The following is a 568,136-nucleotide window of genomic DNA, read 5'->3' as shown; positions in this document are numbered from 1 at the left end:
CAAGTGGAAAGGATGGAAATCCGACCACATTTTTAATGCTCGCTTGCACGTAGGGTGGGGCACTGCCATTTGAAGCCCTCGTGTGAAGTGAGGAAGGTGCAGGCGAGGCAGAGCGCCCTCCCCGAGGCTTCTAACGGCCTCTCTGTTCAGGAGGGTCAGGATGTTTCTGCGGCTGATTCCAGGGCTGATTTTCCAGCGCTCTGCATGTCACGGCATTAGCAACTTCTTGGCCAACCTCACACTCTACTGGGTCACAGCTTTGGGGGCCCATGTCCCGTTTCCTGGGGTGCAGGGGCTGCTCAGGCGGCAAGGGGCTCCTGTCCCCGGTGAGCGTTGCTCCAGGGCAGCAGTTCTCTCCTGCTGTCCACACCGTCCAGAAGGACCCAGCCTGGGTTTCCTAGGTGTGTTTCCTGCACTGAACCCTGACTGGTGTGTTGATGTTTCAAATCGTCTCATTTCCTGATACTCTGGAGGCTTTTTACTTTTGCATAAATTGTGCATTACAGTAAGATTTGGAGCCATTAAGGAATGCTTCTCTTTTGTGAGCCAGGAGAAAGGTGACAAGGAAAGGGGACGGAGGGAGGCACCTGGCAGGAGGTGCGCTCCCAGGCACCCCACCTGGGGGGGGCGTGTGGGCTGTTGCAGAGTGGAAATTGGTTCCCTTCAATGTCCCCAGGCTCCCAATCCTTTCGGAAACTCTTCATGTACTTCTAGATGTATCCTCGCTTGGAGAGCTGATGCTGTCAGTCGTGACCCCCACCCTCCAGCGTGGCCTAGTGGGTTAATTTGGTTTCTGAGGGACAAATGGCTGTAATTTTGCTTTGCAGGAGCTGGAGGAGGGGTGAGTGAGGGTGGACTTTAACTGCATGTAGAAAAATAGGATGGCGACCAGTGGGGGGTAGAGAGGCTCCAATGCAGTTTTTACCAGAATTGCATTTGATGAATTAACTACTTTACTTCAGGGTCTCATGCCCCTGGGCAGGGCCGCAGGCAGAGCAGCGCTCCCGACTATTGGGTGAATGAATGACCAGTCCCTAAGGCTGGGGAGGCCCTCAGTGCTGTGCTGTGAGGCCACAGCTGCCCATTTCAGAGCAGCCTTTAGGAGACACTGAACGGGAACTGGCCTAGAGCTGTGTCCAGGCTGGCTTTGGGGCCCCCAGACATGGTCCCAGGCGGGTCTACAAGCTGTGCAGAGAGCGAGTTGCTTAGCCTCCCAGATCTTCTCCTTTGAGGGAGGAAAGGGCATGGGAATCATGGGATTGTTGTGAAGAGTAAATGAAACAATGTAGGTGGAAGAAATACTGAGCATTGTCAGGCATAATACATATAATCTTGTTCAGAAATGCATCTTATTGTATACATTATGTTTTGAGAATATATGTGCTATTCAGAGGCAGTACAAGATGCTAATGTATAACTGTTTAAACAGTTCTCTTTTTATAGAAAGCAAAATTGAGTGAAAAGCCTTTTCACCCTGGGGCTTCCTGCACGAGAGGCTGAGCTGTTTACCCTGCCAGCGGCTGGTGGCTGGCGGCCGAGCCCGTCATCAGGTCCAGCTTCTCTCCTGCACTGCCCACCGTGCTGACCCTCGCACACGGGGGCTGTCCAACACTGTGACAGTTTAATGTCTGATGCAAAGTAGACATCACAGCTCCCAGCTCTCTGTGGAGACATCTACAAATGGTCGGTGGCTCTAAAAGTTCATAGAAGTCATTTTTGAGGTCAGTTCCCCTGTTTGAGTAAGGGAGGAGCCTATGCCCTGCCCAACCTTCCGAGAGCAGAGGCCGCGTGGCAGCCCCACAGGATGCACGTCCCCTGGCCCTTTCACAGACAGACAGACAGGCTGGTGGACATGCAGGCACCTGCCATTTCAGCTTATTTGCATCTTCAAATAACAACTGAGAGTAATGTTAAAATTAGACTGCGCTAGACGCGGTTGGAGTCAAGGAAATGAGCTGACTGCTTCCTCGGTAATTGTCGGTGAGGATGCGGAGGGTGAGCTGTACGTGGGAGAGGCTGATAACAAACAAGCGGGGAGGCCAGAAATGACGCCCATGCTCCTCTTTCTCCTGACTCTCGGAGGCCCCTTTGCACGGCGTGTCTGTCTCCTCCAGTGTTTTTCATTTTCTTCTGAGGGCACAAGCGGAGGTGACCCCTGTGCCCACTGACCTGTGACTCCAGAGAGCCCTCGGCCGGGAGCTGATTCCGTGGTGTGTGCTGACTGGGCTCCGCATGGAGTGGGGTCAGCTACACACATAACTACCTGTAAGAAGAGCTAAAGGTGACGCAAGAGGTAAAAGCAAGATGCTGCGGAAGCGCAGAGGGAGTGGTCGGAGAGGCTTCCTCCTGGGGGCCTGCACTGCGCCTGGGGAGGCGGGCATGGTTTGAACATCATGGTTTTGAATATGCCACAGGGTGAACCAACAGGGGCTCAGTTAGGATGAATCGAGTGGAAATAAGGCTAGAACTAGAGAAGGGAACTAAGGCGCGGGCCTTGAATGCCTGGCCTTGTCCTGATTCTGGGCTTGTCCATCACTGTCAAAGCATCTGGTGTGGGTGACGGGTTTAGGTCTGGGCTTCTGGAAGGGCTCCGTGGCAGCAGGAATGTGATGCTGGGGAGCAGAAGAGGACTGGGCCTGGGACGTGGGCTGCAGGTGGGACGTCTGTCCAAGGACGGGGCGGACGGTCTTGGTGCACCAGCATGTTAGGCTGATCCCCCAGCAATCCCCTGCCTGCGGCAGCGTCAGCCTCTCGGCCAGCTCTCCAGCCCCCCGCGGTCATCTCCAACCCCCTCCTCTTCCCTCTCTGCTCCATTCCCTCAGCACACATCACTTCACGCCCAGCCTGTGTCCCCACCTCGGTGCTCTGGAGCTGACCGTGTTTCCAGCCCTCCCTCCTGCCCAGGTCTCAATGCCGTCACGTCGTCCCCCAGGGCTCTGTCTGTAACTGCTGGGACAGATGGGTGGAGACCTCTGACAACCCCAAGGGACGAGGTCTCAGATTCTGGTTCTGGAATTCTCCAGGTAAGGTATGCAGAGTGCATATGCCTGCGTGTGGCAGGGGAAGGGTGGGCGGGATAGCAGGCTCACCCCCACCCCCGGGGCAGGTAAGGGCAGGTGTGCTGACCCCCTCCTCCTCGCCCGTCCCTAGTAGGTTGTTCATGACGGGCCGTTCCTACAGCTTGTTGCCGTTGGGTGAGGAGGTGGTGGGAAGATTGTGCCGCATTCTCCAAAGGCCCCTGGGAAGAATCAAGGAAGGGTGATGGAGCTGGTTAGACTAGATGTGTTCTTTAAAGAGGAGACAGAGGGGCTGGGAGACCGGAAGGGATGAGGGAGCGAGGGGAGAAGGCAGAGGGGAGCCCCACCCCTGTGGGGTGCTCAGCCGAGACCTGGCAGGAGGGCAGGGACCGGCCACCAGCCTTCCCACAGCCTGGGGGAAGCTGCGGCGACAAGTTCCCTCTCACGGGAGGCAGGAGTTGTTCTGGGAGGTTCCAGCGAACTCACTCTGTCTGTACAACCTGCTGTCCTGGAAGGTCTGCCCTGAATGGGGCGCCGGGGGCTCCAGCTTCACATAAGGGGAGATCAGCTGTCCTGAGAGTGGCTGGCCCGGGGGCGAAGGAGGGAACCCCTGACTCCCTGGGTCAGGAAGGCAATGCTCAGCCTGGGCAGCACCTGCCGACAGACCCCTGAGGGGCAGCAAGGGACCCGAGGCCTCCTGGGGTGTCGGCTCCGTCAGGAAAGGCAGCGGGGCCTCCCCCTCCAGCCCCCGTCTGCGGGGAGCCGCTCCGGTCAGGTCCAGCCGGGGAGACAGGAGGGGACAGGGCAGAGAGCACCCCGGCTGCAGAAGAGCCAGACCAAGAGGGGAAGAGTGGGTGTGGGTCATGCCCTCTGAGGGGCCCCGGATTAGGGCTCTACGCGGGGTGCTCCCTGCCCTCCCAGCCCGCACGCTAGGGCTGCTGCCTGGTGAGGCGACGGCTGATGAGAGGCACGGCTCAGAGGGGAGCTGGGGGCACTGGTGCCGTGTCCCGTCCCACCGGGGGCCTGAGCCAGAGCCCGGGGTGTAAGTCGCCAGGGGAGAGAGAGGCTCCTGAGAAAGGAAAGAGCATCGGGGTGCAGAGATGCCGTGCACCTCTGGGCAGGGTAAGCGGGGGTCCTGGGAGCACCCCCCGAGCCCTGTCGGAGTCGCTGCGCCTGCCCGGCTGTGAGGCCTGGGCCGCAGGACGGCAGAGCAGGGGCCACATGGCCTCCCGTGGCAGGAGTGAGGCTTCCTCTCCTGGGAACAGGCGTCAGCCCTGGGGGCTCCCGTGGGACGGGTAACAGGCCTTCTTATAAGGGGCGTCTTCGTTTCCAGGGACCTGCTTCTGGGCCACGCGATCAACAGCCAAGAGGAGGCAGGGCTGAGATTGGCCTCAGGGCCCCGGGAGGGCGTGGCCCACACTCCAGGGGAAGGTCGGAGGGCGAGGGGACGCGCTGGGTGGGAGAGGTGACGAGGCAGAGCGGGATTGCCGCACAGGCCGCAGACGTGGGGGGAGGAGCGGAAAAGGCCGTCCATCTCAAGGGTGCATCTGCCAGAAAACTGCTCTGATGAGTGTGTGCCTGTTATGGCCACAAACACGAGTGGCCCCCTGGAGTTGTGCAGGGCATGACCCGCACGGCCCATATCCCGTGGGGACGGATCTGCACTGGGATTTAGAGCATGTCTCTCTGTGATGTGATTCACGCTCCCCTCGGCCATCTCTGCAAGAACCTGTAGGAGGAAAACAGTCACACACTTTTTCACAGCTTTTGGGGCTAAGAGGGCACCGTGTGAAGCCAAGCCTCAGGCTGAAGGGTGTGTTTGGGTGGCACTCATTTGCTCACATGGGTAACAGGATATGCACCCCGGGACTGATGACAACGTCCCCCAGTGTCACAGTAGTCGGACTCTGGGTCCAAGGTGCCTCTTCTGCCAGCGAGGCCGCAGGGCAGAGGGTGCTCCTGGGTCTGCCTGCAGTGAAGTCTTTTATCCACATTCCAGAGTTGAGGCTCAAGCAGTGTTAACATGAAGTGAGTGACGGATGTCCTTGAACCAGAAGGGTGCTCGCCAGTGGACAGGAGGCGCTGAAGGACCGGACCATCTGCTGGTGCTGAAGGGATCTTCTGAACAACACGTGTGGGCTGGGTTTGTTCAGGGGTGAATGCCAGGAGAGTGGCAGCGCTGTGCAGGGCCCCCTCAGCCCCACTGAGGCCTGCTTTGCTCCCATAGAGCTCGGAGGCTCGCTGGGGGTGGATGAGCTGGGGAGGCAGTGGTTCCCAGAGTGGGTGGGAGCATCAGCCCCTGGAGGCTGGCTCAGGTCATGGTCCCTGAGCTCTGCGACCTTTCACCCTTGGCCTGCATGAGGGGAGAGAGAGGGGCCACAAGTGAAGGGTCAGAACTCTGAATCCTACCAGCAGGATTATTGTGGTGTAATAAGTCCCGGGCCCAGCGTTTATGAGGCTCTCAGAAGCCGCAGGCACAGTATCAGAGAACGTGCTGGCGAGGCAAAGGCCACCCTCCCCTCCTTTATTTATGATGTTTGCTGGGTGACTGAGGGAGCTGGGAGGGGAGGAGGCTGGGGAAGATCCCCCCTAGATAATCCTGCCAGGTGAAGCCCCCATCGGGGCTGCTGTACGGGGGGATGGTCCCCACATGGCCGGAGAGTCTGTGAGCACTGCCTGCACCTGGGGCTGAGGAAGAGGTGCCCAAGCAATGCAAACGGGCTCACACCCAGGCTGGGCCCCTGGAGGGCAGGGACCACGTCTTTCATTAACAGATCTCAGCCCCCTGCACAGTGCCTGGCGTCTGATGGCGGCCGCATGCAATGGTGGTGAACAAGTTCATCTGTCCATGTGCTCGCGATGCACCGCCTCATAACAGCCCACAGAACATCCAGGTCGCTGCCCTCACAGACCTTCCAGGCCAGCCGGGGAATCAGGCACTTAGGAACAATCACCCCCCTGTGGCTGACTTGCCATGCGCCCCCCCCACAGAATACAGTTAAGGAAAACGGGGAAAATGGAAGGAATTGGGATAATTAAGCATAGTGCCTTGAAGGCCAGCTTACTGCAAGGAAGCTCGATGACTAACTCAAGGTCAGCACAAAGGCAGGCAGGCTTCTAGGACAAAAAGGTTCAAAGGCCCCCTCGACAGGAGGCTGTGGCTCCCCGGTGGGCCTGGAGAGGCCGCTAGCTGGTCAACCCTGGGGATTTGGTCCCTGATTTGTTCGCATGTTTGTTTCTGTATTTCAGGGTGACTGAGAAGAGGGCGACCAGACGAGGGAGGTGGGGGTGGAAGCAAGCTGTCCCCAGAGTCGTAAACCAGCTCGATGTGCCCCCACCTTACAGCTCAAAACTCCCTCTTCTCATCGGCGGCGGAGACGGTGGCTTGGCCGCCTCCCAGGGGACCTGAAGAGGTCTGGGCCCCAGGAAGGGAATCCCCAGTCGAGAGGCTGGTGTCGTGTGATCGGGTGACCTACCCTTTCAGTGTTCAGAGTGTGAGCCCAGGCCCACCAGCATGGCTCTATGGTCTTGGACCACTGAGCAGCTCGCACAAAAGGGCTCTAGGCTGTTGCAGAATGCATTTGTCCATCCGTAAGGAAACACGAGCTCTGTGAACGTCTGCAAACCTGCGGAGCGTGGCCCACAGGAAACACTGCTGTGAAGATGCGTTTGGGAGGGGGGTCTGCACCTTCCCCGGGCGTGGACACGTCGGTCACTACCAGCAGGAACCCGGGAGGGGACGCAGAGCCCTGGTCCTGTGGCGTGGAGGCCGAGGGGGCTCCCCCTTCCTCCAGACCTCCCCTCCCTGGGCGCATATCCAGATGCAAAGTCCGCAGCGCTTCCTCCCTTGCTGGCTGGACTCACTGACGTCCTTGATGGATAGTGTGCAGCAGAGGTAACCCATGGGACGTCAGTGAGGCCCCCCTGCGCCTCTTTGAAAGTTTGCTTTTGAGCGTCCTCTTTCGGAGGCCAGCCTTGTGAGAGGAGGCCCTCTCTTGTGTGTAAGGAGCCAAGGCCATGGGCAGGGGTCCTAGAGGACGAAGCACACTGTACAGAGGGAGGCCGGGGGCCGGGAGGCAGCAGGCACGGCGTTGAGGAAGCCACGTCAGGTGCGCGCGACCCCACGAGCCGGAGCCCCAGGGTACCTGGACCTTACAGCTGTGAGCTACGTTCAATGGCTGTTCCAGTCACTGTGTTTCAGGGCAATTTCTTGTGGAGCCGTAGGTCGCTGGACAGACAGCGGGAGCAGGGGCCCTTTTCGCTGGTGCCCTGACTCACACAGGCACCTGGCGGGCTTTGAGCAGGCGCAGCTCGGCGAGGCTGCTCTGCTGGGAGGCAGTTCCGGCAAAGCCTGTCTGAACTCGGGAGACACAGAAGCCCAGCTCCCCGCTGCCCCAGCTCCACTCCCGGTCCTGGCCGACGATGCCCCCGGCTCACTCCAGAGCGCACGCTCCCTGGTCTCAGCGCTGTCCCAGCGCTGGGGGCCTCCGGCCTTCGCTGGTGAGGTGAGCCCTGAGGTGGGCGTGGGGTCCTCTGAGGACAGGGTTGGTGGCCAGGGAAGGAGGGGCCGAAATCGCCCAGCAGGTGCGGTGGCGGAGAGACGTGCACCATGCCAGTGAGTCCCCCCAACCTGGGCTTTATGGGGGAAGTAGGGACTTTCTCTAAGACCTAAAAAGACACTTGTGCCAGCTTCTGCCTGGCACTTTACTTTTGCAGTTAAGCCTCCATTTCACGTGCAGATGAATCATGCGGAGACCGCAGTAGCCTAGTTTCAGCAGGCGGACGGCCTGGCTGCTGCTTCCTGGCGCTGTGAGGCCGGGGGCAAAGGTGCTGGGTGCGTTCTGGGCGATGGCCTCATGCGTTCCCCTGCCCTCACCTAGGGTGTCGCCAGACTGTGGGGGAGCTTCTGAAACTCCCGGCTGAGAGGTGCCCAAACTGGCCTCCTTCACCCGGAGACCCCCTCACCCGCAGCAAAGAGGAAAACTGAAGCGCAGACACCAGTGTGGACACAGGGGCCACTCGCTGAGGTGACCTGCTGGGTCTCGGACAGAATCACAGGCCAGTTCAGCTCCTGAGGAGACGACACTGTGCAGGGAGCCGCTGGTCCCAGCTACGTGGGAGCGAGGAGCAGTGGTGAGTCCCCCAGAAAGCCAGGGGCCGGGCGGTGCTACGTGGGCAGTTACGGTGGCCCAGAGCTCGGCTGGGACCATGGGCCTCACCACCCAACTGCCTGGGTTCTGGGACGTCTGTGAGACCACTAGGGCCACGGGCACAAGTAAGCAAGTGTAAGTCATGGGCTGTCTCAGCAAACCCAGGAAAACGTCCGTGTTGCTCGTTATGGTTAGTCTCACCCCCACGGTCAGCCTGATGGAAGAGAGGGAGGGTCCCACAGCCTCTCATGGTAAGTTCTTCCACACAACCGAACTCCAGAGCAGATGAAGTGTGGGGGTGCTGCAGAGGTGGAGTTTGCTAGGAGGGCAGCTCTTCAACTCAGCCGGCAGCTGGGGTGGGTGGGGGGAATGCAGTGGGGGCGGTGGGAGGGGAGGGGCAGGACAGGACGGTGGGGCTACTCAAAGGGGAACAAAGCGGCCGTAGAGGGAGGGACTTCTGAGTGAAACAGGAAGCCTTCCTGTAGGTCGTTAAGCTCAGAAGGAAGGCAAAGCCCCAGCTGGCACCTCGGGAAACCCCAGAAGCTCTCCTGCCCCTGGAGGGGACGTTCTGAGCATAGAGGATTTCCCAGAGGCCTTGACGTCTGTTGCTGTCCCTTCCGGAGAGCCTGTGGGGCAGAGGTCTGTATACTAACAATTAGGAATGAAAATTTCAGGGGGAAGAGGGAAATGGTGTCACTGATGGACTGTTTGGCCAAAGCAGTGATCTTAGATGCGTTCAAAACCGGGCAGGTGCAGACAGAGGAAGCTCCACTTTCTGGGTCACCCGAAATGCCCCAAATAGGCCTTCCTGGTGGATGCCAGGCTGAGGTAGAGAAAGACTCAGAATCGGGTAAAGGGGACAGGTCAGGGGCAGTCCCCCACTTCCTTGTTCCTCATCCCTAGGAAGAGAGGCCAGTCGTTAACACCACTGCGCCCGAACAGCGTGTGTGACCGGTGGTATGAAGCTTTGTGTCTGCGTGGCTCGCTATCAAACGTGAGGTTTCAGTTCTTCTCCTTTAAGTGTCCTAATAAAATGCCACTTACAAATCATAAAGAAAAGGCACCCCAGTGAAAGAACCCAGGTTTTCACTCCACTTGTAAGGCGGGGCCACAGTGGCCCTCCCATCGGAAGGCCACCCCTCTGAGTGTGTCACACGCTGGTGGCACATGCAGTTCGCCCTTGGTTCCAGGGCAAGAGCTCCCACGGGCTCCCAGTTACCCACCGGAAGTAGGGTCGACGTCAGGAGCCACTGGCAGGGGGATGTGGCACCAAAGGGGTGGGGAGTCTGTGCCAACAGGAGCCCCGAGACGGGTGTCCCCAGCCGGCCTGGAGGCTTGGCAGGAACTGGCCCCGGTTCATCTGTGTCCAGCACTGGGGTTGCACAGGGTGACTGAGGCCTGAAATATGAAAGATTTGAGCAATTCAGCCTGTCAGCTCTGGTTCATGGCACAGGCTTGTGTTTTCTGCTGAAGGTCTGGCGGCTTCGGTTTGTGGCAACCAGTCACAGGCTCCCGGGGCTCTGAGAACTCAGCCTCGTGCCTTCCCAACACCCAGTGCCCTGCCGGGCTCTCCTCCCCACCCCGACGCACACGGCGCAGCACCGCACAGATGGTTTTCCTCTTCCCTTAGCAACTGGGCCATCTGGACTAGAAAACAGTCGTGTTCACAGCAAACACATAGGAGAAGCCGGGGAAAGATTTAAGGCTGGGGTCACGGGCAGCGTGTCGGGGCCGAAACAGTCCTTGGAAACCCTCGAGCCAGCAGCTTCCCCTCCCAGCCGAGGGAGCTGAGACCCGGCGACGGCGGGGACGCGAGCCGGTGATCTCCTGATGCTCTTTGCCAAGAAGACTGGCACCACCCACCGCCTGCCTGCGCCCCCTCCTCTCCACCCACAGCCACGCTCAGGGCTCATTCTGGGCGCCTGTGCTCCACACGTGCCGGACGGGACCACCGTGCCCCCCGCTTTGCCGTTCCAGGCCGTGGTCTTCCTTCCGGAACGGAGGGAGGGGCAGCGGCAGGCTGGCTCAGAGGGCCGGCTTCCCGAGGCGCTCCCTGCGGACGGCCTGGCCGTTCGCGTTCCTGATGAGGAAAACTGGAACGTAAGTGCTGGCACGGCCTCAATGGAGACTCAGCCAGCGAGAGAGCCATGCGGAAGCCAGGCCTCCTCATTCCCGGCCCGCGAGCTGCCTGCTCCTCTCCCGGCCACATCTGGGCCTCGGAGCAACGAAACCAGAGCTCCTGGCGTCCGTCCACGGCGGCTGGTAAGGAGGGAGTGGGGGCGGGGAGTGTGTGGACAGGCCTCCCTAAGGCCCAGCCTCTGAGCCCCAACCCCAGTCGCTGTCCTTTCTGCTTAACGCAAACCCAAGCCCGCAGAGGAGGGCCGCAGTGAGGTCACTGCATTCCTGGCGGATGAAGAGCGTCTTTGTCCTGCCAGGCCTCTGGCTCCGGGTGCACACAGGCTGGCGGGCTCCAGCCGACGTTCCCCACCAATACGAGCATTCCCGGAACCTCAGGACACACAGCCATGGAAAAAGTAAGTAGGTACAGACCCACAGGGGCGTGCGTGCACACACACACCCCCAAGTACACTGACCGCGGGGGCCAAACGCCGAAGAATAAACACACCCAATCTGCAAGCCACTGTAGCTCCAGAAGGAAAAGATTCCAGAAGGGCTTGAATTCCCCAGGATCACTAGTCCCTGATCTCCCCGGATTCCCTCTCTGGACAATGGGAGTGGCAGCACCTCCCTGGGCTGACTGTGGTGGGAATCAGAGGAAAGCAGGCAACCCTGCCTCGGGTCTGCATCAGCGGGCACCATGTGTCTGTCCGTACTGGTCACTCGGGGCTTCCTCCCAGATCACAATCACCTCTCCTGTCTCTGGTCTTCTCCTTCCCACCCAGGGGCCCAGCTGGGCCCCACGGCCGAGCAGTACTGACCGACGCTAGGGGAAAGGCCGTCACCAGGAGGCCCAGGACCTGAGATGGGCCGGTGGGAAGCTGTTCCCTGCGAATTTAAAATGGGGCCAAGAGAGAAATGAAGCTTTCCAGGTAGCCAGGATGGTAACACACAACCTCAGACTCTGGGCAACCAGGTCCTGCGGTGATTCCTCGGGAGCACAGGATGCAGGCCTGCAGGTCCGAGAGGAGGCCCGGGGACCAGCGGGGAGGCGCGGAGCTGAAGAGCGTGCTGGCAGCACCCGGCCCTTCCTGGGGCCCGGCTACATTCCTGACTCCGCTGCCACAGGGCAGCCCCGTAGCCTCACGTTCCCCTTGTTGTCCTTAAGCTGGCCTGGGGTTGGTTTCTGTTGCTCATACCTGGTTAGTTCTCACTAGAAAATGAGGAGGAGGATGACACCACAATGACGGGCACCCACACTCAAGGAGAGATCTCACCTCTGACTCTTTTCCCCAGAGCTACTTAAGAAGGGGATGTTGTGTTCCTCTTAAAAGGGAGTGATGCCCACAGCCCCAGGGCAGTGGGCAAACCTTTGCTGAGGCTGCCGTAGCAACATGGGGAAGAAGGCTGGCTAGGGGTGAGGCCAGGACGCCTGTGGGAGTCTCTTCTCGCCGCCTGAGTCGGCTTTGGGGCACACCTGGCTTCCTAAAAACTGCAGAGCCCTCTCTGCAGAGTCTGGTTTAACCCCCACGAGTGACCTGGGCACCCTTCCATCACCTTCTCTGCACCCTGTGGCTCAGAACCCCGGCTGACGCTCGCTCAGTCAGTACGCAGGAAAATCCCAGTGCAGGGGCCGATACACAGCTCACTGTGAGGGATGGAGGTCAGGCCCAGCCGAGTGGGTGGTCCTAGCCTCTGCTGACCCTCAGCACACAGACAGTTGGTTCTGGCATACTTCCAAAGTTCTGACTGCAGTTGCTGCTCATCTGTTTTTTTCCCACTGGCCAGTATCTTGGCACGTGGCAGGAAAGGTGGGGGCTGCAGGGTGAAAGTCCTCTGCTGCATCAAGCCCAAGGGGGCTCAGGAACTCTCTTGACTCTGACCCCCTCCAGACATTCCTGAGCAAACCCAGCGAGCTGCAGCCCTTGGGTTCTGAGTCCGCATCTCAGCTTTGGTTGACCTGTAGCAGCACTAGCCACCTGAGGCCCCCCTAACCCCTGACCTTAACCCCAACCCCTAGCCTGGGGTCCGCATCGGTGAGACAGTCTGGGCCACAGGTGAACTGACCCAAGGAGGCCTAGGGAGCCCTCGGCTCTGGTGGGAGACACAGTCTGAAGTGGCTGATCGGTCCGTGATGACCTTGGTGACCACCCCCAGATGCACACATACTCGCAGAGCCCACAGCCACTCTGTGCCACGTGACCAGGTCACGGCCCTTGGGACAGAGTGGACTGGATGAAGACCGAGCGCCACCCAAACTGGGCCAGTGGGAGGTTTGCCCCAGGAATGAGTAAGGAGAGCTTGCTTCCTCCGTGTGGCTGGACAGGCGCCGCGGGCGGCCTGTTTCTGTCAGAGGACCAAGAATCCGAGGGAGGGGAACTCACGGAATGACCAGGGACACGACGCGCACCTGCATCAGCACCCCCTGAGGCCCCAATGCATACTTGTCCTTGGGGTTCTAAGAGGTCTGCATGACCTTCCTTAGGATTGACTGTCTGTAAGAAGCTAAGCTCCCTTGAGTTTATTTCTGCTGTTTGGAGTTAATAATAATGAAAACATACATCTACGCAGTATTCACTATGGGCCAAGGCCCTCCCACCTGCTTTTGTGCTTCTGCTCGTTTGACTTTCCCACAGCCCCGATGAGCCGCACTGCCTGACCTGCCGTCCATGGTGAGGGCGGTGAGGCGCAGGGGGGGCCGGCTGCCGAGGATCCCACAGACCCAACTGTGTGCTGGATTCAGAGTCAGGTGCTGTTTACGACCTTCACATGAGACAGACATGCAGGACACAGTTACATCAACACGGGACATGCACAGTGTCCAAACAGCCACGCTTTAGAAAGGGTGTCTGCCACCAGAGTGGCCCAGGACAGCTTCCTGGGGAGAGACCAGGATGGGAAGCCCTTCCCCAAGGAGATGCCCACCCGCCAACCGGGGGGCAGGAGTGAGCCCACATGGACAAGGAGCAGCAGATAGCCTGGCTGGACTGGCACGGCCATGCCTGGGTCCGAGACCCACACCAAGGGTCAGGGCAGGGAGAGGCTGGAGCATGGCATGTCGGGGTGCCCTGCCCTGAAACAGCGGGTGGAGGGCCTGGGCTGGGGCAGCAGGCATGGAGAGGACGCTGCCCTGCTTTACTTCCACTCTGGACGTGCTCTGGTGGCTTCAGGGCCTCGGAGACAGCACCCCCGCCTCTCCTTAAGGAACCTGCAGTCCCCAGTGGGGAAGTGCCTAGTCAGCCAGAGCCAGTCAGCAGGTGGTGAGGAGGGAGCCCCCACCCCGGACACGGCACCCAAAGAGTTCCTGCTGCAGAGCCGGCGAGGCCTGCGAATCCTGAGCTACACCCCGGGCTGCGCAGCTGCGGCCCCTGCCCGCTCCCAGGAAAATAAATGACTCCTCTCTGAGAAGCCCAGAAAGAGGAAAAACCCACGGGGCTCCGAGCCCCTTTCCTGCGGTGTTTGCAGAAAGTGCACCTTCACGTGCTCAGGAGGCAAGGGTGGGGGAGGGAAGATCCCCAGCCAAGCCTGGAGCACTAAAGTGAAAAATAGATTTCAGTACAAATGGCATAAGGACAAGAAATAACTGTTAATAGGACTGAAAGCAAATGGCATAAACTCCCCCAAGGCAGCTCATTGCAATTCTGGGGACTCACTCGTCACAGCTGCAGGGCCATCGGCATTCAGGGCGGCTTTTTCCTTCCCCCTTCTGTGAATTCATCATGGGGCACGTGGAGGGCTAGGGTGTCATAGCCCGTCTAAGCCTCTGGCCTCCTCAGGTCAGAGGGGCGTCGGGGCCCGTCTGGAAAGCAGGCCGAGGCTCCTGGGGAACGGGCAGCTGGGCTGCCGTGGAGTGGGGCATGGGCTGTCCCGGGAGGCAGCAGCCCCACCGTCGCTGGGCTGAGGGTGTCAGAGGGGCAGGCCGGCAGGGGCATGTCCCTACGCGGGGGAGAGCTCAAGGCGTTCCTGAGACGCAGTGGGGGTCGTCTCCTGGGGGGAGTGTGCAGGTGGATACAAAGGCCGGAGCCGTGGGGCTGGCACGAGGTTCCGCTCCACAGACCCCTTGAGTCCCGGCTGGACGGTTCCGTCACCTCCGTGTGCCCCCTGCTCTCGTCTCTCCCAGAAAGCAGCCAGCTCGTGACAGGCCACCCGCTGCTTCATTTCAGACTGCAGGGCCGACGAGGTTGGCGTTGGACGATTGCATCTCGGAATTGCCTATATTAAATGTTGCCTCCTGAAGTCATTAAGTAGAAAGATTCCTCTTTGGGGACGTCATATGTGTGTCACCTTCTCTAATTCTCCTCCTAAACCTCAGAGGTTGTCGTCATCGCCCCCATTTTGCATATGAGGAAAGAGAAGCTCAGAAAAGTCAGGGGAATTGTACAGTGAGGCGCTGCAGAGGTCAGAGGCCGACTAAGCCGTGGACCTGACCTCCTAGCCCCTCTGTTTCTTCTGGCAGCAAAGCCTCTGGTAAGCGGTGTAACCCCTCACGAGGCCGAGGGGACCATGGTCAGCGCCTGCGCACGGCAAGCCCTTCGCAGCTGGCGGCTGCTGGCGAAGGCGATGGCTTTGTGGCGACTTTCCCAGGATCACACGTCTGCCAAGAGCCTGGAGTGGGTTTAAGCTCAGTCGTCCCGCTTCCAAAACCAGGGCCCTTCCCACCAGGTCACACCACTCCAAGCATGTGCGGCCTGTGAGCAGTGACAAAGGTATCAGGCCGGGCGCTTCGCACAGACCACCCCACTCAGCTGTCTCAGCCACGGCGGGAAGAGCCACCGTTCTCCCAGGTCAAGCCTCCACACACCCCACCTTCAGCCGGGATCTGCTCTCTGCCTTGCCTGACCCCAAGGTCTGCAAAAATTGTCTTCCAGGTGCAGTATTTCTTACCTCTGCACCCAGCTCTCTGCCAGGCTCTGGAAACACGCAGATATGGGGTCATCAGGGACTCCATGACGCATGGGCTGTTCCCAAGTAGAGGAAGCCGCCCCAAAGGCAGAGAGTCTGGGGGTAGACCTAAGATAGAAGGTGGAGCTCTGGCTGCCAGATCGGGGCAGCTCTGCTGGACGCTGCCTGTTTGGAGCCCTCCCAGCCCAGCCTGCACCTGCAGACCGGGACGTGGGGGACCAGTTTGCCCATCAGAGCTGGGCTGTGTGGACCAGTGGGTGACTGATTCCTCCCACTTCCCACCTACATCCGTGCCCATCTGAGGATAAACAGAGCCCATGGTGAGTCTTAACGTGGGGGACTGTGCAGCCAGGAGCCCAGAGTTACCTCTGTGTGGGGACCGCACACACGGGGAAACATCCCATCAGAGTTCTACTGCTCCCCAGATGAAGGCACTGGGCCCCTGCATGGCTGTGCATGGTGTGGTGCCATGGTACAGGCCCAGCCTCTCAGGTGCCCCAGGGGGGACCGGCCTCTCCCTCCCACGAGCAATGAGCCACCGCAACCAGAGATGCTTGCCGAGAATCGAACCCCATGACTTCTGTTGATCTAGTGAAGATGGGGACCACCAGGTGCCCAGCCCGGGAGGCCCAGGAGGCCCAGGAGATCCCAGGGTTTGGCGGAGATGTGGTTCCTGCCAGTGCCACTGAGGTGCTTAGAAATGAGAAGCACTGCCCCGAGTCAAAGGAAGCCCATTTGAAGTCTCAGCTTTCATCTCCCAGAGCTCCCCAACCGGAATTGACAGGGAGGGATAAAATGCAAGTTATTCTCCTGCCCAGAAGGCTCATTTCCAAACACAATTGCTGTGCCAGGCAGTGGGCCTTCCCCAGAAGAGACCGAAGGGAAGAAAGAAAGACCAAGAGACAAGGAAAGCGTTTGAAGAATCGGGCCATCGGGGAGGGCTTGCAGGGGGACCGCAGGGCCACAGAGGAAGCCGGAGACACTCTGCCCTGGCCTGTCTGGCAGCCGGGGAGAGGATGACTGTTGTGGGATGTCAGGAAAAAGGCCGCAGGCTAAGAATAAGGTCTCTGGTTAGGAATAAGGCCCCCAGCACTGGGCCTGGAAGGAATCGGGGCTCCAGCACCCGCAGCAAGTGGTCCAGGCCCAGGCAGGCCCGCACCCCAGGAGCAGCGGGCGGGCTGGGGCCACAGGGAGGCCAGCATTTGCGAGGATCCCCACGCGGCCGGGAGGTTCTTGTGGAGTCACTCCCAGGCCTGCAGGGGACAGTCACCTCCTCGGAGCCCTCATCTGCCCTCTGCAACAATGAGAGTAGACACACACCTACTTCATCGTGTCGGTTTAGGATGAAAGGAAGTAGCACGTGTGGGGGAGAGCAAAGTGGTGCCCGGCCCTAGGAGGGCACTCCAGACATTTTTAGACTGTTCCCTCTCCTAGAATGCCCAGCCCCGCCTCCTTCTCATTCTCTGGGCTAACATGGAATTCCTCCCCCCGATGTCCATGTCAGCGTCTATGAGACGCCTTCCTGGTTCTCCCAGACCGTCATGCCAGCACCCTGAAGAGGTGCGCACGATCCGCATTCATATTTCGCCTAACCCCCGATGTTAGAGTTGATACTGATTCAAAGCCAAATGCCCACCATCATGAGATGACTGACCTTCCAGAATCCAGGAATAAGCCTGGAATATCACACCGAGGAATCGTCACTGCAATTGCATCATTTAACATTTTAGTGGTTAATTTCAAACTTCCCCCTCTGCTCCCACCTTCCCTACTGCGGCCGCGCATCACCCCTCCGCCCCGCCTCCTCTGCTGAGCCCGCGCCCTCCTGTCCCCACCTAGGCAGACGGGACCACGCTGTATGTCGGTTTTTCATTTCCTGCCCCGCCTTGTCATTTCACCTACCCAAGATGCCTCTTTAGAGTCTCCGACGTCTCCCACGTGTCCTCGTTAATTCTCTTCCCTGCCAAGAAGGATTCCTGTTCCCTGGGGACATTCAGGGACTGGACATGGGACGGGGGCAGCTGGTCATGGCGAAGGAAACCAGCACGGAACCCAAGAATCCTGGACCCCTCTGGCTGTGACTCGGCCACAAGTGACCGAACCGTGAGCGTCTTGCTTCCTTGCCTTACGAGCCCTCCGGTATTCAGCCCCCACACTGGCTGGAATTCATGCACAAATTCTTGGGACAAGGAGAGGCCCATTCCTTTGACTTTAATGCAGAAGACAACCCAGTCCTTCCACGCCTGCACATGAACCCAAGAGAGTGGAAAGCAGAGGCCCAGACAGATAGTCATGTACCTGTGTTCACAGCAGCATTGTTCACAAGAGCCACAAAGTGGAAACAGTCAAGTGTCCATCAGCATGGACAGACAGAATGTGGGGGGCACACGACGGGGTGTTATGTAGCTGTAAAAAGAAATGAAAATCTGCTGTGACCTGGAGGAAACTTGGAGACGTTATGCTAAGTGAAATGATGCAAACACAGAAAGACAAATATTGCATGGCCCTATTTCTGTGGAGTACCCAGGATGGGCAAATTCTTAGAGATGGAAAGGAGAATAGAGGTACCAGGGCTGGGCGGAGGGGCCGTGGGGGCAGTGGTGCCATGGGCATGCAGGCCTTTGGGCATGCTGGGCCGGTTCTGGAAACAACGGTCACAATCGTGGCACATTACAGGTCCAACTGCCACTGAATTATCTACTTAAAAATGGTTAAAATGATATTTTATGTTATTGTTTATTTTGTTACAATAAAAAAAGTGGAAAAAATGCTGAGGGGAAAAGGAAGTAAAGCTTTTTTTGAAAAGTAGCACTTAAAAAATTTAACTTTCTTTGACTATGGATGATACCACACGTTCAGAAAAGCCTAGAAAACAGAGACAAGCACGCTGATGACTGAGCACACAGCAAACCTCATTGTGACCACACCCGGGGCCAGGACGCAGAATGTGGCTGGCCCTCAGGACCCCGAGCTCCCCCACAGCGTATGCCCCCTGGAACACTCCCCCTGCTGTCGCCGGCCGCCTGACGCAGGACACGGGGCCTTGCGGCCGGAGCTGACCAGTGTGAGCCTGCCTCTCCCCACGTTGGGCAGGCCCAGCAGCGACCCACGGCAGTGTGGACGCGGGGACCCGGAGTCAGGACAAGGAGGCCCAGGAGGCACAAGGGAGCTGCCTGGCCCATAGCGCTGGGACTCTCGCGCCAGCGCCTCCGGCTCAGCTCGCGTGGGCGCCCTACGGGGGAGCCTGGTGAGACCAGCTAAGGAGGGAGAGGCAGCCTGGACCCGGTCTGCGCGAGGTTCGCTCTGAGACCGGGTGTAACACTAGAGGCTTGAAGGACAGTAAGGCTTCCGCTTCTGGGACGGTGAGTGGACGTACCTTCCCCGTTCTCCCTATTACGTGCAGCGAACAACCTTGTCACCATAGGCGGCCCTGAGAGGTGGGAGAAGAAGCAGAGGAGGCGGCCTTGGGGCCCGAGGGACAGCACATGGGGGGCCTCCTTGGCTCTCCTTCGCCTCACACATCCCAGCTGGCAACCGAAGCAGCTGCGCCCTGGGAGTGGTGGACAGCCGCAGTCCGGCCGCTCTCTCCGGCCAGAGGACTGCGGCAAGGCGGTCGGGCAAGTCAGGAAACCACCCCACTGCTGGCAGAGGCTCAGTGGGGAGCCTGGGCCCCACCGTCTGGGCTGTCCTGGGGCGCTCTCACCTCCTCACTGGAGGCTGGAGCCCGGAGGCTGGGGGCTGGAGGCTGAGGCCCCCAGGCTGGGGGCTGAGTGCCCTCCCTGTAGGTGGGCAGCGGTTCTGTCTTAAAGGAGACCCAGGTGGCCCAGTGCTGCCTGCCACAGCGTGTATCTCACTCACCTTCAGGACAGCAGCCCTTCTTGGTGACAAGTTCCCCATTTAGCAGGTGGAAAACAGAGGAGGCTTTAGAAGGTGGCACGATACTGAGATGTGACTGAGTTTGCTCTTGGCAAAGTGCTAGAATGAAAATGGGCACTGGGCAATGGTGGAAGTGCTGGCCTGGGACTGGGGGATGGCTGATACCAGCTGCAGGGGACAGAGTTCCTGCGCCCTCACCCAGGCGGGGCCCCATGGCTGTCCCCAGAGCAAAAGCGTGGCCCCCACTGTGTCCCCACGCAGAGGAGTAAGGGAGCTCATGGTGCCCAGACCTTCAAGCCCAGGGCTCACGGGTACCGCACCTGCCGTGTTGCTCTGCCAGGGCCCTTCCTGAGATGGAGTCTTCTGCGGGCCGGGGAGGGCCTGGGGCACCCTCAGGCTGCCTCACGGTGCGGGCAGGGAGCCAGCCCCAGCCAGGCTCCAGGCGGGTGTGTGCCTCCAGCAAGCATCCCAGCCATCGGCACCGCCCACGCACACTCCCGGCTTCCCCTGGCCCCCTGCCCGCGCCTGCCCACGCCTCCTCTGTCTCGCACCCAGTGGGGATTCAGAGGCGCAGGCAGTTTTCTTTGATGAAGAAAGCAGCCCCCTCAGTCTGATGCCTCCCTGGGTCGATAAGAGAGTCCCTCCCACTCAGCCAGGCCTGGAGTCTGCAAGGAGATCAGATGCATCTCTGCAGCACCGTCAGGATGTGACCACACTCAGCCTGCCCACCCGCCTCCCCGCCAGGAGGGGCCAGCAGACGGCTCGACCGGCGAGGATGGCCCTGCTGTCTGGGCCTGGCCCCACGTGCGGGCTGATTTAATCAGCAATAAGAATTGCTGATATTTATCGAGGGCTCACTGTCTGCCAAGTCATAAGCAGAGCGTTTTATAAGCAGTGCCTCACACACTCTTCATCACAAGCCAGGGCCGTGGGGATACGCCATCTCCATTTCCTAGATGTGGCCGGATCGGGAACATCAGACACCAGTGAGCCGTGCACGGCGCGGGCTGAGGTCCAGGAGTTCACTCGATGCTGTCACAGTCCTACGAGGCGGGAGCTGTTAGGATTTCAGGGCTCCCTGGAGCATCTGCCCACAGTTGCCTCCTCAGTGCAGCGCTGTGGTGCCTCTGGCTTGGTACCCGCAGCCGACATGCCCAGTGACTGGTCCGAGGCCTGGCCCACGGGGGGTACTTGACCTGGTTGGTGGGACTGCAGCTGGCGCTTCACCAATGAGCACGTTACTATCTCTCATTGGGTAAGACATGTGCATTCACAGCAAGTGGGCTGGGGAAGAAACGTCACTGCTGGGACCTTCCCAGACCCCAGCCTCCTCCTCCAGGCCCTGCTGCTGTCAGACCCCAGCAGCCCAACACGCCGAGCCAAGTCTGCAGCCCAGGAAATCGGCTCCTGGCAGAAGAGATTGGAAGGAGCCCCCGAATCCCTCCCACAGCCCAGAAACCAGCCCTCCGGCATCTGTGCGAGGTAAGGCTGAATTCTTTCCAAATGCTACAGCCTGGAGAGCCCCCGTGCCATTGCCCAGCACAGCTCCCCCATTGATGCTGTTATCTCTGCTCCCAGAAGACACCACGTCTGCTTCTGTTCCTGGACACCAAGATAAAGGCTGTCGGTCTCTCCCCAGAGTGGCTGCTGTCGCGGCAGAAACCCAAATACCATTGTCACTGCTGGGTAGTGACCAGCGAGCTTTCCCTCCCCTCGTCTGAGCTCCAGTCAGCAAATGACATAGAAGCACTGGGATCGGCTCCATTTCCCTTCTCTCCTGTGATTCTCTGTATGATAAAACTGATATTACATGGGCATAAATTTCAAAGAAGTCCATCCGAGTGACAAATGATGCTGAGGACATAGACAAAGGTCAGAGGCCTCTGGGGGCCCAGCGTCCTGTCTGAGTAGCACCCCTTTCTCCGTCCCCCTCCACAGTCTCCGTCTTCACTGGCTGGCCAGCTGGGACATGCCAACGAGGCCCTGCCTCAGCGGCCTCTGTCTAGAAGCCCCGTGGTGCTCCAGTGGCTGGGGAGCATGCCCTGTTTGCCGGGACCAGGTGGTGTCCTGTCCACTCAGTCCTTCTGAATCCCTCAGTCGTCCAATGACTGCCAAGCCCTCCATTCTCACTGGGAGTTCTGACATCTTGCTGGTTCTAGTCCCAGGCTTCGGCAAATTCCTTCCCTCTGGTCTTGCCTTCCTGGGTCCTGGCTTCCTGCTTGCCCTGACCGGGCTCTGCGGGGCCCCCCACTCTACCTGGCATGAGTGATGTGAGGTCACGTGAGTTCCTGGCTCCCAGCATCCTTGGAGCAAAATGCCCCTCCACAGTGGCTTCCCCCTGTCTGTACACTTGGACCTCAGACCCGTCACAGAGGATGCTTTGTATGTTTCTTCTTAGTTCTTAAAGAAGAGGGTGCACCCAGAAGCACACACTCAGCCTACCCATGCAGATTTGCACAGATAATACCTACATTTAGACACACACACATACACAGACTTATGTATACATACATGAAAACACATGCAAACACAGCTGCTTACATACACAAACTCACAAAGATGAACACTAAATACACACACACACACTTTTACACATGCTTACACATTCATAATAATGAAATGGGGATTTGCCTGTCTCTTATTTATATTTTTAACTTCAGTGTTTAGCACAGTGCCTGAAATTAAAAGGTGTTCAGTGCATCTTGTTTTAATAAGTGAATACAGAGGCACTTACCTGACCCCCCGTGCAAGCCATTCAGTTCTCCAAAGCCCGGGTCAGGGTCCCGGGGACGGAAGAATCGATTTCAGCCTCAGGCAGGGTGGGAAACTGCAGGTGGTGTGGCCGGAAGTGCCTTAGCTGACTTCTCCCCATCCTTGTTGAGGTAGTGGCCCCTGGGTGGGGCCCCGGTGCCCTCACAGTGAGGTCAGTATAGCTGTCTGCCCCGGAAGGCCCCCCACTTGGCAGTCACCCTGACCCTTCTCCCCTCTGCCAGGACTCATCCCCAAATCTTTACGCTACAAGAGCTCTGACTTTGATATTTGCCCAGGGCAGCTCCTGTTTTTCTTTGTTAAACTCCATGACGGATTTCTCAGGAGCCACGTGCTTACCAGGCCGCCCTCCACCCCCAGTGTGTGGGCTGTCTAGAGTGGGGGCTTCCTCCCCACTGGGGCAGGCTGACCTGAGCCTCGTGAGCCACAGGAAGGGGAAGGGGCCTCCACGGCCTCCCACTCCTGCCGCTCTCTCCGCTCACATGGCGTTACCACCGCACTGCCGCCCAGGTCTGCTTCTCTGCCTTGGCTGCGGGCGGGTGCCCAGCGACCACGTGTGATGTGCCGGCGTAGCCGGGTGGCTTGCACCCGCCGGTCTCAGCCACCACAGCAGCCCTCCGTGAAGGAATTTCCATCCCCACTTTACGGATGACAGAACAGGCTTCTGAAAGCCCGTGTTTGTGCAGCTAGTAAGAGGCACGTGTTGTCCCTTTGCATCCTGTCCGGCTGACCCAGGCTTCTTCCGTTGGGTGGTGGGCTTGGCTCTGCCTAAACCGTGAGCCAGGAGACACAGGCAGTAATGCAGCCCAGACCAGCTCGAGCTCCAACTGGTCAGTGAGCTGGGCTCACAGGCTCCTCGCTGCCCTCGGGCCTGTTACTGGCCAGGATACCGTGTTTGGGGGGCAGTCTGTAGCCTGCACAAAGGGGTCTGGTCCAGGGGCACTGAACTGCAGCAAATCCCTGAGGCCAAACCGCATTGGCCCTGGGGTGCCTTTTCATAAGGCTCACAGAGGCTCAGTGGAGGCTGGGGCAGCCCCTTTGTCAGGAAGGTTAAGGCAGCTTGGGAAGTTCGCAGTGACAGGAATCTTACTGTAATCAAAGCTTCCGGGGAGGCCAGAGGTTCCGTGTAGGTGGCTGATCCCACCCCAGTGCTCCGATCCCCAGGGAGCAAAGTGCAGAAAGAAGGAGTCATCAGAGGCTGGCTCATTCCATGAGTTCCCACATGGAAGCAGGCACAGGGATGGGCACAAGGAACTGGCTAGCCCAGTATTTGGAGGGCCACATTTCAAGAAATTTTTTAAAAACTGTGTTATTGTTGAGAATCTCACCAGCCAGGTGGAGGGTCAGAGAACTGCCATCAGGGCAATGCTCTCTGGGCAGCCCCAGGGAGCAGAACCGGGGTGGAAGCGACAGGCGGACGGCGCTGGAGATGATTCTCTGAAGGGCTTTTGGAAATGAAATCGGTTCCCATGGGGAGGCACTTGCCTCATCTCCACACTCCCTCACTCCCGGGTCCAGCCACATGGGTTGTTCAAGTCCTCTGTCTCCCCTTCCACCTTTTTAAGCCAACTCTTGTCCTTCACCTTCTTTAACCCCTAAATTAAGGCAGGCACCCCCATCCCATTATATGTGTGCATGAAATCTGCACCTTTTCATTGCATGATCAGGGTGAAAATGTACTTAACAACTGACAGCACAGCACACTGCTTCCCAGGTGGAAAGTCCTCCGCTTAGGAAAACGCCTTGAGGATCAGGTCTTATTTTCTTTTTTATCCATTTAGCCATTCTGTGTCTATTGATTGGAAAATTTAGTACGTTTACATTTAAAGTAATTATTGATGGATATGGACTTAGCGTTGCCATTTTGGCAATTGTTTTCTGGTAGGTTGTTTTGTGATTCCTCTCGCTCTTTCTTTTGTGTGTCTACTGTATACTTTTGCCTTGTGGTTACCCTGAGGCTTCCACAGAACCCTATATTTATAACAGTCTATTTTAAAGTTAGTAACAATGTAACTTCAAACACATACAAAACCCCTATGTTTTTACAGTCTCCCCTACACACATTTTATGTGTCTTGTGTCAAAACTTACATCTTTATACATACATTTGTATGTCCAGTAACCAATTACTACAGTATAAGCAGAATTTTCCTGGAAATGGAGGATGAAGCGGAGTTTCCCATCCTGTGATATGGTGTGTGACACCAACAGTTGTTAACATATGAAAGAATTGGGAGGTCTATCAGCTGAGGAGAGAGCTTGGCCCCCCCAGATCTGACCATGAGAACCTAGGACACTCCCACACCTGGAAATCCTGGGAAGAGCAGAAAGTGGTTTGGGGATACGAGCTGGTTTTATCTAGACTGTGGGCATTCCCAGCTGACATGGGTTGTCCAATCCCATTAGTGATGATTGTAATTAAATATTTGTGCTATCACATGTTAAGTATTAGCCTCTCCCTACTAGACTCACAAGAGAGAAAGTTGTGTGTGTCCTGTTCTCGCTGGCTTGTCCTTAGCACGTTATCATATGCTTGGCATATCTGGTAATCTATTACTATTTATCAGATGGATGAATGGCTGTCTGGCTGGGTGGCTTGGTGAATAGCACGTCATTAAGAGGTTTAAATATACAAAAGGTGAGGTCTTAGAGAAGATGTTGTAGAAGTGGTTAAGAACCATTTATGAGGAAAGGGAGATAAAATTAAAGATTTCTTCTAGCCCTGAGGCTTCCTGATAAATGGGGCAGAGGAATTCCAGCAGATATTCTGGTGGGGACATGGGAAGGAGGGTGGGGCTGGGCACCCTAGGGACGAGATGGTGCCACCTTGCTGTATGCCCTCCAGGGGAGGGAGACAGGTGCTCCTATGTTACAGCAGGTAAGTAGACCCTTTATACTGAAATTCCTGGGCATTTGAAGCCTACTTCTAAAATTCAGGGTCCTTTTAATAAATAATTAATACTAGCTATAGTTTTTTTAGTTCTAATTTTGTGGCAAGCACAGAGTGAGTATTTTACTGGACTGGCTCACTTATTCCTCACAATGAAAGTGCCGAGGGTGGACAGTATTGCTGCTACTTGACAGGCAAGCAAGCCAGGGCTCAGGGTGGTTAAGTAACTTGCCCAGCATTGTCAGGTGCCTGGACTGGAACACAGAACTGCCTGGCTATCAACACAATGCTCTTCACCACTCAAGGATTCCTGAGCCCTTAACCAGAATCCTTCACTTTACCTCTTACTCATCCAGACAGCAAATGCCACCCTCTGCTGGTGTGCAGGGGAAGGATGACGAGCCACTGGCTCAGACCCAGGGACTGGACAGACCTCTGAGCACACCTCAGGCTTAACGGGTAGACCCAGACCCTCACAGGATGTCCGGAGCTGGGAGAAGGGCCCTGGGTGGTGGGACCGACTCTCGGAGGATGATGCTGTGAGGCGAGGCCTCCTCTAACTGGCAAAAGGCCAGGAAGTTGGGGGTCAATTTCCCAGCTCAGCCATTTCTGGAAAGCCTCTAGGTTTAAATTCCTGACAGATAAGCTAACTATGTCTCTGAGGCTTTCCACACGACTATGCTTCCATGAAACCCGTTAACTTCTCACTTTGATCAAAGCTCTCTGGGGAGCAGGAGAGGATGCGGAGGAGACGAGTCTGGATTCCGGGGCTGAGACCCTTTGGAGAGTGGCCAGCTCTGCCTGGTGAGTGAGGGGAAGGCAGCATGCATGCCTGACCTTAGAGCCCTCGGACGGGTGGGCGGCTGGCAGCTGGAGCCGAGCAGGGACCCGGGACATCCCTCCAGCTCCAGCGTCCAGGGCTGGCACTGCTCTGCTGTTACTGCTCAGAAGGATGGATCCTGGATTGGCAGGTCCATGCGGGCAGGTCAGGGAGCCCCAGTCCTGAGGTGCTCTGCACCTTCAGTGGTCTGCTCAGCCCCGCAGCGCCTCCGGGGGATCTCGCTGGAGGTCTGCTCAGAGGCGTTTGGAGGGTTGGCCCAGGGGCCTGGGGCTCAGGAGCCTTCCAGAGCCAGCTGAGGGGAAGGACCGATGGAGGTGGCGCCCTTAGGAGGCCTCTGCAGTCACGGACTGTACAGTTAGAGGAGCCTCAGGGATGCGAGGGAAATAGCTAGGGAAGGGATTCAGACGAAAGAGGAGAGAGAGTGGCCTTTGAGCGTCTTGGTCAAAAGATGAGAGGCTCCAGTCCAGGAGAGATTTGTCCTGATGGAGTGTGGGGTCCTCCTCCTCCTGACGCTGCCATTTCCTCCCAGCACGGGCCTCCACCGACAGCCAGCTGGCCAGGGGTCCTGGGATACCCCAGGACGCTGCTTCAGACACACAGTCCCTCAGCAGTCCAGCACGGGCCTCCACCGACAGCCAGCTGGCCAGGGGTCCTGGGATACCCCAGGACGTTGCTTCAGACACACAGTCCCTCAGCAGTCCAGCACGGGCCTCCACCGACAGCCAGCTGGCCAGGGGTCCTGGGATACCCCAGGACGCTGCTTCAGACACACAGTCCCTCAGCAGTCCAGTGCGTTGGGGCCAGGACATGCTGCAACCTCAGGGATTCTAGGTCAGGGCCCTCCGGCATAACAGCCTGAGCTGGGGTGAGTGTCCAGTCTCTGTACTCCTAGACACACCTGGCAAAGGAGAGGTTCCAACTGGGTTGGTGTATCACCCACATGACCCTGCTATCCCACTTCTGGGTGTGTAGCCAAAGGAAATGAGATGAGGATCTCAGAGATGTCTGCACCCATGTTCACTGCAGCATTTTTCACAATAGCCAAGAAAGATACGGACACAACCTAAGCGTCCACTGTTTATTCCTTTAATATTTATATTATTGTAATAGTTAATATTATTATTAGAAGGAAATACTGCCATTTGCATGAACACAGATGTACTTAGAGGATGTTACGCTGAGTGAAATGAGCCAGACATGGAAGGATAGTCGTACGGTCCCCTGTACACGTGGAACCTAAGAAAGTCAGACTCATGTAAGCAGAGAGCGGAGCAGGAGCTGCCGGGGGTGGGTGCGGGGAGGCGGGGGACATGAGATGTCGCTCAGAGAGTGTGAAGTATCAGTCACGTGGGACGGGTGCTCCGGACCTGGTGCATAGTGACGGGCCCACAGCTAATGGCACCGTAGCGCCTACCCGCGGTTAGCCAGGAGACTGGGTCTCAAGTGTTCTCACCACATGTGCACACACACACACATGCATGCACGTACACATACGTAGACACATGCACACATGCACATGCACACACATGTACACACAAACATACACACATATACATGTGTGCACACACATGCACGCACACACACACACACTGGTAACTGAGGTGCTGGTCGTTAATTACCTGTAATTCACAATGTATATGTATATCAAAACATTACATTGTACCCCTTAAATATATACAATTTTTAATTTAAAAAATTTTAAGTGAAAAAAACATAATAAAAACAATACAAAAATGAAAACCTATGTCCTGCCACCCTGGAGGCGGGTTGTTTCTGGCTCCAGCACAAGACCCCCTGGTCTTCATCAGCTGTGGCCAGGCTTCCTCGGTGCCTGGGCATATGTCCCAGGAACAACGGAGGGAGACAGTCCTGAGCACCTCCAGCCCCAGGCGGGCACTTCTTGGGCAGCCCCTGCTGAACTGCAGGCTAGGACTGGATCCGTGCGGCAGGGGCCTCTGTCACCCACGGGCTCTCAGACAGCATCACCACCTTCGTGACGCCAGCTATCTTGCAGGGCCCACCACCTCCGGGACAGGCACACAAAAACAGCCTTGGATTTAATTTCTTTCCTGCCACCATGTACCTCTGTCCACTTCCACAGGGCAACTGCCCCAGGGACTGAGCCCAACGCTGGTCTCAAAGCACACATCTATTACAACTTGAGAAAACTTATTCGAAGACAAAACCTTCCTGATCCAACTAAGGGCATTTTCAAAGAGCCTGTAGCCCAGTGAGGCACTAAGCTGGTCCCTAAGAGCTCCCAGGGAGTGCTCTCAAGCCCCAGGCCCTCCGACACCTCCCCTTGTCTGGGCTTCCAGCCCACCGTGCCTGCAGATGTGGCCAGGAAGCCCGGTTTCTCTGGGGAGCTCCACACCACACTGGGCTTGCATTTGCTCATTTCTCGCACCCAATGAATGACACCTTCCTGAAGCAGAGACGTGACTCAAGTCCAGGAAAACAGCCGAGGATTTGCAGGGCCGCAGGCCTCTATCCCACGTGCCCTTCTGCAGCTGTGACCTGGGTCAGAGAGAAAGGCACTAATGCTCTTTTCTCTGCTTTCAAGAGCGGGAAGGTAAGAGTGGGGTGGGGAGCACAATTTCGCCCTGTGCCCACAGCACCTCCATAGTGTCAGGTGCGAAAGGGGCCATGTGCCTGATCAGAGCAGCGTCCCCCCACACACTGCCATGTGCCCCACAGGCCCAACTGCTCTGGCCACACAGTTCCTGGGGGGCACAGGCTGGCAGAGGAGAGAGAGGGTTTGCATGCTGACGTCTGAGTCAGAGGCCAGCTTTGTCACAAGCTGGGTGGCCCTGGCCAGTGTGCCACCTTCTCTGAGCCCCGGTAACTGACCTATGACATGGGGCCTCCTCCCTGCAGGGAGGGCTAGGTCCCTGTTGACGGCCCAGGCACGTCGCTAAGGTGTTGGAGAAAGGAGCCCTCACCCTCAGCCTCTTGTGATGTCCAGTTGAATTGAACAACGTGCTTGTCTATTAATGAGGACTTCAGACAGGTGTGGGGAGGAAGGGGCAGAATCACCTGTTTGGTTCCAGATTGTCAGAGCCCTTCCTTCCCCGGCAGCCGGCCCTTCGGTGGCAGGCAGAAAGCAGAGAGGCCTGGAAGAGGATGGGGACAGGTCAAATCCAAGAAAAGCTTGGGAGGAGGAAAGCTATGCAGGTCATTCCAGAAGCCCAGCCTTTTCTACGTGGCCCTGGAGAGCGGGGTTAGTCCCTGCCTGGATCCGTGCTGGAGGGACAGGAGGGAAGGCCCAGCTCACTCCATGCCCGCATCGGCTGCCACCTCTGCCATCCCAAAGGCCAAAAGAGGTGATAAAAACCCTAACGCTACAGGGACATGTGGATTCCTGGGGCTCAGAGCTGACCCCGAGACAATGAACTAAAGACGTGGTGGGCTCAGAAGAGAGGCCATATTAACCTCGGAAGCACAGTTTGTTCTCAGGATGGTTTAAGAAGGGAAGGGACTTGCAGCACGTCAGGGCCTGTCTGGCACGGCTTGTCAGGGATCACGGCTCCCATTTTTTGCTAAAGCAAATGCACCATACTCTCTCCGGGTGGCCCAGCCCAGAAGATACTAAGTCAGAAGAGACCTGGGTCCATAGCACATGGTCTTTTCCCTGCCGTCTGGGCCTCACTGTTCCCTCTTATCTTATCTCCTCCGGGTTAAAGCAACACAAAAAGTGCATCTCAAGGCATTTCACTTGGAACGTTCTCGGACCATTTATGAGGTATACTTGGAAAGCCTGCCCTACAGCCTGCCAGGTAGATTTAGTTTGAAGATAACTCCTTCCAGACCCAGTTGACAGTCATTTGTGGAATTAAGATGGAGTCAGAGATGATTTTATGGATGTGCGTGTTGTCCCTGGTGATTGTGTTTCCTGAAAGACGAGCAGATAACTCACCACAGGACATTCCATTAGCCTGCGCTCCCTCTCCCAGGCCGAGCAGCACAGACCCCCTGTTTTTCTCCAAGACAGGTCTCATTTTCAGAGCTGACAGAACGGTTCTCCCTGGGCCCAAACATCAAAATGTGGGTCGTCCAACTGGGATGACAAATGATACTGACAGAGACTTAGAACTTAAACCAAGCCTTCTGCTCCTAAAAAAATCACACCCCAGGGCACCAGCCGTCAGGCCCTTTCCAGGCACCCCAAGAGCGGCTGCCAAGAATCTGTCCCCAGCCAGCTTGTACCCTCTGTGGGCCTCTGAAGGGATTTTTCAAATATTACCTGGTCCAAGAAAACCCTAACTAGTTCACAGAACAGGGTGGTGTGTTGGTTGTAGGAGGAGAATGTCCTAGGCCGGGGCTGCCGTAGGCACAGCTGGATATAGGGGCTTAAATGGGGGCCTGAGGACCCGACCCCTTCCTCCCTTGGAGGCAGCGCAGCCCCAGCTGTCGCTTCCATTGCAACAGGTTTCCTTGTGACAGACACATGGCCACAGTTCCAGACTCCAGGCCGTCATAACCCCAGATCCACAGGGAGGGAGTCTGTGCCTCGGGGACCAAAGTCCTGATTCTTCAGACTGTTACGGGGCCATCAAACGCTGTAGCCTAGGGGATGAGACGCCCTGGGAGCAGGTGACCTGCCCTGGGTGTGAAGTCAGAGCCACTGGAAATCACAAGGGCTGGGGCCTGGGGTGGGGTGGGGGTATCAGGTCTCTGTCGGGGGCTGTGTTCAGGGCATGTGGCAAGAAGCTCGCCACGAGGAGCTGCTTTTCCCGGGGGGTGACGTGTCTGGAGGTAGTCCAGGAAGCGGCCAGGAGCCCCGGTCCCCCAGAGCCTGCGTACCAGCGCTGATGGCTCTCCTGCTCACGGCCCCGCCATCTGGCCCTGCACTTCCCAGGCATAGGCAGGGCAAGGGGCAGAGGGCGGAGATGCCAGCCGAATCCACGTTTTATCAGGAAAAACAGCTTTCCTGAAATGCCTCCTTGTAGCCTGTCAGAGCTGGTGCACACGCCACCTTGGTTTAGGACAGGCTGGGGAGACGGCGAGTTTTATTTACAAGCAAAACTGGGGATTCTGATAACAGAGAAGACGAGGAGAAAGGATCAACCAGCTTCCCTCAGCCACAGCTGCCTGCTGCACAAAAACAAAATACATGTCCTAGAGCACTTGCCGCCCACCCCCCCTGAGCCCACTGCTCCCTTCTTGACCAGAATCTGCCTCGTAGCTCCCGCCTCTAAGGAGAACCGGCCCCTGATCAGCGGCGTGGGGCTAAGCACCCGGGGGTCATTGCCAGGCACCACCAGCCTCCTGTTGAGCATCTGTGACGGTGCCACAGCCATTCCAGACAGATGGTCTCGTCTCTGAATCCACAGAAACTCAGAACTGATGGCAGTTGGTTGTTAAATATTTTTTAAAGGATATTTTATAATGGAGGACATATTTTTAAAATTGTTCCAGAATTATAGTTTTGGAGATTGGTGTTGGAAAATGCATGTCTAGTTTATCCTCCTGCCTATGGGGCTGTGTTGAGTGGCTGCACAAACCCTTTGCATCTTACCTGAGTGTGTTCTCACAGCCTTAGTCCTGGGAACCTGGAGAAGTCCATCAGCTCAGCAGGACCGAGCCGGGATTAGCCTGGGAGAAGGTGCGGGGTGGCCGTCTGAGGTCAGGGGGAACATCACTGCCTCGGGCTCCAGGCGGGAAGCCCTGCACATGTGCCCACGCAGGGGGTGAGGCGGCCGCTGGCCGGGTGTGGACTTAGCAGAGCAGGTGGCCCTTCCTGGTGGTTTTAAAGGCCTTAGACTGCAAGAGGTTTTCCCCTACTTCATGAAATCAGCAGGTTGGAGTGCTGGAGCCAGAGAGGAGCTTGGCCGCGTCCTTTGTCCGTGGCTCCTTGTGCAACATGTAACCTCATCATGTAAGGAATGCCATCGTCAAGAGCACAGCCTCGGGTCCCACAGCTCCCATGTATTTACACACTTGAATCACAAACCTGCCATGGTCTGGACAGGGGGCGGCTGGAAAGAGGGAAAGCCATCTCTTTGGCGATTGGCTTTTTTTAAAATTATTATTACTTTTTACTTTGTCATGGTTTCAGGCTTAGGAAAGATGCAAAATTAGCAGAAAGAATTCCCCAGTGATCTTCACTCAGATCCCACACGCCATTGACATGTTCCCTTGGTCGCTTCTGAGGGCTAGCTAGCTAGATACATTTTTTTCGCAACCATGTGAGATAAGTGGCAGATAAGGATGCCACTTTATCCCTCCAGGGTGAGTTTTCTAAAAATAAGGACATTCTCTTACAGAGGGCAGCAACCAGAATGAGGAAGTGAGCATCGTAACAACACTTCAGCTGATTCGTGGACGTCGCCTGACTGTCCCATTGTTCTAGCAGTGCCGGCAGACGAAACCCCGGGCCACGGGGACCCTTCAGTGGTCACGGCGTCTCTACCACTTCGAATCTGGAACAATCCCTAACGTCCCATTATCTTTTGGACCTTGGGAGTTTTGATCAATCTAGTCCAGTTATTTTATAGAATTTCTGACTGAAATTTAAGACCAGTAATGCTATGACTTCCCCTGTGATTGATGGTAACGGGTCTCACCACACAGGCTTCCTGTCCAACTGCACGGAGCGAGTAGACACTTGAGAGGTGTTAACCTGGGCTGCAGTTTGGGGAAAATGGGTCTGAATCCACCAGTGGCCGAGCAGAGCCCCGGCCCTTCAGGAGATGGGGCGTCCAGGGGAGGAGCTGCATGGGTGTCCCTCAGACCCAGGATATCACTCATTTGAACAGGCACCGAGGGGCCTTTGTTTCACTACGGATGGTTGTCACAAATGAAAGATTGTTTTGTTTGTTATTCACTCAAACCTAATTAAAACCAAGGTTAGCAGGGCATCTGCCAGCATCCGACATCTTCACTCTCGCCTTCTCCATCCCATCACCAGTCAGCGTGATTCATCGGCTCTTAGTGCATTAGGCAAATTTGCTGTAATTGCAGAGGGGAAGGAGCCTGGGGCTCATGGCACCACCCGGGCGCTGCCCCACTGCCTTCCTGTAAGTCACACCGACTCCAAGAAAGGGGCTTAAATTGCCTTTATTGATTTGTCAGCTTCTAATAGATGGTTTCTCACTAAGCAAAGGACAGGACCCTCCGACAGCGCCTCCTGCCCCTCCCCCTCATCACGCAGCTTGGGTCAGTACAAAGGGTGTCTGGGGGTTAAGGACGTATTGGAGGAAAGTAAAACGCAAACATCAATTCTCCTAAAGATGAAGCTGAGGCGGGGGCCCAACAGGGCCTGTTTCCACCTCCAGCTGCTCCAAACCAGACTTTCTGACCCCAAAGTTATGCACAGAGGAGGAACCCTCACGATTCTAATTTCCTTCCCCATGGGGTTCGTAGGCTGAGTGTGCCGCGACCTGACCTCCAGGCCCCTGGAGCAGCTCCTTTACCTGCGCGCCTCACCGTGTTACAGAATCCTGCACAGACGGGCAGCCAGCCAAGGGTTCTCTAGCCCCAGTCCTTAACTCACATCACGCATCTGATAAGCAATTCTAAAATTTCTTTAAGACTGTGTGCCAGGAACAGTCGCAAGATGGACATTGGAGCTCAAAAACACTTAAAGGGACAGAGATGACAACCCACATATAACACAGTGATAAGGTTCTATAGCAAAACTTGCACAATACATGCAAAGGACTTTGAGGCCTGGAGAAGGTAGGGGTGGAAGGGAAGGCCGACTTAAGTCTCCACTGGGGCCTAGAAAGATGGGTCACTCAGCAGACAGACTGGATGGCACTTAGAGTCACACAGTGAGCACTTAAGCAGGTGCAGCTGTGTATTTGGTTCGGGAGTGTGCACTGCATGCATCTCCTTTGCCCCGACTGTGAACACCTCAAGGGCACCAACCTTGTCTTACGTTTGGGGAATTTGTCACAGTATCCATGCAGGTGCTTCCCATGGGAAGCCCTCCAGGAATCCTTGGTGGATAATTAAGTCCAGCTAATCAATCTGATCGATCAGCCAGATGTGAGGAACACCTGGCCAGCTCCTGATCCAGCTCCTGACTCCAGGCATTGGGGGGACTTGGAAGGAGTCTGGGGCAGGGGCGGGGCCCGTGGAGCTCCGTGGGCCAGAGCACGTGTTGACATCGTGACCCAGGCTATCCCTCTAACACGGCGGTCTAGCAAATATCCTTACAGTAAAAACACTTCTGTGGCCTCAAAGACATCCAAGATATCCAAGATTCAGACTTTTTTTCTCTGAAAACATTTGCTACAGAAACTTCCAACATAATTAAATTATTTAGACAGTTTCTTGGAATTCACTGTTCACTCTAACAGAATGTAACCCACCTTGTAGAATGGATACAAACCTCATTGGTTGTTAAGGGGACCATCTTGAAGGGCCTGTGTTATAGGCTCCCATTTGCTTAGGAAGGTAGGTGATCCAGGGGCTCCCTTCCTGCACAGGGGGAGGTGGGGGCTGTGTCTGGGTCCCCAGAGACTCGGAGGCCCCAGGTACCAAGGGCCCAGAGCACTGTGTGGTCACCCCTTCTCCTTTCTTTCAGAGGCGGTGGGCTGGGCGAGCCTGTCAAAGGGGGAGACAGTGTTGCCCGCGGGGCCCCGCAGCGGAGCAGCCTGCGAGCCGCGGCTGTGGACACCTGCAGACGGCTGGGTGCAAATCCACCACCAGAGAAGATTCTTTCACCTTTTTCGCCCTCCAACAGTGAGTGGGGAGAACCTCAGCCCGTGATAATAATAGCTCACACTCCCCTTCAAACCCGTCTGGCTCAAGTCTGTGGAAGGCTTGGGGGAAAAGTCACATTTGAAATGGAATTTATTTTGAGCCAATGATGATGACAGGAGGCTCAGCTCTGGGGACATAAGGCAGCTTTCTAGAATAAAAACCCTCTTCATCTTTTCCCTCTTAATTACTTCCCACTACCACTCCAAAACAAACTATTCCATGATACTCGTATTACAGTGAAAAGCTAGATGTCAACCAGAATAGTCTTTTTTTTAAGGGGAGCAAGTTTGCAGAGGTCATGAGGAGGCCAAGGCAGAGACGACAGGCAGGCGGGCAGGGGGCTGGGCACCAACCTGGTCCCAGCTCCGTCCCCTGCTGGTGGCCTGAGCCTGGCGCAGGGTCAGGCCATCTGGCCTCAGGCGATTTCCTCACCTCTGGCTCTGGGCGAGGCCAACCTGCAGAGCCAAACTCCAAGCCTGCTGTGGAGACAAAATCAAAGGAGGCCCCTGAAGGTGCTTTGTAAATGGTGAAGGGCCGTGCAGGTGAGGCGCAGGCAGTAAGGGGTGGAGGAAAGGCCGCGGGGCAGGGGGCAGCAGTGAGAATGGGAAATGCACCCCCTCCGTGACACCACAGGGCGACGCGGAACAGCTGCTCAGCTGTCTCCTGGAGCTTGCAGGAAACACGGTGTCATCACATAGACCGCATAAATAGAACTCTGTGTGGTGCACCACCTGTCCCCACAGGTCCCGTCAGCCTCCCCACGCCTCCTGACCTCGCAGAGGGCTGCCAGGGCAGGGGAGATGAGGTCAGCTGAGGCCCCAGGCGGAGAAGCCCTTTCTTAGGGTCACAGTGAGGCTTGTCCAGACCAGCAGGAGCTCTACCACCCGCATGATGCCCCCGACAGTGGCTGGTCAGTATGGGTCTGAGCCCAGTCAGCCTCTAGCCGGGAACATCACTAGGCCTTCCACCACGATCGAAGGACAGGCGCATCCTCCCAGTTCCAAGGCCCAGCCCCGGGCCGCACGAGGGAGCAGGCTGGTCGCCAGGGCCTGCTCACCCACAGCAAGGTTTCTTCAGGCTGAGCAAGCTCAGCATGTCCTGACCCGCTGCTTGTTGGGAACCCCTGAACTCAGAAACGAAAGCAGGGCTGTAAATCCCCTTCCCTGTGGGAGGGCCTGGGTCCCCCCTGGGTCCCCCCCGCCCCAGAGCCAGCTCAAAGCAGAGCGCCGAGTGTCAGGCCTCCCTGGATTCTCCCCCGCCCCAGCCAGCCTCTGACAAAGGCCCGGCCGACAGCACCAATGACCCGCAGCCCAGCACACAGGTCCTGGCTGTTCCACGCTCCCCAGAGGCATGGGCCTGGGGCAGCCCAAGTTTGGAGCCAGTGTGCACGCCTCCCCCTGCCCTGGCTGCCCTACATCCAGCCCCATGCTGGGGTCCACTCCATGTGGCCACCGTACTAATCATCCATTCATGGGCAGCTCATGCACAGAATGCACGCTCACCCCAATGACCTCTCGGGGGCCGCCTGGGGGCTGGCAGTGCAGGCTTCGCAGGAACCCTGTCCCGCCCAGGTGGGTCGGGCCCTGGCCGCTCCTGCTGGGACAGGCGAGTGGTCGCCACGAGGCCACGGCCTGTGAAACTAAGGTACCCACCGTCCGGCCCTTTCTGAAAAGTCGCCGCTCTTGCATCACATACTTGTCTTCTTGAACTCTAACAGTTTACACCAAGAACGGGCATCGCTGCCCCTGCTCGGGGAGGTGGAAGCGGAAGAGCAGAGCCCGCACCCAAGCCCAGGCATTGTCAAACACACCCCCTGCCCGCGGGGTGCATCTGGTCAGTGTGGGCTAGCGGAGTGGGGAGAGGCCTCGCCTTCTGCAGTGGCCAGCCAGACGTGGGATCATCTGCTTGGAGAAGGACTCGCTTAGGCCTAGGTCACTGGAGGCCTTCCCTGGGCTCCATCACTAGGAGGGGCCCCCGAGGACCTGCCAGCCTGAGCCCGCAGCTTGTAAATAAGCCTAAAACCTAAAGGAGCCCCGGCCAGGCCAGCCAGGGTTACCATGACAACAGAGTCGTTTCCATGACAACCCTGCAACAGGCTTCCAGAAGGTGACGAATGGACGCCTGTTAGTCTGCTGTGACGCCGTGTTCCTCTACTCCTCTAACCCCCCACTGGGAGGTCGCGGTGATCTCCTAGTTGGGGTAAAGCTACCCAGCCCTGTTGCCTTCATCCTGAGAAGCACCCTGTGAAAATGCCACTCTGGCCGAGAAGCCCAAGGGCGGAGAGCAGAGGGGCCTGTCAGCCGGCTCCCGGGCGGGCGGCCCCACTCGCCAGGGGGAAAGGGCACAGGAAGAATTCAGGGGAGCAAGAAGCAGTGGTCAGAGGCAGGGAGTCCCACCTCCTCCGAGCCTGCAAGCAGCCTTCCCTTCAGACGCGAGAAGGTGGGTGCAGAAGGGTGGGCAGCCACCAAGCGGTGACCTGTACTGTGAATGTCAATGGCGGGTGACTTGAGGGGGCTCGACGTCCCTACATCCCCTCACTGACCGTCAGTGGGTTGCCAAGCAGGGCAACCAGGTTTCATACCTCAGCCTGGGGGTGTCTGCTGTGGGGCCCCCCCATCTCCTTTGTCAACAGTGTTTCTCTGAGCAACACCTTGGGGCTCTGGCCGCTCTCACTGGACCCCATGCACCTGGTTCTCTGCTCCCCCGCAGGCCAAGGACCTGGGGCTTTCCTTTCACTGGCAAAGGGACACAAGTCATTGCACCCTCAGATCTCCCCACATGTATTTACACAGCTGCACCCCCAGGCTCAGCCTGGGGTGCGGGGCAGCACGATGCCCTTTCTCGGGTTCTACCGGGAATCAGCCTCCTGTGTGACCGCCTCTCCCGTCCTCCTCCAGCCCCCCTTAGATGTGTCCTGACTCCTGCAGTGAGCACATGCTGGCTCTGATGGGCGGCCCACCGTGCCAAGTCTCCTGACGGTGCCGGGGTTCTTGTTGGCGGAGTCAAAGAATGAACTTCGTGAACGGACAAGGCAGGAGATTTACAGCGAGTGTTTATTCAGTCACAGAGAGAGCGCGCTTTCTTCAGGGCCACAGAGAGTGTGGAGCTCCCTGCAGGTGCAGGGAGGGGACGGCTGCCACTTGGGGTCTCAGCATCTACGACTCGGGGCCTGCTGCCATGGGGGTTTGCCGTAGACCCATTCAGAATGCTTGCTGTATTTTAACTTACCTCTGTGAAGGCTTCCCGGATACTGTACTGTAAGCCATGGGCCTACACCACTATGGACGATGAGCTCTATACCCCTGGGTCTGAGGGGGAAGCATTGTTGCATCGTTTCAGCCTCAAGCACCCTGTTTTGCAGGCTTTGTCCCTTTCCAGGACCCACACCGTACTCTCCCTGCTGCATCCCCACCTCACTGACCCGTCCCGGGCCTCTCAGCCCCTCGGAGGGCTGTGCTGTTGAAGCTCAAGCTGCAAGACCTGTGTCCTGATCCGCCATCACCCCCTTGGTTCTTGGTCGCCCCTCCCTGGGGGGAGGACGGGACTCGTGAAACACTGTCAGCCCATGTCCCAAAGCCCTGCCCCCACCCCCCGCTGTGTCTGCAGGGGGTCCCCCTGGAGCTGAAGGCACAGCGTTAGAGTCGGCGGGGCCCCCTCACTCCACGGGAGGCGAACAGCTCCCAGGCCTTCCTCAGCTTCTCACGGCTTGTGCCGCCATCCTGGCTGCCTCCGCCTCCAAACAGGGCCATGTCCCCTTTGAATGAGTTCTGGCCACCCTGCTGGCCACACCTGCCGTCCCCTTCTTTACGGTGCACAGCCGGGTGGGATGCAGCCCCTGCAGGTACACCCTTCCCCTCCCTGCTTCTGTGTGTGTTGGACTTTACCAGAAGGTTGGGAGGGCTGAGGAAGGGTGTCTGTGAGCAGCAGCCCCCAGGATCCACAAGGACTTAGTGCACCCCTATTCCAGCCTGCCCCAGCCTCCCCCAGAGGCCTGCAAGGCAGCTCCTTCCCCTTTGCCTAGGGCCGCTGGCTGGGAGCCCTCCCCTCCCCCTTCCCATGCCTCTGGTGTCCTCAGACCTCCAGGCTGCCCCTCACGCAGGCCCCCCTGCTCCTAAGTAAGCCCCTCAGAACACCTGCTTGGCAAGGAGAAGAGAGACGCCCTGCGCGGCAGTGCCCATCAAGCCGGGCAGAAAAAATTGCTCAGGGCTGTGACCCTGCGGCGCGTGTGCGGCTTAGGGGATGGCAGCTTTGCCCGCACTCCACCGTCTTCCATTCAGTGTGCATCTCCTCTCCCTCCGTCAGCTGTGCATCTTCGGGGAATACAGATTAACGCTGACATTAGTATACATAGCAAATAGGTGTGTGGAGAAACAAGGTGTAGTGGCTCCAAACAATCCATGAACTCTTTATTTTCAATCAAAATGGAACCATCTTTATCCAAGGAAGTTCTTTCCTGGACATGAGGTGACAGGGGGCCTTGGGGAAGCAGCTCCGTGGCAGCTCCGCAACAGCCAGGTCCTGGCCTCTGCCTGCCTGGTACCCACCTCCTCACATCTGGAAACCTTACCCCTCGTGCATTCTCCTCTCTTCCCCAGGCCCTGTTCTCAGCTGGGAAGCCGATAAACCCACTGAAGTGATAATGGATGGTAATAAGTTAATGTGTTACCCCTTTCTGCTAACATTTGCATCTTGACAGGGTCTTTTGGAAGAAAAATTATTCTTAACAACAAAATGACTGCAATTAGGGGAATTTCAGCACCACATCTGTGGGCCTGAGGAATTACATCTGTGGTGTGAGGGCTTTGGGTTCTGCAAATCACACCACTGTTCCCGGGCACAGAGCCTAGGGGTCTCCCGGGCAGAAGGCCCTGAGATGCAGGCCTGGGACAGAACGTGACTTCTGCCTCAGAGAGGAGGAAGAGACATCCACCCTGGAGACACAAATCCCCCCAAATAGAAAGGGGGTGGGGCAGAGGAAAACCCGTAGGAAAGAACTGATGTTTCTGGGTCATGAAGGTGCCCGGCTCCTGCACACCGAAGGCTGGCAAAGGCCCTGGAGCAGACTGTCTCCATGGGGCTGACTGCCAGCCACTGGGGGGTATGGGGGGCAGAGGGCCGGGCACTAGGAGAGGTGCTCCAGAGGCCCAGGAGCCCACTCAACAGCCTGGCCCACCTCTGAGCTGCAGCAGCTTCCGGGCTGTCACGGGTGTCCCTCCTCCAAGCTGGCCATGCGCAGGGCCAGCAACCGCTGTCCCAACCTCCTTCAGGCAGGCTGCCTTCTGCTTGGGGCGGGGCTGGCTAGAAGCAGGGCTTCCGGGCAGGAATGCTGTGTCTCAGCCCAGACCCCACCAGCCCCCTGAGGACCTGCCATCCCACTCCCTGAAGAGATGCCCAGTGACCGAGGAGCTGTCTCCCATTTCCTTCTGATGACTGGCTCACTCCCCAGGGCAACCCGGGTTCCTGGGGCTCAGACACACCCCTGCCAACCCCACGCCTGCCACCCGGAGCACCTTCCTCCCTACGGGGTTCAAAGCAAGCAGCTGTCCACTGCAGAGCAGCCCCAGCTGCCAAGCACTCGGCTGGCATGTGCAGAGCAGAGCACAGGCCTGGTTGCCTCTCAAAATAAATCCCACTTCCATAAAATGATCCTGAAAGCTGCTGGCTGGGCACACTGGCACAGTCCTTCCAGGCTGCTGCTGTGGGCCGTCCGGAGCCTGTGGCTCCTGGGCCCCAGTCCCCAGGCGGGGGCTTAAGCACCAGGTGATGTGGGCACTTCCCCCTGAGGTTGGGTCTCCTGGGTGCACTGGACCCCCATACCAGCAGCAGGAGCTCGGTTCAGATAAGCCAAGCTGCCCCTTCTCCAGGCTCAGGGGACACTTGTGAGGGGGAAGCCTTGTGATGGGGAAGCTGGAAGCTGAACCCCACTGAGGGGCCCTGAATCCAGACCCTACATGCACAGAAAATGTGTGCAGCAAGGCCCTGCCCTCTGTCGTCCTGACCTCTGAGCATCTCACGGGCAAAGGCTGCTTTCTCCGTGACCCCCCTGCCCCCCACGCCTGGCAGGGAGAGATCAGAATCAGACGGTGCTATTCCTAAAGTGTCCAGATGCCGAAAGGCAACCTTTGAGACGTAGAACGGTCGGCAATCAAGCGCCAGGGGATGGTTGCTGAGTTGACTTCCAATGGCTGTTTACAGACAGTGTGTAAAGGCCTCCGATTGGAGGGAAGGATATGGTTGAGCATCCTTTCTGCACATCGGGCCAGAACATCTGTGCGGAGGGATGGAAAGGTGAGTTAGCCTTTGTGGGAAATCCATGATGTACTGGCCACGTCACTTTTAATCTTCGCTAGTAGATGAGGTAAGGTTTACTGTCCCTGTTTTACAGTGAGAAACAGGTTTCAGAGATGCTAAGGGCCGTGCCCAAGGCCACACGATGTCAACAGGCGGCACGGCAGGACGGGGCCGGTCCAGGGCCAGCCAGACACCTCCCCCACCCCGCCCTCCAGGAACCCATCCCCTCTTTGCGCCCCTGGGAGTGGACTGTAGGCATGGGCGGCCCGTATGCAGCCGGAACCTGCCCCAAGCAGACTCATCAGAGGGTTTGTGTGGTGGGACTGGCATCTGTGGGCCTGGGCAGCTCCTGCCACAGCAGCCCTGGCAGGGGACTCGGCCAGCCGGGGCAGCGAGCTGTGCACGGCCGTCTAAGAGCCCGTGCACTCTGCACTCCTGCTGCCGAGGCAGGGACATGACGTCAGGTGTCGGGAGGCCACCAGGTGGGCGGTCTGCAGGCAAACTGTGGTGCAGCAGCCCAGGCACCTGTCGGGGGACCTGAGACCAGGTGGCGGGAGTGGGCGGCTTCCTCAGCGGGAGTCCCCAGGGCAGACGGTGATGCAGGCGGTGGTTGGTCCTGGGTGGGACGTCCAGCACAGCCTGCGAGGAGGGGCCCTGGGGGAGCAAGGGGCCAGCAGGTCATGCCCAGGGGGCACCTTGGGCCCTAGGTCATTGCTGGAGCAGTGTGCGGGCAGTGACGCTGCTGAGGAATCTAAATCCTGCCTTTAGTAGACCTTCGTCTCCCTGGTCACTTGAAACTTGTGCAGATTGAGGCAAGCTAGAGCTGAAAAGACTCAGGAGTTGTTAGCTCTAAACTGGACTGTTTAGGCCCACGGCTGGTGCAAGCTGGTATTTGAGGCTCTCTGCTCTGGGAGGAACCTGAGGGGCAGAGGGGCCTGCCGTTCCTGGAAGGCCTGCAAAGCAGTGAGAGTGGCCGGCCAGGCGAGCTGCAGACGGAGCTCGGGGAGGGCTGAGGCCCCAGCCCTGAGGCCTGGCCTCCGGGGCCCCACCTCCTCTCCCCTCTGTGCCTGGGCCTGGTGGGGCTTCACTGGGACTGCGGCCCCTCCCTGCAGTGTCTGCGGGGATGCCTGCCCACTGGGCCACCCCTCAGGGGACCCTATGCCTTCCCACAGGCCCTCCAGGCCTTCTGTGGTCACTCTTCACAGAAGGTAAGCAAGAGGTGCCAGAGGTGTGTGCGCTGAGCCTGGGGAGGGGTTCCCACCTTCTAGCAGGAGCTCACATCACACGCCTTTGGGATTTGCTACTGATGACACAGTCCAAGCCCAGCAGGATCCGTGCGACTGTGCCTGACCCGGCTCAGTGCGTGACCTGTCAGGGGAAGGGTCGGACAGCTGAGGAAAGGCGCTCACGGCCAGCATGTCGTCGGCAGACAGCCGGTCCCTCTGCTCCCTCGGGGCGTCCTGGACTGGGGCACCGATGTGATGCACTGGCCGAGGCCTGGGACTACTTCCCGGTGAAATTCTATCCTGTGGAGAAACGTGTTCCTTCATTCGCTAAACTTGACAGCCTGCAACTGCGTTTCCTATGTGCGTTTCCGCTAGGCAGGGGCAAGGCGGGTGGAGAGAGAGCGGGATCGAAGCAGGGCCGGAGTCGTCATCAGGATTCACCAGATCCTCTTAGAGACAGTCAGCACTTACATGGCAATGACATTATTTCCAGAGCTATGAGCAACAGCAATCGCTGGCGACAGACAGAGACTTGAAAAGCGGGAGGAAGAGCAGGGGCAGGGACCAGCTCCAGCTGCTGTGTTGCTCTCGGAGCCTGTGGACAAAGGATTTTCAGACCACAGCAGACATCGGAGCTGAATTCATACGTCCTCCGGGAACTATTAGCATCAGATGCCAGCTCTGAATCTTAAAGCCTGAGTTGAGGAGATAACGGTTTCTAGATTAAAAGGAACAAGATTTGGTTTTTGTTTGTAGCTGAGGCCTCTTTTTCTCCCTTCCCCTGTGTAAAGATTAGGTGATGCTCCAGAGATGCAAGCCCCTCAGGAAGGGAAGAAGACAGTGGGCTCCGCCATGGCCCTGGCCTGTCAGAACAGCAGAGGTAGAGATCAGAGGGCCACTCTGGGTCTGAAGGGATGGGGAGCAGTTCTGACAGGCCCCAAGCGGGGTCCTCAGCACCGCCCACACCTGCTCGTCCAGCCGCCCCCCCTGGCCTGGGCCCTGGGTTCCTACCTGTTTTCAGGGCAAACCTCCTGGGGCTTCCACAGTGGGCAGGGTGGGCAGCGCGGTGAGTGGGGAAGAGAGCGCACTTGGCTGTTTAACAGCTAAGCCCTGGCTTCTGAAAGCCTCAAACTGAAAGCATCAATAATGCAGACACTCAGACGCTGCAGACTATTTCCCCTTTTGTCACATTTCTGGCCAGCTGATTTCCCCTGGCCACAAACTTGCTGCTTTTAGAACATCGTTAATAACAAATCGACTGGTAAAGTCTGCCCTGGGAGGGCCCATCGGTTGGGAGAGTGCCTGACTTGTGTCCCCTGGGAAAAGGGGAGTCGCAGCAGTGGGCGGCGGGCTCACGGGCTGGGGCCCCCCTCCCGCGCCTGGTGGCAGGGAAGGGGGCTGGCGCCCGTTTCAACTGCGTACAGCCGTTCCCGACTGAGCCTCCCCCTCATCGGGGCGCGGGTAGAACTGTTCTGGAAGGGTGACAATACAAGCCAGTGGAAAACCAGGCCTTGAACAGTGCCCCTGTTGGAGGAGAGAGAGCAGCGCCCTTGCCCCACTCCTGGGCAGGGCGTCCACAAGGTGTGTGTGCCAGGAGGCCCCGGCCTCCTCCTCCATTCCGCTCACACCCGTTAAACCTGCCCTGGCAGGCTGGAGCTCCTAGAGATCCCTGCGCTTTCACCCCCAGCATGCTGAGCCCTGGCTCGGCCCAGATGAGGGTCTCCCGGGGGGCTCGGCTCTGCTGATCGCACTGCCGAGGCCTCCCCGGCCCCTCCCAGCCCCTGGCTTATATCTCTGGAAATCTAGTTGGCCTGATATTGATTTGGCTTAGAAAAGGAGTCGGTAAGAAACACACACACCACAGGCCTAAAATAGCATCTGCCCTTTGCAGTTGTAGCAAATGCTCCACAGCTGATCCCTTTGAACATGGCCCCCCGCCCCAGGCAGGGCCCAGGGCCCCAGGACTGCCCGCCACAGCCCGTCTTCACCTTACAAGACTGCAGGGGCCCAGCGACGGCGGGCAGCTTGTCACGGTGTTTTACAGGCAGGACAAACGTGTGTGACATTGGCGCACACAGCTTGGGGCCTGAGCCCCCTTTATGGCCAGACCTGGGGAGACCAGAAGGCTGTGCTGGGCCAGCCGCAGGGAAATGTACTCTCCTGGTGGTTTTACCAGACAACAGTTGGGGCCTGAGGACTAGACCGTCCTGAGCCTAGACGGGCAGAGCCTGGAGCCATGGATTTCTCCGGCCGGTGAATGAGCACCCCACACCTAGGGTGCTCAGCGCTGCCTCACCGCCCTCTCTGCCACAGCCCCGTGAGCTGTGTGGCGCCTGAACGGGTTTAGTCTGGAGTCAGCTGCGGCCCTGCCGCTTTACCTAGTTCGGATGAAATAACAGGCTAGAAAGGCCAATGGATTTTGCCTAAGGTCACCCAGCCAGTAACCCTGTTTCCATGGGTCCTCCCTGTTTGGAATCTTTAAGAAGGCTTTTTTTTTTAAACTTCAGAGCTTTTTTTAAACCTCCATCTTACCTTTTTAAAAAATTTTCAGCATCTCCAGAAGGGACCAGACTGTAGGCCTGGAGGGGTGCCCTGCCTGGGGCAGAAGGGTAAAGCTGGTGAAGTTTTTCATCCACATCTGACATCCCTTGTTTTGTACTTCTTATCTACATTTTTTTTGCCATCATGTTTTTATTAAGCACCTAACCTATGCCACGTTGTTTTCAATTTACAGCAACCCTGTGAGGCAAGGGTTATTGTTCCTATTGCAAGTGTACCCACTGTGTTGAATAAACGGGACCCATGAGATGCGTTCAGAAGCCAAATTTGTGTCTGTTTGCCTCTCTCCCCTAAACTTGTTCAATGGCTGGTTCTTTCCTTTGGTGCTGGGTCAAATCTCTGACTTTTCTGCTTCCTCTTAGAGAAAATAAGTCACTTTAAGTCACTAGTGTCCAGATTCAATAATTTAAAGTGTGCAGTTCAATATAATAACACATCCATCTTTACGTTAAACATATTCGTCAGGATAGTACAGGTTTCTGCTGTGCTAACAAACAATGCTAAAAGCTCAGCGATCAATACATGAACTTCACTTCTCACTCACCAGAGCTGGAGGTTGGGAGGCCCTCCCGGGGGGCTTTCCTCCAGGCGGTGACTCTGTGATCCAGACCACTTGGGTCTCGGGGCCCCACGCCCCTCCAGGAGAGAGAGCCTAGAGAATCACACGGTGTGTGACGCCCATCGCTTCCGACCACATGGTCGGAACTTGCCAGAGTGCCTTATCTCGCTTCAGGTACGTCCCTGAAGGAAGGAAGTGAAGAGAAACTGGTGGCCCTGTGACTTGTCGCCAGTCAGGGTGGGCCGTCTCCTCCGCCCCCCCGCCCCCTCAGACACCTCCCCTTGGCTCACCTGCTTCTCCCCCCTCCACCAGAGCAGGCGCGATGGGAAGAAGGGGAGGTGGGGAGAGCAGGAACCTTTTCCTTTGACAGGCACCGCTGGAAAATGACTTCAAGGGCCCTGGGTCTGCCAGGTGTCTAACGCTGCCCCTCACGGGGCTCTGTGGCTTGTCAAGGCCCTGCTGGGGGCTCAGGCTCGGCCTTGCTTCCCACTGGCCACCCCTCCCCAGGCCCTGGTTTTCTTTTTCTTTTGTATTTCATGGTGTGTATGTGCCACGCCTTCTCTATCCATGCATCTGCTGATGGGCACTTTGGTTGCTTCTCTATCTTAGGCCCTGGTTTTCTGACGGCTGCTCCACACAGATTCTCCTCACTGGATCTTTACTGCAACCCCCTTGGGCAAGACTCAAAATGGGCTCTGGCCAGGCCCAGTGCAGCCACAGCTCTCCTCAGCTTCATAGTGAGAGCAGCAGCCGTCGAGGTTCCGTGGGTGGGAGTTGGACACCAGCCTCCTGGGTCCTCCAACTAAAGGGGAAAACGTCAGGCTCTCCCAGTCATGCCTTCCCGTGATGTGATGGGCAGAAAAGCACCCCCACTTTCCCTCTTATGGGGGACGGGGTCTCCGGGCACAGCCCTCCGCTGACGCCTTCGCCTCTAGGCCCCTCTTGACTCCCTCAGTCTGACAGTACGTGGCTCCCCCGCTATGGGGGAGGGGCTCAGAGAGCTGATCACGGATCTCCCCGTGATTCTTCTGCACATTCCACACACAGCTTTGGTCAGTTTGACACACTGTGACCCAAGTGGCAGAGGCTCCACCCGACGCAAGGTGGTTGACACAAAGTGGATGATTTATTATAAGGACCCTGGGATGTCTCACGGGACCCAAGAGCATGAATTCACCAGGGGTTCAGGAATGACTGTAACCAAGGGCCAGGCTCCCCCAGGCCTCCCTCTACGTCTCCCATCACCGCTCTTCCCAGTCCTTCACTTTATTCTTCCCTCTCTTCTCTGGTCCAGGCCTGGGAAACATGGCTGCTGGCCACTCCCCAATTACCCATTTTATCGTCCAGCTACAAAAAGGAATCTAAAAAATCCTGGGGAAAGAGGCACATGGGATCAGGTGGGTTCAGCCCTATCAGTCCCCAGGGAGGGACTCCTTGTAACCCGGCAGGTCCCCCTGCAGCCCTGGTGGGGTGTAAGGTGCAGAATCGCAGAGGGTGGGGCAGGTGCCAGGAGCCCCTGGCCACCGCAGCTGTTCGGTCCATTGGACTTGTGCTGATGTGCCCGGGGGCTCAGACTCCAATGTGAGTAGGATGGGAAGGTGGTGAGGGGGTTCTGGTTTGGGCAAAAGTCCAGAGAAACCAGGCCGGCTGAGTCAGTCTCTCTTCTTACTCTCCCACCGATGGAGATGTCTTCTCTGTCAGTCATTATGCATTTATCTCCTTCTGCTTTAACTGTGAGATGCCTGCCCCAGCCTTACCTTTCATGTACGATGGCAAGTGCGTCACGTCTGGGGCTGTTTTTGTCTTCTTTCTACCCCTCAAATCACCCCAAGCAGTGATTCGTATAATGTGAACTAATGACATTTAATGAATGTATAAACAAACGCTTGAATAATTCCACAGGATGACTTCCCTCCCTGAGAACCTATTAAAAGCTAACCTGAGAATGACTAGGGAAAATGCATTCATGGATGTGACGGAATTTCTTGCTTCCCTCCCAGAAACTCTGGGTTTCATATACAAATAAGGGAAAAGTTTGAAACAGCATCCCGCCCATGTCCTGCGCACAGAAGACACGCAGCCAGGGTCTGCTGATTGGCTCAGGGACTCTAAGGACCCGATTCCATATTGCTGCACCACGCCCCTGTCCTGGGCCACCAGGCCCCCATCACCCCGGCTGCCTGGCTGGCTGCGTGCACTGCAGTGGCTCAGGAGCAGGGATTTGCCCGAGGGGCGTCTCCGGGCTGATTGTTCAAAAGACTTCACTCCTCTGGTGTTTGCAAAGGAGTTCGAGCTCAGAAAAAACTTCCCCAAAGCAAGGGAAATGGGGTGCTGGAGCAAGAGAAGTGGGGGACCTGTGAAATCACGACCCCAGGGGTGCTTCTCCTGACTCTCTGCGGAGAAGAGGCGCACTGGGGGCTGAGCCTCCTACTGACTGGGCATCAGAAGGCAGCTGAGAGGTAAAGCGTGTCATTGTTTAAACTCCCATTAAGGCTCTGTGGGGTGAGTTGCTAATTTCAGGAAGTGACTGAGTAATTGCAAGTACCCCAAATTAATTGATGGTCTTAAGGAAGGAATAGAGTGTAGGCAGCGCTGTGTCATAAACCCATTGCTGGAGAAGACAAAGACCATTAATTCTCATGATTCCTCATACCACAGGACAGAAAAGTAATAGTTCAAGTTGTGTACGATGAAATCTAATGCCGCGGCATAATTTTTTCTCATCGATCGGTTCCCAGCCCATCTCCAGTGATTTATAGGAATAACGGGGAGGGACTGTTCACCACAGGACGGCCGGGCCTGGGGAGGTTTACATGCAATACTGGCTTCCAGAGTTCATAGATTTTCAATTATGGCGGCTGGAATCTGTGACGCTTCTGGAGGCAGCCTGCCCGAGACGTAGGCCCTCCTCGCCCGCCAGATCCCACCCTGCAAAATAGGCATGTGAGGGGGATGGGGGAAGCTGGCCAGCGTCCTGGGACATGCCTGGCTGGGGGTCTGGGAACCACCCGAGTGGGGAGGGGATGCAAGAGGCAGAGCCTTGAAGAGGAGGCAGGAGATCTGGACAGGTGCCATGGCACCGAGTCTAACCCGGAAGGAGAGAGAGTCAAAGAGGGCTTAGGGTCAGGAGCCAGGAAAACAGAAAGGCTGCAATGTTTGGCAGAAACTGTCAGATCACAGCCATTTCTTCATTGACATTATATCCTTAGCACCTTGCACACTGACACAAACAGGCACTCATATTTACTGAATAAATGAGTGAAACCAGTCTCCAGCGTCTGCCACAGGGATAGCAGAGACCCGTCTCACTCGCCCAGCGTTCACCTGCTCCTGCACCTCCCCAGCGCCCCAGAAGGTCAGCGGGGCCGCCGACTCGGACAGGCCCAGGGACTGTGAGTAGAGCACGTAGGGGCTAGAGCACGGCCATCTGGCCACCTCTTCCCCTGCCGTGAATACCATGAAGATGGTGCTTTCAGATGATACAGGTCAAGACACAGGGACTCCTCTGACCTGGGCCGCTCACAGCCCTCCCCACCAGCGTGGGACAGGTCGTGTGAGAGAGAAATAAGCCTGTGCTGTGTTAAGCTATTGTGATTTCCTTAGCCAGTCCTGAACAAAAAATTGCAGACTCGATTTACAGTTGTCTCAGCCAGCTCGGACTGTGTAACAAAATGACGCAGGCTGGGCGGTTTAAACAGCAGACGCTTATTTCTCATAGTCTGAAGTCTGGGAGGTCCAAGACCGAGGTGCCAGTGGACCTGCTCTCTGCTGAGGGCCTTCTCTGCGGTGCACTTGGAAACGGGGGGCTCTGGTCTCCTCTTCTTGTGAGGACACTAATCCCATTACGGGGCCTCCACCCTCATGACCTCTTCTATAAACCTAATCACCTCCCAAAGGCCCTGCCTCCTAATAGCATCACGTTGGAGGTCCGGGCTTGGCTCCAGCACGTGAGCTTTAGGGGACACAGACATTCGCCCACTGAACCAGTTCAATCTGGTGGCTTCCTTCCAACCCTCCTTTTAACCTCTTGAGAAACAGTGAGGGTGGAGGGACCCCTAATTCTGGGGAGAGACGGACACAGTGTTTCCCCAGAGGGGCCCATGTGCTCCTCAGCTGCACAGGAGCAGCTTTCTCAGGGGCACAGAGTTAGGCCAGTGTGCGGAAGAGACGAGCCCGGGAAAGGCCTGGGCAGCTGGACACGGAGCCCCTCCCCTCCCCTCCTCCCCAGGCTGTGCTGCTTGCCCCGATGTTTCCCGGACACAGACACGACTCCAGTGCGTGTGCAGTTATTCCTCCCAACAGTCCTAGGAGGCCCAGGGCCGCTGCCTGCCTCTGAGGGAACCGTAGCCAGGCCTCGTGAGGCCAAATGCTGCGCTCTCCTCCCTGTGAGTGTGGAAAAGGTGTGGAGGCCGAGGAAGTGGATAAAGGCCTCCCGTAGCGTCTGTGATGGGCTTCAGAGCTGTGGGGCAGGTGACCAGGTGACCGGCCTGCCTCCAGCCAGAACCCCCTGTGCCGGTGGCTTACCACAGTGCAGGCCAAGCAGATCTAACTTCTCCTTATGTCCGATGCCCACCTCTGTGCAATGGATATTAAATGCTGTCTGCACGGGAGCTGCACGGAGGCACTGACTCCAGCTGGCCGGGCAGGACAGGGGACGGCGGGAGAGTAGAAATTGCACCTAGTGAGGACAACCTGATGAGCCGGTCTACCCCGAGAGTCTGGGGCCCAGTGGGCAGCATGTCATCCTCCCCGGATCTTCGGGGCCTGAGGTGCAAGCACGGCTCACCTGGTGTAAGATACACAGGGTGCCTCCGACCCGCACTGCCCACTTCTTCCTGGGCAGCAGGTCCAGTGGAGAATGCAGACCAGTTTTTCACACCACAGGGTTCAGGGCATCTTTTGAACACATAGCTGGGCATTTTTCACAGCCTGTGGACCAAAGGGCTTGGGGCCTCAAAGCTAACCTCTGTTCCTTTACCCTCGTCCTGACCCCTCGGGAGATCTCTGTCTCTACCCACAAGTGTGCCTGGGAATTCAGGGGAGGAGGGAGGAGGCAGGGGGAGAAAATTCAGATTATTTTTTGATATCAAAATCACATTTTCAATTACTCTCCACTTATTTCTCCCCCTGCCTTTCCCACTTGTAACTATGGAAACTTGTAACAAATGTCCATTTAGATACACAAGGGGGGCAAATTGGGAAGCAAAGTATGTTTTCATCAGCCCCATGCTCTGCTCTGTCTTCCCTGTGTCCCTGACCTCTGACTTGCTGGTGCACATGGGTGGCGTTCAGGGTTCAGCAGAGAAGAGGCCATGTCATCAAAATCTGCTGTGAGCCCACCCTGGAGCCCTCCCAGCGTGTGGGACCCTGTCTGCGTGACTGGAGGAGGGACGTCCCTTCTAGGAGGTGGGACACCAGACACGATGCCTCAGGGACACGCAAGGGGACAGCACCCCAGAATCAGGGAGCTCTGAGATGGGGGGGTCCACACGTGCCTTCTCACCCCCAGTGGGAAGATGCCCCAGACGGAGGCCCTGGGGCTGCAGCAGCCACCCTTTCTCTTTGTCTCGTCACTGCCTCGCAAGTGTGCACAGCGCTGAGTCCCAGCCGCTTCTCTGGGGCTTCCTTCGTCCTCTGAAGACTCCGGGTGCTCGTGAAAATAGTAAACACAGGTCGCATGCTTTTCTCCTATTGACCTGGCTTATGTCAGCTTAATTCTCAGGCCCAGCCACAGAAGCTCAGAGCCTTGGAGAGTGTTCCCTCGCCTACACACATCTGGATCCTTCCAGAACCAGGCTGAACCACCCTGGTTCCCCCTGTTCCTCCTGCCCCTGGGATGTGAGGCAGGCCTATGCCCCTGCCCTGTGGCCTGTCTGATGGGTGCACGTGGGGTGAGCCCTGTGCCCTCTCCCCACAGGAGGTCTGTGTCCCAGGATTCAGTTTCAGGATTTGGGCTGAGCCACAGTCCCCCCTGGTGTTCTCCAGACCAGCACCACCAAGTGCTTTAGTAAGCGGGGTTTCTTCTCCCATTGGGTCATTGTTCTTCCTGCACATAGCCCACTGTCAGCTGCCTGGAGGGGAGGCGAGCGGCACCCAGGGCCCCAGCAATGACTGTCACATACAAACTGCCGTGTCACACCCAGCTTCCGTGCTCACACACGTGGCCTGTGCCTCGCCGCAAGTCCAGGGTGCTAGGCCCGTGTATCAGGCGAGGAATCAGGGCCAGCTGATGGTGCTCGCAGCAGCTAGTCAGAGGCCAAGCGAGGCTCGGGGCCAGGTTGGGCGCGGGAACAACAGTGGGAGGGCTGCAGGCTTCCGGTCGGGCAGCCGTGTTTGCACCCGCCCCCAGCCTGGCCTTCTGATGCAGCCTGTGTGCACGTGGGGAGCTCCCCCTGACTGTGTCCTTCTGCTCCCACATGGCTTTTCATTCCCCTCTGCTGCTGCTCTCAGTCCCTCCCGCCCTACAATGCCAACCCCATTTTCTTCAAGAATGTTGCTATTTGGATCAGAGAATGAATTCAGCATCAGCCCAAGGGAGGGGAGCTTTAGAACAAGAATCCCCATCTGGCCCCCATGAAGAAAAGGGGCAGGGTTGGGGAGGAGCTCCCCGCAGGGGGACCCCTGCCCCCAGCCTCCATTGTTAGGCAAGCACGGTCCTGGGGGTGGGGTGGATTGAATGCAAATTGAATTAAGTCTCCATCTGTTAGTTTATTCATTGCAGGGTTTTCTTTTTCTTTTTCTTTTTTCTTTTTTGGACTCCCCCAGTTTCAAACCTGCTAATGAGGGGATCAAGTAGCATTAGGGGCTGTGGGCCGGAGGCAGCTCCTCCCCTGGGAGCTCTGGCATCTCCAAGGGGCGCGTGGACCCCCCTCTCCCTCCGGATTCCTGCTGCCTCAAGCCTCCCAGAAAAAATGCCCAGGCTGTTGGTCCAAAATACATATTCACATGACGGCATTAGCAGGCTGCTCATTTTAAGTTCAGTTCCATCCCCGGTCCCACCGTCCGGGGTCCCCAGTGCGGGCTGTGGTGAGAGGGCCTGGCTGGGTGGAGGGATGCACAGCTGGTCATGTGGGACGGCGGGCTCTGGAGACGGAATTCTCGGCAGCAGCCCCCAGGCTCAGCCCAGAGACCCCAGACGGCAGTAGGGCCTCACCTCGGGGGAAGGTGCCCCGCTTCTGTCACAGTGCTGGGAAAGCCCGGCCTTAGTTGCTGGAAAGTGTGGCTGTGGGGAGAGACAGGAGGAGGTATGGACCCTGGAACAGCTGTGAAAACACGAGCAACAATAAGGAAAACAATCCAGGCCACTTATTGACCCTCAGTATATCCATTGTCCACATTTTAATTCTCATCCTATCAAATCTTTAAAGATAAATGGTATCATATTTGGAACTCCCAAAGTACAGCTCTCTGGAAATGTAACTCTAATAGGCCACCCAAAAAAGGCAGGGGAGTGGAGGGCACAGAAGGATGCTGATTTATGCAATGAAAAGTACCCAAATCGGGGTTTTCAGTGTCAACAGCTCAAACGGTATCTTTGGGACTTGATATCTGCCTCCCTCTGCTCTGCTTTCGCCTTTTGGACTCACCCTGAGACAGCCGGTCTGGCTCTGGTAGCTCCCAGCGGCTCCGGACTTTGACATCCAGGAGGAAATAAAGTCCTCTTTCTCAATGATTTGAATTCAGGTCCTGGGCCTGACTTTTGTTGGTGATCATAAGGCTGTGTGTCTTGCCAGTGGGTTTCAGCCCTGGGGCAAATTCACTCTTGATTCAGTGAGACTGAAAATTGATGGTAGAACATTCTTGGGGTGAAAGGGTTTATACCCAACTTTATTCCCATGGTGGCAGGTCACTCCCTAGAATCCCGTCCACTCAGAGCAAGTCTGCACACAGCAGGCCAGTCTCTGCCTCTGGGCCTCTCGGCCCCCACAGCTGTCTCAGTCTCTAGCCTCTGCTCACCTGCAGCCTCACAGCCCTGCAGCCCAGAGCGCCGGACAAGCTCTTTATATAGAGTCAGTAACAACGTATTGCCCACACCTGTGCAGTGAGCAAGCCGACCAGGGCCAGGTGAGAATCCTGGCCATAGGAACTTCATTTTCTCTACACTGAGTCATGTGATTCTCTAATACCCGCCCCCCCTGCAGACAGCACACCCTACAGGTGAGGGAAACATACTCAGATGGGCAGGGCATTTCCCTAGGGTCTTAAAGCTTAATTGGTATTCACATTCAATCCCTGAATTCAAACCTCAAGTTGACCATCTCCAAAGCCATTACTTCATGTCGTCCTTCCTTTTATATTGAGCATGAAGGGGAATGGGAGATAGAAAAGCAAGGGGTGTTAGGAGCAGAGAAATATGTACAAAAGAAAAACTGTCCTGACTTAATGCAGGCGAATTTCTAAAATACTCTGGCGTAGTGCAAACATGTCACGGCAGAGGGGGAACCCCACCAGTCCACTGGGATCAACCACCTCATGCTGGAAATAAGTGGTTTTATAGTCTAGAACAAGAGGGGGCCTCAGGAGACATGAGGGCACCTGGGCTTATAGGAACCACCTGTGCAGTGCCTCTTCCTCCTCTTAGCGCCCCTCGTAGGCTCAGAGGGCTGTGTGCTACCCAGGGGTGGCAGGAGCGCTCCTGCCCTGAAGAGGGGTGTGCATGTGTGTATTAATGTGAGAAGAAAAATCATGCACTGATTTTGTAATTGTCTGCGTCTCCGCTATTGTCTTGGCCACTGAGGTCCCATAAATATCCCCCCATCTCTAATGCCAGTGCTGCTTCAGCTGAGTGAGTCACAACAGGAGGCTGGGGCTCTTTCAGCCCCGTCTCCACTGCATCCCCCCCATGCGTCCCTTAGAAGCACCCCCTGGCTAACCTAAGATGGGGGGTATGGGATAGCTACAGAATAACAGAAAATCTGAGGAGCTAGGCTTCAGGAGGTGCAGAAAGCTGGACCACTCCAGGGGCAGAGGAGGTGAGATGCAAGCACGGCACCCAGCCGGGAGGGCAAATCCCAGCAGAGTCCATCTGCTTTCTGCTCCACAGCCTGGCCTCCCTGTGCAGGATTCTGTCTGCCTTAAAAAAGGAGAGAAAGATGCCTTGGTTCTCTTATCTGCGCACCTTTTCTGAGCATCACAAAGGGCCTGCAGTGGCCCTGGGAGTGGAGGAAACAGTCTTCCCAGGCTGCTGCCATCAGAAATACATCAGCTGCAACAATTTGTGACCTTCTACAGTTCCACTCACGGTTTGGATTGTAAGGAGAGACTGCTTAGCTTGAGCCCCTGGTACAGCCTCGTGAAGACTGCATGGCATCGGGAGTGGGTGGGGTGGGGTGGGAGGAGGGAGAGACCCCCGGAGAGGCTCAGCATGCTCTATCAGAAGGGCAGACAAAGCCAACAGGGGCCCACCTTACCCCACAGCTGAATGGGAAGCGAGCGTTCCCTTCCTGCTCAATGCTGCCATGTCACCAGGCGCCAGAAGGAGCCATCCACGCTGAATCCCACGTGTGTGGCGCCCCCTGCAGTTGTGCAAACAGACTTATCCTTTCCCCACACACCCCCTGTCTTCCTGGTCTTTTTAGTGGAATACACACAGGCGACAGCTTTGTGTTCTCAATCCATTTGCTGAAGGGCCAGGTGGGTCTTTCAGCCCAGGGCGATGTAGGCGGGCCCAGAATCATGACCCTCTTATCTCACTCACTCCTTTTTATCACCCAAGGACAGGAGGCTCAGGTCCTCAGAAGAAGTTGGTCCCACTTGGATACTCCCCTGGAAACCCCCACCTGCCTCAAGTCCTCCGACTTGCACCCCGTACCCCTCCCTCCAAAAGCACCCCTGCCCTCATGAAGGAACGTCCTGCAATCCCAGAGCCTATACTTCAGGTTATGCTCTCTGTGCGGGTGGAAGCACGGAGCACTCTGATTCCAGTCGGCTGGTCTGGACCGGCTCCTTACGTTGTCTTAGGAGCGAATCCCAGAAGTGAGTGCTGTCTCCCCACTCCTTTGACCTCCCCTAAGACAAGCAGAGCCTTCCCATTTAGTGCCTTTGACCTTGGACCTCCCTCTTACGTGCCTTTGACCGTGTGCCTTGCAGAAAGCTTATGCTGAATTGCTGTGCTGAGCAGCTGTGACCCCTTTCTGGGCCTGGCTTATGTCAGAAGGGCCATCATATTAGCCCCGAGTGGCTGTGCCCGGGCCTCCGGGATGGCAGAAACCAGCTCCCGTCAGCCTCCTTCCAATCCTGCAACCCTTTCCCGGTGGAAGCCGGCGGGGGCCGGTCTCTGTTCACCCCCACACCACACACACTGTCGTTCAGTTCAGGTCCACCCACTCCTGAGTCTTCCAGCGATTGACGTGATGTTCTCTCTGTCCCAGCCTCTAGCTTGACCTTTACACTTGATTCGAATTTACTTTCTTGGTGCCACCAGGCACCTCTTCTGCGAGTCTTCTGCCCCCAGGGAGAGGCAGCACGGGGGCCCTGGCCGCCCTTGGCCAGGCTGATGGGTCGGGTGGGGTGGAAGAGAAGGGCTAGTGCTGGAAGCAGGCGCCGCGAAGGCCCCGCGGGTGCAGGGGGCAGGCTGGGCGGAGCCTCTCGGACCTGCACGGCCCCTGGGCTGGGGCTGCCGCTCCGGAGCTCGGCCTCCACCGCGTCCCAGAGCCGACAAGAAGGGCTGGGAGGGCAGGGCGAGGGAGAGCCGCGGGCCCCGGGCAGGGGACACGGACACACGGGGGCCGCCCGCCCAGCCCCGGCCAGAGCCCGTGATTTCCGTCGCCCCCGCAGGGAGCTCCAGGGAGGTGGGTCCTCCTGGGCACAGGCCCGTGGGCTCCGGGACCGCGCGGTAGAGCTGGAAACGCCGGCCCAGGGAGGAGGGCAACCAGCCAGGCCCAGCGCCCAGGAGCTCGACTCAATCCTGGGCAGGGTCAGCCCGGAGCGATGGGCAGACGGGGCCACGCACAGGCTCTTCGCTCGCACGGCCCCCTCGGTGAGCCCAGCATCCCGGGTACCCCAGCTGCCGTCAAGGTCGGGACGCCCCGGCGGCTCTCCGGGGCTCGGTGTCTCCCATCCTGCTAGGCCTCTCTCTGCGGGCATCCCAGTCGCGGCCCATTCCCCAGGGTCCCAGCTGAGCACCCGCCCCCAGACCTTCAGAGCCGAGCACGTCGCCACCCACGCGGGGCTGCCCAAGGCAGGGACCTCGGTGCTGTCCCCGGCTCCTCCCTCGTCCTCCCCGGGCAGTTGCCGATCCTACCTCCTGAGTGTCCACCACCCCAGCACCCCGCCTCCAGCCCTACGGCTGCAGCTCACTTGAGGCCTCGTGCCCAGTCACCACGGCAGCCTCGAGCTGCCCTCGAGCCCTCAGCCACCACTCCTGCCCTGGACGGTCTCACCTCCCACGCCAGCCCTGTGCTCAAGGGCCCTACAGTGGCCCCGTTGGCAGCGACGCAGTCCAAGCTCGAGCTGTGCCCACCCCGCATCTGGAATCCACCCCAGCCTCTCCAGCTTCGTTCCTCTCCACCACCTGCTCCAGATCTCACACTCCCTGAGCACAAGCACGTGGGCTGTCCCTTCCCGCACCTCCTGCGCCACCTCCGCGCATTGCTCCCTGTGACCTCTCGGGCTCAGCTCAGCACCCACCCCCATGACCCCTTCCTTATCCACCCCGCATCACTTCACCACAGATACAGATGCAATGTGTTGTTGTTTTTTTTTTGAGAGGGCATCTCTCATATTTATTGATCAATTGGTTGTTAACAACAATAAAATTCTGTACAGGGAACTCAATGCACAATCATTAATCAACCCCAAGCCTAAATTTCAACAGTCTCTAATCTTCTGAAGCCTAACAAACAAGGTCTTACATGGTGAATAAGTTCTTACGTGGTGAGCACTGCAAGGGCAGTCATCACAGGAACGTTTGGTTTTGATAACGCATCATGAGCTATAAACAATCAGGTCAGATACGATTATTCGTTTGATTTTTATACTTGATTTGTATTGATGTAATGTGTTTTTAAAAAGAGATTTTAAACAGATTAAAAGAAGCAACAAAAGCAAAAATGGATGGAACAACATCAGGGAAAAGCCTCTCCACAGAAAAGGAGCCAGCGGCAGAACGGAAGGCGCCCACAGAAGGGGAGAAAATGTTCGCAGATTTTCTACCTGATGGAGGGCTAATATCCAAATGTGTAAAGAACCCTCACAACTCAACAGCAAATGAAAAACCAATTTTAAAATGGGCAAAAGACATGAAAGACATAAACAGACATTTTTTTTAAAAAAAGACATACAAATGGCCAATAAGCACATGAAAAAGTGCTCAAAATCTGTAATCGCCAGGGACTGCGGATGTAAAACTCGATGAGACACCGCCTCGCACCTGTTAGGATGGTGGCCATCAAAAAGGCAGCTGCTGGGAGATGTGGGGACGGGAAGCCTTGCGCACCCTGGGTGGGGCAGAAACCGCTGCGGCCTCTGTGGAAAGCTGTGTGCAGGCTCCTCAAGAGGTCAGAACAGACACAGCACGTGATCCAGCGGTTCCGCTCCTGGGTGTGTGCCCAGAGGAAACAGGAACAGGATCTGGAGACACCTGCTCCCCCGTGTTCACTGCGACAGTATCCACGACAGCCAGACTCGGAGGCAGCCTAAGGGGCCATTGGAGGGAGAATGGGTAAGGACATGGTATCGCACGTGTCACGTATGTACAGGTGTATTGCATGCCCGCACATACACATTATAAACTATGCACACATGTAAATATATATCATACACCTACATACACATATATTACATGCCACACACAAAAATATATCATATACCACACATATGTACACATATATTATATACACATATACGTATGTTACATACCCCACACATGTATGTATGTATTATATATCATGCATGCCACAAGCATGCATACACATATATACACATATACACGTATGTTATATGTACACATACACATTTATATGTCACACACATATATATATATATTCTATACACCCCCTACATACACATATATATACACATACCACACATACACACATGCATGCACTACATGTAATGGAATACTGCTCGGCCACGAGTAAGAAGGAATCCCGCCATCTGTGACAGCTCGGATGGGCCCTGAGGGCACCATGCTTAGTGAAATAAGTCAGGCAGAGAAAAGCAGATAATACAGGATCTCATTTACATGTGGTATCTTTAAAAAGTTAAACTCAGAAACAAAGAGTAGATTGGTAATTACCAGGGTTGGGTGGGGTGAAGGAAATGGGGCGATACTGGTCAGAAGGTCAAGCTGCCAGTTGTAAGGTTAACAGTTCTGGGGTGCACAGCTTGGTGGTTATAGCTGAGAGTACCATGCCATAGACCGGGAAGTAGCTGAGGGTAGATCTCCCATGATCTCATGACAAAAAAGAAATGGCTATTATGCGATGGGACAGAAATGCCAGCTTAAGGGTGTGGCGATAATCATCACAATGTATGAGGGCATCGGATAAACACACTGCACACATCGGACTTACCCAGGCCGTGCGTCACTAAAACTGGGGAAATCAAGACTACTTCGGCCCCCCGTGGCCGCACACCCTCCTGGGCGCCCCGCCCTGTGCTGTCATTTGCTCAGTGCCTGTCTTTACTGTTGATCACACTGCATGCTGTTACGGTCATCTGACCTCCTAGCTTACCACCGATGAGTGTCCCTTGGAACAAGGAAGCCGTGTTCCATCCCCAAACCCCGCCCATAGTGGGCCTCAAATGAACTGTAAATAACTGTATTAATAAGTGATGAGTGAGTCCTTCAGCGTGTTTAATTCTCCTCCCGGACTTCTGAAGACTGTTCGGTGTGGTCCTCTCATACCCCCTTCCAGGGAGGCCAGTGTTCGGATCCTGGGCTCTGGACCAGGCACAGGTCAACCACCGTGGCGCTTCCGTTTACCAACCGTGGGAACCTGGGCAAGTTACTCAACCCCTCTGGGCCTCACTCGCCCCCATCTGCAAAATGAGGATCATGATGGAATCTACCCTGCCGTTATTGTGAGGATGAAACAAGGTAATGTGTGGCCCTGTGCTTGACACATAGTAAGCGCTCAAAACACCCTGGCCGGGCTCGCCCCTCCTCCAGACTGCTTCCTCTCTTCCAGCCTATTTACTCTGAAGTTGGGAGGAGGGTAAATGCTGAGTGTGACATGCTGCTAATTAGATGACGGAGGCTGGGAACAGACCGGATCTCCGTAGTGCATCTTTAGCCTGAGGTTTCTGCTTTGGTTCCAAGGAAACATTGAAAGAGAAGGAAGGGGCTTCTTAGCGATTCTGTCTTTATTTCCAGAGGAAAGTGTCAACGGGACGCACAGCTGCAGTTAGAGCACTAGGCCACTGGGCCCGCAGGGAAGGGTGCTGCCTGCGCACTGCAGAGGGGCCGCACCACCAGCAGATCTCATTAATGCTAACAGCCTTTGTGCAGCTAATTAGCAGCATATCACACTCAGCATTTGCCCTTGTGTGCGACAAAGTTCCACTTTCTCCTTGGGAAGCAGGCTGGCTCATGGCAAGGAAAACAGCTTCATTCGTGCCTGGTGGGCTGGATGGAGGACAGCAGAGAGGGTCGGTGTCCTGGGGCAGGGAGGGAGGGAGCGCATGCCTCTCATTCCAGTCCGGGTGGAGCGTGAGTCCCCACCAATGAGGGTGCCGTTTCATGACTCAGCCAAGCGACTGTCAGCCCAGTGGTCCCTCCACAACGGCTACACGCCCGCTCTGCTTGGTGCCTCGGCCGGCGTGGCTCCCTGACCTCAATGCCGGTGCCTCCTCACCCAGGAGCTGGGAGAAGGGCTGAATCACCAGGGAAGGGCCTACTTGGAGGCCCGTTCAGGCAGGAAGTTCCCGGTGACCTGCCCACGTAGTGGGCTCGAAGCTGAGCCGGGCCTGTGCCCAGAGCTGGGACACAAAGATAGACAAGATGGGGTCTGCATGGGGGGCTCATGTGAAGAGGTCCTGCAGCAACAGGCTCCCCCTGACCACAGGGTACTGCAGGGTGGAGTGAAGGGGAGAGGACGCCCGGGCTGGCCAGGGGGTCACCACGGGCTTCACACAGGAGGAAGCCAGGGAGGCATAGATGGCAGGCCCGTCTCTACTGGGGAAGCCTGCCCCCTCCACAGCCCGGGCCCCCGGCCCTGAAGCCACAGACTTGGGATTTGAGGAAGCGCCCCAGCCCTGAGCCCCCGTCCCCATGACATGGTGCAGACAGGCCACCTTGGGGATCAGATGCGTCTTGGAGACCAGCAGGCTCATAATCACCTGTTGGCAGGGACCTGGGCTTGCTTCCTCTCAGCCACCCTCAGCATCCTCAGCCCCTGAGACCCTCCCCAGCTCCCAGCCGCCACGGGCTCCACAGTAAGTGCTGATTATACAGAAGATCAAGGGGCCAGTGGCCTCCCATCCCGTGCGAGAGATGGGCTATCCCCCAGACTTGCATGTGGAAGCCTAACCCCAATGTGATGGTGACAGAGGAGGTGGTTAGGTAATGAGGATGCAGCCCTCACGAAGGGATTTGTGCCTGTGTAAGAGAAACCCCAGAGATCTCTCGCCCTCTCCCCTCTGCGTGAGGATGCAAGGAGCAGGCGGCCGTCTGCAGCCCAGAAGAGGGGGCCACCAGAACCTGACCCTGCTGGCACCTTGACCTCGGACCTTCAGTCTCCAGAACCCTGAGAAATAAATTTCTATTGTTTATAAGCCTCCCAGTGTATAAGCCACAGTACTTCTGTTTAGCAGCCTGAACTAAGATGAGATCCAGTCTCACGATGAATCCTTCCACCCTGTGTAGGGGCTGCATGGCCAAGGGCCGCCCTGAGTTCAGTGGAGTTCCTGGCCCACTACCAGTGCTGTCCAAGCAGAAGCCATCCTGGGACCGTGCAGAGCACCAGGAGGGCCCGTCCGGCACCCGTGGAGCTGGCAGGGGTGGGACGTCTGTGCTTTGAGGCAGGGCTGAGGCCAGAGAATCACCCCCTGCTGGGAGGTGGCCACAGAGCCAGCAGCCTCTCATCAATCGCAAGGAGCTGCCCACCCACCCCTGACACACACACAGCACACGCCAGCCTCTCCTTACAGCTCTGCTCGCCAGCACGCCCCTGAGAGCTGCAGGGCAGGGCCGTCAGCAGGCCCACGGGCGGGCTGCCTGCCAGTCCTTCTGGTTTCGGGCTGAAGGAATGTGGAGCAAGCCACAGCGGCACAAGACCTGACGCTGGTCACTATCTCACGTCCACAGTACAATGAGCCTACGAGGGATGGTGCAGGCCTGGCGCGGGGCTGGCTGGCCCCCGGGAGGGCATTCTCAGGAGTGCCATGGAATCCCAGGAGCTTGCCCTCCCCAGCTTGCTCACAGAACTGTCACACTACAGACGGATGCCCAGACCCCTGGAACTGGCTCCCAAGCATGCAAGGAGGCTGCCCAGCTGCCACAGGCCGGTGCCCACTTCAGGGCCCCTGCTTTCCCGGTCTCTCTGCTCTCATTCTCCCTCCGGGAGCCAAGGACCTTGTTTCAGTACAAAACTGGGCCAATAGCCAACAAAGAAACAGCCCTGGTGCTGTGCAAATTCTGCCCTGATAAGACCCCACCCATCCCCCACCAGCCTGGCCGGGGACATGCCCAGATTTACAGGAGCCAGACACCAGCACCCAGCCAGTCTTGGTCCGGGACGTCCCCCTACGCACAACTGCCCCCCCCTCAACATGCACACATGCACACGTACACACACATACATGCACACACACACAGCCTCCCAGGAAACTGCCCCAGCTCCTCAGAAAAGAAAAATGCACATATTTTTTCCAATGTCAGATGGGAAGAACCCTGAAGGCCAGCCAGCTTAGCACCCTCTTGACAGACGGCTGGAACCAGTCTCAGAATTGCTTGGCTTGAAGTCTCCTCGACCTGCATGTGAACAGCAGCCGGTGGACTCCTGACTCCCACGACAGTGGTCTTCCAAGACCATCACAGCGTGCCCTGGCCGGTTCCCTCAGGGACCAACACCAGCGGCTGTCGGGGTTCCTCTGCGGCCGGCTGGCGCGCTGTAGAGGCGGTGAGAGGTAGGAGGCACTTCAGCCTCCTTGGCCGCTGTGGGGCTGTGCGGCGTGAGCCGCCGGCCGGTCTGAATCCCAGCTCCATCACTGATTGGACAGCTGCTCTGGGCCTCGGTTTCCTCACCTGCTAAATTAAGTGGGAACACAATCGCTCTCCCAAATGGTGCTGGCTTAGGGGAGTTGGCGTGGAGTGATGAGGCTGGCCGGAGTGACTGCCGTGTGGACCCAGGCCATCGTCCTCACCGGTGTGCTACCCCAGCGCGTAGTCCAGGCCCAGCGCCCACACCGGGAGCCTGTAACCCATGCTTCAGCATCACCCCCAGTGGGGACGGGGGGCCATGCAGAGGGGGCAGAGAGCGTCCAAGGACCTCCTTGGAGAAACCCGCTCTGAAGGTTGGGCTAGTGTGCTGACCCCACTCCGGTCAGCAAGGGCTTCAGTGGCCCCATTCAGGCCCAGTCCGGACCCCTGGGTCCACTCTCCTCTGAGCTCCTTCATGGGGTGGCTTGCCAGGAAACCCATCTTCGGGTTCCACACCCTGTAGCCTGCCGCTCCCCACCTCTTGGGCTTAGGAAACAGCCTTTTCAATGGCCCCCCTCCCAGGGTGGTTCAGAGGATGACTGACCCACAGCAGGGTTCTGGGCCTGGTGCCACCCAGCTGTCAGCTGCTGACCGGCAGGTCCTGGGGACTGAAACCGCCAGGGAGGGAGCTGGGGCTGCCCATTGCTGCCCGGCTCACGAGCCCGGGCGGCCACCCACGGGTCTTGATCCCAGCCTGGGTGGCATTTCCATGCTGGCCCCGCATTTCCTGCCCAGAACAGAGCCGACCTCTCTGATCCACTGGCTTTCTGCCCAGCGGGGCTGTAGGTGGCGTCCTTAAAGACTGCTTTGTCCTGCTCCTCCGGGACTGAGAGGCTGTGCAGCAGAGAGAGAGAAGACAACCAGGGCATCATTTAGGAGGCTGCTAAGACCAAGCCTGGGGACAGCCAGGAAGACAGCCCACCGCGCTGCGCAGGCCTCTGCGACTGCACAGATCATCCAGTTACCGGGGTGCAGGCTGGAGAGGGGACCTGCTGAGACCCTGAAGCCCTCCGAGCTGGCGGGTGGGCTGGGTATGGGACCAGTTCTTATTAACCCAGGAAGGTGGGTGAGTGACCAGAGAAAGGGGTGGTGGGTGGGGAGCTGCCGGATGTCTATGAAGGATGATGGCTGAGGCCTGGGTGTTGGGACGTAGAGCCCCTCCCCATCCCATCCACCCTAGAGCTCACTCCCCCCTCAAATCCTCTGTGAATTCACTTTTTTCTGGGGTGTTAGAGGCAGCCAACATCTGGCTTATACAGCCATCCAGGGAGGAGGTGAGCTGAGAGCCCCGTACAGTGTCAGGAAGGAAAACAACCTTCCCTGAGGTTTGGTTTGAAGCATCGATCGCCACGTGTCCTCAGAAAGGGTTATCTCGGTGTGAGCTGTGCCTCTGCCACTGGGGAGAAGGGCCACGGGGTGTTCGGGGTCAAGGTCAGAGGTCTGAGGGCATTCTGCCTGCCTTTTCCTGCACACCTGAGAGCCAGCACCCCCAGGCAAAGTCCGGGGCCTGGTCCTCCACCCGCCCAGCAAGGGCTTGGCACCTCCTATTATTTCGTGTGTCCTTTGCCCAGAAGTTCTACTGCCCTCTCCCCTCCCTCCACCTGCATCCTGAGGAGGAAGATGTTCTGGGAAAGCAAACTGGCCCCTGGGAAGGAGAGGAAGGGACTCAGGGTCTCAGAAAGCAGTTCTCTTCATTTATCTGTCTGCTGCTTCTTTTGGTATAGGGAGATTTTTCTCCACAAATAACTTGTCTTTTCTGTAACCTGCCTGTTCTGTCAGAGGAACGCAGGACATTGAAGAAGTTGAGACCAGTCCAAGAGTTCCTCGGACATTTTGGACTAGATCTGTAGACTCGGGGGCAGAGCAGAGACTACCCACAGCCCAGACATGGCCCAGGGGGCCCAGACACGGGACCCCACCAGAAACACCAGGCCCGCTGGGGAGAGCTGTGCCCTGCCCTGGGGGACGCTGCCCCGGAGCAGGTGTGGAAGCTCCTCTGGGAACCAGGGGCTCAGGCCTGCCGAGAAGGAGTTGGTAGGCCGCCGGGCATTGCCCTCCCCTCTCTTCTCCCTCTGGACGGATGAATGATGAGTAACCACCCAGCAGGATGGCCCCGGTGGGAGGAGTCCAGTTACCCACTGGGATCCAGAGAGTATTTCTACTCTCAGCCAGATCACAGCATTGAGAGTGAGGGTGGGGCTCAGGGGGGAAGCCAGGGGGAGGCGGCTTCAGGGGGGGCTGGGAGGGGGGCCAGGCCAGGGCCCTCACCCCTGCGGCCTGAAAGCAAGGGCTCTGGCAGGAGGCGGGGTCGACCCACCAGACCCCAGCTGGTCTGGAATCACTCGCTTTCCCCTGAGAGTCTGTTAATGGTCCTCTGGAGCCTGGCAAGGCCCTGGGTAGCCGCCCCGTTGCCGTAGCTGTAGGGGGAACATGAGTTCACTAGGGGGTAAGGGAGTCGGATGGGGGAGAAGCAGAAAGGAGGAGCCCAGGCTCTCTCGGGACCGGAGCCTCCTGCCTCCCCGCCCCACTGAAGGGCCCCCTGAGCTGCCCAGCCGCCCCCTCTCCCTGGCCTCTCCCTGCCCCCACCTCGTGCACAGGCCTCCCCCAGCACCCGAGGCCAGGCCGCCTGAGGCTCTGTGCTCTTGAAAGGCCTGTAGATTTACAGCCCTCCACCCCTGGCCTTGCAGCCCCTGGCCCGCCCTCCGGAGTCCCCCTCCCGCCTCGCCCAGGGATGGCCACAGTGAGTGGGCAGGAAACCCAACCTGAAGGGACCCCTCCTTCTTTAGGAGGAACGGCCCCCCTCCTGGGGCTTGCTCTGGACCTGCTCACGGCTCAGAGGGGCCTGTCCTTGCGAAAAACGCAGGAATGTCCCTTTCATTATAGCCCACAGGGACTCTGCCTTTCCAGAATATTCTGCCTGTAATAATCCTCAGGCTGAGCCTGTTCTCAGAAAACCCCCACCTCCCCAGAGCAATTCAGTATCCCCAATCTGGGGATATTGTGACAAGGCCTAATAAAATCAGAGAGATGTCAATGGGTTGCTCGTGTGGAAGGGGACAATGGCTGGAGGTGGACATGTGGTGTCATGCAAAGGGCTTGGACTCAGGAGTCTGGGGTCCTGGCCTCCTGGACCATGAACTAGGCCTGGACCCCCAGCCACCACACCTCTCCTGAGCTCAGAGAGGGCTGGCTTACACGGCCGGCCGCTGATGTCCCTGGTGGACGAGAGAGTTTCCTGGGAAGCTGCAGGTATTGTTTAATAACTGTTAACGAGTAATAATTCGTTTAGGAAGCAGGTTCTAAGAAAGGGGCTAAGGAGTGGGCTGGGGAAGGTGGCCTGGGAGTGGGGAGCTGGGACCATGCCCGAGGAGCAGAGGGGGATGGGGGTCAGCCAGCGCCCTCACCCCAAGGCCCCAAGAAGGGCAGGTCCTGGAGGAGAGGGGTGGGTGATGGCCCAGGCAAGGGGTGAGGGCTGCTCCCCAGGAATCCGCACCCCGGTCTGCTGCACCCAGCAGAGTCCAGCCGGCATGTGTGACTCAGCTGCCATCCCCACCGGGCTAGGACCATGGGGGGCTGCACAAGGGCGCTGCGGTCCCCGAGCCCCTGGGTAGCCGGGCACCCTGGAGCAGGCTGTTGGCACCCCATGTAAGGGGCTTTGCGGGGTTGTTCTGAAGGTCAAAGAAGCAGTGAGCTGCTCTAATAGGCTTTAGTCCCGGACGCTAGTTCTCCTGTGTAAACTGTCTCGAAAATGTCACTTTATGCAGTATCGCAAATATTATGAATAAAATGAGAACAACCCTTCAGGAGGTCCGGAGCAATGCCAGGTCCCAACCCCAAAGCCCCGCCTGAGGCCACCCAGCTCCCTCCGCACCTACCGCACCCCCTACTCTCAGGCAGCACCCAGGAAGCCTGAGCCCGCGAGTGATCGCAGAGGGGGTGCAGCGTGAGAATCAGGGGGCAGAGGAAGGCGGGGGCACTGAGGTCCTTAGGCTCGTTCACCTGCTCAGGCACCTGTGGCACAAGCACTAATGTGAACATCCCACCAAGGAGCCAGTGGGGGCACCTCGAAGGGCGTTCTTATCGGAGTTTGGGGAAAAGGAAGGAATGGGCCGGCCTGGGGGTCGCAGGAGAGAAGACGAGGCAAAGCTCATGTTTCTGGCTGGAGCACCGTGGGAGGAGCAGGTCAGGAGGCAGGACAGTGGCCGGACCTGGGAGCTGGCCTTGCTGGGGCCCTAAGGGAAAGGACAGCCGCCCGCCCACCTGCGCTTCCAGGCAGAGCCTGCCGGGAGGGCAGCCGGGGGTCAGAGGGAGGCCTTGGCGGCGCCGGGTGGCCGGAGGGACTGCAATGGAAGGACAAGCGTCCTGCCCTCCTGACTGCTCTTCAGGACCGGGCAGCGGAAGCGACACTGTCGATTCATGTAGCTCAGCGGTATTCAGGTCAAAATTAGTCTTGTCAAAGATCCATCACCCGCACTCAATAAGTAAGAAAAGGGATACAGGCTCCCCGGGAATCGATCACACCCCAACAGGGAGCCGCTGAAAATAGATCTATCATGGCCTCGGAGGGAGGCGTCCATCACTCAGTGAGCTGTTTCCTGAATGCACCGGGCGACCCCTCCCAAGGTCATGGCACACCAAACCCCCAGCGGCAGCCAGAACTGGGGTGGCCGGGAGCCGGCAGCCAACCCACCAGTCATGTCTCTGCAGTGAGGCGGAAGCTTCTGGGGTGTCAGTGCAGATAACACACGCTTAGCTGTCACGCCATCAGTACTCGGCTGGCAGGCGTGGCCCTTGGGAGCCATTTTACCCGTCCTCAGCTTCAGGAACCACTACCACGTAACTCCCCTGCTGCCCTCAAACCTGTGGGAAGGGGAGGTAACAGCGGCCTCGCTTGCAGCGCTCAGGAGAGCAGAGGGGCCTCTGCGGAGCTCCCCGACCGAAGGACCTCCCAGAAGACACACAGGCCAGACCTGCCAGCCTCTTTGTTCCTGGGTGAGGTGCTAGCACCCTCCAAAGCCAGGTCATGGCAACCCCGAATGGCCCAGGCTCAGAGGAGGCATGGGGGTCAGGCAGGAGGAGGTTCCTCGAGGGCCGGACGACGGAGAGGGCTGGGTCCCGTCTGCCCCCTTCACCGGCCGGGGGAGCTTGGCCAGTTCCCCTGACTTTCCTCATGGTTAACACGGAATCACAGCAGGGCAGACCTTGGGGTTGTGGACGACCCTGCAGGACGCTGCATGTGAAGAACTGACAGTGTGCAGGGGGTGAAGACTCTTCCTGGTAACAGGTCCCTTTGGCCTTTGGGCCTTTTTTTCTGTTCTCATCATGACTTCTGAAACTTCATTTGACTCATTCCTTCATTCATTTATTCACTCAGCAAATATTTATTGGCCATCGATTTTTTCACACCTATTCTAAATGCTGGAGAGATAGTGTACATATTGGGGTATAGTTAGATTAGCAAATAAAATAATCATGGATAATAACAGATGGCCCAGAGAGAAGAGGGGGTGAACTGGAGAGTGGCTGTTTAAGTTCAATTCAAGGAAGGTCTCCATGATCAGGGGCACATCCGAGTTGAACCCTGAATGGTATAAAGGAGTCAGTCACATGGCCATCTGGAAGAGAGAATGTGAAGGGTGAATGGGGGCCCAGGGAGAACAGCACAGAGAGGGTTGGGGGGCTACCCCAGGACACTGGGTCTTTAGATGCAATGGGAAGTTACGAAACAACATTGTCTGAATACATTGTAAAAAGCTCCCTCGGAATGCTGTTTGGAGAACGGATTGAAGCAGGGCAAGGATGGAAGGAATAAGATGGGGTGAGAGGGCCTTGCAGAGCTGGGGGGAGGGTGTGGGTTTGTCTGGGGAAGGGGCAGTAGACATGAAGAGGGGATACTGGGGTACAGGAGGTACCAGAGATGTGCAGACACCAGAGCTTGCTGACGAATTAGATGTGGGAGATGAGAGAAATGAATCATGTCTCCAAAGTTTCTGTTTTGAGCGGTGGATAGATGGGCTGGTACTGCTGCCGTGGGGAAGGCCCAGGGGGAGGTGCGATCAAGAGCTCTGCGAGCTGAGTAAAATGCACAGTAGACGTCCAAGCAGCGCCCTGCGCCTGAGTGGCTGGGCTTGGGAGTCCTCGGCTAATGGACATTGAGAGTCCTGGGGCTGGACGAGACCAGCAGGGACAAAGCGAAGCTGGAGGAGGGATGGGGAAGACCGAGCCCTGGGGGAGTCATCAGGGGGAACCCTGGTCCAAACGCCCCAGCCCTTTGGGATACGTAGTTTGTTCACCAGAACAGAGTCACACAAGTAAGAGGCTAGGATGGGGATTGGAGGCAAAGGGGACTTAGGGGAACACACTGGCAGGGGGAGACACACGTGGGGGTGTGGTTCGTCCTGGCGCAGCCCCTCCTGGAGAATGTGGGGGCCTGGTGTGCACAGACTGGTGCGCTCAGGGTATTCCTGGGCAGCAGATGGCATCGAGCCCCCTATGTCACCAACGTGTCATCATTCGAGTGGATAAAGAGGGGAAAATGGGCAGGAAAGGTGAATCTGCTTTGAATGAGATGTGGCTCTCTCTGTTCCAGGCAACCCAAATTTCCCCAGGGTGGGGACTGAAGTTTGGTGTCCCCTCAAAACTCAAACACTAAAGCTCTACCCGCCTATGCGACGGTGTTTAGAGGCGGGGACTTTGAGAGGTACTGCGATGAGGTCACACGGTCCTGTGATGGGATCAGGGTCTTTATGGGAAGAAGAACAGCAAGACCAGGGGTTCCTCGTTCTCTCTGACGTGAGGACACAGCGAGAGGGCAGCCGGTGACAGGCCAGGAACACGGCCACACCCAGAACCCAACCTGCTGCAGCGTGGCCTCGGATTCCAGCCTCCAGAGCCATGAGAGTCAAACCTGTTGTCTATGCCACCCGCCGACGGCTCGTTACAGCAGCTCGAGCAGCCTGGGGTGTCCGGGCTCCTGCGGCCTGTGGCCCAGGGACCATCAGCCTGGACGCCTGGGGATGTACTGATTTCTAGGACTGTGGGGTGCAGTCCCCTTCAGCCACAGCAACATCTTCCCTGGTCTTTCTGGGGAGTCCTCAGGGGGCCCCAGCTGTGCTCACAGTGCCTTCACACTCTGCCCCTCCCAGCCCTCCGACTGCCCCCACCCAGTCCTCCCCTGCCTGCCCACTGGGCTCACCCCACACCATGCTGGGGCCCACTGAAACTGAGAGGGCCCCCGTTCCCTCATCCATGTGCTCCTGTGGCCAGGGGTGGGGCCGCCCACAGACTCAGCATTCACCAGACCCGCATTGTAGATGCCCCCCAGGTCTGCTGGACCAGTGAGTGACGGAGGGCACATCCTGCCTGCCCCTGAACCCCCAGCACTGGCCCCCCACCAGGCATGTGATTATACCCGCAGACTGGGTGGAGGACCCTGCGCAGAGTGTGCATGGAGGGGCTGGGGGAGGCCGCCCCGGGGATGGGGGTCCTGGCCTAGAGCAGGAAGGCCACAGGGAAGAGAGTGGGGGCTGCAGCAGGCGGCTCTCTGCAGGGGGCAGAAGGCAACTCCAGAGGGGTCCTGGCAGGATGTAGGCTGAGGGCAGCCCCCTGCCGCCACCCACCCGCCCCACACCTGCACCGAGAATGATGAGAAAGCCAATCCAGGGAGCCGTGAGGAGTCGGGCAATGAGCCGCTCACAGCTGGGCATGCTGGGGCCAGGGACTCAGTTTCCGGGACAGCAGAGAAGCTCCAGCTCTGTCTGTATCTGATTCACCCAGTCAGGTGGTCAGGACAAGCCTGGGGCTCCAGTGCCCGCATCCCCCGGCCCCCAACCACCCCTCGCCTGCCCTCCTCCTGCCCACGCCTCGCCTCCTGGCATGCAGCTCACCACATCGGCTACTGTCAAAGACACACCCGCTATTACTAAGGACACCTGCCACGTACTGGGTGCATCCTGGGAGTTAGACACACTCTCACTTAGGCTTAGTACCAACACTGGGAGGTGGGTACTATTATTCCCATTTCACAGATGAAGAAACTGGGGTTTAGTTTGTCCAACGCTTCACAGATAGTAAGCAGTGGAGACAGGATCCCAACCAGCCATGCCTGACTGCAAATGTCACGCTTTGAACTACTTCATTCTACTGATTTCCAAGATAAACAAATCACCATGTGCTGCATGAGCAGTTGGGGAGGAGAAGAGGGACCTGACAATCCTGGGGGGCAGACGGAGGTGCAGCCGGCGTGAATGCACCTGCTGCGTCCCCCATGCAAATGCCCGGTCCTGGCGGCACCACCACGCGCTGTCTCCCGTGGCCGGAGTAGCTGGGCCCCTTCTTCCTCTCCCAAGGCAGCTGTCCAGCTGAGCACAAGAAAGGCGGTGACGTTCTTCTGAGACTCGATATCAAGTAGAGCCTCTCTCACCCTTCCTGCAAAGTCAGGCAAAACCCTTGAGGCACAGACCGCAACTGGGAAGCCAGGGGCATCCTAAAGGTTGGAAAGGTTACTAGGTTCCAAAACGGGATCTGCAGACACCCCCAAAAGGGGAGCCAGGCCATCTTAGGTGGACCAGCCCTCCTGTCCTGGGGGCAGCGACCCCCTAGAGTCCCTCCTCTCAACCGGAGCTCCTTCCTCACTCCTGCGAAGGAAGTACGTCTGCCAGGTTCCCCACACTTCTCCAGACCAGTTCCCCCCAGCCTTAGGCACTCTGTCCGGCAAAAGGGCCGGCTCCTGGCCTCACATCCTGCCTGTGGCTCTGAGCCTTCCCGTTAGGCCTGGGGCCTGCCCCTCATCTGCAGCCACCCTCCCTCCCCTGGGGTACCCCTGCCTTGTCTCCAGGGCAGCACCAAGGGCTGTAATGGCCTCTCTCACCTCTCATCCTGGTGCTCAGACCCCTGTGGAGACATGGGGTGAGCACCTGCCTTCTGGGATCTGGGAGTAGGTGAATGTTTCTAGACCCTCAAGAAAACATGAGCTTGGGGTGTGCTATCCATGTGCTCTGGACTGCAAGTTTCAGAAAAACCTAATTGAAGCCACCCTAAAGAAGTGCTTTCCAAACTTTAATGTGCACGCAAGTCACATGGGGATCCCTCTGAAATGCAATTTCTGGTTCAAGGTCTGGGTGGACCCTGAGATTCTGAATTTCTACAGGCACCCGTGTGATGCTGACACTCCTGGTCTAGGACTCACACTTTGAGGAACAAGGACTTAGAGATTTAAACCTCAAGGACATGTGGCACTTATTTATAAGTTGTCTAGAAACAGGTGGTTCCAGGGTTGACTGTGCTCACTGATGTCTTCACCAGGTTTTGTCTGTCCTTTGCTCTGCCATCCTCATCATCACAAGGTGGCTGCTGAAGCCCCAAGCATCACATCCTCACAAATCAATCTCAAGCCAGAAGGAAGAGTGCAGGGTAAAAATGATAATTTTTTCTTTAGCTCTCCTGTTACCGGGCAGTAAAAGCTTTCTCAGAATCCCCTGGTGTTTACTTACATCTCATTGGCCAGGGGTGGGTCCCAGTCCAGACTATCAACAGGGATCAGGTTTCCAGGATTGGCTTGAGCCCATTGTGCTTCATTCCCTGGGGCTAGGAATGAATCCAGCGGAACAAAAAACAACTCTATTGGTGAGAAAAAAGGGGAATGTCTGTAAAGCGGCCTGCTACACTGGTAGGTGGGCACGAACTCCCAGGGCTGGTTGCCAGGCCTCTAAGCCCTTTGCTCTTTGGGGAGAAGCCCCAGGTGGGGGTAAGGGCCAGCAACAATTAAGGAAGCAAAACAAAGGTATTTTTAGGAGCAGAGTGGGTCTGAAGGGAAGATGCCAGACCCGAGCAACCATTCACATGCCTGTCAGAAAACGAGGTGGTCATTCCTGTGTATCGTACTCACGGAGGTGGTGTTGGGAGAGCTACACGCAAGAACCCAGTAACAGCACTTTCTGAACAGTACAATGCAATAAGCTGACATGGGGGCAATGATTTGTGTCACTCAGGGTCCCGAGGAACATGAGGGGAAATGGGAGCAGAGAGGACACCCTCTCCACAGCCTGTCTCTGGACAGACGGCCTCTGTGATGTTGGCGGGCAGTCCCCCACTCCTCATTCTCTCCCTCTTTGTTGATTGTAGCTGCCTGGAGATCAGCTGACACTGCTGGCAGGCCCCGTGGGCCGGCCTGGGGCTTCTATTGAGCAGAAAGAGGCGTCTGTGTGGAGGAAGGGGCTCCTGGTCAGCGGTGGTAAGAGGTCAAGGAGCCAGAGGTGGAGGGCACACGGGGTCCTCTGCAGGAGGGCCAGGCTGCACCTTGGGCACTGCCTCTGTGAGCCGGCATCTCACACATGCTCCTTTCCCTGGGCCCACTCTCCCCCTGCAGCTCAGGCCCGCGTCCAGCTGCCAATCCGTCTCGGCTCCAGTGGCACCTGCAGGGCGGTCTTCCGTGGCCCCGGGTTTAAAGCAGCCCTCCCCTGCCTGCCTCCCCAACCCCTCTATGATCCCTCTACGACCACAGCTACTTTCCTTCCTGGTCCTCCAGGAATATTTGCCCGTATTGCCAATGACCCCACGCCCCTGCGAGTGCAGGGACGGTGCCATGGCGTTGCCAGGTGGCACAGGGTGGCCACGAATGGAGTGGATGAGCGAATGCAGTGGAGGCTGCTGTTCTGCCTCCAGAATGGAAGGATCGGATGAAACACTCAGATGAAGCTGCAAGGACGAGCTTTCTGCAGAGCCTCAGAGGGGTGAGCCCGCAGGGTGACCACATCCCCATCGGTCACTCAGGGTGGAAGGAGCAGGCCGCCTCAAATCAGGAAGATGGGGAGACAGCCTTGACAGGCGCCACCCGCCCAAAGAAGGTGGCCCACAGTGTGACCTCACCTCTATCACCCCCGGTCCGCACAGCAGTTGATGAACTGCCTCTCAGGTCAGCTTCTCTGGTCCTCAGTGCCCCGGCTTCTGTTCTCAGGAACCCCATCAGTGACAGCGGGAGGCGGAGGCAGTGGGATCCCAGGCCCTGGGCCCTGCCAGCCCACCGGGCCCTCTGGTGGGTGGGAGGTGACTGGAATGCCGAGACCATGGCCCAGAAATGTTCTCGAGGGTCTAAGAGAATGAGGCCCAAGAACCAGGACACCAAACCTGTCTCCTTGAGCTAGCTCTCACTGGGTTGGTAAGGCTGCCGGGGTGCGTTTAGGGTCACACTTCACCGGGCTTCATAGCCATGCTGTGAATTTTCCTTTTCTTCTCTCCTCCTCCCCCTTGCTTTTTTGTTTTTTAACTTTTTTACTGACATATAACTTATAGAAAAGGACACAAATCCCAGTGTTCAATTATTTTTCAAGTTAGCAGACCCTAACATGTGAACATCAAAAGACCATAAAAATATTCCTAGCAACATTATTTGTAATAGATCCAAACTGGGAAGGAAGCTATCCATTAGCAAGAAAATAGATAAATAAAATGTAATATGATCATGTGGTGGAATACTATACAGCAATGAAAATGGGCAGATCACAACTCCATGTAAAAACATGGATGAACCCTAAAAATATTATGCTAAGTGAAATAAGCCAGATACAAAAGGATAGATATTGTATGATTTCTCTTATGCCTCTTATGAAACATCTAGAATAGGCAAATTCATAGCTATAGAAAGAGGCCCCTATCCTTGGCAGAAGACAGATTAGAATCTAGCAAGAGAGAGCAGGGGAGTTATCGCTTAATGGGTGCAGATTTTCTGTTTGGGGTGATAAAAACACTTGGAAATAAATAGGGACTAGGAATTTTCTTAGAGCCTTGTCATGCATATATGCTCATTTTAAATGAAATCAAATTGAATTGAATTGAATTTTAATTTTTAGGTCATACAACTAGAATTGGATCTCCTGAGTTGTAGGTATGCATCAATTTAGCTAGATTCCGCCCACTTTTTCTAAAGTGGTTGTACCAATTTATCCTTCCATCAGCAGTATATGAGGTTACTGTGAATCCATGCCAAGCCAACGGTCAATATTGTCTTTTTAAAAAATTGTAGCTGATCTTGTATGTAGGGATATTTTTCTGTGGTTTCGATTCATGCATTCCTGATGGTCCATTAATTGAGCCCTTTTCATGCTGGCGATGTGCACGTTCTCTTCCGTGGGTGTGTGTTCAAGCTTTTGTTCATTGGTGAGGAAGGGCCTCTTTCCCCCCTCATTCCCTCTTTCCCTCTTTTTTTTCTACCCTTCTATCCCTTCCCTTCCTTCAGAATTATCGTAGCTTCATAAAGTGAGCTGAGAAATGTCTCTTTCTTTTCTGTTTTCTTAAAGAGCTCATTTAAGATTGTGAAAGTTACCAGTGAAATCATTTGGGTCTAGAGTTTTCTTCATGGAAGATTTAAAGTAAGGATTAATTTCCCTAGTAGTATGGAATTATTCATGTTTTCTATTTCTTTTCATGTTGGTTTGGTAAATTTGTAATTTTTTCCCCTAGGAATCTGTCCACTTCATCTAAATTTTCAAATTTATTGGCTTAAAGTCATTCATAATATCTTCTTATCCGTGTAGTATCTGTAGTGTTTATAGCAATGACTCCTTTTTTACTCCAGATACTGGTTATTTCTTTCTTCTTTCCTATTTTCCCAATCAGTCTTGCTAATTTTATTAAAATTTTCGAAGAACCAAAGTTTGCCTTTGTTGATTGTTTTTACTGTACATTTATTTTCTACATATTGATTTCTGATCTTTATATTTTTCTTCTTAAAGTTTCTTTGGGATTAATTATTGCTCTTTTCTGAACTTTTTGGAAGGGATACTTAAATGATTAACTTTAAACATTTCTCTTCTAATAGATGCGTTTGAAACTATGCATTTATCCGCGTAGGATTTTAGCCCTCATGTCCTGGCTGCCTTGTGTGCGCTGACTTACTCTCCGAGAAGCTATTTTGTAATTTCATCCAGACTTCATGCTTCTCACTCACTGGCTGTGTGGGCCCATACATGATATTCTAGCATAACCAGGAGAGCAGTATGGTACAGGCTTTTAAAATCATAATCATAATGAGAAGACACTGAAATGTTTTAGGTGGTGGGTACCATCCTACAGATTTAAACTTAATAGACTTTGCTCTACAGTCAGATCCCTGGAGAGATTTTAGCAGGAGGGTCAAAGCTACATTGTAGATGATTGTTATTAATATAACTGACATTTATGAAGAGTTATGTTAGGAGGCAGGGTAGCACAATGGCTACCTATTGATTGTAGAATCAAACTGCCTTGGTCTGAACATGAGCTCTGAGGCTTACAAGCTATCTGGTCTTGGGCAAATTATTTAACTTTACTAGACTTCCTCATTTGTGAAATAAGGATAATAATAGTATCTTCCTCTTTAGTTTACAGTGGGATATTAAATAAGAGAATGGCTGCTATGTTTAGGACAATGCCTAGAACACAGTAAAGTCACTAACAATGATTTCTTAATTATTACCAGTTGTATTTTGGAGATAAGGAAATGGGGATTCAGAGATGTAAAATGACTTGCCCAAGGTCACACCGTTTATAAACGATGGCACTGGGATTTGAATACAGGTCGAGATGTCTCCAGGCCTGTGGAATACGGTGGATGTAAGGAGAGCTGGTGAAAGAGCAAGCACAGCAAAGTGGTTTCCAGGGCGCTGCAAGAGCGAAGCCCCGGCGGCCTCCCTTTGAGCGGTGTCAGTCCCAAGGGGAAGGAGGGAGGCCGTCCGAGAGTCACGAGGAAGGGAGCGCAGGCGTGCGGACTGACTGGGTGTGAAGCGGGGGTGTAGGGGCGGGTGAGGTCCAGGACTGAGTCCCGGTGTGGAGCCTGAGCAACGGAAAGCCCACGACACAACAGACAGAAACAGGGGAGCCGAGAGGGGGTGAGTTTGGGAGAGGAGGTGTTACACCCAGTTTTAGGCAAACAGGGAGGGAGCCGTCAGTTACAGTCGGAGAATTGGAGCTCGGAAAGAGGGCGGAGCTGTAGAAATCATCCCTGGAGGGAGGGAGGAAGAGCCGTGACAGTGGGTGTGATCCCTACGAGAATAAAGAGACAGGACAGAGCCCCAAGGACTGAGCCCCGGGGCAGAGCCGGTGTTTATGAATGTTCTAGAGATGAATAAATAGACATGTAGATAAGGGACTGGTGGATGTAATCTACTTAGACTTTCAATAAGCCTTAGGCAGAATTCCATTTCAAAAACTGTAAGAAGTCAGGGCACGATACTCGCGACAGGAGGACACCTTTGCTGGGAGCAAGGAGTGGGTCCAGAAACAAAGGGTAAGGGTGAACGGAGGGTCACGTCTGCAGGGAGACGGGCACAAGGCCAGAGCTCGTCTCTACCAGTGATGGTGGTAAGGACACTTCCAATAAAATCTCCATGTTTGCAGTTGTCATTGAATTATTTCCAGAAGTAAAGTATCAAGCTGAAGGGATTAGACTAGAGAGACGCCCTAGGAACCTGTGTGGGGAGCACAGCTCAACACCCGCCCTCTCTTCCTCCCAGAGCTGAGGCCTGAACTGCCGGCCAAGTCCAGGCTTGGGGGCCCACCTAGCTGCAGCCAGAGGACCTGTGAGGAGCTCTGACCAGCACCCTCAGCCTCAGCATCAGGTCTGCCCTCTTTCCGGGGTCCAGTGGCCATCCTGGGTCCCTGCTCTGGTATCTGAGTCCACGCAACCCAGAAATATTTAGCCTCAACCCCCAAAGAGCTCACAGTTAGAAGTCCCTCATTTGCAGGGCTGGGGCCCTACCTACCTTGCTCTTTCTAGTCGCACAGATCGTGCCAACCACATAGGTATAGAATCCCCCAGATTTCCAAGCCTCTCTTAAAGATGAGATGGAGACATGAGGTCAGTGTTAGCTGAGAGGCTGTGAGAAGGTGCTCACTTCTGAGCAAGCGCAGTTCAGCACACCTTCCACGTCTCGAATCCCTTGCAGCTTTGCAAAGGGGATGTCTGACCCTCACAGCAAAGAAATGAACCTCGAGAGTGTTAAGCTGCTGAGCTGGGGGTAGTGTGTTCCACAGCCACGCCTCGTCTGCACTGGCCAACACACTACTCCTCCCCGGGAGCTGGAATCCCGTCCTTTCCATCCAGGTGGCTGGCCGGGCCGCTGCTGCCTGTAAACACGGTCCTCAGGGCGCCTGGCCGTCCTGCGTCTCTTCTGCTCAGGACTCACTCTCCAAATCTGTTGGGCTCGCCTCCTCCTGCAGGGCGAGGTCCCTCTGGGCTGTGTTGTCCAACAGAACTTGCTGCAGTGATAGAGAAAACCTCTCCTCTCTCTGTACTACTCAGTAGAGTGGCCACTAGCCATGTGTGGTTGCTAGGATTTGAAAAGTGCATCATGAAAAGGAAAACCAAAATGTGCCACTGTATTTATTTTTAATTAATTTAAATCTAAGTAGCCATGTGGACAACACAGAACCTGCGTCCCAGAGCACTGCCCTCCCCAGGTCCCCGTGCCCCCTCCCTGTAGTGTCCTTCTCCCATCGTCGATGCTCCCAAGTCCAACCGGCTTATGAGAGCCTTCAAGAGAGCGGAAGCGACGGGTTTCTTGTGCTATGGGCAATGTTTAGGGATAAAAATTCTAGAATATTTAAATAAATTGAAGGATTTGGAGCCAGATGCAGCAGAGGGAACTTGGATTTATCAAAGATTATATCGGTCAATGTCTACTAGTTATAGCCCCAAAAACCAGCAAAGTATTGGGTACCTGAATTATACCAAGCATTAGTCTTCCTTTAAACTTTTAATTTTTCTAAATTTAAATTTCCCTTAAACTTAAAATTTTGTGAGAACTCAGATTTTGTTTTCCTTTGGGAAATAATCATATGGAAGGGGAGATCTACTGAAAGGAGGCCCAGAAGGAGGAGAAAGAAGCTTCCATTTGAGGCAAAACTTTAAAAATTCAAGATTTCTCACTCTGTAGATAAGAAGAAGACATGGCCAAAATCCATATAATCAAGAACAACCTAAGCGAAGTTGCCAGAATGTTCTTTTAGCAAATCCTGAGACAGGACACTAAAAAGAGAGTAAGAAACCACGGCACAGGGCTTCTGAGTTGGAAAGCGACCTTAGAGTCAGGGGTGATTTAATCGCTAGGGGCAGAGGCCCGTCCAAGCTCACACAAGGTGCCAGCCTCCACCTGAAGACCCAACAGTCAATTTCACTGATGTAAAAGGACAGGGAACAGGGTTTCACCAGACTCAGGGGGCCTGACGTGGGACCTCAGGTGCTGACACCTCCTTACCCATCCCCCAGGGCCGCGTGGCCTCTCCCCCACCTGTGCTGCTCTCTGCCCTGTCCTCTGCGTTCACACTTCTGCTCTGTGAATTCCAGGGCTTCCCGAAAGCCCAGGCACGCCCACGGTTTGGTGTTCCGACCTCCATCACGACCACACGCCCTTCCCCCCCGTGGTCCCTCATCATCTCAGTGCCCAAGCCTGATTTCTGGGAAGAGAATCTGATTGGCCCAGCTGGAGTCGCGCCCACCTCCATGCCTGTTGGGTGCTGTCAGGTAAGTAGAGGCAGTGCAACGGGTCTCCAGACCTGGGAGTGGGCTGGTTCCCTAAGAGAGATGCCAGGCGGTGAGGCAACGGTGGTCACATCTGCCACTCCCTTACTTCACAGAAGCCAAGAGAGGTTTAGTGATTGGCCTAAGGTTCTAATTCCTGCGGTTTTTCCTATGCCACACCCTTTGATATTTGAGCAGCAATAACAATAGTCTGTTTACTGAGGACTTGGCATGTGCCAGGCGCCGACTGTTTTACAAATGTTATCACATCTGATACTTGTATATATTCTAGGAGGCAGACACTCTTATTCTCTTTTTACTTATAAGAAAACTGATGCTCAGTGAAGTTAAGTGATTAGGCCAAAGTCAAACATCGAGCACATGGGAGAGCCACTATTTCTAAATCTAAAGCCCTTAACTTCCATGCTGGTCTGGTCTGCGCCTTACTTCACACAGTGGGTACTAATTTATGGACTTTGATGGAGTTTATGGGACTCAAATGGCAGAGGCAGAAAATACACATATATTAGATGACTTTTGAATTACAGGCTAGCCAGTGGGCTAGGACTACAAGGGGGACCCTCATATCTGTAAACACAAGATCAAAGACCTGCTCCGTCATCTCTAGTAAAGCATATAATGACTTTTTTTGAGAGGGAGAAACAGTGCAGGTGTGCGGGAGGATGTGTGGGCATCTAACGTAGGTCCCTCCAGGTCCTGTTACCAAGACAGATTGCTCAGCTAGGCCAAACCAATCTGGGAGTCTTGTTTCCTTTTAAGGGGAAGCTCAAAGTATAGTTGGAAGAACAGAAGTAAGGGCAGCTGTCTAAGCCACCGACCCTGGAAGTGCAGTAACCAGGCGAACCCGAGTTAAAGAGGCCCCGAGGGTATTTACCCAGTAGGACTCATGCGGACAGTGGTGGGGATCAGGCTGCGTGTTGCAGGAAGGAGGGGCAGCAATGGTGAAGGCCCAGAACTAGGCTGGGTGGAACTGGGGGAGGGGTGGCCACAGGCCCTTTGATGTTACTTAGAATGAAAATTAGCCGAGGCTGCGTCTGAGGTGAGCTAAGAATTGGCAGGGTGTGTCGTGAAGGGCCTTTTATACCAAGTTAAGCAGCTTGGACATTATCCAAGCGATTAAAGCAGAAGAAAAACAGGGTCAGGTTCATACTTTAAAAATAGAGCTTCCTGCTTGAGAAGGGCTGATTTGAGAAGAAGGCCTAAGGGCGTGGAGACCTACTGGCAATTGAGGCAAGAAATGATGGGGGCCTGAACTGGGGCAGAAGTTCTGGGGAGAAGAGGGGTAAGCGTTTGGAGAAATACTTAGTAGGTTAGATTGGCAGCACTGGTAATCGACAGTGACCAGAGGTAAAGGGGAAAAGCAATGACGATGGGCACTGCAAACAGCCTCACTTGAAGCAGAAATGGGGGAACCAGTCACCAAGAGACGGAAGCGAGGAGGGGCGCGCCTAGGGGACAAAATGCTGAGTCCACGCTTGCTATATCAAGGAGCTTGTGAGACTGGCAGGAGAAGACATCTAGAAGGAAGTTCCGGGGGGAGCCTGGGCGTGGCTCAGGAGGTGTAACTAGAAAGTTGGAAGAACAATTCTTTTTAGACAAGATGAGAACATGAAAATAGAGACAGACGTGAAGAAATGGAAGAGAAGAACTTAGGTGTGGTGCCCTCAGCCTTCTCAGTAAAGGTGGAGTCACCTCTACTTCGGGCAGGTGTGTAAGCTCACAGAGACTTGCAGTTGGCAGTAATGCCGTGGGGGTACGTTAGCTGTCAAGCAGCGTCAACACCCACAACCCACAAACCACCAGTTCAGTGCATCAAACATTACTGAGTGCTTACAAGGGGTCGGTGCTGGGCTGAGTGGTGAGGGTGGGGAGAACAAAGTGGGTGAGACGCTCTCCTTAGCTTTATAGTCTGGCTCAAAGACTTGTGATCTAGTGCTCAGCCCCCTCCTAGAGAGCTCCCCGGGACCCAGTTCTAGTTACACCCACAGCCAGCCAATAAACAGTACACCTTCCCTGTACAGAACCGGAGACCTGGGAGGACCAGCCCTTGTAAGAACGGTCCATCATGATTACTGCTGCTTAAAATATCAGAAGGCACATTCTGTGAAGTGGATGAATCAGCTAATAATAATGAAATATCCATGGCAGGCAGAGAGGCTGCCAAAAATAAGCCAGTGAGCACAACCCACAGGGTGGTTATGCCAAAGACTTGGCCCCATGGCTGGCTTCTGAGTGCCCCTTTCACACGCACCATCTCTGTCACAGGTTTTTCCTGTCACACAGAAGTGTCCACAATTACCTCACACACAGCCAATCAGGAACAAAAGCAAATGCAAAAACACTTTCCAATTTGTCAGAAATGATGTCTGATTACTGTGGCAGCTTATATTCAAAATGCCCAGTGAGGATTTCCATGCCAATTCTGGAGGGCTGACTGCATCCGTGCCCCAGCTCTGCCTTCTCTGGCTTCTCCAAATAGTAACTACACCCAATTTATTCCACTTTCTCTGTCTAAGTCCTATCTCTCTTTGGAACCTACCTTCTCCCTGTTTTCTAAATAAAGTTTTTTTGAAACACAGCCACATTCATTCATTTATTTATTGTGTATGGATGCATTCACCCTTCAATGGTAGAGGTGAGTAGTCATAACAGAAACTGGGTGGTGTGTAGAGTCTGACATATTTACTATCTGGCCTTTTACAGAAAATGTTTGCAGATCCCTGATCTAGAGTTTTAATTTTGCCCTTTTTCTCTACAAAACAAGGTGTTTTACTTTTTTTAAGTGAATGGCTAATTACATTTCCTGTTATTTTAATGTCTGTGCTCACCATCATTTCTAGTATGCCAGACCTTCTCCCTGGATTCTCCTATTTCTTACTTAATAATTTCTGCACAGGCTTGGTACATTCTCTTAATTTTTTGCTTAGAGAGTGATAGTTCAGCTGGCTATAAAATTTTAATTTGATGGTTTATTTTCTTTGGGTCTTTGAAGATATTTCTCCATTGTTTTCCTTCCTCCATTACTGCGAATAGGACAACTACTGTCAGTTTAATTGTTGTTCCTTGTAGAACAGGATGTGGTCTCTCTGACAGCTTTAATTTTTCTTCTCATTTTTCATGTCCTGTGGTTTAGCTACAAGTTGACTTGTATATTTATCTTTATTCTTCAAATCTCAGTATTCCAAGTGCATTTTTAACTGGAAGATTCATGTCTTTTTTTCAATTCTGGAAAAAAAAATCACAGCTATTTTTTCCTTCAAATATTGCTTTTCTGCCATTATCTCCATTCTTTCATTTACAAGATTTCTAACTAGTTCTTCACAGACTTCTTTTTTTTTCGTTTCTGTCTGTTCTAGTTCATAATTTTTGTTCATTTTTAATGTCTGTTACTTCTTTTTATCTCTGTGAGGACCATGTATGTCTTTTTAAAACATTATTAGATCCATATAATTAATTGTATTTGGAGTTAATTCATGGTCTGATTGCTTATTCTTTGGCTATTTTTCTTACTATCATATCATAATTCTTCATATGTTTTAGAATTTTGGTTTGCAGAGATCATTTTGAATGATCTTTCTGTTTTGTTTTGTATTTTTCTTCTTTCGTTCCCTCTTCAATTACTTTGTGTCCACCTCCACTCATGCCCTGGGGTCCAAGTACAGAACCAGGGCTGGATAATAAGACTGAGGGTCTGTAGAGACTCCAAGGATATTGCAAATCCAGACATGAAGTCAGTGGGTGGCTTGACACAGTACCTGAATCCATTTTCTTCCAGGTGGTTAACACTGGTTCTAAAGTGTGTTCCCGGTGCAGTGGAATCTGTGTCCCTGGAAACTGGTTAGAAATACAAGTCCCTTCCCCCAGACCTACTGAGTCAGACACGGTGGGGCTGGAGCTCAGCAATCCGCTTTAACAAGTCCTCCTGGTGGTTCTGATGCACACTCAAGTTTGAAAAATGCTGCAAGCAGTCCCCAAGCAAGGGGGGCATCGCCTGTCAGCTCTGCACTCAAACAGTGAGCCTGGTACCATTCCCCATCTCATCACTGTTTTCTGCCCTGGAATCGGCAGCCTGCTCATGTTTCCTTCTGGTGCTGGTCCACAGAAATGTTATCTTATTTTTGAGCCAACTGATCTCTCATTGACTTCCTCATTTTATATTGTATTTGTTATTTCTGTGTTTAGGGAGTGTGCTGAAACTTAGATTTGCAAAGACATCCTTAAGGAAGTACAAAAGTGTAATCCACCCTCACCTCCTGGGCTCATTAACCACAGCATTATCATACTCATTATGCACCATTGATTAGATAGCCGACACTGGCCACACTCGTACACCCCACACCTTTCACCGTGCTTTGTGATCTTGGGCAAGCAGCTGGGCCCCTCTGAACCTCAGCTAATTCGTCTATGGGACAGCAGTGATAACCTCCTGCAAGTTTTAATGTGAGCATTATATCCCATGCTATACGTAAAATAAGCTAGCATAGTGCCTGGCTCGTAATCTGTCCTCCATGGTTATTAATCTCCCGTTTTGAATCTAGAACTTAGGTTAAGTTTAATTTAAACACTGTTAAGCTTTAGACTCCTGGTTTCCAGTTAGCTCACTTGCCAGTTTGCTTGTTACTCAAACTACTTTGTCACAATCCCATTTCACCAGAACATAATAATGTCCTAAAGAGAAATATTAAAAGTTTCCTTCCCAGTTGTGAAGAAGGAACCCCATCCCCTTCGCTCCAGCGGCAGGAGGAAAGGGGTTCTTGGCAAAGCACATCATGTAGTTCCAGAGGCGCTGAGCGCTCCCAGCCCTGCTGCCCGGGGCGCGCCAGACCAGGGACAGGGAGCAGCGCGATGCGAAGAGCTGTGGCACTGTGGGTAGAGAAAAGCTACCGCGGGGCCAGGCACTGTTCTGAGCACCTGACGTGGGGTCTCACATTTAACCGCCACAGGGCTTCTGAGGCTGTTTACTGCTATTTTCTGTGTTATGATGAGGAGACCAGTCACAGACAAGTCAAGTCACTTGGAGAACAAGCTGAAGAACCAGGTTCTGAACCGGGCGGTGTGCGCAGGTAGGTAACCTAGGTAACCCACAGGGGACCCAAGAATGAGCAACAATGATCTCCTCAGCCGGTGGTCCCGGCCTAACCCTCTTCATTTTGCAGCTCTGATCATTCACAGCCAGCAGATCGCATTTTCATTCAGTTGCAGATTGGATTCTATCCACGCTCTGTTTCCATCAAAAAATCGCAGTGTTTCTCCAGGAAACAGACAAGAACAGTCCCTTCAGGCAAAATCAGAGGCTTCTCAGCCGGCTCCCTGTGCAGACGCGCTGCTGTCTTGGGCTCTCCAGCCGCCTGTCCATGAGTGTTTCCGGCCTCTTTGTCCCTTTCTCTCTGCTGAGGGCCTGTCTCTGCGCAGCCTCCTCTGACCAGCTGTCTCTGCTGCTCTCCCTTTTTTCTTTAGCAAAATCAATTTCACAATGCATGATGACTCCCCACCTGCAGCGGAACCACCTATTCTGAAAGAGATGGGAATTTACAGATAAAAAAATCCTTTGCTTTCACTGATTCTTGACTTCTCTCTTCAGCCATTTTTGCTGCAGAGGAATTTTGTGTCCACGCTGTTGGTGAGGGTGGCGATCCAGCCTCTCCCACCACGGGGCAGCTGTGTGGCTTGTGGGGGCAGGATTCAGGGCATCAGGAGGACACACAGGGTGCTGGGGTCACTAGCATCCCCGGGTCCTACACCAGACGTGCGACTTTCCAGCTGGGATGATTCCATCTTGCATTGACTCATTTAAAATCGCTGTGATTCTGATCTAAAAACAGCATGGAGAACAGGTTAGTAAAAGCCTCTGATTCCAGCATTTAGAGAAGTTTCCACACCTGGGAGGGGGAAGAAAAATGAAGGAAGACGTCTCTTCACCGGCGCATAAAGGGAGGCAGCTGATGCTCAGCCACCAGCTGTAACGTCATCCCCTCCTCCTCCAAAGTGCTAATTCATTAAAACTAATGAGGCCCGCTGCTGGGTAAGCTGAATGCTGATGAGATTCCCGGCATGCACCTGCCACATGGGCTCTCAGTCCCTGCCGTGCCAAGGGAGGCAGGAGCTGGCGACAGACGAGGATCTGGGGCCTCTGTGGACCTGATCACGGACTGACATGAACCAGCGCCTGATTTGTACGAATTACACGGGTTTATGCTGAAGCGCACAGTCTCCCCTCCCTCGCATTCTGTAATGAAGCTCCTCCTGCCAGGCCATGTTGTCCTTCCTGTCTACTGAGGAGCCTCTGCAAATGTCTTTTTCTAAGGCAAACCTCCATGTCTGAAAATCCCCTGCACTTCTCTGGTCGCTGGGCAGGGGGAGGGGTGTTGCGATGGAGGAGTGGGCAGGGGATAATGATTCTTATTTCCTCGTCCTCCGAAGAGTGTTCTAACTGTGGCCCTCTTGGAAAGAGGGCATGAAGACAGGTGCAACGTGAGGAAAGGGCCGGATGGAGAAATCCTGGATGCGGCCTCATAGGGCATTTTATCTCATCCATTCTGTATTTATTGAGCACCAACAATGGGCCAAGAAGTGTTCTAGGTGCTGCAAAGTGATGCCCGCTGGACAGCAGTGGCCTCCCTCTCTGAGTGTTTATGCTCCAGGGCGAGACAGACAGTCTAAGATGTGAACCAATGTCAAATTCATTAAACGAGAGATGCAAATGGCGAGTGGCTGGGGTGGGGAGGCTGGCGAGCAGCGCCGCCTTTCTGAGGAGTGACGCTGGGCCCACAGCCCGCAGGAGAAGGCGGGTCTGGTGAAAGGGCTCAAGGGCAGGGCAGGCCCCAGGAAAGGATGGTCTTGTGAGGCTGAAACCAGAAAAGAGGCCACGGTGCCGAGGCATAAGGGGCGAGGGGGCATGTGGACAGCAACAGCCGAGGGAGGCCCTGGTGCGTCCTCGCCACCCCTGCAGGGACAGCGATTCTGTGGCACTTGTGGCACGTGCATTCAGATCCTCTCGGGACTCTGAATCGATAGGGCTGTTCTCCTCACAGGCTGATGGGAGGGATTAAATAAAATAATCTATGTAAAGAATAGCATCTTGCACATAATGCATGTTTAATACAAATTTCTCAGCCAACAAAGATGTACGCAGTGCCCACAGTGTGCCTTGCTGTGTCCCAGCACAGGGGTGCAGGGGGCAGGGTGCGGCCCTCCAAGGACTCCCAGTGACCATGTAAATGAATCAGCTGGATAATTTTAGGTACTGATGCGAAGGACTAAAACAAGGGTGTCTGGCAGATACAGCCCTTAACTTAAGGCGTTGGGAAATGCTACTGACAAGAGTAACATTTTAGTCACTTTTTATGACCTCTGTCACAGTTCTGAACACAGCCAGCCGTCTTACTCTGTTCAGTAGGCCATAAACCAGCTTTCGGAAGGCCATGTGCCCCTGTGACAGGAAGTGCTCGTCACCCGCCCCCCATCTGCTCTTCTTCCCTCAACTATCTCAACAAAACATGGACTTCATCGGGGGCATTAAATGGGCACCATTTCCCAGCTTGCCTCATAAGTAGGTGTCTAGCTTGAACGGTGTAATAACATAGACTCGGTGGCTTAAACAAAAAAACATGTATTTCTCACAGTTCTGGAGGTTCAGAAGTCCAAGGTGGAGGTGCAGGGCGAGGTGGGCCTGCTGAGGACTCCCCCAGCCGTAGATGCTGCCCTCTCCCTGGGTGCCCACTGGGTTTTCTTCAGGGCGTACGTGTGCAGACAGACCTGTTTTCTTATAAAGGAACTAATCCCATCATACCCTCCTAGCCTCATGACCCAACCTAAGTAATTACCTCCTACAGGCCTTTAAGTACCATCACACTGGGGGTTAGCTAAGGCTTCAGTGTCTGAATTTGGGGGGACACAGGTATTCAGCCCATAACAATAGACCATGTAACACAGTTCTTGCTAATTAAATGTAAGAGGGAGTTTGAATGTGAGACTTACAGGAAATCTCCAAGCGAGGAGGGCCTGTTGCCCTCTGCCCGCCTCCCTTCCGTGCCCAGGACAGAGAGCGCGCCAAGGCCCCGCAGCCATCCTGTTCTTTTGTGCTTCTCCTCTGGACCTGTGCGTATGGAGGCGCCTCCTAAGCCGACACAGAGACAGAAAGATTCTGGGCTTCTGAAGACATCCTGGGGGCCCCACACCAGCCCTGTGCTCATCCCTTATTTCAGGAGGAAAATGAAACTCCTAATTTGTCACTGAACACAGAAAAATTGAGAAGAAAGTACAGAGTATCTCTCACTGACCCAGCACCTAGTTTCCCCTATTTTTAACATTTACGTTAGTATCTCGCCAGTGGGTTTCAGTCCCCGGGCAAGTTCACTATGGATTCCTCTGCTGAGGGATGACAGTGGAACGTTCTTGGGGTGAAAGGGTTTATACCCAACCTTATTCCCACGGTGGTGGGTCAGTCACTAGAGCCCCACCCACTCAGAATGAATCTGCAGGCTGCAAGCGAGTCCCTGCCGCTGGGCCCCTCCACCCCTGCAGCCACCTGGGTCTCTGCCACCACTCCAGCCTCTGCTCTCCTGCAGCCCTGCAGCTCTGTGGCCCAGAGCACTGGGCAGACCTCTTTACAGAGTCAATAACGATGCATTGCCCACATGTGTGCAGTGAGCTAGCCAACCAGGGTCAGGTGAGAATCCTGGCCACAGGAACCTCACTTAATCCACACTTAGATGGTACATTGGTTAAAATGAATGAATGGAAATTGACACATTGTTTTTAACTGAAATGTACAGTCTATCAGAATTCCCTAGTTTTTACCTGATGCCCCTTTTCTGTCCCAGGATCCCTCCAGGACACCGCATGACCTTCAGCTGCCATGTCTCCTTTGGCTCCTCTTGGCTGTGACAGTTTCTCAGACTTTAATTATTGCTGATGGTCTTCACGGTTTTGAGGTGTCCCGGCATTTGGTAGAATGTCTCTCAAGTGGGATTTGCCTGATGTTTTCTCACGCTTAGATGGCGGTTACGAGTCTTGGCCAGGAGACCACAGGAGGTAAAGGGCCCGTCTCATCCTCACACACCACCCCCGCGGCTCATCACTACCCGTGCTGACCTTGACCACCTGGCTGAGGTCGCATTTGTCAGCGTTCTTGGCGCTAAAGCTTCTCCCCCTCCCCTGCCCTTTCGCTCCCACGTTCTTTGGAAAGAAGTCACTAAACGCAGCCCACAATTAAAGAGTGGGGAGTTTTTTGTTCTATACCCTTGGAAGTCAAATATCTACCTAAGTGATTCGAAATTCTTGTACACAGAAATTTGTCTTTTCTCCCCATTTCTTTAATCATGTATTTACATCAATATAGACTCCTGAATATTTATTTTATACCTTAGGCTCTGACCTACAACTCTTGTTTATTTCCTTGCTTCAATTCTTCCAACCTTGGTTTAGGTTGGCTCCTGTCCCCTTGACATATCCCATCAGTGTTGTCAGGGTGTGTGTGTGTGTGTGTGTTGGCTCCTGTCCCCTTGACATAGCCCATCAGTGTTGTCAGGGTGTGTGTGTGTATGTGTGTGTGTGTGTGTGTGTGTGTGTGTGTGTTGGCTCCTGTCCCCTTGACATAGCCCATCAGTGTTGTCAGGGTGTGTGTGTGTGTGTGTGTGTGTGTGTGTGTGTGTTGGCTCCTGTCCCCTTGGTGTGTGTGTGTGTGTGTGTGTGTGTGTGTGTGTGTGTGTGTGTGTGTGTGTGTGTTGGCTCCTGTCCCCTTGACATAGCCCATCAGTGTTGTCAGGGTGTGTGTGTGTGTGGCCTTTCCTTACTTTGTGGCACTACAAGATGCTCCAGGCTCACTGTGCGTATTTTCTGCCCCAGTCCTAGAATCAGCCATTTGTCCAAGGAGCTGTGCTTGCTTCCTTCTATTGGGTGATGGTATTAAAAAGCAAGAGCCAGGCTCTAGATATGCTCATGGTGGGCAGTTGTCCTTAATTGCAGACTTAAGGCTTCCTTCTTCATATCTCAAATGAAAAATTATTTTACTCCTCTGCCCACCTCCAGTTTCTTTCTCACTATCTCTGCCCACAGAACTGAGATCAACAGGAATGTTCGACTCTCAAAACTTAGGGTGGAAAGTTCACAAACTAAGAGGCACACTTCCATAAATACTCCAGAAATTATTTGGTTGGAAGGAGGCTGAGCTCACGGACTTCCTGAATGTTGAGATGCTGTGTAGCCCAAACTTCCATGTTTCTGATGCCCTGAGAAGTGGAATGATCGGCCCAGGGTCATGCAGCCGGGATCGTCTCCAGTGCCCTAGAACATTCCCCATTGTCTCCTCCCTACGCATTACACTGGGGAAGTCCACTGATCCCTTGTCTCCTGGTTAGTGCAGGACTGGCCATGGCCGGACGCGGCTCTTGCCAGGAAGAAGGCCCGCCTGCTCAGGACAAAGCCGGGCGCTGACATTCTGCGTCTTCAGGCTGTGTGAGGGCAGAGAGCAGAGATGTTAAGACGCCACCTAGCACCACGGGGAGCAGCTCGGGCCTCCAGGGCCGGGAGGCGCATCCTGGTGCCGATAATGAGGCACCGACACAGGTGTCTTACCTCGGGCCCCCCAGGGGCAGCGGCCCCCACCACTGTGACTGGAGAAGAACCCCGATTTGGGATTGTGAGGCTGTTTGCATGACGCTGTTTTTCTGATGTAACCCTGCCAGTCTCCCCACCTGCCTTTTCTCTGACTCCTCTCCTCCTCTGGGGAGCAATTTATGTGTCTCTGGCTCCTTTTAGACTGGGAGAGTGTGCTAATTAGCTGTCTGATTCATCCCAGGCCACCTGTCCCAGGGCACTTGGCAGCAGGGCCAGACTGGGCGTGGCCCCTCCAGGGCAGGGCAGGCGGGGTCCCCGGGGCTGGGCGATGCCCCATCTGATGTCTGGCTGAGGATCATGCCACAGGGCGGGTGGGCAGGAACATCCCACCCCAGCAAGGCCAGTCTCGTCCGCCCTGTGTCCCCCACACCAGCCCCATGGGGGACAGCAGGGAAAGCAATTCCTACAGCCACTGGGCACTTGGACTTCATTTCTCTCCTCCAGCTGAAATCTGCTTTCTGTGAGGAGAACAGGGGGACCCTCCCCAGGACCCTGGCCCGCTGCTGGCCTGAGGAGTGGTCCCCGCTTTTCCCTTCTCTCTGCCCAGAACTCCCAGCCCTGAAATCTGCAAGGAGGAATCCCACCAAAACACCTCGGGGGGTCTGTGCTCCTGGTTGCCACCCCTCGCCTGCCCTTCCCCTCAGGCCACCGAGTCTGGCTCCGGGCACTCGTCCCCCAGAAAACGGCCTTGTCGAGGCCTCCGCCCAGGCACGCTGGTGCGTGGGGTCCCCTCCACAGTGTCCTGCTCAGCGACGCCCCTTTCCTGGGCTTCCTGCTCTTTGGGGCCTCGGGGGCAGCTGGCCTTCCTCCCACCTTGCTGGCCATTCCCTCACAGGCTCCTCCGCCGGCTCCCGCCCGTCCTGGACCCCTTCCGTCTCCGTCCCCACTCCCTCCTGAAATGGGGGACCCCGCCCCGCGGCTTAAGTCCTACACGCTGAGGACATGGGACCACGAGGCAGATGCCCAGCTTCTTGCGTCCCTGCTTGGACGGGAGCCCCAAGCCGGGCTGTTCTGGCCAGTCCAGGCCGCTGTGCAAGCACCTTGCATGCACGGCTCCCCTGAACGTTCCTAGCAGCCCGTGAGCGAGACGCTCTATCCCCATTTCACAGCCCAGAATGTCCAGGTTTAGGGAGATGACAGTGCTTGCTTAGGTCACATGACTGGAAACAGCAGAGGCAGAATTCAAGTCCATCTTGCTTGACCCTTGGGCCCAAGCGGGCCGAATCCAGCGAACCAGCAGGGAACGGACGTCCAGGCCTGCTGCCTCAGAGGAACCAAAGGTGATCAGAGGTCAGGGAATCTTCCAAGCTGAGTGAGGCGAGCGCCTGTAGAGGGCAGAGCAGATGGGCTCCAGAAAATACCCATCTGCCCCTCCTGTTTCGTGGGCGTGATGGAGGAAGTGTCCTGTAGGCCCCACTCGGAGTGTCCAGTCTTGAGGGCTTTGCCGTGGCCCATCTCCGGGCCTGGTCATCATGGTTCTCAATCTAGGTTCCAGGGGCCCCTGGGGTTCCAGCAGAGTTTGGGGACATTCATCAGGAACATTCCCAGTTAAGTCTTATATTTGGGCTTCACATAAGATTTCCTTAATTAAAAATTGAAAAATAAAGAGATTAATAAGAAAGGAATTTAAAAAAATTAAAGAATTGAAAGGAAAGAGTTCCATGTTTTCTTAAAGTATGAAAAAGTACAAAAGACAATTAAAAGACACTAGGCTTTAAAGTGAGTTGGCGCCTTGCTTCTGAAACTTACTCATTCACACCTTTCAGCCTTTGTTTTCTCCTCAGTCCAGTTGGAGCCATGGTGTCCACATGTCTGGCTGTAGTAAGCAGAACAGTCCGTGGCGCACCCAGCAGGGCGCTCGGCATGGGGTGCCCGTATGTGTTCAGGGAGCTGCACTTCTCTTGTCCTCTCCGTGACTCGCTGCAAGCAAAGTACTCAGACACAGCAAACGTGGCCGAGGGCTTTGACGTGGGGTGACGCCTCTAAGTGACGCTCCGCGTTGTCTCTATCAGTCTGACGACGTAGAAACAAGCAATTCAAAGAGCCCGAAGGCCCTGACCACCTGCGGCAGCCACCCCAGAGCCCCACCTCTGCTGAGCCCAGCACCTGACTCTTGGGGACATTGCTGAGGACCTCACTGATTCCTCTCTGCTGTGTATCCAGGTGGGACAGGAGGGGGTGGGTCTGAGCTCCCCGGACCAGCAGCGGCGTGCATGGAGCAAGCCCAGCTGCAGAAAGGCCATGAGCCCGAGGTGGACATCCTGCCAAGAGCGAAGGCCCATCTTCTGACGCTGTGAGAGGAGTCGGGGCGGCTGGAGAGCAGGGCAGACACAGGTCATGGCTCCATGAAATTATGATTGGTGTCTTCTGTTTAAGGAGGAAAGAGAGTGTGTAATGTGTTTTTGAAAAATGTGCAGTAAAAATGATTAATTTTTTTAAGAAGCTCTTTCAGCTCCTGATAGGGTAGGTTTCCATTATCAGGCTGGTTTGCAGACATTCTAACAGGGCCCAGGTAAGTGAGGCATTACTGGGCTTAGACTCCGTCCCCAGACACGCGGGTCTGTTTGAAGCACTGGCGTGAGCGGGAATGGGGGCACTCAGGGATCTCAGTCAGGCGAAGACGTGGGCTTCTGGGGGAGGCTCACCAGCAAGGCCCGGGAGTCGGGACCACCTTCCGGAACCACGTGAGGGGAAAAGAGGGGAGGGAAGACAGCCAAGCTTGAAGAGGCAGACGGTTAGGTCCAGAGCAAAGTGTGGTTCGCTGGGTTTTATGCACCTTCAGTGAACAGAATGGAAGAAGGAGCAAGTGTCAAATCACCTACTTAATTATTTTTTCAAACTACCCCTTTGTGGGTCTCGCATGGTTGCAACATAGCAAATCATTTCTCCACAGGTGCAAAACCCACACCCCTGTGAAACACCCCAGGGTGTTCAGGCCAAAGTGTGTCCTCAAATTTCCCAAGGGGCTGGGGAGGAGCTGACACCCCCAAACATGGCCCAGTGACTCTGAGTGGGGAAACCCAATGGCTGTCTCCTGGACGTGGTGGGGGCACCTCTGGCATCCAGGGGCCCCAGGAAACTGCCTCACCACGTGGGACAGACAGCTGTCCTTGGCTGGGGGCAGTTTGGGACAGGGAATCTTCTTTGTTTCAGAGTCCCACCCCAGTGAGAACCTACTCATGGCTGCTGGGATGGGGATCCCAAATGCCACACACACAAAATCTGCCCTGGGTGTCAGGGGAGCCCCCTCTCCTCGACGCTCTGTTCAGAAACAGCAACATCAGAGCCTGTCCCTGTCTTCGCGGCTTCCGCCCCACCAGCTTTCTGCTCCCTGTCCTGGCCCTTGTGAGCTCCCCTCCTCGGATCTTCCGCAGGGCCCTCCTGAGGCACCGCCATCCTCCTCGCCCAGCTTCCTCTCCTTGCCTGGGCTTCTGCGGCACCTGATTCCCCTCTGACCAAGGACGCGTCATGCCTGGGCACTGGCTTGAGCTCCACAGGCCTGCAGGGCCCCCAGCCTCCCCAGAGGACCCCTGAGGCACAGAGCAGCTGTCAGGCTTCCTCCTCCCGCGTGGACACGCCTTCCAGCCCCAGCTCAGCGCGTCTCTCTCAAATGAAGCCAGGCTCCCTGGGCAGGCCGGAGAGTGACTTCGCCAGGGTCACGAGGCTGGAGCGAGGCGGAGGCTGGAGCGCGAGCCTCTGGTGCTCCGCCCCCCCGCCCACCGTTGCCTTCCCGCCCCCCAGCAGGCCTCAGCCTCATTTGTGAGGGACGTCACACATCAGCTGCTACCCACATGTACAGACGGTTCACTTCACTGAAATTTAGTCAGGGAAGCAGAAGAGCAAAGCTGCTGTGAGCAGGCACTTGGCAGCCCGACAGTCCGAGTTCTGGCCCTACTGCGGACTTTTATGACTCAGGGCAGTTTCCTTTAGCTCTTCAATCCTCGACCTACCTGTCTGTGAAATGGCATGCTAATAGAATCTGCCTCCTAACGGTTGGTGCAAGGATGAAATGGGACAAAACATACCAAATGCTTACTTAGCACAATGTCTGGCATAGAAGAAGTTAAGGATAAATGCTGGCTAAAATTAGTATTCATATTCATGTGTATATTTATATATAGAAATAAATTTAAGATGCTGCCTGTAATGACTGTACCCTCTCTCCCTTTTATTCTGACAGGCTTTCCTGCAGCAGAGAAGAAGGTGGAATTGGAGGCCGTACGGAGGAATTGTATGTAATAGCGGCTCATCTTATTTTTCTGTCGCATCTACGAGTGAGTTATCATCGCTGATGCACTGACAGTATTTGTGGTAGTTACAGCTTATTATAATGTCTTGTTTCCCCACAAAATAAATATGAGTGTGTGTGTGTTTACGTGTCTTTTCCCCAGCGAGTCCCGGGCGCCAGCCTCCTCTGCAGGGATGCTGATGGCGGAGGCAGAGCACAGCAGCCCTGCGGTCCTGGGGTCCCCGTGTGAGGTCCTACAGCCGCGTGCAGGGGGCTGGCGAGACGGCCGGGCGCTCAGAGCAGAGCCAGCCCCCCTGCTCCCAGGGCAGACCAGGCGGCCGGCTTGCCTCTCCCCGATGAATATGGAGCGGCCTTCACCAGGGCTGATGGCTCCCGGCTTTGTTTCTCTCCGCCTGTCCCCTGCCCTCTGATCCGATGTCACTCCTTTTATTATTATCATTCCCTCTGTGTTGACAAGTGATTTAAACACTTCAAGGAGAAAAGAAAAAGAGGGTCAGGGTTGGTGGGGAATCTTTTCTTTAAATTCAGGGTTTTCGTTTTTTGGATTAGCAAAAATAAATGATTACAAGTGTATAATTAAGACTAATAGGTTAATTAGAGCACAGTTAGATCTTTCTGGGAAAAAAAAGCCAAGGACTATCAGCTTTGGAGGCAAACCAGGCATTTAGTAAATGACCCTGTGTGGAAGTTTGTGGGTTCCTGTCCTTCAGGCCTCCGCCAGGACGGGAGCAGCTGGGGAACGCGGACATGTCCCTGCGGCACACGGGGAGAGCCCGGAAGCCGGCCGTGGCCTCCGCGCCGGCGGAGCAGCTGTGTGAGCGTCAGCCCCGCGCCGTCCCTCCTCACTCAGCATCTCTGTTCCTTCGCTTGGTCCCTGGTCCTCTCTCTGCCCTTTGCTGCTCAGCTGTGCCCGTCACTCAGCCTGAGCCGGTCTCTGCGTCCTGCAGACAATGGGACTGCAGAGAGCGTCTCTGCGGCGGGCGTCCCCCGTGGTGGAGGTGGGGCGGGAGGCGGGGGCGGTGGGGCCGGCCTGTGGGTACAGCCTGTCCAGTGCAGCAGGCTGCAGGCCTGGAGGGGAGGGGACCCTGGGTTCTGCTCACTGAGCCCTGGCTGCGCAGCGCCCAGAGCGACAGCCACAGCGGAGGGGAGCCGGCCCCGCCAGTCAGCCCCAGATACGCCAGGAGCAGCGTATCTGGAAGCAAGCTTGGGTCACGCACAGGGCCCTGCCGGCTTCAGGGACCACTGGTTGAATTTTGTGTCCCCAAAAGATACCCGGAGTCCTAATGCCCGGTGTGTGGGCACGTGACTTTATTTGGAAACAGAGTCTTGCAATGCCAGTAGCTGAGATGAGGTCATACAGGAGAGGTGTGCCCCTCACCCACTGTGACAGGTGTGCCCAGAGAGGAGGCAGATGCGGAGATGACATGGCTTTGGCACAGGTCACAACAACGCCCTGGGCGGAGCCGAGGAGAACCTGGGGCCCGCAGCGGCTGGGAGGCCACCGGGCCCTGCCTGAGGCTTCCGAGGCAGTGCCGTCCTTCTATCACTGTAATCTGGGACCTCTCACCTCCAGAGCTGTGGGCGAATGAGCTCTGCTGTTCTAAGTCCCGGGTTTGTGGGGCTTTGTTACGGCAGCCCTGGGAGACCAGTGGGCAGCTCTCAGCAGCCAGCCTGCCTAGGCGGCTGGGGAAATCTCCAGTCAAGTGCCTGGAGGACATAGCAGGTGTCAGGGTCACACAAGCTACTGTACCAAGGAAGGTGCGAGACCCAGAGCCCAGCCAGGCCATACCCCTGGGCGTCTCAGTGTCCATCAGAGGCCATCAGAGGCCCCTTACCTCCCCACAGGGATGATGCAGCCCTGGATGAAACAGGCTATCTTGGTGGTTGGATGAAAGGAAATAAATCTTTCATGGTCTCATTTTTATTAGTAATTGTAATAGTGACCTCTGTCATCTACTGAGGGCTTGCCAAGCACCAGGCACTGTGTCAGCACTAGGTGAGGACCTCCTCATGCATGGCCGCCCTCTGGTTAGCCCTGTAGCCCCCGAGGGCCCAAGGAGGAGGCGCCTTCCCCGTGCACCAAGCCAGCATGTCAGAGTCAGGGAGACGAGTGGGCAGTGGCTACTTCTCGGTTCTGCCTAGTGCTCGGGAAGAAACCGCTGCCACCCCACTGTTTCCCTTCTCCTGCAGGATCCAGCCACTTGTTCCAGGCCCATTTCTACGACACAGGGCGTGGCCGTTTCTTTAAGTTGGTTTCTCAAGATTGAAAGAGACGGAAAAGCTGTCCTGCATGCAAGAGATTCCAGAAAGGACCAGAAACATACCCGGGGCAGAGGCCCAGATCTGCCAGCTCAGCTGCTCAAATCCATTAAGAACAGCTGATCCGAGAACCCCGCAGGGACCCTACGCAAACAGAAGGCGGGAGCAGGCAGAACAGGAAAAGGCCTTGTTGGGAAATGGCAGACCGATGTCCTCAGCTTCACGAGCCCCTGAGCAGCGGAGAGGAGAGGCGTGGGGTGGACAGGAGGGGAAGCAGCTCCTCGCCTGCCACTGTCTTCAGCTACCACACGCCAAGGCCACCCCCAGCCAAGGCCTGGCCAGGGCAGGAACAGAGACGAGCCTGCTCCAGGAATGAGCAGGGCCAGCCTTTCTTGGAAATTGGGCCAGGAAGGAGGCAGGCGTCGGTTCCAGAAGACAGGATGCAGCCCTGCGGTGGCCCCTCTCCCCCCACCAGTGCATCCCTCCTCCACAGCAGGAGCACTTCTCCCCCCCTCACGGCCTGCAGGCCCCACCGCTTCCCAGCGGCCCCTGGAGCAGGGGTCTTGGCCGAGTCACTTAGCCTCCCAGCCGAGATATTCCTTATTCTCAAAATGTAAAGTGTGGAGCAAAATAACAAATTGCACAAGGGTTTTGAGGACAAATGGAATAATGCCTATTAGGGTAAGATCAGAATTGTCTAAGGAATTATTATATATAATGCATAAACTTTTAGCGGCTACAGTGGGTAAACAATAACAACTTTTGTTACAGCATGGACTCTCTGGGGCTGCTGGGATACTCAGTCTAACCACTCAGCCTACCTGCCAGTCCTTCCTGATCCGACAGCCCAGCCCATAACCTACATTTTCAACTTACAGAAAAAGGAAAATGCAGGTCAAACCCCAGGAGGGAAAGCAGCAGAAAAGTGAATCGAGGGAAGTGACTTCACTCTGAGTCACAGCAGAGGCGGTTGGATTCTGTGTTGCGTTAAAGGTGTCAAGTCCGGGGAGCAGGTACGTTGAGGGCTGTTTTGCTGGCCCAATGGAGAGAGATTGTGTTAGACCCCTACTGACCCCCAGCTAGTCCTCTTCCCAGCAGGGCTGTGAGCAGGTTCTGCGCCTTCGGGCTGCAGCAAGCAGGGGCCGGACTAGAGCGAGCTCAGAGCTCCCAGAAAGCCAGAATGGCCATCTCGCTCCAGCCTTCTCCCCCTGTGGTCCCCTGTAGCCACACTGCCAGGGGCCAGCGAGGCTGGAGGGGCGGGAGCTGAGTGCCCACACCAGGCCAATGGGAGGAGCCGCTCGGGCAGGAGGGCTGGGGCAGAGAGAAGGAGGCAGCCCCCGGTACGACGGGTCTCTGCTGGGTGCCGCCTCTGTGCCAGGCATGGCAGTGAGAGACGCAGCCCCTGCCCGGCAGAGTGCAGAGCCTTGTGGGAGACCACAGAGCCCTTGCTCTAAGGTGTGAGGAAAGCCAGGCAAGAAGCACGTGGTGCAACGGGAAACCCTCCAAGGGGAGGCAAGAGGCAGCCAGGGGCGTGGCAGAGCCCGGGGGCCAGGCTGTGGCTGGAGGCCGCCCACCCCACACCCGGCTGGACGGCTTGCCAGGGATGCTGCCACACTGCACCCTGGGCAGCTCAGACATTTACCTTCTCACAGCAATGGAGGACGGGAGTGTGGAGGCGTCAGCAGGGTGCTGCTTCTGAGTCCTCTGCACGGCCTGAAGGCGGCTGGTTCCTCCCTGTGGGGTCCCACGGTCTCCAATGGTGCATGGATGTTTGCCCAAATTTCCTCTTTCTACAAGGACACCAATCATATTGGATTAGGGCCCACCCTCTATGCCATTTCATCCCTCTAAAGACTGTCTCCAAATGCAACCACATCCTGAGGCCCTGGTATGTACAGCTTCCACACAGGAATTTTGGGGACAACTCAGTCCACGTGCTATCATTTCCCACAACTACTGTGAAGGCCCTGCTGAGCCACTTCCTCCCCCAAGGCACACAGTGGCCACTTTCTCCCCCAAGGCACACAGTGGCCACTTCCTCCCCCAAGGCACACAGTGGCCACTTTCTCCCCCAAGGCACACAGTGGCCAGCAGTGTTTTGTCCCGTAAATCTCCTGTGTCCGGTGCCTGGGTGACAGCCTTGGACCTGCTCCCGTCAGAAGAGAGGGCTGATGCATCCCTGCCCCTGGCTCTGGAAGCACATGCCCATCACTCACCTTCCCCAGAAAAGCCACATGTCCACTGGGGTCTGGGGACAGTCCCTTCCTACTGCTCAACAGCCCTGCTCACTGGCCTCTTGCACAAGGCATTCGGTAAGTTACTTTACCTGTGATAAGGGCCAGTGTTTCCTTTAAGCCTGGTGGGGAGAGAGCCAGTAGAGGGCCATCCACCAAACAGGGCCACACAGGCCAGCCTGAACACCTGGGAAGGGGCGCCATGGTAGCAAGGGGTACTCTGTGACCCTCCAAGATCATAAGGTAACAGCAGGACTCCATGCATGGAGGCAGGGATGGGGCACCTTGTCTTCATCCTGCAGCTCTGGGCACTAAGGTTTATGGACCTTACTGGTTGCCAGCCCCTGGCGCTGCACTGGGAGCCCAGGAGAGAGATGAAGGAGCCCCTGCCTGCATCCACAGGGACGTGCGGTCCCCTTGAGGGGAGGGCTCTGTGCACTGCGGCCAGGCACGCGGGGAGCAGAGAATCGGGACTGCTGGCCCTTTTTGGGGCTCAGAGAGGCTCCCAGTGGGAGCTGAGGCCTGAAGAGAATCTGGGGCTAGGCCACTGACGTGCCAGGGGAGAGGGGGCCGATCCGATCCGAGCAGGGAGTCCGGGGATGGGCTGAGGGGGAGCGTCAGATGTGTGGGAAGAGCTATGTGCAGGCCGGGGAGGGACTGGCAGGGAGTGGGGTCAGAGACCTGGCCAGGAGCCAGGCTGTAGAGGGAGAGGCGCGCCAGGCTGACCTCCCCTATCAGACACTTTCTGTGAGCTTCCAAACTGTGGGGGGGGGGCCCTGGGCACCTTTGCAGCACTGGGGATGAGGAGCAAGACCCAGCAGGACACCCCTCTGGGCACCTTGGCTTGTTGTGCCTCCTCCATACATACCGGGGTTACATTCGAGAAAGAAATTGTCTAAAGCTTAAAAAATTAAGTATTACTGCTTTAACTACTGCAGGGTCCTTGCAAAGCCCTAAGCAGGGATGGAGTGGTGGTGGTGTGGGGTTTGAACACGAGGGCTGTGGGCCGGGAGGCGGCGGCACCAGTCAGGAACTGATGCAGGAGTTCACCAAAGAGAAACAGAAAGGACTTGAGAGCTTGGGGGAGGGGGAGGTGGGACTGACGGCACCCACTGGCTGCTACGTGGTGGGCCGTGAGGAAGCAGGCAGTGGCTGGACCACAGCCCAGGCCAGCGGGAGCACGCTGGGGTTTCCCCGGAAAGGAAAGAGGGGTGCGGAGCTCTTTGGGCAGATGTGGAGGAGCAGGTGCTGACCATGCGGAGTCTGTGCCCGCTGGGCAGCGGCTGGAGCTGTCTGAGCAGCTGTTACACTGAGTCCCACACTCCCTGAGACATCCTGGCCAGAGCTCAGGGCCCTGCATGTCAGAGATGGGCCCCAGAAAGAGTATTTTTTTTATTATACAACTTACAGGTAAAGTCTCCAACGTTCTCAACAGTCTTTTCTAGATCTACTTTTGAATCCCATCTTCTGTGCCTCACCCAGGGGTATGAGATCAGAATGGGCTGATCTGCCCCATCCACAGTGGACGATGCTCAGCCTCATCGGAGTCTTTGTTTTCCCGAACACACATCTCCAAAGCCCCTGGAATAGACGCAGAGACGGTGGGACTGTGGGTTCATGTGAGACATAATAAAAGGAGTGACCTACGGCACACGCACCCCTTCCTGCCCATGCGCTTTGCCCGCTCCCGCCAGGTCCCTGATGCACCTCACCCCGCAGATCCCAGTTCTCCCTGAATCCTCTGCTCTGCTTCCACAAGGTCAGTCTGTAGAATGCGTCTGTGAGCACCCCTGGAGACCCCGCCGGACTGGCACAGTGCCCTCATCCGAGGAGGGGTTGCGCTGACCCAGGATGGCCCCTGTCACAGTGCTGTATTCTCGGGCACCAGCGCACCTTGCTCTGGACCCCAGGCATCCAGCTCCCAGGAGGGCGCAGGTCCCGCCAGCCCATCTGTCCAGGTGCCTGTGTCAGGCTCTGGTTCCAACGTGCTTGGTTTTTGCCACATCTCAGTGCCGCTGGGTTACCATCGCACGCACGTGCTGAGCTGGCCTCCCCTGACTCATTAGCCCGCCCCTTCTCCCAGATGGATTCTCACCCTCCAGCCCTGGGCACACACTTAGCCACAGAGCCCGGGAGCCCAGGGCCTCTCCCTCCCTTGGTGAGTAGCAATGTGCTTTGTTCCACGAGGAACACAGACAGAGACTCTTAATTCTACAGCCCTGGCTGGTGGCTCTTCCCCACTCCCACTCTCTCCCCTTAGTTCCTCCACTTTGCAGGGTGTCCAGGGACCCCCAAGATGACCCCAGCACAGGTGGCCCCCTCTTTGGGGGCAATCAAGATGATGAGCTAATTCCATTCCAGTGGGGGTTCTTTCTACTCCTCCCAAATACAGAAGATTTCTATAGCCCACCCAGTGTGCTTGTAAAATACGCACGAGGCCTGGTAAATTATGCACTATTTATTATGCTACTAAAATGATACCCTTTGTGTAATTTTAAGTAGCCATATGCTGCAGTGTGGATCATTCTCATTCATTAAGACCTCAAAACAGGTTTCAAAAAAAAACTAGCCCACAGCTGTTAGGAGGAATACAATCAGGTCAGACACAACCACACTAGAGATAGTCTGACTCCCCAGGGCGGGCCTCACCCTTCAGGACACCGAACACAACTGTCCTTCCGTCCACTCAATTGTTTAACAAGGGTGGGACACCCAGGCTGTCAGATGCCTTCCACACTCTGTGGCCGAGGCCTGGCCCCTGTGCTCGGGGAGCACACAGGCTGGAGGGAGAGAAGCAGGGGTGAATAGCAGGACGTGTGCGGCCACAGCAGAGACTCACCTGACCTGGACCTGTGGGGCCGGGAAGGCTTCCCAGAGGAGGTGCTGTCCAGTCACATCCCCAAGGGTAATTAGGTCTGGGAGGTGTTGTTCACTCTCTAGTTTGTGTCCTCTTCGTGATGGACAGAACAGTGACCTGAGTTGTCTTTTACATTTGTTGGCATGACTGTGGTCTGCCCACGCCTTCCCTGCAATGTGGCTGGCGGTAAGCCCTGAGAGGTACACAGCTTACCTGTCTTGTCCAGGGTTCTGACCCCCAGCACGCAGCACAGAGACTAGTGCATACAAGGGGCTGGACAAGCACATGAGCACGTGCACAGGCCCAGGGCTGAAAGAGCTCATGCTATATTCCGGGAAGGCTGCAGACCACTGTGCCCAGCTTTACCCCAGACCCCCACCCCCAGCGCCCCTAGACCCTCTGCCCACTGGACCCTCCACCCTTTCCCACAGGAACGGGAATTTTCCCACTGGCTGGAGTAAACAAGCACATTTGGGTCCTGAACAACAGCAGCTATGTTCCTCTGTGACCTCGGGGTTAATGGCCAAGGGCACGTGGGCACCATCTGCAGTGAACTGTGAAAACCCGGCCCGGCCACCTGGGAGACCACCTGGCTGTCCCCAGGGCAGCAGAGGCTCCTTCGGGCCCCCACTGTTGAGAAGCCCTGTCTGAGGCGGGGGGTGTGTGGAGGTTGGCCTGGGCTCAGACCTGACCCTTCCCACCCTGGCCCACAGACCTGATCTCGCTGAGTCCTTGGTCCATCTCTGAAATGGAGATGAAAACACCCGCCCTGTGGGGCTTCCCGGGGTTAAACTGGTCAATGTATTTGAAGTGCCTGGCATGCAGTGAATACTCGGCTAGTGTGACTGTTGTCACTAGAGGACACGGGCACCTCTTCCAGGTCTGCGTCTCCCTCCTTTCGCTGCACACGCTTGCACGCGAGCAGTTTTACTCCAGCATTTCCTCGAGTCCTCACACTTACCTGGGAGGCCATTCCCTGCACTTACTTGATGAAGCTCTTCGGCCTCGGGGAACCGAGGCACTTTTCCAAAGTCACAGCACTGATGGGACCAGAACTTAAACCCGAGTCCTTCTGACTCCAGGGCCTTGCTCTTGATCTCTGATTGCGCTAATTTCCCAGGGACACGTGGAGGACCGTTCCCTCTCTCAGCTTCCATGTGTCCCCAGAACCCCAGGCAGGAGAGACGGGCACGGCCAGGGGAACGCACTCCAGGGCCGAAGCGCGACGCCGGCGCGGGGAGAGGACTGGCGTGCGGTGGGGGGGGCAGCCACTTGTTCCATCATCCCGCCTGCTTAGGCTGTGTTGGTCTCTAGGGAAGCGTCACAGCAAAGCCCTGTCCACACTGGCCTCAACGGCCAGCTGAAGCGGAGCCTTCCTCTCAGACTGGATCGCCCCAGGGCCTTGTGTGATGGCGGCCAGGGAGAAGCATTCCTTGCCCATTTATCCTACACCTACTTAGATCTGTCTGTGAAGACCTTGACATTGTATGAAAGCTGTGAAATGGACGGTGCAGATTCTCTTTCCCCAGCACGGCCTTGACAATACCATCCAGCCTGCAGGCTCTTCCAGAACCTTGCCACACGCATCGCCATCGAGCAGAGCAGTCGGTGCTTCCTCCCCTGGGACCTGGGAGGGCCACTGTCCCAGCACGTGGGTCAGCTCCACAGCCCGTCTTGCAGTGGGACTCCTACACGTGGGACTATTCGGAAGCCTTTTTGACAAAGTGGAGGCCCGTACTGGGGAGGAGGACAAAATAAGGTAGGAAGGGCAGGTAGGGGCCAGATGGGCAGGGTCTTGAATGTGACCCTTTAGTCATTTACTCATCACTTAGTAACAAATGCATCTGGTGCCACTTGGACAACTGTTTACGTGGTGATTTCCTTTCAATCAAAGCGGCTCCATTTTTTAAAAAAACTTAGTCTTGTTCTAAGAAACGATAATATAATTATAGATTTATGTCCTATTTCTGCTTATCTAACACACATAAAATAAGTACTTCATCACTTGTTAACAAATTTTCATTTACGAACTCCCGCGGCGCTCTCCAGCCCCACCTGGTGTCTGCACCCACTTCGGGATCAGTGTACCTGGCCCTGCATAGCCGCCACACACTCTGGGTAGGAATGGTCAATAAAAAATGGGCAAAAATCTATGGAATCTCACCCTGGATGGGAGCAGCTTCGGGCTGCACGTGAGGATCATTTGGGGAGCTTCGCAGACCACAGACAACCAGGCCCGACCCCAGACCACTGAGATCAAACCTCTGAGGATGGGGCCCAGGAATCAGCATTTTTAAAGCCTCCCTAGATGATTCTAATGTGTAGTCAGGACTGAGAGCTCCCCTTGAAGGTGCAAAGACCCCTGGAACAGACAGGAAGGCAGCTAGGAGGCGGTTTTGCATGCAAGAGCGTGCACATCTTTTCGTCACTCGTGGCAGAAGTTCTGGAAATTCACGCCTCACACGCCCACAGCAGAGATGGGCACAAGCCACGGTGGTGCATGCACACAAGCCACACACAAGCCAGGCCTCGTTTGCCCAGCAGAGCTGCCTACCCCATCGAGTCGGCTCACGACTGTGCCTCCACGGGACAAAGCCTCAGACCAAGAACCGGTGGCTTCACTCAGCTTAGGCTCATATGAGGTTGGGGCATTTCTGACAAACTAGAGCTACTGAACTGGAGCTTATGTTCACCCCTGATGAGGGGGTCACAGAAAGAGGACACACACACACACACACATGTGTCACGTCATTGGCACACTCACTCACACACAGACATGCACGCCGTCAGGTTAGGCTGAACGATCCTCAGATGCAGGCACCTAAACTGCCCAGCAGGTCGGCCATGATTTGCTGCTCCTGACCCTGGTCCGACTCTCCCAGAGCCCAAAGCCAGGGCCCCTTCCAGCTTCCAGCTGGGAGCATACCCTCTGCCCAGACTGGGGCGCTTGGCAGGGAACCCGCAGAAATCAGAGCCCAACTGCAGGGCCAGGCATTCTCCTCGCTTCACAGGCTTCTTGCTCCCTGGCCCTGACCAAGAGGCCACTCAGTCATGGCTCGGGAACAAGACGGCATTGTCCCCTGGGCCTGGGCACTCCTGGGGCTGGGGTGAGAGAAAGAGCTGGGAGAGCCCCAGGGGCCACGAGGTCCTGAGGAAACTGGCCCCTGAGCAGGAGCGATTTCCCCAGCAGCCGGCTGCTCTGGGGTCCTCCAGCCCCTGTGGAGACTTGCCGGCTGCCCCTGGCCTCTGGGGAGGTGAGCTCTGTGCCTGCCCTTCACAGAGCCCTCTCTCCAAACCTCCCTTCTCTTCACAGAAGCTAATCCTGAAGAGGCAGAGAAGGGCCGCTGGGGTGGGCTGGGCCCCCACCACAGGGGATGGGGTCCACCTCCCCAGAGGTCACTGTCCAGAAAAGAAGCCCCCAGCCCGCCCAGCCTGGAGCACCGAGAGTGGCTCCTCACCCAGACATCCAGCCTCCCACCCTCAGAAGGGGCCACGGTGTGGAGCAAGGACCAGGAATCGCAAAGCGGCCTCACCGGTCCCCCTGCCCACCTCCTCCACTGAGGCAGTGAACAGACACACCCCTGCCCTCAAACCTCAGCCTGGCCACGGACGTTCTCCATGCAGCCCGTCCATTGGCCTCACTTTGGTGGACCCTGTGGCGCCTCCCCTACTGCTGGCTGACTCCCTTCCCGGCTGCAAAGTGGCTTTAGCAGCCTCCCACGCAGACATCTGGCCAGCACCCAGAGGAGAGTTTCTTCAGGTGGCACTTTAAGAGCAAGGGTACTTCTCTTGAGGAAATACCCAGGAAAGTGCCTTTAGGAACTGCAGGAGGCTGGCACCATGGGGAACCGTGTCTCCCCAGCTAGCAGTACCTGGTCCCAAATGAGATGATCACAGAACTCCTCATGCTGGCCATGGTGACTGGTCTGTGGACGGGCATATAACCCACCCAGGCTGGTCACAGTCCTTCCTTAGGGGTGTTCTAACTGAAGATCAGGTTAGAGCCACTCTCTGTCTGGCCGTCATACTGTACAATTGTGGGTCAGCCGGCCACCAGCCATATCCTCGTGCAGAAGCACCTGCGAGAGTGATGTCAGTGACCAGAGACCTCGTCAGGGGTACAGGGCCAGGTCCCAGCAACACGGACTGTCCCAAAGACAGCCAGCCTGCTCCAGTCCTTGCAAAGTGCGCACTGGGGCCATCATTTACTACCAGAGCCTTGGGGTTCAGCATGTCTGCATCAGGGACATGCCAGCAAGCATGAGAACAAGAGCCCGGACACAGTATGGCGTGTGTGGGGGTCCATCTCACAGCCTGGGGCCTCCTCTGGATTGCAGACCAGAAGCCCTGGGACCCATCACAGAAATCTCCCGTCTGTAGTGTAGTGCTTGGCACACAGCAGCTGCTCAGCAAACACCTGTGAGCGAGCAAAGGCTCAGTGGCTTTGGGCCCCTTCTCCCCGGCCCTCCATTGAGCCTCTCCTCTGGTGCCCCCTGTCATAATTCTTGCCATCACTTCATATCCTAAGTCCTGTTTTCTATCCAGGCCCTCATACCCACGGACCTAAGTAATATTCTGTCTTTTCCTTGTAGGAAGACAAAGAAATATGCATTAGATTATAGAATAATTTCTGTCAAAATTAGATAACATAAAATAGCACTGTATTGCTAATTAAAAGGGGAAGCTCCAGCCACTGGATAAATGAGGTGGTGTTGGACATCTCCTACAGCAACAAGCACGTGGCATGTTCTCAGTTGTCACTAGGCAGCAGCCATCTGGCGCCAAGCACCTGCCCACTGACCTACCCACGAGGTGCTCAGTGCTGCCCACGTGCTGTGGGGCAGATGCAGGGGATGCGAACAGGCAAAGTCAGCGGTGGGCCAGGAACCGAGGGCGAGACCGCCATGTTCACTGTTACTCCTGGTGACAGGACAAGCCGTGAACCGACTTCCATCCAAACAGTCTGTTGGCTTCACACTCCTCAGCTGCATTGTGGGCTTCTCGATGCTTTCTCGCAATATTCCCTGATTTTATAAGCCCTCTCTCCACGGACCAGGAATGAAGTTTCTAGCCGCCTCAGGTGTCTGAAAAGGCATATTGCAAATTCCCTGACTTAACAATAAATGGACTTTGCTTTCTGCAGAAACACAAAGGCCGTCCCTGCAGAGTCAGGCTGTACTGACCCCAAGGGAGGTCTCGAGGTGTGTTTACTCGGTTTTATTAGCTTATCTCTGGTTCGGTTTTCATAGGTTTTATTTACTTCTTTGCAAGGTCCAAGATCTCTCTGAGACACACCTTAATGAAAATTAGCAAAGCATGTACAAGATTTGTAAGGTGCTCAGGTAAGGGAAATTAGATGCCATTATCTTTTGGGAAGGCAGCAAATGGTCATCTGAACTGAGTTGACTGGGTGATACGTATTATAATGGAACAAACTATTAATGAAGGGCTAAATTACTGGGAACACCCCTGTTACTTATTAAACACTTTGGTCAATTAGGCTGGGGAAAATAAAGAGCTGAAGCATATTTTAATGCCTCTTTTGAGGTCAGGTCAGAAGCAATCAGATGTGCGAACCTGAAGTCCAGCCCAAGAGCATCTTCTTGGACACAAGCTTCTGGCCACCTGGAGAACCGCTCCAGGGAGGAGCTGCCGACCTTTCAAGTCCTAAACAGACCTTGAATGCAAGAGCCAATACCCTTCTCTGTCCAAAATGGGGTCACTGGCCAATCACCCAAAGTCCATGCCAGTTTCCTTTCAACGAACACTGAAAACATGTAGCTGGAAGCAAAGGAAATGAACCTGGGGAATAGATACCGAGCTACCACACTAGGGATGCTCGGGACGGTCTGTCTCAGAGACTCCTGCTTTTAGAGTATGAGTATAACATCCCTGTATAGGATGCTAGAGCTCCTCTATTGTCAGCCTCCCTCCCCATTTTCTCCACTTTGTAACTGGATTCTGGTGACTGGCTTCCCGCCCCATTATCTGGGTCCGAGTGCTTGTCTTGGTGATCAGCCTGGGCTTCATCCAGCTGTTAGCCTTCCTTCTCAGATCAGCTTCCCACCTGGATTATATGGACCCAGCTTGTAATAGGAGTGATGGGTAACTTTATGAGCCACAGGATGCCCAGACAGCTGGTGACACATTATTTTGGGGTGTCTGGAAGAGATTAGCTTTGGAATGGGTGAACTGGGTAGAGCCCATGGCCCTCCCCAGTGTGGGTGGACACCCTCCACCCCACTGGTGGCCTGAATAGAACAAAAGGGCAGAGGCAGGTTCACCTCACCTGCCTGACCGCTCGATCTGGACAGCACTCTTTGGCCCTTAGAGCTCTTGGTCAGGCCTTCAGACATGGGCCGGGATGGATACCGTTCTGCTTTCCGGCTCTCAGGCCTTCAAACCACACCTCCTGCTTTCTGGAACCCCACTTTGCAAATGGCAGACAGCGGGACTCCTTAGCTTCCATAACTGAGTGAGCCGAGGTCTTATAGTAGATCTCTGTCTAGATGGAGGCGTAGATACAGACAGACAGAGATGAAGGCATGAGACAGACATCCTATCGGTTCTGTTTCTCTGGGGACCCCACACGGAGCCCTTATGCCTTCTGGTAAGTTTGTGTGATGCTGTCTTTCTGGATCCTTCTCCCGGATTTCTGAGCATCTCTGCCCCCTGGGTAGGGCTCTTCCGTCCTTTCCTAGAGTGCTGATGACTCTGGTCTGCGCAGATCCCCACCAGCTGCCAGGATGTAGCTGCTGAGTCACATCTAATTCTCTATCAGTGGATGGCTCTGTCCACTCCTCTACACCTTCCCACTGAGAGGTGAATTTCAGGCCCCAGCCATTGGGCAGCACGTGGGGCACAAGTCCAGGGTCACACAGTCACAGCTCCAGCCTAGAGACCGCCATCGGCTGATCGTGCGGCAGGAAACACACTTCACCCTTCCGAATCCTGGTTTTCTCTTTCATTTCCTCATTGTGTTTATAGAGGACCTACTGGATATCTGAAGCGCAAAAGATGGAGAAGACAAGGTCCTTGTCCTTAAGATGCTCGTGCTGGGGAACCAGTCTTGTAAGTAAGCAATTATAAAACTGCTGGCTGAGTGCCAAGAAAGACATTGTCAGATGTTACAAAGATAGTGAGAGCAAAGGAATTAACTGCCTGAGGAGACGTTTGAGCAGTCTTCAAGGATGAGCCCGTACTTACCAAGGAGTCGAGAGCCTTCAAGGCAGAGAGAGTAACAAATGCAAAGGTGCAGGGGTTAAAACTGCATGGAGGACGCCAGAAACTGAGCATCTTGGAGTGACTATAACGGGGTGCCAGCGGCCAACAATGAAGTTAGAAAGTGAAGAGAAGCCTAATAATGTGGGCTTTTTAGGTCAGACTGACAAGGTTGCATCTTATCTTACAGACAATGAAGAACCATCACGGGCTTTTAAATAGGGGAGCTGCCAGGCCAGATCAGCGCCTCTTTGCAGGATAGCTCCTACCTGGACATGGAGAGCCGGCGATAGAGGTAGGGAGCGGAGGCAGGGAGGTCAATGAGAAGGGCTTTCCAACCGGGCCGGCAGGGTAAGGAACAAAAGAACCACCGAATGAAGAGCTGGAAGATCTTGGTGATGAATTAGACGTGGGATATGCCGGAGAGGCTGCTGACAAAGCTTCTGCTGGGGGTGGACTGGAGGAGACACAAGGACTCTAAGGGGCAGACTGATGAGGGGAAAATGACGATGGGTTTCTGTCTTGGACGAGTCGGTGGTCCAGGAGGCAGCCTGGCGGAGGTGCCACAGCAGTGACGCCTTGGTTTGGAGCTGAAAAATCTGAGTTATTGACATCTATTGTCATGCACGGAGGTAACAGCTGGCATCATAGGAACCGGCGAGATGAGCTGAAGTGAACGCACAGCGTGAAAGAGGAGGCCGAGGACAGAGCTCTGGGGGAGAGCTGCACTTACAGGCCTGGAGAAGGCTCCAGCAGGACGCTGGGCAAAGCTGTCAAGAAGGTGGGAGAAACCGAAGACGGGTGTCCTTGAAGCCTGCAAGGGAGAGTTTCCCAAAGGGGCTGTGAGCAGCGTCCCGGCGGCACAACATCAGGACTTAGCAACTGGAGGGTTATTCACAGCTTTGCAACAAGCAGTCTCCGGGCCTGATGTGCAAAAGGTGGGTTACAGAAAGCTGAGGGAGAGAGAAAGGGAATATAGGTTACTTTTCAATATATTTGGCAATGAAGGGCAGGTGACTGCGAAGGAGGTGGCTGGAGAACAGATCAACGTGATGGGAGACTGTCAGTGGAAGTGGAAGTGATTTTGGTCCTGGGTGTAAGGAGGGGATTGGACGGGATGGTCCCCGGGTCCCTTCCAGCTCCCTTGCTGTTTGGCCCTAAGGACTCTGCTTAGGAACAGAGGGCAGCAGCCTCTTCGGCTGGGCGATTCCAGCACAGGCAGTAGGGCCTGGACGTTACCCAACACAGTTAACAAGGCTTTCTCCCTGCCTGCCTGCCTGCCTCTCTCCTGCTTCCTAAAACCAAGGCATTCTGATGAGCTCTGGGCATGGACGACCTTCCGGAGAGTGCACTGGCCTCCAAAGGCATCTGACCACCCAAATGGGCAACTTGTGTTTCCAGCCCATCAGCCTTCTTTTCCACATTTTACGAACTGACGCTTCCCTGAGTTGAAAGGATCACCCCAGGTAATTCTTGGCATTCACTCCCAGGTCCTGAGGGCGGGAGAGACCGTGCCTGGGCAGCCGGGGGGAGAGGGGGCTGCAGGGAGAGCTGTTTTCCTCCCCTAGGAGTTCACAGCAGCTCTTATATGAGTTACCTCGGCAGCTTTTTCCTCCTTGTTTGGTTTAATATTCTCGAGGGAAAACCACGCTGAACGTGAACAACAGAAAACTCAAGCGTCAATCTATTTCCATTCTTGGGCAGACATATTCCTGAAATAATAGAAGGCGTTTAGGCTTTCAGGAGGAAGAAACTTATCTTCAGTGAATTATTATTTACTGAGGCTTTGATAAGTGCTTGTTTTTTTGCTGGCAGGCTGCATTTGGGGGCCCATTAGAGTGGAGATTATCTTTGGAAAAAGAAGCTCACGGAGTCTGGTTGTCAGCCTGGGGAGAGGCACCCGCGAGAGCTTCCACACAATCAGCTTTAGTCGCACCTGGTGAGGTGGTTTCGGCTACTTAACGAGGTATTTTGGAGATGAACGTGACACCGAAGGTCATCCGTGAATAGGGCTCCCAGGGAAGGGAATGAGAACCGTGGCTTAGATTCACTTGCTGCCTGGGTCGCAGGCGGCTTCCAGTCTCCACCGGGTGTGTGTCTGAGAATCGGCCGTGACTCTAGAGCCCGCCGTCTGGGGAGGGCTGGGGCTCTGTTTTGTGTTTGCGTGTTTTCTCTGTCCAGTCATGAGAAGGAAGTCAGCTGGGAGGCTGTTCTGTGTCACTGTTCTCTGTGACACAATCACCACATTATTCTGGAGCCGTTTGAAACGCCGGTGCACAGCTCGGTCGCCCGGTCTCCAGTGTGCCTGGGGTTCTCTGCAGCAGCACAGGAGAGGCCTGCTGTCCCCAGAGCTCTCAGAGGGTACGCCAGACCCTGCATGGCAAGAGTCCCCGGGGGCCTTTGTGCTGTTTTCATGCAAAGAACTAAGCTTGGCTCTTGAAAACTCAGCCTCTGAAATCACTGAATAGTGATTATAACCTGGGAAATAGCAACCTGGGAAATTTCTCTTCCTACATGTTTCTAATCCTGCAGAAAGGAAGGTGAGGATGACAGGCCCTGGGAGGAGCTTCTATCGGTCGGAATCTTGATGTTCGGGCGGAGCACCGGCTTCCAAGCCAAAAGGGTCTAGATTGGAATCCACCTGTAGCACTGACCAGCTGGCTTCCAGAACCTTCCCAGCCCAGCTTTCTTGTCTGTAAAATGGGGGAGAATAAGAAATAGCTCCTGGGTGGTGAAAAAGATGATATAAAACAAGTGAAATGGATTTCATAGCGGTTCTTTATTGGGTACCTACTGAGCATGAGGCCCAGTCCTGTGCACGCTGGGGACGGCCCTGCGCAGAGAGCTGCTAGGAAGGCTGGGCCTCACTGTTGGGGGCACGTGGGGGGCAGCGAGTGAGGGCATGAGGACTCAAGGTGTTCAGGACTCTCTGCTAAAGGAGTTGCTAAGATGAGTCTTATGTTATTGATATGGATATTAACTCCTTTGCGTCGCTAATATTGCGCATGGAGTCATTTACGGTGGAAGCTGCCCTCTGAGAGGCAGCATAGAAATCCGGCTGCAGCTCATCGTCCTTGGCCCGGCTGAGTCACAGGGCGAGGGGCAGTCCCTCTCGTCACACACAGTGCACGCATTATATCCCGGGCAGTGTGCAACAACTACAGGAACGCGGTCCTTCACCCCTGACAACCCCTGGGAAGGGCTTGGCAACTTCTCCTGGGAGGGCCAGGTAGGAAATGTTTTAGGCTTGTGGGCCACACAGTCACTGTTGCGACTCCCCAAATGAAACACAGCCATAGATACTATGACACGTAAGGATTGCATGCGGCTTCTTTCAATAAAATTTCTTCACAAAAAGGTAGGAGACCATATCTGGTCCACAGTTTGCTGACCCTGACCCAAAGGGAATAGCAGATTGGTAACCGGAAAATGCCAACATAACACAGAAAATGCTCATAGTGAAGGTGGACACCTCGCAGGCCTGTGGCTTCCAGAAGACACTTCCTGTTTGGAGCTCGTAGCTGCAGCCAGGGGTGAACATTTCCCATTTCTTTGCCCTTTTAGAAAGAGCAGACCATCTAAGGACCACTACTTCCCTGGTCAGGAGGCTACTGCAAATGTCCAGGAAGGAGAGGGCGAGGACCTGAGCTTGAGCAACAACTTCACTTGCAGTGGAGGGAAGATTTTTGACAGCAGACAAAACAGGCAGGACACGGCGAGGAGAGAAACGAGGCATCAGGGCTCTTCACCATGGTTCTGACTAGGCTGGGTGGGCAGTTCTTCACCAAGGTAGGGAACTGACGAGGAGTACGATTTTGAGGTAAGAGGGTAAGGCTCTCTTTGCCTGTGGGAAGCTGCAGTGGACGAGCACAGCAGGCGGGGCACCCGCTGAGTCCTTAGACTCTCCCCTGAGCTCCTGTTAGACGCCTGACTGGTCCTCTCTTCGCTCGGTGGCCACATCGTCCACCTAAAACACCGATTTGACTGTGTGGCTCCCAGCTAATTACCCATCTTTACAGAATCAATCCCAGACCCTTAGCTTGGCCTGAGAGTTTGTCCAGACCTGCCTGCTGCACTCTCCGGCCGTTCCTCTGACTGCTCCTGGCCTCCCACGAGTCCCTCCCTGCAAGTCAGCCTCCTGGGGACTTCCAACACGGGCAGAAGGATTAGAAATGCTCCTCGTCCACGTGGCAGGAAGGGGGTCTCAGTTCCAGCCCACGAGTCGCCAGCAGGACTGCAGACCTCCGGCTGGCCGTTCTCCAAGCCGGTTTTCAGAGTCAGGGCTCTCCCCCAATGTCCCAGATCTCCACCTTCCCCAGAACTGGCTGCGGGCACGAGAGGGCTGTCAGGACCGGCCTCCTTCCCCAGTCTGTGCCGCCACTGGCCATGTCTGGTGATCTCCTGGTTCCAGAGAAATAAAAGCGGCTCCAACAAACTCTAGGGGCCCTAAAACATGCAAACCACCCGGTAATCACATCACTGCTCCTGAAGCGGAACGGGATCCATGTTCCTCAGCAGGAACAGAGCTGGCCGCTCAGGGCTGAAGTTTAGACCCGTCACATCTCTTCATCACAGGATTCCCTGTCTGAGGCTCCTGGCATTTATAGCTGATGTCCAGGTTGTCAAGCCGGTGGGGCCAGAAGCAGCTCCTCCGAGATCAGAGGTCAAAGAAACCAAAGGAGAGGCTTGGGAGAAGCTTCCACCGAAGGGGTGGATGCTGACGAGCGTCCTGTTCCTAGCTGAGCAGATGCAGAGCTGGGCGGGAGCTCGGAGCTCTTGTGCAGTGCGTCAGCCGCTATTTTGCAGGCAGGCAGGGGTTGCCTTCCTACCTGGTGGGCTGAGTTACCCATCGGATGTGAGAAAGGGTGATGTCTGACCATGTCTCGTGGTTCAGTAAACTGCAAATCTTTCCCTTCGGGTGGATGGATTCCAAAGAGCGTTGGCCTCTTGTTTGCTGCACACCAAACTTTGATGGGAGCTGCGTCCTACCCCACAAGGGGGGCACCTGGCTCTATACAGCATCCATGCTGGCTTGTCCTGCAGGCCGTGCCTCCCCCGCTGAGGCCTTGGTCGGGCCCTGAAAGGTACCACGGGCCCATGAGGACAACCCTGGGAGAAATCTGTCTGAATCAAAATTTCTGCTTCATCTTCAGTCCCACATGCAGTGTTGTCCGTCTGTGCTGGCTGGGCTGCAACTCACTGCCCCCAGCATCCTGGTCCCCAGCAGTATGCGACTTCTCTGCACACGTAAACAAAGATTTTAGAGTTCATGTCCCAGAATTTATTTTCTTATGGGGGCCAATAAACATTCTTAAATGTCTTTAAATTGCTGGAACAAATGCATAGCAAGGGGTCGGGTTATGGCCTCGACCGCACTGTGGGTGGCGGCCACCTGACAGTCAGCGAGGAAACCCGGGGGAAGGGTGCCGGGGCATCGGCCTCACGCCTAATGCAGACCCTGCTCCGCCCCCTGGCCATGCCCAGGCCTTGCTATGCTTCAGCCGCCTGTTCCTGGGCCCTTGTGCACGTGAGACTCCACACGGGGAGAGGACTGCAGCTGTGGCCTAGTGCTAGCACCGCTGCGTGCATCATGAATTATCACTGGCAGTGCAAATGTGGGCTTGGACAGTTGGTGAAAAGAAATTCTTTGCCATCTGTTGCAGGCTCTTGCAGGAAGTAACCATAAAGTTAATGACAGCGGATATTGTCAGAAAGGAGATTTTGTCCTTGCAGCAGGTAATGCTCTCTCTGCCTCCTCCCTCTGTTTCCCTGTTCCCCTCTCTCTTAATCTCTCACCCTTCCTTCCCTTTTTATCTTTTAAAATAGTAAAGTGCACCAACCTTCCATGTGTTTGCGCAAGCTCCCTCATGGGTGACGCTTGCTGTGATCCCGTGCACATCCTCTCCTGGGTGCCCACGCTGTGCGTCACATTCGCCTCTGCTCAGGCATGTGTTTAATGCCGTCATGATTCCTTTACCCAGGTCTCCTGCACCCTGCACATCCCGTCTGCAGGTCTGTTTCCTAACGGGGTCATGTTCCGGGGTCATGTTCCTAGAACAAAGGGGTTCAGTCCCCCAGCGCCCACCATGTACCAGGCACTCTGAATTGCTTTGGATGGATGCATGAATTTCCTTCTTCAAGTGAAATGATTTAAGACCCAAATCACTCATTAACATGAAATACTTATTTTTAAAGTTGTCATCAGTTTGAATGGGCGATTGTGTTAAGTATTTCCAGAGGGAAAGACCCTTGTTCTAGGCACCTCATGAGCCAGATGGCTTGGGGCAGTTCACCTTGGGGTTGAGGCCCCTTCGCTGTGCACAGAAGGCCAAGATTAAAGGCTCCAGGCAGCAGACCAGTTCTGGTTCACTAGGTAAGTAAGTGGGCTTCCTGGCAAACCTCACTTTCCCCACATTTGTGTTATAAGGGGACAGATATCTAGGGAAAATAGCCTCTCCAAAATACCCTCCATTCACTCAGTGCCTATTTATGGAGTGCCCGTTGGTGCCAGGTACTGTGAAAGATGTGGATAAACACACACTTTTGAAGTCCCTGTTTCCAACGACTCAGTCCAGTAAGAGAACTGCCTTTTAGTAATACACATAAATGGTGCTATCACAGCTTAAACATGCTACGCCTCGTTCATGTACAAGGGTGTGGTTTGCAGGGCATCCTGAGCCCCCTTAGCCCCCCTCCCCGCTTCTCATTTACCCCTCCTTCCTAGGAAGGTGCTGGCGACTGCCACCGCTGTCCAAGTGCAGAATGTAACCTGAACAGCCCATCTCGCCAGCTTCCTGACCACCGGGTCCGGGAAGCACCGCGACTTACACCCCCTGCCCTGCGGTACCGCCAAGCCTTTCTTTAGAAGGCTGTTTATAGTCCCTCTTGCATGCCGCGTGCCATGTTTTCCCTTGCTTATTAAAGGATGAAAATCGAGGTGATGGACACATCCCCCTGTACCCAAGTCTGCTGCCAGGGTCCACAGCCACCTCTGTTTCCTCCTGCACCCCAGGGCCAGTCTGGCCTCCCGGGGAGGGTGAAGGAAAGCATGTATGTTTCTCCCATCCTCCTGTCTCCTAATGGAGTCCCTGGGAAGTGGCCAGGGAGAAAGCAAAGGCTCACGAGGTGGGTCCAAGGTACTGCTGCTCATGCGCTGTTCCAGCGGTGCTGGGCTGACAGAACAAACCGCCGCATGTCCGACCACAGCAGGACACTGTGTAATATGTCCGCTGATACGGCTCCACCCAGTGCTGTCCAGAGAAAAGCTATGTTTTGTTCCCGTCTTACACTCAGGACAGGATTCTGTGGATAAATAATTCGTAATGCAGTTTCTGTTACCAAGACAGGCTTTCACACATCTGCTTGACGTCTCACTAATGGTATGACAAACGAGACCATCACCAGCCTGCTTCTCTATATTAATTCAACGTACAGGAAAAATGTGTGGTGTGGCGACTCCGGACACTCAGGCCCTCACTGTGGCGGGGAAACCTACAGATCACTTGTGGGTCTGCGAGACCTGCCAACGCAGAAATCACCATGCTGGCAAATGTCACCCAATCCCCCCATTAACCAAGATGCAGCAGCGTGGTCTACTCCCCGCGGAGCAGTTTTGGACCCATTAAGGTCTAATTTAACTGAACCTCCAGTACCCAAGTGATGGTGAGTAAGTGGGCTGGAATGGGAAGCCCCCATGGAGAAAGGCACTGGAGAGAAGGCGGCCGATGGGGCTTCCCAGGCTTCTTAAAAAGGAGGCGATCTTGAGTCCAGCCAAGAGATGGTTGTGTTCTGTAGTGACGAATATGAGAGGAACACCTTATTTAATCTCTGATACCGACCAGCACTACAGAAGATCTCAGTGGATGGGGCTGAGTGTGGCGGATGGGGAGGGGGCGCTGGAGTCCAAAGTGCAGGCGGGGCTGGCAAGCACGGAGCCGGGAGCCCTGGGAGGGGTGGGCCGGGCAGGGCCATGCCTCCTCCCCAGGTGACGCAGTGCTGGTGGCCCCCATGGCGGTGACAGGCACAGCAGGTTTCACTTTGCAGGAATGACAACGGGGAGGCACATTCACTGTCTGGATGGGGATAAGGAGGCCGAACCAGGGCACACAGACGGGAAAGAGAGTCATGACTCACTTGGGAGGGCTGGGGCGGCCGGTGGGCTGAGGGGACAGCTGCCTGGGATGGGCGGGGGGCTGGGCACGTTCCCTTTGTGATGGGTCACTGTGGGTCAGAGCTGAGATTGCAGGGACTACACTGGCCATGGCCTGAGTCAGCGCGGAAACAGAGGATCTGGACCCAGAAGGGAGGCCCTCCTGGTCCCAACCAACAGTGTCCTGGCCCCCTGCTGCCCTGAGCTGGGGCTGGTCTGGAACGGGGGAGCTGGTGGCCTGGCCGTGGAGGGTGAGGGAGGCCAGCGGCGAGAGAATTAGGCTGGAGCCAACATCCGGGAAGAGGCTGCGCTGCTGTCACTCCTGCCTCCCCACTGCTCTCCAAGAGAACCCTGCCAAGCAGCCCCAGGGCGCTGTCCCTGCCCAAGCTCGTCCTCCAGCCAGAGGACACAGGTCAGGGTCTGTGCGGCCCAGCACCCCACCAGGACATCCTGGGCAGAGGGGCACAGAGCTGACACCGTAGCTCCAGCTGGTGGCCCAGCCTGACTTCCCAGGCCAAAGGGACTGGGCCGCCGCCACCCCCACATCTATGGGGCTCGGCATCTTGTTCTGTCCTTCACCAAGCTGTCACCATAGCCTGTGACGTGTCCGGCTCTGTGCCATCAGTGTTATGGGGCGGGAAGCAGGGGGCACCACAAACAAGGCTTGGTGTGGATCCTACGCTTACAGATATTGCAGTCTGGGGGCTGGACAGATGGAAATAAGTAAAAGCAGAGCTCTGGTTCACTTGAGGGACAGTATTGCGACAACCCGAGGAAGGAGCAGTGGGCTTTCTGCTGTGGACACCATGAAGGTCCAGTGGGGAACATGGCACCGGACCAGGCCCTGATGGATAGGGACAGCTGGTCGTCTAGGTGGAAGGAAAGGTCTAGAAGAGTCCCTGAAACAGGAAGGTTCAGGGGCATGGGACAGGCTGGCTTACTGGCTGTGAAGGGCATGGAAGGAAGCTGGGGACAGTCTGAACAGCGGGCTCACAAGAGTACCCGTGACCATCAGCTACGGGAGCCGGAGGACCATCTTGAGAAAGACAAGACAGTCCCCGGAGGTGCACTGAGGGGATCCTGGTTTTGTTCATGGGGTAGCTCTGAATTGTGAGAATTGTCCCACTTCTTAATTTTTCTGCTGTTGCAAACGCCGACACTCCTGTGAAGCCTGCCCAGCCTGTTCTGCCCTGAATACAGTGAGTTATTGGCTGATTCAAGCTTCTCTTCTTCCTTTCACAGAAATGCCTATTGTCCTGGCTGATAAGTCTAAAAAGACAGAGGCTCGGCAGGCGCCAGGCTGAGTCGTTTTTGGAGATGGAGAACATTTGTGCAAATTAGAGCTTAATAATATATATTAAGGACTGTCGTGCATCAAACAAAATGTAATATTCACTCCGTTCATGAGCTTCTGAGTAAACGTAAAAGTCCCCCAGGGGACAACCTGCAGCGTTGGAGAAACGTTTATGGCACCTTCTGGCCTCAGAACGCACTCTGCAGTCTTAAACTGCAACACCCTAAAGGTGACAGGGATCCTATGGGAGGTGGCAAAAGGGAAGGGACAGTGGCCAGGGATTCCTGACACCCGACAGCAGCCCAGCTGTCAGGGGGACAAGCGCAACCCCAGGCCCAGGCCGAGCGGGAGGTGAGCGCAGGAAGATGACCTTTTATCCCTAGATCAGGTGATAAAAAAGGACATTATGTTTTCCTTGGCGTTCTTTTTCTTTCGTGGACGGGACGTGCCTCCATGTAGCATCTAGCCTCCCTGTCTCTGGTGAGGTTATTTAAGCCTCTGGTTTTGTCAAAATTCCTTCCATTTTTTTCTACCCTTCAGTTAGTCCTCATGCTTGTAAACCGGGAGCCCCAGGCCCTGGTGGTCTATTGGCACAAACAAGGCCCCATTAACCCTAATAGTTTAAGAATCACTGTTCACGTGGCCTCCAGCCCTGCTGCCGAGTCCTCCAAGTACTTCTCGGAATCGCCACAGGCATGTGCTCCCGGACATGCCACCCTCGTCACCCCCACCGGGTGCCCGGCCCTGGGTCACTGTGCTTGGCACAGGCAGCGGCTTTGAGAGGTCGCACCATTGCAAGAGCCGATCAGACTTTTCCTAAGAATGAAAATGTTCAGGCCACGGGGGCTCCTTGAAACGACCCTCAAGCCTGTGGCCCTCAGGGTCCCAGAGGGATGCAGGGAGGCATGCCTAGGAGGACACTGTGGCCTTCCAAGACCCCGTGCTGCCCTTGCCCACTGGCCTGAAGTAACGTGCTTGTGCCCGAGTAACACAATTTTCTCTCAGCATCTATGTGTCATGCCTTGTTCCCAAGAATAGGGTAGAGGATAGATGCCATCCCATCCTATGCCCTGCACTGTGCCTACCATCTCCCTATCTTATTTCCTAGCTTATAAAAGGTTGAACATCAAATAGATGCAAATTTTTTTTTAAAAATCCTCCACACGGATGCCACCTTCTTCCTCCATGTACCAAACACAAATGCTCTTGTCCTTATCAGCTCACGCAGATAATGGAGAGCAGTAAGCTTCTGGTCCCACAAATGGCCAGCTCTAAATTTCATGGAGGGGCTCATATAGCCCTCCCCACCAACACGTTAAGTAAATCCCCTCCCACGTTGTCAGAATGCCCGCTTTTCACAGTCATTTGTAGCCTACAACTGGTTTTCACAATTGGCAGTCCTCCGGTGTCAACTGTTGAGATCTGTTTGCCAAAATACTGCCTCATATGAGGCTCCGATTTGTTGTTGAATTGCTGGTTTCTGTCGTGAAAGGACAGTTTACCATTTTGGGCCAAGAACTCGATTTATAAGTGTTTATATAGCAATTTATAAAATAGCATTTTAAGATGAGTTCTGCGTATATGCTGTTAGGACAATATTTGCCTCTGGCAGAATGAGGGATTGGAAAAGCATGAGCTTCGGTGTCAGATAGACACGGGTTTGAATCCCAGCTCTGTCGTTTTTACTGTCTGTGAGAATTTAACTTCTCTGCATCTCAGTTGTGAAATACAGCCAATAAAAAATATTATCATGAAGATTCAATTAGATGATATATGTAAGGTGCCTAAAGGGACTCAATAAATGGTGGCCACCATTATTTACATAATTACTAAAAACATCGCATTGCTTCAAGATGCAAAAGAACAGCATTTCTAAACATTTGGGACAGACAAGGGATGATACACGCATGGCACTCACATCGCCTCTCCCCACCGCCATGGACAGAGCAGACATCATTAATCAATAGCGTGCTCTTTCCTAATGAGGCTAAACTTGGCTTCAGAATCCTCAACACCATGTTACCAGCAACTGCTACTGTTGTTTATTTAGTAAATAAAAAAATGAGTTCCTAGTTACATTTGAATTTCAGATAAATAATGAATGATTTTTTTTAGGGTAAGTATGCTCTATGTAACATTGAGGACATACTTAAACTAAAAAATACATATATACTGAAAATTATAATACTAAAAAAAATTGGTTATTTACCTGAAATTCAAATGTGACTGGGAATTCGGTATTTTATCTGGCAATTTTTGCGGTTTGCATGTGCATTAGAATTGACTTACTATCCCTGACCCCCATATTAATCATGGCTTTGGGCTGTCATATGGTGAAATCTCAATTTTGACTTGTTTTAGGGATGAAAGGATATTTATTAGTATGCTTAGCTGGGAATTGCAGGGGTGGGCCTAGCCGCGGGCCGTGTTGGAGTCTAGAGCTCAGCCAGCATGTGAGGTCTCCGGCCCTCTCTCCATCTTCCAGATCTGCTTTCCTGCTGGCACCTTTCTGTAGCCCAGTTCTTTCCACTGACAAGGAGTAAGGGTCCCCCAGTAGCATATTTATTTATTCTCAGCCTAACTAAGGAGTTAATTTACCCCAACTTCTACTAATTAACCCAGGAAGTTCGTATTGGTCTAGGTAGGTTTTCTGCTCACTTCTCTAATGCTGCTTCATAGGTGAGACATCATGGGTCATGGGTCATAGGCTGGGTCGTAGGTGTGTGCCCACCGGTGGGGGCTGCACTAAGGCCCCATGTGGGGACAGTCCCACCAGCGTCATTCGTGTGGAGAAGGACCATCCCCAAAGGAAGCAAGGCAGCAGGCAGGAAAAAGATGGCAGGGGTCCATTTCCATCCTGAACTGTCTGTTTTTATAGGATTACAGAAAGATTTCAATATAGAGGATGGTCAGAATTGGCGATTGAGATACAAATATGTAAGAAACTGTAGTAAACCCAGGGTACAAAGACAGTTTTGAAGGCAGGAACAACGACAGAAACAAACGTCTTATTGCAGAAAGATGCAGGGGGAGAAGGGACAGTGTGTGGATGACTGGCAGGGACAGCAAGAATGGCTGGTACAGGCTCCTTGGGGAAGCGTGCTTGACCCAGCGCTGGCTTTCAAGGGTTTTGAAGCGTGGAAAAATCCCACGTTTTCTTCATGCCTTTGAAGCACCGTCTGCCAGCACCCAAGGGGCTGAGTACAAGGGGTGCTTGAAGAGCTCGTCTGCTGTGAGTGTTTGTGCCACAGAGGCAAAACCATGTAAGACACTGCCCACTGCCAGCTGTTGGCCATGTGGCCTAGTGAGACAGGTCCAGCCCGCTGCACTGAGGTGAGGGGCCCTGAGGCAAGGGCCCATCCCCAGGACAAGCATGAAGTCCGGGCAGTGAGGTCCACCAGCAGGAGAAGGAAGCCTTCAGAGAAGGGGCTGCGGGCAGGGCAGGCGGTGCAGTCTGGACAGACGCCCCATTCAAGAACCTGAGCTCTCCCTTGCCCCTCCCTATCGCCGTGTGCGACCCCAGGGTTCTGCTGAACCCTCTCTGCATACAATGTCTATAACAAAAGCTCCCCAAGAGGGGACTAGCCCAAATGCTCTGGGGGAAACGGACAAGAGACGGAGGCAGGCATTAGTCCTGAGGGGCTTGAAGACATGGTCACCAAAAAGAGGTGAGTCTAAGTGTGGCTCTGAAGGATGAACATGAGCGCACCGAGCTACATGGGGGGGCAACAGCCCGGCAGTCAGGGCCGGAGGGCGCCTGGCCACGTCTCCCTCCTCCGGACCCAGACCCCACACGCTCTTCTGTGGCCTCCTCAAAGGCTCTCTGTCTCTGTCTTGACAAGGAAAATATTTAAATAATTCTATGTGTCGACTTTTTCTAAAAAATCAGGAATTGAAGCCGACACCAGCACCTCTTTCCATGACAAGAATCTCCTGGAGTGTCATTGTGAATCCCGGGGGAACCCCTTGGGAGCCCGCAAAACCTGGTGTGTTTGGGCAACATGAGAAATGTGGGTGGTGTAGACTAAAGGGCCCAGTCGGGAGAGGCAGGGAAGAACCCAGAGGAGCAAAAGGACCTGGACTGCGGACGTGTACATGCTGCGCAAGGCAGGTGAACATTACGTGATAAACTGGGGAATCCAGGAAGGTTTGCAGGCAGAGGCTTAATAAGATGCAATACTGTGAAATGTGAGCTGTTAGCAAAAGTGAGTGTAGCTGTGGTAGGACGCTTCTAAATGACTCCTAACAGTCACTACCCTGTCCTCCCCGCTGACCTCCACACTGGTGTCCACACCTTTCCATGACCCTTTCCCCTTGAATGTGGCCTACACCTCATGACTTGCTGCTGATGAGCAGAATATGACAAAAGTGGGATGTCACTTAAAGGATCAGGTCACGGGAAGACCGTGCCCTCTGTCCTGCTGGCCGTCTCTGGCCCTCTGGCTTGCCTCTCTGGTGGAAGCCAACTGCTGAGCATCAGCTGCATTGTGGAGAGTCCCCCGAGCAGGGCACTGAGCAAAGGCCTTCAGGCCCCAGCCGGGGTGAGCTGAGGCTCCTCGGACCGCAGGGAGCAGGACCCTGCCAATGACCTCACAGATGAGCCTGGAGGTGGGGCCACCCTCGTCAAACCTTCAGATGAGATCACAGCCCAGCCGACACCTTGACGGTAGCCTCCACGGAGACCTTGAGGTGGGGAGCCGCAGCTCAGTGTGCCCTGACTAAGAGAGGGAGTTTGTCCCAGATAAGCACACGACCAGGGCGATGCTGCCGTTTATTCAGGCTGCACTCCCTTTGGGGAACGTGGTTAACCCTGTACCTGCGCTGACGATGTCATTCAGTCTCCAGGGGAACTGAGGGAGGTAAGATCGTGACCCCATTCTACAGAGGAGCACCCTGAGGCTCAGCCGGGTTAAGGACCCCTCCAGGGTCACAGGTCCTAAGTGGCTGAGCAAGGATTAACATTCTAATGTGTACCCCTCTTACCCCAGGGCATTACCTTTGAACCACTACCCTGTCTACTGTCTGAATGCAGCAGATGGCTGTGGCAGTGGGGGTAGGAAAGGGGCAGGGGAAGGGAGGCAGGGGCTTCTAGAAAACCCCTCATTAAGTCTACAGAACATTGGAGGAGAGTAACCAAGAGCCATAATTTTATTTCACCTTTAAAGGCTATTAAGCACAACATGCTGCAATGAAATTAGTGACCTTATTAAAACATTTACTCACACATTACTACTTGATAAAATTATGAGTTAATAAATCTTTTTACACCTGTAAGTGATACAACAAACCGTTCATCTGAAGGGGAATCATCCGGTTACAGCAACTCCCTGGTTCATTTCAGGAGCTACTGGGAATCTTTATAAAGCCGACCAGAGACCTTGGGAAGAAGACGTTTCCTTGACTCCCAGTTCCCTGGACCCCAGAAGGACGTGGCAGATGCCCCTTGGACCAGCTCCGCCTACTCGCTCATGCTATGCCCCCGGCCCAGCCCTCAACTGTTCACCTGGCAGAGTGCTGGGAATGCCCTCCCAAGCCAAAAACACCTTCACAGCTGTCTGGGAGAATGAAGGGCGCATAGGAGTGCGGAAAATGGGCGCGGGCAGAGCAAAGGAAAGTCCCCTGCTCTCCTGTTTTGCTGGCCAATGTGAGACCTTTCAGAGAAGAACAATGTGGGCGTGAGCAGACATGGAAGCACCCCGGGGGCAGCTGCGGGGCTCAGGGATGATGAGGGGGCAGACAGGGTGGGTCCGAGATGGCTTCTTGGCCCACAGATACACGTCACCTTCTCAACAGGGATGATCCTGACCTCTGCCCGCTCCACTGCTGGCATCCATTCAAAATCTCCTTCCTCCCGCTGCTTATCCACTCCTTTCATCCTTCAGTTTAGGGCTCCCTCCTCTTTCCTCATCCATCTCTTAACAAAGTGCCAACAGGAAACACACAGACAGCCTAAAACCAGCCACATATAAATAGACTGTATAAGGAACCTTGGACCGATGAGGACAATCAGCTAGTGGGAGGCATTGTTGAAACAAAACTGGCCCAAGTGTGGTACAAAATGTAAATTTTTCAGTTAAAGCTGTTCCCAACATTTAAGAGCACATTTGTCATGCTCAGAAGTCATGTGCAAATGTGTAAACGCAATGTAGTACATTAGGGACACAGAGCATGATATAAATCGCTTGAATAAAAAAATGACCAAAAGTTTAACACTTGTTAAAATAAATAGTTGGGTTACCTTTTTCTTAGCTGAATCCTCCTCTCTAGATTAAAAGTGGACCTGGCTGGACAGAGGTCTGGCACCCTCTTCATGTCCCCCTCTCCATCTCCTCCAGCTCACTGCTCTGACACGCATGGGAATCAACAGCTCACTGCAGACCCGGAACTGGCTGCGTGCCCACTGCCCGTCAGGCGGCAGAGTAAGTCCATTGCGTGCCTTTGGTTCATTTGGCCCTTGCGATCACTCTAAGAAGGTCTCTGCATTTCAGAGCTGGAGGCTCGGTGACATTGGGTAATTTACCCAACCAGGAGGTGATGGCTGAAGAGGTGAATTCAGGCAGCCTGACTTAAAACCTTGTGGGGCTGCCTGCTGGACAGACATCTGCTCACCTTCATTCTCCAGGACGGACTGCTGTGGAGCCACACACAGTTAATGACAATGTCAGGGGATCACTCACCATTGTCTCCCCAAAGCCTAGCTCTGCACCTGGCACTAGGCAAACTGAAATAAATATCCATTGCATTAAATTTCAAACAATTGGATTTATCATGATTGTTCGCAAATACTCCAATCTCTGCTTTACAAATCATCAGCTGTAAACATGCTTATTCTCCCCTGAACAGCACAAAAGTACGTGGCCAGGCGAAGGCATACTGGTGTTTGGCACTTAGCGTGGCTCCCCCAAAAGCAGGTAGTCTGCTTGGATAAATGACCCAAGGAGGCAGCAGTGGGCAGCCAGGGAGAGAGCTGATTCGGGCTGTGCTCTTCAGTTAGCTGACCACGGGGACCCCGGGGGCTCTATCCCAGCAGGGTTCTGGGGAATCAGGGAGAAATGGCCTCAGAGCTGTCCATGTGGAAGACATCAGAGCATTTACCCACCGGCTCCATCATCCAGTGGTCAAGGGCTGCCCCCGGGGTATTCCTGCACCTTCACTTCCCAGGTGCCCCTCAGAGAAGCCTGGCACACAGTGAGAGGTTGGTGTGCAACTGAGACCCTGGCAGATCACACCAGGGGGAAGCAGTCTGTCACAGCACTGGCTGGAGACAGAGGTGGGCTGGGCGGATAGGAGGAGGCCACCAAAATGTCCAGCACAGGCCCCACTTGGGCACAAAGGGGCTGGAGGGAGGGCACAGGTACTGGCCAAAATGCTGGCGGGCACCTAAGGTACAGCCAGCCCCATTTCAGAGACTTTGTGAAGCATATTTTCTCACTCAGATCAACAAATTAGAGGTCTATTCAGATTTAAAACTCTTTTTTTAAATGCAAATAACAGAGAGAGCCAGGTTAATTCTGCAGGCCCCTCAGGCCTACTGTGAAAGCTTTCCTGAGAGGGCCTGAAATCCCCAAGGCGGAGGCTTGTGTGTACACGGAAAATAATGGGAGACGATTAGGAAAGTAATAAATGACTGCCCTACCTGGTGAGTGTGAAGTGGGGTGCTTTGGGGGTCGCGCCACATAAAGCATGTGTGATGTGTCACTGTGGCCTGGGCAGCACACTGACTGCATGATGCCCGTTGTACCCGCCTGCCTCTCTGGAGCTCTTGGAAGTGTACAGATGTCCATAGAGGAAGTGGCAGATGACACGTTCCTTTTAACTTTAGTTGAAGTCTTGCAGTTCCCAGTCGTGTTTACTGTGAGGACGTTTCATTTCCTCACATCGTATCCACCTGGTTGTTAGCAGTCGGTGGTGTGCAGGGGCCCCAGAGCTGACGCCTGTTGGAAAGGGTTCTGCGGAGAGGCCCTGATCCCTGGCCTTAGTGGGAAGACAACCAGTGCCCTCTGCCAACATTAATTTTTACGACCGCAGGAGCAGGCTCTAAAGGGCCTGTATTTGATGCCAGGCACTGTTCCAAGCACTACATGTACATACCTGGTTATGAAATAGGTATTAGCATCACCTGCATTTGTACAGATGACAAAACAGACCCAGACGCACAAGGTCATCACACAGTGAGTCAGTGATGGCAGCGCTGCAAATGGGATTCCGGCCGCCAGCTTCGGAGTCCGGCTCCTAAGCCTCCTGACCCTGGACCAGCTCAGGGAGATCTGTCCGACCCCTTCGTGGCTGGGACGAGCCCGCAGCCAGGAGGCAAGCGCCTGTGGCCTTACCCAGCCCAGACAAACCCATTCCGAGCCCAAGCTGGGCTGCTCACGATGTGAAAGGCCAAGACCCACACGGCAGGCAGGGCCTGGTGACAAGGACAGGCTGCTTTGTTCAGGAAGCCGGCACCCCGGGGCCGACTCGCTGCCATGTCAGGAGGCTGTGCGCCTCAACACTGCATCTTGAACGGAATGCCCTGGGCCGTGCTTTCCAAGGGGCTCTGGGGGCAGTCCTGGGTGCCTGGAGGGCACCCCAGAGCCTCCTGCCGCTGCCTGCAGAGTTGGTGCCGCCCTTCGGTGGCACCCCGGCAACGGTCGCCCCTCTGCGCCGGCCTCCTGCGGCCTGGGCCGGGTGTGCATGGCAGGTGCGCTCCCCAGCCCCCTGCCGGGAGACCCGAGGCAATTATTCTCTTTTTTTTATTGAAATATAGTTTATGTATAATATTATACTGGTTTCGGATTAATGATTCAGTGATTCACGGGTTGTGAACATTATCTATCAAATGCTCACCATGGTCAGTGCAGTTACCGTCTGTCACCAGAGATTTTTAAATATTATGAGGGATACTCCCCACACGGTCCTGAGTTGCCTGCTCTCTGCCTCCTTCACCCCTGAACCTGCCCCCCACCTTCCTGTGGGACCCAGCCAGCCCTTGTGTGGTCAGGAGGCTATTTCATTGTCTTTGCTTAGAACCAGCAATTGTCTTTCTGTTATTTTCTGACATGTTCCTGTGCACACATGGGGCGGTGTTTACACTTACCGAGACGCCCAGCCCTGCTAGGAGCACAGTCACGCCTGGTTCCAGGGTTCTCCCTGGGGTGGATTCCAGCCCACGGGGGGCCCACCTGAAAGCCGACCTCGGGTTTGCGGAGTCCAGCACTTGTCCCCTCGTCTCGTCGGACTCCCCTTCCGTCTGAGCTGGGGGCTGGTGGGCATGCGGGGAGGCAGCCCGCTGGGGGCCGCGCACCTGGGACCGGAGGCGGGGCTGGGGCGAGGCTGCAGCCTGGGCATTGTGTCTGCCCAGCGGAGGAGAAACCCCGGGTCGTGCTCACTGCGGCGGGGCGGGAATGAGGGGCCAGGACTGCTTCCTCCTCTCTCTGCCTCCGGGGAGCGTGGGTGGGTCTGTGCGCAGCGGTGGCCAGAGGCTTGTGCCCACGCGTGGCTCCCGGGGCCCGTCACCAGCATCTCCCTGGGCTGCACAGCGGCTCCCTGGTTTTACTCCGGCTCCCACCTTCCACACTTTCCGCCACAGACATGACCTGTTAAAAGTGTCAAGTCAGTCCTGTCACCCTTTGCTCTAAATGTTAGTGGCTGCCCGTTGCCCTTTCGTTAACCCTGGATCTCTCGCCATGGCCTCTGTACGAGGCCTGCAGAGCCAAGTCCCCTCCTTTCCCTGCAGCTCCACCCCACGTCCCTTCCCCATGGCTCTTGACGACACAGTGGCACCAGCTATGTCCCAGGCGGCCCTGTGCCTACTCGGAGGCCCTCCACAAGCCGCCGGCTGGCCCGCAGCCCCCACCCCACTGGCTCTCTCCCTTCCGCTTTGCTTCAACCCCAGGAACATCTCTGGGTCATACTCTGAAGTGCCTAGTGTACATCATGACGAGACCATTCAAGGCACTTCCCCCATTCCACTAAGAATGGTTTCCTTTTGTTCCCTGTTCCTCGCTCTTCTCCCCTCACCACGAGGCATTGAGATGGGCTCTGACTCTCCTCGTTAAATATGATGTGATGATTCTGGGGAGTGCCTTCTCTGTGCATAAGAGGCATTGTTCTTTGAGTCTCCCAGTTTCCTGCCTGTTTTATTTAACTCCATGACTTTGAGACCTGGGCACATCCTGCCCGGCCAGTCGTGGCTCCCCAGCGCTCTCTGGTACTCAGAGCAGCTGCTCACCCTCGTGATGGACCCCCAAGCTGCCTCCTATTACAAACAGTATCATAATAAACATTCCAGAACACATTTTCTTATGAACCAGAGCAAGAATATCTGGCACATATACCCAGAAGCATGGCTGCTGGATTCCAGGCAAACACATGCTCAGTTTTGGAAATTCTGCCGGCTGGCTTTCCAGCATGTCAGCAACATTTTATTTTCCTTCCCTGGGCCTCAGGGAGTCTTTCCCTAGACTTCAAGCATAATTGCACCTCCCTAGACTTTAAACATAATTGCAGTCTATATCTCAGCTACTTGTATCCTTCATAAAATGGGCCATACTTTGTATCTGCTTATCTTTGTCTGCTGATATTTTGATGGTCTCTGGCTGTGGAATGGAAGCTCCTGAGGCTGGGGGCCATGCCCATTTTATTCTCAGATCCTAGAACGGGACCTGGCACATAACACATACTCAATAAACATTTGCTGAATGAATGAATGAGTGAAAAACAAACATGGTTTTGTGGTGAATAATGGCTAAAAAGTGCACTGAGAGTTTCATTTTTGTGAGGACCACAGCCCTAGATAATTGTGCTAAGAGCTCCTTAAACTCAGGAAAGACTTTGAATCAGCTGGGATAACATCTGGGCAAGACAGGAGCTTCCAGCATCTATACCTACACAGTAGAGTCAGAGCGAAATATGTTTAAAAGCTATGCAAGGACCTCAGAGAGGGGGGCGCATTCCAGGATGCTGGATGGAGAAAGTTCTTTCTTGACCCGGCAGCTCTCACATTTCTGTCCATGAAGCTGTCCTCTCCCGCTCCCCACGACACCTGCAGTCCGTCTACCATGTGTTAACTCCATTCCCCCTTCCCGTTCCTTAGCCTTGGACTCTCTTGAATTATTTAGTCTTCAAGCTCACCTAAGGGTGGATGCTCCCACTCGGCTGCTGTTGTCCACCCGTTGCAGGAGCAGCAGTTCCTCTTATGCAGAGAACTTAGGTCTAATAGGGTTTAGCAGTAACTGTGCAGAAGAAGAGCCTCTAATAGGGATATTATATTCATGTCATTTTCTTAAAGGTCACCTCCCTTGTTCAAATCATCGCAACTTCCAGGGCTGCGCCTGAAGCCTCGTTTTAATGGCAGACCCTACTGAGGTCACAGACCCTACTGTGCTCCACCTGGGAAGCAGTCAGCATTGTCCCTTTCCCTGCTTCCAATCCTTTGTTTTATTAGTTCAAAGCCTCTGTCTTTGCTCCAAAGTGCCGTCTGGGCACCACGGCCGCTGCAGTGGCCCTGTGTAAAGTCCACGAATGGGCTCAGGGTGCTGTGTCCATGCACCCCAAAGTCATTTCTTTAGCAGAACAACTCAGTCAATATGAAACAAGTGGGCTGTTTCCCATTTCTGGGACAGTATTTTTAAATAACAGGTTTTAGGAGGATCAAATGAAGAATGCTTTCTGAACAGATTTAAAATCAACTTCTGTTTGCTTGAAGATTTACCCATGGGTCATTAGTCAGCCTATTTGTTGTGGCCTAAATTTTAGTGTCCTTTCAAAATGATTTTAGAAGCTCATAGGCCCTCACTAGGTTATGGGGGCTCATCAGAAGCCTGTTCGATCTTTATAGACCCCCTGCCACAATAGAGCTACTCACTAATAAATTTCAAATAGCAGTTACAAAGAGAAACACACAAGTTTAACCGCAACTTTTCTGTTTCTGTGCCTTTTTCCATGCTCCAGGAGAAACCTAAACTTCGCTTCCAAACTCTAAGCTATTATTTAGATTGCCATCAAAGAATTGGTGCCCCTAGTAAAAATTCACTTCTGATCATCTTTGTATGTGTTTGTAGAGGTGCCCAGTTCAGTGACTTTCATTCCTGGAAACCCAAAATCTGACACAAGGAAATCCTTTAACAGTCTCACCACGGCTATACTAAGAATAAGGCACAGCTTTGCTCCAGTTTCAGAATGTCAGTGAATTAAAATAAAGATAATAGTGGTGAAATAGCTAAAATTAATCATATGCTTAATATGGGCCAGGTTCTGTGCTAAGCTCCCATTACATCACTTAATAGTCTGACTTCCCAGGATAGGTCTCCGCTAGGGCTGGGAGACCTCACATTACTTCCCCAAGTTCCAGTGGTTGGTAAGCAGCAGAGCCCAGATGTGGGATGGGGTCTGATTCCAAGCAGTTCTCTTAAGGACTACACATCCCTCGTCCCCAAAGCACCATCAGAAGATTCTCAGCATCCTCATAAATTCTTACGAATCAGGGCAAATCTTCATGTCCACCATTGTCCTTAAGTTCTTAAGAAACAGGGTCTGTTGTTCCTGGGAATTAATTCCTCTCAAGGCACTGGACTGTCAGGAGCAGCTTATGAAAAAAACAACAAATAAATAACCAAGTGTGTGTTGCTCTTTGCATTAATTGCATTTACAATTTTTTTTAAAACTTCCAGAGAACATTGCAGTGGCCACAAACTGTATAAAGAGTTAATATTGAGCCACACAGAAATAATTGTTTTTTAACAATTATGAATTCATATGATTTAAGAGCTAGCTTTCCTTACTGTTCAACAGGAGATTAAAAGTCTTTTCTGGGCTGAAGAGAAGGAGCTTGGGATGAATTTAGTAGGTGAGACAACCCCCATTTATAGTGGCAGGTTTAAGAAAATAATTCTGTGCCAATCGGTATGCAAAGGGAAAATAAAATGTCCGTGCCTGTTGCCTCTGTGTCCCAGCGACGGTGGCTTCGGCCCTCTCTTCACTGTGTGAGGAAGGAGAAGCACACAGACAGAAAAGCGGGGATCTGAGGCCGTGTGAGCCTCACTCCAGTGCGTTTGGGTCATTTTCTTTCATCCTCTGAAACCGGCCCAGTGCTACACCCTGAGGGTAAGTCGGTGCACATCGCGGAAGCGGGTCCTGCCCTAAGACCTTAGCATTCCACCTGGTGTCATTTCACTGCCATAAAACTCAGGGATGCCGTATGAAGCTTTATTTCTCTGTAACTTAATTAACTCAGTTCTCAAGCCCTCTCCCTGGGCTTTTAGTGGCAGGAGACAATCTTGCCAATTCGAACTAAAACTCACTACCTCCTGGATTGAAACAAAGTCTCTTTTGGGCAAAGAACTGGTTTTCCTCTCCCCGCTCCCCGCTCCCCGAGGAGTGAGCTAAGGCCAGGGCTTCATGGGTACAATGAGGTGTCATTCACAGAGGTCTCGTCCACGCTGGCCTCTCTGAGCTCAGCCTCACCCATTTCACCCTGCTCCTCTGCGCTCTAGGCGTCTACAGCGGCCTCTGGACTCCATGCATCAGCGACCACCATGGGCCATTCTTGTCCCAGAGCCAGACCACCCTGTGCTAGCTGGCCTCGCAGCGTCCCCTCCCCCTGGGGTGTAGTTAAACGCTCATTTCTGTCTGCTTCCCTTCCTTCCTGAGACTCAAAGTACCTCCTGAGCCTTCTACCAGCCTGTCCACTTCTGTCCCTCACGCGCTGCTGGTGCCCCCCAGCAAGGCTTCCTTACAGGCTTTCTGTCCCCAGCGTGTCCCTGGGAAACGCGCTTTAGGTTTCCACCCTGCCGGGGTCCCCGTCCACTGCCAGAGGCCCAGATCACGCACTGGGTCTTGATTTCCTCTCTCACTCCCCAAGCTCCTTCTCTTCAGCCCAGAAAAGACTTTTAATCTCCTCTTGAACAGTAAGGAAAGCTAGCTCTTAAATCATATGAATTCTTCCAAAAATATTATCTGTGGCACAAACTTTACACACTACTTTCTTCAGGCATCAACTTTTTGATTCTTGATAACCTTTTCTTAAATTGGTAAATGGAACTTCCTCAAAACTAAACATTCCTTCTCAAAAGGTACTGTTGAAATAAGAGAAAAATCATAGAGTAGGGAGAGATACTCACAATGCATGGATCCGACCAAGGCCTCAACTTCAGAATATACCAGAAACTCCTATGACACATAATACAAAGACAATCCAATTTTTTAAAATGGCCGGAAGACTTTAATGATAATTTCATAAAGGAAGCTCTGTGGAAGGCCAATAAGCACATGAAAAGCTGCTGACCATCATTAGCTATCAGGAAAATGAGCTAAAATTGCCATGATACACCACTTCACAACACTAGAATGGCTAAAATCTAAAGCCCTGATGATACCGGGTCAGGGAAGGGCGTGGAGCATCTAGAACTTTCATGCATTGATGGTTAGGAAGAGAAACAGTACAACAGTTTTAGAAGACAACTCTGCAATTTCTTCTTTAAAATCAAACATACATCTACCACATGACCCATCAATTGCTAAGTATTAAACCGAGAGAAATGAAAGCATATGTCCACAAAAATCCTTGTACAAGAATGTTCATAATAGCTTTGTTCCTATGAGCTAAAACTTGGCAAGTTCAGGCATCTGTCAACAGTGGAATAAACAAACAGCAGATAAACGAACTGTGGTATATCCAGACAATGGAACCCTGCTCAACAATACGAAAGACCAAGCTGCCTGTCCATGCATCAGCACGGGCCAGGGTCAAAGGCCATGTGTGAAGGAGAATTAGCCAGACACAAAGTGCCATTTCACATACGCAAAAAGCTAGGCTGCTTGACCACACAGATAGGATGGGTACAGATGAGAGCAGGGGTCGCCTCTGCCTGCAAGGGGTGGGGAGAGTCGCGGCTAGAAAGGAGCCCCAGGGAGGGGACTCACCGAGTGAAGGAAATGTTCTCTATGTTAAATGCAGTGGTGGTACCCAGGTGTATACATTTCTCAGAACTTAAAATCTGTACATTTGGGTGGATGTAAATCAATTTTGTAGGTGTAAAATGAATTTAAAGAGGAAAAATACCTTTTTTTTCTCTCAAAGCTCAATTCCTGCAAATGAAAGCCTTGGTTTGCAAAGCTATTGATTTTTATTCCGACTTTAGAAGTGAAACGTCCAGGAAATTCATTGATTTTTTTTTTTTTTTTTGCTCAAAACTGCACATGCTCTCTCCTAAAGGTGGCTGGGCTGAAAAGCTGCTACCAGAGGGGAAATAGTCCTTCTGGGGTTAGGTGTACATGGGGGTGGAGAGGTGGCGGGAAGTCAGCATGTCATTGACGTGGCCCCGGGTGATGTTATCTGTTCACAGCCTAGTGGGAGAGACACATCACGAATAAACAAACAAGTAAGAAAAATGTAGAACTGTAACTCCTGCTAAAGGTGATGACTAATGTAAACAAGGTGCAATAGTAAAGGATAATTTTGGAGGGAAGACTACTTAAACAGGAGTACGCCCCTGGTGATGTGATATTGAAGCCGAACAATGAAAAGGGTCTATAACCACATGAAATGCAAAGGTAAAGTGCCCCAGGTGGAGGAAATGGCGCATTACGTGCCCCAAAGTGGGAGAGAACCTTGTGTTCAAAGAACCTTGAGGGCTTGGGTGTGACCAGCACGTGCTGGTCAAGAAGAGAGTGGAATAGGTGTGCCAGGAAACAAATGCCATGCACACCTTTTATTGTGTGTCATGGTAGAAAGTTTGGATTTTATTCTAAATGTAATAGGAAATTACTCAGAATTTTAAGCAGGGGAGTAATATGTTCCAATTTATATGTTTTAAAAACAATTTTATTGAGGTATGATTGATGCACAATTAGCTGTATTTTAACTATGAAATTCAACATCTTGACATACGTATAAACCATGAAATCACCAACATAATCAAGATAATGAAGATAATCGACACTCTCCCAATTTTCCTCATTCTCCTTTGTAAGGCTTCCCTACTACCCACTGAGTGCCTACCCATGTCCCTAGGTAACCACAATCCACTTTCTGCCACTATTAATCAATAGCATTTTCTAAAGTTTGATATACAAGTAATTATATATAAAGTTCTCATTTTGTCTGGCTTCTTTCACTCATAATTATTTTGGGATTAATTCATGTTGCTGGGTGTATAATAGATTATTCCTTGTCATTGCCCACTAGTATTCTGTTACATGGATATACCACTATTGTCCACTCACCTGCTGGTGGACCTTTGAGTTGTTTCCAGTTTGGGGCTTTTGCAAATAAAAGCACTATGAACATTTGTGTTCAAGTCTTGGTATGGGCATATGTTTTCATTTTTCTTTGGGAAACACGTAGGGGCGGAATAGCTGGATCATATGGTAAGTTCATTGGGATTCTTGGATATGTGGGCTTACAGTGCTCATCAAATTTGAAAAAAGATTGCCATTATTTTCTCAAAGGTTTTCAGCCCCTCCCACTTTGATGCTTCTAATTCATGTATATTAAGCTGTTTGAAGGTGTCCCACCACAGGTCACTGCTGCTCTAATTATTTTTAGTACTTTTTCTCTTTTGTTTAATCTTGGATAGTTTCTATTGCTGTGACTTCAAATTCTCTAATCTTTTCCTCTGCAATATCTAATCTGCTGTTAACCCACCCATCCCATGCCAGTTTAATTTTTATTTCAGACATTATTATTTTTCACCACTTAAAATTTAATTTGGGCCTTTTTATATCCTCCATGTCTCTCCTTAACTGTTCAATTTTTCTACTAGCTTCTTGAACATATGCAATATCATTATAATAACTTTTTAATGTCTTTATTTATAAATTTATCATTTATGTTATTTCCGGGTTAGTTTAATTAACTAAGTTTTCTCTTCATTATGAATTCAAATTTTCTTGCTTTTTTTTTGCGTGCTTATTCATCTTTGATTGGATGATAGACATTTTTATTTTGTTGGGTGCTACGTATTTTGTCTACCTACAGCTGTTCTTAATCTTTTGTGCTAAGACACAGTAAAGTTACCTGGAAACACCTTGATCCTTTTGTTTCTTGCTAAGTAATGCAAGAGCACCATTTGTCTAGTCCTGACTTTGCCCTACTTCTGAGGCAAAATGCTTTTGAATATGCTATGCAATACCTACTCAATGCCCCACCATTTATAAGGTTTTCTGCTCTGGTCAGTGAGAAAAGAAACTATTCTGGTCCTGTGTGATCTCCAGTGACTGTTCCCTATAATCCTTTTGTGGTACTTTTCCCAGCCTCAGGTAATTTCCTGACGTGCGTGGCCATTTATTACTTGGCTGAAGACTTGATGGGACCCTCTACAGGTCTCCAGAGCCACCTGCCACACACTTTCTCTTCTCCCATAATTTGTTCTGATGATTCTGGCTCCCTTGTCCTGTCTGGACTTCCAGCTCTGCGCCCTTCACTCAGGGGGTCCCTGCACCTCAGCATGGAAAGCAGGGAGGTAGCCAGCTGGAGCACCGTAAGGCTCATCGCTTTTTCTTCCTATGTCTCAGGGATCACAGTCCTTAGTTGCTTGATGTCCAGTGTCTTAAAAATGATCTTTTCATATATTTTGTCTGGTTTTAATTATTCCAGATGGGAAGGTAAATCTAGTCACTGTTATTACATCTTGGATGAAAGCATTCCTGTTTATGTTTTTAAAGACTACTTTGCTGTGTGGAGAGTAAACCAGAAGCCAAATGGTTTCTCTGAGCATCAGGTTTGTTTGTTTGTGTAATCAGTAAATACAGGCAATGTAGGGAAAGCCTGCCTCATAGTGTTGCTGTGAAAGTTAAATGAGATAATACATGTGGTATATAAAGAAGATGAATTATACTCTTTTCTCTATGGTATAAAGATGATAACTAATTTAAAGAATATTCATTTTATAACCCCAGGTATAAATACTCAATGAACGTTTGTTGTTGAAAATTCAATCCCCTTATAAGATGGCAAAATAATCTACCCAACCGTGATGTCAAATGTCAAGTCAAATAAATGGGTTAAAAAACAATAGCAGCATATGTATACCTCTTACCCTGGTAAAATCATACAAGAGGGGCCCCCCATAGATGGGGGAGTCCCCAAAGAATAGTGAAGAGACATAGAGGAGAAAATTGAGAGGGACCTTTTGCAAAGTTTGCTTATAGGCTTAAAAGATACCCGTAGGACGATTGGGCCAACTTGGAGCTACCTATGGTGAAAATATTAGCAGAAATAATGCCTGTTCACTATTTCAGAGCACACAGGAGACTCCAGAGTGAGATTTCCCTAAGAGGAGCACATTTAAGGACACAGCTGTCTATTATCAACACAAAGAAAAAAGAAATTGTCTGAATCTTAAAATCAGAGTCTTAGCTGCTACAGCTCTTGAATATATGAACATACATGAATCCTCTTCTTTTTCATATATGAGATTGATTCCCACTTCCCCTGTCCTTAGTAAATAAATGGCAGAAACAAAACCCCCTTCATGTCTAGCCACACTGCAGGAAATGCTCTGATCTCTAGGCTGTATCATTTCCAACATTTGCAGTCTCGAGCCAGCTCTAAGATAAGCAGTTATTATTTCAACAGTTTATCAAGTAATTTCCAAAAGGCTTCACTTTGCTGTTTATGTTGGAAAGCTACTTCTGCCTAGATTATATTTACTCTGTGCAGTGTTTGTGGTCACAGTTCTTGCCGAGCTAACGTTGTTTACGCCAAGCTTGCACATATACGAGAGCTCATTTTGGGCACATTTTCATTTTTTAAACAAAAATGGATGATTAGCAAATCTCACAATGAGGTAAGTCCCCAAATGTTTACGAACTACTTTTTGGCTGCTGGAATATTTATCATAATAAGCAAAACCTTAAACTAATCAGCAAAGGGTTTTAATTGCAGTGTTCAAGTTCCCTCATTCTGAATGCATGCTGGCTGTCTCCATTAGTGCTGATATCTGAATGCAAAGAACAAGGGAAGGGAATAAAATCCTTTTTTCACTGAAAGTTACAAAGAGTCACAAGTTTTTCTAGCTTTAGAATTCAATAGCCCAGCTAATAAAAATGAGCATATTGTTGCCTCTGACCAGAGTGATCTAATTCCCAGAAAGTAGTTGATCCTATCTGCAGAACTGGTCCCACTCACTGCCATGTTTTCTATTTCAATCCTCACTTTGTTCATGAAACAGCCATGATGATTTAGAGTGACATGCTGTTGCTATGGAATCTGATTTCTCTCTGCTTTTAGCCTATTGAGGACTTGTGAGCTCTTACATGTCTTTTGCATGAGTTACTGCTCAAATGCACTCATGGGATGGGCAGCTGTTCAAACCCACACTCAAAGCAGGGGTGGTTACAGAGCAAAGGTTGGGGTTAGACTATGCATCACATAAAAAAAAAAACAGGCAAATATTTAGGTCATGGCCTGTAACCTTATCTTGGAGAATTTTGATGATTAGAGTATCGCTAGTGTGGTCAGGGATGCTTTTAGCCACATTTACGCTTGTTCATCATTTATTCCATGTATGGCACTCTGTGTCCATTCTCTTGCCTAATTTTCATAGGGAGAAGTGACGAAGATTCCCCCTTTTGTGGCCTGGCAAATCCTATCTCTACGCCTGAAGCAGGCACGTGGCTCAGCTGCCCTGCTCCCCTCACTGATGCCTCACCTAGTGATTCGAAGCAGGTCGTTGGGATGTAAGGAGAGGGACATTGTTTTATTTCCTACTGTCTGTCTAGCATTTTAAATGGAGACTTACTGCTTAATAGGTGATCAATAAACATTTGCTTGAATGGCTGAATAGAATCCTCAAAGTTTATTATTGGAGCTGATTCTACACCCCAGTCACTTCAAGTGTTTCTTATGCAATGATGACAGCTGGTCTTACGTCCTCTGCACCCCTGCAGCCATGAGACCCCCTCACTACTTAGAAGGCGGCCCACTCCATTCACAGAGGTTTTCATTGCTCAAAAGTCACACCTTCCATGGAATGGCAATGCTCCTCCTCGTATCATCCCTCCTTTTTTTCTTCCTTCTGGAGTGACGAGCTTTTTCCTGACAGATAGCGGGAGATGGTCTTGCAATTCCCTGCGGAGCTCAAATGGTGGGAAGCAGGGTGTAAATGGGTGTAGCTCACAAAGTGGAAGGCGCTCTTCTCTTACGGAGGAGCTGATTTTCAGGTTGCTGTTCAGACCCACCAATTTTAAAACTTGCATGATACCAATGGAGTAGTTAGGATTCATTATGTTTCAAGAGGTTACTGGACCTTGGGGAGAAAAATCTCCATTTTAATGTGGCCTGACACAAAGCTTTGAAGAACCCAGATTCTCAAGGAACTGTATGTTAATTTTTGATCAGGTAAAATTGGAATTTTTCCTTGGAATTGAAACTTCAATTAATTAATCATATAGCTCTTTTTAATTAAGTACCTACCCTGGGCCATCACTTAATTTTCCTATATTGTATCAAGGCTATATTACTAATTCACTAAGATTTATTAAGTTCTAAGTGCTCTGCAAATGTTATCACACGGAAATCTCATAACAAACCTTTAAAGAAGTTTCTGTCACCCTCCTTCATGTAAGAGGAAGTGTCGGATCAGTGGGGATGAGTGACCGTCAAGGTCAAGGCAGGAGTGGCCCAGGGTCAGGCTTCTCACTTATGTTGTCTGACATCCAAGGCTCTTAATCTCCAGGTCATGTATTTCTAGTGAGAACTAGGTTCTTGTGGGAGGAATAAAACCCAGGCCCCACTGTCTCCGTGTGACTCTCGGCGCCCTGTGCGTGCCTGTGCTTCGTGAGCGGGGTGAAGAGGTGCCCGCTTTGGTGCCAGAGGCCCACGCGTCGAAGCAGGATCCACAGCTTACCAGCTCCCACCTCTCTGAACGATGGACGGGCTGCGAGGCCTCCAGTTTCCTCTCCAGTCTTAGGAATGCATGTGGTGCTGGTCCCGGAGCCAGGATGAGGCGCAGGTTAACAGCGCAGGCAGAAGGGAAGCGTGTGCTCCAGGGGAGACTCGAGCTCATACCACACTCTCTTGAACAGAATGTTCCCTTGCCCACTCGCTCCCTTGGCAAGTATCCCGGTCAGCTCGGTGTGCCCTCTGTGAAGCTGTCCTTGACCCCTCCCTCACCAACACCCCCCAAACAATCATTCCCTTCTTAGGGGTTCCAAGTATACTGTGTGCAATTTGTGATTATTCAACTGTGGGTCTGACTCCCCATCCTTACTCCCTAGACTGTGAGCATCTTAAAGACCAAAACTGCCTCCTTTCAATTTCCAGGCCCGTCGCAGTGCCTGCATGCGGAGGAAGCCTTCAGCAAATGTTTCTGAAGTGGCTGAATGAATCGGCAGCCATGTGTAGAGGCAGCAGAAGGGGGACAATTTGACCTTAATAGAGAACTCATGGCAGGAAACTGAGACGTTAAGTTGGTAAGATAGGGAGGCTGGGCACCCAGAGAAGGGGGCTGAGGCTTAGTGCCCCAGGCAAAGCCTCTCTGCAGTTCTCAGGTAGGCAAGTGACAATGGAGGAAACAACTCTATTAAGAAAATGAGTGTAGACATGGTTTCTCATTAAAAAAATCAAGTAAAGGTAATGAACTTCCTTTCTTATCATGCTCTTAATAAATCTGCACCTCATTTATTATATCTGACACTTACATGCATAAAAAACAGAATAATTTGAGTTGGAGGTGTCTTTCTTATTTTACCTTAAGCAAATGAATTTTTAATAAATTACGAAGGCGGTGAAGAAACATCTTCCCTGGGTTAAACCATTTGAATAGGTCTAAACAGTTGTCCCTGACGTGTGTAGCACCCAGCTCAGTGCCTGACACCTATTAAGGACTCTGTCAGCATTTGTTGAATGTCAAGTTCATATTGCACTGTGTTCGCGTCTACTCTGGTTATTCGCATGAATGGAGGGTGACAGCATCCCCAGATCTAAGTACAGTGATTATTTTAGGAGATTAAGAGATTAAAAAATTAATTAAAGATGGAAATATCTGTAGGGTTTGTGTTTGGAATACAGAACATGTATGTATATTTATATCAATATGCTTGTCTAATTCTCTGAGATGTAAAATAATGTTAAAATAAGTGTGCATAAGAGCACATGTTGAATAACTACAGTAGATGGCAGCTCAGAAATGCATTCATCACCAGCCACATGACCTGTACTCGGTATAAGCAACAGAATGGGTGACATTTCTTTAAAAGCCCCTTTGTTCTGGTGCATTGTAGAGAAGCTGGCAGGGGAGGACAGTCCAGTCAGATCAGGTCCATATATGGAAGTGGTTTAGCCACGTCTGTTAGGTGGTAGGCCTTGTTACCGTGTGGTTGCATCATTTTGCAATCTTGGGATTTAAGCTCACAGGCAATTTCAGAATGCAAAATTTCCTCTCTAACTTGAAGAGCAGAAAGGAGTGTGTGCATGTGTGTGTGCGTGCATGCGCCTGTGTTTCAGAACGAGGATGGCCTAGGAAGGCCTAGCAGGATTCATCTGTGATACTTGGTCTCTGACTTCAAGTAAGCACACTCCTGAGGGACTGAGCACCATGTCATTAGACAAAAAACGTGTGATGTTGATGAGATGATTGATGCTACTTGAGGATCTCATTTGGACCACCCATGAATCAACATTCATGCCTAGGCAAGGGTGAGGCTTTGAGTCCTAGATTCTTGACAGGGATTTCCATAAATGTGTAGCTCTGCTGATAGCTTATCTCTGTCGGGGGGGAGGGGGGGAGGCTATGCAGTCCCCCAAAGCTTGGCTTTCTTATGCATATTTATCACTTTTAACTTTACAGCTAATTGCTAGGATATTATTTCAGAAATGAATGAAAATCAACCCAGTCTCCAGTGTCCTCATCTACAGCAAATGTGCAAAGGAAAGGACTAAAAAGAGTTGACAGATACTTCCCTTATATTCAGAAACCTTGTCATAATAGAAATCTTAGCCAGAAATTGGATAACATAGAACAGGACTTTGAACCAAGTCCTAGTTTTGAAATTCACAAAAGATCTCATGATAGCAGGGTCTTGTCTCTTGCATGTATTCTACAGGTGCTTATAAATTTGGTGGGTGTGTCTGAATTGTGTCAAAGACCCCATTCCTCAATGATACTTACACACATTTCGAAGATAACTTACCTTCCTTCCCAATTCTGATTTTCCGTTGGTAGTGCCGTCTAACTCTCCAGGCTATGTTTCCCTGCCCCTAGTCCCCTTGACAGCAGTTGGGCTTCCCTGCTAGTCTCGAGTGTAGAGTCGCAGAAAAGAACCTGGGCTTTGGAACCTGTGGCAGTCGCTAGGATAGTCGTTATTTCTGATTCTCCTAGGTACAGTAGATTCTCACCGCTCTGCTCTCTTGAAGGTAGGGGTATCTGTGTGACTCATTCTGTTCAAGGAAATGAACACGTCCGTGACGTGCCCACTTCCAGGTGGGAAGTGTAGAGGCCTGCGTGTGGTCTGACCTGCCATGCTTTCCTTTTGCTTCTGCTTCCGTATCAGGGAAGCAGGGAGTGGGGGCTGGCTTCAGATGCGGCCCCTCGTGAGGCCAACCTGGAAGAGAGCCATTTACTCACAGAACATAACCTTTGTTTTTTAGAAACAACTGAAATTAGGGGGTAGGCCGTTATCCCTACAGAACCCAGCTGACCTGGGGCTGGCAGGCCTGGGCTCAGGCCTTCTAAAAAATTCCAGAGCTTCACCCACCACCTCAGAGAGTCACATGAGGATTAAATAAAAGTATGCGAGCAAAATGGTTGGTCCGGAGAATGCACGTAACAATGTCTATTTCCTTGACCCTTTCTCCTCTTCCTTTCCCTGTGCGAAGAGAGTTGTATCTTGTTTCCCACCAGATTGTGCCTAGAATGGGTCTTGGAATATAAAGGTGCTGAGAAGATAAATAAATGAATACACAGAAATATTTATATGTGCTTAGAGAGTGACTTATTTAAAAGATCCCTTAGCAATCAGCTGGCAATATGGACTTTTCTTCTGCACATTTCCTTACTTCCAGTTTTCCAGGACACAGTCAGACCAGGAGACACGTTGGATGGGCAGGAGGTGTGGTGCTGGGATTCTAACTCCAGCTCAGCTGGCTGCCCGTTCAAGCGGCCCTGCACTGAATGGGACAATGTGCACCATCCCGAGCAGAGGTGGCAATGTCCCCACTGGCCTCAGCATCGTCTGGACCTTTTTTGGAGCATTCTGCTTTGAGCATCACATTTGAGAAGGACATTAACCTATACACACATACAAGGAATGCATACAAGTGGCAGGTGACAGTGACAGGAATGGAAGGCAGATCAGGACGCTGAGAAATCAGGAAGCTATTGTTCACTGCTCCAAATTCCCTCGCGCTCTTGTAAGGTTGACTGAACATAGAAACTATTTGTGTGCTCAGTGCTTCTACGGACGCAGTGAGTAAAAATGCTGCCACCTGCTAAACCACAGTCTGTACTATGACCCAGAGACACCATACATGGTGTTTTTAATAAAAGCAGAGACTTCCCCATTCACTTGCTTAGGAATTATAGGGGGTAAAGCAACCCGAAATTATCTAGCAACCAGAAAGATGGAAAATCGGGAGTATGGAATTTTGTCACTTGATTTCATCATAGGCCATGTGACCAAAGGCAGAAGGGAACAAGCTTTTGAGAGGAGGAGGAGAAGGCCGTCGGGGAAAGGAGGAGGGGTTCCGAGCCGAGGAGCCAGGGAAGGGGACAGAATTCTGCAGACATCTGGGGGCTGCCGGAGCCAGAGGGGGAATGGAGGCTGCAGAGGAAGCTACTGTAGGCTTGATGCCAGGGTGCCTGAACCCGGGGTGAAGCTGATGAGATAACAGAATCTTCTCAATTAATCCAGGACAGAAGGCTCAGAACCGAGGAAGACTGGTTTCAGAGGCTGGCCTGAGACACGAAGGCCAAAGGCTGTGAAGGACATCTTAAGATGGAATTTGACTTTAGTCCTTCGATCCAGAATCGCCCCCACTGTACGCTTTGTTCTCAGAGTAACTCTCACGTGGTACCAAGGTGGTCTGATGACGTTGGTTCATTAGTTCTGACAGAACACCTGTCACATGCCAGGCAAACAAGCTAGACTCCAGGACACAGGAATAAGAATGGAAGTCATTCTAAAGGGTGTCACAGGCCAGTGGGAGATGGAGTCAGAGCAGGGGACTAGACTGCAGTGCAGCATGTGAGCGCAGTGCGGAGGCGCCCGAGGCATCGGGGGCATCTGGGGAGAGCGCCTGGCCCAGGGGGGAGAGCGAGGAGCGGGAATGGGAAGGTCAGGGAGAGAGGGCCTCTCGGGGGCCTTCGAGGAGGGGCAGAGCCAGCCAGTCCCCCAGCAGCCTGGCGCGACGGGGCGCGAGGGCCTCAGGTCTGCAAGGAGGGGGCAGGGAGGGCCCGGGGAGCTGCTCTCCACCCTGAGATGAGTGGAGAGCCACTAAAGGCTCTTCTGTGCGGAAGTGACACGGCCGGCTTTCCACCCACGTCCTTATTAGGCAGCTGGCCCTGGAGGCTGGGGGAGGTGGACGGGGCACGGGAGAAGGGAGGCGGGAAGGGCCGTCTGGCAGCCGCGGCCAGGGCCTGCGCTGCAGCCCTGGGGCTGGGAGGGCGGCGGGGCCGAGGTCCCAGAACGAAGTGCGTCTCGAGCCCTTTCTTGGTCTGTTTGTCGAGCCCATTCTTTCAACAAACACTTAGAGTGCCATTCGCGGGGGACAGCGGGGAGGCAGGGAGGGGCGGCCGGGACCAGGGGTCTGGAGTCTGTCACCCCCTTCTGTCCGCTGCCCCTCCCCCCAGCCTCCATCACCTCTTGCCTGGATCACCGCAGTGGTTCCCGAGTGGCCACCCTGCACCTCCTCTTGTCTCCCGTGAGCCGCCCTCCGCGCGGCAGCCTAAGTGGTCATCAAAACACGAAGAACACCCCACGCCACTCCGCTGCCGAGCGTCCTCCGGGGCTTTCTCTGAACTCGGAAAGAAGCACGAGCTCCTTACTCGGCCGTCCAGGCACGCGCACTGCCGGCCTTTGTCCCTCCCCCACTCGCTCTTTCCGTCCTGGCCACTCGCATTCGATTGGTTTCTGGAACCTCGCAGCTCCGCCGACCTTGGGGTCTTGCCCGTCACTGCGCTGCACCTGCTGCCCTTCCCACGGCCGGGCGCTTCTCGCTCGCGTGGCAGCTCAGCCGCGGCCACCTCTGGGAAGAGCACCTTCGTCTCAGGCAGATGTCTGCGGCCGTTCTCTGTCACGGAACCCCGTCTGTTTCCCTCACGACTGATCCTGATCACTGTCGATGATGGTCGTAGTCTCTTCGTTTAGTTACGTGTCTTCTCCACAAGCCTGTAAATACACGTGTTCTGCCCACTCTCCTTCCCCGCAGCTGACGCAGAGCCGTGCCCCCGGCAGCTGCTCAGCAGGCACCCAGTGGATGCGGGAGCGTCGGGCCCGCACTAAGCCCTCTAAGGGCATTATTTTAATTAGTGTTCACAAGAAGTGTGAAAGATAGATATTGCTCTAATCCCATCTTCTGAACAAGAAAACCAAAGTTTACAGGTGTGGATTTCCCCAAATCCACAGAGCCCCTGGGTGGAGAAACTAGGATCTGAATTCAGATTGTCAGGCCCCAGGAGCCGAGCGCCCACCCACTTCACTCCGCTGCTCCTGGGCTGCAGGAGGCTGTGGACGGGGCAGAAGCCCGGCTCCTCTCTCCTGTCTGGGTCAGAGGGTTTTTCAAGGCAAAATGCAGCTCGCAGCCTGAGGTCTGAGGTCGGTTCAGAGCCAAGAAACCACGGACACGCATCCTCTTTTGCTGGCTTTCGGTACCTTCCCTAAACTGGCTGCACAGCTCATGGCCGGACTCTCATTCGACGCTGCCTCATCTTCCATATCCACACGGACTAGACCACCCAGACAGGCAGTTTGTGATGGTTCCCTGTGACTCAGTTTCCCACAGTTCTGGAGTGAGATGTCTAAAACACATTCATCTCCAAGATGTCACATGGCTCCAATACTAGCCAAATAACAACTTCGGGCATATTAGCAAGCAGGGCCCTTCAGGCTCCACCAAAACCCCAATGACATTTCCGGAATAAAGAAAAATCCACCCTAGAATTCATGCGGACTCCAAAGGATTCCAAATAGCCAAAACATGCTTGAAAAGCAAGCACCAAGCTAGAACAAATCACCACTTCCTGATTTAAAAACACACTATAAAGGTATGATAACCCAAACGGGCTTTTTATTGGCATAAAAGCAGAGTACAGACTAATGGAATAGAGCAGAGAGCCCAGAGACAGATGCTTCCACATCTGGACACATGGTTTGTGAAAAGGATGCCAAGGCCTTTTGATGGTGAAAGGACAGTCTTTTCAACAAATGGTGCTGGGAAAACTAGATATCCATATGCAAAAAAAAAAAAGAAAGAAAGTGGACCCTTATCATACATCATATGCCAAAATTAACTCAAACTGGATTGAAGACCTAAATGTAAGAGGTAAAACGGAAAGACTCAGGAGAAAACACAAGGGAAAGCTTCAAGACATTGGATTCGGTGGTAACTTCTTGGATATGACACCAAAAGCTCAGGCAGCAGAAGGAAAAATAGGCAAGTCCCTTTCATTAAAATGAAAAGTTTGTGTATCAGAGGGCACTGTCAACAGAGTGAAAAGCCTCCCATGAAATGGGATGAAACATCTGCAAGTCATATATATGATAAGACTGATACCAGAATATATAAAGAACTCCTATAACACAACAGCAGAAAACAACTCATTAAAAAATGGGCAAAGGACTTGAATAGTCATTTCTCCAAAGAAAATGCACAGTCAATCGGCACATGAAAATATGCTCCACATCAGTAGGCATTAGGGAAATGCTAATCAAAGCCAGGAATACCACTTCATACACATTGAGATGGCCATTATCAAAGAAAGAAAAAGAAAAAGGGGGTGTGGGGGGGAGAAAAAGAGGGAGGAAGGAAGCAAAGGAAAAAAAAGAAACAACTCCTGTTCCTTGATTCATTATTTCCACCTGCCAGAAAAATCACTGTAACAACTACATAAAAATATGAGCGAGATCTGAAAGGCACCCCTGAAGGTGCGCAGTGTACAACCTGCACAACGAAGCGGTGGCTCTGTGTTGGCCCCCCTCCCCTGCGCCCCCCACCCCCACCCCCCGTCTTATTCCAATGCTCTGGGGGGAGTCCACACATCCCTTCCCAGTTGCCAACCAGCCTTGAACGGGGAGGGAAATGTGTCCGTTGCCTTAGTCCCCCCCATGCACAACTTATATCTGGAATACGAGAGGTGAGGAGGGAGCTCTGTGGCCTCACCTCTCATCTCTAGTTCTGTGGTCTCGGTTTCACCTCCTTGTCCTAACACTTTTCTGGATCATGCTGGCTTCAAATGTGAAATTGTGGGACCCCTGCCTCCATTTTGTGTCCTCCATCTTGAATAATTATGTCCCCCACATGACCCCTGCCTCCATTTTGTTCTGTGTCCACCATCTTGAGTAAAAAGTTTCCTGCTCAAGCCACACCCATTCCCACGGAAACCACGCCCAGCAACCTGTGCAACAAGACCCTGACCCTCCTCAGCCAATCAGCTAGGGTCCCAATAACCCCTCCCCCCCTTGGAAAGCCCCTAACTGTTCCAAAAGTAGAAAAGCAAAAAGGGAACTTTGTTCGGGGTCTCAGACCGAGTCCTGTGTTCTGACGGGCCCCTGGGACCCTAGCTCGAACCAGCAATGAAGACCTGTTTTGCTCTTGCATGTCGCGACTGGGCCTGGTGACTGCGGCTCCGCACGGGGACTCAAGGAAACGGGGCGCAGCAAAATAAAGTTCCTGGGCTACCTGTGAGCCCTGGGTTCACGCCCGGGGTCTCCCTCTCAACCACAGGAAAGAGGCCCTAAATAGGAATGATATCGGCGGGGGCACTTTCCTCTGGACAAGGTCCATTTTTCATGTAGTTTAACTTAGACCATAAGGTGTGGTGCTGGTGAGCAAGAGTTAGCAACCGGTTTAATTTACTTTATAGCCTATCAATAAAATCCTCATATTAAAAGGGAAGGAAGCCTCCCTCCAAGCCGCCTCCCCTCCGGCTTGCCTGCCCGTCAGCCTCACGTCATACTGCTCCTCCGTCACCACACTGCCCCCCAGAGAGGCGTCTGCGTCCCGCTTCCCGCTCCTGGCCAAGCTACCCTTTCGTTCCCTGGACAGCGACGTCTCCCTTCCCCGCCCTCCACGAAGGCTGCTTTTTCGGAGACCACTAATGGCTTTCCAGTGGTCATCTCTGGAAACTTAAATGGTCATCCTATTTAACCATTTCAAAACTTTAGATTTGGCGATATCACAATGCCTCGACCATGCTTCTGAGGGCATCTATTTCTGTGCCGGCCCCTCTGCCCACAGCCTCACATTCTTGCTCTCTGGGGCCTCCCTCTCTGCCTGCCTCCCGCACATCTCCACTTGGATGGCCCTCGACATCTCAGAACTACGTCCGGAGCTGACGCCACAGTTCCTTTGCGATCACCTTGTCAGTCCGCCCCCCCCCCCCATTCTAGTCCCTGTCACTGTCACCAGCAGCTGTTCAATGCCCACATGGAAGCTTTAGTCACCGCTTTCTCTCGCCCTTGTCAGATATCCCCCGTCAGAGGTCCTCCCCATGCAAGATACTAAACCCTTCCCAGCCAACTCCCCACCCCTGGGCCTCTCCTTATTCTCCTTAGCACGTATTTATTCACTTCTATCTCCCCTGTAAGAATGGAAGCCCATGAAGGGGAAGATAGTATTTCGTCCACTGCTATACCCCAGTGTCTAGAGCAGTGCCCGGGGCGGAGGGACGGACACACAGAGCCTGTGGATGCAGCTACTGACATGAAGAGCTGATGAACTGGAGACAAGTGATGGATCCTGTTAAATAAACATGGGAGATACACATGGAGCGCAGACTGGAATGACCGTGGGTGGAATTCTAGAATGAGTCATTCCAACAGAGATGACAGCCACACAGGAAGGGAGGGACTGGAGAGAGAAATTCAATCATGCTGAAGTGAGATAGGATTTCCACACCTGCCTATATTGAAGAGCTAAAAATACGGACATTTGGGGAGGAAAATAGTGAGAAATCTTTTAATTCTAATGACATGGGCTATAAGGAGGGAAGTTTGCAGAGAAGGGTGTGTGTCTCTCTCTCAGTAAATCAGAAATAGAAAAAATTCTATTTAGGGTGTCCCTTCACTTTCCTTCTCCCTCAGGCCTGTTCTCATCTTTCCCTGCTATCAAAATCTCTTCTCTAGGAAAGAGTCTAACACATCCATCCATGGAAGTTTATAAGGCTTAAGTGGCAATTTACATGTGAGCAGAAGCTCATCTGAAGCAAAAGATGCTTAAAAACATTAACCATTTAAAAAATCGATGTAATCCATTATCACACGGCTAAAAAGAGTGTTCAAAAGATATTTATTGAAAGATGTTCGAAAAGCATTACTTATACGATCAAACTCTGGAAACAATGTAGTCATCCAACAATCGGGGTACCACTGAAGAACCATCTGTGTGAAGACGTATCACATGGCTATAAAAAAACACTGAGGCAGCCCCTAGGGAAATGCTTATAATGCAATGTGGGAAAACAAACAGGATTCAAATGGCTACTATACTTTGTCAATGAAAAAAAATCACACGCATTTACAGAAGACTTGGAAAGCCTGTGGCTGTCTCTGGAATCTGGGATTTGGAGGTGTTTTGTTCTACTTTCCTGTCTTTTGGAGTTGCCTAAATTTGGTATGAGATGACTGTTACAAAAGCAGACGCTGTGAAATTGGTTTGGGGAGGCAGTGTCTGGGGTCCCAGCAGTCGCCGTGCAGTGCGCCCCGCTGGTGGGGCCCACCCCAAGGGGGCAGCCGGCCAGTTCTCGGGTCCTGGGGGTCCAGCAGAGGCCCGGCTCTTCGAGAGCGCTGCCGGTGCGGAGACAAGCGGCCTCTGAAGGCGGAGGCCCTGCCCGGGGGCTCCCGGTGCCGTGCCAGGCCGGTCGGCTGCCGGAGCCCGGACGGCTGCGCTCCGATTCTGCCTCCCCTTTGTTCCCGAAACGCCAAGGCTCGCTCAGGTGCTGAGACCTGCGTTCGCCCCGCTCCTCGACCCTCGTGCTGGAAACGCCGCCGTAAGATCAGCGGAAACACGCGGGGTGCCTCGGTGATGCCCGCAGGACCGTCTCTGCCAAGTACTTCAGGTCGTGCGTGTCCCATAAAACCGCCACGGACGGCTCGGCCCTCTTCCAGGGGCGCCTGTGAACCAGAACACCCTTCCCTCCACCTCCCCTCGGCTCTCGGAGATTCCTTCCCCGCCTCTGCGTTTCCCCAGCTGGGCAGCCCCCGCCCGCGAGGAGCGCCGCCCCCACCCCTGGCCCCGGGATCCGCCGCCAGCGCAGGCGCCCGGTCCCCGAGGGCCCCTCCCTCCAGGGCTCCCAGTGGCGGAGGGTCTCCTGCCGCCGGGGCCCCCGCCCGCCCGCCCCCAGGTCCCCGGGCCCTCCGTCCCCGAGGGTTCTCCCTCCCCGAGAGCCCCCGCCCCGACCACCCTCTTCCCACGGAGGGCCCCCGCCCGCCGAGACCGAAGCGAGCCCGGCGGCCCCTCCCGCGCCCCTCCAGTTTCTGATCTGCGCCGCGAAAGCGCCGAGTCCCGACTCTCCAACCGGTGTTGCCGGGACCCCAGGGCCGCCGGAGCGCTCGCCCGCTGCGCGTCGTCGGAGCACCGCCCTCCGGCCGAGGAGCGGCAGGACCGCGGGGGCGGGGGCCCGGGTCCCGGCCCCGCCCGGAGTCCCGCGCGCAGGAGCCGCCTCCGCCGGCAGGCAGCTCCGGGCCACGTTTTGCAGGCGGCCGCCTCTGCCTCGCGGTGCCCGCCGCCCCCAGCCCGGCACTACTTGGGCCGCGCGGTGGAAGGACACAGTGAGGGCGCCGTCGTCGGCCGCACGGCGCAAGGATCCGCGCTGCGAGGTGCTGAGGCCGGGCTGTCAGTCACTCGGCGCGGCGCGCGCACGCAGCTCGGCGCGGCTGGCGGGGAGCGAGTCCGCCCAGGTCGCCGTCCTCCGCCGGCAGCCGGCCTCCCCGGGCTGTTGCTCCGCCGCCGTCCGCGCCCGAGGGCACAGGGTCGACCGCGGCACGAGCGTCGCTCGCAGCCAGCAGGGAACAATGCTGCGCACCGAGCATCTCCTCTGGACGTGGCTCCTCCTGGGAACCGCAGGTACACTGAGGGATTCGCACGGAGCCCGACCTGCCGCGGGCCCGTCGCCTGCGCCCCGGACGCTGCTCCTCGGGCGGTTTCCCGCGGTCGTTCCCGCGGGGCCGAGGACGGAGCGCGGCGCCCGCGCACCTCGTGTGCCCGCGGCCCGGCCCCCGGGGCGCTCGGCCGCGCGGGAAGAGGGCGGCGGTCGGCGGGGCCGCAGCGGTGCGAGGAGCGGCGCTCGGGCCGGGCGGGTGGGGGCCTGTCAGCGCCGGGGAGGGGGAACAATGACGCCGGGGCAGCCGCCGGTCGCCGTCTCCCCGGGCCTGATAAGCGGGGCTCGGCACGAATAACGGTTCGCGGGCGGGGCCCTGGGCAGCACCCCGGGGCCGTGCGGCCGCGCTGCGCCCCCGCCGATGCGACGCCAGCCGTTCTGGGCCGGGGCGCCGGGGGCTGCGAGCCCGCCGTGGGCCGGAGGGTCGGCGCCGCGTTTGACAGGAGCGGCGGGCGCGGGGGCGCGCGTGCGGGAGCGCCTGTGCGCGCGCGGGGCCGTGTGCACGCGCGAGCCTCCACGCCCGCCGGCCCGCGACGCACGGGGAGACGAGGGTGGCAGGTGGCCTCCCGAAACGCCGCGCCCCCGCCTCTTTCGGGCGCAGCGCGAACAATGGGGGGCTGAGCGGAGACGGCCTCGGAGCCGCGGCGGAGGCCCCGGCGGGAGGGCCACTCCGTGCGGGGCACGTTTCCCCGGCCCCCGGGGAGCCCCGGGACCGCCGTCCCCGCCAGCGGCCCCGCCCCGCCCGAGGGTTTGCACGTCGACTCGGCGGGACTGAAGGGGGAGAAGGCGGCGGGGGGCCGCGAGAGCCGGGCGGGGTGGGCGCCCGTTCCGCGCAGGCCGCTGCCAGGTGCCGCCGCCCCCTGGACGGGCAGCCGGGCTCCCAGCGCGCCCTCACCGGGCGGCCGCGCCCCCCGCCGCTCGCTCCCGCTGCGGCCAATCAGGGCGAGGCTCCTGGGCGGGAAGCCGCGGGAGGCCGTGTTGCGGCGCGGGTGGCGCCCGCGGCCACCGGGGCCCCTCGGCTGCCCCAGCCCGGCGCTCCGCCCGCGCCCTACCCGCGCTCCCGGGGGGCTTCGGCGGGAGGTGCCCGCGCCTCCTTCGCGCCTGCGTGCGGCCCCCGCCGTCTCCCGCGCGAGCACTCGCGCCCGTGGATCCGGCCGGAGCTCGTCTCCTGGGGGCGGGGGGCGGCACCGCCGCGCGTGCGCTGACCTGCGGCCGGGAGGGGCCCGGGAGGGTGCCCGGGGCCTTGGAGGGGGCGGTGGGCGCCGCGCTTGGGCCGGGGCCGCCCCCGTGTGCCCTTTCCGTGGAGCCCGGGGGTCCGCGCGCTCCCCGCGTGGGGCGTGTTCCCGGGACCTCCTCGCCTCGAGGCGGGGCGTGGCCGCGGGGACCCGGCCGCCGGCGGGTCTGGGGGCACTCCGGGCGCTGCCCTCCGCCGCCGGGACCAGGAACTGCGGGTGCCTGGATGCCCGGGGGTTCCCGGGTTGGGGTGTTCGCGGCTGCCCAGGCAGGGTGGCATCTGACCCCCGTGCCTTGGAAGGACAGCGTCCTCATTCCCGGCCCGGCGACCGTGAAGCAGGGATGGAGGCAGAACGTGAAACACGTCCAAGGATTAACAAAAGAAATTGAACGGTTTTCCAATTTATCTTCCATCCAAATGTTGACTGTACCATAGTTTTAAAAATGGAAGAATTCAAGCCAAAGGGTCAGAATGGAATTAAAAACACTGTGACATACATACACATCCATTTATTTGCCTCTCGTGTCCCGGGCAGGGGCAGTGGTGGCCCATCTGTGCGGCCCGGCCGGGGACGTGTGCTGAGCCTAACATGCCCGATGAATGGGGTCTGCAGCCCCGCCCTCATTTTGGCGTCTTATGTTGTTTAGGAATAAAGTGTAAGGATGTGTCATTTCATAGCAAATCTGAGTCTATTCTAAGAGCGATTTTGAATGTTTCGTGGAAAAATTGTTTGAATCGTCTGGAATGGTTGTTAAATCATACGTTTATTTGATAATCTTACAATTCACTGTCAATTTATCTTGCAAGAGTCAGGGAATGGATAGGACTGTTTTTCTGACAAGATTGTCCTGGATCAAGAACAAAGAGCACCTTGGCTACCTTACAAAAGCCAGCTGGCACATATAGGCATATATAATAACCCTTATTATGTGAATTAGGATTTGTTTTAGCAAAGCTGGCTGCAAGTACAATTATAGTGAGCAGTATTTTTTGTTGGTTTTCACTTTAAAATCAGAAATGTGTTTTTCTGAACAAAATTTAACTCTGTAAATAAAGCCATGTTTAAGAATGTGGAAAACCTTTCACAACTCTGTTCAAGGGCCAAGAAGTTAATTTTCTTTCAACAAATATCACATATATTAAAATATTGAAAATAAGTTAAATTTATTTAGAATTCAACAAGAGTTAAACAAAAATAGGATATAACTCAGACATTGTGAAGTGTGGCCTGCCATTTATTTAATAGTTTTTGAGTTATTCCCACCACAAAGGGTGTAAAAATCTAGCAGTAGATCATAGATGTTTTAGTTTATGTCACTAGTTTAAAACTACATTGTTTTTTCAAGTCATTTTTTTCAAGAAGCTCCTCCCTTCTTCCCCCAACCGATTGAACTTGATGACTTCTTTCCAGATACCTCTACGTGTGATCTGTTTTTTAAAATAATACTAGAATAGGAAACAGGAGAACATATCCTTGTTCACTAAGGAGGTTCATCTATGTCTCTATGCGAATTGATTGATTTGTTGATTTAACTGGTGACTGTTTCTTAGGCTTGATAGTTCAAGAATTAAGGAAGTAATTGTTTGCCAAAAAAAAAATATTATGGTGTGGGTGTGCTCTTCACAGGGAGTCTGGGCACTTGATCAGGGCAGCAGTAAGAGGGGAGCTCAGTCACATGGAACCTCCCAGTTTGAAGAGATTTGGTGGGTACTCTCAACAGGATACATTTATGACTGATTGACTTCTCAGGTAATAAGTAACTTAGCAGAAGTAATCTGTGTCTATATTTTTCTGTCGTAGGGAACAGCATCTTAAATTGCCTCTCAAAATAAATGGCACTGTTTTGTCATTCAAAAACTAATCTTTAGACGTGACACATGTTTTTGTTTGCTGCAGAACCCGGTTTCTTATAGACAGCATCTACACTGCTCTACACTGCTTGAAATGGATTTTGGAATTTCTGATCGAACCACTTGAGTTTTTAAGGCGACAAAGCCTCTAATATTAGTTTGATAAATTCTCCGTATCTTGTCATGAGTGTTAAAGAACTGTGGCCGCTCTCCAGACCGAAGTGACTTCACGGCTACTGGCAGGCCTTCCTGTCTCCGTGGAAAATAAGTGATGGACTACCTGTTGCTAGAGAACGGTTTGAACTTTCCCTGCCAGGCTTGGGTTTGTGGTGATGGCGAGCAGACCAGTTGGCAGGGAGGGGAGAAAGGGGGCTGCACCTGCTGTCATCCGTCTTCTGGGGACTGTCAGCCTGGGAGGAGACAAAGGCATTTTGCGACCCTCCTGTACTATTTAAGTGTTGAGTTTTTGAGCACACAGGTATTTTATGGTGTCAAGATAAATATTTTAATGTAAATTCTGCAATTGACAATTGTGCAGCTTAGTGATCTAATGAAATATGGGCTAGAAGTGTGTAGAACCTTAAAATGGCAGCAAATCCTGAAGTGCATTTACTAGTCTTAGTAAACTAGGCAGTGGGCTACCAACAGACGGTGCTGCTAACGTGAACCAACTGGCTGGGTAATAATGGTGTCTGTTTGAACTTTGAATAAAAAAGACTGAAGCTACGATGCCGCTAGCTAAAAAGGAAGAAATAGGAGTATAATTAAGAAGAGAATTTTATACACCTCTTAAACTGCTTAGCAAGTGTGAGCACTGTTGTAGCAGGTGGCCTCACGGGAAGGGGAAATGCCTGTGGACCCCTCTGAATCCTAAGGATTGGGTCTCTGAGGTCCAGAGTTCTCTCTATGGGAAAACAATGTAGTGAAACTATTACCAATAATACAGGTAGAAGTTCTTGCTACCATGGGGCAATAAATCTTCAAGTCAGGCTGAAGGTCACAGGCATGTCCTGTAGCCCTTTTTGTTACTAAGTCTTGGCGCCAAGCCTTAAAGCCGCTTGTGGACGTGAAGGGCTGTGAATTGGCCCGCCTTCCTTGCGGCGCTGGGCGCTGGCCCTTAGCCGAAGATGCTCCTGGGTGGGGGCACCGCCTTTCTGTGTTGATCTGGGGCCACGTGGCAGCCTTTCCGGCAGTTTCAGCCCATCCCACTTAACCCCGCCCCCTCGGGGCCGCGTCTGCCTGCAGCCCCTGAGTGAGCCGCTCTGTCAGGACGGGGGCGGGGGCGGGGGCGTTGCTTCAGCTCCTGAGCAGTGGGAGGCTCGAGGAGGAGGACGCTGCAAGGAGAAGCGCTTGGCCTGTCTTCTGCTTGTCTGTTTTTGGGAAACAGAGTTTAATTCACCTAACATGCATTCTTTTTCTCCCAGATGTAAGTGTGCTTTCCTTTCAGTTTAAAGACCGCATCACTGATGTGGCCGGAAAGCCTTCTGTGTGACTGGATCACACTTCGTGATTTGTAGCTGTGAACGCTGTCTGCATCTGGCCCTGTTTTCTATTCTGTGTCATTCCTGAGATGACGTGTAATAGCCTTTTGGCATCTGATTGCTCAGCATTTAGGAATAGTCATGGTCAGGTCACATTGTTTGAGATTGTGTCACATCACATATTCTTTCAAATAGTTATCAGATATGTTTATTAGGTGCCAGTCTTTTATCATAGGCTCCATGGGGGATTACAAAGGACTGAGACAGCATAATTTCTGCTGTCCAGGAACCGTGGACGTAATGTAGCATGGAGACTAAGAGTGGCCCCCAACCCTTGGCTGAAACCCCAGCCTTCTCCCTTATTAGCTGCCTGATTTGGGGTATGGCATTTAGGGTCTCTAAGTTTGAGTTTCCTCCTCTGTGATATGGGAAGATCAGTACTTGTACAGTTGCAAATATTTTAGAGATCAGAGGACTTCAGTATGTGCAAACTGTTTGTTAATGAGATAGAGGGTTGACTATGGATCCAGAAAATAACCTTTCAGACGTAGTGCTCTCTTTTGAGAAGGACTTAAAAAAGGATATTATCAGAATATGGCTTCCTCAATGATTAGAACTGGGCTTAAAAAAGTCCACTGTGGAATATGCCTGCTCTGTCATGTGAGTATAAACACTTCAGGGAGAAAGGTGGGCTCTTGATTCGATTGAAATCATTAGCAAGGGGGTGGGTTTAGGTTCCTGGGGCCTGGGGGGTATACAGTTTGAGGGCCCTCTTTAAAGAGAATACAGAACTCTCTTGCTTTTGCAAAATTTGTAAAAGAAGTGGCCATGGGAACACACTGCCAGGGGACCATCTCCTAGAGCCTTGGATGGAGCCCCTGAGATGGAGGGACTCTGTCGGAAGTGTGGTTTGGGCACTAGAAAACATTGGCTAATTGTTCCCACTTGTTAAACATGAACCTCATAAAGGTGGTTTGTGTAGCGTTTTGAGGATTAGAATCATGTATCAAATCACAGTTATTTTTACAGAGAAGCTATTTGACCGTCATTTTACAGAGAATCTTAGTGAGATCTGAGGTGACAGTATTTCTCACTGCTGTTATTTTTGTAAATTACTAACTGGAATAAAATAAAGTGATTGCTATTATTATTCAAATGAATCAGATATAAGTGCCCTGTTGGTGAGACAGGAAGTACCTTTGCCAACTAAAGGCATGTGATATTGGAGGAGAGATGGGGGATTTGTTTTAGCCGAGAGGAAATGAAGTGGATATGTAATCCCAATAACTGTATCATAATCATCACTATACAGTTCACAGAGTTTTTGACATTTATATTATTTCATTTTCACAGTTTGTATCATTTAGTCTTCATATCATTTATTCAGTAAATATTTATTGAATACTGGATTCTGGCAATATAATGGTAAGCTAAACATATGCTATCCTATTTTCATGAGCTTCCAGTCTAATAGCGCAGAGGAATATGTACATTAAACAAGTAACACATGCACATTTATTTATACTTACGTATTACACAAACTCAGGAAAGGCAGAGGGTGCTGAGAGATTATTATCAGGGAGATACCACCTTTGGGTGACTGGGGAGTTGAGGAGGTAATACCAGGTAAAACAGGAAGGACAGATGGTACCCTCATTTAAGTCATGGTTGGTTGACTCCTTAACAAACATTCCTGAATTCCTAAATTTAGCAAACCCTCTTGAAATCTTGAGAAGGTCAAATAGCTTCAGGAAGTATGAAGTCGAGTAAGATAAGCCTCTGCCTCTGGAGTTTACCATCCAGTGTGGGAGAGAGACATACTATACTTATAAATAGAGGCATGAATTAAATGCCACCAGAGCCCAAGGAAGGAAGCAATTAGCTCTGCTCGGGTCTCCCTTGCACTGGGCGTGGGGCGTGAGTTTGCGGTCCCTGGATGGGGCAGGAGGAGGCGGTGCACGCTGAGCTCACTCCCTGAGCAATGTGGGGGATGTGAGTGCATGCAGCAATTCCGAGGGAGGAGTGTGGGGTGCTTGGGAGTAGTGGCCAGAGATTAATAGGGAAAATCCTGTAAGCCAGATTCTCGTAGGTCTTGAAATAGAAACTGAGGCTGAGAAAGGCTAAGTGACTCTCACAGGCAAAGCTGGGCCATACTTACCTTGGTTGATTGCATTACATCCTTTTCTAAAGCAAGGATAATTTGAATACACATAGCTCCAGAATGTGAATTGCTTGGCTTCTGCACTGAGTCTGACCCAAGTGAGGGGGGGCAGTGATATGGTGGAGGGGCAGTATCAGAAGCTTTGGAGTGGCAGGTTGAGGTTGAGTCCAGTAACCATCAGCACCATTCTGCTAGTTGTTGCCCTTCTGGACCTGCATCCCTGTCTGTAAAATGGGGATAATGGCATGTCCCTTATTAGGGGTTTTGGTGAGCTTAAATAAAATCACCTATGTAGAACAGGCAATACATAGTAGGTACTCAACAGGTGCCTTTGAAAGTTCATCTTGAAGGGGTATTTTATTTGAAATGTTTCTGTGAACATGATGTGCAAAGCTCTGGCTGACGGGGATCAAAGTACATCTGGGAATATTGTACTGGTCCTGCAGAGGCTTTCATATGGCTGGGGAGAAAACAGTACAGACAGTCAGGAAATCATGAATCACTGCCTAAAGGAAGGAGGCAGATACTAAGAGTGAGAATCGTTCAGGAAGCAAAAATCAGTGACTGGTTTTAACGTCTGGAAAAGGTGTGAAGGTACTTGAACTGGGCCTACACAGACAGAAGGATCAACGGGGAAAGAAAGGGCCCATCTCTCTGTAGGAGGAGGTAAGTTCCGCTAGAAAAATGGTACTGAAGGGCAGTGAAAGCAGACAGGGGATCAGAGCAGGTCTTACTAAAACTTTAAATGCTAGACAAAGGATGGGGTGCTGCTGTAAACACTGGAGAAATCGTTTTTTAAAATATTTAGGAGTAGAGGCAGTGATAGCAACTGAACATCTGCTGTCTAGGCTCTGTATTTGGTTTAGGCTGTAAATTAGCTGGGACATGCGGGAGAGACTGGTAAGATCACAGTAGGACTTCAGGGAGTCTTGGTTTCACTAGCAGCCACTGTGGTGAGTAGCTGGACAGAGTAGTGGTCGATAAAAGCATTTTGCCACCATTCCCTGGAGAGCCCAGAGGCTGCGAGATAGGGGAACCAGTTAAAGCTGGGCTGGAGGTCAGTGACTCTGATGACAGCATCTTGCTTTCTGTGACAGGAAGACTTGTAGGTAGGCTGGGCTTAGATTAAAAGGACTTGAGTTCAAGATGGGCTTTGCTACCAACTAGCAAAGTGAAATTATGTAGGTTAAGTGATTTACCTAATCCTTTAAGCTATAATTTCCTTCTATGAATATGAGAATCAAATAAAATAGTATGTGTGAAATGTATGTGAAAACCAAACTACTTCACAACTCTATCTTTTATTAATGGACATGTAGCTGAAAAGAATTATAAAAATCAATTTTTATCTACCAGAGGGGCTTGTTAATGAAATCTAACTATGATACATTTTTATAAAACAGATCATCTCAGAAAGATATACTTGTAAAAACTTTCGATAAGTATTAAAAAGGCACATAGCTGAGATGCTAGAGATGACAAAGCAACTGGCAGGGGCAGACAGCGGGCCCGGAGGGAAGGTGACAGGGACACAGGAGAGTTCTCTAAGTTACAGACTGGAAGGAATGAGACCGTCATGATACTGTCAATACGATGGGGAAATTGAGAAAATGGGTTACCTTGGATAAAAGACAGATGACCTCAGTTTTACACATACTAAGTTTTAAGAAAATTGGGGCATCCTAGTATCTTAGCTTCTAGGTCAGTGTTTTTCAACTGTGGGTGATGAAATCTATTCAGTTGACTTCTACTGGCATGAAAAAGGAAGGAAGGAAAAAGTGGAGGAAGAAGGAACGGACAGAACAGAAAAAAGTATGTGTAGTAAGGACAAGGACTTATTGTCCTTGTACTGGACAAGGACTATTCTGTGACATTTTTGTTGACCCAGTTGTGAGAGAAACCATGTATCTTATTAAGACTCAGGTCAAAATAGTTTGAAAGCTAGTGTCATAAATGGAGGAACATAGTACTAGAGAGAGGGTAAAAAAGTTTTAGAGAAGATCCATGATAGAGATTTAATGGATTTGGGGAGAAGGGGAGGCAGTGATAGCAAAACCACTTATTAGGCATCTGTGCCGTCTGTTAGCTGCAGGTGTGAAAAGGACACCAAGACTGAGCTACTGTAGCTTGACCTCAGAGGGCTTAGTGCCTAATGGAGAAGGGAAAGAATACCAGGGGCTCCCAGTGGTGTCTAAAGCCAGACACATGGCTGAGATCTCGGAGGCAGGATAAAGAGTACCTGGGTACCAGGGGCAGTTGGGGAACTCTTCCCAGCATGGGTGAGAGTTCAAGAAAGCTTTGTGGTAAGGATCTGGCTCTGTGTAGACGAAGCAGGGGGGAGGTAGGTTATGCTTTGCATGCTTGAGAGGAAGCTGGAGGGAGCCCAGCTAATGAGACCAAGACAGGTCTTGGTAGCCTATGTTTTTATCCTTTCGCACTGGAAAGAAGATGCAATGAATTATGACTGGTACATTGTGGAGGCTTTACCGCACCCAGATGTATTTATGTTGCAGTATTGATGTAGCGTGGAGCATGGTGTCTTGTGCATCGTTGACACTGAACGAAAGGAGGGAACCAGAGCCTAGTGGTGTGAACACTAGGTTAGAGAAGAAGAATGTTAAATGAAAAACACATTGGAAACAAATGGTAGATATAAATATATCTCCAATTTTGTTTCAACAAAATCTCTCTCACTTCTAAAGCTGGAAGAAGATACATTTTTTATGCCATCTGAATATTCTCTAATGAGCACATATTGCTTTATATTCAGATTGTAAAGCAACTAGTGCCATAAAAAAAGGCAGCACTTAACATGGGGTAAGAGCGTAAGAAAGATGAGACTCAAGCAGAAACTTCGGCTTTGTTTCAGAGCAGAGTGGAGATATCTTAGGGTAATTTCAGTTGGACCATGAAATTCAGGTTTTAGAGTCCAAGATGAGGACAGGCTGATGTCCAAGATATTGACCAGAAAGAAGGAAGGAAAGGGCTTTAGGTTGGGGCAAGTCTTCCACCTGAAAGCCACCTGGCCGTGTGCAGCTGACGGCAAGGGAAAGATCCAGGAGGGGGAGAATGGCGCTGAGCAGACCTCGCAAAGGACAGTGACGGGACGGGTTGGTGTGAGAGCAAGTGAATGACAGTAGAGAGTTTTCCCTCAGTGATTTCATTTATCGTGTGAGATGATAATTTGTAGACACAGTTTTGACCTCTGGTATCATTGTCCATGATGTTTATACTTTTTTCTATACCTTTCAAAAATCTGACTGTAGAACAAAATCTTTTGATGTTTGTTCTGCTTATCACCAGTTGGTTGTGTTGTTTTTGTCAGATCAGCAAGGGAGTGGACGTGGGTGTGATCGACATTTTATTCATATTGCATCTGCGAGTGTCCATTCTGTGCATGAGATGCTGCCAGTCACCAGTTAGGTTGTACTTGTGAAGTGAGAATTGGATTCAGGGTCCAACATGGAAACCTTAAAGATCTGCTGTCATGGCCATGAGAAGGCTCAAATCCTGTGCAAGCTCTTTGATCTGAGCTATAATCACCAACTATCTCCTTTCTGAATTTGCTTTCTTCTGGTGTTGTACGGGTAGTGCATACGGTAGGGGGCACGTCATGGGCCTTTGACATCAAACTTGCGTTTTGAACCGTGATTCTTCTGCTTTCCATGACCTGGAGCCAGTTATTTAATCTATCCAACACTCAGTTTATTCATCTGTGAAACACCTAATAGGATTATTGTGAGGACAAAATGATGTAATTCATGCAACTGTCTGGTGCATACTAATCTCATTAATTTTTTTTCCCATTTTCCTTTCTGTTAAAGTTCATAGTGAAGTACAGTTACTGCTGGATTTAAGTATTGATTATAATTAGAAGCACATTTTCCCCCCACTTATTTTCCATTTTCTGGGAGTTCAGGATCACCTTGAGTTGCAACTGAGTTAGAAATGCCATGGCTGATTGCTTAGATGTTTTACCTGCTGGGAAAGCAAAGTCTAGTTGGTCTTGATTTTAAGAAAAGCAGAGTTTTAAAAAATAAAATGGTTTATATAGATTGTACTTTCTATTTGCATAAGGTTAATATTAAACCTATCAATTCACCATAGTGTTGAAGCCATAAAATGTAGTGTATTTAAATAATGGTTGCTGCTAAAGATCATATTGGTGACAATTCATTAATATGGAAGTCATTTATCTGGCAATCTTAAATCTTCGGAACATGAAGAATGAAGAATTAAGGGAAAAAATGAAGAAGTAAGGGAAAGAGCCTCTGGAAAGCCAAAATAGATATCCTGAAGTCCATGCATTGCATCAGCACTTGGCCCACAGGGAAGCCCTGAAACCTTCATTCAGAAAGTGTCCATAGATTCTTAACTTCCTAGCTTCTACCATATTTACAAGGGCCCCTAGAATAACATAAGAATCAAGGAAACATGACTGAAAGGTACAGGTACTCTGATAGTAAGAAGATGGAAAAGTATGAAAAGCAAACTCAAGAACACAAAAAGCATGTCAGTCTTAGCTGTTCAGTATTTGGTTAAAAAGAAAGCTCTGTATAATCACAAAATGCCAAGGGACTGTATATGACACAGTGCAGTATAAATAATGAGCATTCATAATTAAACTGCATTTGGAAGAGCCAACTGTGGCCCATTCAAGCAGCAGGCAATAGTTAATGTGGATTCTGTTATCAAGCATGAGTTGCATGTTCAGCTCTGTGCTCGGTATTGAAGGAAGTATGACGAGTCTCCATATGGCTGGAAACATAAAACAAACATAAACATAGACACCATTTTCTTTACCAAGGGCAAGTTCAGTGAGAGAGGTGATATAATTAATGTCACTCATCTGGAAAATTCAGTCCTGAGACATTCTAATCTGTAATAATTTAGAACAAAGGAAATTTCATATTTCATTCTTTAGAGTGTCTCTGTTGTGTATAGCTTCTCAGCTTGGCTTGAATTCCATAGTTATTTACCCTTAAGAAAAGGTGGGTTGGCCAGTTTCTCTCTTCTGTGCTGTAGTTACAGTAGGTATAGTTTGAGATTGAAGATCCTAACTATTCAAGCAGTTGGAGTTAATTGCTTGTCATTCCTCCTTTTCTTGAATTTAATTTTTATTTTTAGCAAAATGAAATATTGTTTAAAAAGTTAAATAATTTAAAAGACTTTCATACAAAACACTGTCTCTGCCCAAACCCTCTCTATGCCTTCTTTTCCTTCCTCACCCTCCCATCTCTGACTTTGACTCCCCTGAAGCAACCACTTTCTACCCATTTAGCAATCTCTAATTTTTTGTCTCCAATTCATACTTCAAAAATTTTCAGTTTTAAGTGATACTGACCGACATTTTCCTATCAAGGTTTAGTACTTAGATGCTCCACCCCCTCCTACTTCCTCTACCCTGGTCTCCCAATATAACAGCTTTTCTATTTTTGGTTCAAATACTATTTAATGTTTATATTATTATGACCATGTAAATATTATTCACAGCTGACCTTTGAGCAATTATACAATTTAATTCCCTTTCTCATATGACTTTCTGTCTTTCCTGGAGTTTCTGATGGCCTCAGTTTTCCTTTGTTTAGTTTTCTACGTACTCACCACTCATTCATTGTTAGGTTCTCAAACTGAAGTGTAAATATCTCCGTGTGTTCAAACATGGTTATTTTCTTTCCTCTCCTGCGGACATACATCTTAGACCATACCCTCCTTCAGTCTAGGCCGCTGGTTTTCTAGACTTGCCGAAATTAATTTATATATTACCTAGTACACAATTTTGTACATTGGAAATCATTTTCTCTAAGAATTTTGATGGCATTGCTCCGTGTTCTTTAGCTTTCTGTGTTGCATTTGTGAAGTCCAGTGCATCTGGATCTCTGACATTTTGTATGAAACTTGTTTATTTCTTCTCTAGAGGTTTTACAGTGCTGTGCCTTGATACAGATCTGCTTTTATTATGGGGGTAGGTTCTCAGTGGGCCATCTTAGTCTATCCTGTGCTGCAAATGTTCCCGTATTATTTATTTTATATTTTCATATCTTTTCTTTTTTCTGGAGTTCTTAGAAAAAACTAGAAGTTGGATTGATCATCTACCTAATTAAAAATATCTTCTCTTTCCTATTATTCACTTCTTTGTCTTACCAGCCCTCCACCCTTCACTTTCAGAGAGATTTTATCCGCTTTTTGTCAATATTTATATTGAATTTTCTATTTTGCTACTATTTTTAATTTCTAAGAGTTTCTTTTTCATTGTCTGAATGTCACTTTGGTACTATCCTCTCCTTGTTTATTGATAAAACATCTTTTATATTGCTGAGTATTTTAGAAAATTTTCCATGCTTCCCACACTTTTTCCTCTAAATTGCTCTTTATTGTTTAACATCTCTTCTTGTGTTTCATATGTTTAAATTCATTTATCAAATTCTAATGGTCCTTAGCTGTTTATTAGTAATTATGGGTGAATCACTGAAAAGCTGTGGGGAATATCTGCACGGGTGGCCCCAGCTGCAGGCTGATCTGTTGAGTGGGGGATGTCCACATCCCTCATTAGCACCTCCATTTCTTCTTGGACTGGTCAGTTTAAGAGAATCCAATATTTTGCAGCCTGCCGGGTACAAGTCTGACTACTGTTTTTCTCTAAGCTGAGTGGGAGAAATGCTTTGGGGGTAGTCAAGATTTCATTTACTCCTTATCCAGTGGGGGTACTCCTGCCCTCAACAATGCCTGGTATCCCCGAGAACAAAGTCCCTGTGATTTCACCTCTCCAGCATAAAAATGCAGTCTTTTGCTGTAGTGAAGAAGAATTCAGGATGAGAGAAGAGGTACATGGCCCCTACCCTCCTGTGGCTTGTGTGTGTGTGTGTGTTGGGTTGAAGTTAGTGGGATGAGAGGGAGTGGTGGTCTGAGAAGGATTGTTAACTTTAATTTTGGAACCTACTGTGAGAATCCGCTGATGATGTCTGTTTCAGGGTTCATAATTGCTATGACAAAGCAGACTTTTGAAATCTTTTACATGTTTTAGTACAGAATTTTTGGGATTCAATAAGGCTTACAGAGTTCTTAAAGGAAAGGGTAAGTTTCCAGGAGTGCATCAAAGGCAAAGACCCGAGATGAATGTTAAGGCAACCTCAAGGGAACTCGCAATTCAGGGAGTTATGTCTGGCCTCAGATTTTCTGAGAACCTTTTCTGAACTAAGGAGCCCTCAAACAATTCCAGGGTGGCCTGAGATTCCGCATTGCTTGGATATAAAGGCATAGGCTTGGCAGGGATGCTGTGAACCAGAATAAGCAGTTTCATGAACACATTAGCAAATGGCTGTGCCTCAGACTTGTTGGGTGGCAGGAACGTTTACTAGAAACATCCACTTATTAGTCCAGTCTTTGTGGAATAGCTCCGTGTTCATGTAGCAGGTAGAGATAACAAGATGAGTGTATCCAGTAGCTTTGTAAAAAATTCTAGACCACATTCTAAACTGTTTTTGGTTACATTTGTAATATTTATTCCTGTGCAATGACACCACAGATAACCTTGGAATGTCAGAAAACAGAGTTACTTATTCTTGTCTCAGATTTTCCCCTTGTGTGTATGTAAGTTAAAGTTACTCATGACATGTTTAAAATTTTCATCAAAGAAAACCATCTGTCATATGAAACAAGAAAGGGACAATGTGTGATATTCTTCGAAGATAAAGAGATTGAAAGCGAGTCCGTTAGCTGCCCTAGATTACAGTTTGAGGTCATTTTGAGCTAAATTGGCTTTGGAATCAGAATTTGAATTACTAGTCAGACTCAATTAAGATAACTGGTCATGCAGGCAGTTCATTCCCTTTTCAAACAAAGGATATTTTTATTGTATATACTTCTTCTCAGCCAAATTAGATATAGACGTATTTTTAGAAGACAAACATTTCAGAAATTACTTGATTTAGGTATTTAAGTGTAGTTTTGTATCAAAATAAGAAACCTGAATAATATTATTTGGCTTCCTAGAGATTTTTACAACATATCCTCTTGAAATCACTGGGAGGTAAATCAGTACATTGCTCCGTGTTGTACCTCTGCTGTCCTGTGTAGTATTAAGAGACTAGCTATCACACAGTCTCAGATAGTTAATTATTTTTATTTAACTATAGTAATAATAAATGTACAGTGGGGGGTATTTTAAGAAAACATACATTAGAATATATATAGTGATTTTAACTGTATTTCTTAAAAACTTTGTGGTATGTGTTTAAAATTAATACTCTTAACTAACTCAACATGAGGGATTTAAAATGAGGTAGTTCGTTGTTAGTTTTTTCTTCACTTTCATCTTTTTATTTATTTACAGACCAGAACAAATAAATCAGTTTTCTTTTTTAATTACAAATTTCTTAATCTATAATTTAAAAGTACAAAAAAAGAAAACAATTTAAACTTACAATGAATCTGGTGGTTGTACACGTGGGGTCGGTTATGACTCTGATTCTGTCTGGAGAATCCGCAAGTGTAAGTGACTTGTGCTAGTTGATGCTGGTCCTTCACAAGGAAATAAAATATCTCAAATGACTGACTGATGTCCCTGAAATGATGCAAGGAAAACTGATGATACTAATTGTATGCAGATGCCAAGATCATCTCATTGGCAGTCCTGGGATTTGGGACTGTTGACCAGAAGATGGGTTTGAGATGGGTTTGATTTAAGCCATAACCACTATTGAACTACAAATATTTTTGAAATATTTTGAGTGAAATTCAATTTTGAACTAAGTTTCATTCATATTTAACATTTTATTTTAAATTTAATCTCTATAGAAGTTTTTTTAAAAAAGAACCTAAAAATCAGATTTACATTTTGATGCTTAATACACTGATTAGAAAAACTCCCTATCCAGAGCAAAATTAGTTAGAGTCATTGGTGATGTCCTGTTGAGAGCATTAGATGGAAGTCAGGCAGTTGTATGAGTGGAATGAATGCCTTCTGAGACTTTGTAGGTCAAGATAGGCAAAAAAAAAAAAAAAAAAAAAAAAAAAGTGATGTGACAAGTGAGATTTTTATTAAGAAAGGTCTAACATCATATCCGGTAGTTTGTTTTTCTTGGAAACTTTAGTAAAAATCACCAAGAAAACACTATTAGGAATGCTTCTTAAATTACTTTATTGAGATGAAATGTGTATATATGCATAATCCGTAGCACAAAGATCCATTTTCTTTGTAGCATTATTTTGCTAAAAAAATTTTATTTAATTTTCTATTGTAGACTTATACTGAACTTAATTTGGAAAAATGACAAGTTTTATAAAGGTATACATTAAGATGAATTATTAAAATTTAATTTCTTAGTCTTATTTTAGAATTTATAATAAACCTTAAAAATCATGTTTTCCAAGGGCCTATGCCAGACAGATCATGTACTATTTAAAAACAAAGTACAATTTCTTAAAAAGAAAGTAGAGCTTGGATCATTTTTCATGTAAGTGAGTTTGCTAGATTTGGGGAATAATGAATATATTGGAGCCAATAGTGGATCCCAGATTTAAATATGATGCAAAGGGTTTAGAAATCTAAATTGTCATTGTTTACAAAATATTGGCAAACTAGAGGCAAAGTGCTCGGTGTTATTCTGTAATCTTCTGTTTAAAAATAAACGGGAAAAAAATTGTAGAAACCTCTGGGTTTAGAAAAGCTTGGTGGTGGTTCTTCACATCCTACAAAAAAAGCAGGCTGTCTTTGCATATTAATTGCCCCGTGAAAGGAAGCTCGCCTTATTTGCATGGTGTGTGTGCTAAGAAGTCCAATAGTGAGCCTGAGAAAAAAATGGGGGATTGTAATTGTTGTTCTCAAAAGGGTTTTTATTCCATTCAAGTGGAAGAGCTGAACGCTGGAGACTTCGTGCAGTGTTTTGTGGAAGAGAAGTCCTTTTTGGCCACTGTATTTTGTGCGGTGCCGCCCAGTGTGTTACCCTGAATGCTGGGAGGGAGAGGAAAGTGGCTCATCTTCCTAAAATGCTGTGTGTGTTCCTGCACACCTCCAGAGTTTCGTCAGTACCTCTCCTTGTTTTGTATCCAGAAAGAGTTAAATAGAAATTCTGGCAATAAATCAAATGTTGGAAATCTCAAGAGAATTAAAGATGAACCAGAAAAATCTGATTCTTAGTAGTTTGTGTTTTAGGGGTAGGGTGGGGACACACAATATAAAAGTATGTAAGTTATGTGGTTGTATTTAATAGTATTTTTTTGAGAAAATACCTGATTTAGTTAATACCTTGCAGATATAATTTGCCTCCCAAATTGACTTGAACTTTTATATTTGAAATTCTCTTAATAATAATGGTATCTTTTTGTGTCTTTGTATTTTAAGACTCATTGATTGAATATAAACACTGAGAATAAACATGTTTGTCTCGTGCCGTGGTAAAACACATCCCTTCAAGAAGCCTTACACTGGTGCCCTAGTTCTAGCCAGTTCTGGCTGACACCAGCCGTATGAGCCAATACAGTTTCCCAAACCCTAACGTGTACCTTAGTTAATGTGGCTGTTTTGGTCTGATATCCTTCACAGGTTTTTAGCATCTTTTAAAAAATTCTGTGCCGTAAATAGCATTCCCAACTGGACTTTGAATTTTATAAGGAAGGCTATGTGCCATTTCCTGTATACACGTATTTTAACAAAATGTTATGTGTAATCATGAAGACAAAGCCTGCTGTTCTAAATGATTTTGTTAAATACTAGAAGGTGAGTGATTTAAAGGTTGTACACAGGTTTTACTAAAAATCATTTGGCTTGGGTATATTTGACTACCAACGTAACTACTTTTTATAGTCCTCTTCAGTATTATATGGATTTGGTTACTTGACAGGTGGACACAGATCCTCCTGAAACCATTTATAGTTTATTTGAATTGCTTTCTGCAATATTCATGCATATGAAATTGTTTTTAATGTGGGCTTATGTAGAGTATTCCATAGGCTTAGTGTGCATTCGGGTTGCTGTTCTAAAGGACAGAAGCAGCCAAGATGTACTTTGAAAAAGTAGGACCATGAAAGTTAAACTGATAGAAGAAAAAATGCCATGTTTTTATTATTCAGAAAATACCCTGCCCAGATTTCATAGTAAGTTTTTTTACAAAATAAATATATTACTGATAGGCTTCTCCACAATTTTTGTTAGACATAATTTTTAGAATTTATAGTTAGTAATTTAAATTTGAACCTTTTAATGAAAATATTAAATGCATTACACATTTTTAGGATTATGTAGATTTCATAAGTATGGAAAATTATTTACCAACAAAAACAGCAGGTATCAAAAAACACATGATCATCTCAGTAGAGGCAGAAAAAGTATTTGATAAAATGCACCTCATGTTCATGGTAAAAAACACTCAATAAAACTAGGACTAGAAAGGACTTTCTGAATCTAATAAAGGGTATCTACTAAAAACCCAGAGCTAACATATATAAATGGCCACTAAGTGCAGGAAAGGATGCTCGACGTCATTAGCTGTCAGGGAAACATGCATCAGAACCACAGTGAGGTACCGTATCACTTCACACTCATAGGATGGTTATAATCAAAGGCAGATAATAACAAGCGTTCACAATGATGTGGAAATGCAAAATGGCTCATCTCGTTTGGAAAGCAGTCTGACAGGTCTTTAAACAGATTCAGTAGGAACCAGCAATCTCACTTCTCCAAGTGTGAGAACATAGTCTGTACAGAAAACTTAGATCTGTACAAAAACTTGTACACAAATGTTCATAGCAGCATTATTAACAATAGTCAAAAATAGAGACAATGCAAATGTGCATTAACTGGTGAATGGATAAAGAAAATGTGATGTATCCACACAATGAATGTTCAGAAATAAAAAGGAGGAAGTACTGATACATATGCCATTTGATGTGCCTTGAATACGTAAGTGAAAGAAGCCAGTCACAAAAGAACACACATTGTACAGTTCCATTTATATGAAATGTGCAGAATAGGAAAATCCATAGGGACAGAAAATAGACGCGTAGTTGCCCCGAGCAGGGGGTTGGAGGGAAGTGGGAAATGATGGCTGATGGCTGAGGAGTTTCTTTCTGGGGTAATGAGGTGTTTTGAGGTCAGTGTGGTGATGGGAGCGCAGCTCTGCAGATCATGGAGTTGGGCGCTCTAAACAGGTTAATTGTATGTGTGTAAATTATATTTTGATAAAGCTGATGCTCACGCGTGTGTGTACGCACGTGCACACACACACACACACACACACACACACACACACACACACACACAACTGGTATATACTGTCATTTGGAGAGATATAACCAAACCAGAGATTTTTTTTCTAGTGGAATTTATGAAAGGCAAAGTGAAATTACAAAGACTTAAAATATGTCACTGTATTAAAATTAATTATAATTATTTTGGTAGATAAAACAGAAGGTGGTATAAAATGTAAATCTGTGAAACCAATACATTTACTGTTGATATACCATGAGATTCATGAGCTTTGCTTTGTTCTTTCATAAACTTTTGGTTACCTACCTAGGATGGAACTCTTATTTTTCAAAGATATAGACCTTCTTTTAAAGATGACTGCCGAAGGAAAGGGATTGTAGTTAGGGAGGGTCATGTGGAAGCCTTCTGCGGCGGTAACAGTATACTAATTCTTGAATTAGGTGGTAGTTACTCGGGCTTTCGCATTATGTTAATTCATTAAGCCATACAGTTTTGTGTGATGCATTATTCTATATGTATTTCATTTGATAATAAAAACTTAAATTAGAAAGAAGTAATCCTGATCTTATAAGACATTTGCAGTCAAATGAAATGTCAAATATGGTATTTAGTAGTTTTAATGATCAATAGCATATAAATACACTAGAATTTTATTACATTAAATAGATGAAACTTCCTAACTCCTCATCTGATAAGGGATTAACATCCGAACTATTTAAAGAACTCATATTCCTCAACACCCAAAAAACAAGTAACCTAATTAAAAAATGGGTAGAGGACCTGAACAGACAGTTCTCCAAAGAAGAAATATGGATGGCCAATAGACACATAAAAAGATGCTCCACATCTCTAATCATCAGGGAAATGCAAATTAAAACCACAATGAGATATCACCTAACATCAGTTAGAATGGCCAGTATCCAAAAGATAAGAAACAACAAATGCTGGTGAGGATGTGGAGGAAAGGGAACCCTCCTCCACTGCTGGTGGGACTGCAAATTGGTGCGGTCACTGTGGAAAGCAGTATGGAGGTGCCTCAAAAAGCTAAAAATAGAAATACCATTTGACCCAGGAATTCCACTCCCAGGTATTTACCCGAAGAAAACCAAATCCCTGATTTGAAAAGATAAATGCACTCCTATGTTTATCGCCACACTGTTTACAATAGCCAAGATATGGAAACAACCTAAGTGTCCATCAGTAGATGAGTGGATAAAGAAGGTGTGGTATACATATATGCTATGGAGTATCACTCAGCCATAAAAAGAAAAGAAATCCTCCCATTTGCAATGATATGGATGGATCTAGAGGGTATTATGCTCGGTGAAATAAACCAAGCAGAGAAACACAAAACCAGATGATTTCACTTACTTGTGGAGTATAAATGCAAAGCAAAACAGAAGGAACAAAACAGTAGTAGACTCATAGACACTGAGAGGTGACTGGTGTTTACCAAGGGGAGGGGTTGGTTGGGTGCAGGGAGATGGGAGAGGGGGTTCAAAGGGCACAGTAATTTAAAGAAAAAAAAAACACAAAACTTCCTAACCCACAGTGGTCTGTCTGACCTTGAAATTTTATGCCAATAAAGTGTTGTTTTCAGTGTTTTATACCATGAGGTTTATACCTTGAGGTTTTATACCATGTAGGCTTGGTTGATGGCAGGGTGCTTGAGCTGAGAAAGGCCAAAGTGGATTTTATCCTTTTGAACAATTCAGAATGGTGGTAATTTTGCTTTCGTGGTGCATGGAGAGTGTCCAGAGTGGGCAAAGAAAGAGAAAGGGCAGAGTTGGCATGTGCAGAGGCACCACTGTGCGGAAATCACACGGATCCAGCACAGTTAGAGCAAAGGAGAGGAGGGGTAAGAGATGGGAAGGGAGGCGAGGGGCCAGGCCATGGCTGACGTCCCTGGGCCAGGGCTTGTGTGTGTTCCCTGGAGACGAGTGATTCACAGTGGGGGAGGGAAGCCGTGTATCAGGGTCTTGCAGGAGATCAGAAGGGGCATAGGGTTTTCCCAAAAGGCTAAATGTAGAATACCAGATGACCCCCCGTTCCACAACTAGGCCTGTGCCCAAGAGTTGAAACCAGAAACTCAGACGCTTGTACGCCAATGGTCATAACAGCATCATCACAATGGCCAAGAGGTGCAGATGATGCAGGTGTGATGCACAAAATGTGTGTATGTGGACAATGGAATATTAGCCATAAAAAAATGTTAGTCATCTGATGCACCTGCTACAATGTGGATGAGCTTTGAAAACATTATGCTGCGTGAAAGAAGTTAGACACAAAAGGGAAAATACTGTATGATTCCACTTATGTGACATTTCTAGAATAGATAAATTCATAAGACAGACTGTAGTCCCTGTCTGACAGAAAGTAGATTAAAGAGGTGGTGGGTAAAGAGCCTGCTGGGCTCAGAGTTTCCGTTTGGGGTGATGGAAACATTTTGGAAATAGTGGTGATGCTATCACAAGATTGCAAATAGAATTAATGCCACTGAAATGTATATTTCAAATGGCTAAAACAGCAAATTTTATGTTATATATTTCCTGCAATTAAAAAAAAAAGGAAGTGAACAGAGCAGGTACTAATGAAGGCAGCACTGAGAGAGACCCTTGCAGGAGTTTAAGCCAGGGCTGGCCGTGTGGAGGTTGGCTCGGGGCTGGGGGCTGGGGGCTAGTGCATGGCACAGGCAGATGCAGTGAAAGCCAGACGGAGGGCCCTGGCAGATGCGCTGGAGGTGAGGAGACAGATTGGGTTTTTCAGAGAGAAGTGCAACTCACAGACCCGGTGTCCCATTCTGACGAGGGCATAAGTAAGGAAACACCTTTTTGATGAACACAAATGCTGCAAGAGCGTGTTGGAGGGGCTCTCAGCACAGTCTCAGAGTTAGGAAGGGCTTTCTGGAAGTGTGAACTTAATGCTGAGTCCTGAAGCATGAGGAGGAAGTGGCCAGGCAGGGGCTGGGGGAGCGTCAGTGAGGCGCACAGGCTGGGCCAGGCCCTGCCTGGGAGAAGGGGCGGAATGGGGTGGGGGAGAGCGGGGAGCATGGCGCTAAGTGTGTGTCTCGGGCATTGACAGCTGTGTATTTATCCCCAAGGTAAGGAGATGGGATTCAAGTAGAGGAGAGAGCATGATTCATTTCCTTAAATACTGCTCTGTACTTCAAGCCTATTTTATGGAAAAAGCTCTCTTCACCCTCTTCCACAAATAAACAGGGTGCCAAGGCCTCCATCTGACACAGTGACTGTCGTGTTCCCATTGGTGATGACAGAGCCCCTTCTGTTAGCGCGCATCCCCGTCCATCTGTTCGTCCATCCAGTTGGTCATCACTGAGCAGAGGAGCTCTGGCCCATGGACAGGATTCTGCCAGAGGAGCAAAGTAACGAGAGCAGCTAACGTGGGCTGTGCTCTGCTGAGCACCCACCTCGCACAGAGCCGCCGACCCCCTTTCCCTGAGGCATGGCTGCTGGCTGCCCGGTGCGGGGCCTCCCCATGTCTGGGCCGTGTCTAGGCTGCTGTCCCATGTGTAGATTGTGTAGACGTCGTCCTGTTATATCCTGTGAGTCACCACTCAGCAACTATTGTTCATTCTCCCTCCATATATTGTGTCTGTCCATCTGTTCCCTCTGTCTCCACTGGTGCACTCTGGTCAGGTGGCTGCCGTCTCTCCTGGGATGGGGGACTCACCCCCCACCCGTTGCTCTCAGCAGAAGTGAAACCCGTAGGTGCAGACTCTCCCTAGAACTATGGAAACACCTGCGTGCACCCCTGGTGTTGCCTGCATGCTGTGAGTGGCTGAGGTGAGTAGGGTTTTGTCCAAGCTGATCCCATGCACCTATTTTCTGGGTCACACCCCCTCCCACCTAAACAGGAACAAGTCTTTCTTGGCTTGAAAACTGCTCGGTCTACCCCTGGCTTCTTGCAGCGACCCAGCACTGTCGCCTCTCCACAGCCTGGCTAAGTCCCACGTCCACCAAGGCTGTTCCTGCTGAGGTCACCCGCAGCCTTCTCACTGAATCCAGGAGAGACACTCCGCCCTTGACTCATCTGACCTCTCACAGACTTGACCCCCTCTGCCTGCCTTTGGCTCCTGTGGCCCCGCATTCTCTTGTCCTTGTGGCCCCTGCCTGCTCCCCTCCATCTTGTTTTTTGTGGCCCTTCCTCCTCTGCCCATCTCTTGAACCTTGGTCCCCAGGGCCCTCCTGGGCCCTCTTCTCCCTTGCACCTTCTCTGAGTCATCTCCTCTACTGCCTGGTGTCCATCACTATTGCTGTGCTCTGCATCAGAATCATCAGGACAGCTTGGTCAAACACAGATTTCTGGGCTCCACCCCCAGAACTTCTGGTCCTGTAAGTCTGGAGTGGGGCCCAAGAATTTATATTTCTCCATGTTCCCAGGGGCACATGCTTTGAGAACCACTGTCCTAATGCAGGCATGGTATTACAACTAGAGCAGTCTCCTGAATGACCTCTCGCCCCAGGCCTCAGAAACAATAGCTATGTACTGCCCACTCCCTAGTGTAGCTTACAGGGTCCTTCATAACCAGACTTCCATTTATCTTCCCATCGTAACCCTCACCAGCCCTCACCCCTCACCCCTCACCTCTGACCCAGCTCCATGGGCTGTCTGCAGCTAGAGCCATGCTTTCCCTGACAGCCGTGCCTTGACTCTGGGCTGTCGCCTGTGCAGGAATCTTCACTTTCTCCTTGCCTGGCAATCCTTGTTAGCCCTTTGGTTCTCTTTTCTATATGTCAGTTCATCTGGGACAGGACCCTCCACCTATCAAGTCTAGATTAGGTGCTGCCTCCTCCCCTGCTTCCACTGCCCCGGCCCCTTGTAATTATCACAGTGCTGTTGGCTGTGCCCTAATTGTCTGCATAACTCTGAGTCTCACCCCTGGAGCGCTCTGTGAAGGGACACAGGGCTTGGGTATCGTCCCGGTCCTTGGATAGACAGTGCCCCGTGTGTGGTAGGTGCGAACAAACGAGGAGAGATAGGAAATGTTTCCAGCTGTCTTCAAAGACTGAATTGGTTCAACTGCATCATCAGTGGAGTGGAAATCAGGTGACTGCCAGTCAGCAACAGCAGTCCTCGTTCTGGCAGAAGCAGTTGACAGTGAACACTGTAACTTATGGTTCCTTATTAGCAAAGTACTTCTAGAGTTTTTAAAGAAGTTCATATGAGGTTTGTTCATGTGACATTTAAAATTCTGTATCAGGGTGCTGTTACTTAATATTGATTAAAATAGTGGCATATGTGATACTTGATGATAGTTCATAGATTTATTACCATTTTGTTCATTCAGAAGGAAATTGGATTGTTCATCCTTCTGCAGAATCCAGCCACCACGCCAGGAAATAGGGATCAGGTATGAAGTCCAGGGCTTTGCCCTTAAGGGGCTCACAGTCGATGGGGGAGCCAGACATTCCCAAACTCTTTATTATTTCTTTCTCTCTTATTATTTGTCATTGGCCTATAAAGCATCAGTCTAAAAATAGATGTTTATTATGGCTGTTGATATTCTAGTGTGAAAATTCTGTTTTTAGTCATGGAAGATCCATAATTCCTCTAGCCATTTGTTTGCCTATGACCATGAAAGTTTATTTTAACCCTAGCAAATCCTAGTACTTGTTAATATTTATTCTTCATTCTTGTCATCTTTTAAGTTGTGTGCATTACATCCTCATGAGAGTAGTTAAAATAATTTTATTTGGATATTCTTAAAAGAACTGTTCAGTTTGGACATGCTCGGATTACCCTGGGCTCAAAGAAGAAGCTTGCATGTGAAGACACCTGTCTGTCTTCTAGGGAAGGGGAAACACTCCTGTCTTCCGTGGCTGGGGTGGGCTCTCCTTTTCTTCGTGGGGCTGTCACTCAGAGTGGCAAAGACAGAGGAGGCTCACCCCTCCTGTACTTAATACCTTCACGATAGAGCTCTTTCCCCATCTTACGCTGTGTGTCATTGTCAGTCTCTCCTTCATCCCTGAACCATTTTGATAGTTTAAAGTTCATCATCCATTCTTTGCAGAGAAAAATGGAACAATATGATTTCCAGGAGTTTAATCTTTCATTCCTGGATTACAGAAGAAAGATGTTCATTTGATTTTAGTCCTATTAATCCTAAAGCAGTACACAACACATATTGCTGCTTTTTAAACCAGGCTAAGATGAATTAAGATATATTTCCTGGCATGTGATGCTTCCTCAGTAATCTTAAATAAAATATTAATTAGAGAATGCTGCCGTGATTAACATGAAGATGGTTAAATAAATCTTAGATGGCATTTATTGTGTTTGGCAACCACTACTCTGCTTTTCTAGAACGCCGGTGGGAACTGATGGGATAGCTCTTTCACTAAAAAAACACGACATCTTTACCGTGGTCTTGTGCTAACTGGAACTGCCCTAGATGGCGTGTGGGTTTTCCTCCACAATGCTTTGTAAAAAGATGTATTTGGCTCTGCCATTTCCATGATCATTTAGAGGAGCCATGTGAAGAGTTAACGCCTGGGGAATTAGGAAATTTGTAGGATCTTTGAAAGTTCATCTTAATTAAGTTGTTTCTTTAAAGCAAAAATCCTAAGCATCTCAGTTAAGAATCTGTCTTTAAAAATAAGTCATCCTAGACATACAGATGAAAATTAAAGATCAAAGGTTATTTGAATTGTAATGAAATGAGTTAACTCCTATTAGGTGGTCCTCACTTTTTAGAGTGGGTTTAATATTTAATGAAGAAACAATGAAGTTTCGATATGCTTGTTCAGATGTAACTTATTTTATGATATAGGCTGTGGTCAGCCAATAATAGGATATTTTTCCCCAAGAGGTTGTAACTTATTTTGATTGGAAATTGGGATGCATTTTTTAGATGTTTGAACATAATGCAAATCTTCGTATACTCCACAGTATATTTGTCTTGCAAACAGGTGCCCAGTAAGCTCCCAACCCACTCAGCTTCATTAAGTCTCTTGTAGGTAGCAGTCATTCTACCCAGCAGGTGGTGGTTGACCAGGCTCTGTGCTTGGTCCTCTCAGCTTCTCAGCTTCTCTCTCCAAATGGACTCCTCCGAGACCTAGCTACCATTTAAATAACTGCAGATCTGTCTCTAACCTGATCTCTGTTAAGAATTTCAGGCTGTATTTATACCTTTAACTGTATTTATACCTTTACATGTATTTATACCTTTAACTGAGATGTAAGATTTAAAGGATTTATAGATTTAAATAGATGTTCCTGAATTGAATTGTAGAAAGCATTCTAACTGGGAATGTGTGTGCAAAGGCTTAGTGCAATGAGTGAACAAGAATGGATGGTCTTGTTCACCAGATGGAGGGGTCATTGGAAGCATTAGGGCCCAGGAATGATGATGAGAAGAGCATATTTTAGAGAGGAGGATCTTTTGTCCTTCACTTGGAAGTTGGGAAAGATTACAGGGGAGTGGGAGAGGTGGCATGTGGTGAAAGGAGGTTGCATTTGAGTTTTGCGAGTAAGAATTAAAGGAAGGGATAATGCGGGAGATGCTATAAAGGGAAGATTGATGAACTTGGTAGCTAACTTGGAAATGGATATGATGAAGAGTGGTGATAATGTAGGTTTCAGACCAGGGCAACAGAAACAGTGAATGACACCAGCCACAGAAATGGGGAAGGGAAGGGGGGACTTTAAATTTTTTCAGAAGGTGATAGTTTGGCTTGGGGCAAGTTGACCCTGAGGCTGTCCAGGAAGGAGAGCTGAGCAAACTGCTGGAAATACAGCCTGGAATTCTTACCAGAGATCAGGTTAGAGACAGATCTGCAGTCATTTAAATAGTAGCTGGGTCTCGGAGGAGTCCATTTGGAGAGAGAAGCTGAGAGGACCGAGGACAGAGCCTGGCCAACCACCACCTGCTGGGGATGGGCAGGGTTTATAGGGAATGGTCAGTAAAAATGGTTACCGAGGCATTTAAGCAAATCTCTGTTTTGTGTAGATGGAGTTTATAGAGATTTATCACGATGATCCAGTGGAGACATACGAGCCCGGTGCGGGTCAGTCGATGACCATACACGCTAGCAGTCTGGAGGGAACCTCCGGATCAGTCCTGCATCTTCTCTTCCTGCACTTTCTTGTTCAGCCTTTTGATCAGTGTTCCACAAGGAGATGCCCTATAGTTCGCACACAGATTGTGACCCTGAGTTAAGTGATGGCTAACAGGATCAGGATCCAATGTCTCAACAGGCTGGAATTAAAAAGCTCCATTTAGCATGATGAAATTTAACAGGAATAAAAAGAGCAAAATTCACACTTAGATCCTAAAAGGTGTTTGTGACCTCTTTGCTCGCCTCCCCCATCCCCTTTAGCAGGGTCACCGTGCTCTCTGTGTTCTGTCAGCACCATAGGCTTGACCCTGTCGGGGCACGTGTCATGTTGCACCATCACGCTGTGCTTGTGTACTGGGTGCCCTCTTTGCAGGGGTTCGTGAAGTTTGAGGGCAGGAACTGGTCATTAGTGTTCCTCAGCCAGCTGCACATAGTATGCACCAGATGACCGAAATCAACAAACTAGAGCTCAGGGACAGCACCTTGAAAAAGCCTTAGCAACCTCCCTTGGGGTCGGCAGTGAGACGTGGTCTACAGAGCATTAGAGTCAGCCAGACTGCGACCACATCTGCATGTTGGTGGATATGAAGTCATTATGTCCACTAATTGACTTTGCAGTTAAATTTTCACTGGTAAATGGCTTAAATGTAAAACACACACACAAAATGACTGGAGCTGGCAGGGATCTTAGACATTATTGTGTTCATCTTACTCATTTTACAGACAAAGAAAGAGGGTAGGTGACCTGGCCAGGGTAACACAGCTCATGGTACTGGCACAGACTCTGGGACTCTTGACTCTTAATTTTATTCTCAGTATGAGTATTTTTTTAGTTTATGTTCACATGAAAAGATATTTTTGGTAGTAATTTTGGATATATTTTGAATTATCATCAGTTATGTGTGATTGTGATTCATAATAGTCCACAAAGGTTGATGAAGTAACTTAAAGTTTCCGTGTCTTTTAACAAGGAGTGATGTAATGTTTGCATCTGTTTGTTGCCTCATTTATAAAAATTTTAAAGGAGAAATACCCATTTTAGCTAATTTCTTAAGCTTTTACCACACTAAGCATATTTCTCTGTTATTTTTACTGTTGGTGCCACTCTTACTGTCAGTCCCGTCGTGACCACGAGCATGTCTCTGGAGGAGTAGGAGCTGTGGGGGCGTGGGAGGGGTCTGGGGAGGGCGGTGCCCTATTTGTGCTCCTCTGTGACTCTGCCTCCCTCCAAGACAGCTTGTCTTAAAGAGCCCTTTGCTCCATCTGCAGTGTTTTGTTTGTTTTTATGCATATAACTTTTTAAAATTTATTTATTTTTATTAAGGTATCATTGATATACACTCTTACAAAGATTTCACAAGAAAAACAACGTGGTCACTACGTTCACCCTTATTGTCGAGTCCCCCCCACCCCATTTACGTGTATAACTTTTTAATGAAAACTGATATGCACACATTGTTAAGGAATGCTGTGCAGAAGGGTCGACGAGCAGCCCCAGCTCCCTGTCTGTAAAAGGGACGCCTCTGGTCCCTTCAGGTGTCCCTTGGTGTAGCTGCCTGCATCACTGAGCAGTATCTTTTATGTTTTAAATGTTAACATATTTAATTGTTGAGAAGGCAATCAATTTGATATGGTTCAAAAATGGAAAATAGAAAAATGAACATAGTGAAAAACCTTCTCACCTCTTTGTCCTGTACCTTAGAATATCCCTGGTGAGAAAAATGAGAAAAATCAGTTAACTCTTATCTCCTCTAGAAAATTATTCATATTGACATATAAGCCAAAGCAAAAGCAGTATCTTTCCTTTTATATAAATGTGTACTGTTATTACTGATTGATTAGTTTTAGTCATTAGGTATTGACCCCTGCTGTGATAAACCCGTGTCCTTGTCACCCACACTCACCTCACTCATCTCCCAAACAGGTGTCAGTGTCGTCATTCCTTGCTGGTCAGGTTCTTAGCCCCGAGCATCAGCTGGCATCGGCACTGCGTGATGGCCGGCAGCTGCGGGTGGTCTCGCGATGCTCAGTTTTGTATGATGCCCCTGTTCTCCCTTTAGCTCTCCCCGTTATTTTTCTTCCAGCCTTTCACATCTGTGCTTCTCCTGGTATTCAGTGTGGATAGCATATACGTCCTGTTCTGTAGGGTAATGACATCCTCGGTGATTTCCTTACAGATCAAATTTTAAGTTGAAAGCCCATAAAGAGTCTAACATTTTGGGAACCAAGTGAACATTGTTCACTGAGGAGCCAAGTCGAGTATTATGGTCATCTGTCTTTTACTATATCATTTTCTCAAAGTTTCTGCTTTTTCTTTCTTTCTGTTTTTGTATTGTTTGCTTTTATTACCTTAAGGTCTTAATGATGGTATTGAGTCTGTGGGGTCCCTTTAGTGGGGAGGATGCCCTGACACCTCTGGGATGACTGACCCTGGCTTGGTGCACGGGTGTCACACCAGGAGACCCTTCATTGTTTCTCTTGGCTGAACCCTGTTTTGGGAATTTAATGCCTTTTTTTTCTTCCTTGTTTACCATAGCTTTGTACAGATTTTCAAAGAATTTCCTAAGACAGGGTGAATGAAAGGTAGAGTTTCTGCATTACTAGTTCATGCATTTTATACTCTTTATTCTGCCCACGCGTGTCTGGCGATGTCTTCATTGTGCCCTGTTGGTCTTGGGGTTGACCAGATAGGACTTCTAGATGGAAAATAATTTTCCCATTGGGACTACAAGGCCCTTTTTGTTGTCGTTTAGCCTCCCTGATTCTAGTGAGAAGCCTGCTGCCCATCTGACCTGTTGTTTCCTGTACGTGTCTTCCTTTCTCTCTCCGGGATCTTCTAGGATCCTGTCTTCATCCTTGTTCTGAACATTCTAACACAGTGCATCTGAGGGTGGATGTTCAAAATTCACTTTCCTGATCACAACCTTCATTTTGGGGAAGTCCTCTTCTATTAGCCTAAGTGACAAAACCTGAAGATGTGGCTCTCAGAGACAGGGTGGGGGGGAGGGGAGAAGGCAGGCTGGTCTGTGACTCCAGCTAGTCCCCGCGGGCCGCAGCCCTGCACCTCAGGCTCCTCCTCCAGGGTGCCCGGCGGTCCTGTGCTCAGGGTGTGTTTGTGTGTCTGCGGGGCCGGGTCCTGTCTTCCTAGGCTGTGGGCTCCGAGGGTGTGCGTTCTGCTGCACTTCTCTGTCGTGTGTCTTTATGCACCACCTTCAGCCTGCTCTTGCAGCGCTCTCTGGGGATCCTTGTTGGTTGATGGCTCCCCTCCCAGTGTTTCTCTTATGCTTTCACTCTCCCTTTATTAAAACTTTATCCCCTTATTATAAGGGATACTATTATATCTCTTTATTATAATGGAGACTTGAGTGGGAGGAGAAATAAACATATCTTCCCCGTCATTCCACAGTTAGAATAGCTGGCTCTCAAGCCTGCTAGGGCTGTCCTGTGGCCCTGCCTTAGTCACTGAAGTTAGGGACCTTTGTCTTCTTATTCTTTGTGTATATCCTGCAGCCTGGCATATAGACATCATGGAAAAAATGTTTGCTGAATTATAATAGGTGTAAAACTTGTATTTAGGAATGATAAAGTAACCTCTTTATGTTTAACTGTGGTCAAACCTTTAATAAAATGAATACTCATTTGTGCCCCCACCTGACAGATGTGAGATCCATAAACATTAAAAGGACATGTTAAAAATAATGAGGTTTTATGGTGAATTTGATAACCACCCACCTTTTGGATGAAAAGAATTGCTAGCTTTAGTCATTTCATTTTCCATATCGTAGCTAAGTGTACTACTTTTAATAGCCTAGTTTTCTCTGCAATTAGAAAGCTGCCAGAACTGGACACTCCATTTTAATGTTAGCTAAGCTGAATGTTAACTAACATAAGGACCTGGTGGTGGTGTAAACTAATGTTTACAGCACATTTCATATACTGTAAAGCGCTGAGCACATTTGAGATTTTGTTGATAGTATAATGTGAGAACTGTCAGAATTATTTTTTAAGCTGGGCTATTTTGAACAGTGATCAAGGCACTAATTAGCATCTATTTTTGTCTTTAAATGGGGAAGGAATGATTTTGTCATATGTAGTTGTGAACCTACATAGCAGTAGTAGAGATGAACCAGGTCCTCATAGCCCGTGGCTATTTTCCGTTGGCTTTGGCTGCTGACACAGCTTTAGGGAAATGTAGATGACTGAAGCCCACTGTGCAGATCCTTGGGCATATCTCAAATATAAATGTAATATGGCCCCACTGGCAAAAGTCTAGTGACCCCTATCGGGTTCTGTTTGGCTAGTTCTATTGAAGTAATCAATCAACCAGGCCTGGCTGGGTGAGAGCGTGGTGGAGCCTGACCACCATGCCAGAAGGGCCCAGACATTGAGTTATCACTGGGCATGAGAACCAGGCTTTCTTTGTGCAAATAAAAACTCTTTGGTGGCATTGAATTGAGGACCTATCTTCTTCTAGCATTTGCTGATTTTTTTATAAAAAGTCATTATACATGAAATCAATTTGGTAGACAAAAAAGGCACATAATTAATTGGAATCTCTGTTTTTAACTTTGAGTTGCTTCCAGTTTTTACCTGTGTGTTTGTATACTTTGCAGAGCTGCAGGCAGTGAGCTCGTGGTGCCCTAGTTCTGCTGAACATGATTTTATATATTATTGATAAGCTGTGTGCTTACATATGTACTGTTTTTCTTAATGTGGTAAGAACACTTAACATGAGATCTATCCTCTTAACACATTTTTGGTGTACAAGATGGTGTGGTTAACAGGCACAGTGTAAAACAGCATCTAGCATTTACTCATCTGGCATACTGAAACTTCGTAGCTACTGTTTCAACAATGACAAGGTAGCCATGACATTGATATGCCACATATACTAACCTCTCTCATTCTTATGAATTGGTGTGTTTCTAATTGCTTAGCATCATATACAGTATTGGTATAGGCATCTTCATACGCCTTTGGATTATTTTCTTAGAATATATCCTCAAAGAGGGATTACCAGGTCTTATGTTTCATGCTCTTATGTTTTATGCACACATTTTGGTCTCTGGAAAGACAGAATTGAGCAGCTGTTTAATTGCACGTTTCTTTATTAGGGAGGCTGGGCATTTTCTCTTGTAATGGTTACCATTTGTATTTACATATAGAATGGAGGGCTCATAGTTCTGTATGTACCTTTAGATAAATCTGTTAATTTTATGAAAGAAGTTTGGATGTGGAATATTAGTCTCTTATCTTTTAAAAATTGCATATATTAAAGGTACACACCTTGATGATATGATGTACTTTGTGAAGTTATCATCACAGTCAAGCTAGTGAAGGCACCCACCGCCTCATACTGCCACCTGTTATTTTTTTTTATGGTGGGGAGGAAACTTAGGATCTACCCCCTAGTAAATTTCAGTTGCACAATATCGTTTAAGGACACCCCATCGTTTCTAGCTCTGCCTACCACACAGGACTTTTCGAAAGCCCATCCCTCCAACCAGATTGCAGACCTTACCGGTAACACAGGTCAAATGGTTATCAGCAGACGCTATGGTAAGGATCATTTTATTTTAGCAACTTGATTTCCTATCCTGTTGGATAGCGAGAGCAGCATGCTCAAGAACGAGACAGGCAGGTGGCTGCAGGGGAGTGGGCAGAAGGTTGGGGGCCACTAGGAGAGTGGGGCGGGGCGGCCAGGAGGAGCTGGGGCTTCATAGCCTTTCCTCGGCCTCCTCCTGTTCATGCAAAAGTTAATCAGAAAAAAAGGTAATTACCATCTCGAGCTGTGGGTGTTAAAGAACCTTGACTGGGTCATGAAAATGATTATTTTGAGAAAATAACTATTCAGATTTAAAAGGCTACTTTATTTCCACTAATGTCAGACATAAAACCAAGTGATAATTAAAACAAGGAACATTAATTAATTGCATAGTGTAATAATTCACCACTGAAATAGATTTATAGGTATTGTCATGTCTTTTTGGTTTTTAGGGGGTAGATTTTCAAAAGAGGTTAATGAGGCCATGTAAAATGGTCCTGTGAAGAATGTTTTCACATTCTTTGGTAAATTGCTGTTGGGATATTGCCCATTATTTCCAGTTGTCTTTCCATAAAGATCCAAGTGATAAAGTCATCACAGTTTAGGGCTAGGAAAAAATTGATTTTTTTTCCTGAAATATATGATTTATTTTATTAGATAATAAAATATGTAAACATCTGTAAACCCCTTTATCTTTCTCATTCTTTGTGCCTGGGGGAAAAATGGCAAGTAAATCAATGAGTCGAAAGGGAGTTAAGACATAAAGGAATTATTTAGGGCTGTTCATTCCTGGATTATCTCTCATAAGAACTATAATTAAATTAAGTCATAAAGAATTTACCCCATCAAAGATTATTTTCACATCTAAAGCAACATATTTTGCTTGTAGCTAATGGATGATTCAGTTTTAAATATATAGCTTTGTGAATATTGGTTCTGTTCTTAGGAAGACCTAAAAAATGACTCTTCTGTGAAGACTGCTCTTTTTAGACCCTTTCTGATGTTTCCTAAGAGGCGGGTTGTGCCACCTAACGGGGGCCTGCATGTCACAGAGAAGGAGGGACCAGTTCAGGTGCTCAGCTGAGAGCTGAGCTCCAGGCAGATTTCATCAGGCTCTGGGGTTGCCCATTGCTGGAGTCGGAGGGGCTCAAGGAGGAGCGTGAGCCCAAGGAGAGTGTCTGCGTCATACAGCCTGTTGGTGGCCCTGGTTCAGCACCTGGTTTGCCCTCTGAGTCTATGTCCAGGCTCTTTGCACAGCGCCAGGACGCGTTCCTCATAAAAGAGGTTGAAATTGCAGGGTAATTCCTACTGTGCCTTGGCTAATTCCCCCAAGGCGCATGCCTGTCGGGCTAGACCTTAACGTGAGGTAGCATCTGATTAAGAGCCCTGTAGGCAATTAGATGCCTTGAAAGATGAATGGGGGAGAAATGGGGATTCCTACTCAGCTCATCTAATTTTCATATTCTTTCATTACTGATTTAGTAACATAAATATTTAACCTCTGTGTTCTAATAAAGTGTGGCAAATCCCTGTCAGAAAACAGGAGAAAAAGGACCCCAGATACAATCTCTAATTGATCTGTAGTACTTGATCTCTAATTCTCCAAATATCTGCTGCACTTCCATCTGCAGTCCAGCTCCTGGACCCACTGTGCCATTGGTACTCGCTGCCATTTAGAACTCAGGCATTCCCTACGTTCCAGACACCTCTCCACACTAAGATCCTCCTATTTTCTCCTGGTTACCACGTTTTGGCCAAAAGCCAAAGCTAGTATCTGCTCTATTCGACCAGCTGATGCTGAACGCCTGTCACGTATAATGCTGTGTGCTCAGGTCTGCTCTCTCACCCCGGGCTGCACTGTCTGAGTGATCCTGCACCCGTTCAATAAAATAAGGCATCTTAAAAACTAAGCTAAACAGGTTTCTCTACTCTTCAACAACATAGAAAACCCCAATTTCATTCTTGGTGGACTGAGTCAAAAAATAAAAACAAAAACCCCCTCTGTTACTCCCTACTTGAATCACAAACTAGATCTTACTCTCATGCCTCCTTCAAAGTAGGTAAAACTGTAAGAGGGGTAGGAAGCAGGCATTCATAATAGAGGCAGGGATTAAAAAATATGTTGTGTGACTAATTGGCCGCTTTCTGATATTTGACGGGATGCCTGTTATGTTGTGCTAGTCACTGAATCAAGAACGATCTATGCAAAGACTGCCACCCCTCTAAATTGAAGATGTGCTGCTGCAAATAAAACTGGGGGTGTTTTCATTGTGTGGCTAAAGGTAATTTTTGTGGTGATTTTTATTCCATATTGTTCAAAAGAAAAAAAATGTGCCACCAAAAATGTAATAGTAAAGCTAAAAAAATGCATCATGTTTCTGAAATATTTATAGCGTCTCTGCATGAGGAAACAGGAGGGACCAGGGCATCTGGAGAACCCTGAAAAAAAAATACATAAAATATTCTTCCATATTTCCTTTTTTTTTTTTTTTTACCTTTCGGTATTCATTTTTAAATTACCAAATCTTGAGTCTGTCTGCATTTCATGTTTTGCAGAAGAGCTTTTTATTTTATAAACAATTAGAAGACAGTGGTTAATGCAGATAACTCCAATTAAGAGGAAACTAGGTCCCATGTGGATATTGTCTGATTCATTATACATTTTGGCTTTAGGACCTGGAAAACGGTGTTATAAATCATGATGTCATTTTTGGGTAATCACACTTAGGTCTTGCTTCCCTTGGGAGAGGGTCCCTGCCACAGCAGCTGTTCTGCGTTGGAGGTTTGGGTGGTTCGGAATTACAGCATCAAGTGTGTGTCTATTGTATACCTTGTATCTGGGTCATTGTCGCTCTCTGTGGGAAGTAGAGAAAGTTTACTTAAGTGAAAACACTAGCACATGAATGAAGAAAGCTTGTAGGAATGAAAACGCCATTTGCCCTGTGGCAGTTGGTTACCCTGGTCCTAGTTAACAAAGCCTCGGTAAGTGGGAAGCAGTTACCCAGAAGAAAGAGTCTTGGACGCGATAGAGTGAGGTGCCTGATATTCTGCCACTAATGAAATAGCTGTGTGACCTAATCTGTTTCACTTTAAACAGTATCATTATTTCACATTCACTTATCTATTCGTTCAGCAACACTCACTGAGTCTCTGCGGTGTCAGGCACTTTGCTGGGTGCTGGGGAGGGGGCTGTAAGGGACACGGAGACATTCTGCACCTCGTGGAGCACCGGGTTTAGGGGGAGAGCCAGACGACATGGCCCCCACTGCGGTTGGTGCCGGCAGGGGGAGAATACGGATCTGGGTAGTGAAACTGGAATACTGTCGGCTCCTTTTTCGGTCTGTGGCCCGTGATGAACACAGCGCATGGTCGTGGGCTTGTTGGCTTTACTGTGTTGCCATCCCGAACCAGAACAGATCGGCTGAGGACAGTGCAGGTAACCGGCTGCAGGGAGTATGATGGGCGATAGAATATGGTGAATTAGAGCAGGGCTGCGTGGATTCAAACAGAGCCAACCCAAGAAACAGCTGTCCTCCAGGTGTTAGTGGGTCTTTGAGGTGGCGTGGTTCTCGCTCTGGTCCTGGAAGGCTGGCAGTTTGAAGTTGCTGCAGGAAGGTTGTGTTCTAGTGGTTTCCAGAGGTGCTTTTACTTTAGGCTCTTCAGAGTTTGGAGGCCAACCCCACAGAATTCCATATACGTACATATACATACACACAAATAAATATGTGTATGTTAGTTGTGCCTTTCTCCACAGCATTAGGCACTTAGCTTATGATTATATGAAACAAGGAATCTTCTCAGGTCTGCAGGCAGACGTGGGAAGATAGGCTGCCCTAAATCCAAAAATAGAAATTCTCTAAAGAGGTCACATAGTGGTGAGAGAATCCGTGAGGCCTCCGGCTCCTTTTCACAGCAGCCATTCTGAGTGCATGCACGTGTGAACAGGAGGGACCAGTTCTCGATGGCAGGGACAGCCTCGCTGCGGTGGTGGACCCACGACCCCACAAGGCAAGGGCATCGACGGTGGATGAATAGCAGTGTTTCTTGGAGCACCGGTGTCGCTCTGGGAGTGTTTGCCCAGAGCAGGGACTGAATCCCGTGGTGCGGCCTGGAACAGCGGGCTACACCTCAGCCATGTTTCCCTTCCTGGTGATAGTCGTGTTTGGGTATTTCCTTTGTGCTAGCAGCTTACGTCTAGGGTCACATGCTGCTCTCTTCAGCCTGTGAGGTGGGCCTGGTCATGCCCATTTTATAGACGGCGCAGTCCAAGGTCACACACCCGGTGACTAGCACAACTGGACCCGACCTCAGGTCTGACCGTGAAGCCTGCTCCCCTGATGGCATCCTGGGGGCTCAGTCCTCCAGTCGCGGAAGCTGTGCAGATGCCCTCTGGTCACCTTGCTCGCATGGCCCCACAGGCTGGCGTGGTGCCCCGCCCCGAGTTTAGGGTATTAGTAACCCTTGGGTTGCAATTGACAGAAACAGAACTAAAACCAGTGTAAGCCCAAGTCAGACGTCCCGGGTTCATGTAGACCTGTCCAGTGGTGAGGAACCGCACCTCACCTGGGGCTGGGCCAGGCGGATGGACAGTGTCAGCAGGGCGACGCAACACCACACCGTCTTTTTGTCCCATTGCTTTTTGTGCCACTCGGCTGTGCCCCCCTCTGGGGGCTTCATTTCCAGGCAGACTCTCCCCGTGGGGAGGCAGAGCAGCCAGAGCTCCAGACAACTGCTGCTAGAAATACGAGGTTGTCTCTTTGCAACTGTGCTAACAAAGCCTTAGGGGTGACTCTGATTAGCTTTGTTTGGGTCAGATGCCCATTTCTGAAACAATTACTAGGTGAGGGAGATGGCACCCCGAATCCTGGGCTGCAGTTGGAAGACTCAGCCACCCCTGAACCAAGGAACTGATAATGGGGGAGCATCTGCTCAGAGATACTGGGCAGACAGAAACCTATATTCATTACAAAAAACGTTCAATAGCATGTGTTGAAAAATGAAGGAATGAATTTACCTGCTTTGTTCTAGGGAAACTTAAGAGAGACGAGAGTAAAAGTAAGATGTCACAAATTGGGGACTATATTAAGCCTGCAGGACATGTTTGCTTAATGAATATAGGAATGGATGAGTAATTGTGAGGGAAGATGTCATCTGTGCTCCACAGACGAAGAAGATCCAATGAAGGCTCCCTGTTGGGGTCCTGGAGGGAGAGGAAGGAGAGAATTGCATTTTCCAAGGTCTTCCAGCTGAGCCCCTGCAGCAGAGGGATTGAATGCAGACCCCTAGAGGGCTCCTGAGAGGAGAGAGTCAAGTGGGATTTCTTGGAAGTCTTTGTTTTATCTTAAAGCTTTATGCAAATTTTGGATTAAACTTTGTGATATTTACATGATCTTTTAAACAATAAATTAATATTTAAAGTTACCATTGAGAAAAAAACAAAACAAAACAAAAACGAAAATGTTGCCTGCTGATCTTAAACAGAAAGATGCTATATAATTGAATCTTACCAATTTTGGAAGATTAGGCTGAATTAGGAAAGCCTATGTCACAAGTCAGTTGCTGGCCCAGGCCTTTCCTTTGGTCTCGGTTCCTGAGACCAGATCCACGTAAGTAGAAGCTTCACAGGCACTTAGAAGAAAAGCCTAAAATAGTGCTGGAGGGTGGCATGCAAGTGGGGGATGCATCTCCTCTTGTTCATTACCCAGAGTCTGGCCCATGAAGAGCCGCTCCCTCTCTCTGCCTTGGGGAGACAGTCAGAGGACCCTCAGTGTCAGGGGGTCAGTGGCCCTCAGACTCCGAGTCTTGTCACTGATACTCGCATTTTCATCACATGTTGATCCAGAGTAGTTTGTGGTTCTCACAGTCAGTGCTTTTCAGCCAGCTTTCAGACTGCATTTCGTTGCAGCTGGCTTGTCTGTGGCAAAAATGTTCAGGTTTGTTTTCTTTTTCACGTTTCAGTTAATGATTGAGAGTAAGTCTGCTACAGTAACCAGCTCTGTGGACCACTGTGTTAATAAGGTGAAGAGTGGGTTCCTTCAGCTGATTCAGACCTCTTTATGAGTATAAAGGCTTTTTTCCTTCTGAGGAAAAACAAGAATTCAGCCCTGCATTCAAAATTTGATTACTGCCTTCCCGCTGAGCCAGCATTAAAGCCACTTACCTGTGCATTACAAACTTGTTGCTGAAGCTTTCAATTTGCAATACGCATATATTACAAATAATTTTAACTGTCCCTTGAACATGCTGACCTACCGGGTGTCATACCCTTTTGAGGATTGTTCCAATGTGTGATGCAGTGACCAATATTCATAAAAAGTTTTCCTCTTCAGAAATGTGTCCAAATTGCTTACATGTCAATATGTGTATAAAAACTCATCCCTTTTGTTTATTTATTCACGTGATGGTTTTACCTCAAGCATTTTGAGGGTAAATGTCTTCATCTTCACTGTAAATACACCAAAGGGATGATAATCAGATGACCAGAAATCATTGTGTTCTTCCAGCCATGAGAGAAATAGTGGGATGAATTTTAATATCTATTCAGCTATTTTAAAGTAATTTGTTCTTTTTTAATATCTTTATGTCCTTCCTGTGTTTGCCTGTTTTTTGCTGTGCATACCTACATGTGTACATGTTTTTTGGTTTTTTGGTTTTTTGGTTTTTTTTGGCTAAGATGAGGATCATTTGAGAATTCTAGCTTGAAATTTTTCACTTGCAATTTTGGAGGCATGAGTTCCTTGTTTTTTAGGATTTTAGTGTTAATGACAAGGTCAGTGGCATTCTGATTCCTGCTGTGTTGTGTGTGCCTAGTTTTCCATTTTGAGAGGGTTTAATAATCTCGTTTCTCTTCCCAGTATCCTGGGTGGCAGGGAGAGGTCTGGGGGGAGGCCTTTTCCAGTTGGTTGTCTTTTTTTCTTTCTCTCTTTTTCCCTGAGTCTGTTTTGACCACATTTTCAGTCTAGAGCTTCAATGAGTTTTCTCTCAATATTTGACTTTTTTCTTCTAAGGAGATTCTGTAACCTATCTTGAAAGGCAGCTTTGAGCAATCTTTCCATTTTTTGCTTGATTGAGCTTTATATTGTATTGTTCCTGGCCAATACGCATCCCTTTTCGGTTTCAAAAAACCCTGGCTACTTTCCTGCTGACTTTGCATGGCTGGTTTATACAATGTCATACTAAAATGACTGACTCTGTGTACTTCTGGTACTCATTTCCACACCCAGGAGTTATCAGAGTGAGCCTCATTTGCATCTCCATAGAATAAACCCCATATTTTACAGAAACAGCCTATGCTTTCTTGATTATGATGATTGACTGCTCACTGTGGAGTTGTGGATTGTGGTCAGAGGAATCCTGCCACTAATAACTGGTGTGGGGACCCTCAGGGACAGTGAATTCCAGATCTGCCTCTATCGCCAGTACTTCCAGGTGGTTGTTAATTTTTTTTTTTTTTTTGAGAGGGCATGGGTAAGGTGGTTGTTAATTTTGATCATTATCCTGCACATTTGCAGGATAAACCCTCTGTTTCTCATGCCTAAACCCACAGTTGGCATTCCCAATTAAAAATATAATTTTTAATTTATTGTACTTTAAACAAATCATAAGTAAATATCACAAAAGAACAAACAGCATGAGTATTGTTACTTTTGTCCTACTGGTTGGATTTGAGAGCAGTTGTATGTTTGTAAACAGAACTTTTGATCAACTGCAGTCAACAGCAGAATGCTGAACTGGTGGGTTTTCATGCAGTCAAAATGGAGGTGAACAGAAGCAGGCAAGATGCTTCATAAGGTGATAAGACAGATACAGTTTTTGAAACCTTGGCCCTATGGGGGCCACTTTAAGGGGACTACAGCTGTGATAGCTGGAGGGCGCTCACTTTCCCATCTCCCAGGACTTTCATGACAAAGGAAATCGGGCTGTGAAGGGAGGGGCTCTGCTTGTCCTCAGAGCTCCGCAGTTTTGAGGATGTAGAAATTCAAAGCCTGCTCTCCTCTCCTTTAGTCATTGAGTAGGAAGCGCTGCATTTATCAATTGAGGCCACTTTCCAAATAATTATACTTCAGGTTAGGGCCTAGGATTTAGGGAAGAACCTAGCAGAATTCCTGCCCTGGAGGGAATAGCTAGATGCTGTATGTGGGGTGTATATTCCGAGACATAAGCTGGGGCAGGAATGTCATGTCTGTTTTCATAGGGGGATTTTGAGGGTGTCATGGGACATTTCACAGTTGTATGAACTCACTGAGCTGGGGAGTGGTAGGCCTGTGACTGGAACCCAGGTCAGTTTGGTTGTGAAGGGCGTGCTTCTCCTCATGAGGAACAAGTCCTCCGGCGCTGGTGCCTGACTCCGTGCCCTCTCCTGCAGTGCCTTCTCTAAACACAGGAAGACAGCCTTGAGCAGAAGTCTGTGCAGTGAAGCCTCGGCATGGGCAGGTTATTTAGGTGTCATCTCTAGGTCTTACCAGTAATGCCAGATGAAGGAAGTGGTAGAATTTCAGGTCTCTCCGTATTCTCAACATGTTATCCTATAGTCTACAAGCACCCTGGGATCATTTGAAAAATCCTGCAGCCCGTAGGAGCTTTGACTGCCTATCTGGGCTACCCCTTCTTAATAGCAGAGGGAATCCTGGCCAAGGGACCTGCAGCAGGTCACAAAACTACCGCTTTTATTGACTCTCAGGTGCACGTGTTTCCATTCGAACCACTCTGAGACAGGACGGCTGCTTATAGCCCCTGGTGTCTCCCGGCCCTGCTGCAGTTGTGATACGGCTGGGCGGGTGGGTTTGGACCCCCACAGGAGCAACAGCATGGGGTCAGCAGCTTGCCAGGCGACCCCAGAAGCCCTGGGGGCACTTACAGAATGCTGAGTCACCGGTACTCTTGACAGCCCAAAGGTTGTGTTGTTTGGAAGAACATGGACCTGAACAGTTTGGAGTAAAAACATGATTTACAGTTAGATTGTGAATGTGAAGCAGTGTTAAGGATACCTGACTAATTCATTTTCCTGCTGTTTTCCTTTTCACTTAAGTACAAAGGTGATAAGCATCTGTACATAAAAGAACTCCCTTAATAGGTGCAAAATAAAAATTTGAAGTGAGAGTGTCCTGTGTCATGATTTAATTGGCAGCTTTTCTGAGTATGTAAAATGCTGATGGTGCATCTAATAATAAGTGGAGATTCAGAGTTGGTGGATTACGGTGATTTAGAGTTGCTTTAAGTTCCTCCTCTTCACACTCTTATTTGAGTGTGCCTTCATCACCAGGGATTCACATGGAAACGTGACGTATTTCAATGGGGAATCAGTATAGTCATCCTCAAAGTTAAGCCTCCATGTTCCGATGCTCTGACACTGGCTCTAAGAAGAATCACAGTAAGGAGTAAGTTCCACATGACCATTTCTTTCTCATAGCTGCCCCCAGTGCAGGCTGAGGGGTTTCTCCAAAGCCTCAAGAAAAGCATTTTAGCAGGGTGGGGACACATGGCTGTAATGAATTTATCCAGCACAGTTTCAGAGCAGGATAAATGAATCACTTGAGCCATTGAAAAAATTGACAGATTCACACATCTAATTTTATTTCCTGCAAAACTCTTCCCACAGATTAGTTGCAAAATGTACACCTAAATGAGATGCTGGTTGTAAGCCAGTTCATGGGAGGACTACTTCTCAGAAGTATGATTCCAGGAATTGAGTATTCAGACGGAAGCCATTCCTCAGTAGTAGTTCCATAGGGACACAGATTGTCCCAAGTAGTGAAACTAAAAACGTATGGTCTGGAGATGACTTATCTCTGTTCTCTAGAGTGATTTTAAGTCAGTAAGTTACAAGTTCAGAAGAAAGGGAACAAGAATGCATTCAGGTTTTATGCTGAAATGCTTTCTGATCGGTTGTGGGGTGGTTCTTACCGATCTCCTGCCAACCCTGGCGCCGTCGGGGTCAGCGGGGCCGATGCTGTGGACGGCCTCCCGCTGTCCTGACAGGTCCCTCGGGGGCGGTTCGGGGCTGTCACAGTGGAAGCGCACAGCCACTAACTCCAGAGGCCCTGGCCACCCCTGGGGAGCCCGATTCAGCCCAGGGCACTGACCTCCGACCCCGTGGGCAGGGAGCCGTGGTGGGCACCGTGCAGCGCAGCAGGCCTCTGGGTGCGCTCTTGTCTTCTTGAAATAGTACAGACTCATGCCAGACCACATCCTTTGAATCACCAGCACACTGGCAACGTTTTACATGCTTAGCTTAGACCTTCAAATGGGGGGAGGCAAGAAGTCTTCACCAGGCTTATTTGGTTGGAAGATTTTGAACAGCTGCTCTGTGTGAGCGTGGGCACCACCAGAAGGAATTTCAGTAAATACGTGACTGAATGTGATTTACTCTTTATTCCTGAGGGACACATTGCTGAAATCCATCCACAGATTAACGAACTTTTTCACAGACTGTGTATCCAGGTTTTGAGTTTGAAAAGCAAGATCAGGGTCCTAGAGATGCTTTGGGATTATAGAAGATGAAAAGATTAGTGCCCGATTGGAAGACTGATTTATTCGGGATAATTCAGAAAGCTCTGGAGTGATGCTTACTTTTGTGTGGTGAGGGGAAGGGGCTGCTGAGACTGGAATGACAGAAACAGAAGCAGAAGAGAAATTCACAGCACGCCCAGTGAGGCTCTCCATGCACAGAGTGCAGTCTAAGAAGATGCTGGAGTTTGCTATGGCTTTGGAGACTGAACCGCATTTTGAACCAAAATTGAACTATTAATTCATTGTGAAAAGGAAAAGCAAAACCACCTGATGAGCCAATTTCATATTTTCTGTGTGTGAAACAAGTGAAACTAGGACGTCAAAGCATTCTCAGATTGGATCCTGGACCAAATTAGTTTTCCATTTGATTCATGTTTCTGGCTGTGATAAACTATGCTATTATAAACCATTCTTATATATTTTAAAGCAGGCTCTCACTTGAGCAATTCATTATGAATTGGTTTAAAAAAACTATACTTGAAAGGAGTAAATTGTATTTTCTCAGAAACATTCTATAAATCAGACTTCTCTAGTCAGATGGGCTTTCAATAATGTAAATACAAATTAAGCTTGATTCTAATTGCTTCATTTTCCTTATTCTGATGAATAACAGGATCATATAGCTTTTTAATACAAAAGCTGATAATAAAACCACCTTACCTGTTATTTATGACTCATGTTCTATTCTCTGGAGTGTATTCTCTTAATGAGCAAACATCAGCTGTATACCTGAAAGAGTAATTGTTCTTATGGAAATCATTACTGATTTATAATTACTGGCTCTTCTGAGATGGAAAGATCTGCTCTTATTACTTTGTTTTGCACTATACTGATGTCGAGCAGAAGTCAGTCAGTGAGAGGACCAAATATTTAATTGTATAATAAATTACTGAAAATACTAGTTTAATTAAATTCAAGTAATGTATGTATTGAGTACATAATAGTAGCTGTAAGGAGGATTTTCACACATAAAAGCCGAATGTAAGTAGAGTCAGGTTATTGTTAAGTGTCAAATGAACTTCTGAAGCAGGAACTATTGTAGAATTCCAGCAGGAGGGGGGAATAGTGTGACTAGGAGCGGCTAAAGCATTCTTGGGGCAGGTGGGTCTTAATTTGGGCTTCTAATTAGGGGTAGGATTTTTAAGGGGTGAGAGATTGGTGGCAAAACAGGTTGTATGTGTGATTGGTGGCAAAACAGGTAGCATGGGTCGTGGAAGGAAAAATACTCTGGGTCTCTTGAGGATCTTAAGCAATTTACTTTGATCTGCCGAGCAACTGGCCCGACTCAATAGAATCGATCACCGAGGAACAGTGGAAGGCTGAAAAACAGATTCAGACTGAAGGGGACTATGGAGGCATGACAGCTAAATGCAATGTGCGATCCTGGATTAAAGCCTGGTTTGGAAAAAGAAGTCTCTAAAGGACATAAATGGGAAATTTATGACTTTTGAATATAGAGTGTGTATTAGATATTAGCATTTTATCAACGTTATGCTTCCTGAACTTCTTAAATGCATTGTGATTATATATCAGTTCCCTAGGGCTGCTGTAACAAAGTATCACGAACTGGGTGCCTTCAGACAGCAGACATACTTTCTCTGGAGTTTTGGGAGGCTGGAAGTCTGAATCAGGGTGTGGGTGGGTAGGACCTTCTTCCCGCCCTCCCTCTGTTTGTAGCCTCTGCTGGTGGCCGGCAGTTCCATCTTCCCTTGGCTTGCACCTGCATCGCTGCAGACTGTCTCTGTCTGCACGTGTCCAGGTCCTCACATGGCCTTACAAGGACACAAGTCACTGGGTGTAGGCCCCACCCTAATCCAGCATGACCTTGTATAAGCTAATTGCATCTGCAGAGATCTTGTTTCCAAATAATGTCATTTGAAGTTCCAGGTGGACATGAATTTTTTGGGAGATGCTATTCAACCCAGTAGAGATTACATATGAGAACATCCTGATGAAGTATTTAGGAGTAAAAGATCGTGATGTCTGAAATCTGCTTTGAAATGGTTCAGCAATGATAGTAAAATCATGTACATATTTATGGAGAGGAAGAAAAAGCAATGTGGAATAATATTAGTTGATAAATTCCAGTGAAAGATATATGTTGTATGAGTTTTGTAACTTTTCTGTGAGCTTGAAGTTTCTCAGAACAAAAAGTTTTCTAAAAACCAAAAGAAAAATTGCAAAGAAAGATAACGGTTTTCTCCTCTGGACATTGTCGTGTCTGGAATGTTGCCTAAAACTGCTAAGTTTATACTGATGCAAATCTAAAGATGCAGCCAGCATTGAGAAAGGCAGAGGAGAAAGGGTTTTGATGTTAACATTCTCAACGAGTCCTGAAAGCTGCTCTATGCATGTTCTTCTCTTTAGGGGACTTTTTGTTTTGTTTTTTAATGGCTTAAACAGTTTGAGTCCAGATTTTAATTTCTTGCTGCTGAAAATATTCTGCCTCAATTGATACACTTTTGCAAGGCTGCATGCCTCAGGTTAATGTCAGTATGTTTTGTTTATTGAAACAAAAATCCACTTTCCTACTTGCATGTCTTATCTATATTTATAGAAAAAGTTTAAAAACTTTATCAGAATTCCAAGGCCATTTTTCAAGTTAAATGCTTGGCATTTTGCTCAAGATATTGGTGTATAATCATTGACCTAATTTTCCCTTTGAATGTTTCCGATTAAAGTTCATTTTTTTAAAGACAAAAGTCTAGATTTTCTCTCATGTTCTTTTGTTTCTGAAAGAGCATTCAGCAAGAATATATATATACAGACACATGCTTACGTAGAGAGAATACATATATTTGTTTAATATACACATTTTTTTGCACATTTCTAATTTCTGAAACTTTGTGTGTTTATCTATTGCATAGACATGTTATACTATGCAGGCCTGGGGAAAATGTTTAAAATATGTTTTGCTTTTTAGTTGGTAATACTTTGGACTATAAAATGCAATGTACTTGTCATTTCCTGAAATACATAAAACAGCTGTGCAAAATATAACATGATGCAGCCCTTTGGATGGAGAGACATCGTAGCTCAAGGCAAGCCATTAGGTGGAATAGTGTGCTTTCCAAGCAGATGGCTCTGCCTAGTTCGCGTCCTGCAGAGGGCCGGGGGACTTGTTGTGCACAGTCTTGGTCTAATGGCGGCAGAGCCAGCTTGTAAAGTTATTCCCAAGGAACTCATTCGTGTCTGCCCAGCATCACCCCAACGCAGAACACAACAGGCATGTGGCCTCTTCGTTTCTTTAAGGTGAATGAACAGTGCTATACAGAAGGACTTTTACTGACAAGCATGACACAATGCAGAAAAAATGTAATGAAATATAAACCTGCATGTTATAAAAGGAGGCCATAGAAGTGGTTTGGGGTCCATTTTCTAATGTCTCCCTTACTCTAAGCAGCTGTGAGGGATGAGTTACAGTAGTAAAAGGCCGAGTCCCCATAGTGTTGGAAATACCCCCTGGCTTAACTGTTTATAAGGAGGAAACATATTCGTGTAAGCATGCATGTGAAGCATTCAGTGAAATGTGCTCGTGGAAACCTGAGCCAGTGATGGGCTGGGCCTCAGGAAGTTGGGAGCCTGAGGGGTAATTCTGAATCCAGAGCTGCTGGTCTGGGCCCAGGCAGCAGGTGCCTCTGGAGCCCTCCCAGGAGGCTGCTAGTGAGGGTGACCCAGCAGCCCTCCGCAGGGTGGGTGTGGCTGGGGAGCCCTGCTGACTGGCTTCCTGCCCTCTTGTCTCAGCACTGTGTAGTCCCGCCCCCAACTTGCTTTTCTTCATGTTCTCTACGCATCTCTGGCTCACTGTGGCCCCTCTAGCCACTCTCTCTTGCATCTCCCCCTCTTGCTTTTTCGGTACCTTCTAGTTCAGATCTCTAAGGAGACAGACCTGTGGCCAAAGCCCCAGGCCATGTCGCTGCACTGCCCACGTGGCAGGGCTCCAGGCAGCGGCTGGTCGTTGCATGGAACAGAATGAGTCACCTAGGCCTGCTTCCTTCAGCAAGAGCTGTGGGCACGGGAGACACAGGACCCATGTAATGGGTGCATCCAGATATAGCAAAATACTTTCTTGTGACCCTCTGGTGTCATGGGCACTTACAAATAGATGGCTTAGGCCACTTCTACCTTAGTAGGTCTAGAAAAGTAAGCAGAAATGAGTATTATACTTAAGTTCTTTATACTGCAGTTGGTACCTCAGCAAGGAGGTACTAGAGAACGTTTCTCTTTGAAATGAAGGTGGTGTTATGAGAGGACATGAACTCAACAGCCGGAAGTTGCATGGTGCTGAGCAGCCTTCCCACAAGAAGAGCCAGGTCCAGGAAGGTGCTGTGCCAGGTGTTGATGCTTGGTTTAAAATGATTGGAAAAGGGACCCAAGGAGGACAACACCAAGACATATAATAATTAAAATGGTAAAGATCAAGGATAAGGACAGAGTATTAAAAGCAGCCAGAGAGAGAAATAAGATCACCTACAAAGGAAAGCCCATCAGGCTAACATCAGACTTCTCAGCAGAAACCTTACAGGCCAGAAGGGAGTGGAATGATGAATTTAATGCCATGAAGCAGAAGGGCCTGGAACCAAGATTACTTTATCCGGCAAGATTATCATTTAAATTTGAAGGAGGGATTAAACAATTTCCAGATAAGCAAAAGCTGAGAGAATTTACCTCCCACAAACCATCTCTACAGTGTATTTTGGAGGGACTCCTGTAGATGGAAGTGTTCCTAAGGCTAAATAGATGTCACCAGGGGAAATAAAACCACAGCAAAGTGGAACAATTCATTACTAAGCAGGTGCAAAATCAAATCAACTACCCCCAAAGTCAGTCAAGGGATAGACAAAGAGTACAGAATATGATACCTAATAATAATATAAAGAATGGAGGAGAAAAGAAAAGGAGGAAAAATAAAAAACAACCTTTAGACTGTGTTTGTAATAGCATACTAAGTGAGTTAAATTAGACTGTTAGATAGGAAGGAAGTTACCCTTGAACCTTTGGTAACCACGAATCTAAATACTGCATGGCCATAAGTACATATCTATCGATAATCACCCTAAATGTAAATGGTCTGAATGCACCAATCAAAAGACATAGAGTCATTGAGTGAATGGGTGAAGAAAAACAAGATCCATCTGTATGCTGCTTACAAGAGACTCACTTTAAACCCAATGACATTCACAGACTAAAAGTAAAGGGATGGAAAAAGATATTTCATGCAACTGGTAGGAAGAAAAAAGCAGGTGTTGCAATACTAGTATCAGACAAAATAGACTTCAAAACAAAGAAAGTAACAAGAGACAAAGAAGGACATTACATAATGATAAAGGGGTCAGTCCAACAAGAAGATATAACCATTATAAATATCTGTGCACCCAACACAGGAGCACCTACATATGTGAAACAAATACTAACAAAATTAAAGGGGGAAATAGAATGCAATGCATTCATTTTAGGTGACTTCAACACACCACTCACTCCAAAGGACAGATCAACCAGACAGAAAATAAGTAAGGAGACAGAGGCACTGAGCAACACATTAGAACACATGGACCTAACAGACATCTATAGAGCCCTCCACTCAAAAGCAGAAGGATACACATTCTTCTTAAGTGCTGTGGAACATTTTTAAGAATAGATTATATTCTAGGCCACAAAAAGAGCCTCAGTAAATTCAGAAGGATTGAAATTGTACCAACCAGCTCTCAGACCACAAAGGTATGAAACTAGAAATAAATTATTCAAAGAAAATGAAAAAGCCCACAAACACATGGAGGCTTAACAACATACTCCTAATTAATCAATGGATCAATGACCAAATAAAAACAGAGATCAAGCAATATATAGAGACAAGTGACAACAATAACTCAACACCTCAAAATCTGTGGGACGCAGCAAAAGCCGTGCTAAGAGGAAAGTATATTGCAATACAGGCCTACCTCAGTAAAGAACAATCCCATATGAACAGTCTAAATTCACAATTAACGAAACTAGAAAAAGAAGAACAAATGAGGCCCAAAGTCAGTAGAAGGAGGGACACAATAAATAGTAGAGCATAAATAAATAAAATTGAGAAGAATAAAACAATAGAAAGAATCAATGAAAGCAGAAGCTGGTTCTTTGAGAAAATTAACAAAATAGGTAAACCCCTAGCCAGACTTATCAAGAAAAAAAGAGAGTCTACATACATAAGCAGAATCAGAAATGAGAAAGGAAAAATCACTATGGGCACCACAGAAATACAAAGAATTATGGGAGAATACCTTGAAATTTATATGCTAACAAATTGTATAACCTAGAAGAAATGGACAACTTTCTAGAAAAATACAACCTTCCAAGGCTGACCCAGAAGAAACAGAAAATATGAACAGACCAATTAGCAGCAACAAAATTGAATTGGTAATCAAAAAATTACCTAGGAACAAAACACCTGGACCATCCAGATGGCTTCACCATTGAATTTTATCAGACATTTAAGGAAGACCTAATACCCATCTTCCTTAAAGTTTTCTAAAAAGTAGAAGAGGAGGGAATACTTCCAAACTCATTGTATGAGGCCAGCATCACTCTAATACCAAAACCAGACAAAGACACCACAAAAAAAGAAAATTACAGACCAATATCCCTGATGAACATAGATGCAAAAAACCTCAACAAAATATTAGCAAACCGAACTCAAAAATACATTATAAAGATCATCCATCATGATCAAGTAGGATTTATTCCAGGGATGCAAGGATGGTACAATATTAAACAATCCATCAACATCATACACCACATCACTAAAAAGAAGAACAAAAACCACATGATCATCTCCATAGATGCTGAAAAAATTCAACATCCATTCATAATAAAAACTCACAACAAAATGGGTATAGAGGGCAAGTACCTCAACATAATAAAGGCCAGATACGAGAAACCCACAGTCACATCATATTTAACAGCAAGAAGCTGAAAGCTTTTCCTCTAAGACTGGGAACAAGACAAGCATGCCCATTCTCCCCACTTTTATTCAACATAGTACTGGAGGTCCTAGCCACGGCAGTCAGACAACACAAAGAAATAAAAGTCATCCAGATTGGTAAGGAAGAAGTTAAACTGTCATTGTTTGCAGATGACATGATATTGTACATAAAAAAGAATCCACCTCAAAACTACTAGAACTAATAGCTGAATTCAGCAAAATTGCAGGTTACAAAATCAATATACAGAAATCTGTTGCATTCCTATACACTAATGATGAACTAGCAGAAAGAGAAATCAGGAAAACAGTTCCATTCACAATTGCATCAAAAAAATAATACTTAGGAATAAACCTAGCCAAGGTGGTGAAAGACCTTTATCCTGAAAACTACAAGACACTAGTGTGAGAAATTACAGAAGACACCAATAAATGGAAATACATCCCATGCTCATGGATAGGAAGAATTAATATGGTCAAAATGGCCATCCTGCCTAAAGCAATCTACAGATTCAATGCAATCCCTATCAAAATACCAATGGCATTCTTCAACAACTAGAGCAAATAGTTCTAAAATTCATATGGAACTCCAAAAGACCCCGAATAGCCAAAGCAATCCTGAGAAGGAAGAATAAAGCTTGGGAAATTACACTCCCTGACTTCAAGCTCTACTACAAAGCCACGGTAATCAAGACAATTTGGTACTGGCACAAGAACAGACCCATAGACCAGTGGAACTGAATAGAGAGCCCTGATATAAACCCAGGCATATATGGTCAATTAATATATGATAAAGGAGCCATGGATATACAATGAGGAAATGACAGCATCTTGAACAACTGGTGTTGGCAAAACTGGACAGCTACATGTAAGAGAATGAAACTGGATTATTGTCTAACTCAGTACACAGAAGTAAACTTAGAATGGATCAGAGACCTGAATGTAAGTCATGAAACCACAAAACTCTTAGAAGAAAACATTAGGTAAAAATTTCTTGAATAAAAACGAGCAGTTTTTCCTGAATACATCTCCTTGGGCAAGGGAAACAAAAGCAAAAATGAGCAAGTTGGGCTATATCAAACTAAAAAGCCTCTGTACAGCAAAGGATACCACCAATAGAACAAACAGGCATCCTACAGTATGGGAGAATATATTCATAAATGACATAACTGATAAGGGGTTGACATCCAAAATATATAAAGAGTTCATGCACTTCAACAACCAAAAAGCAAATAACCTGATTTAAAAATGGGCAGAGGATATGAACAGACACTTCTGTGAAAGCCAACAGGCATATGAAAAGTTGCTCCACATTGCTTATCATCAGGGAAATGCAAATTAAAACCACAGTGAGATATCACTTACATCAGTTAGGATGACCAACATCCAAAAGACAAGGAAAAACAAATGCTGGCGAGGATGCAGAGAAAGGGGAACCCTCCTACACTGCTGGTGGCAATGTAAACTAGTTCAGCCATTGTGGAAAGCAATATAGAGGTTCCTCAAAAAACTAAAAATAGAAATACCATTTGACCCAGGAATTCCAGTCCTAGGAATTTACCCAGAGGAAACAAGATCTCAGATTCAAAAAGACATCTTCACCCCTATGTTTATGACAACACTGCAACAGCCAAGAAATGGAAGCAATCTGAGTGTCCATCAGTAGATGAATGGATAAAGAAGATGTGGTACATATACACAATGGAATATTATTCAGCCACAAGAAGAAAACAAATCCTACCATTTACAACAACATGGATGGAGCTGGAGGGTATTATGCTCAGGGAAATAAGCCAGGTGGAGGAAGACAAGTACCAAATGATTTCCCTCATTTGTGGAGTATAATAACAAAGCAAAACTGAAGGAACAAAACAGGAGCAGAATCACAGAACCCAAGAAGGGACTAGCAGTTACCAAAGGGAAGGGGTGGGGGAGGGCGGCTGGGGAGGAAGGGAGAAGGGAATAGAGGGACATTATGATTAGTTCACATGGTGGGGGGGGGGGTCATGGGGAGGACAGTGTAGTGCAGAGAAGACAAGCAGTAACTTGGTGGCGTCTGACTACACTGATGGGCCGTGACTGCAGTGGGGTGAAGGGGGGGCTCGATGGTATGGGTGAGTGTGGGAGCCACGATGTTTTTCATGTGAAACCTTCTTAAGAGTGTGTATCAGTGATGCCTTAATGAAAAAAAAGTAAAAATACACAAATAAACAAAGTGACTGGACAGCGGTCCTAAGTGAAGGGGCTTAAGGACATGTCAGGCAGGCCCCATTCTGAGCCCACTCGTGGGCCTGCTTAGGGGGTGGGCCTCAGGCCTTCACTGCGCTCAGTGTGCTCTGAGCCGAGGGCTTTGACCTGCTGTCCCGGGCAGCCCTGGGGCGGCCTCCACCTCGCAGCTGAGAGATCGGGTGGTCAGTTTGAACGGCTCTCCCAGGGCCCCAGGCCAAGCGGAGTGTCTGTCTCTGGCCACCTGGACCGTCTCTCCCAGTGCCGTCCCCTCTGCCACCTTCCCCAAGGCGAGTGGCTTTTGTGAAGTAAGATGATCCACTCCTGGCCTTCAGGCTGAATGCGGGGCCTCAAGTCGGGCGTGCAGGGCACAGCCTGTGGGACGCTGGTGGCCAGGTGGAGGGAGGGGATCCTGGGGGCCGGCACTGGTTGCCTGTTGTGTGAGTGGCCGGCTCCTGAGAGCCTTTGCTGGAAGCCCTGCTGGGGACGGCTCGGCCAGAGTGGGGAGGGGATGGCCGCGAGGGCACTCGCGGGTGTGCACCAGAGAAGGGGCAGGTCCGCCTCACCCTCCCGAGACGCCTGGAGGAATGGACGGATGCGAGGTGGACCAGAAAGACAGGCTGTGTGTGTGAGCACGCCGCTCCTGAGTTACGGTCACGGCTGTGCCCAGGTGGGTCTCATTCCTCGTGCCTGCTTTTCAGGGGTTTGTGGGGAGAGGGAACTTCCAGGGAGCTGCTGTGTTAAAGGGAACGGGATGTAAGGTCAGACCTAGCGCAGTGACGGCGTGAGGCATCAGGCCTTCTGAAAGTCACGGTCTCCTCAGCCTGGTTCAGTTTCAGGGACTCAGGACCGTTTGCTACCTTCCTGCAGCCTGAGCTGTCTGCGTTGCAGGGGCAGAAAGTGCCCCATTCCACCGGCGGTGGGGGGGGGGGCGCTGGGGGCTCTTCCCTACCCCAGCTTGGAGGGGTGCTGTTAGGTCCCGGGTGAATGAGGCAGACCCGGGAGAAAGCGACCACACTCAGGCAAGTGACCTGCAGTAGTGCAATTGCTCAGATACGCACAGAGGTTTTAAAAGCAGACAAAGTTGTTATGCTTTTCAAATCTTTAGAATTTATTTCCCAAGATAACCCTCACCCCGCCTCATCTTCAACCTTTAAATAAGAACAAGTAGAAATTATGTCTATTACCGCGGCTACTGGAGAAAACAATGGTTTGTATTCCCCTGGAGTCACAGCTTATTTAGCTTGAGAGCAATTCCCAGGGCTGTGGTGACTTAATCAGTGGATCTGATGCACAAACAAAAACATCATTCACTGTGTCTAAGACAATAAAGGATGATCCTGGAACCTTTTTGTTGATGGTAAAATCAGCCACCAGTAATGTGTGTGTGGTGTGTGCGTGTCCAGAACTTGACACCTGGATACATTAATGAGCTGGGACTGGAGAGCAGACACACAGACAGCAAATATGAGGCGCTTTTTTTCCTGTTCATGCAGAGCAGCGATACACTGCATATTTGTGTCTGTGTCAGACATTTTCATCATGTGGTGCTGACATTCTTTTTGTCTCAATATAAGAAAATTTCCAAATATCACAAGATTTGAAAACACAGTAGTTTTGGCATTTCTGATGCAAGTAGCAAAGGTAAAATGAAGCTAAGTGGGGATCCTCTGATCCCTTCCATCAAATAGATGTAAAGTCTGGATGTCTAAGAAGAGAAATCAAGGAACCCCAAACAAAAACCGATTGCCTGTGTGCCCCCATTTTTACCATTTATATTTGAGATAAATTTCCCTTAGACAAAGTGTATGCATTGAAATTGTCCTGAGATTTATCCAATTGGTCTTTTTGCCTTTCATTAGAACAGTCTTTAAATGGCAACCAAAAGCCCGTGTCCGATCTACCATCTGAACCTTTCCTAAGTGCACCATCAGCAGGGCTCAGCAGATGCACATTGTGCGTAGCCTCACCGTTCTCTTTTACGTTAACCTATTTTCTTTGACAGAAAAAAAGTGAGGAATAGAAAACAGATTTTTTTGAAGGAACTGCACATTCAAGAGAACTCATTTCTCAAAAATATAACCAGTGGGGCCACGGGGGTGAACCTAGTCAGGCACGCTTCCTTCGCGCAGCGCTGCTGTTCATGTGTGGCGTGTGCCCCAGTGACTTTCACTCATCGTACAGCTGATGGCTCCCAAGCTCAGAGTCTTAGACACGGCTCCAGGGGAAGACAGACCATTGATTTCCCAGTAGTCATGGGGGCAAGACTTAGGCTTGCCAGATAGTTCACTTAATTCTAGCCTGGGAGACCTCAGCCACATCCATTTAGTATACCCAGATCAGCCAGTGCATAATAAACATGAAATACTGGCTCCATTAATGATTGTTCATATAGGTGATAGACCCAGATCCCATCAGCCATCCAGAACACTGCTCTGGCTGAGTGGCGCCCCACCGTGCACATGCGCCGCATCTTTACCCTTTCATCTATTGTTGGATACTTTGGTTGCCTCTGTATCTTGGCGATTGTATATAATTGTCAAATAAATATGTTGGACATCTGAAAACAGTATAACACTGTGTACCAGCTGTGCTTCAATAAAAAAATAGGTAACTGAAATAACAAAATACCACTCTGGTTGTGCTCAGTGTTTACTTTGTTTAAAAAAGTCATTTGAAATACTCAGTTTTAAATGCTTTATCCTGAAAGACCTGTTTTAATAGACAGTCGTCCCGCACAGCCGTCCTCTGGGCCTCTGTCCTCGGCGCTGCCACCACTCCAGCCTCTGCTCTGCTCTCCTGCAGCCTTGCAGCCCTGCCACCATGTCATACCCAGAGCACTGGGCGGAGCTCTTTCTATAGAGTCAACAGCCATGTATTGCCCACACGTGTGCAGTGAGCTAGTCAGCCAGGGCCAGGTGAGAGTCCTGGCCACAGGAGCTCTCATTTTATCCACAATCTCCTTTCTTGTTTTAATGATTAACAAAAACAGAAAATAGGAGAAAAATTTTAAAAACTAGCCTTGCCAAAAACATCAAAAGGTTTTTAGCATTCAGCAAGCTGCATATTTCCCCCAGTGGAGGGTCAATAAACTCAGTTTAATGCATGAGCAAAATTTTGACTGGATCTGCAGGAAACATTTTTTCAAACTCAAAGAGGTTTTTACTTTTTGAGTAGGTCTAATAATGTGCAGTTATTTAAAACATTGGGGCCATTTTCTCCTGACTCCCAGTTCCTTTGGTCACTTCCAGGGGTTGCCTGGGGCAGCTTCAGAGAAGGAAAATTCAGGGCCCCCAGTGACAGGAGTTGCCTGGCCCTGGAGAGAGTCCCTTCTAGCAGCTTCTGGCCTCTCACAGCAGAAGGCAGGTGATGGGCGTGGATGACTCCCAGACTGGGCCAAGGGCTTCTTCAGGGAGCCTCAGCTGATCTGTTTTTAAAGCCAGAATAGCTTCTCAGCCGCGGTCTTCAGCTTTGAGTTGCAATTGAAATTTCGAGCCAACACAAATTCCTGTTCTGTATCCAGTTTACATGTAGTAATAAGTTTTCTATCTTCAATGTTTTTTGACTCTGTTTTATTATTTTGCTCATTTTTGCAGTCTATTCTTAATTGTTCCTTTCTGTGATTGTTAAAGTCATTTTTTTGTTTACCTCTATTCTAGAAGTTTTATGTAATCTAGAAAAAGGTTAGCACCAGCCACTGTGTTGAAAGCTTTTATATCTAACAAATATCTGCTAGATTTTCTTGACCCCAACAGGTGTGAACAAATTGTTTGCAAAAATAATATGACTCTGTCTTTTACCTCATTTTGAGGTTTACATTTTCATCAGTAAATGGGGAGTATGAAACCTCTGACTTATGTGGTGAAAAAATTAACCAGTTGAAGTCGGGTGTAATTTACCACTTGTTTTGTGCTTAATGCCCACTAGCGAGAATTTTAAATCACTCTCCATTTCTTTTTTGCATAATAGGCACTGCATCATGGCAGCTGTCTTGGGTATCTTCATTAGCTGTTTTAGAAAAACAAATATGCAAATGTAGGTGCTTTCAAAAACCTTACGTAATTGGTTCAGATACTTCATTCTGACCATCTGTCCATTTGCCAGATATGGACAGTTAGGGAAAGCTGTATTAACTAGTGTTGAGGAATTTATCTCAATGGGAATAAATGACCAACATGTTCCACACTGTCTCACCATGGTTTCAGGACATGCAGCGGTCAGTTGATAATGAGTTGTCATTATCATGTCAAAATGTTTGACTATTTATCTAGTATGTGAACTACTGGAATTAAATAATTTGCTTAGCAGAGTAATTTAGGTATTTCCTAAATCGTTTTCATCAGAGATTTGTCAAGTACCTAAAGTATCTATAGAATTGTTCTAAAGACTTTAAGAGATATAAAATAAATGGGAACAAGTTTGTGTTACAAGGAATGTGTCCTGTCAGTGGGTCTCAGCCCTGGGCAAGGTCCCTGTGGAGTCAGTGTGACCAAAGAAATAACAGCAGGATGTTCTTGGGGTGAAAGGGTTACACCCTACTTTATTCCCACGGTGGCAGGTCAGTCACTAAAATCCCATTCACTCAGAGCGAGTCTGCACGCAGCAAGCCGGTCTCTGCCTCTGGGCCTCTGTCCTTGGCACTGCCACCAACTCCAGCCTCTGCTCTGCTCTCCTGCCGCCTTGCAGCTGTGCCACCGTGTGGCCCAGAGCACTGGGTGGAGCTCATTATATAGAGTCAATAGCAACATATTGCCCACACGTGTGTAGTGAGCTAGTCAACTAGGGCCAGGTAAGAATCCTGGCCACAGGAACTCTCATTTTATCCACAGCATACCTGTAGAACAACTATAAAACAGCTGTGTGTGTTCATCCCTTTATTCCTTCATTCACACATTATTTGTTTAGCACCTACTTATGTATCACACTCCCTTGTTGGTGCTGGGGTTCAGGGTTAACCTGTAAGTGGAGACCATGCTCTTACAGACCTGGCTCTGCTGGAGGGGACAGACTGTGAAAGGGTAAAGGAGGGACCGAGTGAACGAGCAAGAGAGTGGGATGCTTCAGATACTACGAAGTTCCGTGTAGAAGGTGAAACGGAGCAATGGCAGAGTAAGTGGGCAAAGTGGGTAGTCAAAGAAATCTCCCTCTGACGTCAGAAATGAGACCAGAATGATACAAAGGAGCCAGAGAGGAGAGAGGGAGAGGACAGAGGGAGACGCAAACACGTAAGCAGAGCAGGGGAGCATCAGTGTGGCGTGCCTGCTTCAGGGAGACTTTTCTCTGTTGTTTCGTGGCTGTACCCACACTGTGCATCTTGATGCAGTTTGCATGTATTTTTAAGGTGGGTTAGCTTAGTCAGCTAACGTGTTCTGAACTGTCAGCAAATATTCATGGAGAGCCTGCTGTGCTCAAGAGCACTTATTAAGTGCAGAGCCCTGAATTATGAGTTACAAGGATCTTCAAAAGATAGGATTCTACGGTTTAAGGGAAATACTTAAAAGGAATTACAAATTAATTTGAAAAACTCCAGGGCCTCCTTTGAGAAGCCCTGTATGTTCCAGATATAGCATATAAAGCCAAAAGATTAAACCAATGGGCAATCGTTTTTCTCATTACCCAACCAATAAGAGCAGTAGAGATGGTCAGGGCCTCATTTCTAGGACTTTCATGAAATCACAGTGGACCTAAAAGGAAGAATTTAGTAGTTAAGGTGTTCCTTGGCTGACCTGCCTCCCTAGGATTTTGTGATGCCTGAGGAACCCGAATGTCTGTGGTAGGGAGAGAGCTGCTGCTCATCTTGAGTGCCTTGTGGAAATGGGGCAGCCTTCACGGAAGGGCTGTGTCACGACAGGTGTGAGGGAACCCTTAGGAACTCAGGTGGAGAGTGATCAATATGTTATTCGGGAAACATTAGAAACAAATGTGTAAAGTTTTAACAGTGGCAGCAGAAGGATTCTGGACACTGTAGCCATCCTTGTGTGGCTAGACCCGTTGCACAGGAGAGGGCAGAGGCCCCGGGACTGGCCGCCCGGGCGGGCCGGTAAGCAGCAGCACCGTGGAGCCTGTTGAGCCCCATCTCTGAGGTCACCACCTGGACATAGTGATGGTGAGAGCTGTCGTGTATTAAGGGCCCCTCAGGCCTGTCACTCAACAGCCATCACAGCCATGCTGACTTTAAAGTGTGGAATCTTTTCCCACTGGAAAACAGGCCCAGAGCGAGTGGGCGACTTACACCCCCCCACCCCCCCGTCACCTGCTCAGCACGTGGCCCAGCTGGTCAGGCACCCAGTTCCTGGGCCTGCAAGATCCCGGTTCCCTCACATGGTTTGCCTTGCAGGCTGTTGTGAAGATTCTCTACAGCAAGTGCAAAACGCCACCAGGCAGGCACGTAGAGGAGGAGGCGGTAGCTGCTAAGCGTTCCTGGTGACGCTGATGACAGGGTGGGCACATTGTCAAGAGCCAGGGTTTTTAATAGGCACCCATAAAAACCAATAACACTGCTGCAAAAAGCCAGAGATGTGCTGCCTATGGACATACTGAACGTGCAATAGGCAGAGGTCATGTGCAGAAATGGTGCTGTTCTAGGGAGGTCATATGAGGCGCAAGAGGAGAGCGGCAGGGACCGCTGCCAGTCTTTCTGCCAGGACAGCTCTTCAGCAGATGTTTCTTGACCAGTGCCAAGGTCAGTGTGTGCCAGGCCATGTGACTAGGTGACGGGCACCCAGGCTAGTGTCTGGTCTTGATGTCGAGCCTGCAGTGTCAGTGGGGTGGGGTGGATCCTGCAGTTGGGACACGTCCCCATCTGTGGGGCTATGGACAGCGCCCCGCCCCTCAGAAGGAACTCTTATTCACGGCCCAGCTCCGAGTGCCTTTGACCATTTTAAAACATGAAAACCACCTTGAAGGCGGTGGCCTGTGCTACTGTTGAAGACACGAGAGGAATAAACGCAAGTTGCAGCATAGGCTCGTCAGGGGCAGCGAGCTGAGTCTCCTCATAGTTGTTGGCAGGAAACTTACTTTTTTCATGGAATTTTGAGTGCACGGCTCTCCATTTTTCCCCTGGATGCTGGTTCTGATGAGCCTCCTCCTTTCCAGTTTTGTCCTAAGAGGACTTTCTGAGCTCATTTTTTCCTCAGTTAGGCCCATACAGGGTGTAGGATGCTGTAGGGATGGTGGGCCCCCAAGATGGAGCCTGTCCCATGGCCAGCCCCCCCATCCCCACCACATGCAAGCGATGGCCTGGAAGCGTCTTGAGGTTTGTGTGAACGAAGGGACAGTTCAATTTGACAGATTTGAATGTTCTGAACCAATAAACTAAAGCTGACATCCTCTTCCACTATGACCTCAAAAGAAGTGAGGAATGTGTGTTCATTTGTTTCCTGAAGGAAGAAATCTGGGGTGTTGAAGAGTACGTAGAAAGAGTATGTGCAACGTGCCGAGGGAGCATGCGGGTGGGCATGACTAACGGTAACCGAGAGGCAGCCTGTCGGGATGTGAGATACGAGCAACTTGCCAGTGGGCCCTGGCACCACGCCACAGTAAAGCCTTGCTCACGGCAATCCCGAGACAGGTGTGCAAGCTGCTGCTCAGACTCGGGCTATCTGTGCTTCACCAGGACCCTTAGACCGTCTCCTGATTTCACTTCTCAGAACTGTTGTCCTGCTGCCACCAAGCACTTGCTGGAGGGTAAATGTCGTTGCAGAGAAATTATTGTCCTGTAAGTGGATCTCAGAACAACTTTGGCATTTTGTGATGACTGCTCTGACCTGCCCCAAAAAGTGAGCTGTGGAAAGTCGTTAGACCAGATATGTCCAAATAACCAAGTACTGGAGTCACAGGACTTTTCTAAGAATGACTGACCCCCTGTCAGGGGTTGGGTTCCTGTAGATCAGAATGAGAGGCCCCTAGAATAGCGCTAGTGTGAGAGAGATATTCTTTTGTTAAAGTGGAGGAATGTACTGTTCATTCCTGCATCACTTGGAGATGTGGATTTGATTCGTACCGAACCAAATCCATGAATTAATGATTCCTTAAAATGGTCTCTGGGGGAAAATAAGGTATCTATATAATAACTTGGATTTCTTTGTCAAATTGTATTTACATTTCCCAGTTGCTTTGCAATATAGCACTTTATGGTTATCTAACAAATCAAACTAGTGTGTATGCACATTTTAAGCAATTTAGTATCAAAACCTTTGTGCAATATGAGAATCATTTTTCCTTGAAGTTATTTGGGCACTTACACCAACTGGCCATTTTTGTTTTTTCTTTATTAATATCAGCATAAAATAAGAATATAGCAACAGCTCAGATTATTTACTTTGCACCCACTCTTATTTTTCCTTGTTCTCAGGGACATGCAGTTAATCACTTTAGCTATAAGCTAAGAATATCGGTAGAGCTCAGAGAATGATACATCTCAAATACAGCTTCCAAACACATTTCCTCAGTGTTAGGAGGTGATCTACTGATCCTAACAGGCTTTCTCGAGAGCGGAGCTGAAAATCAACCCAGCTGACACCACTTCCTCCGCAGTGATGTACACGTGGTCTTGTCTGTGAATGTCACAGGAGCCTGTTTTCTGGGCAGACATGAGTGACCTGGGGATGGTGCTGTCAGGGTGGCAACATCACAGGGAACCATAATCACAAGGCTGGTTGAGAACTAATAACTTTGGGGCTTGGAGGAAATTATTTGGAGGGGTGTGCTTCAGTCAAATGGGGGAGAAGACCAAGAAGGAAGATGAGGGATGAGGTAAGAAATCTCTCTCGAGAGTGGGCAAGGGGCGCCCGGGGTCCCGGCAGAGCTGCAGCCAGCTGAGGTCGGAACAAGATCAGGGCTCCGGGCAAGTGGCCACTGGGGGAAGGGGTCTCTAGTCCTGGAATACCAGACATGATCAAAGAGCTGGAAAAAATGCAGTCGGGGTCAAGATAGATAAAGCAAAGAGAAAGAAAAACACACGAGAGACTTCTGGAAGCTTTGTAAAAAAACTGCACAATAAATTTTAATGCAGTGCTTTGCTGTGAAATGTACAACTCTTACATATAATAATGTGAACTTTGTGTTTTGATTTAAAACTAAGAATACAGTTACATTGAGATGGGGGTGCTGTAAAAAAAAACAAACCTTCACTTGTCATGGCAGGAAGCGAACAGATATTTGATACTGATAAATCTAGAACTATCCATTTAAATAGAGTATTCAGAGATAGGGAGATGATCCCAGAAGAAAGGTCTTTAAAGACACAGCGTTTGCATCTAGGGAGGTAGTGAAGTTCAGGAGAGGTGGAACGGGGACCAACCACGGCTTTGTTATGTAGGACCTTCTGCTACTTGAGTTTCAAGCCACATTAATATGTTAGTTGAATGGAATATTTCATTAAAAATCATGCTGCAATTTAGAAAATGTTGGTAAGCCTAGATCATGAGGCTAGTGGAGGAAAACCCTGCCAGCCTTATTAAGGATGCTTGGTCTTGACCTGGTCCCGACTGTTTTCTTGGAAGGACTGGGATTCGGTGGGAAAAGTGTAGACGTGGGCCCAAAGAGACTGCTGCCGAGTGTTCTCTCCGCCCACCCCTTGCTGGCTGTGTGTCTGTGGGTGGGGGCAGCGATCCTATCGCGTGCCTGTGTACCTGAGGGGTTGGTATCACTACCTTTACTGGACACTTGGGGAGACTGTGGCCCAGAAGCTTAGGCAAGTTCTTTAAACTTCTGCTGGTGTGAGTAGAACCTGTTGGGGTGGGTGGTTGTGACAGGGAGGGACACTGTGGACACCTGAGCACCGTGCCTTAACTGGAGACACTCAGGTGATTGCTGTGGTCACTGAACCATGGCTGCAGCTGTGGTACTGACTGGGCATCTGACTCGGCCCCTCTCATCTCTGAAGGATGAAATGATCCCCGATGTCTTCTCTTGGCAGCACTGGGACACCACACGGCATACACAGCGGCTCTGAGCTCCACGACCATAGGGGTCAGCGCTGTAAGGGGAAGTGGAGGCGCATCATCCGTGGACACCACTTCAAGCACAGATGCTTCCAGGATGCTTTTACTGCTGGTTAACATTGGATAATTCACAAATATAGATACTTTCTATCTGTTGTTTTCCACGAGACTGTCAATCTCATGGGAAAGCAAGAAGGATCTGTAGGGAAAGCATTCGAATCAGTTGTATGTTAGACACGTCACATGGCTTCCAGATCTTGTTACCCGGAAACCTCTTTATCCTTTGTCATACAAAAATAGGACTTGATCTCTTGAAAGACTTCGTGCACTTGCTCTTGGGAAAGAGAGCATTCAGTAAATTCTTGTGCTACAGGGCATTTGAGGTAGGATGGAGGGCAGATAGAGCGACTTCATCAGCCCAATGTGCAGCTGGAATTTTAAAGGACGCGCTAGCCGACATGTTTATACCCCTTACGTGTGGAGCGCTACAACATCTGTTATCTCGTGTGATCCTGCAGCAGCCCTTCAGGGCACTGTTGGTTGTGGAGCACCTGGGCCCTGTGCAGCGTGCAGGAACCCCGAGCGAGCAAACACCGAGTCGGTGCCCCTAGGGGGAAAGACAGGGCTTGGTTCCTTTGAGCCTCTGGTCCCATTGTTTTTGCCAACTGATCAGTTTGCAGCCTTGTTTTCTATGTGTTTTTGTTTAGAGGCCCTTTATTTAATATATATTGTTGATTCATTCAGCTCATAGCCAACAGCATGACTACCTCATGCCTAAGCAGAGCTTATCTAACACATGGGCTTTCTCTGTCAAGCCCACCGCGGCCACCTGCTCAGGAACACTGGACGGACTGTCTTGAGGCCACCCCTAGATAGAGCAAAGTGTGAAGAAAAACGTAGCACTGACAAGAGCATGAACGGGACGCTTGTTTTCAGTAGGAGAACAGAAACAAGAAGGCAGAGTGCGGCCTTGTTTGACTTCAGCTGGGACGTATGTGTCCCCTGTGACCCTCTGTGCATGCCCTTGACTGGCCACGAATGTGCCGAGAGCACTGATTTTGGGGCTACAGATAAATCTTACTGAGTAGGAGAATTGGTGAATTTGGAATCTCTGAATGACAAGGATGGATGCTATTATCTTTTTATAAATTAAAAATTGAAGCTTATACTGAGTGAATTGCCTACATCCATGCAAGAAAGAGATGGCAGAACTAATTCATAGGCTTTTTGCACTTGCTATGTTAGGATGTGCCCTCTGCTGACACAGCCTTCCCCCTGCAGGGGGATCTCCAGGACTTAACAGGGTCCGCAGGGATGTGGGGGTGGGGCTCTGCTCCCCACAGTCACTCAGGGATTCAATCTCCTCTGCCTTCCAGTCCTTTCCAGAATCCCCTGCAATCTTGTCAGCGGACCCCCAGGACAGAGGGGGAGTGTAGAGGACCCCGTGGGGGGTTCTGGGGACAAGGCCTGGATGCGGTTTGCCATTCTTGTGTTCTTTAGGCTGTTATCTGGATCCTTTTAAGAAGTGTTAGGGACTTTGGGCCCCTGTCTGTCGGGATTCAGTTGACAAAGAGTAGAAATCAAGGCTCTGTTTTCTGTGCAGGAAAATGAGCTGTATGCCAGGGAAACGGGCTGGTTATTTTCTTACTCTTAGCTGGGTATTTCAACAGTCTTTTCCAAAATTAAAAGAGTTTTCCAAATGAAACGACTTGATTTAAAATTAAAATAGATACAGAGACTCATTTTTTCCCCTCAGCACACTTTCTGCACTCAGGTCCCTGCTTCCCATAATTGAAGGCAACCGTAATAACGAATTTGATTGCACAGCTTTTACTATTACTGTTGAGGTAATTGCCAGATTGCCATCCATGGTAATTTGTATGTGAGAGGTGATCAGATGTGAACGTTTCCATTCAGTCATCTCCCTGGAATTCAGACACATCACTGCTTCCGGCTTCAGAATCAGGACCAGTAATTGCTGCTCTGGGGTGAGCTGTGCATCTGAAATAGGCTGGGTTTCATGTGTGATCGCTGATGCCAGCCGCTTGCCTTGGGGGAGAGCTGAGCAGGCTCCAACCTTGCTCTGACGCTGAAGTAGGAGGAGGAGCAGAAACAGTAGTTGTTGTTTTGAAAATATACCTGAAATGGACAGGTCGGCACGGGATGGGGAGCGCCCGGCCTCAGGATGTACAGGTGCGGAGACAGACCGCAGAGGGGGGAGAATCGGGCTGCTGGCGCAGAGGCATCTGCCTTTCGCCTGCAGCCCCGCACTGTGCCCGGCTGTGCTCTCATCTCCCCTTAGCAGAGGTGAAACCAATTTTCTCCTCCTCCTGCAAAGAGAACCATGGTTGTCCTGGTTATCCCCAGGAGAACTCGGACGCTCACGTGCATTAAAGGCGAAGAGCCATACAGCTGTGAGCTGGCCCCCCTTCTGGGGCTGTGTTCATAGCAGGATGTGTTTTCCCAGCCTCCTTACACATCTTGGTGTGGTGTGTGGTCTGAAAGGCCACCCATGGCTTTGGCACATGAATCCTTTGAAATTTTATTTTTTTAATTCAGGAAATGTTAGCTATATAAAACACTATACATACCAGATACATGTGTCATGATGTTAAAGTAATGTGATCTGTTTGAGGTTTGTAATTCCCTGTTATCCATTATGAACATAGATCTTGAACCTCTCCTGCCTCAGAATCCTCTGCTCTCTGATGAAGATGGAGACATGGGCTTGTGTTCAATTTGCCCGTAAAATATAATTAGGAAACACAGAAAACATTCTTGTTTTTATAACTTTGAGTTTCACTTTTATGAAAAGCACCTACATTCTGATGCTAATCCTAATCATTTATTGGATACCCACTGTGTTCACAGCATTATAAACAGGCACCCCTGGCGGGTACTGAAGAAATGACTGAGAAATTCACATCAACCCTGCCTAGCTTACAGGGATAGTTGTAAGGCTCTTGACCAGCAACATTTGCACACCTTGGCCCTGGTATTACTGTTGTTTTAGACATGCCCTGTTTGATACTGATGAGCATACAAAAGGGAGAAAAAACTACTGACAGTTATAATGTGCTTCTGTTCAAGTTCTGACTTGCAGTTTATTCTGATTTCTTCTCAATTTGGCCTAGTTTTTCTGAGGCTCAGGCCTGAGGGCTATGCTAATTTATATGACTGATGAGCTGTCTTTTATTTTGTGCTATTGATAGAAAAGGAGAATTAATCCAGCCCCATGCCTGGGGGTCACTTTATTTTTTCTGCCTGCTGCCCAGGGACACAGGTGGCAGGGCCAGCATCTGGGCAGAGAACCTCTTGTCTGTTATTATCTATCCTTGAGACAGTAGATTTTTCTTTCACCATGACTTACCTTTGATGTGGGACATAGATTTCAGAGAAACCCTGAGCCTGCAGTGTTCAAGACATAAAATGTAACTAATGGATGAGTCCAGGGGAGTCTTGTTGGTACTTACCCAGACTCTTCCCTTTACTGGGGAAGGGAGCTGTGTTTTGACTGTATCATTGTGTAAATATCCAACCAATTCCAAAAGCAGGATTATTTATTTGTATGTATGAATTGCTTATGAGGTTTTGTGGCTATGTGTCTTCTTCTTTTTAATGCCCCTGGTTTCTGTAGCCCTAGAAGAAGTGTGATTGGGTGAGGGTTCCAGTCTGTTAACATTCATGGTGTCAGATGGCACAGAAGATGAAGATAAAATATTGTTTAATATTCCTTTTCCTTCGTTGTCAGCGGCTTTAGGGATTTACAAATAGCTTGTGGTTCATAAATATTAAATAAGGGATTCATTATCGCAAAGCATGACCAGCCAAATCCAGAGCCCTGGTGACTTAGGCTATCATGATACCATTCATGATGAGAAATTCAGAACTGACAATAACATCTATTCTCTTTAGACATTTAAGAACAAATAGGAAATAGTCTGTAGTTATAATAAAATGCTCTGGAGTCTGTGTTAAGGAGACCTTCGTAATAACCTTGAAGCAAGACTCTTTAGCATCTTCACAGTGGACAAGGCAGTACAATAAAACTGCTTCTACCTGGGCGGTCGGACTCTTTAACAACTTACTCATTGAGTTTGTAGACAACAAAATGAGATCGTGCATTTCTGAGTACCACGTAAAACAGTGGTCACAAAAACTGTACCCTTTGCAGGGAATGTGGGGGTACCCAAGACCTTTTCATAGAGCCAAATTTGTTGCAGTCCATGGAAACAGTAGTTCCTGGCTTAATGCATTTGGTCATAGTTTTTCCCTAAGACCCTTAGTGCATGTTTATATGGACAGCACATGATAAGATAAACTTCACCCCAGGAGGAGGCCATAGGGAAGGGGACAGCAGAGTCATTAACCATAATGACATTGAGGTTGAGATGCTATTGGACAGACAGGTTCCTCTGCACATCTCTGCCACCTGAAGGCATTGTCATACTATATGGTCCTTCTCGTGACACAGTCCACAGTGGTGACACCAGGACACCACGGAGATATTTAAAATTGCGTTCAGCCTAGTAGGGAAACATACTGCTCTATTTTGTGAATGTGCTGTCAAAATTATTTCTGAAGGCCTTGGCATTCTAGGAGGAGAGCGTAATTACTCTATCTGCTCCTGTACGTGAGCCCGTCGCCTGGCAGAGCAGGGCGAGGGGGGCTTTGGTGTATTTGTTCAGACTCAATCTGATACCTGCTCCTATCCCCTGTGTTTGCATTTATTAAGTGTGTTTGGCCTAAATAATTAGCACCCTGCTGTTATTTTATGATTACTGGGATGTATTCTTTAGTTTTATTTTTCCTCTTAACAGCTATGTTTCCAAGGCAGTCCATCCCCTCCTGTCTGTGGCATAGGCTCTGAAACCTCGGAGGGTCCGATTCCGATGCTCAGCATACACCAGCCAGCCTGAAGGGCAGACTCTATTGTCTGACGGATCCAGGTCTCCTTGCCTCGCCAGCCCCTTCTTGGGGTGAGCCAGCCACCTCTGCCTGGGCACAGGCTGTGATGGGAAGCCAGTTCTCCAGAAGTCCTGGCCCCTTGGCTCCCCGCCTCGGTCCCCTGGGGCTCATCCAAACCATGCCTGCTCGGGCTCCCTGCCCTGAAACCAGTCCTGTCCCGATCCTCACAATTTCTGTTCCCACCCTGCCTTGCTAAATCCTCATTCCCCACCACCTGCCCCAGATCTCTGAAGGAAAGAAGGAATCCTCGAAGGAATCTTACATAGATAGGCTCAGATTTCAGTGCCTCACTGTCGATCTCTGATGCCCCAGGGTTCACCACCTGAGTTACAAACTACAGGCTTGAATACTTTGCCCAAACCCAAGTGATTTGCAGGTGGGAGAGTGTGGACTAGTGCCTGGGTTCCGAGCCCAGGGTCTGTTCTGGTGCCTGTGTTAGAGCACTTCCCATTTCTCCTGACTCTGTCCCTTCTGGTCAGTAGGTGCAGGCGTTCACCTACGTTTATTTCTCAGCCTTTTTCACTACACTCTTCCCCTTAGCCCGCTCCTCTGTTCTCGGGACCTTAGGTACAATCATTATTAATATGGCCTCCAGTTTGGCTTTAACAGACCCTTCTCCCCATCTGTGTGTGTATCTGGATTTGACTGGGGCTCTGGATGCCACACCAGTGCTCGGAATTAGCAGCCACATCCAATCACAGTCGTAAAATCTTCAAGATTCACCGAGTGCCTCCGCAGGCAAGAGCTTCTTTAATTCTCTCTGAGGCTTGGGGGGTGCGGTGTCATCGGCCGCCTTGTGCAGAGAGGGCGGCTGAAGCTCAGCAACATTTCAGGAATGACACGTGGAGAGAAATGACCCTTGGCCCTTTTACTGCTCCGGGCGGTGAGCCTTGTCTGAGGTTGAGGCGCCATCGTCTTCCTCTGCCCTCGCCACAAACAGCCCCAGTAAGCGCGGAAGGCCAACCCGTGGCAGCCTCACACGTGGGCTGTGTGGGTCCTCCTGGCCCCGGGACCCTGTCTGCTCAAGTCTCAGGCCCTTGTCCAGCACAGTGTGCAGTCATAGGAGTTCATCGAAGTGCCTGGTGATTTGGCTTGACTTGTCAAGGGTGCAGTTCCCTCGTGCACCCAGACCCCAGACCTTACGATCGTCTCTGACCCCTCCCTTCTGCTCTGCCAGTGCAGCAGATGATCAGTCCTGTGGTTTTCTTTTCTTGATGCATCAGTTGTTTCTATGCCATGCTCTCTGCTTCACACACATACACTTGGGTGGGGTCTTACTTTCAAATGTGCCTTTAGTGTCGCTGTGACCCCCTGCCTGGTCCACAGACTCCCGCCTTGGGCTGCAGTAATGACTGAGCAGTCTTCCTGAAACACAGCTGTTCTCTTGGACACAGCTATTATCTTAGAGCATGTGCAAATTTTAGATATTGTCTGGTTCAGCCTGCCTCCAAGCAACAAAAAAAATCAAAACATGGTCCCAGAGAACCGGAGTCTCTGGGTGCAACCCTTCAGACTGGGAGTGCACCTCCATGTTTCAGGGCCTCATGAGACCCCGTCCAGGGCTCTTGCCTCCGTGTTGTTCTGCATCTTGTGTTCAGTGGTCCTCCCCAGCTTGCCAGGTGAAGTCCAGGTTCCTGTGTCCGGCATTGCAACACTCCCTGTGATGCGGTTCCAGCATCCTGCCCCAATTGCCTGTCCCTAGTCCCTAAATCGATGCTCCAGCCAAAATGTGCCACTTGCCTTCTTTGAACCCGCCCCCTGCCTTCCTGCCTCCTGGCCCATTGTAGGTAGGGCTCACACCGAACCTTTCATTGCTCTTTACCTCGCACCGTCCTTTCTGCAGAAACTTTCTGCAGAAACTTCCCTGATTCTCCTCCGGTTGGAAAGGCAGGGATGCCCCACCCCCATGCTCCCATCTGTGAATGCCCCTCCCACTCTGTGCCTCTGCTCCCAAGTTACCTTGGGCTGCCTTGAATCTGTTTATTGTTGTTCTCATCTCATCTGTCCTCTAATTCTAAGCATCCTCAGAGCAAGGAAGAACTGTGTCTTGGCCTCTGGACCCCTGACCATCCAGCAGAGCGGGCGGGCCTGGCTTGGAGTTGGGAGCTGTTTGGTGATTGGGTACTTGAAACATGTCAGAGAGACAGTCCTGGGAAAGCTACGGCCAGTGTGTTGGGCACATTGGACTTCAGTTTATCCCCTAGGGAACTTGGGGGCTTGGTCTCCATTGAAAGGGAAAATAGCTTAGTTTTAAAAAATGGCATAGAGTTGCTGAGGTGGTGAATGCTTTGTTCCCATCTTTTCTTGCCATCCAGGCCCCACGGCAGTAGATTATTGCTTAGTGAGACTGTTTCCAGCACAGTCACACCTTAGCTCTGTGCAGGCTTGGGAAAGATGGGGGTTCCTGTCTGGGGGGTGGCATTGTGTTTCACAGACACTGAGGCTCTGAGGAGGGGAACAGTCACCTGTAGGCTGCAACATCTTCCGACGTGGACAAATAGTCACTGCACTAGTGGGGGTGAGGATTTAATAATGTGAACTGCTGTATACTTGAAACTAGCATAAAAGATTGTAGATCAATGATATACAATAAAAAGTAAAAAAAAGAACAATAAAAAAACAAGTGGTGGGCAGATCTGGTTTGAGGGCTATAGTCTGCCTCCCTTGTTCTCAGGTTTTAAAACAAATTGCTCTCAATCGTTTGAGTAAAGCTACTTTCTGTTTGGAATTATTGTTTCTATGTTGGATGATTCTGTTTCGAAAAACTAACAAATAGAGCAAAATGCTGGGTTCAGTAATTTATTTGCTCTTTTATAAAACTATTGTTGATTCTTTGTTATGGTTTTTGTTGGTTTAGAAAATGAAATGTGTTTATGTCACTGTTGATCACAACTTGTTTCCTTCCCCCGCCCTCTTGTCTGGCTGGAATAACATTTCTGGGCTGTTGCTGTTGCATTCCTGCTTGTGTTACTATGTTCCAACAGGTAAGACCTTTTTATTTCTTCTGGAATTACGATTCTGCCTAATGTTATTAAAAAAATCAATATATAAGGGTTTGCTTTTAATTTAAATGTTCAAGGAAGCAGCATGAAATCATTTCCATAAATTTGTCTTAAACTGTTTTCAGCTATAAGGAACTAATCATTGATACAGAATATATGGGGAACTAGATTTCAGTCAACTATGGAATATCCCCTTAAAATGTTTTATAAAACATGGTTTATACTTAATACATAATAATAAATTATTATCTTAAAATGTTTTATAAAACATGGTTTATACTTAATACACAATTAATAAAAAGTAGCTGGCTGATTATACCATCTTACTTTTTCATTCCCAAATTGGATATAAGACTGTCATAAACCCATACATGCCTTATGCATGTTGTTGTAATAATGTTAAAAGACTTAAAAACCCTTCTCCTGTCAGGAAGGTGGGAGGGGATGCTTTGTGCACTGCAGCGGCGGCAGCGGGGTGAATGCCGGCTGGCTCTGTGAGGCTGGGAGGGCGCACGGGCACCAGCCCCTGGTCAGTGGTGGAGGGAGCCTGCTTCAGATTCTGTCTGACGACGTTGTATGAGCCACATGTAGACCTCCTCATTCGAGGGAGACAGGAAATGGTCAGGGGGAAAATATGAACCTCTTTAAGTCCTTTTTGTTGCACCGTTTCATTGTGTCTTTGTGAGAAAAACCATTGTAAGATCTGTTTCCCCAGTTAAATGGCAGTAGTAATACCACACTCTATGCCTCACAGTAGATGGGCCGCCTGGAGTGGCCGGGGATGCAGTGACTGAGTGAAGCCCTTTCGGTCCCTGTGATGATGCCTGGCTTGACTGGCCCACCCCCTCCAGGACTGCCCACCCCTCATCCCACTTACACATCCTAGAGGAAGGGCCCTGTGACAAGAAACCCCTTAGCATGTCCCTCTCTGTGCCCCAATGGCCTCTTTCTCCTTAATCTACTTTCCTCCTCCTAATTTCAAGAAAATTTTCCCAGAAGCTGAATTTTGCGCTTACCGCTTTTTCTGCCTCCTCTAGCTTCCTAGGGACCCTGTTCCATCAGTTTAGCCTCTACCTGTGGCATCTTGAATCTGTTTTCCTCTAGCGGATCTTTTACTCCAGCCTGAGAAAAGCAGAGAAAACTGCCCCCGCTTCCCTCTGTTCCCCGCAGCGTGTCTTGGAGAGGCATCATCACCTTCTTTCGCTTCCCCCGAGCCCAGGGGTCCTTCTCAGGCTCTCCCCCGACCGCTCTGCACGCTTGGGAAGCCTGTCGTCATGGCTGCAGAGCCCCCACCCGCACGGACCCCGAGCCTGTCTGGCCCTGTGCTCCTGCTGCGCCCCGGGCCCCAAGTCCAGGGCCCGCCTGCCCACAGATCTCGGAGGTCTCGGAGTGGCCCCGCCTTCCCCCGCCCTGTGAGGCATCATCAGCCTTTCAGTCTCTGACTTCCTGTTCTCTGCCCTGACTTTCCTATTCCCTCTGCCACCCCTGTGCCTGCTCCTGCATCACCACCACCCTGTCCCCCTGCTCACCCTTTTCCCTGCTGCTGTCAGGCCCATCCCCATAAAACATGATTCTGAGCTCACTGCTCTCCTGTTCCAGAATCTACCTTGACTCCTCATCGTTTATTAATAACATGTGTAAAGCACTTAGAACAGTGCCTGAAGCCTACCGGGTGCGCAGGAAATGCCAGCTTTGCCCTCCCCCGCTCATCCGTACATCCGCCCTCAGTATCTGTATCTCCACTTCTTACTTTGCCTTTCAAAGCCTTGCGTGGTCTGGGCTGGCCTCTTCTCTGTTCCCCGCTGCTCCCTTATGTACTTGTTGCTCTCCTCTCCCCTACCTTCCACCCTCACGCATTCCAGCCTCAGGGACACTGAGGACCGAGACCGAGACCAGGAGTCATGTGGCCCCTGTCCTCAGGAGCTCTCGGTGCAGCAGGGACCCAAGGCGCGCCAGCAGGCAGACGGGCACACGGTAATGGTCTCTGTGATAGACTAACAGGAAGCCAGCTGGACCCTGCCCTTTTTTTTTTTTCTACTGTTTTCCTGGAATTATGGTTAAGGACCCAAGGGAGGACAGAGGCACCAAGAACCCTATGTTCTGCAGTGAGCTTCCAGCAGTTTGGGCCGGAGCCCTCCCCCACAGGCCTCACTGAAAGGCAGGGTCATGGACCCAGGGAGCCCTGGGGGGGCACAGGGGCCCGTGGTGCCATTGGCCCTGGGGAAGCAGGCTCTCCGGTGCTGTTCCCACTCCACCAGGCCACGCTCAGGCTGCAGGCAGGCGGAGAACCGGCGGTCTACTGGCGTAGGGGAGGGCGTCTCATGCTATCTGGATGCATACTGAGCTCCTCACCTGCAGGCCTCCTTGGCGTGGCCAGCAAGCCGAGTGCGCAGAGTGAGTAGGAGGCCCTGAGGGAGCGTGCGGCCTGGGGCCCCTGGTCAGAGAGGCAGGGAAAGTCATCCCATGTAGCGCCTGGAGAGCAGAGGAGGGCAGGAATGGTGGACACACAGCTAAGTGGGAAATGGTGGGGTCAGGAGATGTAAGGCTGCCCCCCTGAGGGGTTCTCAGCTGCAGGGTATGAGGGTGAAGCTGAGCCACATTCCAGGAGACGCTGCGCAGTACCCATGGGGCTCATGACAGGGCTGTGAGCCGCCAGCAGACGGGATCGGAGCCCGGTGAGGCCCCGCTGCCTGCTCACTGCCAGCGGTGGTCCGTCGTGACCACCCCGGCCTCCCTCCCATCCTCTCGGGGTCTTGGTCTCCCCTCCCCTCACCCCCACATCAGGAAGGCAAGACAGAGAGTGACAGAGGATCGGTTCCTCAGCCCAAGCCTCCCACCATCCCCTGCCAGCCCCCCACACCAAGGCCAGAGGCCGAGGAGAGGGGCCCTATTCCATCTGGCAGGGGCTTTGGAATGCGGTTTCATATGAGAGTAGACTGCTTCTAATAGTGCCTGGAAGGTTCTGGAGTCCATGGCAGATGTGGTTCAGCAATGGGAGAGAGAGATTGGACAGAGCATAGTTGATGGCAGTTGTGGGGAAAACAGAAGCTCCTGTGGCCAGGATCCTCCCTGACCCTGAGCTGCTTGATGATGTAACTGGCTGACTGCTGGGCGAACGCTTCTACCCCCGTAGGGAATCAGCTATTACCGACCGAGTCGCTATGTAAAGAGCTCTGCCCAGTGCTCTGAGTGGAGGCAGAGACGGAGGTGGGTTATGGACCTAGAGACTGCTGGATGCGGACATGATCCACTGCTCAATTTACTGCTGGGAGAATAAAGCTGGGTATAAATCCTTTTACCCCAAGAATATTCCATTGATATTTATCTGCCTCACCAAACCCATAGTGAACTTGCCCAGGGCTAAAACCCGCAGGCAATGACTGGAAAATAGTCATTTTTACCGCAAGCCAGGCCTGCCCTGTAAGCCAGGAGAGGCTGTCGAGGTGCAGCGCATATAAAGTTACAGGTAGGTCTCCTGGGATGATGCGGATGAGTACGCTTCTGCATGGGGAGACGGAGCTGGAGGTCGGCACCGCAGGGTGAGAAGGGCTCTGGAGGCCAGGGTGTGCGGGGAGCCGGGGAAGTGAACAGAAGGGCATTCCAGGAGGAGGACGCACTTCAGCTGGAGGGGCAGTGGAACAGGAGCTCGGAGTCACAGGTTGCTCCTCCCCAGGACTCACCGTGGGGAACCGAAGATGAGGCTGGAGGGGGCAGGGGACAGGTCAAAGGGGCGTTACTCAGGCTTTGGAGCTCCACCCCAAGGTCCCGTGAGGCTCTTGGCTATAGGCATGAGGTTCATGGGCACAACCAGGGAAGCCCACCATCCTTTACCTCCCACTGAACCCCACTCCTGTGCTATGAAGTCCTGCTCTTAATGAAGATGGATTTGGAATCCCATCTGTTTGGAGAAGGCTTCTGTGATCTCTCCAGCTGGTGACAGACATGTCTGAGTACCTCCGGCGTCCTGTGCCTACATGCTCACGCGTGTCTCGCTCGGCACCTGCAGGGTCCACATGCAGCGCAGCTCTCAGACCCTGGCCGTGCCTAGCACTGCACCCTACACCTAGCACGTGCTCTGCAGACTGTCGTATGACTGTCATGTGATCTGCATGTTTCTGAGTATTTGTTGTCTTTTAAGATTTCACAACAGGTTTATTGAGTTTATCACTATTTTAGTGATTTTTCTCATTATACTGTTTAGCCTTGGCAGTGTGTAGCCACAGTCAGTAAATCTGTTTAAGTAAATGGAACGAGGCTTTGCTGGGTCAACTAGAGAACTTCTAAGTGTGCATATTTGCTCCCTAAAACCCAGCTCCCCAGGCAAGGAGGACACATTCTGTGTCCTACCTTTCTGCCTGCTCTTCTTTATGCTCTCACATATGAGACTCTTACCTCAACGACCATTGCTGGTAACTCCTGCAGGAAATGGTCATAGACCAAGATGGACCTATGAACCTTTACTTAACTTTTGAGGGAAGACACGAAAGTCATTTGTTTTTAGTTGTTCCATTGTGCTGTGCTTTTCTTTGCTGGTTCTTACTATACATACACACACGCACGCACACACAACACGTGCACACATGCACACAAACATGCAACACACATGAACACATGGGCACACACAAGCAGGTACATGCAAACACATGCATATGCACACATGCAGACATACACATACATACACAAACATGCACCTACACACAAATACACATGCACACAGGCTGTAAAACATGATTTGTAGACCCCAGCAATAAAATGCTTTTGTGAACTTCCTCCTCTTTTTATTTCTGGGGACTAGCTACTTGGTAAATATTTGGTCTAAAATGTCTTCAGTTTTAGTGTGCTCTTTTAAGTATGTATGAAGGCACATGTGTTTACATGAGAGGAAGGTCACAGTTTGGGTATTGTGTCAGTATCTTCCCAGGAAAAAGTAGGTGGGGGGAGGCTTGCTTCTCCCTCCCAGTAGACACACCAGCCTCGGGCTGTATGGCTTTCCCAGGCAGACAGAGAACATGACGGTTTTCAGCAAAGGGGCGGTAGGGGATCATAGCTGGGCCACTCAGTCCCCTCAGAGGGATGTCACAGTGGGTCACAGCCAGGCTTCAGCAACTTGGCAGGTAAGGAAAGCAGTAGTGGTGGGAGGAAGGGGGTGCAGTCAGACACCTCAGGCCCCGGAGAGGCAATTCCCTCCCTCTGCAACCACCCACGGGGCCTCCCTCGCTGCGCCCACGGCAGGCGCCTGCCTTCGGGATGTAAGGTGATGGAGCGCAGTGGAGCACTGATGGGAGACTCTGAAATGCCGCCATGCATTATGTATACCTCCTGATACAAAAATATATCGCAAGTGAATTTAAATGAGAGAGAGAGAGTATTTCTTCTTCTCCTCCAGTGATAGATCCAGACTGGATAAGTTCCTTTATTTCATCCTGTCTGCTAAAATATGCTGGTGTGTTACAGAAATATGCTTTTCTCTTTGAGGTGAGTGAAGTGGTTCAACTCAAGGAAATTTTTCTTTGAATAAATTTTATTATTATTTTCAACTGGTCTTTTAGCTATTTTACATTATCTGCCCATCAGCTTTGGGAATGTTGGAAGTTCTGTTATTTAGAGTCTGGTAAGACAGATGCAAAGCTATGGGTCTTATGAAGAAAAGAGGAATTATGGTATATTTCTAAAGACTTACCATCCCTTTGAATGGCATTTGGGGGAAGTCATGTGCGGGAGGCAGTGCAGGCTGATGACTGTTGATCAGAAGGGTGCTCATTAGTCTGTACTAATTTGGTTGCTATTAAAGAACGAGATCTGAAATGACTGAGTGCTTGGAAGGTGCCAGGTGCCATTTAAGTACCTTACCCATTTAACTCAATCCAGTTCTGGGGGTTGATACCAGTATCGCCTTGTTTCACAGTGGAGAAAAGGGAAGAACAGAGAGGTTAGGTAGCTTCTTTAGGAGCACAGAGCTGGGAAGAGAGGAAGCTGGGCTTGAATGCAGGCAGCCAAACTCCAGGTCTGAGCTCTAAGCTGGCTGGCTATACGGCGTCCCCGGCACGTAGGGCCTGTAATTTCCATTTAGTGTTAACACAGTTGTCAGTTAGCTCAAGTTGGACCTCTGCCTCTACAACTCTATGAACAGGAGTCGATTCTTCTCAATGCTGTGACCAAAGGCGTACCCAGCTAGGAACCTGTCTGTTCAGTCTTAGATGTCTTATGTTAACAACATAGAAGACGATGGATGGAAGGACAGAGGACAGGTCATAGATGCAGAAAGGCACTGGCCACTGAGGTTCATCTTTGAAGCCCTGTATTCGCAGGGTTTCATGCAGCAGACGCACACAGCAGCCCGGGCACTGCGGGACTTGCGACTCTGCACTGCTGGGGCTTCTCCTGGGACACGTGGGTTCCTGCAAGGCTTGTAGTACAGGAGCTGTATTTATTCCTGTGCCAGCTGTATTTTTCCTGAATAGTAACGGATGAGCAAAGCGAATCATTTTTCCATTAGATTCTGTTATTTAATTGAATATTTACTTTCTTGGAGACATTCTCATCCTACATGTGACAAAATCACTATGAAGAATAAAATTACACTTAAAATCATTTCAGATAACTTTAAGATTATAACAGCAGGTAAAACAATACAGAAGTAAAATTCAAATATTGATAATGTGTTGCGCTTTACTGAGGAAGCCTTGGAAAAATAAAGCTTACTTTCCAGGCCACACCAGGTTGGAGGTGAAAATTCAGTTGTAAGTATCGTCACAGAACCGAGTGTCTGTCGCCCTCACCCCGACAGTTGAGATCACTGTGTGCCATCCTCAGCACCCGCAGCAGTCGGGGATGAGCGCCAGGGTCCACGTCCTGAGACTTGAGTATTGGACCCTCTGACAACTGCCCTCTGCTTTCTCAGAGAAAAAGAGACAAAACTTAGAGCTTTAAAAAGCTGCAGAGGGAAAAGCATCCTGTGTGGCTGGTATCATCCTCTGCTCCAAGAACACTCCTTTTAAAAAGACAGAAACATGGAAAGTTTTTAAAGCAGTTGGGTGTTTGGGTGGCTAGAGAATGATCTGAGCTCTTACTTTACCACATTAGAGAAGTGGCTTGTGCCCATCACTTTATAGACCAGGTCTGCCTGTGGCCTTGGGCCCACTGTGCAGTCGGTAGGGCCTCGTGCTGATGATCCGGAGGCGCAGTACCTGTGATGGAATCACAAGGAATAAAGACTTTTGGACTCGGACGCAACTTTTCCATCAAGTTGGCAGCTTCCTTCCCATCCTAACATTGAAGGGTCGCGAGGCCTACATTTTTCTTGATTCCCTGGATTCTTGCTGCTTTGGCAGAATTGGCAGAGGACTGTACTCTGAGCGTGGTTTCCTCATCCATCAATGGCCATTATCTCTTGGGAAAGGCAAAGGCTTTGGGCTGTACCCTGGGCCCCAGCTCTGCCACTTCCTTCTCTGTATGTACTTCGTTGTCCCCGCGGCAGATTCAGCGGGATAATGCAGGGCTCCTTCACTCAGAAAGTGTGCGGTCTGCCTCACTCTCAAGTCTCAGGACCAGGCTCCCTCAGGCCAGGCCCCTAGGCTCCAGGACTGGTGGCCTGGCCGGGCGTGGGGCCAAGTGGGTGGTGGGAGAAGGCGAGGAGCACCCTGGCTGAGACGCGGCTCAGCTTGTTTGCCGCAGTCTGGTTCCCAATCAGTCAGCATTCCCTCGGTGGGTATTTGCGGAGTCTCCCATTCGAGCTCGGTGGTGTTCCCAGCTTGGGGCACAGAGGTGGACATGTACGTGACAGGCAGAGTTCCCACCTGACACTGCACTTAGCTTAGACCTTTTATGATCGGACCTCACAGTATCAGACCTGCTTTTAGCTCAAGATCGTTGATCCAGGGAGTGACTGCTAAATGGATACACTTTGACATGGTTAATTTTTTGTTTTGTGGATTTGCCTCAATTTAAAAAAAATACTATGATCAGCTCTCAGGCCTTCACCCCAGTTTGTGATCATCTTGGGTTTGAGTCTTACTGACATTAGAGAATTTCTTCCCTGAAATTTCATTCTTTTATTTGGAAATGCCTTTGAAGCTCATGGGTGAGGGCTGGATGGTTGCCTGTGTAATGTGCCTTCAGATATCTCGGAGATTACGTCTCACATGTACAGAGATAATAATAATTATGTGTCTTCTAGTACCAAGTTCTTGAAGTTCTTGGTTCACTCTGGTGAGACCCCTCTTCCAGATATAACTTGGAGGGTCCCAGGGGAGGGAACAGAAGGCCTGAAAGTGCTGGAGGTGAGCTGGGCTTCAGCTTTGGTTTCCATGGGCTGTCCCACCACTGCCGGTGGATCTAAAAAAGAGCAGGGGATCTAAAGGAGGCCGCCTGCCTGGCACCCTGCCCTCTTCTCTGCTCTGCTGAGCTCGGGTGAACACCGTGTGACCCCTTGCCACAAGCCTGAAGAGCTCTGTGCCTGTCCTGCTGTCAAGGGGTCTCTGAGGCCATTCCAGGGGCTCTGTGGGGACAGATGCGGGACGTAGCCGTCTTACTGGGACAAGAATCCACCACTGCAAGGAAGACCCATGGGATGCGGGCATGCGCAGGAGGAGAGGGCAGTCTGCAGCAGAGTCCCCCCATGGCTGCCGGGCACATCTCAGGCCCAGTCAGTTCTGTGCAGGTTTCCCTTCTATCCATTGCTCCGTTCTGAGAGAGTAAGGGCTGGGGGAATGAGTGAGAGGAATGAGCTTACAGGTGGCTGTATGTGGTTCCCTTCAGAGTCAAAGTGGTAAGTCCAGGTTAGCACTGGCCGCCTGATGGTCAATAAATCATAGTTAACATCAAGCATTTAAGTGAACGCAGGATGCGACCAACAGACCCAAACAACTGCCTGGCCCTGACGCAAAGAATTAATTCCTACTTTTCCTAAAAAGCAGCAGATAATTTTGTATAGGAGACTTAAGAAATTCCACTCTTGCTCCTTATTTTCTCCAAAAGGTGGAATTAAGCCCCTCTGCTGCTCCTGTTCCCTTCCAGTGCAGGATTTCTTTTCTTGGGGAAATGGGCTTCTGGGATCATTGTTTTCATGGTATTTAACCCCAATCTGTGGTAATAAATACATTTTATATCACGATCTATAATATGCAAACACATAATAAATTATGTACTTAAAAACTCTTTAGTATATCCAAATATAACAAATAATTTCATGAAACAAGAATTCCACAAAATATTACTGAGCTATCGTATAGGCATGATATACTTTTTATTCTATTTTGTTCTTACCATTTCCTATTCGATGTCATAATGATTTCATGTCCCAAAATACAGCATAAAACACCCTGCTGTAAGGCATCCCGGAACTGGCTTTGGGTCCCTGGGGGTCTCTGAACCAGGGTGCAGAATCTGTCGTATCAGCGCTCAGGCGCCTTTTGGGGAATAGCATCGGGGGCGCTCATGGGGTCTCAGGGGCCTGGACAGGCTGATGGGTCCCCCAGAGGGGCTCTGATGGGTTCAAGGGTGGTTTGATGTGTTTGTATTTATTCATCACAAATTTTATCTGGAGATTTGCACTAGTGGTAAAAGTGATATAAGACATTCCTTTCCCTAATTGGTGATGGTTTCTTTTTTTTCCAGTTCTACTTCCTAAGCGATAGCCTCACTGTAGGCAAAATGAAGCTGTGGGCTAGATTATTTTCAATTCTAATTCCAGCTTTTACCAAATACTTTATTTTTTGTTGTTAAAAGTAATACATATTAATTGTTGAACATGTACAAACTCAGATAAAGAAAAGAGGAAAATTAGAATTACCCATTGAACAACCCCCTAAATATAAATAACTTCAACATTTTGCTATCTATAGTTTGTCTTTTTTCCATGTCCAAATGCATATATTTTACAAACTGCAGTTTTGTATTATAGCACAAACTACTTCATAGCTTGCTTTACTCACTGCAGTTATCTGTCCATGTCATTACATATTTTCTACTGTATTTTACAAGTGTCTGAAGACACCTGTAGAATATCTAATTGGCTAATTTATTTAAGCAATTCTTATGTTTATTTCCACTTTCACCCGTCACCGACATTGCAGTGAACATCCTTGCAGCTTTCTACACTGACTTCATGTTAATATAAATTCTACAAGTGGACTCGCTGGGCGTAAAGGTGTAAGTATTTTTGAGACGTATAACATTGTGACGCATATCACACCCTCCTGAAAGGTAATGCTCTGTTTTCAAGGGCTGAGTTCACCTGCTGCCTCACACCTCACAGGTTTTCCAGGTGCGATGTGCACAGGGCTCAGGGAACCATCCTACCATCTATGTAGTGTCAAGGTGGACCTGTCAGAAGAGGGTCTTTTCAGTTTATAGAGAAGTGCTCAATTCAATAACATGGGATTTCATTTGGGACAGAATCTGTGTGGGCAGTAAGCTGTTTACCTCACAGTAATCGAATCCAGTCCTTAGCTGAATTGGATCTGCAGGTGATTCCTACCGCAGGGAATTGGAGTCAATAAAGCAATTTCAAAAGGAAGAAAACCTGACTCCCTGTTAAAAGAATAAATAGACAAAGGACTTTTCCTTTGAAACATTGTTAATTAAAATGGAGTTTGAAGAACTCTCGAGCTGTGGGAAGTAGATTTGGTACTTCTCAGAAGACATCTTTTATGAAATGTGATTTGAATTTCCATCTTGTGCCTAATCTGAACAGAAGCCTTGCAGCAGCACCCATGCCCCCACGCCCCTACCTCCCCACGAGAAGCAGGGCCAGTGTGGGGTTCTGGGTAAATGAGGACGCCCCGAGCAGGTAAGCTGGGGAAAGCCTAACATGTCTCTAGAAGGAATTGTAATCAGGTGGTTTAGATTGGTCTGATGATAGAAGCAATTTCTTGCTGTACAAAAACCAAAGGAATATTTTTCCTTTCTCCTGGTTTGCTTTAAATTTTTTTTATGTGTGAACTCTGGATTTATAAAAAATTCTACAAGCTTTTTCCAATATGAGTAGTCATGCTCATAACCTGCATTTCCTAGTCCTGCTTATATAACTAGAGTGAGGTCATACTAATAGTGACAGTATTAGTGGCTCTCGTCCCCCCACCTGGACATCACGGTGAAATTCCCAAGTACCTGAGGGTCCCCTGGGGGTGTCTCCTCCCTTGTCCCCTCGGAAACCCCTCTGCACTTTGAGTCCAGCTGGTAGTTCTGTCTGGCCTTCTGGTGCCTTCTGCCCCAGGTGCTGTCTGTACTTCCAACCACAGTGTGACTGGTGCTCAGCTGGTATTTGGTGTGTATCGCTGGCTGCTAAATTTGTATATTTATATTCATTGGTGTAAAATGTAGCCATCTTCATGTTAAAGACCTAATTCAAGTCCTTAAGAAAGTATGTATATTTCTTTTACATTTTCTATGCCTTTGTAAGGTTTAGCTTATCAAAAATTCTAGTTTTAGAAGTTGGTTTGGAAAGATTCTCTCCCTTCTGTGAACTCATAAAAACAGTTTAAATTATTCATAGTGCTGCGAAGGTGCGTGCTTTATGTGGGGTGTGCTCCTGTGGGACGTTCAGAAGGTTTCCACTGCTCTCTGTCCGTAATTGGAAAGGTAATGTGTGTATCTTTTGCATTTCCTTTCCTTAGTGTCCCTTACTATTTTTCCTGGATATGCAGGCTTAGTTGCTTTTGCTGTTTACTCTGATTTTTTTCTACAACTGTGTAAAAGTTCATGAGGTGGAAAATAAACAAAGGAATACTTAAAAAATGGTGGTGAAGTGACTGGTTAATATTAGCAGGAAAGTTAACACACTTCACCAGAGGGCTGCCTGTAACTACAGCACAGGATATTTTCTTTCCAATACCTTGCCTCCCCCAGGCCTATATTTTACCTGTAATCTCAGAGGTAGGTGAATCGTGGAAGTAAATATTCCAAATAACAAGGAAGCTCTTAGATGTAAAGGCCTGCCCCTCTAGTTACAGCCACTGGCAGTGGGACTGACAGTCACAGAACTGGGGAAGGAGAAGAAGAAATCTCCTTGTGCTTTGAAATCTCCCACTTCCCATTCCTGTTCTGGGCCGCCTTGGTCGGCTGACATACAGGACAGATACACAGACCAGACATCCTGTTCTCTGTGTGTGAAATAAGTGCACCAAAGATAAATCATTAATTTTCTGGTTCTAAACAGCCAGTGCAGCTTGTTTTGAATTTAGTCTGGTCAAGGTGATTAGCATCAGTCGTGACAAGGACAGAAACGAAGTGATTGGCTGTCATGTTGGCCAGTTTGACCACCAACGTTAGGAAACTTGAGTCAGGTCCGTGTTTGTGAGTGTTTATGTACAGCCCACATGGGGAGTTGGTTTTCCCTGGACTGACTCACTTGATAGAAGTAGAGAGTCTGGAGGAGTGAGTTTGTGAGCACATTGTCTGTGGCAGTCCTGTCCAGCAGGTATGCAGCCTGGCATCAGCCCGAGAGGTCCCTGCCTCCTTGCTGTCCTCTGCCAGGAGGGTGGGAGGTAGTGTGAGAACAGTGATGAATCTGTTCACACCGCTGCTTTGTTATCATGGTACAATACACACAACCTAACATTTCCTGTGACACTGACGGTGCTGTACAGCCATCACCTCTAGGGCCATACCACTTCCGTCACCCTGACGAAAACCCCATTCCATGAAACATTCCCTCCGATTAGCCCCTTCCCCATCCCCTGGCTGGGATCTGTCTCTGCAGAGAGCCTGTTCTGGGTGTTGCATGTAAATGGAGTCAGGCAGTCTGGTCCTTGTATCAGGCTCCTTTCATTGAGCATGTTTTCAGGTGATTTTTACTGAAAGCCTGTGCTGAGCTAGACATGGGCTGTGCAATGGCAAACAGAGCCAGCAGGTTCCCTGCCCTCATGAGTCTCATGCCCGAGTGCTAGAGTCAGACCAAAAACCAAATAAACAAGCGAACAGACAGAGTGACCTTGAACAGTGCTAAGTGCCATACAGAAAACAACAGTACTGGGCTAGACAATAATGAAGGAGGTCAGGGATGGTTTGCTGCTTCAGGGAAGACCTCCCCCAGGAGATGGAATATGAGTAGAAACCTGAAACTTTATGAGGAACCAGGCCTGTGAAGAATGGGAGGAGTGAGAGTTCAGAGAGAAAGAAGATAACGTGTGCAAAGGCCCAGAGGTGGCAGAGAATCTTGCAGCCTCTGGGACTGAAGGTAGTGGGATGTGGTGATGTAAACAGAGAAGGCACACGAGCTGGCTCACCAGGTGCTGTGAGGCTATGTGGGCACCACCGGCCAGGGGTCTGCAGACAGCCCTACCCTGGGGTCACAGCACGTCTTAGTGTGCAGCTGTGTGCCACTTGTTAATTCTTTCCTGATTCTCTGACTTGGGTTCTGCTGTCTGCCTGTGGCTAGCCTGGCCCTGCACTTGCTGACAGGCCTTGTGCCCAGAAGCCTCCATCTTCAGCATGAGGTTGGACCCTGACATTCCACCCTGAGCGCAGGCTGTCCGGGGACCTTGCTGGCCTCCTTGGACCTCGGAGCGTCACTGATCTGGGCTGGTCACCCTGAGCCTCTCAGAATCACTGTTTCCGTCACGAAAAGTCCAGTCCCCACGGTGCCACGCAGGTGCCCAGGGGGGCCCGCCTGACTGACACAGCTTGGAGGTGGGTTCACGCCCGCTCCATGCTCAGCACCACCCACATCTCACATGCCATAAGCCTGTTTTGCTAGAACTTGAAACTCCTCATGTGGACCATGTTAAATAAGCATGATACTGAAGTCCGTTCTGACCCTGTCGGGCTATAGCCTTGTAGGAAAAATGTAAAATCAGATTTAGTTTAAGTGAATATAAGTGATCTTTTATAGCGCCAGAGTATGCATGAAGGACTCACCAGCATTAGCTTGAAATCAGTCCTCAGACAACATACTGTACTATTTGTGACTAGTGTCTCATTTGGCCCTTAATGCAGCAATTTATGCCATTTCCAGCCAAGTATAGTCAGATGTCTTCTCATAAAAGATGGGAGACGTTTCTGATCATGTTATTCCAGATTTATCTGGACAGGTCTTCCAAGTATTGAGACCGTTCTTTCTAATCATTTGCAGGAATGAAAATTATTTTCTGTGGGAACCTGACTACCTTCTATTAAATGGCATGCCTGGTGCAGAATGACTGGAGTTCTGATGGAGTGGGGAATGGGGAAACTGAATCCCGTGTCCCAGTGTGCTCTCTTCCACACTGTGACACCTGTTTTTAACCCATTAACACTCCTTGAAATCAGTTGTACTAGTGTACATTAGGAAATCAATTGCTTAGTGCCTTCAGGCAGGGGTAACATGACTAGTAATGTGGATTAGAAAAAGAGTGGATTAGAAGTAAAATAATACATCTACATGGATGTTTCCTTTTAAGTGAGATAGTAAAAATGAATAAGACAATCAAACATAAAAAAAAGCCTAAGCTTAGAACTTTACCATTACATCTTTTCCTCTTGAAAATATTTCCCATAAGCCAGAAATCTGTCACTTACTAAGTCATACAGTGTGTTAGATTCTGTTCTAGTTACATACATCATCTTATTCTCCAGTAATCCTTGCAGTGGCATCGCTGCTGTCCCCACTTTACAGGGGAGGAGACTGAGGCTTACCCATCTCTGCCAGGTACATCTGAACCCCGGAGCTCTGAATTTCAGATCAGCAGACTCGTTGATCACTCTGTACTAGGTGCTATGGGAAATTTAAAATGTAAATGACATAGTTTTTTTCTGGGGCACTTTAAATAGAAAACTTAAAGGCTTGACATTTCCAGAAAGTTAAAAAAATACATAATGTTTAACTTAATGTATATAAAGGCAATTGCTTATGGAAATACTTATAGATATCTATGTGTACAGAGGTTAATAAACACATGTTTCTTTGCCCTGTCAGCAGAAAGGGTTTTTAAAAAATGGCATTTCAGTAGCAACAAGCATGCCTAGTGCCCAGATCTTGGTTTTGAATGCCCTTTGCCAGGGCAAGGACCCAGGGCTCCTTGGAGAAATGGCTGATTCCAGAGGTGTGGCAGGAAATACTGAAGATGAGCCTGGAAGTACCTTGTAGGGCCAGAAGGTAAGGAAGGGCTCAGAAAGAAAGAAAAAAGGAGCCATCTAGTGAGGGTACAGCAAAGAGAGACATACAGGAGACAGCTGGAAGAGCTCCCAGCGGCCGAGGCTGGAGCACGGGAACAGCAGAACGGATGAGATGATCTCAGATTGTAACCCAAGTAAAAACAAGATGTCCATCAGACCACACTAACGCGGGTAAATGAGTAAGTTAACATATGCAGGAGAAGAGACACATTTCATGTGAAGACCTCAACTAAATCATGTAGATACTCTACCTAAAGGGTGCAGTGTCACCTCCTCCCCCGTCGGTGTGGGCTGTGCCCACTGACTTCTTCTCATGGCACGAAAGGGGGAAGTCCCCCGACAGTGGAGAAACCCGATAAGCACACCTCAGCCAGGGCTCAGCAGCCATAATGATAGTGAAGGTATGCAGCCTTGACATGACTGGCGCACATGGCCCTTTACCTCTGTGATCTTCCTCTCCACTCCCACAACCCAGTCTAACCACAAGGGAAGCATCAAACTCCAGTAAGTGGACAACTTACAGCACACCTGACCAGAATGCTATGAAGCCGTTGAGGTCATCAAGACAAGGAGGCCTGAGGAGCGGTGCCAGCCTGGGGAGCCCTAGCAGGCATGACAGCAGAGCGCAAGGTTGTCCTGGAAGGATCCTGGGACAGAAAAGCACGTCAGGGAGCAACCGAGGAATTCTGAATAAAAGCTAGATTTCAGTTCACGATAATGTAAAACGTCAGCTCATTCATTGTGCCAAATGCACTGTGCTCATGCTTTACTGATACGGACTCTGTGCAGGTTGATGGCATGTACGGGAACTCTGTATCATTTTCCCAATCTAAAGCTGTTTTAGAAAATAATGTCTTAAAAAATCGTAAAAAAGAACATGAGCATTTCAGTGTGATCCGTGAGGAAGGCTGTTGGGTCGGTTCCCTCCTTCTCGTGGTGTGCCTGTTGCATTTATCCTGAGTGTGGAATGCAGGGGTGAGTTTATTTAATTGGGGGTTGTCAGATAAGTAATTTTGATTAAAGGAAGTCATGTAAAGATCCCTTTGAACCCATCCAGTCTGAGAGGATGAGCAATTCAGTGGGAAAAAAGTTCTATAGACCAGAAGCAATTCTGTAAATTAGTTTCAATCTTGTAAATATCCACGTAAAGTTATTAAGGTTATTTATATACAGAACTGTATTTGTTTTCTGGAATAGTTGTTGTAATGGAGCTTAAATTAGCTTTTTGTCTTTCCTCTTTTGCTTCACTAGTTACATAAGGCCTTACCATCACACCATATTAATGTGTCTCCATGGCATCTGTGGGCAGAGAAGAGGCCAAGGCCAGGTGTTCTGCTAAGGCCACCCGGGACTCAAGCAGATGCAGGCGTCAGTTCCCAGCGTCTGCGCTCTGCCTGCCGTGAGCGTGCCGGCTGCCTTGCCTGTACACACTCCTTTAACCGGCTTTTCTCTTCCAGCACTAACCTCCACCTCCCTTTTCTGGAAGGTGGGTTCCTCCTTTAGGATGAGGAGCGTGGACGCTTTCCTCCAAGGAAGAACTGGGTGGGGAGAGAGCGTGGCATCCTGCACGCTGTCTGTGACGGTGATGGCACTTTGTGTGGGCTGCTGCTCTGTCTCTGTGGGCTCCAGTCCTCCCGCAAGCTCTGAGCTCCCTGGGGGAGGAGGCTGTCTTCCTCTCTTCGAGTAGAGCTGGGCACATCGTGGGTGGCCAGTGCTTTGAACCAGGGATGGATCTCAGTGCAGGGGCTGCCGGTGTGACAAAGGTGCTTTTCTCCAGCTTTCCTCTCAGGTCTCACAGACTAACCTGCTTTGCTGGAAGCCCAGCATTTCCCTCAAGGATGTGAGTGTCCAAGGAAGTGCGGCAGGACCAGGAAATGGCACAGGCACTTCCGAGATCTCGGAGCTTGGGGGCAATGGCCCCAGTCGGGCAGCCTTCGCCACCACTGCCCTTTCGGCAAAGTGGCTTCTTGAATTGGTTTTGTGGTTCACGGGATCAAAACAGGGCATTGGTGTCTGATTCCACGAATGGAAGATACTTTTCATTTGGCTCACGAATACTGTCACCATCATTCTGTCACCTGGCATTTGAGATGGTGGCACAAATGCCTCACTAGCTCTGTCACCTGCAACAAATACTGCAATTAGCTCCTTTCTCCTTTCTGGCCTCAGTGAGTTTGTCATCTTTTTGGTTATCATCTAATGCCAAATTGTATTCTGCAAACATGTCCCCCTGAGAGGTTACAAGTGACTCCATTAAAAAAAGCCCCTGGAGTCAAATAGCTTGGGGAACGTTGTGTTAAACCAAGTTGAAAGGAGTCTCTAAAACGTCACTGCACATTGTGACCTGCAGGAAGGGCATTAATACACCAAGTGTCCAAGCTTGCTGGCACAGTAGGCTTATTAGTATGGCAACAGTGGTTATCAGCTTTGGCTTTAGGTTCATATCTGGATTATGGAACTTTGAAAGTTCTGTACTTAAGCTTTAGTTTCCTTAAAGGTGGGTGTATTAATGACAAAGTCCATAGGTTATCGGGTAAGAGTAAATGAAATAACTCTCGAATACTTAGCACTGTGCCTGGCCCTGGGGCGTCCTTAGTAAATGGTAACTAATGGTGCTGTTACTGATATTTTGGAGAATCCTGGAGTTATGCAGAACACCTTTGGAAATGCTGATCTGTAACTCTCTTGGCCGCTCATTTCATCTGGTTTTGCAGAGGAGGCCAAGAATAGGTTTCTGTGGTTCACCCTGTAGTGTCCCGCATCGGATATGTCACCGTCTCTGTTCTTGTTTAAATGCCAACTCTCCAGTCTTAACTGAAAGGATCCCTCCCTTACTGTGAGTGACTGCGATGTTCTACTCAAAGGGCCTCATTTCTAACCCAGGACTGTTTCAGAAACCTTCACACGGGAAGATGGGGGTTTTGACCATTTGGAGCTGAAGCTGTCGTTTGCCTACTGAGTTCATTGTCACAGCTGTCCAGTATTATCCAGCACCCTTCAGATCTGTGTGATACTCTTGCAGTCGTAGTCTTTCAGGAAAGCATAATATATGGCTCATCAGTGGGGAGAAGGGGGTACCCGACCTCACCTGATGACTGTGCTCAATTTGTGTGTGATTAGTAATTGTACTAATTAGCAGATGTCCTGGCACATCCTACTTCATCTGATTAATTCATTTATTGATTCTCCAATATTTAATGATTGCCTCCTATGTTCGGGGTGTTGGGGAGGCAGAGATGAATAAGAATTGGCCCGTCTCCAAAGCCTTAGAGCTACCTTGTGGGGCAGTTCTAAGTGTAAATAATCGAAGTGGAATGGAAGCCAGTGTCTTGAGGAAGGAGCGAGGTTGCCAGGGAGAAGGTGGCATTCGCACCCGAGCCGCCTGGTGAAGCTTCCGACAGCGCCAGGGCCATAGGCTGTGACAGGACAGTTACACGTCTTCCAAGGCAGTTAGCTGGAAGCAGCATGGAAAAGGGCCTAGAGGGACCCAGAATGGGTTACACGACCAGTTAAAGGAGACGAGTCACTCAGGACTGGGCTGGTGCAAGATGGGGTGTACTTCTGTTTAGGAAAAAGGGCTGTGGGTTTAAAAAGTCAAGAAACATTGTTCAAAGCTGATGGAGAGGGATTCAGAGCAGTGGCTTGGCAGACAGAGAGGAAAGAAGTTGTTACGGGTGTGGAATTGCCAGGAGGCACCACAGTTCGCTGTGGATGTCACTTTGGTGGGAGGAGGGAGAAGGGACATCAAGGGTGACTGGGGGATTTCTGGTTTTGATGGTTGGAAGAGCAGTGACACCACTGTGGACAGGGCGCGCAGAGGCCTGAAAGAAAAGCAATGTGCGGGCCGGGGCGGTGCCGAGGTTTGGGGGGCGCCGGGGGCGGGGCTGAGGTTTGGGGGTGGGGCGAGGCTAGGTGGGGGTGCGGGCTGATGCCGGGATGGACTGGGTGGGGTGGGGTGGGGTGGGGCCAAGGCCCGGCTGCTTGTAGCGGAAGTGCCCCAGAGGTACTCAGGGGGATCTGTGCCTTGCCAGGAATCCAGCTCTGCGCCCCAAAGGCTCTGGGCTGGAGGTGTGGATACGGGGTTCATCAGCCTGTTCGCAAGCAAGGGACAGTGGCTCAGCTGACTGTGAGTGGGCCGATGGGAGGGCCATGAGCAGGGGCAGGAAGCTCCCACTGCCGTTCCCCCCTAAGAGCGTTGATCAGATGAGACACGGGGTGAATGAGCTGGAGGGAACCCTAGGAAACAGCGCTCGCTGGGAGGTGGATTCTGCAAATAACAAGGCGGAGCGGTTGAAGGAAACTAAGAGGCTGGTGTCGCAGCCGGTGGAAAGGGGGACGAAAGCCAGGCTGCAGGGCCTTTGGGATTAAATCACTCCTTGAAGAAGTCTGCCTGGAAGGAGAAGAGTACACAGGTCGCTGGGGCAGGGCGCGGGGTTGAAGGAGGCCTGTGGTTTCTGTAAAGAAGACGTGAGCAGTTTGGGGAACGGAAGGGATCAGGCAGTGAGCGGGCGGAGCTTCGGGACGGAGAGGGTGAAGATGGACAGCGAGGGTCCCAGGGGGAGACAGAAGGGCGGCCAAGGGCCACGTGGAGAAGTAAGCCCTAAGCCAAAGGGCGGCCTTCTCTGTTGTGGGGGACCCGTAGGAAGGATCGCTAGGAATACAGACGCTTTTGGCGGCGTTGGGAAGAGAGCCTGGAAGTGCTGAGGCCTGTTCTGTGGCGGCCTCTGTTTTACCGTGAATGAAGAGGTGAGGTCATCTGCTGATAGGGGAGAAGAGGGAGGGTCTGGGTACTTGAGAAGGTGGTGAAAATTTAGATGAATGGGAAAGGGAGCCGACTGGACGCCTTCCTCACAAGAATATTTTGTGGGGGGGGGGGGCGATGCTGAAACCGGAAACCGCAAGTTTATCCCTGGTCCAGTCTGCAGGGGCTTCAGTCGATGGGCTGAGTGCGCCTATCTGCGTGTGGCGCAAGGAGGAGTGAGGGATGAAGTTCAAAGGTGCGTGAGCTCTAAGCTGAGGGATAGTGAGATCAGAAAGGCTGACTGGTTGGAAGAAAAGGGGCAGGAAGAGGGATGGAGGAGTTGGTACGGCTGAAACAGGCAGGTGGAGAAGAGGAGGAATGCCCGTGGGTTGTAGTTGGATATTGGAATATTTGAATTTAAGGTTACGGAGGTAAGACATTCCCAGTGGTACGAAAACTCTGGATGTAGCCATAGGAATTTGTTGTAAGTGTCTGTTGAACGAATAGCACAGTATTCCCTGGAGACCCTTCCAAGTACTACTCTGAGATTCGATGGACTTGTCCTGGGAGCCTGAATCTCTTTGTGACTGGCTTAGATGTGATCCTCTGCTGGTGGTAAGCACACAGCAGGACTGGCTTTTCATTGGTAACTTACTAAGTCAAAAAAATTTTTTGAAGGTTGCCAGCTTTTTGGCAACTTTTCATTGGTAATTGGTAACTATTATGAAAAATGGTTACTGATCATTGATGATTATACCTTTTCTAGAAGTTGCCACTAGTAGCTTTGTTGGGCTTCGTTGTTTTGACTCACAGTTTTAGTGGTTTTGATGAAGCTTCTTAATAAGGACTAGAATTGAAGAATGAATTAGGGTATTCCTCTTGGAGAAGGCAAAGGGCATTACTATATCTAAAATTTTAAAGTTAATGAAATATTATTCTCAGATACATGCATTATGGTTGAATTCAACAAAATGTTTAGTTTTCACTGCCCACTCATTCATTTTGCCATGTCAGCACCCTGGACAGGGCGCATCTCAGAGACTGTCCTTTTTCTCGGGATACATGGAGCTACAAAAGCCTCATCTGGATTGTTTGGTGGGATTGATTCAGTGTGTCAATTTCTCACACGGTGTCTGACTGTAGGGAATGACATTTTGGGTCCACCCCCGTTTAGTGCACATTTATCACACAACTTGGGATATAATGTGCGCCTGACTTAGGTTTGCTGACTCAGTGCGTGTACACGCTTCGCCCGGCTCCCGCAGTGGTCCCTGTGCTGGCGGAGGCACCTTTCTCTGTTGTGCTAAAGTAAAACATCCTCCGTGAGTTGTCGACCAGCAAGCAGGGTTTCTAAGTGTTCTGCAATGCTTCTTGCCTTGTTTTGATACTACTATTTTTCTCAGCTGACTATAAATACATCTTTAGAGAAAGGAAAAGGGCCTCTTTTTTCAAAAACACAGCCTCTTACACCAAGTCCAAGTGAAAAGTTGTATTCACCAAACAAAAGAGGGTAAGAAAGGGCTGTGTGTAGGGCTAAATTTTTTAAAATTTAGCTTAGAAAACATTTCCCTTTTCTCAAATTACAGGACTGCCTCCGTCAAGATGTGTCTTACCTCTCTAGTAGTCACCCCACCTTCTCACACTCTAGGAGTATTTTTAGCATAACATTAAACTTACGGGATGGTGTGCCTCAATTTTTTAATTATAAGGTTAATTTATGTTAATTTTGTTATTTTCAAAGTTTTGCTAAAATGTTTAATGCCCTGAGTCCATATGGAAGCACCTTATTCCAATTTAAGTTACAAAACAGGGTCTTGAATATACACAGCACATTTCCAAACACCCAGGTTGGATGGCAGTGGTGGAAGTGTGTGTGTGTGTGTGTGTGTGCGCGCGCGTGGCGTGAGGAGCACACCCATCATTGTCTTTTCTCCTGATCAATCAATTTGCAACACCAGAGGAAGGAAAGTTAAAGCAGGAAGTCTGAACGTTCACTCGTCATTTGAAGTTTGAAAGTGTTCTTATATGGGATCAGCATCTGATATGTATGAGTCCTGAGCAGCAGTGCCCAGCTGCTTCCCGAGTGGGAGTTGTTTCTGCTGTTGAGTAAATAGTGTTAGAGAAGCATTTGTGATGAGATTTGGGAGGAGAAACATCCCAGTGCAGAAGTAAGGACAGTAGTTTACAGGAGGCACCGCGACTCGGCTCAGTGATCTTCAGCCCCCTTTGTGACGCTACCTCCGTGTCCTTTTCTCCAGGTTTCTTTTGAGCGTGGCAGTATTTCTGAGTACTGAGGGCATGGTGTGGAACACTGAAGAGAAATAACATCTGGGGTGACCGGGGTTGCCCTGGGCAGCTGTGATACAGAACAAGCAGGCCTGAGGAGACATGACTCAGGTGGAGCACAGTGGCCCGGGCATGGGGTCGGAGAGCAGCCAGGGACATGGTCATTTCTTCAGGTTGCCTTCTGCAGTGACTTCTACAGAAGGCAACTCGAGTTCTTCCTGAGTTACGCGCAGTCTGAGACGGCCTTGTCCTGGAGAGGAAATACTCTCTGTGCTGCCTAGCATGGCAGCTGCTGTTTCGATGGCTTACTGAATACTTGGAATAAGGGTTGTGCAGCTGAGGAGACGACTTGTTAATTTTATTTAATCTTACTCAATACATATTGAAATGAAATACCACAGGTGACCAGTGGCTATTGGCTGGATAGAATATGTCTAAGAAGAGGCCCTCCTGAGCGCCTGCCTCCCCCCACACTTCCTGCACTGCCTGGGAGTGTGTGCCCTGCTTGCTTAGGGTGCCCCTCACATGTTTCTAAAGGTGGGGGGGTGGAGTTAAGGACACTGGCTTGTTGACACGCCAGAATTGGGGCCTGTCAGGATGGTTGCTGGCCACCCTCCAACCCAGTTTTGTTCATAGCTGTCTCTGGAGCTCAGCTCCTGGTCTCCTTGGTCAAGGACAAAGGTGCGGTTGAATAGACAATTCTTAGGTCGCCGGTGGGATCTGCAGAGTAAGGTTTTCAGCTTTCTCAGCTCCCTCTGCATGTGAGAAATGAACAAGGCTGGATAGGGAGAACTTCATGAGGTTCTAGGTGGGTCTCTGTCAAGTCAACTTGCATTTAAGGATCATGGGATCCTGATAAGAAAAACTTAATCTGGCATCAATAGATGCAATATCCAGATGATTTTGAGTAAAACACTTAATCTCTCAGGAACACAGTTTCTTCTACATAAAGGGGAGGAATAAGAGCTGTTCTGACTGCCTGTGTGATTGCTGTGAATGACAATATCAATTGTAAAATGCTGCTTAAATGCTTGCCGTCAGTTTTGAACAGTGGTCTGTACTTAAATTATCTTCCTTGCATCCATTCTCTATGACTCCTGGTTAAGTAAAAAGGAAGCTAAAAGAAAGAAAGGATTTAACACCCCAAAGGAAATGTCTCGAATAATTAAAATCTTACTGTTGCCTTGAAGAAAAGGCCCATGTCAGATGGGCAAGGTGCCTGATCCACTTTTGAACTGACTTGTACCTGTGAGTCCGGGGCTCTGGCAGTGATGGGACTGGGGCAGTATCACCGGACCCAGGGTCCCCGGTCAGAAAGCCACTGAGGAGGGACTCCGGCCTCCAGGGGAGAAGGAGGGGCCCCTGGCAGCCACCAGGTTGTGGAAGAGCCTTCCTGCTCGCCCAGAGGGCCTCCTCACCTCCTCACCCCAAGCCACGTAGAACCCCATTGGCCTACCCTTCCCCAGGCTCCAGTGTTCTGTTCTGTGAGTTGTGAAAATTATTTCTTCTGCCCATTTTCTTAGTAGCCACTTGGCCCTTGTAGGTCTGCGGCAACATATCAGTAAATTGCTCTTCAAGGAAAAAATAGTATGTGAAGGCACAGAGGGAAGGGGTTCTGCATTCTAACGGTAAAAGGGTGTTTCCTAGATCGAGACATTAAGAACCAAATCGTGTAGTGAATTTTGCATTTCTTTAATTCCCCAGCCCCAAACCATTTCTTCAAATACTAGCCTGCTTGGACTGCTGTCTGATCTAAAATTCCCTCCATGTAAATGCAAAGTAAAATGGAACATTTGTGTGTATATGTTTCCTCCCATAGAAAAAGATAGCAGATTTGTTTTTAGTATTTCAAAGGACTCTGTTCTGCTGGATTGAAATTGATAAATTATTTCATTACCCTTTGCTGCATCCTGTTTAGGCTACTTTATTTATGTATTTGTGTCTTTACTCTTGATTGTGTAAGGAGTACTGACACAAGGAGTACTGAAACGTTGACATTTTACCATGGAGCAGAAAATGGGAAAGGTTTCTATTTTGATACAAAATGTGATTCATTCTGACTGTGACTATGCCTACACTTAAGTATCTGACCTCAGAATATTTTCACATTTCATTATCATGCATGTTTCAACACAGAATCCTGATTCATGAATAAATAACTGACTCATCCATTCAATCCATATCGAGCATCTCTTGTGCCAGGTAGTGGGGGCCTCGGAATGTATCACCGAGTCCCTTCTTTCTAGGAGCCTGTAATTTGGTGGAGGCTGACTTGTAAGCAAACGATGGCAGAGCAGCAGGACCAACGCTGTAATAAGGCATCGAAGAGGCCAATGCAGGGTACAGAGGAGGACATTGCTGGTTTTCCTGGGACTCGGCCAGCAAAGGTCTCACCGGGGAGCTGGCGTTCGATGTGGAAACATTAGCTGAGCCAAGGGAGAGAAGCGCCACCTGAGTGGCCTCTCTCGGGCACACGCTGTGCTTCTCCGAGGCATCTGCACGTGCCCACGAGTACTCGCTCTCCGAGTGTGATGTGCTGGCCCCTGTGCTTCACATGTGCTCTCAGCCCGCTGCACGCACACACACCTGTTGCTGAGCCAGGGGTTTGCTGTGCTCCAATGATGCACTGACACGATGGTGGATGCCAGCCAGTCTATGTGCAAAAGCCGCATCTACCTGTTCTTTGTCTTATCCAGCATATTCTGCCTAGATGAGGCCTTTGCATATAGTAGGTGCTCAGGAAATACTTCCTGAATGGATAGACACAGATGCTTATTTAAAATCGGTATTGGCTTATTGAGTTTGTCATAATTATCACGAACTTGGTGGTTTAAAACAACAGAAGTTTATTCTCTTGCAGTTCTGGAGGCTGGAAATCTGAAGTGAAGGTGTTGGCAGGGTCTCAATCCCTCAGAGGTGCTGGGGGGACCCTTCCTGTCTCCTCCAGCTTCTAGCAGCCCCAGCTGTTCTCTGGCTGGGGGCTAAGTGACCCAGGCCTTTCCTCCATCTTTGCACGGCCTCTGCTCGTCTGTATCTCAGATCTCCCTCCTCTTTTCTTATGAGGAACCTCTGATTAGACTTAGGATCCACCCTAAATTCAGGCTGGCCTATTCTTGAGATCCTTAATCTCAACTGCAAAGACCCTTTTTCCAGGTAGGCCTTATTCACAGGCTTTGGGGGTCAGAACATGCACATATCATTAGGGGGAGTCACCGTCCACCCCCCACAGGGTCCTTTCCAGGGTCTGACCGACTAGCGTGTCACAGTGACAGAAAGCTTTGGTCAGACAGCTACTTTCACTGCAGTGGGATGGGAGTGGAGGGTAGTGGTGAGAGGTTTTTGAAAATGCCTCATTGCATTCATTCTTTCTTATCTGCCGTGCCTGGAGGAAGGGTCTTCTGGACGAGCATTTCAGTGGGTCATTTAGTCCACACAGTGTGGTCTGCCTGTGGTTCCAGGGACCCATAAGCCACACTCCCGACTTCCGTGGCTCGCTCCTGAGCACAGCTGACTTGAACTGGGTGGGTGGCTGGTTCCAGGGGCAGGAACTCACGGCCATCCAGTGGCAAGTGGAACTGTCTGCTTTTGGTGCTCTTATGGCAATGGGAGTGTAGACACTTGAGACCGAGATAGTTGGAGGGCACTCACATCTGCAAGGCTCTGGGGGTCCTGCGCACTGAGCTGGCCCCTGGGCACAGGCCAGCTGGAGCTGGGAGGAAGCCAGTCCATAGGGAGAGCGGACCCATGACCCAGAGAGAGCGGCAGAGGTGCCAGGGGGAAGCGTGGCTCTGTGGCTCGGAGAGAGACCAGCCCCCGGCCCCAGCCACCTGCAGTCTGCACTGGGCTGTGATGTGTCTTCCTCATTCTTGAACTTACATGAAAAACAGACATTGGCATGTTAAGCCCATACTGTGTACCAGGCTTTAGCATATTGTTTGATCGTTCCTCATTTAATAGCTGTGGCGACTGAGGCGATGGGTAAGGCGACCTGCCTGAGGTCAGTCAGCCGGCAGGCGCTAGAGCGAGGCGTCCAGCCCCGGAGACCAGGCGCAGACCGGTGCTCGCCACCGCCTCCTCTTCGCCCCGGCGCCCGTCCCGGCTTCCATGAGCCTCCCGGCGGAACGGAGCGCGTCTGTTTCTTGTATCCCAGGGACAGGTGTTGAATTGATTAGCCAGGTACATAATAAATTTTAAAGACCTTTCCAGGTTTTCTTATTTATTCTTTGTCTGACTAATGTGAAAATTAAAGTGCTCTGTGATAGACCATGGGGCTGTGTGGTTTTTGTGATATATACATTTTTTGGAATGTGTTTATATGTTTCACAATAAAAATCAGTTAACATTTTTAAACAATTAAACAAACTTGGATTTGATAAATATCAGGCCACAGTATTCTAGCACCTTCAGCTAAATCAGCCAGCCCATCAGTCTGTTTCACAGTGGCTGAAATACTGACTTTACTGTTTCTACGGCATTTTCCTTTTCCGGGACATGGCCACTGTGTTACAATAGAACCATTTCGAGATTGACATGTCAGAGAAATGAGCTCCTGCCCCAGCTTCCTTTCCCATCTTCATTCTTTGGGAGACTGTGCACAAAGATATCTTTAAAAGCTTAAAGTCCTACTAATACTGCAGTGTATTGTAATCTAGGTACAAAGTCTTCAAGGATAATACAAGAGATTCAGATTCGGTAGTTCTACAGAGAACAGTCTCAGATAGCAGATTGTTTCCAGAAAAGAGAAAAGATTTGGGGTTGAATTAGGCATGTGGAATTACAGGTTATCATTTTCCCCTATCATTCATTTGTGTAATAGTGAAAAGGGAGGCATAGAAGATGACAGACCCTTTTGAGTCAGTAATATATGGTGTGATTTTCAAGTGCCCACTACAGAAATGTGTGTTACCTGATCATTTGAAACAGGCCTCTCAGGGAAGCATATATGTCACCCCAAAACCTGACACATCCTTAAAGAAACAGTTTCTGGATGAAACTTCAGGTTTTCAAAGTAAAAATACAGAGTATTCCATTGATGTCACATACAGGTTGTCAAATCAGACATTTAAACATCTTTAAAAAACCCCGAAAATTAGATGCTCTGAAAAGACTCCTTTTTTTTAACTTAGCTAAAAAAAAAAAGACCTGTCAGTCAAGTTTGATGGCGGGCGGTATTCATGTGCAGCACCGCTTTTGTGTATAAGAGCAGCATCTGTCCAATCGAGCGTCTAATTGGTAATCATGGATTATTAAGCTAATTGTTTGAATGGAGGCTATAACTGATATTATTTCTGAAGCTCTAGATCATATAACAGTATTTTTATGGTGACAAGAGAAAAAGAGACATGGCTGTGACTGTAAATTGCCAAAACATCGGATCATATAGGTGGCATCCTAAGTGGAGTTGTATTAGGGCTGGCTTTGTTTCCCTCGAGCTTGGAGGGCTCCTAAGTGCCACGTCATTGTGTATATAGTTGCCAGGGTGAATGTAAGTCATTAAAGGAGCGGAGAGGAGTGGCTTCTGCTGGGCTCTTTTTCTCTTTGTTTTGTGTATTGCTTTGGATCCAGAACAACATGAGTGGCATTTGAGTGCAGATTACATGCGGCTAAAAAGAAATCAGTTCCTGTCTTGCAGTGATCATTTCTTACATTTATTTAGACTTTCCATTTATAAATTGCTTTCACATATGCCATTTCATTCAATTCTCCCAACACTAAAAGATAGTGATTCTTCTTGCAGAAGCCAGTCGGCCAGGGATATCTGGTAAAGATCGGGGTGTCTGCAAGAGGAGAGACTGTCACTTTGCTTTCCAGTTGGATGACCGCAGCCAGAGTGACCCCACCTTGTCCCAGAGCTGCCAGAGCAGAGGGAAAGAGACCTGCGGAGAGACAGCAGGGTGGGCCACGCGGGCAGGTCTGTGTGCGAGAGACAGCCTCCCGGCTGCCCTCGGCCAGGTCTCTCTGTTTGGGAAGCAGAGGAGCTGGGTCCCGCTGTGCCGGCGGCCCTGCTGTTGGCCAGGAGCCAAAGACGGCGAGCGCTGCCCGCTTGCTGCAGCCTCTGCAGCGTGGCGGGCAAAGGCAGTGCCTCCCCAGGGTGCTGCGTGACATCTCCAGCAGGGAGTCTGTCAGAAGATGCTCCCCATCTCAGAAGGCATCAGAGACTTGCCTTTACAAAGAAAAACTTATGTATGGGTTTTTTTTGTCTTTAATGAACTAAACACAATAAACTCCAGTAGGGGCTTTACTCTGACTACTTGCAGTTACACTCAATTTGCACATAATTTGTGTGTTATAAACATACCTATACATTATTACTCTATGTGCACACATCGAAATCTCTATTAAGTTTTAATTTATATGTTTAATATCCTACTTAGATTATAAGCACATCAAAAGCTGTGATTGTCTTGTCTTTTTTTCTGTTATCCTCCTTCTTGGTCTAGTCCCGGACTGTGGGCCTGCTACTTCAGCTGGACAGTGGCCAGGCATAAATGATAATGAAGGAGTTGTTGGAAGAGAAGACAGACCGGGATCCATGCTGTTTCTGTCCACCCTTAAGGCTACTCAGGATTTAAGCTGGAAGAGCCCTGACTGCACGTTGTTTGAAATGCCCATAGACGTGAATGCACATCTCCTGAGATGCAGATTAGATATTTTGAGCAACAATTTAATATAAAGCCATGGTTGTCTTATTGTAAAACCACAGGACTTAGTGGAAATTTTTATTGTGTCACCATAGATACCAAAATCTAATTTGATTACTCCTGTGGGAAATTGCTAACTATAGTCTGATACTGACTGTTACTTTTCATCAGCTGAAGCAGTCTGCTAATTGAGCTGGAGCCAAGCCAGAGGAATCTTCCAAAGAGTAGTTTATATGGCACTGTTTATAAGCGATTCAGTGAAACCTCTTACGAAAGCAACAAAGGGCAGGAAGGGTCTGGACACGGCGAGTGTGTCTGATGCATCATACGGATGAACAGGAGACATGGCTGGGCCATGTAGGTCCTTCGGACTAGTTCAGCAAGGTCCAGGTAGAAATGGCTTAATTTACTAAGCAGCCAGGAGTGCCCTTATTTGATTAACAGCTCTGTCAAAGCAACCCCCAAGCTCCCTGGGGTTCAGCAAATGAGCACAGCACAGTGCCTTGCGCTATCAGGTTATGCACATATACAGGCTGGGGGCATTTTGCGCTGTTTGAGGTTTCAGTCATAAAGTTGCATCAGATGTCTCACCTCTGAAGAGGGGTTTTTATAAAGACAATGGCAGCTTTGCCTGCTATCTCCTAGGAGCTGTGTAGACAGATGGGTAGACCCAGAGCTCAGGGAGCGTATTTTCTCTTGGGGAAATTGAAGCATAGGGAAAATTGTTGGACCAATGACCTGTACTTGTCTAGCTGACTCTGCCTTTGCTACTGGCCATGTGGTGTGCTATGTTTGATCTGTCGAGCTTTTCCTGCATGCTGTACACTGCTAAGCACTTTACATCCCTTACATAATTTCATCACATCATACTCTACTGTTTACTATTCTACTGAGTAGGAGTTCATAAGTAGCTCAAGTGTACATAGTCAGTAGCAGGCTTTTCAAATTGAAAGCCTGGCCTTTAGTCTTTACAGTTGTAGGGAAAGAGTGGAAGGTGAGCGTGATACTATTTGCAGAAGAGGGTTTACAAAACGTTGCCCCCTTGGCCTGAGGTGATGCTGCACCACACTTCCAGGAGAAACCTGAGTCCCTCAAGTCAAATGATCGTTACCTGTCTGCCTTGCTGCGTGTCATGGAGACACAGTATGGAAGCTCTTGGCATGTACTAGGTGCGTTGTAAATGGAGTTATTATCGTTGTAGTGCTTTTCTGTGAATTTGACCTTTTATGATTTTGCCTAGTCCCGTGTTTCTCAAACTCACTGTGATTATGAGAACCCCAGGAATCCTGTTAAAATGCAGATTCTGCAAGTCAGAAGCAGCGCGTAGGATCCATGCTCATGCAGCTGGCGTACCAAGGGCCTAGTTTATATCCAGTCCTTGAGCTTGGTGTGGTTTCCCGTGAGACAGAGTGCCCTTTATGGCTTCAGGCCACAGCGAGGTCACCAGCCCAGAAGGGCTGTCTTGGCCTCAGTAAAGTCATACAGAGCCGGCTGAACAAACTTAGGAGCGGGCATTTTAATAGGAACAGGGAGACACTGGAGGGGGAAGAAATGCAAAGAAATGTTCCAAGGCAGGGAGATGCATGTACACAGGAAGGATGAGGGTCATTGGAAAAAGGTGCTGTGCTGCCAGGGGGTTTCGTTCACTGTGGATTCAGTGGGCCTGCAGAATGGCAGTGGGATGTTCTTGGGGTGAAAGGGTTTATTACCTGGCTTGTATTCCCGGCAGCAGGTCAAGCACTAGAATCACGTTTGCATCCAACAGTCTGCAGGTCTGTAATCCTCCTTCATCTCTGCCTCTGCCCAGAGCACTGGGCACAGCTCTTTATATAGTGACTCCGTCAATAACTTACTGCCCACGGGGGCGGGAGCAGCAGCCTGCAGCAGGCCAGTTACATCATCAGGTAGTTCAGGGTCAGGTGAGGGTCCTGGCCACAGGAACGTTCACTTTATCCATAGTTGCTCTTATATTATGAAAGTTCATTGTGAAAAGATCCTGATAGGAAAACATAAAAGACAAATGGTCTGGATCCCCCACTGCTTTCTCCATCAGGGCCCCAGTGGGATGAAGCAAGCCAGGTGTAAGGCTGCATGATTTAAGGAGGCACTGGCTCTTGGGTACTGACCCTGGACTTGCGCCCCCTGAGAGTGGGTGCCTCCTTGAATGTTTGGTGCAAGACACCTTGCTGTCCTCGTCTGAGTGCCCACCACCTGCTCCAGAGGTGGTACCTACACACTGATCAGGCCGGAGGGACCTCCGTCATCATTAGCCTCCTATTTTATACATGTAGAAACAGCCCCAGGCTATATGATTTATTCATTGTAGTTAATAGCATAATAGCATTTTACAAGTTTTAAGTGCACATCTTCTCCCACATTTTAACATCTTTGAAATCAGGATTATCTCAAAACTGACGGCTTTTGACTGCAGTGTCATAGTTTGATTGGTGATGTTTTTCCTTCCTTAATGGTCTAAAAATTAATAATAGTGCATCTTCAAGTTGATGGGCTGTGTCTTGCCAATGGGTTTCAGCCCCGGCAAGTTCACTATAGATTCAACATCACTAAAGAAATGACAGTAAAACGTTCTTGGGGAGAAAGGGTTATACCCAACTTTATTTCCATGGTGGCAGGTCAACCACTAAAATCCCATTCACTCATAGTGAGTCTGCATGTAGCAAGCTGGTCTCTGCCTCTGGGCCTCCATCCTCAGCGCTGCCACCAACTCCAGCCTCTGCTCTGCTCTCCTGCAGCCTTGCAGCCATGCCACCGTGTTGTGCAGGGCACTGGGTGGAGCTCCTTATATAGAGTCAGTAGCAACGTATTGCCCACATGTGTGCATTGAGCTAGCCAACCAGGGCCAGGTGAGAATCCTGGCCACAGAAACTCTCATTTTATCCACAGGCTCTCCTGTACCATGAGACACCACAGTAGAGAACTGGTCTCCTGCTCTGTGTTCAGTACCCCTCTGCTGGGTCCCTTGTGATGTCCACATGGTCATCCAAAGCTCTTAGCTTAGCATAGTGGTTAAGAGCTCGGCTCTAGAACCTGATCGCTGTCCCATGTCCCAGCTGTGACCATCTGCCCATTCAGCTTGCTGTGCTGCAGCTCGAGGGTGACCAGGTGTGAACAGCCTGATGGCGCCCTTGCCAGGGCAAAGTGGACCAACCCACATGGACCAGGGGCCGTATGCAGTGAGCTCTCCTGAGTGCCCGCTGTTACCGAGGACAGCCTTGCTAACAGCGCCCTTTTGGAGCCCTGGCAGTGTGTGCACAGGTGTTCCTCCAGGCAGGCTCGATGGCCCACACCTGCTCTGGGAGTCTGTGAGACCAAGGACAGGGTTCTGGGCATCAGTGTGGTTAAATATGCAGGCTATCCACTGAGGGAGAGTAGAATTTCCATCCACAAAGGTTATTAAAAGTGTGAACTGAAAAGATTTGTCTTGACTGATACAGATGTTGGCCCATCTGCAAACAGCTGCACCAGGTGAAGTCTGGGACAGTTCTGTGATTTCCTGTTAGGTGAGACCCATTATTTTTTAGTACCAGGAAGTTCTGACTAGGTGGTGTCTGTGAAGACTTGATCAGGTGAGACATGGGTGCCAACTGGCTCAGCTGTTCTCATGCTACTGTCCTGTTGTGTGGTCACCAAATACAGTCGCCTTGGACGTGAAGGACATGGACAATCTTATACCTTTCTTACTCTTTAAGATCCCCCCTTATTTCCTTTCTCCTCTTAGGATCTCCTCTTAGGATTGCGTTTGGGTGAGCTGGGAATCTGGGCTGACCTTTCCTGAGCCCCCTCTTCCCCGGCAGGACATGGTTCCTCTTGCTGAACTCCCGGCATGGCCCATGCCGTCCTGTGAAGTTCACTCCAGGCTGCAGGACATCAGCCTATGTGTTTTCTTGCTTAGTCTCCTGCGTGGTTTCGAGAACTCTCGGAGATCTTGGCTTAGTCTTCCTTGACATCCTGCAGTGCACAGCATAATACAGTGCTTAGTAGAAATTTATTGAATGGTTACCTTTTGGGTTTCTGAATAAGAACAAGGATAGGTTTATTTCACCCAGCTCACATCCACCATGGAGTCAGATAGCTCATCTGGGGTCAGGCCAGGCTTCCAGATTACCTGCCTTCCAAAAGCAGGGGAGCCCTTCTCTCACAGGTCAGCAAGTCATGTATGACTTACATAAGCTGCATCACATGCCCCAGCAGCAGCCATGGTGCACTTGGTGAGTGAGCACAGGTGAGTTCAGACAAATGTGTGTCTGACGCCAGACCCCACATCACAGACCTCCCGTTGCACCACACTCGTTACCAGCTAGGTAATCTGTTCTGTCCACAGAGGGGTTACTGCTGGGGCCGCAGGAGCCCTGGGGAGAGGCTGAGGCAGGAGTCCGCTCTTCGTGGCTGTTGCTGTAAGTCAGGAGCAGGTGGTCGGAGCTCTCGGCCCTGGGAGTCTGTCAGATCACATGACCTGGGTTCAGGTTTTCCAGGATTGGCTAAGGAGGGAGGACTTCTGTTGAACATTTTGTGATGAGTGCTCTGAAAGTCGCCTCTTTCTGCAAATCTTCAGAAAACATTCAATAAGCTTGTGGCTGAGCAGTCTTCTTAAATACACGTTCCATTGATCATTTGGCATTGGTCATGAGGGGCGGACCAGTATGATACTTGAGACTGAGTGGCTGTTTCTCTTCGAAAGGAGTCAGAGTCCAGATTCTCAGGGAAGCCTTTTCCTTCTCAGTTCTTGACCTCCTCGGTGGCATCAGCAGTTCATTCGTCACTGAGGCACCGCACGCCTTTGTCCCAACATAAGGTGTGAGCCACACATTTCAGTTCAGGCCAGCGCTTTGCATGGTTTAAGGTGAAAAGGGCTCTCTCTAACTTTGAAAGTTGGGAAAAGGTATGAACAGAGCAGTGGATCGGGAAAGCCAGATGGATTTTCAGCTTCTGGTAGAGTCTTTGTTAGGGAGCTTAAGAAGAATGAGGTTTGAAGTGTTAAATTCTCAAAATATAAGTCACAATCTCAAAACAGTATAAGAAAAATAACAACAAGGTTTAATATTAGAATATCTGAGCAGCTTCCATTTGGCTTTCAGAGTTAATTATAAGCTCCCTGCGTTGTGGCAGAGTGAACTTAGCAACCTTGCATTTTATCCCAAGCCCACAGACATATTTTTTGACTGAGACCTTAGCATCTATTTTTCTAAGGTTTAGACAAATACAGATTTCAGCCAGAGAAAAGCACATGGTTCTTCTGGTCCCTCGCTCTCGGGGCAGTGGTCCTCAAGCAGGTGGGCCGAGTGTGCTGCCCCTGGGTAACGTGAGAGGCCATCTGGTGAAGCTGGGCAGGTCCCGGTTGGCGTGTCCCGACGTCCTGGCCTCTCTCTGCAGCACCACGTTCCGAGCTCTGTGGCATGAGCACTAAGTGTGCCGCACAGGTGACTTGGGCTGACGTTGGTGTTTTGCTTCTGGAGTTCAAATGAACTTCCACATCTGTAATCCTACCCCCCTGACCCACGGGTTAGTTGTTAGTCTCACTCTGTCCCTTTCTGGAGTTACTCACACGCTGGTGATCCCAGCCGCGCGTTGCCGCATGATATGGCTGCCCCGAGGGTGCAGAACACCTGTTCACGGGAGCTGTGGACTTGACGGTTTGGCTGGGATGAGTGTGAGGCATGAGTAACGAGTTGGTCTTCGTGGCACTTACAGGGCTTCAGATCGTGGTTTGCTTTATCATCACAAAGTGCATTTGGTTAAAGCGTCTGTGCCTCGCTCGTTTGGCCTTTGAACAGATAACAGATCCACTCCTGCTTAGCCTGGTCTCTGTACCTGATGTTGACTCATGGCCTTATGGGCGTCAGAGGGATGCAGTCTGTTCTCGGCTGCTACCAGGACTGTTCTCAGTGTGGCTGGCCGGCCGGGTGGGGCCTCCGCCAGGTCTGCTTGGGGCAGCATTGCAGCAAGTCGCTTGGTTCTGGAGGAGCCAGTTCAGCCCTGAGTTTGTTCTGTGGAGTTGCCGCATCAGAACCGAGCAGGTGGTCCTCGGGGGAGACACATGACCAGCTTTAAACGTAAGAGTGAAGTAGTTTGAAGCTCTGTCCTTAACTCCAGATCATACTAAAATTAGTAAATCGCAAGGGAATGATACTTATTATCCCCCCAGTCAGCGGGAGGCCGATGAGAAGATGGGAACCAGAGGCAGGGTGAAACGAATTGATGCAATTTTAGCCTCTTTGCAGCAGTGGGGGGAATTGTTAATTTTTTTGTGGCATAGGGCTCTGACAGCTGTGATTGGGACCAGTGTGTATTCAAAATGTAAAATTAGCAAAGTGTTAGGAAGTCAGAATGGGCCGTGTCTACACATTTCATGAAAGCCCCACATTTGGCTTAATTCATAAGGCTTTGGGTTTTCCCCTTGAAAATTTAAAAAATAGAGTTGATTTAGATTTTTTAAAAATTAGTACATAAAAGTGATTAATGAGGTTTCTGTTTACTAAACAAGGAACCGAGGTTCAAGACAGGGATACACATGGAGGCGCTGGGCCGCTCTCTGAATGTGCCCTCCTGCCTTGGGAGCGGCGTGCAAGGCAGCGGCCTGCAAGACCAGCCTTTCAAAGCGCTTGGCAGGGTGAGGGTACCTGTCGGGGAAGGGAAACAGAGTATTTCACAAAAAGCAGTGGGGAAGCACTTCTGAAAGGGGGAGATAAAGGTGCATGATAATGATAATCATGACATGGAAAAAGTGTATTTTGACAAAGGAAGATTGTAATGCCTACTGTTTCTATTAATTGAAATGAAAAAGCGTAACTCTGGATTCTGATGCATTTTTCCTCCCATAGTAACTGGCAGGGTTCTTGTCTATGAGGCTTAATTATGGCACAAGAGAAAGAAATTGATTTTTTCAGTACATCCAACTTAATTTTATGCGGAGTGAAATGTATAGATTGGTGAAAAGAAGAGCTTCAAAATTTACAAGGGTCTGTGTGTGTTGAACAATTGGTTTTCCTGGCTATTTGCAAATTATAGCATTTACAATTCTTGTTTCATAATCTCAAAAGAAGTTATGGGAGAGTAATTTTTAACTGTTCTCTCTGACCTTATTAGTATTACATTGTACTGTGAATTATTAGTTGATAAATTCAAAGACTCTACAAGAAAGGACACTGTTAGTTGTATGTTTAGTTAGCATGCATGAGGGTTCCGCCTTGCGTGGGTTATTGCTTAGAGCATTACTGACCCATAGTAATGGGATCAAGACTAATATATCTTCTGTGAAGAAGTTTTGCATTGGTGAACAATAAAGCAAGACAGCATAGTTCATGGAAAAGAAGATTTAGAACCACATAGAACATTATTTCACTTTCTGCAGCGTTTGTAGTGAAATGCAATGAATGAATTCTTGAACTTGTAGAGAATGTGTAAAGTATAAAGACCAAGGAAGTAGTGATGGGGGCTGATTGTCAGACTGTTTCCCTCCCCTCATCGCAGCAAAGGTAGTGCTCAGTTACTCCAGTGTCCCCATTGAGCCACACCAGCTGGGAGAGTGCTGGGGAAAGTCCAGTCTCATGTCTTTCTTGTGAGTTGTATCCACAGAGTCTGACTCTATAGCTCTCATACCCTGGAAGGAAAGGAGAAGAGAGTTAAAATCGTTTTTGCATTAAGTTTAGAAGAACAGTGAGACTTTCATAGAAATGTACATTATACCCAAACTGTGACTACCCAGAAGTTTGTGCTTCTCGGCATAGTTTGTCCCAAGTCCCATCTTGACGGTGATGGATGGATCCGTTCGTTCATTCAGCAAACGCTCACTGAGCCCTTGCTGGGAGTCAGGTATTGTTCTGGGTGCTTGGGGCACATTGACAAAAGGAGCAGCGACGTTTCCGTCTGTCGAGCTCATGCCCTAGAGGGGACTGGAATGGGACATAGACAGTAAACAATAAAGGGGTAATATATATAATGCAGTAGGTTGGACATAGTAAACAATAAATGAGTAAATATATAGTGCAGTACATTAGCAAGTGAAAACAGCTGAGGAAAAGGGGAGCATAGAGCAGAGGGACAGATTTGGGGTATGTGTAGGGTAGACAGCGTGTGGGCAGTTGTCAGTTTGATTTCCCAGAGATCCAGTCCCTCTAATGGGACCTACCCACCCCAGGATGCACTACATAGAATAAGTCTATCTTAAGATACAGATAGATACACAGTGCTTTCCAAAAAGATTAAGTAACTGCCCCAGATCAAAGCGCTGGTAAGAAATCCGTTTGCCCTGAAACATTTACGTCACGCGCCCCTGCCTCCCAGCTCGGGGGGCTACCTGCTCCCATTCCGGTTGCTTTCAGCCGGACATGTCTCCGACCCAGGATGGTGCGCTGATGATGTGTTATTGCACTTGTCTCTTCCTGGGCCCCTCAGAGTTCCCGTGCCTGACTGTGGCCGTTGCTGCGGTCATATCCTCAGGAAAAGCAGCTTATAATGACTGGCAATTAGGCATGTGTGGGAGGATAAGCAGGCGAGGACCGAAATGTCAAGGTGAAGCAAGCAGGTCAGAGGGCAGGGCCGTGGCAGGAGTCACGGGAGATAATTACTTAACAAGGAAATTGTGTCCAGGGTTGGTGCTGAGGACAGTAAATAACTCAGAAATCATGAAGGAAGTGAACTGACGTGAACCAGTAGAGCTGCTGGTTCTCTGCAGCCCCTGCGCCAAGACCTCCTTCAGTCCCCGAACCCTGCAGAGCGGGCTTCATGCTCCCCATTGCATGGAGAAGTAAACTAAGATTTTAAATGATTCAGTGGCTTGCCTGGCAGTTAACGATGGTGGGATGAGAATCAGATCCAGAGGATCTGGCCTGGAACGTTGTCTTCCCAGCACTCCCGGAGGTGAGGAGATTGAAAGGGAACGAAATGGAAGCAAAAGAGAAAAAAACAACGGTGTGTGTCTGTGTCCCCTGTCAGGTCCTGCTCGAATACCGGTCAGGCTCTGATTGAGTCCTGGTGTAAGGAACATGGATGGGGCAGAGCCAGGAGTGTTCCTTCCCCGGCCAACAGCCCCTGGAGCAACCTTCCCCTCACAGGAGACGGTTCTCGGGTCCTTTTGGTGTCCTTTGCAGCTGCAGTTCAGCCGTCTGTGGGTAGTAATAGCTAACTTTAATAAGCACTTACTACCTTCCAGACTGTTCTAAGAGCCTTACATTTGATTCATTTAAGCTTAATAGCATCAGTATGAGGCAGGGTCTATTATTTTCTACATTTTACAGATGACAAAATAGAAGCAAAGAGAAATGAACTTTCCCAAGATACCACAATTAAATGGAAAGGCTGTGGCTTAAATCCAGTGAGTCTTCACCCAAAATTCTATCCTCCCTCTCAAATGGAAGGCAAGAAGCTCAAATAAAATAATAGTGCCCAGGGCTCTGCCAGGGACCGAATCATCACAGCAGCCCTGAGAGGCGCCCTTACTGCTACAGTGTCACTGCGCAGGTGGGGAAACGGAGGCCCAGGGAGCTTAGCTGATGTGCCCAGGGGCACACTGCCACCAACGAGTGGAATTGGGGTTCAAATCCAGGCAGAACTGAGGCAGTTCTCAAATAGAATGGCGATTATATATGAATCTTTGTTGAAATTCTAGCGATAAACCTGTTGGAGAACTTGGAGGGTCAGGGAAGTCTGAGCCTCCTCCCACCCTGCAGAGGAGATTAAATAAAAATAGTTATGGTCCAGCTGGGAAAATGCTTCCCATATCAGTCAAATGATCAGACTTGCTACCGGAAGAAAGGAGGGAGGTCATCTAACCCCTCTTGTAACTGTCACTAGAGACCCCCTTCTGGTTTCAGGCAGGAACTGGCCTGGCCCTTACCTGCCATCTCAGCGGTGCTTCTCAAACTAGGCCCCACAAAATACCAGTACCAAAGCACCAAATGCTTAAATGCTCAAACATTCGGTACTAAAATACTAAATGCTAAAACCAAATAACAAGCAGTCTTAATTTACAGAACATGACTCTACAGTTAGAATTTCCTTGCTTAAGTATTTCTTTACTCCGAATTCTTCTTGAACCTTTGGAGTCTGACTTGTTCGTGAGCGATGACACAAGTGAACAGCCAACCCAAAATACTCGAAGTACCTGGGCCGCCAGTTACCATTCGTGGACGCTTGGGGTTGCAGTTTTCTCTTGCGGCTGTAGCCGACCGCTGCTGGCTGGTGCCCCTCCGGGGGCTCCCTGGTTCCCAGGTGGAGGCCCGGCACCGAGCAGGGCATCCGACGGGAGACCAAGCCCGCACTGCCCACAGGGCTTTTCTTTCTGGTGTCTAGCACAGACAAGGACCACTTAGGGAAAGCTTGTTTCAGAGAAAAACAGGAGCGTGTCAAAAAGCAGGCTTTGGGGATTCTTAGCTGTTTCACTGCATCAAGTGGAACAAGAGAAAATATTTCTCTCTTTATGCTCAAACTTGGCTTAGGTCCTGGCCTGCCTCTCCCCTCGCCCTATAACTGCACGGCAGCTCTCTACTGAAGGTTTTGTGACCTAAGATTTATGCCTTGTGGGGCACAGCTGGGTAAAGATTCTTTATCCTTAAGCCTTTGGAAGGCTTCCCCTTGAAAGTTTAAAAATGCCTCATCTCTTTTGTCTAGGTAGGAACTTTAGGAGCAGCTTTTATGGGAGCAGGACACAGTGTTTTCCCACCACAATGAGGCGCCGGAAGTCATTCCTGTTCTGGCTGGAGGGGTTGTTTCATGTCCTTTTACAGATGTGAAAGGATTTGCAGATGGATTGGGGCAAGTGGATGGTTGTAAAGGACGCTGTGCAGATGGGAGGAAGCACTCAGGAATGGTCTCCCTTCCTCCATGGGTCCCATTGTCCAGGTGGCCCCCCTCCCTCTGCCCTCTCCCTGGGAAGCTGCGGGGCTGTGCTGCCCTGCAGGAACCCCCAGCCCCCACCCCCACTCAAACACACTGCTGGGCCCTGTGGCGGCTGCTGTTGTGGGGTTAAGAGTAGATAAAACAGCCAATAGCAGGTAAATGTGCTCATGCTGCTGCAAACGGGGAGAAAAGAGTCCTCCTTGATTAAGACAGCTACAGAAACAGGGCTGATTTGGGGGATGCAGCCTGGGAGAGAGGCTGGCCCTGCAGCTGGTGGTGGGCAAGGCGACCTGAACAAGGGCAGCGTCAGGAAAAACAGAGTTCAGGTGGGTGTGAATGTCAGAGGAAAGTTCTGGCATTTGGATCAGAGAAGTCAGACTGACGTGTTAGTCATGGCAGAGAAAAAGGGCATTGCGCTGGTATCCTCTGCTCGGGCGCTGTGTAAACTGGCCCCTCATCTCCAGCGCCAACCTGGTGGGTCCCTCGGTTCCTGGCGGCCACGGATGGTGAGGCTTTTGCCGGCTGTGCGCTTGGAAACAATGCGCATGTGAGCGACCAGGGCCTTTCCAGGCCTCTGCCACCCCATCTCTTCACAACCCATTCCTCCTACGGTGACAGGCCCCTCGAGGCCCACACTGGGCCACGTTTGGTGTCACAAGCTCTGAGGGCCTGTGATACCCTGTGGGGCTCCTTTGAGCCCCGCCGACTCCCCCGCACCCACGGCCGGTGGGTCTGTGGCCGGCGGGCCAGCGAGGGTGTCTGGGCCGTTCGAGCTGGTGTGGAGCAGCAGGAACTGTCCGTTGCCCTCCAGCAGCTCGGTTGGCTGTGGCCTCCCTGGGCTGAGTCGCATGGCAGGGACACCTCTGGCACGCTTCTAAGTAGAGAGGGGAATCTTTTATATTAAATTTTATTTATTTCATATGCAAAAAGCTGTAGGTGTGTTTTCATGAGTGCTTTTACATAAGGGAAAATAGTATCTGGTTTTGAATTACTAAGTAATCTAAGCCGTTTTTAAATAATGAAATACATTTTGTATTGCTCTTCTTTGGGCTGGTAGGTAACTTAGAATAAATGGGGCCTTTGAGGCTTTGCAGTTAGGATTTACCAATGACCCTGGGCACAGAAAGGGACCGAACTTTGGTGTTCACTGAGGTCTTATCAAAACCCAGTAATTTTGTAAAGGGAATGTGACTGAGGAACAGGATGACTGCTGTTCCTCAGACACTGATATTCGCTAAGTGTTTGTGGATTCTTGCCATGTCATGGCCTCCCAAGCAAAGCTCATAACTATGTTCCCAGCTTCTCTTTTTCCCTTTGTGCCACCCTCCCCTCCCTGCGAGAGAGCCCTCACCCACCAGAGCAGCTTCTTGTCTGTATGTGTCTCACCCACCGGCTGTGTTCTGGGATCGGGGATGCTACCCAGCTTGTCAGTTCTCAGCATGGGAAGGGCCAAGTCAGTGCGGGGAATGAAGGCCGCCCGTGGTCCCACTAACCCGGGGGCCCAGGACACAGGCCCACTCGGGGGAAGACGCAGCCCCCCCGGGGGTCCTGAACCTGCAGAGAACCTGAGCTGGGAATCTCCAAACCCTTTCTCATGAAACTGGGAATGATCCAGGTAACAACAGCTAACATTTCTTGTGTTCACATTTCATTGAGTCCGTGCAGCAGGCTTATGAGGCAGCTTGTGAACCCATTTTGCAGATGAAGAAACTGAGTCTTAGGAAGGTTAACTTTGAGGTATCACCTGGCTGTGCCTTGTCGGAGGGCGCCCATGCTGCGGAACTAGGCCGTCGAGGCTCGCAAGTTCTGCCTTGCCCCTGACTGTGGGACCCTCAGCAGATTACTGCTCTCTCTCTGTGCCTCAGTTTCCTTATCTGTAGAGTGGATAGTAACACCTGTTTTAAAAAGCATGTTGTAAAGATTAAGTAAGTGCCTAGTATAATGCCTGCACAGGGCAATACTCAGTATTTTCATTTCAATCTGGTCTCGGGCAGTTGGATAACTAGGTGGGGATGAATTTAAGATTCTTTTCTGAAATAGAATTGGCAAAACGAATCATCAAGTGAAGTGGGGAATGAGGGGCAGGGAGGAATTGATGACAACAGGGGATTTCTAGGGGCGGGGTGGTGGCACCCTTACCTGAGGTGTGGAATCAAGGGCGAGGAATGGGCTGGGGTGAGTGTGTGAGAAGGGAGGTGGATGTGTCCCTCTGGTAAATGCACACACAGGTGTGTGCTGTGTGCAGGTGAATGTGCACAATCATTACTAGAAATGCCAAGTGTGGCTCAGCTCCGCACAGGGCCAGGGCTGCGGGTGTGTCTCGGGAGAGTGACGGAACGCCTGGTGCAGAAGAGGAAGGGCGGAGAGGCGAAGGAGGGCCCAGGAGGGATCCTGATGTTTACTGCGGTCAGATGAACCAGCAGTAAGAGGGGGACAGCGTTTGAAGGGGGTGGGGATGTGGCTAAGCAGTTTTGTTTGTTGTGTTTTGGGGGAAAATAAACCTCCTTCCATTCCGCTGCCCTGTTTTCTGTCCACTTGAATGTGGCCGACAGGGTGACTGGCCATCGCCCAGATAGGTGTGCCCTGCATAGTTCTCTGCACCCTGCTTGCAGCACTCCCAGGCCTGGAGTGCCTTTGCCTGTCTCTCCTGTCATAAGTGTTTCAAGGCATGTCCTGCGCCTGCTGCCTCCCTGCCGTGCTGCACTCTGCTTACCATCTGCTGAATCCCTGTCCCAGCCCAGGGCTTTGCAAATGCCCCAGCAGCAATCCTGCAAGGTGTAAGTTCTCAGCCCCATCTTTCATGAGGTCAAATTGAGCCTGGCAGGCCAAGCAGTTCGCCAAAGCTCACACAGCCAAGAAGCCTCAGAGCTGGGATTCCGATGCGGCTCACCCAAGTGACCACATCCCAAGTTCTTTCTGCCCCTCCGAGCTGCAAGCCCCAGGGCACCTGGAAGTCTCTCCAGTGCTCCTACCTAATGCTGCCTTCTGGACACAGCATACTTTTATTGAGCATCTGCTGTAGTCTGTACCTGTAAAATAGTAACTCATCTGAGAGTAAGTTCTGTGTCGTTCCTATGTTGTTCTGGCCAGGACTTAACTGAATGATGGGTCATGAGGTAGGAATTCCATGACTGTTGAGGTCGAACAGAGTGAATAGGCACCCAGGTAATGAAGAGCGATCATCAGTCGGTGCACGTGGGTGCCCTCCCGCTAGCTGAATGACATGATGACCTGTCACATGGCCTCCAGTTTCATTGGGAACTGTTAGCATTTTCAGCAAAAGACATGCTGTTGTGCTAAGAGATGAATTGGGCTTTTTACTCTTTGTCCTTAAGGCTAGTAGCTGTTTAAGGACACATTTTATATAGTTAGTGGAAATAGTTGAGTTGCCTGTTAAAGGACAGAAGACATTCATGTCAAAGTAAACTTACTTATCATTTATAGACATTTATTTTGGCACAAATACCTAAAATCACAGTGGGATCACTGTCATCATAAGGATGCATCTAAGTGGAATTTGTGTGAGCTTCTCTGTTAAGTGTTCAGGAAAGAAAGCTCGAGAGATGCTTCATCCATCTCCTGGGCAAGGTGTGCTTTCCACTTGCCTAATCTTTCCAGAGAGCTGAAGCTTATCCTCCCATGTGCCAAGGTGTTCTGTTTTAAACATAACTGATGAAAATATTTCTTAAGCAAATACATGAGAGCAAACTTTTTGCAAGCTCATGCAGTGCTGTGAAATTCATGACATGGGATTTATTTGACAAATTCGGTTAGTAAATGCTGGACATCTACTAAGGACCAGACATTGTTCTAGGTTCCCAGGATGCAGCCGTGAGCAAAACAAGATGCCTGGTCCCACGGAGCTGTGTCCTAGTGGAGGCGTCAGGCAGTCAACAAATAAACCAATGAGTGAGAAAGGTCATCCCAGGAAGAGTGCTCAGGGCTGTGAAGAAGCTATAGCAGGACACCAAGATGGGGAGCGATGGCGGTGGGGGGCAGCTCACCACCGTCCTTGAGGACATGACTCTGGCTCAGAGACCAGAAGACAACTGGAGCAGAGCCAAGGGCCTGGCCTGATGGGACCCAGTGTGCTCCGGTTCCAGCAAGACGGATTGATTTGAAGGGCTCTTGAGAACGTCAGGAATCAGTGCTGGGCGGGAGCTGGGCTCGAGAACCAGGAACACGGAGAGCCTGGTATAGGAGGTAGAGTGGCCGCCTTCAGGTTCCTGGGGGTCAGTGAAGCCACTAAGAAGGGCCATTGCCCAGAAAGACCATTAGGCAGGTCGCTTCCCCTCTCTGACACAGCCCTCCACGATGATAAATGCCTGTGGGGCATATTTCCAAGCACATTATGGATATAAACTAGTTTATCCCAAGGGTAGGCATTATAATTTTCCTCCCATTTTGTAGGTAAGAAAACCGAGGCCCAGAGACATTAATTTTCCCAAGATCACATTTATTTTGTAGATCTTAGAAGCAAACCTCAGTAGCGTGGTTGTGGAGTCATGATCTTAGCTACTGTATTATGCTGTCTCGTGGACCCCCATCAAGAGAGGGTAAGTGAGACCTTGGGGGAGTCTGCGAGGGGTCCTAGAGAGCATAGAGGAGACGGGGGAGCCTTGAGTAAAGCAGCGAATTCCCTGTCTGCTGTGCAGTGGGTGGGGCACCCCTCAGATCGTCTCTCCTGGGTTCGTCACTGCATGGTCATGGGTAACTACTGTCCTGTCACCTTCGCCATATGCCCTCCTAGACTAGAATAAATTAATTGTTTATAATAACCTCCTCAACTGACTCACAGAAATGTGAATCAACAAACAAACCAGCCCAAAAGGACAAAAGCAGTTGGAAAGAACGTCCGAAGAAGCCGCTGGCCCCCAGATCCGCCCCAGCAAAGCGGGGCGACGCCGGGTCGCTGGCGGTCAGAGGATGCTTGGCTTCGCTCAGCTCTTGTCTTTAGAGAACGGACAGGCTGCTTGAAGTCCTGTCCCTGAACAAGCCCCCATCCATCAGGCAGAGCCCACTGCCCCGAATTCACCTGCTGTGATGGTAGAAGCCATGCAGCGGAGCCTCTCCTGCCGTCCCAGTGCCCAGGCCCACCCGGGGCTGCCCCATCATCCCACCCAGGGCCACCCACTCCCGTCCTTGGCACTGCTTCCAGGTGATGGCAGGGAACCCACAGGAGGACGCCTCCTCCTCTTCTGTCTCCGTCCCCTTGGCCCAGGAAGGAGCCTGATTGTATTCAGACCAGTGGAATCCAGCCCAGGCTGTGCCTGGGAGAGTGAACCCTGCACTTCCTTGGAGATTTCAGGGAAGACTGACCAGGCCTGCCTTTGACGTGGAAATAGCTCCATGTAGCTGCTGCCGCTCTGCCGTGGTGCACGTCCCCGCCCCGCGAGTGCTCTGGTGGCCCCTCAGGTGCGGCGCTGCCGGGAAGGCTGAGTAGTTACTAAGCTCTGAGGTGGAGCATGAAGGAGCCGCAGGCTGTCCCACAGCAACGTGAGTCCCATGTCGGTTGTTGGCACTGTAAAGACGTGACCTTGTTCCTAGTGGCCTCATTCTTCCCTCGGTTACTTTCATGCTCCTCTTCTTTCCATGTGAACCTTGCTTCTCCGTGATCTGCCTAAGTTAGGGTCACCTTGTGTATTGCCCCTTAATTATGAGTCCTCGAGTCCTACTTTCTTTTTCATTATTTAATGTTTCTTGAATGATCCATTTATTTTCTATCTCCTTGTGTATGAAAGAAAAAAGATTCTTTGGGAGAAGATGTAATGAAATTTTAGAAACAATTTTAATAATGAGTAATAACATCAACACCTGTGAGTGCTTGCCATGTGCCAGGCAGCGCAGTGTCCTGACTCATGTAGTTCTCGTGACCTGCGGGTCGGGATCATTTTTCCCATTGGGAAACTGAGGCCCAGAGGTTTACATGGCTTAATAAACTTGGATTGGTTGTTTCCCAGGATAGGCTTCCCGACTAATTTGTATTATTTTATAACACAGATAAACTGATTTTGAACATTAAACATTTCTCCTTTGTTTGCAAATGGTCTGTTAACATGGTGTTCTATTAGATTTTTCTACAAATTGACTAAGAACACACTGGCATGTTTGTTTTTATTTCCCCCTAAGTATAGATTAGTACTGATAAAAATGAAAGGAAATGTGGTTATTTCCTAATTCCACAAACTAATTACTTGTTCAGAAAATTGTAATAAACTCTACTCTTATATAATGTTGGGAAGAATAATTGCATTTCTTTAGTCTGTCCTTAGGTGTATTATTCCCCTCTGTATTTAATTCTTCAAAAAGTTTTTTTTTCATTAAATGTAAATTATAAATGTGATAGGGATTGTCCTAAAGAAAAGTTGGAGGTTCTGGCCCTCAGGAGGGCTCACGTGGGTGCGTGAGTCCTACCCACACATGCGTGTGGTATCGGGAGCATGGCTGGCCTGTGAGCAGCTGGGAAGGAGGCTGGGCCGTCTTAGTCCGTATCAAGTCTGAGTCGCTGCCGACAGTGGGGTGGGACCTGGCAGCCTTTAGTCTTCATTTTCTCCGGCCTGGATGCCAGTCTGGCGAGCCCCCCAGCTGGCGTGGAGACTGGAGGTGCTGTTTAACCCAGCCACTGTCAGGTTGGAAGCCACCAATGGGACGACTGGCTCGTAGGCATCTTCATATGCCATCTGGGCTTCCCATCGATTCCCCAGCCATCTGTGCCTCTCTGCAACTTGGTATTTACTTATTTACTTGGAAAGATTTTAAAAAATGAAAAAAGAACTGAGTAGTTTCAATGCGAACAAATTTTGGTTAAAAATTGAATCATCGCTCTACTATTGCACATGATGAACCACGAGGAACAAACCACAGATCAGCAGTGTCCTAGGGAAGGCCCAGAGCACAGCTCAGACGTTTGGAGAGAATCTTTAAGACAAGATCAGCTATTGAAAGTATTTCAATTCCCATTCCAAATTTTAAAAGCATTTAGAATCTTGTATTTTGTTTTTTTTATACCCACAGAAGAACAGAAGCATATCTCCTTGATTATATTAGACACAAAATAAACTGGGTGACATTTAGATCATGAAATTGAGTTACAGACATTTTTCTGCATGTTTTTGAATTAGGCAAAAGGCACAGTGCATTGCATTCTTTGGAAAGCACAGGATAGTTAAGAACATGTAATTACATAGGGCGTGTGGTTCATTAACACATCAATTAATAAAACTTTGACATCATAACACTGGCACTTGTCAGGGAGCCACCAGGTTTCCACTTCTATCCATTAGTCATTCCATTTGCTCAGTCGCTTCACTCCCCCACCTTCGCACAAGGCGACAGTATTAAAGAGTGGATTAAAATGGCATCTGAATGGATAAGAAGCAGTTATCTAGAGTTCCTGTATGTGTTCGTTACTTGTAAAAAGTTTCGGGCTAAATGGAGTGAAGAAGATTTGAAATGTAAATGAATTCCTTGTCCCTTTTGTAGATAATTGCACTAAATGCTAATTTGTGGGCAACTAATGTGTTCTTGTGTCACTGATAAGATGTATTGCTCGAAACAAATTTATAAAAAGAGCCAAGACTTTGTTTGCCAAGACTCTCAGCCCCATGAACTTGGTGTGCCTGATATTTTTTGTGCTTCTGTCGAACAGGAATCCCATCTAAGTTTCCTCTTTCCTCAGATGTACCACTTCCCCACCTTCCCACCTGGTGACAACGGGTGGCTCAGAACCTGCTGTCTTTCTTGGGGTCTGTTTTAGAGATGTGAGACAGAGTGTGCGCCTGGGCTGTTCATTGGGTTAGACAAGGGGTCTGCCAGCCTTTTTGGTAAGGGGCCTGGTAACAATTCACTGTAGGCCATCTGGCCTCTGCCAGGCAGGTTGACTTTGTGGCCTACCCACCATGTGCAGGATGAGCAGGGACTTGTTCTGATAAAGTTAATCTGGGGAAACTGAAATTACATTTTTATGTAATTTTCATGTCATGAAATAGTCTTCTTCTGACTTTCTTGTTGTAATTCAAATATATTTTTCCAATAATTTATTTGTAACATGAGGGCCTTATGAAAAAAGGCAGTGGACAAATTCTTCTCTGAAGCCAGAGTCTGCCTGCCTCTGGGCCAGACCCTCGTTCACCCTGTGTGTCCCTGTCCCCTCTGATCTCCCGTTAGCTTTCTGTGCATGAGCCCGGTGTCCCGCTCTCTTTTGGTGGCGGGCTCTGTACCGCGTGTGGGTTTCTGTTTCATTCCCGTGGGGGATGGAGGAAGGATGGCTGCACCTCTTTTGTCTGTAGGAGTGAGAATAGCACCACTGATTTATACTGCCTGCTAACAAGGTTAATAGTTTAGATACACAGAATGTGTTGCTGTTTCTGCAGCTATTTTTATTTTTACAAGAAACTCAGATGCCTTAATTTTGCTAATGGAAACGGCCAAGATGGTGTCTGTGTGAGTGAGTGTCCTGCGTTTGAAACTCATCTGTTTGTGACTTCCATATGCCCTAAAAAATGCAGGTCCAGTTGTAGAAGGATGAGGGGTTGACCGAGGTGCTTTTGGCCCAGGCTGCCTTCCAGCCTGGTTGAAGCCCTTTCTCCTGAGGACAGAGCCGAACGGGGTAACTACTCCCTGCAGGCGCTGGTCGGCAAGCCTCCTCTGGTAATCTGGAGCATGCAGAACATTTCTTTGTCCCACGTGGCCTTGGGCTTACTGATATTTTGAACACCTGGTTTTGGAATAAATGGAGTCTTATGCACTTGAGTCCTGCAATATTATTTTACTAACGGGTGAAGAAGTTAATGTGTAACCTCTTTGACTAGTAACTTCAGGCACTTGGAAAATGCCTTTGATATTTAATCAGCAGAGCAACAAAGTACATTTTAACAGTGCAGTTCCTTTTCTAGCAATACTTTATTTTCAGCAAAATGGTTTGAGTCATTCTTTTATAAGCTTCTCTGTATTTGAGCTCTTTCCATTGGGATGAAATGGTGCATCACAATGGAAAGGTATCATTAGTGCAGATCTGATTTGCCTGTGGACCTGCCTCAGTCACTAGTGAGAATGCATTTTGAGGTTGTTTTCATCCACACCGGCATCTGTTGCAGGAGAATGTCATGGGCTTGGCTCAGCCTCCCTCTGCACCTCACAGGCAGGGGGCAGTGGAGGGTCCTGAGGACTGTGTGCAGTGGAGGGCGGGGCTGGCGACCCCAGGAGCGGTCAGGGGAGCCTGGAGACACGGCTGCAGTCCACGGCTCTGCTGGCCAGTGGGGTCTGGGCAGGGCGCATGCCCCGCATTGCAGTCTTACGTTTGCTTTGCTCAGGTTGTACCTACTTACCCTGCTGTGCGAAGTTCTGACTGATAAAACCTTCCCATTTGCTGGCATGAAATAACTTACATTTCTTTTTTCACCAAAGACTACAGTTTTCATTAAATTAAAAGGAGATGCTTGACATATACCCATGCAAAAAAATTACACACAGTGTTCACAGCAGCATTACCCACAATAGCCAAAAGTTAAAAACCCGAATGCTCGTCACCTAAGCAATGGGTAAATAAAAAGACAGACATTCGTGCAGTGAAATGTTGTTTGGCCACTAGGTGTAAAATGTTGACACGTTGGATAAAACTTGAAAATGTGAAGCTAAGTGAAAGAATCCGGATATAAAAGACCACAAGTCGTGTGATTCCATTGTCATGAAATGTATGTAATATGCATACCAATACTGGTATGCAGGCAGAATTGATTAGGGATTGTCGGGGGTTCGGGGGTTCGTGAGACAGAATCAGGAATGTAAGTAATGGGTACATTTTGGGGCTGAAGAAAGTGTTCTAAAATTAGTGGTGAGGGTTGCCCAATTCTAGGAATACACTAAAAACTACTGGCCTGTAAAAGGCTGAGTTACTGGGTATGTGACTTATGTCTCAATATGTTATAAAAAATTACGTCTCAATTATAAAAATGATGCATTTAAAAAATAGAAGAATGTTCATGTAGCTTTGTCATCACTGAAAACTAACTAGTTTCTTCAGACAGTTTGTATAATTTTAATAAAAATCTAATCGTGTTAATATTGATTCATTTATTTACCTGATGGGTGTAGTCTTTACCACTGGGGATAAAGGTTATGTGACGAAACTAAGTCTTGTCCCACGGAGGACAAATTGAGTTTATTCTGTATATTGTGTTTTCAGTTATTTCTAAGTATCAGGCCCCATTTTATCAGCTGAGAGCTTTCTGGTTGCAGAACAGTCACATGAAAAGGGAACACTTGGTCTCAGATCATGATTCCCTCCCACCCACATCAGCAAACATCTTGACTGAAAATTTCTGAATGCACAGCATCCTGGTGAGAACGTGGTCAGCAGGGCCCGCGCGCTGTACGGATTTGGGCTCTGGGAGACCACCAGCTGGCTCCGCAAAGTGGACGGTCCAGCATGATGCCCCCCACAGGGAGGCCCCGCACTCGATGAGGACGGGAGTAAGGCGGCGGGGATGCCTCGCATCTTGGTTTTCATTTTTATGACAGCTGAAGATGAAACGCCCTGTAACCCAAATGTTACCGTCTGGTGTATCTGCCTTAGGAAAGACAAAACAAAGACCAGGTGGTCCCCATTTTGGAAGTGTTTTTTAGTTGAAATACAAAAGGACATTGTGGCTTAAACTGAACGGTGACTGGGAACAGGAATGGGAAGGAGGCCCTTGGGCTCACGGAGGGGTCGGGGCAGCAGAAGCAGCAGTTGTTTGTGGCAGGAGAAACTGTTCAGAAGGTCGCTGTTTCTGCAGTTCTGGGATGTTCCGGCTGCGTGCGTCGGACTGGCAATTCCTCCTCACTAGCCCGTCTGTCTCTGAAGACATCCAAGGAAATGTGTGAACATGCGCGCAGAGCGGAGGCAGTTGTGTGCTGTGGGCGGCAGCTGCCTGGGCTTCTCCTGACTCCTGATGGCCTTGGAATCAGAGTGCTGCCTATTTTACCCAATGATTTCTGAAAGTATGCCCGACTTTCAGTTCAGTTTGCTGAATGATTTAATGATGAATATGAGCATTAAGAAAATGATTGTACTCTGAAAAGAAGCTGGGTGGACTTGACCTTTTGAGCACAGATGTGTAGAAGGCAGAAATCTTGGGGATGGGGGAGGCCATGTGGTTTATTTATATGGTGTAAAGGAAAAAGGCTGCATTTTAAATTTAGGAACATCACACTTCCCTTTTTAGCTCTGCCTCTTACTAGCTGTGTGCTCATAGCCAAGACTTGACCTCTTCATGTGGACTTCGAGGGTCCTCAGGGGCTAAAAATGCTAATTTGATCGGTGGTGAGAATTAAATGGAGTAGTAGTGTGTGCAAAGCCCCAGGCTTTTTGAGTAACACTCAGTAATTGCTTTTGAGATTTAAGAAAGAAGTTCTTGCTGCCGCTCCTAGAAATGTTATATTTTGGTGTTGACATGGCATAAATTCAGGCAGTGAGGTACTCTGGAGCAATCCTAGGAACGTAGCCCAGTAGAATTCCACAATGAGCTGCAACTTTTGTGTTATTAAGCCTGTGTTACACTTTTCTCAGAGATTATTAACTCCTGTGTGAAATTCAGAATTTTCTGGAAATTCTATGATCGTTTGGAGATAAGTTTCCAAATATTGGAAAATAGCTTGTGTTCATTTGAATCAATTGAAAATGAATTGACCAACGTTGTCCATAAGTCCCCAAATTTTAGTATTAGACTTCAAAGGTGAATTTTTAGGAAGTGAGCCCCGACTTAAGGAATATTTTCTGCTCTGTGGATGCCAGTGTATGTATACGTTTTAATAATGTAAGCCTTGATATGTCATCTGTAAAATGGGTTAAATTTAAGGAACGGGGTGAGCAAAGACAGGCTTCTGCCACCCATGAGGTAGCTGGGGGATGCTGATTGTCTCTGAGTGGGGCAGGGAAGGGTGCCCCATGTTTGTTCCTCTTATTTTTAAATTTTTGATACTTTGAAAAAGAAGAGAGATGTCAAGTAGGGTGAGTACTGTTCAAAGCTCTCTAACTTTCTGGGTAAATTGCTTTATCAGATTTTGGGAGGAAGTTATCCCTCGAGCAGGCACTTGACTTGGAAAAAGAGGAGACTTGAATGCTTTCTTGATTCATCTTCCATGCAAGTCATTTAATTGATTATGATTTATAAGTTACCTGTGATTAGTTTTATTAAAATCTGGACAAAAAGTTCTATGTTAACCTGAAAGCATATGGAAGGCAGATAATTTATTCACGCTCTCGTAAATTCCAGTCCAAGCACTCTGTGCCATACAGAACAAGTTTCTTCTTAAACCCTCCATGCACTATCTGATGTGTCACTGACATTATAACAAGGTTTCAAGAGCACCCAGGAGTTGCCAGGAATTGGAAATTAGAGTATTACCAAAGTCACATTCCTGGACTGCTCAGCTATTCCTCTTCTGGGAGCAAAAACTGATGTTTGTATTAAAATAGAATTAAACATTCATTCATTTCATTCAGAATGTTTATATTGAGCCCCTAATTTGTACAAAGTGCTATGTTAGGCACTGGCTGGTGGGGGGCATACAAATAAGAATGGTCCATGAGCCCTACTTCAAGGAGCTGTTTGCTCTGTTGTGGGGAGAAGACACATACGTAAATACTTAATCCAAGGAGAAAGGTCATTGTTTCTGGCATAGGGAAGCGGAGAAGGACTTGGTGGAGCACGGCCCTTCACCTGCACCTGGAGTGGCAGGTGGGATGTGGAGATGGTAATACTGTCTGGCGGCTGCGTCTGGGGAGGTCTCTCCTTGTGCATTAGGTGAAACCTCATCCTTGGACAGGGAGGGTTCTTGACTGTGATCGGGAAGGAATTCTCGAGCAGGTATAGGTAAGGAAGGACTCCATTAAAGCGAGAGCAGCGGCGAATGGCAGCAGCTGTGCAGGCAGCAGAGCGCAAGGAAGAGTGGAGGGAAGAAAGGGAAGCTCCCTGAGCTCCTGCTCAGCACAGGGCAGATCCCTTGCCAGCTCCCGAAGCCAGGGTCACCTGGTACCCAGTGTCCGCTTGGATCTGCATGGGGTGGGAACTGAGCCCCCAGCACCCCAGGATCTGGGGGAGCGCAGAGCACTGGGTGGAGTGAGATATGTTCTGAGAGCTTCCCGAAGGCAAGAGAGGGGGATTTTTGTCCAGGCTTCTGAAAAGCGCGATCGTCCACTGCAGTCCTGTCCGGGACCCCCAGGCAGTGGGAACTCGCAAGCCCAAATCAGAGCTCTCAGTAGCCCCTCCCTGCTTGTCTGGAGTACAACAGAGACAGAGTGAAGACTTGTACTAAGTCTGGAGAATAGAATGAATAGCCAAGTGACAGGGACACTCACCACTGGAAGAGCGCAGAGACAGAACACAGTAAGTTGGGCAGAGAAAAGTGTTTCCGGCAGCGAGTACACACTCAAAAGGGGAGTGCAGGCAACCTCAGGCAGGAGGCACACTCAGAGGCTTAGGATTCTTCTGTCCTTTGAGGCTTTCAAAAATGGGGCAAAGGGCGGGGGTGGGGGTAGGCTTGACATTAGTCTCATGATGTGTATCTCCAGCAGGAGACGTTATGTCACAATCCACAGCCCTCTAGATAATTCTGTAACATAAACTTAACACAAGGAATTTATTGATTCATTAAATAAATTTATTGATTTAATATAGTGGTTACCCCCAAGCAGTGGGGACATACCATTTAGGAGGACTGCTTGCGCTGCCTTAAGATAGGGTCAGTCATTGGCTGATTACCATATGTTAGGAATCTTACTTCCTAACGCCCTGGTTTTTAAGATGAACCTTAGCCTTAAGATGAAGTCCCTCTTGTTCTTATATACTATTTATATCTTAACATTTTTCCTTGTAGGCAGGAGAAATTAACCATGATGTTTGTCCCATGTTCCTGCCCTTCCTCAGTGAGTCCTTCTGGACAAGGGAACCATCTCCTGTTGCTAAGCAGGCGTCTGATAGAGGGAGTCTGGAGCTTGGGAGATCATTCCTTGCCCTGTGACATTTCTCAGTAATGTATGTTCCATGAACACTTTACATACATACATAGGCACATGCACATACACATGCATGTGTATGTACACACGTACATACAGAGACTTACACACAGGAATGCCTGTCTTCAGACTTAACCGTAATATGGTTGCAATCGTTTCTTGGCCAACATGAGTGAAGCCAATAGTCCTGCTTTTAATATATGCACACATTTGGCCAAAGGTGGCAGACATGTTTTTAATTCAATCGCCATTTATTATGAAAAGCCTGGATCGGTTCATGAATAATGAATTTATCCTGTGGGTGAGAATTAAATGAGATGTTCTATTTCAGTCAAAACATTTGGGAGCTTCCCAAGAGAGACAGACTCACTTCCTGGCATGGATTGCAGCCTTGGGAAGATGAAGGTGGTCGTAGTTGTCTTTTATGAAGTCCTTGTCACCCCACAGTCTCTGACAGCTGAAAGCCTTGCACAGATGAGCATCTGCAGTGTCTCGTTGCACACTGACCCTAAGTGCTGTGTTCTTGTGTAGACTGTTAGCTTTATATGGAAATGGCTGCCATCTTCCCTAAGTTCATGTCATGGGGTAAAGGCAAGCAGGTTCCAGGGTTTGGGCCACTCCTGGGAGATGGGTTGTGGGGAGTAGATGAATACAAGCGTACATGCTCACCAAAGGATCTCTGGATTCTAAGGAGGAAGAAAATATGGATTCAAGTTGTAAGGGTGGCTGGTCTTAGCTATTAGTATTACTTCTTCCAAGGTACCTTGAGCAATGAGCCATTACTTTTAGAATTCCAAGAATAGAAGACCACAGGTGTTTGAATGTGCTCAGAAATAACAAAATGATGAGAACTTTGTTTAGAAGAGCCAGAAGCTTTGCCTTCCCCACAGTGAAATGTCTAGAATGTAGTTCTGACATTTAAAACGTGAGCCTGTGGCCCTGCCTGCTGCCATTTGCCCCTGCCCCCCAGTCCCTGTCTCGGGCTCTTCTCCTGGGCCTGGAGTGCCCTTTCCAACCGGAACACCTCCCCAGGTCTTGTAGTGGTCCTGACAGTGATAAGAAAAGCCACGGAAACAGTAAACATAATTTTAGTACTGACATTTACCAAGTGCCAGGGGCCTACATGCACGATCTCATCTAATCCTTCTAACAACTTTATGGGAGAAGCACTATGTAAATCCCTATTTTAAAAAGTGAGGCCCTGGAACCTAAAAGATGGTAAGTAACCTGCCCAAAGTGGCATGTGCCGCCAGTCACAGGGCTGGGCTTCCCGCAGCCCAGCCGTTCCCTGCTGCCTCTCCGCTGCTTTGGTGAAGAAATTTTTCAGATTCAATACCTTTGTGCAGCATTTGTTCCCACATGGGCTCTCACGGCTTTATCTGCTTACCGTAGGCTGATTACAATTAATTAATTCTTACTTTTATTTTTCTATGTTTATATTTCAAGTTGCAAAAGCAATTATGTTTTTAATGAAAAATTGGAAAATGAAGCAAGATAACAAGAATAAAGAAATCATCACCTATTATCCTAATACTCTAGGGAAAAAAAACCACTGTTAATCAAAAAGCTACTTACAGTGTGGTTCCATTTGTAGGATGGTCTGGAATAGCAACACAGTAAAGGGAAGAAAACAGACCATTGATGGCCAGGGGCCGGGCTGTGGAGAGGGATGGACTGCAGGAGGGCTCAACGGGCTTTTCTGGAGATGTTGTAGATCTTCTTCGTGGTGGTGGCTACGTGATTGTATGCATTTGTTAAAATGCATGGAACTGTATACAAAAATAGTGCATAAATTACTCCTCTGTAAACGTGACTGAAAATATAAGCCAGTTGTGGACACCTCGTCTGTACTCTTACGCCCATTTTCCTATGCATTCATTTTTAAAAACATGTCAGATAGAGTCTACTGTCTTGTAACCTTTTTTTCATTTGAAAATACATCAAAAGCATCCTAATTCATGATCAGTAATTTGCTCTGTCATTAAAAATGAGCGCTATTATTTGAGTGAACTTACTTAAATTAGCTTTTGTCTGAATTTTCTTAAAGCGGATCTTGTTTTTCGACTTTTCTGTTAATGTCACTACACAGAAGGGGTATCTTCCTCCCAGAACAGAGCTGCTTTGACTGAAAATAACAAAACTGGTGAATTGCCCAGGTAACCTCTTTGGGGGTATTCTGTCCGTGTCAGGCCGCTGATCACTGGTGGGCCAGCAGAAGACTCCTTTTAAGCCCCTCTTCTTGCCCTTGAATTGGAGTCTGGCTGAGGCAGGGCCGGCCTGCGAGTGGGCAGGAATGACGCGCTGCTCTGTGTGGGAGGGGGGCTCATGTTAGTCTTTCACAGCTTGGGTTTTTAAGAATGGACTTCTTTTTTCTGCATTTTGCCAGCAGAAATACTTATCCTGTGTGGAACTTACTTTTTTGTGAGCTTAATGAATGTTATTTCTAAAGTACAATAAATATTTTCCTTCTGACCTCTTGAAGTAGACGGCCGAAAATAAAATCGATGGTTTCCCTCATGAATCCAGACAGCCATAGTACGTCTGTTTCAAAAATGACATCAGCTAGATCACTTAGCAGGCTAATGACACTTCTCCTGCCAGACAGAGCCCTTGATTCACCACTGTTGTGAAGCCGCCATTTTCCATTCACGCTGCACGCTTGAAGTATTGTGACACTTAATGCCTCCAATAATGAAGAATAAGGAAAATTTGACAAGGCTCATTATTTACCATTATGTAGAGAAGGATCTCTGCACAGATGCCATGAGAGCTGCTGCATGGGCCTGTGGGGGCCCCCGGCTTCCCTTTCCCCCCCGAAGTCGACATGCCTCTGCCTCTCCCTTTCATGAAAACCTTTCTAATAAAGGAGCAGAATTAGAACAAGAAGCCACCGTCTAGACAGGACCCCCAGTGTTTGGAGAGCATTTTAGATTCTCAGTGGATTACGTGAGCTGTTGTGTTTTGTATCTCTTCTTACCTAAAATTGCTATCGCCTGACCTGGCGGTCGCTCTGTACAAGAGGTCTGGGCCTATGGTTTCCTCCTTTTAGATAAACCCATCGATTTTCATAAATTAGACTGTCAGTAAGTCCCTGTTGACCACTTGCTGTAGACTGGCAATGGGAGGAAATACACCTCGTCCCGTAGAAACTTGTCAGTGTTCATTTGAATTTGTTCCCTTTGTCTCTCAAATTATATATGATTTCCTATATGCTCTGATCATCACCTTAAAACAAACCTTAAACAGTCTCATGATGACACCTTGGAATGTCCTGTCCTGTGGCTGCTCAGGGGCCCTGTTCCGTCAGGAGGCTCTGGAAGTGCCCTCCATGGGGTGTCTGTGGACTGGAAGCTCCGCCTAGGGCTCCGCAGGCTGGAGGCACACAGGAGGTGGAGAGCGTCTGGCGTTGCTTGTTTCAGCAGCCAGGGAAGGAAAATTCACTCCCCAAAGCCCTACTAGCTAAATTACACTTAGGTCTGCCGCGTTAGTTTGGGGTCGTTTTATTTTAAGTCATGACGGAGCTTGTCTTGCCTCTCGGATCGCCTCTCCCTTCAGATGGTGGGAGGCTTTGAGGCAGACTTTGTGGTCTGGGTGGCCCACAGACGGCGGTCCTAGAAGTGGACTGGCCCCAAGTCTGTCCTTCTGAACCCTGCACGTTGCTCTGCAAAGCCTCTTCCCCTGTGATGAGGGATTAGAAAGGGCCACTGATCTGCTTGTGAATCTTTGTGTTTTGGTGTCCACTGCCTCACACAGCTGCCTTTTTTAGATCTATGTTTGTCTGGAGAAGAAAGTAGAGACCTAGACTATTTAACTTTTGTTGCCACTCAGGGATTTGATGTTGGTTTTGTGGAGCCTTATTTGTTCTCAGGCAAATCACAGCCCAGAGTTTGAGTGTGGTCGTCGAGCCACTGCGCCAGGTGGAGCAGCCCGCCGATGGTCCTTTCCCCGAGTCGGAGGCCTGGGGCCGCCTGAGCGCAGCTGTACGGCGCTGGGCGGTGGGCTGAGGGCATCCTCCCTCCCTGTGGGACGAGGCTGTACGCTAGCAGCCAGGACGCAGGCAGCTGCAGGGGACCTGGCGGGTGGCAGAAGGAAGGTCCGATGGGCCTTGTGTGGTCATGGCATCTATCTCCACAGGCTCCAGGACTTACTCTTCATCTTGGCTTTGATCTAAGTTACTTCCTGCTGTGCCTGGAGCTTTCTGCTTTTCCCCTGCCGGCCCCTCCCGTGACTCTGCCCCATGTGTCCTCTGCTGGTGGTGGCCCCCTGCTGCCTGTGTGCAGGGCCGGTCCCCAGAGGCTGGGGCTTGGCCCGCCTAAGAGAGGCAACCACCCTGACGGGGACGCGCACTCGGCCTGCCTCGCCTCCAGATCTCAGGGCGTGACCGGTTGGCCAGCAACAGGCAGGTCTTGACTGACCACGGCTGGAGGGACAACAGGGAACTAAGCTGAGCCCCTGCCTCGGGCCTGTATTCTAGCAGTGCATTAAAGTGTTGCATCCATAGTGCCTGAGTGGAGGTAAGTACCACCCTCTTCATTAGAGAAAAAAAAGAGAAAGTTTTACTCAGTTTGCTGAACACTACCCACCAGCATCTCCTTTGAGCAATAGGGAATTTAGAAATTTAGAAAAGATAGTGTTTTAGTCTGTCCAGGCTGGTACAACAAAACCATAAATGGAGAGGCTTATAAGCAGTAAGTGTTCCGGGGACTGGGAAGTCCAAGATCATGGTGTGTGTCTGGTGAGGGTCTGGTTTCTCCTTGATAGCCTCCTTACTCTAACCTCACACGTTGGAGGGGTGAAGGGGCTCTCTGGGGCTCTTATAAGGGCATAAGGGCACTAATCCTCATCACAAGGGCTGCACCCTCATGACCTCATCACCTCCAAGGCCCCCACCTCCCAATGTCATCACCTCCAGGGTGGGATTCTAGCACAGGAATATTGAGGGCACACAGCGTTCAGACCACAGCAGACAGCAATAAACTTAGGTTTTCTTGCAGGTCATACACAGTGAAGAGGTGTCTTGAGAGGAGGCCCCTGTGCAGTCAGCAGCCTCTGAGAAGAGAAGGGCTTGGGCCAAAGGTCCACCTTCTCTGTCCTCTGACTTTGAGTTGCCAGTATCTTGGCATGTCACCCATGGTCCCACCACAAAGTACAGAGGGAGTGTGAACAAGACATCACTGAGCCTAGATGGCATCGTGAAGAATCCAAAATAGGTAATGCGCAAACAGTTTTATTATCAGCATGATATTATCAGTAGAAAGCCATTATTTTGTCTCCACATTCCGGTTAAACATTCAAAATACACAAGCAGAGTTTGTAGCGAATGTGAACTTTCTTACTCCAATTCTGTGTTAACAAAAGGCCTGCCAGTGGTTTCAGTTTTTATAGTTTCTATGCATCCACATGGAGACCTAGGAAAGAAAGTCACTCCCTCACCCCACTGCCGAGAGGCCAGCAATACTTAGGTTTGCAAGGGTCACGGTGACCAGAAAGCGGAGACTAATGGACTCTACCATGAGCCAGCTAACGAGGTGAGTTTTCAGATTGTTCTAGAAATGAGAGCAGAACAGCAAAGTGCAACAATGAGAATCCTGTTAGACATACACTCTTGGGGGTCCTTCCTCCATTTCATGGCTGCTCTGAAGAAGGCTTTCTGTGCATGGACCAGTTGAGAAACAATTTTTGTTTAAGACAAATAACAAATATGGTATTTCTGTTTTTAATTGTTGAGGACCCTCCACACTGCTTTCTGTAGCGCCTGCACCAGTCGGCGTTCCCACCAGCAGCGCACAGCATTCCCTTTCCGCCAGACCCTCACCCATGCTCACCTGGTTTTTTTTTTTTTTTAATATACCAGCTGTCCTGACAGGTGTGCGGGGACACCTCATTGTGGCTTTGGTTTATATCTCCCTGATTTGTGATGTCGCTCAAGCACCTTTCCCTACACCTGTTGGCCATCTGCATATCTTCTTTGGAAAAATGTCTGTTCAGATCCTTTCCTCATTTTTTAATCAGGTTGTGTCTTTTTGTACTACAGCGTTGTATGTGCCTTTGGGTATTTTGGATGTTAGCCTCTTGTCAGATACGAGGTTTGCAAATGTCTTCTCCCGTTCGATAGGCTGCTTTTTCATTTTGTCAGTGGTTCCTTGGCTGAGCAGAAGCTTTGTAGTGTGATGTAGCTATGCGAGGTGATGTGATTTCCTTGTGTACACGCATATATATTAAATCATGTTGTACACCTTTAAAAAATATACAAATTTTTATTTGTTGGTCATACCTCAGTGAAGCTGGGGATAAACAAATAAATAACAACCAAAACAAATAATAATAAAGCTTGGCAGAGATTCTTTCCAACCAAACACTGGATGATAAGCAAGAGTGGATGAAACCCCTAAGTGAGAAAAAGCTAGAAGGTGCCACCCAGTGGGACAGGAGCCGCTGTGGATCGCTCCCTCTCTCTTTTTTAATTATAGCAAAATACACGTACCATAAAAGTTACCATCTTAACCATTTTTAAGTGTACAGGTTGGTATACAATCTCTTGTAAAGAGGAATTATGCTGCTAAGAGAATAAAAATTTTCCTCATCCCCGTATAGATGTAAACTGACTTCTAGAATTTCCAGGTAGACACAGGCGAGGAGCACACAGAAAAATCTAGGTTCAGAGTGACAAGCTGGAAACAGGTGGCTTCTGTAACATTCCTGGGCATATAAATGTCTTCTTGTCTGTAGCTGATACCTGCCCTTCTCCTTCCCCTGCTAGGTGGTGATATTTTTTTACCACAGTTCATATCCTTTGTTAGCACTCAGCACATGGCCCATCTCTGAGGTGCTTGAAAACTGCTTGTTGTTTGAGGGTCACATTGCTCTTTGGCAAACAACCTTGTCCGTTCTGGCAATGTTACTTGCCCTGAAATGTTACTATTTCGTCCCTTTATCATGGGAGGGGAAAGAAAGGTGACAGCGCCTGGGCCCCACGGCTGCCGCGCCTTCTTCAAGGGGCCTGGGGCCTCTTACAGCCCCGCAGAACCGCCACCTGGCAGGAGTGACGGCAGAGCAGACGGGGTGATGGGGTGAACCTGAACCCAGAGTCAGGCTGGTCCGCTGGCACCTCTTTTCCAAGTGATTCCAAGTGATCTGCATCGAAATGACTGGAATCAATTGAGGTTCGGAGTTTTTAAACTTCACAACTAAGGTTGAGGAGGGCTGGTTTTCCCTGTGGGTTCAGCCTGCCAAACGTTCATCTGCTCACCTCCAAGGGCAAGACCAGCAGATAAGATATGTCACTCAAGAAGGTGCTGGGGAAGCTGACCCCAGACAGGGCAGCAAATGGCTGCTCCCAGCACGTTAGGCCATGCAAATGTGTCTTTCATTCAGGGTCTTGTTATATGTTTCGTGGCCATTTTGAAAAGGCAGCAAGCACTGTGTTTTGGGCAAGGGGCCAAAAAGCAGATTAAAATCTAGTATTATGACTGGAACCTTTTTAACAATGTGAGATTTCATAGAAAAATGTTTATAAAAACATGCCTCTTTATGAATATAGATAACACTTTCCGTGTTTGGTGAGTTCCAGTGGGCACTCCTGGTAAAATGAATCCTGTATTTTCTGCTTCAAATCCTTTTGAGAATGAGTGGAGAATACATAAATTACATGTTTTTCTTTGCAAATTGGCCTTCAGTATTCCATGTGCCAAGAAAATGTTTCAAAATTAGGGCAACGTTAGTATCTTTTTCCTAATGCTCTCTAAACACAGTTTTTTGCATTTCACCTTGTCTGAGAAAGCCCCCTGGTAGTCAGCAAAAACCGAGGGATGAGCTGTTACGCAGGCGACAAACCCAAGACGTGGTCAGTGCTCAGAGCTGACTTATCACCACCTTGGTGTCCTTGCCCCTCATGGGGCCTTCTGTGTCCTAGAAGCCTGATCGGAACACAGTGGGTCTGGCTCGTCCCACTGCCACTGGCGAGCAGAGTCCCCCTCCCCGCGGCTCCTGCGCCCCAGCCTCCTGCTCAGCCCCACAGCCCGATCTGCTTGTCACGTCAGAGGCCTTGCTGCTGCTGGTGTTGCTTTTAAACCGACCAGATGGCTGCGGAAATTTTGGTGACCATCCAGAAGTTTCTCTCTGTGGATTTTAGACTTTAGGGATCATGAAACACAGATTTTCCTCAGACGCTTTGTCCAGCTATATTGAGGGAAAACCAAATTGTGCATAAGAATTTAAATTGGCAAAACAACTTAAATCCTGGTAAATTTCACACCCTTTGTAAACGGGTGAGACTCTTAGTTTTCAGTTTGTAGTCAAAACAGTACAAATAAGCTGACCTGTGAAAGTCAAGCAGTTACCCACCGTTTTACCATTGCAGTGAACTACTTTGTCTAAAAATATTTTTGGTGGGGAAGAAAGATGACAGATTTTTAAATACACACAATAGTATGAATAGGCACCTCAGGCAGTCATTTGCTCCACATTTGCAAGAGCACCTGGACTACTTAGTCTGAGAGTGATTAATAGCAGCAATTGTAAGGTGTCCTTTAAGTGCATTATCATCTGTTATTTCAATCGCAGTGTCATGAGGTTACAATGATACTTAACTGCAAAAAGGCTTTGCCATATTTTTCCAATTCACTCTTACTTTCTTTGAGGTTTCTTTTTATCATCAGTTTCATAGGTACTTAGGACCTAAAAATAAGTTAGTTAAATCTTTTTACCCTCTGTGTACTCTCAGAGGACACCCGTCTCGGCTCGAGCATCTGCTCTTCGGCCCACCCGTGACGGAGAGGGCTCTGCCCTTGCTCAGCTGTTATTCTAGCCCTGAAGGTGGATGAAAACCCAAGTGATTCTCATGCGATTAACAATCGTACCTGTTAAGTGTCTCAGAAAAGACCACTGCCTTGGCTGGGAAGGACCTCGGGGGCTTAGGGCGCTGTTTTCACTGGGGTCCATTCTGTGTCCCTCGTCCCTCGTTTGCAGCCCTTGATGCCTCCGAAAGGGAGGTGAGGCCCACTCAGCCCCAGAGCCCCTCGAGGGAAACAAGGCTCTGAGTCAGCTCCACAGGGAGAGCTGGGCTTGAAAGAGGGACAGGCCGGCAGGCAGGCAGAGGTGGAACAATGGCATGAAGAAGCGGCGGCAGGAAAGTGAGAGAAGGAAGTGCCACGCCGGGGTGGACGACACATCGGAGTCACCGATTCTCAATACATGTGACCGATCAGATGAAAGGCAAGGCCAGGGGGTGACATCACTGCTTCCCAAAGAAGATGAGCTCTCATTTCCTGACTTGTTATCCCCTGACGTTTGGTAGATACCATGGTCTTACCCATGTAGCCATTAGTGACTCCTCACTCTTTGTGCTGTTACCATTCTCCTTAGAATGTGACCTAATTTGTTTTTAAAAATAATTTGTGCTTTGTCATTTCAGTGAAATAGTTCTAGAAACTACTGTGCATGTGTCATTATTTCAGGTTCTCACCAGTGACTGCTGAGGACAGCTATGTACAGGTAGGAAGCTGCCAATCCTGGTTTTTAGCAACTAGATGCGTATGTCATTTTACAGTTGGGTTGATTTATATGCCTTCAGAACTCTTTGGGTTCGTACAGGTACTTAATGTCCTGGCTTCTTTTGAATGGTGTCCATTTGGGGCATAGACTGGCTATATTGGTGTGTTTTGAGGACTTAACTAGTAATTTGGTCTTGGAAATGTGCCAGAAAGTGCTCTGGACCTGGAGTCAGGAGTTCAAATTCCAGGGGGTGACGTGTGAGGAGAAATATTTTAAAATTAGGCCATGCCACTGCCCTGCCTAAAATCTTTCAATGCCCTCCTAGTGCCCTGGCGAATAATGCCAAGTTCTCCAGAAGCTCCCAGCAAGCTCTGGTCTCTGTGCTCTGCAGTCGTGTCCTCTTCCACTTCCTTCCCTTTTGCTGGACCCAGTCACACACACTCCCCCCAAATTCCTGGAAATCCGAGCTCCTCCGGGCCTTGGGGCTTCTGTGCTTGCTGTTCCCAGCCCTGGAATTACCTTTCCAGCTCTTTGCACAGCTGGGTCCCTTAGAAACCAGCTCGTGGAGACGCTCTGACCACCCATCCCTGGAGGCCTCCCCTCCTGCCTGATCTAGCGTAGCACCAGCTCATTTTCTTCATAATACATATCATCCTGTCTGAGTAGCTCATGTTTTTCCCACTTTGCTTTTTTATTGTCTATCTCAGCTGATTGACTTCTTGACTGAATCCCCAGTGCCTGTCCCTGTGCCTGGCCTGGGTAGGTGCTCAGTGATTCGGTGAAGGGCAGTTTGAGTTCAGAGCTGAAGCACTGAACTTATGAATCTATGGAGGGCAAAGGAATCAGCCCCAGAGACGTGCCTACTGCATTTTATTGTTCATTTGAAGCATACAGAATGAAAATAATCCATTAAAAGAAAGAAAGAAAAAAACAGAAAAAAAAACATTTTTATATTTAAAGCAAGTCAAGAATAGCAAAAGTTTAAAACATCGAAATCTCATGATAAATTTAGTTTCTTTTAAAAAATAGTTTTAGGAAGAAATATAAAATGTTCCAGTCACCTTAAAATTAAGGGAAGTATGTTAAAACATTAGGCAAGTACCAGGACAGTCTTCAGGCCGGTTTTAAGGTAAGGAGACTGAAGGGGGGAGGGTGAGCAGGAGGTAAATCAGCAAAGGGGGTGGGGAAGGGGGCAGACAGAGCAGTGGAGAGGTGCCTAGAGAAGCAGGGCAGGAAGACACCCTGAAGACTCTGCCCCCCTGTGGGGCAGGGGGGGGCAGGGGGGGCCCTCCCCTGGGACACACCGGCCCCCCGAGTGTCCATAGGTCAGGGCTCCGCCTCGCCCCAGCAATGGGAGCTGCTTTCCGAGCTGTGGAGCTCCAGTGCCGAGCCCTGGCCCACTGGAGCCATGAACCAGGTGAAGGCCAGCTGCAGCCGGACTCGGCCAGGAGGCTTGAGGCGCCAGAGAGCGACTCCCCGACCCCTGGTGCTTGTGATTGGGAGGCCCTCCCCAACACCGGCTCAGTGAGGCGGAAAGTGGAGCCCCTCACACCGATTGTGGTGCTTGTCAGAGCGGCTGGGGCAGCGCCCTGGACTCTAGGATAGACCCAGGGCCGTCTGGGTGGAGGCCTTTGGGGGGCGGAATTTGCTTTGTTAAGACTGATGCAGGTTCTGACCTTGGTGGAGGTAGTGATATTTAATGTCACATAAAACCAGAATGAATTATTCTCTAGAGTGTCATCTGGCTGGCATTTCTTTCCTAATCTTCTTCCTTCCTAGGCCAGCTCAATTCTATTAAAAATTCTGTTAGCTAAATGTCAATGGGTTCAGCATGTCTCCTCTCTGTGCCACACATTGAGATTTTCCTATAAAATACTATTTTAATGTATTAGAGATAAACAGAATTTTATTAATGTCAGCCCCATAGATCTACATACAACCCAGTCCTGTGTCTGGAGTTACACTTAACAAGGTTGGTTTGCCATTTTTCTTCCCAATTCATGATGACAAAATGGAACACAAGAAAAGGAGAGCTTTGCTGCTTAAACTAAATTGCTGAAGGGTGAAAGTCTTCGTTTAGCAGTCTGGGTGTTGGGCTCAATTAGGCCCCACAGTTTCCTAAAGGAATTCAGTCTGGAGTGTTCTCTTGGCTGTCAAGAAAGAATTAGCTGGCCTTAACCGTGCCAGGCTGGACATTTTACTGGTTTGTTAAGAAAAGGCATTTTACAGAAACCACCCTAAGGGGCTCTGAGCGGTGCTGGCCCTCTGGCCAGTCCCCTTTGCTTGAGGAGCCGCCCTGGACCCTGCGCCCTGGAGGGGAACATTGTCCACAGGCAGTGTTAAAAGTGAACTCATTCCGGAAAGCTGGAAGGTTTCAGGGCAGGCACATCCTTACCCGTTTTGGTGCTCAGCCACGTAAGAGTAACTGTCGTCATCTCTACTGTGAACAGCCAAGAACTGAGGTCTTAGTGGACAACCTTAAACGTTATGCTGGGTAATAATCCACCATTAAACAGGACTGTAGCCCAGGCCCCTTAGAAACACCACAGGCCTCCTGCAACCTGGCTGTGGCCATGCTTTGTCCTGACTCACTTCTTGGGTGGATTTTACCACCCTGGGGAGATAAAGCTTGACCCAGACGCTGCGCCTGGGATGGAATTGGTGAAGGCAAATGCCAGCCCTGTGGGAAGAGGCTCCACCCCAGAAAGGAGCCGCGGGGAAGGACAGCGGTGACCCGCTCCAGGAGGGAGACTGGAGCAGAACTCCCTGTGGGGCTTAGAGTCGCCGTCTGCAGCCCCTGAGGGTCCGTGTTTCCTCCAGGCTTCTGAGTTGTGTGCCCAGCAGGAGACCCTCTGGCCACTCTGGGCGAACAAATCCCTCCCGGAAGGTAGAATCGTGCTGGACACTAGGAAGGGGGAGAGAAGAGAGGCAGAGGAAGGTGGAGGACACTTCGGGCACCTTTTCAGCGGTGTTTGAGATGTTCGTTTGCTGTATAAATAATGTCTTTCTCCCTAAGAAGAACTCTTTAGAAAACAAGTCAGACCTGCCATGGTGTTGTTCAAAGCAGATCCCAAATTCTTTTTTTTTTTTAATAAGGTATCATTGATATATACTCTTATGAAGGTTTCCCAAGAAAAACAACGTGGTTACTGCACTCGCCCTTATTATCGAGTCCCACCTATGCCCCATTGCAGTCGCTGTCCATCAGTGTGATAAGATGCCACAGAGTCACTACTTGGCAGATCTTAAATTCTTATCTGATTCTTTTGTTTCAGCTGATCCTGAGTGCCCTTAAACCTCTCAAACCCTCAGTGCCCTGGGTGTCACCAGCTTGCTTCCCCCCCAGGGGTGTCCTTGCAGGAGAAATGGACCATGTCTCAGCGTGGGAAGCCTCGCCGTGGTCTGCCTGAGAACACTCAAAGATTTGCTTCCTACATACACATGCCTTATTTTGCTAGTCACTTCTTCCTGTAGCCTCCTTCCACCGCTTAGGTAACCCTTGAATCCCTGGGCATTTAGGCAAAAGCAATGTTTTTCCTGAAGGCAACACTTTCAGCTTAATCTTTGAAAGCTGTTGAACTGGTGTATTGACCCGACCTGGCAGAGGTTCAGCCTCTCTGTCCTTTGCTCACTGCTGTGAACCGCGCTGGTTGAATGTCCTCCCCACTAGTGGCAGGAGGGGCAGGGGCTTGTGTGTATTGGTGTCACCATCACCCAAGGGCCTGGTGTCTGGCACTTAGCAGAACCTCAGAAAAGGCTTATTACATTGAATATCTTTGCTGGAATCCCAGTTGCGTTCATTGGTCAAACGGTAAACTCAGGATTGTCTATGTTAAGCACCAGCCCCACTTGCCTGGTGAGTCTGTCTTCTTCCCTCCCCTCCAGCACTCGCCCTCTTGGGATGGCAGTGGCAGGGAATGGGGCCCGCAGGGCACTGCCTGCCTCTCTCTCCCTCTCACACACCACGGGGAAGGACAGAGGAAGGTGCCCTAGCTCTGCACATGCTTAGCTCTCCCCTAGCCTCGTTCTCCCCCTCTTCCCTTAGTTAGGGTGGGGAGCAGAGACCAGCATCCCTCACATCGCTGGTCCTGGCAGCTGCCTCTCCCTGTAGGTGTGGCTCTAGTGCCCTGGGGGGTGAGTGCCTCCAGGTGGTGGACTTGCAGACACCAGCTTCCTACGGGGCCCTAGAGATCGCTCTGCAGACCCCCTTTAGGAGGCCCCCACTGCACGGTTCCAGGTGTGGGGCATCCCACGTCAGCTCTGCTCCATCCGGCCATGTGCTGATACGGCCCACAGTCTTTCCCTGCTGGGCGCCCTTTGCCCAGTCTTCCTGCCTGCTCAGGGTCCTGCCCAGGGGACCTTGGCCTCTGGCCTGTGGGAAGCGCCTCCCCTCTGCAGTCACTGCCCCTTCGCCCTGCCATGTTCTTCTCACCTGCTCATTTGGGCACAGGGCAGACAGGCAGATGTGCTGAGGGGGCATCTGTGGGGGACCAAGATGCCAGGTGCCCCTCACACAGGCCACTCCAAAGCGATTCTCTTGGAGAGAATCTGAGGGGAGAGAGGGAGAGGATAATAGTTCCAGCGGACAGGAGGGGGACGCCGTGGTTTCTTCCCCTGGGCGGCAGGAGACCAGAGCTAATGACCCCTCCCACACCTCCTGTGTCTCTGGTGTGGTGGGCAGGGGGGCCAAGAGGCCAGCGGCAGTGGGGCAGCAGGGCGGTTCTGCCAGCGCCCAGGCCTGGCAGGAGGCCATGTCTTCCCAGCTGCCTGAGCTCTCTAGAATGGGTCTGAGTCTCTGACCCTAGGGGGCTCCCTGGGTCACCATCCTGGGCCCACAGCACATCCTCTGCCAAGCAGGGGCGGAGTCTCTGGGCAGTGAAGGAGCTGTTGTGTACCCCTCTGACTGCAAACTGTTGAATCACAAGATATTTCAACATTCTTTGTTTTTAGTCTTGTTCTTCTAAAGCTCATTACATATGGGAAACAGTGGTTTATTTCATTCTTCAGTGTAGCTTCTGATGGTAATTTGTTTTGGAAGAACTTTCTAGTGACTTACCTGAAGACACAGGAGTGATGAGGTATATAACACTTCAGAGTTTTTTTTGAATCCCCGTTGTTCCTCTGTGCCGGCATCAGGTGTTCGCTACAGTGTCAAAGGCCAGCATGGGACACATTGACCAACAGCTGGATTTTCTTGCGACCTGGTGGAAGAGCATGAACTGACCTTCCTGGTAAGGTCCTCGGCAGTGGTGGGACGTGTGTTTCATGTGTGCTGCGGAAGTGTATGCAGGTTGCCCCAGGCTTTCTGTCTAAAGGCCTGGGTTCCTGGATCCCACAGCGTCAGCCGTCACGCTTGTGGTTCCCCAGATATGACTGAGGAAGGTTTTAAATGAGGATATGTAATGTTTGTCATTTCTGTTAGTGCTCTAATTAAATCAGTCTTCTAATAAGACAACTTATAAAATTTTAAGTAATATGATTACAGCAAAACAGAATGCAGCCCTTGGATGTCTGAGGCACTTAGTTGGGTAATAACTTCTGGCAATGTTTTGCTGGATGGATGGCTTTGCTCCCTAAGTGCATAGTTCAATGTTTGGGCACGTCTGGCGAGGCAGGCTTCCTCTCAGTCCTCTGCGGATTCCAAGCAAGGTTGTTTTTCACTGTTACGCCTATTAAAAATAGACTGCATTTCTTCTTCATTGATTATTGTAACATCTTAGCAATGTCTAATCCCTGTCACATGTCATGCTGAAAAAGACAGCTTATTTCATTTAGAAAAAGTAGAAAAATTGTTGTAAACAAATCAAGAGAAGTCTTCATTATCTTTATTAATGGAAGGGATTGAATTAGATTGACTTTTCTTTTCCTTTCTTGATCATATCAAACTTTCAGCAGAGACAGGCTGGGGGGTGATGATGGCCGCCCTTCGCCCCCGGTCGGCCTCGAGCAGACGGACTGTCTGCGGGTCTCCTGGCAGCAGGAGCCTGCCCATCTTCCGTCTAGAAAGTGCTGTTTGAATCAGGCAGAAATAGACGACCTGCTCAGAACCACCTGGCTAGATTGCAGTTCACCAGGCTGGAGATGGGGCAGAGCTTCAAAGGTCCAACCCATCTTTCAAAATTAAAATGTACATTAAGACCATGGGTGAAGTCTGTGAAACCGGCTTTTTCCTCCATTGCTAAGTTTGATCCTAGATCTTTCTGATCTCCTCCGTAAACTGCCCTTAACAAGTAACAATAACAGCAAATAGCCCCACACCTACTCGGGGCGGCTGTATGGTAGTGTGCTTTCCTGAGTAGCTCAGCTTTGCACTGCTCTCAGCCAAGGGGAGGCTTGGTGAGCTTGTATGGGGTTTGCTCAAGGTTGGACAGCTCAGTCCAGCAGGGAAGCCAGATGCGAATCCAAGTATGTCAGGATTCCAAGGCTCAGAGTTGTCTGCCCTGCGTCTGTCCGGGGTGGAGCTGAAGACTCCGATGTGTTTACATAGCCACATCCCCTGGTGCTTTCACTCTACTCTTATTGCTTAGTCTTTAAGTGATACAAAAGATCTAGTGTATCATTACAGTTCCTTTTGCTCACAGTTGTATCCCCAACGGATGCGACTGACAAATTATCAAGCTTCTCTAGTCTCCCTAATATCCTTACATAGTTTTGAAATGTATTTTAGGTTAAAATTTCTCTCATAAAAGTCAATATTACTACTTTTCAAAAGACTCTGCCCCACTCCCAGCCTCCTCTACAAGCAGAACACAGTTCACCCTACAGCACGGGTAGAGAATAAGGAGGTTCATGTGGAGTCACTCCCCACCTTGCAGGCCCACTGGCAGAGCTGCTGCAGGTGCATGTACCCCCCACATCCCCCACATCTCCTTGAAGTTTGTGACTTGCTGCAGATCAACCAGGCAGAGTTTGACACGAGGGGCACAGACGGGCTCCACCTCCTCTAGCGGAGAAAGCGTTTCTCGTGTGTGTTTTCTGTGCCCCCTCCTGCCTCCCAGTGGTGGCCTGGTGCACACTAGATGCCTCCTGACTGTGTTCCTACCACTGTTAAACCTTGAAAGAAGTGGTGGTTGTTTGTAGGTTATGTGCACTACAAATTGTCTCTATTCCATTACCACTGATGTATTAGTTGGATCTGTGATTCCTAAGCCTTCTTCCCTAAAATACTCACCCAAGTGCTTGTTAAATACACATTCTAGGGCTCCACCGCAAATCTCCAGGGGTGATTTTACTAAAGCTTTCCATGTAATTCTTTTATTACCTCAGCGTAATTCTACTGCCTCAGAATAACAGATGGAATCTGCAGTAAACAAGGGCTTGCCAGAGCAGGGGCAGGACTGCCGTGTCCGCCTGGCCGGCCGCAGCGAGCCACAGTGTGCGTGCATGGACACGTTTCATCCATTGAAATGAAACTTTATTGTTCTTGGTCTAATAGTGCAAAAAGAAGGGGCTGGAGGTTATAATAAATGGGCGCATAAATGCAACGTCCTTTTAGTCAGGGGCTGCCTTTTAGGGGTAGCATAAAATTTCCATTGCTTTTAGCAAAATTTGGTGATGCTTAAGTAGTGATAGGAAGATGGAAATAAGAAACATCAATATTAAGAGTTGCAAAGTGTTGAAATACTGTACCAGTCTCCATGCAAAGAATAAGTGATTATACTAGTGGTGAGCTAAGTGATGGGTACCCAGGCAGGTGACCAGCCGGGTGAGAGAAAGATTGGGGTGGTCGCCAGTTTCAGAAAGGGTGGACTTCATGGATAATTGTTGATTGGTTAGATTTTACAGCCTCTTTGCCCTTAGATATAAGGTGACCTCTCCTTTCTGGGGTGGGGGCTTATCACCCGGGGGTGGCTGAGCGGTCACTTTTCCCATGTACCCCCTTGTGGCATGCCCACCCAACTGCCTGGCACTGAAGTGTGGTCCGTCTGTCCCTGGATGGTCTCATGCTTTTCCTTGGCTGGGGTCTGCTTTGTTACCTAATCCACACACTGTTCACCTGGACCTTTGGCAACCAAATTTCCCGCGAGCGACATTAATACGGCATTGCCCATGTGTTCAGTGGCCCTTCGTCGCACGGGTTCTGAGTGCAGGGACAGAGGGGCGTGACAGGAGGCGCAGGAACCTGGCAGACTTAGCTCTGTGTCCTGGGCCTGTGACTTCTCAGCTCTGTGAGCTGGGACCAGCAGCCTCAGATTTCCCGGCCTGGATCTGCTGTTCCGTGGAATGGGAATCGCGCCCCGTGAGTTATCAGATGGTGAGATGAGGTTCATGACTGTCTCCTGCCCGGAGGCTCTTCTCCAGGAGTTTGGGATGCAGGAGCCAGTTATCAGCAGCCCCATTCTGTAGAGTGTTCAGTCTTGTGAGAGAGACCTTTGTGTAAAAAGAAGAAGTCACAGTGCAGGGTAACACCCCTGAGGGAGACAGCGATGGACAGTGCCTCTGTCCCCCGCAGCAGTGCCTCATTCTCAAAGGCATTTGCTCACATTTCTGCTGTGTGGCCTTGAGCACTGAAGCACTGGCGTCATATCCCACCTTCAGGTAGAAGGTTACCAGCCCGTTACCAGGGCTGGCATGGCCTCCAGAGGGAGGGGTGGCTGCTGCACGTGTGGGTGTGGGATCTGGGGGTGACGTGTTTGCAGGTGGGGTGGCCTGTGGTCATCTACAGTGTGCGCCCCGCAACTGGAGACTTAATGAAGTCACACTTCCTCCAAGTGTGTGTGTATGTGCACACGTGCATGCTCACAATCTCTCCCCCACACACAGTTTGTCAAAAATTCACCCCCAGAGGAGATGACAGCAGAAAGGAGGGCAGGGTCGTTAAACAGGCGCAGGGTTTGAGGCAGGTCTTGGTCTTCTCATTAGACTCCCTCTCAGAGCGGGGCTCTACCTCGGAGCGACAGCTTCCCCCGTTAGTTCTGCTGGGTGTGAGGACCTCTCCTTTCAGAAGAGGACTCTTTTTGTGGGCAAATGAAGATACTTTCAATAAAATCTATGCTTAGCTTGGTATCTTAGTTTTTATCCACAGGTTTTGCTTGTGGAAGTCAGACCTGCTCTGGCAGGGTGGTTTCTGCATAACTTCCTACGCCTGTAAAGCTGGCCCCCCACACACCTGTTGGCTTCGTCTTCACTGTAATAAGATTCTTTTTTGGTTTGTCTCCTGGGCACTTTATGGACAAGGTTCTGTATTTTTTTGTGCCAGTGCCAGTGACCCAGCAGATGATCAGCGGCCATTGGCACTCTGCAGTGCCCACTCAGTCACAGCTGTGAGGTGGGTACAGCGTGTCCACCCAGCCCACCTGTTCATTCCGCCAAATGATCAACTACAGCCTGCGTCTAGAGGAGCTCCTTGAAGCCCAGCTTCTCCCGAGGCACACCATAGGACCGCAGGATGTAACTAAATATGTGGTACCAAGATTGCTAGGAGAGAGGCAGGAGTTTGCGTTCAGGACCCCTTGTGAGCCTCCACAGTATGGGGGGTATCCAGAACAAAGATGTGCTAAGTAGCAAGGGTGAGCAGTTGCAGTTCATCCTGCGCTGAGCTGCTTTTCAGCCCCTGGTTGCTCAGGAAATAGGCTGTGATCCAGCCTGATGCTCTGGTCACTTCAGGTTTTGTTGCATTAGCATATGTATTTTATGCAAGGCATACATTCTTGCTTTTGTATGTGATTGCCATATTTTTAGTAGCACTCATAGCTCTAACAGCCCTCCAGACATTAAGGGCTACTTTCCTGGTCACACCATTACTAATTCAAATAGTAAGACAGCCCTGCGTAGTGCGTCCTCTAGACCAGCCTCTGTGCCCGACGCTCGAGGCCCTCGCCACCTTGTGTCCTCGCTCTGTGTCCACCGGTTCCTGGGCTCAGAGGGCCTACCTGCTGTCGCCAAGGAGTCTGAAGAAGCTGGGATGCTTCGTGTAGGGCTGAAGAATATTTCTCAGAACACACTGATAGTGTACTGTTGATTTCTGTACTTAGAAACTTGGTGTAGTTTCATTCATTGGGCAAGTATTCGTGATGCATCTCCTGTGTGCCTGGCACTGTGCAAGATGCTGGGGTACAGCAGTGAACAAAACAAAATCTCTGCCTTCCTGAAGCTCTGTGACACCACAGAGTCATTGAAACAGAGTGAGAAAGTGATACATAATATGGGGAAATAAACAGTAACGAGTTGGGAGCTCCAGACCCAGTGGTATCTGCAAATTACTCTGGTTTGCAAAACAAATCGGGTACAGACAACAGCCTGAATTCTGTCTGGTGACTGGGCTGCTGGTGTCTGTGTGACAGCATTTACACTCTCACCTTCATCACTCACACCATCGCCTTGTTACTTTAACCTCTCCTCCTACGGGCTGCCTCTGCTAGTTGATCGTAGGCAACCTGAAGACACGAGCCGCAGTAAGTCCCGGCGCCCCGCACCCCGCGCCACGCCTATCTAGCGCCATACATATTTTCGATGCTCCATGCATGGAACCTAAGTGCATTTATACACCTTCACCAGCAAGTGAGCCCTGGGTGCAGCCGTCAGCCTCGGCAGCGTGTTGTGAGTGGCGTGTGGCTGGGCTTCTCCCCAAGGACTGAGTGGCAGGCGCATGTCTTTGCTGTGCAGTTCCTGGAAATCACCTCCTTGCAGCATTCGCGCACCAGGAGAAAACCGGCCCCGGAGGTTTTCTTTTTTCCTCTTCCAGGAAAGCTTACTTCCTTGGCACGAAAGCCACTGGAGGCTTGACCTAAACCACCTGGGCCAGCTGCGTGTCTGTTCATACCAAGCCCTGAAGCTTCAGACGCTGCGGTCTGATCCACGGAGGTGGCTGCAGGCAGGAGTTCTCTTTAAGGTGCCTCCTCAGTGAGGCGAGCCCGTCCGCCCGCTCCGAGGTGGGCTATGGCAGATGCAGACAGCCCGGGTGGTGGCACTGGCAGCCTGGTGGAGCCTGTCAGCAGCCCTTCGCTTGGGGCACTCAGCCCTGCGGCCCTGCGGGAGGGGCACACAAAGCCCCCCCCCCCCCCCCGCCACACACACACAGGGATGCCCGCTGTGCCCCTTGCTGGGCTCCCAGGGCATGTCCCCCAAGCCCCTGTCATCCTTAGGGATTCACCGGCTGTGAAGCACAGCCATGTTCAGAGAAGTTGAAGTTCCAGAAGATGGCTGGAAGCACACAGGGGCATCTGTGGTGTCTAGTCCCCCAGGAGGGACTCTAGCTGGTGTGTTATGGACACATGGCCCTCTGTGACCGGGAGTTCAGCCGTCATGCTCATGAACTCCAGTGGCTGGTGGGGCAGGCCGTGCCCCCTGTGCAAACTCAGGTCCCCGGGATGACCGAGCTCCCTCTGACATCCTCACCATGGCCCGCCTCCAGCCAGAAGAGGGGAGAAGAGCAGAGGGCCGAGCAGGATGTTTGGCGTCAGTCTTGGAAGCGGCATACATCACTTCCACCCAGTGTCCCCTGGCCAGAACCCAGCCGCAGGTCCACCTTCCTTCCCGGGAGACCAGGAGGGACAGGCCAGCTGTGTGCCTGGAGGAGAGGGCAGTGGGTGTGGGGGCTAGTAGTAACCACCCACCTGGAACCAGGTTCCCTGCCGCCGGTGTTCTCACAGGGCTGCGCGTCCTGTGTGCTGGGCACTGTTTGGATGGGAGGGACTCGTGATGCCTTGTGAGAGAAGTTCATCCTCTCCACCCTCCTGTGTCTGGTAGTCCTGCTGTGGGGACATGGTTTCAGGTTCTGGAACTGCACCCAGGGAGGCCCATTATTGCCCCCTTGCCCCTGCTGGGGTAAAAGGCCAGCCAAGTGTCAGCATGTTCTGTGCAGGGCTCACTTCTCAGAGCTGAGAATAGGCATTGGAATAATGTGAGACAGGTGGGGACACACAGTGTTTCCAGGAGATGCTGACCTAAATTTCTAGCCAGACTGTGAGAATTTGCCTTTCTTTAACAAGAAAGAGATGAAGAAAAGACAGGCTTCCCCAAATCACGTGTTCAGTCCTGCCTCAGCCCTGGGGAATGGGTGTTCGTTAGGCCCCGAGGGGGACGGGCACCCCCTGCTCTCCTTTCCTGGCTTCCACAGAGTATTTTCTTCCCAGTGTAGCAGAGGACACACCTCCCTGCTCCTAAGATCAGCCACACAGCTGGAGGGTGCGGACGAGTTTGGCAGCAGGAGTATAAGAGCCTGTGTATGTGTGTGTGTGTGCGCTCAGCTACTGCTGGGGCGTGAGCACCTCTGTCTGTGTCCGCTGCCCAGTGTTGCAGGGATCAGAGAGGTGGTCAGCCTTCCCCACCCCGTAGAGGGCTGCCCTGTGCCTATGGGACTGGAGGCCAGCGGCCACCCTTGCACAGCTGAGGCCCCTTACACAGGGGCCATGTGTCCTGAACGCCTCGCAGGCACTCCTCAGACGTGTTGAGGCACATAGAAGGGACGGTGCCTGTGCATTAGAGACAGGGTAGGGGTGGGACTGCTTCCTTGGCTTCTGGAGGTGTTGCAGGGAGCCCCCTGTGCCCACTGCATTGAGGAGGGAAGAGGAGCTCTGTCTCGTGGTTTTAGTAACAGAATCAGCAGCAGCTAAGAGGAGACAGCTCCAAAGTACTGCGTATAAGCTGGTGGGTCTGCTCTCTTCTTGGTGCAGAACTGAGTCTCTAGTGATGGCAGGAAAGGGGCTGGTAGGTGCGGCACCGCGTCAGATGCCCTCTGTGCCACGTACGGGCTGCGTTCTTCATGCCACAGGACCAGTGTCTTGTCCTCCCACAGAAGCATCTTTGCCTTCTTTCCGAGGACGTAAACTGATGGTTTTCTTCTTCCTTTTCTTTATCGTTTTGCCCTCTGACCTGCCGATCTGCTGCCGCGCGCCCTTGCTATGAAATCCATTCCTCTGCTTCTCGTGGAAACACACAGGTAAGGGACTGCCGACGGCATTGACGTGCTGCCGCAGCACCAGCCTTAAAGGCCAGGAGCTACGCTCTGGCCACCAGGGTTTTTACTTTAGGAGAAATGGGGATTGACTGTGAGGCCCTCGGTTCTAGGATCAGTGCTGGGCTGCTGATCCCCCCTCTCCTGTGGCCTGGTGAGAACAGGGGGCTTTGTGAGTTTTTGTCAGCAGCCCCCAAATGTGGGAGCAGTTCACAGATGCCTCAAAGTCAACCTTTATAAAGACTGACATATTAAGTGAAAGGGACGTGAGAGGAGTGCTGATACTGCTTTATCTTCATGACTTTTATTCTAGACTAACCTGTCCGGCAGTGAGTCCAGTTTGGGGTTTTATGAAACCTGTGGGATGGGAGGGGAGAGACCATTCGGATTCTCTACCCAACAGGAACCTCATACTTACGTAGCTACAGACAGACACCCCCTCCCACACACACACACACACACATATACACACATATCTTGCATTTTGTTTATCGTGGTAAAAAACATGTGCCCTCACGCTTCCCATCTGTGTCCTTCCCCCGTGCACAGCTCAAGAGATGCGTGCGTATTCGCCTTGCGGGAAGTGTCTCCAGAGCACTTCATCTGTGAAATGGAAGCTTATGTGCCCACTGGGCAGCAATTTCCCTCCCCCCTCTCCCCTGCCCTGGCGACTGCCATTCTGCTATCTGGGGCCATGAAGTTGACTCTTCGGGTGCCTCACCTAAGTGGGACCCCGCAGTGCTCGTCCTTTACTACCTGGCTCATTTCACTTGGCATCGTGTCCCCAAGGCTCATCCGGACCTGCTGCAGCATGTGACAGGATTTCCTCCATTTATAGGGCTGGATGATATTCCATGGTGTGTGTATGTGTATGTGTGTGTGTGTATGTGTCTGTATGTATCTGTATATGGTGTGTGTATGTGTATGTGTGTATATGTGTCTCTGTGTATGTGTATATGTATACATGTATGAGCGTATATATGTGTGTATGTGTGTGTGTATGTGTCTGTATGTATATGGTGTGTGTATCTATCTGTATGTGTATCTGTATGTGTGTATGTGTATGCATGTGTACATCTGTACATGTATGAGTGTGTAATGTGTGTAGCATCTCTTTTTACCCGGTCATCCATTGGTGGACCTCTGCCTTCTGCTCACCTCTTTGCTGCTGTGACCAGCACTGGTGTGAACAGCACCCGATCTTCTGATTGGGTGAATTTGGCTAGTGGGCATATCCATTCCCAAAGAAATTCTCACTGTCTCTAGAATCAGGAAGTTCTCAGCCCAGCCCAGCCTCTGGCATCAGTGGCTCCAGGGCTGCATGTCCAAGGCTCTGTGAGTGGCCATTCCCTGGCCTGCCCTGTGAGCCGCTGCCTCCCTCCCTCCCTCCCGACTCCTGTCGCCTGTGGACAGTGGACAGGAGGCTGTGGCTGGCCTTGCGGTTCGACGCCCCGTGCTGTCACACCGGGGTCGCTGGCCTCAGTGACATACGGCTGCGAGTGTTTTCCAAGCTATCTGTATCATCTAATGTAGGTGACGTGGCTGAGGACCATGAAGTCAGGTTTGTCGCCTCATAAGGTAGAAAAAAGCTTGTTCTGTGTGGTCATCAACGCAAAGAGTGAGAGCACGCGTGGTCTTAAGGGGCAGGTCTCTGTCCTTTTCTGCCAGCCCCCTGCCGGGCACACGGGTCAGGTTCTGTAGACGTCAGCGGAGCTCTGTTTGCTATGGGCCTGTGGGCGTGAGACCTTGCCTGTTGTGGGCCTGAATTTCTGATGACACAAAAAGACAGTTTTGCCGAAGTCCCCTTGAGTGCGCATCTGAGTGTGAGAACAGTGGGAAGCGTGGGACTGAGGACGCGGGTTGGTGGGGAGGCAGCTTAGCTACTGTCTCAGACCATGTGGACCAGCACCTGCAGGCAGAGAAGTGCTCACCTCTGGTGGGCCTGGTGAGAAAAAATAACCATTGTCTGAGGTTTCCCAAAGCGTTATTATGTCTATAGGACAATATCAAGAATATGCTTCCAGTGATATTTTAATGTGATTTTCATGACTTGTGGCAGCCAGTTCATTGTTTGAGGAGATCAGTGGATGGGCATAATTAAAGGGCAATAGCAGCAGTTTTGAGAGTGCATCCTGGACCTGGTTCTTGAGGCAAAAACAGCCTTGGGTGGCATGGTCTGCAGGTATGAGAAGACTGAACCCACAAGAGGCTCCGGGAAGATGAAGAGCCTCCTTTAGCAGGCCGGGCGCCCAGCCAGGCGGCACTTGCCCTGAGCAGGTGCATATCCCACCCCTTAGGCCTCCTGATCCAGGACTTCTGTGTCTTGAGAGCAGATGGGGAACTATTTTCCTTACGAGATGTTTGGTGTGTCTACCTCTGTGCTCTGCGGGGGAAATCAGGGATGTGGTGGGCTCCGCACAGTGCCCAGGAGTAAGCCAGCTGAGCCGCAGAGGCACAGGTCAGTTTAATGATTGGCACCTGTGAGGGGGTTCCCAGGCCAGCTATTTCTCCGCGATTAGTAATGAGGAGATTTGAAAGCAGATTTTCTTGCGTGTTATGTGGGTCTGGTAATTACCTCTTATTTTTCTTTTTGTCCAGAAAATAGTATAATCAACAGATTACAATGAATCTCCCATGTGGTTTCATTGCTGTCACATCAGTTTAGAGGTGAGCAAGGTTTGACCTGGGCATTTTATTCAGGGTTTTTATGGTGCAGTTTAAGTTGATATTAAAAAAAAACATACAGAGGAGTACTGGTAATAGGAATGGGACTGAGGAGAAGGAGACACTTTTAGATGTCAGATCATTTTAGTCATCAAATCACTGCAAAATATGCAGGTGAAGTGCTCAGCATAGGAATTATGAATGACCTATGGGAGGGAAAAGGGAACAGGTGTGTGGGGTGGGGGTGTGTCCGTTGGAGAAGATGCCCAGGGGGCACTAAGGGACAGGAAGCAGAAGGGACAATGGGAAGGAGCCAGGCGAGCTGAGAGGGGGCTTCAGGCCCAGAGCAGAGATGAGGCCGGGTGCACACAGGAGCTACCTGCTAGCTGTCGGAAGCCATACCAGTATCTGAGCCCCACCCCAAAGCAGTGAAGTCTGAATTTCTACAGGTGGGGCCCAGTCCAGACTTCATGTTTTGTAAAACCTTCGTGAGTGATCCTCATGGCCAAGTAGTGCAGAGAACTGCTGCTGAGGAAGGAAGGGAAATGCTCATGTATTGTCAGGAAGCGGTGCCTGGTACCTGTCGGGGTTGCGGTCATGGGATAGCAAGGCCAGACTGCAGACTGCAGAGGCTTAAAAAAGAAGGGAATTAAGACCGTGTTGCCTACGAGTGGGGAACATATAATCAAGGAATTTGGCAAGAAACAAAAGGTGAGAGATTGAAGAGGGAGAAATAATAGGGTCAAAGGCAGGGTTTGGTTTTGTTTTTGTTTCAAATGATGTTAAAGTGTCAGCAGTGCTGCTCAGTGGAGAGGTTTCGTACGTGTAGGAAGAGAGAGCATTACCACTGGGCTGGGCTGACCTGGAATTCACTGGAAGAAGCCAAGGAGGACCCTTCTGTAGGGAAGAGCCAGAGGTGAGAGGCATAGCGGGCAAGCGTGCCCATGCCAGGGGGCTGGCCTTCAGTGCAGTCTGGGTGGTGAGGAGGCAGGGAGCTCGAGCAGACGGGAGGCAGGCTGGAATAGGTGCTGTGGGGTGTGGGGGCTGGAGGCCACAGGCCATGCATGCAGCGGTGACCAGGCAGCCTTGGTGCTTCTCAAGCTGGCCACGTTTGAGCTGTGACAAACCAGGCTTGCAGGGATTTGTCTTCTGTCTGTCTCAGCCATCTCTGACCAGGACCAAGAATGGGCAGAATGAATGGTGGTGATGGCCCCAGGCTGGGGACTGACTCAGGGGGCTAGGAAGTTGTCAGGGTAGTGGGGGAGGCTGGGCTACCAGAGAGAAGCGTTTCCAAATCGTTAATCCTGAGTCCCGGAAAGGAAAAGGGAGTCCAGACAGACAGAAGAGAGACAGCAGGCCCCAAGGAGCTGTACATCCGAAGGACTCTGTGGGGGGTCAGACTGGGGACACGGACTCCAGCTGCAAGGGACACAGAGGCAGGGTGCCAGTGGGCTGAGGCTGGCCAAGCGGGTGGCAGCTCCCTGCCTTCCCTGGGGTGGCGCGAGAAAGTGGGGGCAGTTTGGACAGGGCCACGTGTAGTTAAGTCCAGGAGGCGAAGGCCAGGTTGAAAAACGGACTTGAGATAAAGGGCAGCTTAGTTGTGCTAGAGCAGAGCAGAGCAGAAAGACACCGTTGGTGCAAAAAGACCTTTCCTTTGGGAGGAAAGGGGTGTGCACGTCAGCGGCGTCAGCAGTGGGAATGGCGTCTTTCCCCTCAAGACCAGCAAATCAAAGAACATTAGCAAAATGTAGAAATCGCTTAAACAACATGTATATTTTATGTTCACTGTGCTGTCTAAAAACCCAGCTGTTTGCTGACCATTAGGGAAGACAGTTGTAGACCTGGTAGTAAATTGTTTAAAATGGAAACTCTGAAAATACATTTGTTGAAAGATGTTTCATGGCTTGAAATCTCCATTATGTTTTTGGCCTTTGCAGAAAGAAGGAAGTAACATAATGGACAAATGTTGTTAATTACTCATTAATCTGACATTTTGATGACATTAGGGAACAAACATTAACTTTAGACTCAACACTGTGATTGTTTCTAAGATGTGTGGCATCTCCAAAAATATGAAACCTGCATTTCAAAACTACTTTCTTCAAGGACTGATGGTGGCAAAACTCTTATTAGAGCCTTCTGTACCTTAAAAGCTTTAAATGAAACACTGCAATTTTCAGAATTCATTACTGTGTGCAACTAATTAGAATTTTAGAGGAAATCACAGTAGGGAATTAGATATTTTAAAGAGCACTTCCTTGAGCTGAAATGTTCTTAAGAATAAAGGCTGTTTTCCAGCAAATGAGGCACTTGAACTGTATGTACACATACAGACACACCCGCTGAAGAGCAGCACGTTTGACCAGCCGCGTCTGGAAATCGTCTTGTTTTCCATTCAGACAAAAGAAAAAGCAACAAAGGCAACCAGGAGGGACGAGACAGGAAGGCAGAGGGGGTGTCCGTCGGGTCCGCAGGAGCCAGAGAGAAAACACAGGCATATCTAATTAGTTTCCAAAGCCAGCTTTTACCCTAGGAAAAAAATTCTCATCTAAGAAGACAGCAGAGAGCCGTGTGAGTCCCAGGTGTACGCGTGATTACAGCAGAGAGCAGGAAAAGCCGCTGCCGTTCGGCTCAGTTGCCTCTGTGTTTACAGAAAGAATATAAAACCAGCCATGGGTAACTCCCTCCCTTTCCCCAAACTGATTAATTTCTCGACGTGCTGGCAAATTTTTACATGGACGGGATGGAGTTTGAGAGATGAATGTGTAAATCAGCAGCAGGTGGGAAGTGGAATTTGTCTGGCCCAGCTGCTGTTCGTGCAGTCCCTATTCTTTCTCGTTATCGCAGTCCAGCGTCTGTCACTGAGCAGGACTGCAGGCTTTCTGTCATCCCGGGGCCTGGAGAGCCACGGTGTCGCCTCTGTCTCCTGACAGCTCAACGCCCTGGGATAGGAAACAGCAGGAATGACCGCCCGTCGCTCTTGGCAGGAAGGGACGGAGGGTCTGCACTGCACTGGGACGCCCCCTCCGCCCCGCCTTGAGTTTGGGCACTGCGTTACCTGGGCTCTTTGACAACACCTCCTTTCTTGACAGTAAAACCCAGATTAGAATGTGCTTCTCTTTGCATTTCAGTCTTGGCGATGGTACACAGCAGTAAAAAGTGACCTGCTTTCTTGCCCTTTAGATTATGTCTTGAAGGAACAGTGTATTTTCCACACACTCCAGAAATCTCCATGGAATGTAACCATCTAGCAGACCCACACTGAAGCATTCCTAACATCACGGCGCTGTAGAATGGGGCGTGGCATCCGCAGGTACCTTCTCGGCTCTCCCAGCACAGGAGCCCGTCCTCCTCCCCGCGCCGCCCATCTCCGTCAGGGGCTTGAGGTTGACTGTAATACTCAAAGGGCAGGTGCCTCTTTCCGACAGCATTTCCCCACGTGGGGCGCTGTCCCAGCAGTGATGAGCCGACCTTTCTTGGGTAATAGGAAGGGGTGCTGTTTCCGTAAGGCTTTCTCTGAAGACCAGCCAGACTTTCATCTCTCGTAGGGGCTTGCTTTGGACAGATCTTATATTCAAAATAAGACCACAAATACTAATGTCATTTTAAAATGTTCTACAGAAGATATTGACTGATTATTGCTGGCAAACAGGAAATCAGATCTTTGATATTTACTTTAAAAGACATGAGCAGAATTGTTTCAGCTTAGCAGCAGCCCAGGACCTTCTGTTTGGGGCTGCTTTGGGGCTCTGTCTCTGAGCTGTTCAGCTCATGCATGATTTCTATATTTGTGATTTGGGCTGTGATATCCTTTGCCATTTATTTCCACTTGCATTTTTTTTTAAGGTTTCTGATTTATAGTAAGCTGAAATGGTCTAAGGAATTATTCTTTACTATCCTATCAAGTTTCAGGAAACATCAAATACTGACCCTATGCTGATATGAGTTTGATATGTGACCAGGTCTGCCATCTCTTCAGGCACATGCATTTTCATAGCTGTTAATTATTTTTTCTTCCTTAAACCTTGCTTGGCTGGAATATTTTGAGGCTTGTTACAACACTTTGGTTTTTGTATTTATTTGCAGTCTTTTGGGGAAGAGAGATAAGATAAAGTATTATTGTTTACAAATTCCTGGCAGAATTGACTTAAATCATCTCTCTGTATGTTTTCAGTAAAAAAAAGAGGTTGTTAGAAAAGAAAAGAAAGATTAAAAAGAAAATCCCAAATTTGAAAAAAAAATCAAAGTTAACCTGAATAGAGAATCACCCACAGAAATGTGGAGTGTTGAATTAAAAATTTGTAGAGAGGCTCAGAGACCAATATATTAATCTGTTGAGGAAAAGGTTGTGTGCAAATACAAAACTAGCATCTTAGAGCTGGAAATGCCTTGGAGGTGAAGACCATGCAGACCCCCTGTTAGTACCTGCAGTGACAAGACACTCCCTACCTAGTAACAGTCCCTTACTGGACGCAGATCAGACACCAGGCATTGTGCGGGGTGCTGGGGCACAGTACTGAAGGAGAAAATAAATAAACAGTCCTGCTGCCATGGGCTCACATGTCAGTGGACCACCTGCCATGATGGGAAGCTGAACGATTTCCGTTCTGTTCCTCGTGTGCCAAATCCTGTCTCCACGTCTTCACAGACTCAGAATTCAGAGTCAGGGTTACCTGAGAGGTTTTCTAGTCTCGCCTCCCGCCAGTTCCTGCAGCCTCTCTGTGGAGAGTACGTTTCTGTTAAACTGACCAGTCTCCCACCTGCGGGCCCACAGAAGAGGGTGCGGTCTCGTCTCCCTGCTCCCAGGCGCCAGGCCTCCGGAGGGAGGCGGCCTGAGGTTTGGCTCACTCTCTGGTTACCGTGGCGCAGCTGACCTGGCGTGAAGCTGGTGCTCATCTGAACACTGGAGGCCTTTTTAACATGAGTTGCCTTAGAGCCAAGTCTCCCACTTCTCGTACTTGTACGCTGGCTTTTCTGACCTGAAATGTAGGATTATTTCTTTGCATTTATCTCATTTATATTTCATTATGGTTAAAATTGTCCGTATTCCAGCTTATTTTGAAATTTATGATTCTTGATTATTTTCTCTAAATGTTTTTGATTACTTCAACTATAGCTTCTGAGTATTCACCTTTGATACACGTGTATTTATTATTCCATAAATTATGTGTATGTGCCATTAGCTAGTATCTCAAACCATAACATATACTTAAGGTAAGGTTCAAATTGGGAATCAAATCCACACTTCAGATCCCTTAGATGACTTAAACCTTTTTACTGACCTCTGGTCAGATCTCATGAGACCATTGCCTTTATCCCCTGTGGCTGGCGTCGAGCCCACGGGAACAGGAGGATGGCCTGCCCCACCGTTTTCTTGTCTGCCTGCACCACCTTTTAGTATTATCTGCAGTCCACGATTCCTTTGTGGGAGTCTTTTTTTTTCAAGCCAGCTGTCCATTTTGTTAAGATGGGTTTAGTTAGAAGAGTGATGTCACCCATAAATTCGCTTACAGAGCTCCACGAAACGGCTGTGGTGACGCAGCGGGAGCAGCGAGCAGCAGGGGGGCCCTCACACTGTCTGTCCTCGGGGAGACCCTCAGGCTCCATTCACCTGCCCACCCAGCCGTCCTCTCGGCCGCAGACGGTGTGGTCAGGTGACAGTGCCGCCGCCAGTCGGTGCCTCTGAGACATCAGTGTGGCTCAGTGTCGTTTAGGCTAAAGATACAGAAATAGTTCTGTTGTCTCTCAAACACCCTGATGGGCCCTCTCAGAAAAACGAAGTATGATGTTTTTTGCTGTCATTTCGGTAGCTCACCTGTAGGTAGGTATTCACCCCAGTCTTACAGAAAGTAGAAGTGAAAAAGGATAAAGATGAATGCTTGGAACACGTAAATTTCTCTCTGGGTTGACATTGGTTCACTGATCAACTCTCTTAGGTTCAGTTTTTTAACTAGATGTGAGTAAGCCTAATGGTTTTGCATTGACAGACCACCCCTAATTTTTCCATGTTGGCTAGAAAAATGTGTCTTTCCATAGAAGACATGCAGGCGAGGGCTTTGCTGCTAGAAAGCCACGCGGTCTTCATGCCTGCCCCTTCTTGGGGTCTTCTCCCCGACGGGCGCAGTGTCACGTTCCCTACGGATGTCACTGCACTTGGCTCTCATGGGAAGGCTGTGAGACGGGCATCTTCCTCCTGTCCTGCGACTCAGGCAACCGAGAGCTGGAAGGGTTAGGCTGGGGGCAGCTCAAAGCAGCGAACGAGAGGGGGCTTTCGGACGTGCATGTCAGTAGGAAAACGGACGTGGGTGTGTCCCCCACAGAGATCTGGAGTGAATAAGATGGTTTCAGAGTTTGCAGAAGCTTGGATTTTAATCATTGTGCTCCTGAGTACGTATAACTTTACCCCCTCCTGAAATTGGGACTTTGCCAGTCTGCAGTGTTCTAGCGCCTTCCTCTTCCTTCGCCACAGCGCCTACGTGTCCTGTCCACAGCTGCAGACATGCGCTCCTTGAATAACCCAGGTAGAAGTTGCTGGGGCAACTTATTTGAAACAATTTTCAAACCAAAAATATCGAAAAAAGTAGCATGATGGATATCTATATGCCAACCACGTAAATCCAAATTAATGTTGAGCTATTAATCACTCCATCTCCCTGTCATTTCTGAACTGTTTGTAAAGAGTTGCAGACATCACAAATACTTCATTTTCACATCCTAAAAATAAGGATGTTATCCCTCAAATCGGGTCCTTCTCTGACATGACTACTGTGCCATTTTCATACATGAGAAAATTAACACTAATTCTCTGGTACCCTCTGATACCCAGTGCAATTATCCTTCCAAAATGTATCTCATATTTTTTTATTAGGATTATAACTAGGATTCAGTTAATTTTCATACATTGTATTTGGCCTTTATGTGTCAAATAGTTTTAGAGTTTAGAGTTTAGACTCTTTGTTGTGAAGGAGGCGAAAGAGAGTATCTGGATGATTTTCAAAAAAATATTTAAGTCCCATTTTACATGAATGATGACTTCTCAGATTAAATAGACTATTGATCTAAGCAGTTCCGGTGGTTTTTCACTTGGTAGTAAATGGCACCGGATATGTTGAAGTTGTAAAGTATAGAAGCCTCTGAAGTGTGCACATGAGCCACGTCTTAACAGAGGCAATCCGTCATCTGTAAATGTCCCGGGGACCCTTCGGACTTTGCGGTTGGATGTGTGAGGCCATCTCATAAGCAAACAGTGCATCAAAGGTTTGGACTCAGCACTGATAATGGATTGTAATTGATTGAAATTAAATATGATTTAAGTGGCAGGAAAATCGGGTCAGCTGAGTAAATAATTGATTGATCACCCCACAGTTAAACCTGGCATGTTAAATTGCAAGGCTGGAATTGGGAGCTTGGTAGAAGCCCATCTCCACATTTCAATCCCAATGAAAACTGTCAAAGAAGAGAGGAAAATCGGGCTACTCAGAGAAGGGGCATATCCCTTGCCGTGTCCCATTCGCAGCGTGACATCACGTGGGCTGCAGTGCTGTGAGGTCACGGGAGGAAGTGAGGCCCAGGACGCAGCTGTTGCAGAAAACGAAGTAGATCCGTGGCTGCTTGGAAAACAGCAAACTCAGAAGGCAAGTGACAGCATATCTCTTTTTTGTTTTGTTCTAAATTGTAATGTGAGAAAAGTAGGCTCAATATGGCTTTGACGTGTCAGCTTAGCAGGGCCAAACTGGTCACTGCATCTTCCGGTGACTGCGGGCCACCCCTGGGCTCCCGCGTGACCCTGGGTCAGTCTCCCTCTGCTGATCGGGAGTAAAGGGCCTGGAAAGGGGGTCACTGAGGTGCCTTCCGGCCCTTCCAATCTCGATTCCAGCAGCTGAAAACCTTCTAGGTAGCGCTGCCCGGCCGCTCTCGTGCATGAAGCTGGTCTTGGTCATAATGAACCTACAACATTACCGTAGGTGTTTCTGAATCGTCAGAGGTTGCGCTTCGTTTATATTAAGACGTGTGATTTTGTCCTACTTCTTATACTAGTCTCCCCCTAATACTGTATTAGCCAGAATGTTCCATCACTCAGAATAGTCCATTCTGGATCCACACAGAATACGATAAATTTTATTATAAATAGAAAAATATTTAAATATTGTAAAAATGGTAGAACCACTAATACGTTACAGTTATGGCTTAAAAGCCCCTAATTCACAGTAATTCACAACCTAAGAGAAAAAGAACTGACCTCACTCATTACCCAAGGAAACGCTGTGTTGAATTTTAATTATAAAGGTCGGTTCTGAAAGGAAAAGAGAGGACGCAAACTCCACAGTTCAAGCAGGTTTATGGCTAAACCTGAGAGGGCCCCCTCTGTCCTGGCCAGCAGAACAAAGAAAAAGGGGTCTCTTACAGGCCAAGAGGCTTTTTATGGCCAGATTTTTTGGTGGGCTTTTTGAGGGGAGGGGTTGGGATACGTGGGCTTGTGGCCTGCTGACGTGTCCTCCAGAGAATGCCTGTAGCCTAGGGAAGATGACACCTACACCTCTCTCAAATGGCAGGTGGGCTTATTCAAAAAGGCGGTCCTCCAGTCTGGGCTCTATCAGGTTCAGTATTTGTATCATCCAGGTTGGCAGAATGTCTTATATACCCTTTATCAAGCTTCCTAGAATTTTGAAGCTGTTTTCTCCTCCATAAAATAGGAATAGCACCTATTTCAGAGAATAAAGAAGGTGGGGGGAAATCAGGCGTGTGAACTGCCTGCTGCACAGCAGGTGTTGATGACTGTCAGTGATCATAGATGCTGCAGCACACTGACTCCTTGGCAATTTCCTTCTCTGTAAAGGATTCTCCAGCCAGTGCATGACGAAGAAATAAGACTTACTGCATCACGTCTGTCGTCTTAACTGTGTCGCCACATCGGTCAGCTTGATAGCACTTCTCTAACTTGTGGCCTAAGAAATGTAGATACCTCCTCTTAGTTTATTATAAAAAATATGGCTGCTCTAATTCACAGTACCTGGTTATTCTCTCTAGAAGAGATTGGCACCCATTCATTAACTCTTTTTGCCTGACCCCAGGAGTACCAGTAATAATAGCTGCCTTATCCTCAAATGAAAACATATACTAACATAAACAACGAATCCAGAACAGGCCTTGGTTATAAATGTTATGCTTTATATTTGAACTTGGACTGAATCACAGCATAGTCCCTAAATATAAAAACGACCATGGCAAAACCCTGACAATCTTCAGGAATCGTGCCCAACCCTAGGAAGACAGTATGACCACTTACAACTTTACAAGAGATTTTAAGTAATTTAGTGTTTGTTTCTATAATAGTTGGAAGAGAAGATGAATCAGAATGCTCAGTTTTTCATCTTGGAAAGTTGAAAGTCTCCTTACCTCTCTTAATGAGGTCACCCAACACCTGTAAGAGAGAATCGTGGGCATCCTTATTCTGTCTTGTCAGTTCCCTCCCTTCTTTTTGGAGACCTGTTTGTCCATTGTCTTCTTTGCTTTACAGTTCAGAAAAGGTGAGCTTGTAATTTTCCCAAGTCCTTATAAAGAAATGTCTGTATTTTTGCTCCCTGTGTGTGTTGACTGAGGTCAGAATGGCATCACCTTTTGTGACAGGAGCATAGAGCCCCACCCCGTCCAGTCGCTGGCCTTGGCATCTCCACAGCCTGAGTTTGTGGTGCATCAGGCACACCCAGAGACAGGCCACAGGGCGCATCGGGCACCCCTAGGAGACAGGCTACAGGGTGCGTCGGGCACCCCTAGGAGACAGGCCTGCCCACAGGGTGCGTTGGGCACCCCTAGGAGACAGGCTGCAGGGCGTGTCGGGCACCCCTAGGAGACAGGCCCACCCACAGGCAGCTTGTCCTGGTTCAGCATCAGGATTCATTTGGGCACAAACGCTGCCTAAGACACTGGCTCTGGTGACACACCCTGCTTGCTTGGAAAATGATGTGTTTGTTTTTAATCAACATTGCTCATAATCTGGCTTAATGATGCCATAAATGCCTTAGTTTACTCTGCCCCAGGTAAATGAAAATACTTGCTGTGAAAAATAGGTTATTAGTTTTTTAGCCCTACTTACTTTAATACCTCTGTCAAAAATATAAGAAGAGATATTAAATCTCTATTTTTAATAAAATTATTGACATAACTGGGGAGTTTTATAACACTTGACATTTGCTTTCAGTGTTGGAGAATGAAGAAGAAAGTAAATTGATTTGGTATTTATTTCCTAGGTTGCAATACAAGAAGTTACTCTAAACATGAAATATGTGCACTTCCTCTGAATGCAGTGGGCAGAATGGGTTGTTGGTTCTGGAAATGAACAAAAGTCGTAGAATAAAACGGGTGCTGTGGTAAATGATGATGATGTAACCCGATTGCTGAGGGGAGCCGCTCCATGGTGTTCATCTTCCCAGTCCTGTTGCCCCCTGGGCGCCCTTCAAAACTGGTGTGGAATAGTGTTTGGACCCAGAAAACACAGTTCACGGGTGAAAATACAGTTCATTTTGGTGAAAGTTAACTTCACCAGTGCTCTCGGTGTCACTTCTGCTGCGAGAGTTAAACAACTCTCAGAAAAAAGTGTTTGAATGTGAATTTCCTTGCAGAGACTCTGTCCGTTTTCCCATAGGATCTGCTGCTAGTTAATGACCGGAGATTAGGGAACAAGACGCTCTCAAGTGGATGCCAGTGTCTGCTGGGCACGGGTGGCTTGCGAGCTCCGGAATGGCCCGGCCAGGCACAGTGGGGGCTTGGCGGGAGAGAGGAAATCCACGTGTCCTAATGCAGGGTGACCGAGGAGGTGAGCCCGTGCCATTAGCAAGAAGTGCTTACTAACATGTCTGCTCTCTGACACCATTTCTCACTGGTCTTAAAGAGAACTGGTCTTTGAAGACATGAGACCCATTTACCTGAGAATGAGCCCAGTCAACAAGTTTCCTGGTTGGGCCATTGAATTGCTACCAGATTCTCTTGAAAAATGGCCTTTTCTGTCATGGTCACTTCCATTTTGAGGAAAAAGCCTACAAAACTTGTACACAGGCCAGCTGAAATATGGTTCATTTTATCGACTGTACCTAAACCATGTCCAAGAGACCGCCTAGATTCTTCGTTTTCTCCTGCCTTACTAACGATGATGCCAGCTTATTTACCCCAGCAGTGTTCTTAATGTAGATGTTAAACTGTGTGATAGATTTTTTAATGAATTTTTAATTACTTTCTGCTCTTCTGAGCTCATTGCAATCAGCAGCCATCTTGCTGGAGGATAACACAGAACAAAACCAGCTCCCGGGGGGCCGAGGCTTCCAAACAAAGCTTTCGCAGGGATGCGGTACAGAGGCCCATTGTCAGCCGCAGCTGCTGGACGCCTTCCGAGCCAGGCCCCACTGCCAGAGGGGTCAGGAGGCTTTGAGTTTTCCACTAGCTGTCCCTTTCCTCTAATGAGGTCACCTCTCAGCCCAGTAGGGGGGTCGCCTCTGCTAATGGGGCTTCAGAAATGCAGATTGCAGTTCAGGCCTTTGTTTCCGGATAGCGCCCATAGTTTCCAAACAGCCTAAGGAGCTAGAAAGGAGGACAGCGCCTGCAGAGATAGGCACCGGGCCTGGGGAGGGCCCGTCCTTCCTTGAGTACCACCCGAGGACTCCATGCTGTTCCATGCTGTCTCTTCTTAGGAGCAGAGAGGGGGACAAGTGTGGGCAATGCTGGCCCAGAATTCACAGTGACATTGCTGACATTTAAAGCTGTGTCATGTACAATTCCAGGTACTCAGGGTAAATTACATTATCCACATTATGCCAGGGAAAAATCCATAGTTCAGAGGCTTTAGGGGACCTGTCCCAGGGCCACCACGCTGGGCTCCATCAGCCACAAAATGGGAATAAAACCGTTATACTGGCGCTGCTGTTACAATTTTGTTTGTGAAAACACTTTGCAAATGGATGAACCCTCTGTAAATACAATGCCTGACTGAGTCCTGAAATACAGGTCTCTGAGAGTGGCACACAGACACTGCAGTCTCCCAGCCCTCCCTTCAGTGTTCTTCCAGGACCTGTGAGGAGAAGCCTGGGCGTGGCTCCTGGACTCACATGCAGGGTGACTCTGCTGTCGCCGTGACGGTGGGCGGCCAGACCAAGAGCCTGGACCGCCACCGGCCTGCTTACTTTCTGTTGCTTTGGCTGGCTCCTGGTTTTTGTTTTGTTTTTTTCTTTAATTAACCAGAGCAGACTCCATGTCTCATCTGGATTTACTGTCATCCTAATTCCTGAATATTTCTTGGATCTGAATTGTAACCTGATAATTCTCCTTACCCAGATATTTCTGCTTAGTAAGACGGGATGGAGGGTAGAACACGAGATTCTGCTTGAACTCCAGCCCCAAGCTGTTGAAGTGGGCATTCGTCCACGTGAAAACATATGCTGGAGGCTGGTCAGTTGGAGGCTCTGACCAGAAGCTCTGCATCCGATTTCACTGATGTACCGGTCCGTGCATGCGTACGTATCAGGCGCAGTTACAGGTCTGTCCAAGCAGTCTCCCTTACTCCTCGCAGCAGCTGTGGGGAGGGGGCACCACTGTCTCCTCTTTACAAAGGAAGATACTGGAGAGTCTCAGGAAAGGAGCTCTGCCCCCACGCAAGGGCTCTTTCACCCCCATGTTGCTTTTCTGCACGGTTGTAACCTCCTGACAGGTCTGTTCGCTCTGCTCAGGGTTCAGTGGTGGCTGAGATGGACAAGAGCCGGTGGGTGACCAGCTCACCTCCCTGTCCTCCCATCTTCGGCCGAGAACGTCATTCTAGCTGCTCTCTAGGGGATCACACAGTACCCCGAAAGGCTTTAGGATTGCATGGCCATAGCTAACGGAAGTCCTCTAGATCTCTGCAATCTCCATCTCCCTGGCCTCTAAGTAAAAGTGCTTTTCTTCAAATATTAACAAACAAGATAAACTTATTTTCTTACATTCACTTTTTAGTGTTCCATTTAATTACTCATACTGTCACCATATTGCTCACTGCTACTTTTCATTGCAGATGGATTAGCTAAGCTTTGTTTCCCAGCCAGAGAACTAACTGAATTACTATTTATAATGCAGTTTCTATGGAAAATGAATTATAAATTTCAAGCAGCCTTGCAAGTAGAATTTTGGGATACAGAAGGAGTTTATTGTGCTTAACTTGAACAAGATCTTTTCTGTTAGTAGATGTGGAATCGTCTCTCAGAAGAAAGGTGACGTTGAGGAGCATATATTTGGGAGTTATTTGCATAATCATCAGGATTTAAAAGGATGGGAATGACTGAAAGTGGACTATGGGAATATTTGTTCAGCTGGTTTCATTCTCAAAGGCAAGACAATACAAGGCCAGCTTCATTTAAAACAAAAAATGTAAAGTTTGAATCAACTTTGCTGGTAAAAATTAATTTAAAAAGATACAAAAGTAAATATTTTAGGAAGGATCGGTGTAAATGGACATATCTTGACTTGTAAAAATATAAATTAAGCTATTGAGAATGTAATGTACTTTTTAGAAAAGCAGTGGATAGAATCACACATACTCCTTTGATTTAATTTAAACTCAGCCCATTTGGCTGCAGCAGATGAATGGGCCGCACACATGGCCCCGTCTGTATCGCATCTGGAGGAGTCGCTGGGGAATCCATGAGGCCTGACACCAGCCTGCTCGCCTGGTGTTTCCTGTTGAGAGTATCATGTATGACCCAAGTTGCTGTATTGGATTAAACTTAGCTGGTGTTTATTGAGCATCTTTCTTATGCCAGCACCAGCACAGCCACTGGGAGGGGGACCAGCAGGTGGCTCTTTCCCTTCCATTAAGGAATTTGTCATTCAGTCAGGGAGGCCAGACTAACACACGTCGGTCAGTCAGGGAACATGGAAGAGAATGAACTGTTCCCAGGTTGTCAGGGAGTTTTTACTTTGGGGACACCAGGAGAGAGATCTCTGTGAGCTGAAGCCGTCTAGGGAGACTTGGTGAAGGAAGAGGTATTTGGGATGAGTTTGAAAGGGTTCAAGACAGAATATAATCGTTACACTCAGAACACAGGGAAAGGTGATCTGTGTGGGGAGGGAGGGTCGATCGAAGACTTGGCCCTGCGGCTGAAGGAGGCTCATAGATGGAGTGTTCGCAGCAGGTGTTTTAAGAGAGAAGATTGAGGTGTGAGGCAATTTTGAATGCCTGGTTAAGGGATCTGGTCTTGATCAAATAAATAATAGGAGCAGGATACGACCGACAAGTCAGTGTGGTATTGAACCCCAAATTGTAGAGGTTGGAGCAAAGCCAGGTGGGGTGCTGGTCCCTCTTTAGGACATTGCCAGCACACTGAGCTCTGGGATCGTAAACACGCAAGGGGAGTGGGCTCAGCCCAGAAATGCCAGCTGAAACCAAACGGAGAGAAATATAGAGTGCAGATAGAAAGACTCTTGCAGAAGACAGACCTTAGCTGAAGGCCCCTTGTCGGTGCGCAAAAGTCAGGCCCAGTCGGGAAGCACACGTGGGGCTCTAGAGAGAGAAAATACCGCCAGGTCAGCATGGCCCTTTCGTGGTCCTGAAATCACTCCTTGTTCGTGAAGATTATATGGTCTGCTGGGGAGGCTGACAGTGATGAGACCACTGGATGTGGTCAGGAGACAGTCCACTGCTTGACAAATTCAGGGAACTTTTCACTCTAAAGCCAGCTTGGCGTTGGGAAAAAAAGCGTCAGATGTCCCGGGGCATTTTTCAAGACCCCACACTCAGCCTACTGCTGAGTGCAGTGGCAGTGGGGACAGGGGCGTCTGTCCTTTCGCCCTTGCCTTCTGCGTCTGCCGCCACCTTCACGCGAGGCTCCCCACGGGGCCGGGCTGTGCTGGAAGAGCCCGGCGCCCCCCATGGCTCTCAGCCGTTGGCTCCGAACTTTGTCACCGGGTGGGCCGCTGTGCTCTGCTCTCGTCCCCCGGGGCACAGAGCCCACCAGCCCAGCGCTGTACTGGGCTCAGCAGCTGACCTGGAAAGGACAGAAAATGACTGTTGAGAGACAGCCATGCAACATAAGGCTCCTCGGAGAGCGGCAGGCCCGGGGGAGGGAGGCGATGGGCACAGAGATGAGGCACTGGTGTTTGATGGCCCCCAGCTCTGGGCAGAATGCCCCACAGCACGCTGCCCTCCAGCGGAGTACAGGCCGGACCTGGTCCCCCAAGTGCAGGTTTGGCATGGGTTCGAGAGGGAGTTAAGGAGAGGCTGGGAACAGCCCCAGATGAAGACTCTTTCTCATGAGCTATGGAAAGGCATCTGTCCCTCGTGCCTAGAGGGTCGAAGCTGCTGTCTGAGCTTCAGGTGGGAGCCCAGGCCTTACCCTTGGCACAGCCCCTATGGGGTGGCAGTCAGGCCCCGCCTTGGCATGTCAAGCCTGGCCGAATTCCCACCGCGCTGCACTTGCACAGTCCTGCTCCTGGCCTTGCGGGTTCCGTGTCTATTTTTAAAAATGGAAACTACAACTGCCACACATCCCTTTAGCATCTTCTGTTCTCCAGGCTAACATAGGAAACAAGTCAGTACTACGTGTTCTAAAGATATTCACGGAATGCCCAGAAGCACGTATTTCCGACTTGTTCTCCACCCGAGCCCTTGGGCCACGCTGGCTGGGCTGTCCCTGTCTGTGCGCTTGCTCCTGGTGTGCGGGGGCCGCCCGCAGCCAAGGTGATTGTGCTCCTGGTGTGCGGGGGCCGCCCGCTCTCACGCACGGGGGCCGCCTGCAGCCAAGTTGATTGTGCTTTTGTTCAGGTTTTCTGAGATACTACGCTCACTCACAGGCATGTGGAACTTGGAGCATTTGTAATTGCTATTTATCCAGTCAACCAGAAAGCGGTACTGAGCACCCATCACAACTAGGTGCTCAAGATAAAAATACAAAAATTTTGATCCCTCCCTCAAGCAACTTACAGTATAGTAAGGAAATAGGCAGCTGAACAAATAATGGATGCACAGTGTGATGTATCCCATATAGAAGCCATCACATTTAGGAGGGACGTGGAATGGGGCTGTATGGACCCAGGAAGAGTTGGTTATGCAGAGTGGGTTTTGCAGTGTATATAGGAGTTCATGAGCAAGCCTGCAGTGAAGTCAGGCACTCCTTGCAGGAAAGAAAGCATACGCAGAGGGGCAGTGATCTGAGCAGTACCACGGCTGGAGGGGGCTGTCAGCCAGTCAGCAGGCCCCGGCAGAGAGCATGTACGAGGGGTGACTGGGGACGCAGGCAGAGTGAGCCCACCGAGGTCTTCATGTCCCATTTGGAGCTCTTACCTGCTCGTCTCATTGGCTCAGATGCCAGCTGCTGTGAACTGTAAAGAAAGGAAGCGACATCATCATATTTGTGCTTCCTAAAGATGATTCTATTATGAGAGAGAATGATTATGGGGGGGTCAAGCCAGAGAGACTGAACTGCTGGTGAACCAGGTGACCTCTGGGAGGCCTGAACCACAGCATGGAGACTTAGAGGGAAGGATGGATGGAGAGGGAGGACAGAATATGGTTCCCGGATGTGGGAGGGTGTGTGTGTGTGTGTGTGTGTGTGTGTGTGTGTGTGTGTGTTGGGCGTGGTGGGTATACAGAGAAAATGGTCCCAGAATTCTGGCTTGGGCGTCTGGGCAATTGGTGAAACTGTGAAGAATATGAGTGAAAGGCCAGGTTTAGGAAAGACAAATGAACTGCATCTGGTTAGAGGTGGACCATCAGGTGGGAATTGGAAGTGGACGTCGCGGGCGTGAATCTGGGGCTGAGGAGAAAGGCCCCTGGACCCTGGAGTGCGTCCTGGCTGTGCGGGAGGTGGAGGGTGGGGAGAGTGCCCCTGTCCCCACTGGGTCGGAGTCCTGCCTCTGGCGCTGTGCTAGCTGTGCGACGTTGTGGAAGGTTTTGACCACACTGAGCTTCACTCTTCTCATATATTGAGTGGGGACAGGAGGACCTACTTTCAGGCATTATTTAGTTATTTACTCAGCCATTAATTCAGCAGGTATTTATTGAGTGCCCGCTGTGTGCTTGGGCCCAGGAATACAAGCGTGAGGAAGACGGATGTGGTCTGTGCTCTGACGGCTTTCCGTCTGTCCTTTGTAGCGTGCAGACATCAGACAGACAGCTGCCTGACTGACTGTTGCCGGGGTAGATGCTGGCAAGGACAGTGTGACATAACATGGGATGCGGGCACGGCGGTGCAGCACTGCGTAGGCCCTCCCTCAACCCCAGGAGGAGTGGGAGCCCCTGTCAGACCCTTCAGGGGATGATGTAGATAGACCGTGGCTACCAGAGAAAAACTGGCAATAATGAACAAAGATTACCATTTCAAACGTTTGCTTTTAAGAGAAATACTGGTTTAGAGACTAATGGTTGAGAGGGTTTAGGGTCTTCAAGATGAAAACTTGGCCCTTTTGACACGCTAAGGGGAAGGAGCTGGAGAGAGGATAAAGTTACCGGAAATGGGGACAGGTCTCCCAGGGGACAGGGAGATGGCAAGAGCCTTGCCCCCTCTGAGCTAGCAAAGAAGCCAGTAAGAGGATTAACGGAGATAATGAACGCATCAGTGCATCACCAAGCACTTGGCCCACTGAATGGAGGGTGCTTTAAAGACTGTGTTGTTCATGGCTGCGAGCATGTATACACACGCACCTATGCTTATACATATACGTGTAGATGTACATGCATATATATCTACCTCTCACACACACACACAGGTAAACCTTTTCATTGTGGGATTGAAGGAGGGACGTTGGAGTTCATGGCCAGTGGCCTCACTTGTCTTTGTAGAGAAGGAGGTAGGCGTCTGTTGAGAGGTGGAGCAGGGCTGTGGGCTAGAGGAAAAGCACAGCATTTTTTGCTGTTGACCGCCTCCTCCTGGTGCTCACGCTGAACGACTGGTGGAAGGACAGAGGAAATGAGGAGGCTGTGAGAAACTGGCTCTGACATCCAAACAGCTGACGCCCAGGCCTCAGTGAGGGGAGGCGCAGTGGGAAAGGGAGAAGGGAAGTGTGGAAGGTGTTCCCGAGCCTGTGACAGAGGTCAGCAGGACTGGACGTCAGGGAGAGTCACGAGTGAAGCAGAGGGTGAATGGGTGGCGCTGTGGAGGCTGCCGAGGGGGAGGTGCGGGAGGAGGAGCCTGGCATGAGGAGGCTGGAGTTGGTGAGGTACAGGTGGAGGCTGGTGATTCTGGGGTGCCAACTGCCTGTTCAGGTGGGATGCGCAAAACATGGGGATTGAAAATGGTGCTTTAAGGGGAAAGAGAGAGAGAGAAGTGCTCAAAATATGTACTTGAGAGCTAGTGGTGTGGGTGCCTTACCGTAGGAGGGGAATGTCCTGCCAGCCGAGGAGAGGGGGAAGGGAGCTCCAGGTGGAGAACCCCGGGGACCCTGCGGGTGGGAGGAGAGGTTTTCCAATCTGAAGCAGAGGGTCACCACACAGTGGGCAGGAGGAAGCAGAGACAGAGAGGGACAGAGAAGGCAGCGTCTCGAGGCCCAGGGAGACTTCTCAGGAAGACCTAGAATGTCTGTGGCTCAGTGCAAGGAGACAGCAGGGAAGAGAGAGGATACAAGCCAAGAGCTGCTCGTTGGATTAAGTGGGGGTCAGAGAAGAGCGTAGACTCGTGGATCCCTATTCCTCAGAAACAGGGAGGCTGGGAGAATGAGGAATAAGGACAAAGAGGGAACACCGAGGTGGAGAAGATGCTGCGAGCGGCTTCCAGTGTTGTGGGCAGGACAGGAGCAGGCCTCCCAGAGAGGCCAACAGGCGGGGGTGGGGAGCAGAGGGGGCGCCGGGCACCCATGGGGTGATGGCCCGGGAGGAAGGACAGCCACGTGCCCTTGTTTGTCCAGAACAGAGAACAAACAAAAGACTGTCCCCTGGCACATTCTGTTTACAAACTTGAAGCTTGCACTGTTGGGTCCTGTAGAGCATCGCTGGGCTCAGAGGGGTAAAGAACCTAGAACGTTTGACATCAGTGAAAACTTGATTGCCTAGTAGAGGCCCACAACCAAACTGACAATGTTACAAGCTTTAGTTTCCGTGACAAATGGCAGTTGTGTGTTCGTGTTGGTCGCATGGGAGCAGGTGCCTACACGTCTTCCGCCCTCCTTACCCCTTGGCACAAACACTCGCACTGTTCAGACACTTAGTGGCAAATTGCTGCTTGGAAGTTGCTTTCTTTTTTCTTTATTTTTCCACTGTCTAGATCATCAGTTTTTAATCTTTTTGGTCTCAGAGTCCTTAACACCCCTAAAAATTATTACACTCTCCAAAGCCCTTTTATATTAGCTATATAAATTAATATTTATGGTTTCAAAAATAAAATTTTTTAAATATGTATTTATTTATGAACTCACTTAAAAATAGCAGTAATAGTCTTTCTATGTTATCATGTTTTATGAAAAATAACTCAGTTTTCCAAAACAAAAAATTGAGAAGAACAGCATTGTTTTACACCTCTTTCAAATCCCTTTCATATCTGCCTTAGTGGTAGATAGCTATATTCTCACATCTGCTGCTGCATTCAGTCTTATTGAAGTATAAGAAGAAAATCCAGCCTCAGGAAAATAGGCAGAGAAGAGTATTTAAATTGACTTGTAAGATAATTATGGATATTCTTTAATAGTATACCAAAACTTGACAAGCAGTAGCTTCTTAAAGTTAGTGGCAATGTGGATTAAAGTCCATTGGTTAGTGTAGCACATTGAGTGTTACCATTTACTCATGCAAAAAAATTCTGCAGTATTTTGGGCAGTTAGAAAATACTGGTTCACTAAGTTATGCAGTCTTCCAAATATTGGCACATTTTATTACATAATGTTAGAAAGTGTTATGTGGATATTGCTAGGATTTCATCAGAAAAGTCTTTAATTATTGGAAAGCTATTAAACGCAGGCTGATGGATACAGGTTTTCCAAATTCTTAATTTTCACTTGAAAGCTTACATTTTATCATTGGCTGCAAATAGAGCCAAGTATTTTCCATAAAATGGCAGGCTCATTTCATTCATTTTTGAGAAAATGTCTCCCAGCTAACTGAGTCTGAGTCTGAGCTTGTCTCCAGTAGTTACTTCAAGTAACAGCAATGATCCATGAAAATGGGGCTAGCTGGGCTCCCCGCTGGTTGGACAGACCTGTTACCTTCAGCAGCCACCACACTTCGGCACACAGCAGAGGTACCTTCTGCCCTCTTCCCATTTTGTCGCACAGAATGTGAAGAAGACGTGTGTGTGTCCTTCCCTGCTCCCTCCCCCTGCCCTGTCTGTAGCTCTGCCGTCATACAGGGATCGTGTGTGCTCTACGTTATCTCGGGTCCATTGGGAAATGGTCTCTTTTCATTAGGTCCTGCCAACCACCCTGTGGGGCCTTCCCAGGGCCGCAGCCCAACTCCTCACCCCTCCTCGGGACACAGGACGTTGTGCCAGATGTGCAGTAGCTGCACAGTGTGCAGTTGTTTGAGTGGACACAGGATGAATGAGGTCCATGAGTTTCTCCCTAGTCATTGGGTTAATTATGGCCATTTAGGGTGTGTTTTTGCTAACTAAATTATTAGTACAAGAAACAGCACCCAAAATAGAAGCTTGGGGGAGCTCAATAAGATTAAGGCTCTAATATAACCAATGGCTTGTTGTAGCTTATTTCTACAATGTAACAAGATAAGTTTTAAAAGTTTGCATTAGTGTATTTTCTCAAATTTTATGGTCAGGAATATTAGGTTATAATTAGAAGTTACAATTGATGTTTCACTTAAATTTGATATATCTCTTAAATGTTTATATAATTTAATAGGTATGTAGGCATCACTTCTTAGGTATGTAGGCATCAATTAGAAGCAAAATGATACTTCATAATTGGGAAATATTCAATTACAGAAATGTTTCCAGTAGTATCTATTTTCACATCACACATCCAGTGCCATTCCCCTGAGCATCCACTACACAGCTGGTGAAATGTACTGGATGCTATGAAGAAAATAGGGACGTCTGCAGCGTGACCTTTACAGTTAAGAATTTCCTTTCAGACTCTTCCCATACATATATAGGAAATACATATTTCACAATACACAATATGCAAATGTATTGAGTTGTTTCTACCAAATGCATTTTAAAAGAGACAGCCCAGCTGAATCTTTTAGTAAACTGATTTTTTAAATGTTTTAAATGCCCCCTAACAGCAATCAGTCAACAACAATACAGTTTGTAGCTCCCTCCTTCCCACGGTGCCAGAAACATGTTCCACCCGTACCTGCTGTTAATACCATGTAGGTAGAGGCACGCTTGGAGAGATGGGGGCCGGCAGGAAGGCTGGGGCTTGCAGCTGATGTCACCTCTGCAGCCTCTGAGGTCACACACTGGGGCAGACCGCGCCGAGTCGGCTCAGGCAGCCTTTGGACACCAAGCTTAGGAACGCGGCCTTGGACAATCCCTCTGCACATTGGAGTTGGCAGTACGAATGTGGTCATGGAGCTCAGCGGTGTTTCAGAGAGTGAGATCGTACCTCCATGTCAGTTCTGCGTCACTCTGTCACCGACTACCCAGTTTCCATGGGACTGTTCAGTTGCAAGATGGGAAGTCCGAGGGCCCCTTTTATGCTGCCCAGTTCTCCTGGCACCGGTACGGTATCCCAGATTTTGCACAGTGGGAGTAAACTTGGAACTGCAGGGTTCTGCAGGAGTCATGACAGAATCAGGCACGACTGGTGTTCCTGACCTGCAGGGAGGGGAGCTCCAGAACATTCCTTCCCCCGAACTGGCATTATTTTCTGCCAGCAGCAGCCAGAGCAGAGCCTCAGTCACACTTGGCACTCTGCATGTTTTGTTGGGGCTGCTCGCGTTATGGTGCCAGTGGTCGCCCTGGCGCTCATCCTGAGCCCTCGGAATGACGGCTTCGCAGCTGCAGATGGCGGTACCGGCTCCAAACAAAGAGGGTCACAGGGTTCTGCTGATAAAGCGCGTTTTCTGGAAGGAATTCATTGCGGATTGTATGGCTGAGACACGCCGGGCTCTGCCGACCCGGGGATTTTTACGAGGCTAAATCAGCCGTAAGTCCTGTCTGGGCACCGCCCGCTTCCAGCTAAAGGCTTCTCCGAGTTTGGGTCAGACTATGTGTTCTTACCCATTGGGCTGCGCAGCTCCCGCATCCGGAGCGCGTCGGGGTAAGCGCCGTCTCAGGGACGCGTGGGGCGTCGTCGGGCAGACGGGCTCCGCCTTCACTTCTGCCTCACGGGGAAGGGTCGACAGCACGCCTGAATCACACTCGCCCCTGCTCTGCACAGACAGTCTGCGTCAGAAGATAATCAATGCTGTCACTGACGAAAGAGGGCAGGGAAGCAAAATAGCCCCCAAATAGATGGTTACTTTCATCTTGTCAAATAAAAATTATATACTATAGGGGGTTTCTTTGCCAATTAAAAAAAATCTTAATCTAGTGTTTCCTTTCTTCAGAATGTTTCATCTGCGCCCCCCCCCCCCCCGTTTACCTACGTGGCGTTTTAAGTCGGTGGACACCACGCCCTGGGGTCAGAACCCCCTTATCCTCGTGCTGTTATCACTCAACCCTGCGTCCCCAAAAGGGGGCATGGTGAGAAGGCCCCACGGGGCTTTCACTGCCAAATGGATGGTTGCTGAGCCATCAACAATACATGGGCTTCTTTATCTTGGCTCTGTTTCCATCCCTGGACAGCTTATTTCTGAGAATGATCAATCTTGTAATCAGGTTAAAGCTCCTTTAAAAAAAAAGATTTAGTGCATTTATCTCTGATGTAACCCATAAAACCCAACTGCCCGTTGAGCGTGCTCAGTGTGCTGGCCTAGTGAGGAAGTGCTCGTTCCCTGGGACAGAGGCACAGGAAAAGGAGCCCGTGTGGTCGGCCTCTCCTGCTCCTCCCCTGCCCTCACTCAGCAGATGCTGGACACTGACGTGCAGTTGCTTGTGCCAGAAATGAGGGACGGAGGAGTGAGGAGTGGGCCTGTGGCTGGGCCTCTTGCAGCCCCTGGGTCCTGCCGTCCTCTCTGCCAGGGAGCAGCTGGTCCTGCTTGTCCATGCCCCAAACTGACATTTCCCTGACACCTGGGCTTGTTTCTTCCGTGAGATCACTTCCTGCATGCGAACTGAGGTTGTCACACATGCCAGGTGAACTGTTCAGGATATTTTCAGAATTCGAGGGTGTTACGCTAGGGAGTCAGAATCATTTAAGTAAAATAAACAAACAAGCAGTTATAGGGCTTTATTTCGTATGATCTGTAATTTTGAGTTGTAGTTCCTTGGGGAGGCGGAGCAGCCTGGGATGGTGATGGTGTATTACGAGGCAATTGCTAAAGGAACGGGTCCAGACTCCTACTGTAATTTAGCCTTCGTGAACAGAGCTAAAAATACCAAAACATGGTATTATAGAAACCCCTTTGTCTACTTGGTTTCCAGTCATTTGAAGCATATCCCTTGTCTTGTCACTTGTTAAAAAACAAAAAGCCGAGCCTGGGCTTGATTCCTCGCTGCAGGAAGAGCAGAAGCTCACGCAGCGAGCAGCCCTTGCTGGCCGCACACGCACGAGCCAGGAGACACGGCGCTTGCTCTTACGCGTGGAGGTGGCTTTCTCACTCCCATCCCATCCTGGCCTCCGTTTCCACGATGGAGGCTGAAAAAAGAATCCGTTTTTCTTTTCCAAATTACACAGAAAGTGAGCTCATGACATTACTGCCCTTGAACAAATAACATGGGGGGGGGGGAGAAAAGGTTTTCATGGCTTCTCAGAATAAAGATGCATTGCTCCAGAGACTAGCTGTAATGTGACTGGGAAAGAAAACGGGAAAGCGGCACTTGAAGTGGGCGGTCAGTTCCTTGCTCTGTATCTCTGGGAGGCAGGCTTTTAGCCACACTGGGGGCATCAGCAGCCACTGTACCCCTTGTCCCTGCACACTGGGTCTGGCTGACCAGGAATCGGTATTGTCCGTGCTCGCAGTGGCCTATAGCTGGGCAGAGAGCCAGCCCCCTCCTGCAGCCCCACATCCCTGCCCCGTGCTCCAGCCAGTCAGGCTCCTTGCCTTCCAAGAGAAGCACAAGACCCTCGGAGATTGCGGGCAGGAATGTGATTTCCTTAGTCTGTGGCGAGTCTTTTTCTGTAAAATAAATGCCACAGAGAACGTGCTGGAAGAGTCTGGGAAAAGCCACTCATGCTGCTGTGTCACATCAGTATTGGTTGAGGATCCTGGTCAGCCATGCAGATGGGGTGCCCTGTGTCTCCCAGGACTGGTTTCTCCCCCCACGAGAATAGGATGTTGCAGGTTTGACTTCTGCAGGTCTCTGTGTTGGCCTGGCCACACAGCCGGGAGGCTCAGGGCTGGGTCTGAGGTTGCTTTGCTCGAGGAACCTGCCGGGAGCGTTGTGGGAGGTAGCCTGTCTGAGAGTGGGGTGGGGGGGGGGGAAGGTGGGGCCAGTCGTGGCCCAGAGAGACCCAATGGGAGGCCATATCTTGAACCTTCAGCCTGTTTGGACCACAGGCTGGATAAGCAGTGAAAATCTAGAAGAGTTAAGGAAAAGGTGTGGTCAGACCTAGCTAAGATTTAAGGAAGAAAATGGCAGGGTTCAGTTTCCCGAGAGTCCTAAGTTCCATTAACATGCCGGGCAAGGTGCCAGTGCTGGGATAGAAATCTGTGCCGAAGTTTGTGGTCTTGACATCCTGGAACGTACAGCTGGGCAGAGAGGCCAGATGGTGAACCTGCTGGTATGTTCCCCCGGCCACTGGACAGGGTCAGAGAGCATCCCTGCATGTGCTGCCCTGGACCTGGGACTGGCTCTGGCAGACCTCCACGTGAGGTCGGCGGTACCGTACGCACTGGGCCAGATGTCTGGGCACTGCGCTGTGAGTGTGCGGCCAGGGCCCCACTGCTTACTCACTGGCGGCAGCAGGGCCACGCGTGTTGTGGAAGCTTCTATGAGAGGGACGAAGCCGGACAGAGCAGTAGCAGCGAGAAACCTACATTGTCAGCCTCTCAGACCCCAAGGGGCCTTCAAGGCCTCCCTCAGCTGGAGGGGGGTTAGGCTTACAAGGTACGAGGAAGTAACTGAATAAAAGCAAACCCACCAGTGGGAAAGTCTGAGACATTTGGAGGTCAGAGCTGGGCAGAGTAGTTGGTATGAGGGTTTGTGAGGAAAGTCAAGTCAGAAAGACGACACACACCAGGCTGCAGGAGGCCTGGGGCCTCCCAGGGCTGCCCCGGTTTGGTTTGGCTTTTACTCATGTTTGTTGACCGCTTGTTTCGGAGGCGGTGGAGGATAAGCGGTAATGGTGGGGCGGAGGGCAGAGTGGTTAGTGCCACAGGCACACGGAACGCGGAGGGGAAAGACCAGGGGCTCTAGATGGCCAGCTGCCAGCTGTTACGGCGGTTCAAGGACAGTGATGTCATGAGCTCACTCACCTGGGCCTGTCGGGGCTGGCGCAGGACATGGATGCCTGTGGCTTGTGCAGCACCCTACCCTGTGTTTATCCTCGGTCAGCAGATGAGGGCCGACTGGGTGCCTCCTTTATGCTGCCACTGTGATTCCTGATTCACACACCGGGCCTTCCACAGAAGAGGACAGGAGACCTAAGTCGATAGTCTGAAGAAAGTAAATAGAATGAGGTATTAAAGTTGCAATGATAAACAGTAGTTTATGCTTTTATGTGTTTAAAACAAAAAAGAAAGGAGAGGCAACCAGCTGCCCACTTAGGCGGGTCTGGGCAAGGCCAGTGGCGTTCAGGAGCACGAGTTCAGAAGGGTGATTTCTAGGGTCTCTCTTGAGCTAAGACTCAGAATCCAGCATGGGTCTCTGGGCCTGTACTGACGCATTTTCTGTTTCAATTTGGCCACAGGCTCTCTACCTGTCCCACAAGCAGTGGCGTCTGCCACTTCCAGATCTCTAGTTAACTTACACAGCTTCCCAGAGAATGGCGTCTAAGCCTCCAAGATGTCTGGTCAGAGCTGGGCTCTGTGCAGCCTTTGTCTCCCGCCCCCACTGGACTGTCATCTGTTTGCAGTATTTCCCCTTCTTTAGGGGCCTGTCACCCGCCACCACATGAGTGAGGCAGCGTCTGGATTCGCCCACGTGAGAGATGCCCCAGCTGTCTGGATTCCTCCATGGTAGCGCAGCTCCAGCGTGGAGACCACCACGAGTTACACTGGCTTCATGCCTGCTCCCCAGCTTCTGTCGCTCCTAAGTAGCAAGTTGACTGTTCAGCTCCACGCCTTTTCATACTCGCCGCCTTCTCACGGGGAGCGGCGATAACAGCCAGAGAAGGAGCGGGCAGGCGGCATCAGGAGTGAGGTGGGGGCACAGGCCGGTCTCAGCCACGGGCCTGCCTGCCCTGCTGGGGGGTGGCCGGGGGCCAGGTCTGCCACCTGCAGAGCCGCACAGGAGCGGTGATGGCACAGAGGCCCATCGTGGGGGGCGTGCGTCCCCCTGGGCGCCCTCACCTCACCAGCCTCTCTCTCCTCGCCTGGAGCAGATGCCTTTTTCATGAAGTAGGCTGTGTTAGGGGTGCTGTGGTGTGACGTCGGTGGTGGCTTATGACAAAATGCTAGGACCAGGACTCCACATTGTGGGGTCGGTGTCTCCTGTACTTGGCTAAACAGCGACAACAGTCACGACTGGTCAGCGATGAGGGAACCTTTCGGCCCCCAAGTGCACGACCTGGCACGTGGCGTGGAAGGAAACCCGGAGCTCAGCCTCCAGCAGACACGGTCTTAACCAGACAATAAAGTCCGCTCTGTGCCACTCCCTGTGTGTGAATTCACAATGTGCATCTCCTCCCGGCTCACAAAGCCCAACTGTAATCATTTTAAGGACTTTTCCGTAATACACAAATCCAGCTGGACCAGATCAGATCTGAAAGGGTCTCCTCACCCGCTGTCACTTGGTCACCTCACAGTGAATTTCTGGCCCGCTGGCATTTGATGCATGGGTTTTGCCTTGCATTTAGTGGGGGCTGCAGCGCTGCTGACTGCGTGGGGCGCACCCAGAGCTGCTCCGTCTGCAATCAGAGGTGCTGTCTAGGAACGCAGACCTATCGGCGTAAAGAGGCCAGAACTCTGAGCTTTCCTTGTTCATCACAGGCCTCCGATTTGCCTCACTTCTGGAAAAGGCCTTAGTGTCCTTTGTATGTGTATCTTTCTAAGCTTCCTCACTTCCATTCTTGGAAAAATTGCTGTGTTACTCAATGTTTTATGAGCAGCATGATAGAGCCCATGATCTCGGGTGCCCTGGGGGAGCCACCATCCAGGGCCTGCTCTCCAGACCCGCCGATACGGGACTGGGTTCGGCCTTGCCCTGTGGTTCAGGCCACTGCCCCACCAGCATCCTGGGAGGGGGGAGGGGGGTGCCGTTTTACCATGGCAGCCCCTGCCCACTATTGCAGAGTGGTTGACATGATTTTTTTATTTTTTAAGAGTTATATTCACCAAACCCTACTCAGCATTTGGTAGTTACTCAAAAGCCTCAATTCCAAACTTCCCAGCAGAAGCCAGGCCCCAGGGAGGGGCGGTTGGGCTGGTGGAGAACAGGAGCCCCTGGGCAGCTCCCTTCTGTGCGTGTCACCAGGCGGGGGGCAGCGTCCACCTGGACTTCACGCAGCGCCGGCTCCTGGCCAGAGCAGGACTTCACTCTTAGCCTTCTGCCAAGCATCTGAGTGGACTATTCTAGAACTGATCTAGTGTGGCACTCTGCTGTGTCTTCCTCACAGCGTGATGGCCAGGGGCAGGGGGCGGGTGGGTGTTTAGCCAACAGCTTGGTTTGTTCTTCATCCTTTGAAAAGTTGAAGCAGATCTTCAGGCCTGTGCTCTGTGACTTCTTTGGAAACTATAGTAAATCAGCTTGTGACTGGGCCGTGAAGCCAGACTTTCACAGTATACGTTTTCCTGTATCTGAAAGGAAATGGAATTGGATTCAGAATTGGGTTTAAAGTGAAGTCAGACAAGTAGGGTTTCTTCAAGGTTAGGACGGAGGGGTAGTCAAGTCAATTCACACGACGACTCTGTTTGGGAAATACTGCCTTGTGCAAAGATGCTGTCCACACAATACACTCTGCATTTTGAGGACCCGAGCCTGGGCTCTGTCTGTATTTATTCTCTTGTTCTATTGCCCAGTTCACTCCAGTTGCTATAGTAAACACAGGGCTGCGATTCTAACTCACAGCTGTTCTTCCGAGCAGAGCTGGACGGCTCCTCCCTGGTTGTGGCAGCCTCCCCACCTGCAGGCACCAGAACTGGCTTATCTTTGAATTCCGTGCCTTCCTACATAACATGCCCTATAGGAGAAGGACAGGGAGCTTCTCCAAGGTCTGCCCCGCCCTGAGTACTTAGGCGTGTGTAATTGTGGCTGGTTGTGGTGCTGATACCCTGTACCTGGTAATTAACGTACTTCCCCTCTTCTGTTTGAGATGTTTGTTAACTTCTCAGACCTGCCCTGCTGCTCCTGGTTCAGTCTGTACACGGTGGGAAGAAATCCTGTTTCTTACCAAAAATTGCAGAGCAGTTTGATCCAGTTTCGTTTGTTGAAATGCTGGGTTAATTGTATTTGACTGTGGGTAACAGTAAAGTTGCACTAAGAGCATGTTTGAATCATGGGAAATGTTCAGCTTGTGAGGTGGGGGCTGGGAATCCAGATGAGGGGAGGCCAGGGAAGCAGTCCCACCTGGAAATGTCACCCAGGCTTTTCACAGAGTTATGACGGGACTAAAGAGGCCTTTATTGCATGAACTTGGAGGCAGAAGGTAAATGTGCTTGTGTGCCTGTTAAAGAAGAGCAGAGATTACCCCCCTCTCTCTCTCTCTCTGTCTCTCTCTCTCTCTCTCAATCTCTCTTGCCCATCTCCAGATTGCTTTGCAGAAATGCTAGCCAGCTTGGGGAAACCCAGGACAAGGCTGACCTAGCTGAGACTGACCACGCACCAAGCAGAGACAGGGGGCGACTGTCCATGTGGCTAATGGGCAGTGGGGCTGGCCTGTCTACCTGTGTTACGATGCTAGCTGATCATTTCAACTCGCCTCTGTTGGTAGAATAATTAGGGCTGAACTCTCCCTAGCGTAAAATCTGTAATGCAGGTCGGCTCCACATTAATAATTCAGAAAGGAAAGCTAGTCGCTTGGATAAAGTAGAACTTGCCCTGTCCTGTCTCCGTAGCAGCTCCTCAAAAATACATTGTTTTGGCTTTTACCTCATGCAGGAGAACATATATTTATTTTCACTTGTCATAAGTTCCCTGGTTTTTCTTTAAGCTCATGGGTGTAAGTCAGTTGACCACTGTTTCTATGAAGACATCGGTCCTGGTCATTTTCCGTTGCCATTTCGGAGTCAGTCGGGAAGTACTCTTCACGAACTGTTTCATTAATTCGTTTGATCGCCTGCTTTTCCCAAGAGGCATGAAGTAACATGGCTGGAACCTTCTTTGATTCCCAAGTGTCTTCATTTTTACCTGTCTCCATTCTTTCACCTCTTTTGTAGATCAAAAGCTGTTTTTTTCTAGGAAATTAAATTTTCGTAATGTTTTTCCAAGCATTTGAACATTTGCCATCCCACTGGGAACTCGTAGCAGCCTGGAGCTGGGGAGAGCTGACGCTGGAGCTGCCTGTCCTGGGGGGGAGGCGGGGGCGGAAGGGCACCCCCACAGTCGTGGTCACAGCCGTGCCTCCCCCCTCGTGAAACCCCACCCACACCACAGTAGGCGGGCCGCCCTTTGGCCACGCCCACCCCACTTTCAGTGACGGAGACGGACTGCGGTGTTCGCACATCACACGGAGGACCCTTCAGCCTCAAAGCTGTGACGCGTGTTCTACAAATATTTCCGCATGTGTTGAACCTGTTGCCTAACGCCTGGTAACCCTGAAGGGTGAAATGTAAGAGGTGCACCCGCCAGGTGTCAGGAGGATATAAAAATGCAGCCTTATGTTCTCACTATTTGCGAAAACATCCAAGGATCAGAATAATGTGAAGAATCATTTTGAGACTCACCCAGGCTCGGCAGCAGGAAGGGGCGGACAGTGGGGGACAGACAGGGAGGGTCGTGTTCTGTTGGCTTTGATTCATCTTTGGGTTTTATTATTATGTCTCCCTGGCCTATTTGCTTATAAAAGAGAGGGAATGAGAAAACCGAGGGCAGAAAGAAAGCATTTTTCTCCTACAACACTGAATAGGCAGTGGAAGTCATGAATCAGCTCTCTTGGGCGGAAAAATGTCATTAAGCTTGTCTTCCACCACTGCTAAAAGCTAATTGCATTAAAATAATTATTTATGCTGTAAATAAGGGCTAGGTGATCTGAGCGATGTTGTGCTGCGTTGTGCTTGTGTTTATGTCTAGAAAAGCTGCAGTTGTATAATTGGAAGTGAAGCACAGTAGCTCGGTGTCCAGGTGCCCTGCTTTCTGGGGGTGCAGGGCCCCCGGGAGAGGCGGGTGAGGCAGGCGCACCACATGCCATGGGACCCGGGCTTTGTTCCTGTCACCTCATCCCCCCGCAAGCCTGTCTTGTGGATGGGGTCCCCGTTTTACAGAGGAGGGAACATGTTCAGAGAGGCTCAACAGTTTGTCCCAGAACACACAGCTCTCAAGTGGCAAAGATCCCTCTAGCCGCAAAGGACATGCCCGGGGCACCCTCCCCACACTGTCCCCAAAAGGGAATTTGGGAGGCCTGTGGCTTGGGCTGCATCACGCAGAGGGAGAGCTCTTGGCCCTCCCAGAGCTGACAGTGCATTAGATTTGTCACCTGCTGTCCAGTTAGGTGGCCCAGCTCTCTCATGTTACGTGATCCTCACCCACACCCATAGTATTAGCTGAATTGTGTCCCTTCCAAAATCCACCTGTTGGACTCCTAACCCTCAGAGTGTGACCCTGCTTGAAAATGGGGTCACTGTGTGCGTGATTAGTTGAGATTATACAGGACTAGGGTGGGCCTCTTATCCAGCATGACTGGTGTCCTTATAAAGGGGAAGTTTGGAGACAGACACGCGTACCAGGAGAAGGCCATGCGATGTCTGGTGCCGCCACGGCCAGGGAGGTCCCTGAAGCTAGCAGGGGGCCTGGAGCAGAGCCTCCTAGCGCCTGTCGGATGGGAGTGGTGCAGCTGGCCCTTGGATCTTGGATTTCTAGCCTCCGGACCTGCCAGATGAGGAATTCCTGTTGTTTATGCCCCTCAGTTTGTGGCACTTGTCTTGGCAGCGCTGACGGTACACACCCTCCTATTTTCTTCAGGCCCTTAGTCCTCTTCTCATCAGTCCAGGCTGGGCTGGTGGAACTTCCTCCAAGCTGTCTTCAGACCCGTGGCAGATTCTAGGAGCTGCTTGTCTGAGCCACCTGTCTCATGCACGGCAGAGAATGTGCCCCCCTGCATTCCCAACGGGTGCCCCAACCTGTTCTCCCAGACCCCTGCCCCGGCAGCCTCACCCTCCTCGTGTCCTGGGAGTCCCAGTGTCCCCAACCAGCAGCCTGGCACCTGTGCCTGGGGGTGTTGGGCTTGAAGCCTTGGGGTCCACCTGGTTGTGTTCCTTTGTCCGGGTGTTTTGTTTTGCCTCGCGTTGTTTATTCACAGGTTTTAGGAGATTGCACATTTTGTTTAATTATGTTGGAGACAGACGGGCATCTTAGCTGTTACAGTCTGTGGAGAGGGGCTGATAACAAAAATTATGTGGGGTTTAAATTGTGTTTGGTGAAGGAAGTGGAAATGAATAAAGCTGTTTTACTATGAAAAGTAGGTATTTTGCCTTGGATCTTGGAATAGGTTTTTTTTCCTTCTTAGCTGGAAATGTTCTAAGGGCTTCATTGTCTATTCTGTTTGCCTTTTGCAAGTCTGACTGTTATAAAAAGGAAATTTGTATCTGTATTTGCAAATTTGAGGCTGACAGCTGTGTTTTGAAGGCTTAATCTGCAATCGAACTGAGATGCAAATGATATCGAATAGTTTTCCCATGAAGTTATCAAGTTTTTCTTTTTAAAAATACTGCCCATGGCAGTTCCAGCATCAACCTAGGGTCTATTGACTTATAGAATTTTCAGTAACAGGCAATTCTGAAATGATGTTAACTCGGGAAGGCGATGGCTTCTGGCGGCAGCTCCCCTTCATGGCTGTCCAGCACCGTGCGCATAGACAGAGCCTGCCCTTATACTCTGTCAGCCATGTTTTTGATCATTTGGGAAAAAAACAGAATCCCTCACAAAACCACAAAGCTTTTTGCCTTCCATGTCTGTCAAGATGTGGTTGATTTAATTTGAATGAAATTTCAATTAGAAAAGCTCTGCCAAGATCCAGCCCTGATTTTAATATTTATAACTATGTTAAGAATCTCCGTGAACCTGGGGTCTAATCTGAATTGCTTCCCTGGACCTCAGCCCTCCAGGACAATGAGAAGGGACTGACTGCATGATGGTGCAAATTCCCCACACCGTGAACTGGAATGGGGATCCAGAAGGGAGGCTGCTGCACACGGCCTCCCCGGCTTTAATAGCAGCAGTTTGTACAGGTGCATCCTTCAGGCTTGTGAGCACTTAGTTATGGGGGTGGAAAATGCACAACCAATATTAGCACATTGCTTGAAACACATATATTTGAAGGGCAGCATGATGTGCTGGGAAGCCTATGGGTGGAGGAAACAATCTGTAAGCAGGCTCGTTCCTGCCTAGTTTGAGGCTGTGTTCCTGGATTTAACCTTCAGAGCCTCAGCCCCTTTATTTCTAGAACAGGAGGAAGCAGGGTGCGCAGGGCGCCCGAGGAGTCCACCAGTTCTTGGACCAGCCCTGCTGTCGTGGGGGCTCCTGTGGGCTGTGCGTATACTCAGTGAGGTGCAAGGGTTGGCCTCTGAGTCTGGGCTTTTGTGGCCTCTGGCTAGCTCACTGCCAGAGGCCACTTCTCCCAACTCATCCCTTGCCCCCAGTGAACGCGTTTGATATTTTAAAAATCTCTGCAGAGATCAGTTACTTTTGTGAGGCTGTGTTTAGTGTAAATGCTCTGTGCCCCTGCCACAGAATAATGCCTTTAGCTGGACAATGGAGTTCTTCTTATGGTCTGCTCTGATCTAGGAGACGAGAAATGGAAGATCCTAAATATATATAAATATAAATGTATATCCCCTTATGAAGATTTCCTGGCAATCCTGTCCTTTTTAACATGGCCAGAGCAACTGAGAGTGCCCCTGCCCTGCAGCAGTTCACAGACTCACAGCCCCTCTGTACTTCTAGACTGAGGGCTACATTTCATCCCTCCAGAGATTCCTCCCTCAGAGCTGAGACCCTCTCTCCCCGTCAGACACCGGCTGTTTCTAAGCTGCCTCGGTCGGTGCTCAGGAACGTCTATGCAGAGGGGCACAGGCTGGACAGAAACTGTTCGTTGCATGTGAAAATAGAAATGAAGCTAAAACATCTGCAGTAGTGATGCGTTTAGTAAGCGCCAGCCGGCGGAGCCGTGCCTCCTGCCCTTGAGGCTCACGTGCACAGGGCTGGTCCCCCCGCACCATGGACCCCTCAGCACCTGCTGCCACCTGTCTGTGCTCCTGAGCCCAGGGGCATAGGGTGGACCCCACCCGGCTCTGCTACCCACCCTTGGTTGGCAGAGATTTTAAAGATACTGTAAATGTATCTTTCACGTTTAGCTTATATTTTTTTCACTTGGATGTGGCACAGAGAAGCCAGGTCCCATTCATATTTTCGCCAAGGTAAAGAAATAGAAATAAGGTGAAGAAACGATGGTCAGAGAAGGAAGCAGCGTGGCAGGTGGAGGAAGGTGGGGAGGTCCCGGCGGGAAGGCCCCTGGGCGTGGGTCCCGCCGGAGGGGCAGGTCCAGGTGTCGCGTCACACTCACCCTCACTCCAGGCCCCCCACCCGCGGGGCAGACCGAGCCTGCGCCCCCCGGGAGAGCCGGTGTGCCTGGTGGGGCCACCAGCCCTCGGGCGGAGGGCTCCCTCCTCGCAGCCCCTCCACGGTGAGAGCCTCCGGGTGCCTGGGCCTGAGGCTGCCGAGTGGTGGCTCTGTGGAGATCTGCGTTTCTTAGGGGAATCGGAGCCTCAGAGCACTGACCTTGGTGGCCCGCTAACCACCTGGAGGCCCTTGGCAGTTGTCCAGGGCCGACTGAGGCCTCTAATGCAGCCCGAGGAGCTGATGGGCACTTCCTAGAGGCTGCTGGGGCGCCGACCCGAGTGCTGCCTCACCGTCATCCTGGCCCGGGAGACGGAGGCGGCAAGGAGGCTGCCGAGCGGTGTGCTTGGTGACGATTCGGAAAGCACTTGAATTGTATGCATCAGCCCTAGTCGGGACACTTCGCCCCGCTGGTCACTGTGTGTCACTGATGTGTTCACTACTTATCCACCTTGTAGGAAACTCCTTCGATTTGGGAGTTTTTCACATCAGCCCCAGTGCTGAACAAGAGATGCGGCATCTGCCCATAATGCCACACGTGTGATTTGGTTTTGGACCTCGGCCAGGTCTGAGCTTCTGGACAGGAGCCTGTATACCGAGGGTCTAGACCAGAGTCTTGCTAGTGAGGCAGGTACGGCACCGAAAGGGTAAGTCCTTGAGCTTTTCTCTTTGTCTTTATATGGAGAAATAATAGCATATCTTCATTTTTATGTTTTCCAAACCATTTGCTATTGTAAGAAAAAAAAGTCATAGTCATTACATATCTATACACATATTTATGTCCCTGTATTTAAAACAGGGATATGTTAATACATGTATATAAGCATGCTTATGTAAAATCATGCATGTACATAAGCATGCAGATGCAAAAATAAAGAAGGAAGGAAGAAAAAGGCAGGAGTACTGGAACTAAGAATGCTATTTAAGTGAATCGGAGGCATACGGAAGTCGGCAAGTGTGCAGAAAGGAGACGGCGAGTGAGGAGAGCGCCAAGGATGATAGGGGTGCGGGCAGCTGGTCGGCCACCCACCAGGCGCTGATGTTCTTCATGAACCACAGCAGCCTTAGCAGAACATGATCTGATCATCAGAGACTCTAACAGCAGGAGCACAGAGCTGGGGATCCAGAGATCACAGCGGTTCTTCCAAGCCCTCCGAAAGCTGCGTGTAGCCCAGCTCTGTGCCAAGAATGCGTCTGGTCCTGGAATGTAGATGTCAGAGACTGGGCTGGCCCTTAACAGGCTTAGAGGCTTAGGACGGGTAGCTTTTTAAAAGTAAAGGTGTGCAGTGAAGATCCCTCATGTTACTCTAAACTGTGTTCTGCTTTGATTATCCTGAAGACTTAGTACAAGGCAGTGGCCCAGGGCCAGAAAGGAGGGCAGCTGTCCTACAGCTCATCAAAGCTGTGTCGTCCACAATTGACGGAATCACTGTATCTTACAGCAGAGCAGGCGAAGCCCCTTTTGACCCCCTTCTGATTCTGACATCTTGAAAAACCATCTGGTGTATTTTGAGGTCACATTTCCACCCCACCGTTGAGAACACCTACAGGTTTGGGAAGGATAAACAAAAATCCCTCCATGGTTTTCAAGGGAGATGATACGGATTGTTGCAAAGATTAATTTTCTTCCTGAGTTACATCTTTGATACGAGACATCTGTAAGTCGCCCCATTGTTTGTTTTTTACGTTCAGTTTATGTGGTTTTTCTCTGTGGTCATTCAGATGGGGCCAAATTCAGCTTAACAGATTCCTAAAGGCAGATACAATAAATGCTTTCCGAATGTTTCCATCGTACCATGAAAAATACACTATTTATTTACTGGCCTGTTGAGGAAAGCTTGTCCATCAGCCGCTTGTGAGGGCTGCATTCTTGATGAAAAGCTGACATGCAGAAGGGCGGGCAGGGCAGTGATAGGAGGCAACGGGTTCACCAGGAACGACACACTTGGCTTTGGAAGGCTGGCGTTTATCGTCCTGCTTCCCCTTGTCCAAACTTCTCAACAGGTTTTCTTGTCTGGCAGTGTGGTGGGGGTCACTGGCAAGACCACAGAATGTCACCTCAGGCATATCCTGGGGTGTGCTCTCCTGGCTGCCGCAGACTCACAGCCTGCACTGCTCAGCGCCCATCAGTTGCAGTTGGATGTTCGTGGCATGGGTGTTTATCACACTCACGGGCGGAGTGTGCCAAGATGTGAGCTGTTGCCCGTGTGTGTTGCCTTGAAGACATCAAGTTTCCAGGCCTCTGTCTGCCACAGAACCACCTTCCATGGCCTGAAATGCCACCAGGAAGGAAGACAACAGACAGTGTCCCCAGAATGCCACAGCTCAAAGTCATCTGGGAGCAGGAGCCTCATGTTTTCCTTAGTTTATAACTGAACACAAGCCTGAGGGACGCAGGCACAGTGCGGGTCAGACTCTGTCGTGGGGAAGGGAGCCTGTGTCAGTGGGTAGATCAGGCGGACCTGGGAAATGCGAGCCACAGTGGGCAGGCTCAGAGGGAAATCAGGGAGACAGAGAAAAGGGGCCAAACGGAGAGAGAGAAGTAAACAACCCAGTGTGGGGGGGACCCTCATGTCACACCACTGCCGTGTCAGTCAGTACACTGACCCACAGGGGTGCAGGCTCACCTCCCAGCTCCTGCCTCGCTTCTTGCCCTTAGAAAGGATTTGGAGTTCCAGTGGGACTTTGTTGCCAAGGCTGGTCCTGCTCATCTCCATGGGGCTCTGATGCAGCTCCTTCACCCCGGGATCCGGTTAGCAAAACGCTCTGCTCTTCGTCAAGTTCCTGACAAATGGCCGGGTTCTGGTGGCTACAGGATAACCGGAGCAAGCCTTCCTGCTGGGGTCAGGACGAGCGAGGCTCAGCGCAGACAAGGGGCCTGATGTCTTCCCCTGAGTGAGGGCATGTAGCTGTCAGTTAGCCCCAGGACAGAAACTGCTGGGTTCCTGAGAGTGAAGGACCTGTGGTGTGGCGAGTGCCCTGGGAGGGACGGCTGCATGGAAGGCCGCGGGAGGTCTCCGCAGGGCAGGAGCATGGTAGTGTGTGACATGCTTGAGTGTACTCGCCCGCAGCTGGCGGCAGCTGCAAGAGGCAGGGTCCTGGTGGCCCCCTCTTGCAGCCCAGGGTCAGGGTTTGAGTGTCGGGCAAGGCAGCAGTGTGCTGAAGCTGTTCCACTGGCTTTCGAGCTGGTGAGATGTATCTCTGCGCAATTCGCATCCAGAAACATCACGTGGGTGGTGTGAGATTTCATGGTGGGAGGATTTACACCACGGAAATTGGCAAGCGCTACCAATTTGGGCTCCCCCACACCAAGGGCTGTTTGGTAAAGAGTTGCCAGCATGCCAGTGGCTAGGAGGCAGGTGTGATGGCTAGGCATCATAGATTTTTAAATAATTTATAATTACACAATTACATGTTTGTTAATGGTTTTCAAACCTAGTCTTGTTTTCTGTGAGAGTGTGTATTTATGTGTGTGTTTCCCTCCAACTTGATTCCTAAGTAAAGAATTCACTCTCCTTTAGCTATGAAGTAAAATGAGAACAAATTTCCATTTTCAAGGTTTGTTTAAGAATTTTGCAACGAATTGAAGGAAATCATGGCTGCTCAGCTAAGCAATTTGGTGTCTGTTGATAGCCAAACAGCCTGGAAAATTATCCACCTCAGCTCACCCACCGTGCAAGAGGATGACGCCGACCAGCCGGCTGCTTCCAAAGGCCTCTCGTGCGGGACGCAGCGGCTCAGGGGCGAGGGCGAGGCAGGGATATGATCCAGCATCTTCTGCTCTGTCTGCCTTGCTCAGTAAGAAGGCTGCCACACAGGCTTCGTGTTGCTGTTCTAGCGACAGTCGGGTTGTTTCTTCTCTCCCCCCCCAGGGGTGCAGAGGGGATGTGATGACACGCACACATCACCAGTAAGATTTAGGAAGAGCTTCCAGCAAACCACATGGAAACTGGGAGAAATAGGAGGCCTTCTGAAACCTCCCTAGCATGCAACGCCAAGATTTCCTTTGCTTGAAATGTGGAGACCCATGGCCTTCGTGAAGGTGTCCTCAAGCACATCTCAGAAACAGGAGAGACTAGATCGGTTGGAATCCATTTCACGAGCATTCCAGAGTCAAAGACTGGTCGCACTCAGGCTCTTATGAATGAAGAAGCTGAGCCCCAGGGGCCATGAGGTTGGCACTCAGAACAGGACCCAGACTCCTGGGCAGTGCAGAGAGGCGGCGAAACCTGCCGGTCCCTTCCCCCCGCCTCCCGCATGGGCCGCGGACAGTGAGCGGGCGGGCGGGCGGGACATTCTGCCTGCTTCTCACTTTGTCTGATGTGGGCGTCTTCTGGGCACAGGCTCAGTTGCGCACCTGGAGGGTGGGAAGAACCAGAAGACACTACCCCCACCCTGAAAAGGCCCCCAGTCTCATCCTGCTGATGAGAAACACCCCCAACAAAAAGAGCATGTTGGGTGCTCTGGGCTTGAAAGGCAGGAGGAAGCCTATTCAGTCAAGGTATAAGGCCACCCCCAAGACCTCTCTGGGAAGCATTAGCTTAAGGAAGAAAATAAACCTCAGAGGTACAGCCTCTAAAGTAGAGTTTCTCTAAGCAGGAGAGTTGGTGCTAAGAGAATTTGAGGCCATTCTCTGGAGTGATCTTCCGGAAAGCTGAATGTCTGGGTGCCAGCCCCTGGGGGGAGCAGGATCAAGGTAAATGCTGGGTCTCTGGGAAGAGTGGGCAAGACCCGTGGGTGCACATTGCAGGGGACAGACTTCCCTGTAGCACTTAAGTTTGCTTTCTTCTCTCTATACCTAAGGATAAATGGCAGGGACCTGGAAGCCAAGTAGAAAAGGAGAAGAAATCAGCCTCTGATTTTTTGGGGGGCCCCAGTACATTATTGCAAGCACCATAGTAGAAGAGAAAGGAAATGGAGTCTGGAGCCGAACAACCCTGAGTCCTCAAGTCCCAGGTCCCTATTAGCTGTGTGATGTGGGGCAAGTCACTCGACCTCTCTGAGCAAGCCTCGGTCGCCTCATCTGGGAAGGGGGTAGCAGTGGCCTCCCACGGAGGGTGGGTGTGGGACTCCGTCAGCGTGAAGGTGTGCTCATTGTGCTGCGTCCCAGAGGCAAGGACTGAAAGAGTCAAGGACTCCGCTGCTGTTGTGAGAGTAGGTTTTGGAGGGGGCCTCATCCAGGACGCAGTTTCTCTGCTACGTGGCATAGTCACAAGTAAGGGTAAAAATATCCCTGTTCTGGAATAGCAACGCCGATTCTCCCACAGGAGCCTCCCTTCCTTTCTGCATCCCCCTGGCACTGTTAGGTGAGTGTCTGCAGCCGGGCCGGGAGAGTCCGCTGGGAGGCATCTGTGGTCCGGCGCGAGCATGTGGTCCGGGACCGTCCTGAGCGGCCTCTGGCCCCGAGCCGCCCACTGTGCTGCTGCCCAAGGAGGCGCGTTTTGTGGGGTTCCGATGCCTTCAGCAGGGCTGGGTTCTGAGGCCCCAAGGACCCGCCTGAGTGTGAATAGGCCTCCCGTGATGACCAGGATTTCCTCAGGAAAGGGTTTACGTGCAGTGGTGACCCAGATAGCCTTCCCCCTCCTCGCCAGAAGTAAGACTGGCCTCGGCAGCAGCCGTTTGGCTGGCCAGCCTTTCTGCTCCCCCGTCTCTTACACTGACAGCCAGCCACCTGGATTAGACCCATCAGGTCCATTCTTGAGATACTAGCCTTAGAGCCCCAAATTCCTTGAGTGAGACCACTCAGCCGCTTCAGCTTCAGAAAGGATTCCTTGAAGTAGGCCGCAGGGTGAGTCGGAACACACGTGTCCAAGTTGCCTATGGCTGCGTAAACCCAAAAAGAAGAGAAGACAAGACAAAGGGAGGCAGCACTTTCTTTCCAGCTCCACGGTTTTCTCGGCCCTTGTTGTAATGGTGTTCTTTGGTAAAACGCAGCTCTGTGTCCTCAGTTATCCATCTCTCTTCCCCTAAGTCCGTGGGGATCACTTAACACTTGAGGAAACATCAGGCTTTTTGACTGTAGCCCAAGGGGAGAAATGCCTTAATGGGAGAATAGTCTGTCTTGTTCCCTGTTTCTCCTGCTCACTCTCCTATCGGGCGGTAATAGTCCAGGGACGGCCGGAAATACACTGGATAGGCAGTCTGGGCTCAGCTCGGCGAGCCGTCAGCATCCGTCAGGCACCAGCAGGGACGCGGGCCTGCTCACAGCGGCTGCCCTGGCCCTCACGCGGCGTAATTCCCAGCTCTCAGGCGCCTGCTTCCCTGCCTTCGCTACGGTCGTGAGCAGCAGTGATGATTACCATTTGCAGAGTGCAGGCACGTCTCATGTCCCTGGCGTGACCTTCGTCACCACTCCCTGGTGCGGGGAGTGTCACTGTCTGTCACCGGGGAAGAGGAACCAGGTGGCGGGGTGGGAGCAGCATACTCCTGGCCCATGGGTGGCAGCATCATGAGCTGGGTGGGCTCTCTGGTGTGGACCAGAACTAAGCCAGAGGCCAGGACGCTCCAGGGCCCCCCCTTGAGGTGGTAACCCCAGCCTCAGGCCTCGCATCTAGGTGGGGCTGGGGCTTCTGGCGAGCTGCCGGGATCCGAGAAGACTGGCCCAGGAACTAGGTGGGCTGGTGCCACTGGACTGAAGTGTCCCCAGCCCGCCATGGCAGGAAGATAGCAAGATTGGGAAACCCCTTGACAGATTGCCAACTTGGCCCCAGGTGTGTGACTGGGTCGTGCAGGTGCACACTGGAGAGGTGGAATGGGCCTTAAGAATAAGTTCGTCTGGCCACATCCTTTCTAAATGAGTAAACTGACACCTCGGAGATAAACCGACTTGCCTCAAATCCTGTGGGTGTTTTAGGGGCAAGGCCAGAGCAAGCCTTGGTCTGCTGACCCCTTCTCATCTGCTTTTCCCACCTTGCTGCCCTCTTGTCTTTTTTCCTAATTTTGCAGCTAAGGTGCCAGCTGGGGTGGCACAAACGCTGCCCAAGGCACCAGAGTCCCAACCTTCCCACGGGGCCTCCCCACTTCCCTTATAGGCACCGACCCAGGCATTGCCGTTGACGACAATTTCAAAATAACATTTTTTAGGCAGGTGTCTCAAGAAACACCTTGGGAGACAGGACATAAATGCCAGGAGGGCTGCCGTCGGGAAGGGGAAGCATTTTCTGGAACCGGCTGGGTAAAAACCAAGTACAAGATACGTCGAAGTCGCAGAGCAGGCCTGACCTCACTCGAGGGAGCCTGTAGTCTCGCTGCTGAGTGTGACCCCCTTCTAACTGGTCTTCCTCCAGTTTATTACTTGCATCTTTTAAATGTTACAAAGGCCCAGAAACTGTCAGCTATAAAGTGTCTGACCAGCCAGAAGTTGAGTGCTGGGAACTTTCCTGTGCTCCAGCCACCTGGAAAGCAAGTGCGGGCCACGCACGGCACCCGAATGACCTCCGGGTTCTGTGGGTCAGTGGCCTCAGGACTCTGGGGACAGACTCTTCTTGGCAATTTGCTCTTCTCCATAGCTTAAGCGAGGGAAACAGAAAAGAGTTCATAAGAAAATGTGTTTATACACTTTCTTTTCTATTTCCTGCATGTATGCCATATGCAGGGAGCATATAAGACATCAAGATCCACATTGAAGGGTAAGCAAAATCTGTAACTGGTGGAAAAGGCCCCTGCATTTGTGCAGTGGTTACAAATTCCCACATCCAGGGAAGAGCTAATTAATCCCCAAAGGGCTTTTTCTTTTAAAGTGGGGCATGAGTTGTAGGGGGGGGAATCTCAATGAACATGCATAGTGATATTAAGAATAAATTAATAATCTTTTACTATGAGGAGAATTTGTCCTTGGGACTCTGCAGCTTTGAAAGCAAGATGAATTCAGCTAGGAATTGTTTGAAACAATAAAATTTTAAGTTTTCTTTTATCAGGTTTAGCAGGGATTGAGAGTCCCGATCAATGTAGAGGTTAGAGATTCCTCAGTATAACAGAACACAGATAAGAGACAGATAGTTGCTTATACTGTGGACCAGAGAACTTTCTGGGCTACAAGTGCCATTTGGTGCCTGGCATCCTTTGCACCTGCCATTGATAGGACACTGTGTAGAGCAGCGATTCATCTTGTTAAATGATTTATAATGAATTCAGGGTTTCTAAAGACTGTTTTTATTTCAGAACTCCAAAGTCTCCCTTTAGGAAGATAGCATCTTGACACCACACGCATGCCCACCCCCTGCCCTTTTCCCTTACAGTTAACAAGGTTAACTGAGCATCTAGGGTGGATTTCACTCACTACATCTCCTTGGTGACTAGCATGTCCATCTGTGGGAGCTGTAAATCTGACTTCTACAGGGAAGATTCCAGACTGACCTGCTTAGAAAGGAAGAGAAAGATCACGGAACTGATCAAGTGACACTTACCAAGACCTTCCCTCTGGAGCGAACGAGTGTCCTGACCAGGTGGCCCACGACATCACACCGCGTGTTAAGGCAGTGGTGCCTAGCTGTCATTGCCTGCCCTTCACCACTGTACTCATTTTGATTGCAGGGCATATCTGCTTTTAGTGTTTACATGTATTTGGGTTTTGAGTGTAGGCTTGTGCTTCCTAAAGTGTTAATGTGACAAACTTGAAAACAAAATCATGAAATAGGAGTTTCTGCAGAGCCCGAGGAAGACTGACTAATGTGCAAGGTGTCAAGGTATCAGGGCAACATAGAATGCTTGTAGAAACCAAAATTCCAGGCAAGGACTTAAAGAGTTTAAATGAGCTTGGTGTTTGCAATTCATCAGTTCCCCCAGGTAGGCCAGTGGCCCCTATCTTGGCTGCATATCAAAATCATCTGAGGAGCATTTTAAAATTACAGCCCCAGGGCCCCACTGCAGAGGTGCTGAATCAGCATCTTCCTGGGTGTGACAGGAAATCTATTTTTCATAAGCTCTCCAGGTAATTCTTACACAGGCGCCTAAAACTGCCCCAGGGCTTGACCTTCGGCACCCCATACATTTGGGGACCTTGAGACTAGTGTGAGCCTCAGAAAAGTGTAGTCACAAAAGGATCTTCAGGTTAATAAGGCACGTATCTTTTAGGGAGTCCTATGTGCCAACCTGGATTCTTTTTGAAGACTTATGAGGGAGCTGCCCGTACTGTGTGCCATCCAGTCTGTGCCAACCCTGTGAGTAGAGAGTCGAGGTCCTGGGGCTGGTGACAGCAGCCGTAGCCTGGGAGGTGTGAAGCTTATGTCACAGTGGGTAGTTTCTGGAAGCAGGGAGAAGCTGTGCCATTAGCACAGAGGGCAGCCTCTTCCTGAGGCTGTCGAGGCCACCTCGCCGCACTAACGTCGTCACCCAGTTAGCTGCAGCTCTTTCCTTAGCCAGTGGCAATTTCCTTCTAGACCGCGGTTCTCAGCTCTCTGGCCCGACCCAGCCCTGCCTTCAGAGCTTTGCCTCTCGTACCTGGTGTCCCAGGGAGTCCCCTACTGTGAGGCCTCCTCTCTGGCTGTACAGTAGCCCCTCACGGACAGGCCGGGACAAGTCAGCTCGGTTTGACCCAGGAGGTTCTGCTCTGTGGGAGACTTTGGCCCAGGCCTCCTGACTTCAGGTTCTAGTTCTGGGTCATTCCTTCCTGTGACGTTGCAGAAGCCTCTTGATCCAAGACAAGGGCTTAGCTGAGATTTGAGCTCATTTCTGCTTGTTTCATAGCCTTGCCCCAAGGTGTCCAGGGAAAAGGATAGGATGTGGAGGTGAGAAGCCTTTGATGTGGCAGCCGTTTTTGTTTTGTTTCCAGCTTTATAACCTACCCAGAAGCTTTTGGGGAAAGCTGGAGTTATCTTCACCTCTCCCCCTAGGAAGCAGGCACACTACTGCCAGTCCAGTGATTCTTGAGACTGACATCGTTCAGATTGGGAATCTTGGGGGGGCGGTGTGTGTGTGTGTACTATCTGAGCAGGCTGTCCAAAATGTGTCATCTTATCTGAATGGACTCAGGAATGCTTCATGAAATGCAAATCTATGTGTAGAACACCCTAACGAAAATGAGGAAGGGGGAGTAATCTCTTACACCTTCAGAGAGCAGGGTGAAATTCCGAGATGAACTCGCTGCCCTCGAGGGGGTAAGGACTGCTTCCAGGATTGTGTACTCTTTTTTCTCTAGCCTGTCACTCTGGCAGTCCTGGTTTGTTAGGAGGCTTGGTTGTCAGGTTGTCACTGTTTAATAGCTTTTATAAGGTACTGGCTTCTTGAAAGGCAAAGTAGTGATGCTGACAGCTATGACTTGTTTATAGAAATAAAGGCAGCTTGCCTTGTTAGGAGTAAGGAGCAGTGCAAGGGATGTGATCTCTGTCTACCTATCAGTGCTTCTCTTTCTGGCCAGAGTGTGTCGCTGTTGCTGGGTGTGTAGGACTTCTGTCTGCCTATGGGAGTCTTCAGGCCAACCCTGAAAACTGCGGTGGGGCCGTGTCCGGGGGAGCGGGGGGAGGTAAACGAAGACAGCTCCACTGGACACAGGTCAGGCCTGTTGGGGAAGTCCGAGAACATGTGACATGGAGGCCCATTCTGTCACTGTCCACACTTCAAAGAGACCTGCTGAGTTACCCCAGGATGACATGGTCACCTGATGGCAGACAGAGAATCACTGCAGCCACAGCCCTAGCCACGCAGAGTGGAACTCGTGGGGAGTTTCTTTTGGCAATGGACAGGAACGGAAAGCCAGCCCCCCACAGAACGTTCTAGCTCGTGGCCCCGCCCTCATGACGTGCAGCTTCTCACCTGAGCTCCGCCCCCATGATGCAGCTTCCCACCAGTCTAGCCCGTGGCCCCGCCCCCCATAACGCACAACTTCTCACCTGAGCTCAGCCCCCATGACGCACAGCTTCCCGCCAGTCTCAGGCTTCTCGGGTTTGAAGCTGTCATCCAGTCTGGAATAGAACTAGTTACCACTTTCCCAAGTTTAGCTGCTGCTGAGGCTGATTCTATTTAAGGAATGAAAATTCAGGGACCAATGACCTGAGTTCTTTTTAAGGACCCTTGTTTTGCCAGGTCACTGTGACTTAACACCATTTTGAAAGTTCCAAAGTCAGTTCCCAGAAGGGGTTCACCGTCCAGCAGACGGAGTGAGACAGGAGTGTGCGTGTGTGTGTGTGTGTGTGTGTGTGTGTGTGTCCCCATTGCCAGGAAGGGACTTTGAGGTTGAAAGGAAGTTGCCCACAATCCTCTCCTCAAGAGAGAGTTTGTCTCTTGGCAGGTTTTTCCTTTTTACTGAGAGAAGGATCCAAACATAAGAAGGCTTAGTTACCTGGCTTTAAAGTTGCCTATAGCTGGTTCGTCACTCTGAAGGGGAAGTTGCAAAGTATCGTGTCTGTGAAATCCTTGCTCAGGGAAGGTTCTGCCACGTCGCATAAGTGCGGTTTGTTTTTGTTTCTCATGGGGGATCCTCTCTCTTATCTGCCCTGGCCCTTGGACTTGGTTCATTGGGACCCCATTCATTTTAGTCCTTGACCCTGAAAGCCCATTAGGGATGGTGCCGTGCGTGGGGCAGGCACTGTCTTTAATGTCTCTGTCTCTGATTTCACAGACTGGATTCAGAGGTTCTCCTCCCTGTTGGGTAAGGCGAAGCGAGCGTGTCAAGGACGGGAGGGTTTGGAGGCCGAGTGAGTAAGGGGAGGACCCGCGACGGTTGCTTCCATCGAAGCCCAAACGAAAGCCTATAAAAGCTGCCATAAGGGCCCTACTCCGCATTCAACTTTCATGGCTTATTAGCAATTATTAGGGTTGTGGCATTGCTCTGGGCAGGAAGGGAGCATGACCAGCACGTGGGGAGGCCCTGCTGTCAAGATGAGAGGATTGTGAGTCGGGGTGTTTTCTCCCGGCCGCCCTGCTCTACCCACCCCCCTCACTGGACCATTTTCCCCAGCTCTTCTAACGTACCCTGCCCGAATCTTCATTCTTTATTGGTGGAAAAGACTGATAACCTGGAGTGCAGCCAGAGACATGCTGTTTCAGGCCTGCCAGTCATAAGGTGAAAGTAGCCGGGATGAAAATGGAATGTGGACAAGAAGCCAGGGCTGGGCAGCGCGGCAGGGCCTGTCCGGGCCCCTGAGTCACCCTTTGTGGAGGCAGAAGGAGGCTCCAAGTGTACCCAGGGGATCTTAACTGGAATCAGAAAGCAATATTCTGGGTGATTCCACGGATGGATGGATCACAAGGTTGGCGGATGTGACTCACGGCCTCAGGACCAGGATGTGCCAGGACCACCCCATGGCCAACACCTGCCGCTGTCCTCGCCCTGTCCACCACCCTGCCTGGGCTGTGGCTGCCCTCCCCTCTGAGTTCCTGAGAAGCCATCCATACAGATATCAGCTGTTATCTAATTAGTAGTGCCAGTGGCAGCCGTCTTACATGTTCCCTGACTCAAGAAAGCAAATGATTGTTTTCCAAAATAATGGGTATACTATTAGTAAAATTATTAGTACTTAAATGGCTGGGTGGTCTTCTGTTCTGTCCCCTTAGAAATGTTGTGTGACGTGGTTCTGTGTACTGTGCAGTTGGACAGGCACTGCCTGGTTAGGGGGACAGTGGCTGAGGGTGTAGGGAGTAGGCTCTACCCAGTAGGAAAGTGTGTGACCTCTAGTAGGATCTGCCCGTAGACACTCCGCGGAGGGCCTCTGGCAGAGAATGACTGCTCTGAGGGGCACCATTCGGGTGATCTCCTGAATGACCCATTTCAGATGTGTACCCTGCAGAGCAGTGAAGAATCAGTCCCAGTATATGTGTCACCAAGGAATAGCTTTAATACTAACACTTTAATAAGGGTGATATGGCTTGTCCAGAGCCCAAATTGTGGAGCAGGAGTAACCCATAGATGGGGGACCCCAGCTCACAGCCTCTGGCCTGATCGTTGCTGGTGGCCCCAGTGCTGAGCACTAGTGGCTGCAGAAGAGGGTTGCAGGTGGGCCACTGGTAGTGAGGAGAGGGATTAGACAGGGTTCTGTTTAGACACAGAGGCTGGGCAACCGTGGGGAGGGAAGGGTGGCCTGGTGGCTCAGAATTCAAGGAACCGCAGTTTCCAGCCCTGATCAGAATCGGCATACCCAGGCCTGAACCAGTACATCCCCAAGTAGTGTTTGTCTCGATTTATGCACCTGTCTCCCAATTGATCGAGCACAAAATCAGTCCCTTTTTCTTGGAGGCTGGCTTTAATTGAGACCAACTTTAAATAGCACATACTGATGATCAAGGACAGCAGAGCCAGAGATCTTGGCTCAACCATGTACTAGCTGTGTGACCTTGGGCTGGTTACTTAACCTCTAGGTTCCTGAGTTTATCATTTATCAACTAGGAGAATGACAGTCTCTTCTCCTAGAGTTATGCAGATTACATGAATTCAATAAAGTGCTTAGAACTGGGCTGGCACGTGATAACACTACATATAAATACATCTCCTTATTTGAGCATGTATTTTTCACTTGGCAGAAACCAAATTTAACAATTCTTTGCACCGGTTGTTTGAGAGATTATAAGCCTTTGTACCTTCAATAGCCCAGATGTGCTCAAAGCTACAGACATATAAGAAAGTTTTTGAAAGACACAGGCAGGATCTAAAATTCTCAGGATGAAGTTGCATGCTAGCATTCTTTAAATTCCTATTTTCTGGGCATAAAGAATACAGCATCTGCAGACAACAGCTGGACAAATATTGAAAGATGTAATTCCAACTTCTGCCATGTTGGCAAGAGTTGCTGGGAGAGAAGAGAATGACTCGCCTTTTACCAGCACATTCTTGTAGCTGGAAGAAAAGCTGGATGAGTCACTTACCAAGGCAAGGTTTCCGGAGAGCGGACGTCAGTGAACGTGGGTGGGGACATCCTAGAAGCGGTCAGGTAGTGTGTGGCCATTGACCCGGAAGGCCTGGTTACCAGGGCAGATCGATACATTGTACACTGTTCATCTGGAGAAGCTGAGCTGAATTCCAAACACCTGCTTGCGTCTTTGCCCTGCATTTCAGTAATTCAGCTTCATGCTGGCCTGCCTTCAGGGCCTGCCCGGAAAGGGGAAGCCACAAGATGGGCAAGGACGCAGAGGACCTGTGCTTCTGCTAATGTGACCCTGGGTGTTAGAAGTACTGGGCATTTTACCTGACTTAGGACAGGACTCAGAGCACCGGCCATTTGTCCAGCGTTCTTAACTGTGTCACAGAGCAGGTCTCTCTGATGACTTTTACTTTTCTGAGTCGGATGAGGCCAGGGCAGGCCGGGTGAAAGCAGGGGTCAAAATAGCTCCTGAGGACACCCAGAGTAAGCCAGAGGAGGCCTCTCAGGTCAGGGTCCACGTGTGGGGTCCACCCCGTGGATCCTGAGCCTCGGCGCAAGGGCCCTAGACTTTTCCCATCTGTAACATGGAGGGACAAGCTTACGTGTCAGGTTCTTTCTGGCCGGAACCTCTGTTGCCAAGTGGCCTTGTGATCCTGGCCATGGACCCAGTGCAGGAGAGGGCGGGGGAGTGGCGGCCTCGCCAGGCAGTGTTGGCACCTCCTGGTGCACACTCAGCCACAGCTGCACACAGCCCAGTGCAAGGGGCTGTGGAATGGTCCTGCCTTCACAGCCCGTGGCCTCGAGCCAGGGCCAGCGCCCCCTCGGAAGGGGATTCACTCCTGGCCTGGAATCTGGTCTGTTTAAGCCTCTATGTGGATTCTTCTGAGTTTTTGATGCTTTGGGAAAAAAGGATAGTAAATTTTCAGTGCATCTCCATCCTTTCCAATCCCTTATTAAAACAAGCAAGAAACTAGGAAGCTGCTTGTCATCAGCCAGGCTGACCTCTGACCTATGGGAATGCCTTGTTCTGCTCATGTCCTGCTGGGGGCGCTGTTGAGTCAGGACTGCTCCCCAAAGATGCTCCCTGCCGCCCTGGGGGTAGGGCCTGGGGAACAACCTGAATCTGTCACTTCTCAGCCCATTAAAGCAGCAGGTGGACCATCTTGCCCTGTGACCAGAAGCTCAGGGCACCGAGTGACAACACTGGTCAAGGTCTCTGCCTTCTGGGTGGTTCGTAGATCATCCACCATGGTTTGGAACCACTGACCCCTTTCTGTGAATCTAAACCATCTGGTCAGACCCAATGAAATGCTTATCCGACCCAGGGAACACAGGGGGCCAAAAGAGCTGACGCCGTCATGCTCTGACGTGCCAGCCCCCTGACGCAGAGCCAGGACCCGGTTATCCTGACTCCCAGCGGCTCATGCAGTCTGCAGCGCCAAGGAGGGCCCCTGCCTGGCAGCTGGCTCCTGCTGTTGGCGCCCGGAACCCCATAGGACGGCATGTGGGGGTACTGGGTGCAGGCCTCCCATCCTGGCCTCGGCTGGGCAGTGAGGTTGCGCTTCCTCCTCCTGACTTTAATACTATGATGTCAATTAGATTCCACATGGCACGGAAAGCTGAAGAATTCTGAAGCTCTGTCCACCTTCTCATCCCCTCCGCCCTCACTCTGTCTGGAAGAGTCGTGGGGTGTGAGGGGTAAAAAGAATTTTTCCAGGACTGCTTACTGCATCACCTTTGTAGTGAACCACCGCCCGGTTTGGGGGCTTTATTTAAACAGAAGACTTGAAATCTGCTTGGTATAGGAGCCTGGCATCTCTTTCAAGCAAACTTGGTTTAGAGATCTACAGCTCATGTGTCTGTGTGGCTGGTCTGTGGACAGGAAGCCCTGGCTTCTCTATTCTAGTGGCATAAAGAAATGAACACATGGCCACCAAGCCAGTGCCCCTCCTCCCCGAGTCCCACCCTGCTGTGCACCGCTGTTCTCATCCAGGATGGCCACGGCCCTCCTAAGGGCTTTCCTCTCTCTCCAGGCTGACCGGCATACTGGGGGAAGCCGGGGCTCCAGGGTCCTGTGGGGACTTCACACTGAGGTTTCCCAAGAGTCTGGTTGTGAGCGGATCTCAGAGACCTTGGAAAACCTAGCTGGATTGCTTTGGGTGTTTATGTTTAGATAGAAATTACACAGAAATCTCAGTATTTCTGTAGGTGGGTCCCTAGCTATTCTAGCCAAAGGGCTGGCAGCCCCAAGTCTGACTTCTGGCCGACCTCAGTTGCCGCTGTGAGCCAACTCAGAGCAGTGAGGGTGCTTCCAGGGGCAAGTGGGGTACCTGCCCTTGCGGCCCCATGTGCAGGGAAACTGCCTCCCTCAAAAATAGTAACCAAAGTAATTTCTCTGCGAAAGGCTGTTGCTCTAGATTTATTAGGAACATTATACAGCAAATATAAAATGTTTATTGTGCCAGACTCTATTCTTAGTGTTTTATGTATGTTAATTCATTTAATCTTCCCCACAGCCCTTTGAGGAGGGGGTCTGTTTTTCTCATTTTAAGATAAGAAAACAGAGGCACCACGAAGTTAAATAGCTTGGCCAAGATTCCACAGCCAGTAAGTGGCAGGGCTGAGATCCCAAGTCATAGTCAGGCCCAGAGTCCTCGGCCCTAACCACCCTGCAGTTATTGCCAAGCTGATCTTGGTGTCACATTAACTGAGTTTGGCTGGTTTAGCAGTGAAGCTACCGTGTATTTTCCCTTGAGTGCTTGGTAATACTGAGAAGAAAGTGGCTGTGCCTCATTTGCATGCTCCTGGCTCAGACACCTGAATTTCTCGGTCAGGGTCAGAGGGAAGAGACTTTAACAGTCAGTTACACTTTGCAAAAGCTCTCCACTAAAGTGGTTAAATAGAGTAATATGTAGTGCTCATTTCCAGAACAATAGCTAACAAAATTAATGTTAGCTACACTTTGATGTCACATTTTCAAAACTCCTGAGCCATTACTAAATAGGTTCTAGGAAACTCCTCTGTCCAATGCATAGTTGCTGATCAGATTGATCCTCTGTATAAGCTGGTGACCGGGACATCTTCCACAGGCGTGTGACGGCACACTTGTAATCTGTCTTCCTCAGCAGTTGGTGTCTCTAGAACCATCTAGTAAAAAGGTGTTTTCAGTTAGCTGTGGCAGAGACTTGGGTTCCCTTTCTGCTTCTGGCTTCTATCTCCTCAGCGCATTAGAATTTTACTGAAAAGAACGCCAGGAAATTAGTGCTGCCAGAAGATGCTGACTCAAGTGAAATCTAGGATTTCCTTTCTGAAATCAGAATAGGTTTTCTGTGTTGCTTTGCCTTAATAGGATTTCTACCTCTTCTGATAGGTGCCTTGGCATCGTTTATGAACAGAAGTTTTATTTCACTTTTCTTGAGGAATTCAAACCTTATAGCTTGCTTCTGCAAGGGAGTTGGGAGTTACAAGCCTTCTGTCTACACCTGAAGCTGTTTGCTAAACAAGGTGGCCTATCCTTCGGAACATAGCGTCAGTTTTAAAAAAGACATTTAAAAACATAGAGATCTCCCACAGGGTTGTTGTACATTTTTAATGAGATGAAGAGAGGGGCATTATTATGTTCTCAAGAGAGCCTTTTTTCTGTCTGTTCACATGGGATAGAATAGTGTGGGAGAAATACCTGAGGCTTTGGACTCCATTTGACCCGGGTTTGAATCTTGACCCCACTGTCACTCTCGCCTGTGGCTATGAGCCTCCACCTCCACATCTGTAAAATGAGAGTTAGAATGCTACAATTATCTGTGAGTAAAGAGATCAGCCATAGTTAACTAGGCTAGAAATGACGGCAGCAACTTGATTATAAGATGTCTGTACACTCTGCTCTTTCTAGCCCATAATTTATTAAAGAGAGACTGGTAACTCCTGTGTAATAACGAGTGTTAGGGGGGCAGCAGATGGTCAGTGGTAGCTGTGGAGTGTAGGGAACGGCTGGAGCCTTACAGTTGGACGGCTTTTCACCTTGACTCTGCCACTCGTTAGCTGAGTTACCCTCGATAAGTCGTTTCACTTCTCTGAGCTTTAATTCCCCCTTTTGCAGAATGGAGAGATGTTACTGTCCTCTTAATATCTCAGAGCTATTGTGAGCATCAGATGAAATAAGGGAAAGTGTTTGTAAACCAGAAAGTGTGACTGCTGCAGAAAGCCCTGGCGGGTGAGTACTTTATTGAAGGACCCTGGAAGCACCTGGGGGGAGCCTCAGCCTGCCCCTGAGGCCCCCCTACGTCCGGACACCCGTATATGTAAGTGTTTATCTCAGGATGCATCTTAGATGAAGGAGGTCAACCCATGGTGGTGTTGCAGGGTATTCACACAAGCAAGAGATGGCACACGTGTTCTGGGAAGAATATTTTCATAAGTTTCTTTGAAGGTGTAAGTTGTGCCTGGTTAGCAAATTCCACTTGTGTATGAAGCTGGAGATGGGCAAAGCTAATATAGGGGTTTACTGGAAGGAGTGAGAGGCTGGTAGGGTGAGGGTGGGCAGCAAGAATGTGGGGGGTAGAGCTGGGGTTTGGAGATGGTCTTCCACTTACTGTCACCAAACCTGGTAACTCAGCACCCAGTGTCTGGGGCGGCATCACCAGCCATTGTGCTAGTGCAGTGTCAGGGGTTCCTCTGGCCCAGCTTTGACGCTGTGTTTTGCACACTTCTGCCTGTGTGCAAAGGTCAGAAGTCTAAGTGGGCATCTCTTTGAGAAACCTCTGTAATGAATGTGTGAGCAGGAATTCCTTTCATGTCCTCATTGCCCATCCCGCGGCCCAGAGAAGGAGACTGGCACGTCGGGGACGAGACCTCCTCAGCCCTGCCGTGTGCTCTGGCCCCTCGAGTCACCATCTGTTTGAAATGGAACTGAAAGACCAAAGGCTGCCCTCTCACTGGGTGGGGTGTCCTTTCAGCACAGTGGGGGCTCCTTGGCGGGGGGGGGCCGCACGTCGGGGTCGGGCGCTAGTGCTCAGCACCGAAGCCATGAGCCTTGCAGCAGAGGTAGGCCTCTAGTTCTCTGAAGAATGCCCAGGGAGCCCCAGGGAGACCGTTGCTCGAGGGACGGATGGCAGACACAGCCTGTGGGCTTCACAAGCCCATCCCTCTGCAGCAGGTGAGCCAGAGGCCGGGTGGAGGGCCTGGCTGGCCTCACAGTGGTGGCTCTGTCCCGTGCTCCCCGTGGGACCGGGGGCCTTACTGGCTCTGGGCCTGCCCTGACCCGTCGGGGAGTGGATGGCGACCTGCAGCTGTTCTGCAGGCTCTCCAGGTTGTTCGCTGAACTAGCGGAAACACCTTTTCCCCGCTTGTCCAGGCAGCATTGCCTACTGAGAAGAACACTTGCCTGGGAGCCAGGTGCACCCGGCCTTAGGGCAGTCACTTTAGACCCCTTCCAGCCCCCAGTTTAGAACTGAGTGGGCCCCCATCCAGAGGAGAGGGGAGGAGAAGCGGCCACACTCGCCCCTTGGATGCTGTGGCCCCGTCCTGGTGGGAGTCCCCGCTGGCCCTGTGTGCTTGGAGCGAAGTCAGGAAGGGGTGGGGACGGCCTTTGCTGGTCTCAGCACCGTCCGTCTGGGCCCCACCTGAGTGATCAGCGGCCCGTGAGGGAGGGGCAGGCTGCCTGGGGGACGTGGTGCTTCTCCCCACAGCCCTGGGAGCCGTCCGCACCCTCTGCCGGCCTCCCCAGCCCTGCCCTGGCTCCTGGCCTCCTCCAGCCCTGTCTGCACTAAGCCGGCCCTTTCTCTCTGCAGCCCTTGCTAGAGTCTCCATGGCTGCTGGCTGCTGGCTAAGGGAGCCGGGCTGCCCCCACGCTGCCCCCTCCTAGCCCCGTGCAGGCCTTTCCATCCCTCTGTTACGCTGAGCACAACTGTGGTCCCTTCATCAAAAGATTCAGACTGAGCCCTGCAGCCGCTCTGCCTGCAAGCCAGTCGCCATGGCAACCAGCATCCCCTCCTTCCGGGGAGAGAAGATGGAGAAGATGGCTGTTCTCAGGGAGGGCTTGTTAGTCCTCGCCAGTCTCCGCCAGCCAGCCTGCTGTGTCCAGGCCCCTCCTTCCTGTCAGCTTTAGGAACCTCCATGCGTGGGACCAACGGTCCCTCAGCCGTTAGCTTTCAGGTTCACTTTACCTGAGGAGGACAGGCAGGAGGAAGTGAATCCAAATGAATTCAGACTCTTTTCTACCTTAAAATTGGATTTCATGGGGAACGGCTATCTGCTGCCCGCAGGTAAACAAGGACGTGCGTGAGCACAGGGGTGTGAGACCCTGTGCACCGTATTCTCAGCAGGGTGGGATGGCAGAGCGTGAGGTCGTCGAATAACGATTAGGTGCAGGTAGCTGAGGGCGCTGCCCGGCACAGAGAGCGGCATTTCAGAGGAGTGCCTGACTGCAGGGTGGCGGCGTTTGGTGCTGTCTCCCATTGTGGGAAAGGGGTGGGGTGGTCCTACAGTCATGCTGTAGGGTGAGCACTGGTACCCCTGCTTCAGAATCCGTGTGGGGGTCACACCGACTCCACAGAGACTAAGTGGTGGCTTGGGGGATTGGCAGAGTCCTGGAATGGCAGGATTCCCTCTGAACACAGCCTCGGGGGGACTTCTGGCTGATACCCGAGAGTAACTGGCTGGCTGCCATCGCTGTGAACCCCAGAAGTGCTGCTGTCTGGAACAGGACCTTAGTCTTCTCAGGGGGTCAGAAACGTGTATGGCACAGGTCACTCCCAGCCTCCCGGGGGACTCGCACTTTGATGGGGGACAGTGTTCCCCAGGGAATGGTCAAACTGTGCCCACTGCTGGCTTTGGCACAGGGAGCCTTGGGCTGTGTGGTGCTGAGTCCTCAGACACCCCCCTCCCCTCACTCAGTCCCAGCCTGAGCCAAGGGACCCCCTGTCTTGAATGGGAGCTCTGCATCTCATTCTCAGAAACCGAATGTGTTTAAACCAGACTTTTGTCTTTCCAGCTTCTCTGCAGGTGGATATTGTCCCCAGCCAAGGGGAGATCAGCGTCGGGGAGTCCAAGTTCTTCTTATGCCAAGGCAAGTGCCATGTGCCCGCTGTGTTCTAGAACCCCCCCCCCCGCCCCCAGCAAAGCAGGAGGAGCAGGCCCGCAGACGCCGGGACCACCCATCCCCCAGCCTGGGAGGCTCCTGGCGCTGCTTTGCTCCAGCGCCAGTAGGACGGCCTGAGCCCAGGCAAGCTCTCAGGGCTTCTTTTTCCCCGCACACGGCGGCCCCAGCCTACGGCGTGTGTCACCCGGACTTCCGCCTGGGATGGAGGACGCCTGGAGTTTTCTCAGGAGAGTCAGCATGACTCACAGAGTAGAAATCACCCCAGGCCTGCTCTGCATGTGTCCAGAATTCTGTAAAAGGCGTGGACAACAGTGTCAGCTCAGAGATCATGCTCCAGTGGGTCAGCGTAAGGCTTAGTTCTCAGAGCTCCCCTGAACAAGAAACTCCAAGGTCTAAGCCTGGAACCAAGCTGAGAACTGGACCTCTTTGCTGTGAGGGCACACCTAGGTTCTGCAGGTCTGTCCTGGACGGCCCTGTCATGTGCCTCGGCTCCCCCCATCCCTGAGCTCTGGAGTGGTCAGATCTGCATCCTTGCTTTTTATGTAGAAAATATGCCTCATTCCACAGCTCAGATAATTATCATGACGTGCCCTGCAAAGGAAAAGGCTTCATTCACATTATGCTATGGATTCTCTAACTGTGACATGGCTGGAATTTGGAGCACAGGAGAACCAGGAAAAGGCTGGGCGAGGTGTAAACATTTAGGCAGGTTTCTGCAGGGAGGGGCCTTTAAATGCGGCCATGGTTTGCACTGCATGCAGTGGCCTGTGGCCGCGGGAAGTGTCGCCCCAGCCGCGCCCTCATTGCAGCCATCTGAGTGATCGGGAGATGCCGCAGAGCCCGCAGCGCTCCTTGAAGGCAGCAGTGTTCATTGAACACATGACGGGCCCGAAAGGCTCTTCATCTCTATACCGAGCATCTGTGCAGGGCCGGGAGGGGGGCCGGGAGGGTCCCGGGAGGTTGCTGTGTGAAGAGGCGGGGCAGAGCCTCATCTGTGGGAGCCGAGGGCCGTGTGCCAGCTCGGTGTCGGGCACAGCCAAGCCGGCCATCGGCCCCCTCGGTGCCTGGGAAAGGACACCTGAGCCGTCCCGGCCACCCTCTCTGCAGCATCTAAGGAGGTGAACATGTGTGTTTGAGGCACGGGCACTGAAACGACAGCTGTGCCAGTACGTGCAGCCAGGGGCTCTAATAAAAGCGGTGGAATCCACGCTCCTGAGCCAACCAGTGTCTTGTTGGTGCCCAGGGGACCATAATCTAAGCCCTCAAAACGCGCTGATCGGCTGGCTCAGACCAGCTAGGCCCCTGAGCTCAGATCCCCTGCGTACCAGCCCCCGGGGCCCCCCGTCCTGTGAGGCCACAAGCTGCCAGCTTAGTGCCTGGTACACGGTAGGTCCTCACAAGCATCCGCTCCCTCCCCTCGTGGAGGATGGGGCCACTCTGCCGAGCCCGGCCCAAGTGGTGGTCAAGTTCTTTGCACTGTAGCTGGTGCTGCATGTGGACCCCGTTCCATTCCGACGTGAGCAGCCATCCCTCCCAGGCCACCAGGCCTGATGATTGCTGTTCATGAGCCCTTCCTGGGTCCCTGCTGTCACCCTGGGGGGCGTTGCCTTTTCAACCTCAGTGGTTTGAAGAATCTCTTCCTCCTCAGTGGCAGGAGATGCCAAAGATAAAGACATCTCCTGGTTCTCCCCAAACGGAGAGAAGCTCACCCCGAACCAGCAGCGGATCTCGGTGGTGTGGAATGATGACTCATCATCCACGCTCACCATCTACAACGCCGACATCGACGACGCAGGCATCTACAAGTGCGTGGTCACCAGCGACGATGGCAGTGAGTCAGAGGCCACGGTCAACGTGAAGATCTTCCGTAAGTCTCTCCTTCCTGTTTGTACTTCCTGTCCTGCCCTCCCGGCCAGGAAGGCGCATGGGCAGTGGACGAGGGTGGGGACAGAGGGCAGTTGCAGACTGGCTGAGGGCCTGACGGCACCCTTCTCCCCTGCCCCCACACCCACCAGTCTTTTCTGAATTGAGCTGAGAGCTCCAGCATGTCCCCAAACAACTGTGGGCCAACTCAGCACTCACTACCCTGGTCCACGCTTGTCACAGCACCCACGACTGGCCTCCATTCTCTAAAATCTGACTCACACGGTTCCCAGAGAGTAGTCACGTTCTCCTGTCCCTTCCCCAAGTGTTCACCGACTTGTGCAGTTCAGATTTTCCCCTGCTGCTTCACTGTCCCCTGCTGGTAGTGGAGTCTAAAGGCTGGGCAGGGGTGGGAATTGTTACCTGGACACTCTGAACACTGTGCAGAGTGGGCAGTTCCTGTGGACACCGGACCCCAGTGTGGAGGTGGCATCTCACTACCTGTCGCCATGCATCCGTCCCACTGGCCGTTGTACCGGTGGGTGATAGCTAATGGAAAGTATTGATTGCCACAGAATTTATTGCCATTAAGCCTGCTTTTCTATGGTTCCGTTCTTCAAAATTCTCTCTGCTACAAGAAGGTTAGGGCTGGAGTGGGAGACAGAAAAGGGGGCTGTGACTCCTTTGGGTAGAGCAGGTGGTCCCCCCACTCGTTCTGCCTGTGCGTCGCTTCACTGGCCCCATCCCCGGCAGGGGACCCTTGGTGGAGACACACCTTTCCCTCCAAAGACCCTTTTCTGCACAAAGCGTGGTAAATGGAGCCTCAGTGACTAGACACTGACATGTCTCCCACATGTGCCAGCTGCTCCACTGACACCTCTGGCCGCTCGCCGGGTGAGACCCTCTCTTGGACTGTATGTATAACGGACGGCCCGGAACTCAAATTCAGGAGGCATGGTGCCAGTGGGAGGGCATCTCTGAGAGAGAACCAGCTGCTTCCCCTCACTCTTCTCTCGCTCATTTTCTAGAGAAACTCATGTTCAAGAACGCGCCGACGCCACAGGAGTTCAGGGAGGGGGACGATGCCGTGGTTGTGTGCGATGTGGTCAGCTCCCTGCCCCCCACCATCATCTGGAAACACAAAGGCCGAGATGTCGTCCTGAAAAAAGATGGTGAGACCTGAGCTTCCCAGCAGCTGCCTTCTCCCCAGGCTGCCACATGCCCCCGGGTTCCCGCCCCTGCCAGCCTCCGGGGCATCCCAGCCTAAGCTCAGATTCCAGTGCCCAAACCGTCCGCCGTTTCCAGGTCCCGGGTGGGCGTGCATCTGCACGCCAAAGAAAAAGACAGATTTCCAACTGACTATTCGTGGCTCTGTGTCAGAGCCGGGGACGCCCGGTCTTAGGTCGGCTTAAAGCCCCGCCCCGTCAGACCGAGACTAGACCCGAAAGGCTCGGCATCCTGCCTGCAGGTACCAGAGTTCTCCGACAGGTCTGTGGACGAATCTGCCTCTTGTGTCTTCTAGTGCGATTCATAGTCCTGTCCAACAACTACCTGCAGATCCGGGGCATCAAGAAAACAGATGAGGGTGCTTACCGCTGTGAGGGCAGGATCCTGGCGCGGGGGGAGATCAACTTCAAGGACATCCAGGTCATCGTGAACGGTGAGGGGACATGTTTGTCCTGCATCGCTGCCACCTTTTCTCCCCGCTGACGCGGATCCTGTCCTGACTCGCTCATCCATCTCGGCAGAATCCCCCTCACTCCCTTAGCCTCTGGCTTGTTGTTGTGATTTTTTTTTTACATACACTGGCCTTTTGGGTTTCCCTCCACTATGGGAACTTTTTATAAAGTCCTTGGGTGCCCCCCGGTCGCCCTGCAGCCCTGGAAACCCCCCCCCCCTGCTTACTGACAAGCTCTCCCTCGTCCTGCACTGGCCTTTGCCGCTCCTGTGAATCATGAAGTCAGTCCCCTCGTTCAATGTTCAAAGAAAAGAATATAATCAATTCAGGCCTCAGAACAGTCGGAATCATGGTCCGTGGGCTTATTAATCTTAATTTGCAGTGTCAAATAAACACACCCATGGAATCGATCTGACATTTACGAGATGTTTACAGGAAATTATAATGTCAGTACTAAGAAAATAAGTAAATCATGGTTGAATGTTTGGCTGTCGCTCCGTCCTTCTTGCCAGACTCCCCTCCTCGCATCCTTTGGTAAAAACAGTTTGTGCGGAGAGTTGTTTGTGACAGTCCCAGAGAAATGTCACGCTGGTGAGCTGATGCGTTGCAAAGCGGTGTTAACCATTTAATCACCCGCAGCAGGCATTTCCAACTTCCTCCAGTAACCAGAGCCCCCTTTTGAGTGTCAGACTCAACCAGCCGTGGTACTTGTAAGTTTAGTAAGTAAGCACTGACTGGGAAAACTGATGACAAATAGCAACTACAAATTGAATTCCATTTTAAAATGAATAAAACTTATTCATAGAGCTTCTAAACCTATATTACTGAAAACAGTATTATTATATATGGTTATACACACAGCAGAGTTATGTAGTGTTGAAAACACTAGGGCGTGAGTTATTTATCCAGTTTCAGTGATCATGTGTACGCTCCTGAATTTAGGTGCCTTACACTAACTCTGCAGCTGCCCAGGACCCTGGGCTGCCACCCTCTGACCTGGGGTCCCCTGGAAGTGCCTCTTCTCCAGGCCATTGGGCCTCCCCAGTTGACCAGCCACCCTGACAGCCCTCCTTCCCTGCAGTGCCGCCCACCGTCCAGGCCCGGCAGAGCGCAGTGAATGCCACCGCCAGCCTTGGCCAGTCCGTCACCCTGGCATGTGATGCTGAAGGCTTCCCAGAGCCCACCATGAGCTGGACCAAGTAAGAACCTGGCTGGGGCCTTGTATCCCGGACTAGCAGAGGAGGGGACAGCATAGGGCCTGCTCTGTGTTGGTGTCTAGGAGGAGGTACGGGCTACATGCAGATCAGCTCCATCTGCCGGTGGGCTCCTCCCGTAAGGCTGCCCTGCCTTGTGTGTCAGATCCCTTCGTTTCCGGTTGATGGAGCAGAACCCGGGGCATGGCCTTGGAGGCCCTCTTGGGAATTCTTGTGGGTGCGGGTCACAGCCCTTGGACAGACCAGAGATCTAGGGAGAGGAATCTAGTGGAAGGGTTGGTGGGGGGGCCGTGAGGAAGTACAACTTGGCATCCTAACTTCCTGTGAAGACTGAATCTTTCCCAAAGGCTCAGTCTGCATTTTACAGAAATTAAAAACAGACATCTTACTTCTGTGGTCAAAGTCAGGGTGCCTTTCCCTTGTGCTCCTGCAGGGATGGGGAGCAGATAGAGAGCGAGGAGGCCGAGAAGTATGTCTTCAGCGACGACAGCTCCGAGCTGACCATCAGAAAGGTGGATAAGGGTGACGAGGCCGAGTATGTGTGCATCGCCGAGAACAAGGCTGGGGAGCAGGACGCGTCCATCCACCTCAAAGTCTTCGGTGAGTGCCGCGAGGGCAGTGTCGCTGTTGTGCCGCAGCGACTCTTACCCAACACGCTCCGTCTGGCAGCGAGACCCCAGGGGTCCACTCCGCCTGGAGTCCATCCCCAAGTCGACCACTTCTTTCCAGCCCCACCCCCGAGCCCTAGTCCAAGCCATCCTCCTCACTGGCCAGGGAGACAGCCTCCTTCCTACCTGGTCTCCCTGCCCACACTGGTTCCCTTCGGCCTCTCCTGCCCGCAGTAGCCAGAGGGACCTGACTCCCCTGTGGAGAATCTCCCCATGGCTCCCTGCACAGCCAGAATAAAAATCCAGGCTGCAGGACCAAACCTGAACTTAGCCCCTGCCTTCCTACCGAGCCTCACCTTTCTCCACTTTGCTCCTGGACTGTGCGACCCCTCAGGCCTCCTTTCTGCGCCTCAGTCACACCAAGCCTGTTCCCTGTCTCGGGGACGTCACACTGGATGTTTCTTTGCTCAGGGACGCCTCTGAGCTGCCCCCTCTCACCACCGTTCAGATCTCAGCTCAGCCGGCCTTCCCAGGGGGCCCTTCCTTGCTGCACCAGCGAACGCAGCCCCCCCATCACCATGACCACCCACCCCCACGAACCCCTCCCGTCAATCTCACTGTGCCCTTCACGTATGTGTGTGGACTCCAGGGTGCTGGAGCTCTGGCTGCCTGATTAGTTGCTTTGTCTCTGGCATGGCCAATAGGGCCAGACTCATAACAGGCCCATTGTAAATATTAGCAGCCAACTGCTGGGCTGCCCCTCTCTCCCTTTGCTGCTTCCCCTAGTCTGTAATGCTGGCCATGAGAAGAGACCCCGCATCTCTACTCAATCTGGTCTTCAGAAACTCGGTGAACTTCATTCGTTTAGAACTGAAATGTATATTGACCTGACCTTGAAGAAAGGATATGGCAGAGAAATATTTAATGTAGTCACTTCTCCACTCTTTTCTGCTCATCCTTCAAAATAATCCAGATATGCTGGCCCACTGCAGATGGGCTTCAAGAGCACAGATGCTGGAGGGACAGCTCTGGCGGGTGCAGCCACGGGTGGTTCCAGTGTCCACTGGGGAGCCTACAAAGCTGGACCTTTGTGTTCAGCCTGATTGGAAGAACTGACCTATGTTGTGAACACAGACCTTTGACATTCAAGCACTTACATGCAATTGGACCTGCTAATCACAGAGGAATCCTATTTATTTATTAATGGTGACTCTGTTTAGAAACAGTGTATCAGTTTGGTTCAAATGACTGTCTGCACTTGAGAGTGAAAACCACGCTTCCTGGAACAAATTCCTCACAGTCGTGTCTGTGAGTCAGGTGGTTCTTCCTGGCCACTCTGATTTTAAGTCTTTCCACGCTCTAGAGAACCAGACGCAATGGTTAACGTGTGCGTTCATGTAACAAATGCTTCCTGAGCACCGTCGTGGCTGGTACAGAGCTGAGCAAGAGAGGACGCTCTGACCCTGAGGAGCACAGAGAGGGAGATAAACATACGAGCATATAAATTACAATAGATGATGTCAGTGAACAACATCGGCATGCCCACTGTGGGCGCAGCCATTGCCAAGGTCACAGAGATGAGTGACATGCACTCTGTTCTCATCGGTGGGCTCACAGGCGAACATAAGTGGCTGGCACTGACATCGTTAATGACAGTCCATTATGACGACTTCATAATAGCGATGTGTACAGTGTTTCATGTGAAAAGAAAATCTCTGGTCCCACATGACGTGTTCACAAATGATGTCTGTCTCACACACAGCATTCCCAGATGAGGAAGGGTGGATGTGCATTTTGGGCCACATAAGTGTACATGTAGGAGAGCATGTGCTGGATGTGGGCTCCTAGGGATGGGGACCCACAGATAGACCCCTGGCTCCTAGAACAGTGCCTGACACATAATAGGTGCCAGTATTTGAATAAATGGAGGAATAGCAATTAGTCTTAGATGAACAAAATATAATGTGTGTGGTGTGGAGATGAGCCTGGAAGTGTGTGATCGTCACTTGTCTCAAGAAACCGTTAGACGTTAGCCCCGTAGGGTCACAACAGCACCACCCGACACGAAGTGAGTCCCGTGGTGTGCCAAGCACTGTGTGTAGTACCATCCAGGAGCTGGCTTTCTTAATCTTCATGGTACCCTACAAATGAGGGCACAGAGCACAGACAGGCAGGTACCCTGCCCAGGGAGCCAGGAGGCAGCCCCAGGGGCTGGCTCTTGTCCCTTCCCCGCGTCAGCAGTGGTGCTTCCTGCTTCCAGGCTGACACACACCACATGGAGGACCAGCAGCCCTGAGATCAGTGTGCCCGACCCTCACCACCGTGGACAACATGGCTTCTTATACAAGGGCACTCACTCCACCATGTGGTCGAGGACAGAGCTTGGCTTCTCTTCCGGCCTCTGGTGGTGATGGCTGCCCGAGAAGGAAGTGTGGGTAGTGGGTCAGGAGCCATGTGGGGCCAGTGTGGGCATTTGGGTAAGGGCTAGGGAAGGAGGGAACGAGGCAGGGAAGGCAGGATGCAGGGATGGCGGCAAGGCAGGCCTCACTTCCCCCCACCCCCTCGGCCCTGCGTCCTCCCAGCAGAACATGCACACACACGCTGTCTACCACCACACCGTCCGCCCCAAGACGGCAGCTGGGGATGTATGGCGGGCAGCCCAGTAGAGCCACACTCCTGCAGATCAGAGGCTCACAGGACTGGGTCCCACCCAGCCCTCACCCAAACGGAGCAGCGTCCCGTGTGGTGCCCAGAAGAGAGGCCGCTCAGCCTCCCTGAACGTCCCTGTACCTCGCGTACGCCCCCCTCGCCCTGTCCATCTCCTGCTCTTCAACCCCGCTCTCTGCACCTCCTCCTGCCCCCCCACTGGACTGGTAGTAGGTGAGACAGGGCTACTTCCCTCTCCCTGTCTCTCCCCCACCCTTTCCGGTTGGCCTCTGGGGCCAGCGCTGCGGGGAGAGATGGGCCAGGTGCCCCGGCCGAGTCTGCAGCACTGAGGTAGAGGAGCCACAGACCCTGCAGCTTGGGTCGTGAAGAGGCGCTCGGAGCTCCTGTGGCTTCAAGAAGGGGAGGCACTTCATATGTCGGGGCATAACTAAATCAGAAGTTGCACATTCTAGCATGCGTGGCCCTCATTATCAGCCAGGAGCTCTCTGTACCTTCCTGTACACTTGGCAGTGAACTTCCATTGCTCCTCTCCCCACAGGCCCCTCTGAAGAAGTGTTTTTGTCTCCACATGCTCTCACTGTGCTCGCACAGATGCTCTTGAGGCCTCCTGCTGCTGAGCACGGACGCAGGCCCACCCGCAGGCAGAAACTGCTCAGCTGACCCCTTAGGACCAAAGCAGCCCTTATGAGTCAGAAGAAAGGAGGGCACACCTGGTCACAGGCAGCATCTCCATTCAGGGAAGCCGCACTCTGGAGCCCTCCTTGGGCCAGGCTTGCAGCAGCCTGGGTCAAGTGACAGTAGACAGGCTGGCCCTTAGTGGCAGACGCAGAGCCATGGACGTGCCAGAAGAGAGCAGGCACACTTGGAAAGCACAAGGACAGCAGTGCTCACAGAAGGGTCCCCGGGGGGAGGTGCAGGGGACAGTCCGGGGCATTACGTCCCGCAGCAGCAGGTGGGGAAAGGCCAGGTCCAAAGGCAAGGGCCTGCATCAGAGGGCAGTTCGATGGTGCAGGTACCATGTACAGGGTCAGCCTGGAAAGCTGCCTCTAGGTGCCAGTTCGCAGAGGGAGTGACCCCGCCCTGTCACCATTTGCCCAGTGTGCTCCTCTTTCTAGTGGAGCTGTTCAGAGCGCCCATTTGCACTCAAGAGTGCCCTGATTTGGGCACAGATCATACTGACAGCCTATTTCCAAGGTTGCTGTCCAAGCTCTCGGTTGGATCTGACAAGAGCCCAGCTCCTCGTGAGAACAAATCCTTTCCTCCTCACCCTCCACGGGCTGTGCAAGGCCAGCGCTGTTAGGGGGCCTTTAATAAGGACACACTGCCCTTTTCTAAGGACATATGGTGCACGCTTTGTGACCTTGGACGTGGAGCCGCCAGACGGGAACTAGTGGGCGCTTACTGCCCAGTCCCCTTTGACCTGGTGCCAGGACAAAGCGCTGCGCGTTGGGTGGTCCGCAGTCACTGTCTGCAGTGCAGCGCCCACTAGGTTTCAGGAAGCCTAGGAATCCCGCCTCCCGACTAGCCTCTGGTCCCCAGAGGACGTGCTCGGTTTAGTGAGGTCGGCTGCAACTTCACCCTGTAAAGCCTCCTGTTCAAGGGCACATCGTACCCGCCCCTCCCCGGATGAGTCATGGCTGCCTCGAGGGCCCTGCCTGTCAAGATAGACACAGAGCCCGCCTGCCAGGCAACCCCCCTCGTAAGGGCTCTGTCAGTTCGATCTGTGATCATCTGGCCACTCTGGACTGAGGTGGGCCCGTGTGCGGCTGTCAAGCAAGGACAGGCTGTCGGTTCAGACTAACTTCAGAAGAATATTTGAACTAAATGGGTAATATTATATAGAAGCAGATACTTGCTACAGAGATGCACGGCTCCCTCGCTGTTTTCTGTTTATTAAAGCTTATTCCAGGGCCTCAGCTTCAAGGATGTGCCCAGGCATATACTGATTAGCCTACTAGGGTTACTGTGTGAATTTGAATATAAAGGAAATGCAGTTCTTTCAAAAGTTGCCCATAATCCTAATTTGTTTATTTATTGTTTATCTGGCCTTTTCCTCCATTAGTGAAATAAGTCACACTTGTGCAGTTTTATCTCTTGTCTTCTATGAAAGGTTTGGCAATTTCGGAGTATAATTGTTGTAAACTGGGAAAAGTCAGTTTTCCCTAATGCTTTTACATTTAACTCCACTTTCGTGCTTGTTTTCCTGCATTTCCCAAAACATTTGGGAAATGAGCTCATCCCGACTCATCTCCCTCCCGTCCCAAGCTGCTGGCCACATTCCCTGAGCTAATGTACACCTCTCATAGGCATGAGGAATCTCAGAGTCACCTGGACACCTCGTGCCCGCTTTTGTCTCTTGCCCACTACCTGCCCTCTGTTCACTTGCCTCTTCCTGTAAAATCTGCTTCTAGCATCTCTCTTGAAGCTCCTGTGTCTCTTCAGGACTGTATCACGTCGTATCTGGGTCACTGCCAGAGCTTCAAATTGGTTTCCCCCCAAGGTTTCCTCCTTCCTAAATCATCTTGAATTTTTCCCAGATTACCCTTCTTCAGATACAAAAGATCATTTCACTGCTCGGCTCAGACACTGTCAGTGAGCCTCCACCAGCCACCAGATAGAATCCAGGCAGGAGCTTTACCCAGGCGTGGAGACTCCCTGTGCTCTGATGCCCAGAGACCCGGCTCGGGCCACGCTGCTCTCTGCCCAGCGCTCTCTTCACACGGTCTTGTAGGCCTGGAATGACTCGTGAAATCTCGCGTCCCAGCCTGGCGCTGTCTCATGGAGCCCGGCTCCCTCTGATCCAGGCCACCGGTGTCACCACCCCTGCTACTGCAGAGGGTGCTGTGTTGTCATGCCTGCCTCACTGCGAGCTCCCCGTGGCTCACCCCTTATTCCCTGCACCACTTAGAACGGGCCTTGTACTTAACAAGCAGTGTGCTTTGTGGAATGGGTACTATCAGAGCCCAAGCTGAGGAAACTAAAAAACCAGATAAACTCAAAGGAATGTTTTGTCTTTTCAGCAAAACCCAAAATCACTTACGTAGAGAACCAGACGGCCATGGAGCTGGAGGAACAAGTTACCCTCACCTGCGAAGCCTCGGGAGACCCCATCCCCTCCATCACCTGGAGGACGTCTACCCGAAACATCAGCAGCGAAGAAAAGGTACAGTGTCACCTGCGAGTGTCAGGGCCCTGGAGTGCAGGCTCAAAGCAGACAGAGTCGGCCCCATGCCCAGTTCTCTGCGGTGTGCCAGACACGGGCCGTGGCCTCCCTCCTCCAGCCTGCCTGGGTGTGGCCTGCCGGGCATCCACTTGGAAGGAAGGGGCACAGTTCCTTAGATCTGCTGGGGAGAGCCATTGGTGGGCGTGGCCAGCTAGCCATCCTGGTGGAAGGGACAGTGACTCCGACCCCGGGGTCCCAGGGCTGCGGTGGGTGAGGAGTACCGCGCATGCTCGTCCTCTCGGGCACGAGGGAGCGCCCCCTGGAGACAGCCGGGGTCGGGGGGCCTGTCCGTCTTCCCCTGGGTCTTGTGCTCATGCTGCCCACGCACCGCACACACGAGCTTGCCTGCCTGTGTCTGCCTGTGTTCTCGGTCACGACTGGGTTTCATTTTGTTCTCAAGGCAAAAATAATTAGCAGCCTCTACGCGATGATGATTGCAATGGGTTCTGCAATGCTCCCTGCGGGTTTACGAACACCGTAGCAGCCTTCCTGGGAAGGCAAACAGCCAGGAGGGTTGGCTTTAAAGCGCATGGATTTATAGGCCATCAGAAAGCTATCTTTATTATTGACAATATATGAAAATGAGGTGACCCCACGTCATGCAGCCCTTTGCTCTCAAGTGGGCCAGAAGCAGGAGGAGGAGCTTGGCTCTAAAGCAGCTGGAACCCTCTGACGGCATTCTGCAGCCTCATCTCATGCGATCCGTCACGACGGGCTTCGTCCTAGCTGGCTGAAGCTCTGTCCCCTGTTGAGGACTAAGAGCTGTGGCCTTAAAGAGTATTTGTAGTGGATTGCTTATTGACCAGAATGTCAAAAGTGATAGATCTTCACTCTTCTGCCTACCTAAAGGAAATCCCTGGAGAGGGTGAACTCAAAACTGGAAAGGACAGCTTGAAATACCAGAGCCAAATTTGGGATTTGCATTCGAGGACCCGATTTCTGTCCCACCAATGGAAAACAAAACTGAGTCAAAGGGAACTGAAATTGCTGTTGCAAAAAAAACATTATTTTTTGCAAGTTGTACCTCCAGAGTTGAATTCAGCCTGACCAGAACTCAACTGAGGAACTGCTAAGTATTTTTGAAACTCACATATGCTGTTTGGTATCGTGAAGACCAGCTGGGTTAAGAAATGTGGTGTTTACTTGGATCGGATAGTTTATCAACACTGGAATTGAACCCTCAGCAGAGACTTCAGCCCCTGTCATGTGTGCTCCGTGGATTGAATGTACATTCCAGGGCTTAAACCACAGGGATGCTACCTGGCAGATTTTTCTGCATTAGGCCTGAAAATAGATTTGTCCAGAATGACCCAGTGTATAACTTTGACCTACAGTGAAGGACAGAAATAATACCTACCCTAGATGAATGATGCTGTTAGAATCAGTGTCTTTTCTGGGAACAGCTCAATAGCCAAGGTAGACCAGTAGGATTATTAAGATTTGTGCCTCCCCAGGCTCTTTAATAGGTTGGCACCTCTGGCTTGTATCTGCAAACTCATTTTTACAGAATGAGAACAAATAACCAGGCAGTGATACACGCTCAGACTTCCTAAATACTGAACCTAAAGGTGCCAGCAGAGACCACCTCAAGCCAGGTGGGCTGCCTGAGGCCCAGGTGTCAGGGCAGATCATTTGCCTCAACCCAAGGTCGCTGTTTGGGCCCAGCCACGTAGGTTGTATTGTGGCTTTTTACTCTGGACTGCCTTCAGGGTCACTTAAGTGCTGTTTCAGGAACTTGCATGCGTCAGGGTCAGCACAGGTCAGACCACCAGCGATGTGACGAGTCAGCACATCTGCTGCAGGGGAACCCTGTACTGAAAAGGCAACATTGCTATTAATTATCTGTTGACCTCAAAGAGGCATGATGTCCATCTTGTATGGTGGACAGCTAATAATATAAGAGAACAAAGGTGGGCCCCTCATGGGCGGGTCAGACTCCGGGTAACAAATCTCACTTCACTTTGCTGCTCTGTGCGTTCTCCCGACGTGAAGCTGCTCTGTACAGCATTCGTATTGAGACCATTAGTCACTGAATCGCAGGAGTGGAAGGAAACGGTGCTCCCTTTAATACCAGGATGGCTGCTAAGTGGGTAAGAATGGACAGTTGTGGCTGATGCTATGGCGAAGGAGGCTCTTGAGCATGAGACACATCAAAGCCGGAATCCCAGATGCCACCCGGCTCCCGTTTCTAGCACTGCTGGCACGTCACTCAGCCCCTGCCTGCCAGGTGATGGTGTCCGTTGTCTGTAGGGCAGGCAGCCAATGTGGAGGCCTGTAAGGTCCACTTCCTGTCCCCTTCTGCTTCTCGGTCTTCCCACCTCTCCATTCATTCCTCCGTAGGAGAGCCATTAAGGAAGCTATTCCGTTTTGCCCTCTGCCAGTCTGCTCTTCCTTTTCACACACCAGTTGTTTTCAGTTCCTTAGAGGGTGTGGTTTTTACCTTCCTGGTTGTCCCGTGCAAGAGTCCAGCGGTTCACAAGTGCTATCGTGAAATTTCACAGCCCCTTGTGGCTGACACAGGCCTCCCTTGACCTGGGCATCCATGCGTCACAGTTCCATGAGCCCACCAGCAGTTTCTTCATATTGAGCTTGTAGTCAACTATAGTGCTCAGGTCTTTTTTACATGAACTGCATTTAAGCCTCATAGCCCCAATCCTACTCATATGTAATCAGTTGCTTCACCCACAGTGCAGAATTTTAGATTCATTTCTGCTAAAAATTGTGTTTTCTTTGTTGCAACCCAGTGTTTCTCAGTCGGGTTGCTCAGACAATCTGGGAAGACTCTTCCCTCATTGGGGTTTTCCTGTGCAATGCCAGATATTAATGCCACTGGTCCCCTTTCCTTAAATGCCAGTAGCCACCTCCAGTCATTGGGATTACCAAAAATGCCACAGACACAAACAGCCCCTGGCTGGCTGGAAAGCCATCTCGGTCCATCTTTCTGACCAGTCAGGCCTGGCTCCCATCAGAACTCTCCCAGAGGCCTGTCAGCCCACACGCACCCCTCTGTCTGTTCCGTGCGCTCACAGTCCTGAGGCTCGGCTGTGAGGGGCGACCCTAGCCCTGGACACAAGGCCCAAGGGCAGGTCAGCTCAGTGCCTTCCCGTGAAGCAGTTGTCCAGCATCTGTGTTACTGTTGCTTCCAAGCTTGTACGAACTCTTACTGGAAATATCTTTGTCCACATCGCTGATGGAATGTCGAGTGGAAAAGGCCGAGCACAAAGCACGTGGAGGCTGCCAGGCGTCCCCCCGGGCGACCAGCTCAGAAGGTGGGGCATCCAGTGCCATGCTGGTGCTCATAATTTTCATGCAAGGTTCAGTGTTGCTTCAGGGAAGCTGGTTACAACATAAGCTCATTAAAGCAACATCTTCCGCTTCACTGTTTAGTTGAGTCTAATATTCAAGAGAACATGGGACAAAAGGCTTCCAGCCATAGATGGGCAGTGACTTTCTACTGGAATACTGAAGCTGTTCATTTCAAATAGAAGAAGGAGAAAAACTAGCAAAAGCCAGGACCGTGAGGCTGAATGTCAACCCTTCCTTCGATCGTGTCTCTAGTGTTCTCCAGCCACACCTTCGAGACTGACTGGTGTCAGTCTGCTAAGCTTCAGTCCGTTGAGTTGGTTTTGCACAGCTGATGGTAGCCAGGCCTAGTTTGGGTCATCAGGACCGTTATGGAAGAGCATCTGTCCCGAAAGCTAATCCATCTCTTGATGGTCACTATTATGCCGACAAACAAAACTAAGCATATTTGAACATCACAGTGGGTCAGCGTGATTGATGTGTATGCGGGTCACTGGGAAAGTGCAGGTACAAAGGAAGTCTGCGCACCAGCATCACTTCATGACCCCTCCCCGTAGACTCACGTTAGATGAGTGGCGCTGAATTCCAGGTGCTGTTTGCACGCTGAGTGAGACCTCCAGGGGATGATTTGCATAATCTATCCCTAGCAGAACAAATCCGTTGTGTGCTTATTTGAACCATTTATTTGAAATGACTGGCAAGGAAAGGCATGTGAAGCTTCATGGTAAGAAGAGGAGGGGGTGAAGGGTTGAGATCAGAAGAGAGAGACAGGAAAAATAAAAAGCCTTTCAGGAGCCTTAAATCTTGAGCTGACAGAGCATCCCACAAGAAAAAGAGACCTTTTGAAATTCTGAATTCACTGAAAACTGGGGCTTCTTATCACCAGGAAGAGTTCTCATTCAATACAAAACTGGTGCCACTTTTAAACATTTCAAAAGGTGCCTGCAGTAGGTCTGGCTTATCCAGGGTGCGGACTCATTCGTGACAGGGAACCCTTTAGGATGAGTGTAGGAATGCGTCACTGTGGTTTATATACATACTCCTGGAGACTGTGTGTAAGACAAAACGTGTGCCTATTAAAAGATCCTGGAACTAACAGTTTTTGCAGAATTACTAATCATACTCAAATTAATTTTATGTGTATATATTTGCATACCAGATTGTCTTAAAATGAGCTACACTGCCACCAAATTATCAAGGCCAAAGCACATCCTCATTACACGGGGCACACAGACAGTAGGCCAGCCTACTGGAATTAATTGTGTCACTAGCAACTACTTCTAAAAGCCACAGAGCTGTAGTGATTTAGGAGAGACACAAGAAGAATCAGATTTGAAAAACAACTCAAATGATATAACCACTGAAATATCCTGCTTCGTGTGCCCTGGTATGTGACAGACAGACACCTTTCCGAGTGACGTGGCCTTGGCAGGCACATTCGCCATGCTGTGCGTGATTTCCTGTTCTCACCTTCATTCCAGCCTCATGTGCCGTAATCCAACATTCTCATCCTCATCTCCCACCAAAGCTCCTCCACTGAGTGGGCTCTTACTCCATGCTGCCTGCCCCGTCTGCACTCCCTGGACCGCACTGCCCTGCCGCTGGCACCTGTCCTGTCCTTTCTCCATGTTGTATATCGGGCAGTCAGGCAGATAGGCCCCTTGACAAAAAGAACAATGCAGGGGCGATGCTGTTGACTCCCAACATGAAAACAGAAGAACTGAGCAGAGTAGATTCCCAAGGGTCAGATTAATTTCTTTGTAAATCGAGAGGTGGGTAGGGAAATGCCCAAACTCCTGTGTCCTGCGTTGGCTCACTCCGTGAAGATGGGGCACACTTAAGCCTGGTGCCGTTTGGGCATTCCTCTTGCTGTAAGAACCAAGTCGAGCTCCCCCTCATCACTTTGGTACCCCAAAGCTTCCTGACTGATAATCTTGGGGACTCCACACTTCCCATTCCTAATGGACCGCTCTGCTCCTTTCTTTTTCCTCTGTTTTAGATAAAAATTGGGTTTTTAATGGATGTATGCAAAGAGTTATAAAACGCATGAGTACAAAGTGATGCTAGTATATTTGTGATAAGATGTCTAATGAAACCCCAAGGAGGAAACCTCTTCTCTAATTGTCTAGAGTGCGTGGTTAGAACTAGTCAGTCACCACCAAATATTACAAGGAATGTTCTAGATGTTTTAGACAAGGAGCAGTCTGACATGTCTGCCGGCACCCATATAAATATACCTCTACCAAGATTAGGAAGGTCTTTTCCTTTGATCATACATCTTGATGTGCATAAGGGGGGGGAAAGCTAAACATAAGCTAAACGCTAAACTAAATTGGGTGAGAAACAGACGTTTGGAAGTGGGCCTCGGAAAACGTTCTGAATCTAGAGCAGCTGCATGTGCTCGGGGTGCGGCGGGCACGCCGGGAGTCTCACCACTCTCTTGTTGTGTTTTCTGTCTTGTCCTCTCCAGGCCTCGTGGACTCGACCAGAGAAGCAAGAGGTATAGCTTACCCGCCTCCTAGCCAGCCTTTAGTTTCGACAGCATTGCAGTCTGACTCACCGCTGCAGTTTGATGACCAGGCGTGCTAATCTGCTTAGTCATTTAGTTAAAGACTGAGTCGGTAGTGGTAGACGTTACTTAGCAGCAGGGTGAGCGAGCAGGCCGTGTTGGGAGTGGACGGGTGCATCCTTCCTATTTCCTAAAACCAGACCTTGCTCTCTTGCTGATGCTGGTAAAATCACATCCAGGTGATTAGACCAATAGAAATAAATCCTGCCAATTCCCAGGCCAGGTGTTTTAAAATGATGACATTTTTTGACTCTCACCTGGTCGATGTGGTTTGGATCATAAAGTCACAGAGTCGTGGTCTAAAAACCCACCCAGTGCCTTCCTTTCCAGCTCAACTCATCTTGTTGCTTGCTCATTTTATCATGGTTGATCTTGGGAAATCATCACATCACATTTCATCTCAAAGCAATGCAAATGGCATCTCTTGCTGGTTTTCCCAAATTGCTGAACACATCTGTGTCACCTTCAGAGAGCTTAGAAATTGGAATGATTTGGCACAAACAGTGTCACGTTTTTTAAAGGTCGGTAGCATTTAGCCTTTGAAATTTCTCTGACTGCTGGCTTCAGTTTGGGTAACGTGGAGTTGGTCTGAAAACTGAAGCTAAATATTCATCTTTAGAGTTTAACTGTTAAACCCTCAAGCCCCCACTTATCATCAGACTATCGCATTTTACCTGCAGTACATGGTTAAGTGGAAGATAGAAAAATCATTTTTAGGTGAGGTTCAAAGATCCAATCTAGAAATACTTTTTTTTTAAAAAAATAGCTTTTATCTCTTCTCCAGATGGAACTTTGATACTGTAATACCCTGAACATAGACTATGGCAATCCTGTAGACTGTACGTTAATTAGGTATATCGACCCTTTAGTCTTTCGGAAGTGATAATTACTCAGAACACGTAACTCATGTGGATATAAATATTTCATGCTGCTTAATATCTGGAAGTCGACTGCCTGTCCCCAAGCACTGATCTTAGTTTCTGCACATGAACACACTGTGTGGGTATCTCTAGCTCATGGTAAGGCCCCCATGAATCATGCCTTCCTCCATGTCACAGCGACAGGAGCTGGGTGCCCATCCTTGTGGAAATGCTGCCTCTCATCACTTAGTGCCACACAGGATGGATGTTCCATTGCCCTGAAGTCACGGGCCCACTGGGCTTGGGGAGGGGCAAGGAGGGGCTAATTATCAGCCACTCCTGGGCAGCCGTGGATCACATTCTGCCTGTCCATCGTCCCCATGCCATTCTGACTTAGACCTGGCCAGAGGAGCAGGGGAGATTTATCATGAGCATTAGGGAGATATGCAGAGAATTCTTACTATAAGTGGAAGTAATAGGTTTACCCCAGTAAAGCAGACGCCTCACCCAATTTCCAGAAGTGTCCTTATTTGAGTATCTGACTCTGGACATAATCGCCTTCCGAGTGAGCACCACCCTGGGGCCCAGAAGTTGCGTCCCTTCTGCTTGTCTCATTCAGAGGTGGACACAAAGGAAGGGCTGGGTCATGGCTAGTTGCACGCTGCAATCTTGAAAAAGCTCCAGCCTTTCTCCCTGGGAGAAGGGCCCCAGGGTGTTCTGATGAGAGGAGTGTGACCCCTGCCCTTCGTGCGTCTTCTTGCCCACGGTGGTCTTCCCGTTCTTGCTGGAGCCCACCTGCCTCCTCTGTGTGGCTGGGCCATCAGTGTCCTTCGTGGCCAGGAGGACTTGTAGGGGCGCTTCCCGCCTCTGCCCTGGTGCCCGAGTAAAACATCTCGGAGGGAGACGGCCTGTCCACGCCCTCCCCGGGAGAGACCGGGGCCCCTGGTAGGTCTTCCCGCCGTCAGGCCCACTGCAGACCAGTAAATCAAGGGTTCTCTGAGGAGGGCTGCCTACCGGTCTGTTGACCTCATCAAGTGGGAAAAATTTCCACATAGAGAAACTTAAGAAAGAGACTAGGAAGAAGAAGGAAAGTGTGCCATCTGTCAGCCACCCCCCAAGCCTCTCTGCAGCCATCTTCTAGATGGTTCTGCGTGAAGACTGCCTCTTGTCTGTGACGTTCCTGCTCTTGCCTACACGGTGAGCATCTCTCCCATCACAGACATGCTCTACTGGTCCTGAAGATGCCAGTCAGTTTTCAGCGTGTGCGTGGTGGCCCCAGGACGCGTCCTGGCTGTGTGACGATGACTCGCAGTTCAGTCGCTGTCCGCGGAATCTGTGTCTCTCCATGATGACTGGAAAGGCCAGGTGGACCTCGAGTCCCTTCTGCCTCTGTCCTGCTGGATGTGGGGGTGCGGGTGATGAGCAGGCGAGGTCAGCCCTTTAGAGACCACTAGTTCAGACAGAAGGATAAAGGTCTTGTGGCGGGAAAGTCACCACAGGGGTGTACCAGCCAACAGCCGCCAGCCCACAAAAGGGGTCCCAGACCCAGTGTCTTCAATGAACTGGATGTCCCGGCTTCAGGGCCGAGTGCCCCACACCTGCCTGATGCCATCCCTCATTGACGTGGCGGCCTCCCATCCAGCCTGCCTCACGGCTGTTCAGGTCAGATGGGCACCGAGAGCCACAGGCACCTGGGCACCCCTCAGGAGCAGGGGACACACACAGCAGTAGGCGGTGAGCATTCAGGCCTGTTCTCGCTTCCAGACGTGCAGTGGGATGAGGCTTGAATGGCCACGGTGGTGGTAAAGGGACCTCAGTGGTCTGTCCACGAGTCAGCTCCACACAGCCAGCGGGCCTTGCTTCGGAGCTTCCGGAGCCAGCTGCTGCCAGTCAGGCTGCCAGCCCAGCACCACAAGGACCTGAGGCCAGGCACTCTTTCGTGTTCAGAGGCCCAGCCGCGTGGGATGACAGATGCCCTGTGCAGGCACCCACTGTCCGTCCCTCCAGAGGGTTGCACGCTGGAGAGAAGAGTGTGGCCCAGGCCACGGGGGCAAGTCCCCTTCCTCGGATGACCAGCTTTCCTAACGGTCTGAGCTTGGGCCACATGCCCAGACACCACTTAGTGACCAGGGGGAAGCCCCCAGGGAATATTCCAGGGCCTGTTGCCCAGGGATCATATGCTTGTCCCCTTTCTGACCAATCACTGTAATCCCAGGGACTAAGGGAGCCAGTTACAGTAGCGAAGGCCAGAAAGCGGTGGTGACTCTGGTTTGAAGGGGTGCAGCCTGCCTGGGGCTCTCTGTGCTGCGCCCCCCGCAGAGGGGACCAGTCCTTTCCAGCTCGGCAGCTCCTGAGCCCTGGGTTGTCGGACTTTCTCTTGAATGAGATCATTTTACTCTTGAACTCCCAGAAAGACGAGGCATCTGCAGAAATGTAGGTTTCTTGTCTCATTTCTTACATTTGGCATATTCAGATTTCCCATTGTGTGCATACACCATGGGACTGACTGACGGGCAGGCGGCTGGAGGAGAAGGATGGGGTGTGCAGGTTCCCCAGAATCACGAGGCAAGGCTGTCGTTGGTGGAATGTCCACTGGCCAGGCCCTTGCTTCCATTTTAGACACACCAAAAACGTTGTCGGGGGGACTTTGCTGTCCCTGCCCCAATCCTGGCACATAGTCTAGGCTGCTTGGCGCACGCCAAGCCCCATTTCCCACTCTGGACACACCCAGGTTCCGTGGCGCTCTCTGGAGCCTCCCCCGCCAGCTGGTACCTAAAGTGAGTTAGGCGTTGGCACAGAGAGGACATGAGACCCGTCACAGGCGCGCAAGGGCCTGGTCTGCCAGCTCTCGCCCTGCCCCAGGCTCTGACGCGCTCCTTCCCTCCTGTCAGACTCTGGACGGGCACATGGTGGTGCGGAGCCATGCGCGTGTGTCGTCCCTGACCCTGAAGAGCATCCAGTACACAGACGCCGGAGAATACACCTGCACGGCCAGCAACGCCGTGGGCCAGGACTCCCGGGCCCTGTACCTGGAAGTGCAATGTGAGGGGTGGCTGCTCGTGGGGTCAGGGCCTGCGGTGGGGGCAGGGAGGGGAGGGAGGGGAGGGAGGGACAGGTGTGGGGGGGGCTGTGCAGGGGAGGGGTGGGAGGGGCAGGTTGGGGGAGGGAGAAGGGATGGAGGGTCTGTGCAGGTGGGGGGAGGGAGGGGAGGGACTGTGTAGGTGAGGGGAGGGAGGGGCAGATGGGGGAGGGAGGGGTAGGTGGGGGGATGGAGGGACAGGTGGGGGAAGGGAGGGACTATAGGTGAGGGGAGGGAGGGGCAGGTGGGCGGAGGGAGGGGAGGGAGGGGCAGGTGGGGAGAGAGAAGGGAGGGAGGGGCCATGCAGGTAGGGGGAGAGGGAAATAGCCCGCAGGACCTGACTGTGCCCCGTGAGCCCTACGCAGCCCCTTGTGGCTCCTGACCCTAAGCGTTTCAGAGCCCTGTCCCAGTTAGCTCTGCTGTCCTCAGGCTCGTTACAAGCCTGCGTGTGTGGCAGGCTCCCCACTCGGCTCACACGAACACTGAAACGGCCATACCCCTGCTACACCCAGGCATGGGCTCTGCTTCATGGCTGGGAGGCAGGGCGCGGGGCTCCCCCATGGGTGCACTCTCCTTGACAGGCACTGCCATTCATTGCAGATGCCCCCAAGCTGCAGGGCCCCGTGGCTGTGTACACTTGGGAGGGGAACCAGGTGAACATCACCTGCGAGGTGTTTGCCTACCCCAGTGCCACAATTTCGTGGTTCCGAGACGGTCAGCTGCTGCCAAGCTCCAACTACAGCAACATCAAGATCTACAACACCCAGTCTGCCAGCTCCCTGGAGGTGAGAGGGCGGGGGCACAGACGGGCAGGGTGGAGAAGGCGCAGTGCGAGCGTGGACAGGCCCCTGGAAGCAGCTGCCGCCCTCCCTCTGGCCTCTCTGGCACGTCCTGATCAGTGGGTCTGTTGGCTGCAGGAGAAACCGCTCAGGCCGGCCGCCTGTCTTTCTGAGGCCAGGTCACGGCCGGGAGGCAGGGCACCCTCTCCACCATGAGAAATGGCAGAAAAGCCCTCCTGCCCTTTTTCTCTCTGGTCTAAGATGGGCTGGAGCTAATGAGTCATGACTTACTGGTTCTGTTCTTTACTGATTCAATCCAATGAATGAAGACCCGAGTCACTGGCCACTGCAGGGGGTACTTGTGGCCCAAGGGCTCCTTCTTCCTGCAGGTGACCCCAGACTCCGAGAGTGATTTCGGGAACTATAACTGCACCGCGGTGAACCGCGTTGGGCAGGAGTCTCTGGAATTCATCCTCGTCCAAGCAGGTGAGTGCCCCTGCGGCCGGCTCTGTGCCCTTCGGTGATGCCGAGAGAGCACAGGGAGGTAGGGCCAGGAAGCAGGGCCCAGGGAGGCCCAAGGGTATGGGCACAGGGCGCGTCAGGACAGAATCATGCGGTGAGGAGGGCTGGGAGGGCAGGAGGGGGGAGAAGCGTTCCCTGGAGTGAGAGGAAACGCGAGACATGTTCCACGATTGAGGGCCATGTCTGAGGCTGGGCTCACCTGGGTCTCCATATGTGTCCCCCCAACAGACACCCCATCCTCACCGTCCATCGACCAGGTGGAGCCCTACTCGAGCACAGCACAGGTGCAGTTTGATGAACCCGAGGCCACAGGCGGGGTGCCCATCCTCAAGTACAAGGCTGAGTGGAGAGCAGCGGGCGAGGAGGGGTGGCACTTCCGGTGGTTCGATGCCAAAGAAGGTGAGTTGGGAAGAGTCACCATTGCCATGATAGTGGTGAGTCGCTCGCCGCAGGGCATGCACTCAGCCCTGTTCACGCACCCTGGCAGCATGCTGGGCAGGGTACCACAGCCTGCTCGCCAGGAGCCACCCCTGCTGTCCGTGCGAGTGTCCGCACTGCTGCACCTGCACAGTCACCCTCGTGTCAGGGCATCATCACGTCTCACGGAGAGCCAGCGGCCTTCCTCCCCCTGGGGCGCCAGAGCCTGGTCCCACGCCCCAGGACGGATGGGGCCGTCTAAGCCAGCAGGAGGTGTGCTGGGGGTCTGAGGCCCGGCCGCCCTGACCCTGCGGGTGCGGGCCAAGGCGCTCTGCTGTCACGGTCCAGTCCTGCTTGGTACAGGAAGGAGCTGCCCTGCGGCTATTCTAAGAACCAAGTAATAGAGGGGCAGCCCTGCCAGGCTGCTGTTAACTCAGGCCTGGGGTGTGTTTCCACACTGAAGGTGTGCAGTGTGGTCATTGCGTGACTACAGTTTGAAGATTCTGAGCCCAGTGCATGTTGCCCTGAGCACTGAGAGTGTGTGTGTCTGATTCCCCCTTTGAGTCTAATCAGAGTAACCCAGTCCAGTGTGCTTCGCTTCTGTAGACCGTTTTAGTTCTGGTCTGGTATGTGGTAAACGCTGGATCGAGAGTGGCTAGAACACGGTATCATAGGCACTCAGACACCTTCCAACCCAGTTAACTGAGAGTTCCTTCCACCAGAAAGCTTTCCTCATTCCTTCTGCTTTGGGGGGTTCCAGGGGGTTTCTGCACAGTCAGGATTAGGTCTGGAGCAAAACAATCCCTTTACCTTCCTAACTTCCCGCTGAAACCTCACACCCAGTTCGTGGCAGGCTGATCCCATGTTACAATCTGTCCAACAGGGTTTTGGGGTCTTTTTTAACATAAATTCATTACTTTTTAATTTGGTAAAATATATATAAGATAAAATGTATTGTTTTAACCATTTTGAAGTGCACAGGTCAGTGGCATGAAGTGCATTCACGTTACAGTGCAGCCATCCCTGCCACCCATCTCCAGAGCTTTTTCATTATCCTAAGCCCAGTACCCATTAAAGAGTCAACCCCAATTCCCGCCTCCCCAGCCCTGGTCACCTCCATTCCCCTTTCTGTCCCTGTGTAGCTGACTATTTTTAAGTCCTTTACTTAAGTGGGAACACACAGTGTTTGTCCTTCTGTGACCAGCTCATTTCACTGGTGTAAAGTCCTCAAGCTCCGTCCACAGGCAGCTGCCCGAACCTTACTCCATGTTAAAGCTGAGTGACGCTCCATTGTACATATAGGCCACATTTCTCTTATCCATTCATGCACCGATGGACGCTTGGGTTCCCACCTCTTGGCCATTGTGAGCAATGTGGGTGTGTGAATACCGGTTTCAGTTCTTTTGTGTGAATCGGAACTTCGCCCAGCAGTGGAGTGGCGGGATCAAATGGCAGTTCTGTTTGATTTTCCGAGCCCTGCCCGCACTTTCCCACAGTGGCCACACCGTGTCACCAATAGAGCTTCATCCTGTGTGACCCCACGTTCTCCCTGCAGCCAGCATGGAGGGCATCGTCACCATCGCGGGCCTGAAGCCCGAGACGACGTATGCCGTACGACTGGCCGCCCTCAACGGCAAGGGCCTGGGAGAGATCAGCGCCGCCTCCGAGTTCAGGACGCAGCCAGTCCGTGAGTACACGGCCGCCCCACCTCTTCCCTGCCCGCCCGCTGCTCCGGGGGCCCCAGGCTGGCCTGGTCCTTCATCCAGATGACAGTCTCTGTCTTACGAGTCCCCTCCCAGTTCTCTGGGCCTCGGTGACGGCTGGCACCCATCCCTTTATCCTCTTCCCCAAAGGACCTAGTGACACTGTAATGGCAGCCGGCCCAGCTCTTCCGACTAACAGCCAGGGGGGAGGACCACCGACATGCTGCTAAAGGGGCCGGGGAGAGACACAGCGGTGTGTGGTGGGGGGACGTGGGGACCGCCTTTGGGACGCAGCTCGCTGAAGGCTCTGGGTGCCCCGTGGCTTGGAGTAGGAGGGTGGAAAGGCAGTGGCAGCTCGCATAATTAGGTGTGGTTTTTTGATGCAGCAGAGATAGTAGGTTACAGGAAAACGGAGACTGTTACAGGACACGTGAGCAGGGGCGAAACTCCGCAGCACGAAGGGGAAAGGGCCTTCGGGGAGGCATCTGGCCCCCCACCTCCCCTCCCTCTGCACCCTAGGGGCGCACGTCAGGGTCTGCCTCCCTCGGGGCCTCCTCCGTGAGCTCCTCCAGGATTCCATCTCTGGCCGCCCCCACCAGCCCCTATCCCCTTACACCGTGCCCGCTGTGTCTCCCCTCCCACCCCATAAGCGGCCAGGCTCGGGTGGCCTGCTCTCGCCAGCACCTCTCCTCAGCCCCGGGGCTGCCCGGGGGACCATGTGTGCGCCTGGCAGAGCCGGGCTCCTCAGTGGTCACGCCGCTCCCCGGCCCTCCCATTCCTGGAATTCTAAAGCTCACCCCGGCTCTGCCTCCTGCGCTTTGGAGGCAGGGGCCGGTCAGGCACTCCCCTCACCTCTCCCTGAACTGGAAGGCCCATCTCAGTCTCCTTCTACAGAAATCACTTCTTTCTGGATTTGACGTCATTTGATAATTTAAGTTTCCAACTCCATGTGCTCTCCGGATCCTATTCATTTCTTTACATCTTGTTTTTTTCTCCGTGGGTCTGTCTCTTGCCCTTTCTTTTCGTCCGTTCCATCCGTGGGAAATGCAGATAGCCCTCCTCCACGTAAGTGCCTCCTCACACCCGCCACCTGTTTCTATAGTGTTAACACCTGCTAGTCCTAGTTCTTAATTTAGTTCGGCCCTTTTTGCCCCCTAGAGGCTGCAGTAGATGAGACCGTCGGGGCCTAACCACACTGACCATAGCCTAGCTGTGCACCTGTTAACATCCCTAGGATACTCCAAGAGGCTAACCCTTGTCCTGTTCTAGAGCATGCGACTTTTGTGTCTTTTGAAATCATGTCCATTTATTAGTGTCTGTGTGTGGTGATCCCCCTGTGGCAGCAGCGCTTGCCGAGCTGCGCGTGGTGCAGGCCTCAGGTGGTCTCTGAGGAGCATGCTGTCGTGCCACCTCGCCTCTGGCCAGGATGCAGAAAATAACCAGAGTCTCACCAAGGGCTCCATCCCCGCACGGAGAAAGAAGCTACAGGGTCTTCGCATTGGCTTTGAGGTGCTAGAACCGCTGAGCCCGTCTCCCTTCCTCTCTGTCTGTTGGGCTGTAGCTGGAGGGCTGCCTGGGGAAGCCCAAGAAAGCGTCAGTGGTTGTCAGTGGCTCCAAGTCCTGGACACATCCCGCAGGCAGCTGCTGGGGTTGCACCCTGGGCCCGGTCAACTCAGCCCTTTAACACGAGGTCACGTGTGGTGGCATCTCCATGTTCAGGAACGACTGACCAGCCCTTGGTAGCCCTGTGGGGGTGACTCTCCGGGGGTCACATGCAGAGACAGGTGACAGGAGGAGCCTGCAGCCCTGTGGCCGGCTCTCCCGGGCGGGGCTCACAGTGGCCGAGGGAGGTGTTACCCAGAGACGCATGGGAGAAGAGGTCCCAGAAAGCTCACCCCCTTTACCCGGGGCTTCCTGCCCCTGGAAAGCACTCAGACAAGCTTAGCTTTTCCGAGTTCATTCAGAAAGGCTGCGGCAGGAACGGGGACAAGGAGGCACAGGGTGGGTGCCTCGGAGTCGGAGCAGGAGCCAAACACCATCCCAGCCGAGGTCCCTGAACAGTCGGGCTGTGGGAGGAGGCAGAACGGCTGGGGCTGCCAGGCAGCACCCGTGGCTGCCCGCTCTGGGCAGCTCCTCCCTGAGCAAGTTCAGAAAGGTCAGCTCTCCTGAGAGCACCTGCCTCCTGGCTCCTGAATCCAAGCCTTCAGCGGCTGCCCTTTGGGTTTTATCAGGAAGTGAATGCTGAGTAACATTGCAGACAGGGGCTGGGAAGAGGCCTCTTTGAGTTTTTGACCAGCAGCGGGGTGTGACTGCTGAATCACTGGTCATCGAGAGCCCAGGGAGTACGAGGTCTCGGACCTCAAAGGTCATAAGTAGTTTTTATTCACTGCCAGCTCAGCCCTTGTAAAGGTGAGAAGTTCTGTAGCAGCTGCTATTTTGTGAAGGTCAATGTGTAATTTTTTTAAAAAACGGAGACCTTTAGGCCATGTTGTTTATTGTCTGCTGGTACAAAAACGAATCGTTAACCAAGAGTCCAAGAAGGCTTTGGAGAATGGTGGGGCCGGCCCTGCTTCCCAGGAGACCATGGATGATGGAGCCACAGTCATTGCCACTGGCACAGAATGTCAAGTTTTCTCAACCATCTGATAAAGTCATGGTTTAAAGAATTTGAAAAGCAAATTTATTTTGGATAAGGGGCACTGTGGCAGACAGAGTCGAGGGCCTTTTGAAGACCTTGAGCCGCTCAGGAGGTAGCACACGCTGCAGCAGATGTGCGAGGCCGCTCCACTCTCACTGACGCTGGTTGGTGTGACCTTCCCTTGCACAGAGTCCCCACAGTGAAGGCCCAGCCTGAGGGGCATCCTGTCACCCCCAGACCCATCCTGGAAAAGGACAGTTGGAAGGATGCCCCCCTCATTTATGCTGTGTGGCAAAACCCGCTGACTGATGCCAGAAAGTGAGGACACGTTTTGGAGGGACCTTCTCTGAGTTCCCATTCCTGCTTCTTCAGAAGCAACTTGGGGAGACACAGTCGGCCATCACTTCAGCGTGTGCTTACCCCAAGCACTGGTTTCTGCCACTGGCTCATCTCGCCGTGGGCAGTGCTACCCCTCCTGTGATGGGGTGCAGGTGCACAGCCTGCCCCCGTGTCACAGGGCATCCTCACCCCAAGGGAGAGAAGCACAGGATCGAGCTGGTAAGCTGGACAGAGTCCTTGCTGCCAGGGCCCCGGGTCAGGGAGATCAGGCATGAGCCGTGCACTCCCCACTGCTCCTCTCCTGAAATTCGCTGAGATGGTCAGTTATGGTGTTGGCCTCCTCGGTTCCCTGATGACCTCTCCACACTCAGGGGCACGACTGTCAGACAGGAGTGAGCAGGAGAAACCCGCCAACACCACGCTCACCTCACGGACTCCTGCCTCTGGGCTGCCTGGTTAGGAACCGTGGCTCACCTGCTGGAAGGTCTTTGTGAGCAGGTCATAAACGTGCGTGACAGTGAGGCAGGAGCCACGGCTGCAAACAGGGCTCCGACCTGGGAAAACACCCGTTTTGTGTATTTTTAGCCAGATGTCTGCATGCTGTCAGGACACTCCTGGGAGGGAAGCTCACACCTCTGCTTGCCCTGATATCAGCTGCTGTTGCCCTAAAGAAGCGAGGGGACAGTTTGTGAATCTTTTCCTCCATGACTGAGCCACATACCTTCAGAATTTCCTTGCCTGAATGTTACCTCTTAATTTGCTTTATACTATGAAGCAAAGTAGATGACTTCTTTCAGGGTATGAAGACCCAAAATGAGTCTCTACTTTTTAGAAGAAGCTCCTTGAGTTGGCTGCAGTCACATTTCACCCCCAGATGTCACATCACAAGTACAAGTTGAATGCATTCTAATGTACTGTTGTTAAACCACATAAAGCTCCATCCCTCTGCCAGAATAATATGGACAATTGGGCAAACAATTCAAGCCAAAAAACAGAGGCATTCACCTGGATTGACCAGACCCTGAAGCACGCAGTCGGTAGCCTCTCACTCTCATCCCAGGGACGTGCCACTCGCACAGTTTGGAGAAGCGCCCTCGCCTGGGAGGTCAGGGCAGTGTTGGAGATACAATGATAGTGAAGCTTTTTCAAGTTCTCACCCAGCTCTCAAAGGGGACTTTGTTTTGTGATTGTTCCCGGGACAACTTCTGAATATTTTCCAGTAGAAAAGGGAAGATCGTTCAGTGTCTGAATGTCTCAGATGCACCATCGCTAATGGTTCTCCATGCGGACCTGGGTAGTGTTGTCTGGTCTGTCCCGGCCTCTTTAACACCCCATTTCCCTGGGAGAACGGACACAATGCTCACAATATCTTCCCTGCTCGGCACACACGGCAGCATCCGGAGGACCACTTCTGTGGGGTCGTGGAGGGTACCGGGGTCATGGCGCCATCAGATGCCAAGCAGTCCTGAGCCTCACCCAGCAGTAGCACCAGGATGGCTGCTTCTGTGTCTCTGAGACATTGAGATCAGAGAGTGAGGCACACAGCCTCTGCTCAGCGTGCTGGTGCGAAGATGTGCCTGCATGTAAATACACAAAGGGAGCCGGCGTGAAGAGCCCTTCATCTCCCGCTCACCGTGAGCCGAGGTCCAGGGCCCCTCTCCTCCCGCCGTCCCATGTGGGGGCAGCTGTTCCCAGCCCAGCCCCTCGGCGGAAGCACAAGGCTTGGCGGGCACACAGGCTGAAGCAGAGAGTCCTGCTCTGTGCTGGTCCACAGGCCGCCTGTTCCCCTTCACTCACTCAGCTTCTCCTGCTGACACCCCGGCTGGTTCCTCTGTTTGTCCTTTCGGTCTCCGTGTGCCCTGATCTCCCTTTTTTCTCACCTTCATTTCTCTTTCCTCAGCGGCTCCTGTTAGCTCTGCCACCCCTGTCCCCTTGTCTCATCCAGACAGTGAGTACCATTTCCTCCATCTGTCTCCTGCAGGTTGCTTTCCGCCAGCCACAGGGCATGTGCCTACTGTTTTCTTCTTCCCCAGCTGATAGTTCAGCTCTGTGGACAGAAAGCAGCACCGGGTTTTGGAGAAGCCAGTGAGAGGAGAAGTAGGCCCAGGGCCTCCCAGATTTGAGGGAGGCAGCACTGCCCCCAAAGGAGGCAAGCAAATACAGTCAGTCTGGGCAGAGGACCTGCAGGCCGGCTTCCCGAGGCCCTTGCCTCAGGCCAGCCCCGTCCTGGTGCGCTGATATTTGGAGAAGCCAAAGGAATTTGCCAAGAAAAATTTCTATTCTGCAGGGTCATAAGAAATGCACCAGAGTGTTGTGTTTCTGCCCTTCATTTTAACTGGCACAGTTGGGTTCATACTGAAATTGGATAGTGAGACCATACATAGCTTTGGCTTTCTCCATAAATGCATACATTCCTCATAAATATTTGTGAGCAAATAAACTGTGTCTGGCAAATGTGCCTGGCAGCAGGCGCTTAGTGAGATGATTTAACTCTTCTCAGGAAAGCCTCGTTTTCCTCCTCTGTAAAGTAGGATGGGGAAGTGGCCCTCTGTCCAAAAACCCAGACCCACATTAGGGTGCTCGTCAAGCTGCACTGCCCGCCCCCAGCGGCGCCACACAGCCGGGCACAGACATGCTCGCCGGCCTCAGGCGTTGTCACTGAGGCCCACTCTGCGGTCTGGCTTCACGTGGCCGCCTCATCCTCGGGAGCTGAGCGCCAACCTGCTGCCAGGGATTCTGAACCTGGCGCTCCGGGGGAAAGAGCAGAGCAAGGCGACAGCTGAGTGGGTCCCGGTGTCGCGCTGATGCGCACTCCAAGGAGCGTGCGGGGTGGCAGGGCTGGACTCTGCCTGGTACGTCAGAGGTCCTGCATGCTGGGCACGGTCTCAAGCAGCAGCTATAGCCCCGCGCTCAGAAGCCCGCAGTGGCACCTGCTTGACATAGGAGCAGGCCCGCCACCCCCACGGGGCGCTCCCCAGGCCGTGTACTAGACAGCAGGAGCTCAGCCTGGGAACCAGACACGGCCAGGGCTCGTCCCAGCTCCATCAGCGTGAATGCATCGCTCAGCCACCCGAACCTCTGGCCTCTTGTCTCGCGAATGACGGATCAGTTCTGCCCACCTTTTCATGAAATCTAGGATTAGGTTCATAGAACACAAAACAGTGCCTGTCACATAATAGCTGGAATTAATAATAATGAATGCAGGTTATATTATTTCTTGCTTCATGAGAGTGATTTGTCAGCAAAGACTCATAATCTTTTTAAAATATCTGTATTCATATTGATAAATTGGGGAAGAAATTAAGAAAATACTTCTTTACCATTTCTTTCTTTTCCTTATATAAAATGCCTTAAAAAATAGACAAAATATATACATATCTGTATATATGTTTACTCATGAATTTATCTCCATTCCCGCCTCACCTATCTGTGCCATATCTGTCCTTCATGTTTCCATAGCAACCTGGCTTCTTCCTGCCCTCACGACCACAGAGCCACCCAGTGAGTACAGAGTTGTCTGCTGGCGGCCGGATTGCTGCTTGTTGGGGTCTGGCTTCCGGCCACAGCAACCCCTGGTTTCCCCTTGTCCTAAAAGCAACAGCTGTGAGTGCATGGAGGCCCCTGGCCCCATGTGGTGCCCTAAGCATGCAGTCTGCTTGGCCAAAAGAGCAGGGTGATGATTTGAAGGATATTCTGGGCGCGAGGACAGATGTGCCCCCAAGTTAAAAATAGAAAAGGATCAGAGAAACTGAGACAAAGGGAGAACACTTCTTCCCAGCTGTTGTCCCCCCTCAGGAGCTTGTGTGCGCCCACATGGACACAGGAGCAGTGGGAAGGCTAGCAAGGAAAGGAACAGGAGGACATGGCTATGCAGGGAGAGGTAGACGGACATGCTCCGAAGGGAGGGGCTGCTGCTTGCTGCCAGCAGGCCTGCCTTTGTCTGGCGCAGAGCTGGGAGGGCTGAGCCGCAGGCACTCTGAAGGGGAGGCGTTGTGTCCCAGCCCCAGTCTCCCCTCCACACCAGAAAATGGCAGCCAGGAAAAGCATAAGCAGGCTCCCTCAGTTTTGTGTGCTGAGAATCCCAGTGAAAGTTCTGGAATCCATCTACTCCTTATAGAGTCTGGGCCAAACCAAATCGTCTTTTCTACTGTAGAAAACATTACACTTCATCACGACCCTACCATGTTCCAAGCTAGTCCCTAATGAAGTGAGCTTGTGTATTAGGCCTTAAATCCCCGACCAGTCAGCCGGAGCATGTGTGTGTGTTTACAGTGTGTGTCACAGCTGTGTGGGAACTGCAGATTTTATGGCATTTTTGAGTGCACCAAAAATGGCATGCACCCCACTGAGCAGCGCTCAGAGCAATGGAGCCGGCAGAACGCAGGTTTGCAAAGCTCAGCTCCCACTCTGTTCCTGGGGCCAGGGCTTCTGGTGCATAATTGAGGGGAGAAGAAAAGGCTTGCCTGGTTCTGCGTGTTGCATGAAATGGTTCTTTTTTCTGCTGCAAATACAGCGAAGGGCCTGCTTGCTTGGTTTTCTCTGTGTGTAGGTCTGCGGTAAATTTTAATTCCTGGTGCTTTTGAGGTTTCGTTTTGTCAGCAGAGCTGAGTGGGTGACAATGAACTCTGCTCACACAGGTGCGATTCAGATGATGCTGCTTGCATTTGGAAAGGGACGCAACCAGCAGAGCCCTTTCTCCTCAGGGCGCTCTGTCCTTCCCTCCCGCTCAGGGCAGCGTGCGCCCAGGCACAGGAGGCTGCAGGATGCGTCTGCAGGGCATGTGCCGTGTGAGCGTGTCTCGTGGCAGAGCACAGCCCTGCATCCAGAGGTTTCCCTAAGGAGAAATTAGGTGTTTCTCTCCGATGTGTATTTAATTTTAAACATCAGACATGTCTGCCCACGGATAAGACGTTCAGTAGTGGCATCCAAAGAGAAGGAAGTTTGAGTCTTTTTTATTTTGAACCACTTGACAGCTGACCCCAATTGTAGGCCCAGAGGGATAAAGGATGGGCAGTCACGGTTGGGCAGCAGCCTGTGCTTAGCATAGACATATTCCTCAACAGTGAGACAAAATGTGGCACATGTGAAAGGCAGTGGAACTAATAACAGAGGAGCCAGGACACGCAGACATCTACTACCATCAGTCAGGCAGCAGGATTGAAAATACTCTCTCTTCTTTTCACTAGAGTTGGGGGGCAGTGATGAAGGGGGGGCGTGTAAAATCATGAATGAATGAAGGTGTCCTAAATAAAATCAGAGGAGGAATTGCCCATAGTATGTGATCCCCGTGGGGCACCCTTGGTCAGAATGTGCCAGAACCCGAGCCGTGTCCGAGAGGCACGCGTTCTCTTAGCTCACAGTGGACAGGTGCGCATGACTTGGTTAAAGCATTTCTCTCGAGTTGTTTTTGAACAGTGGTGAGCTCTGGGCAAAGAGCTAGTGCTACCCCCTTCTTTGCCCTTCCTGCTTAGCTTCAGCTGAGAACAGCGAGAACTTCCTTGGCCTGTGAAAATCAAGTTGGGAAAACAAAGATGCCTGTGGACGAGGTGCAGCCATTCGGTAGTACAAGGGAACACAGAGCAGCGTAGGACAGAGAGGGACGCAGACAGACCCAAACAAGGAAACTGTTTTTTGCTGTAAAAATCAAACTCCTGTGTTATTGATGCAGCTATACGGCTAAAGAAATAGCTGGACCCACACATGCCCCCGTGTTTAATGTCAGAGAGCTAGAGGGTCAGTTTCTCATGTTTAGGGTGGGCAGAACCATTGACTCAACCCCCAGAAGGAAACCCATTTCCTGTTCTGCTCTGGCCTCTTCCTTCATGTGTGTCTCATCGGGGGAATCCCATCTGGGCCTCTGGGGTCCTGGGGGTGGCTGAGCAGAGAAGGGAGGGATGGTCCCCATGCCCCCACCTGCCTGCACCCACCAGACCTCGCTCAGGCCCTGCCCTCCTCTCTCCTCATTGCGGCAGAGGAAACATGAAACAACTTTTCTTGATGTAATGTAGTATTTTGTTCTTACAGGGCACACGGTCCACGCCTTAAAATCCTGGGACTTTTCCTTCATAACCACCGTTCCATTTCCGCACCTTGTTTCCCAAGGATCTGGAGACATTTCTGGGATCTGTGGATAATGACCTGCTTTCTCCTTTTCCTCCAGCCGTCCGCCGGGTCACCTGTGACGGGTCCTGACAGAAGCCTCTCCCCAGTTCAGACCCGGCGCACCTTACCCCCGGGTGGTGCTGACATGCATTGTCATGCAGTATCTAATGCCTGCTGGGGTGGTCAACCACATGCTCTGTATGATTTTTATTATTCTCCTTCTTCCGGGTGATTTTACTGTCTTCCCAATGTTTCCTATATATGCTGCTAATTTAATTTGATTTCTCCTTTTATTTAGTCTGTGATTTTGTTGTTGATTTTTCTCCCTGCCCATTGTTTACATCAGTTTCTAATTTTTTTGTATTTTCCATGTGACCTCCACTTTCCTTTCAACCAATCATGTGCGTGCGTATCATGTGACTCTGTCATGTGGCTTGCATGGTGCTGATGATGTCGTCCACGCTGGTGAACAGAAGGTAAAACTCTTTGTTCTGATTAGTGGCGTAAATTTGGGACACAGCCTGGCAGCCGGGCCCACGCATTCCCTCCTGTCTCAGGTTTCTTCAGTGAAGCCATTTGAGAGATTGCCTCTTGTTCTCGATTCACACCCAGAGTTCACCATTCTTTGCAGCCTTGACATGACGATTTGATACCGTAACATTGGTTTACTATTTTGATTCAAGAAATTTGGCCATGCAAACTGCTATCTACAGGATACCACTTAACCACGGCACAGTTTGCAAACTTAAATTTTTACCAGATAGTTCATAAAAATTATTTCCCAGAAAGTAGTTTTGTAAATCAGCTTTCTAGCATTGTTGTTTGACATTATCCAGTAGTTCTGAAAAATCACTGTTGCTCTAAAATGAGTCAATTCTGTGAAAATGTGAAAACATATCTGTTTATAATGTTGAAACATTACAGAGAGAAATGTATCAATTGCAAAGGTTGTATTTGCTCAGAGCCAGTGAGAGTGCTTCATAGTTTTTATGCAAATGAGAGACTTAAGAATTTGGAATTAGAGCAGCTTGGCTGAAATTGCTGAGGAGTCACTTTTCAAGAGTGACTCTCCCCCGGGCAGGGGGAGAAAAATCATAGCAAAAATCACTTGGGAGTTACTGGGACTGGAGATCTCCGTGTCATCAAGAAGCCCAGGACTGACCCTTGCAGCAAAAGAAATAAAACTATAGCTTAATTAAGTGCATAGCAGTGACAAAATGATGAGTTAATGTTGTGACTGTCACAACCTTGTGAAAGCATTTCTCATTTCGCCTAAAGAGGAAAGGAAGCCTCTCTGCTCACAGCTCCCCCAGTAAAATCAGACACCTGTCCGAACCCCCCGAGGGCCACACGCGTTCTGCCCTCGTCTGACTGACAAGGTCTACCTCAAATCTCAGCCTGAGGTGCGGGTGGCCGCCCTCATCAGAGGCCGACTGACACACACCAGGGCGCCTGGGCGTGCGGGGCCGCCGTGTTCCCTCCTGGCTCTGACCGCTGGTCGGGCCACATCCACGCCAGCAGGACGCCTGCAGCTTGCCGTGCATGTCCTGTCCCTGGTTTGTCCTCTGTTGCCTGCTCCCCCGTGTGCACCTCGTGTCTGCTCCCTGTCCCCGCCCTCCCCCTTGACCCCTCTAAGGACTTCGTCTTTCTGGTCTGGCCCCCATGCCCCCCGGAGTCCCACTGACAACCAGCCTCCTGGGCAGATGGGTTGGAGTCACCCCGTTTCCAGAACGGAGATGTTTGGTACGTTGTCAGGCATAGAGGAGGAACGCCCAGAGCAGAGAAACGTGAGATGTGCTGATACCTTGAACTGACCTTTAGAAGTATCCTAATCTCGAGTCTCAGGGCAGAGAATCTAAGGCAGGAGCCTAAGATCTTTGAAATTCCAAGTCCTGCCCCAAATACTGTGGTCCCATCATTGCCCCAGGAGGGCCCAGGCTCTCTTAGACCTGTGGTGGCTGCTAAGGCTGCTCTACTGGGACCTTCCTTCTGAAATCTTGAGTGTGAGCAGACGTTGGGTTGAAACCCACTAGTTCCTTTTCCTTTTTAAAGCAGCTCGGGCCCTTTCCGTGCACTGCTGCAATTCAGAGGGAAGCAAAGCATGGCATACACGAGGTAGAGACTGATTCACTCCTCAGAAGAGAGATCTCAGACATTCTAAGCAAGGAAGAGACATTTGCCGATGGCTCCTGCAGGCGCCCTGGGGACTCACCTGGCCAGTGGTCCCGGCGGCCAGCGGAGTGCGGCCCATCCCGAGAACCGCCAGGAGCCACAGAGGTCCTGAGCACGGCTGCCCCTTATCAGGACACATCCCGGGGCAGCAGACGCCCCCTCGCCATTCAGAAAGGGACAGGCAGAGGACCTGTCATTCAGATGAGCCGTTGGCAGCCAGAAATGGCCTTTTTAATAGTAGAATTTAAGGGACTGGGGGGTCAGAGCAAATGAAGTTTACAGGGGAGAGAAATGAAGCTCAGTCAGGGACCCCCACTGCATCTCCCTGGGCATTAGCGAGTTGAGCCGGGTTCCGGGAGATCTGGGTGAGCAGGGAGTCGGTGTCCCTTTCTCCCGCCTCCCGGCCCACAGACCCTGCCTGGGACGCACTTACACCCACGCTCCCTCGGTTCCGGGCCACGTTGCTTACGGGTCAGCAGAGGAAGGCCGTGAGCTCTGCCCCGGGGACTCACGACCAGGAGGTCGGGGCACCTGCCCCAAGAGTGCAGGAGGGTTTGCTGTGACAGCAAAGCACCCTCAGTGCCAAAGGTAACTTCCAGTGTCAGGTCAGGGCCCCAGCACAGGATCGGCTTCCTCCTGTGGCTCTGCCCTCTCCCCAGAGGCTGTGTGAGGGGGACCCGCACCCACCCGCATGCGTGTGGTGAGCCCCCATCAGTGTGCTGCACGACTGAGCATGGATCCTCCCGCCCGTTCATAATGACCTTTTTTCCTTAGCTACTGACACTCACTCATACTAGGACATGCTGATTCTGAGAAACTAAACTCCTTAACACCCACTCTTCCTTCTCAGATTGGAAACATCACTAACCCCCCTTCCACTCCTGCCTTTATCTTTTACAGCTGTGTGTCTGGATTGCCACGGTCTCTGGTGGGTCGACATAGGCTTGTGAGCAGGGGCTCTGCTCTAGTCGCCCTTTTGGGAGGACCCCCTGCACAGGTGTGCACCGGCGATGTGTGCCAGCTGCACCTGTGGGCAGGGGCCTGTTTCCCCAGGGTTTGCCAGAACCAGGGCTGAAACCTCCCAGGTGCTTCGTATTTCTTCAGAAGTCATCTAACCTCCATGGCGTAGTGTTGAAGCTGTGCACAGGCCTCCCCCCACCACCTGTGGCCTCAGAGGCTGGAGCCCAGTCTTAGCAGCGATTATTTCTGCCATAACCTCCTCAGCCTCGATCAGCCCCAGAACCACAAGACTTACCTTTGTGGTCATATTTTCTTTTTAGGATAATGAAACAGAGGTAATTGATCAATTAATCTGTTGGTGTTCTCATGACACTCACAAGAAGGGAATTGGTATTTTTGTGGCTCGGACTGTCAGCATTCATTTGTGACTGTTTAATTTGCACTCCACCTGTCATCTGCCCCCACCACCCGCACCCCCAGCATACACACTGGCATTCATAATCCCTGCGGGAACGGGTGCAAGCAGACTGGGTGGAGCGGATGTCCCTCAGCTTGGCCAGGGGGAACCAAGCGCCCCCCTCCGAGGGCTGGGGACTAGCCGTGCACATGCCCACCCGTTCCGTGTCCCAGCACTGCCTGAAGCCGGGCACGAGCATGTCAGCATCGGGTCCCACTAGCGTAAGCAGATCTTACCAGTTAAGAGAGAAGAGCTCAGGAGAAAAAGAACACTTAACTCCCAAGGCCTCATTTGGGGAATCGATGCTTAAGACAAATCTCTGCCCGCCCCTACACTGCTGGCTCCTCTCTGACACTGTCAGAAAGCGACCTCACACCCCAGAACACCCAGAGCCTTGTCAAAGGGGGCGTTGGGAGCATTTGGGGGTCTGACAGTGTTTGCAGCATAGATCACATTAGATTCGTTTGCTTGACATCTGGGTGAATAGCTTGGTCTCAGCAGAGTGAGTGGTCTGTCACTGAATTCTGATGCCGTTAGGAAATGTGCTGACCTAAGGACCGTGAAACTTCTGACCTCTTGATTAATTGTGAATCTCCCTGAGTTGGGGAAATCCCACAGACTTCGTATTTGAGCAGCTAAATCATACCTTTTGGACTTTTCAAAACAAGTAACAAAAAGGCATATGCAAGTTTCAAATTGCTTTATAAACAGGATTTTTAGTGCCAGATAATTTTATTTGATAGAAAAAGTAAAACATTCTAGTGTAGGACCTACATCCACCCTGAGTTTAGGCTCAGATGCCCCAAACTGTGCAGTCCCCGTGGGGGAGCCGCGTGGGTGAAGAAGGAGCCCACCTCAGAATGCCTGCTGGCACCTCAGCGTCTCACTCAGAAGATACAGCTCTCGGGACCTGAGCTTTTTTGAGTGAGAAGCAGAATGTCATTTTCCTTCTAAACTTCACAAACACTGTCTGAGCAGCCACGGACTTTGGCATGGAATTCAGGTGCCCAGCAGTGATTTTCTGACCCCCAGAGCTTCTGCCTCAAGGGAAGGACATGAAGCTGACTTCAACTTTAGGGCACAGTTGACAAAAGCACAAAGGAGAATCTACAATCTGCAGGGCTAGAAATGCGCATTTCAGCTGCGGCTCCTCCGCCGCAGCAGGTCCGGTGCGGGCCTGTGGTGTTTCTGGCTCTGTGGTCTCTGGTGCATCCTTTCCTCTTTGCACGCCTGATCTACATTCTTTTGGAAAACACCAGAACTGCCTAATACCTCAGATCTGTTATTGGAAAGGTTTATTTTTAAAGTACTGCTGTTTTAGTCTTTACATAAAATATTTGGGGGGGAGTGGGGAATTTGACTTGTGGCTGAAGCTAAACTCGGAGGGTGTAATTAACCCCAGGGGTTTTCTTGGAGCAACCTGCCAATTGCTGCTGAATTGCAAACCAACATTTACAAATAATTACAATATTGGTTTTGCTGAAATTACCCATAATGATTTCAGTCAGAGTTGCCATCTCAGAACAGAGGGCACATTGGGGCCCTCTAAATAATTTCCTCTCCTAATGTGTTCAGTAAAGCAGAGAGCCTCCTAAATGCCAAGGCCCCCTTCCCTGGCGCCAGCCCCTCCCTCGTCAGCCATGGCTGGAGTCTTCTTTCGTCAGAGAGCTCAGAAAGCAGTTTCTTTACCCCATTTCTAATCTTTAAAAAAAAAAACTGGTTGACAGTAAACATTTGAAGATGAGATAACTGATTAAGCAAATACTGCTCTCCCCATATGTTCATGTGTTTACATAGCCACGAGCCGGTCAGGGTCTCTGTGACGTCTTGAATACGTAGTTGAATATGATCTTCCTGCAGAAATACTGTCATAGGAGGACCTACATTTTTTAAAAGAATTAACCTTAAGCTTTTTTCACTTGGCAAACAAAACTCTGTCCTGTACCTCTTTGAATTCCAGTGCCTGATAAAGTACCTGGTACCTGGTAGGTACTCAATAAACATTTGTTGAGTAAGTCCTATTTAAAGCACTCTAAATGGTACACCCAAATATCACATGATACAAAATGCTCTGAATTCCGTGAGCAAGTAACACACACGCATCAGAGTAACATGGTAGTTACTGAGATTAAATGACAGCTAAGTATGGTGTTCTGGCTCGGTAAATATTAGAGCTGTGTTCTTCCTGCGGTACACTTCTTGGTCATTTCTCTATGATTCTCTTTCTTCTGAAACAAATCCAAACAGAAAAGTACTTTTCATCTGGGCTGTTGGTTTCTGCAGGGACTCCTTGGCAAGATTTTTCTTCATGTATCTTTGAAGAGACTTGGGGTTTCTTTTCACACATAGACTGCTTTGAGGTCACCTTTTAAAAATTGTAAAAGATAAAGGGACAGCTCTGTGCCTTAGAGAGAAGAACTGCTGATGTTGGGTTCATGGCCCTGAAATCGGCGGGATACCCGTGTGTCGTGCTCTGCCTCGTACAGTGTCCTGGGGACCGCCCAGATCATGCTGGTCCACCGTGGTGCAGGGGTGTCACTGTGCCCCTGGGGTGCAGCCACAAGGGGCTCTGTGGGTGCTGTTCCAGCGTCCCAGGTTTAGGGATGTGCGGACTCCCTGGGCTCTGCTGCGGCCCCCGAGCATTCAGTTTGAGGGATGCCTCTCCAAGTGGGCGTGGGCGAGTTCAGTGCCCTGCAGGGCCCACCCGGCCGTGGAGCGCACCCTGCTGCAGTCTGTGGAAGTGATGAGGGAGACGCAGCCAGAGCAGCCCCAGGGGATTGCCGTCCGTTTACCTTCCAGGTTGGCCTTGGGGGAGGCCTGGGTCCTTGCCTGGGAGGCAGGTTGGAAGGGCCAGCGGTGCCACCTCCTTCCCTCCTTCTTAAGGCAAAAAGATCATCTCAGTTGTGTTTGATTCTGACTACCAAAGGCGTAAGTGGCCCGTCTCCGTGCAGTGTAGCCTCACAATCATCCTGCTGTCCCTGGGAGTTGGGGCCTTTCCAGAGCATGAGGCTGGCCTGGGAAGTCCCAGCTCCTGGGATGAGCTGGGCACCCTAATCCGGTCAGAACAGACTGTAAAACTGCTGTGCCCCCTGATGCCATCTGTTCAGCGCTGGTAAAGCTGCACAGACGTGCCCCTGCCCCTAGCATATGCTCTACTTTGAGTCTTTTTTTAGCACTGGAGATTTATACTGATTTAAGACATAATTGAGTTTTTGTCCAAGACTTAGATTGGTCCCAAAGAATCTCAAAAGCATCCATGCCTTGATATTGTCTAAATCAAATTTCTGAGTATTTCCCACTGAAGAGTTGGGGTCAGTGGCTAGATAGTGCTGTGAAAACAGGACAAGTCTTTGCCTGAGGCCCATTTATCTTTTCACTCTTGTTTTTCTTTTCCCTTAATTACTGTTGAAAATACAAATTACAAGCACAACTTTTCCTAGCCACTTGATCCTTCAGACATTAAGATCGTGCACCCTCCCCGTTGTAGTGTTTACGCGTCCCATTACTGCGGGTTCTCAAGCCTCATCCCCCGAGATCCTGTTACAGCAGGGCCCTGTGTCCCTAGCAAGCCGCTGGGTGGTGTGCCTGCTGCTGGCCAATGCTGACGAGCTCACGCCCTCTCTGGTTCCCCCTCTCAGCGGGAGGAGCAGGGCACCCGGGCCCCTGTGCAGTCCCCGAGGCCATGGAAGAGGGGGGTGGGCCGGGCTGGCCCTGCCTGCCAGCTCCTCAGGGATGACCAGAGGTGCACGCGGGGTGGCGGGCCCCACAGCCCGGCAGCACGCCTGTCCCAGCCCCTTGCCGCATGGCTGTGGCCCTGTCCCCAGAGGACGAGCCGGGATGACCCCCTGGAAAGTATTCTTGTCTGGGCCCCCCCAGTTTTCTCTCCGAGGTCATGAAAGCAGTAAAGTTGGCTCCTCGCAGGAAGGGCAGGGTTCCAAGTGTGTCAAAACTTCATTTTAACTTTTTAAACCCGATGTTCTCAGCTCATTTCTCAGCATTTACCAATGAAATCATTTCTCCTGAAGTGGAGCAGCCTCGTACCGAGGAGCCAGCCCAGGCCCGGGGTCTGTCGCATACAGGCTCCTCCTCCTCCGCGGTCTTGGCTACAAGCCAGGCGCAGACCACGAGCAGAGGAACGTAGACTTTTTTCTGTGGAGAAATGCGAAAGACAGTTTTTTCCCTTCCTTTTGTCACAAACTAAAAGACTTTAATGATTGTTACTGCGACACAAGGTGCCAAGGATTTTCCCATAAGCAGTTGAGCCATAAATGTGGGACACTTGAGAAAACGTGCCTGTGGCAAATCAGGCTTTATTCAGCCACAACCGGAAACTTGTTACTCATTTAATGAATCTAAGGAATAAAATTTAACTCATGAAAAGGTGGTCAGAGGAAACGTAGCGTCACTGTACCCCGTTAGGGATCAGCTCCAGGCCACTAGGATGAAAATCGGATTTTCCCAGGAAGAAATCAGGCTGCTTTGAAAAATCACTTTATGGGTATGAGTTTTCTCCTTAAATGCTTACATTTTCCCATATTCAGGCTGTTCCTCCAAATGTATCAGGTTCGTGAAAGTTCAGTCTGCAGTTGTAAGAACCACTAGAAAGAAATGCAAGCACCAGGATGAGACAGAGAAAAGCCCGTTTCTAGGGTGGCCAGAGGACTGTGCCAGTAGGAGGGGCCTTTCCCCGAACACCCCCAAAAGGCATTCTCAGGTGGGGTGAAGTCTGAGGCATCTCCCGGGAACCTGAAGTTGTCCGTGTGCTGCTTGGTACCTGCATTTCCGAGAGCCCAGCCCGCCCGGCCACTGTGCCCGGCTCTCACGGGTGGAATGTCACGTGCGCTCACTGGCTGTTTCAGGGGAACCCAGCGCTCCTAAGCTCGAAGGGCAGATGGGAGAGGACGGAAACTCCATCAAGGTGAACCTGATCAAGCAGGACGACGGCGGCTCCCCCATCAGGCACTACCTGGTCAGGTACCGAGCGGTGAGTGGCCTCCATCCCTGCCTTTGCCCCTGCAGCCCAACCCCATCTTGCCAGGGCAACAGCATGCAAAGGCCAAGCAGGCAGGAGTGGGCGGGGGCAGGACAAAGTCACTCTGTCTCTTGCCTTCAGCTCGGAGGCCCTGGTCAGGGTTTAGCATCCCGAGGGGGACCCACAGCTCTCAGGCCGTGCCCACACCCGGGCCCTTCTAAAGTCTGTGGAACGGCCGTGGTGATGAACTCGGACCGCGGCCGGGCAAGCACCACTTTTCCTGACTACTTCATCCCTCGCACATTCTGCTGCTTCAGTGTTGCTTTGCTGTTGCCCGTCCTCTTTGCCTGTGACGCACTGATACGTGGTGATCGCTGCCTGTGATGAGTGTGTCAGGGGCTGGGCCCCGTCACATGCACCTCTCCACAAGAACCCCATGAGCCTGGTCTTAGGATTGCGCCCCCTCCACGGGGGAAGTAGCCGGGGCTTCCACAGGTACAAAGTGCTCATCACGCGCAGCCAGGTGAGCAGAGAGCGGATCCGGCTCTGTGTGACCAAGTCACAGGGCCCGGGGCTGCCGTCCAGTCCCGACCCACAGGCTTCTCTTTGCTGCTCTTCAGCCCCACCTCAGCTGCCCCAGTCCTGTGAACAGTGAGCCCGGCCCTGGCCTGCAGCCACCCCTTCACTCTGCCCTTCACCCAACCCCAAGCTGAGAATCAGTCTCCCCCTTTTTGTTTTACCATGACACGTGGCCATTGTCCACTGCAACCAGATGCTGGGAAATCCCGACGTAGCGTCTGAGCACTGGGAACAGTCTCTTGCTAGGGCTTCTGGCCAGTAGGAAATGACCAGAGAGCAGTTTCCTTTCTTCAGATAGCCCCCAAGAAAAGCTTTTTCCAGGAAGTCGAGTCAGTGCCTCTCTGCCATGCCAGGCTCGCTCCAGCTGGCGGGCAGACCCGGTCTTCACTCAGCCCTCTCCCGCTTGATCGTGAAGCCAGGCCTGAGCCTGAGGCTGATGTCAGGGAGGAGCCCCCGTCAGCCTCCCTGCGGCCAGCACCGCCTTCCCAGAGGCACCGCTGCGTGGGAGGTCCCTGTGGCTTTCGCTGTGGAGCAGGTGGCCCCACGTAGGTCACTGGAAGTGGGCAGTGTGGGAAAGTGGCATGTTCTGGCTGTTGTCATACTAATGTGGCCTCGACAGACACGGGATTCAATTCCAGCTTCTCCACTTACAGCCTGTGCCTGAACAGGTCACCCAGTCTTCCAAAACATCCATTTCTCCCATCTGTAATGGGAATGAAATAGCTTGTTGAGTTGTTGCGAAGATTAGGTATAATAAGAGCAGAGAGCCTGAAATGCGCCTGGTAATGTGCATGGTGACTGTAGACCACGACTGCTAGACGCAGGCCACAGCTGCAGATGCCCCCCCACCCAGGGCTTGGTTCCCCGGGAGAGCTGTTGGGGCCGCCCCAGGCAGGCCTCTGCTGGGAAGTCAACAGGGCAAAATGCTGAGATCCATCCGATTTCAGCAGCCTTAACCATCCTCTCTTCCACTTCAGAAAACATAACATTTGCTAAGCGCTGTTAATATGTGTCGTGAGCATCATACGGTATGTAGTGTTTGCTTTGCGTTCTGGTCGTTGCTTGCACGATGAAGCTTCTCCGAGAAAGGACAGACTGCTCAATTTCTTTGTTTTAAATGGAAACGGGACCATGTGGTGACACACGTGAGCCGACTTGTAGCACAGCTCCCTGGTCAGACTCTAGGGAAGCTGGCATTCCCCTCGCGTGTCCGGGCTGTGTCATCTGTGCCGTCACACCCCTGAGGCATGTTGTTGCTGGCACAGATTATTCTGCCTGGGCAGAGGCTCTGTGGTAAGAGGTCCCTTCCTCCAGCCTCGGCCGGGGCTAGATGCCCTCTGGGTGACTTTACTAGTGTGTTCTGCGCATCCAAGAACAGCCGTCAGTGAATAAACACCTGTCCAGCTTTTTGTGTGCCCAGCACACACCTCCCGTGGGGCCTGAAGAGGTAGGCGGCCGTATGGCCATGAAACTGTCTGCAGCCTCTCAGGCGGGCTGCACACCTCCTCCCACCATGGTCCTGCGAGGGAGGTGCCCACTAGACCTTGGCTTTCCAAACTCCCACCCAGAAGAAACGCACCAGCAGATGGTTAGGATGTAACTGCAAAGAACATTTGCTGGGAAAGGGAGGCGTGGGTGACTCGAGCTTCCTGTCTGAGCCTGGGCCCCAGGTGGTGCCCTGCTGTGCGGAGTCCACCTTCCCTGTGACTCTCTGAGCGGCCTGGCGCTGGGCTGACAGCAGTGGCAGAGGCCACTGTTAGGTGCTCAGTAAATGACGGCTGTGACTTTTAATAAAGCTGGGATCTGCAGGGTCCCCACGCCAAGGCAGGGAGTCACACCCCGGAGTATGGGCAGCATGGTGAGGTGGGACCGGAAACATACTCGCTTTTTGCTCTTCCGGGACATCCTTACTCCTGTGTGCCTGGCATTCCAGAGTGCGGCATGGGGACACGGTGGCACTGAGTGCCTGCGTGTCCTGAAGGTTGGCCCGTGCACACTGGGATTGTGTTGTATTCGTAAACATGCACAGCGGACCTCCTGACCCGCGGATCCTCCGGTTTTCGGTCTGGGAAAGCATCAACACCGTGTCCTGTCATCTCACTGCCTGTATTTGTACTATTTTATACTATGATTACTGATCCCCGAAGTTCTCCCAATTAGCTTCCTGCCAGCATCCCCGTCTAACGCCTCCTGGTGTTTGCCGTCCCCCCGCCTCTCCCAGAAGCTGTCCTCCGAGTGGAAACCAGAGATCAGGCTCCCATCTGGCAGTGACCACGTCATGCTCAAGGCCCTGGACTGGAACGCTGAGTACGAGGTCTACGTGGTGGCCGAGAACCAGCAGGGGAAGTCCAAGGCGGCTCACTTTGTGTTCAGGACGTCGGCCCAGCCCACAGCCATCCCAGGTACTGGCCCCTCGGCTTTCCGTGAGTTTCCTGCTTTGAATTAACGCACAAGTGCCGCACCCCTAACGCACCTGAACGAGCCCTGACTTGCTTGCTTACAGCCGTGCTCGCGATCGGTCTCCCCGCCAGGCTGAGTTTTGCTTTGTGCCTCTCCCTGTGGTGGGTTGAGATGTGCTGGACCCCCAGGAAGGCTTGGCCAAGCGTCCTGGGCATGGTGCTGTGCCATTCAGCCTCGAGGCCCGGATGCTAAGCCGGTCCGTGGGGCACCCCCAGACGGGAGGAGCTGAGTAGGGTTGCTTTCTGAGAGCTCATCTGCCCTCGGCCCTGTCGTACAAGAGCCACGGGACGTTTCCAAGCCCTTCCTGTCTGATGCTTGCTTACCCGCTCACCCATGGCCCAAATCTCTTCCTTGTGGGGACCCTGGAGAAGAAAGAGATGGTGCCCATTCGGTTAAAAATCCTACCTTCCAAGGGCCCCTCAACTGAAGCAGATTAAATTGAAGCTCTTGAAACAGAACAACTGGGGAAACCCCATCCATGAGAGGCGGTCCGGAAATACATCCTGGGAGATGCAGACCCACCTCTAGGGATCAGGTCAGCTCAGGGGTGGGAATTGAAGTGCGAGTTCTGCTTTCTGGCCCAGCTACCCTGCCGGTGGCCAGTCTCTTCAGGGCCCAAGCTGCTCAGGAGATGTTCAGCATCATGTCTGCTTTTCCAGACCAGCCGCAGGCAGGAGAGGTGGGCATAGACCATCCAGCCGCAGCTTGTTAGCGGGGGTCCCATAAATTCTCTGCTGTGCTCATGTGCGGCAGGAAGATGTTCCGGTCTGCCTGTGGCCTTGGCTGGGTGCTGTGATGCCGGCTCTGTCTGTAGTACTTGCCTGGCATCTCAGCCACGTGGCATGACTGCCCTTCCCAGTGGGAGAGAGGCCAGCAGGGGTACGGGCTGCTAAGACTGACGGCCGCAGGTGTGAAAATGGTTTAGTTGAGGGGCCACAGAATGAGATCAGTGGTTTCCCACAGCTGACTGTGCGCGAATGCGTGTGTTTGGCAAACCTGTGGTCCAGCGAACTGGCAGGTGGCCCTCGAGCCACAGGTCTGGAGTGTCGGTCGGTCCTGCCCCCTGCGTTGGCTGGAGGCCCTCAGAGCATATGCTGGCATGCGTGCGCCTCTGCAGGCACCAGTCAGCTGGTCAGCGACAAGGACGAGGCCCGTGAGCGCCAATGCAGACGTGCCGTCCCACTGCTCACGGGGTCCTGTGGGCAGCCCCGCCTCCCTCTGCCCCTTTTACCCTGTTGTTTGGTCGGTTTTTCCTTGAAATCCAGTGTGTGTCCAGATCTGCTCACTTTTATGGGACACTTAGGAGCTGAGGGTTAGAGGCCAACCCTTTGCAGCAGGACAAACTCCCAATGACACTGGCTTCCTGGGGACATGCCACGTCGGCATGCTGGGGGCACCATGTGTCAGGTTCGGAAAGTCCAGGGCATCTTGTCCTCCGGAGCCCAGCTGCAGACATCAGAGTGTCTCCCAGGCACACGGTCACCTGGGAGAGCACTGGAGGGGCTGCTCCCCTGGCCCACGAGGGCCCCGTGGCTCCGCCGCAGACGTCCTCGAAGGAGGGGGCCCTGTGCTCGATTGGACTTACCTGGCCGTTGTCTTGGGACCTGAGGAAAAATACCTGAGTTACAGGATGTACGTTCCCGGGGGAGCTCTGTGGCCCACAGGGGGTAGACGGTGAGGGCGCAGAACCGGACCATCTGTAATGGCCCTCGGGGCTGGGCACTGAGCAGCAGGACAAAGAGTCCGACGTCCCCAGGCGCAGCCTGCCCCGACGGGGCAGCGTTCAGACACCCCTCTCCCCCTGCATGCGGACAGCCCTCGAGAGGAGGCTGTGAGCAGTACCGCTGACCATCCGAGAGCCCTTCCAAGCCACGGGCAGCCCTCGCCCAGCAGACCCCCGTGCCGTCCAGCCAGTGGGGCTCCTGTTCCCCCTCTGGTGTCACTTGCTCGCTGGCCCCCGAGCCCAGGCCCCCGCTGTGCCGCTTCTGACCTCGCTGAGCTTCGGAGCCGGCCTAGCCCGGTCACACCGCACTGACTGCTTCTCTAACCGTTGTCGGTTTGATTCACTAAGTTGAATTAACCTTTGATTCTTGCGTTTTCTGTATTTGACCTAATTTTTTTCCTTTTATCTATTTTTTTCTCTGTTTCTGTCTCTACCTTCTCTTTCCTCCTCCCACCCCCTCCCTGTGCCTGTCGTCACACACGTCACCTTGGACGTCACTGGGACGTGCCCACTGCCACATTTGTTTTCAAACAACCGTGCTGTCCCTGGGGACCGGCTGCTTGGCGCCGCAGCGACGCTGGGAGGCTCCTCCGCGTCCTGCACCTTTGTCTCATTGCTTTTTCCCACTGTGGTTATTTTGCTCTGTTAGGAACTTGAACGCGAAAATATTAAATGTGCTTAAAGCCCAGTTCCTATGAGAGCGATCAGTGGTCCCAGTGAAGAGCCCTGTCAGACCGCAGGCCACACCGCCACCTGCTCGTGGGGAAGAGGAAGGCTTGGCGATTGGAAAGAGCTGGACCTCAAGACCTTGTGCCACCCTTGTGCCTCGTCATAAGGAGTTTGCCCCCTTCCCAACAGCGGCACAAACTACTCAGGAGCTCTTTTCTTTAAACACTAAAGAAAAAAAAAAAGAGTATATGCTAGGTTTCCTGAGAAGCTTGGGTACATCTGCCCCTTGTTGCACTTTTTGTCCTTTCCTGGAAACGAGGGTAGCAGAGGAAGATTTCTAGTGCCTCCTAAAGCTTGCACCAGATTGCTAAAACCACCGCACATGCCCCCCCAGGCTGTACCCCCGCCCTGCCCTCCAACAAGCACAGGCTTTGCTCGCACTGAGTGCCCGGCCAGGGAGCAAACCACAGGGCTTCTCCTCGGCGCCCTGCTGGCATCGCGGGCAGGTGAAGTCATGCTGCTGCCCGTACGGTGAAAGAAGGCAGATCTGCTGGGCACTTTCCAGAGCTGACCAGACGTTCTGGGAGGCGCTCTGGCCCTGGGACAAGAGCCAGCACCTTACGCTGCCTCTGAACAGGGCACAGACTGTCGGCCTTGCGAGCTGTGTGTCTCCTAGTCCGGGCGACCCCGCCGCACAGGATCAGCATGGAGACCCAGGTCTCGGGGGGTTGTGGTCCAACAGGGACCCACAATGATGGCATCAGCCCCTGCAGTCGCAAGGGCTGTGAGGCAGGCACAAGTTGCACACCGCCACCTCCACCCCAGGGCAGGGCAGCTACCCCCAGAGTGCGCAGGCTGTACTTCCATAAACTGGGACTCAGCCCACCATACTCCCCGGATGCCCCAGTCCTCCTATTGGTCAGCGGTCTTAGTTTCATGTCCACACTCTGGAAAACCCATCCGGTTCTTTGTGCCCTCGGGAAGCCTGCCTCCCCGTGTGCCCAGAGAGGAAGGCATGTGTGTGCTACAGTCTTGTGTGAAAGCTGAGGGGGGCGTCCTCCCGCTCAGGAACAACAGGGTGTGTTGGGATGGACCCCCCCACTGGCAGGAGCCCTCCCTCCGCGGTGCTCACATGCCATTCTCCACAGCTCATCTTTATGAAGTTTGATTTTTGTTCTTTCTTTACTTTTCAGTTCTGTTGTTATTTTTTAATGTTCAAAGACTAGCTTTTCCCATTGGGAACAAACGACCGTGGTCTGTGGGGCAGAGCTGCCTGTGTGGCGGGCCCAGTGCCCACGGTCCAAGGCTCAAGGCCTGTCGCTCAAGCCCCGTCTGCCTCTGGCCCCACCTCGAGTCTCCCACGGGGCCCGATCTCCCTTCACACCCGGCAGCAGCTGGCCTGGCTCCTGGGTGTAAGTCGGAACACTGAGGAGAGGTGTGCGGGGACCCCAGGCCCTTTGGTGAGAGCTGTTAGGCCCGTAGGGGGAAGACAGCCCGGCCCTCGTGCAGGACACGCATCACTGTCCCCTGGTTCCCAGCACGCTCAGGATTCCGTGGCGGGCAGGAATCCTGTGTTCACTCAGAGGGTCCGTCTCCGGGGCCTGCCCCGCACTGGTCCCAGCCCCTCCTGTGAGCCAGGGACGGTGTCAGTGTGCCTGACGGGGGTCTGGAGGTCTGGCCCTGAGTGGGGAGGCCTGATGTGGCCCTCTCCCCTCAGCGCATCCTGGGGCCAAGCTGGCCCCTGAGCAGCTCTGGGGTCACCGCAGTGGGCCCGCCCAGGCAGACTGGTTTGTGATGAGGTGCCCTTGAGGACAGCACTAGCGTACACCCGCCCCCACGCAATGCCTCCTCATGGTGGCCACAGCCCCTGCCCCACTGGGGTCCCTGAGAGGGCGGCCCTAGAGCTCCTGCAGGAGTGAGCTTCCCCCACAGGCCCCCACCTCTGCCCATCCCACCCCCACTGCCCCCCATCCACGTGCCAACCTGTGCTGCCCGCCCACCACATGCCGCAGGGCTTCTCTGCGTGGTTTGAGGTATTTACACAGCAGGTTTGGACCACGTTTTCCTCTAAGAATGCTAACATGTAGATGACCAGCAAGGCCTTTATGCAGTTCACGCCTTTGCACCATTAAAGGAAATAAGAGCCCCTGTGAACCCAGCAGCGTGCTTTGGCTTCTTTGATAGCTGCGTGTCTGCCGAGTGCTAGAAGTCGGTTCCTGCGCCTCACACGTACCCGGTAACTTAGACTGCTGTAGGGAGCCATTTAAGTGCACCCGGACTCGTGGCCTGCGGGGTGGTGTCTGGTAAAGGGGGTGCCTTTCCTCCCTGGGGAGGAGATACACATCTCCCTCAGCCTCCCCGGAGCTGCTGCGGGTCGTCGCCTCCTTGACTCCCCTAGTTCCCAGCAGCCAGGGGAGCAAAGTGCCTTCCCAGATTGGGAGGGGGTGGGTCACTGGGGGCCAGGGGCACCCTCTGGGCCACCAGATACACCACTCCTGATTTCAAGCTTCCTTCAAACTCGACGGCAGAGGCACACAGAGTGGCCTTGTGATCGCATCTGAGGTAGGTCCTCAGTGGCAGGCCCTATTCTGTTTATAAGCACACTTCGCTGGACACCTCCCCAAAGCCCCCGAGACCAACCATCTGTTTAGCAGATTCCAGGGTGAAGCAAGCGGGTGGGTTCGGGGGATATGAGCAAAGCAGAGCCCCAGCCCCCCAGTCGGGAGAGCTGTGGGAGGAAGGGGCATTTCCTCTGCGCCGAGATCCCGTGGCACCGTGCCTCCAGCCCTCCGGGACGCTTGGAAAACAAACGTGAGACCCGGGCTCCCAGTTTGAGGCAGGCATACGTGGGTCTCCACCGTGGGGCGACCAGCTCCCTGCTCGGGACCGTGCTGACCCCGAGGCTGTGGGGAAACTGCTCCCGAGAGTACTCCCTGCATACTGGTGTGTGGGTGCACTGGGCCCGGGGGTCAGGAAAGGTCGCAGGAGAGACCCCGGAAGGCCGTTTCATGTTACGTAGGGTGTAGGAGATGACTTCTGTCCTCGCCTTCCCACGCTGGACGGCCCTGCAGGAAGCGCCCTCCAGGAAGGGATGGGTGCCGGCCTGACTTGAACATCCTTCCGCCTGTCCCAGGGTTTCCCTGACTCACAGCTCCTTTTTGTAAAAGCTGTACGTACGCTTCCTTCAGTTTGAGGAGCACCTTGCTTCCCCCAGCAGGGTAGACGCCTGTGGTGAGCCGGGTGGTCCCTGGCGGGGGGGAGGCTTTGCTCTCCGCCCAGGACCTGTTAGGCCAAGGTTACCAGGTGAGGCCCCACAGCTCACCCATGAGCGGTGAGTCATGGGAACAGCTGTTACTCATCGTAACGCAGGGACGGAAAGATCTAGAAACAGTGGTCCTTAGGCTCTAGCGCGCATGACGATCACCTGAGTGTGCCATCGAATCCTGGTTCCTGAGCCGCCCCCTGAAACTCTGATTCAATAGAACTGGGGTCCCACGATCTCAATTTTTAACAAATCACCCCAGGAATTATGCTGCAGGTGAAAAAACATTTAATTAAAAGGTATTTTTTGTGAAAAGGAAACTCACAGGACCAGTGAATACACATGGGACCTACTAAGTCCTTCTCGGTACACACTGCAGAGGGCCTCAGCGTTAGGGCGTCCACACCCCGAGAGGGGGCATGGCACGGCGTGCGAGGCACGCTCTCACGGCTGAGGGGGACTCGAGGGCATCCTCCCTCCCAGGCCCTGCCCAGTGCGGGTCCTAGTCCAGCATTACAGCCCCCCTGCCAGACGTTGTCCAGCCCCCACCTGAATCCCTCCAGCAACCAGGGCCCACCCAGCAGGGCAGCCTCCCCCCCGTTTGCATAGCCCCGTGCGCCAGCTCTTCCTCACACAAGCCCATGTCTGCCCCCCGCCCCACAGTCTCCATCCGTGGCGACACCAGACACGACTACTGCCTCCGCCTCATAGCACTTGTCTAAGTGTCTGGAGTCAGCGTTCTCAGCTCCACACCGACCCCTGTTCGTTTCTTCAACAAGTATTCTTTGAACGTTTCCTTAAGTTGAGTTGTCCTGGGTGCTGGGGACACGTAGGCAGGTACATTCTGGAGGGCGTGGCCACATAAAAGGCATGTAAGTGAACAGAAAGCGGCAGAGAGGGAAAATAAGACAATAATACAGGCAGTGTGGTGGTGTCGAGTAGATAAGAGGTGGGGGGTCTCTGACAAGGCAACGTCTGAGCTGAGGGGCGACAGGGAAGAGCCTTCGTGCTGGGCTGGTGGGGCTGCCACGCGCCCGGCAGGTCAGCCGCTGGGGGAGGCTGGTGCCGGGAGCCCTGTGGGAGGACGTGAGAGTCCACGGGGCACCACCTGGCCTTCAGGCCAGGAGAGGGAATCTGGATTTCCTGCCCAGAGGGAGACCAGCACCTTGCTTCCTGCTCTATGTGGGACTTTCCACCCCCAGGGCTCTTCCCGGGGCTCATGGCCTTCACACTCAGGGCCAGTGTGCCGGCCAGCTGGCCCTCGTGAGCCCAGAGCACAGGTGGGACGACTTCTGTCTCCTACACAGAGCAGCTTTGCAGTGGTTTATTTTCCTCTGTAGAGAGGTGATTAGTGCCCTAAAACCATACTTGCGTATAAACCTCAGAATGTAGGATTGGTGCCCTTGAGCCCCAGTATACACATTCTCCCCCCACAGTGCTTCTGGCCCTTCTTCAGGAGGTGAGCACTTCACACCTGCTGAGCGCTGGTCAGGGGCTGCAGGGCCCCCAGCCCAGTGCTGGGGTGCAGGGTGAGCCAGCCCAAGGCTCATACTCTGTCCCTGTTCAGGGAAACAGCTTCGGGATTCTGAGATCAAGAAGGCTTGTATTTCTTCCTTCTGCTTATTTGGGTGGAAAGTGTGAGGACCATGGGGAAGGAGAGCAGATGGCTTTGTTCTGCGTAATGAGCGGCCAGGGGAAGACCTGACTGGCTGACCGTGGAGGCCCGTGAGACAGGGTGGCCAGAGCTGGGCCCTGAGCACAGAGCCCCTTACTGGTCTCTGGCCTTCCTGGGGAGTGGGCTGGGGTCCCCAGTGCGGGGTCGGCTGGAACCAGCCAGAGCCCGAGAGAGAAAGGCTGGGAAACAAGACCAAGGACCCTGGAGCCAGAAACACCCGAGAGCTCAGGATCCTCACCAGCTCAGCCCAGCTGTGACCTGGTGCCCTGGTGCTGGGAATCCAGGCATGCTTGGGCATCTCTGGCGTGCTGGGCTGCGCTCCACCCTGAAGTTTGCAGTAAGGCCAGTGAGGCAGGGCAGGCACTGAGGAAGCTCTGTGGTACCCGAGCCGGGATCCTGGGGCAGTCAGAGCAGAGCCCCTGGGAACAGACAGCATGAGGAAGAAGGTACAGCCCATCTGTGGTGCTGCACCCTGGGTACCCATGGCTTCCCTCATCTGGTATGGTGTGAATGTGGGGCTGGTAGGCCACTGGGCCCGGCCCAGTGCCCTGCAGAGGCACCACGAGGCCTGGGCAGTGTCAGCCACTGTTCCTGCCTCCAGCCAGTAGACCCAGGTGATCCCCGCAGGCACAGAAAGCTTCAGACATGGTCTGGTGGTCGGGTGGAGCTGCCAGTCCCAGAACCCTGTCCTTCCAGAAAAAGGAAGTGTCACAGGAGGACCCGTACTCCCATTATTCCACATCAGCTTATAGGCAGAGCTCTTCCCGCGCAGTGCGACCCTGTCTCCCAGACTGGTGGGGGTCAGCAGGTGGCCGGCAGGTCCACTGCCGCCCACAAGGCCCCAGGAGCTGAACCAGGGGTCCTTCTGCAATGCTGTCCACAGCCCAGGGCCCCGGGGGGATTGTAGCTCCCAGGGAAGCCTGACAGAGGCTGGCATTCAAAGCGAGCCCAGCCACGGTGCGAGTGCTGGGCCCTGCTCAGGTGTGGGAATGCGTGCGGATGCCCTGAGTGTGAACGCGCCGATCCGTGTGGTTTGCGTCTCTGGTAAGCCCGCTGGTTTCCCTCACAACTCACCCCATGCGCCTGCGCCTGGGCTGCCGGACCGCTCGCTCGCCCACTGGTCCGGGGAGGCCTCCATGTCTCCAGAGCAGGTGGGCTTCGTTTGTCTTTCTGGGTGCAACAAAGGAGGACAGCAGGAAGCCCGTGTGCTCCGATGTCAGGACCCTCTGGAATGTTCCTGAAGCGGGAGATGCCATGGGGTAGGATGCTGGGCACCCGGCTGTGTGTGGTGTCGCCACAGCCCAAAGGAAGCCCTGGGAACCCTCTGCTACCATTGTTGGGGCCCTGTCCCTGACCACTCCCAGGGCTCACGGGGACATGAGTTGAGTGGACCTGGGGGGCTCAGAAGTTGAGGGCAGGGACGGAGGCACAGTTCCCGTCCCGGCTCCCCAACTGCTGGGTGCCTTGTGCCTGTCCCCCTGTCTGTGAGATGAGGCTGCTGTCCCTCCCTCTGGAAGATACAAACAGGCCCTGTTGCCTCAACACCTGGGCGTAGAAATCTCCCAGGGAGGGCACCACTCTGGACACAAGTGCCAGACTGTCCCTTGGGCTCCGCCGACCCCCGGCACTGGTGCCCTGCAGGGTACGGGCCGTGCGTCTCGGCGTGCTGACCGCAGCCCTTTCTCCTTTCCCTCCCACCCAGCCAATGGCAGCCCCACATCGGGCCTGGGCACCGGTGCCGTCGTGGGCATCCTCATTGTCATCTTCTTCCTGCTCCTGGTGGTGGCGGACATCACCTGCTACTTCCTGAACAAGTGTGGCCTGCTCATGTGCATCGCCGTCAACCTCTGCGGGAAGGCCGGGCCCGGGGCCAAGGGCAAGGACGTGGAGGAGGGCAAGGCCGCCTTCTCGTGAGTGCAGACCCGCCCTTGCCGCGGGGGCCTAGGCTCTGCCCCGGCCCTGGGGGCCCCACACCCCAGCCCCTCAGCCTCCCCGTTTGAAAGCCCCAAAGGGAGAAAAATGCCCCTCACAGCATGGGCTCGGGGGTCCCCGTTTGCCCAGGAGACTCCTGGGCCCAGCCGCACCTCTGGTGGCTCAGCATCTGACCAAAGTCTGAAAATCCCTGCATAGCCCAGAAGGGAGGGACTTGTCTGAGCCAAGCCTGGGCAGGAGCTGCCGCGGGGAGGCCGGCATTTGGGAGGCACACTTGCCTGGCTGGCTGTCATTCATTCATGTATTCATTCATTCATATGTCACTCAACAAGTATCCATACTGAGCAGCTACCATGAACCTAGGCACAAGGGTACAGCAGGGGACAAAACTTAAAAACCCTGTCCCTACAGAGCTGACGGTCCCCACACTGTCCCCTCTGGAATCTCGGGAGAAATAGAGCCAGGGGCCTTCATGGACTGTCACTGGGTGGGTATGAGCTGGAGCGAGGCGAGAAGGACAGACCAAGGAGATAAGCTGTTATTACCGCCACATGCCAGGCGCTGTATATACATGTGCATGTACATATTTACATGTATGTGAACAGAGGCCTTTCTAGGCCTTGTCTGTGCCAGGCACTGTGCTGTGCACCTTGCATCCATTATCTCAGTTAGCGTTCATAACAGCTCAGCGGGGCAGAGACTATTATTTACCCCATTTTACAGATGAGGAAATGGTGGCAGGATGAGCAAATCAGATGGTCGTGGTCACATAGCCAGAGTGGGCACTGTGCCCAGGCTCCAGATGCCCACCCTTCCACCCTGCCAGCTGTGGGCCAGGCCCCAATGCCCTGGCTGCCCTGGGAGCTGCTTCCTGCCCCACTCCCCAGGATCGAGCCAGCAGGCCTCTCTCCACAGGAAAGATGAGTCCAAGGAGCCCATCGTGGAGGTGCGGACAGAGGAGGAGCGGACCCCAAACCACGATGGGGGGAAGCACGTGGAGCCCAATGAGACCACGCCGCTGACGGAGCCCGAGTACGTGGCAGGGATGGGTTGGCACCCGCTCGGCAGAGCGACACCTTTTCAGCCTGCCCACCCTTCTCGTGCTTCCCCCATAGCTCCCAGCCCAACGCCGCAGGCCAGATCTCTGGAGCTGTCGGCTAGTGAACGCCTGGCACCACTCTCTCCCCAGAGAGAGGGCGTTCTTGGTGTCTTCTGGGCGGCTGTGCATGCCCTTCTGGGCTCGTTGCACACATGGGAAGACCCTGGCCCCAGGCCCCACGCCCGTCCTAGGGATGGCCATGGGGGCAAAGCTTTGACCAGAGAGGCTGAGCTTTGACGGGCTCAGCAGATGCTATGTAGGACTTCCCAAGAATTCTAGGGTTTTCTGGATTTTTTCCTAAAAGGGTGAGTGAAGCTGGGCTCCCGGTAAGGCTCCTTGCTGTTCCCAGGAGCCTTGGGGACCCTCAGTCAGGAACCGGGCCCGGCGGTGTCGTGATGATTGCCTCCTCTCATGGGTGTATGGGCTCGAAGGGACTGGAGTTGAACGGAGAACCAGGGCTCGTAGGGGCCACTTGAGGTGCATGTCATCTGCCTTACCCCCACCACTGCCAGTCCTCGGGCACTGGGATGCTGGCCCTGCGCTGAGGCCTGCCCCTCCTTTAGTCTAGAGGCAGGCAGGGATCAGAAGGACCAGCAGGGCTGCAGGGAGGGTCCGCAGGGGGCGGCCGGCAGGTCTGTGTCTGCTTCCTCTGCTCGCCTGGCGTGTGCTTCCTCTCCGTGTCGCTTCTCTGTGGGCCTGTGTCCCTGCCCACGGCCACAGCCCCCGCTGCCGCGTCCTGTCCCGGCTTCACTGTCTGTTCTCTTCTACCTCCTGTCCTCCCCGCAGGCTGCCTGCTGACACCACAGCCACTGTGGAGGACATGCTGCCTTCTGTCACCACCGTCACCGCTAACTCTGACCCTGTCACCGAAACCTTTGCCACCGCTCAGAACAGCCCCACCAGTGAGACCACCACCCTGACCTCCAGCATTGCCCCCCCAGCCAGTGTCACCCCTGACTCTAACTCTGTGCCCCCTGGCCAGGCCACCCCTTCCAAGGGGCCGGGCACTGCCGCCGCCTCCCCACCCCCAGCTCCAGCACCCACAGTCGCCCCCCTTGTTGACCTGAGTGACACCCCGATCTCAGCCCCTACCGCCAGCAGTTTGTCCACCAGTGTCCTGGCCCCCCAGGGGGCCGTGCTCAGCCCGAGCGCCCCTGCCAGTGTGGGGGAGGCCGCCAAGGCCCCTCCAGCAGGCAAGCCAGCCCTCGCGCCAGGCCCCACCTCCACCGGGGTAGCCAGTCCCCTGGCCCCCACAGCTGCCCCTGCCCCAGAAGCCCCCCAGGCCACCCAGGAGGCTCCCCGCACCAAAGGCCTGGACCCCGAGCCCACCCAGCCAGGCGCCAGCAAGAGCACTGCAGAGGCAGCCCCCACGCCCCCTAACCCGGAGGGCGAGGCCGCCTCCTCCCGGGCCGCCAACCCCGCCCAGAGTGAGGACTTTAAAGTGGACGAAGGGAACTTCAAGACCCCAGATATTGACCTTGCAAAGGATGTTTTTGCAGCCCTGGGCTCTCCTGCTCCCGCCGCTGGGGCCAGTGGACAGGCGCCTGCACTCGCTCCTCCCACTGCAGACACCTCGGTTCCGCCTGCACCGGCCCAGACCGAGTACGGCCTCTCCTTGTCCGCTGTTGTCGGGTTGTGTCCCGTGGTGTGTGCGCGTGTGCCGTGCTGTGTGCTCGTTAGACGTGTCTGCAGCCTAAGCCGGGGCTTCTCCCAGGCGACTGTCCACCAGGGCTGGGCTAAGGCAGCGAGAGCGGGGGGCAGGCAGCAGGGCTGAGCACGCAGCCGCCTGCTCTCTAATTAGGGCATGTTAATCGTGTCTGCTCCTTACCGCCCGAGCAGCGGCTCTGTGGGCTCTGGGGAACCCCTGCAGCTGGGCCGCTGATAAGCATAGTTCGGGAAGCAGGCAAAGGAGGCCAAGGTGCCTCCATCAGCCACCCTGGGGCCCACCCAACAGCACCACCGTGCAGGAAGGAAAGGGGTGGGCCCAAGGCCTGGGTCGGGGAGGATCTGGTCCCCATTACAGCCCAGAGCCCCCCCAGACCACAGCTGGTCTTGTTCTCCTGCCCTTGGGCGCCTCTCCAAGCCCTGAATGACCGGTGTCTCCAAGTTCAAGAAGAGGTTCTTAAGCTCACGGGTTTTTTAAAGTGATGCAGAAATGCAGTGGCTCCAGCTGGGGCTGGGGCCTGAGACCTGCCCAGGCATCCTTCAACCGGCGTCAGTCCCGGGTTTCTGGGGAGGCTCCTGTGGCTGCCCCCCGACAAGCTGTGTGCTGCCATCGAGAGGTGCTCGGGGCCCTCCCCAGAATTAAAAGGACTGTGCCAGCCCTGTCCGCCCAGCCTGCTGCCCCGCCGCCACAGCAGGGCAGCCCCCTCGAGCCCCCCCCCCCCCCATGGAAGGCTGCCTTGGGGACAGCGTTTTCTTCCTGACCAGGCAAGCTGGTGCGGTGTGGCCCTGAGACCCAGAGCACCTGTGGGGCAGGAGAGGGGACGGGCAGGAACGGGTGGTTTGCAGAGGGGTCCCCTGAATTCAGTACTGGGGAGCTCAGCACAGCACAGCCTCATTTATACCAGGCCGAGGAGAAAGCGACATGCCCCAGCTAGAGACAGGCCTGGCACTGGACTGGGGCTGGAACAAGAAAGGCCTCGTTCCTCTGATCCAGCAGCTCTTAACTTGGGCTGCATGTTGGCACCCCTCGGTGATTTTAAAAGTCACCGTGTCCAGACCACTTACAGCAGGATGTCTGGGGTCACGGCCCTGGCATCGGTGATCACTTGAGCCCCCACACGACTCTGACACACAGCCAGCTGGAGCCCACACCATACCTGGAGCCCCTCCGGGCTGCCGAGGGCAAGGCCGCAGCCTCAGCGCTGTTTCCTGATTCTCCGCAGGAAGGGCCCCTTAGACACGAAACTGGAGCGCCAGGAGACAGAGACGCAGCCCGCACCCGCCGCAGCCAAGACGACCCCCAACGAGGCCCCACAGACAGCGGAGAGCGAGAGCAAAGCCTGACGGGTGACCGGAAAGGAGCCGATCGGAACGGAAAGTGGCAGCAGCTTCGCCAGAGCGTTTCCAATATCACACACACGCGCGCGTGCATGCGCACTCGCAGACACACACACGCACGCACACACGCATCTCATTCCTCTAGTGTCTTTGCCTTTAAAAAAAAGCTAAACAGATAAACACGGGATTCCCTTTTTGTAGATTTATAGAAAGGGGCCCTTGTAAGCTCACTTGTGCGCTCACTGTAAGAAAATGAAACAAAAGGGTTAAACCCACAGCCAAACTAGGACACTCCGTTCCCTGAAATCGTTCAAAGTCAAACAAAAGGACCCCAAATTAACAACCCAGCTCGGAAACAAAATCTAGGTTCAGGAAGATTGCTGGTGGCGCCCGCTGGCACAGACCAGCCTCAGAGAGATGCTTCCCGGCGCTGAGACTAACCGAATGAACAAAGTCCAAGTTTATTTTTATACTTTCAGTCAAGTTTGAACTCTGTAAGACCTCATAAGTAAGTTATAATTTCTGTTCACTTTGTATTTGCTCAGTATGCAAAGTGTGTCGCCCTCCAGCGGAATTCCGTTCCCACATAGACTCTTGTTTCGCTGGAAGGACCCCAGACCGCAGTCCTGGGGGTGCAGATCTCAATTTGCCAGGATCCGGGTTTCCTCCTTTTTCTTTCTCTTTTTCATTCTTTTTTTTCTTTTTCTTTCCTCTCTGTTGGTAGAACTTTGTTTTCCAGTGTTTACAAGTTGACAGATGTTTGACTTCGGTTGTGCTTACATGTCCATGCAAAATAGCTGCCTTTTTTTTTTTTTAAGTTACAGACACTGCCCGGAGGCGGGAAGCACCGTCCTGGCCTTTGGCCCAGGAGGACGTCACAGAATGTGCTTGTTTACAGTTGCTCGCCCCCCTTCTGATGGGAAATGTCTGCCTGTGCACAGCTCAGGTGGAAACCCATCTCGTTTTGGACAAATTTCGCTTCTTGATTCTCAGTTCCTTTTTTTGTCTCTTGGGGGTGAGACCACTTTCTGATCAGCCGCCACCTGCCTCTATCTGGGAAGAAGGGATCTGCTCCCCAGGCGTCCGCGTCCTTCTGAAGGATTCCTTAGGCCTTGCTGAATGAAGCAGAGAGATTGTATAGTTGGGGCTGGTCTTGGTGAACACACATTTTACCCCAAACATCCCCTTTTTGTAGAAAGCCAAATAAAATACATGCCATCCAATTTCCTTTTGAGCCCAGAATCTAGATTTGAGCGGAAGAGCATGTGTGCTTCAGGGAATTAGTGTCTTTTTTTGGAAATCTGTTGAACTAATGTAACATCGGCCTTCTGTTCCCTTAGGCAGCATTTGTAGAAACAAAAGGAAACACCGACCTGCTGTCTGGAGTCATAACACGACTTTCCTAGATCAGAAACCAAGTTGGGGGAAAATACAGGAACTTCAAGGGGGATGGGAGGGGGGAGAAGGGAAAAGCCAGCCCTTTGTATAGAAATTCTGCTTTTCTTTTTGTCATTCTGCTTTAGAACTGCAAGCTTGTGCAATGTGGATGCGTGAATATTTTAGTGTGAAATGTGTTTTTGTCATAGTATTGAAATAAAACTTCAGCATAGTTTGGTTGTGGGAGATGTAGCAGGTAGTTCAGAAGAAATATTCAGGAAACAAAAATAACTCTTAAAAGGAAGTGAAGCCTTTAAACAAGGAAAATGAACTAAAGTGACGACGACGATGAGGCTGAGTAAGGCAGGCGGTGCCGGCGCACGTCTCTTCCTGGTGTGGCCACAAGGCCGCTGGCCCTCCTGCAGTCCGATCCCTGGCGAGTGCTGAGATGACAATTTCAAACTGTGAAAAATAATGGTCTTGTCATTTGCTAAATGTGGGTTATTTTGCATTTTCTCAGCTCCTGGGGATGGAAGTGGAGGTCGCAGGGCGCACAGCCCTGGACCCTTGATTCCCGGGCTCACACTCTGTGGCTCAGGCATACAGGCCTCGGGAACAAGTGAAGTGCAGACAGGTCTTAGTGCATGGCAGCAGGAGCGCCCAGCACGCCGGCTGGGGCCCCGGGCCCGGCAGGGAGTACCCCGTGGGCTCACCTCCACACCTGGGTGACGGCTCGGACCGCCTAGGCCAGGCCCACGCTGTGCCTCATGGAGGCTGCATTTCACTCCGAGTGGCTGTGGCCAAGCGAACTGATTCTGGCTCTGACATTAGGACAAGAAGGAGGTAGTCAACCCTCAGATAACCTGGCCCCGGGCAGCAGACCCCCCCTTCCGACCCCTGGCCCCGCCGGTAGCCGGAGCCCCCATTGCCCACCCTCCGACCACCTCTCTCCCGTTATACATAGATTTGTCTCTGCATGCGTGAGCTTTCCTTTCTTTAAAACAAACCAGAACAGCAGTGCGCTCTCTCAAATCAGAGGGAGTCGCTTCACTTTCAAGATGGTCTTTTATGTTAAGGGATAAAAGCATATGGTTTTCCTTTCTTAATCTTTTGAAGGCAGGGTCAGCTCTCCCAGCTTCTGATGTCATGTGTCTATATGTCTGTGTGCATACATACGTATTCACACACATGCCGGCGTGGCCAGGGTCTGCTGGAGAGGCACTCAGGTGCCACACGCAGGGTCTTGCGTCCTGAAGGGCTGAGGTGGACGTGGTGCAGCCCTGGAAGTGGACCTCTGTTCTCACACTTCCCTACGGAGCCTTCCAAGACCCAGGTTTTCACTCTAGGCTGTCTGTCTGGATGGCGGTTTTCAGACCTCCATCAACATCCCTGCCCAGCATTCCATACTTTGGGGGCCTTCTCTCTCGTTGCAAACTTTTTACCAAGTGAACATCAATACCACCTTTGTTTCCATTCTCACTGGTGTAAATACTGAGTACTAACTGAGAATTTTGACTTTGCATTCTGTCAGAATACTTGTGTTCAATAAAACCTGAAAGAAACAAAGTATCATGGTCAATGGATTTATTTTCAGTTCAGTGAGTCTGTAGTTGGAATCAAATGTGGAGATACTAGTGCTATTTTTTTTTATCTTGTACACAAGGTCAGTCAAACCCAGAGTCTTGAGTTCATGTTGCCTGGATGACGGACTTTTTTGGTGGACAAGTGCCTGTTTGCAAAGGCCAGACACCAAAGTCAGAAGGATTCATTCAAACCCTGGTTCTTCCGCTTCCCTGCGGACGTTGGACGAGTCCCTTAGTCTCCCCAAGACTCTGTTTCCTCTTGGACAAGCAGGAAACACTAAGCCGCGGGAGCTGAGGAACTCCTTCATGAACGATGCCCCGTGTCTCAGCGCACAGTAGGTCCTCCACAAGTGGGAGCTGGTCCGTTGGCGCCCCGAGTGTGCGGCAGCGTGAGCCGGTCAGAGCAGCCATGTGCGCCTGAGCTCCAAGGTCCCAGCCCCGAGCAGGAGTGGGGCTCATTCTCCAGCCTGTGGTACCCCTACTTCATTGCCATACTTCCCGCGCCTACAGCCTTCATGCCGCTACTGGCATCTATCAAGGATGCTGAGCCGGCCGAGGAGGGAAGAGAACTGCCTGGGCTCAGACGTCTCTTGCGTATGTTACCGTGCGGCTGTGCAGGGCAGCAGCCGATAGAGTGGGAATCACCCGTCACACAGACCCAGAGTCCCTGCAGCCAGGACGGGGTGAGGTGGAGGAGACTCACCTCCTTGGGTCCCCTCCTTAGAGCCCTGCACCCGCCAGCCTGAGGCACCTCCTGCTGGGTCCTACGTGACGCCCCCCTCCGCCCACCTGGGTCCCAGAAGCCTCCCCTGCGGTGGGGTCTGCAGTCAGTCCCAGGAGTTGGCCCTTCACTGGCCCTGGGACCTGCTCTCACACACAGCTGCATGCAGCTATGTGATTGGCCGAGCAGTGAATTTCCAGCTGCATATGGCAGGGCGGGGGCAATAAACAAACACATTGCTTATCAAGATCAGAAGCCAGGAAACAATCCTCCCCACTGACCGCTGAGGGCTTCCAGGGCCTGCCACTGCTGAGCCAATCTCAGATTCACTCAGTGCTATTTTTCCAGCATCTCCAAGGTGCTCAGGATACAGCAGGGGGCAAACGCTCTCCGGGAGCCTTAGTTCGGGTGTGGGGCGGCACATGAACGCCTGATACATTGTGGGGGCGCTGAGGCCATTCGCCGGAATTCTAGTTCCCCTTCTCCCCTTCCAGGCATATGACAGCGTTTCCCTTCTCTGATCACTTCACGTAGGTGTGGCCGTGCGACTTGCTCCGGTCAGTGGACTACGGGCAGCGTAGCTCATATTTGACGGCCAGAGTGCCTGTCCTCTGCCACTACAAAAATCAGCAATGGGGGGAAATGCCATCGCCTGGGCCAGCATGAGGAACGTGACCAGGTGGCCGTGGTGGACGCAAGTGTGCACGAGGACTACCCCCGGGGTGGCCTGGTGGGTGTTTCACACACAGGTCCCCAGGCAGGGAGGCTGGAGAGGGGGACGGATGTATGGTGTGTGTGTGTGTGTGTGTGTGTGTGTGTGTGTGTGTGTGTGTGTGTGTGTGTGTGTGTGTGTGTGTGTGTGTGTGTGTGTAAATTAAAAAGTGTAAGTACTCTGTACTGAAATCCCATACATCCAATTGACTCAGAATCCTTTGGTTTCTTTTCACCAAAGTTTTGTATCCACGATCCACTATGGTTACAACTGATGAATGGGGGTGGTTTCAACAGCATGTTGGCTGACACACTGATTCATGTTGACCAGTAGGTGAATGTGAACAATGAAGCTGTGTGTGAACACGGGTTACTCACACATCAATGGTGTGAGCAGCGTCTGCCGAACCAGGCACAGGTTTTGAATACTAGAATGCTGCCTCCATTTTTTGAGCTACCCACAGTGTAATAGCTATATACATGGGACATTTCTAAATTTATTCTGCATCATAAATATTTACCCCATCACTTTTCTTAAGTCTATGAAAATAGAGAAAATCACCCAAACCCTGATTTGCAGCATTTACTGATACCGGTGGTATGTAGCTGACCCCAGCCGATGGGCAGTCAGGTGGGGACGCACAGGAGGACGTCATTATGAAGGAATTTCCTCCACAGGGAAGAAAAGACGTACATAAACTCAAGCACATAGATAACAGTAATATATAATCACAACAAAACTATTAATATGCACTAATAATAGTAAAATGTAAAATAATCCAGAAGGGATACATTTTGACTATTGCCTTCATTTTTAATACGACTTTGTTAATTGAAAGTTTCTGGCATGACTTGATTTTTGAAACAGTTGCTCTGGCTGTAAGGCAGAAGCGAGTCCCAGACCCCAAGAGGGGGCAGTTAGGGGGCAGAGATCTGGATGGGACAAGGTGGTGTCCTTGGGGCGAGCTGGCTCCCCGGAGGGGTGGGCACAGGCAGGTCCTGGCCATCTGCTGAAGGCCAAGCCAGCAGGACTGGATAATGGGCTGGGCATGGGGTTCGAGAGGCATCAGGGTGACTTCCATACTGGGAACATAAACAGGCACAGGATGGAGCTGCCATCTACTTCCCAAAGCAGCGGAGGAGGAGCAGGTGGTGGGGGCAGGGTCTGACCCTGGGGTCCCCTGTGGATGCCCGGCAGAGACGCGTTGCAGGCTGACGCCCGAGAAGTCTGGTCTGGAGACACACAGGAGCTGTCGGCAGGCGGCTTGAGTCTGAGTCCCTGGCGCTTGGTGAGATCGCGAGGAGAGGACAGAGCGAAGCACGGAGCCCAGAAAAGAAGATTCACAGGTGGTTGTAAGTCCAGGAGAACGTCAGAAAAACCTGCTACGCCATTTGTAGCCTCACCCTGGGCAGCAAGGGTGGAAGAGGCAGCGACCAGGGTCTTTCCACGGTGACCTCCTCGTCTCTGGCCCCCGACACAATGCGCAGCCGCCGGGTCAGCGGGCATGCATGCCTACTGCCCGAGAGTCTAGATAATGGATTCTGACTTGCAGCTAGAGAAAGATGTCCTGGGTCTTTGTGGCCTAGTGGCCTGAGGTTTGCCTGCTCGCCTCCCCTCCGTGGAGACCCTCCGACCCTGCTCCCTCCCACAGGGTGTTCACAGACCTTCCCGTGGAGCACCCCGGGGGGCCCCGAGGCTGAACACCCAGGGGGAACGGCCGCAAGTCCCGTTTCTGCTGTGAAAATCCAACGGCTGAAGCGCACGCTGCAGGGATGGGCCTGAGCAGCAGGGCCTGTTTATACAAGAGAAGAAGTAAAAAGAAAAAAAAAAAGAAAAAAGACTGCATTTTAAACTGGCTATAAACTGAATATGAGGGGTGGCACTGCTCATATTCAAAAACACTAGTGACACTGACATGGGCGGTTTTACTACTAATGGACAATTCTGTGACACTATGCAGCACGCTAGGGGTTAGGAAATACGCCGTCAGTCCTTAACGATAATTCTTTGAGGCAGATATTATTACCCCATTTTACAGATGCAGAAACTGAGGCACAGAGAGGTTTCATAACTTGCCCAAAGTCACCCAGCCAGTAAGAAGGGAGCCAGAGTTTGAATCCTGTCATAAGGGGACCCCAGCAAGGAAGCAAGGAACCTGTGAGCCGGCTGGGCAGACCTCACTTGCCCTGCAGCCCTCAGACCCCAAGGGGAGGCACAACGGACCCTCCATCTGGGCAGGACCACTGGAGGTGCAGGAACTGAAAGTGCTTCCGGGGAGGACCCGGGGGTGGAGGGGAGGGAGGGCAAGCGCTTCAGGAAGAAAACCCAGAGCAGAATGGAAGGGCGCTGGGCGGCACACAGTCGTCACACGCTGCCCTCCCACATCTGAAGGTCATCAGTTAGAAAAGGGGGTAGCCTTGCTCTGTCCTGTTCCTTATGGCGTCCAAACTACCGTCACAAAGAAACTGGCTTCACACGCGCCAGGGGGAGACGGCTGCCTCCGAGCAGCCCTACAGGTGGACGGCAAGGCTTCAGGTGCCAGGGAGTCACTCCTCAGCCTTGGGGGAGGAGACGGTGCCTGCGTGAACAGGGCCCTGCTGAGACTCTGGGGCCTTTGGCGGCCACGGCTGCGCTCGCACGGCGGCCTGAGCACTGAACGGGCAGAAGCACACTGGCAGCAGGGCCTCGGCCCAGGTCTGAACTCACCTTCCAGGGCCAGGTGGGTAACCAAGCGCCGGAGGAGCCCGGGCAGCAGGCACGACAAGGGATGCCGAGGAGGAGAAGGGGCCCTAGGGGAGGGCAGAGACTTCCCCGGATGGTCACCTGCCCTCACCACGGCCTGCCCCACCCCAGACCCACCAGCGCAGGCGGAGGTTCTCATTCTCATGTACTCACGTGCTGTGTTTATTAAAGCCAAACATGAAGCACCTGCTGGGTGTCAGGCACTGAGCTGGGTGAGGGGGCTACACGCAGCTGGTACTGCTGTGCAGAGTGACTGTGGATGAAATACTTAACCTCTCTGGGCATGTTTGCCTCATCTAGAAAACGAGAATTGCTACCTCAGAGAATCTCATGAGATTTAAAGGTCTAGTAATTGGCATGTGACAAATCAGGGTTAGTTCATTAGTCGATGCCAGCCACAGAAACAGATTCTGATGGATTTAACCAAAACAGGATATTGGGTGGTTCGCAGAACTGTGGGCGGCCTGGAGAACAAGGTTGTAGACCAAGCTTCCTGAAGGGGTACTGCAGAACTGGCCGGCCCCCCGAGCCCTGCGCTTCCCCAGCGATGCCACGCCTGTGTCTGGCCCTTGGCCTCCCCATGGCTACCACCTGCCCACCCGCTCTGCCCCCACCCCATCACCTGTCCACCCCCACCTCATGCCCCCATCCTCCCCCATCCCCCCGCCTCCTGTCTCCACGCCTCCTGTCCTCCCACCCCCACCCCAAAGCAAGCCCCCGTCTCCACCACAGTCTTTGCCAGGACAGTGGGTCTGGGAAGCTCTCCTCTCCCAACTGAGGCCTCACACGGTGAGTCTGGTCGAGGGGCCTGGGGCTCACCTGTGCCCGGTGGGCAGCTGCAGAGAAGCCCCGGGGGGACCCGAGTTCTCAGGCTTCGACCTGGAGTGGGGGTGGGGGGCAGGCAGGCCCTCCAACAGGGCGGGGATGTCCAACATTCGCCGGGCAGCCGGAAGGGGACCCATGGGCCCTGGGGCGGGGGATCCGGGCAGGAGGTCCGAGGGGTGCGGCCCCGGTTCCTGAGAAAGCCCAGGCGCGCAGGCCGGGCGCACAGGGCGCAGCGTGGGCCTCGGCTGCCACCCCGTGGCCGCCCAGGAGCCGCCGGGAGCCCGTCGTCCCGGGCCTGCCCCGCTCCTCCGGAACCGGCGCCCCGCTTCCGCCCCGGGACGGGGTGCGCAGCTGCCGAGCGCACAGGACACGGGGTATCGGCCCCCTGAGCGCTCCGGGCGCTCTCGCGCCGCGGCGACCACGTGACCGCACGAGCCGCCGTCAGGGCCGCGACCCTCCGCGGGGGTCTGCGCGCCGGGGCCCCGGGGGCGGCCTTCGGCCCCGGCAGGCCCGCCAGGAGCGCGCTGGCCGCCGACGTCCGTGCGCCTTTCTCCTCTCACCCTATTTTGGGGAGGGGAGTCCCTCTCCCCCAAAGACCGTCACCCAAACGATGGGCAGAAAGGAACCGTTCTCGCTGGACCCGTGGGAAGGGAATTCCCGCGTCTGCGGGCGCCGCCCCGGCGGGAGGGACCGACGCGAGGACCAGGCGCGCCTGGAAGGGTCTCCGGGCGCTTCCAGTCCACGGACCAATGTAGCCCCTTTACTTTCGTCTGTCTGGGAGGTTTTCCTTCTTTTCTTTTTAACTCAGAACCAAAAGAATCCTATTAATTCTTACTTAACAAAAGAAATTAGAAGGGGCAGGAGGGTGTTGGAAGCAACAGATGCAGAAACAGTGTCGAAGCCGAGGCAGCGGTGGGCGGCCCCGGGCAGTGCGGGTGACGGGCAGGGCTGGCCGGGCCCGCGCGCTTGGGAGGCACCGTCCTGGGCGCACAGGCGCAGCAGCTGCCCGTCGGGGGCCGCGAGAGTCCGGGCGCCCCGTCCCTCTGCAGCCCGGGGAGGCGCCCAGGGGACTGTTTGAGGTGTGGGCGGTCAGGGAGGCGCGAGGGCACGCACTCCGCCAGCCCGGTTTCGGCGGGGCGTCCCCCACAACCCCCTTCCCGTCTGGTTCTGATTCGAGGGGCCCAGAGCACGTGTGGGGTTTGATGGCGGAAGCGGTGCAGCCCCTTACCTCCCATGGACACCTGGCAGTCACGGCCGAGATGGACGCGTGCACGGGGCTCCGTGAGCGCCCGCGCGCCCCGCGCTCCTCCGGGCAAGGCCCGCTGACTCGGCGCCCTCCTGGGCAGCCCCAGACCAGGCCCGCCACCCCGCCGCGGCGCCCGGAGGCGGCTGCCTCCCGAAGACCTCGGCGCGCGTCCCCGCAGGCCCACAGAGGCGGGGGCTCGGATCAGAGAACGTGAACGGGCCCGAGATCCGCTGCCCACGTGGCCTTGGCGGGACTTGCGGGGGATCGGGCGGGGGTTGGAAGGAGGGCAACGCGGATGGCTGCCGGACTTTGTGCCTGGAGCAAGAGGGCGTCTGCTCCACCTTCTGGGGCAGGAAGGAGACACACTTCGGGGCGGAAACCTCAGTTCTACGCGGACGTTAGACTGAGAAAACTTGCCACGATATTTCACTAGATGAAAAAAGTGGGCACAAGAAACAGTCGCAGCTCCTCCCAGTCATCCTCAAAAACATACATAAAAGGTGAAAGTACAATGCAAAAAACTTCCTTTTTACTGAACCATTTGAAGATTAGTTTCTAACTTCTTCATGTCCCACGATCTACAAATATTTTACTATTTCCTACAGTCAAGGACATGATTTTAATGTCCTCCCCTGCCTAACCACAATCAATTTCAAAATCAGGAAATTAACATAGATACAATACTATTATTTAATCTGCAGTCCTTACTCAAATTCTCTCCTTGTTACACTAAAGATCTTCAAAGCAAAAGTAAAATTATTTTTGTGTGTCCACCAGTCACTCCAGGAACACAGATTTCAGTTCGTTTCATGCCTCTAGTCTCCTTCAGTCTGGAAGGTCTGCCCTTTGTCATGTATGGTGATCTTGGGATTTTTGAAGACTCCAGGCCCTTTGTAGATTGTCCCTTGATTTTGATTTGCCTGAAATTTTCTCACAATTAAATTCAGGCCATGCCTCTTTGATAGGGATGTCATAAGGTGGTAATGGGCTCCTTTCATTGTGTCCTATAAGGTGGCACACAGTTTCCGTTCTCCGGTGTGATGGTGTCCGCTTTGATCATCTGATTAAAGTGGTGGTGTCTGCGGAGCTGATCCACTGTGAAGCTCCCCCCGTTGCCCTTTGTAGTCAGTAAGCATTGGTTCATCATTGGGGTAAATATCATTAATTGAGGGCTTCATATGTGGGGGAGTCCTTAAAAAATTTGTAAATATCCCATGCCTCATCAAACTTACAATCGGTTTACTCTTTCTTTGTATCAGTGTAGACTGATGGTTTTCTATTTTTTCCAGTGGATTGTTACTCTCATTTATTTTGATGCTGTCTGGCCACACGGAGGGAGCCGTTCCAGCTGGCTTCTGTGTCCTGCGTACGCGTCCCTGTTGTCTCTGGAGTACTTTGTCTGTCTGTCTATCATCTATCTTCTATCCCTACCTATCTATAGTCACATCTACGTCTGTGTCTAGCTCTGAATCCTCTCCTATTGGTCGTTCCCCTGGGGCCCCTGATGCAGACGGTGAGCTGCACGACTAGAACCCAGATCTGTCTCCTCACCGCGAAAGCTGGCTTAAGGGACGCAGCCACCCGCGCGTATGTGTGAGGATGCCTACGCGTGTCCCATTGCTGCAGGATCCTGAAAATATGCTGAAAACCTCACATCTTCACCTCCATCCCAGACTTTTCTTCCAAAGCCCACAAGGAGATAGACAACCCTTTCCCGAGCATCTTGAACTCAACCCATAGAAGCTGCGCACCATGCCTTCCTCACCTCTCCTCCTCTTCCTGGTCCCAGCTGTGCAGAAGGACATGGCCACCTGTCCGCTCGCTTCTCTGGGCCAGGTAGCGGGCATCAGCCCCAGATCCTTCCCCACTCTCCCTTCTCACTTCCTCAAGGCCGTGTTTTTGGTTGATTTGCCCTGCTTAGCTGCTCTTGTACCTGTTTCCCCCTGTCCATGTACACAAGCACAGGCCCAGTTAGGCCCTCATCTGTAATTGCTGCTACTTCTCCACCCATGGGCAAGGGGCTGGGCCGGGCACCGCTGGGCCAAGGAGTCCGGTGTGAGAGCCGAGGGGAGGGTGTGAGCGCCTCCCTGCAGAGCTGTCTCCGCAGGGAGTTGCTCCGTCCCAGGCGGCAGGGCGCTCAGGCGAGGAGGCGGAGGGTGTGCAGGCCACAGGCCCAGACCCTGGGAACGTCCCAGGACTCGGAGCAGAAGGGCCCGGGGCCGTCCTCTCCGCTCTGCCTGCAGTGCGGCTGGGACGGGCTTGCTCAGGGCTCCGGGTTTCCCCTCAGAGTGAAGTCTAAGCCCCTGGGATGCCCGCACCTCCCTCCCTGTCTGGGCTCCCGAGTGCCGCTCCTGTCGGCGAGAGCCTCTCGCGGTTTCCTAGCCCTTCGTCCCGCTCTCCATCCCGCTGTGGCTGGCAGATCTCTACTGCCCTCTCCTCTCCCGGGCTGGTGTCGCCCACTGTACACATCTCCTCCTCTGCTTCCTAGCTGCCTGCAGGCTGTGTGGGTCTGTAGGGCAGGCTGAAAGCTCCCACCATCTCCCGGCTGCCCCCAAACCCCTGCCCAGCGCCGGGGCCACAGTGGCGCTCCAGTGTGTATTGAATGGAAGAACCCAGAGTTGGGAGGAGAGATTGCTTTGGGACATGAGTTGTTTTTTTACATTAGATTTACAGAATGGACAGTAGAGAGGATTCCTGCATAACCGGCTTCCTCTACTGTTAGCATCTTATGTAACCGGAGTAGGTTTGTCAGAACTAGAGGCTTCACACCGGCACAGTGCTACTAACCTAACCAGACTCCATTTAGGTGACACCAGTTTTCCTACCAGCATCCTTCTGGGCTGGGATCCACCCCAGGTGCACGCAGCCTGTGTCTCCTTAGCCTCCTCTAGTCTTTCCATGTTGTCCATGACTTTGACACTTTTGAAGGGTACTCACCGGGTGTTTTGGAGAACGTCCCTGGATTTGGGTTGTCCATTTTCCCACGACTTCAGCAGGGTTATGGATCTGGGGGGAGGAATGTCACGAGGTAAAGGGCCCTGTTCGCCTCATCATGCAGGGACACGTTACATCCCTGTGACCTCTCACGGGTCACGATGACCTTGGCCACTTGGAGAAGGTGGTGTCTGCAGGTTTCTCCACTGTGAGCTCCTGTTTCCCTTTCCCACGTGCAGCTCTTGAGATGCGAATCACTAAGGCTAGTGAACACGAGGGTAGAAGGATTGGCTTCCACTCCCTGGAGTGGGAGGATCTACATTTGTTACTTGGGATTCTTCTACAACAAAGGCGTAGAGAACAGGAGTTTCCAGCTGTGCTTTGCTCTGACCCCATGGGTAGTCTTACGAAGCCTACGGACCTCCTCTCAGAATAGCATGTTAATATTTAATGCATTTATTAAAGGAATAAAATAAGTGGGGTGACAAAAGAAAACACTTAAATTGAAAAACAATCATCAAAACTGTATAAACAAATTTGTGATGTGATAATAAATGTGTCTATTAATGCATCAAAACAAGTTCTAGCAGAGTGTCTAATAACTGTAGCGGCGTAAGTGGCATCACAGCTGCTGCTCACACCACTGTGCTGTTGGCTACACTGACACAGGAAGGTGCTATTCCAGTGACACGTCTGTAGAAATGAACACAGTTTTTTCCCCAGACAGGTTCACATGCCCCTTGATTTTATCCAGGTCCCTGGACGCCAGATTAAGAACAGCTGATTTAGGAGGCTCCATGGCAGCAGAGATGTCTGGAACTGTGGAAAGAAGGTGGAAAACACCAGGGCACGTGGTGAGAAATAAAAGGGATTTCATCCTCTCTAATAATGAGCAACATGAAAATAATGGATGGCTCACCTATTTATGTGTCAGGCCATTTGTCATCTTGTGCATTAGAAAAATTTGGCACTGAGGTTCATGAGGGTGAGGTTGGCACCCTCAGACATTACTGCTTGCAGGGCTAGTGTGCACAAATTTGTGCAGCCCCACTGAGAAGCAGTTTGGAAATACAACTATAAAAAGTTCAACATCTTGATTGAGAAAACCACTTCTGAGGAGCTGCACTAAGAAATGAATCCCAGATACAGAAACAGTTATATTTAGGGATGCTTGCTGTAGCAATATGTGCAGCAGAACAAAACATTAGCAGCAACCAGAGACTGGAACAGTATCAGCCATTCAGAGGAAGGGCAGTGAGTGGATGAGGGGGATGCGAGGCAGATACTAAGTGGCCGTCACAGAAACATGCACGAGTGAGGCACAGACTCTGCAAGGCAATCAGGCACGGATCCCTCTGAGCCTCAGTTTCTTGTCTATTAAAAAGGGATTGATAATACTGCCTCCTGAGATTGTTATAGGACTTCAGAGGATCAGGGGCGATCAGACTGTATCAGCTATTACCATTGTGATGATAATGGTACAGCTTACCAAAAAAGTAAAACATTGATCAATTGTAGGCATGGTTATATCATTGCACATAAATGCAGAAAAAGAGAAATGCATCCTTTAGATAGTGGTGGTATTATGTAAAGTGACCATGAATGTCTGTTTTTCTCTATTTTCTAAGTCTCTAGGATATACTTTTAATATACTATTAAACTGCTAATAAAAAATGAAGCAAAGGCATTGGCTAGAAATAATATCCTCACAATTTCATGACAATTGAGATGGAGCTCATACCAGGACAGCAAACAGGTCAGGAGCCCTGTATTTCTCCATGTGGCCTTTTGTCCTCAAAACCCAGGGGACAAAGAAAATCCCACTGCACAAAGCTGACACAGCTTCATCATTCTGAGTGGTGTGAGTCACCCCTACATGAGAGTGCCCCAAATAAATGGTGAATAGATATTAAACATTTGCTACCGTCTAGGTCATTGATGTCACTTAATTCACCACCCAGAGAAGGAATCTGAGCAGCAGCAGCAATAGAAACAGCCTAGCTGAGTACACGACGCACAGTAGGCCCTCAACAGACAGAAGCAGGCGCCGGGCCGGCCGGCTGGCAGTCGGCAGGTCCCTCCAGCCTGTCTCTGCCTCCAGGGTCGTTTCGCCACACGGTGGCAGTGCTGCCCCGCGCCAGGTGGAGTGAAATCCTGACTCCCCTTGCTGTCGGGGCAGGGGGGTCCTGTGGCCCACAGACAGGCTGGAGTGGCCCTGTCCTTCCTCGTGGGGCAGGGGTCGAGGCCCTCAGGCCACAGGAAAGATGCGGCCATTCCTTTGGAGGGTTGGAGGCAGTTGGAGCGCCCAGTGTGGAGGTTGATACGCCCGCAGGCTGAGCTGGAGTCCCCGGGATGGTCATGGACCGTAGTTTGAAACAGAGCTGCTTGGGGGCCGGCGGTTCTCGGGAGGCGGTGTGGTGAGACAGACGGGCTGTGTGAGCTGGGGGGACACTCAGACCGGGTTCACAGCTTGGCGGCCCCCCGACTGCATGTTTTCATCTGTGGAACAGGAATGAAACTCACAGGGCTGCTGACAGATTTAAGTTATATGATGCGTATCGGAGACTGAGCCCCCCCACCCCCCCGACATCATCACTGTTGCCATGGCCGCTGTTAATGCTGGTGGGTTGCTGGTCGCCCATTGAAATTTCAAGGCTGACTCCTGCCCTCTGTGGGCACACAGACTCCGTCTGGGACGAGATCCTGGAATTGTTTCTTCATCCATAGTAAGATGGGAACTGAAGAACAAAGATGGGTCCAGTAGGCAAGAGTCTTAGGAACCTTTTTTAAAATGAAAGGACATGTGTTTAGGGAAAGAATCAATGTTGGTTTTAAAATCCCCTTTAGGAGGGAAGAGACGGTGCTGAATCCCTCCAGGTTTCTCCCCCTTTAAATCAGCGGCAGGCAAAGGTGGGCTCTCTTTATTCCTCATGCAGTTGTTGTGGGAAAAGGAAATTTATTTTTCTTCTTTATCTTTCTTGTAAAGTATGATTGATGAGAAAAGGCAAAGAGCGGGAATTGTTTACATAAAAGGCAGAGCCGAGTAAAACGGAGGAGCGATGGCTTATAATAAATCCCCGAGTCTCAGATTTACCATCCCGGGGAAGGTGCCCAAGAGTTCTCCAATGTTTATGGAGGACATAAAGCAAAAGTAAAATTTGAGTACCACCCAGGGAGGCAGGAAGGGCGGAAGTAGCGACTGGGACAGGAGGAGCCCTGGGAGGAACAGCTTTGAAATGTGAGTCACCTGTTTCCAGGGCCCGTTTTCTCTGGGTGTCTGACAGGTGTGAAGATGCAGGCTGCCTGGCACAGCGGGTGGCACAGCATAAGGGCGATCATACCCACAGGCACACCCTGGATTTGGCCACTGTAGCAAGTGAGACCAACACTCTGAGTGTCCATTAGACCCTGGGCTGCTTCACAACAAGCCAAGACATGGAAGGCCCATAGTCCATTCATGCTGCATGCCCACCAGCAGTACACAGGTGTCCCAGGTCCGTGTCCCCTCCCTCGGGGTCAGGCAGCCACGGCCCCTGCCCTGGTTGCTGGGGCCGGGGAAGGCCCGGCCCCATATGGTGAGTCACACGCGGCTCCCAGAGGCTTCTGCCCCGTGCATGTCTTCCCTGGCCACACGAAACAAAGCAAGCACCTGGCAACAGGAACTGAGCCCCTCTGTGTGGCTGGAAGGAGGAAAACTGGAATCTTTGTGGGAAGCCCAGTGACCCCAGGGGCCTACGAGGATTTTTTACATTTTACAATAATCGACCAGTCAAGTACAAGATTTCCCCAAAAATGTATTTTGGGACAGCAACAGTGTTGGTCCTCTAGGGTAGATTTCTCTGGGAAGACTGGGCAACTATAAACACCCTTATTCCTTTTCCATCTGGAATAACGGGTTTGACCCTTCCTCCACGCAGACCAGGAGATGACCTCACTGAATCAGCGTGTCCTCATTTAGCACTGGCTCAGCGCCAGGTGCTCGGAATAAGGCAAAACCAAACAAAACTCCCACTCCCAAGGGATCCCTTGCCTAGCTAGCCCGTTGGATTTATAGGGTTAGATCTTGACAGAGATCCGTGTAGGAGACATCAAGACAGAAGTGACTTCTTCGGATGCCACCGGTGTCTGTGGCTGCGGAGGGTTGTTACTCTGCTGTTCTGAGCTTGGCCGAGGTGCTGACACACCCACCCCTCTCTCCCGCCCCTCCTGCCCAGGTATCTCCCCTGCCTCCCGCCCAGGCCCTGCCTGGCTCCGCACTCCCCTCCTGTACCTCCCTCCCCGATGCTCTGGGCCCACCCACAGCCCCAGGCTCATCTCTCACCACCTTCACTTAAATTTTCTGCTTCTCACACATGGCACTTCTCCTGCCTCGAAGCTGGCCCGTTCTGTCCCCTGTACCTGGAGCTCTCAGCTTCCACATCAGCCACGTAAATTCTGATTCCTGGGGGGCCTCACCTCCTGCCATGTCCTCCTCCTCCTTCCTCTTAAGCACTAAAGAGTCACTGTCCTCAAACTGCTCGATCCTTATTTGTTTATCTGGCTTTAGACTGTGAGTTCATTGAGGGCAGGGGCCACGCACCTGGCTTGCGGTATGGTCTCTGGCTAAAGCGAACATTCCAGCAATACCTGCTGGTGCTTCTGTGGCAGAGAATTATGATGGGCTGGTCAGTGACAGGCACTCAAGCATAAGATCCTCTACTAGGATGGTATTCTGAGGGTGCAGACTGGAAATACGACTTCAAGGAGGAAAAAATAACTTCTGACATCACGAAACCATTATTCATGTGCTTCTTAATAGTGTGATCTCAATGTTTAGAGTTAAATTGGTCTGGTGTTTAAAATGTATTTAAATATTGATGTGTTTTATTTTTAAATATCAATATTTCCATTATGCCAGCATAACATTACTTGGACTATTTGGGCTTGTGATGACAAAAATTAGATACCAACTTTAAAAAAATGTGAGTTGAATTAATGACTAGTGCCTTCCATATCAATTAACATTAGGCTTGTGTGCAAGTGACAGAAAACCCAACAGAACTGTGACTTAAACAACATGCAAGTCTTTACCGTCCCAAAACCCCACGTTACTGAGACTAAACTGCTTTCCCATGTAGAAACGTGGAGTTAAGAAGTCCAAAAGCGGGGAGCTCCACGATCACTGGACACCAGACTCCTTGTACCCTGTGGCTTTCCATCCCATGTTCCGCTTCTACCTCACGGCCCAAAATGGCCCATCTGGCTCCAGCCATTTGTCTACATTCCAGCCAATCAGAAGAAGAGATAAGGAGAAGGGAATCCTTTATTAGTGCACTTTCCAGAGGTATCACCAACTACTTCTGCTTACATCTAATTGGCCAAAGCTTAGTTTTGTGTAAGGGAAGCTGGGAAATACAGTCTATGGCAGTTGCCTTGCACCTTGCTGAAAACTGGGGCATCTGAAGAAGAGGAGAATAAATATTAAGGGACAATTATCAATTTATTCAACATCTACACTTGAATAATTCATCAGCATCTTGAACTAATTATGCCAAACCTCCGAACTTCTCTACCTCAGCCAAGGAAGAGCCCCATTCTGGCCCAAGCCAGAACCTGAATGCCACTGTGGCTATTTCCCTTATGTCAATTCTCCCTCCAAAAATATACCTCAAATTCATCTAATCCTCTCTATTCCCCTTACCAGTACCCACTGCCAACACCTCCTAACTTACCTCCCATAGTGTCCCTCTTTCCTCCTTCCAGACCATGCTCCACACTGCAGCTAGGATTATTTTCTTTAAAAAAAAAAATCTAAGCTTGTCACTCTTCTACTAACACCCCTGAAAACCGCCCATGGTACTTAGGACGAAGACCCAGAGCCTCCTAAAAGCCCGTGTGCCCGGCCCTGCTTCATCACACCCCTTCCTTTCGCTCTCTGGGCCGCAGCCCGCTTGGCCCCCTGCGCTCCCGGGTCCGTACCGGGCTCCTTCCCGACGGCCCGGGCCGTCCGTCCGCTTTGCTTCCGCCTCTCTCTGCAGCTGGTCGCTGCGCGCTCGCCCCTTCCGTCTCAGCTCAAATTCCCTGTTTTGCGTCCCTGCCCTTCATCCCAGGTCGGCGCAGGTAACCGGGCGGCGCACACGTATCCCCGACCGCGGCTCTAAAAGGAATTTAGGGGTGCTTGGAACTAGAGCGCACGGCCGCGCCCACCTGCGGACCCGCCCAGCCCGGCTCCGCCCCCTCCTGCCCCGCCCCGCCCCCTAGCCCCCGGTGGCCACGCCCACGACGTCCCCGCCCCCACCGCCCGCAGCCGCCATTTCCCGTCCACCCGGGCCCCTCAGGTCAGTGCGGCGGGCCGGCTCGGAGTCCGTCCTGGGCCCGTCCTGCTCTGGCCGTCGGAGCCGAGGAAGGGACGCTGCCTTGGTCCCGGCAGGTGGGGCGGGATCGGCTGCGCGGGGAGCTCCGGGCGGGCCCGGGCCGGGGGACGCTGTGGCGGTTGCCGGGCAACGGCGCGGTCGCCGCCTCTCGCGGCCCGCGGGCCTCCTCCGGGTGCAGCGCGCGGCGTCCCTGCGCCCGGTTCCGCGTCCTGTCGCGGCCGTTGCCTTGGGCTCCGGCCCCGGCCCTGCGGTGCTGTGGGTGGCGGCGCCCCGGTGTCCAGTCGCTGCGCGCCGGGTACCGCGCCCCCGGGGGCGCCCGCCGCGTTACCGTTTCGGGGGAAGCGCGAGGCCCCGGGGCGGGACTGCCGCCGAGCGCGCACCCCCCGTGCTCCGTGCGGCCTGTTCGCGGCCCGTTGCAGATTCCCAGGCGCAGGCGCGTCCCCGGCCGCGCTGCTACACCGGCGTCCCTCGGGCCGCGTGCAGGGCTCGCCCGACGCCTGGCTGGGCACCTTCCAGGGTTACCGACTCAGAAACGCAGTAACAACTTTTTGGACGGTTCTGGGGTCTGTGCTTGAGCTTTGGGGACCGGTGGGCGCACCACGACGCCCTCCCTCCCTCCGACCCGGAGGTGTCGAGTCTAAAGTACCAAGAGGGGTGCCGTGGTGCACTGCCGTCGAGTTCAGCCAGCCAGCCGCTTCTCTTCACTCCCCAGGAGCGAGCCAGAGGCTTATATTTTAAACGAGTTGGGACATTAAGTGCAAATTGCCCCATTTCTGATTACCTGTTACCCAGCCAGGTGTGAGCGTCCAGCTGGGCCAGCCTGGCAGGGTCATGATCAAAGTCAGGGGCTGGCGTCCTCTGATCCAGCCACCTGCCAGCTGCCCGCCTCCCCGTCTCCGCCCAGGTCCCTGAGTCGCCGGGTGATCTGGGCATTGGCGGAACAATTGCGGTGTTTCCCCAGTGGAGGGGGGCCTGGCTCTTCACGGAAGTATCGCCCCGGCTAATGAGTGTCTCTCGGCCTTCACAGCAGTCAGAGTGAAATGATCCCCCTGCTGTTATTCTTGACAGTCATAAGCACAAATCTGCCTTAAAAATAATCACTTGGCTTGGTTAAAGAAGGCTAATAAGCCTGACGAATTTTTTAGTGGTTTGTTATTCTTAACTTTCATCATTTATGCTGCCTTCCTCAGGGATTCTGGTTTACGATGGCCGGTGATCAAGAGAGAGACTTAGAGAAATTTCTTAAAAACGTGGATGAAATCAGTAAGTACCAGTAAATCATAAACAAATTAAATTCTACTTTAGAGAGGTGGAGCTACTAAAAAGAGAAATGATTACTGTAAGTCAGTGCCTGGGCTGCCTGACAGGTTTACAGCTCTAAGAAAAAATGTAATTGAAATTAAACAGAAAGCGTATTGAGAAGCAAGTCATATTAGAGCCCAGGGATTGTACTTTCTGGCTGCTAATTGGCATCGGGGAAGCTGTTCACGTTCAGGCCGAATTCAGGCTGGCAGCTGTCCTCCATGTTTTGTCCCTTCCATGCAGAGTCAGGTCAAAGGGAGCTGCTATCCCCCCATTGCCAGGGTGCCTCGCTCTCTCCTTGGTGACCACTCAGGAGTCCCTTTGGTCAGCTGGGGTCCCTCATGTTTTAGGGCAGAGCCATTGCTGTCTTTGAGCCGCTGAGGAGAAACCAAGTGGCTTTCCCTCCGGGTCCATCAGGTCACATGGACGGCTCCCGGCTGTCGTGACCCTGTCTCTCTCCGTGCAGGCAGAAAACCCTCTCCCAGTTCAGACAGGCGGGATCTGAAGGACGTACTCTGATCCCACAGGTCACATCCAAGAGATTCCAAAGCAGCAGCCATGTCCTGTTCCAACTTCAGGGCCTTGTTCAATGACAGAAACAAGCCAGCCAGCGACCAGACAAGCCTCGCGTGTCAGATGGGCTCTGCCGACCCTCTGCTTCCAGCAGGCTGCCTGGGTCCAGGCAGTGGCCTTGAACAGAGTCGGGGCGACTTGATAGAGGGTGCATCCATGACGAGTTCTTTGTGCTCACAGCGGGCCTCCTCTCAGTGCTCCCCCGAATGTTCTGTGGCGTCTGGCCTTGGCCCACCACTCCCCCCACCTTCGAGCAGTCTAGTCCAAGCGCATGGTTTTAACTGCCACCTGTTTGCCGAGGACCCGCACGTCTCAGTTGCCACCAGCCTTCTCGGAGCCCCAGCCTCTATGCCCTCTGTCACACCCCCTGTAGCCCTCAAACACCACACTTTGTGTGTCCAAGTCGGGCCGATTTTCTCTTCACCTGTCTGTCCACTTTCCAAATAAATCTGCTTCCTCTGCCTTCCCCTTGGTGGCACCACCACCCAGAAATCCACACGTCCCGTCGGACTCCTCCTGGCCCTCTGCTCGGAAGTGGGCCAGTCATCAAGTCTGGCCTCTGTCCCCGGCTCGGTCCTCTCCCCCCTCCCTTGGCTCTGGCTCTCTTACCAGACTATGTCACCACCCCCTGACTGTCCCTCCTGCCTCCAGGCCTGCGCTCCCCACAGGGTAATGTGTCTCAAATGCAGATCCGACCCAGACTCTCTCTGCTTGCCTCCTCTCTCTAGTCACAATAGCTCTCAAGCTCTCACCAGGACCTCTGTCCTCCCTGCCCTTCTCCTCACCTCACGGGAGCGGCCGCCAGCTCCCCGGCCCCCACGCCCGCTCCGCCGCCTCCCCGGGCCGTGCCGACTCTCCTTCACGCTCAGGCTCACTCGGCATTCGTACCCGCGCCGCCCGGCTGTGGTGATGGGACGTTCTCTGTCCGCACTGTCCTCTGTGGTAACCAATAGTTACATGTGGCTGGTGCCGCTAAGGAGCTGAATTTATCATTTGACTTATAATTTGGATTCATGTAAGCACATGTGTAGATGCCCCTGCTACGTACTGAGCACTGCTAGGCCCTGGAGACCACAGAAGCGATACACAAGAATCGCCGTCCTTCATATCCTCTGCAGCCCCTTGGGAAAGTAATTTCAAGTGTGACGTGCGATACAAGAGATGTGCAAAGCGCAAGGGAAGCTCGCTCAGTTTAGGGAGTCAGATGAGTCTGTCTGGGCTGCCAGAACAGACACTGCACACTGGCTGGTTGAAGCAGGTGTTTATTTTCTCACAGTTCTGGGGGGAAGGCCTAGGTCAGGGTGTCAGCAGGGCTGCTGTCTCTTGAGCACCCCTTGGCTTGCAGACCTCCACCTTCTCCCGTCCTCACACGGCCTTTTCTCTGTGCGCATCCCTGGTGTCTCTGCCTCCTCTTAGAAGGACATCAGTCCAAGTGGCCTACAGCCCCACCCACATGACCTGTTTAACCTTGATTGAGTCTTTAAAGGCCCTATCTCCAAATATGTCAAACTGGGGGCTAGGGCCTGAACATCTGGATGCGGGGTGCATAATTCAGTCCACCACTGCAGTTTACTAAGGCTTCCTTGAAGAATGAGATTTAAGTAAAAATCTGGTGAGGGAGCAGGAGCTGGCATGGGGGAGGGCAGGGGAGGGTTCTGCGTGCGAGGAGGTGGGTGGGAAGGCCGGGAATGAAACGAGCGTGCAGAGCTCCTGAGAAGCTGGCAGAATGTGAAGCTCTGTGTGGCTGGAGAGAAGGGTCCCAGCCGAGTCGGGAAAGGCCAGCTCAGGGAGGGCCTTGGAAGCCCTGAGGGCAGTGGGACCCTCCCAGAGCAGCAGGGGTTCACGCCTCAGAGAAGTCACTCCAGCCACGCGTACAGACGGGAGGGGAGGAGAGAACGGACACTGAGAGACCAGTTAGGGGCTGTTCAGTGGTCCCAGAATAAGGACTGGCTAGTTCAGGGCTGTAGCCATGGGACTGGACACAAGTGCACACATCTGAGCTCTATTTCCGTTTACTTGGCACACTTGTGTGACGGCCTTAAGGGCCGAGGGCGAGGACACAGACAAGAATGAGTCCTGAGAGTTTCGTGTCAAATGACGGAGTGGTCGGGCTGCCTGCTGAGGTGGGGGACCTTTGAAGGAGCAACGGTCTCAGGGAAAGAGGATGGGCAGGCCCAGTGTGAAGAGTGACAGCCCCAGTGAGGCGGTCCAGGGGCAGCAGGAGCTACAATCCCGAACCTGGGAGCAGGGATGTGGCTGGGGTGTCAGCTGAGGAGGTGCTGATGTGTAACTCGTACTTGGAGCCGCGGATGAGGACAGGAAGGGCTAGAAAGGAGGGGCAGCCTGGGCAGGGACCCAGGATCGCCACAGCCTCACAGGTAGGCGGGAGAGGACCTGGGCAAGTAAAGGAGACCAAAAGCAGTGGCCAGCAGGGCGGGAGGGAAGCTAGAAGAATTTTGTTATGGAAGCAGAGAGAAAGGTCATTTCACAGAGAAGGACGTGGTCAGCATGGCCAGCAGTTTCAGAGAGTTTGATCAAAACCAGGTCTAAAAGTGATCTCCAAGTGCAGATCGTTTGTAACTTTGGTGGAACAATTTTGGAGGAAGAAGCCAGATTCTAGTAGGTGGATGAGTAGGTGGGGCCTCCCACTTGGTGCAGTGTTACCACTGAGAGAGCCTAAAGTCCCTTCCATTACCAAACATCTAGAAAGTCGGGATAAATCATAAATGACCTCAAACTTTAGATTTGTTAAGTATGTTTGTTAAAGTGATCATGGTTACCATTACCAGAATAAACAGGAAAGCATGTGATCCCAGTTTGTGCAGGGTAAACAGGGGGTAAGGGAACTCCATGGAGCCAGTGAGGGGCAGGACGGGGGGACAGCAGGGTAGACAGCAGGCATACAACAGGAGCAATCGGTCCAAACACTGTATCAGTAATCATGGTGAAACGGATAGACTCATCTCCAGTTTAAACAGGTTGTCAGACTGGATCTTTAGAACTCCATCTATGGTGCTGTATGAAATAGACACACCTAAACTTAAGGGCTCAGGAAAGTTGAAACTTTAAAGATGGAAAAATGTTGACCAGGTAAATACTATCCAGAGGAAAGTAGATTCTGAATATTAATATCAGACAAACTGATTTTCAAGCAAAGGCTACAATTTAAAAGGAAAAATTCACAAGAAAGATACAGAAATTCTAAATTGCAAACTTTGGATAAATAGCTTTAAAATCTATAGAGCACAAAAAGATGAAAAGTTCTTTAAAATCCAGGAGTAAAACCTGACAGAATTACAGTGAAGAAAAGACCCATCCACAGTAACGACAGGTCGATACCAAGCAGCCAAAGGACAATAGAATCTTTGAAGATTTAACTGCGCAAACAACACTGTTACTGGGCAGACAGCCCTCCAACCCCTTCATGCCTGGGTGGCGGCACGTCCGTGAAAACCAGAGGGCCGTTAGAAGAACTGTCAGGGTGACACGCGGCAACCTGGGTGGGGTGGCGGCTCAGAGCGCCGAAGCCCCATACCCTTCCCGCGTGCCTGTCCTACACCTCTGTCCCTCTGGCTTTTCTGAGTCTGTCCTTTTATAACAAACTGACCATCTAGCGAGCACAATGTGTCCTGAATCCCGTCCTGTGAGCTGCTCTAGCAATGAATGCAGCCGGAGGAGGAAGGCACGGGGACCTCCAGCCCACAGCCGTTCAGTCAGGAACATGGGTGATGACCTGGGCCTGTGACTGGCACCTGAGCTTGGTGGGCTGGGCAGTCTCGTAAGACAGGCCTTGGCCCATGGGATGTGATCTGTCAGAAATGAGTTGAATTATAGGACAGGACACCTGGCTGGTGTCAGGGACTGCTTGGTGGTGTGGGGAAAAAACACACATTGGAATGGTGTTAGGAATATAATAGGATGGCAGTCCTGGTATAGGCTGGCATCACTGATAGACCCTTGAGTTAGGACCAGTTTCCCAGGTGTCTGTGTCACACTGTGTACCTTTAACTTACACAGGGATGTAAGTCAATTATTTCTCAATAAGTGGGAAGAAAAGAAATGGGGAGATGTTAGAGGGCTCCAATTTCTAGTCATAAGATGAATGAATTCTGGGGATATGGGCAGCATGGGGACTGTGGTGAATATTTTATACTTGAAAGTCACTAAGAGAGTAACTCTTAAATAGTCTCATCACACAAAATAGCTAAATTTTATATGAGGAGGTGATGTGTTAACTAACCTTATGGTGGAAAGCATTTCACAATATATGCATGTATCAATTCATCACATTGTGCTCCTTAAACTCACACAATGTTGTATGTCAGTTATATCTCAATAAAGCTGGAAAAGTGAAAGTCCTTCCACATGAATGTTCTACTGCATCCTTTCTAGTAAATGGTGTCTTTCCCTTTGCAGACCTTGTTTGAATGATTCCTATCTGATTTCTCCTCTAGCCAGTATAATTCAGGACATGAATTCTGATGACCCGGTTGTACAACAGAAAGCTGTCCTCGAGACAGAGAAGAGACTGCTGTCCACAGAGGAAGTCCGAGGGGAGGACGGATGCAGGACCACCTTGAACAGGACCGTGATCAGTCCCCCACAGGCGCCTGCCAAGGTTCCCTTTTTCTATTCCAGAGTTTTATGAGTAGCTATAGTGGTTTGATCTCAGGCTGTCTGCTGAGGCTCAAATAGCATTTTGTTCTTTAGATTCACCAGATTTATTTCCTACAAAGAAGTATAAACTCTTATTTTTTTCCTCACTGTTTCTGAGTCATCTATAAACAAACCTTTGAGTTTATTTTAATGAAAATTTGGCCTCTCCACCACCTGAGGTTGTGACCATATCTAAGCTGTATTGTTAAAGTAATATATTTTACTAACTCATATTTCCAACTCATACAGCCACAACTGGGGTCCCTTACCCTGCTCACCCTTCCTTCTGCACACTTGATCCCCAAACAATTGTAGCTATTATCAGATCTCCTGATTTAAAGCAACCTCCCTAAGTTGTGGACCCTTCAGTACTGATGGCTAAAGGAAGTGACCCTGTTCCCACTTATAATTAATCTGTCTTTGGGTCTGTATATGTATGAATCAGAGTGGTTTATGAGATTTGTTTCTTTGTTTTTATGATGACCTGTGCCCTGCAGGATGCAGATGACATCAACCCAGGTAAGTATGGTATCTCTTCCCAACCGGTATTATTTATTTAAGATCAGTGTTTGCTGATTATAGCTTCCAGACCATTAAATTATAGCATCTGGGCTTACAAACAAGCCATGGACAAAGACCTGCTGATCACCCAGCTCTGTTGCCAGTGGTCTGAGGGAACAGTAGTCAGACGTTTTTCTCTGTTTTCTCCTGGCCAATCTTTTGTAACTGAATTCAGTTATTCTGTAACATCCAGTTTATCTTAGCTGCTCAAGGGATCCAGATAGTTTTTGCTGCTCAGCTCAGAAGCTCATTATGCCAAATGGAACAAAAAAGTCTGTCTTCAAAGAAAGACGCTTTTAAAAGGCATAATTCAAATTTGAAGCACAGACAGTCATCATCACACAGACTACCATTTAATGTCAAATTAAGAAAATGTCATTTTGGTTGCCTCAGAACGTGTGTGTGCGCGTGTGCGCGTGCACACGTGGATGCATGAGAAATGTGGCTCTGAAGCTCTAAAGTAGCCTTCCTCTGAATTTGAGCTAAAGAGCTGATTATACTATTTGGATTTTTCTTTTTAATATGTGTAATTACTCTGCTGTTAGAAGCCTTCTTGGCATCTGTGGAGAAGGACGCAAAAGCGCGTGCCCAGAGAAGAAGAGAGAACCAAGCCTTGGCCCACGGTAACCGCCAGCCTCCGCCTTCCAGTGGCTGGGAGGGTCCTTGCGAGGTGTCGGGGGTTCATGATGGGCCTGGGGCTGTGGGACCTGAAACCATGGATGGCCTGTCCTCAAAAGTAGGGAGTGGGACGCAGCCCCCAGTCAGCCTGCAGTAAAACCTCCTCCTGAAGCAGACGGGTGGGCTCAGCAGATGACCGTGAACAGCACGGACAGTGCCTGGGAAGCAGGCAGGGTGGGGGAGGTGCCAGTGGCTGCGGCGTAGATGAAGAAGTAAAAAGGAAGAAGGAAACAAGATTCCAAAGATACAAGAAGGGTGAAGAAAAATAGAGAAGAATGAGATAGGGTAGCGTGTGGGCGGGGAAGGTACGCATGGCAGAAGAATGCTTTCAACATGCATTTTCTACCAGCCGGTGGTACGTTTGCGGATCTGAACCGTTCTGTTGACCCTCTTTATGAGACATTGAAAGCAGAGACTTGTCTTTTGTGGCAGTCTCGCAGAGGTTCTGGCCCTTAGGGCAGAAATACTTACTTTTCCTGAGGAATTACCTAAAATACCCTGTAATGTCACAGAGAGAAACCTTTGGATGGGTGGAAGGTGCATCCTTCAAAATCGAGGTGGAAATGAGGGGAATGAAATCTGGAGGCATTTTCCTGGCGGGGGGGAAGCGCTCACCTGTGCGACTCGTACTCTCCTAGCCCTGAAGGACAAGGGGAACGAAGCGTTTGCCAAAGGCGACTACGAATCGGCCGTCCTGCGCTACAGCGAGGGTTTGGAGAAGCTGAAGGACGTGAGGGTGCTGTACACCAACCGGGCCCAGGTCAGTGGGCTGGGTGTCCCCGGGGCCTTCTCCGGGAGCCTAGCCACTCGGCTTGTGAAGTCAGGGAGCCGCTGGCCCCGCGGTGTGCTGGTGGACCTTGACAGCTGGCTCTGCCAGGCTGTGGGCGAGCTGATTTATGTGGGACATTTGCCAGTGTCCAGTTTCAGTCTGCCGACTTGAAATGCTTGAGGGGGCCTTGGGGAGAGCTATGCACCCCCAGCTCCCCACAGCGCAGGTCAGCTCCAGCGTCCCTGGCAGCCGGCCTGGGGGGATGAGTGGCCTGTGAGGCCTCGGCGGTCTGCCGCTGCTGGGCGCTGGCAATCTGGGCTTCCCAGGGCCACTCTCCTGTTAATTTCATGCTCTTCGCATCACTCCCTGCCTGACTGAGATTCTGGGACTGGGGTAGACTGGATAGCTGGTGCACCTAGAGCCAGTTCCTCAGAAATCTTGGGTTTCTGAAGTCCCTGATACCTCAGTTTTTTATATTACGGACAAGTGCAGCTTCCTGGAATGCCAGGTAAAATCCGCCACCAGGATGCTTGTTACCTACTGCTTAAAGAAGCGACGTGGTTGATGGTTCTCAGCTGAAATGAAAAGGCTCCCCGTGGCCTCCTTACCTTTGCAAAGCACTTGAGCTGAGTGTGGAGAGCTCTGTGTGGCTCAGGCCTGAAGCGCTGCGGAGCCACAGACATGATCATCCGACGGCGAGGACATGTCAGCAGCACCCTGTGAGACGAACTTGACACCAGGTCATTTACAAGAGGGAGAGAAGGCAGGAGAGACCTCATGAGGTCCAATTTTTGTAACTCGGGCTGAGAATGTCTTGCTCTGCTTTGTTGAGGGAGAGTGTTAAAAGAAACAGGATGTGAGGAGACCAGAAAGTCTGGGAAGTGGCAGTGATTTAATGGTAAACACACCCAAGCCCAGCATAACCTCATTAGTTGAGCAGTTTGGGTAAGTCCAGCAGGGGGTGTCCTCTCCGTAGCCCCGTTTGTGAGGAAAAAGTGTCATAAGGGAGTGAATAGCCAAGTAAAACGGCCGGAGGCTGACTGAGCAGCGCACGCTGTTATCACCCTAACAAGACTGTATGGACTTTTTGAGGGCAAAAACTGCCTTATACTTTCCCCTCAGTCTTTATTTATAACAGGTATTCAAAAAATCTTTGTTAGGTTATGTAACACTGGAGGCATAATAAATCCATTTAAGGGAATTAGGTTTCTCCTGGCACTTCAAAAGAAACATTTAAATGCAAACAATTAAAATAATAATTACAGTTCCACTTTATTTATTCCCAGACTTGGTCTCCAGAACATTTACCTGCTGATAGGTGTTCATTCTTGTTACTGTGAAGTCATTTGAAAGCAGTGAAATTGAATTGTGTTCAGTGTCATGTGACTCAGATGGCCTATGCCCTGATCCATTAAAATGAGTTGCATTTTTGGTGTATTCAAGGTTAAGTAGCACTTTGATTAGTTCTGGAGAATCACATTAAGAGTTACAGTGGACAAAAATAAGCAGATGCGAGGAAAAGCTTAGGGCAAGCAGTTTCTCCCACCCAGAGAGAAAGCTTATTCAGAGGCAAATAAATGCACAATGTGCTGCCTGGTCTCACGGATCATGTGAACCACTGAGTGTTCTTTAAATTCCTCCCGTTTGCATGCAGAGTTAGAAAACACTTAATAAGGACCTCTGAAGTGATTGTTGCTGCTTGCTAGAGACAGAACCTACCCTTTCATCGCTGTTTTCCTCCTGGAGCTAATGTTATGATCAATTACTGGTGTAATTTAGATAAATCGGGAGTTTAATTGCCATTTGGAAAAGTAGCTCCTTTTAAAGTGTGGAAAAGCAAAATACAAGGGGGAAGTTATAGGGTGTTATATCTACGCCTTAAGAAAAACAAAAGAGAAAAAAAGGTTGTATAGAGAAATTGCTGAAGCCTGTGCAGGCTTTTCCGGAGTCTGCGTGTGTCCTGAATAACAGTGTCATGCAGCCACGGCTGCCGGCGTCTGGGAGACGGGCTGCTCCTCACATGCTGGGACTTTGGAATGAAAGCCCAGCCCGGGGGAGAGGATGTGCCTTCTAGAACAGCGGCCTGGAGCCGCCTCTTCAGTTAGAATCCACCCAGGGCAGCACGTCACAGCAGCGTCTCTGTTGGCGCCCGGGCTGGCCGTCGCCTGCTCCCTCCTCACTTGGGTGCGCTGCTCAGGTGCCCCGTGGGTGACGGCTCCGACCCCGTAGTGGCTTTCCCTGTAACTGTCTCATCAGAATGTCACAGTGCCCTTGCACTTTTGGTGACGGGCAGACCCACACGTGGCATGGCCCTATTACAGGTGACTGATGGGGCCCTGGGAGAGCCACGTGTGCCCGTGGGGCCTGATTTTCCTGTTGTGCCGTGGGGTCATCATTGCTGCTGCCCAGGGGACTGTCCAAAAGAAGAGCCCACTTAGTGCAACTAGCCAGGGGCTCACTGCCCGCCTGCCATGCCCAGCAGTGGTGCCGAGGGCCTGGGGCCCTTGGGGTGCTGGTGCAGCCTTCCCCCTGTTTAGGTGCCCCCAGTCGTCTGAAGCTGTACATGAACTAAATCCAGTGTTGTTTGAATAGCTCCCCGAATTCTGAGTTGATTCTTGATCTTTCAAGATTTTCTCCCATTTCAAGATTTTCTCTCCATTTCAGGGGATCCTGAAAGAGTGCCCCAGCATTCGGCACTGGGGGCTCATAGTGACCGTCTGACTGCAAGTCCTTTCTGTGGCTCTCCTTGCTGTGCTTGTGAGGGGAGAGGCCCAACTCTCCCTTCTATGGCTCTTGGTGACAGCTTCCTCCAGATACAAGTGACAGAACACGCAGTTCACCCATTCCAAGGGTGGGAGTCAGTGGCTGTAGTCTGTCCACAGAGGGGAGCGACCATCACCACAGTCAGCTTAGGACACTGTTGTTCCCCTGAGAAGAAACCCCACACTCTCCAAGCAGCCACCCCCATCCTCCCTTCTGTCCCCCCCAGCCCCGGGCAACCTCTAAGCTACTTTCTGTCTCTCTACATCTGCCTAGCTGGACATTCCATATACATGAAACCATAGAATATTTTTCCCTTTGTGTCTGCCTTCTTTCATTCAACATGTTCTCAAGGGCACTCATGAATATGTATTATGTACTTCAGTCCTTTTAATTGCCAAATAATAATCCATTGTATGGATGGACCACATTTTATTTATCCACTCACCAGTTGATGGTCATCTGAGTTGTTTCTACTTTATGGCCTTTGTTGCAGGGAACATCTGTTGTACAAGTTTGTGTGGACACACGTTAGGGTCCCCTCAGGTATCCCCCCAGGAGCAACTGGGCCGTGTGGTCCCTCTGTTTACCTTCTTGAGGAGCTGCCAGACCATCTTCCAAAGTGGCTGCAGCATTTGATACCCCCAGCTGGGCGTCAGGGGTCGATTTCTTGACATTCTCACTGACACTTGTTACTATTGCTTTGATTCCTTATCACTTGGTTTCCTTCTGGAATATTCACAGCCAGGTAGACTCCAGAGGCCTTGTAGATGTGGTTAGTGTGCTGGGTACGTCCTTGGCCTCTCCGGCTGCCTCTCTGCCCTGCCCTGTTCCCAAGAGTCTGGTCTCTGCCGACAGACCCTTTGACTTCCTAGCTTCCATTTGGGTTTTGCCAGTGAGGCCAGAAGGAAGGAGAGAGTGGGCTTGGGGTGCTGACTCTGCCCCAGGCCCCCGTCCCTGTTCCGGCTGTGCCCTCTGTGAAGCTGTCCTCTCCCGCGTCGATGACAGCCCCTCCTGCTGCCCCTTCAGTGCTAGCGGTGATAATGGTACCACTGTCGCCAGCCTTGGGGTTCTGTGACGTCCCTGTCGGCTTCCTAAGCTCTGCCTCATCTGTTTGGGAACATCACGTTAAATGACTAGTCCTTTGTTAAACTCCCCTCAGCTGCCCAGTGTGCATTCCTGCGGTTCCTGCTGGGACTTGACTGTACAGGAGGAGGACCCAGCCACTTCCCATCCCCCTCCCACCGTCCAGTGCCCTTTCCGTGTTAACTGAACACCGCTTGCCGCAGAGTTGTGTGGGAATATGAGCTCTTTGTGTCCATACAGGCGTATATAAAGCTCGGGGACTACCAGAAGGCGCTGGTGGACTGCGACTGGGCTCTGAAGGTGAGGTTTCCCTCCCACGTGGTGGACTGGGTCGTAGCTGCAGCAACGGCGCCTCCTGTTGTGTCACCTGGCGCTGCCCCGTTTTACATGCGTTTCCTCCTCGCGGCAGCCCGTGGCGGAGACGTGATTATGAGTCAGGGGAGAGGCAGACCAGGGATTCCCCCCAGGACTTTCTAGACCCCTGAGTTACACGCCTAACTTCTTATCCAAGCCCTGAAGGGCATTCAACCTGGCGTATGCCCTGTACATAAAAGGGGTTCAGTTAATTACCTGGATGCTTTAAATCATAGTTTATATTTTTGTGCCAAATCATTCCCTGTGGAGTTAGAATGATTAGGGGCAGGCAGGTGCAGGGCCCCCGTGCAGACAGTATAGTCTCAGCTGAAAGTCTGAATCCTGCCTTTCAAAGGGGCATCCCGCCTGATCTTAAGCGAGAAGAATATAAGGTCCCAATATATATGTTGTGGTTTATTTTAGTTTATAGGGAAATTTGCCAGGCCCACTAAGAAGTAATGGTAACTCAGCTGTTTACCTATAGTGAATTTTCCTCTTTACTGATAAAGCTTGGCTGCACACTCACATCACCGGGAGAGCTTAAAGATGTCACTGATGCCTGGGCCCTACCCCAGAGTATAATTTAATCGGTGTGTGGTTCAGGATTTTTATAAGCATCCCAGGTGATTCTGATGTTCAGCCAAGGTCAAGAGCTGTTCTCATCTAAGGGCTTCTGGTCTGTTTCCTGATCGAGGTCTCGTTAAGTGGAAATGAAAACTGGCGAGTATCATTTATCAGTTTGATGACTCATTTGCGCTTCCAGGCCCTTTCTAGGCACCAATTATCTTTGGTCACAGATGCAGAGAAAAGTTTTAATTGTCAACTCTGGTCGATGTCCTGAGAACCAAAGCTGTTTTCACTCTGCTCGCTGGGTGGCTAGAGGAGAGCTGATGACCTCAGATCTTCTGAAGCGTCTGATCAGCCATTCTCTTTCATGCAGTGTGATGAAAAATGCACAAAAGCGTATTTCCACATGGGAAAAGCCCATCTGGCCCTGAAGAACTACAGTGGGGTAAGTTCTTAGAGGGACGTGGGCGGCATGTTTGACCACAGTGGGGCTTCAGGTCATCTTAGAGGAAAGCCACTTTCCTCGAGGTGATTGGATATCGATCCACCTTTTAGTGTTTTCCGGGTAGATCTTAGCGCCTTGGGAAGCATGTTGTGTGTCATCTAGCACAGCCCCACCGGCTGTAGGAACCCTTCTGCAGTATCTCCTGTCAGTGCTTGTTCAGCCCTGGGAGGAGCATCTCCAGAGGGAAAAGACACAGGCAAAGAGATGAAAAAAAATTCCCTTGTAAACTCTTCCCCCAGAAGCAACCGTGCAGATAGATAGACATACACACCCAGGTATCATATATTGTTAATTGCAGCTTTATTGAGAGAGAATTCACATTCCCAACAATTCATCTGTGGAAAGTGTACGATTCGGTGTTTTTCAGTGTATTCAGAGTGGCACCACACTCACCACAGTCAATTTTGGAACATTTTTGTCACCTACTAAAAGTCCTATACCCACTAGCAGTCACTCCCTTTCCCTCCAGCCCCTCCCAACCCTAAGCAACCACTTACTATTCTAGACTTTTTGTGTACATAGGGTTACATAATTTGTGGTCTTGTGTGACTGCCTCTCACTGAGAGTGTCTGCAGCCTCATGCACGGTGTGATGCATGTCGGCCTCCGTCCCTTGCATTGCTGAGTGATATTCCGCCGCATGGACACACCACACTGTGTTTCCATGCATCAGTAACGCCACTGGGTCGTCCCACTTTGGGCCACTGAGCAGCAGGCACAGATCTGTGTGTACGTGTTCACAGTGCTCTTGGGTGTGTACCGAGGAGCAGGGCTGCCGGGCCCCGTGGTGACCGTCTAACCTTGGCAGGAGCGGTGAGAGTGTTTCTGTTCTCCACCCGAGAATCTGGATGCTTTTCGTTGTCTGTGGGCGCAGCTGTCCCGGGGCGGGTGGCGCGGTGTGTCTTTGTGGTTGTGACTTGTATTTCCCTGATGGCTAATGTCGAACATATTTTCCTGTGCTTATTGGCCATTTGTATATTTTCTCTGGAGAAGTATCCCTTCCGATCCTTTGCGGAGTTTCTCATTGGGTTGCCTTTCTACACTGAGTGACAGTACTACGTATTTTCTGGATACCAGGGGTAGTCAGAGCGGAGCCGGCCAGGAGGGGAGTGATAGATGAGGTCGGGCAGGTGGTGGGGTGCATGGGGTGGGTCCCCAGGGCCTGGCAGGCTTCTGAAGGACCCGGCTTGTCCTCTACCTGAGCTGGCGCCTTCCCAGCAGAGCCGGGAGGATTTTGAGTAAAGGAGGGAAAAGATCGACCTGTGTGTTAAAGAAGCTCCTGCCGTGCTGAGAGCACATCTGGGCGAGGGAAGAACGGGGCGGTCGGAAGGCTCTCTGAAGGGTGGTGGAGGTGCTGGGAAGGGAGGGGACACCGCTGCGTGCTGATGGCGGGGCCTGGAGGAACTGCCCATAGGTGAGCTCTCGGCTGAGAGGAAGTCGAGTCTGGGGTCCCCGTGCCAGTCCTCTGGGCTCACAAACCAGAATGCCATCGACCAGAGGGCTTCAGCAAAGAAGCATTTATTTCTCTCAGTTTGAGAGCTAGGAAGTCCACGATCAAGACACCAGATCCACTGCCTGGTGAGGGCCTGCTTCCCAGTATGTGGGCAGCTGAAGGGGTGAGGGGGCTCTCTGGGGTCTCTTGGATAAGGGCACTGATCTCACTCACGAGGGGTCCCCCCCCATGACTTGATCACCCCCCAAAGTCCCCATCTCCAAAGCATCATACCGGGGTCGGGTTTCAACCTATGGATGTGGTGGGGGTCACGGCCACCCCGTTTGGGGTGTGCGCTCTGTCCGGTGACACTTCTCTGTTTCACTGTGGCGCTTTCCCTTCAGTCCTTAACCCGAAGCCTCTGGAGGAGCCCCCAGCCTCCAGCGCAGCTCAGCGCTGCTCTTGCTGTTGTGTTGTTTGTTCCCAGGCTTTTCCTCTCGGGGCCTGGTCACAGCACGCCCCAGGTGGCTCTTGAGGTCCCGAGGACCCTGCCGCCCTGAACCCGCATCGGCCCACGAGCCAGGATCTTTCTCTTTCCGGAAACCCTCCAGACGTTTGCTCCGTGGGAGCCCCCACACCCAGCTTTTCCAGCCGCCTCCCGTGGCCCGTGAACGTTGGCAGCAGTGCCTCCAGCAGGCCGCTCTCCCGTCCTGTGCCCGAGTCTGTCGACAGTGTCTCTGGCTTCATGATTTCCACGGCCTATCTCGCGGGCAGCCACCTGCTCTCTCAGTGCAAATATCATGTCTAAGTTTCCCATTTGCTTTAGGATTATTCCTATCCCAGCCAGGCGTGATCCGCGGGGATTAGGACTGGGGGTTTTCCGTCAGAGGCGGTGTCAGACAGCACCACTTTAAAAGGTGGATTTTGAAATAATAGCCTCAGAGAACCAGAGTCTCAGCGAAATGTCAGATGCGCGTGGACGCCCCATGCCTGCCCCCTGCGCTGGAGCAGGCGGGGCTGAGAGGAGACAGTGAAGAAGCCAGGCCCTGGGATGCCCAGTGCCCCTCTTAGAACCGTCTTTACCCCCGGCCACTCTCCAAGGCCTTCTTTCTATCTTTCAGGCTAGAGCGTGTTACCAGAGAATCTCAGAAATAAACCCCCAACTGCAGACACAGGTGGAAGGTGAGCCTTTTGCTGCCGGCGTCCGTGTTGATCCCACTCCCCTTCAGGCCCCGGACCTGCGGCACCCGCCATGCTTCCTCCGCGCTTGGCCGCAAAGCCCAGCCTTGCCTTGCGTGCTATCTGCTTCCCTGTGTCAGCAGGCCACCTGCCCCTCTTCCCTCTGTTCTCCCACCAAATCTCTGCCCTCCTCCCTTCGTCCACCGTCTCCCTTAGAGCCTCTAGGCAGGGAATAATGTTGTCCGTGAATCTCCAAGATGGCCTAAGACTCTGGGCGTGGATTGCGTAGAATCTCCCCTGCTGAAGACGAGACGGAATTGAATTTGTGCTCTGCGTCTCTCGACCTCCCTCCCTCAGCAGAGGCCGCTCCTTGTGCAGCAGTGACAGGTGTCGGCGTTTTTTCCCTCTTGCTTTGCTAGGTTACCTGAATCACGTAGATCTTCGGGAGAAAGCAGACCTTCAAGAGAAGGAAGCCCTTGAAGTCCTGGATTCAGGAAAGGGCACAGCAGTGACGACGACGAGTCTCCTGGCCAGTCTCTCCAAACCGGACCAGATCCCCTTGTTCTACGCGGGGGGGACTGAGATCCTGGCTGACCTGATGCAGGACCGTAAGCCAGAGATGTGTGTGCCCTCAGGGGGCAGACAATCCCCGCCTCCCTTCCTGCCGCAAATATTGATTGAAGATCTACTGTAATGCCCACAGCGGGGGCGCCCAAGAAGTACACCCACCCCAGCTCCACCCTCTCTTCAGAGCGTGTGTACCCCAACAGTAACACCACACACACAGCGACACAAACACGCAACACCCTCATTCCCCATGCGCTTCCATCGTGCACTGCACGCACACAGCATGTGCTCACATATACCTACTCGTGTTGCACACAGCACACTCAGAGACGGCACGCACACACCCAGGCTCCCCCCGTCGGCACTGACACCCCCCACACCCCAACACTTCACCCCCACCAACCGTAGGGGAGTCCTGTAGGATAAACCGCCAGGTTCTCTCCCGTCACTTAAGGACCGCCTAGGACGTCAGTTTCAGAGCGAACATCAGCTGTGACCCCTGTAGTGAGAGCCACGCTGCTCTCTCTCACCAGGTCCTGTGAACTCTGATACCAGGGCTTAAACCACCTTTGTGCCTCAGTGATGGGATGTTGTTTGTACAGATAGATGGAGTCTCTGACTTCCCTTTACTGTACAGTGGAGGTACTCAAATACCCATCAGTACTTTCTTGGAGATAATAGGTTCCTCTCTAGAGCCTGGAAACAGCTTCGAAATAAAGATTTCAGAACGGATGGATATGCCGGTTCTTCCCCGAGGGTAGGCTGCCCCTGGAGTCCCTAAAGGCCACAAAAGCTGAGCTGTCAGCCCGTGGGGCTGCCCAGGCCCAGCTCTCCTGTAAACAGGATGGCCTGCTCACGTCACTCCATCACATGGCTGATGACAGGCGTAGGTCTCAGAATGTGAAGGTATTTGTTTCTGCCCAAACTGTTAATTCAGTGACCTTGACATTCCATATTGGGTTTCTTATGATCAGCTGGCTCCATTAGAGCTGGACATCAGCCAGATAGTCCAGGAGTCTAATGTGATTTTCTGTGAATTTGTTTCAGGCACAGAACGTACTTTATTTAGAATACACAATGGATTCAGTATCATCGGTGAGAATGAGGTCATAAGAAGGTAGGGATGTCTGTGAAGACAGCCAGCCTCAAAGCGGGGAAGGGCACTGATCACACGGGCAGGACCTCCCTGGACGGGGCCAGGGCCTCACAGATTAGGGACCCCTTGATGGGCGCAGAGCTGCCCCATGAGGGCCCTTGGCTTCGAGCCCAGGTTGTTTGAGTCCCGCCAGTCAGCAGCTGCCCGGAAGAGGCCAGCAGAGCCTCTCGGGACTCCACGCCCCTCAGAGCCAGAGAAATGGCCTTGCTTCCTGCTTTCCCTCCGGTCTTTGGGAGATTTCTATGTGTTCTTTGCCTGTCTTGGGTTTGCCAATCATGTCAGGAAATGAGATCAGCTGGGTCCTGGCTGATCCTATTTATAATTCCATCTGAAGAAAGGCCCATTTGGTAGGAGGCGGTTTGCTAAATATATTATTTTATTTCTAGTTCAGTGGTTCAGGTGCAGTTCCTGAAGCCTAGGACACTGATGCGGGCTGACATGTCTGCGTGTGTGAGGAGGTGCATGACCCTCGGTGGCCGGCTGGCCCACCACAGCCATCGGTCGTGGTGTGGCCCTCGATCGCCAGTGGCCCCGGCTCACCACCCTCCCTCCACGCAGCCCTGACGCGCTCGGCCCGCATCCTCACCCAGAGCTCTAAGCTCAGGCTTGGCAGCCCCTTGGGCCTGGGGGCCTGCAGCTCTGAGTCACAGAATTATTCTCTTATGCCCACGTCTGAGGGGTCTAGAAGTGAAATAAAACCCACTGAAAAGAAGATCAAGACAGATTTCCATTTTAATACTGGTCTCCCTTGTCCATTTCAGGTGCCTGTCCACAGAAACGAAAGATGCAGGGGAAGAGGCCGTATGTGTGTCTGTCCTCAGGCTCTGGCGGGCTGTGTGCGGTGGGAACGGTGAGCCTGGGCCATCGCCACCGGTCGCCGCTAAGGACAGTCACAGCGCGCCGCGTGGCCCCGCCGCCCGGGCACTCGGTGCTCATGGGGCCTCATGACTTCTGTGCAGCTGGTGGGCAGACTGTATCTCGGGTCAATGAAATCCTGGCCTGTCCAACTCAATAAATACAAAGCAGTTTTTTTAAAGGAACAAGGAACACTTTGAAGCAAGGACATGGACCTAAGTCTGCGGTAGATGTTGAGTGGGAGAAAGAAGCCAGTCGCAGGGCAGGAGGCATCAGATCTTTAACGTCGTGCATGGGTGGCGTGAACCGCTCCTTTGGGGAATGGGCTATACCTCGAGAGGTCTGAGGGCAGGGGACTCGCTACCAGCTTCCTGGTCGTGTGTCACTTCAGTTGTTTACAGTGAGCCACCTTTCCGGTATAAGAAAAAACATAAACCCAAAATAAACTCTGCTGTGTTTCAGACATAGCCTCACCCGCTAGCCTGGACCTCTGCCCACCCTCAGACAGATTCCCATACCTGGTTGGACAATGAACTGGGTGGAAGGGGGCCAACCCAGGGCCTGCACGCTGCAGGAGCGCACCGTCTAGGGAGGGGGTGTGCTCTCGTGTGCTTCCAGCTTTCGGGAAAGCCCTGAAGTGGGTGCGTGGGCCAGTGCGTGGAAAGCATGGCCGAAAGATAGTCCACAGTTAAGCTGATTTCCCTCCCCGTCTTCACACCTCCAAATGCCCCCACCACAGAGCTGTGGCAAGATCCACGGGATAGCTGGCGGGTGAGCACCACCTGTGAGCTGGTGCCCGCAGGAACTCGGTCGATCCTCGGAAGGGTTTGGTGGGCCCTCCTCCTCCTTTCACTGCCGAGGACACGGAGGAGTCCTGAGGTGACTGGGCTCCGGCGCCTGGACATGCAGGCCCGGCAGTCTAAGGTCCCTGCTCTTCCACTCAGGGTCCTGCCTCTGATGAGGGGAGAGTTGGGCCTCCCACTGGGACGGGAGACAGGGCTGGTCCCGCTGCTGTCACCATCTGCACAAGGCGGGCATCCGTGTCTTGCAGAGGAAAACCAGCGGCTGCTTGTGGGACACCCCATCATTGGCGGACTGCTGCCCACACTCTTGGCCTCCAGCGTCCTGGCCGTCCGGTGGCAGAGCCTGGCCCTGCTGCTGCAGCTCACCCAGACGGAGCACGGGCGGGCCCTCATCGTCAGCCACCTTGACCTGACCCGGTAAGGCTCTGCTGGCAGGCCCTCCCTGCCACGTGCCCGATTGCCGCCTGCAAGGGGAAGCTGTCTGCGTCCCTTTGCCCACCTCTGACCAAGAGGCACAGCCGACTTCATGAAGGATTGGAGGAGCCTTTGGAGGGAGCTCTCATGCCTGAGGACCTCGGGGCTGACTCCTGTCCTGACTTAGGGCCATGGCGTCTGCCCCCGAGGCTCGGTTCCCTCCTGCAGGTACTGCCGCTGGGCTGAGGGCAGCCAAAACCAAACGGGAGGCCGGCTTTGACGTGGGCCATGTGCTCCTGCCTGGCCAGCCCCCTGCCCTGTCCTGACTCCCCTTCCACTGAGGTGATGCTGTCTGCCCTTTCTGGAGCAAGTGAGTGTAAACCAAACACACCTTGAGCACCACTGCTTGTAGGTTTAAGACGGGAGGAGAAGAATGGGCCTCCTCCTAAGCACACTTCATAAGAAAGTTCCCAAACCACAGTGATTCTGTTCTGTGCTTTTCAGTCTAAAGATTACTAGTTTGAACATGTGAAATTGCCATTTTTAATATAAAAAAAGGTTGCATGTTGGCATTTTCACGTGGTCCAGCCTAATAGCAACAGTAGCAATGACGGCAGCTGCTCGATGCATCTCTCACGCATGATCTGAAAGCAGGGCCGGCTTCTGATTTTTTCACTGCCTCATTTTCCCTCAGCCTGACAGGCAGGCGGGAGAATCGACGTCACCCCATTTCACAGGTGGGGCAGGAGAAGCTGTGGCCAGTGACCGAGGGAACAGCCCCCCGGCTGCCTCCATGCCTGAGGCCCGGCTCCTACTCTGTTCCCAGTGAGAAAAGCAGCCAGATCTTTTTCCTGGACCAGGCTGAGCCCGTCAGCCCCAGCCCCGTGTGGGTGAGGCAGCCTGCAGGGTGTGGAGGCGGGGCAGGCGCAGCCTCCGAGGCCCACAGGAAAGGCCCTGCCAGCCCTGAAGCCCAGCGCGCACAGCAGAGGCCTTGTGAGCAGAGTCCAGTCCTCGGGTGACCACAGTCATTTCCCTGGCACCCCCACCGCATGTGTTTCCATTGATTTTGGTCTCTTTGGGTAAATGTAGCTGTAGTTACAATAAGCTTTTCCCCAAGCTATCTTTGAATTGCTTGAGTTTCAATTTGAATTTTCCCAGTGTCTTGGAGAGTGGCCCTTTCGGCTGCCTGCTCTCTTCAGACAGTCCAAGACACCTCCACTTCCTACCCTTAGGCCCCCTGTTCTTGTGAATGTCCACTCCAGTTAAACCAGAGAGAGAATGTGTTCTCTGAAGGGGAACTAGATGGTTTGAGGCAGGACAGGACTGCACACAGATCCCGTGACCCTCACAGAGAGAGAGGCGCACAAATCACATTCCCCCCAAAATGCTTTTCTCCAAAGTTGGAGGGACAAATGTGTACTGACAGGAACCAGGTGAGGCCCAGTATCACTTTGTGGCAAGTGCTAGGTTTTTGGGGTCACGCAGCCATGAGCCCAAATCCTCTGTTTGTCTCTTCCTCCGAGTGTGACCCAGGGATTCCTCAGGCCCGACGGGCCCCAGCCAGCGCCTCATCTTTAGTGCAGATTTGCAGAATATTTGACCAAGAGAAGCTGGTCTGGTTTCCCACATAACAAAAAAGACTAAAGACAGCAACAGCTGGTTCACTGGCTTAAATCCGTCGGGTCCAGGCCTCTGTCCTATTGGTCTCCCCTCCTGAGCACGTGGGGCTGCCGCAGCCCAGGCAGCGCTGGCCGGGTCTGTTCCTCTGGTCAGGAGAGGCTACTGCTTACTTCTCTGTGGTCGGCATTGCATCTCATGCCACCCGGGCGGGGAAGATGGTTCCGGCTTCAGTTTAGAGCCGGGCCGGGTATTAGGGGGAGAATAGGCTGCCTGCGGGGCCGGCCCGCCAACAGCGCCCGGCACAGCAAAGAGCGCAGCTGACGGGCCTGCCGCGTGCTGCGGACTCGGTGGTCAGCTCGTGACCACTTTTTTCACTTCAGGGCCTGTTGCTCAGGGTCCTGATGGTGTTGAAAGTGCATCTGTTTGTTACACTAGAGCATTTTCTGACCCGTGGTCACCTACAGGGACAGCTGCTTGTCAGCTGAGCAGAAAATCTACCACAAAAAAAGGGCGACAAGAAGGAGCAGAAAGGGACGCCCCAGCTTCTCTGGTGAGGAGTCTAGTGAGGACGTGTATTTTGTCACGTGGAGAAGGAGCCTCATTGTTACGTCTCCCAGGGCAAAAACCACGCTGGGCTTAGACTGCCAGCTGCCCATCTGTGTTCTTCAGGTTCACCAGCGTTCATCTTCAAGACCAGAGGAAACAGGTTTAAACCAGTGAGGGAAAAATCTGAACTAAAACAAACGGCTTCTGACAGCAGGGCCACTTCTGAACAAGTTGGGGATCCTCAGGAACTTGTGGTTACCCAGGACCATGGGGACAGCCCGGTCCTTGGCCCCTCGGGGGCACCCCATATGGCCCGTGCATGGTGCCCCCCCAGGGAAGATCCCTGCTGTCGTTAGTTCTCCCTTTGTTGGGATGGGCACTGTAACAGCTGGTGGGCCGGGACGCTCCCCAGCTAATGGCAGGGGTCGGAGCCCACTTGCCAAGGCAGCCTGTCCCTTGCCGGGCGGTTCTAGTTGGTGGGAAATTATCTCCTCCCGCTGAGCACAAACCGCCCGGCCCACTCTGGGCCGCCCGCACGGAGGGCCGGGGCCAGGCTGGCAGAGGCCTGCAGCACGCATCGGGCCTCCCACCTCCCAGAGCGGAGACAGCTGCAGACCCTCGTCTTTTCCCGGTCAGGCGTCCTGGCGTCCTGACTGTTCCTCGGGGGCTTGGACCTCCAGGCCCCTCCTAGAACAAGCTGCTGGCTGCAGCCAGTCCCACACTGGCTGACTGGAGCCCAGACTCCTAAGTGCCCAATGTGACGGGCTCTGTTTTGTCCTCGTTGTTACTGCCCTGTGGCATTTAGGCCTTATGGTCACTACACTCCTCATGAAACTCCACACAGCTGGGGCTGTCCAGACCTCCTTCCCAGACCCCCTCCCCCGTCTTTTCCTTCTCGGTTCCCTTCACGAGCCCCCGCTGTGCTGTCACCTCCAGGTCGGGGACTTGGATTTTATGCCTCATTACCTTTGGGATTGTCATGTGTTCTACCCGGGATGGCTGACATGGGCCTGCAAGCTCCTTAGAGCTGGGGTATTGCCTTGTTTCATCATCGGGCGCCCCCAGCACCCACCACATTGCCTGTCCCATGGCCCATGCTCAGGAAGATCATTGAATGAATGAACAACTAGCCTACCCCATACGTTCAAGTACAGCTGAAACATCACCTGCATTTTGGAGCCTTTTTCACCTCCACCCACCCACACCTCCTGCATGTGGATCTGTGCCCACTTCGCATGTGTCTGTTGCCAACATCATCTAACATGTGCCGTGGAGGGGACCAGGATCTCAGTCAGCACCCGGCACCGAACCCACCGCTCAGCACACCAGGCGCTCTGTGCGGGATGGCTGGCTGGACCTGCTTCTGGTGGTGGGCAGCCCACGGCAGCAGTAGCTTCTTTTGGCAGCTGCACTGGACTGTTTGTTCACACTGAGTTTGCAATAGGCTACAAACCCTTAAATCTTTTGCGTGTGACCCAGTTATAAGCCAGGTCTCTCAATTCTGTTACCTCGGTAGAATTTTCAGTTCTAAGTGGAGGACTTTGAACTTAACCCTATTAAGTTCATCTGATATATTCAGCAGCCTGTCAAAATCTTATTAAATCTTTATTCCATCCCCCACCTCATTAGTGGACCCTCCACTTTGGTCATCAGCAGATTAGAAAGCGTGTCATTTAAATGTCATTATGTGATTGAACTTGGCTGAGCCAGTCACACAGCCGAGGGACCACGCATTCCTTCCAAGCTGACATCTGATAATCAGTGAACTTTGGTTAAAACCGTTCAGCCCTCTGAAGCTTGACATTGAATGGTGGGGCCCTTCCCACAGGAGAACACCTCTCTCTGGGGGTGGGCAAGGGGCTGGGCTTCCTAGGAGGGCACAGCAAGGCCGCCCTTTCAGCTCGCTTCCCCTGGATGCTGACTCCTGCCTGGTCTTGCGAAGTGTCCTCGCTGGGGAAGCTGTCAGTTGGAAGGCAGTCCACTCTCACGTTATTACGGATTTTTGCAGATTGTTGGAGGCCCTGGTGTCATTTCTTGATTTCTCAGATAAGCAGGCCATTTCAGCCATGGAGCTGCTCACAGACTTGGCTGTGGAAGAAAGGTAATTTTAATTTCCAGAAATTGATGTTTCTTCTTCAACTTTTGTGAAACTGTCTGATCTTTTAAAATGTGCAGTAGCCAGGGAGGCTTGGCCAACTGAGCATCACAAGAGTCCCTGAGTAGGAGGGCCCCTGCCTTCCAGGAGGGTGTAGTCAGCGATTCCCCTCCCCCTGGGCACCGGGCACCCAGTGAGACAGCCCCTCTCACAGTAAGCGAGCCTGCCATGTGCCGGAGCAGCTTTCCCCTTGATCGGTGCCCGGTAGGCCTGCCCAGCCAGTGTGTGTGGAATGAGCGTGAGTGAGAGACGGCACAGCGAAAGGCAGCCGCCGCTGAGTAGTCAGTGGCGTTCGTTGTGAATAACCATCCCCTACTCCTTTCTTTTCCAGCTTAGCTGTTGGGGAAGACACTAAAGGTCTTCAGAATTCTTAAGTCTGTTTTTTTCTAAGTGCATCCTATTTTTTTCAGTTTCCTCACAAACTGTAGGCCGTTCCCCTTAGGAACAGCCACATAGCGAGAAGGAGCTGCGTGTGCTCAGAGGCAGGCCGCTGGCACAGGCGGGCGTGTGTAAGGGCTGCTCTAGCTTGTAGGGAGGCCTATGCACCTGGGGCTCCCCACGACTGTAGGGAGCCCTGCTTGCGTGGCGCACAGCATGTGGACTCAGAGCAAAGCAGCGGGGTGGGGGCCGGGCACTGCTGATCATTTGGGAGCAGCCTAGGGGTTCCACCCACTCCCGGGCACAAGAGCTGTCAGCTGAGATCTGCTGTAACATCGGAGGTGATTCTCCAGACTTAGAAAGACTGAGGCCACATGCATCCCCAGTGACGTTTTTTGGTTGAGATGAAATCATCCGCTCGCACGCTGCCAACCACATGGCCCAGAGCTGCGCTGTCCGCTCCATACCCAAGACGCTGCATTCGCCTTGTAGCCTGTGCGAGGTACAGAGAAATCATGGCTGGTGTCTTCCCAACAGGTTCCAAGTCTGGTTCCAGGCCCACCTTCCAGGGGTTCTCCCGGCCCTCACGGGCGTCCTGGTGAGCAGCCCCCATTTCTATCCCCTGTGACAGACCCCTCGGGCGTGGACAGAGCTGTTTAAACGCAGCTTACGCTCAGGACCCATGCTAACCTTCAGGCTGACTATCATCTACTCACAGCTGGGATCTAAATAGTGCTTAGCTATTAAAACCACAGTCAGGACAGATGGAGATGAGGCTTAGACGGGTGTGGACCGCGCCTCCGGAGGAATGAGGGTTTGTCAGCTCCACCCCCAAGCCCCACACGGTGGTGTATGCAGCCGTCCCCTGAGTGGTAGTCACCTTGTCAGGACAAGTGTGGTGATTCGCACCAAGGTGGAAAATGGCAAGCTGGGGAGTCCTAGGAGGGGGTGCCATGGCTAGACCCTGACCCAGTGAGCCAGAGAATTCTGGGGGGACCTGAGACAGCAGACCCACACCTCGATATTGCACACATGGGAGTGGGAGCTCTGAGAAGGGCAGGAATTGCCCGAGCTCTTCCAGCTGGTGGGGGCATCGCTGGGATTCAGCGCCCCCATCCCAGGCTTTCAGGCTCTCCCCCTGTGTGCCCCACCCCGTGGCCAGTGCGACCCCCCAGATGCCCTGTGTGGTGGAATGCTCTCTGGTTCCCAGGCACCTTGGGGGGTGAGGGGTGCCCCGAGATGACTCGGGTGTCACGTGTCTGCTCTCTGCAGACATGGTTTCTCCTGATTCTTTTGCAGAAGAGAGACCCCAGGACAGCCAACGCTGTAGCTCTGTGCCAGTGCATCGCCATCCTGGGCGTCCTCAGTGCCAAGCCCGCTGTCCGGAGACAGATGGCCTCCTCGGAGGAGTTCGGGGAAGCCTGCTTGGGCCTCATGGTGTTTAGCTTTTCTGTAATGTTGGTCTTTTATCTGCTTTGGGAACATTGGCTTCTTCTTAATTGTCTCGCTTTTCCAAAAAGTCTGTTGGAGGTGCTGGAGCCAGGGGCTTCCCCCTCTGTGACCACAGACCCTATGGGCGGCTGGCCCTAAGGAGCCCTCCGGATCACGCCTCATCCGTCCTGGAGACGTCTGAAGGGGTTTCGGGTGGAGTTGCTTGACTACCCATTTCAGTAGCTCCCTCTTCAGTTTAAGCACAGGACCAGGCCGAGGCACGGTCACATGGCAGAGGGACCGGACTCCTTGCGTGTCTCCTTGGCTGACATGTGATTCATGGGAATGGCCTCGGGTCTTCCCAGGCGACTTCAGTTCATGACAGTGAGGTTTAGGGAGCGCGGGTGATGCTGAGGCCGTTGCCAGGGAGAAGACACGAGCATGAGAAGAGGTCAGGCAGAGAGGTCAGCAGTCACCTTGTTTTCTTCCCAAGGCCCGATGTGAGGAGGATGTGGACCTGTTCCGAGAGGTCGTGTACACGCTGCTGGGACTCATGATGAACTTGTGTCTTCAGCAGCCCCTTGTCTCTGAGGTACTCGTGGCATTCTTTTCTCCATTTGGAACCTGGGGACAACCTAGACATACCCTGTCACGTGGGCCTTTTGCCGATTTTACAAAGAGAACAGAAGCACATGGGCTCAGACGCTGGCGGTGGGAATGGGGAAAGCTGGGCAGCCGCTCCAGCTCTGCTGAGGGGGCCAGCGAGGCACTCGGACCTCATCAGGAAACCGACTGAGCGGGATGCACCGAGCATGGCGCAGGCTCTGCATGTGCAAAGCCAGATAAGATGTGGCCCCCAGCCCCCAGGCATTGCCCTGCAGTGAGGGGAGACAGTGGACAGGGTATGGTGGTGGCGGGAAGGAGAGAGGCCTGTGTGTGAGCTCAGGGGCGCTCCCCGGGGACTCCGGTCACCAGGACACCCGGGTCTCCTCTCCCCCCAACCGCAGGCCTGGGCCGCCGAGGCGAGCGGGAGGTGCACGCGCCTGCTGAGCAGCCGGGACGGAGGGATCCTCACGGTAAGCCTCCCCCAGAGAAGCCCAGGGTCAGCTTCCTTGTGTCGTCATGCCGGAGGCCTTGGTTGGTCCCCCCAGCCAGGGCCCATCTTCCCTAGAGTCTATGAGCCCAAGTTAAGAATCCCTTTTCGGTAGCTTTGGAATTTAACAGGTTATGTGGCATCGTCTTCCTGATTTGTCCTTTCAAGATACCGGCTGTAAACTGGACAGGCCGAGTAATTTTCTTTAGAATCTCTTTTTCCATAATCAAAGGCCAGGCCTGTATTTCAAAGCCGGTGATCCTAGAGGGGTTTATGCAAGTGGGTTGGTCCCTGGAGATAGATGCTGAAATAAGTTCTTCTGTTTCTGATGTTTGGATAAGAAAACTGAGAAGTCGTACAGCTACCAGTGAGTGCATCAGGAGAAGAATATTCTATTATTGAAGAGGCTGTTTGCCACCCTCCCAAGTTGTGCTTTTCCCTCAGGTAGCAATTACTCCAACTTAGTAACCACCCCAACTTCGCCCTTGTTAGGTCAGGGCCCTAACGCCTAGAGAAACAGTTGGGGTCAGGTCCAGGACAGGTGTGTGCATGTGAGACCACAGCCCTTCCAGGGTCACGGACTAGGCCCCGGGCCCCAGGGTTATGATAAAGGTTCTGGGCAGAGCCATTGAGTCCTGTTGGGGCCAGCATGCCTGCACTTTCCTGAAGTCAGTTCAGACATCCCAGGGCAGAGGTCTCTCACCTGGACTCCAGGCATGTGTGGCAGGTTTTCAGGGTTCCTGGAACTCCCTGCATGCGTGTAGAAAATTCTGAGAGCACGTGCAGTGTCATGGGGGGCAACATAGCTCTCACCAGATCCCCAAAGAAGATCCATGTCCCTATGGTCATAGGACCACTGTCCTAGATGCTTGGGCTTTTCTGGATGGTCAGGCGCTAAAGCTAAGCCGACTCCAGCTCTGAGATGGCCCTGCAGGGACCCTCAGGCCCAATTTCCCCGGGACTCTGCACACGCCACGGTTACATGATGAGCAATGCGCTGAGCAGGGCAGCGGCCTCCCCAGGGTCGTCTGGTCCTTCGATGGCACACTCTCCCTGCTGTCTTGGGGCTGAAGACAGGCCTGAAATGTCAAAGCAGCAATGGCACAGCACCTGGAGGAAGCAGATTGGGAAAACAAGGTTGATAATGTGATAAATTCAAGTTTATCCCTTCTCCCCCCGGAGACCTCATTAATGAGACTAAAGGCATTAGGGGAAAAAAGGCAGAAACCCACATTGACAAAGTGAACAGGGAGGTCACCAATAGGCAGTCGTTTTAATCAGTTTCTAGAAGGTGGAGAACAGCTGCACAAGTCATATTAACAAGGCAGGGCTGGAGCAACCTTAGGGCACAGATGGAGGACACATTGGGGAAGGTGGCAGGTCCGCCCTGTGGTGCCCTGGAGAAGATGGGGCCCTCAAAACAGCAGTACAAACAGAGCCAAGTAAGAGATGGGGGTGCGCTAGAGATGGGGGCTGCATTTGGCAGCCAGGCATCTTCCTTCAAGCATAAAATTGGTTATTTTTCTCTGAAGGAATTGAAAGAGCAGAGAAAAAAATCTTAGCTTTCTGGCATTTGGGAGTAGCACCCCTCTACCTGCCAGTCAACAAATGCACCATAAACAAAGCACACCGAAACCTATTTTTATTATTTTTTTTATAAGTCTGACTGGGCAGCTAAGGGTCACCAGACATTTCAGAAAGCCATACACATGACTAGAAAAACTACGGTAATCAGAAAAATTGACCTCAAAGAAATAGAGATACTAAAGCAAATAGAAGAAAAAATTAATAACTATCATTCACATCCTCAGAAAGATTCAAGATAATGTTATAGCCATAAAACAGTAAGTTTGCTACTAAAAAAAAAAAATCAGAATTGGAAAATAAAGTAAATGAAGTCTCCCAGAAAGTAGAGCAAAAAGACAAAAATTCAGAAGAGATAAAGGAAAAGCTAAAAGACCCGGAGGATCAGCCCGGGAAGTCTCCCCTCCGAGCAGGACCCTGATCAACAGAGCGCTGCCGGGGGTCCAGGGCAAGGCTGTCTTGCACGGTCGAGCTGGCTGGCCTGGTGCAAAGCTGCAGTGAGCCGGCCCCTTGCCAAGGGGCAGTGTTTTCAGCCCTTAAATCACCTGCCCCAGTGGCTTCATAAAAAAACACATCACTTGTCATCTACTACTTGGCCTTCACGTATTTCACCATCAAAGTACCTATTCTGTTTCCAGTACTAACAATTGCTTTTGCCTCCCAAAGTGCTTGTTTGCTTGTAAACATCACAGCATGAAAGGATGTTTAGTCTCCTTTACTTTCTGCTTTGCTCAGAGAGCTGCAGGCGTCCTCAGCCGCACACTTACTTCTTCTCCAACAATTGTTGAAGATGCCCTAAGAGCCGGAGTGGTGAAGAAAATGCTTAAGTTCCTGAAGGTAAGATAACTTGATGGAATTTCCAGGAGTGTCATAATTTACTTGAGGACCAGAATTAAGGAGGGTTTTGTTCAGTTAAGATGCTAGATTTTCACCCCCGCTAGATTTTAGACTTCGTGAATGAAGATTCTCTTCCACCCGCCCACCCAGACAGCACCCTGAACAGATTGTTGAGCACAGACTGTTCATTACATATGTGCATGAGAACGTTTACCACTCAAGCCTAACTTAAAAATGCCCTTGAAAATGGCCTGTCCTTGAAAAAGAGGCCTCTTATTTTGCTTATGTTTTCCTGCCCACGATGCTCTATCCAGCTGTCAGGAGAATGTGGATGTAAGTCCAGCTGTGGGAATGTGCAGGGCAGCATGGCCAGGTGACAGAAGCCTGCGCCGCCTCCCCCGCGATGTGCCTGCAGTGAGTCTAAGCGGGTCAGCGCAGCCGTTAAGTAGACTGACTGTAGGCGTGAGGTGGATTATCAGGCTGCCGCCTCTGGATCCTGCTTGTGATGTGAGTGCCCAGCGAGGCTCACTCACTCCTGTTGACACGATGGCCCCACAGGAGGAGGGCCAGGAAGCTCTGCTGGGGGCACTGCTGCAGCAGGGGCAGCGTTGAGGGGGTGGGACACTGGGTCTGAGTTTGGGCTGCCATTGGCTGATGACCATCATTCATCACGACTGCCTCCTGCCAGCCACGCAGAGCCTGCCGGTTGCATGCACACACGGAGGCGTTGTGCATGCGTAAGTGTACACGTGCATTTTAAAGAACCCACATTCGGGGATTTTAGGGGTTATGAGCTGACTGTTGTCACCTCTTAGAATGATGTAGGTTCGTGATTGTTAGGGTCCAGGCTTCCAAGGCTTCTCCAGAGAACAAACTACACAGGCATAGAGATGTAAATTCAAGCAAAGTCTTTATTCAGCCAGCTAGCTGGGGTCCAAGTCAGCCCGACGCAGCGGGTCTCAACAAGGACCCCGAGCACTGAGAGCCAAGGGTTTATATAGCATTTTTCAAAGCACTTAACTCATAGTAATTTTCTACAACTATACATTATTCTTGCAAGACATATATCCTGGGGTTAAGCAAGGGCAGGGTAAGACTACTCCTCAATGGTTAGGGAGGTTCTGCACGATAAGCTTGGTATGTAAGATTAACTGACCAAGGTTAGCTGACCAAGGGTCACAGCTGCCCACCACCCGGTGCTCATGATTAACTTGTTTTTCAAGGCCTTACCCAGGCCCAGGTTTTTTTGTTTTTTTTTTTTCTCTGAGTCACACTCTCAGAAAATGGTTTCTAGGTTTCTAAGATGGCTATGCTTATGCTAATTTACTAATCTTACTAATGCTTAGATTCTACATTTCCCCACTTTCCTTTGACCATTCCAATCATGGAATGTTTGTTCCTTCCTGCTGTGTGAGTGAATGATACTGCGGTCTCAGCACTAGCACCTGAACAGCACTCACTCTTTCCCTAACAAAGGCTATTAGCCGGTTTAAGATACAGGGACCTAAAGTGAGAAGCAGTATAAAAATAAGCAAGGGCCCTGCCAGGGTGGATATCAGGGTTGTAAACCATGGGGATTTAGTAAACCAGGATTCAAATAGCCCTTGGCTGGCCTCTCGCTCTCTCTTCCTTTGATCTGGCCTCTCTCTAAGTTTAGACATTGAATCTCTTACTATTCCGGAATGGTTGCTGTTAAGGTTTAGCTAAGTTTTATTAGTTCTTTTTCCTGACTCTTAATGCTCTCTGCACTCCTTTACAGTGATGCTCCCCCTGCGGGTCTGTGGGCCTGACAGCCTGGGCGTGTCACCCCCCCCGTCCTCAGATGCTGAAACGAAGGGCAGGACTTCCCCCCGTTTCTGACAGCATCTTTCTCTTCTCAGCCACTCGCTCGGGAAGCCTCCCACAGGAGGTCCCCGGGTGTAGGTGGCAGGCCTACTGCTGCACCGGCTGTGGGCTGGATTAGAGAGGACGTGAGAGATGCTCCCTCCTGGCCAGACCAGCCTGCTCGCCAGGAAGGACTCGCCATTCTCAGCGGAACCCTGTTAGATGCCCGTAGTTTCTGGCGTTGATTTTATGTTTCTGATTTCATTCTGAAACCTAGACAGGAGGCCAGACCGCATCTCGTTATGCCGTGAAGACACTAGCCATCTGCACAAGCAGTCATCCTGAGGCACGAGAAGCAGTGATAAGATTGGATAAAAGTAAGTTGTAGCTTCACCGAGCAGAGCCTACCCCCCAGAGGTCATCCATTCTGGACGCTGCAAAGGGAACCATGGACGGGAGGGAAGAGAGACTTAGCGTGAGACCTCCCGGCCCTCGGCGGCATGGACGAGGAGAGGGCTCCGGAGCGCAGGGCTAGCCTTCCGCTCCACACCGGGAGCCTGTCCCTGCCGGACGCAGCTGCAAAGCAGCCCAGGTGTAACGGGCCAAGCTGGGAGCCGCCTCCTCTCACCAAGCAAACTGAAACTGTTCCTAAAGTGTTCTGCTCAGTCTGACCTAACCCAGGCTTTCTGCCTTCGGAGGGAAAGAAGCACCTTCGGCCTTCAGGGAAGAGCTGAATGTGAGCTGAGCGCTAGTCTAGTAACTGGAAGTGGCTGCCATCATTTGTAGCCCGGCTCCGAGCCGGGCCACGTGCCAGTGTCCCTAACACCCCCTCGGCGGCACAGGGAACTGGGCCTCTCTTCGGGATCCCGCTCTTTGCCGCAGCCTCAGGGAGTGGGCCTGTGGCCTCCGACTCCGACTAGGTGCTGTCGGGTGGAGTGTGGGGGTAGAGAACAGGGACTGGGAGGGGAGTCCTGGCTGATGCACGGCACTCATTCACTCTGGGTCCTGCTTGGGGCGTCTCAGAAACGCCAGGCTCAGCAAGGAGCTGAGGGCATTCAGAGCACCCTGCACATGCTTGCTGAATGGCTGAGTGACGTGTCCCAGCTCCCTGGGGAGACCGTGGGCAGCCTCCGTGGGGATGTGGGTCACCGAGGCTGGCTCTCTCCCCTCCCTGCAGAGTTCCATGTTCTGACAAAGCTGCTTGGCATGGAGGATGAGGTCCTGGCGGGCAATGCAGCACTTTGCCTGGGGAACTGCATGGAGGTGCCACAGGCCGCCGCCTCCCTGTTGAAAACAGACATCGTGCAGGTCTTGTTGAAACTCGCGGGTGGCGACGCGCAGAAGACGGCTGTGCAGCTGAACGCGGGGATTGCCCTGAGCAAGCTGTGCATGGCTGAGCCAAGGTACACAGCGGCCAGCGAACGGGTGGCCTGGGCCAGCCTCCCAGCAGAAGGAGCCGGTGCAGCAGTAGGCCTGCCACCTACACCGGGGGAACCTCCTGCGGGAGGCTTCCTGAGCGAGGGGCCCTCTGTCCTGCTCCAACCCTGTCCTGATGTGTTCCAGTACCTCCTCCTTCCTGCCCCATGGTGCCCGCCTGCGGCTGAGCAGCAGAGCCCCAGCGCAGGGGTGGAGGGCTCTGTGGGCAGGGAGGGGCCCAGGCCTGCCCAGCTACTTCTCTAGCAGCCTCAGCCCTTGACTCCCCCCTGGAGAAGGAGGGGCAGGCCCCCAGGATATCTGAGGGCTTCACAAGTTCTGTCTGTTCAAGTGGAAGGAATGGATAAATTGTTTCTTCTGCAGAAAGCAAGGCACACTGGCTGGGATGAGAAAGCGGCCCCTGCTCGGGGTCCCCAGGAGCAAGGTCCCCTCGGGTCAGCCTGCCACGTCTGCCACTGGGCTTGGCGGGCCTCCCCTGTGGTCGTCCGCGGGGCTTCCCCTTCGCTCCTTCTGTCCAGCTTCTACCTGAGAAGGGCTGGCTCTGGGCGCCAGGGGTCTGCGCATGGCGTTTATGGCCCAGAGTCTGTGTTCTGATTGACAGGTTTGCTGCTCAACTGAGAGAGCTTCACGGGATAGAAATTCTCAACTCCACCACCAAGTACCTGCACGACCCCTGAGGGCCACGTGTCTGTGCAAGCTGTGGGCTCCTGTGCTCATAAAGACCTTCGGACGTCCTCTCTGAACTGAACGTTGACTCTCAGATGCTTACGTGCTGGATTCCCTGAAAAGGGTGGGGCGGTGGGGGGCACTGGGCCGGCTCCTGCGTCGGGAACGCGATGGCTGCTCAGCCTCACCGTGCGTCCTTCAGACATCCCTTCCTGTTCTGAGAGGCTGGATGCCAACCGTCAGACTGTCCTGTAAGCAGCGGGTCTGGACACAGACTGGTCGTGCCAGCCGAGCCCCCTTCCTGCCCTTCCTGACTTGGCTGCTGGTAACATGCTAGAATCATCAGGTTTTCCAGCTCAGGAGTGCCAAGCGGCAGCCACAGCAGCAGCAGCACGGAGCAGCTTCCTTAAGCCTGGCATGCCTGTGGCACGTGCTGAGACCCTCAGGTGGAATGGTGGGTGGGGGCTCTCCTGGTGGGGGCCTGGTGCCACCTGGGGAATCACTCCTGCAGGTGCCTCCTGGCATCTCCCTCCAGCCCATCCGAGGAGGCTGCAGGCACCTGCTCCATGGGCTGGGCCGTCCTGTGCTTGTGGCACCCAGGAGGGATCTGCTGAGCTCTCAGGGGCAGACCTAGTTCCGTCCCAACACACCTTGCCCCATCAGCCACCCACAAAAGGTGCTGCTTCCGTGAAGTTGCCCCAGGTCCCTCTAAAACTGACAGGCCACCTCTGGACCCCAAGTCCCTAGTTGAAAAGCCCAGTAAGTGGTGCGACTCCTCCGCTTCTCCGCGTGGGCACTGACCGTCTGGGGTGGAAGGCAGGCCGTGTGTGGTGGAGAGCGGCCAAGGGTCCCAGACCAAACTTGAGGCTGTGGTCCCGCACTGCTGCCTGGTGGCTGGTGGCGGTGGGTGAGTGACTTACCCTCTCTTTGGTGGCTGCTTCTGGAAGAGCCAGAATAATACCTGTCAACCTTGTCTCCTGCATTTGCTAGGAAGGGTAAATGAAGTCTTGAAGTAAAGGTACTTGAGGAATTATAATGTGCTTCACCAATACAAGAGATTTCCAGATTCCATCTTGAGGCTGGTGGGGTTGAGTCTGACATCAGCTGGGTTGGATTTGAGAGGCCTGGGATCGGGTAAAGCACATGTCCCTTAAGGCATCAGAGCCAGACATTCCCTGGACCACGTAGGGAAGGAAATCCTCCTGTCCTTGGGAGATTTTATTCAACACTCCCAAAGAAATGGTTCCTCACATGCAGTGTAGCCCTTGGCTTGAATGAAGAACTTTGCTCCTGAGACCAAGGAGATGGCTGGCACTTTGTGGGGCTGGAAGGAAACCAGCGGCCCCAGACCCTCACTCTGGGATCGGTGACCACATGGGGCTGCAGCAAGCTCACCAGAGCACTTTGCAATGGTGCCATAGCTCTGTCCTGGATGGCAGGCAAGTGGCAGCCATGGTAGAGGGGCCAGGACCCGCCTGCTCATGCCCATCACACAAACAAACACTGCAAGAGGCTCCTGAATGCAAAGGGAGGTGGCCTGATACTAAACAGAGTGCAGAGAAGAAAATTAGAGGCTGCAAAATTTGCTGTTTGCAGAGAGAATTCAGTGGAGCTTCAAAAATGGAAGAAGCCTCCGGCCTGTGTGAATGACAAGCAGGCTGTCGCCTCTGATCTGAAGCTCAGGCCCCCCCTCCCGCTCTGGTGGCACTCCTCCCTGGCTCTTGAAATCGGCTATCGGCTATCGTACCTGTAATCTCTTCCCCAGAGAGTGGGGCGTGTCCAATTGCAGTATCATCTTTGCCTCGGAGCACCTGCTGAGAGCAGCGGCCTCTGCTGTGGAGGGCGGTCCGGCTGCACCTGCGGGCTCCCTCCTCCGGCGGGGCAGGGAGGCGGACAGCAGTGCCCTCCAGCTCCGGTGCGGAGCTAGCCCTCCCGGGTCCCGTCCCTTCCAGCACATGCTGTCTGCAGGGCTACCAGGCAGCAGGGAAATCCCTTTATTCCAGGAGCCGCTGGCACCACGCTGCCTACCTGCAGGGGCAGGCTTATTCCAGGAGAGCAGCCTGCAGGTTCCACGGCACAGGAGCTGGGGCGGGCTGTCTCGAAGAGGGTGTGACCAAGGTGGCGCTTAATAGCCACCCTGAAGCCACAGCAGGATGTTGGGTAGCCAGTGATAAACCGCTCTCCTCGCCCGTGTGGCCATGTGGGCCTAGAGTGCGGCTCGGCTGGACTCGAGACTAAATGTTGGGAGGGTGCGGCAGGAGCAGGCCAGGGCACGCTGTCGGGAGCGCTTTGCTGGGAGCTGTTACGGTGGCCTGTCAGCCTGGAGAACCGTGTGGAGGATAGCACTGCCTGCAGGTGCCCTGAGCCCAGATGACACAGAATTCCCCCTTTTCAGCGGAAGGTTTCATTTTCTACATGCCTTGGAAATACAGGCACATCAGAGGGCCCCATAAGAGGAGAGGGTAATTGGAGGTGAAGAAAACCTTACAGGCTCTCCTCCCGGCACAGGGGGTTCTTGCTCCTCCTAGGCTGTGACTGCAGGTCTGCAGGGAAGTCAGATCCGCCCAGCACCAGGCATTTGCTCTGTGCCAGGCCTGGATCATTGCCTGGAGACTCTACCCCATGTGAGCCCACAAAGACCCCGTGAGGTAGGTATTACCTCCACCTGATGGGTGAAGGCAGTATAGACTTCCTACCTTGTGTCACAAGGCCAGTAAGGAGGGGGCTCGGAGTTCAACCCCAGCTAGGGTTTTAAACTTTCTGCATAGAAGACATCCCCCCACCCACTAGGCTGGCTTGGGGAGCAGGCACGTAGTCTCTGTGTCTTGGGCTCCTCTCTGACACGGGAGTGGCAATCCCTACCTGCAGGGTTCTTGGGTCTGGATATAATGTGCCTGAAGGACCTGGGCAGCCACTGGAAATCAGGATGCATTTAGTGGTGACTTAGTTTTAAGCCAGAAATGACAATGAGACTGCCCCTCGTATGCTCTCCGACCTGTCCCCAGGTCCACCATCTCAGCAAAGCAAGCAGGCATTTGGCTGTTATGTCCCTCTTGCCCTCTCTCCTGTGCCCAGCTGCTGGCCTGCCTTCTCGCACTACCTCCGAGGCAGCCCACTGGGCAGGGACCTGCCAGTGTCTGGGGCCTGGCTGCATTGACATCAGCAGGTCTCCGCAGTGGGCTGGGAGCCCGGACACAGCAAGGGCTGTAGGTTCCAGGAGCAGTGCCCCGCGCCCCTCTCTAGACAGATGTTCCCTGGCTCCTGCTGGTCCTCAGCTTAGAATCAGGAACCCCTGTTGGTCCTGAGGCTCCCGGCCCACCCATCAGTCATCAGTGGCTCTTCCCTCCCCAAGCCCAGGGGCCGCAGTGCCCACCGGCCCAGTGCCCAGGAAAGGAGGCTCGCAGTCCCACTGCTGCCCCGCTGAGGCACTGGGCTGCTGTGGTGGACGTCTGTGTGCAGGAGGACTTACATTTTTAAGACCTCTAAATTGATCTCAATTTCAAAATGAAGAATGGCTTCTCCCCAGAGGCCATTCAAGCCCTTGCTCTGATTTTGCCCTGGGACCAGGATTGGATTTCTGTGGCTGCTCTTGGTCTCAGCTCCGGCAGGGGTGGGAAGGGGCCCGTGGGTGCCTGCAGAGCAGCACGGGGCACAAGGGCCCATCTGCTCTGCCAGGCGCCTCTCTTGCCCTCGAGCTGGAGCCGTAAGTCCACCCAGACACGCGGACGCACGTGCAGACTTCTCCCTGCCGCTGAGCCGCGTTCCCGTGTGAGAATGCCTGAGCTCACTTGAGATGGCGGTTAGGCTTGATCACAGGCGTGGCGAGAGAGGGAAAACCACCGGAATAGGTGATGAGGACAAAGACTCCTAAAACGTGCAAACTGAATAATTCAGGGACCCTCTGATCCAGTATCTGCTTTATCAGAATCCCTTTGATTTCAATTAAGTATGATTCACAGCTCAAAAGTATCTAGCCTGTGGCCCCCTCATTTTCCAAATAAGGGAATCAAGACACCAAAAGGCCCTGTGAGCAGTCTCTGTATGGAGCCCTCTGAATGCAGGTGCGGAAAGGGCAGGACTCCTGGAAGACTCGGAGGCAGTTAATGCCTGGCTTCAGGGCAGGCATGACGTCCCACAGCTGCCCCGCCCCGCCCCTTACAGTCCCATTCCCACCGGGTGGCTGAGTCCCTCTGCCTGGTCTATAGAAGGTGGGGGGAGGGGTATGATACCCACCTGATAGGTTTGTGGTGAGGATTAAGCGAGATGGTTCCTGTAAAGCCTGTGAATCCTGCTGGGCACACATGAAGCCCTCAGGAGAGGGGGGCCGCCATGGCTGTCACCGCGCTGGAGTTGGCAGCCTCCGTAAGTGGCCCTGCCTGGCCATCCACATGTGCACTGCTCTGGAGGTCTTAGCTATGAGGATTTTTTCCAGTATTGGAAGGGTGTGTATGTGCCCAAAGGTGGAGGGCAGAGAAGTGGGCTTCTCAGTTCAGAGTTACCCCGGATGTATGTAGACTGGCCTGCAGAAGTGAGGATGGCTGGTGAGAATCAAGGTGGAGATGGGGTGGGCACGGGAGCATGAAGGATCTGAGGTGTACATTCAGTGGGATTGGACTCCGCTGAACTCGGCGCTACCTTATAGATATCAGGGGAATAAGAGACCCCAGAAGTGGTTCACTTGAATCGCTGTGACCACGTCCTTGCCGATCTCCCCATCTCGCTCCATCCTTTAAGCCCCCTGGTGCACTGCAGCCCGAGTGATCCTCCTAAGCACCACTTCCGTCATGTTGCGCCCCCTCCTCAGCACCTTTTCACAACTGCCTGCGAGATACAGGACAAAGGCCTTTGCTGTGTGTGGGTGGAAGCGGGTGGGCACATGTGCATATGGATGTGAGTGTGAGAACATAGTATTTCTTAAATTCTCCAAAGTTCTGCTGGAAAAGCACAATACTAAGGTTTAGTGTGTCCTTTACACTGGGATAAAAGCTATGATTCACAAGTTTTAGATATATTAAAATAAGCTTATCTGTTATTACCCCCTCAAATTATTTTTCCCATAAGTAATATTGATGGAATAACACAGTCTTTGTGTATCACCCACCCCGTGTGACCTTGCTGAGCCTTAAAGTCGGCTTGGTTTTAGGGTGACTTTCTGGTACCCCTCAGCGAGGCAGGCTTCAGCACTCCCCCCAGTCCTGTGTCTGTGGTCCTCCTCGGCACCCCAGCACCTCCTGGAAGCCCCTGAGGGACATTTGCTAAGCGCCGCCCCTCCACACCCCCCTTTTCTCTTAGGCTGCTCCCCATCCGTCTGCCCTGTCCTCGTACTTCTCTCTCTTCAAAGGCTCTCTCCTTCCCTCCCTTTCAATCCAACACTTGCTCCCAGACCTCACATAACAAAAAATGGCTGGTACCTTTCACAAGATACCAGGCTTCAGATCCTGCCTACGAAGGCGCTATTATTATTATTCTCCCTTGATGGGTGAGGAAACTGAGGCACGGAGGGTCAGGACTGGCCCCAGGCCTGCACAGAGCACCCCCAGGCACCCAAGCGCCCTGCTGCACGTGCAGCCCTCAGCCCGCACACTCCCTGCCCTGAACTCTTGCTGTGGCGTGCTGCACCCTGGGGCTCCATTGCTAGGAAACTCTCACCTGTATCTTTATGTTTTTCTCTACTACCTGCCTTAAATTTTAGTTGGAAGACCAGGAAGATTTCTGTGAGAAGCCTTGTGAAAAGGCAAAGAGAATGAGGTGTATACAGAAGGCGTCTAAGAACCTAACTCTGAGGATGTCGTTCAGAAGGCACAGCCTTGGTCTGCGCGCAGCCCTGTCCTCGGGAGCACGTGGTGGGTCCTCAGCAGGGCCAGCGGCTTCCATCCCAGGCCTGGCATGACCCGGCCTGCCGCCTGGGCCCCTGGGCCCCTGCTCCTCAGTGATTCTCTCTCAGGACCTCCAGGACCCGGGGTCAGTCGGTGCTTTTTATGCTTCCCCTGAGGCCAACAGCCCCCGTCCAGAAGTCCCACCCAGACACCCTGGGTGTGCCAGGTGCCATGCCTCCATCAGGGAGGCAGCGCTGTTTCCCGTGTGAGGCCAGGGAAAGAGAAGCTCGGAGAGCCAGCGCCTCGTCCAGAATTCCCCAAGGCTGGCCAGGGACCTGAACCCAGCCTTCCCTTGACCCCCATGGCACCGGCCATTTCTCCTCACTAGTTTTCTGGCCCAAACTGCAGCACAGGGAAGCAGCCTGTCCTTGCCTGTCCCCTGAGCATGATGGGGAAAGCGAGATCCACCCTCATCCAGGTTTTCTCTGAAAGCCTGGCTAATCCATCAGCTGTCCATTTGGGCAGGTCAGATCTCCCCATTACCGTGGATTACCTCCCGTCTGATCAGAGGTGTGGGGGGTGGCGTGCAGAAGCCAGGGTGCTTTCTCTGCACAGATGGGGGTGCTCGGATTTCCAGGTCTGGCCTTCTTCCCTCAGAGCTGGGTCCCTGGGCATCGAAGGTCATTCACAGGACAGCCTGACCCTGAGTAGCTCCTCATTTGTTTAATGAGAACTTAGCAAGCACCTGTTGTCTGCCAAGCGCTGTGCTAGATATAAAATGACTTTGGCCCGAGTGGGTATTTCCTCATCCATTTCCGTTGTAATTATAGTGGAGCATCGTCAGGGTGAGAAACAAATTAGACACGACCAGAAACTTCCTCCTGGAGCTGACATGGTCTTGGCCCTGACCCATGCAGCCCACATCAGGGATCTGAGGAATACCACGGAGGCAGAGGTTCTCTGAGCCCCAGGCCTCGCATCACAGGGGTTCCGTCCAAAGGCCGAGCAGGGCAGGATGCCTGGTGTCCTTCAAGCAAAGGGAAGCCTAGAAGTTGGGATTCCAGCAGTCCATGAATGCAGGGGTCATGTGTGTGTGTGTGTGGCCTTTCTCCCTGCGGGACTCAGCTGTGGCTTCCCCGCCCAGGCCAGCTCCAGGCACAGCGGGAGGAGTTTGCTGTGCCCCGCTCACCCAGCCGGCAGAAGGTGCCTCGCCTCTGACAGCCAGACCTGTTCTCAGGACACCCCGCTGCTCCTTTAAAGTGCTGTCAGCCTAGGCCCCCAGGCTGGGCTGGGCCACAATGACACCTCAGATGTGTCATTAAAAGGCAGTAAAGAAATATGTGCTTTTGGGGCTTCTCAGAACTTAGTGCAATCATCTGAAATTCAGGTCAGGAACTGAAGCAGGAATAGTGTCTTTGAAATAGGACTTTGCAAATAGCTGGACTGCTGTGGCTGTCACCAGAGCCACCGAGGAGAGAATCCCTCTCTGTAAGGGTGGTGGGGAGATGCCACCTGTTCAGCAGCAAGAGGCTAGACAATGTGGCCCCAGGGATTTCCGGAAGGCACTGTGGGACCAGCATGGACCCCGAGCCCCACCTGTGCACCCGCCAGGTGCCCCCCGAGCCTGACCAGCTCCCCCCTTGGTCTGGGCCCCTGATTTGCTGTTTCCCTGTGCACTGGACCGTGGGTGTCAGCTTGCCCCACACCCATCCCTCCTGTTCTCAGGCTGAACGGCGCCTCGGGTTTTCCTGGAGAAGCTGCTCCATGCTTGAACCTCCTGGTGCAGGTGGAACCAACGCACCTGAGGCGATGAGAGAGGAGCATGGAGACCCGGATGGCGCCGCATGGCTCAGGTCTTCCCCAGCAGTCGGTTCAGAGCTGGCCCTGCGACCTGAAGATGCTGGTCCCGGCTCAACCCCGACCTGAACGGGGCAAGGAAGACTCTGTCACCGAGGGTGCTCCCTGGACAGGAGGTGAGTTTGGGGCTCTGCTGGCGATGCTGCCCTTGAGGAGGGCCTCCCTGAGCACCCAGGCGACAGAGGGAAGCAGAGCCTGGATAGGGCCGGAGCGCTGGCATCGTTGTTGGAGCCCAGACCCCGCTGTGCCTCAGGCTCTCACCGGGCTTCCCGTCAGGGGAGACGATCGACCCCCTTCGTGTGCTGTCCCTCTGCCCAGAGGCCCCCTCAGCGCCCCAGCTGGCCCCCTCGCCATGCCCACGTCCCGCTTACCCTGAGGGCATCAGGGCCTCCACCCGGCCTCTCCGAGCTCCTCCTTCCTGCGACTTTGTACGTGAAGAGACGCCGGTCGTTCCCATGCAGCATGTGACCGACTGACCAGGATACACGGTTCCCCATTTGCCCTTCATGGCTCTTGCCACCAACGTGTTCCATCCCTGATATGACCTGGTACCTGGAAAAGTGCCAGCACGTAGAAGGTCTCAATAAATACTCGTTGCCTGAGCACAGCATTTAGCAGGGGAGGCGTCAGGGGCTCTTCTCAGGGTCAACCCTGGGGAAGGCTGGTCACTCTCACCCAGTCAATCCATTGCCCACTCCATCCCTCACTGAGGATGACAGTTTGGGGCTAAAATTCTTTAGTGAACATTTATGAAGTGCCCACTGTGTGCCAGTCACTGAGATAAGCACTGGGCACACAAAGACACACACAGTTCCTTCTCCCACAAAGTGCCCGTCAGGAGAGAGGACACACAGAGAGCCACATGCCACCGGGCCTAGTGCTATGTTTGCCCAACTGAGATGGGGGCTGGCCTGGTGAGAGACGCCTTCCCGGGAGGGTGATATCCAAGCTGCCCCCTGCCTGCCTTGGCAGGAGGGCATGGCAGGGTGGGTGCGGCCTGTGGGTGGGGAGAGAAGATGGGGAGAAACAGATGAAACAGCCTGCTCTGAAGGCAGGGGCAGGAACACCTGCTGATTCCCTCCTCCACTTTTCCTGTCGGGGCTGCCCCTGCAGAAGCTGCATTTGTCCCCTTACCCATTCTCGGCCACCAGACCAGGTTCCACTCTCAAGACCCAGTAGATGGGGGTCTTTGAGTCTCAAGGCAAAAAAGACTCATCTTCTCCTTTACTTACCTGCCCCCACATCAGTGTCATCACCTGGAAATCTCCATAGGCTCTCAAACGTCCAAGTTTAGGTTTCTCTGAAAAGCCACCCCTTTGCAGTCCATGTCCACCACCACTGAACACCTGGAAGGGGGATGGCACCCGCCTCTTGTCCTCAGTGACTCGCCTCCCCTCCAGTTGCATCCCAGACCATCCATCCCTCCTTTCTCACCTGCATCATCCCTGAATGACACCTCTGAGGGAGAGGTTAGCCCAGAGCCGGCTGAGATCCGGAGGACTTCTTTCCCCGCCCGCACCTCCACGTGCACCGCCCTTTGTGCCGTGCTCCCACGCTCACACACAGGTCCACCTGCACGCACGGTCACCCCCTCACTGGAGGGAAGTCCTCGGCCAGTCCTAGGGACACAATGCTTTCTTTCCAGCCAAAAGAGCAGAGACAAAGTCATTTCCACTGTGACTAAGTAATCCTAAAATTTCTCCAGAAGCCCAATTTGATTGAGTTAATAGAGACTTTTCTACAGGCATAGCTTCCAAAGATATCTTTCAGCCTCAGGCAAAGTCCTGATAGTATATTAATCAAAGCTCCACCCTCAGTACCAGCCCACCCACCCTGACACTCACCTGAGGGGTCCATGGAGGGCGGGACTGTCACTGAGCACCTATGCTGATTGATGTCCCAGGGCATCCCCTCGCTCAGTCCTGGCCTCAGGGCCCGTGACACCACCACACCTGGGTGGGCCTCACAGTCTGAGGGTCCCTGTTTTACTTTATCAGACGACATATGACATATTACAGTGATTGGAGCACATGCATTGCCAAGAGGCCAGCCGGGTGTGAGTCCTGGGACCTCTAATTCCCAGCCGCATGACCGCAGGCAAGTTCCTTAGCTCCTCTAAGCCTGTGAAGGTGGGGGCAATGCAACCGCTTCAGGGCCTTGAATCCCAGGGGGTCGTGCAGGGCGGCCCCTGCCCACGGACCAGGCACAAAGCAGACGCACAGTGACGAGTCTTACTGCTTCAGTCCCTAAAGCCTCAGCCTCCGTTTCTTGTAATTCATCAGAATTCTTTGTAATTCATCATTTTAAAAAACTTCTAATTCAAGTTTTTGCTTGAAAAATATAAAAACCTGCACACAGCGTAGTAAATGATCACAAGGAGCCTGCCTGGAGGAGGGCAGCGGCGGGGGCAGCCTGGCCCTAGGGTGCGGGGAGCGGGAACTGTGCGGGAAGGGAGGGCCCTGGGCAAAGAGGACCCCGGGGACAGCCCACGCCCAGAAGTCAGCCTCTGCCCCCCCCCGAGTTCTGCCGGTGGATGACTCCTGTCCTGGTCCTGCCCGTCTCCTCTCCTGTTTGAAGGCTTCAGCTCTGAATGTCGTGTTCTTCACGACCACCTAAGCCAGATGGTGGAAAAACAAAAAACTCTTCTCTGGGTTTCTTCTGATGTGCCCACAGTGGCCTGACGATCCCACCCCTAAAAAAATGAAGGGAGGAGGGAAGAAAGACCTTTTCTAAACAGTTGAGGAAAATGGGAAAAAAAAAGCAATACAGGAAACGGGAAATCGGGTGCATCACAGAAGCCTCCTCCTGCAGGGCCAGCAGGCTTCCCAAGCTTCCTGTGGCACAACTGAGAAGCTGCCGGGCAGTGGGTCGGTCCCACCCCGGCCCAGCTCCCCCTGGCTTCTGCCCACCCTGAGGTCCAGAGCGAGGAGGCTGGCTGACCACAGGTAAACACGGTGCCACATGAGGAGGTTTCCTGTCCAGGGTCTCCGCTAAGGGACTTATGGGTCACTACTTCACACCTCCCTGCCTGACTCCTCACTAAATTCACAGGCCCTTTGCAACTCCTAGGGAAGGTACTGGCCATGGCCTCTCAGACCCAGTGATGAGCTCCACGCCGGCCTAGGCCATTGTAAGGTCCCAGGCAGCCATGCCATCTCAGCTGCTCGTGGGGGCAGGACCCCTGGGAAACGTGTCTCACTGTGACAGGAGTACCCAGCCCAGGATCACCAGCTCCCACCAGGAACCTCGGGTGTGCTGCTGACAGACAGAACTCTGGCTCCTGAGATGCAAGGCTTCCGTTTCTGGCATCTTGATATTTGGAGAGTTTTCATCAAAAGCCCTTCAAGGAGAGTCAACGCACCTTTTCTTAATGGCAATTCAAACACCTTTTCGTGCATGTATGTGCCACCTGTTGTAACTCTTGGGGGGAAATGTGTTCCCAGCCCAGGACAAATTACCTTTGAAACCAAAACCAGTCAAAGGGAGAAATAAAGTGGGAGAAACTCGTTTTTTGCTTACTAGCAGTGGTCCACTTCTGCTCGCCCGTCTCTTGCAACCTGGCTGCAAAAAGGGCCCCACCCAACCTCTCTGGTCCAGATATGCCCTCCCTCCCCCTTGTAATCACCTATTGATCTGGAGATGGGCTGCTTCCCTCACCCCTTGGAAACACCTGTTGGTATGGAGATGCACTAAGGCCAGACAAGAGATTCTGGAAATACTGCGATTTTATCCACATCTGTGTATCCTCTTCAGTGAAATGTCTCATGTCTTCTCCACTTCCTAATTTGGGTTGCTTGTTTTTATTTGCTTTTTGTTGTGTTTTCTATCTCTGCTGAGTCTGCAGGGTTCTTTTTAGATTCTAGAAAATTAGCTCTTTGTCAACTATGCAGTTTGCAAATATTTTCTGTAGCTTGACTTTCTATCCTTGGACAGGATATTTCAGATTGAAAGTTTTAAAATTTTGAGTAAGTCCAATTTATCAATTTTTCCTTTTATGGACTGTACTTTTGCTATTAACCCCAAGAACTTTTAGCCTAACCCCAGGTCCAGAAGGTTTTTTTGTATTATTTTTTTCTGAGAGTTTTATAGCTTGACATTTCATTTTTAAGTCCGTGGCTCATGCTGAGCTGACTTGGATAATGTGTGAGGTTTAGGCTGATTCCTTTTTTTGCCTGTGAGTGTTCATTTTTTAGATGTATTTTCAAAGGTTAATCCCTAGAGCAAACTTTGAAATGGAGATTATGTTATCATCCCATTTTACAAATGGAAAAACTCCAGTGAGATTTGGTCATGTGACCGAGGCCCAGTGGCTGATAAGTAGTGGGGCAAAGGTGACAGTCTGAATGTAGGTCTAACTGCCTTACTCACCTGAATGTAGGTTTAGCCCCCACCCAGGGCCCCACTCCTTCCCTTCTCTCTGGGGGAGTCCTGCTTCCTGGGTGGATGTTCCAGTTTTCTGTACACAGACCTTTGCCCTGACCAGCCTTTGCCATCACCTCAGCACAGTGACCAGAGGCGGGGACCCAGCCCCCACATTCAACAAAAGATGGCCCTCAAACAGCCCTGTGGGTAAAATCTCAATATTTCCAGAATCTCTTGTCTGGCCTTAGTGCATCTCCATATCAACAGGTGTTTCCAAGGGGTGGAGGGAAGCAGCCCATCTCCAGATCAATAGGTGATTTCAAGGGGGAGGGAGGGCATATGTGGACCAGAGAGGTTGGGTGGGTCCCATTTTGCAGCCGGGTCATAAGAGACGCGGGAGAGCAGAAGTGGACCACTGCTTATAGGCAATAAACAGTTTCTCCCACTTCGTTTCTCCCTTTGATTTCGGTTTCTAAGGTTATTTGCCCCCAGCTGGGAACATATTCCCTCCCCCTCCAAACCCCCCAGAGTTATAAGCCCTCAACTCTCTTAAACCCTGGGACAGGCAAGCTGCAGGCGTGACCACCTCACCTCCCACTGAGAGTCAGTGGGCAGCAGAGGGGGCCGACCGCTCTGGCCCGCCTCCCGTTTCCTCGGACGGACGCCTCGCTCTCCCGGTTCCTCCCCAGCAGCAGGGGTGAGAGCCTGCAACTCAAAGGCTGAGGCTGACGAGGGCTGGAGGCGCTCTGGGGTGCTCTGGGGGACAGACCCTCCCAGGCACACAGCCCCACTGCTGCATTGGGCCTCAGGCCAGCGGCTGGGTGGCCCCCGGTGGAGGGTGGACAGGGAGGGAAGCCAGGCCAGCGTGCAGGAAGTGGCTGCGTGGGGCCCTGGACACTGAGGTTGGGGGCGGGGGGCAGGCCTGGAGGGGCCTGGGTGTTGGCATGGGTGGGCGGGTGGTGCTGGACGTCCAGGAGGGCCCGGAAGGGCAGGGAGTGAGGTCTGGTGGGGCCTGGATGACTGGTTTGTGGGGACGCCCTGGGTGGCTGGAGGGGCTGCTGACCCATGGCCGTGGGCAGGGAGCGGTGGCTGGGCAATCTCGCTGTCTCCACCACAGGGACCTGGAAGCCTCCTGGTGGCCAGCGGCAGCTTCAGCCCATGTTCCTGGGGCAGCACAAGTGCTGGCGGACTGAGTAGCCATTAAGTGCTGTTCCTGCCGCCGGCCCAGCACCACCAGGGACCTGCCGGCCTCCACCCCTCTCTGGTGGGTTGCCAGGTGGAGGCTGAAGCTTGTCCCTCCCATTTCTAAACCCTGCTCAGAGGCCTGAGCGGCCCAGGCACAGTGCCCCTGCTGGAACCCACCAGGGTCATGGGAGCGAGGGCCACCTGCCACAATACTTTTGTCCCACCTGGCGTCCCAGATCGCTCCCACCTCCTTCCCTCCAGGTGTCAGGTGGCAATGACGGCCCCTGGTGGCCCTCTGACATCCACCCACCACCCCCACATCCTCAGGGCAGGTGGGGCTGGGCCTGCTGAGGGGCTAGGGCCCTCGGCTTGGTGATGCCCAGCAATGTGTGGAGAGGCACCCTCTCCTGTGCCGTGTCCAGGCAGGCGGGGAGGCCTGGGGCGTGGGAGCTGCCCAGCCTGCTGGCCTGAGGTCCTGTCCACTCTGAGCCCCTGTGCGGGCTGGGCGCTGCGCTCACCTAGGTCCTGCCGGGAGGTCCAGCCTCGGTCGGTCTGGCTCCTCCCAGACTCTTCCTGCGTGCTGCTGGCTCCTCCTTGGCGTCCCCCTGTTTTCTCTTTCTACCTCTTTCCTGCTGCTTCCACCCATCTCTGCCTTCCCGCTGAGATGGGCTCCAGTTCCCTCCCCACCAGACTAGCTTGGACTGGCTGGGTGTTTGCCCCCCATGCAACCACGGAGGAGACACTGGGCATGTGAAGTCTGAGTCTGATTGTCGTGTCGTCCTCCCCAGGCCCCTGGGACATCACCTGTAGCACCTGGGAAATGGGCAGCCCCACTTGGCATCTTACTCGGATGCTGTTTGTCATGTTCCCTCTGGTCACCATGCCGCCCCCAGGACATGATCTCAGGCCAGCCACTCTCTGATTCCCACACCCCCCACCTGCTGCTTGAACAGGGGCAAAGTGAGAGCCCCAGACTCACCCGCCTTCCTCCCCCAGCACCCTCCTGTCAGCTGTGTAACAGAGATCATTCTAGGACTTGTCCAAACCATTTACAGCCTTTGAAGTAAAGAACAAAAGGAAACACGGCGTTGACAAGACCACACTGACATCACCAGCGACTCCCCCTCCCAGTCCTGGGGGCTCCCTGGGTAGCAGACGTAAGGGATTCGGCAGGAGGTAAGGCCTGCTCCGTGGAGCTGAGAGCGGGAACAACGGGAAGCTCCTGCAGGGCTTACAACCAGCTGGGCGGTGGAGACGGGGGTGGAGGGGGGGGCAACTGGGCAGATGTGCAGCGTGGAGAGTGAGCCGGAGGCATGGAGTGGGTGCTGGTCCAGTTAGGAGGCCGCTGTCATCGTTCTGGCAAGAGACAATTGGCATCTGGACTGGTGAGCTGGTGACACAGAAGGAACGGATGGTGCCAGTTTGGGAGGCAGCGGCCCACTCCACCTGGCCCGGGACTGGCTGTGGGAGGCATGGCAAGGAGGAGGAATGCCAAGGTCACCTTGGGGTGTGGCTTTCCCAGAGAAACAGAGAGTCCCTTAGAATGTCCCACGAGCACGGAGTCTGTGTCAGTCTAGCTCACTGCTCTGTCCCCGATGCCTGGCACTTGGTGGGTGCTCAATAGATGGTTGCTGATTTTTGGTATTGACAGCTAACGAATGGAACACACAAGTTTGGAGAGGAAGCCCATGAGCTCAGTGTGGTACATGTTGACTCTAAGGTGCCTTTAATTAGCCAAGAACTGTCAGGTGTCGCTCAGAGTAAAGGTCTAAGCTAACGATCAAAATGTGCGAGTCGTTTGTTACAGGGCATGCCTGGCATTCATTCATTCTAAGTGCTAAGTGAACAAAACGAAGTCCCTGCCCTTTGGAGTTTATAATCTAATGGAGAAAGAAAAGAAATACATAATAAAATATTTTTATCCATAGTGCTTAACAACCACCTGCCATTTTCTTGATTGAAGTCCTAGGGAGAGTTGAGTAGTCTATCTTCCAATAAAACATTTGATCTAGAAATATAAATCAGTGGGCCACCTGTGTAGAGGGGTTAGGCCTGCCGGAGTTGGGATCCGGTTGCTGTTCTGTACAGACTGGAAGTCCTTACCGATCAGGTACCATGTGGGTAGATTTGAGGCGAAGAAGGAGGAAGCCGCGCGGCTCTCTTGGGGAGGCCTGTTCCCTACAGAGGAAATAGCAAGTGCAAAGGTCCTGAGGGGGGACACACTTGACACGGTGGAGGAGCCGCAGGAGGCCCTCGTGGCAGGAAGAGGGTCAGGGAAGGCCTGGTCCGCAGGCGATGAGACCCTCAAGCGGTGGCCAGGAGAGACCCTGTGAGGCCCCGTAGGCTATTGCAAGGGCTTCAGTTTTTACTCTGAATGAGCCACTGGAGGGTCCTGAGCAGGGCGGTGGCCTCCTGTGGCCAACATTTTAAGAGTCTCACTCTGGCTGCTGGGCTAAGAGTAGATGGTGGAGGGGAAGAGAGAGGCAGAGGCCCACAGGAGGCTCGGGCTAGGACGGCTGTGGGCAGAGGCTGAGAGGTGGTCGGATTCCGGCTGCATTCTGTGTGGCCGCGGGAAGGAGAAGACAGAAGACTTGGCAACATCAGGGTCTCTGCGGACCCGGAGGACGAGGACGGCCCTCCCGAGACGGGGAGGCTGAGCGTGGAGCGGGCCACAGGGGAGCACAGAGAGTTCGGATCTGGACACCCTGAGTGTCAGGTGCCCCCTGGGGCGCTGAGGTTGCCTAGAGACAGGGAACAAAGTGTGCAGTGGAAAGGAGGGGGCCTGGCGCTGGGCCCGGGGGTCAGGTCTCAGAACAGGAGCCTGTAGAAGAAACAGGGGCAAGTGAGCAGAAAGGGGGAGAGGTCCTGGAGAATATTAGCACGTGGCTGAGGTAAGTCAGTAGTCTGAGAAAAAAGAGTGAGAGATCGGAACTACTAACTAGGAGCCAGGAATCACTCAGAGGCTACAGCAATGTGGGCATCGCTGGTGCCCTTGGCAACAGCTCCTCCATGAGGTGTGGAGGCCAGAAGCAGGCGAGGCGGGGGCAGGAGCTGTGGAGCGCCAGACAGTGGGTGCAGCGAACCTCCGAGAAGTCTGGGTGTCAAAGGGGTTCTGCGAGTTACTGTTATGCCCATTTTTACAGTCAAGAAACTGAGGCCTAGAGAGTTTACTTGCTCAAGGTCAGAGAGTAGGTAACGAACACGGGGTTTGAATTCAGGGCAGTGGGACCCCCGATCCTTTGCTTTTCCCACTTCATGACAGACCTATCAGGCACTCTGAGCTCAAAAGGACAGGAGGAAACAGATAGAACACACCGCAGAGGTGGAGGGGAGAGCTCGTGGGCAGTGGGGCCGCAGAGACCAGAGCAGGGCAAACACGGGCTCCCCAACCTCTCCAGACGCGCAGGAGAGCAGGTGCTCAGTCCTGGGGGCCGGGCCCCTCTGGCTGGCTTTTCAGAGAGGCCCCGTTTCCCACAGCCTCCAACTGCAGCTTTGCAAATACCCTGATTTTAAAAATGTCATTTCTCCTGAATTGTTATCCCTGCAGCCCCAGGACAATTGATGACAGTTCGCATCGTTACCATTCCACGGGCACGCGCAGTAAAAGAGCTGGAGGCTCTGCGAAGGCTTCTCTTGTGAGGCTTTCTCCTGAATCCTGACTTCAGGTCGATGCAGGTGCGCCGTGCCAGGTGCGGCGGTGTGCTGCCGAGAGCAGGATGAAGGGTGACAGGGTGTCCCTAAAACGGAATGCGCGCAGCCACCACGGACCACGCTCCAGACAGCAGTGCAGGGAGGTGCCCCTGCTAAGAACAGGGGACGCAGGCCACACAACAGCCCACGCTGTGCATGGACAGGGAGAGGAGAAGGAATGGAAAGGAGGGAGAAACCTGGAAAATGTTGTAAAAGAAAATACTGAAATATGAACAAGGCCCCACTCTGGGAGGTTCCTTTACTGATCCTTTAATTTTCTTTCTTGTAGCTGTCTATGTGCCTTAGATTTTCTGTGAGGTATATATATTGCTTCCATAATCAAAATGGCAATAAATGATTATTTAAAACAGAAGTATGAGGCTTAACACTGGTCCTCCAGGGGCTTGAATCACGGGCAGAGACGAACGTAGGCAGGCGGCTTTCTGCGGCCACCTTGCGGAACGGACCTGCTCCGGAACCTGCCAACCCCCGTGCTTCCTGTCTTCTTGCTGCTGTCCGTCTGGATCCCCATCCATGCATCCCGCGGGGCACCCTCTCGTGTCTCTCTTTCCCCTCCGCTCCCCTCTAAGCTCCGGAGGCCTCTCTGGGTCTCCGCAGCCTGGCATCAGGCCTAATCTGTGTGCTCTGCAAGTCGCTGGGTAATTAACGGGCCACCTCCTTCTGCCCCTCGCTCCCCACTCTCCGTAGCAGTCAAAGCGGAGCGGACGGAGCCTCAGCACGTCGTGGTCATCTATGGGACGTGCAGGCAGCCGCTGGCCATTCTGACAGAGTTCGTGGCCAATGACTCCCCAGAGAAGATGTGCCCACACACAGCCTCCCCTGGCCGCTCAAGTTCCGCATCGGCCATGAGACCAGCCTGGCCGTGAACTTCCTGTACAGTATTGAACCTCCTCTGCTCCGCCTGGACCTCAAGCCAGGCAACACCTTCCTGCATGCCAAGGTCAGGGCCCCGGGCAGCCTCCTGGCCCCCCTTTTCTCTCTCTCCAGTGCCTCCGGGTAGGCAGGATCATCCGCCTGCCTGACTGGCCTGCGAAGAGTCTGAGGTGCTCCTGTCGTGGGAAAGCACTGCAGGCCGGGCCGTGTGCTTGCGGAGCTGGGACCTGCCCCCTGCAGGAAGCCTTTTGGCTCTTATCTTCCATTTCAAATTGGGGGGGGGTCAATCCATGCTCCTCCCATTCTTTACTTTCGGTGGGATCATATGAAGATGAAATGATTCCTAGGAGAGGCCCCAGTGGCCCTCAGCTCCTCAAACTCCATCTTCCCTTCTGCCCAGGACCTCTGCATGTCTGTTCCCGCTGCCGGGGGCAGTACTTTCCAGCTCCCCTCTTCTTCCAGCCGGGGCCTGCTCACCCTTCAGCTCTCGGCTTAAACGTCACCTCCCCAGGGAGGCTCTCCCTGGTCTACCCCAGCAGGCCCTGTACCTGTGCCCACCATCGCTGTGCCCACCATCACTGTGCCTGTGTCTGCACATTGTAACCCCAACTGCAAGTGTGCGGTCATCTGTGCAGCTGTTTCATCAGTGACTCTGCCGCTCTTTGAATGAGCCTTGAGGAGGACAGTAGCCTCAGGAGCCTTGTCTTTCTTATCTGCCACCTGATCCTCCGGACCCAGCCTGATGGGCACTCAGGGGTCACTCAGTTGGCATAGGAATGACTCAGGAACAGAGGCAAAGTGTGATAGGTACAGGTGTGTGAGTGCCCCAGGGCCATGGGGCCCGGATGACCCCCACCTGTGTCCAGAGCCTCTGCCGGACTTGCCACGTGCCAGGTACCTGTCCCAGGCTTTCTGCACATTTCTCCAGGTAATGCGCATAACCGCACTGTGAGTTAAATGCTCACATCATTTCCGTTCTACAGATGAGGAAACTGAAGCTCTGATAAGGTGAGTAACCTGTCCAAGGTCGTCCTGCTTGCGTATAGTAGAGCTGGGAGAGCCATGCACTCAGCCACTGCATTCTACAGGGTGGGTGGACAGCAGCGGGTGAGAAACCTGGGCAGTTTGCTGGAGGCAAGATTGCTCTGCACCACCTCTGACTTCCTCTGAGATTTCAGGCTTCGGCCTGTCCAGGTGGATGGAACGGTTAGCCCGGACACAGTACCCTGAGAGGTCGGCTCTGCAGGTGCCCTAGGCTGCACCCCTCCTGAGATGGTCCTGGAGAATATCGAGGCCCCCGGCCCAAGTACAGTGCACACAGGTGAGGGGATGGGCTCTGCGCTGCCTTCCCTGGCAGCAGATTGTGCCCACCCTGCCTGGACCCCGCAGCCCAAAGGGCAGGGTGGCAGGGCCGGGATTAGGCCCTCGCAGCCCACAAGGAGGAGGGTTGCAGCTGGAGAGGCTTTTCCTGGACTGAGTGGCCCGCGAGGCCCCTGACTGGGGTGACCAGATCTGAGAAGTCCATGCCCACTCTCCTCGTGGGCAGCCTCGGACGGCCATCTGGGAGCCTCTCACTCAGAAGACACTACCTTCAGGTTGTAGGCGGCGGCAGCACCTTTGGGTGGGGCCTGGGAGGGGCAGGACACAGAGCAGCTTTGTGTTGGGGAACTGTCTTCTCCCCAGGGGATCCCATCTGCACCCCCTTCCTTCCTGCCCCTAGTTCCCAGAGCTCACCCAGCAGCAGAAGGAGAGACAGGTGTGAGCCCACATCGTGTTCTCTGACTGTAAGTCCTGTGCCCCCTAAGTGCTTTTCCTGCCTCTCAGGTCCCTACCCCTGCTGCCCACATGCCAGGTAAATAGACTGTCAGGAAACTTGGACTTTCCAACGAAACTGAAAGTCAGCGTCTTCTGACCGCTGGTCAGTCCTGCTGCCGTTGGAGAGCAAAGGCCTTTAGTGTGGGCGCATCAGTCTGCGCCTGGGAGGCAGCCAGAGCTGGGCCAGGCTCCACTGTTCAAATGGGCCCCACAGGTCAGCCTGCAGTCTGCTTCTCGGGTCCACCCCACCCCAAGATCCAGAGCCAGGGGCAGCTGGTTGGCAGGACAGGACCCTCAGGAGGCCCAGGCTCTGGCCCCTGCTACCAAATCATCACTCAGAGCTGGTGCCCCAGCACATACTCATATGCCCGGGCAGCCCAGGGGCTGTCTGCCATTCCAGGCTCCCCATGGGTGGCACCCTAAAAGTCTGGTCCCCAAATTGTTTCCCTTTCTCTCCCTCCCTTCTTTTTTTTTAAATCTTCTGACCACACTAGCCTCCTCCAACTTTTCTCAGGGCTGGTCAGGAAACAGGTGGAGCAGACAACATAAGATGCAGGTTTGCAGACCTAGGCCCAAAAGGCAGCCCTGCCACCTTGGGGAGCCACCCTCCCCGTGTGAGAGGCTTCTCCTCTGAAATGGAGGTTGTGTGGACCGACCCCCGGGGTGACAAGCAGGTCAGGAGATAATGTGGGGCGAGGTCCACCACGACCCCTGCACAGGAGGGGAGCTGGAGCCACAGATAGCCTGGGCCCTGGGCCTGGGGGGACGGGGAGGCAGTGGGCAGCCCCTGGGCAGGGGCGGTGTGTGGAGGATCCCAGTAGGTGGGCATGTCAGAAATGCCCCAAGGCAGGCCAGTCCTCAGTGAGCTGGCAGTGGGCAGCTGCCTGCCTCTGTCCTGAGACTGGCAGGGAGGCAGGACCCCAGGTGCCTCTGTTGGGGCTGTCCACATTCAGGAAGCCCTCTTGCCCACCCCTCCATCCCTACTTGTCTCAGGGCAGCACGCCGGACCGCTGTGCCCCACGTGTCCACCACCATCTGGGTGAGTGGAGCCCTGGAGCTGGGTGGTGGTCCCCACGGCTGCCAGGGCTCTGCCACGTGGCTTGGAGCGCTGAGTTACCGTGTGGTTGCTGGATTAAGGCCCGTTGGACCGTGAACTCCAAGAAGGCAGGGACCCTGGGCACCGTCACTGCTGCACTCCTAACACCTTGCTCAGGGCCCAGTGCATAACTGTTGCTCAATAACTGTCCACTGAGCAGGTCAAGGCTGGGTGGGTGGGTCGAGGAAGTTGCACAGCCCCATTCCACTCACCTCGGTTCCCAGGACATGGCCCCTGCCTGTGGCCTCCAGAACCCACCGGGGGAGGAGTTAAGGGCCTGAAGCTTTGAAGACCTGTGGTCCCAGGTGGACATCTGAGGGGCTGACGCAGATGCCCCGCAGGCCTGACTGGGATGGGACAGACCCAGGCGTGCCCTTGCAGTGCCCTTTGGAGGCAGCCGGGCCAGGACTCACCTGCTGTAAAGGCAGATGAGTGATCCTTTGATTAAAAGGTATTCCGCAGAGACAGGCAGAGAGGAGAGGAGATGGGGGCCACAGCCAGGCCTCCTGGGAGAGAGCAGAGCCTGGGCCGCCCCTGCCCTCTCTGCGTTCCTGGGTCCCACACCCATCTCTTGGCCCCGGTGTACCCAGGGGGTTGGAGCCCAGCCCTCCCCCTGCCCACTCTGCTGTCAATCTGCCGTCTGGCAGAAGACTTGACACTTGGTGACAGCTGTGGCAGCTTCTCCCTGCCCCGCCCCCCGCCCCTGTCTGCCCTCTTCCCCTCTCTGCCTGTCAGCTCTTCCCAGCCTGCTGTGGGGTTGGCTGCCCTCCCCAACCCCTATCTCCCTCCCCACTCCTTTGTCATCTCTTTCAATTCCCACAGCTGATCAGCCTGTGTGACCTCACGAGATCGATAGCTTCTGGGCGCCCATGCAGGTCAAGATCTTTCCTAGGCTGAGTGTGTGCGTGTGCGCGCAGGTGGGTGGTCTGGCTAGAGGGTGGGTGTCAGCAGCTGAGAGACCTGGGGTTTCCAGCCCCTCGGGGGTCTGATGCATTCTCCAGGAGGTGGGCACTGGGTTCCTGACACCCCCAGCCTGCTCTCCCACCTTCAGGAATCCAGGTGCCCCTGGGGACAGGAGCCTCGCCCAGGGCTTAGCACACACGCAGATTCAGATCAAAGTCCATAATTAAGTGTTCAGGGCAAGTTAAGTGCTCCAAACTTGGGTGCTAAAAATACTGTATTTAGCATGCAAATTATGCCCTGACAGCTCTGAGCCTGGGCCCGTGGGCGCCCCTCCTTGTTTGTCATCACCGCTGTTATGCTCAGCGTGCTGAGAGTATTTCTCCCTCACTGAGGTGATTTATATTTAATTTTTCAAAAGCCAAGTTTCTGCTGTGGGGCAGTGCCAAGTTGTGGCCCAGAAGGCTTGGAGCTGTGACAATTTGGAGGCAGAGAGGAGGAAGGACCCCCCAGGAGTCACGACTGAGGGCCTCCCTGCCTCCCCAGCCAGCCCCAGAGGAAGGGGGGTCCCGGTGCAAGACAGCAGGTGAAGGGCAGACACAGGCGCCAGGCCAGAGGCCTGCACACAGACCGCCCTGCCCCGCCGAGGTCGGAGGCTCAGGTCTTGCCAACCAGCAGGGCCCAGGAGGGAGCAGGTGGGAGCGGGGACAGCCTGGCTTCTGTCTGAGGACCCTGCTGCTCTGGCTGTTAGGGGCACCCTGGCTGAGGGAAATGCCCACCCCTCCTGTCCTGGTTGGCAGTTGAGGTCACAGCCACCCAACAGCAGGGCAAAAAACAGTCCTGCCCCCTTGGGACACGATGAGGATGAGGGGAAGCCCGGGCACGTGCGTGTTCTGGGTCCTCCTGGACAGCTCCTTGCTCCCTTCCCCAGAGTCCTGCCCACCTGAGGGTCAGCGCTGCCCCCTCCCAGGCACGTCTGCCAAGGGTCTGCCCCATGATTGCAGCACACGCTCCACGGCCTTGTCTACACCTGACACAGAGGACGAAGGTGGCACTGTGCCCTTCCACCCCAGGGGGCCTCACAGGCGACTCTCATCAAAGTTTTATTAGTTCGGAGCGTGTATGGTGCTGTTACAGAGTCGGGGGCCCATGGCTCCCCCAGGATGCAGCTCCCCTCCTCCCCCAGGCAGGCCAGACCAGGCCGAAGGGTACTGGGCAGCCTCTTGGCCCACGAAGGCTGAGGCAGCAGATGGCAGAGGAAATGGGTGAGAAGAGGCCAAAGGACGAGAAAAGAAAAGTGGTTTTGCAGCGGACTGGGGCGGAAGGCAGCCCCCCAAAGAGCCTCAGACACCCCAGTGCAGGCCCCAGAAGGGCACAAGCCCGCTTCCCTGCTGGCCCTGCGCTGGCCCAACATGTGCTACAAGAAGGGATGCACCTGCATCGGTCAGGAGGCCGCAGAGTGGGCTTGTGGGGGCTCTGCTGCCCACAGACCCTCCTGGGGCCCTCGGAGGCTCGGGGTGGGGGAGAGCGGTCAGGACATACAGCTGTGCAAGGAGAGGCTCCCGTCCATCTGTCCATCCAGGAGAGGGAGCTGAGGTTTTGGCTTGGGCCTCCCTGGGCTTGTCCTGCACTCCGTATTCCTGACGCCCCGGCAAGCGCTCCCCTGGTTAGGCCGAGTGCAGTGTGAACTGCCCGTCCGTCCCTCCCCACCGCGCACTGCGGCACAGGTTTGGGAAGACGGCACTGCCACTGAGCCCTGCCTCCACCCTGGCAACCCCAGGGCCCCAGAGGAGGGTCAGAGGAGGGGGCTGTGTCTTTGGTGCCAAGGAGAGAGGGCCTCGGGAGGGGAGGGGCCTCTGTGGGCTGCCCCTGGGCCCAGGGGCCAGCACGAGGGTGGCACTGTCCCTGGCTCCCTAGCACAGCCCAGTAGAGCGAGGCTGTGTGGGCAGTGAGGGGCATGGTGCCAAGCTGACACTGCAGGGCCAGTCTGGCCTGCACCCCCGGGCCCTGGCTCCCAGGGATCGAGGCCGGGCGGCCTGGGCAGGAGGTGGGGAGCAGGCTGCTGTGCACATGGGCGGCAGGGTCAGCAGTGAAGGATCTTCAGGAAGGCCTTGCGGAACTCAATGTTGAAGGTGGTGTAGATAATGGGGTTCACGGCGCTGTTGACATAGCCCAGCCACGTGAAGGCGCTGTACAGGACGGGCGGGATGTTGCAGTCACAGTGAATGTTCAGGATGTGGGTGACGAAGAAGGGCAGCCAGCAGATAATGAACACGCCTGGGGGAGAGGGTGGCGTCAGGGCAGCCCCCAGCACCGGGAGAGGCGGGGCTGGGAGGCCTGCACTCGTGGGCTGCCAGGTCGTGTGACCGCCCAGCCCCGGGCCCAGCCGTGGGTGTCAGCAAGGAGCCGCGACCGGGCTGCTCTGAGGCAGGGCACAAGCCCCCCAGCCTCACCTCCTCATCTGCCCAACAGTGCCTCTCAGGCAGGGCAGCGGGCCTGAGAAAACGCCAAGAGTTCACCATTCTGATGCCGGCCAGCAAGCAGAGAGGGAGATTTTTCCACCCTACCTACTGGTCAAAGTTGGGAGCGACTCTTCCTCGGCAGCTGGGGTGGAGGGTCTGCTGGCTGCGCAGTGGGACGCACAGCTTGGACCAGAGGCAAAGAGGAGGCAGAAAGCCACCCTGCCTAGTCCCCTCGGTGTCCCCACAAGGGACACAGGGCGCGACACGGAGGCTCAGAACAGCTCTGAGGTGCGCAAGGCCACTCTGCTCTTGAGAGGCGAAGCTGAGGCCTGGCTCCAGCCTACAGAGGTCCCTGAGGGTCCGTCTCTTCCTACCCCGTCTCCCTACTTGCTCCGCACCTGGGGGACCCCTCTCGCTCATCCCTGCCTCGGGACATGTGCCCACCTGCCCGCTCAGCCTCACGCGGGACCTCTTGCTCAGGTGGGACCCTGGGTGTGGGGGCGTCAGGTGCGCAGACCCTGGGAGGCCCTGGTGCCCGGCAAGGGCAGCCCCCAAGAGCCGAGAGCGCGTGGAGGCTGTGGCTGCGAGCTTGGCCCCAACCCCACCGCCACCCCCGGCCCTGGCCACAGGATCAGGGGCGGTCCCTCAGGCTGCTGTGACCATGTGCCCTCGTTGGTAGGACAGGGTGGTCACACTGGGCCCAGCCATGTCACAGGGTTGTCAGGAGGCCAAAGGGGACAGTGGGTGTGGAAGGGTGTCACCCTACCCTGGGTGCTGCATGGAAGGTGGGGTTGTGTCAGCCCCTCTTGTCCCCACCCAGTCCTGTCAGAGCAGCCTTTGATTTCTGACTTTCATATCTGGTTCTTAAGAGACTAGTTTTTAGGAGAGCCAGGCCATCATCTATGGGGGGTGGGGCAGAGGGCTTGCAGCCCCTCGTGTCGTTCACAGCTCTGGCCCCCCAAGCCTGGGCAGAGTGCAGCTGAGAGAGTGGCAGAACTACCAGGTTAGCACAGTGGGCACAGCCTTGCAGTTCATGAGGTGGCCTCCTGCCTGTCGTTTCACCCTGAGAGGCACCCTGCTCTCCCCAGGAGGAAACTAGAGAGCCAAGGTGGCTCACCCGGATCATGACGCTCTGGGTCATTACAGGGGCCTGGCTCTGTTCACAGACTCTGAGTTTACATTGTAGGTAAGCTCAGCAGACCTCAGTTTCCCCATCTGTAAAATGCACATAGTCACAGAGCCCACCTAAGAGGGCACGTTGCCGGGTGAGGCCATGCCCGAGGGAGTGCCGGTCTGGTGGCCCACCGGCTGTGGGTGGGGGACACGGCGATGGTCCTTTCCTCAGCCACGATCGGACGGGCCGCCGACTCACCCAGAACGATGGCGAGCATCTGGGTGGCTTTCTTCTCCTTCTGCTGCGAGAGCTTCCGGCGGCTAATGGTCTTAAGTGAGGTCCGGGTCTTGCCATTGGGCATGGACTGGATCTCAAAGAACTTGGCAATCCTGGGGTGCTCCCTGGCATGCCCGTTCTTCTCTGGTTTGGCGGGGCTGTCGGGAATGCTGTGGGGGCCCTGGTGGGACAGGTCGGGGAGGGTCAGCTGGTGGTGGCTGGGCGGGATGGGGCTGTACCGGGTCCTCTCGGGCGGGCTGGTGCTCGAGAGCATCTCCATCTCCAGCTCCTGGGCTCGGCGGGCAGCGTCCTGCAGAGGCAGAGCTCTGGGTAAAGCCAGGCCAGACTTCAGGCATCAGCCTCTCAGCCTCACCTGGCCTTGCCTGGCCTTGCCTGGCCTCACCTGGCCCCACCTGGCCCCACCTGGCCCTGCCTGACCATTCCCTGTCCCCCCACGGAGAATCTGCAGACACCACAGTTCACTCTGCCAGAGAGGCAAGGAGGAAAATCACCGGAAGGCAGGGGCTGCCTGGGAGCAGACCCAGGACCCACAGCAGATCCTGCCTGCAGGGTGGAGCCCTAGCCCTTCCGGAGCAACCCTTATGCAGCCTCACAGCCCCACAACCACCTGGGGGGCTCACGACCAGTGACTCTGGGACTTAAGAGCACCGGCCAAACACCAGGCACCCAACTGGTGCTGGGGTGACGGCTGATGGACACACAGGGCCTGCCCTGGGGCGCTCCTGGCCTCCCTGCACAGAGAGCAGCCCTGTTCTCCCTGCCAGCCTGGAACGCGGCGCCTGCACAGTGCCCACCCTGGGGGCCTGCGTTCTCCTGACGGACTGGCCCAGAGGCCCCACGGCTTCCTGCTGGGCTGGCCGGGAGGGTCCTGGTGTGCATCCTCTCGTGGCCTCCCGGGCTTTCCCTTCACCGCCCTTCTCCAGGCCTTGGGGCCTCAGCCTGAGCTTCTGAAATGCAGCCTCCCTGTGCCCAGGTGGTGTAAGTGGCCTGCAGCTGTGGCCCTGCCCCTGAGTCCCTGTCCTGGTACCTGTCTCATAAACGGCCCCCGAGTCCTGCCCTTGCTGTGCAGGGGGCCTGAGGACACCTGACCCGGACTTTGTGTGTCCAGGAATCCGTGCAGCCCTCTGTGGGTTCCCTGCCCACCCGGGATGGATCATCTGCCTGCCCGGATCCGCCCCCGCTGCAAAGCCTGGGACCTGCTCTGAGGTACCTCTGGGCTCCTGTAGGGGCTGCCCTTCCCCCCAGCCTCCCAGCCGCTCGGCTCCCTCTGCACCGGGGCCCAGCCTGCAGACTCTGAGGCTGACCTACTGAGGCTGCAGCGGCAAGAAGGGCAGAGGCCTGGGTTCCCACGGATCTGGACATGCACTCACTCACTGACTGCCCAGCCTTGGGCCAGTACCTGACTCTCAGAGCCTCCGTTTCCTCTTCTGTGAAACGAAGATGGGTAAGATCCCTAAGACTTACCGCTCTGGGTTGCTGTGAGGATTTGGAACGATAGGAGCATGGTAGGTGTTCAATTAATGCTAACAACCATTCTCCCATTTGTGTTATGTTGTTACAGCCGAGTCCCTTCTCCAGCCATTCCCTTGTGCTGGGCGACCTGCCGTGCCTTGCAGAATCCAGGCGTCCTGCTCCAGGCCGGCTTGTGAGGAAGCTGCATGGGGTCTCTGGGAACCACAGCTGGGGGGTTCCCCTGGGGGCAGAAAGCCCTGGCTCGGGGTCCCCGGCCTGAACACTCACCGCTCTCCGCCTGTTCACCGGGAAACTCCCGTTAGACCTGGTGACAGTGGTGCAGAGTCTCATGTCCTCGGGGTGCGCACAGCTGCCCTGTGAAGTGAGACGCCACATGGGTCACGGAGGGGAGGCGCTGGGGGCAGGAACCCAGGGCAGGTCCTGCAGGCCAGCAAGGGACTCGGAGAAGGGCAGAGTGCAGGTGGGGGGGAGGGGGGGGCTGAGGAGCAGTCGAGTCAGGGGCGAGGGACAAACAGGCCCTGACCTCTGCGGGGTCCCTGCTAAGGGTCTGGCCCCATGCTCAGCGCGCTCACCTCCCACTCACGTTGAATCATCAGTACCACCCAGCAAAGTCGGCTTCAAGATTCCCATTTAACAGATGACTTAAGCAACTCGCCCAAGGTCACTCGACAAAAAATTGGGGGTGGTGCCAGGACTTGACCCTGCTGTGTCTGACCCCAGGGCCCTTGCTCCTTCCTTTCCCACACGCTGTCCACTCAGGGAGGGCTGAGCAGAGGGAGGATTTACAAGACACAAGGGAAACCAAACAAGGGGCGGGGTAGAGGAGCAGGAGAAGGCAGAGGCGGGGGAGCAGGTCACATGGGGGAGTGCGGAGGGTAGAGAGGCCGGTGGAGGCCTTGGAGGGCGGGAAAGGGCCAGGGCGGGGACGGGAGAGGCGCCCAGGGGTCGCTCAGCGCTGCCTTGTCCAAAGGCCGCCAGGCGGAGACTTCTCCCCCCAGGCGGTCTCTGCCACCTGCCGCCTCCCACCCTGCAGATGGAGGCTGCTCCACGGAGGCCCGTGCCTTCACAGGCCGCCCTGCCCAGCCCCTCCAGCCTGGACCCCACGCCGCGGCCGCATCGCGGCCCCACGGAGCACAGACGCGAGCGAGCCCTGGGCATCGGGCAGGTGTGGACGCTGTGGGGGAGCTCGGGACCTTGAGGGGGGCCCTCAGGTTGGCCCTGAACGCTCGGCTGCTGCGTTTGGTGTTGACCCGCTTGCGGCGCTTGCGGAGGACGACGTAGATCTTGATGTAGACCAGCAGCGTGACGATGAAGGGCACGTAGAAGGAGACGATGGAGGAGTACACCACGAAGGCGGGGTTGGCGATGATGCACTCGTTCTGCTCTGGGGGAGGGAGGGCCCGGGCGGCATCAGCGGGCACATGGGCCACCCGGCCACAGGCCCTCTGTCCCCTTCAGGGGGCAAGGAGCCACGCCACAGAGAGCCAGCCTGGGGGTCTGAGGCTGCCTGGAAACGTAGGGTGTGAGTTAATGCGCCATATGAACCGGAGCATTTAAAAAGTGGCTCTGAGCAAAACGCTGGACTCTCCCTCCTCTGACGCCCTCGTGATCCCGGCCTGTGCCTCCTCCTCCGAGAACCGCGGGTGGGGCCGGAGTGTTGAGGGGAAAACGGCAGGAGAAAATTATTTTAAACAAGGAGACACATTATTTTGGCCTTTCACGTACATTGGGGGAGAGGTTTGCCACCTCTTAATTTTAGGAACAAGGACATGCGCTCCTGTTTGTGGGGCTCACCCATGATACCCCCCAGATCCAGAGGCACCTGTCCTCCGTCTCAGGGCCGTTCTGGATTAATCCAAGCATTTCTAGCCCTATTACCACTTCTTGGAATTCCCAGAAGAGTTAGACTTTGTGCCTCACACTTTCAAGACTTCCCTGTGTCCTGTCCTGTCCTGGCCTGGCCTCGGGGGTGCCAGGCCTGGGGACACAGCCGCATGACACAAGTACCATTGTCAGGGGTGCATGGAGGCCAGCGGCCTCCCCCATGTTCATGTGCACATGTGTGCACAAACACACACATGGACACACATGCAATTTGTGAGGCTGTCCTGCTTCAGTTTAATATACAAACTTGAAAATGGCCAGACATCCTCCTTAGCCATTATCCCTACTCCTCACCCAACTCCTTGGTGCCACAGGCCATTGTTCCTCTCTGGCCCAACCAGGTGCAACTCAGAGCTGGGCGTGGCCCTGGAGACCCAGCCTCCCCTCAGGTCTCCCCTCGGGGCCTCCACCGGGTCTGCAGCAGGGGCTCAGCTGCCTCAGGGTCCTGCGTGGGGGGCCCGGCCGAGCCTCAGCAGGCAGAGGCGGGACTCACCGGTGTTGTTGAGTCCGAAGAGCAGCGGGCAGGAGATGGTGAAGGACAGCACCCAGACGATGGCGATCATGACGGTGACCCGGCGCCTGGAGCTGTAGCGAGTGTTGTAGAGCATGGGCATGGCCACCGCGGTATACCTGTGAGGGCGTGGGGTGGCCTGAGCCTGCGGCAGGGCCGGGGGCCGCTCACCACGTAGCGTGCGCGCAGCATGCACGCGCCAGAGATGCTCCACTCCCCGGGGACGGTTAGCCGGTCCCCATCCGTGCAGCCTGACGATCTGCTTTAACTCAGACCTCCTCCCGCCCCTGACTAGACAGCGAGGACAGTCCGAGCAATAGCTTAATGACTGACACTTGTCATTCAATCCTGGACCATGTCTATTTCTCCATCCCCCTTCTTGGACTTCAGGCCTCTTGGGGGGCCACGGCCTGGGTCTCTGAGCCTTCGGAAGGCACCCGCTGCACCCATGGTGGGCCCACAGGAGGCAGAGGTGTTGGGTGATGGGCTGGGAGCCAGGCCCCAGAGCAAAGGTAAAGCCCCACTCGGCAGGCAGTAGTGACAGTGGTGATTGTCCGTGGCCCCTCACAGCCCTCTAGCCAGCACCTCTCAGGCTATTCCATCTTCCTGCTGGAGAGCAGCAGCAGCGCCTCTGGGAGCCCACGGGGCCTGTGTGTGCAAATTAGTGAGAGGCTCCAGGGATGCAGCTCAGCGAGGTAAGCACAGCCTGGCGCTGCAGCCCCGCGCAGGCAGGTGTCGTGGTCCTGGTTTCTAGGCAGCGAAGGGGTGCGGAGGACGCCCACATCTTCCCAAAGCCGCGTGCAGAGGAAGCGACGACTCTGGGTTTCAACGGACCAGGTGCCCTGTCCTCCACACCAGCCACAGCCCGGATGTCCTTGGGGGCCCCACCCTACCTGGCCCCACCCTCCCAGTCCGGATGTCCTTGGGGGTCCCACCCTCCCTAGGAAGGCCTCTCTTTGGGGGTCTGTACGTCCCAGCCGGGCTCACATGTACACGTGTGTGCACACACATCGCAAACGTGTGCACACAACCACGTGGCCTCACACACGGAGTGTCAGAGAGCCTGGCCCTGAAGGAGAGGTGCCCCCCTCTCCGGCTCACCTGTCGATGCTGATGGCACACAGGTTCAGGATGCTCGCTGTGCACATCATGACGTCCAGAGTGACGAAGATGTCACAGTGAATCCGGCTGAACTTCCACTCACCCACCACCTGCGGACAAGGCAGCATAGTGGGCGGGCAGCCAGGGGGGCCTGTAGCTCTGCTCTCTGGGCAGCCTGGGCTCAGAGGGCAGCGGTGGGACCCTGGGGGCCTCCAGCTGGGGTGCGGGAGAAGAGGGGCAGCACGGGAGCTGTGCCCTTGGGTGCCGGAGGCCCTTGCCCCGGCCCCTCTCCTTCGGGGCCTGTCAGGCCACTGGAAGCCAAGAGCCAAGCCAGAAGAAGGACAACACACTCAGACTGCTTCCCTGCTGGGCCTTCGTCCGCGCGCAGGCGGCCGCCCACACCTGCCTGCCAGCTCTCAGAGTGTCTGCCTGGAGATGGGCCCACCCTTAGGACTTCTCTATCTAGTTTCTCCCTTTGCTGCAGGAGGAAAACAGGCAGCTTCTCAAAGCCTCTGTTTCTTCTTCTGAACATTGAGAATAGTGTCAGCTCCCAGGATTGGCGGGACTGTTTGCTGTGTCTGTCTGTCAAATGCTCGGCGTGGCGCCTGGACCCTATCAGGGCTCATCTCCTCACTACGCCGAGGTGCAGAGCTGGGCTCTACAAGCTCCTTCCCGAGGAAAGAGGGCAGAGAGCAACAGCCGCTGCTTCTGAAGTGGGGAGCCAGGAATGAAGACTTCAGGCCTGGAGGCTGAACCTCTCCCTTCCTTGGGGACCCTCGTCCACGATTCCCGTTTCCAGCGTGACCTAAGGAACCAGCTCCGGACCAGAGTGCCAGCTCGGACCTGCCGGGCCGGACAAGTCATCTAACTTCTCTGACCATCGGCTCACCATCTGCAAAGCGCTGGTACGAAGGCTGCTGTGAGGACCACGTGGTGCAGGGCTGTAGAGCCAGGACCCCGCATGTGGTGTGGCACTTGGTAAGGAGACCGTCCACCCATTTATAAGGAGAAAGCTGGGCCCCAGTGGAGGAAGCGGCTGCCAGAGAGTGTCCAGGGAGGAGGCCAGCCTCCGGGCGCAGCAGCGTCCCCCTGAGGAGCTGCGGGAGGGCGGGGCCACACCTACCTCCAGGTAGACGACCCAGGGCATGACGAGCGTGGCCACGAGGAGGTCGGCCACGGCGAGGCTGACGATCAGGTAGTTGGTGGTGGTCTGCAGCGCCTTCTCCCGAGACACGGCCATGCACACCAGCACGTTACCAAAGATGATGACGAAGATGAGCAGGGCAAGCGACATGGCGAAGTAGTTGTAGGGGGGCCTGTCGGGCTCCCGTCCCGACCCATTGAAGGGCTGGCTCCAGTTCTGGCTCTCTAGGTCGTCCTCATACCAGGACACGTTCAGCGGGTCCATGGGGGCAACAGGGCCACTGGGAGGCCAGGCTCTGTCCAGGAGAAAGGGACACCAGGGGTAAGCAGGAAGGCCTCCGGACACCTGTGGCCCCTCGCGGAGGGCCCCAGAGCAGAACCCGACCAGGGGCTCCAGGCTCAGGGCTGGATGAGTCACATCTAACGATTGTCTGAGAGCATTGGGTTTGCTGCACCTGCTCTGCTAGCCCTACTCAGTGTGATCTAATGAACCAGCTCGAACCTGCCAGCTGTGCGATGCCAGACAAGTCACCTAACTTCTCTGACCATTGGCTCACCATCTGCAAAGCGCTGGAACGAAGGCTGCTGTGTGGACCACATGGTGCAGGGCTGTAGAGAAAGGACCCCACATGTGGGGCGGCAAAAGCTCTTGTAGATGGTAAAACAAATGAGCAACTTAAAATTTTTTTAAGTATAATAAAATTAATGAGCTTGCAAAGAGCTGATCATTCATTCATCTATTTATTCAACAAACTCTGAGCAAGCACATTACATGCACCCCGCTCTTAAGACAAGTCATGAGGAGATCCAGCCCCTAGTGGTGGGGATGGAGATACGTAGTCATTCATCTTGATTCTATAAATATTTTATTGAACACAGTTCTATCTAGTGCTAGAAACATAGGCAGGAACAAAGGTAGATGGTTCTTCAGCTCACTTCTAAAAGAAACAGTAGCTGATCAGTCAAGCAGTTAGGTCTGCGAAGGGCAGCCACTTGGAAACGGAACACAACCTAGTCTCAAGATTGAAACAAGACTTTCCAGAGGAAGTGGTATTCAGCAGACGCCTGAAGGACGTGCAGAAATTAGCACGCAAAGAGCCGGGGGCCAGGGGAAGGGGCTGGACGTCGGAAGCGTCATTTGCAAACGATGGAGTGGGAGGGCGATGGTGGGGGGCTAGAAGCACTCAGAATCCTGAAGCAAGAGCAATGCGGCATGAGCTGAGCCACGGAAGGCCGCAGCGGGAGAGATCACAGCAGGTCAGACCATGCAGGGGGTCTAGACTTGGCCCTAAGGACAGCGGGAGCCACCTGATGGGATTTGCCTTCCAGAGAGAAAATTCTGACTGAGGAGAGAATGGGAGGGCGGGGCGGGCCGGCTGGGCTGCAGGACACCAGCTGGGAGGCCACAGGCACCCAGGTCCGGGACGATGTTCTGCGTTTGTGCACCGAGAGCTTTGAGGACTGGCTATCTCAGCCCAGGGGGCAGAGGCGTCCCGAAGGAGGCGTTTTGACCAAGGTCTCTGGGAAGAGGAACTCCTAACTCCGTGTGGGGTGGCAAGGAGTGCCCCTGTGCGACCAGCGGTCAGTCAGTGAAGCACTGTGGGTGTGGAGGCCCGACTCTGCCAAGGCAGCCGGCCCCTCTCCCATGGGGCACCCACCATCAGGCATCGGAGCTGCCCCCCACTCCCATGCGTCTGCTCGGCCAGCATCTGCTGAGTCTGCTGGGCACAGAGCACTGGGGTCCCGGCCTGCAGCCCAGGCCGTGCAGCCCTGTCTCCTCCACCCCATTCTCTACGTAAGCCCAGTCAGACGTCCATTCCTGCAGCACGATCCGGGCCCTGACAGGGATGACAGCTCCACACACACTTACTGTAAAGGATTTGATAGTTTGCCAAGACTTTTTCTTTCGATATACGATCTCATTTATTCTCAAAACAACCTCTGAGGCTCGTAATTGTTATCCCCACTTTACAAAAGAGAAGAGTGTCTGGAACACCTCCTTTCCCTGCTCCCTGCTTGCCCAGCCCCCCCACAGCCTCCGGGGCCAGCCTTGCTCAGAATCCTTCTGCCCCGGAATCCGTCCCGAGGCTCCCTGGCTCGGCCATCCCCCCTCTCCCTCCTCGGGGCTCTGTTCCGGGACTCGCCCCGCTTGCGTGTCTGCCTTCTCAGGGGGTGCAAGCATCTCAGGGGGTGCAAGCGTCTCAGGGGCGACGGCTCGTCCTTGTCTCGCTCATGCCTCATCTTCATGGAACAGACAAACCGAAGAGCACATGTCCTGTTCTCGGCCCGGCCCTGCTCCGGGATTGCGGGCAGTCGGGGGGCAGATTCAGAGCGTGACTCACAGGCTCCGGGAGTGTGGTTGTCGCTCAGGCCACCAGGCCAACAAGTGACAAAAGAATCTCAGCCCAAGAGGACCGCGGTGTGCTGCTGGGTCCCCAGAAACAAGACTCTGAGGAGGAAGTCAGCGCACAGGACACTCACTGGGGAACGCGGGGCCCAGACCTGGGGGATGGGGCAGAGGAAGAGCAGGCTGCCTGCGGGGCCGCCTGACTCAGGGCACCAGGGCCAGGCCTTTGCCGCCTCTCGTGGACACCCTGAGCTGTGGGCTGCTCCAGGGGGAGGGTGTGATCTCGATCGCAGTGCCCGCCTCCAGCAGCGGACGGCCACCGAGAGGGTGGGCCCAGCGGCCAGCTGGGAGTTGCAGACACTGGAAGCAGCTGGGGAGCAGGTGCTTCTGTCCTGCAGGGGATCGGCATGCTCACGCAGTGCCCACTACAGGAGTGTTCAGAGGTCAGAGAGGACATGCACGTGGGCAGGGCTGGGAGCCCTTGGAAGGCTTCCTGGAGGGGGAGAACTGAAACTGGGGCTGCACACCATGGGTGTGACTGAGTGGCAGATGTCAGTGCTGCCGGTCCAGGAAGGGGCTGGAGGCTACCTCTCTGCTGGCAAGGGTGAGTCCCTGCAGCCAGGGCTGGAAAGGCCTTAGGCACATCCTTTTCTGATCTAGTGTTTACTCTCTATTGTTCTCATTGCTTTTTTGCCACTACACCATAACCTACTATGTTCTATAAAGAACGGGAGAACATGGAAGATGACTAGATGCCACAGACCCTGTGAGCACCTTGGCGCACGGCTGTGTCCCTGGCCCCCAGAGGCAGCGGCTGCCCCCACTGCGTCCTCCACTCCCTTCCTACCTGGGGCCAACAGGCCTCACAAGCAGGGGCTGCGTGTTGTCACACAGCACCAAGCCGAGTGGGTCTTGGGGCATCAGCAGACCCCAGGACGGTGCGCTTTGGCATGAATGGTATTGTGTCAATAGGGCTGAGGACCAAAACCTGGACCAACCCCAGTTCTGCCCTCACGAGCTCTGCGGTTGTGAATGAATAATTTGCTTTTCCTGAGGCCCAGTTTCTCCATCTACAAAATAGGGATGGTAAGTGTCACTGTGAAGCCTAGCAAGATGGCTCATGCATGGCCTGCACAGGTCAGCCTGCAGGGAGCCCGAAAGAGGAAGGAACGGAGTGCGACAGCTCTCAGACAAGCCTGAGGGCCGAGGGGAGCCCCGGGTCGATGATGTGGTTGCAGGTGCTTCCCCTCGGCTCTCTGGGGCTGGTCTGCATTCTAACGGTGACCTCCGGGCATTTCCCTCCTGGCATTTCCCTCCTGGCATCCTCTCAGAGGCCTGAGAAAACCTGCCGGTCCCCAGGCTCCATCCCCCAGCTCCAGCCCCATCCCTTCCTGTCCCCTCGCCCCAAGGGCTCCAAGGGGCTCCCAGAAGGAGGAGGTGTGGGGAAGGGACCAGGTCACAGTCTTCTCACTCCAGGGGCACTGGGAAGACCCCTCAGGTCCCCACCTTTGCCCTGCCCTTTAAGCTGCTTCATCCACATCAGAGCTTTTGCCTGCGAGGGGCGGGAGAGCTCCAGGTGTCCTGGCCTGGTCCTGGCTGCAGAAAAGCCAGGGAGGTTGGTGCCCACTCGGGCTGGTGTAGGTTGGAAACGCCAGGCCTGCACGACAGCTGTTACCCTGGGTACTAGGATGGTCCAGCTTCCTTGTTCTTAGAAAGAGAGATTGACTAAATACATAACCCAAGGTGGATTATTCTTGCAGTTATAAGACTTCTCAGTAAATAAGATCACGTTACTAAAGCAAAATTTCTGTTGTCAGAATAAGCATATTGTTTAGGGGTTATGAAAATATGATCAACTTGCTCTCCAACCTCCATGTGCCATTTCCATCTTCCTCCCAAGTGGCTCTTGCCTTGTGCATAAAAGCTTCAAATCAGCTCCCAATCAATGAGCATTTAGCGACTGCATGCGTGGTCATGTGTGGCCTCACAGGATTAGCTACTTGGGGCTGGATCCTGGGGAAGGGAGGGGTGATCTAACTCGGCCACTAAGGACTGAAATGTGTCCCCCCAGAATTCAGAGGTTGAGGCTGTAACACCCAGCGTGATGCTCTCTGGGCGGTGGTCCGGCCATGAGCGTAGGGGCCTCATGATGGGAGAGGAGACCCCAGACAGCTGCCCGCTCTCTCCCTGCAGGCGAGCACACGCGGAGAGGGCGGTCAGCGGCAGCCAGGAACGGCCCTCCCCCAACCTCCAGCCTCCAGAACTGTGTGAAAGTAGAGTCCATCATTGAAGCCCCAAGGCGGGGCCTTTGTTAAGGTGGGGGAGGAGACAGAGACCCCTGCGGACGCCAGGCCTCCCTCACAGGGTGGCTGCCTCCCCCCAGAGTGCCGTCCTCGTCATCCCTGTGCGGCGATAAGGGGCAGCTGCTGCTCCCCAGCCCACCCTCACCAGCAGACGCTCATGGGTGAGGGTGCAGGTGCCATCTGGGGCCGGCTAGGCTTTTCTGTCTCCGCTGCCCTGGAATGCGGGCAGGAGGAGGGGGCCAGAAGCACTGAGGACTCCTCTGCGGGGGGCCTGCAAGCCTGGGGCTAGCAAAGTGCGGGGGAGCCTCATCTGCATCCAGTACTCGCTGCCCAGCCCCAGCTCAGAAGGGCAAGGTCTGCTGACAGACCTTACAGAAGCATCCACCCCAAAGGCAGCACCTCGTCCATCCAGTTCTCCAACACCAGGCCTCTCTCCAGCCATCGGTGACGGTGACGGCGACCGCCACCACGGCCCCTGCCGCAGGACCGCATGACACCATGACTGGGACTAAAGAGCTGTGTGGACCCTCGGGGCAAGGGGCATGCGGAGCCTCCCAGCTGCCAGCGCCTCTGCCACATGCCCTTTGTGCTCTGCAGAGGGTACCACTTTCTGTTGGGGCCCTGATTGAAGGGTGGCCAGCTCTTGAGTCGAGGAGTGCTATGGAGCCCAGACACCTGGGGCCGGGCCAGGCCTCCGAGGCTGCCCTGGCAGTCCACCTGCTCACACCAGCCACTGCTCCGGAGGCTGGGGCGTGGCAGAGGGGCCGGGGAGCAGATGCAACGGCAAGGAGGTGGGCTGAGCTGGTCACATCGCAGTGGCTGGCAGGCTCCCTGGCCTGTAAACAGAAACGGCTCCTCACGAGTGTGTTGGAAGAAAAACTCCTGTGAAGCTTCACAGTTCAATGCTGGCACCCAAAACTGACATTCGCTCTCAGGAAACACCTGGAGGCTGCCATCGTGCCCGGTCCTGGTCCCCAGCCCAGTGGGGTAGGGCCGCAGGGCCCATCCAGCAGGGCAGCCCGAGACCCTGCAGCAGAACTGTCTGGGAGGAGAGTGGGGAGACCCACTTGCCCTCTGGGTCTGATGCCATCTGCCAACAAAGCCCTGGGGCCCAGGGCCTGGAGGTGGGGGACCAGGCGCCCGTGGCAGGGTATGAACTCTGGCTGGGGCCTGCGGCGCTGCCTCCCCTGAAAGGTTGGCATCTGAGGGAATGAAATTGTCTAATTAGAATTGAACAGTCCCTTATCAGGCTGGGTGGTGGGTGAGACGCTGCTGTCTGAAACACCTCATTTTCTACTCTTTTCTGAGACTTGAAGCATTTATATGAGAAAGAAGAGGGGGAGGGAAGCGCTTGGCACTTGCATTTCAAAAGGGCTTGTTGGAGGACTGGAGTTGGGTGGGGACTGGGGGAGAGTGGGTGAGGCGCTTCTTCAGGACCCTGCATTCACGCCAGCCCCGCTTCTCCAGAAGAAGGGCCCAGCTGGGACCTGAGGGCCGGCCCTTCCGGCGCCTCCTGCAGCGGCCGGAGGAAGGGTGGGCGAGGGGGAGGGAGAGACGCAGCCTCCCATCTGTTCTACTCCTAAGGAAACAGAGGGCTCACGAAATGGTGCCCTCACTTCTTGGCCCAGCAGGGTGAGTGGGGACTGGACCAGAGCCCCCCAGAGCCCGAGGAGAGGCAGCGCAGAAAGACCTGGGTGGCCAGCGCGGCGGGTGGGCAGGCACAGTCACGTCTTACCCGAATGCCAAGGGGAGACTGGGCCACGCACGCTGCCACCACTGCGGCTTGCCCCCTCCTTTCCCCTGAATACCCTTCTCAGCCGCCCAGGCCCAGACACACAGCGGGGCTGGGGGGTGAGGCTGCCGGTCTGGCCCAGGCTCTTGGAGTCACTCTGGCAGGAGGAAACACGGGTGGCTTCGTCCCCGAGGCGGGAAGGGGCAGCCCCCCTCCAGGGCCCAGGCAAGGTCCTGCTCACAGGAAGTCCTAGGCTCCAGGAGTTCTTCGGGGCTTAGGGGCGGGGTGGGGACCTGTTCCTTCCTGGACGCCTCCACCCAGAGCCAGAGCAGCTGTCGGGGGGTGGGGGGTGTGGCAGGTCTGGACTATTTGAAGAGACTCAGGCTAGTGGAGAAACCTGGCCTCCAGGGGCCTGGTGGGGAGGACAGGCCATACACCGAGCCCCTGCCGGCCACAGCAGGCCTTCCCGATCTACCCTGGGTGCTGTCGGGGAGGCAGGGTGCAGCGCACAGGCCCAGCTGCCCTCAGTGGTGGAGCTTCGACGTGCTATCTGTGGGGAGAACTGTCCAGGTGTCCTTGGGAAGCGTGGAGCAGCAACCCCATCCTGGCTCTGTGGCTGGTCAGCCCCACCCGGCTGGAGCCATGACCGCGCAAACGGTCAAGGGCCGTCAGTGGCCCGAGCCAAGGCCGGTCACTGGTGGTCTGAGCAAAGCCTCTCATCCTGCCCCCTGGAGCTAGACCTGCCGGGCAGCCCCACCCTCGCCCCAGACCTCGCAGCAAAGAGAAGCCCTGGACGCCCACTCGGCTCCCTGCCGCTCCTCCTGGTGCCTCAGCGCCCCGGCTCCTGACCCCGCCCAGCCCCTCCAGCCTCCCCCTCCTCACCCTCCACGGCCCCTTCCCCGGGGGAAGGCTCCTCCTGACTGACGCCCTCACAGCACATGCGCCCCTTGAGGGTGCTCATCACAGGTATAATTGAGTTGTTATTTGTCTACTTATTTGTTCAATGTCTGTTCTTCTTGCCAAACTGGGAGCTACGCCTGTGTGAGGCTCACACCTGTCTGGTCCTCTCATGGCCGTCCCGGCACGTTGCCTGGCAGCGGGGGTGCTCACTAAAGGTGTGGGAGACATCCCAGCACATCTCCCTCGGGCGGAAGGAGCCAGTCTCAAGGTCTTTCTCTGCCCTGGCTCTTGTTTCTCTCCCCAGAACCTTCTTGAGGGGTGCCAGTAGCCTCCTCTGAGGTGGCTGTCTGGCCTTCTGCGTCCTGGGTTGGGTGCAGCTGGGTGGGATCCATGTGGGAGCTCTCCAGGTGGCCAGCCCTGGGGCGGACAGGGTCACCAGACGCTGGAGGAAAAGGAGCGCACGTGTGCGGAGGTGAGTGTAGGTATGCAGGTACATGGGGAGGTGGGGAGACAACCCGGGGTCTGCAAAAAGGGATTGCCCAGAGCTGGCGGGAGGGCCCCGGGCCCAGGGCTTCATGGGGTCCAGCTTAGCACCCCTCTGGGGGTTGAGTCAAGGTCGGGGGGGTGCTGTTTTCTCACTCAGCACCAACCGGGGACTACAGAGCACCCACAGCCGGGAACTGGGCACCCCTGACGCTCACAGCCCGTCGAGGAGCCACAGGGTGGGGTGGGGTGTCCCTGGGAGGGGCTGCAGCACAGCTTCCCAGCCAGGCGTGGGGAGAGGCCTCCTCACCTCTCATCCCCAACACCCCCGCCCTCCGTGCATCTTCCTCCCAGGGCGGCCGGGCGGCCCTCAGTGCCCAAGATGCCCACCCACGGGCCTCATGCTGGGCCTCACTTGGGCTGGGGTCTGTGGGGCAGGAGGCGGGCCTCAGCCGGGTGAGCGCAGGAGAGATGTCTGCCTGACACACCCGTCCCTGGGGATTTTGATAGCTCCGTAAGATGTCTCCTCACAAACTGTCAAAGTGTCACAAATTAATTAACTGTTAGCTGGAGTGACTCAGTGTGGGGAGGGGGCGGGGGGAGAACAGCCATTAATGCACCGAGGGGCTGCGGGGCTGCTCTCTGCGTGTGCCGCCTTGTGATGAGAATCCTTGCCGCTCAGCACCTGGGAGGGACGCGGCATCGCTGGGACGCTCCTGTGCAGGGCGACAGTCGGCAGGAGGGAGGCAGGGTGGGGGGCACGGACCCAGGGCCCCTCCCTGAGGAAGTGGAAGGCCCTGACAACAAGGAGCCTCAGAAACCGCCCAGGAGACCTGAGTTCAGATCCGAGCCCCCAGGCTGGCCCCGTCCTCTCTCCCTCTCCCTCCTCAGTCTCCCCAGGAAGGAAAGAACCGGGTACCTGAGCCCGGCCTGCCTGGGGGCCGGGCACTCGCAGGAGCTCAGGAGGCAGGCAGGCTTGGCCACCAGCCTCCAGCAGGAGCCCAGGAGGAGAGGACCTGGGTCTCAGACCCGCGTCCTTGACCTTTACTTTAATTTCACGAAAGATTGAGAAAATATGCTCTTGAAAGTCAAGAGGGACACAAATCCTGAACCTTATTGCACTTGAAGGAGGGAAAACAATCTTTGCTATTTCGCAGAAAATTGTTCTGCTTTATGAAAAGACACCCCTGTGCAAAAACAGAGAGGGCCGGTCTGAACGGCAGCCCGCCGGCACCAGCGCGCCACAGGGAAGCTCCTGGACCCCTCTCCCCATGCCCATCCTTCCACGCCAGCCGGCTGGCACTGGGGAACAAAGGGGAAAGGAGCCCTTTCCAAAGTGGGGGCGGAGGCAGCGAGATGGAGCTTCATGATCCCTGCGCAAATACCCGTCTGGCATCAGCAGCTCAAAGATGAGCTGGAGGTACGAGTCCACCATCAGATCGCCATCAGCAAAATCCAGGCTGCAGAAAATGCTACAGACGACCCGGCTTTGTCCAAAAGTAAATGTCAAGGAAACAAAAAAGGAGACAGAGGGGAGCCTTTCTAATAAAAGACACTTAACAGCCACATCAGCCAGTTGCAAGATGTGGACCTTGTTTGAATCTTGATTCAAAGAAAACAACTTTTGAAGATCTTTGATATCACCGAAGACAACTGGAAATGTGAAGATTATTGATATTAAGGAAGCATTGGGAACAATTTTTAGGTGTGGCAATGGCATTCCAATGAATTCGTGGAGTCCTTATCTTTAGGAGAAGCACACTGAAATATTTATAGATGAAATTATACGCTGTCTGGGATTTACTTGAAAAGAATATGGGGGGTGGGTCATAGATGAGATGACACCAGCCACAGGTGGATCGAGGCTGAAGCCGGGCGGTGGACGCACTGATGTTCACACTGGTCTTTCTAATGTTGCATATATTTGAAATGGTCTACAGTTAGCTATTTTTTAAAAAGGTCTAATCTACCCTTTAATACCCCATCTCCCCACACCCCCTTATGGATGTAGCCGGACTTTAGGCTGTCTTTATCTGCCACGTTCCCTTCGTGTAAATGCTGCCTGCCTTTCATGCCAGTCAGCCTGACCCACGGTCCCCCTGTCCTACCCAGGACAGCTGAAGCTCCAGGGTCCTTTCTCAAAGATGGACAGCCTTGGCTACTAGGCCATGTCCTCTGTTTCACAGAGGATGGTGGCTCAGCTGGTAGGGGCAGGCTGCCCACTCGTACAGCCAGTGTAACAGCTCCTGAGCCCCGAGCCCCTGGGCTCCTGTAGCAGCTCTCCTATGCCGGTTGCTGTGTGAAGCGCTGTGCACATGCTGTTTCATCCCATCTGCAGAACAGCCCTCGGGGATTACATATGATCTCCATGTGTCAGGAAGAAACAGAGAGAGGGGGCTGCTTGCCCAAGCCGCCCGAGCCCAGCGGGCTTCTCTGCCTCCTGAGCCCAGGCTCTTCCTGACGGTAGGGGTGGAGGCCGGTCTGGCATGGCTCCAACAGTGGGAGGGAGGCCACTGGGGTCCAGGCCCCGGATGCAGCTATGTGATGGGAGCGTTTGTCTTAACTGCAAACACGCATCCTCCAAGGGCATGTCCAAGTCCTTGGGGGGCCTCCCACCAGCATCCACGAGAAGCCACACGGGGAGCCCTCACGGCCTCATGCACAGGGACACTGAGGTCCAGGCCTGTGTCCTTGGTGTCCTGCGTGCCCTGAGGCAATGGGGCATTTCCAGAAAATGACACTCTTGGAGTGTCCAGGACTGCAGGCAGTTCTGATGAAGCAAGCACCAGGGACGGGCCACGCAGGGCTCCAGGGGAGCCGAGGAGCAGGGGTGAAAGTGGGGGCCCTGCTGTCCCCCCCCAGCAGGGCTGCCTCTGGGCTCGTGCCCTCAGGCTGCACTGCCGACTTCGTCCTGCCCCTTCCTGATGCTCCCCTCATTCCCTGGAGTGTGGGTCCCCCAGGGGGGGCAGCCCTCTGCTCTGGCCCCCGCCCTGCCTAGACTGCCAGCCCCGTGCTCAGAGGAGGGGCACTGTGGGCACAGCCACAGTGATAGCTGCGGGTACGGACAGAGCCCCTGACTTCCTCTCACACACACAGGGTAGGACAGTCGTGGTGCTCGGCAGAGTCTGGGGTCACGCCGAGTGCCCACTGGCCCTGCGTACCCCACTCCAGCATCTGGGCTTTTCCAAGCAGCTGTGGGAACACAGCGAGGGGCCTGAAGGAGAGGAGTTGGGGGGTCTGGCTTCTTCTAAGCGGACCGACCTGGTTCCAGTCTCACCTCCAGCTCCTTGCCAGGGCCATCACTCCGGGCCTCAGTCTCTCCACAGGTAAAATGGGGACGATAGCTCCTCATTGGAGTGGTTGTGAAATTAACTTAGAAAATGCAAGTGAAGGGGCTGTCAGTGGCAGATGCTCCATGGACGGCAGCTCCTTTCGCTGAGGACCCACCTGGGACGGGGGGCCTGGCCCTCGTCAGAGCTTACGTGACATGTAAGGCGGGCCTGGTTCCCTTGCAGGAGCCCCGCCTCTCATCCTCAGTTCACCAGCTCATATTAATAATAATTTAATAATGAGAGTAGGCAAACCTGATTTCAGAGACTGACGGAGCCCACACGATGGTGTGTCTCATGGTGTCTTGCAAGCTCTGAAGTCCTGTAAAAATGTTGGCGTGTTATCATCACATTAACCCAGACCTCGCTTTGGCCGCCTATAAATTGAAGGCACCTCCACTCCCACTGAGAGGCCGTGTGGTGTTGGTGCCGTCTGGCCGCTGCTTGCTGTGTCCGGCCCGTTTCTGCTGGGTCTGTGAGTCCTGGTGGGCAGAAGTTGTTCTGCCCAGTGTACGTCCTTTGCATCTACTGAGAGCCCCGCCTATTGAGGGGTAGAGTTCCCCAGGGGGTTACCGGGCCTGGATGGTACCCTACGTAGTCCGCAGCTCCGGTTGGTCGGGAAGGCTCCTTGCCTGCAGGCTACGTGGAAGGTGAGAGGCCCAGAAAGCCCTCAGCACAGCCTCTGGCCCAGAGGAGGCACTCGCTTGTTCCTATTCTCCCGATGGCTAGCCTGGAAAAATGCAGAATATTGAATTCATTCCTGGAAGAAATCTTAGAGAATATCTCATATGATTTCTTTATTTTACAGGTTTAAAAACAGATGCAGAAAAGTGAAACGTGCCCAAGTTCACAGAGCCCAGTGCTTTCATCACCAGGACTGTGTTAAGGGTCTCTAGACAGGTCGCTGCTTTACACCACAGGCTCTCTGTCTGGCTCAGAGAAAGGGCTAAAAATGGCAGGCATTAGCCCCAGCAGGTCACCATTGTTATCACCATCTGCATCTTCAAAGATACGAAGTCAGTTAAAGGAGAACAAATCTGGAGGCTCCATGGGCACCCCTCCTGAGTCAACCTAAATTCATCCACTTCCTGCGCACATGCCTCCCCCCCAGAGGTGGCCCCTTGCCGTTCCCACCAGCCTGCGCACTTCCTGGCGGCAACCGTTCTTCTTTAACCTTCGTAAGGGCTGCTGTCCAAGCCCGGGGCTTCCCTCGCCTTCCCTGGGGTATCGGTGGGGCACGCACACCTCGCTCGCGCTCACGGACGGCCCGGCCCTGCAGGGGCTCCGCACCAGGGGCCTGTTGGGTCTCTTGGCGGGATGTCGCTTCTTGATACAACTTCTTTGGTGGGTTTCTGTCCCATTCTCCCCCAGGAGTCTGGGGAAAAGCCAAAACCTCTGGAAATGTTGCTGCTCAGCAGCCTGACGTGGGCGATACGAGAGGCACCAGCAGAGGCAAATAATAGGCATCAGGCAGAGCTTCATTAGGTGCAAAGATGGCTGGGAATTCCCAGCAGGACTGCAGCTCAGCCCCAAGGATGAGGGTGGGCCAGGGACCCTGCTCAGCCCAGGGTCACTGGGGTCTCACTCACTGGATGACTTTAACCTGGAGACCCACCAGTGGAGCTTGGGGAGAGAAGGGCGGGAAGCCGAGAAACGGAGAAGGTGCCTGTCGGGGACGTCAGTACGGAAACGCTCTGGCTGGAACGGCCACCCTGGCTTCCGATGCTGAGAATTTCTGAGGCAGAACATAAACACTTCATTCGGTCTTATCTGGGGGCTCCTGGGACACAGATGAGCGAAGTGTTCTGAGCCCGTCAGGGCAAACAGCATAGTGTCGCTAATCAAACTTCCTATGCGCCCACCCAGTTTGATAAATCAGCCCTTTGATGCACTAAGTGAAGAAGAATTAGCAGTAATGAAGCTGTGACAGCTCCCTGAGGTGCAGGCTGACAGAGCTGTGATGGCTGTGCTGGGGGTGGGGGGAGCTCTTCTCACGGATCAGTTGGAGCTGCCGGGTTCATGCAAATGACCCACGGACGACAGGGCCCCTCAGCTTCCACCCGCAAATCATGCACTTTCACGCACAAAGGCACAATCCAGGAAGTTTAAGCTGTTGCATATCTGAGAAACAGCTTGCTGTGTTCCTGCAGTGAGCTACATGCCATGAGCTCTGAGCCGGCAACAACTGTGCACAGGCCAGCCTCAGTGACAGTCCATATTCTTGCCTGGGGAACGGGGAGGCTGCCGATGGCAGGCGGGTAAAATCCTTATTTGCAAGGCTGCCTACCACTATGGTTTCCACCAGCCCAGCAACAGACACTCAGCGCTGGGTAGCTGATCCCTTTCATACCAGAAGCTTCCGACTGGCAGCCTGCAGGCCATGCACGTACAGCTTACGGATATGTTCATAGCATTGTTAAAAAAGGACAATTTATTGCCAAAATGTTTAAAATTCAGAGATTTCACATCAAATACAGATCTTTAGCTTCTCTTATAAAAGGAATCACAAAATTTTGGCAAGACTGGGTCTCCATTCTTACAAGGCACCAGGGGTTAAGTAGAGGCAGCCTCCATACAGAGGGCGCACACTGACCGAAGGAGGCCAAAGCCTGCCCCAACCAGAGCAGGACCAGCTCACAGGAAAGGGGCTGTGTCCCTGTGCCAGGGGTGGAATAAAGGGGAGAAGGAGCTACATCTCTTCTCTGTGTTCCCCATCCCACACGTCCTCCCAGTTGCCCCAGCTTCAAAGGCTTTTTGGCAAAGCCCCCTTCCTTTGGTTACCACATTGAGCCCTGGCCAATTGGGTACAGTGTCCTCAAGTTTACCACAGTCCCCACCAATCCTTACAGCCCTTCACCAGTCTCACTCAATTTGCATTTACTGCCAGGCCCTAGGACGTTTAAGTTTGAGTCCCCTGCTTTGTAACAGTGTCCAGGGTAACAGCTGCCAGCATGTTGCTGAACTACAGAGGCTGTGTCCCAGTGGTGTGCCAGGGTCTCCCACCTGGGCCCCACCCCCAAGGCGGGCGGGGGCAGAAGGACGGGCGCTTGTGAGGCTGGGGTGCCTTTCCAGGAAAGCAGACTTTTCTAACCCTCCCCCCGCTGCCTGGAGAGTCCAGCCCTCCCTCCGGAGGCTTCGGTCCTGCTGCTCCTGAAGCACTGGCTCCTTGGGGCCCTTTCTGTCCAGCTGATATTTGCAGTGACACAGTGAAAACAAAGGCCTCTCCCCAAAGGTTGCTTCAGACTTTCTGTGACTGTCAGCAAGTTACACTTGCAGCCGGAAAGTGGTGGTCTCCTGGATAACGGGGGTGCACACTGCAGGTCGGAACGAAACATCCCGTCTCCCCGGCGTGGGACAAACCAAGGTCTGGGGCTCAGGCAGGGCAGCCGGCAGCCTGGGAGAGGCGCCCTCCCCGCGACCTGCGCTGCCTTCCTTCGTCTGCGGCGCCGGGCTGCCTGTGGGAAGGCTGGTTCTGACACCCCACCTCCTAACTTATCTGTAAGTCTAACAGACACCAGGGTTTGCCCGACGGAGGGAGGTCCTGGGATCCTGTCCCTCCAGAATGGACGGGGAGGGTAGTGCGCAGGTGGGCGGGCTGCCCCTGGGACCCTCTGCTTCCATCTCGGAGAGAGCAATCACGTGGGTTCTTGGGGAGGACGGTGCTGGGGGACTCCACCTCTTCCGAATTCCATTCTCATGGGTCACCGCTGAAGCTGCCTCCTCCAGAAAGCCTTCCATGATGGCCTCCTGGGAGAATTACTTGTTCATTCCTCTTCAGCCTCAGGGCCCGCCGGCTGCTCTTCTTGGCGCTGCGGTATGGGCACCGGCAGGCCTGTGTGTTCCCACCTCCTGTGCTCGCTCCTGCTGAGGCCTGCATCGAGCTCGCCTTTTGCTCCTCCAGCGTCTCCTGTGTGCTAGACACGGGGTGGGAACTCAGCAAATAACCATGAAGTGGAGAGGAAAGGGCACACGCTTCACGAGCTCTCCAGCGCCCGACTGCACCGTCAGCCCGTGTTCGGCTGTTCTGTGTGGTTCTGGTCTCCCTAGCAGGGCTGTATGTCCCTGGAGAAACCGACTTTCCCTACACCTCTGGGAACCACGTGCTGGCCCTGTGCACCCCGTGGGCCGTCTCTAAGTGGTGGCTGAGCTACAAAAGATGGCTCGTCACGTTTGCTGAGACCCCTTCTATGCAGCACTGCTCACGAGCTGGGCATAGGGTGCTGAGCGGGAGGCGAGGCCCTTGTTCTCGTGGGTCTACCGTCCACACAGGGCGACCGGCTCAATGGCCGAGGCTCTGCTGCAAGTACCAGCCAAAGGCACAAGCCCAACAGAGGGCGCGGCGCCGCGGAGGGAAGGTGGTACACAGACCCCTCTGACTTCCTGCCACTCTGGTAGCTAAAGGGGATCTTCCACTCCGGGGAGCAGGTTTTTGGCAAAGGCAAAGCTCTGGCGTCTAGAGGAAGACGAGAAAGTGGAAAAGCCCGAAGGCAGGACAGTGGAGTGGATGCTGTTCAGTCCTCGCAAATGTTTAAAATCGGCGCCACACATCTTGCAGATGCCCGGCCAGCTCTCTCCAAAGTCTCAAGGTCACGAACAACAAGGAAAGACCAAGGGGCTGTCGGATGAGGTGGAGACACGAGGGCCAAGCACCGTGTGGGACAGCCGGGTCCTGAGCCAGGAAAATGGCTTTAGTGGGAGAACTGGCAAAACGCAGATAAAACCTGCCATTTGGTTAGTGTTCCTTCCTGCGTGTTGCTGACTGTGCTGTGGTGAAGATGTGAACCCCGGGGGAGCCAGGCGCAGGGTGCACAGGGCTCTACACTATTTCTGCAAGACTAGAATTGTCTCAGGCAAAAGCTGGTGTCCCACTGGGGAGCCCCAAATGTTCGGCTGGGGGGGCGCCTCTGATATCCAGGTGTGTGTGCGGGAAGGATGCCACAGACCATTCCAGGCAGAGAGGTGCCCCTAGGCGTTTGCCCGCAAGCGGGGCGTGCAGGGAGCACCGGGGGCCTGTCACATCCTGGTGCAGCGGCAGGAAGCCAAGGAGAGAGAGAAGCAAATTAATATCTCCTGATGGACTGATCAATTTTTAATGCTGGTCACTTAAGTCACCCACTGTGTCCCAGGCCCAACACCCCTTATACAGGCGTCCTCCTTGAATTCTCGTAATGCCCCCATTTTTTAGGAGGCTGAGACCCTGGAAACAGTCCCTGCAGGTGGTGGCAGAAGCTGGAACCTGACCAAGGGCAGCCTGTCCCCAGAGCCAGTGCTGGGTGCAGGGATGCTGGGAGAGGCCTGGCGGTGGAGGGACATCCCGCCTGTGCTCTGGTGCCTTCCAGGGGCCTGGGTCTGTGCGTCCCAGTGAGCTGCCCACTGCCCTGGCCCCGGAAGCTTCTCCCAGGCCTGCCCCTGTGGCTCCTGACTGACCACAGGGCCTGCACCACCCCTGCTGGGACACATGGACTTGCACTACCTGCCCACTCACCCCTTCCAGGGTCCCTGATGACGGGTCTGACTGCAGGCCCCAGAGCTGCCCCCAAAGCCTGGCATCCATGCATCCCACCCCCAATGACCTGGCACCCTCGCCCTCCCAAGTTCCTCTTTTATTCATTTCTGCTGAGAAGACCAGTTCCTCCTCTCCTGGCACTGAGGGTTGGGCGCAGGCTGCTGCCTCGGCTGGAGAAAACCCACTGAGTTTCCAAACTGGGAGGCGTTTGCATGGAGCCATCTGGTTTCCCACCAGCCTGCCGGCCGGCCACACACTATCTGTCTATCAGCCATTCACTGTATACTGGACACTGTGTCGTGACCTTACACATCTTTTTTCTGTTCTTAAAACACCTTAGAAAGTGAGTATTAATAAGCCTCTTACTGCAGATGAAGGGCGAGGCCGAGGGCTGCTCATCACCTCGCAGCACCAGGGCTGTGGTGGAAGGAAGCTGCACAGCCCCTTTTCCTACGGGAATTTGCCTGGAGCGCCAGACACTCTCCCAGGGGCGTCTCCCCTCCCCCATCACTGCAGAGCCCCACAGCGGCCCCACAGTTAGGACAGCGACACGCTTGGCAGTGTGGGCTGGTGCAAGTGGCTGTGAGAACAAGGAGAGAAACCAGCATTTTCCAGCTGAAGTACGAAGGTGTCATGCGGCCTCCCCTGGAATAAGGCGTCTGGGTCCCACCTGCAGTTCCCGTAGGAGCTTCGTGCCTGCGCAGCCAGGGAGCGGCAGGTCTGGGGTTGAAAGCCAGGCCCCTCTGGTGCTCCAAAGCTCACATTCTTTCTGCCACGATCCAAGTCAGGACCCATGGGCCCCAGCTAGTTACGTACAAGCGGAAAGAAGCATGACTGAGATGCAGGCACACTGACGCGACCCAGGAGCCAGGTGTGTGCAGCAAATGAAGGCGACCATCACCGACGGTCAGGCCTGTTCTCTAAGTTTCCAAAGTGGGAGGCATTTGCATGGAGCCATCTGGTTTCCCACCAGCCTGCTGGCTGGCCACACACTCACAGGCAGGTAGAAGGGAAACCCTAACCGACTGCCTCTGACTTCACTGTAGCCTTGACGTAAACAGGGTGGGAACTGGACCAGGAGGCATGTAGCACACACTCTGAGCAAATGCAGGTCCCTGTAGAATCCTCAGAGCACTTGGCAATGGTGCCTGTGGCATATCACTGCCCTTAGACGTCTATACCTGTCCCAATTCTGCTCCAAGCTGCAAAGACGGCAGCCGGCACCCACCCTGGGCCTGGATGGAGTGGGCGAGGCCAGGAGAACCACTGCCCTGCCCAGCCACCCACTGTCCCTTGCTCCCATGCTTGTCCCCATGGCTGTTCCACGTGTAATCGCACAGGCTTGGTGAAGTTATTTTTAGAATCCTAAGATCCCCACCCACTTCTGCACCTTTCCCAGGCCTGTTCTTGAGGTTTCTCTTGAATTCGCAGTTTCTGGCACAGCCTGGTTACAAAGAACACCTAGCATGGGTGCGTGGAAGCGACTGCGAGAAGAGGACAAAATGTTGCCGCTTTTCAAGGCTCAGGCTGGCCTGGCATTGAGTGTGACCCAGGACCAGAGGCGCAGACAAGGGAGTGGGGAGGGAAGAGCTCTGCCTAGCGGGCTGCCCCCGAGTTCTGACCCAGCTCTGCCCTGCATTTCCAGCTGTGTGACCTCAAGCAAGTTGCTTCCCCCCTCTGGGCCTCCATTTCCTTTTCTAACAAATATGTGAGGATGTCCAAGGCCCCTTCCTCCTGGTGTCCTCCTTCCCGGCCTGCCCAAGGAGGGGCCGTGAGGAGAGAGGTTGCTCAGGACAACCTCCCCAGTCAGGCTGCTGTGATTCCTGCCCATCAAAGCAGGTGTTTGCAGTCATCATGGGAGTAACACCCCACAAAAGGGTCCTGGGCAGTGTCTGGGGTTGGGGCCTAGAAACAGAGGAGGCACTCGGAGGACCGTGGGGCAGGCACGCTGTCATGACTCGGTGAGATGGAGCTGGGGGACCGGTGGTGGGTGAGTCACGGGGATAACGAGCTCTGACAGGCAGACAGACGGCTTCTGGGCCCCCTGGAGTCCTGCTGGTGGAGCATCCGGGCGGGAAGGTACCCCAGAGCAATGGGTCGTGGGTCTAGCTGCATCTGGGGATGCGACGGGCTGGCGACCATGTTTCCAGCACTCACCCCAGTGAGGAGCTGCGACTGGAGACCATGGCCCATGCTCGGGGGGTTCCCCGGCTATTCCTGGCACACCCCCAGTGCCACTCCCCACTCTAATAGGCCCAGGAGTCACTGCCACAATATTTTCCCCTCTACATTTCAGCAATTGCTCTGTGGGGCTCCCACGGCGGCAGCGCTGACCACCTCTCCCCGCTCAGCCAGGAGAGAAGGAAGTGGGGGCAGACCACGGGCAGGGACCTGGCAACGCCAACTCCTCGCCCCTGCCAAGGGCAAAGCCGCCTGCCTCGGGCCTTCCTCCCGCCTGGCTCAGACTTCACGGGAGTGCTCCCGAGGAGGGAAGGAGCCCAGGAGCAGGGGTGCCCCTCCCCACTTCCAGAGGACCTGTGCCAAGCCTGGCTGTGCGATGAGACCACGGGGGAGTTGGAAAGTAGCCGGACTCAGGGTTTCTCCAGCTTTATCCTCCCTCATTTCCGCACACACTGTCCAAGCCCACCTCCCAAAGCCATGGTGTTAGGTCCCAAGGTTCCTCAACAGCCTCCCTGAGGGGTAAAGTCTAGATCCTTTGCTCTTCGCCTCAGACCTTCCTAAATCACCTGCCGCTTTCCTGCAGAAAGGCCGCACCTCGTTGACGCCCATCTGGTCTGTGACTTCCACCCCTCACTGTGCCCCCTCCTCCCCATTCCCTCAACGCTGAATGTCCCCATTTTTTCCACCCACCTCCATTCCCAGCTGTCCGGATCCTATGCGCCCTGCACAGGGCAAAGCCCCGAAGGGACCTCCCATGGCTGGCCGAGCACGCCGGGACCTGTTCCCACTCCACTGCCACAGCCTGCTGTGAGGCTCCAACCACATGCCACTCATACTCATCTTTTAGGAAGTTCAGGAGCAGCATGGACCCCTGGGGAAGGTGGGCAGGTGAGACAGGGAGGGTCAGCACCCACTGGAGCTGGGCCCGAGAGCATCTGTGCCCTGCATATGGGTATGAACGGCCCTTGGGATTCCAGCAGGCCGGCCACAGGGGCCAAGGGCGGGTTTCTCCCATTGAGCGCACACCCATCGCAGGGGGTCAGAAGAGGTGCCGTGTGTAAGTGCTGTGCTAGGAGGGATGGTGTGGCAGGGGGCTGTTCTCACTGAGAGGTGCCTGCTGCCGGAGCTCCTGGGGGCAGGTCATGATTTAAGCTGCAGTCGTGGTTGGAGCAGAGAAGCACCTTAACTCCTGGCAGGTGAACATCCTCAGACAAGCCGGATGGGTCTCCTGAGAACTGGAGCCAGAGGGACTCCGAGAGAAGTGAAAGGTCACCCCAAAGTCAGAGCAGGACGGCTGGAAGCTCCGGAAGGAAGCTGGGGGTGGTGTCAGCGAGCAGGGGCACGTCCCAGCGGCGGGAGGGCTGACCGTCCTGAGCCACCGCACGCGAGCGGCAGCCGTTTTCCGCACCTGTCACCCAGCAGGCCGACCGCCACATTCTGTTCGCGCCTACACCGCCTACACCTGCATGCACGCTATCCCCGCACCTGGGGACCCCCAGCAAACGCAGTGCTCATGAGGGAAGTAGTGTGGGGGCCTGTAAACCGGAGGAATGCACCCCACTTAATGGAGGCCCCTCAGTCTGTGGTGGCCAGGTGGGAATGGGACAGAACTTCCAGTGTTTTAAAAGAGGACCAAAATCTGGGTTTTTATTTGAAGTCCCCTTATTTTAAACTGCTGGTGACTAATTCATGGCGCTGTGTGTGCCAAAGGGTCAGACCCAGCTTGCATCTTCCTCTCACACCGGCTGAGACACCAAAGTAAACAGCCACAGCTTAAAGACATCACTGCAGTTTTCAAAGGCCCCACAGTAGCCCTTGGACCAAGCAGGGTTATTACTCTTTAAGAGTTCAGGCAGTGGCCCACAGAAGTGTGTTAATTTGACTGAGGTCACACACCAGTTCGTAGAAAGTCAGGATCCTAACTCACATCTCAATACTCTTTTTCGCAGACTCTTTCCCCAAACCCCACAACATCTCCAGGCCCCAATGGGCAGCAGATTCAAAGCAGTCTGCCTGCTGGAGATTGGCAGCATCCACTAGCTGATCCCGGCATCCCCAAAAGGGAAACAGGTGGGCATCAACTGCGTTCTTACGTGATTCGTCTGGATGGGTGGGTGCTTCTGGGGACAGCGAGCAGAAGCCTGAGCCAGTCACCAGAGCAGGGAGCCATGAGCCCTCTGCTGATTCTAAGACGCCGGCCCGTTTGCAGGCCCAAATGCCTTGAAGGAAGGGACTCTGGGTCCCCTTGAGGGCCAACCTGGACCCTCCCAAGAACACACCTCCCCTCTTCCTCCCAGCCCTCCCCAAAGGGACCTGCAGCCTCAGCCCTGAGAGAAAGGGCCCGTCTGACTCCTGAGGGGGTAGACACTGGCCCTGAGCTGACCTTAACTCCAGGGGACCCACACCTCACTGTGGCCCCCCAGTCCTGGGGGCTGTGGAGGTCAGCTTGATCACTGGAGCTCTGAGCTCAGGCCTTTCTCACAGTGGGCCCAGTGGGTCCCTGAGCCCACCCTGCAGTTATTTCTCCATTTGGGGCATAATTGGAGACATTCAGCAACAGAAAGAATCCCGATAGTCCAGGACCAGCCAGAGTCCCTTGAGCTGTTAACAAACACGCATTCAAATCTGGAAATAAGGCAGGAAGGTCACTGAAGGCCCTTCTGACTGGCGTCCTTTGCTTATTTACTGGTTACTGTCCGTAAGCAGCCCAGCCCTGTAGGACAGAGGTCAACAGGGAGAAAATTGGCAATACATGAATGACTTCTGTCCAGCAAAGATAATCCTACACAGGGGGAGGTGAGCAAGCACAGGGGGAGGTCTTGTGTCGAATTTAGTGGTCTGAGCCCAGCCCCCTTCCTCTCTTCCACTGACATGCATATGATATATACATGACTGTTGTTGCTCTGAGTCCCTCACTGACAACTGAAGTAAATCTCTGACACGTACTTATTTGAGAAAGATGTATTTAAGCTTTTGAACATTATTATTTTACTAGTTTACATGACTCAGAAATAACCACTCATAGGAAAACAGTAGCTGGGGATGAACCGGTCAAGAGGTGGAGTGAACTCCAGTGTCTTATTTCTTCTGCCCTCACCCAGCTCCCTCCCACCCGCCACTCCGGGCTCCCACCCTGCTGGCCTGTAAGGATGCCTACCATTCCTCCTCTGACCGTGATTCACGGCTTCAGGCTCGGCCAGTGTGACTGCACTGCCAGCCTCCAAATGAGAGGCGGCCGAGTCCAGATTTCATGTGGAAGCTGGACACCTCCCAGGTGATTGGGAGCATGACGACTGGCCCAGGAGTTGGCGATGAAGGCCCGGGGGAGGCCCTGCGCCTGGCCACCGACGGCCAGTGGGTGCTTTATGCAAACAGCTGCCCAAACACACAGGAGGAGCAGAAGCTGCCCAGCACCTCTCCTGTGGTCCCACGAGGCAAGCTTGTCTAAAAGTCACCCCCTGCTTTCTACATGGGGAGCAGGGGACCGGGCCCCTGGTGTGTGTGTGCACATGTGTGTGTGTGTGTGTGTGTGTGTGTGCACGCACGTGTGTGTGTTGGAGGGCAGGCGGATGACATTGATCCAGGTCAACTGTGTCCAACTCGAGCCACACATCTCCCAAAAGGCCCCCAGGCCCCGTGGCAGCCCAGGAGTGCTGTCCTCTGAACGAGCCCTCCGTGTGCACAGCACATCTCACCATACTTTATCATGCCTGCCATGGAGTTGGGTGTTAGAAGGCCTGGCTCTCCATCCTGACTGGGCATCTGTTAGCTGGGTGACTTTGGGCAAGTCAGCTAACTTCTCTCTCCCTCCCTAAGCCAGTTTCCTCACCTGCAAGGTGTAAATACCTTGCTTTCTGCTTATTCTACTTCATGGGGCTGAAGAGATCAAGTCTTAGGTTCATATCCAAGCTCTACACGGGTCATATCAACAAGAAGAAATACAGGGAAATCTACTCACCTGCTGCTGCTCATTGCATTCCTATATGAAATGGGAATAATGCTAGTAACACCATCTTCCCCAGCGGACTGCTGCAGCGCTTGCATGAGATGTGGAGTGAGTGAGCCATCTTTGGGTGCCTGGCCTACCATAAGAACTTGAGACATATGAACTGTTTTTAGCCGTAAATGCTTTGAAGCAGTAGCATTCTTACCAAGGGAGGAATTTCCTAGTTGTGATCAGTCACTATATTATATATATTAGATTATATTATTCTCTGAAAATTTCAGCTGTGTTAGTTTTGCCTCCTTAGGTAGATTTCATGCTTATGAAATCATTTAACAAGTGTCTATCGAATACCTTCACAGTGCTAGGCAATGTGGGCACCAAATAATCTTCCCAGAGCTCTCTGCTCAGTGGGGTAGACATGCACAAAGGTGGTTAAAATGTCACACGATAGAAATGACGGCACATTGAGAGGGTCACCAAGCCCAGCTGAAGGCAAGGAGAGGTCACAGGCTTGGAAAACTGTCCCCTGTTCCTCCATGGCCCTGTGCTCTGCTCCCAGAACAAGGTTTTGTACATAATAGAATAAACATGGAGAACTGAGCAACCGTTCTTATTACCTGCCCATCCAGAATCCCTTTGGTGAGGGGAGGAGAGGAGGAAATGAACATTAGGAGAGCCTGACATCTCTCCAGTACTGGGAGAGGCAATTTACACAGGGACCAGTGATGGGCGGGAGCTGGTTGTGCAGATCTGTCTTCCTGACTTTGCATTCAACCACTGTCAAGTTGGCAGCTTGACATCGGCCACAGTTGAGCATTTACGGAATGACATCAGCAAATGCTAATCAAGCATTACTCTTTCTTGGAGAGCTGGTTGTTAAAACACTTAGCACCCACACCACATGGATTTCTTCCAATAATCTATCGGATGAGAAAATTAAAGTTCAGAGGAGCTAAGTAATTTGTTCCAAGTCACACAGACCACAGAAGGCAGACTTAGAATTTGAGCTTGTCCTACTCCAACCCCCTGTAACTTATGAGCTTCCTGCTTCCCTGTCAGGTCCCAGGGCTTGATCAGGAGCAAATTAGTGCATCCTCTGTATCTCATCTTGACTGAGGAGGACAGCACAAACCGTTCACCCTCCACTCAGTCTCCTTGTAAAAATCAGGACACTGGACTCAGGCCAAGGCCTGGGGGAACCCCCAAGGTATCTGCCTTCTTTATCATCCAGCTTGGGACTCACTGTCCAGCTCCACAAAGAATGAATGAACCTATGAAAGGGTGCTCAGAATCGCCGCTGGAGAAATGCAAACCAGGACCACAGTGAGATCGCCTCACGCCACTAGGATGGCCACTATTTCAAACAACAGACAGTAAGGGGATTGGCAAGGATTTGGAGCAATCAGAACCCTTGGGCACTGCTGGTGGGAATGCAGAAGGGAGGAACCGCCATGGAAAATAGTATGGAAGTTCCTCAAAACATGAGAACTAGAGCTACCCTGTGACCCAACAGTCCTGCTTCTGGACATACATCCCAAAGAACTGAAAGCAGAGCTCAAGGTGTGTGCACGCTCGTGGTCACGGCGGCACGATGCGCCACGGCCAAGAGGCAGAAGCACCCCGAGAGTCCGTCCTTGGATGGACGGATAACAGAGTGTGAGACACGCACCCAGTGGGCTATTACTCAGCCTTAGAAAGGCTGGGCATTCTCACACATAGCAACGCGGGGGACCCTTGAAGACATTATGCTGAGTGGAATAAACCAGTCACTACAGGACGCATACTGCACGATTTGCTTATATGAGGTTATCTAGAGCCGTCAGACTCACAGAAACAGAAAGTGGAGGCTGCCAGGAGCTGGGGGCAGAGAGAAGTAGGGAACCAGTATTTAAGGGGTACAGAGTCTCAGTGTTGCCAAATGAGAACGTTCTGGAGATCTGTCACACAGCAGTGTGAATGCACTTAACCCTACTGAACTGTACACTTATTAATGGCTAAAATGGTCAATTTTACATTACATGTGTTTTACCACCAAGCCAGGAGGCTGACCTCGGATGATCCGACCAGCTCTGGAGGTGACCACCATCTAAGATTCTCCCATGAGGCAATGGAGACCCACAAGATGTTGGACACTTGTGCAATCTCCATAGCTAGTCGAGAGAGAGCTAAGTAGTTCAGTGTAACAGTTGTGCGTCTGTGCCTCCTGTATGTAAAGCACTTTGCTAGGCCCTGCAGAGTGATGTCACACCACACACCTCCTCCTCCAAGCCTGCACAGGAGAGGGGAGGTGGGCGAGCACGGGGGAGGTGGGCGAGCACGGGGGAGGTGGGTGAGCTCAGGGGGTGGTGGGCGAGCACAGGGGGAGGTGAGCAAGCACAGGGGGAGGTGCATGAGTGCACAGAGAGGTGGGTGAGCTCACAGCAACCATAGGAAAGGTCAGGAGCCGCGTGTGAATCCTGCCTATGTCACTTCCTTGGACCGTCCGCCTCTGTGAGGCCCTGAGGCTCGGTGGCCACGCCCATAAAGTGGAGAGAGAGTCTCTCTTCCCTCTGTGGGTCTGGACAACTAAAGGATGCATGCCTACTATGGTGTGGTGTGTTGTTCTATGAATTTTCATTAATTCAGCCTCAGAAAGCTAAGAGAAAGCAGAAGGGAGTTCTCGCAGTAGAAAGGAAGGGCATGTTCTCCCGCGCAGCACCCCTGGGGGCGGAATGGGTTTCTGTACATTCCTGGCAGGACCCCTGAGGATTGACCTATGGGGTGGATGGTACTTCTACTTACGTGAAGTTGAAAGGGTGCAATAGACCACGCTCTCAACTAGCTCTGACTTCTCTGTCCCCCACACCCCTTGCCCCTGGGTCCCCGGGGACACCATAGAATTCCCCCACACAAAATCTCCACTTGCATCTGAATGAAAAAGGGGAGCGGGAGCTGCTGGGTTGACTGGGAATGAAATCACCTCCCACATAAGATGTCCATTTGTCTGCTCTCTGCAGCTCTGCCCGAGCCGCCTCGGAGCTCTGTCTGTGCTGCAGAAGCCAGGCCTCAGAAATACTTAATTTGGAAATCATGTGCTGTCCAAGTGGCAGCTCTCCAGGCTGCTGGTTTAGTGCTGGTCCTGATCCCTCTGCAGGGAGCAGTTCCAAGTGGCTGATAAGGCTTTGTCAGTTGGTCCTGTTTGTTAAGCCAGGGCCAGTTACTGCCCAGCCCTGGGAGCTGATGCTGAGGGCAGCCTCCTGTTCCCGGGCAGCTCCCTCCGTGAGGGCAGGTGGGGGGCCAGCCTGGGCCAGGAAGGGGCACCACAGCCCTGCACCCTGCAGCAGTGGCTGGTAGGGGGGAGGCAAGGCCATCTACCAGGGGTTCAACAGGCAGACCAAGACTCTCAGCTCCCCGGGGGCTCCCAGCTAGCTGGTGACACAGCCCAGACCTGCAATAAGAAAAACACCCGCCTGAGGCCATAGCTTAGCGAGTTGAATGTCTAACCTGAGGATTTAGCAATTTTTATACATAAACACAGATATCCCTGTAACACACACAGTGTTATATTTTAAACTATGAAATGATTTTCCAGGCCTACATTTTCACAAAGGCCCACAAAGGTGACGCAGAATGCCAGGAGCCAGCCTGCAAATATCACCGGAAAAACCAAGGAAAAGGTAGTGTTTGCTGCCCGTCGATGTTTGCTAATATGGAAACGGCCCTTCGTGGTCCCCGATGCAGAGGCCACAGGGATCACCCTGCTCTGACATGCTTCCCCCAGACGGCTCAGCAAGATTAACAGAGCAATTTATTTGAAAGGACACATGTGAGTAGGGATGTGGAAAAAAAAGACTGGTCTTTTTTTACCACTTACGCTGTGTGCATAGCCCACAGACAAGCCGTGGTTCCGTGTGTGTGTGTGTGATGTGTGTGCCTGTGTGTGAGAGTGACCATTATGCAATGTCCATTATGTAGCCTATATAAAGACAGGACATTTACATAGATATATAGATATATATATATATACAATCTCCAATTTCCCCAAGTTCCAAATGTTGGCATACACGCACTCCTTTGTTCATACATTCACTCCACAAACGCTCAGGTCTACGGTGTACTAAACACGAGGACAGGAGGAGGCCCCAGCTGACCTCCCCTGCTGGGGACACCAAGGGGCTGGGTGGGAGGAGAGAAAGGCAAGCCGTTATAATATACCATGGCATGTGCTGTGTTAGAAAGAAGACACCGGATGCCAGACGGAGTTACTTAAGTTAAGCCCCCTCACCAAACACAGACCCAGTGACAGTTCTGGCCTTTCCCAGAAACAGACCCTTAAGCCGGCTACTCAGGAACTGCCTAACCAGCTGGATGGAGGTAACCTGCGGGCAGACCCCAGCCCTGCCTAAAGGAAAGTGACCCTATCACAGCCAAGCCACTTGTCCCCAGTGTGACTTCCTTGTCCTGCTCCCTTCTGTCTGTAAAAGTCTTTTATTTTACAGCTCCTCGGAGCTCCTTCTACCTGCTAGATGGATGCTGCCAGTTCATGAATCACTGAATAAAGCCAGTGAGATCTTTAAAATGCGCTCAGCTGAATTTTGTTTTTCAATAACGCTAATGAAAGGAGATAAGCGTGGCATGTGGGGGAGCCTAAGGTGGGTCAGGTCAGGGGCGGCTTGAGGGTCATAGTACCAGACAGACCTGGGCTCGGCTACCGTTCAGTTCTTGGCACTCCCACGGCCTTTGGTACATTTGCTTAGTGTCTCTGAGTGCCAGTTTTCTCAGCTATAAAATGGGACCAATAATTCCTACCTTTTATGATTGTCACAAGGCAATGTGTATAAGGCACATAGTATATCAGTATTTTCAAATCACAAGTATCATTTACTTGGGTAGATTGAATACTACTGTAGGCTAGAAAGCATCTGATTGTAAAATTAATAGCTGAGTAGTGGATGTGTTTTAAAGCAGTGATGCTGACCCTCAAATGCAGCTCTGGGTGAAGGGAGGCAGAACTGGGGGGCTGCTGGGGGTCCTTATCTGTTCTCACTGGAAGAGACCTCACCCACTCTGATCCATCACTTTAGAAAGAAGAATCAGAGGACGGGAGAGGTTGAATGCCCCTAGGCGCCCTATTAGGGTCAACAAAACTGAGACAGGCTCCCCTGAGCCCTCCTTTCCACTAGCCTTCAGCCTTGGGCCCTATCTTGGACCTGCCTGCCCCTTGCTAAGTCAGTTAGAGAAGCCCCCCACCCCCAGACCTGACCACCTGGCCTGCCTTCAGCAAGAATCCTGTAGAGCCAGCTTAGCAGCAATACCCCCACGGATGTCTCCTCTTGGTAATTTTCCGTCCACTGACCCTCAGATGTCCAGCCATCTCCTTGTGCTCAGAGTTGGACAGATCTCCCTCCCCATGACACCCACCACAGATGTGAATGAAGACTTCCTTCCTGTTTTCACAAATGGCAGAATAATGGGGACAGGACTGAGACTAAAGGCCAGGCCCCTGACTGGCTGGACCCCTGTAAAGGCCAGATAGGTCTAGTTTGCATAGAGGGAGAGCCCAGCAGGTTGGCCACTGGCTGAATCTCCAAGAAACTTGGCAGCAGGCCCCGGGGAGCAGGGCCACGGTCTGGCAGAGATGTGCTGGGCTCTGGCTCTGCCTTCTACCCTCTGCTCTTTGTGTCTGTTCCGTTAGGTTTTCCCAGGTCTCTGCGTCTGGTGGACGGAAACACAGAGGCAGTGCTTAAACACACCGTCAGACAGCCTCAGATGAGCCGCTTATCACCACGGTTATTTCAGTTTCCTGGGGTGGAAGCAGCCCACGCTCTTTGCTGAGGACCCTGCCCTTGCCGCCTGGCACTGGGGCCCCTGCCCGGCCCAGGCCGCCCTCAGCCCACAGAGCTCGTGAGCTGCACCCACAGATACCTGAGCGGAAGGCAAGAGGTCCTCCACCTGGTGGAACAAGGATGGGTGGGGCAGAAGGAGAGCCACGTGGGGGAACCCAGCTGAGCGGGTTTCCCGGGGCCACTGAGAACCTGGGTGCTGCCCCAGCTGGACTTCCTGTGACTCCCCCCAGGAGATCCCTGCGCTGGCTGCCAACACCCGGAGGACAGACTCCAACTGTGGCTCAAGAGCTCCTGCTCCTTTTCCAGACCAAAGAATGTCCAGGGACCCTCAGTCCCAGCCCCTCTCCGCTGCCAGCTGTGGGGGTGAGGGAGGTGCCCTTCTGGCCTGCTGGAGCTTTGCCACTCACAAGAAGCATACAGACACCACTGACCATGTGTGCTCCTGTCCATGCCCTTTCCTTCCTCTCCCCCGACCAGGTGCGTGGACTTCCGAGGTTACAACACCCCATGGAGACACGGGGTGGGGGGCGACTGCTTGGGATGAGGAGGAGGTGGGAGCCAGAGAAGCGGGGAGGGCTTCTCACACCCCCTTTCCAGACAGCAGCCCCACCAGACATAATTACTGAGCATCTACTGTGGACGAGATCATTACAGACCAGCATCCAGACAGGAGTCCCAGGAGAGCAGGCCTGGCAGCCCAGCCCTGGAGGGAGACGCTAGGGAGCCCCAGCGTGCCAGGCTGTCCTCTGAGGCAGGACCACAGGGATGTGAATCCAGGGGCTGCAGGTTCCATATGTGGGCACGTAATCCATGCCAACTGGCATCTTCAGCCTCCTCTGTGTCCTTGAGGACTGGCCAGCTGGGCAGACTTAACGAAGGGGCCTCTGGTTTGCAACGCAGAGCAAGTCCCCACTGGCCTGTCTGTGAGGTCTCTTCTCCATCTCTGCAGGGAACTCATACACCTCACCTCCTGCACCCCCAGCAAAGCCCCAGCAGGGGCAGGAGTCAGGAAGCAGTCCACAGGCTGCCTCCACCCCCACCACCCCAGGGGCCAGAAGTACAATGACTCAGGGACACGCTCTGCGTGTCCAAGCCCTGTTCCGACACAGGGGCTGCCATGCCTGGTGGAGGCCAGGGGCCCCCGTGGCGGACCGCAGCCTAAAGGCTTTGCTCTGTGCGCAGTACGCTGAGAGTGAGAGGATTGCTCCCAAGAAACCCTGGGGCCTCAGTGTTCCCCCTATGAAATGGGAGCGTCAGACTGAGGACCTGGCGTGCAGGAGGCACTCGGTGAATGCTTGTAGGGTGCACGCTGACCGAGCAGCACCAAAGCCCAGAGCTCCTCGTGACTGCGTAAGGCACTCTACGGTCACACAGCCACCACCCTCTCTGGGCCTGAGCCACACGCTGCAGGAACCCAGGCTCCCACAGGCCTCTCCTTCCTTCCCGGAACGCTCAGGGGACCCCTTCCTTCCTGTCTTCCTCCAGACACCCCCTACTCTCCCTCATACTGACCGTCGCGCCAGTGACCCTGTGAGTGCCCTCTGACCCCGAGCTCCCAGGAGGACCGACTGGGTCCTTCCTTGTCCTTATTTGCCTTCTGGCTCTGAGATGAGGCTTCAGTTAGGTAAGTGGGCGGCTGTTCCAAGAGCAGGTGACTGGAAGGGAGGCGGCCTTGCCCTGGGAGGGGCAGAGCGTGTCTCCAGGGACCCAGAGCCAGGGAGGCACGAAGCTCCATGCCGTGGGTTGGATGGTGTTTCCCCAAATCCACGCCCAGCCAGGCCTCAGAATCTGACCTTTTTTGGAAACAGGGTCTTTGCAAAGGTCATTCATTAAGGATCTAGATGGGATCATACTGGATCAGGGTGGGCCCCAGATCCAACAGCTGGGATTCTTATAAGAAGAGAGGCCGAGCTGGACAGACAGAGACAACACCGATGCAGAGATCGAGGCAGAGACCGGAGCGGAGCAGCCACAGGCCAGGGAACACTGAGGTCGCAGCTGTGACCTCGGATGCCCAGCACCAGAACTGCAGGAGAATGCACTTCCGTCATTTCAGACGCCCAGTCTGTGGCCGTGCATCGTGGCAGCCTCGGGAAAGAACATATTCCCAATGGCTGCTAATGCTTATGGCACGTGGCCGTGAACTCCGCACAGTCCAGGCCCTCCCGGCCCCTCCTGGGACTCTCCCGATGCCCTGGGACTCAGGGAACCCACACAGGCCAGCAGCCGCCCTACTCCATCACTTCTAGGGGCCAGGTGGAGTGTTCGGAAAGGAAGCCAGTGGGCCTTTGGTCTCTCTGGGCTGGTTGCCTTGTTTTATCAGGATGGTGGAGCCCAGTTCCTGCGGGATGTGCCCCATCAGCTGGTGAGCGACTCTCAGCTTCTTGTCCAAGAGAAGGGTGTTTGTTCGCTTGTCCATCACCCACGCATGCAGCGATTACTTACGGACAGCCCGCGACCTGCCACGTATGCGCTCAGTGCCGGGCCTGGGGGCCACCCCTTCCCCTGCCCCTTCCTTGCTGCCCAGCACTAAGATCTGACTGATGACGAGGGAGGTGTCATTAATGGCAATTACACAGCATTCAAAGGGCTTCTGCCAGTCACCTGATATACTGAGCACCGCTCGCCTGCAATCAGTTCCTCTATGAGAAAATGGGAGCGCTAACGGCTCTGCCAATCCGCACTCAAAGCTGTGAGCCCCTCAAAACACATAATACCAACTTGGTCCTACTTTACCCTGTGGATGAGGGACAAACACAAACACCTGTGAGTGTGCCCTTGGCAGCGCACCCAGTACCTTCTTCTCTGTGTGCGTGTCTGATCGAAGCAGGCTCCACTATTCAACAGCCCCCACTCCCGTGCCCCACAACAGCTGAACCTGCGGCCGAAGGTAGTCAGAGGGCGCAGGCTGAGGGTGAGAGAGAGAGGGGATGAAGCATCCTGTTCACCCACGTGACCGGTGGGGGATGCCCCAGACACTGCCAGACTCTGCTGGGCATCAAGTAAGTCATTCAATTACCCAAATATTGACAACTTGAAACAACAGAAATGTATTATCTTGCAGTGTCTGTGGGCCAGGAATTCAGACAGCTCAGTTGAGTGGTTCTGGCTCAGGGTCTCCCAGAAGGCTGCCGTTGAGACCCAGCAGTGGCCACCGCCATTTGAAGGCTCGTCTGGGGAGGTCGGACCTGCTTCCAAGATGTTCATTCACATGGCTGTTGGCAGGAGGCCTCAGTTCCTCGACACACGGGCATTCCCACAGGGCTGCTTGAGCATCATGACATGGCAGCTGACTCTCCCCAGAATGAGTGATCCGACAAAGAGTAAGGTGGAAGTCACAACATCTTTTATGGCCTGTTCTCAGAAATCACAGTCTGTCATTTAGTCAGTACGCTATTGGTGTGCAGGTCTTCCCTATTTGATGTAGGGGAATGCGAATACCAGGAGTCAGGGAGCGTCGAGGGCCTTCTTGGAAGCCAGCTACCATAGAATCTAACTAAGGAAGGATCCGGAATGTGTGGAGGGTTGGGGGGACCTATGGAAAGCGGTCAGCACCTCCCACCCTCCACTCCAGCTTACCAGAGAAGAGTAACCGAAGGGCAGACTTCGTGCTCTTAGCCATCCAGAAGTAATGCAGGCCTTCAGATATGCACACTGTTCAAGGGAATATTGTACGGAAATAGCTTTGTTTCTTTGGGGGACCTAACACCCTGGATGCTAGTTACTGCTTGTCAATACACTTCTCTGTTGACCCTGACATAAGTTAACACGGGAGCTGAGGGAGCTCAGAGTCCAAGAAAGGAATGAGCACGTGGATCAAGGAAGATGACCAGGGAAGCCCGGCCACACCCCTGGAAACTGCCTACCTTCACTGAACAGTGAGTGTTTTTGATTTCCCAGAAGTAGGTGCATCAATTAAGAAAGAGCCTTCCCCGAGGAAGGATTCCTAGAAAAAGAAGAAAGCCAGAGAGAGAGAGTAGCTTCTAGGATTGGAGAGTTGTAGGGTCAGAAGCTATCATGTCACATCTCTTTTTCAGGCTGGACCATGCTTCCTCTGAAATACAGCCCCTGCCATTAATGACCCCAAGAGATAGCACGTAACACTGCCAGCACTGGGGCCTCCTCAGTGTCCTCAACAGGGCAGAAGAAAGAACAATCTCCTCCTTGCCCTTATGCACAGCAAGCTCTCCTTATTTTTCATTTTTACTAAAAAGAGGCCTGTGCCAGACTCCAGCAGGCAATGTGACAATGCCAATCAAGAAGGCTCCAGGCTTGAGGAAGCAGACGAAGGACCTGGGAAGCCAGGAAGAGAAATGACGCTCTGGGAAGCCTTCCCCGGAAAGCCCAACACTTCCTCCTGGCTGGTGTGTGACGAGGTGGGCGCTCAGCCGAACCTAGTTCAAAGGGATGACAGGCAACTCGAACCCCTCTTGCTCAGAATGAGTGAGAGCTTCTGACAGGTGTGTGCTGAGGAATTGTGGCACAGATAAGTGGAGAGGGTAAGAAAAAAACATGTAAGCTGGAATTTTGCAGAAGTTTTAGAAACAGGCTTCATTTCAGAGAAGTAAAATCAGGTCCTGAATTAGTGCTAAAGGAAAGCGGCTGAAAATGTTCCCCTTAGTAATACCAATAACAGTCATTATAATTAACATTTATTGAGTCTTATTTTTGCCAGGGAGTCTTTCAGATGTCTTTTATCTATTGCCTTAATTAACCACTACAACCCAATGAGGTTGGTTTTAACATCCCCACTTACAGATGAGACACCCAAGATGGTAGAGGTTAACCTCAAGCTTAAGGAGCCCAGCCAGTAAGAATTACAGGCAGGATTCAATTTCTGGCAGTCCAACTCCAGAGCCCACAGCTTAACTGCCATTTCATGTTGCCTTTAAAGGTTTAAATAAGGGACCAAATGCTGGTAAGTGTCATTTGTAAAATTAACGGTGAGATTCAACAACACAGTCTAGAAGTCTTCTAGCTTACTATGTGAGAGCGGCACCTTCTGTGCTATTGAATCAGGAATTCCAGTCGAGTGGGCAGCACATAACAGCATTCCTTTACTTTGTGCCTGAAGAAACTGTGCTCAGGTCAATTGTCCTGACAGGGACCCCAAGCCTCTACTGGCTCTGTCCACCAGAAGGGCACTGATCAGCCAGGCCTTACAAACAGCTCTCAGGAGTTCCTCTGGCATCTGTGCAGGGCCAACCTCTTCTTGCCCTTCCCTCAAGCTAGAAGGTTTAGCCCCCATACGCTCTTGTCTCCCATAGCTTGCCAAGGTTCACTCCCAGTGCATTTCATCCAGAGAGGCTCAGATCCAGGTACAGAACAACTTCTTAGATGGTCCTCAACTTCAAGAATCCCAAGAAGTCATTTCATCCGTTCTTCTTCCTCTGCTATCTCCTCCTTCGCAGTGTCATATGCAAAGTCACTGTCACTTCAGTTTATCAGAGAAAGGGCCTCCTTATCCCTGCTTTCCACCCATCCTTACTCTGCCTGCCACTCAAACAGGTCAGACAGGGCTACTGCTTTGGCATCAGACACTCTGGCTTTGCCTCAGCACCCTGCCCATTAGCCCTGTGACCTTGTACGGGTCACTTACCTCTCTAAGCCCATGAAGCTTCCTCTGTGAAATGGGGGTAATAATAGTGCCAGTCTCACAGCGTTGTTGCAGGATCAAGAGTCAAGGTAATAAAACACACTTCAAGTTCTCAGCACTGAGCCTGGCACACAGCAAGTGCGTGAAACATGTTGGCTGTTAGGAAGATTAGGCCAGCGGTGGAGGGACCGGTGAGCAGGACCACTTGTCAAAAGCAGCCCTTCCTAAGGAAGCCTGTGAGGAAGCCACTTTCCCAGACCAAGGGTTCCTGGGGAATTGCTAGTGACATTGCTGCCTGGGGTAACACGAAGGAGAGACAGCAATTACACAATGTGGAACAACAATAATTTCATTTCTAATGCCTTTTCCCTGCTGGGCCACTTAGAATCCAAACATAACAGCAAGGCAGGGGTGGAAACCAGAAGGACAGGCACGTTCTGAAGGATCCTGATGACGAATGGAGGGGCTCCAGGATTCACTCCGGCTCCCAGACATCTGCAGGGGAGTGCCCAGGGGCTGCGGCTGCCAGTCTGTGCTGAGCTGCAGCGCCTGGAAGGCACTTCTGCCCAGGTGGGCTGCCTGCCTATTGATGGGCCCCTGGGGGCTCAGTCGGCCTGAGTTCACATATCACCCTCTGTCTGGGAGCAAGCTGACATCGCTCAGAGGGCTCCAGGCAAAGCCAGGGGTCCCCCCTCCTTCCCCTGCCTCCGTCAGTAAGGACAGCAAAGACTCCCGTCTCCTCCCAGGAAGAGTGAAAACCTCTGCAGGTGCCATCAGATCATGACAAATCACCCAGACCACACGAAGCTGATGCCTTACACATACACATTCAACATGAGCCTCTCCTGGGGGCCCCCAAGAGTTTACTTCTCATTGGCCCCACCCCCCTCACTGCCCCCTCCTTTCCCAGATGTCCCCACAGCTTCCAGGTCTCTGAGTTTGGGACACTGTGGAGGACAGCGTCATCCACCCAGGGGAAGGGGGCGCCCCGGAGCCCCAGGGCGTCATCTCTGCCTCCTCCCTGTACACTGGAGCCGGCAGAGGTCTCTGCTCCTCTGCAGAGAAACATTCCCTTGCCGCCTGCGGAGAGAGGAGGCTGCACCCACCCAGAGGACAACCCAGCTGCCGAAGGTGTTGATTTAACCCATTTGTCAGATTGAGGGGCAGGGATAAGAAGGGGGAAATGGACAGTCCAGAAGGGCAAGTTTCTCTCCTTTCTCTGGACTGAAACAGAAGGGAACTAAGTGGCTGGATTTTGTAGTTTTACTCCTCCACCCACATGTATTGACACTATAATCAAGTTATTTTCCAAGCCTATGCATTTAGATTATATGATTCTATTGTTAAAAAAAATAAGAAAGAAATCTTCAATTACTTTGGTGGTAGGGACAGGTGAGAGCAGGGGTGTATTAATGTTGGATTCAAACACTATTAGAGTAATTAAAAAGGCTGGAGATAATATTAGTCTACCACCCATAATTGGTAAATAAACAACTTGCACACCCTTGGTGGCCCCATTTAGTATTCTGAAGAGCTGGAGAGTTTATACATAATCCCAAAGACAATTCTTAGATTCTTCCCAGGGCCATAGAGACCCTATTGAGGGACAGGGAAGGGAAATAGAGTGCCGATGTTCAGCTAAGTGAGAAGCCACTTACAGGGGAGGATGCCTGCAGAGGAGCTGAACCAAGCTGCACCCTTCCTTCTGCCTCTGGTTTCCTAGCATTTCCTACATGCGTGGTGCTCTCCAGCTAAGCAGAGCTCCTGGTAGGATGGAAAAGCTACAGTTGCCAAGCCCAGTCCTGGTGCCCTGGAACTAAAAGGCTTACACCACTACTATTTGGGAGAACTTTAACAACAGGAGAGAGACCACTATGTTTCTGGACTAAATGAAAAGCTGCTCTGTTTGGGGTCAGGAGCATCTAGAATGACCTCTGAGGAGCCCAAGTAATCTCAGCATTTAAAGTCCTGGTAAGTATGTCCCAGGGGAAATAGGACCCACTGGGAAGCCATTCTAGGTTTTTTTTAAGACCTCAAATCTTAGGTTACTGTTATCTGTGATATACAACCTGATCCTGGGAGATACTGGTGTTATGCTATGGGGTCTGGCATTATGAAACCTCAATTTGGACTCTACTCTCCCTTCCCAGGTGCTAAAACCCCTTCATTGGTGGAGACTCACAAGTATTAAGCCACAAGGGAGGGAGAAATCGGGGTGGGGTTGGCAGGCCAGAAAATTTGAGTCACTGGAAGGGGCAAGGTTGGCTCAAGGGAGTTCCATCATCCTTTACGTCCCCCTCCCCAACACACACATACACTCTGTACTATTTCCACAGCCCTGCTTCCTCAACACCAAAATATGACTTTCACTTGCAAGGAAGATGGAGATGGTTCTTTCCAGGTCAAGTCCACATACCTTCCCCCTTACACATGTTTACCCAGAGAACAGTGACCTCAGACCCAGTCCAGCTTCAGCAAGTCAATCCCAGGTGTACATGAGGCCATATTTTATGAGTTCCTGAGTTCCCTTTGTTTCTCTTAATAGGAAGAGTAACAGAGGGTTTCTTGCAAGTTCAAATTCTCCTACATCATTGCATGTTCTAGACAGAAATAATCCAACCTTATGTGTGAAGGGAAAACCGTGAGCCCACAAGCAGCATTACTAGCCTCATCACCCCACAAGCTTCCTAGCTTATAGAGCACGAGAACCCAGTCAATACAGTCAACATGTCACTGCCAGCAGGGCACCGGTGGCTACCAGCCTGGAGAACATGATGTGCCAATAAGCTGAACTAATCACTCCTTGACATTTCAGAAGCAGTTGGGTTAGTGGATCAGAGCACATACATAATGAAAGACAATAATCCACCCAGAAAAGGGGGGTAGGGGGATCACACTGGGTTTGCCCCTAGATGGGGGCATTAGTATTTATCCAGATCAACCCGAAGTCATATTGGTGAATTTTAGAAAGGCCAAAAACCTGTTTAGAAAGAAGAAAAGACCAGGAAGATTCTGGGGGAGAGAGTATGAGGCTGCATCCTTCATTGCACCAAAAGGATTGAACCACAGGGATGAACCCCTCATCAGCAGCCCGCAGTGAAGAATTTAACATGATAAACTGCAGGAGGCAAAGAGGTCAATTAAAGACCTTAATCATGCCCCCTCTAGCCAAAGCAGTACCAACTTTTAGGAGAGGTGATCTTTTAACCCATGTACATACGAATCGCCTAGAAATATTGTTAAAATATACATTCCTGGGCCTCAGCATTCTCATTCAGCAGCTCTTCAGAGAGAAACTAAAATTGTGCATTTTTAATCAGCTTCCCAGGTGATTCAGATGGAGGGAGATTGTTAAAACAAAAAACAGCCCTTAGAGAAATGTTGTCCCGGACCTCTACCTCAAATGAGTATCTCCCATTTTCAAAGGTAGAAGAAACTCAAAATGTTCTTCAGGAGGCCAAGGCTAAGGCTGCCTGGCCCTCCTTGGCTCTAGATCTAACCCTCTCAAATGTCTTCCATGTCAGATGTCTGACTTTGGAGACAGCATCAGCCCCCACCCCCACCTCCAGTCAAATATGAACCTAATCAGAGAAGTCAAAGGCTGCGAGATGGGGTCCAGCAAACCAGCTCACTGATTCTCCTGCAACTAGTCACATTCACCGCAGCCTCTTTCTCTGCCACCTTCATCAAACAGCAGTGATGGGGGAGAAATGAGAAGAATGATTTCTTTTTCAAGTGGTCCTAATGCTGGAGGATGAACCTGGGACAGGCAGAGAATTTGTATCAGAAGAGGCAAGAGTCCCTGATCATCTAGTTCCTGGGGAGGCGCAAGAATTAGCCTGAAAGGTCTGTAGCCCAGTCAGAACCCAGAAACAGGTGGATCTGCAGAAGGAACAAGACCCACCTCAAGAGCCCCCTGTTTAAAAAGTAGTGGGGTGCCAGTTGGGGCAACAGTGACTCACTCAGACGGCTTCCCGGGGCCTGAGAGCAAGGGCCTGTCCCTACGGACTGCAGTGCTGTGACTTGTGTCCATGGCGAAGCCTGTTGTGTACACTCATACTCACCCGCTTACTAAGGTCTGTTCTTCAAAACTGTTCATAGGCTGCCCACCGCAGGCAAAAATGGGGATGCCCTCTGCCTGGCGTTTAGAACTGCCTCTTGTCTCCGCACACAGCCCCACCGGGGCTCCTGGCCCATTCCAGCGGCGGACAATCCCGCTCCGCTACCGCCCCCACCATCACCCCCATTCCCAGGTCGAGATGGATCTGAAACCCCAGCCTCCCTCCCCGACTGGATTTCAAACGAAGAGAAATTCAGGACCAAGGACAGCGGCGGCCGGGCGGTGGGAGCGCAGCCGGAACCGGCCTCCCAGGTCCTTGGCTTCCGTTCCCAGAACCTGGAAGGTCCCTGGTCGCACAAACGCAGAGTTGCCAAGAGGCCTTTCTCCTCTGGGGCGGTCAGAAAGCCTGGCCGCGCGCCCTGGGGATCCAGGCTCGGGTGCCGGGAGGTAGCTGCCCTCCGGAGACCGTCGGGGACCGGCGCCCGCCCCAGGGCCCCGCGGGGGGCTGCGGGCACTGCCCGCTCGTGCCTGGGGCGAGGATTCCCGCGCAGGTGGCGCCCAGGATGCCGAGGGGGAGGCAGCGGAGGCTGTGTCCCGGCCGCCCCGGGCAAGCAGCCCGACGGAGAGTCCGCGGGGAGCCCGACCCCGGGCGAGGAGCTCCCTCCTCCCCGCCACCTGCCTCGGCCCCGGGCCGCCTGCCGCTCCGTCCCGTGCGCGCTTACCTTCAAGCCATAGGGCGCCCGGGGGCAGAGACGGCGCCGGCTGCTCCAGGCTCCCGGCTCCCGCCGCATCCACCCGCGGCCGCCCCTCCGGCAGCCGTCCGGGGCCGCCGCTCTCCTCGGCGGGTCCCTGGCCCCCGGCCCCGCCGCGCCGTTCGGAGTCCCGGGCGCAGCCGCTTGTCCGGCTCGGGCCGGGGCAGCAGGGGACCGGCGTGGCGGGGCGGGGCCGGACGGGCGGGCGGGAGAGGCGCGGAGGCGCGGTGCGCGCGGGAGGCGGCGGGCTCCGGCACTGAGGCTGGACCGCTCGGCGGCGCCCGGCTCGAGGAGCGCGGGGCGGGGGGCGCCGGGGCCCCGCCCCGGGACAGGCCCCGCCCCGCTGCGCGCCAGGGTGCGGGCTCCCAGCCGTGCCAAGGGGGAGCCGCGCGCGGGTGCGGGAAGTCGCCATCTCCGGCTTTGGGGCAGGTCGAACCCAGCTGCCGGCAGCGCAGTGCCATCTCCCCAGCGCCAAAGTCACCGCCTGCATTTGCAGGGTTGCCGCTGGTCACGCATCCTCGCCTCCTGCTTGTCGTTCCCTCCTGGGAAGTCACAGGACCAGGGCTGGGGAGGCACGAGTCCCCAGGGAGCCGCACAAGGAGCAGGGGCCCGGGGCCGTTTTCTGGCCTCTCGTCTTGGAACCCTGGGGGTCAGCTCCCTCGTTTGACCCTTCCAGGGGAGGCCTGCTTGGGGTTGACCTGGAACGGAAATTCAAAACGGGGCGTCTCGGGTTCCTGACTCCAAACCGAGATGGGGGAGGAGGCAGGGATGGAGGTTGGTGGTGAAGGCTGCTCTGCTCCCCTCTGCCCAGGGGTCTTTCTGGCTGCTGCGGAGAAATCTCCCCCTTCCATTCCCCGCCCTCTTCTTCCCTTTCTTTCCTGTTCAGTAATTAGTTCAACTGTCTTTCCTCTTCCAGGCTCTGTATCAGATTCTGGGGTTGTGGAGAGGAATAAAACTGGGCCTCTGCTCTCTGGTCCTGCCAATCCAGAATGGAGACCTCCAGGAAGTACCTCTTACACGCCACAGCACCATGGCTTAGGTGCCATGGATGCCACTGGGGACTGGCGCTGAAGGAGCAATGTCAGTCCCGTCAGGGGGGAGCACAGCATGCCAGGCAGGGGGAGTCGCATGAACACGGGATTGGCCCGGGACTGGCCACTGACCATGCACAGCAAGAGTCATTCCATCTTGGCTGGAGTCAGGCTACTCTGGGCCACAACCATAAGTCTGCCTTTCCTCCAATGACCCACACAATTATAAAAAATTAGAGTTGGAAAGACCTTAGCATTCATCTGACCCCTACCCTCATCACTCTAGAGGGGGAAACTGAGGCCCAGAGAATTGGGGTGCCCTTCCAAATTCCACCGAGGTCCAGTGCTAGACCATTCCTCCTCTGCCAAGGTACGGCCAGCACTGCTGTCAAATGCAGCCCGCTCTGGAGGCCAGTCCCAAAGGGGGAGAGGTATAGGGGGACGTGGGGTGCCTCCTCCCCTGCTGCTTGCCTTTGACAGTATCGTGTAGGTCTGGACTATTCCCCACCCCCTCTCCAGCTTGATCGGGAGATATTCCGGCTATCAGGAACCCCAACAATCTGCTGTATTTACAGTAAGACATTGCAGATAGAGTTGGAATCTCAGTGTTGCCCCTCCTCTGACCTTAGGTTATCCTTTGCATTTCTGATCCAATTAAGGGAGGACTTGCGGCCTTCCAGCTCAGCACCTCTACATCGGTCCAGGGACAGAGCCATCCAGCGGACAGGCCACCCATCTCCTGATGAGTCAGAGGACCTGGGCTGGTGTCCTGCCTCTTATCACTTACCAGTTGTGTGAGGTTGACTAAATCGTTTAATCTCTCTGAGCCTCAGTTTCCCCATCCGTACACTGAGGCTATTTGTCTCTGGGCTGCACTGAGGATAATAAATGAAGACATTAGACAAACTGTAATATGGGGGACCCCTGGCTGCTCTGAGGTGGGGAGGGTAGGTTTGCTTGCCCAGGAGGCAGAAGCTGGAGCAAGATGAACTCCATGGGGTGCACCAACTCCATGGGCACCAACCCGGTCTTGCATGGTTGAGTGGATTGCACGCTGGCTGTGAGACTGATGGATCTTTTCATTTTCAATTAGCAAACGCCTCGCTCTTTAAACAAGCGGCACAGCAAACAGATGCCCTGAGTGATTGCTGACAGGGAACATCTGCGGCTGAGCAGGCAGAGGCACGGGAGGCGCCCTGCTTCCCAGGCTGTCAGGGCCCCGCTGGAGGCCATTCGGTGCCTCCCACGCCTCCAGACAGAGGGGTCCGAGTAGGCTGTGTCCAGGTGGCCCTTTCCCTTACAGCTTCCCTAGAAATCAGGCCCAAGAGCCCCCTTGAGTGTCTCGTGTACATGTTCCAGAGCCCCATGGTTCTCCCTGGCGTGCTGCCTGGCTCTTTATCTCAACCCTTTTTGTTGCTGAAAGAGGTAAGCAGACGGCTAATGCTGGGTGCTGGGGGTAGAGGACGGCGGAGGAAGGTGGGTGTCCTGCTGGCCCCTGGTACCGAGGAAACGAAGGTCTGGAGCCTCCCCCTGTGCTTCAGGAACTGCTCGCAGGTGAACGAGGCCCAGCTGGGCTTGCAGAGGAGTCCCCGGCTGGTCTCTGTAACTTCCAATGAACCCGCAGAGAGAGACACGGACCGTCACAGCCCCCTTCCGAAGCTTATTCCACAGAAAGTGGGGGAAATGCCACCATCGGCGGGGTCAGAGCCAAGCAGAGCTGTAGTCACACAGGACTCTGTTCACATCCAGACTTCACGGCCTTGGGCAAGTCCTCAGTGCTTCTGAGGCTGAGCTTCCTCAGCTGTGAAACGGGAATTAAGATTCACGAGGCAGTGTTATCATGAGGAGAAAGAGGGAATGGCACCCGACACATGCGAGTACTCAATACATTTTGCCCGTTTTCCCTTCTTACAGAAAACATCAACCAGAGAAGCACTAAAGGAAAGGCAGACGCCCTCTGTGTCGTGTTCCAACACTAGGTTCCTCATCCGACGTGACAGAGGAATACTGAGCCCCAATTTTCAAGCTCTGGGAATTTTTCTTTTCTCATTCTCCTCTGTTGTCATTTTGTTCTTGTCCTATTAGTAAGTGGCTCTGAGAACACTGAGCTGGCAGTCCTGGGTCAGAGGAGGTGTGGGGCAAAAAGAAAATGAACACATCCCTTTTATACTTTGTTATTTCTCTCCAAGGGCTTAAACCCTGAGAGAGGTGCAGAATTCTTGGTCACTGATGTTGCTGAGAGACGTATGGTCGCATGTCAGCATGAACTAGTGAAGGGACTAGAGTAACCTGTGAAGGCAGGTTAGGTCGACCATCCTGAGGGAGGGTGGGGAAGAAGATGATCCTTTTAAAGGCACAGAGTCCAGGCTGCTCTCTCTCATCAAGGCAGCAGGACAGAGAGAGCTGCCCGGGAGTTCTGACATCTGCACATGTAACCCACCCGTACACCATGATTTCCTCACAGACTGCACTGGGCTTTCACACATCAGTGGGAAGTGGACATTTGTACATGTTCTTTGCATCCTCCTATTTAAGAACAATGAAGACTACAGGTGTGACCCACTTTAAGAAAATCTATTATACACTTTTCCAGAGTTACAAAACAGAAAAACTGAAGTGCAATCATCTGTATTATAAAGGTACTTGATCACTTGATGGAAAGAGGTAAAAAATTGATACTACTTATACACCCATGTTACAGCAACATTATTCACAATAGCCGAAAGGTGTTGCCCAAGGGTCCATTGACAGATGAATAGATAACAAAATGGGATCTGCATGTAGACAGAATATTGTTCGGCCCTAACAAGGTCTGTCAAATCCTGTCGGACAGGCCAAATCCTGTCACGTGCAACAAGATGATGAACTTTGAGGCCGATGTACTACATGAAATAATCTAGTCACAAAAGGATGAATACTGTGTGATTCCACTTACCTGAGGTGCCCAGAGGAGTCACAGAGAAGTCAGAGAAGGCTGCCAGAGACTGGAGGGAAGGGTGAACAGGAGTTAGTGTTTAAAATTAGAGTTTCAGTTTTGGAAGATGAAGAAGTTGTAGAGAGGGCTGGTGGGGCTGGCTGCACAATAATGTGAATGTACTTAATGCCACTGGCCTGTACACTTAAAAATAGTTAAGATAGCCAACTACATTATGTGTATTTCACTGCAATAAAAACATATAAACCTTGTGTTTCAGTAGCCCCTGCAGTGGCCGTAAGTGTGAAAACAAAATAAAACGTCTTGGATACTACCAGCTAAGTAGGTGGAAAAGGGACTGAATTTTTTAACTAGTTTATGTGTAACTTCCAATGTTGTATTTAGGGACATACAGTCAGTACCTTGGATTCTCTAGCCCTTTCTATAGATAATAAAGCATTTCTCATCTGTGGTCTTGTTTACCTTCCAATAGTCTTGGGATGTCAAGATTATCATTAATTTGGGAAGGCACTGGGAAGGTCACTAATCTTGCAGGGTGCTGGGAAGGCTATTAAAGGTCCTCCCCTTCCAGACAACTGGGACAAGCAATGGGCCTAGCATGAGGGTTTGCTAATAGCTGGCAAATGCAAGGGCCAGCCAACCCCTCAGGTTTTGAGTGGGGTTGTACGGTTCCAAGGAAACCCTCAGTGGTGAAGGAGAGCTCAGCCCAAGCATCTGTCCTGGGTGCGAGCACATAGGAGCAGGGGCATTTTTAGTCGGAACCAAGCAGAGCATTTGAGGTTCTTCCCTCTCACCTGCTTCTCTGCACGTGCTGGCTGTGGCGGAGGACTGTACCCAGCCATTCACGTCCTCACTGCCTCCAGCACAGTCAGGGAACGTGAATACAAGAACAAATAATTCAGGCCTTTTAAGCAGGAAAGGTACTCATTGAAAATGTAGCACATAGTTCACAGAAACACTGGGGAGACGAGAGAACCAGGCTTATAAAACAGGCAGGGACAAAAGAGCTGAATAATGTCAGGTTTTTTACTAAAATGAAGCCAAGCAGCAATCCAGTGAGAACCCCATTATTGCAGGTAAACCTAGGGCACCAGATGGCACGGCCACTGCTGGCATCAGACACTGGCATCCCCCGGCCCCCTGCTGTGCTATTTCTGGAGCCTGAAAGTCGTAGCGATGTGTGCCGCCTCGAGAATGGGTGCCCTGCCGTCCCTGCTTCTCTGAGTCGCGGCTCTTGAGTCAGTCTGGGGCCTCTGCCTCCCTGGGCTCCCTGAGGAGCACCTGCTGACGTGTTCTCCAGATGAGGAACAGATGAAGTTCACAGAGCCAAACAGAACAATAACCCACTGCAACCCAGAGCCAACGTCAAACAGAGATCACTCAGTCCTGCCCATTCTACACTCTGAATACCATGCAGACCTGTCCGCTCCCCACGCCTGCCACCACCACTCCAGTCCAGGCCACCGTCGTCATCTCAGACAGACTGCGACCAGAGCCTTTTTGCTGGCCGCCCGCCACCAGCTGTCTTCTGCACTGCAGAAGGCTGCTGTTTCTAAAGCACAGATCTGATTGGGTCACTCCTGCTTAAAACCTTCCCAAGTCTTTCTGTTGCCTTTGAAATGAATTCTAATCTTGTTAAAATGGATCACAGTCGGCCACATCTGTCCCTGCCTCTGTCCAGTCTCATCCCTGCTAATGGTGCCTGTGAAGTGTGCACAAATGATAACTTTTGGAAAGGGTTGTAGAATCATCTAGTCCAGCATTTCCAGCATCTACTCCAGATGTCAGTCCTTGTATTAGATGAAGTGGAAATACCTGGGAAATGAGGAGAAAAATACAGATTTGGGAGCCATATGCCAGGTCTACTATATCGGAAGTTAGGGACTGGGCGTTAGGGTTCCATATTTCTGAAAAGCCAGCCAGTGGTTCTGAGCACCGGCTGGATGGCGGAGAATGGCGGGGCACTAATGTGACCCGTGCCCCTCATTTTACATGTATGGGAGCCCAGGCACTGAGAGGCTGAACACCAGCGTGTATGAGTCAGGTTTGGAGTTGTGATGAAGCAGCACTTGGAATAAAGTTAATGTGATGCCCTTAGTGCTCAGCACCATATATATCATTATTGTGCCACTCAGCAATTAGGCATAAATAGTGGGTAGGTTATTCAGAGGGAGGACTATTATTACAGTTACGGAAACCGAGTGCTGCAGGGGGTCAACAGGAGAGGGAGGGAAACAGCCACTGGGTGCTGCTCTGTGTCCCCACGGAGGGTCCCCAGCTGTGTCACCTGGGCCCTGGCAGATCTGATGGCAGATGGGTCTGCCCAAGGATGTGGAGGCAGGTGGGCGCTGGGTTGCTGGGAGGTGAATCCAGGCATAGCCCTGATATCAGGCCGCATAGCACGGGGGCCCCTTCTTCCCGTGAGAGACTCCGTTGCTTTATCAACATAACACTTACCTTGCAAGGTGTCTTAAGTGTGAATCACCACAATGCTTGGAGCGCCCCTGGGGTAAAGCTTTACACACATAATAGGCATTTGCTGGTAGGATACGCTGTTGGCCACCATTCCATCAAGGCTGCTTGTCCACACGGTTGTACACACCCACTTGCTATTTCTATGACCAGCCCAGCAAAAGCGTCCTGCCTTCCCAGCTGACCCAGGCTCTCCTTCAAGTACCGCTGGCCCCAGGACAGTCAGCACCGGGTCTGTGTTTACCATGAAGCCCCATAACTCTCCGCTTAACTGTGAGACACCCCAAATCCTTGTCAGTGTGATCGCTGTCCTGTTTCATTAAAGCTCTTATTCGTAGAGAGGCTGCTAAGTACCTGGTAGAACATGGAATCTAATTATCATCTTAATTAGAAAAGATGACCTGGTAAATAAAATGTGTAATCTAATTATCAAGGTAAGCCCCATAAAGGTTAATGAGAAATCGAAGCCCATAACCAAAGGTTCTGAAATTTCTGAGCAGATAATGCCCATGCTTTGGAAGCAATGGGAGCCAGGGCACGGCGGCATCGGAGACGCCCAATGCTTTCCCTTGCCTGGACCAGTACAGCCATTGCCATTTCTAATAGAGGAGGAGGTGGCTGGTGGATCTAGAATTTTCTTTGACATTTGTTCGTTTCATTAAGCATTCCTGACAGGCTTTGTGCTTTTCTACTGAGTTGGGGCTGCTCATCCTCTGAAGACATCTGTAGTTTTTCCCACATGGCAAGAGTCCCAGGAACGAACTCGCCTGGCTTTGGAGTCCCTCTTTCCAGAAACACGGGGCACCTTCTCTCCCCAGCTCGCCTCATGTCCGCGCTCTCTCCCCTTGGTGTGTCTCTCCTCTCCCACTGCCTTGTGCGCCCACCGTCCTGCAGGACCCCACGGCTTCCCTTAGGACCCCCTCTGCAGGAAACAGACTTTCCGCTTCCCTCGGACTCTGCAGCAAACAACCCCTCTTTACAGATTAACTGAAACTTGGCACTTTCCCAAAAAATGTGGCTTCCACTGCAGGCTTCTCACTTAGGAATCGCTACTTCTTCCAAGAGCCAGAAATGCCACAAGCTGGGACAACACCCCGCGCGCCTCCTGATGCAGCTCTCCCCTCTGCTTGCGGAAGGCCCTGCCTCCCTGGGCCGGGGGCCTCCCCTCCTTACCCCTGTCTGACCCCGTGACAGCCCACCTCATGGCCCCCCATCACCCCAACCCTGGGTGGCTCTGCCATCTGTGTCTCACCCTCCGAGACCTGGCCTCCCGACCCCAGCGCCTCCTGGCCGTGGCCTGAGTACAGGCATCAGCCTGAACTGCACCCCTGCAGGCCTCTCTCTCTGGCTTGGACCGTCTCCCTCCTGCCTCATCTCCGGCCTCGTCGGCTCCCCTGCTCCTGTGCCCGCCACCCCACCAGCCTCCATGCCTTTTCATCCTCCTCTGTCTAGCATGGAGTCCGTGGTTTAGCATTTGAACTACTCTGTTGTCAGTGCTTTATTCTCTTGCCCTCCTCGAACCTGCAGTCAGCACCTCACCAGTTATTTCCTCCCTCCCCTCCTCCCTCAGCCTCCCCCACCTGTCACCCCACCCCTCGGGCATGCACACCCCTCAGCCCTCGCTCACGATTCTTTCCTGCCTCCCGTCTTTGCCACGGCTCACTGTGGACAGAGCATGTCTCCCTGCCCTACTGAAGTGGAGATTGAGATGGACACCTGACTTATTTTGGACAGTGGAATGTGGGCAGAAGTGACAACGTGCCCTCCTAGGGCCTCGCGTGTCTCTGGCCCTCTGCCTTCAGCCCCCACCGACACCACGAGAATGCTCTCGGGCTAGTTCCCCGGTCCAGGGAGGACAGAGGCCCCTGGAGCAGACCAGATGCACAGCCCTGCAACTCGACGGGGAGCAGCCTGCACACATGGGAGTCCAGCCCGTGGGCCACCGAGGGACGGGGTGGTGTACCAGTGCAGCGATTCTTGGCCCAGCAGCCTCCTCTCTCTCAGTCTCAGTCTCCCCCTTCCTCCCGGGTCTTTGCCATCAATATTTAAATGTGTTCACATCTCTTCCATCTCAACCTCCCCAGTGCCCTCTTCTAGCCAGGGCCCATCTCTTCTCAAACAGGAGTCTCAGAGGAGGCGTTTCTCCTCATCGCCAGGACCCACCTCTCACTCTGCTTCATGTTTCCATAGTCTGGCTTTGATCCCATTACCTGAAGCTGCTCTTGCCACAGTCACCGTATTTCTCAGCAACTGTTTACTGAGCAGCTCTGGACACCGGAGACACGGACATGAAAAGGTGCCCACGAGCTCTGTCAGCTTCAGGGAACCCCTGGCCTGGGGCACATGGACAGGTAACCAGACCATGACAACCCACTGTGACGGGCACCCTGCAGGGATATAAAGGGGGCATGTGGGAGGGCACAAAACCCAGAGCTGGAGGTCACGGAAGTCCTCTTGGAGGAGGTGACATCGCATTTGAGAAATAAAGATTGGGAGGACATAGCCAGGCAAAGAAGGGTAGAATGTCCCTCCAATCACTGCCTCGCTTAAAGCCTTCAGAAGCTCCCCTTCGTATCTGTGCAACTGCTGGAGGGCAGGTTCCCGGTCATCATTTCATGCCCGCTGGGCTCCTAGTAGGAATTCGATAAATATTAGGTAATACAAATATCCACAGGTGAAACGTGATCAGCACAAAGCAGAATGCTGTTTGCTGAACTCCCTGGGGGATTATGATTAACTGTTGAGTGTTAAAAACAAAACTAACATTTGTGCACTGTCTAGTTTAATGCTGGTTGTATGTTTGGTACTTAATAAATGCTTGGTGAATACATGTACCATTTCGTAATTTAAGGAACTTACTGTATCTTGTAATCCTCATAATGTATCACTGAAAAACATTGAATTTCTTAAAGGTTAAATAAATTTCCCAAGATCACTCAGCTAATAAGTAGTGAAGTCACAATTGGATCTTGGGGCTCCCGGTGGCAAAATCTACCCTCTTCCCATGAAGCGCACAGAGCCCAGCCACGTGTGAATTGCAGCCCGGAGAGGCCTTCCCCGGGTGGAACCCCCACCGGCTGCAGCCAATCAGCGGCACTCAGATAGACCGAAGGTGGCCTGGAGAAGGAATTCCTGGTGAAAGGACCAGCCTGAATTCAGGAATGAAAAGGAGGACAGCCTGCTTCTTTCATGGGACAGCCCAGAGATGGGTTCTCTTTAAGCAAAGAAGCACCATACCCAAGGATCAAATGGAGCTCAGAGTGCTGAGTGGCCCCTCTGACACTCTGATAATGGAGCATCAAACAGGTACTGGTTAGAGGCATTCGGGGCAAAAAGGAGCCATGATAACTAGCACAAGCACCCTTGTCAAGTTGTTGCACCACAAGCATCTCTACGCTCCACTCTACAAGCCTCCATAAGACCTCAGTGTACATTTATGACGAGTGTGTGTGAGCCCCAGTGTAGGCACCCTGGCAGGACCAGCAGAATATGCCTATTTCCTGGACAAAGCTGTGTGACACCCTGGAATGGACATGAATAAACTTGAGTGTAAAGTTATAAGCTTCCCCGCTTGCAAGCCCTTCACTGGGTCTGCAGTTTCGGTTCTGCAAGATGAATGAGTGCTAGAGCTCTCCAGCACGACTTAGAGCCTGTGCACAATACCGTGTGTGGACTCAAAATTCTGTTGAGAGGGTAGATGCCAATGTTCAGTGTAATTAACACACACACACACACACACACACACAAATAAGCCATGAAGAAGCACAAAGAGACCTTTGGAGCTGATGGAATTACCTTGATTGTGGGGATGGTTCCACAGGTATATACGTCCGAACTAATTATACATATTAAATATGTGCAGTGTTTCTGCATATCATCATACCTCAATAAAACTATTTTTAAGCAAATTAAGAGAAGCATCTGAGATGAAACTAGACAATGTAGCTTCATTATGTAAAGACCAAGAAGGAGGCCAAAAACGGAGACACTCACGAGACACCGGTGCTGCTGGCAGCCTGGCCAACCCCGTGAGGCTGGGAACACAGGGTGTGGGCCGGAGGAGCCGTCTGAATGAGCATGAAGAATTCGTTGAAGCCATAATGTTAAAATTGATATTCCGTGTCAGCTATCTTGACACCAACTTCCCCATCTTAATTTTGAATAATTTCCTCATGCTTAACTGGGAGACTAAGATTTCGCAGGCACTAAATTTTCGAAGCTCACATTTCAGTGATTTTTATGTCTTATAACTTTCACTCCTTCGTTGTTACCCAAGCAAGACTTGCACACAGACTATGGCAGAAACTACAGTTGAGCGAAAAGGAGGGGATGAAAGTCACCCACAATCCCAGGTCCCCAAGATAAGCATTATTAACCTGTTGATACACATTTTTCCCAGAATCTTTGTATAATTTTAAGACAAAAATAAGACCATACCACACACACAATATGACATTGAACATCTTTGTACCAGCGCATATTCTTGCGCAGCGCCACATAGAGCCCTGCAGTATCTGTTGCCCTGGACTCACAGGGAGCCCCCTGTTTGACGTCGAAGCCGCCTCCGAGCTTCAGAAGTGATCAGAGCTGATGCTTTAGGAAGTCCCTGTGTACACCCGGGATTATTTCCTCAGGGCCCCCTGCCCCCCTTCCCAGCCTTGCCCTTATCATGCCTCCCCCTCTCATTTCTCCTTCTGGCCAAAGTGAGCTTCTTTGCGTCCCACGCGCTGAGCTCTTCCTGCCTCTCTGCCTTGTACACACTCCTCCCGCTGCCTAGAACATTCCTCCTGCACCTGCAATCCCACGACTAGCTGATCTCTATTCGCCTGTCAGACATCACTGTCCCCGACAAACCACCCCGACTCCCCAGCATGGCCAGGATCACCGCAGACGGGGCCAGCTGTCCCTCCCAGGTGGCCACGGGTGCCTGCCCTTCATTCTGAGAGAGCAGCAATCAGGCTGTACAGTGTCCTGTTTCCGTCTCTCCCCTTCACTGAGCTGTAAGGGCCATAAGGACTCTAGAGATCGTCTGTCTCTGGCCAACGTCCCTGTGACAGACAATGTCTGGCATATAATTGGTTCTCCATAAAATCTGTTAAATAGTAAACAAATACATTCCTAAGAATGAAATTGTGGGGCCAAAGACAGGCCCCTTTGAGACTTACTGTGCGTATTGCCAAACCGCTCCCTCCAAAGGCCTTTGCGATTTACCTTCATTCCCAGTGAGCGTGCTCATCCTCTCATGTCCTGGACAGCCTTGCTGGAAATGCTGGGGATCGTTTCCCTCCACGGGGCTTTATTAGGAAGCACTGACTGGAATGATGCGCAGCGTGTCACTGAAGTGTCTCAACCCAGTGGGGTATAAACGCCAGAGTTAATTTCTTCCAGTCACTGATTTGTGCTGAGTTCTGTGCAATCCCTTTTCCTCATCACTTAATGATATTTTGGGCAGAAAGTGAATGTTCCTGTCACTTGCACTTATTAAAAACTCAGTTCATTCAGTTTAAAACTCTAAATTCTTGTCTGATTCAAAACTCCCTCTCTCGCCTCTGCCTCCCCTCCTCCTGCAGCTTCTGGGTCCAGCTCTCCAGGCTTAGGGGCAGGAAGGAGGGATGGGGAGGTCGAGGGTCAGTGGCAGTGAGAAGGCATCTCTGATCTTGGTGGGGTTCCATCTGGTGCTAGGTGAGGCTAGTGGACGCTGCTGAAGTGGGCATTTCCACGTGGAAGTGGGATGGTGTTTAGGGGGCAATGCTTAGCTCAACCTGGGTCTCCTCTCATACAAGGACCCATTCAGACAGGAGGTAGGTAGTCCCCCCTTTTTGGGCTACAGCCCCAAACCTCTCTGGGGGGAGGCTTTCCTCACGTGTTATGGCAACCCTCTGGGCAGCGGACAGCTCCTGACCGCCTCAGTCCATGTGCCTTTGGTAGGACTGCAGGAGAGGCTGTGGGGACCTAGGGCAGGGGCACCTCCTGTCCTTCCTTCCTAAAGCTGCCACTGTCCTTTCTCCCTAGGCTGGCATGGCCACTTCCATAGGCCTCTTACGGAAGTTTCTGGACCAGAAGAAGCCAATGGTCTCTGGGATCACATACGCCTTCCCATGGGAAGGAGAGGGAACTGCCCTCACTGTGAACACTGAAGACTGGCAGCTCTGACGCCATCTCCCCACATTCCCTGGTCCCCTCCTTGTATAAACATGAGGGAAGGAATAGGAGACAGGATGGGCTGTGGGTTGAAGGCAGCAGGCTGGTTCTGAAATCTATGGTTTTCAGACCACATTGTCGCATTGCCAGGATGCGCTGTCTGTGCCCCGGGGGGCAGCTCTCTTCGGAATGCAGGCCTCCTCAGTGCCTCTTGTCTTCTGCTTCAGTTTGGACCTTAGCCACAGTTGTGGGACAGCAGACAGGCCCCTCTCATCATCCTGGTGCAGTTGTACCAGCCACGATCCTCAACAGCATGTTCATAAGAACCGCAGAACCAGGGCGCACACGGCCGTGCTGTGCAGCTGCAGTGGGTGAGCTGAATGCAAGATCAGGCAGGTTGAAAGTAAAGGAAAATAGCCACATAAGCAAGAAAGACAGAGCCCAGAGCCCTGCAGTATGGGAGTGGGGAGGACAAAGGGTGGACATTGAGGAGACCAGGCATTTTGTGCCTTCAGGGACCCTCAGGGTCGGGAGACCTCTCTGTCCAGTCTTGTCTGCTGTCAGGAGCAATTGGACATCTCATGCACAGCAGAGGGTCGGGAAGAAAGGGGCCTCAGCGAAGCCCTTTGACCTTGACCCTGCCTCCATCCTCCAGAAGCAAATGTCACATCCAGCTGAGCTGAAGCTCTGGCTGAAGCCCCTCCCTCCGCACTGGCACCGACTGTAACAGTCCACACGGTCACTTCCCCGAGCCTGAGCTTTCACGGGCAGACTGGGTGAGGGCAGAGGCAGCCGTCGGATGGGAGAAGGGAGGCTAGGGATTGCTTTCCAGTCCCTCCCATCCACGAGACAGGGAAGCTTGGATAAGGTCTCAATGAATCAATCAGGTGAGAGGGCCTCTCCTCCAAGCTCCCTGGCACAGTCTGTTGAAATAAAATCCTCAATACTGCAATTACAGTCAGAGTGCTGGGAGCTTGGAATTCATTAGTCTTGACTTCAGCAGCATTGATTTCTTGTTTAGTAATTAGCTTACTAGAGCCCCTGACGGCATAATCACTCCATTTACATAATTAAGACATCAATCTTGAGCCTGGAGAGTAGCCAGGACACTAAAGACACTGGACACTAAGGGCAGCAGGGGCTTGACAGCATGTAGCCCCCTTTCCATACTCTCGCCAGCTGGTCCCATTGGCCTCAGCGACTTCGATGGACTGAGAACGTCTCTTAGAAACATACTTTGAGGCTTATGCTAAGGCTTATGCCAAGGAAATCAATCCACTTAAACTAGGCTTACAGAGAAGCTGTAATGGTTTTAAATTTCACTCACAATTTCTTTGACACTTGTTCCTTCACAAGCTGGAGTCTAACCCTGCTTCCTTCTAGTGTCCCTAGGTCAGGGACTTGCTCCTCTGAGGGAACGTGCTGGAAGTGAAGGTACGGGTCTTCCCGAGCTGGTTCAAAGGCACAGCTGCCTCCTTGTCCCCCCGCCTCTGTCTCCCTCGGGCCGCTTGTTCTAGGAAACACAGTGCCCATGTGCTGATGACACTCAGGAAGCCTGTGGAGAGTCTGCACGGGGGAAACTGAGGCCTCCTATCAAGGACTGGTGCCCACTCGCCAGCTACACGAGTGAGCCATCTTGGAAGTGGGCACTCCACTGTCATAGAAGCATCTGGAAGATGCAGCCCTGGCTGACATCATCCAGGAGACCCCAAGTCAGAACCACGCAACTAAGTCACTCCCAAATTTCTAACTCACAGAAGCTGTGAAGATAATAGTGTTTATTATTGTTTTAAGCCATCAAGTTTTGGGGTAATTTGTTACCCACAATAAATAATACAGAGGGCATTTGTCTCTCCAACACTGCTCCTTTAGGACAGGAATGGTCTGATATCAAGACCAGACAGCTAAAATGTTCATACTTTGTGACCCAGCAAGTCTTCTTGTAAGATTTATCTCATAAATTATATTAAAAATGTAAAGACACAAATTTGTTAAATACTGGTAAACATGTTTTTATTGCAGCACCCTTTGTAATATGAAAACTGAAAGCAATTAGTATTTCCATCGGTACAGTTCAATCAAATGAACTATAGAGAAAAGCTGAGAAATTCTATGTAAGCCTTGAAGAAATTGAAGTAGTGTTTTATAGACATATTTCTGCACATCAACTCCAAGTGCAGACAGTTCCAGCAGTGAGTCTACCAGCACCTTATGGAAGAAATACTTGAATTCTTATACAAACAGTCATGAGAAATAAAAACATGAGAATGCTTCCCAACTCAGGCATAACCTGTTCACTAAAACCCGACAAATACTAAAAGAAAGGAAAATGATAAGCAAATCTCACTCAAACATAGGTTCAAAGTTTTACAAAAAAGTTTAGAAATGAAATCCAACAACTTGTAGAAAAAATATATATGATGAATAGGTTGGGTTTAATGCAAAATTGCAAAGCTGATTCAATCTTTAAAAATCAAAGTAGTTTACTTTATTAATAGGATAAGGAGAAAAATCATATGACTATCACAATAGATGTGGGGAAATCATTCACAAAATGAAACACTTATAATTTTATGGAAAAAATACTTAGCTGAATAGAAGCAGAGAGGGTGCTTCTATTATTATTATTATTATTATTATTAATTATTATATAAAATCTTTATTAAAGGGACCTTGCAATTTGTGGACTTCTTGAAGAAATCAAGTTGTAAACTTTTATGACAGATTAAAAATAAAGTTCTTAAAAATCTCAACCTGACCAGATATAAAACAATTTAAAAATCTTTAAAGATGTATTAAGAAAAACCAGGCTTAAAGAACAACAACAAAAACTAAACAAAAAAACTCATTTGTCATTATTAAAAAGAGACATCTTCAGATAAAAATCACAAAAACTCCAAGCTGCATAGATATTGCAGACAGTTCTAGTTACCCAGCCAATGGGCAAGAAGCAAGCATTTACTGTCTCAGTATCAATCCTCCGCTCATTTCTCACTGCTGGCATTCCATAGTCTTTGCTTCTTGTTGGATGACTAAGTCAACGGAGACGTCAGGCGGCGTTTACTCACCCCGCCCTGCTCAGCCTCGGGAGCTGACAAAGTCTCAGCTGGCGGATCGTCTGCTTTGGTCTCTCTGCCATCTGGGGCCCCTGGTTCCTGGCTGTTGGCACCGTAACTGAGGACATGGCGGCACTGACGCTGGGTGGCTGCTGACCTTGGGTCCTCTCCCCTTGGTTTTCCCTCGTCTTGGTTTCAGTGCCATCCTCTCCAGGCTGTCTGGCGAGGAGGACCCCGCAGGAGGGTGGTTTGTACTCCTGACACGTGTTTCGTCTCACAGGTCTACCTTGCTCTCCTGCACCCTGGCTGTCAGCACCCTTCATCCCTTCTTCCTGCACAAGAGGGCTGAAATACTGTGGTGGCGGCCATAGGGTCTCCCCACGCAGTAAGGTGGGCACCTGGCCTGTGATGAGGTGGGCACTGTTGGGCCCGGCTTTCGGGGCCACTCTCTGGTCGCCTGCTCTTTCCCCTACTCTCAGTGCTGTCGGTTCTGCTGGTGACCCTCCAGACAGCCCCACCGCGTGGGTAGCATCTGTAACGGTGCTGGCTGGCTGAGTGTTGCTCACCCTGCACTGTCACTCCGCCAGGGCCTGTGACATCTGCTGCCTCCACACCCTTTTCTCCTCGGCAACCTCAGTCCCCACCTCCTACACTGCACACATACTTCCGGGGGCTATTCTTCCCTGTGGCAGTCTGCTCTACAAACACATCTTCCTCGGTGTTGTTCCTATTGATGAAACCATATCTGTTTCTTAATTTGAACCATTTCAGTGTTCCCAAAACCCTTGTGGTGATGACTTTCTTGGCACCGCTGAGCAGAGGCTGCCTGGGCCACCACTCCCTGCTCCCGCTGCTCTAGGGCTTGGTGTGGCAGCACTGAGGCCAGGAGTGGTGGGTTCTTGCTCACGGTTGCCACGTGGTCCCTGGACAGGCTGCCCCAGCTGTGGCTACCCCTGGGTGTGATGGTAAGTAGGTCAGCAGCAGCAGTGAGGCAGCTCAAGGCTCTCTGAGAAGGAGCTTTCCTAACATGGAAAAGAATGTCTGTAACATGGTGAATAAGACAAGGATGTCTGATATAACAGTTGCAGTCCAACACTGTACTAGAGATCCTCTCCAATGCATTAAGGCAAGAAAAATAAATGTAAGGTACAAAGATTGTAAAAGAAGAAATAAAACTGTCACTGTTCACTGGAGAAATTGCTGTGCATCTAGAAAATCCAAAGAACAATTAAACTACTGGCATTACTAAGTGGCTTTATAAGTTTGCTGTATACAAAGCTAACATTCTGATAAATAATGATATTTTTGTATATCAGCCACTAACAGAAAATGAAATTTATGAAAGAGACCTTTCATAATAGGATCAAAAAATTTAAAGTATTTAGGAATCCAGCTGTCTTCCACTAAGCCAGACATTAAAGAGTTTTGCAAAAATGTAAAACAAAGTCGGCAATCTTTGTGCATTGAATCTTCAAATAAACTTTGGGAAAATTAACGTATTTGCAATCCTGAGTCTCCTAATCTATGAATATGGAGTATTTATCTATCTAAGACTTATTCAGTGTCCTTCGGTGAAGTTACAAAGTTTTCCTTATAGAAGCCTTGCCCTTATGAGATATTTCCTGGGTACTTTATTTTTTTTCCTCCCTAATAAAGGGCATTTTTCAATGGAATTGACATTTTTTTTAACTGTGATACATTGAAGTGAATAATACAATGACTGCTAGTTACAGTTTGGCACCACTGCCATGACTCACACTAATGCTTTTGCACTATCAGTGCAAATGTAAACTCAGTGAAAAAAATCAAATAGTATCTTATGAAAAGGTTTGAAGTCATGAACCTCTGAAAAGGTCTTAGAGATTGCTAGGGGTAGCAGACTATACTACCGTAGAAAAATGCGTGCCCATATACATCAGGAAATGACTATATGGTATATTTGCAAAGCATTGCTTACAGAAGCCTCAAATTAGAAATAACCCAAAAGTCCCCCAACTGTAGAATGAATAAATTATACACATCAAAGGAGTACTGTATGACACTGAAGATGAAATGTCTCCAGCAACATGAAACAGCATGCAATAATACCACGACCGGGGTGGCCAAACTGGTGGCATCTAGAGGATTCGTGTGAGATCTCAGGGATCATAAGGAGAGAGAATGGGCAATATTCTCCTTAGACCCAAGCAACAGAAAACCAGATTTCCCATTCCCTGGGCCTAAGGGGAAGTGGGGGTTTGCGCTCTTTGGAGGTGGGAGGAGGAGCTTAGCTAGCAGACGGCTGTGAATCTGCTTGGAGAAGAGCTCTGACTCTACTTTGAGTAGTTCTGGAAAGCAGGATCTGTCTGATACTGCTTTCTCTAGTGGTCCAGGAGGGGAACTGCCCTCTAAGTCCTACTGGTAGACCTAGGGACAGGAAAACAGCCTCCTTAAACATCAACAGAAGGATAATAATTGCCAGCTTAAAAAAAGCAGAAATCACAGTGTGTTCTACCACTTATCAACTTTGACAACACTAGTAGAAACCCAAACCACCTGTCCTAGATGGGGCTAAAGGGCCCACAAATTCAGTACATCACAAGTAGGGACTATTCGAGGAATGCTAATATAGGGTCAGCATCAAAAAATCAATTTATAACTTCAACCAGTAACAAAAGAGAAATCAAGTGGTTATAACAACAGATTCTGAAAAGGCATTTGATAACTATTCACATCTATTCCTAATTAAAATGCTAAGTAAAATAGAATAAAGGAAATCAAATAAATGCGCTTAAGAATATTCTGAAAGCAACAGAAAATCAGCCATTATCTTTTCAGAGCTGGAGGAGGGACGGGATAGGCTAGAGGAGGGGCAGATAGAGCCAATCACGGTGGTCGGTTTGTAGTTCTTAAGTGGGTGGCGGGTTAGCAGATATTCACTTCTGTTATACCTTATTGTTTACATGAAGGTCATGCATTTTATGTCTTATTTTCTATAAAAGAATATCTAAATCAATAATGAAATTTGTACTAAACAGTAACTTTCTAAGCTATTTCCATTAAAATCAGGATTGAGGCAGGACTATGATCAAGATTATTAAATATTATTTGGGACTATCTAACTAATGTCCCAAATTAAATAATCCACTTAAATATTAGGGGAGACAAATTATCTTTATTTGTAATTGTAATGCTTTTATCGATATAAGGTCCAAGGGACCCAGTTTTTTAAAAAATTAAAAACTTCTACCATCTATAACTTGGTATGGTGACTAGAAACAAGACAAATACATACAAAATCACTTTCCTTTCTTTGTATTCAACAATAATCAGTGAGAAATGGAAATGGAAAAAAAGTCCCATTCCCAAAAGGGACAAAAGCTGTAAAATATTGAGGAATACAATTTATTAGAAAAGCACAGGGCCTTTAAAATAAAATATGAAAAACCCAATAGTTATATAGGGAAACAGAAAAAGATGGGCTATTTAACCGTATAAATTTTTCTTAAGTTTATGACAAAAGACATAAGAGAAGCAAGGAGAAAATAGTACAGAGAAAATATTTAGAGTGATATATTAAGGATAAGCAATACACTTAATATGCAAAGAGGTCTTAAAAATTGATAAAATAGACCAACAGCGCACTAGGAAAGTGGGAAAAATGATAGGAATTGATAATTCACAGAAAAGTCTAAATGACCGATGCACTTGCAATTTCACTGTGTTATGGAAATGCAAATTAAAGCAAGTATGAGATACCACTTCCAGTCATTACATAGGCAAAATGTGTATCTAAAGAATACTGATTCGAACAACCTGATTCAAATTGCTAATCACCAGCTGTGTAAATTGCGGCAAGTTACTTAGCCTCTCTGTGCCTAAGCAGCTTCATCTTTAAAATGAAGGGAATAGTCATATTTACTTCACAAGGTTGTCATGTGAAAGAAAGGACCATTCAGAACAAGGGAGGCTTAGAATATGCCTTGCACAGAGGTAGCCAGCCCGTCATGTCAGCTCCCATTATGACTATCAGAGCGAGTGGGGAAGTGGAGCAATGAGCCCGTAACTCATTACTGGTGGGGCTGTACACTTCTAGCAGAACTTTAGAAAGTTCAACTAGAAACACATATTTAAAAATTTAAATGAACTTACATGGGCGGTAAGGGTGAAGATTATCTACAAAGGGTCACGAGGGAACTTCCTGAAATGCTGGTAAAGTCTTGTATTTTGAGAGAAATATGGGTTACATTAGTGTTTACATTTGCCAAAGACCCCTTATGTATACTTAGGATTTGAGCATTTTATTAAATGTAAATTTTATATTTGAAAACTATAAACAAATATAGGACTCTACTTAATGATATGCCTGCTGAAGTACTTAGAGGGATGTGTACCGATGTCTGAAATCTACCTCAAAATGTGTCAAAAATAAATTGGTGTTATGGGTGGAGTTGTGTCCCTGCAAAATTTGTGCACTGAAATCCGAACCACCAGCACCTCAGGAGCCACCTAATCTGGGGACAGGGTCTTCACGGAGGTAATCGCGTTAGAAAGGTCATTAGGATGGGCCCTGATCCAGTGTGACTGGTGGGTGTCCTTATGAGAAAGGGAAGTACACAGACAGACAGGCATCCGCTGAGGGAAGACGATGTGAGCAGACACAGAGAGAAGACGGCCACTGACAAGCCAGGGAGGGCGGCTCGGGACGGACCCTTCTTCAGAGCGATCGCCGTGCTGACACCTGGATTTTAGACATACAGCCTCCAGGACTGTGAAACTGTAAATTCCTGCTTCAGCCACCCAGTCTGTGGTGCTTTACAGCAGCCCTGGGAAGTAATGCAGTGGGACTGATGGACGGCCAGAGGTTCGAACAGATAGATATGTAATAAAATAAGTGCACTAACATGTCAACAATAGGTAGACACGAGGTGAGTTCACGGGAGTTCACTGTAACATTCTTTCGATTTTGCTGTATGTTGGGAACTTTTTTAAAAACAGGAAGGAAAGAGAACATTACAAAAATGTTCTCAGAACAAAGGAAAGTCAACTTTGTCACAAAGGGTGTTTCCATTCCTGCAAGCTCCATGACTGGGTAATTCCACAGAAAAGACCAGAAAGCACAGATGAGCCATTGCCATGGAAACAATGGCGTCTAAATCACACACACAGCATCCCTACATGTTGACTCAGAGATCCCACCCTTGGAGACTCTCCTTTAAAAATAAAAATTACCAGCATATAAGTGTACATTTGCTTATTTCACTATTGCTGGTAATGACAAAAAAACTGGAAAGAGCTGGGCTGTCCCTGGGTAGGGGAACGGTTGGCGAACAGTGGTTTGTCGGCAGGTACTATGTCGTTGCCATTTGAAGAGGTAAATCTGTGTTTTCTTCCCCCTGCTCTTAGCTTCTGCCCTGTGCTGTGTTTCAACAAAGCCTGTATTACGAAGAGTATTTTATATTTATAATAAAGGATTAATAAAGACATGGTCTTTAGAAAATCAAAGAAACAGGTCATCCCTCTGCTGAGACTCTTACTGTGGCCAGGTCCCCTCACCCTCCAGGCACAGTCCTGCACCCGCAGCCATGGAGGGGCTGCAAAGTGGACACTCAGGGCCAGCCGGGACCACCTGCCCCGAGGTCAGGGGGCTGAAGCAAGGGGGGGACCCTGCAGTCAGGCCAGGGAGGCAAGCCGAGCAGACGAAATGTGCTCGCAGCATCCCCTGACAGCTGAAGATCAGTGCGAACGGAAACTGAGCTGGGGTTTGGGTCTGGGGAGGAAGCTGGGATTCATTTGTCGAAACTCCAGGCCTTAGGGGCCCAGCAGAAGAAGAAACATTAGGTGGGTAAGCAGGCAGGAAGATTCTCGAGCCTGAAAAACTGGGCTGGAAACTGGCTGTTCACTGCTTGTCTGGCTGGGCAGATGCCTCATCCTGTTTCACCTTTTGTAAAATGAGAAAAATGCTATTTACCTCCCAGATCTGATGAGAGGAGGAAACACAATGGCGTGTATACAACACATACCACAGTTTCTCAAGAGCGCAACTGTCGTCATGAGTAGCTCTATGTGTCCGTCCGCTCGTAGCAGGTGCAACAGGCCGGCCACTGGCATCATTACTGCTGAGTTTTCCTAACTTCCCTGGGACCAGAAAAAAAAGAGGGAGAAGCTTGCTTCCGCCCTGCTTATTCTCTGCTTCACAGCCCAGAACCTCCTCCTGTTTCTTCTTTCACTGTCTCCACATGTAGCTGAGGAATGAACCCTCCGGCAGCTCGAGTCGCAGGCCACCAAGTGGGGACCCCACCCCAGCGGGGCCCTGGGCTTAGTCCCCTGTGCAAATGACCCATGGGACCCCACCAGTGAGGACCTGAGGATGTGGGGCCGAGCTGTGGAACCTGGCCAAGGGTAGGTTCTGCTTGTGTGTGCGTGTGCGTGTGTGCATGTGTGTGAACGCAGAGTGAACAAGGAAGCGATACCCTCGCAATGTTGTTCATGAAAATCAGAAAGTGTCAGTGAGCCTCCTGCTCACACAGACCAGTCCTGGGGCCCTGGATGGGCCAGGCTCTGCCGTGACGAGCGGGATGCATGGCCGGGAAGCCCCTTCCTCTACCACCCAGGCTGTCCGGCCAGATGGGCGCAGCAGAGGGCGGATCACGTCACAGCATCTGTGAGCCAGGAGGCCACCTGTGCCTCCTCTTACCTGAAGGACAGCCTGCTCCTGACCATCCGGACAGAAAGAAAAGCTGTTGTAACCGCTCACCACACTGTCTCCTTCAAAAGAAAGGAGATCTCCTGGCTTGCCCCATGGCTCTGCCTTCCTGGCCTGGAGCCTCCCCCCGAGCTTCCCCCGCAATCGAGCACAGGACGTCACACCTCTTCAAATAAGCTCCTCCCTGAGAAGTACCTGATCCTTTCATCTCAAATGGCTGCCTACACGCCCTACGGCAGCCTGTCACCTGCTTCCCCTTAGAGCCCTGGGCTCTCACCACCGGGCCACCCACCGCGGCCTCTTCTGAACGGCTGACGAGCCTCTTCAGCCTAACTCCCCCCACCCCCACCCCCACCCAGTCTCTAGCCCTGGAGCCTGAAGCTAGTTTGGTTTTATCCTCCGATTCAGCTCCGCAGCCCTGGGCCGGCCCTTCCCATTATGTCTATTGCATAATAAGTGCCTCTGTTCCCAGCTCTGAGTGCCAACATCACTCAGACATGATGATGCCCCTCTGTTCCCCTCCTGCCCGCTTCTGCCGCTCCACACCATGCCCACCGGGAAAGCCAGACCAGCAGGAGCCCCTTGGAAACTGATGTGCGATGCCTGAGAAACTCGCCCCGGGGGCTGAAGAGAAGGCCATTATGGGCACCTTCTCTTCACTGCCTTCAAATCGCTTGAGGGCATCGTCACTCTGACAGCTGCACAGATAATGAGCTGTTAAGCCTCACCTCCCTGGCCACCTGCACGGTCTTCCACTCACCAAAGTCTCCCTAACAAGGCAGTAACCTGAAGAGGTCACTGGGTCCATCTTCTGGCTTCTGGGATAACTGAACCACCTGCCCGCCTTCCAAGTATGGGTGCCTCTGTCACCCTGCAGTCCTCAGAGGCTCTCCAACCAGGGAGGTGACCGTTCCCCTTTCACAGATGAAGAAAAGGAGGCTCGGAGGGATACAAGGCTAGTACGTGGCAGGCCTGGCCCGGAACCCAGACTGTCCTTGCTTCTCAGGTGCCCCTGACAAATACCCCATCTTGAAATGGGGGCCTTGGTCCCAGAGGCAACCGGAGTCTGAGTCTTATCTCTGGAGCACCCTTGTAGAACGGGCGCAGCAGGCGGTGGGGTGGCAGGCACAGCTACACTGAGTGGGCAGCAAATCCCAGAGACTGTGTAGAGAGCCCAGTCCCTGGAAGCCAGCAGTGCCCAGAACGGGCTGACCCAGGCCACCTGCAGGGCCGGCCGGCTGGTCTCCTTCCTCCCCGGCGTGCCTGAGGACTGCAGGTCAAATGGCCTGCACGGCTCCTCGGGCGCCGAGGTCCTGAGCACGGGGTGTGGATGGCCAAATGCCAAACTGGCTCATCCCTTACCCCTTCCTAGTCTCCCCTCCTCACCATGACCTCAATTTCCAATCCGGTATCTGTGCTAACAATAAGGCAGCAAGCATAGCGGCCTGCAAATTGGAATCCAGAGGGAAAAGGCCAGACTGTTTTGGGGCAATCACTGGCTACTAGAAGGAAGGGGGGACAGGAGGGAGGAAAGAGCAAATGATGTTTATGTCGCCAATTGAGTGAAAGGAAACAAGCCCCGTGTAAAGGCAGACCACAGCCTCCCGTGTCCTAGACCACACAGAATGCTCCCCTGTCTGCACTTTCAGCTGCTTGGTCCCAAGAAAGATCCCTCCTATTAGCTCACATGTCCCAGTCATTTGTTCATTCACTCACTGATTTGGGCGTTCAATTTTCTTAGCCAGACCTATACATCAGAATCACCTCGAGAGCTTTCCTTCAAGGAACTCTGACATGAGGCAGATATGGTGAATCTGTTACTGGGGGTGGGGCTCGGGTGCAGGGCCATGGCGAGGGGAAGCGGTGCTGGGCCAAGGCTCGTGCTCTTTGCAAAACATTCCCAGGTCATCCTGTTACTCAGTCTTGGGTAGAGAGCCCTGCACTAATTCATTCCTTCATCATTCCTTCCTTCCTTCATTCAACAAACATTCCTTGAATCCAAGGACTATGAGAGGCGAAGGGGAGAAAATGGCAGCACTTTAAGAAACACCTGGAGAACTTTTGAAAATCCTGACGCCTAAGCCGTGCTCCTGAGCAACTAAAGAGAATCTCCTGAGGGAGGGACCCAGGTATCAGCGCTTTGAAAGTGCTGCCGGTGAAGAACGCTGTGAAAGCATGGCTGGGGGGATGCATTCTCCGTCAGCCGCACTGGGGAGGCCAGCAAAGCGTCCCTGCAGACGGGCACCATTACAAGTCACACAGAACACCTTCCTACCCTGCATCAGGCGGTGACCAGAGCAGAGGTGGAGGGGACTGAGTTCAAAGGACATAGTCTCGGTGCTGTCCCAAAGGAGGAGAGCCCACCTGGCCCCTCGTGCCGGGCAGACCACAGACGGGGATTCAGTGGCTCTGCCCTGACTGGTAGGAAATGGGCTCCGAAGCAAGGTGCTCTTGCGCGCACGGAGATGTTGCCGTTTCTGATGGGAGTGGCGGTGGGACAGAGCCAGGGGCAGACATCTCATCTCTACCGCAGTTTTTACTCTTTTTGTCAGCCTTTTTGTTCATGTTTTTATCAATATTTTTTGAGCACCTCCCACGAGCCAGAAGCAGGGAACCTAGAAATGAAAAAGACCCAGCCCCACCCTCAGTGCGTGCATGGCCTCAGGCAGGTACAGACGCAGCCCCGGTTTCGTTGTCCCTAAGTTGAGGGCAGGAGGACAGGGAAGCTCTGAGGCTCGGAAGGCCCTCCTGTGGCGCGCTTCCACGACACTCTGATGGAGGTTAAAGTGGAAACATGTTCTTTGCCCCCTAAGCTGGCTTTTCTAGGGGATGGTGAATAATGCATATGCTTTTGAGGTACTCTGAGGCCGGCCCAACTGTCTACTTTGGGAAATCCGACTAAGTCCCAATTGCAGGAGTCCGGCTCTGGTGAGAGGGGTGAATTCTGCTGAGAGGGTAGGCATATGGTGAGACCCCAGCCTACTCCTTCTCATTCTTCAGGGGCCCTGGTCTCCAGTCCACCCCAACTCAGGAACAACGCCAGGCGAGGACCTCTTATCTACTCGGGCCCTGCCCATGCATTTCTACGTAGAGAGTTGTTTGTTTGTCTCTGCTGTCGTGGTCGCTGTAAGCCCCAAGTCCAGCCAGCGAGCTTCTGCCCAGCAGCCCTCAGGACAGCCCTTCCTCAGGGAAGTAGCCCAGGGCAGGGGTTCTTCAAGCAGGAAAAGGGGCTTCCGAGGCTGAGGGAGAAGGTGGGCAGAGCCTGGGTTCTGTCTCCAGGACACCAGTTCCCACCTACTTCACAAAACTGCGGAAGGACGGCTGTGCTGTGTTGGAGAAGGCAGAGATTTGGGAACTGAGAAAGAACTAGGTTCAGATCCTGGCTACTTTATTTACAATTAGGGGCCATGTAGAGTTGATGATATTTTCCCATTTTCTATCTACAGAAGCAGAAATTTCATATATTTCAACTTGCAGATAAATGCAATCTCCTTATGTCTCATCGTGTTCATCTGTAAAGTGGGGGTAAAGTTACCTATTATCAGGATTGTGGTGAGGCTCAGTGAGGTGGGTGGTGATGTGCCCAGGCGGTGCCTAGGCTGAACTGCCCCGGACACTCAGCAACTACTGCACACCAGGCCCCTGGCCCCAAAGGGCAGCTGTCCTTATTGTAATGAGCGTTTGATAGCAAGCTGGCCGGCCTTCCTTGTCCTCAGCCCCCAGGCCCCTCAGAGCCCATGTCACATCACCCAGGGAGCGGGAGCTGGTGCAGTGAGGGCCCCGCGGGCACACAGACCCGGGACAAGCCTCAGCTCCGGGCGGGCCCAAGGCCCTCGGCTCTCCCTCTGGTGGAAAGGGGGTCACTCTCCCTCCAAAGTTTATTTTGAGAATTAAGTGATTACATGTGCAAAGTGCCTGGCTGAACAGGTTCTTTGTAAATGGCGGAAAGCCACAAGGGACACAGGGGAGGGGCTCTGGGTGGACAGGGAGGCCGGGAGAGAAGGAAGCCAGGCGGGACCCAGACGTGTCCCCCCTGATGCTCAGGGACATCAGCCTGGGGAGAGGCTTCTGGGTGTGGGCAGTGAGGAAAGGATCCCCTCCCCCTGGACGCCAGAGAAAGGGCGAGATACACAATGATCACCTCCACCGGTGGCCGGATGCCGGGTGCAGCCAAGACCCGGCACCTTCATTGGGGATTAGAAGCTGAACTTCCATGACACGCTGCCTCCGTGGCCTCATTAAAAACTAAAATATCCTCCTGGCAGGTACGCTGACCTTTGTGAAGTGATCTAGAGGCTGGCTGGGCCCCAAGGAGCATCCTGCCCCCAGCCGGACACTGTGTGGCCTCCCCACCTGCCCCATATCCTGCCCAGAAAACCCAGACTTGCCCTTCCCCCCGCCAGCCCCCTGCACAGCCTACCCTGTGTGACAGAGGGTAGACAGCTTGGCAAAGACTTGTGCCTATCATAGGTGTCACTTACTGGGGCCTGGGCCACTCTGGCGTCCCCACATTTCTTTCCTTCACACGGAACACGTGGTCTGGACTTCCACCACCCAGTTTAGGAAAACCACTTTAAAACTCAAAACCCGAAGGGTTCTCTTCAAAGCGCAGGAAGCTGTGCCCCGCCCAACTGCCCGTGCTCCGGGGGCTGCAAAGTGCTCCGAAGCCCTCCAAGGAAGGGCAGTTGCCCCCCCCCTAGTTCCCCTGGCTGGAGGCAGGCGCCCAAGGTGACCTCTGTGGGGCCTGGTGGCCAGCATCTGATGGCATTTACCTCTGACTGGGCAGCCCTTCCTCTCGGTTCTGGAAGGTGAGTGACCAATCAGCGCATGACTGTGGAGGGAGCAAGGCTTTGCTGAGAGCACCTGGGACCCAGAAGGACGACTCCCACCCCGACCCATGGGGCTCACAGCCTGCGGGGCCGGGACCACCAATATCAGGAAGGCAGCCATGGTGACAAGGTCACCTTCATTATTTATCTGTGACTTTATCTAAGTTTGGGGCACGCTGCTGCTCCGTATTTCAAGTTCCTTTGTTCGTGTCTGTATATGAGGCATTTAGCCTGACGTGCTTTGGAAAACGTAACTATGAAACTATTTTTTTATTATTATTATTTAAATTCTTCTCCACTGGACTTTAAGCTACTTGAGGGTGAGGCTGTGTTGTATTCATCTTTTTGTCTTCTGCACCTGGTCCTGCATGTTTTTGAACTGCATGCGAAATAAATGATGTAGATGTTCAATGAATGAGGTCATTTCAATTTCACAAAAAGTCTGTGGAGGGATTTTCTTTCCTTTAAATACAAGGAATCTGAGACCCAGGTAGGGAGAGTGACGCACTGACAGAGCTGGGACGCACTCTACACCAGCCGTCGGAAGACACGGGAATTCTGTGCTGGAAGTAGTCGGGGAAGGCTTCGTGGATGAGCCATCGCTTTTACAGGCTTTTTCACAATGAATGAGCTTCAGAGAGACACATAAGCAAGAAGAACCCATAAAGGGGAACTGCCCTCGAAGACACCGACTCTGGGCCTGTGCCCACACAGTGCAAGCACTCCACTGGCCCCCAGCAGCACCAGGTCCTGAGAGGATGGGGAGGCTTAGCCCCCAGAACAACACAGGGCCATCTGCTGGGCAGCATGATTCATTCATAAGCACCAGGAAAAGATGAGCAATCTGCCTTGGCCCCTAATGAGAAAGATTGGAGCCCACAGGGGCATGTTTATGACCGAAGGTGCCACATTAATTATGGACTCTGGGAGGGAGGGCGGAAGCCGTGTGCTGGCGCTGGGAACATCTGGAGCAGGTGGCCAGGGCAAGGTGCACGTTACCCGCGGCCCGTGTCCAGGGTGCTCACTCAGCCCCCTGAGGAATGTTCACATACCTGTATTCATTCATTCGCTCTGCAGAGATTTCTTAACTACTGACTGTGTGCAAGGCGCCTATAGTAAGACCTGGAGGTCTGTGCCCTGGTAGCCCAGAATCCAGTGAAGCTTGGACACAGTCAGATATTTAGAACAAATTCTGCTGGGATAGACTCACCCAAAGAACGGGCTTCCAGCCTAGTTTGGGGGTCACTCAGACCTGCAGGGGTCACGTGGAACTCCTTATAAGCCACAGGAGGGCTTGTTCTTTACCTTTCCAGCAAGGTGAGCTGCTGAAAGGATGCAGAAGGGGGGTCACATGGCCCGCCTCCTCCATGTCACCCCAGGGCACTTGGAGCCTCCTGCCCCACCCTGGGCCTTCCCCCTTTCCTCCATGCATCTTGCCTGTCCTGGACTCCAGCCCCTCAGGGACAATGGGGGCCTGGACGCTACCCCAAGGGGCTCCTGGAGTTGCTGCGTGCCGCGACTAGGCAGAGGCTTGAAGGCAGGACGACCAGCGGTGGGAAGCACACTGCGTGGACCAAGTCCTCACTTTGTGCCGCCAGCCTCACCCCAAGGCTCCAATGCTCCACCGGCCCGCCACAGAGGGCAGCTGTGCCGGACCGAGAGCCGTCCCAGGACCAGCAGCACAGCCGTCATGCAGGCACGAGAGCGCCCTGCAGACCACTGGGTGAGGGAGGCTGAAAGATCTGAGCCCACGGGTGCAGACGAAAGCAGTCTACACAACCTGGAAGGCCCGACGGCATGGATCAATTCAAATACATCTACTAGAGACGCTCTTTTCTTCCAGGGAGGCTGGCCTTTGTGTTCCATGCAGACCTTCACCTGATTGGATGAGGCCCACCCACCCTCAGGAGAGCCATCGCTTTACTCAAGGTCCACTGATTAAAGGGTTTCTCTTGCCCACCGCACAGAAACACCCAGAATAATGTTGGACTGAACGTCTTGGGTGCCCCATGGCCCAACCAAGTTGACACATAAAACTAACCATATCACGGAGTGCGTGTGTGCGTGTGCGGGTGTGTGCGTCGTGTTCCAGGAGGACTTGAAGGCACAGCATCTCTCATACCCAAGCCAGCTCCCAGCACCAGGATAGACCCCTGTCATGGAGTTCAGGGGTGAGACACCAAGTCCTGCCCAGATGTCCTCTCATGTTCAGGCCTTCCGTGTGTCCCCACCCCAGAGCGGCACTGTCCCCTAGCACGGCTGCCTGGCTGTGGGAGGCACGTGTCCCCTGCATCTGGCCTGGTGTCAGGAATGGACCCGGCCAGATACTGGTGACAGGAAGCATGTGGCTCTCAGGCTGGCCAGGTAAATGAGCACCTGCTCCTTGTGTCCGTACCACCTGCCACTTTCACGGAGCTAATAACACCTCACTGTCCAGAAAGGTTCCCGTCCCCTGGCTGTTCAGGCCTCTCTTTGCAGGATCACAATAGTGCTAAGTAGGAAGTGTCAGGTCCAAATACTCGGTGTGGACTGATAGATTGATCAGGGGGCCAGCCACACACCTGTTCAGAGGTGCGAGCGGCGCACGCTTATCCAAGCAGGGGACACACCGCAGAACACAGAGCTGGACCTCCTAATCGTGTCCCCACGAGAAACAGCCTGTGTGCCTCTGTCACCTGGCCTCGTACCTCCCTGCACCCCTCCTGCTGGGATTCGATCCCTTGCCCTTTGCTCCAGTCTCTGTAGAGACAGACGCCATGCAGTCACCCTCCCTGCCCGAGGCCCTTTGCTTCCTCGATGGTGACACCACTCTTTGCCACACCCGCTCTCCCGGCTCTGGCTACCATCTCCCCCAGTCCACCTGTCCATTCCCCCAGCAGCTCCATGCCGGTTTCATTTCTACAGCTTTGGAGTTGTCTTGGCATGTTGGCCAAGCAGGTGTCCCTTCTTTGTTCTTCTTTCTCAAAATTGTTTAGCTACTTATGCCCTTCATTCTACTAGTTTGTCAGATTTCTGAATCATTTGTCAAATTTCTGAAATATCATACGGGGAGTCTGGTTAAAACTGCATCGAACATACAGATCAACTGGGGAGCAGGGCGGTCTTACCAGGCAAAGGCTTCACGTGTGCCAACATGTTACATCTCTCCATTTGTTCATCTTAATGCAATTTTCTCCAAAAAGGTCTTGTACTTCTGTAGTTAGGTTTATCAGTTTGAGTTCCCCAGAAGCAAGACCGGGACGAGTGGAGGCAGATTAGTCAATAACGGATACGTTAATTAAACCAGCTTCCTAATAGGTGGCCGGAGTGCAGCCTGCAGGAAATCTCTGGAAAATGCTGCGATATACATGCCTTAGAATTACCCCAGCCAATGGACAAGGGACCCCTACATCCACCACTCCTTGGCCGAGGGTGGCCCTCGGGAAGGTGCTAACTGCCAGGCACTACTGTCCAGGGCATGCGGGCAAGTGGGTTCCCACAGCCCTGCCCCAGGGGCAGGAACCGGTGTCACAAAGGAACAGTGACAGCCACCAAGGTGGTGTCAGCAGAGCGTCTGCTTTGGGCAACTGTGGGGGACGCCCCCTCCCGGAGGGAACACCAGGACGATGGGCGGACACCGAGAGCAGTGAGAGCTTCCCGATACATAGAGCTGCCCTCTGAGGCTCGGGAGGTTTCAAGCAGAGGCCGGAGGACGTGTCAGGGATGCGCAGATGGGGTTCCATCCTCAGCAAGGAGCTTGGGCTAGAGCAGCGAAGCTCAATCACGTGCTAGAGACCCCTGACAAGGCCACTGGTCGGGACACCCACACTGGCACACTGCCAGCTCTGTCTCTTTCACCTAAGAGAGCCATCAGAGTGCAATGAAGTCATAAGCTGTAACTTTAGACCCACTGTAATTTACATTTTTTAAGGAAATAAATCATTTACAACCCTGATTATTTGGTCCACTCATCCCCGTCTGTATGCAGCACACACCCCGAGCCTTAGTGATGCACCACCTGTCCTGGCCCCCTGGTCGGGGACTTCAGGGCAAGGTGACCTCTGCAGGCTTGTCCAGCAGGTGGCCAGGCTAGGGTACTGTGTCTGGGACCAGGCTCTCCAGTCCTGAGGCTCCTCTTCCTCTTTGAGTAATTGCTTGGCCTGTTGAGCAATTTCATATTCTTCCATTTGAAGTAAACATAACAATTATTTTTTTGAGCCTGAACAATTGGGATTTTTGAGCACAATGGACTCCTAGAGGGACAGCAGCTAGATAGAACCAGATAGATCCTCTGTATAGAAATGCTCTCAGAACATGGCATCAAAGTGGTCATTGCTCCTGGGAAGCTGGGACTGAGTAACAGGGCAGGACAGGAACCAAACAACTTTCTGTAAGAAACAGAAAAAATAAGGCCGTCCCACCTCCCATGCGCCCATTCCATTGGCCGTCTCCATCCTGACTCCCTCCTGCCCAGGAGCCCCAGAGCTCTCACAGTCACCAGGTTCTTCTTTCCTCACACCTTCAGTAAACACCTCTGTGCTGGGAGGGCAGGGCATCAGTGGGGGGACAGACTGGTGGGCAGAGCGGGCCCCACCCACCCCACCCATCCGCGGGCACAGGAGCAGGGTGGGCCTTACCGAGCTCGCCTAGACACACTTCTGATCCCTGACCAAGTGCAATCTATTGCTTATAAAAATGTTTTCCATTCACAACTGACGTTTGCAAACAAAGAGCTCCAGGGGCAGGAGGAGGCAGATAACAGGGGTGCAAACAGACACACCCTATTCCCCAAGGCTTCTGCAGATAAACTTCTTGACGCTGACACTCATTTCGGGTCAGACTCTCATTCACATTGAGACTCATTTGCTGAGCTCGATTTAATTCCATAAACATAAATTGCCTCTCCTAGGCAGAGGCAGCCACTGTCCAAGGCACTGGAATGAACCGCCCTCCAGACCTGAGAGTTTAGAGGGAGAAACAGACAGGTGAGACGTAAACGCTGGTCAAGTGCCATGTGTGGGTGCCGTGGCCGCCCTCCCCATGTTTGTGTAGCGTCAGTTATATACTGTCACTTTTCCAGTTGCTGAGAACGCAGTGACACGTATAACAAATAAAATCCTGGCTCCCATGAAGCTTGCCTTCCAGTGGGGAAGGCAGACAGTTAACAAATGAAAACATCTATGAAATAACTCGCTACGAATGAAAGGAAATTAGAGGGTAAATGGGGTGCTATTTTATAGAGGGTTACCAGGGACAGACTTTCTGAGCAGATGGCTTTTGAGCAGAGACTTAAGTAAAACAAGGGAATAAACCATGGCACATGGAGGGAAAGACATTCTAAGCATAGGGAAGAGCGTGGCAGAGGAGCAGGCACAGAATCTTCCGAAGTAGTGGGTTAAGGAAGAAGCTCCAGGCCAAGTCATGCCAGACAGAAGGCGGAAGGGCAGGAGGGCCGACCTCAGAGGGAGGCCTAAGAGGGCTCCCCCCGCAGTGGATGGAAATGGCGCCAGCGGGCGAGGTCCCCAGGCAGGAAGGCCAAGGGCGCAGACAGCCCAGGGCTGCCCGTGTCGTCTCCCCAGGAGGCCGGCTTCAGACCCCAAGCTCCCAGGGCGGTTTGCGAGGCAGAGTAACCCAGATGAGAGGGAACTCGAGGCTGGAAGTGAGGAGCTCGTTCGCTGAGACACCCTTCCCCGCAGACCCTGGGCTGCCTCATCTCTAGATGCAAGATGAACACCCTTGCTTCCTGTGCACCACGGTCGTGGATGGAGTCCCTGCCTTGCACGCAGGCACCTCCGGGTCCTCGGGAAGCAGCCCATCTGCTCCCCCAGTCCCCGCCTGTGGGGGTGTCAGGAGCTGAGGGCCCACTTGTAAGACCCATTCGCGTCCTCACTGGGCCTGCTGTCTCCATTAGCCTGGAAGGTTGGGCCCTTCTGGCAGGGCTTCCCAGGAGCTGTCCCCAACTGCAGGCAGGGACACACCTCTCTGAGCCCACTGCCCAGCAACATGGCTGTAATGAAAACACCATCAGCCGGATGTCAGCGTCCCATCCAGTGGAGCAGCATAAGCTGGCGTTCCTTTTCTCTGCTCTCAGAAACCACCTCAAAGCAGCAAAGCCAATGAGGCTGGAATGCAAACTCCAGCTTTGCAGAGAAGGAGAGACCTGGATGGGAGAAGGGGAGGACGCCCCAGCCGCCCAGCTCAGACAGAACTTACGAGTTTCATCTCTGGAAGCAAGATGCCCTCCTTGAAAGGTAAACCCTAAACCCCATGACTTCAAAAGCAGGACTGGAACTCATGGGGCAGGACCAGGCACCCCACAGACCAGCCACATGTGCTGGGCGGGACACGTCCATCTCTACAACCGCAAGGGAGAGTGA

At 52.0% G+C, this 568,136-nt stretch overlaps 4 protein-coding genes, 5 long non-coding RNA genes and 1 pseudogene across 53 annotated transcripts; 4 read left to right on the top strand and 6 right to left on the bottom strand.

Annotated features, from left to right (window-relative positions):
- The first annotated feature begins 6,238 nt into the window (after positions 1-6,238).
- Positions 6,239-8,801, top strand: LOC140850247 (uncharacterized). The gene is made up of 3 exons (XR_012132933.1): positions 6,239-7,522; positions 7,898-8,150; positions 8,653-8,801. It is a non-coding gene; the product is annotated as an uncharacterized lncRNA (long non-coding RNA).
- Positions 8,802-9,312: 511 nt separating this feature from the next.
- On the top strand, positions 9,313-34,393 carry LOC140850246 (uncharacterized). Of its 6 annotated transcripts, none has more exons than XR_012132931.1 (4): positions 9,313-10,429; positions 10,535-10,701; positions 25,441-25,525; positions 31,829-32,548. XR_012132931.1 is itself a non-coding variant. In XM_073239985.1 (4 exons), exons 1-4 carry the CDS (start codon positions 9,998-10,000, stop codon positions 34,278-34,280), a joined length of 801 nt encoding a protein of 266 aa, XP_073096086.1. In that variant the 5' UTR covers positions 9,313-9,997; the 3' UTR covers positions 34,281-34,393. The 6 variants fall into 6 exon arrangements, 4 of the variants coding, with proteins under 4 accessions (XP_073096086.1, XP_073096090.1, XP_073096087.1 ...); XM_073239985.1 differs by lacking the exon at positions 31,829-32,548 and adding an exon at positions 34,096-34,393 and having other exon boundaries at positions 10,603-10,701; XM_073239989.1 differs by lacking the exon at positions 10,535-10,701 and adding an exon at positions 20,403-20,545.
- A 114,511-nt stretch (positions 34,394-148,904) lies between these two features.
- NCAM1 (neural cell adhesion molecule 1) lies at positions 148,905-414,738 on the top strand. 31 transcript variants are annotated; one of them, XM_073239788.1, is made up of 24 exons: positions 148,905-149,651; positions 353,160-353,234; positions 354,916-355,134; positions 356,159-356,302; positions 356,653-356,790; positions 357,890-358,007; positions 358,456-358,622; positions 364,318-364,460; positions 370,294-370,323; positions 374,144-374,294; positions 374,932-375,116; positions 375,500-375,596; positions 375,861-376,031; positions 377,605-377,736; positions 378,803-378,817; positions 382,630-382,677; positions 384,189-384,230; positions 395,280-395,404; positions 398,193-398,373; positions 407,463-407,670; positions 408,608-408,724; positions 409,578-409,693; positions 410,291-410,393; positions 411,680-414,738. In XM_073239788.1, the coding sequence occupies exons 1-24, from the start codon at positions 149,600-149,602 to the stop codon at positions 411,798-411,800; spliced, it is 2,898 nt and encodes a 965-aa protein (XP_073095889.1). In that variant the 5' UTR covers positions 148,905-149,599; the 3' UTR covers positions 411,801-414,738. The 31 variants fall into 31 exon arrangements, with proteins under 31 accessions (XP_073095889.1, XP_073095878.1, XP_073095890.1 ...); XM_073239777.1 differs by having other exon boundaries at positions 398,196-398,373; positions 409,578-410,393; XM_073239789.1 differs by lacking the exon at positions 410,291-410,393.
- LOC108409061 (uncharacterized) lies at positions 308,699-321,607 on the bottom strand. Of its 2 annotated transcripts, XR_005054263.2 has the most exons (4): positions 320,631-321,607; positions 319,762-320,473; positions 314,810-314,847; positions 308,699-313,514 (listed from the first exon to the last, which is right to left on the bottom strand). It is a non-coding gene; the product is annotated as an uncharacterized lncRNA (long non-coding RNA). The 2 variants fall into 2 exon arrangements; XR_012132774.1 differs by having other exon boundaries at positions 319,762-321,607.
- Positions 339,415-343,307, bottom strand: LOC140850245 (uncharacterized). The gene is made up of 3 exons (XR_012132930.1): positions 343,208-343,307; positions 340,660-340,736; positions 339,415-339,889 (listed from the first exon to the last, which is right to left on the bottom strand). It is a non-coding gene; the product is annotated as an uncharacterized lncRNA (long non-coding RNA).
- On the bottom strand, positions 404,357-411,751 carry LOC108409060 (uncharacterized). Of its 4 annotated transcripts, XR_001856128.3 has the most exons (5): positions 411,614-411,749; positions 410,269-410,527; positions 406,835-406,997; positions 405,999-406,179; positions 404,357-404,929 (listed from the first exon to the last, which is right to left on the bottom strand). It is a non-coding gene; the product is annotated as an uncharacterized lncRNA (long non-coding RNA). The 4 variants fall into 4 exon arrangements; XR_012132776.1 differs by lacking the exon at positions 410,269-410,527 and having other exon boundaries at positions 405,999-406,449; positions 411,614-411,751; XR_012132777.1 differs by lacking the exon at positions 410,269-410,527 and having other exon boundaries at positions 405,999-406,444; positions 411,614-411,751.
- A 14,501-nt stretch (positions 414,739-429,239) lies between the features above and the next one.
- LOC108409057 (uncharacterized) lies at positions 429,240-431,445 on the bottom strand. 2 transcript variants are annotated; one of them, XR_012132773.1, is made up of 4 exons: positions 430,616-431,445; positions 429,893-430,070; positions 429,646-429,708; positions 429,240-429,372 (listed from the first exon to the last, which is right to left on the bottom strand). It is a non-coding gene; the product is annotated as an uncharacterized lncRNA (long non-coding RNA). The 2 variants fall into 2 exon arrangements; XR_001856127.3 differs by lacking the exon at positions 430,616-431,445 and adding an exon at positions 430,212-430,334.
- Positions 430,166-465,343, top strand: TTC12 (tetratricopeptide repeat domain 12). Of its 3 annotated transcripts, none has more exons than XM_036992831.2 (22): positions 430,167-430,251; positions 431,478-431,550; positions 436,617-436,780; positions 437,316-437,337; positions 437,925-438,002; positions 438,696-438,817; positions 442,913-442,972; positions 443,967-444,038; positions 446,651-446,711; positions 447,128-447,316; positions 448,323-448,392; positions 449,193-449,281; positions 450,338-450,506; positions 454,678-454,770; positions 455,740-455,800; positions 456,502-456,639; positions 457,127-457,225; positions 457,641-457,709; positions 460,046-460,147; positions 462,249-462,348; positions 463,149-463,374; positions 464,007-465,339. In XM_036992831.2, the coding sequence occupies exons 2-22, from the start codon at positions 431,493-431,495 to the stop codon at positions 464,080-464,082; spliced, it is 2,118 nt and encodes a 705-aa protein (XP_036848726.2). In that variant the 5' UTR covers positions 430,167-430,251; positions 431,478-431,492; the 3' UTR covers positions 464,083-465,339. The 3 variants fall into 3 exon arrangements, with proteins under 3 accessions (XP_073095875.1, XP_036848726.2, XP_073095874.1); XM_073239773.1 differs by having other exon boundaries at positions 430,217-430,343; XM_073239774.1 differs by lacking the exons at positions 442,913-442,972; positions 443,967-444,038 and having other exon boundaries at positions 430,166-430,251; positions 464,007-465,343.
- Positions 465,344-486,783: 21,440 nt separating this feature from the next.
- Positions 486,784-534,823, bottom strand: DRD2 (dopamine receptor D2). Of its 3 annotated transcripts, none has more exons than XM_073239770.1 (8): positions 534,602-534,823; positions 495,652-495,967; positions 494,529-494,638; positions 493,410-493,546; positions 492,226-492,416; positions 491,300-491,386; positions 489,521-489,848; positions 486,784-487,963 (listed from the first exon to the last, which is right to left on the bottom strand). In XM_073239770.1, exons 2-8 carry the CDS (start codon positions 495,934-495,936, stop codon positions 487,770-487,772), a joined length of 1,332 nt encoding a protein of 443 aa, XP_073095871.1. In that variant the 5' UTR covers positions 495,937-495,967; positions 534,602-534,823; the 3' UTR covers positions 486,784-487,769. The 3 variants fall into 3 exon arrangements, with proteins under 3 accessions (XP_073095871.1, XP_073095872.1, XP_073095873.1); XM_073239771.1 differs by having other exon boundaries at positions 489,521-489,719; XM_073239772.1 differs by lacking the exon at positions 534,602-534,823 and having other exon boundaries at positions 495,652-496,133.
- A 15,291-nt stretch (positions 534,824-550,114) lies between these two features.
- On the bottom strand, positions 550,115-563,472 carry LOC108409054 (Y-box-binding protein 1 pseudogene; annotated as a pseudogene).
- Positions 563,473-568,136: the final 4,664 nt, after the last annotated feature.

Source organism: Manis javanica, chromosome 6 (assembly GCF_040802235.1).
Source record: "Manis javanica isolate MJ-LG chromosome 6, MJ_LKY, whole genome shotgun sequence".
NCBI lineage: Eukaryota > Metazoa > Chordata > Mammalia > Pholidota > Manidae > Manis > Manis javanica.
Note: the sequence above shows the minus strand (reverse complement) of the source record. Positions and strands in the feature narration are given on the sequence as shown.

Bases quoted from the DNA above. Each gene is read 5' to 3' on its own strand.
- LOC140850246 (XM_073239985.1), top strand. From the start codon at position 9,998: ATGCTCTTTGCCAAGAAGACTGGCACCACCCACCGCCTGCCTGCGCCC. The intron at 10,430-10,602 runs GTAAGGAGGGAG...TTGTCCTGCCAG, and splicing joins GCGTCCGTCCACGGCGGCTG to GCCTCTGGCTCCGGGTGCAC. The intron at 10,702-25,440 runs GTAAGTAGGTAC...CTTTGATCAAAG, and splicing joins GACACACAGCCATGGAAAAA to CTCTCTGGGGAGCAGGAGAG.
- NCAM1 (XM_073239781.1), top strand. From the start codon at position 295,930: ATGGGGATTGACTGTGAGGCCCTCGGTTCTAGGATCAGTGCTGGGCTG. The intron at 353,235-354,915 runs GCAAGTGCCATG...CTTCCTCCTCAG, and splicing joins CAAGTTCTTCTTATGCCAAG to TGGCAGGAGATGCCAAAGAT. The intron at 358,008-358,455 runs GTAAGAACCTGG...GTGCTCCTGCAG, and splicing joins CCCACCATGAGCTGGACCAA to GGATGGGGAGCAGATAGAGA.
- TTC12 (XM_036992831.2), top strand. From the start codon at position 431,493: ATGGCCGGTGATCAAGAGAGAGACTTAGAGAAATTTCTTAAAAACGTG. The intron at 438,003-438,695 runs GTAACCGCCAGC...GTACTCTCCTAG, and splicing joins GAACCAAGCCTTGGCCCACG to CCCTGAAGGACAAGGGGAAC. The intron at 457,710-460,045 runs GTAAGCCTCCCC...TGCTTTGCTCAG, and splicing joins GGGACGGAGGGATCCTCACG to AGAGCTGCAGGCGTCCTCAG.
- DRD2 (XM_073239770.1), bottom strand. From the start codon at position 495,936: ATGGACCCGCTGAACGTGTCCTGGTATGAGGACGACCTAGAGAGCCAG. The intron at 489,849-491,299 runs GTGAGTGTTCAG...CTGCCTCTGCAG, and splicing joins CGGTGAACAGGCGGAGAGCG to GACGCTGCCCGCCGAGCCCA. The intron at 487,964-489,520 runs GTGAGTCGGCGG...CCTCTCCCCCAG, and splicing joins GATGCTCGCCATCGTTCTGG to GCGTGTTCATTATCTGCTGG.